Below are 576,716 nucleotides of genomic sequence, written 5' to 3' on the forward strand. Positions count from 1 at the left end.
GGATAGAGATGTGCTAAGGGAAGCAGAGAGCTCCCTAAAGTCACCCCTGGAACCCTCAGTGTTCCTGCTCTCTCCTTTACACCAATCCTTGCAGACAGCCCAAAGGAAGAAGAAATCAAATTCTATTTCCCTTGGGTCTTAAGTGATGCAGTGGCTCTTAAAACACAAGGGTTTCACTTCTGGTTTGGAGTTCAGGTACAGGAGGCAGGAGGAGATGAAGGAAACACATCAATGAAAAGACCCAAGCTGCCTTTGTTCATCCTCCCTGTTTGCCAGCGTGGCTTCTGAGCCAGTGAACACAGGTTTGCTGGGGACATGCTTGAAAACAAACCACATGGTCATCATGCCAGCCAGAGACCAGAAATGGATCACAAATTTGCAATATAAGGGCAGGCATGGCAGTAATCAGAAGAGTTGGCACAATTCTATTTCTTTGCAGCAGTTAGTGCCTATCTAGAAATCTTGAACATTTGTTTTAGAAAGTAGATGCATTCTCTTGATGTTTGAGGAAAAGCAGTATTATCTGTCTTAAGTGAAAGTACTGGTTAATAGCTGCTGTTTAGTGTAGGGACACTTAAAAACATGGACCCATGAATGACAATGTCTGTTTTCCCATTAATGACAGCAACCTTAGTTTTAACAAATTAGACTTTGTATTATTGTTTGATTGGCTGCAGCGGTTTTTGGTTGGCTTTGTTAAATCATACCCATGTGAAAGACACTGCCAAATTCATATCAAGCGAGAACTTATCCATGGATTAGAGAAAAGATTTTTTTAAAATCAAGTTTCAATTTAAATTTATTGGTTAAACTTTAACAACTTATGCAGTGACACCAGCAACACAGAGCACCTTAACAGAGTGAACTGACCGTGACTCATTTAAGGAAATACTAGGGGATTTAGTTTGTGCAGTAAGGACATTTCATGAAAAGGTAAGAAATACAAAACTGAAGGAATGAGGAGGGATTCACAGCTTCTCTAGTAAATTACCAAAGGCAATGAACTTGATAACTATCTAAAAATATTCAAAGGATATAAATCATGGTTAGAGGAACTATTTAGAGAGGTGCAAAAGGGTATAACTAGAACTAATGAGATAAAAATTACAGAAAGGATTATTTAAATTCATTTTCAGGAAAAGCTTTCTAATGGTGAATTCTAATAGACTCTAGAACAATCTCCCAGGGGAAGCAGTAGAAGCCCCAGGCTTAGAAACATTTAAGTAGGTTAAAGCACCCCCACCCCTAACACTAAAAATATATTCTAGGAAATAATTCTGCACTGTTAGCATAATGCTCTACTTGCACTACTTTTTCCTTTTGTCTACAAATCTTTATTTCTAGGATTCAATAAGTCTACTATAAACTTCGAAACACACTGAAGTTGAGATGAAACAGTTCTCAGGAAGCCCACCCATAGCAGGTATTACCCTGCAAAGCACTAATCCACTCTGGTGTATCTTCCCATCCCTGTCATGATGACCTTTTGAACAGAATTGCCTGTTAACCACAATCAAAAATTTACTCAACTGGTGGTGCAATATTTGGAACAGAATACATACCAAAACCCCATCTCTTTTCAGATGTACTACCTCACACTTTTACATCAGTTGGTGGAGTGGCCAAAAATAAATGTGCCAGTAGTTGATTCTGAGAATGGAGGCAGTAACTTCAGCTCTCAGACTGGCACAGGGATGGTTGTTATCCTTAAAAAGTTTTCTATTATGTATATTTTCAAAAATCAGGATTCCTAACTGAATGGCCACTTAGAGATTGTATCACTACAAAAAGTTTACTTGAGGGCCTTTTCAGTATGGAATATAGTCTGTCTTGGGTATCGCCAGCTCCTCCTCAACCCATGGAGTATGTTTGTTGTAGAAAATCTCTAAAACTAATCAACAACTGTCTGTGGGCAAAAGTTCCATTTCTTACCTCAAATCAACTGTGTGGTAACTGTACCCTCACACTCGAGTTATAGAAGACAGAATGTTTGCCCCAGGTCCCCTGGGCTGGCCTTGGCTCTACATTTTTCTACTTCATGCACACACAGTGTAGCAACACCTCTCATGGCCCTACTCCCTTCCCAGCTCTGATGGAGGTGCTGTAACTGGAATTCAAGAAGGCAACTTCAGCATCAACCGGGCTACAAACCTGCAAGTTCTCCTTCATCACCACTGCCACCACCTCCCCATGGGCACCGTTCTGTGATTTTCTTGTACACACACAGGTATATGTACACAACACACATATGTGTGTTTTGCATCTATGTCTGGTCATCACAGACCCTTCGACATCCGACATTCATTCTCTTTCTTGTTCATTGTGACAGTGTCAGTTCTGGAATGGAAATACAAATATTTCCATTTTCTTATTATTTGACACTGACGCTTTTATGTCTCTTTCTTTTCTACAAGATCAAATTTCAACTTTTTTCACATCACTGGAAGCCTTAACTCTTTCTGTTATTCATGCAGTATTCTCTTCTACTTTCCTGTTCACTCTTCCTTAAATAATAATTTGATTTTCTAATGGAACCAACTGTAGTTGATCCATTCCACATTCTAAAGAGCAAGCCCAGTTAAAACAACTGTCTACCTTCTCCTCTACTGCACATTAAGCAGTTTGTAAACAAAGATTTATTGCCAATTTCAGTACTGGTTTGAAATGTCATTGTAGTCACAGACTTGGTCAGGGTTGTCTGATCAATCCTTTTGTACCTGTTTACATATTTAGGGGAGGCAGGAGTAGAAAAAAAGACATTGTAAGTTTAATAACTTTTTGCTTCCCCCTCCCCCCCCACCCCCCAGTATATCCTGAAACCTTCAGCCAAAAATAGTTTTATGGGTTAGTACACCGAAGGACACCTGAAAGCTGGGAAGTTTATACCCAGATGGGAAGTGAAATGCCTCTGAAAACTCAAAACTGTATCCAGATTTATACAAAAGGAATAGGTAGGGCTGTGGAAAAGCATTTTACTCCCATGAAATTTTCTGAGTGTCTGAAGTACAAGGAAGGAATACCATTGTAAAATCTTTGTTCCCTATTTGGAGACAGCTTTTCTTTGCATTTGGCAAGCTTTGTGCACCTTGCCCAGGGAAAGCTGAACTCTTTTATTGTACAATGTACTTAACTCGGAAAAAAGTTTCTGCTGCTTCTTTGTTCTCAGCACAGACATAAATAGTGACAATACATGGGCATGGAGCTTCAACAGCTGATGAATGCACAATTTCCCCATGAGCTAGTACTGAAAATAAGAATGAGGGCATCTCCTGAACTCTGTTTCACACATTTGCAGTGCTTCACGCTGCTGCGTGTGTTTCTTTATAGGCAGTAACTAATGAAGAACCAGCCCAGAGCTCTCCGCTGTAACCATTGTGTCTTTCCCTCTGCATGTGTTTGGAGTGCTCCACCATGGAGGGCTGAGAGCAGAACTGCAGGAGAATTATCGAATTATGGTTCACCACCAGGCTCTTTGACAGAGCTGTTCCAAAGGATGCTAGCAGCACTGTTCCTGTTGCCAGCAGAGACATGGAAACCATAACGAGCAAACTGCTGGCAATACCTACTCCAAAGGCAGCAAAATGCCTCTAGGGAAAAGGGTACCTGCTCTGGTGCCTGCCTTTTCATCACCAGAAATGAGGTTATGAACATACAAAACTTCCTGGGTTCATTTTATTCTGCTACATTTCAATAATGAGGGCTACAGTTGTTTATTACTTTAAACCCCTATCTTAGACAGAGGCTTATGAAATTAAAGCCCTTGCTCCCCTTTCAGTTTTTGCACTCTTCAGGTTTGTGTATTTTTAATTTATGACCATGTCTTTTTCAGAGAAAACCAAAACCAAAAAGAACATACCAGGCTTGAACCTTGCTAACCCTACAAAGGTAATGAATTATAATTACTTGATGAGATATCACTGGAGCAATTCTCCTATTTAGCAGAAATATTTCTTGAGATTGGGTATGCTAAGAGAGCGTGAATTTTGTTCTGCTGTAGCTTTAGTGGTTATCTCTATTCTTTGTATCTTTATTCTCCATGCTAACAAAAATGAAGTTGGATTCCAGGAGAGTCCAGCAGACAGAAGTCTGATCATTGGATACACAATGTGAGACATGCAGCTTTAGGGAACCTGATCCACTTCAGTTTACATCACTTCTCCCACATTGCTTGTTAGGCTTTTCTTTATTTAAAAAAACCCCATTTGACCCCAATGTACAAAGACTGTACAGGACCGCAGCTTCTGGGTGCTGTAGAAAACATTACAAAGTGTAATAGTGTGGTGCATGGGAGTGTGGGTTTCTTTGGGAACACCAAGGTCTTAGAGGGATGGGCTGGCTGCTGCTGCCATGGCTGTTTGCAGTGGCCCTGGAATGCTGTGAGCTCTGCAGGCTCCAGGGGCAGCGGGGCCCTGCAGGAGCAGGGCCTGGCAGCTTCCTCTGCTGTGCTGAGAGGGAAAACCAATGCCATGGGTGATGCTGGAGCATGAGGGAGATCATACAGCACAGGACTATGTACAACCAACAGGAATTAATTTAATGACTTAGAAGGTGGTTTGATTTCTTTAGCAATCTTTTTGATATTTATGTTTTGTCATTTGGGTTTTTTTCTCCTGTCTCCTTACTCACTTGGTATGGATCTACTTTAAGCAGTTGCTTAAAGGCAGAAAGCAATTCTTAAGACAAAACCTGATAAAACCTGATATCCCCCCTGAGACTGGGGATATCCTCGTTTTGAGATACATATTCTGGTCAGCATGTGTGAGTTAAAGGAAGGGGAAGCCCCTTAGAGGAGACATACTCAGTTTTGTTTCCTTTCCCTCTTTCAGTATCCATATGTTTTTGCAAACATCCTTAATTTTGGTATTATAATTTCTATTCCAGGATATGAGGAACAGCTCCATCCCACCAGACCTTTACCTGTTGTCACCCCAGTAAAGTCTTTCCTGGTGCTGTTCTATGGAGAGCTGTGTGCTGGCACCAAAACTTTGACAAGAGGCAGTGTTGGGTCCCAGTGCACTAGGACCAGGGAGGCAAGTAAAGCTGCCTCTGAGGTTACAGCTGGGGAAAGGGACAGCTGAGACAAAAATTATTTATTATTTATATTTTAGCAAAGCTCAAAAGGCTTTGCTGCAGTGAAGTAAGGGCTGCTACTGCTACTGCTACTGGGCTACCTTCTGCCCATCCTTCACCTGAGGTACTGATTTCCCATGGCATTATTTTCAGTTTAGGGTCAGGCTCTTGCAATGGAGACGGTGCATTTCAATCATAGAAGGAACTTTAGAACTCTCTGATCCTTTCTGAGCCTTACTTTGTTCCAGAATGGAGTAAGGATGGTGCTCAGCAAGCTCAGCACCACCACATACCAGACAGAAAAGTAAACTGCTCCCCCCCATTAGCTGCTGGTGAGGTAAAAAGCAGTCCCACCACCACCTGTTGGAATGAAAAAATAGCAACTGTTTATTTTAATTAATATTAAAGATGTCCCAAACCCTACATCTATTTCTAGATGTGTCAGCTAGTGCAGTAAATATTGATATAAATCTCAACTGTGCATTTTAAGGTTCACTTGCAAAGATAAAACACCTATGGAGGGGGTAGAAATGAAAGAGAAATGGGAGCTATTAATCACAAATAGCCACTTAGGCAGTAATATTAATTCAGAGAACATCTTCAATTTGCATTTGTAGGTTTTACAGCTTTTCCCAGCCTTAGATTAGAACTCCAAAAATTTAAGGGATCATTGATGTCATTTTAGACCTCTGTTGTCACCTCTGGATTCCTGATGTCATGGATTGTGGATACCTCTTCAGAATTGCTTTCTTTGGATACCTTTGTTTATTGCTAGTGTAAAAAAAGCCACCTCACCACAAGACAGACCCTGAGGGGCTGCATTGAGTCCTTGGAAGAGAACAGAGCTGGGGAAGGGTTGGAGCAGCAGGCTGATGAGGAGCAGCTGAGGGAGCTGGGGGGGCTCAGCCTGCAGAAATGGAGGCTCAGGAGGGGCCTTTTCACTCTCCCCAGTTCCCTGAGAGGAGTCTGTAGGCAGCTGGGGTTGGTTTGTCCTCTCAAGTAACAAGTGATAGGACAAGGACAAACAGCCTTGAAGTGTGCTGGGGAGGTTTAGATTGGATATTGGGGAAAATTTCCTCATTGAATGGATGGTCATGTATTGGAAGAGGCTGTCCAGGGCAGTGCACAGCCACCATCCCTGGGGGAATTCCAAGACACGTGAAGGGGGAACCTGGGGACGTGTTAGGAGTGGGCTTGGCAGTGCTCAGGGATCTTAGAGGTCTTTTCCAACCTGAATGGTTTTACAATTCAAAACACTTTTTTCAGGGAGAAAAGGAGACAATTTTGGCTTTTGATTAACGGCAAAAAGCCCCCACATGTGTGTTTTTATGCATATATGTGTGTATATGTTCTGGTTGGTTTTTAAGCAAGTAGGTTATATAAAAAAATAATTTCTGGAGGGGGGGCAATATTGTTAGAATTGGTTTAGAAAAAATGGTATTTCTGTGATTTTCTAGTAGTAGTTTTGCTCAGGAACCCACTGCTTTCAGTGCTCTTCAAATATTCTAGGGCCCATTTTGTGAAAAAGTACCTCATTCTCACTGCCATTCTGTGAAAAAAATGTTTCTATTTATTTGAATGAAAAATGCTGCATAATGCACTCCAGTGAGTAATCTAAATTAAGTACAGTGATACATTTGAATTTGCTGATTATCTCACTGCAAACCAAGTTTTAGTGATAACACACATGCCTGTATGACTTTGCTTAGGTTTAAAAATGTAGGTTTATTTACAGTAGAGAAAATACTTTGTTTCCTTTTTGTGTAATGTACGAGTACAACCTGAAAAGATCTGCTTCCAGTAGCAAAAAGATAAAAGTCTATTAGATGGAGAAACACACTGATGAATTCACAAACATATAAAAGAATTAAAGGCTGTCAATAAGGTTGTAAATTGCTGTTTTCAAGTTGCCCTAATGTTTGCTATGATAACAGCAACAACAACAATAACAATAATAATAATAAAAATCAGGATTAAGAGAAACTTTAAAATAATTTAAGTCCAGTTTTAAATCTGAAATTGACTTTTAAATATCTACATTTAATTTTGACTCTTTTTTTTCTGAGTGGAAAGATTTGCTGATATGTGCTGATTACAAGCATCACGAAGAGCCTGCTTCCTGTCACTAAAAAAATGAAAACTGGGAAATTATCTAGGATACTAAGACGGTAGGAACTGATCTAACATAACATTTTGTTCAAGATAATCAGAAATATTAATATTATTTTTGTATTAAACAGAAATTGTGGACATTTTTACAGTTGTTATTCCTGCAGATAAGATGTACTTATGTGGCCTTGATTCTGCAAATATTCTTCTAAGTTTAATATGTGTGAGAGAATAAAATGAAACAGTATTGATAACAAAAGAAAACTGCTGTATTGCCAGTCTTAACAACTATGTGACAATGTGATTGCTGGCACAACAAATAAAAGCATGAATATCTCTAATTTGAAAATTATTATAGATTTTTCTTTCATTTACCTTCTAGATATTCAACTAAAGGGCCTAGTTGCTGTCAGTATTTCCTTTCAGCTACCAAATGCAGAAACCGGAATTACAAGAACCCCCAAGCACCCTATATATTCCACATATCCCACGGCATTCAGGAGCTGTTAATAATCCAGTATTGAGAGAGGTGGGTACCCTCAAGATTGCTCCAAGTACCCTTTGCAACATCAGCCACCATTCAGGGTGCTCAGGAAGGTCCTGTTGTGGCAAGACTGACTGGGAGAGCGAAGAGGAAGCAGCTCATTTCAAACACCAGATTAAAAAAGCAAAAGTCAAAGATGAAATTGCAAAGAAAACAAAGTACTCAGGAAAATAACCCAGACAAGCCACTAAGCAGCATTCACTTCCATGCCGTTTTGTTTCTGTGCACTGGATCAGCTACCCCAGCAAGTGCTGCAGCATTTGGTAAGGAGAGCAGTTGAAAGGTACTTAAGGAAAAGGGGACCAAAAACACACCACACAGACTAATCAACACATTGTATATGTAGCTCTGCTTTTTCTTTTTTTTTTTTTCTTTTTAAACAGTGTTTAAGAAAAATATGCTGTGTTACCATAACAAACTAAAATACTCTCTCAGCCTCTTAAGATTTTAGTTTTTGTTTTCAACTATTTTGGTTCCAAGTAGGCTTTATTTTTCCTTGTCTACTTTATAAAACTTTCTCTCAACATTAATGGCTTCAGGCAGAAGAAATAAGGGAGAATTATGAGCACTGAAGAGGGCTCACAGTGTTGTTCCTTTCTCTTGTGCATTACAGGCAGGCAGGGGTACAGAAGAAATAGAACATCATGTTTTTATAGAATATAGTCAGCCAGGAATTCCAGCTGGTATTCACTAAGCAAAAGGGAACGTTTTCCTCATCTAAAATAATTGTTTAAATCCCAGCTATACATAGCTATGGAATAATGGGGTCACTTATTTTCCACTAGTTCAGTAAGATGCTGCAGCAAGCTAATGGTTCCACGAGACAGACAGTTTAAAGCATCGATTTGCTGCAAATTGCTCAATCCATAACTAATGAGCAGCTCTACAGATTTTCAGTGAATCAATCCCATTAGAATTTACAGTTTGCATGAGACCATATTACTCAATCTGTGGAGACAGACTGGGTTTTGTTTTTTTTTTTTATAACCATCAGCAGCCCTTTCTTGTTGCTGTTTTTCTTAAATTTGTTTTTAATTTCTATTGGTAGATTGGATAAAAATCCCTCTCTTGAGGGTCTGACAGCATGCCCGAAAAAATACACCATCCACGTCTACATAAGTACACATGCATCCCCTGTCAAGTCCTAGATATTCCCTTGCAGAAGACAGTTAACATCCAAAAGGCAGGACAAGATGATAGATGGAATATAGCCCCTGTAGCACTAAAGCCCTACCTCAATTTGAAAGTGGATTATGTTTTTTTACACCTGTAAAAATGTGAAGTTATATGGCAACTGGTATTTGGACCCACAGAAGTTATTCTACATAACAAGCTGAAATCTCTCCTGTGTGAAAAAAATAGCAAAGGCAAAAACTTGTATGGGTTAAGTGACAGGACTTTTGTCACACATATGCAGGGTAGAAACAGGAAATTGAGAACTATGCTTGCTAACAGATCAAGTTCTGGATTACTTTATTACTGCATGTGCCAGGAGGTTTGGACCACCTTTTCTCCAGGCTTTGTAAGAAAAGGGTCAGTTCTATCGTTATCAATTACTACAACAAGATCATTTTAGGCAAAACAGTTATAGGCAAGCAGAAGTTCAAATCCTGTCAATGAATTCATAGGCTCTGAAAAAACATTGTATTGGTTGTTACAAAAGAGCTGTAGCTGAAGGGCTGTTTGTTAGTAGGGGAGTGTTGAATCATCCCACTCCAACTGCTCTTGCCTAGTGGCATTCTGTTTGTCTCCTCTCTGGACAATCACTTCCTCCTCCTCTTCCTCCTCTTCCTCCTCTTCACTATCATCTGATTCAGCACTGGTTGTGTCTTCCTCTTCATCATCTATGTCTTCTTCCCCACTCTCCTCTTCTGTCTGGTGTGGCTTTTCGTATTTCTACAATACATTTAAAGAAATGAGACAGTAGCAGATAGGTGCCTTCTTGACAGCCAGAGCTGTCTCAAATGAGCATTTAGAAACGCTAACATGCTGGGCAAATCTGCTTTCCATCATTATGTGATTATTAAGCATCAAATTCATACAAGTTGGTAGCAAACATCCAAAAACTACTACAAGAAGAATGTAATGTCAATAAGCAATCTCTTTGTTAGCCACATTACAAATTTAAACTTTTAACATCATCTTCTTTAAACTGCTGATGATTTCCCCTCCTTTTAGTGTATAAATGCCTACATAAAAAGTTAAAACCAATGCCAACTATATCATCGTGGGTACCTACAAACACACATGGATGGAGTGGAAGTGATGCTGTACCTGAGAGTTCTTCACCATCTTCTTTAGTAGTTATACATGACAACAAATCTGAAGTTCTGAATTATATCTGATCAAGGTGTGCAGAGCTGAGAACTGGGCTGGGGTTTTGAGTGTACACACACACAGCTGAACAATTGCACCCTGAAAGATGCTCAAACCCACTGCCAGCCCAGCCAGTGGCTCCTGGCAGTGCCAGAGTTAAGTACCTCCATGGGGTTGACGGTGATGGTGAGACCAGAGTCATCCCAGTCCATCTCGCTGTCCCTGGCGCCCTGGTGCCCCAGGGAGCCGTGCTGACGGGCGGAGCGCAGCCGGAGCACACCCAGCGTTACCACCAACACCAGGATGCTCACACAGATGATGATAACGATCGTGGCCACGCTGGGAACCACTGGGACAAAGGGTGGCAAAGGGAATGCTGTTACACTTGTGGAACAAGTCATCTAAACCTCAATAATCTTGTTCATTTTCAATCCACAGCACCCCCTCCTCTGGACTGAGAATCAGGACAGACACCTTCCATGTGCCATGTGCCTTGGATGATGGAAAGTGTTGACCAGTGCCCATCCACTAAGGTGGAGCACACACAAATGGTGTTCACAGGTATCTTATTCCGAGTATGATAAGTCCTAACTAAAAAGTGAGCATGCTCACCTTTGTTTTTTGAGCCATTTAACTACAGAAAACAGGTAGTTAAGAAGTGCAGAATCAAATAGTTTTTGCAGTAAAATTCTGTTAACTCACTTGCATGTTGACCCCTTCTGATCACAGCTGAGGCCTCAACCTTACTTGAGACAAAATGTACATTTCAAAGCTTATATTTTCAAAGGTTTCAATTGCTTGTGATTTCAATCTCAAGCTCCCAGAAATAAATGCATTGCCACCCTACTTGTCTGTGTTACAACCTTCCTGGGAGACTCTTGAGGACTCAAGACATTTCGCCCCACTGTTTGGGTGTACTCTGAGAGGCCCCTGTCTCCACCTAGTCACAGGAAGTCTCTCTGAACTACTACATGTAATCAGCTCCATAATTGGGTTACTGGAGAAATGCTGCCACTTTCTATGTACCTCGAGGTACTGCAGTTCCAGGACCATGGGATAACCCAATCCATAACCCATTTTGTGGCCTTGCCCTGACTATAAGAATATAAGTCTGAAATCAAAACAGTATTTAGGAACAAAAAAAAACCAGTTTGCCATAGTTTATCCATTAAACATTCAGTTTCATTTTAGTGAAGTGTCTCTACAATGTAAAGAAAAATACAGTAATTTTCTAAGCATCTCTGTATATAGCTACTTACAACTGCCTACACTTTACATCAGCTTCACTTCTTTACATATGAATCATTCAGCTAAAAGGATTTCAGAATCCAACTTTCAAACAGGTATCTTTGCCCTGCATTTAACTTCACTGAAAAGATTTCAGATTTGGGTATATATTTTAATTCATATTGCTTAAAAATTAAATAAAAATATATCCTATATATTTTTTAACCGTGGGGGTCAGAGCACAAAACCATTAATGAAGACTTTAAAAAAGGATACGAGGTTTTAATTTAAAAGTACATTCTTGGACAGAATAGAATTCAGAGTTACCTTCTTTCACACCTGTGATCTCTGAGAGGTCTTAGAAGCTGAAACAATGGACCTCAGGGCTTTAGTCTGTGGAGCAGGCTGACCCACAAGGGAAACACTGACACATCGGAATCATTGTGAGCAGTCTCTGGGAAGGTGTCACATACCTGAGCTGTGAACTGCACTTACGCTCCCCTCAGGGTGCTGAACAGATTGCAGAAATTTGGGCTGGAATATCATGTGATTTACATGGTCCATGAAGTTTGAGTTGGAACTGTGTAGAATATTAACCTGGAGAAGAGAAAAATAAGAGACCAGATACTCAAAAGTGTTTTATACTCCAAGCCTGCTGGTTACATATATTATATTGGACTATGAAGTTTATTAGCAGATAGGGACACTACTTCACAGATGCTAAAGGACAAATTAACTCTTTTTTTTTAATGCCAGTGGAAAATACATAGCTTAATATATTTCTAATTTGTAGCAGGAAAAATGCATTCTAGCCTTTCTGGCTGTTGACTCTGAAGTGGCACAGAACAGGACTCTTTTGATTTACCTGTTTGGATAAGTAGTGACTTTTTCTTCTCTCTATATTAATCAGCTTTTAGGTGTTGCCTAAACATTATGAAATAACTGTTATTTTATTAACAATTATTAAGCTGTTAATCGTCTTTTTAAACACCTATTAATATTGACCATATTGCTAAGTAGGTCCTGCAGTTTCCTGGAGTTGTTACCTGGGCTCTAGGCCTCAGTGCTAGGTTGGAAAACATGACTCAGTCATTGCTCACCTCCAGGCTGAACTCATTGCTCACCTCCAGGCTGAACTCAGTGCTCACCTCCAGGCTGAACTCAGTGCTCACCTCCAGGCTGAACTCATTGCTCACCTCCAGGCTGAACTCATTGCTCACCTCCAGGCTGAACTCAGTGCTCACCTCCAGGTTGAATTCATTGCTGGTGTAGCGCCCATTGAGCTCGGAGCACTTGACCCTGAACTTCCTGTCCGAGGTGGCCGAGGTGCCCCAGTTGCGGTAGCGGAGCTGCCGTAGCACCTGCTCGTAGCTGAACATGCTGTCCACACCTGCAGGGTGGGAGGGCAGGGACAGCTCTGGGACAGGCAAGGGAACACTGCTCTGGCAATACACAACAAATCAACTGCTCACAGAACATGCGGAACTCAGCAGAAAGGTCTGGAAGTGACAGGGCATCAAATGTTCCCTGACACTCAATTATGTAAGGATAGTTTTTGGAACTGAACGTAGGTCCCTAATGGAGAGGGAAAAATACAGCAATGGTACAGAATAAATTACTTAGTGATGAGGAAAAAAATGGCCAATGTCCCGCATTGTCAGGAACCCCCTCACTCCCACGTTCCACTGTGATGGTCCACAAGAACCCCACATTTAAAGAAAGCAGGGATGCTGTTTTCCTTACTTGGGGAGTAGCAGGAGGGATGCTGAGAATCCAAAGGGCAAACACAGCACATCCAGAGATCAAGAAGCAGCTGTGTTTTTTAAGATACAGTCACCCTTGGGATATTTTCATGGCTAGAAAATCACTGATTTCTGTCCAATTTCTTACATATTCGAGCCTTTGTTCCAATATATAATTGAGGTGACTAAATGATGGAAAGCAAATTTCCTGAATCTTACCATAGATTGAATATCCTGCAGTGGAATTTGTGGCGTCTAGATGTTTTCCTTGAAGCTCCCCATGATCTAGTTCTAAACACTCTTGTTCAGGGTCTAGTTCTGCACCAATGACCAAAACATCACAGAAATCCAAGTTGTGGAGCATTTCCTCTACTACCACTTGTTTATTGGCTGTGAACCCATGGCATGAAGCATGAAAAAAAAGATGGAAATGAAGATAAATTATCACAGAACAGCTCAGTCATTTTATGTGCCTTGCATCAGGGCTTTCAATTTTTGTCAAGATGGCTGAACTGTTTTTGCTGATATTAAATCCAGCACACTTAAAGCAAATCAAGAGAAGTGTCTGGCCTGCACAGGGGCTGTGATGATGAAGGCCTTACAAACACCCAGTGAGATAAATAGAAAATATATTGCTCTGTAGTATAAGGCACCCAAGAACATTACTGGAAGTAGAAAACTGAAATTTGATGTAAATTTCATGTAAAAAATTCTGCGTTTCAGTGCTGAATTGATACCAGCTTTCTCAAGGAAAACCTAACTGGAAAAATACACATCCAACATATCTATGCTTGGATGATTCTCTCAGTTACTCTGTGCCCCATAAACAATTTACATTACAAAGACCTGGCCATCTATCCCAGAGCAAGGCATTATTATAAATAGCAAGATCTGGAGCTGCGTGACTTAAAGAAATTAAGTTATAAACTGACTGTCCTTCAACATGTACCAGTTAAAAAATAATTCTGTTCCTGGAAAAAGAGTAGCATATCAAATTAATATTTAAATTCTCTGATCAACTTAGCACAGAGTGTGTGGCAAAACTGCTTAAGCAGCTCCCTGAGGGCACAGACACTGCAAGTCTGGAGCTTCCTGCCCATTTTGCAAACTTGATGTTAGATGGTGTATTGGGAAGGAAGGCATTGGGAAGGAGGGCACAGCCAGGAAAGCCTTATGCCCTAGATTGCCAACTCCTGGTGCAGTGAATCTGAGTACCTATGCTCTAAGTTGCAGCTGTAACATATCCAAAAATGCAGCCCAAGTCAAATTTGTAGGCTTCAGATAATCCATGCCTGTAAACTTGCATACCATTACCCATTTTCTCTTCTTCAGAGACATACATCTGGTTGCTGCTTATTCTAGTCCAACAAACAGTGTTTAGAATGATTCCTCAAATTACTAGACATTTCATCTGCCTTGCACACAAACATTCAAAACATTCCTTTATAGACAATTATTTTATACCTGATTTATACTTTTGAACATTCACACAGTGTTGAATAATAATACACACATTGCTTAGCCTTAAACAGTCATCATTGAAAATAACTATTTTAAAATGATTATATGTACATTTTATAGGTGGGAAACTGAGGCATGAGATTACTTTCTCAAGTATCACTCAAGTATCAGGGCTGGAAACAAATGAGCAGACTAAAACTTCAACTTTTGTTCAATTACTGCTTTTCACCTTATCATCATAATTAACAAAATTCTGTTACAAGTCGAGGCATTCTAATGAAAATACCCTACCAAACAAAATATGAAAGGAAGAGTAGAAAGGAATTATTCTAAAGTATACTAAATGAATACTACATGGAAAATCTGCATTTTTTGAAGCACCTTCTGATCTGCCACCATTTAACACATTTTTCAGTGTTGAATTGAATTTCTTCAGTACAGCATTACTGCGGCCTAATTAATCTGGGTGAAGTGACTTCCTTTGCATTACTAGTTTGCACCATACTTTAAAAAATATGAGGAGATGCTACAAAATGAGTAATAATATTTAAAAGAAAGACACAAACCTCTCTCATGTTCTCTTAAGTCCACTGAATGCTCCATTTTAGTGACTGTGCTGACAATCCTGATGTCAGGTAACAAAATAACACCTCTTTCACTTTCAAACTGTGCAGCTGGTCTAGCAAAGTGGTCCATCCCAGTTATGGTAATCTTGGGCTCATTGGCCTGAAATACCATTACATAGGCATCTATATCTGGGATACTAATGCAGACATCTTCACCAAAACATCTGAAAAGATACATCAGTCATTAACTGCATGTAACACATTGCACATCAGAGGAGTGTGGCACTGGCAATGCCCCAGGCCCAGCTCGTGGCTCTCAGGTCAGTCCAGTTAATCCTCAGGCACTGCCACACATGAGGACATACTCCTGTACCGCTGTGCAAACAGGCCAGCTCTCCCTCCCTTCCCACTTTCACAGATACTCATTCTGAGGGACAAACTCAGTCTTTCCTAAAGTGACTATCAGAATAATATTTTAATGTTTAAGTGACATTTAACAGGGCAGTAAAGGGTTAAAGAAGTTAATTAGATAACAACTAACTTCAGCAAACCAAACATTAAATTCAGAGAGTGGTAGCTGATGAATACAACACGGTTATCCTGATGATGAAAAGGGCCTGATTTTCCATTTAAACTGGTCCCATTATGAACTCTTTTTGGGACCCTCCAATATTTGCAGTGGACAAAAGGGGCCTGTACTTCCATTTTCACCTGAATCAGCAGTGTGCAGGCAGTAAATCTCCTGACAAGCTCTGCCTCGTTTCCTGCTGGCCCAGGAGCGGGGCCAGCCCTGGGATGCGCGAGCTGGGCCAGTTCCAGTGGGGCTGCCTGGAGAGCTCAGTCCCCGGCACGGCCTGGGCACTTGGGAACAGCTGTGTCCCCAGCAGCTGAGAGCTCTCAGAACTGGGCTTGTTCTCCCTCCAAAGCCTGGCTTTCCCTGCTCTGCACAGGGCAGAGCCCAGGGGAGCCCAGCAGAGGCTGTGGGCAGCTCTGAACACCACTGCTGACACTGTGCTGCACGGAGAGGGACGGACACAGAGCCAGTCCAGCCTCCACCCGTGCTCCAGGGACAGCACAGACATCAGGGGACAGGCACACACAGGCTGTTTCAAGCACACCTACAGATACTGCTCTTGCAGATATGTCCTCTGTTTGATGGAACAGGCCCGCATTAAAAAGTCATGGCTCTGGCTATCTCAGAAGGAATCATAAATTTTTAAAATTAAAAGTAAATAAGATTGCAGTAAATACACTGTTCAGTCCAGACTGTATGCCCCAAAACTATAAAGAGCATTACACTAACAAGAAAGGCTTCTTCAGAGGGTAATATCAAGAGTAATCCGCCATGTAAACTGGCATAAAAGTAAATTAAATTAATCCTTTAAAGTTCAATAACAAAGCAGTATGATTGATCAATTTAATTTAACTAAAATCATTCTTTTTACATGGGAAATGAGAAAAGCAATTCATTAAAGATGGTCCTAATCTGTCCAATTCAGCTGAAGTGTAACTTACTGGACTTTAGATGAGACTTTGAGACGTCGTACGCCTGCAGTAGGAAACTGTCTGGAGTTGATGTATGAGACCTTTTGGAGGGCTTGATTTATATTCTCAATGTCATCTCCTTCCATGACAAGGACTGACTGGGAAGGGTTGAAGTGATACTAGGAGAAATACAAATAATTAGTATTTAAGGGACCAGGTACAGAGTACAAAATAATATATATATTTTAAGGAATGTTGCACAGATGTAAGTAAAAATTTTGATGATTTAAGAAAAAGAAATCTCAGTAGCTATCATTGGCTGAATCCACATGTTATTCTCTATAACATGTACTTGTATCAGTCACCTAAATGACTACTGTTATAATTAATTTTGTAGCAAATTATTCCAGATTTGCTGTTCTTTTCCCAACCTTATCAACCTTGCTGATACAATTTCTGCAGCAATTTCCAATGCTATTTATTTTTGAACTCTGTAGAGGTTCAAACCTTAACTTACAACCATGATTATTATTTCTGTGTAATCCTTTTAGGTTAAACACATTCCCCATATAAAAGCATTGCCTTTTGAGCCAGCCTAGTGTGCATAAGCATATTTTGGCTGCTTTCTGTTATGGTTTTATCCTGGGCTGCCTTTCTGAGATGTATTTCAACATGAATGAACAAAACAGTTCAACATTTGCCTCCTACATCTTCATTAATGTCAGACACACTAAAGGGGACTCTTCATCCTGCCTGATGATCAATAAGGGTGTCATGATTTAAGATGGAGCTGCTCACTTGGGCCAGCAAACCCTGCAAAATCACTGCCTGCTCTTGTAGCCCCAAGCCTTCTCTACTGCATTGCACTGAACACAGATCAGTCTTGATGACCAAAAAACTTTGTCACTGTTGTGACATGACCAATGACTGATTTTTATGTTCATCATAATTAATCCTAATTACATGTTTTATCTGTTAATTGGTTCAGTAAACCATCTGCATTGCCGAGGAAACCAACGTCACCCACTTGACATTGTACCTGACTGTTGCCAGCACAGGACAGAAATGCACTTTTTTCTCCTGCAAAGGCTTTCCCCAAAGCTGGGCATTGATAATGTGAAGATGTTCTGTTAAAATACAGACAGTGGCTGCCTACACTTGCTTACAGCCAGAAAGGTTAAAAAGCAAAACACATCAAACAGACTGCGAAGAACAGGAGGAAGTGCAGGGTCCTTTGTGAAACACAACATGGAGGACTGGGTTTAAAGCTTGTGCAGGAAGGCCACATCACACTAAAGGGTATTTTTTAACAAAGAGGAAGATTAACATGAATCCCAGCCTGTATATACTTCTTTTTCCTCTCTTTAAGCTAGCAACAGTAGAGAATAAAATTAGCAAAGGAGACTCTAGCTAGCCAGTCTCTAGCTAGCTCAGCTGCAAAACAGCTGGAATGCTGCCAGAGGGACCAGAGAAAGGCTCAGTCTGAGCCATTTTTGTCTTTCTCATTAAAGAAGCTAAAAATAGTAACAGTTTAGACAGTGTCTCAGAGAGCTGTTACAGATACTGAAAATTAGGCTGCAGCCCAAAAACAGTCCAACGCTATCGTCTCAGAAACTGCTGCTGCACTGCTCTTTCTTAGGTGGTTAAAGCTTGAATCTCCATGGTCCAAAGTCCCCAAAACACCAGTATCAGTCTGCCAACACTGAATCTGCGGAGCACCACATAAACAGCCCCACCAAACCTGAACCTATCGTCTCTGCAGCTGTCACACATTCCTGTCTGGGATCAGGTGTGCTTGTTTTGACACCACAACACCTTTCTCTCTCATTTTCTCTTCAAGGTCAGGCAACTATTCTGCTTTCAGCTGAGCTTCCTTTTGTCAGCTCCCCAAAGCAACCCTTCCACAATCTCTCTCTCCTTGCTCCTTTCATTTTGCCTCCTTCTGTTGCTCTCACTGTTGGCTTGCTGAGGCAGTAAAAGCAACATCAGTAACTTAAAAAACCCCACTATGCTTCATCTGTATTTCAGAAAATGAAGATGTTTTGAAGGATTGCAAAAGCATGAAAAGGCAGAAAACAATCCCCTGTCTTCCTTTTTCCCTCTGCACTGCCAGTGCAGTGAAGAAGCTAGTCACAAATGCTGGAGCAGCAGTGGGTGGTAGAAGAGGGATTTTCCCAAGCCCATGAAACAGGGGTGACTCAAATATTTTCAAGTTTCAGAGGGCAACAACAGGGGAGGATTTACTATGCTTTTAAGCACCATGGACTAAGTGTACAGTACTTTAATTAATGGAAAACCCCAGCAAAGAAATTACTATTAGGCATACGCACATGGGTTCCAGAAATCCCTACCTGCTCCTTGTATGCGCTACCTTTTAAAAACAGCTTTAACTGACCCCTGTGTCCTGTTGCTGTGAGAAGCAGCAATGAGAAATTCTTAATGATGTCCTTGATAGGATGATAAAATAATTCTTTGGGGTTAGAGCTAGCAAAATTCCTCCTTACCTTTGCACTTTCAATTTTCATTTTTACACTTGTTTTCCCAAAATGTGTCAGTTACACTACACCATTGCAACCAGACAGGCATTTGGGTGCCTTTCAGGTCAGTCTGTACAACAGAAAGGTTTGGCTAATAAAATGCTGTCCATGGCACTCCTACTGCATGTTCCAGATGAAATATGACAGCAGCATCCTCCTCCTCTCTGAAAACCCCACAACAAGACACCCCAGTTCAGTTTCTCAGGATGCATTGTCTCCACCCAAAGGAACTTCCTAGGCTGGAATGGAAGCTCAGCTCCTTTGGAAGTGGTATTTGTGTGCTAGGAAACAGCTTCACAAATTCATCTACACTGAGCACAAGAACACTGCTACCAAATAATGGTAAAGGAAAACTGACAGTGCAGCTTATGTGAGCATTGGAATAGCCAACATCCTACATATGTATCCAAAGAACAGAATTTCAGAATTAGCTGAATGAATGCAAACCCAACTAGCCACTAGGTCAGCTGAAACAGGATTTCCTTGTCTGTGGTTCTCCAGTCTTAGAAAAAGCTCTACATTACCAGTAGTCATATGCATAATGAAGATGGATAATGACCTATGTTCAAATCTAAAAATTTAATTTCTTGACTTTAGGGTTTTTTGTGTTCAATTTTCATGTACCATAAAGTTTTCCTCCTTGAACACACTGACTTTTAGAATGGTATTGCATTAGGACTTATGTATTCGACTGCTTTAAAACTACTTGAGATCAAAATTCAATAAATCTTTGGAATCACGTCTGTTTCTGTAGAAGTAACAAAATAAGCATGAAAACACAACCTGGCAATTCATACAGGCTCTGAAGTATCAGCAGTACCTTACTTTCTGATCATCTAGCTCTGCAATAATGGAAACAGTTTTCTTTGCAGTGTTACAGCTCTTTTACTTTTCTGTTTTTCCTTTGCATGATTTTATGGGAAATTACATTGCTTCTGGGAGTACATTTGCACTGTGTACTCTACCTTGGGCTCTCCATTTCATAAATCAGATCTAAATTTTTATCAAAGATTATGTCACTTCATCCCTCACCTTTATTCCTTGGCCAAGACTCTCAAGAGAATTAATATCGAGACCTTCCTTGCAGGCCTGCAAACAGGAAATCACTTTCTGACTCTCAATTTTCCCTGGCCGTATTGTCAGACTGGCCAGGCTGCCATGGAAATACTGAGCAAACCTGGGCTTGGTGACTTCACCTCCTGCAAAAAAGAGGATGCAAAATGGTTATTGGTACCAACACACAAACTGCATATGTAATAAATCACTTTGTTTTAACATGTTTAAAGAATCTCTATCCTTCTCAGCCGAGTGTATTTGAGAACCCATTTATTGTGGTACAGTGGAATGTCTTTGTGGGTTGTTGGGTGGTGTCTGGTAGCAGGCTGTCTTTAAGATTCTTGATTTTCCAGGATTGTGTTCAGGTGTTCATAAAGGTGAGACACCAAACCCAGAGATGAAACATGGCTTCCCAAATGTATACAAGGAAGCAGATGATTTTTAAAAATTATCTTACTCAAGTACTCAAACACTAACTTAATAAATGTTAAAGTACAATATTTATTTATAAAAAACCAGTATTTGCAAGTGTTCTATGACAAGATCAGCTACCTCTGCCTTTGTCCTCCCAAGGACACAGTACCAGATGAGCTGAGGGTGGTGCCTCTCTGCATACAAACTGCCCCACTCGCTGGGCTGTGTCTGAGGACATGCTGGAATTCCTGCAGTGAGCAGGGACCTGTGCACAGCCTGTCTGAGAGGCTGGGGGGGCTGTCCCTGACCCAAGGTGCATCACTTGGTGTCAGGTCTGGTCCTGTCACTCTGTGTTGCACCAGGCCCTGCAGACATGCTCGGTTTGGTTTCACTCCAGGCAGCTCCGAAGAAGACTGATCTTTAGGAGCTGTCAATAAAACGTGATTACAGACTGCCTGCTCCAGTGATCATGGCATCTCAATTACTCTTGGGACAGTTAGTGATTTACTCATCCTCCTTTAGGAGAATTTTTAGAGCTTGTCTTTCCTGCATTGTTATCTCTCAGCGCATGTGAATTACTGCCTGCCTCCAGCCTGGGAGGACCCAGGAAGCCACACAGCAGGGAGCCAGGCAGACTAATTGGATTAGTAGTTGATAAGCTGTGGATAAGGTGTTGTAATTGGTAGATAACTCATCTCTACAGTGTTTGTAGCTTTAGTATCAAACAACTTGGTTTTGGCAAGCAAGATAGCTCAAACTTTAACTTGTGTGTGGATTGGAGTTGGATGGGGATGAAGTGGCAGATTTTCTTTAGGCTGCTGTTGTTACCTAAAAGCCTGAAAACCCTCACTTTCAGTCTCTGCAGGATGAGCATTATGAAGACTTGAGCTTTTTTATATAGTGAAGAAAATACACCCTGGTGTACTGGCAGGAGAGGGGTGTCCAAGCAGGCTGTTTCTTCAGAGAAGCAGGAAGGGGTTTTTTGTTTGTTTCCTTGGTTTGGTTTTTTGTGGTTTTGTTTTTTTGTTTTGTTGTTTGTTGTTTTTTGTAGTTTGGGGTTTTTTTTTAACATTACAGCATAAACTGACTCTCTTTTTCTTACCCCAAAGAAAGGTTCCCAAGGGGAAGTTATTCATGTCCACTCTCATTCATTTGTCCATTACACAGGAAATTTCCTCTGGGCAGAATTTTGAGATTTTTTTTTTGAGATTTGAGATTTCCTAGAAACTTTCCCATATGCAAGATCTAAAGTTCAACCTTTCTGATACTTACCAAGACAATTATTTGGTAATTATTTGGTAAATCAGTAGTGCATTATGGGGACATTGGCTTTTCAGCCAAAATGCTGTTATATTTATCTGCTTACATTGTCTTTAAAAGTACATATATAGCAGTAATGTAACTGGACAGAAAAACATATGCTGAATTAAAAAAAAAAAAAAAAGCAGCAAGCATCTCCTTAAAAAGGAGACAAAATCATTTAAGAGCTTACAGAAAAAGAAGGAATCACATTTTGTTTGAAGCTTCACATTCTCATATTGCTACAGAATTGTGAAGACAGCAAGTTCCAAGGCTAAAATACCAACACTAATCCTGGAGCTTTGAAATTTAGAAACCTATAGTAAGTCTGCCAGTAGGTCTTAATAATTCTGAGGAGATGGAAAATAAGAAGCAGGCTCAGATCAGTGAATGTATTTAAATGTGAAATACACTCATTAAAATGTATATAAAAGATCGGACAAGAAGCCAGAACAAAGAACTCAGTGCTGTGGCTTTGCCAGACAGAAACAAGCAGAATGAACCAAAGCATCCATGAACAAATACTGGGTGTTCTTCAACTTTGGACTAGTTCTTCTCTGGTATTCTTGACAAAGCACTTACAATTACATTGCTAGCTCATTAGTAGTGATACAGTATTTGCCTATAAATAATTAAATATGCAGGGTATTCACTGTGCCCAAGCCACACTTTTAAGAAATGCTGGTGCACAAGGAGGTATTACCATCTTGGAGATGTATAATTCTTGTTTAAAGTCATCTGTCCAGCCACCAACATAAGAGCATGGAAGGGAATGTGAGTGTTTCCAGGAATAAACTTTTAAAATACTCTGAAAATACAGGCACAACAAAAACATTGCGCATTTAAAGAACAAGGCTTACACACCCTTTTCACAGGAATAGGGAGGTGTTTGTGCAGGTGCAGAGATCGAGACTGGACTGTAAAGGAGGTGATGTAATATTTGCTTGGGAGAGGCTATCAACTGTTATTTGAACAAAAATCCCCAAGCATTTCAAGAAACTCTGAGTGAAAAATAGCTGGGAGTAGCCAGTGTCATACTTTGTGAGTAGAGAAAATCTGCAGAACCATGGCCATGGCAATGACAGGGCGATCCAGGCTGAGACAAAGCACGTGAACAACTAAGAGCAGACTCTGCAGGGACATGGAGGGATGAAGCACTCTGTCCCCAGCCCCAAGATAAATATAGCTGTACCTAATCTATTATTGAGAATATTGCCTCAGCTTGCTAAACTCTTCTGAACATAGAGGCTCCCCAAGCAATCCCCTCCGTCGGCCACTGACCCTTGAGGGGGATGTTTATTCCCAGCTGGAAATGTGAGCAGTCAAAATACATCTGTACCATTTTCCTTTGCCAGGCTAAACAAGCACTTCTCTTTACATTTTCCACCTAACACTGTAGACAATGTTGACTAACACAGAGAACGAAGTGGAGCTCCAGTGACAATAGTCAAGTGTATGAAAATTTGTAATAGCTCTGTAACATAACAGCTCCTGTAGACTAGGAACATCCCTGTTGCTCTTCCTGGAACTTATCTTGCTGAAGCACTAACCCTGCTGTAGTGTTCTTGTCACTGTATGTGTAAAACAGGATGTGCCTGGTCATCCAGGGCACTGAGAACACCAGCACCAACACTTTTAATCACATGAAAAAACAAGAACACTTAAAGAGAGAATACTATCTTATACCAGAGAATACTATCTTATACCAGACTGCTAAATAAGCCTTCCATAAGCAACTTTTACCAGTGTTAAAGACAAAATTATATACCTGCCAATTCTGAACTTGAAGGTGAACAAAAATCATTATATCCGACTCGTCTTACAGTTGCTTGTAATTGCAGCATGCTGTCATTTTGATATTCTTCTGTCTCAGCATTTTAGCATCTTCTCAGCTCAGTGGGGTATGTTAGCTGCTGATGTTCCCATCACCAGTAATTATTAGATTGCAAATGGACAAAATCAAATGCAATAAAACTGGGAAATAAAACCCAAAACTCTCACTAAAATTAAAGGAATGGCCTAAAGCCAGTTTCCTACAAATCCTGCTTTCTAGCTTTGATAAAATGTTTTATTCATATTTGGGTCAACTGTATTGGTGTGTTTGAAAGCTATTTCCTTCTGCTTCTGCAATCTGATATTCTTTGAGTATTTGACTTCAGCTTCTTAGAGGGTGGCCCAGGATGGCCAATCTCCAAATCCTAATCACTCTGAAATTCTGAACTCCCAAGACTAGATGAGTATAAATATATTTAATCTGGAATGAACAGGATAATTCCATTGCATGTTTAAGCACAATGGATAACTCTACCTAATGCTGATAGTAACATTTTGCAGAATATTATCTAAATTCTTCTAAATATTGATTTTTCAAATAGAGATCATTTGACCCTGAGCAGGATTCATTTCATGCTGCCCATGAGCAGCTGACAGGCAGCTCAGAGTCAGTGGCTTCACTGGGCAGGAGGATGCTCAGTTCCACTGCCTGGGCTTGACTCAGCACTGGTGTTACCACCTGCTAAGAAACAACTGAGAAAAGACATGAGATGCTCCCAACAGCCCTTACTGCTTTAAGGCACGTTGAGCTCTTGGTTCTGGCACAAAGTGAGCCTAAGCAACGACCTTTGTGTTAAAATGAAGAAGATGTAAATAGATTACACAGAGAATGAAGTGGAGCTCCAGTGACAATAGTCAAGTATATGAAAATTTGTAATAGCTCCGTAACACAGCTCTTCAGAGCTCAGGATAACCAGTTAACTTGGATTGCCTCAGCATAGTTCATGGGACTTCTTTGCTGTCAGGGTCCTTTTGCTCTTTTCTAGAAGTAAAACACTGCTCAGATACAGCTCATCTCCAAGAAGATGTTGGTAAATTCTGAGAGAATGCTAAAACCTAGTCCTCAACTGTGTTGTATCTTGTGTTTCACTCAGCACCATGTTTATTGATCGCTATGGATTAATATGCTGTGAATGCTAATTCTTGGAGGATGGTTAAGTAGTTAAGGCTGATTAATGACAGGGCCAAGAGAGGAAAATAGAATCTTCCTTGCTGTCAGGGAATTAAGTTAATATCTGTAACACAAAAAAGATTGAAACTACACTATAGTTTAGTCATCAACTATTCTTACTACAATTCCTTCTATGAAAAATTTTTAAAGCTACTGATTTTTTTCTCTTCCTTAAATGTAAATGTTGTGGTTGCCATCACAGTTGGGAGGGAACACAGGCCACAGGGTTGTTCAGATCTTGCTGATAAAATTGTGCATTGCCTTTCACACCTGACCCAGCATGCATCAACACTCCCAAAGTCTGGCAGATACAGGAGCATGGATGGTGGCTTTTGGTATTAATTCAACCCTTGTAAAAGGAAGATCATGTCAACAGACCGTGGAGGCATCCAGAGGAACCACGACATCCATAATTATTCACTATAATACTGTTGACTCCTTAGTCATTGTCGAAGTAGCATGCATCATATCTTTCCCTTGCTAAAATAACAACTGTTTCCTGGACTGAGACTCTTCTGTGCTGATTTTCATCTCTTTTGCTGCTGGAATTATCTAGATAACGAGAGCTATCAGGGTATGGTGATGGGTAGTGTCCCATGGTATTAGGTGCAGCCTAGAGGCATCTCCTGCACTGGGGCCAGGGTGTTCCCTTCCCACAAGAAGCCTTAAAGCCTCTGAGCCCTTGTGAGTGTTGGTTCCCTCCCGTGCCATTCACAGATGGGGCTGACCTCACAGCAAGCCCAGCAGGAGGCACAACCAGGGACAGAGTCACCCAGCAGGACATGCAGGAGACCCCACATGCCCCTCAGTGGGGAGTGATCAGGCTGTCAAATGAAAGCAAGACTTTACAATATCAGTTCTTGGCACAGACATAAATAGGCACAGGCACAGTTACAGCTGCAGCCTGAAATCTCAAACACACCAGATCAAATGGAGAAGACCAACCTACTTAATTTTAGCTGAGTATGTTGCAGAGGTCTGTCTGTCTTGGGGGCAGTTCAGTGGGGATGACTCCTTATACGCATGGAGGAAAATAAATGTTTTGTTATCAACCGTTGAAGACTGCCAGATGAACAACAATTTAGAGGGGTTAAGAACTGTTACCTGGCAATCACCTCTCATTGCAGCCACAGAAAGGTTCTGCTAGATATAACATTATATCTGTTAGATATAGCACTGGGGTGTTGGGAAGGATGAAAGTTTGACAAGAAAGTCTCACAGATATGTGTGCTCAGCAGAAAGATTTTTAAATGTGGAGTCTGATGAAGGAATAGAGTTGGAAGCAAGTTTTGATATAGAAGAAAAGAATTGCTGAGGCAGTCTTACTGGATACCCAAGGAGGCAAAGGGTATGTTAGTTAGAAGGGGATTTTATAAATTAGAACAAAGGAAAAACCCACCCCAAACAAGAAGGTGTTTTAACCAAGCAGGAAGATAGCACGGGCAAACAAGCCTGCTGATGTGGCAAGTAGAAAAAAGATCTCAGAACTTTCCACTGCAAGAAAACTGAAAAACAACTTCTGGCTTAAACTGTAATGTACTGACTTTTAGTGATTGGAGAATAGTAACATGAATATGTTAATGATAGTAGTTATGATAGGCTATAGACAATAGTTAAGGGACAGATTGGTTCTATTTTATTAAGATGCTCAGCAAAGAAAAGTATATAATGCAATGTAACCAAAACCAAAGGGTCTCCAGGCCTGCCTGCAGCTGGAGCTGACAGCTGTAGGCACAGCTCTGTAACCCACAACCCTGGACTGCTGCAATGTCTTGGATGGAATAAACTGCATTTTGGAGAGCCGCCTGGAGTCCCACATCCCTCATTTCGGCTCTTACAGTGGGGAGCCCAGGGGGAACTGAAGAGTCCCAGGGTTTGGACTTCATGGGGTTAAAATGCATTCATTAAAGAAGCAGAGCCTGTTTCCATGACACGTTTGTTTTTCATTTTGCATTGAGTTGATATAAAGTGTGACAGAATTTGATTAGCATTGAATTTTGCAGTTGTAGGTTTGATGACACAGATGCAAAGTGCTGTTTGCCTTCCTTACCAATCTCCAAAGAACAATCAGGCACGTCAAAACAAGTGACTTTATTGAGCTCACAGATTTTGCAGGCTTTTTGTCCTATCCTAATAATGAGCAAGTAATTATCAAGGCAGTCAAATCACAATGAGGTTTTCATGGGAAATGGTGAAATCAAGAAGATTTCCAACCGAGATGCAATTTTTTAAAGACATTCTAGATTCTGGTTGTACTGAGCCAGATAATTAAAGAACAATTTAGTATTTAGGGTTCCAACATAAAGATTGAATGAATCTTGGAGCAGGCACAAGACATTCTGGCTCTGAAGTCCTCAAGTCCAAGCCTCCAAATTTATCCCATCTTTTTATTACAGCAGTTTAGGGAGCTGGGTTTAATTCTCTGACAAGTAGATTGGCTGTAAAACAGGATGAAGCTTAACACAGATTTCAGGAGTAGCCACAATAAGTGACATGACATTTCTCAGCACAGAAAAGTTTTAGTGGGGTTTTTTATATGACTCAGATAAAAATTAATCATAAATTGGTCATCAAACATGGCCCATGCTAAGTCTGCCTCTGCTCCTGGTAGATATCATAACCCAACAATCTTACTCAAATGGCTTTAGGCTTTAAAGCTTTATCTGAGGTAGGCCAAGTTCAGAGAACACTAAAGGCTCCCTGCTCTTACATGTCCAAATGCCAACTGATCTCTGTGCAATACATCCTTAAACCCAAAGTGGGTATAGCTTACACTATTGATGAAGATTTTTCTTAGGATAATAAAAACACTATGCAATTTTTCACAACTCAGCCAATAGATAAATATTGCTCAAAAACCCTATATCCCTATTCTCCAAAATATGTTTTCGTGCTGGTAAGTAGTTCACCCTGCAGAAATTCAGTTAAAAACGGGGCATATATCCAGGGTAACAGATTTGAATGCAAATTCAGCTCTCCAAGAAAACACCCTCCTAAGATAAACCTTCCACATGTGTTTGTGTTTCTATTACAGCTGAAACTCAGCAAAGGTCTCTGAAGTGCAGTGAAATCTGCCCCATTTTTCTCTGGGTGAGAAGGACAATGCAGCAAGAGCACTGCTGTACCCATGGAGGCATTGGGACACAGACACTCGGCATCTCACTGTGCTGAGATCTGCCCTGGTGCCCTTGCATTAAGGTGTGCTTGTACCACTCCTCTGAGGTGTCAGGTTTGTGCCAGCTATGGCAGCGCCCTTGGCCTGATCCAGCAGGGTTGGATCCACAGTAGGGGGATCTGTTGAATACCTTAATTTCTGGAGGAAGTCCAAGGTTGAGTGATACAGGCTGCTGCTACACTGACCACACTGGTCTCATTTTTCTGACCCCTCTCCAACTTTTAACTCTTAGGGCGCTTCTTGCCTTGAATCATTAGTCAGTTCTCTGACTGCCCTGGATGATTTCTGTGTCAGCCAAGGGCTGGCATGTGAGGATAATAAGGTTATTCCACAGAAGGGCTTTATTGAAAACCTGATCTTTCCAGCATAGGTTAAGGAAAGAGGAAAATGACAGGAGAATACAAAAGAAAAGCATAATAGAAAACAGCAATTCCTTAGAAAACAGGACCTACAATAGCCTTCTGCTATCTATGATAATAAAGTATCTGTTGACAGGCTTCTCCTAAATACCCTCTCTGTGCAGTGTCCAGCAGTATTACACTGTGAAGCTCCAGCACTGCTGAAGGGGTGGCACTGATAGAAGCAGTGAATTACAGCCATGGTAAGCTACAGCATAACCTTGTGACAAGTAATTCACTTGTGTCCCTGCTTTCCTGACAGAGCTTTAAGAGCCATACACAAACTCCTTGCCTCCCAAAATGCCTTGTATGAACTCAGGACCTTATCTTTTCAGAGAAACCATGAGGAAGTCTGTCTTCTGCCCCTGGTACAAAAAATTACCAGACTACCAAATCACATAACTTGCTTTCTTCTGCTTTTGCCCCTGAATGTATAGCAAGCCATAAAGGGATCAGAGTGGGAACCTATAAATCTTGGTTTAATGGAAGAAGCTTCTCACTCTGTAAAAGGGTCCATTTGCTATGTCCTCAGATAAACTGAATCAGGAATAATGAACTCAGAGAACTTCATGGGGCAAGTTCCTGTAAAGTGTGCTCCAGGACAGGGTAACAATTTGTTTGCATTGCTCAGGAGAATGAAACAGGATGTTACAACCTAAAAGGGAGAATAAGAACAGAAGATCATGAATTCTGATTCTATTCGTGCTGTGATGCAGATTTTTAAAGTGACCCATGGAAAAATCATCTACTGCACTTTATCCCCACAGAGTATGGGTGACTCTCCTGCCTTGCTGAACCTTTTCATTATTTGAAAAGATCTTGAGACTCTTAAGGTAAATGGGCAAATCTTAAAGTATTTTCATGCTAAAGAAGAAAAAGAGTAGTAATGAGAACCTTGGGGAGTTCCCAATGCACCATGTCTGCTTTAATACCCATTCAGGAAGAAGCAGTTCAGACAGTTCTTTGGTGTCTCTTTTGCTCTAGGAGGCAGATGTGTAAGCAAGTCAATTTTATCCTTTAGATATACTGAGAGAGTAGTTCTGCCTGAAAATTTCTTTCACCATTAGAGAAAGAGCAGCACTTTGGCCTTAAATAACCTGACCTACATCAAAATCACCCCCTTGACAATCATCCCCAGACCAGTGATGTGAACAAAATTTTAAAGATGTTAAGATTAAGTTATACAATTAACCATATGTACCTGCAGAGAAAGCTGTCAAACTTCAGGAGGGTACAGAAAGGGCTAATTCCAGGAACAGCCGTACCAGGTGTTTGTTTCTGCCCTCACTATGAGCCCAGTTTCCTTAGCTTTGTGGCCAGCCTTACCTTTTCCCAGGCCTCACAGCACTGAAATCCCAGCTAAGCAAGAAGGTGGGACTTGCCATGCATGAAAGGCTGGCACTTTACTGTGGTGAGGTGCTGCCTGTCACTGCTCCTGAGTGACATGGAACCAAACCAACATCAACATTTTAGCCTGAAGAGAATGCTTAAACTCCTACCCTCAAATAAACCACCCCCACTCAAGTATAGCAGTACTGAACATCAACTGCACAAAAAAGAATTCACTCTAGGCTAACCATTGTGAAGGACCCTAAATCAATGAGGTATCTCTGCTTAGATCTTGTTTAGTAGCATCCCTGAAGAAAGAACCAAGGGTTTAGATTAAAAAAGGAAAATGATACCACAGTAACATAGAGTATACCTAATTGTTAGCAGATAAAGTTCATATTGACTATGCCAGAACAAATCATGCAGCTTTCCTCATGTGCTGAGTGTCATTAGAACTGGGAACCATTCCCCAGGCATTGTTCTAAGTAATTGGGCCATATCCTGGACTGCAGTAAACTTGACCCAGTGCCTGACAGATCCTAGGAAGGGTCTTTTCCATCACTTTTAAAGGCTGGCATTCTGCTCTTTCAACCATCTTCACTGCCTGCTTGTCTCCAAGAATATCCCCTTCAGGAAAAGGCTCGTTTTCCCTACTTTTTGGAGAGTCCTAGCACTCAACTCACATTATTTTAAAAAATTTTGCATAAATCAGGAACAAACAAATCAGGCAAGATTTTAACATTGCCTGGGAAAGGGTAAAGATGTAGGAGAGATTTGCTTATGCCACAGACAACCAAGTGAGCACAACATAGGCTAAAGTTTGACTTTGTCACATAAGCCTGAGGAATTGCACATTTGGTTTTTTTTCATGTTATGGTCAGGAGAACAGCACTGATCTTAAACTCTTCTTCTATTTCACTTTAGAAGCTGAAGGTAGAAATAAAAAAACAACCTAACTTTTCATAATGGATGCTATAAACAAGGCTGTAAAAGTCAGAAAACAGTTACTCAGGCATTGAAATATTAATAATAGGCAATAATAATCTTAAAGAAAAGAATTTTACATGCCAAGATTCCTTCAGGCAGTAACTCTGAGAAAGACAAGGAGGAGGTGGAGGCATGGTGCTTGCTACAGAGCCCCAGGAGGAGGACCAGTGTAAGTGATAGAAAGATCAGGGCTCAAAGAGTCACTCATATCCCAGAGGATACTCAGGCTCCTAAAGAGGCAGCAGAACAATTGCCAGTTTCCAGACCAGAACTAAACATTTTCATCTACAAGAGGGCAAATCCCTCATAGCAGTAGCAGTTTTTCCTCTTAGTGCTAACAGAGCAAATTGCAATTTTGTTCTTGATATTTCATTGTCCTCTAAATACACTCCTCCTGCTTCCTGCCAGTCCTTCAGCTGCTCCACAGCCACAATGACTTTTGGCTGTCAGCAAATCAGAGTCAGCGTGGGAAGAAAAAAGGAGTGTTTTTTCTTCTGATTCATTTACTTGTCTGTTTTTCAAATTTACTTGTATGTTTTTCAAATACTTTGACTTTTACAAATGGATGCTGTGTACTCAGAACTGTAAAGTGGTTGAGTAAAGACAAGAAAGGAGGTCTTGCCCTTTCTGAAGGAAGAGGTTAGACCAGTGTTCCTTTCTGCCAGTGCTTTAATGAAAAGAAAGGAAATAGTCTGAGCAAACCAGAGCTGGAAATTCTTCATATCCTCTTAACAAGGAGACTACTGGATGGCTTATGACACCAAAATTGCCATATATTTTACGGAAATAAACCACAGAATGTTGTAAAGCAGCTTTATAATGTTGTGAAAATGTAAAGGTTTAGACTAATGTTACTGGCTAAAATGTATAAGCCTAAGTAGACTTAATAACAGTTTCACAGAAAGTATTTATAGCTAAAATATTTATTTGATAGAGCCCCTTTTTCTTGAAATATGCAAACTTTGAAAATTATTGTTTTGACTAGAATAGATTGGTTTTCTATGTTAATTAATTACTAGTGCACAGACTGAAATACAGTGCTGAATCTTATTAACAAAGTGACTTTCCACACCATTAATTTAAAATAGTTTAAGGTGATCAAAACAAATGTACCAAATGATAAGCTTTGTCAAAAGCAGTACCCTGAACTCTTGTTTCACATAACCATTCGAAGTTTATCATTTTGCCTCACATATGATAGTTTATCAGAATCTTCAGCACACTGTATTACTAAATCTTAGCATTTTCATGAGGTGGAAAATTTTTTTCCACCTTTGAGGACGTCAAATTCTCTCACTATGAAAAAAACAATAATATAATATTGCAGTAAATACTAATGGCAGCTATAGGCATGAGTTCAGTAGTTTAAATCAGTGTTTCACCAAAAAGGAAGAAGAATCTTATCCTGAATGGTTATTAATTAAGCCATCAAATTATCCCAGGCAAAAAAAAAAAAGTTTGAAAACAACTGCCGCTTTTTATTTTTTAACAGCTTAAATATGAAATACAGTCCCTGGCCTGAATGTATTGGGAGCCTATGTGAGCAGTTTTGCCTTAATTCCTTCTCTTCCCAATTTGAGACAAGGAGACACAGATGCAAAGGGAACAAGATTAGTGTTTTTGTTCTCAGCTGCCTTGGGGGCAGATGAACCCCATGGATGCAGGGCTGTGGCAAAGCTGGCACAGCTTTTGCTTAGGCAGGGCTTGCTGCACAGACACCTGAACTGCTCCACAGGCCCCAGACGTGGCACCTGCAGCATGATCACCATGAGATTCAGGGGAGGGCTGCAGGGAGTGGATTCCCAGCAAGACCAAGACTTCTAGGAAAAAAGCCCCAAAACACTAAAGATTGCTTTTACAGAGTAACGAAAACACTGAGTGTGGATGAAAGAAGACAAGGGGCAGAAGTAATACAAATAATGCACAAAAACATTTATATTGACCCATGCAGAAGAGCCTTGTATAAATATGAAGTAAGGGATTAAATGATTTTTTTTTAGCACAGCTGCAGAGAAATGGTGATATTTGTGAAGGCAGTACTCCATGATTATTCACAGCCTCTATGGCATTTGCTTATACCTGGAAAGAACTAAATTTACAAATTACATTTGCATTTTCTAACTCTGGAATTTTGATCTAAAAGTACTGCACCAATATTGCATAACAAAAAAAATCAACACATGCAAACACCAGCTAGACAAGAAACAGTCTATACTTTTCCAAGTATATGGGATTAGTGCAAAGCTGACCAGCTTATCACACCTCCAATAATTATCAATATTGTCAACTTATGAAATTTTGTTTTTACGGTTAGTGCAGCTTCATTCTGCACGTTGTCATCAAAGTAAAGACTGGATCTTTACCCCACTCATAATCTAACAGCTGAATTTCCTTTGAGTACTATTAACACTGAACAGCCCTGCCACGCATAAATGTCCAAATTTTGCAAATAAGCAGAGATCACAAAGTAAACAAGGTGATAATGGAGAAAGTGAGACTATATGAAAGAGTGGGGAAGAGACACAATCTATGTTAAAGCATTTTTTCCTAATTATAGCTTCCTTCAATTCCTACTACAAGTGGAAAAAAGACAGTGTAAACAGAAAATTAACATGGAAGGGTAATGGAGACAACTTTACAAGAACAGACAAGCAGAGAAAAAGGAGCACTTCAGGTATAAGGCTGAGAACAGAGAAAGAAAGTGGTGTAAGGACCAGGTAAAAAGAATGAGAAGAATTTGATTATAAAGGGTAGAAAACAGAGAAAGGTAACATTTAAGCAAATGCCCATATGGCTCAGGGGTTTGGACTTTTGGATTTATTTTATTCTCACTTTTACCTCAGGTGTACAACAGGGTGAATCAAGTAAATTATTGCAATTGCTGGTGAGATTCATCCAATGTGAAGAGCCCAGGACTGGGCCATGAGTTGTAAAAGATATCTGAGGCAGGGACTGAAAAGAGATAGCTGGAGTTCTTTAGTACTTAGATAATTTGCTTAAGGCTGGAGAACAAGGGAAACAATTAAAAGAAGTGAAGACAAAAGATAAAGAAGACAATCTTTCACACTGAATAGACAAACTGTATCCAATACTTCTTCGGGTGATGAAAATGCAAAGCCTGTTAATGTCCCGTCCCTTTTATCCTTGGACTTGATTCATTAACAGCTCTGGATTTACACCTGATTTTATACCATCAATCTTTTAGCAGTTTATTTCCTATACATCAGCAAGGCAAGCAAGATTCTTTCTTGGCCTGAGCTCCTGATGGTGTTGTCTGTTAGTTGGTGTGGTTTTACCTTGCCAGCAAGCCCCCACTGTGAGCTGCATGGCGATGTGGGAGGGGTGGATGGGCCAGTCGTTGGTCACCAGGTACGGCTCGTACGTTGTCCCGTCCATGTACAGCGTCACCACGGGGAACTCCACGTTGACCACATAGTAGTGCCACTCCTTGTCACAGATCTGGGAGACACAGCAAAGTATTAGTTAGCTCTTGTAGTGACTGAGTTTTATATCCCATACCGTTTTTAAATTGTGTTTCCAAATTTCAGTTGTGGGAAATAATGTTACTGTAATTTCTATGTCCCTAACATTAATGAAAGCCAAAACAATGTTGACAAATACTCTTGGCAAAATATATATTCGCAAAATATATGTGATAAATAGAGGCTTCTGAAAACACACTTTGAAAACAAGACAAGGATAGAAAAATCAGGCAATTTGGTATTTCATCTGTATTTTCACATTTCCTAAGACATAATTGTCTTAGATTACAAATGCAAGATGTGGCTGGGGGCATGTATTCTATTGCCATTGGTTAGAGATGGGGCAGTTATCTTCTGTTCATTGGACGGTTTTCTTTATCTCTTCCACACCCAATCCTCCCTCCAGGAGATATCTTCTGTTAACGGGCCACTGAGGGTCCCTGTGTGGCTGATAAAATTCCATCATCCCATGGGGTGATGCTCTGCCCAGGGGGAGGGGCCAAGCATTCCTACCTGGATATAATCTGAGATTTTGAAACACCATAGTCAGCTTTTTCCCACTGCATTTCCAGAGGAGCAGCTTTCTTTTTCACTGCATTCCCAGAGGGAGAGCAGGCCCATCTCCAGCAGCCCTGGAGCTTCAGAGGAAGACTGCACCCTTGTGCAGGATCCTGCTCCAGCAGAACCACAGCTGGCACTGCAGGAGGGCTGAGCCCCCATAAGGGATGGGGCTGTGCCCCCACCCTGACACACAGGATGTCAGGGAATTTTCTGACCCTGGCAGTGTTGTTTTGTACTATTGCTTTTTATTTTTTTCCCCACTAATAAAGAACTGTTATTCCTACTGCCGTATCTTTGCCTGAGAGCCCCTTAACTTCAAAATTATAATAATTCAGAGGGAGGGAGTTTCCATTTTCCTTTTCAGGGGAGGCTCCTGCCTTCCTTAGCAGACATCTGTCTTTTCAAACCCAGACAATAATATTAGTGTCTTAATGCTTGTATCTAGTATTGAAAACAGAACACTTCATGTAAGATACACAGATGTACTGGCATAGTTACTGAGTATGCCTGTTAGGTTCAGATTAAGAAAATGAACAGCCCTTAGTCACTGGACTGATGATTGCCATTATCAACTTTTCCCATCAGTACTTAGAAAGTCCTGTGCAACCTTCCAGGACCTTGACAGTGCTAAAAGGACCTGGGCTGTGTCCTGTGCAACACGGACGGACCAGCAATCTACAGGTTTGGGCAGGGAACTCACCTCTTCTCTACCCTTCATCTTGTGACCTTGAGTTTTTTCCCAGATGGTGGGAAAATGAGGATCTTTATGATTTCCCTGACACCCACCAGTGTTGAAAATCAACAGCCACAGTTACAATATACTTTCAGGATGACAACATTAGAGTAAAATCACATATGAATTTCTGAGCTGGACAACCAGGGATTACTGTAGGATGGCCAAATTCAGCTTTAGTTTACAAATGGACAGCTGGATGAACCCATGCCTCTAGAGACAGAAATCTGGTGTGCAAATATCAATGTCTGCCCAGTTATTTTTTTCTGTTGTTGTATCTTTAAATTTAAAAGTTCAAAGGAATAAATCACAGCAAACTGGTAGGATGAGTGGGCTGTTTTAAAAACAAAAGAAGGGTTATAACAATGGTACGTTCAGTTCTGGGGAGATCCTTGCATTAAGAAATGGAAGTGCTTGAATGCAGATATGCTTGCTTTTTCACAGAAGCAAGCAGAAAGTAATGTATAACCATAACATTTTGTCCTTGGCCAGGTGAAGTGCTATCTGGGGGCAATATCTTCCCTTTGAAAGCAAAAGCTAGTGTTTTGTTCCAGAAGACATTTCAACAAGAACTTAATTACTTCTGTTTCAAACGGATACATTTATTACTGCAGACATTGTAGCTCCACAGCACGAGATAAATACAGCAAGGGGCTGCTGGGGGGAGCCTTCCCTTTTGTAAGCAGCAGACAGCACAAATGTTTTCTGAAGGTTAAATGAACTGAAACCAAAATTGAAAGTAAATAAATTGGAAGCCTGAAAACGTTACTGAACAAACACCAACCACGGACAGGATTATGCAGCCCTGCCTTCCAAGGAAAAACAGCTTGCAAAGCCCCTGATCTCATTAGCATTTGATGCATCACAGCCACATGCAGCTGACATTTCATGGAAAACAAAACCTGGTTTTGAGAGACCTTGCATGGCCAAACCTAAAGGATGAATACCTGGCACTTTGTGGAGAACTGTTCCACACTGTTCCTGTTTTGCAACTCTGAACTGCATCACGTGGGATGCCCCACATGCACCCCAATGAGTGAGTAATCCTCAGGTTTAACTAAAGCAAGGGCACTTTGACCGCGCAAACCAAAACATTTTGGGGCATTACACACACAAAGAGCACAGTAATGTGAAGCCAGTGTAATTAATTCATTAGGCAGGTACATTTTTCAAAGATAATGCTTCCTGAAAAAACAACATTTCTAAATTCCACAATTCAAGGCTCCTGAAACTGGGTTTAAGTGCTTCCGAGAAAAATACAGAAAATACAGATGTCCAACTGTAGATGTCCACACAAAGTATTCAATAACTTTTTTTTCTTATACATTCTGGAACATAAGATAATGCAAGTGCAGACAGCTTGGTGATGTCCTCAAACCCTCATTTACCTGCATTTCCCTAAATTTTAATACATAAACACATCAAGCATTGTTTTGAAGGATGAGACTTACAATCTCAACTCGGTTGTTCCTGAGATTTAAACACTTGTTGGTCATTGTAATTGACGCCTGATTTCAGTTCAGCTTAGGGACACAGACACATGTCTATTCCTCTAAACTATCTTTCGGTATCTGTCCCAGTGTAAAAACAAATATTCAACAAGGAAGAGAAAAATTACTTCCAAACTCTTGAACACATCCCTCAGTCCTTCAGCAGCAGGTAGTACTTCATGGCTGGCCACTTCACAAGCAACAAAATAATTAATAAATAATTGCGGCGTGTAATTTGCTATGCTGTTACTTCAGACACTTTCTTTGCCTTCTTAACACAGAAAACCAATTTTTTCCCTGTATGTATTCCACTGTGGCAATGGAATGCAATATGAAGCAGTGAAGCCAGGAAAAGAAAATTATAAATATACTACACTGGCAAATAAAGAAATTTTAATACTGTCAAGTTGGAAATTTATTTTAAAAATCTAATTTATAAAGCTATCGTAACGAGATAAAATCACAGATGAGTGAGTTGGGCTTTCCAAAACTGCTAGATGGTTTTGTCTAATCACTCTATCATGCCAGTCTGCCTCTAAAAAGTATTAATCAAATCACAGTGGATGAAACAGCCCAAAGTCCTAGTGCTGATTACAAGCCATTGCATTGGAATATGCTTTTATGAAATAGCTGAAAACAGCCTCCTGGCATCTTCTAATGAAAAACATCAGATTTTTGTGCTTTATATTGGAATGCTCAGGAAAAGATTGAAATCAAAGTTCTTGGTCTGAGAAGCACGTGGTGCTTAGAACCAGACTTTGGTGGCCTGCAAAATGCCCCATTTTTCAGTTTTGTCCAACAGGCCACGCCTGGCACCTGGGAGAATCTGCAATTTCCAGCTCTTGGAGCCTCCCTCAGGTCAGCTGGGGCCACACCTGGAATGGGCATCTTTCACCTGCTTGGCTGCAACACCAAGGCAGCCTGTGCTCCCCAAGTGCCCAGCGAAGAGCTGCTCATGCTCACCACGAGCCTCTGCTGAGCTCCCTGCACATCCCCCTGGTACCCCTCAGCAGCCTGGGGAGGCTGAGCAGGAAAACAGCTCTGCACATCCCACTCTGCCCATCCCAGGGAACCTGAGCAGGAAAACAGCTCTGCACATCCCCTTGGTGCTGCTCAGAGCACACCTGAGAGTGTCCCCTCAGGGCTTGGAGAGGCAGTGTGGCTTCCATCTTCTGCTTCCTGGGACTTTGCTGAGAAATTGCTCTCAGAACATACTCAAACATCCTCAACAAAAGCAGAAAGAAGAAGGGAGGGGAAAGGAAGGGAAAGGAAGGGAAGGGAAGGGAAAGGAAGGGAAGGGAAGGGAAGGGAAGGGAAGGGAAGGGAAGGGAAGGGAAGGGAAGGGAAGGGAAGGGAAGGGAAGGGAAGGGAAGGGAAGGGAAGGGAAGGGAAGGGAAGGGAAGGGAAGGGAAGGGAAGGGAAGGGAAGGGAAGGGAAGGGAAGGGAAGGGAAGGGAAGGGAAGGGAAGGGAAGGGAAGGGAAGGGAAGGGAAGGGAAGGGAAGGGAAGGGAAGGCTCACTCAAAATAGCACCACTTACTGCATCTATGAGATAAAAATCCTTCTGCCTGAGTGGTCTGAACCACTCATTCAGTTGACAAAAGTGGTCTGACTGAATCACTTGCTTCAAGAAAGCATCCTAACCCCCATCCTTAGCCATCATTTATTATAGCACACTTAAAATACTGGGCCTGCTTTGGGACCCTAAATACAAGGAGTATTTTGATAAACTGGAGTGAATTCAGTGGAGAACCAGCAGAAGTGTCAGCTCTGGCCACATGAGGAGAAGCTGAGGGAACTGCACTTGTTTGGACTGGGGGGAGGCAGCCTTAGGGGAAAACAGCAGCCCTGCAGTGCCAAGGGAGAAGTGACCATAGACAGGCTTTTCAAAGTGGACAACTCTGCATTTTTATATCCCCTCACTAAAGAAGGCAAAAAATGCAGGGAATCTTAATGGCATTAGCATTATTCCCTCAGACAAAGTCCCCTGGTCAACCCTCCTGCCTTATTCTGAAAGCAGACAAATGTTTTGTGGCTCTGCTTCAAAGCCTGACCCCCACTACCCTTGTTCAGAGCACTGAAAATAGATGATAATTGGATGGGGAGAGGGGTATTGATTTGAGTTTTAAAAACACCGCATTTTTCTCTCCATCTCTAAAAAAAATCCTCCTGAAAGAGCTCTTTAAAAATTTACAAGGTTTGGAATTGCTCTTTTTCTGTTGATTCCAATAATTTTGATAGCTTTTTATATATTTTGAAATATTTATAAATATTTTTATTTTGTATTTTGAACATTTTTTATAGTATTGAGAGAAACACTGCGTTGCTTACAAATAGGGAGCTAAAAGGAAGGTTCTGAAAGACTGTTTCATTATACTTTGAATCAGGAACTAAGCAGTAGTGCCCCTGCAACAAGGAAGCCTAAAAAAGAAAATAATTTGGAATTGGTTGGCAGTGGATTTCATATAAATTGAAAAAGTTACATACATTTGCAATTATTCAGAGAAAGATGTGTATTTACATATGTAAATTTTTAAAAAATTAGCATTTTAGGCAGTTGAGTCATTCTGCCCGAGATTCTGCATGAAGGCAATTCACAGGTGAGCACAGAGAGCCTTTCTCCTCTCCCACTCTGGGATAAACCATGGTTGTGTCTGAAATGGGATCTTTAAAGCTATTGAATGAGTTTTTATCTGTTACTTCAGAATCTCATTTATTATCCTAATTGTTTTCCTAATGTCAGTTCTCATCCAAAGGCATCTGCAATTAAGGCATGTTAGTTTAAAAGAAGAAAAGGAGATACCTTGGGGCATTGCTGTTGCTATGGCTGCTGCTTCCTTTTGATTTCTTCTAATAAATCTTTGCCTCAAATTTCAGTAGCTGAGCTACCTGCAAAGCTGATTAAGTGGTACAGGAAAAAAAGTTACACAGCTGACTTTTTCAGCTCTTTTTCTCTTTGTCTATAAACACTTCTGATTTCTTTCTTTCTTTCCCTTTTTTTTTTTTTTTTTTTTTTTTTTTTTTTTTTTTTTTTTTAATTATCCCTACACCAGGAAAGAAGAAAACGCTGCTAAAAATATCCTGGTGTGTAATTCAAATGTGTAATTCAGTATGCAGGTATTTATTGTGAAGGATGGCATTGCTTCACTGGGGGTACCTGTGTTACCTGGTGCCTTTCTGTTTTCTAATACAATGAACAAAAATCTGTTTCTGCCATGAATATGTGGTTTTATGGTAAAAGTTTGCTTTTGTGGGAGTCAACAGATATGCATTTGAAATTGGCTTTGTACTACAGTACAGCCTGTCAGCATATTCATTTTAGGGAAGAGCCTTTGGAAATAATCAAAAGTGATGCACAAACACTGACTAATCAAATCCATTCAGTCACATGAATTGCTGTATCTTGTAGAATTATTATTCTGCCTCGGTAATGGACTCTGCATTAGGACATATTTACCACATGTGCTGGCTTTACTCAACCTCAGCATTGCTTTCCTGGAAAAGATTAAAACATCTCTGGAAAAGGATTTGATATCCCTGACCACTAAGTGAAGGTGTGCAAACTGCAGATAGGTCTCCACTATCTCCACAACCTCTTCAGAAAACTTTAAATCAAGCTCTAAAATATTCATATTATGTATCAGCCAGGGCTTTTTTAAAAGATGCTCTCTTTGTGTTTTGTGTTCTACATTTATCCTTCAGCAGCTCCTTCACACAACATCTTTCCCCCCATCTGTAAAATCGAAACACCCTGTCTCTTCAGTGCCAATAGATACAGTATGGAAGTAGTAATTAAGGCAGGATGCAAGGAAAATACACTGCATATGGGAAAAGGAGGCATTGATACACACTCCCGCAGTTAAATTTACAGGTGATACACTGCAAAGCATCATAATCATCATCTACCAAAGCTGTAACAGCTGGTCTGTGGCTGAGCAATTAATTCAGTTATAAATAAGAAACCCAGCCCAGTTCCACAACCCAGCCCCTGGGTTGACACACAGGGGCTTCACCCTATCCTGTTCCATCCTAAGCTGCAGACATCTCACTGCTCTGAGAAGTGGGAGGTGTTAAGATTAGACCAAGGAGCGTTTTAGACCGGGGCGTTTCAAACCCTCTATATAAAATCAGCTCAAACAATAAAGCACGCTGTATTGCCACATGTAAATCTGAAGAATGGGTTGTCTGTCCCTGACCACTGACTCCACATAACATGTGGTGACCTTGTGTGAGGAACAGACTCAGCCATTTTAAACAACAGTGGTATTGCAAGGAGATGGAAAAGTGGTGGAATATAGCCGTGAGCAGCGGAATAATTGCTGCAGACAGCTGATGGGATGGTGGATAGCAGTGGAATATTGCCACAGGCAGTGGAATAATTGCTGCAAAATCCCAGCGGTAGGTGGTGAAGTGTGCCATGGGATTCCAAACCCCCCTTTTGTGGATTGGAATTGTCACCAGAAACATGGGAGTGTGGGTCTCTACAGCAGAACACCCTGTTTTGAAGGCATAGACTTTCTTTCTTAAAAAAAGAGGGATTAATTATAATGAGCGGGTTCTGCTAGCCCTGCTCACAGGGTGCAAAAGCCATGAACTGGATGTGTCCAAAGAGACCTCCTTAGACTTTATTAACTTGGGAGCGGGCTGGCCAAAATATACTTACAGCAGCCTCCATTAGTGATGACACAGCAATCAATGTTATCCAGCCATGGAGGATCGTCATGGACTTACTAAAACAATTAAATAATGAATGGGAGAGGAGGAAGGGCAAAGTGGACACAGACTGCCACAAAACCGCCACAGAGAGCCATAAAGCCACCGTGGGTAGGGGCGATATGGTGACTGGGCTGTTGTGTGAAGTCTGTGGGACCAGCCCACCCCAGGACGCGCTACCAGCAGAGCATGCCCCACTGGTCAAAGTGGCGAGGAGATGCCGTGCTACAAAGCCATGCTGGGCAGCAGTGCAGCTGTTTCTCTGTGCCCCACCAGGCCAGCTGTGGCCAGTCCCGTCCACTGAAGGAATGTACTCTGCTGCTTTGAGATAGATAGCACAACCAGCCACACGACCCAATACGCGGTGGAGCAGGGGCCAGCACAGCTGCAGTGCCCACTCCAGGCTGCTGTCCCAGGTTGAGCAGCCCTATCATAACAGCTAAACACTGTGGGACCGTCCCACAGTATGACATGGTCCCCGGAGCTACCCCACCACTGACTGCACCAAGCTGCTGTGTGGAGATGGACCATGCTGCTGTTTTGGGCGGACACACCATGCCAAGCCTCTCAGCAGGGATAGACCACGTGGTGGCTGTCCCAAATTGTGGTGCAACACCTCCCTGCACCACCAAGCTGGGCGGGAATCCCACGTCCATGGTGCCATGCCATGCGGCTGCCAGGACCACCCCCCTACCACTCCCAAGGGAGCAGACCACACTTCCCATCACCATGGAAATGCCAAGACCAGCCCCTCCTGAGACTAAGTGGGCCGGCTCCAAAGTTACACCTCTGTGGAGCATGGCTGCACCTCCTTGGAGGAGCATGGCCCCACCCCAGCCCAACCTCTGTGGGGTGTGGCCCCATCCCCACCCCTGCCTCCATGGGCAGGTCTGGGAAATGCATCACCAGGAGCTCCTGCAGAGATAATTTCTGGAAGTGGAGCCCCTATCCTGTGAGAACTCAGCACATCGCTCCGGATGTCCAAAGCTACTGAGAGAACCCTTGGGGAGCTCAGAGGTCTTAGAATGTTGCCAAAAGCACTTAGTAGCTTGACTTTGATCCTTCTAAGGATGTGCCACCTGCATATGAAGATATAAGAATCGCTAAGGTTTAAATGGTGTAAAAACAGTATATTTGCAAGGTGAAACACAGGTTTTAAGGTTTTGGTACAAAGGAGTTATAGCGACAAGATGGAGGAATTTAAGCCTATCTCGTGGTTCTTCTTTCTTCTTGTCATCCATTTTCTGAGTGATGTAAGCACTTGTAGATAAGTTCTTGGTGAAGGTACACTTGCCAACAAGAGTGAAAGGTATTAGAGATAAAAGGTAAATATGATTTATGTAAGTTTTGTTATAAAAAGACACGACTGCCCCGTGGGCGGTCAGGGTGCCTTTAGTTGCCTTGCTGGTCAGATCCCAGCTGGGCAGAGAGAAAACTTTGTAGATAAGAAATAATAAACAACCTTGAAGACCAAAAATCAGAGAGTCCAGCCTCGTCCTTTGAAGCCCGATCTGAACAAACCATCCTACGTGTGTCTGGGCACAGACAGACAACAGCCGAGCCAGACACTATCCCAAGTGCACTGCCCCTTCTGGAAGCAGAGCATTAAACTATATTCCCATTCCGGAAGCATTAAACTATATGCCAACAAAGGACACAAGGAATACCAGCAGAGAAGGCCAGAGCCATCGTCCCCCTGCGGAACACCGCGATAACACCACAGTCACTTTGCTGTCGACAGCCCTGCCCGATCCTGTGAGCATCTGGCAAAAGATAAAGCTTGCTGCTGTCACGAGTGGAGACTGTGAGGGGCAGAACTCATTGATGTACCCATGTTGGGGGACTGGGAGCCTGAGGATGGGACACTGGGAGCTCATCCAGTAAAAAGAGACACTGGAACTAATCCTGACAAGTGTACTCCTTTTCAATGGCCAGTTCTATCCGAGCTGCACCAGCTTGTGGCCAAACACGGTTTGAGTTCTAGTGCCATTGCTGATATGCTACAGTTTTTAACCAGAGAGGAGGTAACTCCCTTTGACATAAAGCAACTGGCAAAACTGATGTTTACAACTGTCCAATATATGGTTTTTGAATCTGCATGGAAAAGCAGCACTGAAAAACAGGAGTTAAAAATTGGAAGGTTCTGTGAGAGGACCCACTTGAGAGCAAATGTCCCCAAAAGTCCTTTCCACAGGGGATGTTTTAAGGACAGAAGGGAACCAATGCAAGCTGCAGCCAAAGTGGAAGGACCGCACATACGACCATGGTATGCAGGTCCAAATCTCGTGCTAATGGCCAATTTCTCAAGAACCAGGGGAACAGAAAAACTGAGCGAGACAGGGGAATGCGTGATGACACAAGCAATTTCCCACCCTCCAGTACAAGCTTATGTGATCAGCTCACAGGAAAGACTTGAGGAGGGCTGGAATGGATGTGTCCTCCTCCATCGCAGGAACCATAAGCACCTCAAAGGTACATAAGGTCCCTCTGGAGCCTTGGGGGCCTCTTGGGAAAGGATTGAGAGCACTGTTAATTGGAAGGTCCCATGCCACAATGCAAGGTATCATTGTGTACCCTGGTGTTGTTGATGCAGATTTTACCAAACACATGCACAGATTTTCACCCCTACTCCACCCATGACTATCCCTGAAAAAACAGAATTGCTCAGCCCATCCCTTTTAAGTCTTGTGTCCCCAAAGCAGATTCTAGGGAGCGAGGAGACCAAGGCTTTGGATCAACAGGACAGCCCCAGGTGAACTGGACTCAGGTGGTAGGAGATCAAAGACCTAACATGGTTTGCAATGCTGCGGTGCCTAAGGCAAAGCCTTCACAGATCAATGTCAGTGGGATGACAGACACAGGGGCAGACGTCACCATCATCTCTGCCAACACGTGGCCCCCATCGTGGCCTGCTCCACCTGCAGGCTCTGCCATTGCTGGCCTCGGAGGGCCCACACAGAGCTGCTTGAGCACCAGTCCTGTATTGATCAAAAATCCTGAGGGCCAAACAGCCATGATCTGGCTTTACATCACTGTGCACCTCTTAACCTGTCAGGGAGGGATATTTTGCCTGCATGGGGTGTCCGGGTGGGGATGGATTTTTAACAGGGTCCACTGTGTTGAAGGATGTAAAGTGTCCCACACCAGCTCCAAAATGGCTCAGCACTCACCTGGTGTGGATACCACAGTGGCCCCTTTAAAGAGAGAAGCTAGCTGCCCTAAAATCATTAATACAAGAACAGCTAGCTCAAGGACACATAGAGCCATCTATGAGCCCTTGGAACACCCCTGTATTTGGTGTAAGGAAGAAATCTGGTAAATGGACATGGCTCCATGACCTAAGAAAAACCAGTTCGGTGATGGAGACCATGGGCACTTTGCAGGCTGGTACGCCTTCTCCTACAATGATGCCTGCCTCCTGGGACATCCTGATTGTGGGCCTGAAGGATTGTTTTTTCATCGTTCCACTGCACCCAGACAACACCTCAAAGTTTGCTTTTAAAGGGCCTTCCATTAATAATGCTGCACCAGTGGAATATTATCAATGGCGAGTTCTTCCCCAAGGCATGAGAAACAGCCCCACAGTCTGTCAGTGGTACATTGTACAAGCACTCCCATCAGTGAGAGAACAGCTTCCAGGGGCATACTGTTATCATTACATGTATGACATTCTGATTGCAACCCAAACAAAAAAGGAACTCTCACAGATTCAGCCAAACCTGCTGCAAGCGTTAAAAACATTTGGGCTGGAGGCAGCACCAGAGAAGGTACAGCAGCAAGCACCCTGGCAATATTTGGGACTCAAAATAATGAATCAAACTATATAGCCACAAGCAATTCAATTTTCAACCAAAACTCAGACTCTAAATGATGCACAAAATGATGCACAAAACTCAGACTCTAAATGATGCACTTTTGGGTACTTTTAACTGGGTCAGATCCTATCTAGAATTAACCAATTCACTATTAGCACCCTTATCAGACCTTCTAAAAGGCGATCCTGAATTAATTTCCCCCAGAAAATGAAACCCCAGAGGCAAAAGCTGTTCTCAAAACAGTAGAGCAAGCTATCACAAACAGACAGGTCCACCGGATATACCAGAGGTGTGTATCACTGTGTTCATTCTCATTGTTAATTCTTATTCTACTGGTGTTCTTGGGCAGTGGAACACACACTGGCCTGACCCTTTGCACATTCTAGAGTGGGTGTTTCTGGCTCACCCACCAAAAAAGATGGCACCCATTGTCTTTGAGCTAATTGCACAGTTAATCATCAAATGTCATTAAAGGTGTTTACAACTGAATGCTAGAGATCCTTCACAATTATTCCCATGACACAAGAGCAGGCTGAATGATGTTTTGCTAATTGTATGGCCTTACAAAGTGCTTTGCAATATTTTTCTGGACAAATCACTGACCACTTAGCAAGCCACAGCTTGCTGAAGTTAAGTGGGGAAACTGCACTGTCTCTGAAACCTCTAAATGGCAGAATACCCTTAAAAGGTTTTACAGTGTTTACTGATGGCTCTGGGAAAACAGGAAAGGCCATTGTGACATGGCAAGAGGAAGATGAGTGGCAAACCTTGGAGTCATCTGAGAGTGGATCACCTCACCTGGTAGAGCTACGGGCTGTGGCTGTGGCTTTCCATTGTTTTCCTCACACTCCTCTAAATGCTGTACCTGGTTCTGCATATGTAGCTGACATCACACAAAGATCAGACCGAGCACTACTATAGGAATTGATAATGCACAGCTATTTAATTTAATTAAAACCCTATGCCTGACTATCCAAGCCAGAACTTGCCTTTATTACATCCTACACATCAGGAGTCACACAAATGTACCAGGTTTTACCACAGAGGGCAACACCAGAGCAGATATGCTAGCTAGCCTTGCTTGGACAGCGCCACAACCAGACATGCTTGCACAAACAAAGGCATCACATGATTTTTTCCACCAAGGTGTTTGAGTCTTACAGTGGCAATTTCAGCAAACACAGAGGCTCGTAATATTGTTAGCACCTGTGCTGACTGCCAAGGCCACACTGCACCACTGCAGATGGAGACAAACCCCCATGGACTGCATGCTTGAAAATCTGGCAAACTCATGTCACACACATCCCTGAATTTGGCCATTTTAGGTATGCACATGTCTCGATACTTTTCACCAGCAATATGGGCTACAGTGCACACAGAAGAAAAAGATCAGGATGCCATTGCACACTGGCAATCGGCTTTTGCAGCTTTGGGCATCCCTCACACCATCAAACCAGAGAATGCATGCATTTCACAGGAAATTAGACAATTTCTACAGCTCTGGGGTGTGTCACACCAAACTCATATTCCCCATTTAGCACCTGGACAGGCCATTGTGGAAAGAGCACTTGGCCCTTTAAAACATAAACCTGAAAAACAAAAGGGGAGAGTGTGTGATGAGACCCCAGAGAGCAGGGTAGCTAAAGCTAAATAGACACTAAATCATTTAACAGTATCAGAGAAGTCCCAGAACCCATTTATTTTAAATCACTTCTTATCACTACAATCATCCTGTGGTGTTCAGCTGCCCAAACCCAAGGTAATGGTGAGAGAGCTCCTCACCAATACACACAGGGGTTCCACACCTGGGAACAGGGATATGCATGCATTTCAAGGGACATTGGAACAGCTGCCAGATGTGTCCAGGCTGCACTACATCCTGCTGGGAACCACAGGCAGCGTGCTCCTGATGATCCCTCAACAGCCATCACAGAGCTGTGTATGGAGCAGTGGCCAGAACAGCTGCTCACCTGCCTGGAAATCTGGGACTCTTGAAGTGACAGCTCAGATAAGGACTTAATTTGTTTACAATTTTTTTTTCCTGTTTACAAACTCTTTTTTTCTGTTACAGATTGTTTTTCTAGTAGTTCAGTTTTTCTCTAACAGTTCTAAGGGTTGAATAGTTTAAGGGTTAAATGGTTTCTTGTTTTTAGAGTTAAGTTGAAACTTGTGACTAGAAGTAGGTAACCTGTGGCATGTTACCCTAATGGATGGTGATCTTGCCTAACAGCTCCTAGCCGTGAGTGCTGCAGCTTCAGTGGTACATGGAATGCATCGGTAGCTGGGGAGGCTGGGTTTGTCAAATTAAGTAAAAGGCCTCATTCAAATTAGACTCATGTTGTCTGTGTCATCCTGCCTGCAAAGGCCCCTTGCAAGTAAGATGACGGAGAACATCTTCGCATTTTTTAATAAAGGGGAAAAAAGGGGAGTTGTGACAGCTGGTCTGTAGCTGAGCAATTAATTAGGTTATAAATCAGAAACCCAGCCCAGTTCCATAACCCAGCCCCTGGGTTGACACACAGGACTTCACCTTATCCTGTTCCATCCTAAGCTGCAGACATCTCACTGCTCTGAGAGCTGGGAGCTGTTCAGACCAGACCAAAGAGCGTTTTAGACCGGGGTGTTTCAAACCCCCTGTATAAAGTGAAACAATAAAGCGCGCTCTATTGCCAGGCGTACATCTGAGGAGGGGGGTGTCTCTCCGATTTCTGACTCCACGTAACACAAAGTAGTCTTTTGCCCATAAGAAGACTACTGCACATGCCACCTCCACATAAATCTTGTACCTTGAATCTCAGCCTGCATGGCCCTGCTCAAAAGTGATCACAGAGTCTCCTTGAGTAAGCTGCAAAATTCTGACAGCTGGTGGCTGAAGGAAAAACCGAACCAGCCAGACTGCTTTGCTCTGGACCAGCTTTTCTGCTTTTGAGACTGATGCATCACTACTCTTCCAAGTGTCAGCAGGAGTGGCTGTAGGATGGAGTAATTTGTACTCCTTAGTGAGGAAGGTATTCCACAGCTGTCAGAGCTGTATCAGAACTTGGATGTCTCTGGTCTCTGGTATAGATGCTGATGTGATGTTACAGCTCTGTGTACAGGGAGTTAATTTGGAAAAATAACCATTGTTCTATAGCTGCATATGTAAAGGACTGTGTGTGATCAGTCATAGAATAAAGGAGATGAACACTGTGCAAATTAATCCTTTCTTTCTGGAATCTCAGCTCAATATCAAAAGAACATTACCCAGAGAGGGGAGCAGAAGAGATTTCCCTGCTCCTTATGGAAGTCTCAAACAAGGTATTGCTTTCTCACAGGAGTTTTGGTGAGGGATCTGGAAACAGGTTGTATTTCCTACCCTGGCTGAATGGATAAAAGGAAGATAATCCTCTTGTAATGATACTGAGGTGGGCAGAGCCACGGGGATGTCATTCTCAGGGCTCTGCTGGCAGTGCTCATGCCCAAGCTCCTGAAGGAGGCACTGGTGGCATTCCACAGACACTGTGAGACAGCACTGACACCTTCTTCAGAAAGCTGAGCAAAGCAGAAGGGATTTCCCACAACAGCGTGCTTTGAAACAAACTGGAGGTGAAGGACTGGGAAGCACTACCTTGCCCTTATAATCTCACTAACTGAAAGGATATTACAGCCTTATACTGATTGATGTAAAATGAGAATTTGTGTACCTTATAAAACAATTGTTTCTTCAATATGAACTATTCAGCTGTATAGTTTAGAAAACTGTCCATTAGAAAAACCTGCTGGAATTTCTTGTGTACTTGTGCTCAAGTAAATGCTTTAAGCAAATAAGCATGTATCTAATCACCGTCTTTCTAAACTGATATTTTCAACTATTTACTCACTGTCTAATACACATTTTCTTCTGCTTAATGTTTTTATAACTTAGACATTTTCTTTCACTTAAAAAATCAGATTTTCAAAGACTGTTTAGGAAACATCCCTAAGATTTGATATTTTTAAGAAAATACAGATAGAATATTTTGTTAGAATACCTTGAGCCCTGCCATTTATTATGCAATATCATTAAATTAACATGTCAAAGAGAAGTGTGGATGTTCACTAAATCACTCAGAAAATTTGGTGAGGAAAGTTTCATCTTTTAACCATTTTTTTTCTCTTGAGAAGTACCCCAGCAATACCAATTCATCCAAACTAATTCCTGAAGTACATTTATATAGCAAGTTTGCCAAGCATCTTCTTTATAGCTACGGATGTTCCCATAAGAAATACCTTGTATTTTATCAGAAATTCTTCTTTACTCTTTAGTGAAAAATAAAAGTAATTATTTTTTCCCTCCTCAGCCCATTTCCCCTCCATGTCTATTCAAATGAATGCAGAAGCACCTAAAACAGATGAGTCTGTGTTTAGCACCAGACATGTTTTGGGCTTTGATTTTCCTGCGATTAAAAACCTGAATCCTGCAGAACTTTGCAATGTGTTTTATTTGGTGCCCGACTGACACAGCCAATGTCTTTCACCTCAAGAAAGAAGATGAACAAAGACACTGCAAGTGACCCTGTAGCAATTGAGGCAAATTTCTCGTTACTCTGAGTTAGTTTTATTCTGGTTTATGTGTCATTCTTGGTGTAAAAGAGCTAAGTATACAAATATGACTGTGAGTTTTCCAAGATTTATTATCTGGTTTGTCTGAGCCCCCTGCCCCATATGCTGGAGAGAGGATGTTAATTGTGGCACTGACCTCACTGATAGCCAGTGTCTTCCCTCCCGGTGCTGCTGACATTCTGCCAAGCAGAGCAGATCACTGCCTTGCACCTCAGCATCCCCTGCCCCTTCTGGAATCCTAACAGCCACTCTAGTATTCCAGCACTTAATGAAGTCAGCTTTAATGCAACCACACATGACATTGGAGTCCTCTGCAAATGTACCTTCAGTGTGGAAAAACAGAAAGGATTTAAGAAAACTCAGTGCAGACCTCTATTCACTAACTGTAGAAAAAGAAAGGACAGGGAACAAAATAATAACCAAGGACATGTCTTAGTTTCATATTCTGCAGTCCTCTGTGGTTGTATGACCACAGTGCTGGCCCTTTTCCATCAGAAACCACCTTCATTTGAAATGTGTCTGGCAGTTCACCTGCACAGATTTGTCTCTTGTCTTACTCTTAGAAGAGACTTGACAACTCTGTCCCATACCAGAAGACTTTCACATTACTCTGAGATGAGATAAAAACAATTCACTGGTGCAGTCCTTGACAGCTTTTAGTGGTACATATATACATATGAATGTATGAGATATATAAATATGCATATGCATACATACACACAAGACTTTGGCATTTTAAATTACAAACTAGAGTGAAATATTTGAAAACAGCATTGTAGAATAGTTATGTATTTCTAAAGCTTTAAAGTAAAAGGGGAACACTGTTTTTTAGAAAGCCAACATGGTACAATCACTGAAATAAATAAAATCCAAACAGCTCATATCAATGTGAATATTTTCTTAGACCGATTTGTAGTATTCTAGTTGTAAATGTTCTAGTTGTAAAGATTTCAGGCAGGGTATTTTCAACAGCTCATATCAGAATAGATTGATTTACAAACTATTAAAGAAAGGGAAATTATCAGAGCATACATTTTTAGAAATGAAGTATTTAATAACTGAGTTGGATTGAAATTAAAACTAAACTATTAAAGTGATACACAGCTAATGAAAACTGATCCCTGTTAACTCTACTATTAAAGTTAATGTTGATATTTCTTAAGCTACTGAATAACAGTCTTGGTAGGTAATAGAAGGGAAAATAGTTTATATAAACTGTTATAATGGTCCCATAAAGAAATTTCCATGGGATTAGGTTGAATGTTGGTTCTTCTTCACCAGTAAGGAAATTTTTGGTGGGCATTTATCTCTCTCTTGCTCTCACTGCCTCATGTAAATAAACCCAGTTAGCATTATTGGACTGTGGTGCTCTGGATTGGACCATCCCTCTTTCCAGGCTTTCTGGGCTAAGGGCTGCTCTCCAAAGAAGAGTTAGAATGGGAGCAGGGTGGTGGCTTCCTGTTTCAGAAGCAATATTCCCTTCTGAAGCTGGCAGAAACTAGTACCCAGTGAAGGGAGCAGCACTGCTGCCAGCAAAAGCGAAACAGCCAGGATGGGAAGCAGACCACTTAAAGTGTTTTTCAGGTTCCTCTACTGTTGTTTAAAAAAGTAAATAAAAAAATAAAATTATTTCTATTTTATCTGTTCTTTGTTCTTATAATATTTCATTGCTTGTAACAGGAAGCTTTACTGAACAGCAACTCATTGTGGTGTATTATTTCCCTTTTTTCCTTTTGTTCTAAAATCTCCTTTATTGTTCTATTAATTAATAACAATTGATCAGGAATTAAAAAAAGGCAGAAAAGTCCCCTCATGTCAGGGTACAAAAAGAACAAGTAAAACCATTAAGGATAATGCAAAGAACTTTGCTTCAGAGATGCAGCATGGCTACTGGCAGTTTGGATTTGTCCTTGGAAATGTACAGCTGAGGAGAGCAGGAAAAGCAAGGGAAGAGAGGCACTGTACCTCCCAGCATGGATGCTGCAGTATGTCAGGCTCAATAAAATATTGCCTTGCTCCTATCAGGGTGGAAAACTGCTCCTATCTAAATGGAAAGAATGATCAATATTCCAAGATGTATGCACTTTCTACTAAGTAATGAAGCATGGGGACATTTTTTAAGATCAACTTGAATCAACTGAATCTGAGGAATAAAAAGATCAACCAAAGCCTTAGCAAGAATAAACACTACAAGTTTAATTTCCTGCCTCCCAATTGAAAAGGCTTCTATGATGGTTTCATTTATATGCCAGATATTGATCTACACTGTGATTTGTCTGTAAAAATTTTCTGTTAAATATCTCTCTAAACTAAAAAACTACTATAAATGTTATATACCCAAATGTGTATATATATGATCAGAGATGAAAAAATGCAAAGACTTGGGGAGATCACGTCTTTGGGAATTATTCACAAACTGAACACATTTACCACTTAACAAATAAGAATAATATTATGGAGAACTATGAAACCCACCAGATCCTTTGAGCTCCTACCAAACTGAAATGGCCTAAATACCTCCTTTGTTTCCTAATCTAAGACCTGATATTTGGTTGACATTATTTATTGAAGTGCTCAAACCATTTTTTTTATTTCACCTATTAATGCATTTATAAAGCATTTATAGCATTAAAGCATGTTTTATTTCCAAATGGTACCCATTATGTTCCTGAGGGCATCACTGGGAAGGGAGTACAGAGATCAGGGATGTTTTAATGTACATTGAGGCACAAATTGTGGCAGTCTTATTTTCTTGCATTATTAATGCCCTTTCCACAACTGAAAAGGTGTGGGCTTTTGAACAACCTGATTTCAAAGGGAGCTGAAATGGGCTTTTGGTGTCTGAGTTTGTTCCCTCCTCAAGACAGGACACATAGAATTCTACTTCATTTCACTCATCAGGCCTCATCTTTGAATCTTATCTGGAATTTAAATCACTTTCTCTCCCCAAAATCTGTCTTCTTAGGTGACACATGCAGGAATTCTGTCTGTCAGATTTTTCTATTAAGAGATTTGCAACAAACATATTTTTCACTCTTTGGAGGGCTCTGTCTGCAAATAGAATCGTGGTAATAAACTAAATGAAATGCCCATTTAACACACCTCCTGAAAAACCCATTATTTGCCAGAAAACCAAGCAAATAATTTTCAGTTTATTAATAATACTTAATCAAAATATAGACTTAATTAAAAAAAAACAAAACCTATGAGCGTTAATACAAAACAAATCCTGCTATTCTTTGCCATTACCTCTCAAATATTAATATACATGTTTTTTATTCTAGAAACCTGGCTGAAATGCTAATACCCAAATGTTTAAAGGTTACATTTGAGACAGGCATCTTGACTGCCTGCTGCTTCAAGGACTGAGACAATTGAGAGGTGTGGCCACACTCCTGAAGTGTCTTTTTTGTCTCTCTGAGCATCAGGAGGTCGCATGAAGAAAAAGGAGGCTGTCCCTGTTCAAAGTAGGATGAGACATCCTTCCCTTGCTGCTGAACAAATAAAACACTTGGTTCAGGCAGCTTTTAAGATGTTATAAAGGTACAAAGAGTGGGATTAATGCAAACTAGACTCCAGAGACAAAGAAAACAGGGTAGCTGGGGCTTGTTTGCTTTGGAAGACAAACACTTGTGCTCAGCTCTAAAAACACCTCCTGAAGAGAGCTCTTGTCTCCTCCCACCTACACGCATCACTCAATTTGTCAGACCAAAGGACTTTGCTCCCTTATCGATGCACATTCCACAGGAAGTTATATGCTGGCATTAATTCATTAAATAAACATCCAGACTTGATGCCAAAGCTCTCAGCTCCCATCTGGGAAACACTAGGGTTCCCATGCTGGGCTGCACACAGAAGAAAGCCCACCTGGATCCTGCCTGGGGCTGCAGACATGTCCTTTGCTGGCTCTTTGAAGGCCCCCATCACTTAGCAAATGCCTCTTCAAAAGCTCTGATCTCTGAAGGAAGTGCTGAGACTGCTTGCAAGGGTTGCTTTAAACATGCTCAGCAAAGGCAGATGCAGCTGACCTGGGTGTTAAATATCTCTCCAAACTAAAAAACTACTATAAATGTTATATACCCAAATGTGTATATATATGATCAGAGATGAAAAAATGCAAAGACTTGGGGAGATCACGTCTTTGGGAATTATTCACATTTTGGGAAAAGCGATTTACTTGAAAGATTATTTGCTCTGTTGAAAGCGCAGAGTGCAAATTGGGGGTGAAAGAATCCCTGATTTCACCCAAGTCTCACAGTGAATTGAGAGGATCTTTCCAGGATACCATGGAGGTAATCTCGTGCAGCCTAGAGCCCACTGCTCTGGCATGTGTAGGTACTGCAGCAGTCTGAGCTGGGAGCAGCTACAGCAGCACAAAGGCGCAGCAGAAATAGGTGCTCCTTGCCCATATAGATAAGTCTGGGATTTACTTCTGTTCCAGCAGACAATTAGGACATAATGCAGGGAAAAGCAAATGCTATTTTGTTTTAATGCAGCTAAAAGGTGGCAATGAGTCATACTTGGCTCCCTTAGTAATTTCTGTAAAGTGAAGAATGGTTGTGTGTCCATGCTGCTGTATTTATACATAGATATAAGTCAGGAAATGATACAACCCAAATATTATGCATAGTCTCTTTAGTGAAATGGGGACTGCTGGGACTTTAATTACAGAGCTGGCATTTTGCAGACAGACTGATTATGTGTTATATACTGTGGGAAGGTAATTAGTTATCAGCTGTATGTGTCACTTTACCAGAGAATGCTGTTATTTTGTCAATATGCAGCTTGCTTCTAGTACTAATCATGATCATGTTCTTAGTGCTTTTAAGAGAGGAAACAAGTCAGCATTGAGGGTCTGCATCCCAGAGTAGTTCTGAGTTGATGTTATTGAAACAAATAGACTGTGGCAAGACATTTTCAACATCAGTGTTGCACAAGCCCTTAAAGTTTCATTGATCTCATTAAAGTAATTGTTTAAAGGTTCAAACATTTATTCACAATTGAGCTGTCTGAAATTTTCCCAGTGAAACACAGTTTTGCTGATTGGTAAATGGGTGCTGAAATTACTATTGTTAGAAATGGGACAACAGGTTCTTCAGATTAAAAAAAAAAACCAACCCTGAAAAATATGCCTTTTTAGTTTTGCCAAATAGGTCAGGTGTTTGCTTTCCAAATTGTAAATAACCTTTAAAAAAATCTGAAAATTAAGGACAAAAATTCTAATATACTCCCCTGAAGTATGTAATAACAGACCCATACCAAGTCATATGGAAGACTTACATGACATAAAAGAAGTGTAACTGCAGAAATAACGACAATAGGTGGATTCTTTGCTGAGAGCTGTGTATTTCTGAAATCCAAACAATTAGTCCATTTGGGCTAGGAAGTGACATTCAAGGAGAGCAACAGCAGCTCTGCCCCTGCGGGAAGGAATCCAAGTGTGACATTCTGCAATGTCTCTTATTACCTCGAAGCAACTGGACATTTCCTGTCACTTCTGCACACAGAGGACTATCTATGGCCTCCTATTGCACAGACTCTAGAGCCATATTAATACCATCATTTATGTTTGAATTGTAATACATTAACTGTTATCCCAGTTCTCCTTCTATTTACTTTAGCTGAGCACTGGGTGATAAGTTACTGCAAGAGTTTTCATTAAATCAGCCACATTTGGTTAAATATTCATCCTATGGAAAATGAAGGCTGAATTTGAAATCAGGTCTCTGTGCTGGCCATGGAATTACAGCAAACCCTCATTTGGGAATGCATCCAAATCCAGAGATGGTGGTAGAGGTGTCTCAGGGAGAGAGGGCATGAGGCCACCTAGGAAAGAATAAAAAATGCCAAGCAGGCCATGCGTGCAATTACAACAACAGTGAATTCCTCTGAACATGTTAGAGTCCACAGGTTAATTGGAGTGAATTAACTGGAAGGGAAAAGATTGAATCAGTAATGAAAGGATCACAGTAAGATAGGAAAAGAACTTAGTGAGATCCTGGACTGTGTAACTGCTTGAAAAAATGCAGTAAATGTCTGGAATACCATTGTCCATTTGGAAGAACACTAAAACAGGGGTAGGAAGATCTGTGCAATATCAGTCTGCAGGTTTTTTGCCTGTTTTCAAGCAGTTGTGAGTAAATTAGAAATAGGAACTTCATGGACTGCTGTGAGGATATTTTAAAATTGGAAGGTTTATTACAATACTCTACCAGAACTTTGTGCAACTTCTATGGCATAGTGGTGCTTCTTTTGGGAAATTTTCTTGCTGACGAAGGTTTGTTATGACTTTAATATGCAATTACTTTAAAAACCCCTACAAAACATCACAGCTATCAATAATACAAAAGAATGCCAGGAACTTTCCTGAAATTATGATTCAATAAACTTGCAGTTTCTAACATTAAAGTTGTACTTAGAATTTCATTTGAAAACAACTTCTGCTAATGGAAGATTCAAGTAAGGATCCTGCTTTTGCCTGCCTAAGAAGTTTCTGTAGGGTTCATTGCCTGCTTATAAAGAATATGCAACTCTGAAGTAGAAAAAGCTTTCAAGACATGAAATTATTCATAAGGATTTCCATTTCCTAGCCAACACTAGTACTGCTACAAAACTATAGGTGGATCCACAATTATTTGTAACCTAGTCAGGTCGTAATTGCTAATGAGAGAACGGTTAATACTAAATTTTGAAGTTAGCCTGGCTCTGCCATGCTCTGGCAAAGCTCACAGATTCAGGCACAGCTTGAAGAGTACATTTTTAATTGGTGGCATTGAACTGAAAACCTGCCCAGTTACCCTGACCTTATTTAACAGCTGCTGATTCTCCTTTATCCTTACACAGTGAATATCCAGTGGTAAGGAAGCAGAGGTTCTGAATCTTGGCCAGTGCAGATTCACACCCGTGACTTCACACTGGCTCATCAGCTCTGCAGATGCCTAGTGCAGCCCTTGGGAATTTTCTACTTTCTGCAGCACATAAACACAGTAATAACAGCAAAGTTCAATATGGCCAATAGATATAAATTCTTCTGAAATCCTGGTGAATGCAAAAAAGTGTTTTTTAAATCTATGTCTTAAGACAGTCAATATCTTTAGAAAAGTAGAGCTCTTTATGAAAAGTGAAATTGATTTTTCTTCAAATTCATGTAAATCACGCATTTCGTTTACCCACCACAGTCATTCCTAATACATCCCAGGAGCTCTGTAAATAAGAATATTGATTTTGATGACCTATGCAGGTGGTGCAGTGAGAACTGACAAATCCATAGTACAGCTAAATGACTCCTGCAGTCTTGGGTGAGGACTTGTTTATAGGGCTGCTTTCAAACGCCTGATGTAAGTTTTATTAAACCACTAGCAACCATAATGGTATATTTTTAGAATATTAGACATTACTTAGAGCTGGGAAGAATTTTAAGGGGATATATAAAGTGCATCTTTCTCTGTGCCAAGGTTGCACAATGTACACATGCTACAATTTTAGTAATAGATATAAGAAAATTAAAATTTAGTGGGTAAAGTGTAGAAAGGGAGGATTAGGAGATCAAGTTCTTATTTGGTGCAAGTAAATAACTGCATTAGAAAATGCAGCTTTCAAATAAGAACCTTTCTATTTAAGGTACATTCACTTGTGGAGGTGACACAGGACATGTCACTGCAGCGACAGGAAGAGTTTGCAAACTGATTTCCATGCAAGCTGTGAGCTGCTTTTGTAGCCTTGAAACTCGTAATGTGTAATACTGATTTTCACAGTGGGTTTCAAAAATATGGATGGCTTAATTACAACTTTAAATAATGAAATTGCTTAATCATGCTGACAGATAAAGCACCTGAAAAGCCTGATTATGTACAATAGCTGCAGCATGTCTTTGTGCTGTCATGCTGTAACTTCCAGGTGTCTTAGTAAATTAGATCAGTAGTTCATGCATGATGAAATAATCCTATTAGAACCCACCTTTCTTGTTCCTAAATTGCATCAAGCAAATATGTCAGTTCAGTAACACTTGATGACTGCAGTTAGGCAGCACCCTGTGTTTCATTTTTAAATGTAGAACTAGAAAGCTGCTCAGTTTTGCATTTTTACATAATTTTTCACCATGTGCTTGAAAATATGCTTTTCTAGGCTTTGGCATTGTCAAGAGACTACCCAGATGTTAAAGTAAATCCATGGATAAGCACCACCATACTTTATTCCTGAACTGCAGACATCCAGAAACCCTGGCTCTAAGGTTGGAATAAACAGTTCATGAACATGGATAAATTAATTTCTATTTATTAATAACACAACCTCTTTGTGTCCTAACCTGCCTTTGCACGGATAAAGATATCAGTCCGGTCTTTGTGAAATGCTTCAGACACCACCTGAAAGCCAACCTGCTTTTCCTTTAAGCTAAATTTCCTGAGGGCCCTCAGGAAATTGCCCAAGTACTAGATCTTGAACATTTCCAAACCACGTGCCGTACAATGCATGTACGTCTGCATGTGTCATACAAATTCTGGTGCACAAGTGATAAATCACAGAGTGTAAAAGAGAAATATTAGAAATAGCCAGCAAATAAGAGAGTAAATGTGACTTTTCACCTTCAAATAATAGTTTGATAGGGAATTTCCATTCTAGGCTTCAGATTTCTTGAGTTCCCAGAGTAGTTTAAAACCAGGGCACTAACAGACACTTTAATCCAGCTTGTTTAGATTTATTAATAACTCCATATCAAAATTTTCACTAAGAAATGAAATTAATTGGAGGGTCTTCCCACAGGATGCTTTAACAATGTCATACTTTTTAACAATGTCATTATTTCATGATGCTATAGACAATTTTAACTTCCTTATTTCTATGCAACAGTTCTAACTTCCCTTGGGAATGACCATAACTACATATGGGAAAAACCATCGTCCATGTAAGACCCAAAGGACAGCACATAATAGGGAACATTTTCAGAAGGGTCAACCCAGCTCATTTAAAGTAGCTGAACATGAACAGATGTGAAAGTCCCACACCAGTGTAATAAATCTGTAATAAAACAGGTCAGAAAATTGCAAAACGTAGAATAGAAATATACAGAAAAATGTCCAAATAACTTCAAGCAAAAGCAAGTAGAGAAATGATAAAATTTAGAGCTTGGTTGTTCCTTAAGGTCATAGAAGTTTTACAGAAGCACAGAGCAGTCACTGCATTTCACACGGGGCTGTACTGCAGAAATCAGAAATGCACAAAGGCACACCAATTTGTAAGGAATACTTCAGAGTGGCTCAAGGGGACTCCTCTATGTCATAAAGCAAGTTCTGGACAGCCACTGTGAGTGGTTTGTCAAGATTTTGTTCTTATCAGTGATAGATCAGTTGTATTAAAACCTTATATTAAACAAGCTTTTTTCAGTTGGGATCTCAAAGAATATTTTCAGCATTTATCATCACTGGTGACTCATCCTTGTGCTACCAAAAACTGTTTTGAAGCAAGACACTGAATAAATATTTGTCAAAATAGCATTCAAAGATGGAAAGTAGCAATAAAGTGTGTCAGAATAGACAGGGCTGTAGTGGAAGGTGCCAGGAATGCCACAAAGACTTTTTAAATCCTGGAATTATTTCATCTCTGTTGCAGAATTAGTCATTCATTTATCATTTCTCTGTTACTGGCTCTGTAGGCAACACCTCACTGATTTGTTTCTGCAGTTTTATTAAAGCCGTATACATAAAGCGGTGTAGGCCTGCATACCAATATCTAAAGTAAGTGTTTAAGAGCATAAGAAATTCTTCTGAGCTTCAAGTAATAAGCAACTAAACTCTATCATAACAAAAGGTGACTTCCAATAGAGCATCAGGTTGGAAAGGATGGGACTGCCAAGACTGATGGCTTTTACCTAGAGGTTAGATGTCCTGCACAGAAATGATGGAAACTTGCAGCATCCTGTCTCTCTGTGTAGCCCTACCCCTCCTGGACTGAGATTATTGTGTACTTTCCATAGTTATTCATCTGTTTTCTCTCTCTCCAATCTCTCAAGAGGGAGGCCACACACAGCTTTCATTATATGAAGGGTGCTCTTAAAACTGAATGCACACAAAAAACCAATTCTAAATAATGTTTAACTAACCAGCATAAAAGAACAACTTCCAGGCATAAATCCTGTTTTTTGATGGAAATATCCAATTTAACTATATCAGAAAGAAAAGAAAAAAAGAGTCCAAAAACCAAATCAATTTCACTTCACCCTCTTATCATGTAATATAAATTCTTTGAAAGTCAGTTCCTGCTTTACCATGTCCTTGAACAGGTGCTGATTTTAAAAAAGGAGCTGCAAGTGAAGCACTTGACTGCCATGGCTGCTTCCTCCAGGGGCAGCCCCTGGTGTGTGTGTGTGGCCATGGAAGGGGAGAAGTGCAAACCAAGGCCTTGCCTTGATCCTTCATCAGCTCCGTGCCCGCACTGACAAAATGCACCACACTCAGACTTATCCAAACCGTCTCGTCTAGTTCCTGTTAGAAAAGGAATAGTTTTGGGGGTTTTTCACAATGAAAAGCACTGCAGGTTAATGCTGGATTATTCAAACAATTTAGCTTGTCTTCATAAAGAAACAGTCCCTTTCTGCATGTTTATCTGGTTTTTGCTGACTTAGAATGACTCCACATCACTAGATTCCCTGTTTTTAATGGGATCAACATAAATTTTGACTGTAGGGTGAAGACTGTTTGCAGAATGATAACATCCTGAAAATAATGTTGCACTGTGAATAAAGTATATGAAAAAATTGTTCATCTCTGGCTCAGATACCTTCTCCCACTAAAAAAAGTGTTGTCTTCTATTGATTTAGGAGAAGAAAAAATACCTTTTGGCTGTCCTCATATTTGGATGAAAAGTGCAATACCTGTTCAGAACAATGTGAAATACACCATCCTGTTTAGTGTTATGTATTCCACTGTCACCAAAGGCTTGAGTGACTTGGTTAATCATTCAAACTGCAATTCTGGTTTGGTTCACTGCTAAGAAAGTCAAAGAAACAGTTTTAATATTTTATATGTTATTCTGAGATGCCCCAAATGCATATTTGGCTGCCTAAATAATTCACTTAAAACAACGCCTATGTTCATTTGAAATAATTAGATAATAATTTAGATGCCTTTTACTGACTTTGGTAACAAAACTTTATGTTTTGTTAAAAGTAATTTCTGCCCTTTTTGTAATAAGTTCTTCGGTTTAAAAAGTGTCAAATACTTAAAGTGTGAGAAAAGAAATTACATAAATGTGGACAAACACATCATGATATTCAATTTAAACTTTTGAACGGGAAACTCAGGAAAAAGGTCATGATCCTGAAATAAAGGAAACACCCAGGCTTACAAGGAAATGGAAATAAAATTAAGGAATATCCTCTACCTGGGCATCTATTGCAGTTTTTATTACCAGTGTTACAGACCTGACACTGATTTTCTTTAACATTCTCTCTCCATACCTTTTCCTCCAGATTACTGCTAATGGATTCTCTCACAACTAAGACACTTAATTTGCAAAAGGATGAAAGTGGGGAAAATCCCAAACTATCCACACTTCTTTTTTCCCATGTTTCTTACAAATAACAGGGACACCCTCAGTAAAAGGTCTGATACCTCTGATTATCAGCACCTTTTGCAGAGATCCTGTGTCAGCAGGTCACTGGAACAGGCACGTCTGCCCAGGGCTGGGGTGTTCTCAGGTCATGGATCACTGCAGTAAGTGAAAAATTCACCTAGCAAAGGCCATTAATGGAACAAATAGGGACAAATAAACTGAAAGCCCTACTGGAAATAAGTCCTTAGGTTTATGAACTGACTTAAAGACACAATCTTCCCAGAGCTAGCCTAGCAGACACTGTCATTTGGAGCTTCCAGACGCTTCTTATGCAAGGCTGTCATGGTGTTGAGGGACTCCAGATGCACTGCTCAGGTGCAGCTGTGTAAAATGTTCTGTGGATCCCTGTATCCAGACAAGGACGGAGCCTGCAGCTAAGGTGTGTGCCAAACTCACCCACTACAGAAATGAGATCTAGACAATTAAATTAAACCTAGTCAGTGCCCTGAAAGAATGAGGAGTCTCATGGAGTAGATAGAGCCCAGAGCAGCTGGTATCATAAATTTTACTGTTCTGCAGTGAGAGTGATAAATGATTTCACCAGTTCAAGCTTCACCCTCTTCCAAGGTCACTGGATACCTCTCAGCAAAAACAATCTCTAGATTGTTGCACTCATAAAGTGAGCAGAGAAATAAAGTGCTCTGCCACATTTTCCTCTGCTCTGGCTGTGGCTGGGGCCTAGCCCTGGAGGGTCTTGCAGAGTAATTTTTGCCCTCTCCTGCCTGCAGAGCCCTGTCCCACAGGGCAGGTGGGGGAACACGGAGAGCAGCTGGGCACAGCTCCATTCCCAGGCTTTTCTTAACAGAACAACAATGACAGCAGGGAATCAGAACTGCCACTACAGAATGAACTGCTCTGAATGGGAGATTTTCAGAGGTATGTCAGTGTCTAAATATGCAAATAATCAAATTAATCTATTCCTGGAAGTCTAGTCCAGCTTCTTTTCATATTGAGTAGGACCCTAGCTTGTTTTACCATGTGGTTTTAAAATATCCTGTGCTTTCTATGATATACCACTCTGGGTATACAGTTAGAAGAAGGCATCATTTTACTACATTGTAGTGACAATTTCTCACTGCCTTGTCTTCAAAACCATGCAAGTTCCTTCCTGGCCCGTTATTCACATATGTTTTATTTTCAGTTTCTTTTAATTTACTCTACCATATAGGCCAGATGGAGCATGAAGAAGAGATAAAGCACCAATTTTTATGAGGTCCCTTCATGACAAAACTTACAACAGTATCACCTTGACAAAATAAATCTATCTTCATGGAAGTCTGGGCACACAACCCATAACAAACTTTATTTATGCTTTAATCTTACTTTCTTTTTCATCTATAAACAACAGCTGAAAATATACTGTGGAAATCAATTGACAGCAGCTGAATGAAAGGAAATTAATCAAGTGACCTAAAAAATATTTTCTGTCTCTGGTTTACATAATGTAGGGTTTTCAGTAGTAGTTAGGAAGGTTCATGGCCAAGTTACAAGAGTCACACACAAATTTCATTTATTGAGAGGACACTGGTTCTCTCTCATTTTAAGGATATAGAAGTTGATTGCATTCAATTTTCAAAATCAAAATACTTCCCAAAACCTTTGCATTATCATTAATTAGATGCTTAGTACAGAGGTTAGAAATACAAGTTCATCTTCAGCACTCGCAACAGCCTTATCTGAGATGCTATCAGTTACTCCTGACTGGCAATCTTCAGTATGATTTAATTTCAATTTATTTTGAGACACTAAGATTTTATATCGAGTACAGCACAAACTGATTCCAGACTGGTTAGTGTAAATGTAAAGTGAGGGCCATGACCACCACAGGCCTTCTTACCACACTCATCTGATAAACACAATGGAGATGTCATTTTTATATACATTTAGAAGGTGAAGTAGAAAAGTAAACATTCCTATAGCTACATTTTGCATAGCATACTTTGAGCTCAAAAAGATAAGAAGAAACTTGCTTTGAAAAAAATAGTACTTTGCTGAAGTCTGTCTTCTTTCATCCAAATGATGCTTATGCTACCTAGAATGAACAAGTCTATGAAAGGCAACTCTTATCTCTTTAATAATAATTTTCTTGCAATATACACTTAATAATAAGGCAAAATTAGATACAGAACAGCAGATAAAAGAAAAGGTCTGCAGATTGGATTTACAATATAACAGAAGTGCCTTTCTGTGTATCAGCATACTCTTTACCAAAAAGTTTTCCATCACTCCCATTGTGCTGATAAAGCAGATTTTTAAAAAATGATAAATGGAAAACATTTAGGGAACTATATGCAATGTCACATCTCCCTCCACTGCCAAAGGATATAAACCTCTACTTACCATTTAAAGTGGATCAATTAAAATAAACAACAAAAACTGCATAAAATGACTTGAGAAAGTTAACTTATTTGTCTCTTTTTACATGGATCCTAAATAGGGTTGCAACAGCTGCAAGTTGCAATGTAATTGCAAGAGATTTCGGACAGACTCCAGACAGACTCTGGACAGACTCTGGACAGCTGCTCTGGGATCTGGGTGGTTCCCTGTGCTGTCTAAAGAGCTGAGGAGGAGGTATCTGGGATCTGGGGTCTGGGATCTGGGGTCTGGGATCAGGGTGGTTCCCTGTGCTGCCTAAAGGCCTGAGGAGGAGGAAGGGTCCTGGATGACCTTGGGAAGCATGAGGGGTACCTGGTCGAGCTTCCAGTGGAACTCGGCGGGGCGGAAGGTGTCGGCCTGGTCGAAGTCCTTGCGCAGCAGGAACACGAGGCGGCAGTTGTGCACGTAGAGCGCGTAGTGGTGCCGGTTCATCTCTGCGGGGACACACCTGGCTCAGCCACACGGCCCTTGCTGTCTGGAAGCCTCACACATGACAGCACCCAGCCACATCAGAGAAACCCCAAAGAACTGAGCTTTCTCATGGATTAGTATGGCTCTTGAATTATGCTGTATCAGCTTTGTTCATGGAATCATCCTGTCCTAGCTAATAAATGAAATCCAAATGCATATTTTATCTAACTTGTTTCAGTGAAGAATTAGAACTGTTTCAATCTAAATAATGGAAAAAAATTAAATATAATTTAGTTATGCTATCAGTCAATTCTGGTGAGATCTCTAGCTGTGTTATCCCAGCTGTGTTTAAAATTTAGGTCGTCATCAGGTCCCTCAGTAAGCTATTAAGTCAGCAATGTTTGGAGTGGCACCATCTGAGGTTAGTTTTTTTCTCAGACCATATTAAATGAGGAGACATGGCTACACTCTACTGCTGTCGATATCCCCTTTGCATAACATTTTTTCCATACATAGACTCACCTGTCTTGTCAGAGTTGCAGAGAATAGTCTCCTTCTCAGCTCTTAATCCAGGACTAGGTCCATGTTTCATCCACAGAGTGATGGTGAATTGATCAGTTAAATTTTTTGGGACTATTCCATCTGGGATTTTGGCTCCTTGCTTTCCATCAAATTTAAAAATCATGTCATTGCTATCCATGAGGAGCCCAGCTGTCCAGTTGGTTGTTGTACTGGGAGATGGTAACAGGTCAATGGCACCTGAGGAAGCTCCTGCAAATCACATAATGAATAAGAGACCAGTGAAAAAGCTGAGAAGATTAATATAGGCTAGGGTTCTGATTCACACTCTTTAGACTATTTTACTACCCAAATGGTCCTACCAGCCTCAATGCCAAATGACTGAAACTTTATAAAATACCCACCATCATGAATCAGCCAGAGTTTTCTAGATTAAATGTACTGCAGAGAAAACTATAGAAAATAATGTAAAGTTACTTTCTCAGAAATGTTCATCATTATTTTCTTAAATTCATTAATGACATTTCTTCAGCTATTTCAGGCCCCACAGTGTCTAGCAGGCAGCCATGGATATCCCCAATAATTCTGGGAGGAATGTCCATTCACAGGGGGGATTCACCCCAACCAAATAATATCACTCCAGCGCTGCTTTCTGCTACATATTTGATGGTTGGATCTCTGTGTGTTCTTTAATGATAGACCCAGATGGAAAAGACCATGGTACCAAGATCTGATGAAATAGCACAGTTCATCACAGCTCTGTGTTTCTTACAGTTTAACAACTGCCAGGCACTATGAAAACCAGGCAAGGAGCTACCCAGAGCATTTACCTACTGGTGAAAGACAGCCTGTAGCAGGAAATACAATTCCAAGTGTAAAAAGCACAAACAATCTTTGTATTCCTGTTGCTGCTTTTTTGCTATCAAGTAACAATATGGTGAACAAACTGTGATGGCATAAAAAAATCCCCTAGTAAGGTGTTCGCCCTCCTTCACCATCCAAGAAGAGAGAAAAGATCCCAAATCTCTGCAGGTGTGCAAAAAAGTTTAAGCCAAGAGTGCGTGGAGTTGTTTCATACAGGCTTTTCAAAAAATGTATTATAGCAATGATTTGAAAATATTTACCTTATTCTGTAACTGAATGTCTTGGGCTCTTCTCCAAAATTTACTACTGTAAAAAGAGGCTATTTTGAAGTGGTATTTTAAATACCAAACCTAACATCTACATGTTCATAGTTTGAGCATGGAGACAAAGTGTATTTATTTTACAAACTGTAATTCTGGATAATACAGGACACTGTATTTGTGTAACCAGTACCAAGCTCAACTGGTTCTACTTTATCTGTCCATATTTGTATGGAGGTTTATGGCTAAGTTTGGAATCTCATCCTATTATGTGTTTTAATACTGCCCTGAGAAAAATCATTGGATTATGTACTTGGGAGATTTGGCTGGAATAAGTCTTAGGAATAATGCTTTTCCTATCCTAGTAAATCCAGCCAGAGTCCCAGGCTGCCCAGCCGTGTACAGAGACAGACCTGAAGCAATGCAAACACAATCTCTTTGGAGGTGTTCCCAGAACAGCCTTACCATGGGATCAGTGCTCTTCCAAAATGTAGTGCCTGATGCCCTTTTCTCCCAAAATGCTTCCAGAACAATGCCAGAACTGCTGCATGAAGCTCAGTTTTGGGCTAAGACCCCTAAGGCACCTCTTGCATCTAAAAGTGCTTATTTTCACAAGTGATTTATGCAGTTGGCCCTACCTCCTCTCCCAGTCCTGCACATTTGGGCTCCAGACTTTGTGCCAGGACAAGCACACAGTGAAGCTGCTCACTGAGCTGGACCAGATTGCTGGCTTAGCTGGAAACAAATGATCCAAATAACACCCAGCCCAAATTGTCCTTTGTGATCAGAACAACTTTCTTTGGGCCTCTTGCAATGCTACGCCACCCAGGATAATGGAGAGAAGGCAGGATCATGGATGGAGCAGGGCCTTGAGGCTGATAGTGTTTCCCTGTCTCAGTTTCCCATCTGCCACATGTGAGAATTAGCAATCCCATTATTTCCTATTTTATCTACATTTAGAGGGAAAGGAGACAGCACCAGAGCTATCTATATTTTAGTGTGATTTTTTCTGATATGTTTTTGCACTCCAAATGGCGTCTTTTAGACAGTCTGTACTTTTTATTACTGTCAGGTAACAAGGTGAAAGAATGCTTCCTAAAATGCTTTGAGGCACAACACTAATAGTTCCTTGACTTGAAAATGACTCAAGTGTTATTTAATCATTTAAGCTGCCCACCTTGACTGTCCAAGGGAAGCAAATCTCTGGGTTATTGAAAAGCAGACTTGTACCTTCCATCATATAAATAATGAATTTTAATTCACCCTCCTTAACATCTGCCTTCTCCAGATTTCCAACAGATAAATGAAGAAATGAGCACAGGATTTATAAACTGGATCTTTACTTTTACAGAGAGAGCCTTGCATTTTATGTGGTGCAGAGCTGTCTGAGTACTCAGTTCTGCACAGTCTGCAATCACATCATGCTTCACTGTATTAAAAAATTCAGGGTTTTCATCCTTTTCAAAGGATTTTTTCATCCAACCATTAGTTACAATAAGGTAACTTCTGGGAGAAAATTGAATTCTGATTCCCAGAAATTATTTAACAGCTTTCATAAGACTTCTCTCTACATTAAGGATGGTAATAAATACTAAATAGCAAAGGTCAGGCCAGGCTAAATGCAATTCTCATGTAGAGCACATTGACACTCACAGCCTTTTCATCCAAGTCCTGTTACAAGTTTCTACCATGTCTCTATGAAGATATGGAAAACCTGGACCAAAAGAAAATTCTTTCAGCAGGGAGAATTTTCCCCCTATTTACATACACTCTTACACTCACTTGTTTTCTCAAGTGTTTTCCATTCTCTTCCTTCATGGATGTGCTGAGCCAGAGCTGAAGTTCAGCAGGGATGTCTGTCCACTGCTCAGAGCTGCCTGCAGCCACCACAATGGCCCTGGAGACCCGAGAGATGCCTGTACTTTTCTACTCCAGTGTCAGCAGGTGAGACAGTCAAGCCACACTTGGAGTTTGTACAACCTTTCTCAACTGAGGACTTTTACACCAGCTGAAGGTACCTCCTTTTCAGCCTACACTTGAAATGATACCATTGTTGAATATAGCTGCTATCATTGTTTGATTTCAAGGTAATAATTTCGTGGTTTAGGTCTTGTTCATAGTGGTCTGCACTGAATGACTGTAACATTTGCAGTTCAGGTCTGTAACAGCACAAAGCAAAGTTCTTTTGGCTGCCAATACAGCTTCTTAGAGGAGGCAAAAGTATTTGACTTTAGCAATTATATAAATATAATTTATAATTTATAATAATTTTATATAATTATATATATTTAGCTACTATATAAATATTTAGCATATTTATTTTTATTAAAATTATAGCCTCGGTTCGCCTCTCAGATTTAATATCATTACCATTACTAAGATGCATATTGGGGCAGATGGATTTTCATCTGCTCTTCTAGAGCCCAGGCAGTTGGATAAAGACATAGAATCGACGTCGTGATTGTTTCTGTGATCTTAACGAAGCAATTTTGAAGTTGAAAACATTCAGATTTTATGACAATGCTACTACTCCCACTCACCTTTACCTCCCTTTCTTCATCTCCACTGATAACTGATAATTACAACTGCCAGCCATTTTTCCCTGGAAATTGCTTCTCCATTTTTAATAATTTAGTAACACTAGCTGAAATTTTTCATTCACAAAAATTATTTCCTACAGCTTAGTGTATTGATCTTAACATATCTGCAGCACTGCTGGGTGGTTATAAGAGCAAAGGCAAGCCCTACCCCAGAGCATCTGGAACCAAAATCCACGCATTTAAATAGAAAAAATTGCATAATTACTACTATAGCTCAGACAGAAACCAGGCAAAGAGACAGAGAGGATGAGAATTAATGTCTACACCATCAGCGCTTCAGAGGAGGACTCTAAAGACAGGATATCAGAGCAGGAGAGACATCTGATCTCAAAAGATGAAGGGATTATTGTGTGGCCACTGCTTTGCCAGATACAGAATCTTTAAGTCTGAAGAAAATACAGCAGTATCTGCAAGTATTTAACCTGCCTTTCAAAACTGACTTCTGCATTTTACACAAAGTTATCAAAAAACAGAAAAAGGAGGAAAAAATTAGGAAATATTTCTCCACCAGGTCAGCTCTTATCTGCAGGTCATGTTTCTTAAATATTTTTGCCCAGAATATAATTTTACTTTTTGTTTATCCTCTGGCACAGCACTGAGCAGCACAACAGAAAGCTGAGTCAGGGGGAGTGAAACACAACAGGGAGATTCAATTCCCTTCAAATCTTATGGTTTCCTGTGATGGCAAATCTACACTGGAAATCTTACTACACTGTCCCACCACTATTTGTAGCAGAGGGAACAAAGAAGGGGAAAGAGATGGAATGAGGAAGAAGGAAAAATTGAGACAGGAATCGGAGCAGGAGAGAAAAAAAAATAAAAGAAGGTAGAGAGAAAGTACGAAGTAGAGTGAAAAGAAATGGAAAAGAAGGGCGGATGTCAAATATCATCACTCTCTCCATTTGCATTGCTACAATCCAAAGCGAGCCAGCTTAGCTAAATCCAAGTTCTGCATGGTTACAGGTCACAAGGAGCTGGTGCCTTGTTTGCAAAAACATTCTTATGTCCACTGGAATCCATATTCATACCACATAATTTCTGCAGAGATTTTTCGGAGTAGGTTTCACGATCACAGCCCTTCCCGATGTAATTGGTGTGCAGTTCAATGGTGGTGTGGATTGAGGACACTGGCCCATCACACGTTTCCAGGTGGATGCTGGGAAACAAGGGAATGCTGCCAGAGCCAGGCCTGTATTCAATCCGTTTGTTCCAGTCTGGAAAAACAAACAAATCAAAACCAAGGTCCAGGGGTGAGTAAACAAAGTGAAGGGAGTTATATAATTTCAAATTATATATTGTTCTCAAAGAACACTGTCTAAGCCAAAAATAAGAGTCTGAAGTTGGTATCAATAAGCTGCTGTCCTAAAAAAATTGGATTTTGGCCCTGTTTTTCTAAGAGTGTCAGGCTCACTTAAGTAACACTACTGCTGGTTGAGTCACACAAGCAGGGGCTACACACATCTCCTGACAAGAAGTGCTAATTGGTGTCAGTCTGGAGCTGCAGTGCCCACGTTCTGTGACAGACTACAAGCTGACTCTGCAGGGAGGAGGTTGTCTGCTGCACCCAATTTGGTCAGATTTCACAGCGTTGTGATAAGAACAAATACCTCCAAAGACCAGGCTACACACGTCAGTCTAATATAACACCTCTGTAGTGCCACTTCTTGTCTTTGAACATCTTCCTAATTTTGTGAAGCACCGATGACAGGAAGTTCCAGCTGAAAGGATGACTTCTGCTTCCAGCCAGATCTGACTAATCTGTGTTTATGCAGATGCCTCACAGCCCACAACATTTAAACAATCCCCTGCCTCAGGCAGCCACCTGTTTGTGCCACACATACCCCCCGTGCTGCTCAACTGAAGCATTTTAATGTTTGAAATCCAATTAATTATGGTGTTTGCAACACGCTTCAGAGAAAACCCAAAAAAGCAGCAGTACTTACAAACATGTATTTTAGCTGTCTTTACAGTTCATATTTTCATCAAGTCACAGAATGGCTGGAGTTGGAAGGGATCCTTAAAGCTTACTTACTCCATCCCACTGCTGTGGGCAGGAACACCTGCCCCTAAACCAGGTTCCTCAAAGTCCCATCCAGCCTGATCTCAGGGTGAGGGATAGGGCATCCACAGCTTCTCTGGGCAAGCTGCGCCATGGCCCAGCATCCTTATAGGAAAAAAAATCCTATATCCAATCTAAATCCAACTTAAAGCTGATGCCTCCTGTCCTGTCATTACAGGCCTCAGTAAAATCTTTCTATCCATCTTTCTACTGAGTGCCCTTCAAGCACTGAAAGGCCTCAGCAGGATCTCCATGGAGCCTTCTCCACACTGAACAACCCCAACTCTCAGTCCAGCCTTCTGGCCATGTTCATGGGCCTTCCCCTTGTTGCTTTAACGAGTTCAAATCATTTTAGATAAAAAAAGACTACAATAATGGAAAAGTTCTAGATCTTGGCAGTGAACAAAATCCCTGAAAGCAAATGGACAGAGATTTGTTCTAAATATCAGTGGAAGGGAAAACTAATAGTGGATACAAATATGTGTGTATGCATTTAGTAGGTGAAGGAGTTTGTGTTTTTCAACTGATCTCATTTCAGAAAGCTCAGGTCTTAAACTGCATTAAATTAAAATTTACAAGAAATTCTAAACATCCATGCAAACACTGAACCGTGAGGAAGTCATTAGTCCAGAGTCCAGGCAACAATGCTACAATCACTGGTCTGCATTTCAGAATTCTCCAATCTTCTTTCTGACATAACCCAATTGGTTTTTACTGAAATCTTTAGGACTAGTACATCATGACTAAGACAACCATGACTGCCTGTGCACATATAACTGAGTTACAATTTCAGTTGTAATTTTCATGCAATTCACCCCATTTGTTCCACATTAAGTTAGACTTGATCTACAGTATTGCATAATTTGTCTGCAATTGTCGGTTTAAACAGTTCCATTAGAATTTCAAGTACCATATATGGGACATCATTACAATAATAGGTTTCTGTTCCCTCTCCATTGCAGAAATTTGAGGTTAACACTTTTCCAATAGAACAAGAACAGCAAATTCTTTGAGATACTTCAGGTAAAAATAAAGTAATTTGCTGATTTTATGCAAACTAATAATATATTAATTTTTGATCATTATAATATCTTATTCAGCAGTTCAGGCATTGTATTCCTCTACCCCAAAAGGAAAATAAAATCTTATATATGTCTGGAACCTTTCTGACTATTTCAGCAGCTTTCAACCACATTTTCATTTCTCAGCTATACCAAATGGACCAGTACTCATGCAAAATATTCATTAGTGGATGTCAGATGTGACTGAATTATAAACTGCGAGGTACCTGAAGCTTTACACTCACCTCCAGCTTTACAAGGAGTGTCCTATAAAATTCACATCATATAAAATGCCACTGCTCAAGAGAAAGAATGATGGGAGGCCCCTGTTTTTGCCACAAGAACTGGAAGAGGTGTTTTGTTTCATGCTTGTTTTCAGCTTGGCACAAGTGGGAATTTGTACCCAGAGATCATAAACCCTGCACCTCCCTAAATCACTCACATTTATCTCAGTTCTAAATTGTAAAACATCAACTAGTCTTGAACCAGTGTCTTTGGACCTCGGTCTACTGCATCACCACAGACCAACCTCATCCTAAACTGCACCAGCATTTCCTTCACTGACTTAGTGCAGATTTAGGAATTCCACCAAGAAGTCCCTCTCCATGCCAAAGGCATTCCCAGGCAGGCGTGAGGCAATACTGCAGCAGGTTACAATCCTCTGATGGCAGAACCGTCCCTAAAGGCAGCAACAGCTCTGATAAAAACCAACTGGCTTATTTCCACAGAACCCCCAAGCACTTGGCTCCCAGAGCTGTGAAGCTGAGGCCAGCACCCTCTGCATCTCACCACTAGTGCAGGCTGCAGTGCTGGGAAGAGCACAGAGCTGAACAAGCAACAATAAGTGGTAGTAATGGTACAAAGAAATTATTGTGACAGTAACCCAGGTCCTGAATTTAATTTTGAATGGTGTGAATATCCTTATTATTTTGCTTTCTTGCAGAATAGCATCCCACACTGGACTTATTCAAAAGATCAGCACCTTCCCTTTAGGAATGTGGTGGTACTTTTTCATTTCCTCTGGAGTGACTCATAGGAAAAGTCTTACATAACCTGAGTCTACAAATATCTCTGATTTCAGGTATTTTCTAGACATGTTCAGATACATAACCCCACCTGAACTGGCAGACCGCACTTAGATTAACTAAAGCCAACCAACACAGTTCCTGCTTTGACACAAACCTGGCCAAGTCCTGCTAGAACACCAAGTTACACAGCAAACTTAGGAAAGTAAATGCTGTCAGGGTAAAAGACTGATCCCGGGGGAAAGTCTGATAAAACTAGCCCTGCTTAGTCCTGCAGCCACTGTTTTGATTTTACAATTCAGCAGGCTTTTGCTTGCTTGCCACTTGTAGCACAAAGCTACTCCAGACAATGCAAGACAGCCCCAGCTGGGTTATCCCTACAGTTACAGTGTAAATGTGACCATGTCAAGCTTGTGGTTCAGATCTCATCAATTATAAAGCACTATGTAAACATGCGTCTTGATCGCTGAGATACTCAAATGATCCCAAGATCAAAATGGATCAAACTTCAGTAACAGTTTGAGCCTTTAAAAGTAAACCCCAATGCACTAAACAAATTTTTCTTTTAACAACAGATAGATAATGTAAAGATGTTCCTTGATCTCTAAACTTAAGGTTTTCTGTACAGTCTTTGTGATCCATGTTTTATATTTTAATTAATTTCTAATGCTAGATGACACTGAGGGATTAAATCTGATTTTTTTTCCTTGAAGGAGATCATGCAGAGGACGTATGACATGGTTCATATCTCCTACATGTGTGTGGCCATAAACTTTGATTCCATTTCACAGAGTTAAAAATGATGGCGATGTAATTAAAGATAATTGTAACACAATGAAATATGAAACTTCTCTCCTGTTGCACTGAAGATATGCATCTTGGCAGCTAAATGTAAGATAAAATTTATGTGGTGCCATTAGTGAGTCTCTGCAGCATCCCTACATAATTGCTGGAACAGAAGGTTCCCAGAGCAGTGTAATTGGTATCTCTTCTGTTTCCTCTGCAGCATTCTCACATCTGTGCTGTTTATGTAGGCTAGAGACTTGGCTAAAGGTTACTCTGGTGCCTTTTTTATGTGAAATAAGATGAGTGACTTTTTAAGGAAATGATAATCAGGTCTGACTCAGTTAAAGGGTTTCCACAGCAAAGAGAAAACTCAAACTAATGTCCAAAACTCTGCTGGTTTGCTAAGAGATTTAAGTGCGCATCTCAAAGCAGAAACAAACATTCATATACACCTTTTCCTTGTGCAGCATGTTGATAGTTTTAAAAAGACAAACAAAAAAGAGTCAGAAATTCATGCTTAATACAGGACAGTGGAAAGGCTGCTGCTGCAGGAGCTGGTGAACCCAATGGAGTAACTGTTGTGCCTGACCTACTGACACTGAATATTCCATCAAGTGATAAAGTTCCCAGACCTAATGGTGCTTAATTATGTGAAATAAACATATAAGAATCTAAAACCCATGAAACAGCATGGCTTAAGCTATTATTTGTCATGAGATTTCATTTGAATAATGTATTTCTCACAGGGTCAGAGTCCCAAGGGCACTAATAAGTCCTAATGAACCTCCCCAAGCTTCATATGGGGCCTCCATTTGCGCTTCATGGGCCTGGAGTTCTGTTTAAGCTCAGCCCCATCAGACTGGGCTGCAGGTGCTGGTCTGTCCCAGCCACAGCATCTCTGGATCCAGGAGCCAGCCCAGGGCTCGCTGCTCCGGTTTGACAGGGCCTCAGCACTGTGGGCCGGCCCAGAGCCTGATCCCAGCCCTCAGCCATGGATCCCTCAGCCATGGATCCCAGCCCTCATCCACGGCTCCCTCAGCCATGGATCCCAGTCCTCAGCCATGGATCCCTCAGCCATGGATCCCAGTCCTCAGCCATGAATCCCTCAGCCATGGATCCCAGCCCTCAGCCATGGATCCCTCAGCCATGGATCCCAGCCCTCAGCCACGGCTCCCTCAGCCATGGATCCCAGCCCTCATCCACGGCTCCCTCAGCCATGGATCCCAGTCCTCATCCACGGCTCCCTCAGCCATGGATCCCAGCCCTCATCCATGGCTCCCTCAGCCATGGATCCCAGCCCTCATCCACGGCTCCCTCACCCATGGATCCCAGCCCTCAGCCATGGATCCCTCAGCCATGGATCCCAGCCCTCAGCCACGGCTCCCTCAGCCATGGATCCCAGTCCTCAGCCATGGCTCCCTCAGCCATGGATCCCAGCCCTCAGCCATGGATCCCTCACCCATGGATCCCAGCCCTCATCCACGGCTCCCTCACCCATGGATCCCAGCCCTCAGCCATGGATCCCTCAGCCATGGATCCCAGCCCTCAGCCATGGATCCCTCACCCATGGATCCCAGCCCTCATCCACGGCTCCCTCACCCATGGATCCCAGCCCTCACCCATGGATCCCAGCCCTCAGCCACAGCTCCCTCACCCATGGATCCCAGCCCTCATCCACGGCTCCCTCAGCCATGGATCCCAGCCCTCAGCCATGGATCCCAGCCCTCAGCCACGGCTCCCTCACCCATGGATCCCAGCCCTCATCCATGGCTCCCTCAGCCATGGATCCCAGCCCTCACCCATGGATCCCAGTCCTCAGCCACGGCTCCCTCACCCATGGATCCCAGTCCTCAGCCATGGATCCCTCAGCCATGGATCCCAGTCCTCATCCACGGCTCCCTCAGCCATGGATCCCAGCCCTCATCCACGGCTCCCTCAGCCATGGATCCCAGTCCTCACCCACGGCTCCCTCACCCATGGATCCCAGTCCTCAGCCATGAATCCCTCAGCCATGGATCCCAGCCCTCAGCCACGGCTCCCTCACCCATGGATCCCAGCCCTCATCCACGGCTCCCTCACCCATGGATCCCAGTCCTCAGCCATGGATCCCTCACCCATGGATCCCAGTCCTCAGCCATGGATCCCTCACCCATGGATCCCAGCCCTCATCCACGGCTCCCTCAGCCATGGATCCCAGCCCTCAGCCACGGCTCCCTCACCCATGGATCCCAGCCCTCATCCACGGCTCCCTCACCCATGGATCCCAGCCCTCACCCATGGATCCCAGTCCTCAGCCATGGATCCCAGCCCTCATCCACGGCTCCCTCACCCATGGATCCCAGTCCTCAGCCATGGCCCCTCACCCATGGATCCCAGTCCTCACCCATGGATCCCTCAGCCATGGATCCCAGGATCCCTCACCCATGGATCCCAGCCCTCAGCCATGGATCCCAGCCCTCAGCCACGGATCCCAATCCTCAGCCATGGATCCCTGTCACACTTTGCAATTAGCTTGTAGCTGCCAAATAAATTTAGTCAAATCAGACCTTCAACCTTGGCCAGCCGAGAGGTAAAACAAGTCCTCAGAAGAGGCAGGGCTAGGCTGGGATCAAATCTCCACAGGGGCTTCACCTGTCAGGCTCCATCCTGGGCCGCAGACATCTCCCTGGTCAGGAGCGGGGCTGTGAGGGGAGCAGCCCGGCCAGCAGCTGAGACCGGGGTGCTTTACCCCCAGGATGAACTTGGACGATAGAGTTCACGGCTGCTGCGTGAAGCTCTGAGGCGTGTGTGTCATTCCTGTCTCCACCACGGGGCTCCTCACACACCAGATCCCCCTCGTGGGAGCTGCCTCCTCCCAGGAGGGGATCTGGGCCCTGGGCCCAGCCAGGCCCCTTCTCTGGGTCTGCCCCGCTCCCCTCCGCAGGGTCAGGGCTGACAAACACACCACCCCGCCCTGACAGCTCTGGTATCACAATTAGCTCTCTGCTTGCTTTCCTTAGGGAAATAACCTTCTTCTTGCCAGGTTTGAGTTGGTCACAGGCTTCTAATGTCTCTGCTGGAGAGTCTGCAAAGTGCTTCTAAGATTCTCAAAGACAGACTCTGAAACACTGCGTGAAGTAGCTACGCAAATCCATGAATTGAGTATACTAACCTTGTGCAAAGCCTTACATTTTTCTGCCCACGGTCTAAGAATACGTGGCACTATTTACATGCAGAGAAAAAATAAAAAAACATAAGGAAAAACTTCAAACCTAACTGGATACCCCGCAGTGCTTTAACTTTTGGGCAGAGGAAATGTTAATGGAACAATGCTGTCAGCTGCATCTCAGAGATAAGAAACTTCTCAATGAAATAATAATTGCCCCAGTAAAGCTCATGAGGATCTTGCAGTGAAAATTCAAACACGAAACTACTAGTTTTGTAGTTGCAAATACAGAAATGTGAACAAAGGAGTTATCTTCTGCAGCGTCATATGGAAATAAAAATCTAGTTAAATAGGTCTAAAATGAATGGGGGTTTTGTATCATTTAAGATGGAAAAGACTGGCTTCAGTATTTCAGTCCTCACAGATAAGCAGAACAGCCTGCAGAGAGGGCAAAAATGGGTTACTCTGCAAATGTGAAGCTCCTGGTTCCCAGGGAACTAACTGGTAATGATCCCTGTGAGTCTGCCTTGGGAGTGTTATTTGATATTTGCATTTGGAGTGCGGGCACAAGACCAGGGCCGTGTCAGTTACTGCTGCCAGTGAAGAGAAAGGAAGGCAGTGCCATGCTAGAAGTCAGTCTAGAAAGAAGATACCTTAAACACAGAATAAGATGACCTTGAGAACTGGTGTTACAGAAATAGTGTTTTGTAATGATACAAAGTGCTCAGGAAGTTCAGCAAACTTCTGAGAAATCACTGAAAAACAACAAATGGAAAGAGAGCTGATTTTATTAAGACAAGAAAGCATTTCCACAGGCCACCAGTCTGATACAGTCAGGCAAAAGCAAGGCAGTCCTGGAATATCTAAAGCACTGTTTTCAGTAAGAGACCATAGGAAAAAGAAACATGGGAGGACCTGGAGTGCTCAGGGGAGATGTACTTAACTATAATGCAGACACAGAACTTACTAAAAAAAGCATACCTGAAAAATTAGATTGGAACAGGTATGACTGCTTTCTCTGAGTATGTCTGGTAGTCAAAGCAAAGTAAAAATGACATGGATACAAGTAAAAAAACCAAATATGAACTTATGTAAATTTTAAGCTCAAAACTTGGTAGTACTCAGGAGTTTAGTTAATTTTCAAATGTCTGGAGTGGTTTTTTAGAATGGGTATTTTACTAAAATGGTGCCATTCAAGTTAAGAGCTGAATCGAGTGAAGAGTATTTCATCCTGGTTACCCTGGTTGAATGATGTGTGGCTAATGCATGCACAGCAGTTCCAAGCCTAGACTGGCATAAAGACTCCCTGCTTCACAATAAATTTCATTTATAAAAATATGGGTGTATATCTCACAGCTAAGACAACACAAGGATGGTGTTTTGAGCTGCTAGGTGTGTGCACAAGAGCAATGCAAATTGATTTATGTTTAGTGCAGAAATTACTTGGCCCTTTTAAATTGGTCTGGAAGACTGAGAATATTACCCTCATCAGCAAGGTTTCTGCACTTGACCAGCCTCCTCCAAATAATCAATTGCCTTAGTGATCATATCCCTCCTTGTTAAAAGCATTGGCAGAATGAAAGCCAATATGGTTTTGGTTTTCCTCAGTAACTGGATCTTACTAGAAAGCCCCCATGAAAACCATTCTGAAGTCACTCAGCAGCTACTGCAAACAACATCTCTCAGGAATGTTGACTCAGGAGTGATGTGAGATCACTCTGCCACTGAAATGGAAGATCCTGCCCTTCTTTGTACCAGAGAAGGATTTTATTTCAGCAGGAAGAGCAAGCTGATCTGACTGCACACGGCCTCTGAATGCCTCTTCGGCCTTAAAGAGGTGCTAGGAATGTGCCTTCAAGAAGGGCCCAGGTTGCCTTAGTGGGCCCAACATGCCTGAGGAAGGAAATGATATGCACTATCTCTGATACCCTAACAACCTTTTAAGAATATTTTTATAATCTACTGGGTGAATAAACAAAGAGAAGCTTTTATTTCAAAACTATTTTTAAGCCAACACTATGTAAAAGTTATTGAATTTTTCAGGACTATCTCTTTTAAGATGAATTTTTAAAGAACTTCAGCATTATTCTCTTTCTTGGGTAGTTGGGTGTGGATGCATATGGGTTCACAGATCTTGGAAGATAAATGCAATAAATCTTTTCAGACTGGTAAAACACTTGAGGCTGGATGCTGTGAAATCCTGTTTTCTATTTGGAGTCCTAAGTGTCTGTTCAACTGCAGGTTAGTCACCATTGCCTATGCAAGGCCATATGAAATTTGGCATGAAAAAAGTCTCCTTTCATGAGGGGAAACAATGTGACTTTTGAGTTTTGGGCTGTTGTCTTTGTTCCACACTCATCTCCCCAGGAAGCACAGCCAATCTTCCCTGTTGTGAGCTCTCTGATACTTTCCCAGGGTATTCAGTTGGTTGCTTCAGAGAAGTTTTTTTTCCTTCTAATAACTATTTTCTGTCTGAAATCATTTGCATTTTAGGGAGCAACCTCACTTGTGGTTTAATTGTCAATAATTGAGCAGACCTCTGACAGTCTCAAAATATATTTTTCAAGTTTTCAGGTCCATGATTCTGCCCTTTTTTTTTGAGGCTAGACTCTTTTTCTCCCCACACAGTACCTTGGTCACCAGAGACCCTGGTACAGGAATAATTGTTTTCAATATTTTGCTACCTTGCATCTTTCAGCACATTGGGTTATATTTAATTTCCATTTGTAATCCCACTTTGGGAGGACAGTAACAGTTTTGTGAAAACTGTTCCTGAAAGTAACAGAAATGTGACAAAAGGTTACAATACCATAAAAGAGCTAAAGGAAAACCAGTCTAGATTACAGGACTTTGTCTAACTTCACCTCATGCTATTTAATGAAAACACTTTATGGATATTTAGTACTGGGGTGCCAAAAGTGTGTCCACCCTGCTTTGAATAAGGAAGATGGAACTTTACAGAAATCAGTATTTGTGACATGAAAACAACTGCAGTGAAAGGAAGCCCACTGAAAGTGAATGCCCAGGAAGAAGTGCAGTGTGAGCTTTGTGCCCACAGAACTGAGAACAGGCAGAGCCCTGGAGGGAGGGACAGAACCTGGGGAAGGTGTTGAAGATAACAGGTTTTTGCTTGGGATGGAAACCCCATAATTGTGTTTAAAAATGTTTTAAACCAAAAATCCAGGTATTTTTGACTGCAGATGGAGCCATTATGATGTCAGGAATACTGTCATCATCCACCTTTTCTTGGTAATGCAGTCATTTACCTACCTGGCAGGACATGATCACTCCACTGTTTGGAAATCATGGACATGAAAAGACACCTGGCATGAAGAGATTTTTTAGCACAGCTCTAGAAGTCACTTGACAAAACTCACTAATGAGAATTTCCAATTAAAATAACTGATTAGGAAGTAATTCAATCCATTGATTTACATTTTTAGCTTCCTCAGTACACGAATAACACTCCAGAGTGGTCTGCTCAGAAAGCAGATGCCAGTTAGGGTCAAGTTTGTTTCTAGAGTAGCCTCTAAAGAGAGGGGAGACTTTTTTGCTGAAAATGTTGGCTCGGGGATCTGGCTGCTGGTGTATTAATGCCCATCATCAGAGAGCAGGGAAGCAGCTCCTGGATTTAATGAAGACTTCAATGCTGTTAGCCCAAGGAAATATTGATTAAAAGAAAGCACCTTGACTTGTGGAGCCTTATTTGCTCTGCCACACATCAGTCACATGCTGTTGGCCTAAAGAAACAGGAATAATTTTGAATTGCTTTACATCAGCCTGCTCTTCCCTCTCCCAGCCCTGCACAGTGGAGGTTATCTGAAGGGCATCTACACTGAAATTGGCTACAATAAAATTTTTAATACTGAAGTTGCATTAGACTACTGCAATCTCTATTCATGATAGTTACATAAACAAGTGCACAATATTTCAAATTACAAAAGCCATTAACTTTCAAGAACTAAGTGCCAATGCCATAAATTGAAAATCCAAGTATTTATTTGATCAGGATAACACTGAAGAACAAGGAAAAAAAACATGTATTTTAGCAACATCTCTATTATAACCAAAGACTGAGAATATTCCTCTTTTCTGTCAAAAACCTCCCATTATTTTACATCCCGAAGTCATCCAATCTTTACAAATATAGCATTATTTCAAAGAAGATGGAGCAAACCTGCTGGCTGCCCCTTTATGGGGAGGTCACAGAGGACCAGACACAAGGAAGAAAGAACACTATAAATATCTTCCATTTTTCTAGTCTCCAGATTTCCTCTTTAACTACTACAAATACTTTTGGAAAGTTTTGCTTATTTGATCTTATTTTTTTTCCCTAGAAACAGGTGATTTTTACCGGCTCAAACTGGCAAACAGCATCACCTACATGAACTTCTCCACCTGTAAAAATAAAAAGGTATAAAAAAATCTCTTTAAGAGAAATACATAAATTTCTGGAATGTTTATGTTGTAGCTCATTTTCAAATTACAATTAATGAATTAATAATAATTAAGCAATGAAGCCCTATCTAACCAACTGTTTACTTGAAGACCTTCTACCCTGAGTAGGAGACATCCCCTTGCATTTTGTGCTCCTTCACCTGGGGATGTGCCAGGGGGTGAAGAGTCATGTGTTTGACAGATGGAAAGGTACAAATAACATGAACAAAGAATCAAAAAACCCTTCCAAACCCTGACCAAACCTGTTTGAGGCTGTTCCTTTTCCTTTAATTGGCTGCCTAATCTCAGGCTAATTTGGGGATAATTAATTTATCTGAGATAACTCCATAAAATGGAAACAGAATATTTCTCCAGTGTAAAGAAACCATAACAGTTTTCTAGAATAAATCATTTGAACAATAAGTTAGAAAATGTGAAAATAGTTCATAGGTATCGTGGTTTTTTTCAACAAAAATGTTCTTCAAATACTTGGGTACTAGTACATCCCAAAAAACTGAGATGTGGCTCTGCTCCAAGTGATGGCTGTGGAAATGGAATCCTGCTATTGCAAACATTTCATTATGTCTAGCTCCTCTAGACCAGAGCTTCTCATTTCCCAAAGAAAACCATTTTTTCTTCTAAATGTTAGCCTGCAAATTTACCTTTAAATACAACAGCCAAACTGATATTTTCCTTCTCAATCATTATGTTTAAAAATTATGAAGGTCTAGTTAGTCCTGAATGACACCTGCATAACATGGTCACATCCAATTTGTTTGTCTGTAATCCAGCCCTCATTTCCATCTTAATTCCTAATAATTAGTGGCATATCTATCTTCCCCGTACATTGTCAGCTGGGGTTTTCTCCATTACAGACAGGGTAATCCTTCTGCCCTTTTTAGAAAATCAAATTGATTCCTACCAAAATGTCTCAATATCAAGACAGGAATCAGCTTTAAAGATGCTTCTCACTCCCACTGAGGGTGCCTTGGCTCCTGCATGCCACAAAAGCCAGTCCTGAACCTTGAACAAGATAACCTGAAGAGCTCACATGGCAGAAATACCTTGCCATGGTGGCTTCAAAAATGCTCTTTTAAGGAATAGTAGGACAATGACAAAACAGCATCATTTACTTAACCTTCCGAATATTCTCATAAGATAACTTATTAGACTCACAAGATAACTTATTGAAGTAGAAATTTGTCTTACTTCTTTTTGTCTGGTCTGCTCTTTGCTCTGCCTAGAGAAGAAGCATGGCAAATGTAAACAAGCATGGGATTATCATCCACTTTGTTAGCAGGCTTGGAATGAGGCAGAAGAAATAGCAGCAGTTTTCCGCACCAGTGCAACAAGCACCCTACCTTCCTTACTGCAAGGTAGAGGGAAAACACCAAAGGAAAGAGCTTTAAATAAAGAATTAAAATAGAAAAGCTATTCAACCTTACCTTGCCAGCCTGGTTTGCACACGGGTTTGACATTAACTCGTACCAAGACATCTTCTGTTGCACGCTTTTGCCCACAGTCAAAAGCTGTGACCATTATCTCATACTGGTGCTGTTTATCATAGCTCAGTTTCTCGGTGTTCCTGATGTTACCTAGAGGTTCAACACAAGAAAACATTCAGAGATTGATTCTTGGCTGAGCATCCACAGACTGCAACATTTGGGTCCTGGTTCATCAAGTGCTTTGTGACTTTGAGCTCTTCAAGGCACACAGGACATGCAGAGGCAGGACCTTCTGAGGAATGGGAAGGATTTTCTTTCAATCCAGCAGAGAAATAAGATACTTGTAGGAAAATATAAGATGGGAGTGATATAATGTGGGCATAGCTCTATCAGAAAACATCTGCTCAACAACACTTTCTAAAGTAAGACGGTAAAAGTAATAAGCAGTTACATCTTGTCATGTGAGCTATGAGTAGGTGCACCCTCCTTTTCCACATTTGCCACAATACCTGGCTTTAACAGCCACGTTCCTGAGATCCACTACTGAACCCAGGTATCTTCCTGTTTTCTCAAAAGCTATTACCCTGTAGGTGAGAGACATTTTAAAAATAGGAAAAGTCCTAGAATCACCTCCTGCATTACAGTGTTTAGCAGTATTTGATAGGGCAGCACAGAGTTATCACATGCTAAATAAAACCCAGCAACAACAGGGTTTATCTGCTGAACCTGATGCACACATAAAGGTAACAAAGACATCAGAACTTTCAGAAAGAAAGGGAATGATCTTTTTCTGAATAGTTCCTGGAGGACAGGGAGAGCACCATGCAAAATATATGGATTTTCTATTAACAAGTTCAGCTTTTTCATCTTGTCCATTTCCACCGAAATTTACTTTTTGCACAAGTTGAAACTTCATCCTGTTTAATAATTTCATGCTTTTGCTCAGGGCTGTTTGTTTTACCATCTCTTTGAATGAGGATTTTTGTTCTAGAATTCAAAGAACAAACTTTGCAGCAGTGCTACACGTAACATCTGCTTGCAAGCAAGGATCAGCAAAATCCAGTTTGTGCTAAATTTGAAATGGGCAGCCCCCCATATCCTGGAATTTAGTCAGATGTAGTGAACTGGTCCCTACAGGTGATGGCCAAAGTCTTTTTTGTTAGGCACAAAACATTAGGTTTGCTTTGAGCATTTGGGTTTCATTTTCTTTTTTCTTTTCACTCAAGTGAGTGAGAGACAGGAGAAAGCAGAGAAATGCAGCTTCTTAAAAGAAGTCTTTCACTAAAGCTCCATTAATTGGACAAGTGAAGACTTTTAGCAGGTGTCTCTCTGCTTCACACTCCTTATCTTGTCAGAGCCCACCACTTTGCTTTCTACTACAACTACATTAAAGCCAACTTTAGGAGTTTATTGAAATGGATGCAAAACTTTCCAGGTCAGGCCTGAAGAAAGGCTGTTGCTTGCATTTATCACCACCTTCAGGTTCAAAACCTGTAGTTTAAATAGACCCTTGCATCTGCAGTTCTAAGTCAGCCCCATACCCCATTTACTGCTGAGTCTGAGTCTCTCCTGCTCCCTTTGTGGGCAGGGCACACAGGAGGACAAACCCTTCTCTTACTTTAATGTCAATAAAGGAGAAATGGAATGAGCTGCTGAAGGCTGATTTGGACACAGGGCAGTGTCCTGCAGACTCTGGGGTACCTCATATTGCCAGGCATTTTCAGGCCTGCCATGGGCACAGCTCTTTGCTCCCCACAAGAACTGCAACAACCACATCAACTACTTCATTGGGTTTTGAGTTAGTGATTGACAAAACAATCTAATCACCCATTTTACTATCTTGAGTTGTCTAATTAGTGGCTGCCTAAGAGGATTTAATGAAAAACTGCCACTGTATGTATATACTTAATTACTGACTTTATATCTACTCAGTTCTTCTCTTCTTTCTCCATTATACTATTTTGTACATGAATCTTTATATTTCCCTATTTGCTTCTTCTTGGTATTATTTTAGTCCGTGATCAGCAAAGATAATTCTCAAGAAACCAAAACTGTCCAAATCTTCATTAGCAGATTGCAAAAATGTGTGTGGCACATTAACTGTCGTACGGGATTTATAAATCATTACAACATATTTACATTTCATTAAATCTATCTTCCAAGATCTGTATTTCATTATGGCCATTTCAGATTTGAACTACAAAGATTCTGATGCTTAGGTGCTGTTCTGGAAGGTCATTTGGATGACTTGCAGATGTTACCCAATAGTTTATTGATTTCCTAATATTTTTTTCTCTTACCTCTGATGCTTTATGGTTCTTTGGTTTTTTTATAATTTAATCAATACAATTAAAAGCTGACACAGAAGGAAAGCACTATAAACACAGACTAACTAAAGTTTTAGAGATGATAGTCTGAAAGTTTGTGTTTACATTTCACCCACAGATAAAAAAGTAATTAATGGCATTAAAAAGAAAATTTTAATGGAGAGCTAAGTACATGTCTACACAATTCAAAATTAGGCCATACATTTTTTATTCAGTTTTCCTAAATATCTGCCTTTGCCTGGAAATACCCAGAGCTATAACCAGTTTTCAAACAGCAAAAAGCAGATCAGTGACTAGAGGAATAGAAAAAGACCTTCCTGAGGACACAGGCATTTACACCTCTGTTTCTTCAAGGTCAGTTTTGGGGATAGATGGATATAAACATCCCTCTTTTATGGCTCTTCTACTTTACTTTGGAGCAGACATGAGAATGGGGAAAAACTTGACTGATTTAGTGTGGCAATTCCCTCCTAAATTCCACAGTTACTAAATCAATTGATATTCTTGTCAAAAAGATTTATTTTTAAATGATAATGGAAAGAATCTGTCATTTAATAAATATATAACTATCAAATGCAGATGTTGAGCTATAAAGTTTGGCTTTACTTTTCTGGCTATATGAAGTGTGCACAGCTCCTACTGCAGCTCTGGGTGCTGTAAAGAGGGATCTTGTGAGGTCCTGTCCTGTCCAGGATTTGTAACCTGATAAACTCTGTATGGACTGGACAGGTCCCTGTCTCATCTTCACATGGAACAGTATGAACACAGATTTGTGCTCCCCAGAGCTGGGTGGCAAGTAAGAATCATCCCCATTTCTGAGGTGAGACTAGGTCAGAGCTGTGACAGAATTTGTATTTATACCTGAGTTCCCAGAACATCTGACCATAATCCCTGACAAATAAAGCACAAGATATGCAAATAAAAATGGGTTTTGCTGGCCTTCTGACAGATCTGTGCATTGTGGTTTAATTTTTCTGCCACCTGAAAAAAGCCTACACAATATTGCTGCAGTAACTGACCTGATCTGGATTCTCTGCTAAGGATAAAATGAGATTAATCTGCATGCAATCCTACTTTAAAACATATTACGCCTTATACCATTAATCACAGTTCTTTGCACAGCAAAGCATGGATTTGTCCTCTGCCTTTACACGACTGTATTTTATGACTCAGAGTTCATTGCCCTCTGAGTTGGGCTCATCATATACAAGACTGAATTTTACTACTGCTATAGTTTCAGAACACAAAGTAATTTTATCCCCAAGGAAATCACATACCAAGGGCCAGAGATCCCAAACATAACTGAGAAGTTTTATATTACCTTCCCAAAGTGCCTAAGGACCTGTAGGAAAAACCCCCAGGCTGATGCTGCTTCCTGTGCCCATTCACTCCTGCCTCCCATGGAGTGGGGATGAGGCAGCCTGTGCACCAACCCCTGAGCCTGCAGGGCTCTCTCTGCCCCTCTGCAAACTTTCCCCAATGTGTAAGACAATTTTTCAAGGCCAAAAAAATCTTCCATGCATAGATCTAGGGACAAGAAGTAAGTTTTGCCTAACAAGACACTGACCTGCCAAAAGAAAAAGATGATTGTATAGCTTCATCTTTTTACAGACTACGTTTAGGGTTAGTTTCATATGTTGGTCATGAAAAAACTCCACCATCTGGGGCAGACAATGGCATGTTTTCCTCACAATTCACCCCCACCTCCATATTTTGGGACTCCCTGCAATTTTTAGATTTGATTTTAACGTATTTACTTATCCTCTTCCTGAGCAATGAAGCTCACATGTAGGTGACTGAAAGGCATAAAAAAATCATAACCTGCAGAAGACACAAGAACGTAGATTTGTATTTTACAATGGCTAAAAAAACCCCTGTTAACAAAATCCTAATTAGCACAGTATTACCAGACAGTCCCAGGCATCTCATACATCTATTTTAACCACCCGACCGGGAACAAAAATGGGCATGTTTCCAAAGAATTTGCACCAGAGAAAGTTTCTATCAGCTGCCACAGAGAGACATTCTCAGCACTGAAATGTGTTGGAACCAAGCAACATATTTTTCTCACAAAATAAAAGTACAGTCATCTATTCTAACTTTGTCTCCAATCCCAGTGGGTTTAAGCAATTACCATTATCTTAAAAAATTGCAAATTAGACTGCAATTACTGTTGGTTGTGGCAGCACTGTTCTTTTAGTGAACAAATAGATCAAAAATATTAATTGAACTCATGACCAAGAAACTGCAAGTATTACAACCTTATACCAATTATTCACTGCAGGCTTTAAAGTCACGCACAGGCTTTAAATCAATGATTTCCTCATTGCCTTTGCTGAAAAGCAGGTCCCAGGCACATGAGGACAAAGATGTAACCAAGGACTCCTGACATTTCCTATGCTTTTGATCATACCTCTGACTGTAAAAAGACAGGAGCATTCCTGAGGCAGCTGCTCTGTGTGATAGGAGCTGAAAAGGCACGAGTAGTAGAAATGACTGCTCTGTATCACACCAATTTCTCTGTCCCTTACATCTGCCACAAACCCTGCAGGAAATTTTGAGACAACGTGTGACTTCCCTAAGTACCCACCCTTCACACAGACAAGTCGCGTGGAGCCTTGGAAAAAATGGATTCAGAGACACAGAGAACTTTCTTTTATGACAACATGGAAAATCTCACAGTTAGGAAAAAAGCCAGAGAGAGGAAAATCTTCTAGGGAATTGATTCCAAATATGTCCTTCCAAATTCCCAGTTGCCGTAAAAAATCCTTTGTGCAGTTCTCTGGATTCTCAAGAATCCTCAGGGTTACTGTGCCAGCTGCCCTCATTTACTCAAACACAAACATATTCCTCATGACTGCACTTCCCATACCATACACTTTCTTCCCAGTGTGTGATAACGAGATGGATTTTTCCCCAAAGTCATTAAAATTTATTGATGTAACACGTTATTATCTTCTGATGCTCATCTGTGCATTGTGCAAGAACTGAACAAATACAGATGAATAATTTTTGAACAGGGTAAAGAGTTTTTATAAAACATCCCAACATGAAAATGACTGCTCAGAGAAAACAGTAGCTCCATGCAGGCTTTCAATTTACAATTTGGCCAAAAATCAGATATAACTTCCAAACTGTACTCTCCTCCTACAAACATGGATTAAATGCTTCTGCTAGGAGAGATAAATCAGAGCATTTCTGGGTATGCACACAGGGTGTTTCTGTCTGGGTATGCACACAGGGTGTTTCTGCAGGGGAAACTATTTTGTATAACCTGAAGCAAGCAGAGAATGGGACAAAGGACCTTCCACACACTTTTCATGCAACTCAGTCACCATTCCCAAACTCAGTTCCATGTTCTTTGCCAATCCAGGAAGCTGATATACAAGGCCACCAAGATCAAAAACTGCTGCATATGGAAAACTTAATATGGTTTATTATTTTCACTAAAATATAAAATACATACCTCCAAGAAACAACTAAAACAAACCTACAGAAACTTAAGAAATGGTACTTATTCTCCAAAGTACATTTTCTTCTATGCTGCAGAATAATGGATCCACTTCAGGAAGCACCACAACTGGGCAGGTCTGTGGACCTGTGATCCTAAAAGCTTTAACAATCAATAAACATATGCAGAATATAGCCATATTCAGGTTCTGCTTCAGGAAATTCAGGGCAATAGGACTGGCTGTAATCCAGTAAATAACCCCTGCACTGGGGAATACATGCTGCCTTGGGGAATGCCATCACTTGGATGGGAAACAGGATCTGAGACAATTAGGAGAATGGACCAGATGACCAAGAATAATGTTGCTCACCTAAATCTGGTGGTTTAATTTCCACAGGAGTGCATTGCTTTCTGCCCCAGTGGTACTCAAAAGGGATGGAATTGCTCAGTGTGAAGATTCCTCTGTTCTCAGAGATGAGAACAGGATTTCTCTCTGCCAGCCAGTTGATCAGCTCGTGCCCCCAAGCACTGCCAGCCCTGCAGACAGCCCTGCTGTGGCTGCACTCACCGTTCCTGTCGATGGCAAAGGGAACATCCGTGGTGACAATCTCGTAGTTGCAGATCTGGCTGTACTGGGGGGAGCAGTCCTCGTCTGTGGCTTCCACCTGCAGGATGCTGTCGTAGATCTTCCCCTCTGTCACCGAGGCCTTGTATATGCTCTCCTTGAATGCTGGGGAGAACTCATTGACATCCTTTACCTGGATATGGACTACTGCCCTAAAACAGGCACAGAAAACATCAAAAAGAAAAGTTAATTTATTGTGACACCTCGCTAACAGTTTATTTTCAAAACACTTAAAAAGACTAACAAAACATATCTAAAAAACTATGTAAGCCCCTATTAAAATGAGATATTAGAATTTTTATGATTCATTTGCCCAGTTTAGTATCTTAATGTGGCACTAGGTAAAAGTCCATTGCCATGGCTTGTAGGGAGAGAGTTTCATGGTGTTCCCTATTAAAATCTGCCTCTAAAAATGAACTCCAGCAGAAAGCCAATGATATCATTGCACAGTAAAATAAGACACAGTAGTCTCCCATACCCACTACCGAAAAATGGGCAGTTTATAAGCGTTCTTCCATATTAAGTGAGGCTCTCACCTTCTGCTGATGACTTTTATCTAATCCTTCAAGTAGTTACAACACTGCACATGTAGCCCACCAAGGCCTTTGGTATTTAGTGAGTAAACACCAAAGGCCTTGATTTGGAAGGCTTTGCTTTCTGGTTTGATAGGCAGAGTGACAGAGGGACACAAAAGGGATGTTCTGGAGCAACAGCAGAGCTGCAATAAAGGCTGTGTGGCTGAGCGTGTGCCACTAGACAAAGTCTGGTGACAGTGGGCCAGACCTCATTTAGTCAAGATTAGACCAAAATTTCCCACAACTGGACTTCCACCAGATTGCTACTGATGTGAAAGGGGGAAACATAATAAAGTTTGATATTGTGAAGCAAAACCTGTTTCTGCGATTGGATGGTTATCTGCTATTGCAGGCTTCCTCCTAACTCTGTATTCTTTTAAAATATCCTGAAAACTTCAGCTTGCATTACAGACCTAATTAAATTTTTAATTGTCATATGTCCTGGATGAGCAAAAGGAAGAATGATTACTATAAATCATTTATTATAATGGCTCTCAGCAAAATGAACTATTTGTACAGCACTTATACATCTACGTGAGTTAAATTCATCTTTAGTGACAAATGATCTGGAGCTTCGTTTCATGAATTCAAAGGGAAAAAAAGGCACTGTGCCACCTCAGCTCATTCAGGGAATTGGCTCCACAGAAGAGTCAATACACTCTTCTTCAGAGCACTTCACTTTCTCTGAGACTTGCTGGACAAAAGCTGAGGTCAGATGCCATTCAAACGTGACACTGCTCAGCTTATGGCACAGACATACTGAAAAAAGGGAATGAGTCCTTTTTTCTTACCATTTAAAATGAGATGAACAGAGAGAAAACCTATTTAAAAATTGCAAATATCAACTGAAAGCCAGCTTCTATGACCTGGATGTATTCAACATGACAGCATGAATGGAAAATATAAAACAAAACTGAGATGCATTTATCCACTTGAATGGGGATCCTGTCCAAAGCTTTAACTGAAGCAAACAAAAAGGAATATATTTTCTACTAGGAAAAAAGAATGAAAAAATGGGTGGAATATTGCAACTATGATTTATCTTTATTTGCTTTCTACCTGAAATAACATAGACTGTGGAGCAAATGTATGCCAAAGCAAAAAAATATTTCTTCTCATTTTCACTCACTTGTGAGATTTCTTCCAGTTTGTTCCACCTGGTCCTGATCCACAGTCATAGGCCTGGATGATGAATGTGTATTCCTTCTGCAGCTCACAGTCAATGGGACTCTTTGCTCGAAGACGACCTTCTCCAGATGTCTTGTTCAGCACAACGGCCTCGAAGGGCATCTCTTGCCCATGGATTTTAAAAGCACAAATTTCACCTGTGGGGAACAGCACAAAACAATCAGAACTGGGGGTGAGGGGGTGGGGGTGGGTCTCAGTCTTATGCACCAGAGAGACACCTGCAAAGTTCATTTGTATTTCACCTGCTTTTCCAGAGGAGGGAAATTCAGATTCAGGCTCCAGGTCATTGTGTATCCAAAAGGGCCATTAAGCAGGTGTTGTGCAGTGGGATGTGCTGAGTGCAGCTCGAGGCACACTCCTCCCTCTTCCTGTCAGTACTGAATGGTTTCTGAAAGCCCCAGAGGCCATTCCATATGGTACCAACAGCAATGGTGAGCTAAATTATATTTGAGCTAAATTCGGAGACTGTACTTATTTAAAGGAAATAACAAAAAGAAAAATAGATAATACTTCATAGGTGGTCCTTTTATTACTGCTGTCACTCCTTGAGCCACTTGAGCTGCCAGGTGGTAGCAGATATGCAGATTCTTGCAGTTGAGTTTCCCGACAGTGGAAAAACTAATGGTGCAGAACATGGGCACATTCAAAATACATCCTGCTTTATTTACAGATATGCATCATCTTTGGATCAAAAGCAGATGAAGGCACACAGAAAAGTGTCCCTTTTGGACATCTCAGTTACCCACCCACGTTCTCACTCTCATACATGAGTGCCTTCTTGGCAGCAGCTCGCTCTGCCTCCAAACTGTTTCCTGATATAAAAGATCCATAGCATCTCTCAGAGGAGCACTAGAGAACAGAACAGATGATATAGCAAGGACTAATAAAATTGATTTGGTCACAAAAGACAGCATAAAGGATATTGTGAGAATATGAAGACTGGAAAGGGAAAAAAGACCAAATTTCTGGTGTTCCTTTTTTTATCCTTCCTAATGATAGCAAGAATATGCACACTGAGTTAATTTTATTTTATTTTTAGTTCAGTCTCTATATCCTGCTCCTATGCGAGATACTCCAGAATCCAACTTTAAAAATGAAATATTTATATAAGGATCAATACGACTAAAATATTTTTATGACACATTAAACACATGCTCTTTTATGAGCAAGTCAGTCTCGGGACATGCATTATAGATTCAAAGCCATCTCCCACTCATATAATCCTTTTCCATTTATGTTCAATTTACACTTGCAACCTTTTGAAAATCTCCTTGCCAATCATATCTGAGCCAAGTGCCAAATTCTAAATTAACTCTGAATCCATGACCTCTAATTCAGGCTAGGTTCCTGTTGCTCTATTACAATAGATTGTTTATTTTTGCAAAAGAGAACAGACGGTGACTTTGTTAAAGTGCTGAAGTTCATAATTCCTATAACATGTGAAAAATAAAAAATGGCAAGGGCATGTGTGCTGGGAGGGTGGGGATTAGGTATGGAGGTATAAACACAGAAGTTTAAAATATTTCCTAACTATCATCACACTGGTTTCCCTTTATGACCACAGGAGCTGAAGCTTTGCTCAGCTACATCCACTGACATTTAGGCAGACGAATCCCACACTTCACAATTGCAATCAATCCTGTGAATACCTTTAAAGGATCAGCACACAGTTGTTTTTGTAATTATGAGGTACTGAAAACATACTTTAAGCATTAGACATTTTCCTGCTGTCCCCTCTCCCTCCAGGGGTGTGAAAGGGCTGTGGAGTTTCCCAGGACAAAGCTGTGCTCTTCTCCAGGCTCTCTGCTGTTCACCCTCAGCAAGCTCAAATATTTGGGCTACAGAAGAAGCAATGGACTTTAGCCTGGGAATCAGATTTTCAACAGGATTAACACCTTGCACATCCATACAAGCGGGCTGCACAGTGATAATAAACTGTGCACAGGGGCCAAAGCACAAGATGAAGAGCAGGCTGAAGGGAAGCAGCCTATTCAGCTTTAATCACAGGCACTGATCACTGAGTTTGTATTCCACTGCTGTCACACACAACCTTTGAAAAAAACGATCTGCATTTCCTTGTAACTTCAAAACAAAACGTTCATCTAAAATGATATTGTGGATTTCAGTTTTATTTTAATTGAAAACAAAATAAACCAGTGCAAACATGAGAAATCTAATGGCCAATACTGTTTGTTGTGTTCTTTAAAGACTGGCCTTCATAGTTCCTTAATAAAGTTTTCCTCAGATGCACAATCTGTCAGCAAAAATCCTAACTTCAGTGGTTTGTGTTTATTATTTTATTGATCCACTGTTTGATTGCAAACAAGACAGCATTTGCAGATGTCCAAGCTACAGTTCTTAAAAAGCAGAAATAGCTCTGGGCAGATAAAATTCTGTCAGCCCTAATCTAAATATTAATCATTTTTCCCTCTCCAAAGGCGGTGCCCTATTGCAAAGCAATCGCAGAAGCAGCACATGTTCCAATTAGTTCTCTTCAAATATTTCAGAAGTCGCTGTATCCTGCTCCTATGCAAGATACTCCAGCTTTAAATATGACTCTAATTTTGCCTCCATATTCCCATTTGCCAAAGATAAAATAATGACAGCTGGCTGGATATGATGAGATATTGTAAACACACTACAAAAAACCCACCTGCACTTCCATAATGAGGCTACAGAAACCTGCTTATTTGAAAACAACTGGAAATGTTGTTAAAAATTGGGGAAGATTTTTTTTTTTCAAAAGAAGGGCTCTACTGCTGTTTCCAACGAAATGAACTAACACTGTTGAACAATTTAAATCTATAGGATCATGACCTTTTTAAAAAGGTGTCTTTATGGCTATAATGCAAATGGAAATTATAACAGAGTTGTAAGAGCTGTAACAAAGCAGAATATTAAGTAAGGTCCACTGCCAGACACAAAGACGTTGACAGATATATAGAAATTCTCTTATTAAACATTACAAACAATGTCTTTAAAATGTGACAGATACTATTTCTCATTATTAAATAGAGCTACAGGGCTTTATTTTAAGCCAGTTGAGCTAACCCCAGACTGTCAGAGATCAGACAGCTACAGAAGCTGAGCTGGGTAGCATCGCAGACCTTTTGGCCCCGGTACAGTGAAAGCCAAGGGAGAGTATAAACTGGAGTAAGAACAGAAGTGAAGACATCATGTCAGGTCACTGACCCTCTGACACTGGCCACTCTGCTGAGCAGAGATGCAAAAAGGACTTTATGGCAAAAGAGATAACAAAGGACATTACTAGCACAAGAACATTCACAAGATTGTGTTTCTAAAGGGGACCGGGACAAAGGGGTCAAAGTGGAAAATTTTGTAAGAATGTAGTGACCTATAAATTCTGGTAAACTGTGTAATAAATGTCTTTGCTTTGCTGGCCTAAGTGGAGTCCATGTCAGTCAATCCTTGCACCAGACATACATGATGCCAATGGGAACTGTGCCAAGCTTATCTTACTGGGGTATTTATGGGTTTGTAAATCACTGGAGGAAAGGGAGGCAGGATTTCTCTCCTACTCAGACTCACTACTGAAGTTGCAGGACCTTTGCACCATCTTCTTCCCTTCCCCTCTGCAAGGCTGAAATAATGAGGGTGCAAACTGGGACATTGTTTTTCTCCCAACAGGCAACCCAGCAAAATTCTGTGTTTTGTTCTTCATTTCATTTGAATGGGTTTGTGAGCAGGTGGGTATAGGATTTTCTGATCATAGAAATGGTGGTAGCACCGAATTGCTACAAAAAGGATAAGCCGGTGACACCTTGTAAATGTAGAAGCACATTCATGAAATCCTATAGCAATTGCCAAGGCAGAGGGAAAATTTCTCTTCTCCCAGGCCAGGAGGCACACTCTGAGGGCTCCCAGTAGCTTCCCATAAACCCCTCTGGTTACAGGGCTGAAATCTGCTGAGAGTTTCACTTTAATACATGTTTTAACTAAACTCTGGACATGTTTTTTCTTCAAATCATTCAGACTATCATTAACCATGAACACCTATTAATTTTGAAGTTTACATTCTTTTAAGTTTTAAAGCCTTGGTAGATCCATATGTTACTCCAGGGGTAATAAGGATATTATTTCCTCTGTAAAAATTTAAATAGCATGAAAAAAAAGCTACTGATGGCTCATACTTACTGAAACATAACCAACAAATGTATCCACTGTTTGGAAATTGATAAAGACAATGTTTCAAATTCAGTCACATTTGCATGCAAGATTTAGTGATTATAAGCCTTGATCAATAAAATTGTATTACAAATTACTCTCTTTAATATGAAACATCAGATTCATGCTTCTTGCAGTAAAATAATAATCCCCAATGTTACTCCTTTAATAACTACACAGCCTCATTCACTGGAAATCAATTTCAGAAGTTATTAAGAAACACTGAGGATTATTTGGCTTTTCACAACTCCCTTTCTACTTCCTCAGCCTTAACTACACCAAGAATACCGAAGACTTCAGATGGAAAGCTGGGATCTCTGACATTCCATCACTGGCATCAATAGTTAAGAAAGGCTCAAGCTGTATGCGAATCAGGAATCAGCTGGGCTGGCTGAGGTTCAGCAAGGCCAAGCTGGGCCAACCCAAGCCTGCAGTGCTCCAGGCTGGGGCACAGTGGCAGACGATTCCTGACAGAACAGGACCTGCAGGTGCTGGTCAGCAGTGGCTGAAGATGAGCCAGGTGTGCCCAGGTGGCCCGAAAGGCCGATGGCATCTGGCCTGGACCGGCGTGGCCACCAGGACCAGCGCTTGTCCCCCTGTAGTCAGCACTGGGGCAGCCACACACCAAATCCCATGCCCAGTTCTGGGTCCCTCACTGCAAGAAAGACCCCGAGGGGCTGCAGTGAGTCCAGGGAACTGAGCTGGGGAAGGGCTGGAGCACCAGGCTGGCGAGGAGCAGCTGAGGGAGCTGGAGGGGGGCTCAGCCTGCAGAAATGGAGGCTCTGGGGAGACCTCACTGCTCTCTGAGAGGAGGCTCTCGTGGGATGGGGTCTCTTCTCCAAGGGTGAGTAAATAGCTCAAGTTGCACCAGGGGAGGTTTAGATTAGATGCTAGGAAAGAAATGTTTCCACAAGAAGTATGGGTCAGGCACTGGCACAGAGTGCTCAGGGCAGCAGTGGCATCACCGCCCCGGAGGGATTCAAAAGACACGTAAATGTGGCACTCAGGGACATGGGTTAGTGGTGGCTTGGAACTGCTGGGTCACTGCTGGACTCAATAATTTTACAGGTAGGACTCAATAATTTTCCCAGCCTCAGTGACAAATGCATGCTCAGGCAAACTCGTGACTCCTTACGGAATGGAGATTGCACTGCTGCGTCCAGGACACGTCTGGATGTGTGACTACACACATGGATTTGTTCCTGAAACCATCTGTTAACTTCAACTATGTTTTAAAGAGATGAATTGTTTCCCTCAAGTGCTATGAAATGATTCAGCTCCACAATACAGAGATGCTACAGAAAAAGCATAGGGGTGACAAAGAGGTCACATCTCACTAAACAGCAAAGAGAGCACACAAAAGTGTTCCAAAAGCTTAACAAGAAGAAAAGCTTCAATTCTATCTTGTACCTTTTAGGTAGCAGTAAATCAAACATGAAGCTCAAATCTCTGGGAAACCAGGCTTCATTAGTTTGCTGCTGACAAAATTACTCATTTACATTCACATCCTGTTCTAATGTTATTACTCTCTAGACTTTTATTACACTTCCATGTGGGTTTTCCTCCAATATTCAAATCTATATAGACAATCCTTTATTTAAAATTAAGGCTGCAGTTTGATACTTCCTTAGGTAGGCACAGAGACCCTGGAAGATCCCAAAGTGCCTGAGAATCAAAAGTCCCAGGATCCCATGGCAAATCCACTCCCACCTTGAAGGAGACAAAACCCCTGTTCAGGACAGATGCATGTCAAGTTTTGATGCAAAGAACAGACAGAAATGCCATGATCAAGGTATTACAGTGACCTCCAAAGCTTTGCACATGAATGACAATAACACTGCTGTTTCCTCAGGTGTGTCCTTCAAGAACCTAATTCAGCTCCACGGATCCACCAGGTCCTAACAGAGGTATATGACTGCCACCTCAAAAGAAGAATCTCCACACACTGCATGCCACCAGCAGGCTTCCAAGAATTTCATATCACGTGTGGATTTGCTTGCAGCATGACTTTCCTCCTGTTCTAACTAAAAGTTTGTCAACAAAACTGAAGTACTCTCAGTATGAATCAAATTTGAATCTTTAAGGCTTTACATGCAGATGGAAATACAAACACAGGCATGCTGTTCTTGGAAAACTTATCAGCAAAGATTTCTCCTGGCACTTTGATGGCCACCTGCAAATATGTACCCACTGGGACAATGCTCAGTTTGCTGTTTTCTCAGAAATATAGCACTGACCCACGACCTGCTGTCACTGTCAGATTTTCCAATAACTTTTTTTAGGGGTTGCTGTTTCTCTGGTTTTATGATAATCCAGCCTTCCACAATAACAGTTGTATAGAAGTTTCTCTGCTGGAATCCTGCAAACACCTCCTGCAGTGCAGAACTGGTGACCTTTTGAGTGTCTCCGTGCCACTGGGAAGGTTTACAGCTTTGACAAGTTTTTCTATCACAGGCTGTTGCTACTGTTTAAATAATTACAGAATGCAGGTTATGTTTTGAAGGAAGAAAGGGCAGTTGTTTTGGAAAATGAGGGAAAATAATAATTAGAGATGTAAAATATCTGTAAGGACAGGGAAAAAAAATAAGGTAGTAAGTACTGCATATGCTTTTCCAGCTCATTTAAGTCAATGCTATTAAACTCACACTGCAATACTAAATTCCAGGAAGCAATACTGAAATCATGAACAGAGGGAAGTATTCATGCTTTAATACCAAAAATTATTATTTCCTCATATCTAATTTTATTGGCAACACGGTCTGCAAAGAAAGAGCATAAATCCACTGCTACACTTCCTGTTCCATGGATTTGAAACTGGAAGAGGGTAAAACTGCACTGGCACTTCAGGTAATTCATCGGTGCCATAAGCTCACACCAAATGAACCAGACTTCATCGTTCTGCTGAAGCAGGGACCAGCTGCTCAGGGTAAAGACACTTCTGTGGGCAGCATAAAAGCAGCAGTGATATCTGGGTCTCCTCCTGGCTCCACAATAAATTTCCTTACTCTACAATTTTGCTTACATAAATGTTGCCTAAAAAATTTGATTTTTCTGGACAAACTGTGATTTTAGTGAGGTATCTGACCACACTGCTCTGTTGGAACCCCTAACAGCTGAGATGCACAACACGTCCCACTCAGGTCTGTGCTCCACCTCAAATGAAGGAGAACTGACAGATGTTTACTTGAAAACTGCAATAAACATTGAGGTGGATTAGAAAAATAAGTAACAAGGAGATAAATGTTTGTGCATATAAAGATGTGCTTAATTAATTACTGCTTGTGCCTTTTGCAAACACCCTCTACTTTAAAAGCATAGAAATATAAAATATTTTCTTTCCTCCCTCCCATCAATCAAACCCTTACCAAATTAACACTCTATTGCAAACAATTTGAAACATTTCCTAATCTTTTATTCTTTCTAAAATCTGCCAGATTCAAGAGAGTCAAAAAAGGAAGAAAGTGTGATTTTAAGAACAGTAGCAAAAAAGTACAGTTTCCTAATCAAATGTGTGGAGCTCCATGCCCACTGCACCAATGGAAGGCTTTGTCAGCCTCAAGTCTCATGTTTGGAAGTATACCATGGATTTAGGAATGCCTCCAGTGCCACACAGCCACACACTCAGCACTGAGGAACTGCTGTCCCATTTAGTTACAGTCCTGCAGGGCACAGCACGGTGTCTCTAACAGTTACATGGGCATCACTGAGAAATATTTCCTTTGGCTGTTTTTACAATGCCAAATTATAATGAACAATTTGAAAAATTAATCCAGCAACCGTGTAGTTAAGCCTGTGCAAAAAGCACATTAATAAAAGGACCTTTACCCTCCAGGAGCCAAGTGAAGCTGTGAATTACACAGTTCCCAGCTGGGTCATTTTCTGCTCTCCTTTGTACAGGTGTCAATAACAATCACAAACACCTCTATATCCTTGTCTTCACACACATTACCTGCATTCTTTGGGTGGTGCTCACTTAAGGCTGCGATTTTTGCAGTTGTGGCTGCAGCTTTGCTGCTGCAGCAGATCAAAAAGCACTTTGCTTCAGACACTCCCAGGAAACACAGAGGCCCAGATGGTCCCACTGCCCTAATTCCACCTTCGTGCCTGAAAGGTGGGTCACAAAGCTATTTCTCCTCTAGATTAGTAAGTCTACACATGGAAAAATAGGAGATAACTTGCCTTATGAGGCCCTGACCCAATTTAGTGTGTATATACTTAAAAAAAAAAAGGTGAACCTATTTTTAAAAGAGCGACCTAGAGGTATCTGTACATAAAATGATAAAGATTATTACAATGGTTGCAATAATTTCCTGCCACTAAGTATTACTGAGCAGTTAAAGAACAAATGCTAATAAAATATGTGAAAGTAGCTATGGTGTAAGACTTTCAAATTAAATAGAGACCTAGAATTAGGAATCTTGGTTAGTGAATATATATTGCTTACAGAATTCCTACAGTCCAACAGGCAAACCTAAGGCAAATATTTCCTTCAGTAGGCTAGGTGCTCCGACATGACCTGCTAGATTTGGCTCCATTGTGAGATACACAGAGATAAATAAGAAAATGAACATCACCATGTCACACTCAGAGTAGAAAATCAGCAGCTGTTTAGTCTGCAGAGGACTCAGTAGATTGACAGAAAACCTTACTTTTTAATTAAACTACTTTCCCTAGGGCCTTATATCAAGGCAGACAATTTTTGAGATAAAGCAGCTTGGAAAATGTTGAATTTATTAAGTGATTATTTCCCCGAATAATTTTAAAGGCATTATTTTGGGGCATAGTTAGCTAATTTAAAGCACACAGTGAATGATCAATCAGTTTTTCCATTTCTTTTGAATCAAAGGCATGAGTTAGCTCTAACTAGAGAGCTATATCAGGAACTTTGGCATTGGTAGCACATAATTTAAACAGCAGACTCAACCATGCAAACCAGAGGAGAGCCAAGTACTAGGAGCTAGGGCTGTCCTTCAAAAATAACAACTGTAAAATAATTCCAATATTAGACCTTTGAATAATTGTGGAGCTTGCATGGCATTGGCAGCCTATGAAATGAGTTCAAAGGGAAAGTATGGATCTTTTCAGTGGCTCCTAAACTCTTGATAACACACAGAGTAAAATTTCAGAGATGTATTAGGTGTTTCAGGACCCTTCTACCTTTTGCCCGTGAAAACACACAAGAAAGGCAAGGCATTGAGTGAGAGGCTAGGAAAGGGATAAAGTGCTCACACATCCTCAGTTTTTCACTCAGCTATTTACTCTGCTGTGGCCTCTCCTCCCAGAGGCAGATTAAATAAAAAATTTGGGAACATTAATTTAATCTTGGCATGGAGCCTGGACACAAGGGATTAGTCTGTGCATCCCGCAGACATGCAGCAAAGAAGAGCACTGAGTTTAATTGTTACAAGAGTACCATATGGTTCCTCCTGATCATGGCTTTTTTCATTTGTCTTTACTTCCACTTGCCTGTCTTCAAACAATCTGAAATACTCAGCTCCTGATGTAAAGTCATAATTTGGATTGGATCTCTAGACACGGTAAGTTACTTTGGACACAAATACTTTGGCTAAAAAGCATCATCTCAAATGAAAAGCAACATTATGGCATCTGGCTTTTTATCAGAATGGAATCACGTAGTGAAGATAACAAAATTCATCAAAAGAAAAAGTAAATTCACGTCTTCCTGAAAGATCAGATGTACTCTAATTTGTTTGGTCACTTGAAATTGCTTCTTCTATTTCTAACAAAATATATTCAGTTCATCCTATTCCTCTGAGCCTCACAGTCTCCTCCGCTTTTGTTCTATTGAGTTTAATGTTTCCTACTACACCTTTATGAAGAGCAGTGTCAGTGCCTTTTCATACTGTGCTGCTTTTAAGTGCAAGGTCACCAGCCCAGAACTCCAGGAGACAGCTCCAGCCACTGGCCAGAGTTCAGGCAGCCAGCAAATGTCAGTGTTTCTGTGCAGAACAGGCTTGCAGTGTAGTGTCACTCCCAGGCAGCTCAGGAGAGCATGGTTCCTCAGACACAGGAATCCAAGACTCCCCAGCACAGCTTTGGGCAGAGCTGCCTTCACCTGCTAAGGCTCAGTGTCTGACACATGGGAGGTCTGAGAACCTGAGCTGTGTGAGCTGACTATCTCAGTATTTCAGCTGCCCGTGGGCAACCCCTACTGTACATGTTGCTCCTTATTCCCAGCTTTTCATTCTCCTAACAGTGCCACAAATGGTTAAACAGTGCAAAATCCCAGCTTTTTCTGAGACAGTAACTAATTCCTACTCGGAGTTTAATAAGATCCTTGTTTTTCAATGCAGAACTGCCAGCTTGAAGAGATGCTGATATATTCCATGCTTCAGATGGGACTCCAGCCACCAAAACAATTCCAGAAGCACAGCCCCATGACACAATATTTATAATGGCAGGGGGATTGTGCTCCAGTAAATATCAGACTGATTGCAAACATGGCTCTTTCATGGAATGGGACGGTCCGTAGCAGAATAAAGTAACTTTTCCTATATGGAAACTTAAATTAAGGTTTTTATACTCTCACTGGCATGAAAATAACTATAAAGGATATACAAACTGTAGCTGTGTTGAGCCTAAAGATACAGGACAACTATTAACATCTCCATTGTAAAAACAGAGGCTCTGTCCCTTCTAGGATTTTAGACTGGGATATCTTATCTGTGGTAGATTGTTTTTTTGTTGTAACCTCAAGGTGTTCCTTACTGTGAGTTTGTAGTGGCTTGTTCCATGCACCCTGTTCAGTTTCCTCAATGGCATTGCCCTGAAGTTGTTTACTAGTATTTTCTGCCCACACTTATGCCAGCCCCCCATGTCAATCTCCCTTGCCCCTCCCTGATTTCCAGACCCTTCCCTGCCAATCCTGGAAGTACTGCCCTCTTCCCTTGTTCATCAGCTGTAACCCCACCCCTTTCTCTAGAACCTTCCTTGTCCATCACCCTTCTCTTGGAGTTCCATTGGTGTGCCAAGCCTGATCCCCTCCCATGTTCTAGATAACCCTATTGGTCACCTAGAACCTGATCCCTGCCTATGTTCTAGATAACCCTATTGGTCACCTAGAACCTGATCCCTGCCTATGTTCGGACTGATCCCTGCCTATGTTCTAGATAACCCTATTGGTCATGTTCTAGATAACCTCATTGGTTACCTAGAACCTGATCCCTGTCTGTGTTCTAGATAACCCTATTGGTCATGTTCTAGATAACCTCATTGGTTACCTAGAACATGGTCCCTGTCTGTGTTCTAGATAACCCTATTGGTCACCTAGAACCTGATCCACTCCCATGTTCTAGATAGCCGCATTGGTCACCTAGAATATCCATGTTCTAGATAACCTCATTGGTCACCTAGAACCCGATCCCTGCCTGTGTTCTAGATAACCCTATTGGTCACCTAGAACCTGATCCACTCCCATGTTCTAGATAACCCTATTGGTCACCTAGAACCTGATCCCTGTCTATGTTCTAGATAACCCTATTGGTTACCTGGAACCTGATCCCTGCCTGTGTTCCTCCCCTGCTGTTCTACTCTTGGCTATCCTCCCCTAGTGCCCTCCCCTGTTTTTAAGTTGCTGTTCGTCTGTTCCAATTTTGTCACTTCAGAATCTCTCAGAGATTGAACCCTCTTGAGAGCTTTCACGGTGGCTGCCCTCGTCTCCTTGGTTCTGGCTCCCTGGCCTCGGGGTTCCCATCAGCAGCTGCACAGAGCAGCCGTGCTGCCTTGGGGAGTTGGGCATTGCTGCTCTGCTGGGGTGTTACATTTTATTTAAATGGTCTGCTCGGGAACCCTCAAAGGAAATGCGACACTCTGCTGCCATCCAGACAGGCCTGAGGGGCGGATGGGGGCAGCCACACTTGGCACAGGCCAGGAGGGGAGGGCTGGCCAGAGGATCACCAAGACACTGCCCGTGTCACTCTTCCATATAAATTATCCAGCAGTGCAAAGAGCTTTGCTTTCTAAACTGTAAATTCAAAACCACAGTGAGCTCAGCATGCTGGTGCTTGTGCTTTTTTTCATCTAGCCCACTGGAAACCCCTATTTATTTGCTGTATCTCTTAGATCTTCTCTTATTTCTTGCCCTCTTGAGCAGGGGTTCCACAGAGGATGGAAATCGTGTTGTTCAGCAGCTTTGAAGATGGTGTTAGCTTTTTTCGCCAACGTGAAATAAAAGACTATTTGAAACTTTTCATGAAAGCGAGCTGTGTCAAAATAGTTTTCAGAGAAAGGTCAGACTCTCAGTCCAGTCCTCTCAAAACCCCGCTCTGCACTGCAGTAATGACAGAAACCTCAAAACATCACAGAATCCACAAAATGCTTCTATTTCAGTGCAATTACATTTTTGATAACCCATATTTATGCCAGCTCCACTATAAATGTTTAATGACTTTGTTCTTTTTCTTTGACTCCTGCTCCAAGTTTGCTGCCCACTTCTGGCTGTGTTAGTTTGAGAGGTGCTTGTGACTTTTAGAAAAAAAAGTCCTTCCTGGCTTCTTCACACATGTGGGAGCTTGGGATTGCCATTCCTGAAAACAGGGAGCACTGCAGTGGGGCTGGGACTTCACCATCAGATTTAGTTCCAACTTTGTGTGAATTTGGCCTTTTAGGATTTCCTAAATGCAAGATCTATTGTCCTTAAAGCATCCGTGGTCTTGCAGACATTTCAGTGTCTGGGGATGTACCAGGGTTGTTGTTCCCTCACTTTTTGCCTCAGATCAGCCTCTGAGTAAGTTCCTGCTGCAAGTGCAAAACTGAAGTCCTCAGGGAAGGACAAAAACGCTGAATTCAGTGGAATCCAATGTGAAACAAACCATGTTGTGGATACATATTTCAGTTTCACCTCTATATTGAAATATTTGTGGATTCACGATCTATTCCTTTAAATTACTTAAAGTCTTTATTTCTTTTGGGATATCTTGCATCTCTATGAGTTAGGGCTGCTGCAGGAGTTTTGAGAGGTCTGGATTTAAGCATAGGCATAAGTCTTTGCACAGCAAGCTTTTTTAATGTTTTATAATGCAAACTTCCAAGGACAGTTGTATATCAAATTTTTAAGCTAATGAGACGCCACATTAAAAAAAAAAAAAAGAGACTAACTGAAAACAGAGCTGAAGTTAAAAGTACAGGATCTTACTGATTATTTACAAATTTTGCATTGCTATCAGTGGCAAAAGGCAACCCCTTCCTGAGTGCTGGTGAAATCCATGGTTGTTTAAAGTCTAAATTAACCTTGGGTAACCGAAGTGCAATAAAACTAAAGGTTGTAGTACAAAAATGAACACAGATCTCACAGTTACCAGCAGCTGTTACGGATAATATCCAGCACAGTTCTTGCTGAGAGATTATTTTTCTATTTAGTCTGTATTCTACCCCCACTCTCAGTCTAGAAAGTGAAGACCAAAGCTTATTTTTTATGCTTTAGGAGCTATGGCTGAACTTCAGTTGCAATTTATTTTTTAACCTGAAATTAACAGAATGAAGGATGCAACTATTAAAAACAAATGTGCAATATAAAGCAATAAAAAAGTAACACCATGCAAGTTCCACAATAATAAATCATTCCAGCAATTCCGAAAGTGAAAATAAATATCTATGTAGTTTATGTTTAACTGTTCCTCAACAATGTAAAGAGACAAATTATATTTGCAGTTTCTGAAGTAAATTGTAATATTAATTTGAATATATCTAGCAGGAAACAGATGTATTTTATCAAGAGGTAGGTATAGTTAATCCAAAGCCAGTTTTGTATTTACCACTCAACAACACTGAGTGGCATTTGCATTTATACCTTCACAAGTGGTCAAACAAAATATGGCTGTGGCAGAACTGCCTCATGAATGCTCAGCTCTAGCCCTGGGAAGCAAGTGCTGTGTCAACACAGTTTTTAAAACAGCCATTTACAAACCTGAAATTTTGGGTGACAAATGTGTTTTTGGAAGGAGGAACTGAGTAACTGCTTGTCAAGGCATTTACTGAACACAGCTTCTCTTCTGGCTTTTATTCCATGTATTACTGAACACTCTGCTTTAATTTTAAAGTGGTATTTTCTCTCAGTGAATATGGTGCAGAGCTGTCTTCCAGGAATGATCAATAATGGCAGTGTTACCTGTACTGGGTTATTTCACTCCAAGTCACCCCTGCTTGCTCTGAGGACACAAATGCCCCTGAGAGTATCCTCTCCTCTCAGCCCTGCAGCACACAACTCACACCAAGCCACCAGGATCATCATCATTCTCCTGCCACAGCATCAGAGCCTTGTTTACTGCAAACCTTATTTCCAGATGTGTTGAGTAAATGCTGATCCTCGGGGATTCACTGGAAATGGCAGGTGATCACAAAGCCTAAAGACCAGGCTGCCTGTCATGATGATATTTGAGTTAAGTAACAGAATTGTGCAAGTGGCTTCAAGGGCATATTCTGAACACAGAGGGATCAAACAGCTGTCAGGGAGAGCCCAACGAGTCTTTATTCTCATTACATACTTAGAATGTTTTGTCTCAGTAAGACTTGGTTTATATATGTAACAGTTAAAAAAAGCTTGTGATTTTTTTGCAAACTGAGCACAAAGGAAATAATAAAACAGAGTGACAAAGCACTGCTTTAAGAGCTCCTGGAAATGAAATAACACAGGGATTTAGCCATGCTTGTGCCAAGGCTCTTGTCTGCAGGGCAGAGCTGCACACCATGAGTGATGGGGGCCATCTCACAGAACCCCAGCAAACACCTGGGAACAACTGGGATTCAGGACCAAAAATTGCCCACTTGCACATCTGCTTGTTTCCTGCCATGGCTCTCTGGGCAGGGTGCTCTCTTGGGGACCAGGAGCACAGAGAAACAGGATGCTCTCAAGCAGGTAAATCTCACCTGAATGAAGTTCTTCAAACATTCTGAAAACACACTAACACCAGTTCTGTGGTTAATGAAAAATAAGCAGCCTCAACTGGCAAAACCCCAGCAATGACCCTCATCATCCTCCCAGTGTTGCTCCACAATCAACGCTGTCAAAATTATTTATCAGATACAATGACAGCTCACTTGGCAGATTAGAACTACTTAAACAGCCATAATTGCACAGAGCTATGCAGCTGAGGAACCCTTGAAGAATTTTGAATATTACAGGTTTGATAAATTAGATGATAATGAAAGGAAAGTTATTAAAGCACTTCTCATTTTTCACAAGTTGCAATTTTCAAATTACCGAGTGTGCCAACTTTTGCATCTACAAACCACATTCTGCAGATGGGGTAAGAAAAGCTTCCCAGCTGTGGCACTGGTACAAGTGTGTGTGATAAAGTCTGAAAGGAACATACTTGGCCAATTTCAGGTGGAGCAGCAGCTCCTTCTCTTCTCTGGAATTCAGGGAATTCCTGAGAAGAGCGTGTGTGGAAAATATCAGTGAAACCCAAACATATAGAAACTTCCAGGCTCAAAAGGAGACCAACTTTGGCTACGTGCCCCTGCACATCAGGAGAGGCAGTGACAGCAAGGAGTGACTACTTTAATCATGTGCCAGGCTTGCTTGGTCTTTTAAAATGGTTTCCTCTGGTTTCCTTTCCACAGTGGAGCAAATGTGCGAAGCCTGGGGTGCCAAAGCTGCTTACACCATTGTGCTCTGCTCCAGACAGTCATTTCAGAGATTCCTTTCTCTCCCCTCTTTTTTTCTCTTTTTATTTTTGTGGAGGTTTTACATTCTGGGTAGAAGGCAGTCACGTAATAGAACTGATCATGATCTTTTTCTTGGTTCTAGTGATGAACTAGATCTCTCTCATCTGACTTTATTCACAGCATTGTTCCACTGACTTCAGGAAAGTGTTGTCTGTTTTTACAGCTGGAAAGGAACAAAATAAGCACAATAATACCCAATGACAGCTGCAAATGAGGCATTTTAGGGGGGAATTTCAGACCATTAATGCATTTTTCCACTGTGAACAACACACCAACATTAATTGTTTCAATAGCGCATATCTACTTTATGTGTAAAAAAATGTGCAAGAGTCTGTAAATTCACTGGAGATCTCAAAAGCATAATTTAAAAGTTATTTTTACTGCTACCAGTTGCTAGGACTGTCACCTATAAATCAAGGACACATGGATACAATCACACCGAGAAAGTGATTCTATTGGCCATGACAGAGGAAGAAACAGGGGTTTTTACACAGTATCCAGGGCATCTGCCCTGAATTACATTCTCTTAGCCTGCAAATGGAAGTAAAATGCAGATGTGGAAAGGATTATATGAAAACACAACCACATTGCTACTCTGACAGTACCTTTGGGAGGATGTTTGACAGATTGTGCTATCCAGGAGTGAGAGATCCCTTTGCTCTGATGATAAAGAAAAACAAACAAAAATAACCAGAAATTCTTCAGTTGATACTAGATTTGAAACAGTGAAAGCACTAATTCAAAATCACAAGAACAAAGTTTCCACAAAACTGATGACAGAACATATAAAACACTGGAAAGAGCTAGAAAAATCAATATTCATTATTCCATTAATGCCTTGCTCTCCAGAGTAGAAGTTCTGAGAGGTCACTGCCACCAGCCAGTCTGTTTTGTTAGAGTATCAAAAGTATGTGGTTGCAATGACTCTCACACGTTTGATTTCTTCTACTGAAGGGCACCATCAGTAGAATGAGAAACCAGGCTTAAGGTGGAGACTAGTCTGGTGGCAATTATTCTGATGCGTTTTCAACTCACTTCTGTAAAAATATACAGCTTTTAAAATATATATGTTCCACAATTCAGTGAGGCTTTCTGGTTTGTATACTGAAAATGCTGCTGATGTTTTACATTTGGGACATTTTTCAACTGAGTGTTACAAGTTCCTCCCTCCATCTCTTTTAAAATCATTCTGTGAGGCATGAAATTGCATCAGAAATAATGGTACTGGATGATGCAAAACAAGAAACTAAACAATGATGAAAGCAAGCCTTGCAAAGAAACACGGGAGGGGCCTGTGGATGAACAGTGAAGAGGTTTTCAATGAGATTGCTGTTTCCAGCCAGGGCCAATGAACCTCCCAGAACCAAACCCCAGGGGACAGAGAAGTCCCTGTCCCCAGAACAGAGGGGTCAGTTGTAGCAGGGGTTGATAGAGAGCAGGGCAGGGGGCAACAGGGGGGGGTGTCCCTGCCACAGAGGACAGACCCAGCATGGCCAGTGACCAGAAGGTGTGGAAATCCATAAAATCAGAGAGTTTTAGGAAGGTGGTAAAAAGACAGGCCTCAGATACAGCAGAATTGTGAAGTGCTGAAACAGCACAAAGAATATCTAAGCAGTGGTGAAGACATGGGAGAACAATAGAGCTGTGTAGTTTGGCTTTCTAAGTTGCAAAAAGTTCATTTTAAGTAAATATTTAGAAGGTTAAGTATGAATAGTGCTCTGTGCTTTGTCTCTTATAAACGAGCCATTGTCTTCAAGAACAGGTCACCATTGTTTTAACAAAGCTACAGGTGCTTAAGGTGATTGGATAGAACTATTGTCAGTATGCTTTTGCTCTGTGTAATTAGCTAAGATGGCTTTATGGTATGTTGTAACATTGAGTTTCTTTGGCCTGCTGCCTGAACAGCGAGCTGTTAGCATCTCTCCATTGTCATAATCATGTAATGAGACTGATGCTGAAAAATAAATAGCTCAAGATGCTTGTCACAGGAGCCCCGTCCCGTTCGTGTCTGTATATAAACTGCCAGTGATAAAAGGGATTATTATTCTAATCTAGGATTATTCTTGTAACATAGGAGTAATTAATCTGTGGAAATCCACACCAAGACAGGTTTAAGAGGGTCAGACAGAGTCAGGTTTGACTCCAGCAAGACACTGTAAGAGACTGATAGCAAAGAGAGAAGTGACTAAAGCAGACTTGTCAAAACATCATGGAAATTAAGAAATTTGCAGTTTATGGTGCCAGTCTTACCTCACCTAGGCTGAACACCAGGTTTAAGTGCATCTTTGGTAGTGGAACTAGGCAACACAGCACGAGTCCAGCTTATCTCTGAGCCATCACTTTGTTTTAAAGAAAACAAAGCAGCAAGATTTTCAATAGTCAGAGCCTGCAAAACTCTCAGAAATGCACCATGGCAGAAGCTGCACAGTTTAATCTACACCCATCAGGATTTCCTGGTTAAAGACACATTTTTGGAACTAGAAGTTCCTATACATACATATGTATTTTCTCTTAACTTTGATAACTTCAGCAACCAGAGGGGTATGTGAGGCACAAGGGAAGACCTTGCACATCCTGAATATAAGGTGGCCCTTTGCCACCACTGCATCAAGAGGTTACCTGGGGGCAGATGGCAAGGCTTTGTCCTGAATGAGATAACAGGCTTTCTGGGCAGGCCCCACAGAACCTCAATACCCCACCCAGAGCTCTCTCTCTCCTTGGGGAGCACCACAAGTCTCTTGACATGAAATGCTCAGGACACTCTGAAAAGAATTTTATAGACAAAAGTGCCGTGCAGGTACTACAGACAACAGCATCTGGTCTGCAAAATCTGTCAGGTTAAAAATTCTGTCCACAGAAGAGACACTCAAATTTTACGTTTTACTTCAGAAAAAGAAACTTTAGTTTTTTTCCTGCAAACTTCAGCATATTCAGGTTGGAAATTGCTGGGGCACAACAAACATTAGAGCTACATCTCCAGTTTTACAACATCATTATTCAGACAATGACTTTTCTTTAAGATACTCTTAAAGAAATATCTAGCTTGATCATAAAAATCAGTGTTACAGCCATTATATTTCTTAAACAGTTATTTTTGTTGGATGTTTAAACTTGCAGTGACAACAGGATGATTAAAGGTGAAATGAATTATGTTGCTCTGTGAAATTTCTTAGCTTGTCTGCAGAATTCCTTAGGGTTGTCCTAGACCCAAAAACTGAAATACAGTTCAGTGCTTCTTCCCTACATGACATTTTCTAATTCTGACACGTTCAAATTTCTTTAAATGACTTTGCATAAAGGAGAGCATTGTCAAAATATCTAAGGTCCTGCCTTCTTCTGGACACATTCACTCTCAGGTTGGAGCAGAACACAGCAATTCTCATGGTGTTTGTGCAGTGGCTGCAGCCAGAGCCAAGACTTAAAAGTCAGGAGCCAGTACTGATGCCCAAGTGCTTACACAGAGCTGCCTTTTTAGGGCTCTCATAAAAGGATATGTTGTCCTATGGCAAGTGTGGGAGCCCATAAATGATTGCTCTTACAGTCTTGCAGAGGATAAGGACGACCCAGACATTCTCTCCTGTGGGTGAGGGACAGTCACAGTGACCTGGCAACACTACTCCTTGTTAGCCAGTGAAGTTTTAATGAGGAGCGTCCTTTCCTCCTTAGAAACAAAACAAAACAAGCCCTTCAAATGAGAAAAAGGATCAGAAAAATAGTGTAAAAAAACAGAGGAAGGAAAAAACTAACCATTCCCACAGGACCTACTCAGTCCCAAATTCTCAGTGAGATAGATTAAGCAGTCACACATTGATTTGTTGGTTTTTGGGCAGTTTGTTTGATACGGTGTTTGATTTGTCAGCTCATTCCTCTTTGCTCCAGCTACCTCGTTTTCTGTATCTGTTACTCCATTGTCTGATGTCAGGCAAAGGATCAAAGGACTGACAACAAGGAAAAAAAACTGCAGTGGCTGATCATACGCAGTGCATGGCATCCAATTATTGCATGCACCTTGCTTAATTTACTCAAGTCTCTTTGCTGTTGTTTGGAACCTTGTGAAGCTTTCTTTCCCCAACAGTTTTGGTGGGAGCTGATTTAAAAGCTGTAAATACAAACAACGGGGTGATGTAGCTTAACTGAGGAGTGAGCTGATTCTTCAAAGCCTGACTTGTTCCAGTATTTCGTATTCAGACCACAGAGTTCAGCTTGAACTGAGCAGAAACGATGTCCCCCATGCTAGAAGACTGAATCAGATTGCAGAAGAATTTAGTTGTCTATTCCAAAATGATTTTGTTTTCTGTCGGCATTAACTTAGCAGCTGGACCTCACCATTACTTTTCAATCTGTTTGAGCTGACAGCAGTGAAAGGTGCTAATAAAGAAGCAAAAATGGGTGAAAAAACACATGGGATATAAAGCAGTCACAGCTCAAAGACCTGAACTACTCATTTTCTCCTTCAACAAATCTAGCCTGCTCAGAATAAGAATTCAAGCACATTATGGCTCCGAAAATAAAAACACCAGTTGTTTTTTTCTCTCTTAAAAAACCAACCAACCAAACAAAATGAAAAAGGAAAGGAAATGTGAATGTAGAGTGAAAAATTCAGCATGCATTCACAGTCAAAATCTACTGTGGAGATAAGAATTTTAAATAAAATTATAAATAAATTATATGACACTTTCTTGTAGAAAGTATTTCTTTTGCTGTTCCCTTACCCTCCTCTTTTATTTTTTAATAGTTGCCACAGCTTAAAAAAATATTTCAAATATTTTTAAATACTTGCTATGAATTTGCATTATGTCCAACAGGCCACCAGTGAGTTCACAGGCTGGGTGGGCCCCAATACATCTGCTTGGGACCAACCTCCCCCTCTGGGAATTGGAGATGTGCAGACCCCAGAAAGGTTTCCCCTTTTCAAAGGATTATTGCAAGAATGCCCTTTAATGACTCATGGAAGTTGCTTTATAAGAAACTCTGCCAAACAAGCTTTTAAGCTCCAAACACCCAGAAAACAATTCCTAAGGTAGGAATGTCACTAAAACCCTCATTTTACTGTGAGTAGACAGAAATTCTTGACTGAATGTAGGTGTAGATCTTCCAAGAAAAAATCAAATCATATCTATAGGAAAGAGCATCCTGTTTAAGGTTTCTTTTTAACCACCTTTCAGCTTCCAAACAGTATGGATTGAATGTTCTCTTCAATAGTACCCAAGACAGTATGAGAGTTTTTCTTCAGATAGAACAGAATAATCTTCTTCAAAGAATGATTCAATTCTTTCCTCTAAATACAGTTAAAGTAGCAGCAAATGCATCTTTATCAGTCCAGCTACTCAGGATTCATTTTTCAGAATACAGTTCTGCTTACAGAGGTATTTATTTTCTGATTCTCTATAGGTTTTCCTAGCAAACAATTTTGAATCCATTTACCCATACCAATTCCCTATAAAAGACTGTCAGCAATATTTTGCAGAATAGGAAGTAAAATACAGCATCAATGACTTGAAATTAAACGAAGCCACAAGTAAAACAGTGAATTTTACCCAAATCGCTGCCACCACAACTGCATTTTAAAGCTGTTGGATATTTGTTATTTTGGAACGACTGCTTTTATTTTTATTTTTTTTAAGCAAAAAGTCTCAGTCTCACCTGCTGTGCTATGAAAATCTCTGGCCAGAGAAAGCATCTGAGAAAGATACAGTATTTCCTAATGACCAGGCTTCTTTAGACACCTCTTGGTATGTTGGCTGGAAAGACAGAAACCTGCTCTAGCAGGTGGTTTAACTTTTAAATGCTTCTTGGTGTTTAAGATGTATTTAGATAAAATGGGAAATAGGGATGGTAAAGAATTCTTTGTAAAACAGAATCTTTGAGGAGAAGAAAAGGACTTTTTCAGATTAGAAGTTGTTTTCACTTACTGAAACTTTAAATGCATTCTAAACCTCTTTTCCTAATTGTGTAGTTCATTAACTGAGGGAAAAAGGTATTTACAGGTTTCATACATAACACAAAATTTCTGTAATGTCAGTGGCCTCCTTTATATATATATATATGTATATGGACCATATATTACACACTTACAGGTGCTATTTAAAATAAATTACTGTAAAAAGAAAGCAAAATTTCCAAAGAAGAAGTTACAAAAATAAACATAAGAATAGAAAAAAGGAAAAGAGAAATAAGAATGTATTTTAATTTATTATTTAATTAGATGTTCCACAATGGGAGGAAAAAAAACAACAACAAAAAAAAACCAACAGAAGATGTGAAGTATGCAAGGCACTAGGGGAAAGGTATGCAGAGTTTCAAAATTGCAATATGAAAAAATTAGATTTTTTCCGTCACTGTGCAGTCCAGTTTGCAGTGTAATACATATTTTAATATTCAGCTCCAAAGGATTGTCCTTAATGGCAGCATTTAATTCTTTTCAGGAAAGACAGATATGAGAACTAGGTGGAAGGGAAACATAAAGGGAATTCTGCTATGCCAAAATATATATAATTCAATTAGCACACATGGCTGAAACCTGAAATTAAAGTAATGAAAGTAATGAATTTCAATGTCCAATATGCCTTTAGAACAATTTAAACAACATCATTATTAATGTAATAATTAATGCTCCTAGTAATTGACAGGCCCTGCTTTTGTTGCCATTAATGCATTCATGTAATTGACAGGCTGTTCTTCAGTACAGGGAGAAGGACTTTGAGGTGTTTTCCATTAGGCAGGAAAAGGTTAAGCAGCCAAAGTACACAGACATTTCAAACCAAATCATGGTGCAGAAAATCAGACAGTTTGCACAAACAACTGCTTTTGCTGATCACTCCACTCCACTGTGCCTCGTGGACAGCACCTGGGGATGGATCACTGCACTTTACCAACACAGAAAAATCTTTCAGTGGTTTTTGTGTGAGACACTTCCTAAGACTTCATACTGCCCAAGACCCCACAGGATTTCAAACACAGTCACTTGGCCACTCTGGGGACAGAGTCTCTAAAGGCACAGCTCAAACTCTTTCTGCCAAGGCAACTCCCACTCAGGAAGGAAGAAATGCAAAACCAAATTCAGTGATCTCATCCCATTAAATGTAGGACCAGCAGTTATTTCTCCCATCCACCAAGCAGACAGCTGGAGTGGCAGCTCTGTGAGCAGGGATTCATCTAGAAGTGCACAGTTCACACGGGATCTGTGAGCACACAGGAACTATTCCATCTCTCCTGGGCCCTGGAGACCTGGGCAGACAAAGGGAGGAGGGTCACTCACAACAGCAAAGCCATTTGCTGGGGGATCCAGTTGACCAAAGGTAAAAAGAAACAGCAAAATAAAAACCCCAACATGATGCAACTTCCCCAGCCACTTGTGTTTGCATGGATAAAGGCAGTATAATATGGCTGCATTCCCAGAGGCAAAGCCAGCTTCTTTTCCATGTGAGAACATTAACTTCAAATGCCAGAAAGAAAGATAGTCATTTGTGAATTAAGTATTCAACAATAGAATATTCATTTCTTAATATAAACCATTTCTAACTGTTGTACTACTGAAAAAGGAATTTGAAAGTATAGAAATCATCCATGCTTTTTAATTAGAGTCCATGAGAGTCTAGGTTTCACCCTTCACCTTTTCTAAACCCACACTAAGTCACTGCTCTCTAATAGAATATGTTAGAATCCCCTGATTCAGACTCCCACAGACCAGAAAAACCCAAAAGCCAGCCACACTGGTGGCTTGGTTCATGGAGATTTCTGCTGCAGTGATCTGATGTCCCTGAAAACTTCTAGGTGTCTGTGTAATGCCTGAAAACATCTACCTGCTACTCATGGGAAAAGTTTTTTTTCCAGCAGCTCTATTTCAAGAATCATATTGGAATATAACTTGTTTTTAAACCCTGACAAATCTGATATATTCCCTCCATGTTGAAAAATATCATCAAGAGGTCATTTGTCTTGAACAAAATTCCATGGGAAGTAAGGGCTCTTTTAAATATTGCTGGGGTCTCTGAAAATCAGTGAATAAAAAGAGAGTGCTCAATGGGCAGAAATAAAAAGTGTATGGTTGTTGGAAAAGAAATGTTAAGATACAGCCTCCTGTTATGAGGAAATTTTTCATCTGTATGCATTAGCTCTTGACACACACTTCTCGTCTAATAATTTACATCTCTCTCCAGTTCCTTAAAAGTAAAATCTGCAGAAATAAAGCATGAACACTTTAATTGGCTTTTGTGTTGCTGGCCGAGATTAAACATGAAAAGTAAATGGGAAATATTATTTAATGCCAGTAACTCGATCATTTTGGACCAGCAGTGTTTTTGTGCAAATGTCTTTTAAAATTTGCATATAGAAACTGAAATAATTTTTTGAAATTTATGAAATATATATTTCACAAAACCTCCTGAAATATTTATCTGTTTACTACTCCAAAACATAGTGTACACAGGCAAATGCCAATTTACTAACATAGCAATATTATGTTTTTTCTAAATACCAGGAAATCATAACAATTATTCTGAGATGGAGTTCTGAGAGTTTAGTTCCTCTTTTCTGATTGATAAAAAGGGGCAGATAGAGAATAATCTTTCTCTTCTTTTATTATACAGTCAAATGTGTAAGCAAAAACCAGCATTAGTAGCAATCTTGTCTTGCCAGTAAGTTTTCCATTATTTTATTACAGGAGAGAACCAAAACAGGCATTCTTTCACTTAATTAAAAGAGAGGATGAAAGAAAGCTTTTGAATTAGTCAAAAAGACCTGTAAAACAAAACACTATGAGAAAACAAATGTAAAATTATCAATAACATTATTTATTTACCTCTCAGACGTGTTCCATGCATGCAGGATGATCTGACTGAACTACCCTTATTGGTTTTTGCCTTTCCTTCTCCTGCATCTAAATCAATATGAAAAGGTATTGGCATTTCTTTAATGGGTCTGTATTTCTTGCTCCAGCATATGTGCTCTGATTGGAAAGCACTGTGAAATCGGTGAAGTCAGCCCCTCATTTCAACATCTTATTTGGGACAAATAAATTTTCAGAATTCCTCTCTGATGTGCCCAGGTGAGGTGGGAAGGCCCTGAGATGACACTGGCACACAGCCTCTATTCTCACTGCTCACTCTCACCCCACACTCCCCATGCCCCTTCCTCAGTTGTTCACAGAAAAACACACATGGGAGTGTGTTCTGAAACAGACTGTGAGCTGAGCCGGGCTAAAAATAATTCTTAAAACCAACGCCAAGTCTTCCCAATTTGACATTATCCTCAGGGGCTTGGAAAAGCCTTTTTAAGGCTGTTTTCACATCCATAACCAACCCACCCAAGCAAAAGCAAATACTGCTTGGGCTTTGCCTTTTGTTCTTACACTCATCTGTTTCACAGACAAAGAACTATGACTTAGGTTTGTAATCTCACTGATGATTCTGAGATTAAATCAATATATAACTAAAGGCAGAAAATCATTAGTGCCATGTATCAGGAGCTAACCTAAACTGACTTTCAGTTTCCAGGCCTACACAGAAAAGTTTAGGGGTTTTTGATGTCTTTTTATTTGGAAGACAAGAAGAGAAGTTGGCTCAGTTTTTTGGTATGAATTGAGATTTCCTGTTGATACCTGTGGAACATGACTCCTTTTTTCAGAAAAAAAAATGTGCTTAAATGCACTTCCCCACAAGAGAAAGACTGGGTACTTTAATTGAATAGTCACATCATTTTATGAGCCAGTAAATGTAACATCTATCTTTTTGCTTTCTCCCTCTTGTTGAAGGGATGGCGAGATTTTTTCCCCCTGTTTTTGCTGTAATGGTGGTCTAAAGGCAAAGAGAGCATCCTGCAGCCCTTCTCTGGGGAGCAGAGTCAGGTGAGGAGAGCAAGAAACTGTTCAGTCAATTACAGTGGGAAAAAAGAAGCTGAAATATATTCCACAAAGGAAAAGCACTACTCAGAGCAGGCAGTTAGTGTTGTTCAAGATGACTTGGATTCACACATGTGAAATGAGACTGGCAGATGAAATCTAACTCAGAAAATATTGCTGTGGCCAAACCAGTCTTTTACTTGAGTGCACCCAGGTTAGAGCCCCCCAGTTCAGCTGCTCCTCACAGAACTTACAATAATGCACTCTCTATGACACAAGTCATGCCAAGCATGATGCTGCTTGGCAGGAATTTGTCCTGTTATTAATGTGTAGAACATTAAAAACATTCAAAGAATCAGAGAATGACTAAAAATGAAACAAAGCACAATAGCACAGACACAATGCTTTAGCACATTGTTTGTTGCTATTTTCTTACTGCCCTTAGATTTCAAGCAGCCACAAATTGTAATTCAAGAACAATTTCCTCAGGAACAACAACAAGGGGGTGGGTAAAGAGGAAGAGAATAATGCTGCGAGGCAGCTTGTGTGCACTGCTCCAGTGAGCTGGTGTTAGCTGCAAGAGGTCCTTGCCCATCCTGAGCCCTGTGGCTGGGAGTCCTCGTGATGCAGCCTGAGGTACCTGTGCCAGCTGTGCACTGCTCCAGCACCTCCCTCTGGCTTTGCAAACGCCAATCAACCCAAAAGACTGACTCCATTAATTTTGTTTTATATCCTTTTCTTTTTTAAATATGTGTTTCTAGAGACATAGAGGATGTGAAAAATGCATATTTCATGATTCGCTTTTCTGCAGATATTAAAATTAATATTATATGTTATGTTAAAGCCTTGTATTAATCATTTTCAGTAGTGTGTTAAATATAGTTTTAGGCTATAACATAATATTAAAATAAAAGCTATACAATGTAAGATACTTTTTCTAACTAGCTCTAGAAATTGGTTGCACAGGGATAACAGCAACAAGACACCAAAATCCCCAAGAGGCCTCCTTATCGGAAAAGACAAACTTTATTCCACCTCCTTCTCATCGTTGGGGTACCAACAGGATTATGGAGGAAAGCTGACAATAACCAGAGAAATCCCTAGTTTGAAAGGAATGTATGCATCATGTATGAGATATATGAATATCCAACAGGCTATTGCTTTTAAGGGTTAATCCTTTTTAGCGAGCCACGCTTTTTTTGAGGAAAGCATCCAAACGTTGGTATTCTTTGCTTTTGTATTCTTTTATTGTCCTAACTCTGATTGTCCAAATTCTTATTGCTCTAATTTGTGTTACTATTTTTATAACCATTTTACTTTTAAAATTTTAAAACAAGTGATTGGTGTTTTTCACAGAGTATTTAAGAGAGCAACGGACTTCACAGAAAAGCAATGGCAAGTAGGTGCAAAAATATAGCTGTGTGTATTTTGTCTCTCATAGGTAAAAGCATCATTTAATCACAGTGATTCTTGTCTGAAGGCCAGAGATTTATCTGATATACAGAGAAACCAAGGACGATTTCTCGGAAGTATTAGAAAGCTTAATTGGGTTGTGATGATGGAATAAGAAGTCCTTTCAACCACTTTTATAACATCAGCTCCTAGCAACCAGAGTTATTCCAATCTCACACTCCTACCTGCCAAGGCACAGATATGGGACACAATCTGTGATAAAGCTCGTAATATACAAGCAGGAAATTGCAAAATTATGGGCAGTTCGCTTCCTCTGTGCAAACAGCCCCATTTCCAGCAGCTGCAGTTTTGAACTGTAGAATGGTAGCATGCCAAGTTTGTGCCAATCATGGGTAATTTTGGGACTAAATAAGTAACAGGGCCATAAAGGCAAGCATAGGCTAAAAGCTTATAATTTTGATTTTAAATGTTAGGTCACCCAAAATTCCCTTAGTGAAAAATTTCAGGAATATTTTTGAAGCAGAGATATTATGCTCTTTATAAACATATTTTTTCCTGTTGTGTCTTCCTAATAATCACTTGGTCTTGCATTGTCTTTCTAACCTTTAGTACTTAGAACCCAATATTGACGTATCAGCTGCCCAATGTGTGATAGAGGGAATCAAGGGTAAGTCTTCTCAATTCAACCAGCAAAGTGGAAGTGCACTGCTCAGTTTAAAAAGTACTTTGTGCCATTCTCATTTTTCACACCAGTTAATTCTGTGAAAAATGTCCCAATTTCGTGACTCACCTTTGACACCCTGACTACACCTAACAACATCTTCCCTTCTGTCTCCTGCATTATCAGGAGAATCTCAGAGGCTTTTTTTACACTACAATTCTTCTGTCCTTGTCCCCTTTCATCACAGGTCACAAAGCAAAGATGTACTCCTTATCTACTCTTATCAGCCTGGGTAACACATCCCATCATGTCTTTTGGAGGAGTCTCCATCTTTCCTCTTGCAGGGTAAGGACATATCACCTTTCCTTGCCTCATAAAGGATCCAGCCAAACCAAACCAATCCACATCCACTTGTCTGTCCATACATTTCCCTGGCTGCTTGGTGGCCCTGGTGATTCCATGTGTTATTTCTTAAAAACAAAAGTCTTTTAAGAAATTCCACCCCATCTATTCCCAGAATTTACTCTGATCTCCCAAAGTCAACATATCCCTGTCCATTTAAAATGGGAAAGATTTGGTCTCAAGTCCTTGTGCAATGCACAATTGAGATTCTTCAAGCTTTCAACTCTAAGGATGATTGTAAAATTTACACTACAACACATTCACATTTCATAAACTTGGATCATTTCCTGTGTTTGAGACATTAACTCCCCTACTACATTTTTCTACAGCTGGTCAAAAATATTCAGATAAGCATGATGGCTTGGCATTAAAAAAACCCCAAATATTCTCTGAAATGTTTTGGGTTTTTTTTTTAACAATTCATTAAGCAACAATAAAATAATTATCAATAACCTCAACTATATTTTACACAATGCAAAGAGTGCTGGATATATTAGCTCTGTAACACCTAAGAGTTAAATATAAACCGAGTTTGTGCTTTTTGGCCTCAGCTCAGTTTAAGGTATTATTTCATAATATTATACTGATTGCTCTGTGAGACTAAAGATAAAACAACATAGGGCAAATTTTCACCTAATGGACACTTTTAGTTTGGGTGTGGCAGGGCCTGGGATATGATCAAGAGAGACAATATTTGCGAAGTACCTTACAAAATTGTCTACGGTTTTAGTTACTCTCTTATGAAATGTATTTTCCCTAACAATAAAAAAGCACGTTGGTGGCATTATTTTCATTTTTATGTCATATCTGAAGGCAGCAAAATCTCCCTGCTTCAGCTGACAATTAAACTTTACTTTTTTGAGGCAAGTAGCATGGACATTATGAAGGGACTCAATAATACAGCTGAAGAGGCTGTGCATTAAAGGGGCTTGTCACAAGCATGGCACCGTTCCAGCCTTCCAGCTGCCCAGTACAGAGGGGCTCCAGTGCCTCCAGCACATTCTTCGTGCTCTCCGTTGTGTTTCTCCCCTTCTGGTTACCGCCATCACATCTGTAAATTGAAGTGGATTTGTGGGGGGAAAGCAAGATAATCCAATTCTCAGCCTGCTTTGGAGCCAGCCTGGAAAGAGGTGAGGTTCTTGAGTCCACAAAAGCAGCTCTTGCTCTTGGGCGAGGCTGCAGGGTTGTGCCCATCCCAGCCTGTCACTGCTCTCCCAACACAGGAGGAGTGGGACAGGTCTGGGAGCACAGGCTCCTGCTCAAAACAGCCTCACCATCCTTCAAGAGACAAGTGTGCAGTCTGCACACCAGGAAAGCAGTAGTGGTAACACCAGCAAAGCACAAAATTTAATGTGAGGATGTACTGTGACTGCAGAAAATGTGCCCCTGCTGACTGTGCAGGACACAAGTGTTCAGGGTAAATGAAAGAGAAAAGGCTGCCACAGTCATATGCTGTGCAAGTCAACAGAAAATACAGATGAAGAGAAAAAGGAATAGCTAACAGAAATGCAGACCAAAGTTTGGCACATGAGTGTTGTTCTACAGTATAGAAAGCAGCTGTTAGACTTTCATCTGGCCTCTCATCCTACTTACTACACAGAATTTTACTCAAATTATGAACCAAATGCGGTTCTCTCAACCGCTTTTTTCAACTTCTTAAAAAAATGCCTCACATTTTCACACAGACTGTACACACAGTGGTTACACGATAAAAATATTTAGGGCTGGCTTAAAGCCAGACTTTTAAGTATCAGTCCTTGGTTTAAAATATCAACATTGCATGGGAAAAACGAACTAATTTTAATAAACAAACACACACCACCACCATTCATTAACTAGATGCAATTCATTCAAGGAAGAAAGGAAGGATGATGAACATCTTCCAATCAATATTCAAGACTGGAGGCATTTCCTAGGTCACAGAAGGTACTTGAGCTTTCTCTGCAAGGTCACATCTCTCGTTCCCTAAGTGCAGGCAAGAGGAGAGCAGCATACATTGCTCCTCTTGACTTCAGGAAGGTTTTCCACAGTGTCTCTGTAACATCCTCACTGACAAACTGAGCAAGACAGCGAGGTATATTAAAACTTAAGATTGGAGCACCTGACACGTGAATGCTTGAAGTGGTCACTTTTAACCTAGTATTCATCCTCCACGCACATTTGGCTGACATTCTATCACCGGGAGGAAACATCTCAACTTAGAAGAGGAATATTACGGCACTTTACAGACACTGAGAACTGAGAGAGGATAATCAAATTTGCAAGTGTGTTGACAAGACTCACCTCACTATCAGGGCAGAAATAAAGTCATTAACAGGAAATTGAGGGGTGTCCTGGATTGCTGACAACAGGCTATTGAATGTCACTGCATGGCTGATAAGAGCTACAGCATCACATTGGGAGATGCTCCGCCCAGAGGGAGGAGCCAAGCATTCCTAACTGGATATAATCTGGAGATTCTGGAACACCAGCACAGCTTCTCCACTGGATTTCCCAGAGGAACAGCAGCTGCCTCTTCCACTTGGTCTTCAGAGTTAGACTGCACCCTTCTACAGGATTCCTGCTCCAGCAGAACCACACCTGACACTCCAGGAGGGCTGCAGCCACAATTCCAATTGGATTGCTACCAGCACCCTGACCCACAGGGTGTCAGGTTGTGTTCTGGCTCTGTCAGTGTTGTTTTAGTTTACTGCATTGTTTATTTTATCCTCTTATTTTATTCCCTAATAAAGAACTGCTATTCCTTCTCCCATATTTTTCTCTGAGAGCCCTGTAATTTCAAATTTATAACAATTTGGAGGGAAGGGATTTACGTTTTCCAGTTCAGGGGAGGCTCCTGCCTTCCTTAGCAGACTCCTGTCTTTCCAAACTGAGACAGTGGGGAATAATGCAGAGCTGAGCAAAGGATTCAGAGAAAATATATATTGCAATGCTCTCCAGCAAGGTGTGATGCGAGCATGTTCATTATTAAAAAGCATAATTCCTTGAAAGGCATTTTAGTTGGAATATGCAACGTGCCTTCTTGGACTTGGATTATACCAGGCTGTACTGCAATTTATATCTTGCGCAAAATACGTGGAACTGGATATTCTGAAACTAAGAAAAAAGTGTGACCACAGAGTGACTCAACATCTCTTAAAACACAAAAATATTTTCCTAAAGAGGCAAAAAATCTTTACTATTTTAAAGGATGTACAAGAGGATCTCCATGATATTAAGAAATTCTATGAGGTTTTATACATTTAAATTGTTATGTTACTAGTAGAATGGTTGCTCTCCAGTAGAATTAGACAAACATCTATTCATTCCAAACCAAGAGAAACAATCTGATTTTGCTGGTTTTGTCACAAAAAATAAGAAAGCAATTTTGTCAAATCTTAGGGAAAAGTGGATCTGAGGAGAGGTAAAATTGCGTGAAATAGCAACCACTTTTGTGGGGGAAAAAGCCTCAAAGAATCATTTTGAGTAGTTTCCCAGAGCTCTGGTGAATACCATAATGAAAGAAAATGAAGGCAGACACTCCAGAACAGAGTTACCAAAAATTGTGAAGAAAGCACATTCTTGTCTCTTTGTTACTGCTTTCTGAGGTAGGAGAGCATTCATTTTCCAGAAGGAGGGGTATTGGAGATGCTGCTTTGGGGAGCCAGAAGCCATTTGGAATGACACTGAAAAAGCTTGTGTAAAACAAGGGAGATATTAGACTGAGAAACAACAGACGCCCCCTGCTAATGAGGGATTTCAGAGCGCTCTGTGCAGCAGCGGTGAACAACTGTGTATGGAACAAGATATTGTCTGTAGCAATCTGGCAATTGTCTCTCCTGGATCTCTGCAGAGAGGCTAAAATATAGGTTATGTGGTTTTTTCAAACACGCTGTAGGAAAAACACAGGGCCTGGCTTTTGCTTTTTTCTATCAAAAATATGCTTAGAAAACATTTCACAAAAGTATATTTTGAAGATACTGCTGTGCTCCTTTCTTTGTCATCTCTTTATTTAAGTATTTCTGTTAGGCAGGGAAGTAATTCTGCTAAATAATTAACATACACCATTAAAACTACTATAAAAAGATTACACAGGTTTCAACTGTGGTGTTATGAACATTTCAAAAATTCCGTTACCTTGTTTGTAAGCTATGTCCCTTCATGTAGTATTTGTCAGTATGCAAATATTTTAGAGTGCAGGAGAATCAACTGGCTGCTGAAAACTCCCAGCTTTATTTTCTCTTACCTTTTGTTGTATGGTATCTCCAGTAAAACAGAGATGGTGATGCATTTTTTATCTTCTACCCTCCAAGGCAGAGAGCCAGCAACAACACTTTTTATGCCATGAGTGTGTACACATGGGCTTGCTCTTTTCCTCTCTAGAAAGCTTGGAAATGGTGGAGAGCCTTCATGTTTTCAGCCACCAAAGAGGTGTCTCCTTTCTGCCTGCCCTTAAACATGAATCTGCTTGCTAGGCTGTAAGTCTGAAAGCTTAAACACTTCTGTAATGCACAGTCAGCATATACAGGGTACCAAACATTCTGTAAATGGGAACCAGCAATTTATTATATGGAAATATCAGTGTCTTTCAAAGACATGCAGCTTCTCACACACAGGGAGAGCCCCTCCATATTTATATGTTCACTTCTGAGCCAGGTTGCTGCAAAGGCCTAGAGCACTTCCAAAAATGACACCAGCAAGCGAAGAGGTAGTAGCAACAAGGCAGCTTTCTCTCATGCTCATAAATAACTTGATAAATGTCCTTCAGTCACTTCCAGAGCATTTTTTTCCTATTGCTTTTGAGAAGAGAGACTCAGCTTTAGAAGCAGAATTAACTAACTCTAGAGTGCTGGTGTGCTTGCTGGATTAGAAGCCCTGCCAAGGGGTGGGTCCAGCTGTGCCCTTATTACCCGTGCCTCCTTTCCAGTGTGGGTGAACTCTTGTCCAGTCTCATCTGTAGAAACACATCAGGATTATTCCCAGGGGAGTTCATTGATCCCCAGCTCTATGGGATGATTTTCTGGCTTATACCACTGGGACTAGATTTAAATCAAGTGGGAGATTGCTGCTTTTGGCCCATGGGTGGGGTGTGTAAATACACAACTGTAATAAATATCTGCAAACACACAAAAATTTGTAGGAATGTCACCGGATTTGGTGAAAGGACAGAATTGGTGAGCTTTGGCGGAACAGGAAAGAACAGAGTTGAAACTGTTGGAACACAAACTCACACACTCAGGACCTCTCTAATTCATCTTCATTTGGAAGCTTATAGGAGACATTGGTCTCAGGCAGGCAAAGAGAAGATGAAGAATGTTCTCCTCATGCCCTGGGGGCAAAGCAGGGCACTTAGCCATGCATTTTCCCTTCTCTCTTGGTGCACAGCTCCCCGTGGGACTCTCATTTGCTTTATTGTCAGTGCTTTTCAAAAGGATGGCTTGTTGTCTCTACTTTTGTCTTTTCCTGACAATTATGCCTCTCCCTTTAGGCCAGAGAAGGAAGTATTGTCTTTGAGCCTGAACCAAACCTCGAGACTTAGTTTTCTTGCCTCAGTTCACTAATTATAATTAATGACTATAATTGCTCTTGTGGTCAGTCTTGCCCTGGCCAGTTCATGGTAGAAAGCAGAATAAATTCCATGCGTTACAATCAGAGAATTAGGCAGAATAAATAAATGGCTATCAGATGTACAAATTGCTATCAGATGGCATCTTGGCCTCAATTTTCACCAGACTACCTAAAAATCTGCCTAACTTGATTTTTATTAGATGTGTAGCATTTTTATGTCCTGTTTTTTAAAAAATACATAGGAGTTAAAACCCTGATGATAAAGCAGGTTATGTAAATTCATATTGCCTACAGTATCATTACTGCCTGCACAAAGCTCAAATATTTGACTTTTGAAACAGATTCTTGCAGACAAAGTGAAGAGCTGCCAGAGAAATTTTGGATTTGGGATAGCCTACATACTGAAACATGCCTGACTCTTCTCCTGCAGGAAGTCTGTGGAGTTCCCTCACTTCCAGAGCTGCCCAAGAGGGTAACACTAGATTTCCTGGGATTGGAGGCTGAGCTGTCCAGCTCTCTGCACACCTGATCCATTTCCATTCACCTTCTTCAGAGCCTTCACACTGTGTAAGGTGTCTCTGAGGTGGCTTTTTATTAAGAGCAGAATCTTGTAAAGAAATAGCTGTAGGGAAAAAAGTAATAAAATTAATTCCCAGTCCTAAGTAGCCAGTCATCCTTTTCATCTTCAGGTATCCACATGGAAAGGATGAAGGGGGAGTTTGGTTGCAAGGATCCAAGGAGTTTTACAGCCTGTACATGCAGAAAGCTGGGAGGGCATTCCCAGCAGCGTGGCATGTTGTGTTTCATGTTATGAAGATTTTCTTAATGGGATTCTGTGAGAAATGCTGTGCTCCAATGAGACAAGTCAAAACAATTGGAGTTAGCACAGATTTGCTTTTCAGGCCACATTTCTGAATTCCATGCTAGCCAAGAGCTCCACATCCTTGGTAACTTTTGGCAGAGGGTAGAAATTGAGAAATTGCCACACATCATTACCTCACAGGTTTCCTAACTCCAGCTGGTACCTGAAGCATCAGAATGGAAAAAGAATCTAATATGTGAGGTTTATCTTGTCTGCACCAATAGGTAAAAATATCCTGTTGTAGTGCGGCTCACTGCGATCACTAGTCCAGCTCGGGTGGGGCGAGCATGGCATAAGATAGAGGAATGGGTGTGATGAACTTGCCCAAAAATAAAGAACTTTAATAGCAAAATAAAAAATGAAGAAACCATGCAGTCTGAGGGGCAAGATCCAAAGACAGGGGGATGTGGAGAACATAACAAGAAACAGGGGTATTCTGAGGGTGAGGGTCCAGTCACCAATGTGAGCTTGGAACATGACCTTGAACGTGACAGGTTCTGAACTGAGAACAAGAGCTAGAAACATGACCCAATCTAGAATAGTTCCATTCGCATCCCATTGATGTTATGAGTAAAAAAAGAGTTACCCATTTTTTAAAAAAAAGGTTGCAGAGTTACAAGTTGAGCTAAGAGCTGGTTGCTGGCAGATGGGGAGTTCTTTGTTACCTTCATGTTGTAATCACCTGTTAAGAGTCGGTCATTGACTCTCTGTGGTTGAGAGTTCCCCTTTTTGTCAGTACCACCTTGTCTGCAGCCAGGTGGGTGATGGCTCTCAATGGTGGAGGGGGCACATTGGAGCACATGCAAAGAAACCTCAGACCCAGAATACAACGAGACAGGACCCCCACCAAACCCAAGAAGGAACCCCTAGAGCAATAAGCCAGCCCAGAGTTGGGAGATCAAGGTGATGTCTGGACATGAGGAACAGAGTCCAGAGCCTGCAGAGATGCTGTGTACCTTTGTCGCCCCTCACCCCGGCCAAAGAGGATCTTGGCCGGAGCCAGGACCCTGAAGGGCAAACTGAAGAAGTGAACAAGGGGTACCCCAGTGCTCTCGTGAGGACAGAACCCCCAGCTCTCCCTCCCAGTGGACAGAGCTGCACTTTCCTCCTCCTCCGAGCCACTCCTGGGAGCGGCGGCGGTGTAACCGCAGACCCGTTGGGCCTTCCCACCTGAACTGATCACTTTTAATAAAGTCATTAAAAAGGAGAAGGATCTCCTGCCCTATTGATTTCAGCTGGGCACTCATCTGGGACAGCCACACCAACAGAGGACACCAGGACCGGCCATCTTGGCCATCTGGGACAGCTGGCTGTTCAGGACCAGAGAAGATCAGCTCAGGACCAGTGACGCGGAGGAGCGCCGGAATGGTGAGAAATATCCGGCAGTGGGAGTGGGGCGAGCGAGTGGAGTGTGAGTGAGACGAGGGCTGGCAGCTCAGACCCTCAGAGTGAGTGTGGACCTCCCAGTACTGCAGTTCCAAATTCCCACGAGGGGGCCGGCCGGGAACAGAGGGAAGTGAGTGGAATCAGCGTGAGTGAGTCACCTCCTAAGGGGGAGAGAGGGCCCCACCTCCGGGCGTGCGGAGGAAATCCTGGGTGTGAGTGGCACTCAACCCAGAAGTCCTGACAAGGGAAGTCAGGCAAATCGCAAGTCTCGATTAGGATTCAAGCAAGCCCACAAGTCCTGCAGGCAAATTAAGTCCTGACAAAGGAGTCAGGCATGAATCCCAGTGAAGAAGGCCGGGGTTTTTAAGTCCTGATACCTAAGTCCTGACATTAGGAAAGTTAAGCAAACTAGAGATCAGGCAGTTGTTTTAGTGTAAAGTCTTGAGGGGTCAGGCAAATCTGAAGTTCGGTGGAGGAGGCTGAAGCTCCTCAAACAAGATTTTTTTTTGAGATTACCTGTCAGTACATTTTTTTTCGAGTAGAAGCACCTTTGGGATTTTTTCTGTTGAGACCCAAAAAATGGGAGGATGTAATGGTAAGAAGACAGGCAAGAGACTGAGGAATATACCTCCCCATAGTCCCTTTGGGGTATTGCTAGAGAGATGGGATTCTATAGAGGCCACAGAGGGATTAGATAAGGCTAAGATGATCCACTACTGTGTAGAAGTCTGGCCAGAGTTAGAAGTACAAGGAGGATGGCCTTGGTGTGGGATAAGGGACAAGTGGATGTGTCAGGAGCTGAGCCACTATCTGACAGCTCAGGAGGATACCGATCCTGAGCAATTATTGTATGCAGCTTGCTGGCTGAAGAGTGCCATAGGGGATGAAGGTGTGCAAATTTGTAAGGTGCAGAGGAAGAAAGAGGGGAATGAAGCAGGGGAGGCTGAAATTAGTAAAAGATGGGACCCCCTGGATTATTTGCCTCCTGATGCCCCTCCACCTTATAATCCTCTTCCTTGGGCACCTCAAATGGCAGATCCGGTCTTTCTCCTGGCTGCCATCTCAGTGCCGCCTCCTCTAATCCCTTCTTCTACCTCTTTGGCTTCCTCTATGGCAGACCCAGTATCTCCCCTCGTAACCACTCCCTCACCACCCTCTTTGGCTCCTCCAGTTCCTTCTGCACCACCACGAGTGCCTACTCCACCTGCTGCATTCTCCACCCCTTCTCTACCCCCACTTAACCTGCACACAGGCTCTTCTCCCCCTCCTACTGCTGTCCCTTTACCTCCTCCTAGTTGGGACACAAATGCCTCGTTGCCTGGTAAACTGTCATCACCAGATACACCTGCTGACCTGCAGAAAATTCAGGGTAATCCTGATATCTCTCAGATTAGTAGTTTGGTGTCTGCAGATGGGCCATACTGCAGTACCCAATCCAAGACCTCCAAGGCAGAGAGACTTTTTCCCTTCAGGGAAGTTCCTATGGGAGGAGTAGCAGGAGGTGTTGGCTTTGTGAATGCTCCTCTAACTGCTTCTGAGGTGAGAGGATTCAAGAAGGAGTTAGGGAATTTAGTTGAAGACCCAGTGGGCATGGCCAACCAAGTGGATCAATTCTTAGGTCCAAATACCTACACTTGGGGGGAGATGAATTCCATTCTGAATATATTGTTTTCCCCAGAAGAGGTCCGGATGATTAGAGTTGCTAGCCTAAGAATTTGGGAGAAAGATAACCATCTGAGACCCCAAGTGCCATCAGGGGAACAGAAATTGCCACTAACAGATCCCAATTGGAACCCTAATCGGGAGGAAGGCCATGATGGAATATAGGTCTTTGATAATTTGGGGAGCAAAGAGTCAGTTCCCAAGGGAACTAATACCAAGTTGGCATTCGAGGGTGCACAAGAGAAGGATGAAACTCCTGTAACATGGCTCAATTGTTTAAAGCAGAACTTCCAATTGTACTCCAAAATAAACCCAGACACCACGGAAGGTCAGGTGTTACTAAAGGTGAAATTTATTACCAAATCTTGGCCTGATATACGGAGAAAACTGGAAAAGATTGAGGATTGGCAAGAGAAAAAAAACTTTGTTTTGGGTGTAAGTGGTTAAAAGAAAAGTAGTATTTAAGCTGTTAGTGAAAGTGAGAAACAGAAGCAGGAGATGAATAGATAAGATCTTGAAAATGGAACAGAAAACCAGTAAGTTACATAGAGAGAAAAATGAGAGAATAAAAGCATACTAGATGAGATATCCCCAAGATAGCCCTTTGGGAGTTAAGTTAGCTAACAGAAATACAACTCCTTGCAAAATACAGGGTATGCAGGAGTTGATGAGAGAAACATGCAAGCTATGGAAAAAGGGAAATTAACCAATTATGCATAACATTAACCCAGGAGATTAGGTTTTGATAAAGTCGTAAAATAGTAACCATTAATGCCTATATTTGAAAGCCCCTTTCAGGTACTCATTGCTAATTTGACTGTGCTGACCAGAGAAAAGAGTTGGACCAACATCATCAGATCCCACATCAGCTTCTCCCTCTGGCATTGGACCAGGATTCAACATCACTCTCACCCTCTGGCACTGGACCAGGTACAACATCAGCCTCTTTCTCTGGCATTGGACCAGATTCCACACTACTCTAACCTCTGTCACACTGGACAAGAGTCAACCACATCACGAGTTAATTCCCCTGAGTATACCATTATAAAAGGACCAAAAGACTTAAAGTTGACTCTCAAAAGGAAGGGTCAAAAAGACTGATGAACTGTATAAGGAAAGAGTTTGGTATCAGAACCATAACATATCTTAAAGTGTTGTAAGACAGTTCTGTGTTTAAAAGAGGTTTGTAAAAAGTTAAAAGAATGTTAATAAGTAATTCTGGTTAAGTTCCCCAACTTAGGACCGAAGACTCCAGGTTAATCTTCTACAGAGTACCCTCCCCAGGATAGACCAAATTAGTAAGGACAGACCAAGAGAGGTTTAACCAGAGTAACAGGTAAAAGAGACTCTAAAGGGCTTGGAGACTTCTTCTTAGTAAAATCCCCAAGAGGCAAGGCCGGGTGGGCAGGTTGTGCAAGATGACCCATACTGGACTCTTGGGAAGGGTAGTAATGATGGCTTGCATTGCTGGTGGCGCTCTGGGGAGCCCAGCAGAGCCGTGCAGTAAGTGCTACCAACCCCTCTATGAGGAAGAAGAAGTAAGTTTTTCATTGAGAGTCCACACCAATTTTATCCCTAATTGTGCTAACCTCTCCCAATTGGTCTTTTGTCAAAAGGAGGAGAAAATGTATTGGATGGCCTGGAATACCCCCACTTTTAGGCAGCAACTTCTGGGAGAGTGCCCTGTGGGAGAAGCCTGGTTGGGCTTTGAACGTGATGCTACTGAAACAAGCTTGGTAGATCTGGTCAAAGGGAAAGAGATTGTAAAAGCAAGAATAATAAGAGAAAAAGGTATTTTAAGAATAGAGACGAGGTACAGTACTCCAGTAAGAAGAATGGTTCGTAAAAGGAATTTAGCAGTAAAGAACTCTGGTACCCGGTGGATCCCAAGAGATCCAAATAAATTTGAGTCTGTTGAGAAAAAAGAAAGGGATAAGTGTATCTACCATGAAGTGTATGAACTTTATGGGTATACTGAAAAAGGGATAAACCCCTTTTGGGAATTGAAAGAACTTTTTAAATATTGGGAATGCCCAACAGAAACTAAGAACACATTCTGGGGGAGCCCTAAACACTTGTTTTGGATCTCTGGTACCATGCCATACACTAAATTGTCAGGAGACTGGTCTGGCAGTTGCACCACTGGAATGATAAAACCAGCTTTCTTTTTATTAACCAAAGAAACTGGATCAAGTTTAGGAGTTCCTATATACAATGATTTAAGAGAAACCAAACAGAAGAGGCAAAGTGCAATAGAAATTGGGAGAACCCAAAATTTTAAGGGCCAGGTTCGGACCCCAAGAAAAAATTATTGAGACTTATGGCCCAGCCACCTGGGGTCAAGACAGGTCCTGGAGTTATTGGACCCCGATATCTATGGTAAAACAGAATCATCAGGCGCGAGGCAGTATTAAAGAATGCAATCATTAGAAACATCTCAAAGGAAATAAAAAAACTAGCATATGTAAACAACCAAGAATGGGCTCCTACACTTGATTCCAGTTGGTGGGAGAACCTATGGACTTTCAAAAGAGATTTATGGGAAAAAGTAGCTTTCCTCACTGTGTGTATACTTGGGGGATTGCTCTTTTTACTATGCTAACTTCCCCGCTTCATTAAAATAGCAATATCTGCCATGCAGACCAACCTAAAGATCTCAAAAAATTTAACCTGAATAAACCAAGAAAAGTAATAAAGTTAAGTAGCCATGATTACCAGAGTGCTTAAGAAATTTATAATCAATACAAGAAAATTAAAGAAGTTTGATACTCATGAGTCAGAAATTGCAAGTTGATGCGAGCTTAAGTTTATGCTCAATCAAAGAAAAAGAGGGGGGACTGTTATGAATAAAAAAAAGAGCTACCCAATTTTTTTAAAAAGGGTTGCAGAGTTGCAAGTGGAGCTAGGAGCTGATTGCTGGCAGAGGAGAGTTCTTTGTTAGCTTCATGTTGTAATCACCTGTTAAGAGTCAGTCATTAACTCTCTATTGTTGAGAATTCCCCTTTTTTGTCAGTACCACCTTGTCTGCAGCCAGGTGGGTGGATGGCTCTCCTCGGACAGTGTGGGACTGGGCACACTGGAGCACATGCAAAGTAACCTCAGACCCAGAACGCAACAAGACAGGACCCTCACCAAACCCAAGAAGGAACCCCTAGAGCAACGAGCCAGCCCAGAGTTGGGAGATCAAGGTGGTGATTGGACATGAGGAACAGAGTCCAGAGCCTGCAGAGATGCTGAGTACCTTTGTTGCCCCTCACCCCAGCCAAAGAGGATCTTGGCCGGAGCCAGGACCCTGAAGGGCAAACTGAAAAATTGAACAAGGGGTACCCCAGTGCTCTCGTGAGGACAGAACCCCCAGCTCTCCCTCCTAGTGGACAGAGCTGCACTTTCCTCCTCCTCCAAGCCACTCCTAGGAGCGGCGGCGGTGTAACTGCAGACCCGTTGGGCCTTCCCACCTGAACTGATCACTTTTAATAAAGGCATTAAAAAGGAGAAGGATCTCCTCCCCTATTTATTTCAATTAACATCCTGACTCCCATGACACACTCTTCTCGCCATGGCCTGAGCAGGTGTCTCCCTTTCAGTATCCCACTGCCCATGCTCTCAGGTTGATGCCTCCTGTATAGGCTACTGAGGCTGACCCACCGCTCATCCCAGCTGGCTGCATTCCCATAATATCTTAAAATGAAAAAAAAAAAATAAGGCAGAGAATTTTCAGATCAGCAGATCTGAAGCAGCATCAGTCTTTTCCATCAATTTCTTTACATTGAGGATTTCAATCTAAACTGTAATATTATAAAAATCAGGTTGGTTTTTTTTTTCACTTTTATCTTACTCCTTTTATCAATTTATTTTTTGGTTATCTGACACTTTTTAGTGGGTGCACATACGTAGACTTTATAAAATAAGTGTTTCACTTTAGTGGATACATACAAATAGATTTTATAAAATAAGTGTTTCACTTTGGGACTACAGCTTAAGGTCACTTCTCTGATAGTTTAAATAATTGAAGAGTTTCAGGGTCTCTGTGAATTGGTCTGTAAAAATCCATTTTTTTCTTACTAGTTGTAGTGAGGATGTTTAAAAACAATATGAAGGCGGTAGCAATGGAATAGTAAAGTCCCGGTTTTGTCCATATAAACATTTAGGTAAGAAAGAAAAAGTACTTCCAGAGTGGTTTTATTGATTGCTATAGCAGCATGCAGTAGAAGAGTTACTGTATTTCTATGCAGGATTATACTGATAACTGCTAAGCTTGTGTGCATCCCTAATTTTTTTGATGATTTTTTCTTTGTCCTGTGCTGTGTGCATCATGTTCAGCAGCCTTTGCTGCCATTCATCTCTCAGCCTTGGTCACAAGCAGCTCTGGGAACATTATGTGCAATTGGGACATATTTGGGGGTGCCTGAAGTGATTGTTTACCTGTAATTCCTGTTCTCCGGAATACATGGTAGCAGCTGGATTCCTGCACAAACCTCCCCATTCAAAGCAGAAGTTCCACCATGTTCAGCTTGGCTGTGTATTTATTCACTCATGGGCAGAGTGGCCTCATGCTCCAAGAAGCAGCCCTCAGCCAGGAGTTGGATTCCATTGACTGCACCCCCTGGACTCACCTCCCCCATCCATCTATAGATTTACCATTGACTTCTCTTCAAAGTTAATGCAGAGTAATTCTTGCCCTCCTGGAACCATTAACTGGGTGTGCCTTGGCACAAAGGCATCACACTCCTTGGGGACTCTGCTTCTTAACTCCTGCTCAGATGTTTGGATGTGTCCTTTTCTTTCACAGGAGTGTGTGAGGGTGTCAGTGAAACTGTCTGAAATTGGCTTAATTGGTCCTTTGACACTGATGGAAGCATTTGAATTACTGATGAACTGAAGTGGAACATAAATGTAGCGACACTCAGTAAGTTTTTTCATCATCTTGGACACAGCACATAGTTTTGGTAAGGTATTCTTTTAGAGTACTTCCCTCGGTGTTTCTTAGACATTTAAGAGGAAGAAAGATTCAGAAGTAATTGCAGGATAATTCTAATAGAAAGGGATTTTCATTCTGTATAACTTAAGAATTGGTATAATTTTTCTCAAAGATTCTTTGTTCTACAGTTTTTTAAAAGATTCAATTATTATTTCCTAGTAATTATACAACTAGAAATTCACAGAATGCAAGTTACTATTTTAGCCTTAATTAGAAAAAGTAAATAAGAAAACATAACTTAATTCACTAATCAAGTGTCCTAATCAGTCTACTGATTTCCTGCTCATTTGAGTTTTCTGCTAATTTCAGGGAATTTACATATTTTATACACTTCCTTTAAATATCTTTGATTCTCTTCTTTTTGATTTACATGGAAAACCTGCCCTTTTTTCAGTCCTAGTTCTATCATTGCACCATATCCAAAATTTCAAGCCTTAGCTTTTTTTACTAAGTTTATCAGTTGTACCTAGGGGATTAGTGGTTTGACTTTAAATAGCACATGAGAAACAGCTGGAAATCCTCTTTATACATGCTGTGAAATTGTGTCACTGTTCCTTTGTGTAGAAATCTAGCATAAGAGTCTGTTTCATTTAACTGTTAAAAAAATAATATTTATAAAGGAACTAAATCTACTACTGTGTTCATTCTCTTTTCAAATAAATGACACCTAAGGGATTACTTACATATGTAAGCTAAAACTTGTGTAACACACTGATCAGAGTCTGAAAATGTAGCTTTTATGGAGGAACCTATACCTTTCTGGATAAATTTTGCAGCATTATAGGTGCTAAGCCTTAAGTTTGTCTCCCAAGCAGTCAGTATTCACAACAAAAGCACTTTCCAGCTACTGCATACATTTCAGTCTTCCTGGCCTTAAATAGAGCTGTTACTGCCACTCCAGTGGGAAGAATTACATGTATTATCTTCCTAATCCTAATCTGTCACCTTCTGAGTAACCCTGAATGCACCTCATCCTCAGGTTTAGAAATAAATGTTATGCTGCGATTGTGTGCAGGATATCTCCTATTTCCCGGAGGTTTTGGGTCTTTAAAACTCTTGGAATACCAAAAGAATGCTTGTGTGTTTATTCTAATAGATTTTGATAGGTTTTTGTCTACGTAATTTGTCTTGTACAATGTCTGTCTGTGGAGTTTTAGCTTTTGAAGTACGAATCTAGTGTCTTTTCCCTCTGTTTTTAACCAAGGGCCACAAAAGCTGTGTCCCCCACATAAGAGATAATGTCATTTAGTGTAAAGGTGTGTTTGGTCTCTGTGGTGCATTCACTTGCAGAGTACAGGTAGGTGACTGAACACAGTCCCACACAGTCCCAAAGCAGGAGTGAGCATTGCTCCTCTCCTGCTGCCATTGTTTCCTCTCTGGGTTAGCTTCATGACCCCTCTTTATTTCCCTGGCAGGAGGCCTCTGCCCAGCACAACCATCCACTTTAGGATGTCAGGGAAGGGCCCTCAGAATGGAGTGAGTGTGGAGAAATAGCATAGCTGAGTGTGTGGAGTGTCACCTCTGGCTTAACCTGTGCCCAGACTGGTCCTGCACCATCCCTGAGCAAGATCACAGCCCCTGCCAGCTGAGCACAGTCTGCTGCACTTCCAGGAAAATACTGCCCAAGGGGGAATCATGTCTAAAACAGGAAATACTACCTAAAGCCATGGTGGACATGAAAGAAGCTGCTTTTATAAACAGTTCATCTTTTAGCTTCTCTGCTGCTGCCGTCAGAAAAAACCATCCCTTTTTACCTCTGAGTCCTGAAAAGCACCTTAGCGATAGTTGCGTTGTTCAGAAAATAACCACAGCATGTTGGTGGCATCACAGCTGGATTCATTGTGTTTTATTCCTTCAGACTCTCCACTGTTCTGCTAACATAGCATTTACTCATTACCCTATTGAGATGATGGTATCTGAGGTCAGCTGTCAGTACATGCCTTTTCCCTCCTTCATTCACTCATCTGTCCTGGAACATCCCATTTCCTGCTGTGTGAGAATGTTATCTTCACACTCTGGTTTCAGGTAGGGTCTGTTCGAGTGTGTCAAAGCAAGAGCTGCTGTCTCTCAATCTCTGCACTCCAGTGTCTGAACATTCCATAGATTCATAAAGAAAGAATTTCCATTCATAAAGATTTTATCAATCTCTGCACTCCACTGTCTGAACACTCCATAGATTCATAAAGAAAAAATTTCCATTCAGGAAGATTTTATGCCCATCACTTTCTGGATATACTTTTGATTCTTGCTCAAGAGAAGAATTTTGTAAGTCTGTTAATGAAGACAGCTGACAGATTTTGCCATAGTTAGTAAAGGCATACAGAAGGCTTTATTTGACACTGGGCATTTGTGGAAGATAGACCCAAGCATTTAAAATGGTGTTTGTTTAACTATCTCAGCTCTTAGACCTGGAAAATGCAGTATGTAACTCTTAGACATTTGATGGGAGAAGATTATAGCTCCTCCTTTAATGTTGCATAGGGCTTGCAAACCTCACAACAGCTTTCCTGCATGCCTTTATGAGCTGGATGAGGAACTGGAATGTGACCATATTAAACCATATTATGGAGAAGAGACTTGACTTTGAACTCTGTGCTGCTGATAGGAGTCCTGGAAGCAAGAGATTACATCCTGCCTCAGATCAGTGTTTCAGATACACAATTTAGAGTTCCCTTTGTTTTTCAGTAAATCAGGGATTTGTTTGCTTTATTTACTCAATGGTAAACTGGCTTGCTCCCTCCTCAGTTGTTGTTACTGTCATTGATTGTGGATGGTTCTCTAGTGCTAAATGAAGTGTAAGTACAGAAAGTCTTCAAAAAACCTGGTTCATTTTCTCCTGCATCTCCCAAACAGAAGTGTCTAGGATTGCTTTGGTTAAAGCTTGATATGTTTTTTTCTTCATTAGATAATTACTTATGTTCAAGTAGGATTTTGTTTTTCCTTTGATAGTGTAATTTCCTCTTTCTGCACAGAGAGGCTATTAAAAAGGTAATGAAATAATGGGCGAACATGCAGAATACAGTGACTGATTGCAGGCAATAGTGAGCAGAGATGTACTTCGGATATTTATTTATGTGCTGAAACAGGACCCAAATTGCCATGTTCCTGTAAGAATGTATTGGAACAGAGGAGAGGAGGAGAGATCCTTAGTTATGGATTCTCAGTAACAGTCATTTGTAACTTTAATCTTGTTGACTGGAGAACAGTTTTCTTCTGTATGATTATTTACTACAGGCTTGCCTTCTGCAGTATTTGCTCAAGATAACTCTTGATGAATCAGCCTTACTTGCTTGAAAAGTGTTAATGTCTAATAAAACAATACTTGAATAACAGGATGGTAGGATTTCAGCACAAGATGTTTTGCTGGCAGCAGATCTGAGAGGACAACTCATTCCTGAGAGTGCTAAATTTAATCTGAGTAGCACTTGATCCATATCCCTGACAGGTAATGCTGAATGGTGTTAAAAGCAAGAAAGAAATTTTTTTTTGTAGATGAGAAAGGCAGATAAAATACAGTATAGCACCATAGTCTGCAATACAGACAATGGAGCTTTGACGTGAGGCAGAGAATTATTTCTCCAGGCAGAGGTGATGAGGAAGGAAGTAAAAAAGTGAAAGAAAGCAAGCTCAGACTTTGGGAAACTGGACTGCAAAGGTTTTAAGGTGCAGAGGAGGAGGAGGAGGTTGGAACAAACCTCAGACTAGGAAAGAAAAAACATCCAGAGTAGAATTTGCAGCAGTAAAATAAATGAATGAATGAATGAATGAATGAATGAATGAATGAATGAATGAATGAGTAAATAAATATTAAACCACGTTATCATTATGTCTCGGTTTACAAAACAGGTGTCTGCTAAGGAAGGCAGGAACCTCCCTTGGAATGGAGAATGTAAACCCCCTCCCTCTGAATTATTATAATTTTGAAATTAAGGGGCTCTCATGCAAAGATACGGGAATAGGAATAACAGTTCTTTACTAGTACGTATAACAAGGCAAACAAAAGCCAGTTCCTGTGGCATTAACACAAACCAGGGACCCGGTGACTCCTCTCGAGTGCAGCCCTTCCCCCTCGGTGCATTCCCGGCAGGAATGAGCGGCATCCCGGCCTGGGGTGCGGTGTAGCAGAGGTTTCGCGGCGGCGGCTGGAACTGCTGCCGGTGCCGGCTGCAGCGTGGGGAAACCCAGAGCAGGAGCGGAGAAACAGCGGGGCCGGGGCAGCGGGGCCTGGCTGCGGGCAGGGCAGGGAGAGCGGGGTTCGGGATTCCCAGAGAGCACTCGGGGTTCCCAGAGAGCACTCGGGATTCCTAGAGAGCACTCGGGGTTCGGGATTCCCAGAGAGCACTCGGGGTTCCCAGAGAGCACTCGGGGTTCGGGATTCCCGGGGCACTCCAGGTTTGGGATTCCCAGAGAGCACTCGAGGTTCAGGATTCCCGGGCACTCCAGGTTCGGGATTCCCAGAGAGCACTCGGGGTTCGGGATTCCCAGAGAGCACTCGGGGTTTGGGATTCCCAGAGAGCACTCTGGATTCCCAGAGAGCACTCGGGGTTCAGGATTCCCAGAGAGCGCTCGGGGTTCGGGATTCCCAGAGAGCACTCGGGGTTCGGGATTCCCAGAGAGCACTCCAGGTTCGGGATTCCCAGAGAGCACTCGGGATTCCCAGAGAGCACTCGGGGTTCGGGATTCCCAGAGAGCACTCGGGATTCCCAGAGAGCACTCGGGGTTTGGGATTCCCGGGCACAGGAGCAGACGGTGCTTGTCCCTCAGGGCTGAGCTCCAGCGGTGCCCCTGCATTGTCCCCGCAGTAGGTGACAGCCCTCCCCATCCCTGTCTTTTACCTGCCTCTATTGTCACCGTATTTCTGTGTCCCCCACAAAGAAAACCCCTCAAAACCAGAGGAGTTCCCCCTCTGCACTGCCTCAAGCACCCAGCCAGCAGTGCTTCTTACCAACTCAATGGGAAAAAGTTCCACAAGTAACAAGGAAAGAACAGAAAGAAACCCCAACCCCCAACACATCAGCATCAAAAAGGTCCTCACCGAATCCACATGTATTTCCTCAAACGCAGAACTTTAGATGTTGCTCATTCATCCCTGTCACCAAACACAAAGCACTATTTTCTCTTTCAGTAACTTTTGTAATATTTTTTCTTTTCATTCAGACTACAGACGTGTGCTTTGGAAACAGACTCTCAAAATGCAACTCCTTAATTTCATTATATACTCCAGAAAGAAAAGACAACCTCAAGATTTGGAATTTCCACGTGCTAAAGGTTTTCCATTTGAATCATGTCAAGCTGGATGAATGGAATTCAAATGGGGAAAATTAGGCTATGTTTGGGCAGGTGTTCATTTGGATTTTCACTTTTCAGTTACGTCCTGAGATAATGAGGGATTTTGTCTGATTTATTCACATGCCCTCTCCCAAAACCACAAAACAGAAGGTGGCAGCATTTCAGGGGAAAAGAAAACCAGGACGGTAACAGAGAATTTAGAGACTCAAAATGTATCTTGTTTCTTGACCAAGATTACTTAAAGAATCAACAGAGCCACTCTCAGCTAGAGCTTCCTCGTGATCTTCTGACCATTTGGAAATTCTAGCAGCAGTGTGAGAATAAGAGATGACCTTTAATTCCAAAGGAGATGTTCCTTCAGTCTTTAACATCCTGCAATGTAGAAGTACAGGTCTGCTGAAAAGCTCCTGGGAATAAAATCCATATTTTCCTTTATATTTTAGCATGGCTGAAGCCTGGTTTAATCCAGGGCCCTTTTAGAAAGGCTGTTTCCTTGACTGAAAGCAATCTACGATAGAACAAGGGGAAGAGTTGTGAGTGAAACAGCAAAAAACCACCAAGGTTACACAGATTATGAGTTTTATAGACACAGAGAAAAGTAATAGAATTTTTATCTTGCATTAAGGGGAAGAAAAAGTATCAGCAATAGAGGAAATAGAAAGGTATATTTTACAGCCTGAATAAACTTACTGTAAAATACACCAAATACAACAGAGCCTATTTTTTAAACTCTTGAACAAAATGAGAGCTTTTCAATTAAAAAGAAAAAAAAATAGTTTCACTGTCTGAGCCAATCTGTGTTAATTGAATAGAGACTGAAGCACTTTTATTTTTAAAAATTATTTTAGAAGAATCCCAAGCCCTCCAAGCCTTCAGGCACAGTAGAGGTTAGACAAACCCACTTAAAAGCAAACAAAGCAGTTTTCAAATTACTGTTTACAACAGAAAGTTTGCAATATATGTCCATGAGAAAAACAAATAACAAGAAAAGCAGCAACAGGTTTGAAAATGGCAAGACAGTACTTCTGTTCCTTCAGGCATAGGAATTCAGAGGATAGAATATTCACAGGATATATTTGGAGCAAACACTGTCAGAATTCCTCCTTGCAGAGAGAGGGTGACTGGCTATTAGGGAGTCCAAGAATGCAGTTAGAAGCAGCAACAGTTGAGAGACGTTCTTAAGTAAGGCCAGATATTTCCACAAACCAGGGGGATTCAATCATATGTCATCTCCAGTCTAGACATAATTTTTCCTTCATTTCCTACTGACCAGGGCCATTTATCTGAAGATACTAATGCAACCCAAAAATAGACACGGCCCCTATCAACCTTTTATCCCTCTGCCATTTTGTGCAATTCCTAAATTTAATGATTCATACTAGAAATTAAAGACTATAAGTATCGTGACAACAATACTCCTGATTCTGCTTTCTGGACTTCCCACCCTGCATCCATGCCGTATGTGTCTGGGCATCCTGGGACAGTGGATGACAGCAGAAGGGACTCTCATGCCTGAGTGAGTGCAGAACAATGGGATGTGGCTCCACTTTTCTCAGGGAACACCCTGCTGCTGTTCCCCAGCCTGCCTTTCTCTGTGTTATACAGCACACGCTAAGAACAGGAAGGAAAAACAGAAGCTGAGCTTCAGGTATTTTTGCACATGTATTTAGACAGAGAAGTAAACCCTAAGAGAGCTGGAATAAGGCAGTATGTTCCAAACAGAATCCTCTGGGGAATTGTACTCTCCCAAACCACTTTCTGTCTGTTTATGCACCCTGTCACTGAGTGTTGTACAGCTGAATGCTCCACATACTTCTGTCAGCCTTTCATCATCCCCTTCTCACAGCTGTCTGAAATGCCATCAAATTCTGGAGTGATTCAAGTAGGGACTGGGGATTTCTCTGCTTGAGGACAAAACCAACACAAACACCTTTCCCGAGCTGAGCTGCAATTCACCAGGGCCGTGGTGTTAGGCCAGGCTGGCAAAACATAACAAAGTTATTACAAGGAATGAACCACAAATATTTTTTCTGGTCAGTCAGGGTTCTCCCACACGAGCTAATTAGCCACTGTCCTGGGATGCTGCAGGCTTCATGAGTTATCTAAAATCCATTTATTCTGTCACATTCTGAGACTTGACAGGGATAAACTATCACAATGCTGGAACAACCTCTTTGGTTTGGTGTTGGGTTTTTTTAATGTGTGATTTTGCTGTTCTGGATACGTGGAGTCACCAAGCAGTACTGATTATAAAGACTCACAAACAGAGGTTCCACTACTTGTATACAAAACTTGCTTGGTAAAAATTTTGCTTTTATCTTTTTCTGCTACCACTGTTATAATACATGGAGTCTTGGCTTCCAGAATCTCATTTGATGTGTCTCAGTTTATAATTTTATTTCTTTATCTAAAAGGCAACTTCCCACAATTGAAGACAGAAGAATAACCAAGCTCTACTAGAGAAAATATTGTGTGCTCTTGAAGTACCTGTTAAAACCTGTCATTTATGACAGTAAAAAATATGCTTTTTTTTTTTGTAATTCTAAGGAGCTGCTCTGTACATTTCAGTTATGAACTTTGAGAAAATCTAACTGATGAATACCATTTCTTCCCAAACCTGTGCATCGCAAATTACTAGTGGCAAACAGACCAAAACTGAGAAAAACGCAGAGAGAAGTGATCCTGTGAAAAAAGGGGGGTTGTTCAGTAAGTGATTGCTACAATAAAAAAGGGAATACTCATGTATGAGAGCACTCATTGATGCAGGATGGAAGAGTTGTTTAGCAGCTTCCATGAGGGTCTCTATCCTTTTGCTTTGCTTATACGTTTTTCTTACAGAGTACTTCATTTTCACAGCAAGGCCTACTTATTTTAGGAAGGCTTTAAAAGAAAACATTTGCCATTAATAAAGGTTAGGCCTAATTTTTGTTAGGCACCTTAGTACAAAGGTGGAATTCACCACATTAAACCAAATTAACATGCAGTTGCTTCAACGGTGCATCCCTCAGGATGGAAGAATGAGGTATACTTGGATTATTCCTCATGTAATATCATCTTGCAGGCATTCCCTGCAGTTTGCTTATCTCTGTAGCCTGGAGCAGTAAGCAGCTTATGGATGTGGTCCATTAAAAATACGTTTGCTTTATTCTTCAGTTTTATATCAAAAAGGAGAGAGAAATTTAAAATCTGGAGCTAGAAATGCAAACTAAATCATTCCTTTCAGCCAAATTAAAAAGCGAACGTCTTATCTAGGTTATCCAGGTCCCATCAATTTGTAGAGGTACAAAGGATGTAATCCTCTCTTGTTCTGACTGATCTCAAACACTAAAGGCCCTGTAGCATGCACAGTGCCCTCTTGGAGTTTGAAACATTAGATTTTCCTCTAATAAACCCAATCAGCATTTTGTCAGTGTAGCAAGGGCAGACTTGCAATAATTTGCCTTAGGGAAATCTATTCTATATATTTATTTATATTATATATATATGTATATATTTATAGATCATGGTGTTAAATCTTAAATGCCACATCTGAAACACACTTCAGACTCCAGTAATTACAGGGGCACTAACAGCAGGTGGCATCCTAAATGAGTTCTGGGGGAATTAAACTGCAGCTGTAAACAAGCAAGGTCACTAATGAGCTGAGACAGAAAACAGAGCTGCTGGCTGCCTTTCAAGTTCACAGGGGTATTCAGATGGATATGTTATACTTGAGAGCAGAGAACTAGATCAGTGTAATAATTAATTCATTGTTTATCTGAAAGTTGTTAGAAATTTCAGGGGTAATATCCAGAATGCAGGGAATTGGAAGATGTGTCCATTCTGTAATCCAGTATTTACCACAGCAGGGGACCCAGGAGCTGTCACTGAGGTCACAGTTACACACACAAATGTGAAGAGACAACCATCTCAACACAAAGAGCCACCACACATTAAAATCTATTGCAAATGCATCAGAAGCACAATGTCATGTTAATCCATGTGTAAGAAAATGACTTTGATGCCCAGAAGTTGTCTTTGCCACCAAGGGGAATTGCAAATGGTGTCCTGCTGACATTTTTTCTATAAAAAGAAAAATCAAGAGGGGACTGAAGCACATGCTCTTTACTGGGACAAGTTCAGAAAGGGGAAAAAGAAGACAATTATATAAGCAGAAATGTTTTAACAGATTAGTACAATTTCTCTATACCCCAAAGCAGTGATCTTGCAAAAACCCTCTGAATGATTTTTGCCAGGTCTGCTGGCCAGTGGGAGGCTGTGGAAACTCACACATATGACCTTCAGCTTTGGATTACAGGCTGACAGAAGACCGTGGGTGGACAGACATGATGCGGATTTAGGGAGCTGTTCCCTGGCCCAGTAAGTCACAAAGTTCCTAGTAAGTACACAAAACACAAATGCATTTTTTTTTTCTCCTCATTTGTTAGTATAAGGATCAAAAAACCCTCCAAAAACCATAAGTGATTAGAGGTGTTTACTAAGGTCAGAACTTTATATTGCTTTATGAACATTACTACATCAGTGTATTCCAATGTGCTTTTCCAAGGGGAAATGTATGACTCTGGTTTCCAGGAAGTGGGAAAGGGCTCTCAAAGAAAGCACAGGGGAGATGTTCTGTTCCAATCACCTTGCTCTCAGCTGGGCAAACATGAATGAACTTTCAATTTCCTGTGAATCAGCTAGGTGACTGGCTTGAGTCGCCGAGTTTGCTCAAGCAAATCACAAAAGCCACTTTATGTTTAATCTGATGCTCTTCTCCCCACAGACCAGATCTGCCCTCCCATCCTGTGCACCGTGGGATCTGTTTGAAGCCAGACTGCTATTCATCAAGTTCACATGAACATAACATCAGCAGCACTGCTCTCAGGACTCCTTCACACTAGAGACAGATTTCTGAAGCTCTACCAATGCTTACAAAACAAATAAGCTTTTGCCATCTTTTATTTAGCGTCACTAAAATAAATACCTTGACAAATAGGCAGCCAACAAGTAAAGCATGGTTCACTGTGGTAAAAGAGACAGAGTATGAAGGAATCTGTTCTTTAAACATGACTTTAATATTGGTGTATATTAACTTCTTTTAGCTCGCCCTCACTATAAAGGCAGAAGCTGGGGACCCAGAGCACATAACGCCAGGAACTCCTACTCTTCAGGTGATCCTGACACTGTTACATCAGTCTTGATACAGCATTATGGATTTCATCAGAAAATCAGTTCCAGACATTGTCCCCTTCAGATCACCTTAATGAGCACATGCTTCTAGATGTGACACAGGCCCCACTGCAAATCTTGTGCTAGTGGGTGTTTTATACTAAGGCCAATATTAATTGGAGTTGGAATGCAAATCTAAGCATAAGTAGTTGAACTGAAATTCAAGCTTATGCTTAATGAATTCAACAAAAAATTATGTGTTTTTTCTTTAAAATAAACAAACAAAAGCAAAACACCCCCACTGAAAACAGGTGGGGTTCTTCTTTCTTATTTTCCCCATCTTTTAAAATAAATGCTCTGATTTATTGTTTGATATTTCAAATGATCTGTAAATATCTGTGTACATGCCCTTATCCCTGTGGGGGTCTTATAAAATTTGACATTTAAAAGCTGGTAATAAAGTATTTAAAATTATTTGCTCCTCAACTAAAGATTATATATTCCTACTTAGGTAAAGTCATATTCTTTCAGAGTTGTATAAGGCACACCAGTTGCAAAATCTAATTCTGAAAATCAGTTCTTTCTTAGACTATGACGTGTTTTTTCTCAGTTGGTTGACTTACATTTCCTACAAAATCAAGGCTAGAGACAATGAGGCAGCTTGAAATAAAACAAAATCTCAAAAAATGCTTGCTTCCCTGAGTATCCTTTTATTTTCCTAGATATGGTAAGTTAAATCTCCATATTCAAGCTGCAAGTTTTAAAGGTGATATTACACATAGTTTTAAATCCTTGAAAACAGAAGTTGGCTAAGGAAACTTTGACAGACCTTGAACAACCTCACAACTCCTTCATAATGCAAACTGACTGCTATTGATTTAAGGCTGCTCTGTATTCCACTTAGCTGTGCCTCTTCATTTGAGCTTCTTGTATTATCCTCATTAATTAAACTGGTTTTGTGGTAGTGCAGTGACAGCTGACCAGTACCTTCTGAATACCCAAGTCCTGGGCCCTCTTCAGTGCTTGGTTTCCGTAACTGCTAATGATCAGGTTGTACTAGAGGGTACTTTTGGATCACCAAACCCTCCTGGACCAGGAAGAAAGGGTGACAACACAGCTGATTCTCCCTTCAGAGAAAGGGAGACTTCCTTTTGTCCCCAGAACTCTGCATTATTGGATAGAACATCAGAGCAAAGTGCTGGGAGCATGGAGTGTCTTTGCAGTCAGTGCTCTGCTGCTAAAGTTCAAAAGGTGGCAAAGTCCTACACGTGTCCGTGTCACTGGATGTTCATCCTTGTGCTGCAGAGTTTCCCAGTAACTCTGTCCAGCTTCCAGGGGAATATGGAATATCCTGCTGGAGCAGTGCTCCCAGTGAATGCCTGTGCTCAAAGCAAACCCTTCTCTCCCAGCAGTAACCCCTGTGAGCCCTGAGCCACGCCAAGCAGCATACACACATCATCCTGAATGCCACGCCTAAACCATAGCATTGTAAAATCCTGCCAGGCGAGATCCAACGGGAACAACCTCCCTGTAAGCTCCCTGCAAGCTTCCTGCACAAGCCTTTATCCTTTTTTATGGATGGCACATTATTGCATTTACCAGTGAGCCCTACCACATTTTTCCAAACTGGAATGATGTAATCACGAGTTCTAATGATTACTGAGTAAAATAATTTAAACAGCATTCATTAATAAGAATAGCATTCATTTCATTGCTGGGTTTCTCTCCCCCAGCAATGTGGAAGAATAACAGAAAGAACAAGAGGGGCAGCAAAAGAGTGCTTAAGCAATAAACATTCTTCAGGATCATTGAGCCAATAAAATATAACAGCTGCTAAAAGATGGGATTTATATTTGACCAATTTTCTTTAATACAATGAACATTCTGATGTTAGCATTTTTACAATACGTCCATGTAACTTGGCTGATATCAAAATGAGATTTTCATCAAAGCCTTTAAGTTAATTAATTTTGTTTGAACTTTAAAATTTAAAAAAAAAATGTATCTCAAGCACGCCATATGAAGAGTCCCCAGAACAATGAAAACCTTGGTTTTATTATGTAGTTTTCATAATATACTAGATGGAAAAAGGTGTTTGTTATCTTTAGATACTTAGCTGCCTCTTTTCACCTACCTTGAAATTAGCAGGAAATGAGGATAAATCTTGGCTTTTAGCAAGATTTAGTATCAATTAGTCAACTGTGTCTGAGAAAACTAATAGGTAAAAATGTACCCTAAGAGCATTAAATAACCAAAATTCTCTAATAAATTTCCTGGAAAATTCTAGAAAGAGGAATGTTATGCTACAGGAATTATTTTTCAAAATGTACAATTTAGGATCATATTAACATTTCATTTCCTATCAGGAACCTGGGCTAGACAGAAATTTCCCAGTGCTCCCATCTTCCTCATGCTTCAGTTCCCATTACACAGCGAGTTCAAACCTAGTGCCAAAAGCCAAGTTGTGTTCCATGGTGCCACTTCCCACCCCTCAGAATCACTTTGTCATTTCCTCTGGGTCTTTCACTGTAATTCCTTTATAGTTTGTTTCTTTTACCAGCAACTAAAGAATTGCAGTGTTGGGGCTCAGGACTGCCCCATGAAATGTGCACAGTACAAGGTCCAGAACCACTTCTAATTCCAGAAAGCTGCAGAACAGAGATAGCTCAGGTGACCCATTTTTTCACTAGCGTAATCTCAAAGGATACAAAACTAAACTGCCATTCCAAGAAGAATGATCTTCATTTTTGTGGTGGTTTTGCATGGGGAGGAATTTACGGAAGTGATGCAAAGCATCCAGCCGCTGGAAAGCTGTACACACCTCTGTGAAAAACACATGTTAAAGATTAAGAAACATGAGAACTTCCTCTTTCCCTTTGGGCCAGCAACCAGGTAGCACAGCTGGCCCGGCCCCTGTCTCAGCCAGGCTGGGCTGGGCAGCCCCTTCCGTGGGCTGGGACCCCTTCCGTGGGCTGGGACCCCTTCCTGGGGCATCCCCGACACATCGGCTGCCGGGCAGGGAGAGGGGAGTGCCATGGGGCCATGGCTGGGATCCCTGACATCCCATTGCTGCTCAGAGGGGAGTGCCATGGGGCTGCCATCTCTGACATCCCATTGCTGCTCAGAGGGCAGTGTCATGGGGCTGCCATCTCTGACATCCCATTGCTGCTCAGAGGGCAGTGCCATGGGGCCATGATCTCTGACATCCCATTGCTGCTCAGAGGGGAGTGCCATGGGGCCATGATCTCTGACATCCCATTGCTGCTCAGAGGGGAGTGCCATGGGGCTGCCATCTCTGACATCCCACTGCTGCTCAGAGGGGAGTGCCATGGGGCTGCCATCTCTGACATCCCACTGCTGCTCAGAGGGGAGTGCCATGGGGCTGCGATGTCTGACATCCCATTGCTGCTCAGAGGGGAGTGCCATGGGGCTGCCATCTCTGACATCCCACTGCTGCTCAGAGGGCAGTGCCATGGGGCTGCGATGTCTGACATCCCATTGCTGCTCAGAGGGGAGTGCCATGGGGCTGTGATGTCTGACATCCCACTGCTGCTCAGAGGGGAGTGCCATGGGGCTGCCATCTCTGACATCCCACTGCTGCTCAGAGGGGAGTGTCATGGGGCTGCCATCTCTGACATCCCATTGCTGCTCAGAGGGGAGTGCCATGGGGCCATGGCTGCGATCTCTCACATCCCATTGCTGCTCAGAGGGGAGTGCCATGGGGTCATGGCTGGGATCCCTGACATCCCATTGCTGCTCAGAGGGGAGTGCCATGGGGCTGCGATGTCTGACATCCCATTGCTGCTCAGAGGGCAGTGCCATGGGGCCATGATCTCTGACATCCCATTGCTGCTAAGAGGGGAGTGCCATGGGGCCATGATCTCTGACATCCCATTGCTGCTCAGAGGGGAGTGCCATGGGGCTGCCATCTCTGACATCCCATTGCTGCTCAGAGGGGAGTGCCATGGGGTCATGGCTGGGATCCCTGACATCCCATTGCTGCTCAGAGGGGAGTGCCATGGGGCTGCCATCTCTGACATCCCATTGCTGCTCAGAGGGGAGTGCCATGGGGCTGCGATGTCTGACATCCCATTGCTGCTCAGAGGGCAGTGCCATGGGGCCATGATCTCTGACATCCCATTGCTGCTCAGAGGGGAGTGCCATGGGGCCATGGCTGGGATCTCTGACATCCTATTGCTGCTCAGAGGGGAGTGCCATGGGGCCATGGCTGGGATCTCTGACATCCCATTGCTGCTCAACCCTGCCCAGCCGCCAGCCAGGGGCCGAGCTGGGTCTGCCGGGCCCCAAGAACAGCCCCAGGCTGGGCTGGCTCGGCCAAGATTCCACCACCATTGGGGTTCACTCACAACCACCAGGCAGGGGAGAGGAGACACCATCAGTCCCCGGCCGCAGCTCCGGCCACAAGCAGTGACAGGTGACCATCTGCAGGCCCCGGGTCAGATACTGACTTGCTCAGTGCTTCCATCCTCCCTTCACTGAGAGAGGAGCAAGAATGCAAACAATGTAGAGGAGCAACATGAAGAGGTCAGTGAAAGAGAAGTCAAGTCCCAGATGGGGGGGATGAGGAGGTATCTTGATCTTGGGGCTGAAATCCTCTTGTAAATCTATGGAGAAAGATGTAATTGATACATCAGACTCTGTTTCCCTCTAACACATGAAAGCATGGAGAGATGAAGGGTTCAAATTGATATTGAGCAAATGCCTCCATGCCAGAGTAAGCAGATGTTAGAGTAGTTGTGATGCTGTGGGAAGTTTGAGCAGAGAGAGAGAAGAGTGATGAAGACCCTGTGCCCTCAGGGAGAGAAGAAGATGACCTCTTTTCCCAGAGATGAAGATGATTTTACAGATAGATAATGAGAACCTTTGCCTTTGAACAGTTCATTTTTAAAACACTACACCATAAGTTGACATGGCCCATAAACACACCTGTAGGAAAAGCTTGTGGAAAATGGGAGGGATTTCATGATTGCAGATTTCCCCGGGCAGCTACTGTTTGTGAAGAGAGCCACAAGAGAACTGTTTTCTTATGGAGGAGTCTCCATAAGAAAGACTTGCAAGAGAGGCTTGTCTCCCTAAGTGAACTGAGGACTATTCTAGAGGTGGCAAACTGACTGAAATTTTAGGTTTTGTTTCTCTACATTGTCATTGGAAAAGAAAAGGTTGTGGGGGAAGGACAAGTGGGGAAGACTTTGTTCTGATTCTTATTACCCTTTCTGTTAGTTACTGTTAATAAACTTTTTTTTATACCCTTTTAAAGTTTTGAGCCTGCTTTGCCTGTCTCCTGGTCCTACCTCCCAGCAAGAAATGGGTGAGTACATCCTAGTGAGTACACTGGTGATTGGCCAGCACTGAACCCACCACACTCATTGGTGCATTGGCTGGGAAATCTCAAATTGGTGAACCAAAACCACTACAATTTCAAAGCCATTTTTTTCTTTTCATGACAATCTGCTTTTTCTAATTTATTAATTTATTTTAATGAGGAGGATTGGAGGGAGTGAGAAAAAATAAAATCACTGCAATTACTGGTCTACTACTAAAACATGGCGGGGGTTTAAAGACACATTGCTTCAAAAGAAAAGCTGGTTTATATCTGAATGTCAGAGCACTCACCCTTTAATCCTAAAGTGTGTAGTCTCATGAAGAAGGCTTAACATTTTCTAGGCAGTTCTTTGCTAAAGATCTCACCCTACACAGCACATCCCAGGGATGGCATGTGCTGGCTTATAACATTTAGAACACAAAATGTGTATGACTGAAAATGGTCCATTCTCCGCCCATCCATAGCCACTGCAGTCCCTCATGAGCTGGGGAATGTGAAGAAAAACATTGATTAAAGCACGTAGGCAGCAGTATAATTTGCCCTACTTTGCTTTGTTTAGCCTCAAAGAGCAAATCAATGATGATGTGAACATAATGCAGGAAAACACCCAAGACAGATGGCAAGATTTAGAGGTAAGAGGCAGGCTTGAAGGGATGGAGAAGAGATTACAGGAAATAATTTATCCTCCAGTAAGACAAAATTTGTAATTATTTCAGTAAAGTTCTGATTTACGGAACTTTACAGAACAACATTTAGTCATGGTTGTTTCCCCAAGTGCATTCAGGGTATGCTGAACCACGGGCTCCCTCTCTGCAGGGAGGCAAGGATCCTTCATTCACAATGCAAAAGTGAGGCAACAAAAGGAATCAACGCCATCTGATCTTTCTGTATGTAAAAATCGCTAAACATGCTTTACAAGGCCTGTGATTTTACAGCACTAAAATATTTTATACACTTACAAGATGGTCAACCTTTCAACAAACTATCAGACTGAACAAGGTTCTTCCCAAATTCCAAATAATAAAACCATCGGAATCAATGCACCTCAGCAGTGGGAAGATTTTCCTGGTAGAACTGGCTGGCACCTGCTCAGGGGATGTTCTCTGAGCCCCTCCAACCAGCCCACCTCAGCCCTTCCCCTCACACTCCGCCTAAGGCAGCCCACCAAAGCAGTGGTGCCACTGTGGGAGAGGAGAAGGAGCCCCGTGTGCATCTGCTGGGACAGAAATACTGCTCAGAACAGCAAAGGCACCTGGAGGGGATCACACTGCCAGCACCCAGCGTCCCAGGAAGCAAACAGCAGCACTGCACAGTGCCCAGGGCAGGAGACCTGGAAGCCCCTCAAACAGAAATGGGGACCCTAATGAGAATCTGCCTGGTTGGATGGGAAAAGGTGATAGTGGAGCCCATGGAAGATAGAATCTGAAAATGTTGGGCTTTGTGTTTTCTCAGATCAACTGCACCTGCATAAGCAGTATGATAAATGATATGATTGTTAGATGTGATGATTGTTTAGTAATTAAATATAATTATTATATAACCATAAGAAGAATCATGAGAAACTATGTTGGAAATTTAAGGGGGGCTATGCTTAGCTGAAATCTATGTATACAATAGAACAATATAAGTTTTAATAATTAACGTGAAAGTTATATAACGACAGAATATAAAAACATGTTCATCTCGACTGTATTGTCCGAGTCAGATTTGGGTTTGTACCCCTGACACCCAGAGCTCTTCAATGAAAGCACCTGCATATAATCATTCTCGTGATTTTGTGTTCCTGAATGCTAACAAAGGCGGTGCTGAAGCATTCTTCCCCACCTCCATTAAGAAAGGCTCTCCAATCTTTTCTTAAGGATGTGGATCCTCTGCAGCAGTTCAAATTCCCAGATGTATGAGCTCTGTAGTCACTGCAGAAGTGAATTCAGAAATCCAATCACCTCCAAAACTGGACTAAAACTCATTTTTAACTCAGTGTTAGAAGCTGCTGTGGTACAAACAACACCTGAGGTCCCAAGGCGTGGCTCTGATGGAAGCAAAGCTCAGCCACAGCATCCAGGAGGTTGGAATGCCAAGTGCCCCCAGCTCCCAGTTACCCCCAGGAGGAGGCACAGATGGCACTCAGGGTACTGCTGCCCAGAAATGTATGTTCCTTGGCCTGCATTAAATAATCAGAGAACAGACTGCTGATGGTGTTGCATGTGTCATTGCCTTAAATCACCCTCACATTAATTTTGGAATGCATGAAATAGAAGCCTCTCTGAGTCCCTCAGAGAGAGAAAGGAAGGTAGGGAATGAATTAGAGCCTTTAGAGAAATTAAAATATATTAAGCCACACAGATATGAAGTAGGACTGTAAGTTTTACTTTTAAATAAGTAGAAATATATCTTAAGTGCCCTAGGAGACTGTGCAAGCTATTAAAAGGCCCTAAAACCTAGTTTAAAGTGTTACCTTCCAAAAAATTAATTTAGCTCCAGACATAACAAAACCATAGCAGAACATTGCTTGCATTTCTAGACAGAATAGATAGAACTATTTGTGTAAATAGATAAAATTATATACGTGGGTTTTGTGTAAAAGCTGACACTACTTTCACACATTAGAATTAAGCTAGGATAGGTTTAGGAAGAATGTTTTAGAACTGTGGTTTTAGCTGATTGGATGATTTATGAATAAAATCCCCCTGTACTGGGGTGTAAGGAGAAAGAAGAGGAAAAAAAGAAGAAGAAAGAAGGTATGGGAGCTGCTGCTGCTATTCAGAACATCGGGGCTTTATGCCAGAAAGTTTTCAGCATGGACTTTAATACTGTGAACTCCTTGCCTTCAAGACTGATTTATTCATGCAATAAACAACTTTACTACAACCAACAACTGCTCTTGTATCTTTGAAGACCCTATACTCAGGACCACCTCGACACATTAAAGAACAAATGGGAAGAAAATTGGGCAGGAAAATCCATGAAAAAATTTCTTGCCACATGGTCCTTCATGGCAAAGGGAGAGCGGAGCTCCAGATTTGCATGTTAGATATTTTTATTTTATAAATCTGATCTTTAATTAGTGCAGTGGAGTAGCCACAGTGATGGATGCTGGAATGACGAGTGAAGTGTCCCTATCCAAAATGTGCTCGTACCAAAGAAAGAACAGATGGCTTAATATACAAACTATTACACAGCACAAGGATTTTCCACAATATACTAATTCCCTATAATACTGGAATTATTAATTTCCTGAGACATTTGTGATCATATCTGGTTAAAAACTTGGCTAGGCTAAGCATTCATTTCCAAAAAATGGTGGCATCTTTTTACTCAATTCAAAGCTGATTGCAAGAGTAAAACCTGGAAATACTGTTCTAGAATGCTCTTCCAATTCAGTAGCACAGCTCTGATAGCACAGGAGAGAAGGAAGGTGCTTATATCCATCAGGAACAGAAGTTCTATGAAATAGTCTATTGAAGTCCATCCAGAAAAGAAAACAGTTCTCTAAAAAACAACTGCTTTTAAAAATATTAACTTCCTTTCTTATAATCTTTCATTTAATTCTTCAAATCAGGCTGAAAAATCTGAATAAAGATTCTGTGAACTCTGCTGTGTTTTATAAATAAAGGTATATTCTCACACTATCTTGAGCGACATAATACACACAGGATATTTTTTACTCATAGCTCTCTATTTTCAAATGGATGTAATGACCAGGAATATTAACTGTGCTCCAGTTTCTACCTTCCCAGCTTCTGAGGTTCTCAGGAACTAAAAGATCCCATGCAGACACAAATAGTCATCATATATCACTCACAGCTCAATCTAAAAAGAACCATTTTTAAGCATGTGCAATTAAATGAATTCTATCAAGCTGATGTTGCAATACTACTTCCCATCTTTTAGCTCCTCCTCTGGCAAATCTGTATTTGTCTAAAACTCTCTGCTGTATGTGTGCTGCCTATTAAAATAACAACTAACCTGTCAGAGGGGGCTATAGGAGGAAGGAGTCTTGCAGATTGTAAACTTTTCTTTATCTTGCAAAGGGATGAAATGATAACCAAAATGATGCTTTGGGGAAAAAAAACCAAAACAAAACCAAACCCCCCCCCCCCGCCCCAGAGAGCTGGGGAATGAGTAAAAAGCATCCTATTAATTGTGGGCACAAATAACTCAATCTCATTTTTCACCTCTGACTCAGATGAAAAACTTTAAATTCTGTCTCCTGCACTTCAAGTGAAATCTCTCAACACTGGGCTCAGTGTAATTCTTTTTTCCTTATAAATTCTTCTGCTAAAGTTAATTTTATTTGGCTGATTCTGGGGGGAATAAGATAAACACACTCTACAGTCCACTAGTGAAGGCATTTGCTTGGGATAGAAGAAGAGAAGTGTTCAATTTCCCATCCCAACAACTATTTCAATATATTTTACAAAGTACAGCAAGGGAAGGAAGTGATCAAAAACCCCTTCTTGAGCAGTGTGCTTGTCTTGGACACTGCAGACCTCACCTGAGCCCTCCCCAACCAGGAAGTCTCCTGATCCTGATCCTCCTGCCTGCCCACAGCCTGGGCTCATCCCTGCCCTGTCCCTCGATTCACAGCTTTGTCCTCTGGGGAGCAGGAAGGACAACTCAAGATTGATGGAACTAGTGCATTTAAAGTAGAATATTGCCATCACAGAAGGAATCTGCATAAAATAATCTAGAGCTACTGGATAATTAGATACTTATGGATTTGACTTTGAACACATCCCACAGTCTGGAAAACTCTGTAGAATTCCGTAATCTACATTGATTTGCTTCTACATCAACCATATCAACCTCAATCTGATTGATAAGAGAGTACAGGCTATTTTTCCTCTCTTATCCATAGTGCAGAACACACCTGCTTTCACAGGAACAGAAAAAATATTCTAATTATTTTTTGTTGGTTTTCCCATGTGTAAAAATTTTAAATACAGGATATACAGCACTATCTATTATCAAAGTATGTCTAAGTACTGAATTACAACAGCCTTGGACTGTCTGCTCTAAATTATTTCTAGAGGTAGGCAGAACAGGATAATTTAAAAAAATAATGGTTTCTGTCCATTTCATTAACATCTGGTAAGCAACCAATTGTTAATGAACATTAGGTATTTGGCAAAATCTGGTAAAATGCCTTGAGAATATAAATTACCAAAACACAGAAAATAATATATAGATAATAAAAATTAGAGTCATCAGCTCTGTCAGGGGACAGTTCTGAATTGGAAAAAGCCACTCAGTGAAGATTAGGGATAATTAAAGCAGAACTTTGCCATGCAAACATTTCTTTGCACTGACCCTGCTTTACAGGCACCTTGAAAAAGAGGAGGTAGCATTCATCTATTCTACATCCTCTTTTATATACTTTCAGGTCACATCTGTGCTGCACTTCCTTTGTAAGTGCAACAGATTAAAGGAGAAATTGCATTGTATTATAGAAAACACAGAAAAATATATAATCGTATTAAATCAAGAAAGGAAGAGAATATGTGGATATATACAAAAATATATGGATATGTATATTAATTTTCAGTTAACAGGTTTATACATTCATTTTTCAAAGGATTATGCGAAAATTCTGTATCAACAAAAAAGATCTGGACCACCATTAGTCTCCCTATCTTTTTTTTTTCTTTTAACAAAACCACATAAGAAAACCAAGTAAACCTAATAACAATCTTTCTCAGAAGACAGATCTTTTTTCTGCATCAAAGCTGACGTCTAGAAATTCATGAGAAAAAATGTTTTCAAGTGAGGTAAAAGCATAAATGTTAGCAGCTAAAAATAGTGTAAAGGAAACTAAATTCTGAGACCCCTGTGAAGATTTTCTATTTTTCCTCTTTTCTTTCAAGTTTTACAGACAAACAGAAGTCTTAATAAAAGATTATGAACTTCAGCTTTACAAGCCTCATCAGACACTGTAAATATTGCCATTTAATCTGGACTAAAGACACAACCCTGGGAAACAACAGAATAGAAAAAGAAAGGAGGAGCTGCTAACCTTTTCCTAGGAGGAACTGACAAAAATAGAAATAAACAACAGAATGACCAAGGTCAAAGTAAAACTCGTGGTTCAATGAATGCAATTTTAAGGACCCAGCACAGGGAAGTGGTATTGATACATCCCTGTATCATGCTGAACAACATGTAGATTTTTCTAGCTGGTTTTGCTTTGGAGTTAGCCATAAACAGTCGTGTGGAGGATGGGGGCTGCAGAGGATTCACTCCAACTATCAAATAACCAGCATCAGTTTTACTGACTGTGATTGGGTGCAGTTCCTCAGAAACATTTAACACCTTGAATTACCTTACAAGTTCTCAGATACAGAGTGGCTGGCATTTAATGAAGTCTAGAAATATCCAACACAATGAGAACATCTCTAATACACACATTTAGGACTGTGCAAGTTCAGAAGCTTCAGGAGACACTTTATAAAATATGGCCCTATAGCAATATATTCTTTTTCATGGATAATATGTAGAAGAATGAGAAGTTCCTTCTACAGTAACTTAATAGTCTTTGAAATGCTGGGTGGATCTTTTTCTTTACTGTTTTCTAATTTATTTTGCCCCAGGCACTGGATAGCAGTATGGCACGTATTTACTGCAAGTATTTCAGCCAACACAATGACAAGTCAGCCCACTTTTACTTGAAGTCAACAGAAAACATAGAAATTCAATTTGCTCTTGTAGACCACAAAAAATGCACTGATTAATTGTAATATCTGTGAACATTATAAGTAAATATTGTCATTCATAAAGGTAGGCTTCTCTATAAACATTAATGTTCGAATCAGTTTGGTAAAACTGCATTTCTGTTGGTAATCACAGATATTACAACTCCTGAACTACATTTGGAAACACTCTTTTTACTCATCTTTGAACACAGAGCAAACTGCACCTGAAACCTGTGTCCATTTCCAAGTGCAAGCCAATTCCAATCTGCCCCAGTTGGCCAACACTACCCAACTGCACTTAACTTCCTTGGAGTCACTTTTGAACGGCCAATTTAATTTTTCATATCTGAACTGGCCTTTCTTTGATGTTTGGTATTTTATTTGGTTGTTGTTGTTGTGTAATCTGTAAAATGCAATATCAGGTACCCTCCTATTTATGATATTTTCCTGAGGTTTTATTCCCAACCTGTGTGCTGTTGCTTGCCCCTCTGCTCAAGCTCCTTCAGTGTTCAAGCCATGCACACCAAGTGACAGATCAAGTGATGTACCCCACTGGGCAGTAAACTCTACTTCCCTTGAAGTCTCTAAGAAACTCCATTCATCCTTATGGATTTCAGCAGCAGCCCTGGCGTTCGTCTTCCAAGACGCTGATGGGCCCCTGCTCTGTCCCAAAATCATGATGGCTGGGATTATTTGCATGTGCCCAGTAATGTTTCTGTTAGCCAAGCAGGGTAAATAGCAAACAAACACATTGGTACAGACCTCCAGGATAGCCTGGAGTTCTCAGCAACCTTTCCCTCTGCCCAGAATCTGCCAGGGGATGATGTGCAGCAGGCACCCCCTGGGAACTCAGGCTCTCCTGGACACCATACCTCTGTCCCCAAGGCTCAGACACTCCCCAGGTGACAGTGAGACTGCACAGCACACTGCCCTATCCCCAGCAGCACAGCAGATGTCTTACTAAATGCAGTCAATACTCCTATGAATGCCATTAATCAGAAATTCAGAAAAGAACAGAACCAAAAGATGGCATCATAAAGCTCTTATTATTGAAAGCTTATTACAGCACAGAGTAAAGCAGCTAAAGAGGCACAGTACAGGATATGGCAGAGACTTGCCTTCCAGATTCCTCTCAGGCTTTGATGTTTAAATGCAGACAACACAGAATCTGAATAACATTCTTACTTAATCTACTAGAAAACTGTTTTCAACAAAAATTGTTAATCAACCATAACAGGATTTTGAATCAGAATTAGAATCTTAGCAAATGAGAGCCCAAAAGAGAAAAAAAGCCTACATGTCCAGATTAATAAGATTAGAAAAAATTAAAATAAGAGAGGTGTTAGTACAGTAGAACAAAACCCTATTATGCACCATAATTAGATGTCAGCACATTTTCTGTCAGCTTACATGCTAATTTTAATTTCTAGGGCAAACTGTTTTACATGTTTGGACATTTAAATTGATGCTTTACAGTCTAGTCATGAGTATCAGATCTGAAAATTAACCTCTTCTGACAGGCTATTATTTAGGAGTTGATTCTGCAACCACAAGTGAAGCATGTTTGGATCCAGCTGCACTGCAGTTTGGTGGGAGAGGGCATTTATCAGCCTGTCTGCTTTGAACAGAGGCAGGTACAAGTAGCAGAACCCTGTTACTGCCTGTTAACTTTATTCTGTTTTCACCTGAGTATTTCAATGCAATATCTATGTATTACAAATAAATTAATTGTCTACATAGAAGTATGGTTTAGTTTTCTTGATATTATAAAACATTGATGATGTTGCTTTATAGCATCATTCAGTGAAAAGGTTCTCTGAGATGATGGTTGAGTGGCATTTTAATTTCATACAATAAAGTAAATTCCAGGGTGCCACTGGAGAAAATTTAAATAGAAGAAAATTATTCCCAAGCACAGAAAAACCAGTACGGTTCCATATTCTTTCATACAACACAGATATGAGCTTACAAGAAACTTGGGTTTAGCTTTATGCAAGAATTTAAAGCAATTTTAATACAGTTTTGAATTTTGAATTTATGAATAATCATAAAAGATAAAATTATAGGTATTTTTAAAAGTAAAAACCAAAAGGTTTGTTTAATGCTGAGGATCCTGCACAGTGTTCATTTGAGAATTTTGCAAAGGCACTGGAGAAACTAGTTTATTCTGGCTAATAAAAAATATACTTGCTAACTTATTGATAAAATGCTTTCATAAAACCATCTATTAATTTTATTAGACTTACTATTTTAATAAGGTTGTGATTTTATTTCATAAAACTAGCCCCGATTGTTGCATAGCTTCATGTGTGTGCATGTTTGCTGTTTGTGATCTTGAAAATCCTGATTAGTCAGCCCAAGAGTCCTCCCAAAGTCCTCAAAAGAGAACAAATAAGTATATTTACTATGTACTGGAACAGCTCTGAAGAATCTGGACTATTGTGGAAATGTGAGTTGTATTCCATCTTCAAATACTTTAGCCAGCTAAGTTTCACTTTCCAAACCAATTTATTGGCAATGGAGCATGAACCAGGATGAAGACAGCTTGATTTACATCAAGCTGAGCTTATGGCACTGACAAAAAAATAACAAGAAATCCTGAGGTGCTTTACTTGTAAATTAAACAAGTGTATCCCAGAACACTTGTCTGCAACGCACATCAAATGCTGCACACTCAGTTTCAGGTTATTTTATCTTTCATCCTAAAAAATAATATGCATTTCCCTTATGGAAAAAGCAGAACTCAAAAGCAGACAGCCAGTCTGCAGTGATGGCTTTGTATTCTATTTCTGTCCACATAAGAAAACAACTCCAGTCAAGAGTTAATTATCCTTTGACACATAAAAAGAATCTTCATTATATGACACTGTACTAAATCTCAGAGAGAGGTAATTTATAGTAGATGGTAAAAATTGATGATGGCACGTGCCCCAGGATGTTGTTTTGTTTCTGAACCTAACTGGAAGCCACAGCAGTGGAAAAAAAAATCCGAGAAAGTAAGAATTTAGGAAAGAGAACAGATGACAATAAAGCAGATTATGTGAACTGAAAAGTTAAAATCTAGATCCGTGTCTGGCTTTACTCTGGAACCTTAAGTTGTTCAAATTTAGATTTTAACGATTTGGTATATATACAGATGTAATTTATATTCTTCCAAGTGTACTTTCAAGGTCACCATCACAGAAGTATACTTCACCATAGTCTTTGATGTACAGCTACTCTTAAACAAAAAAACTGTTTCAAAAGGAAAAAAAACCCAAACCAAAACAAAAAACAAAAACCCCACAAACAAACAAAACCCCTCCAAACAAATGAACAAAACGCCAAAACCAACAAACAAAAATACCCAAACAAAACAAAACAAAAAAGCCCAAACATTGGTTTGTACAAGAGTCTAAGACTATCCAAACCAACTTATTTGAATTACTCCATGAATTCAGTTGTGGAGGCAATAACCTAGCTTCTGAGAACAATGACCATCATCTCAACAGCATTATTTTATACCAATTGTGCCTGTAAAGAAAAAGAAATTATATTCCATCCAAATGCTGCAATATTCAGGGATTTGATGTAAGAGGATTGAGCCACTGTTTCCCTCTCCCTTCTGAGCACTCAGAGTGAGGAGTCTCCCATCTACCCCTATAGAGAGTGGCAGAATTTCTGGTATCTCCTGTTCCCCAGGGCATGGCTGTGCTGCAGCCTCAGCTGCCCAGGAGGGCTCCCAAGCACAGGAAGGTTTCTCATCTCTTGCACCTTGTGGCTCAAGCTTTCACTCTCACCTAATGCTGTGTCTGCTCGTTTTAAATTAACTCTGATTCTGTGGCACAGGTAGCAGAGTATGTTTTTAAAAAGCTATAACACAAATTGCCTCTGAATATAACAACATTAAGGGAAAACTGCTTTCATCACTTCAGGGCACTTTCTTTTGTATCATTATAAGAATTATCTTATTATGTTAATGTTTTGCACTGAAGTTCTAATCCATTGAGGATCTCTGGAGTGATACTGAAAGGAACAAACAATTAACTACCAGCTAGAAATGTTTAGATATGAGGCAGAAATGAGAAGTTCTGGGAGAACAGTTCCAAAAAAATTAAGAAATCCATTTATGTTGATTGAAGCAACAGAAACGAGAGGTTTTTCTCTGGTCCCCCATGAAATAGAACTTTACCCATTGAGAAATATATCATTGGAAGCAAAGGAAGAAAACACCTTCGAGGATTAAATATTAGAGGTTTTGCTCTGCATTTTATAAAGTAGCTCATCATTTCAGCCCTGATTAGACCAAAAAAGACACCATGGAAGTAATAAAGCTCTGAATGAAACATTGGCACAGTTAGTAATTAAGGATTTTGGGGATTAAGAGATTTTTTTCCTCCATCAAGCTCCTCAAACAAAAACGAGCATACACACACAAAAAACACATTCAGGGAAAAAATAAATTATTTCCTAGCTGCCTAATCTAGAACTGGAATCAAGTTCAACAAAACATAGAAACTCATGTTTTAAAGATTTTGCCACAGCATTTCAAAGCCCTGCATAGGCAAAAAACTCTGCAGAGCCCCCAGCAGTTTTGTTTAGCTTAAAGCAAAACTCCAGAGCATTGCCATAAATAGGGGGGTAACAGAGTTCAAAGCCCTGTATACAATATATAGGGAAACTACTTAATTTTGACACCAGCTGTTTTGAACTCCACTGAAATAGTGGGTACATGATTACGAGTTGTTTAATTGAATAAAGACTGGCTTGTAGTAGAAAAAGAAATGGCAAATAATTATGTTCATTTAATTCACTTGGGATTCAGCTTGTTTTCTGCTTCCTTGATATTAATGAAAAGAAATCTAATTTGTTCTACATGGCAAGAGCTGTAATTTAGATGCTTATTAATGAGCAGTTCTGATAGCAGCTCTGTGAGAAATGTAGTTTTAAAAATTGTTGGGGGTTGGGGCTTTTTTCTTTTCTCTTATTTCCTTGTTACTTGTGGAACTTTTTCCCATTGAGTTGGTAAGAAGCACTGCTGGCTGGGTGCTTGAGGCAGTGCAGAGGGGGAACTCCTCTGGTTTTTGGGAGTTTTCTTTTGGGGTGACAGAGATACCGTGACAATAGAGGCAGGTAAAGAGTGAATCTCCAGAACAACTGCGGTACATTGATGACATTATTGTGTGGGGGAACATAGCAGAGGAAGTATTTGAGAAAGGAGGGAAGATCATCCAGATTTTGCTGAAAGCTGGCTTTGCCATCAAGAAGAGCAAAGTCAAGGAACCTTCCCAAGAGATCCTGTTCCTGGGAAGAAAGTGGCAAGATGGACGGCGACAGATTCCCACTGAGGTCATCAATAAGATCACTGTGATGTCTCCACCAACCAGCAAGAAAGAAACACAAGTTTTCCTGGGTGCCATAGGCTTTTGGAGGATGCACATTCCTGAGTACAGCCACATTGTGAGCCTTCTCTACCTGGTCACCCACAAAAAGAATGAACGAGTTCCACTGGGGCCCTGAGCAACAACAAGCTTTTGCCCAGATCAAGAAGGAAATTGCTCATGCAGTTGCCCTTGGCCCAGTCAGGACGGGACTAGAGGTGAAGAATGTGCTCTACTCTGCAGCCAGGAACCATGGCTTGTCCTGGAGCCTTTGACAAAAGGTGCCGGGGGAGACTCGAGGCCAACCACTGAGATTTTGGAGTCGAAGATACAGAGAGTCCGAAGCCAACTACACTCCCACAGAAAAGGAAATCTTGGCTGCCTACGAAGGAGTTCAAGCCGCCTCAGAGGTGATTGGCACGGAAACACAACTCCTCCTGGCACCCCGACTACCAGTACTGGGGTGGATGTTCAAAGGAAAGGCTCCCACCACCCACCATGCCACTGACGCTACATGGAGTAAATGGATTGCTCTGATCACACAGCGCACCCATATTGGAAACCTGAATCACCCTGGGATTTTAGAAATAATTACAAACTGGCCAGAAGGTGAAGACTTTGATCTTGCTGATGAAGAGGAACAAGAGCAAGTGACACAGGCTGAAGAAGCTCCGTCGTACAACCATCTACCAGCAGAGGAAACACGCTACGCTCTTTTCACTGATGGTTCCTGTTGCATCATAGGGATGAACCAGAAGTGGAAAGCAGCTGTATGGAGCTGTATGACAGGTTGCTCAAGCTACCGAAGGAGAAGGTGGATCAAGTCAACTGGCTGAACTCAAAGCTGTTCAGCTGGCCCTGGACATTGCTGAGAGAGAAAAATGGCCAAAGCTCTACCTTTATACCGATTCCTAGATGGTAGCCAATGCTCTGTGGGGCTGGCTGGAAAGGTGGAAAAAGGCCAACTGGCAGTGTAGGGGAAAACCAATCTGGGCTGCTGATGAATGGAAAGACATTATTGCCACCCGGTTAGAAAAGCTACCTGTGAAGGTCTGACACGTAGATGCCCATGTCCCCAAGAGTCGGGCTAATGAGGAGCACCAAAACAACCAACAGGTAGATTAGGCAGCAAAAATAGAAGTGTCAAAGATAGACTTAGATTGGCAACACAAGGGAGAGTTATTCCTTGCTCGATGGGCCCTTGATGCCCACAGGCATCTCTACCCTGGGCACGAGGTGGGTGGATTTATATATAAGTGGGCACGAGACCGAGGGGTGGATCTAACCATGGACAGTATTTCTCAGGTTATCCATGACTGTGAGACGTGTGCTGCCATCAAACAGGCCCAGTGAGTGAAGCCCCTGTGGTATGCTGGGCGGTGGTCCAAGTACAGGTATGGGGAGGCCTGGCAGATTGGCTACATCACACTGCCCCAGACACGCCAAGGCAAGCGCTACGTGCTGACCATGGTGGAAGCCACCACGGGATGGCTGGAGACCTACCCTGTGCCTCACGCCACTGCCCGGAACACCATCCTGGGCCTGGAAAAACAAGTCCTGTGGAGACATGGAACCCCTGAGAGAATTGAGTCGGACAATGGGACCCATTTCAAGAATGGCCTTATCAACACCTGGGCCAGGGAACATGGTATTGAGTGGGGTACCATATTCCTTATCATGCTTTCCACCAGCTGCTGGAAAAGTTGAGTGGTGCAATGGCCTACTTAGAACCACCTTGAAGGCACTGAGAAGGGGGGGACTTTCAGAAACTGGGAGATTAATTTAGCAAAGGCCACGTGGTTAGTGAACACTGGAGGTTCCACTAACCGAGCAGACCCTGCCCAATCTGATCCCTTGGGAACAACAGATGGAGATAAGGTCCCAGTGATACATATGAGAGGCATGCTGGGAAAAACTGTTTGGGTTAATTCTGCAACTCCAGGAAGCTGTAAGTGTAACAATACAACATGTTTTGCATCCAAGTATAATAAAATTGGAAAAGAACTGTTTCTCACTGCAAGCAGGTGGACTTGAAGACTTTACCAGAACCTGGAAAGAGAGCTTTTGTAACACCATGACTTAAAATATACAATACAGTATTTTTTGAACTTCACAGTAAATCCTGCTAAACATTAAGAAAAAATACAAAATACATTTCATAACATTACACACACCAGACACAATCAAAACCTCCTTGGAAAAATATTATGAATTGGCTTTGTCCTAATTATTTAAAAGCTATCACATCTGTTCTAACCAGGATTGTCCTTTCTAACACTGTCTGAATTCCTGCCTCCCAAGGAATACTTCTGTTACTTCTAACTTTTTCTGCTGCATGTGTAAAAGGTGCCTTGCAGGCTTTGTAAATCTTAGCTGCACCACAGGTTTAAATACCTATACATATAATAAAAAAGACTTCAGCCTAGATGCATAGACCACTCTCATCATGCTGGCAATTAAGCTGGTGTATTTCTAGAAACTGAAACTTGTTTTTAATAAGTGCTATAAACTTTTAAATTTTGTTTCTCAAACCCCATTCTATTCCAGCTAATTGTCTAGTCTGCTTTCTGCTAATTAGCTGCAAGTCAATAACTGAAGCTTCTGTCAACATGATTTGAATTTCAGTTATAAAGTAATGAAAATTCATTTCCACTAGCACACCTTAGAAATTCTTCCAATTAGCTGCCTTTTGTCCTGTTTTATTCCTGTGGGATGAATACTTATAGTCTTGAACTTTATTTGTTGCTGCACATATATAACCAGAATTATTTTCCAAAAGCCTATTAATGTTTTCTTTTTATAAATCACACCTAATCTATTTCCAATAGGATGGCTGCCCTTATAATGTTAAGCAATTAGCATCTTGAACACCATTTTGTAATAAAACTTGATTTGCAATAATTAGAATGTAACAAAAAATAAATAGTTATCATTAGATACCTACAGGCATTTTGCTTGGACGATAAAATAATGAAGCCATCTAAAAATGGTTTCCTCTTCAAAGTAAAGATCCAACATACAGACTCTTCAAAATAATATATCAAGACAATCTATTTTAAAATTGAAATATGAATAAGCTTTAAGACACAGTCCAAAACTGCTAACAGAACAAAAGCAGTTTCTCTTTTCCTTATTGCAAACATTAAGAAGTCTGAAGGCAAAATTTATAAGCTAGTACCAAAAATGTCACTTTTTGGTTTTAGATTTCTCAGACTTTTTTTTTCACTCAAGTTAGATCTGGCAATGGCACAAGACATACAAAATAATTTGTAAAATATCTTTTCCTGTAAATATAAACACATTGGACCCATTTCCTTCTTCATTTGCTGGCTTTAGCTACAGGTCCTTCTGAAAAGATATTTCTCTATGGAATGCTACTAAAGAAGACTGAAGGAAGAGAAGGCATTACTTATTATAAAAAGCATTATTTTCCAGGAGAAAGAAAGTAGGAAAGAAAAGACTGGAGAAACATTTTAAAGCTACTTTATTGGACATTAGTTTTGCTCTGGGTTCACTGCATTAGGTGGTGAGCATTGTGATGCCATGGTAAATGTTGCTCTGTACAAGCACAGCTGAACATGACTCCAAGAAATTTGCCTGTGCATGGTATTTGTATAGACAGAAAATTGTACTAATGCCCGTATTTGGTCAAGAAAGAGATGAATTTCCAGGTGTAAATCATACAGACCTTGCTGTTCTGTTTGTACACTGAGCTCAAAGGGGACAACAGAAGCATTCACAAACTTGAAGAGGAAATAAAGGGTTAGAATGAACTTAGGTTTCCCCCTGATGAATTACATCAGATGCTTCAAAAGTAAGAGGAAAATTTGAAAAGAAAACAAGCAGCACATGAGACTACGCTCGTCAGAGAAAAATAAGGACGTTCACTATGCCAGTATCTCAGTTCTGGGCAAAACTTTGTAATTTTCAGCTGTGAGCCCTTTATGTAAGGTCTCCAACAATAAATCATGAGCAGCCTGCATCCAGTGCTTCACTAAGCTCTGATAAATTCCTAAAAGCGTTTCTGGGTGCTTCTAGAAACTTCACTGAATATTCCCCAGCAGTACCTGACATCTGTCATTGCACTGATTCAGTGCCATTAGAATTGTGGTAAACAGAAGGGAAGAATATTAATTTGAAAGCTACTAATGGGCACATATCTGGGTAGATCAGAGCTGGGCAATCACCAACCATATTAAATTTAACAAGAGCAAGTGCAGACCTATCTACCTGGGATGGTATACTTCCAATTATAGGTACAAACTGGAGGATACTGCTGGAGAGCAGTGCCATGTAAAAGATCTGTTGAACACAAGTCACCAGTGGGCCCTGACACAAAAGGGCCAACCTATCTTGCACTGCCAGCTGGTCAGAGGATATGACTGCCACAATCTGCATTGCTGCAGCCACACCTCAAGTGCTGTGAGTACTTTTGGGAGCTAAAAGGACAAATAACTGTAAGCATATCCAGAGGATGGCATGACTGAAAAATAAAACAGCATTTAACAGATTCTCATAGCAAATGATGTTTGCTCTCACTCTTAAGGATTAACATAACCCAAAAAGGACTTTGCCACTTTTATCAGAGAATAAAGATCCTCTGCATCGAAATACAAAAGCATTCTAAAAGCAGGAGGCTTTAAACATCTCTTTGTGTTACAGAATATGATGTCTCTCTGCTAGAGAGAGAAAAACTATCAAGAAGGAATTGAAAACAAAAACTGATTGGAAAGCAACCCTAGAAAAATGAACAGCAAGCCTCTGATAGCAAGTCGACATTTCTAGAACACAGAAGAATCCCTTGAGTCTGAAATACTATAAATGTAAGCACAAGGTCTCCTAAATTCTACTCTGGGTGATTTGAATGAGAAATGAAGACAACGTCTGGATGGCTAATCCAGGAAAGGCTGATCTACACATTCTACTATGTCCGCTGTGCACTCTTAAAACATGAAGTTCTAAAAAAATTAACTACCATTCTTCAGCCCATGTCACCCTAAGATCACAACAAGGTTTGCTCATATGAAACATTTGCACTGCACAATGTCCATGTGTCTTAGGAAATAAAGGTTTATTGTCCTGGAGCTGGTGCAGTTATCTCTAGACTACCTCCTCTCCTGGTAGGGAGCCAGGCAGCTACTCTGGCCAAAACACAGCCCAGACTGAAGGAGCAGACCAGGATAATACCCTCTAGCAACCAGAAAAGCTTAGAATTTGTTATTCAGCATATATCTATCTTTAGCATAGTCCCTAATACCAGTGTGGATGAGAACTGGACTGGATCAGAATCATTTGACTTTCAGGGACAACTGAACATTGTCCACACATGAGAAGTAAAACTGCACTTTGTGGAAGGTGGTGATCAAAAAATTAAAAAGAGAAACAACCTCTTAATGTGCCATGTTTCTCATGTCCTGGATTTCAGCTAAAGCCCAGGAAGCTGAGGGTAGGACTGAACAGTGGAGGAATTCATGGTGGGGGAAAGGCAGGCACTGCACCCAAGTTGTGTTGTTGGAAGTTTTATCCATGCCTGATAATGCACTAAAACTCCAAGGAAGAAAACAAGAATAAAATCACTTCCCCCCCAACTGCTTGCAACACGTGGAAATTCCTCCTTCTCATTAATTACATAATCAATTTGTTTCTATTGGTATCTTACTCTCACCCCTTTAGGGAGCACCAGGAGAACATTACACATATAGTGTTGTCAGAGAAGAAGGCCCTGGACATCCTGAGCTGAGTTCAGTCCGGGCTAAGTACTGCCCACGCACTCTTCCACAGGATTCGCCCCCAACACAAGTTTAAATTCCCACATCTTCTAAGGTACAGAGAAGTGAAGAATGTGGAAGATAGGCAGGCAAAAAACTGGTTTAGGGTAACCTGGAACTGTACATTCGTCTTCATGTCCTGTCCCTGTGTGTCTTGGAGGAAATCAACAATAACTTCAGTATTTTTATACTCCTTCTACCACTGCGCCACAAGTTATTACAGGAACCCAATTTCAAGGTAGATCTGAAAAATGTGATGCTAAGGTGAAAAATGTATGAACTTGACTGAGGTCAAAGACACAAAGGAATTCTAACTGGTTTCTCCCCTTTAAAGGTCTGTTTTCAGATTCTACCCAATTTCAAATACACTTCACAGTACAGAAATACAACTGGGAATGTTCCTAAACAAATCTTCAACACTTGGCCATCTACACTGTTGGTAATGCCTTTAAAATATAAATCATGATACAACAAACATTAGTTCCTCTAGGGTTCTCTTCAAGACATTACCTCACACAGCCCAGCAGGCTTTAATTTATCTCAGTAATTTTTTTAAGTTAAATCACAGGTTTGTCAAATGTGCATCCCAATCAGGGCCTTAGATTACTCATATGATTAGAGCCAGAAACAAGACTCTTGGCATTCCAGTTATGACTTGTTGAGGAAATTGATATTGGCATTTTCTGCATCATTTGCTGTTTCTCCAATGAATTGCTTTCCTGTCTTTGATTCTGCTAAAGAAATTTCAACCTTGTGGGAGAATAAAAGTAATTTAAAAACCCGGCAAATTTAACTTCAGGCAGAGTCTGAGCTTCCTTTTAGAATTATTGTACCTATTGATCTGTTAAAATAATAAACTAAAACTCACAGTCTATCACAGAAAAGAGTAAGGTGTTTGAGGTCAAACACTAATTTACCCTTTAAAGGAGGGGGGTATAGGTTATATATATAGGTTAACCTGGCAGCTTTCCAAGATAGGATGAGAAGAATAAATAGGAATAATATCCTGTGGAATACACAGGGAAACAATTGGTTATATTAAGCCATTTTTTTTTCTTTACACAGACTGAACTCCCTGTAATAATACAGAGATGATGAAAAACATTCATTCTTCTCAGGGACTCATGTTAAACTGCCTAGTGGCAAGGCTTTTTTTTTGTTTGTTTGCTTAAGACCATGTTAGTTAACAAAGTTTATTTTAAAGTAGTCTTAATTCTCAATGTACCTTTTGTGAACTTTTGTCCTCTTCCCCAATCTTTCCTCAAAACAGCTGCAGCTATTACACAAGTAAGGAAGAAAAGGTCTGCTTTAGATTTTCAATATCAAAGACAAAACAAATCAATTCTAATTTTTCAGGAGATGAAACCACTGATGCAGAAGGTCATTAAATACTGTCTGCTTTTCAGCGGCACTGGAGCCCAGAATAAAGGATCTTACAAAATGAAAATCACTGAGATTGAGAGGATGAAGAGAAAGGAAAAGTTTCTGCTCAGGAGGGGGCTCTGAATAGATTTACAAAAGGGACATCCTCTTTATTAATCCCATATTACTGATTATATCCACTGAGTACCTAGGTGCTATCCCAGTGATGCAGATCCTTACACAGTATAGGAATTTATGACCCAAAATTCCAAAGCAAAATTAATCTTTTCTGACAGCTGTCCTCCACTAGCATCACTATGTACCTGTAGCTTAATTTCAAATTTAAAAAACCGCTAACAAACAAACTGATATTTTCGTTTCAACCAATTCAGTCACGTTTCTTTCTGGTATCTTATACTATGGAATCTTTATCACAATATTACCACAAAAACATATTCAAAATGATCAAAGTTCACATATGTTACTATGTCAAATGGAAGCAAAAAAATATTGCATAGATGAAATCCAAAAGCAATATTAAACAAAAGAGCAGGAAATCTGAAATTGGCATCTGTGATTTAGGCCTGACACTGGACCACAACCTGCAAAGATAGCACATAGCAATTTACACATTAATTCTTTCTGCATCATTTGGAAACCCTTATCAGCATAGCTGCCAGTCCCTTAGTCTTGTTGGGTGCTTCATAATGCCCCTGAATTTTTATTTCCCTGATCAAAACCACTTGTGTGAATATATAAGATATTCATCACAATTTTAAGTCAGACCTAAAAATATCAGTTTCGTTTACCTTCCCTTTTTTGCTCATTTTCTTCCTCTACCAATTCTCTTTCCTTTTAGTTTTTAGTTGCCTTTTGCTTAGCAAGTATTGGGTTTATCCAGACAAGACCATTTTTCGCTGAGCTTGTGACCAATGAGGCAGTCAAGAGCATTGACCCAAACAGTTCAATGTTCATTCAAGTTTGTCAGGTCACAAAATTCCTGGTAAGACTTTGAGCTGAGCCCATGTTTCTGCAGAGGCAGTACAACAGTAAAAGTCTGAATGAAAAACAAACAAAAAGGACTTTTTTCGCTTTATTATTGGTTTCCTCTCCTCTTTCCTGCATTCATCTCCTTTTCACATAAAATAAGTAGGCTTGACTTCAGTAATAGCTTCTGCCCTTCTCAAATAACTGTCTGTATTAACTCTCTCTTAGCCAACCATCCCTACAAGGAACATTTTTTATTATCTCAAAATAGATTGTGACAGTTATTGTTACAAACAGCAATTCCCTTTTCTCCTGTATCTCTGGAATACATTTAAAAGATCTGCAATCATGCACTGCCCTTGGGATTAAACTGGCCACTGCACACTTCAAACTGCAAGCCCTGCTTCACTGGTCAGTGGCATAGACTACCTGCAACTGTCTTGCTCTGTATTTGTGCTCAGTGTTTCTCCCTCCAAAACAATGCTATTTCTCTAATGCAACACTGTGTAAATTAATTTGCAACATCTGCACATTTAAACCAGGTAACCTGGTTTATTTTCCTAAACTCACCATATTCTACAGACTGAAAGCAGAAATGGATAGTCCAATATCAAGTTATCTGACATAAAATGCTTCACCAGGCTCATTAGTCAATACACACATTCACTTCCAAAGTTCATGGAAATTAATGTGAACAAACTGGTTCTCTGATCTCAGATGTGGAACTAGTAATAAAGAGTATTACTGAAACTACAGTTGTAAACAGAACTGTAATTAGGATTTTAACAATCAGAGTTACTATCTAAATTTCAACAGTCATCTTTTTATGGTCATGTTAATTAGGAGATTACAAGGTAAGCAGTACCATATGCTTTCAGTGAAAAATTATTTTGTGAAGTTATCTTGCCTTCAGTATATTACACACAATCTTGAAAAGTAGCCTTTCTAAAGCAACTTGTATGTTATCAAACTTATGTAATATTTTAGGCTTTTTGAAATGTAAAAAAGAATTTTCACAGACTCAATATTTAATCAGTGTTGAAATCTTGGGAGTTATCCCTGTATGAAAACGTAGTCTGCCTTGGTCGCTGTGAAACAGAGCTGCCCCCTCAGTTTGGGTTCCTGTGCAGACTCCGTGTGAGCGCACCCAGGGACTGCCCCACGCTGCTCTGGGGCTGGGGACACGTCCCAGGTCACCTGTGGGACTGCATCCCTGACCTGGCCAGGCCCACTCACTGCCCATCACCTGCACAGTGTGCTGGGGGAAAGGCTGGGGCACGCCCTGCCAAGGGCCAGGCAAAGGGCAGCCCCTGCTCTCTGCCTGCCCACTAACCTAGTCATTCCACACCAGGGAAGGTGGCAAGGCAGGAGTTATCTTGATAAACGCACACTGACTGTGCACAATCTCCTCTTCTCTTTCAAATGCCCAGAAGTGCTGCTCTGAAAGGACTCAGTTTATTATTTGACCTGGGACAGACCCTGCAGGGAGTTACCTTCTGCTACCTTGGGACAACAGCACTTAGGCCATTTTGACTAGGAGATCATTTAATACTATATATATTATACATATATAAAATGTAGCTGAACATGGCCTGTCCAGCTCTGAAATCAGATTCAAAACTCACAAAGGCTGAAGTTCACTTTTGGATGAAGTGAGTGCTCAAGCCATTTGTGAACTCATGAAAGCTGCTACTGCATTAAGTGACAGGACATCTTTATTACCTGCTGCAGTTACATTAAATATTTTTCTTAGCTGAATGACAAAATTTTGATTCTTGTAACTATACTTCAATCAGTGTGACAAGTACATAGAATTTAAATTGACTGTATTATGATAAGGTCCTTTGGAATGGCTAAAAGCAAAATGCAAATCTGTTATCCAAGACAATCAGGAAACATTTCTCTTATCCTAACTACTTATGTGTACTTTGCATAAAAGTCACATGAAGATCACCTGTCATTCTACAATATCAACATCTGTCAAATGACAACACCTTCCATTATCAACTGTTTGCTATAATGGAAACAGAGTCCCTAAAATACGATGTTCTAGAAGGATAAATGACTCTCACTTTGAAAATAAATGTCCCTGCTTCACCTCAGTGTTTATTTCCTATGAGTGCCGAAGGATGATGAGACATTCATCCAGCAGTGGGAGGACATTATCCCATTGCAATGTTCTGTTCTGATATTCTCTCTTAAATAACCCAAGGTCTATTATCAACATCCCAGATCTACAAAGCTCCATCTTTGTACATGTACCATGTACACTGGGACCATTCCTGGAAGCTACTCACATGATGGGGCCTCTTAGAGAACCTTGAAAAAGGTTTCACTGTTTTGTGGCCTTCTGTCCTTAGCTCTGAGACACTAACTGAGCCCAGCAGAGAATCTGAAGTGTTTATTCAAAGAAACAAGGAGGTTTGATCCATTTTTTCAAGGCCCAGGATTCCCTTAGCTAGTAGTTCTCCCTATGGGATCTATCCCATGTCACCACGTCGGTCTCTAAATGTCCTTCTGTGGGGTGAGCACGTGCTGTTCAGGGCTCTGTCATGTGGCATCTCCTGCCCACAAGGTCCTGTGCCACCATGTGCCCCTCTCTGCCCCCCTGTGCCACCGTGTGCCCCTCTCTGCCCCGTGTGCCCCTCTGTGCCCCCATGTGCCCCTCTCTGTCCCCGTGTGCCCCTCTGTGCTTCTGCAGGCACAGCCCACAGCTCCCCTCTGTGCCATCTCTTCCTACAGTCAGCCAATAGCAAATGTGGAAAAAAACCGAAAAAAAAAACAGGACACATTTATGTTTTTAATGTTTGATTCAAATAGGGGCCAACAGCAGATTTTTAATCAGTTTGGTAAATTTGGTTTTTGATCGATTTGAAGGCTTATGATTGTGCTCAATTTAAGGTCTTAAATATAAAAATTTATTTATTAATTTTATTGATTTTACTTAGCTCATAAAAACCCTGGTGGGAACTTATAATTGCCCTCCCACCTGCAAAGATATGAGCAAAAATGCAAGCCTTTTGTAGAATGAAGCATTTAGCTGAATGCTTTCCTCCGGAACAGAATATAACTAAGCCCAGAATACTGAAAGTACACTCAGGGTACAAAAACATCAGCATTTCAGCTTCAAAAAAGGCCTCTGACCTTCTCTTTCATACCTGTCCCTTTCAGATCCAGAGAAATCGGCCTAAACATTCTTCTAACCTCACCTATTCAGACTGGCTGCAGGATCAGGGTCACATGGATACAATTGACAGAAAAAACAAGAAAAAACCTTTATTCCACCAGATACTGCAAGAAAAAGATGCTGCATCTCCTTAAAGGAAATATGACGATTCTGTTTAGGGCTTATTATCAAATAGCATCAGGGATCAAAGTGGAAGGTTTTTGTCACACAAAGGACATGGCAGCATCCTAGGTGTGCACTGCCTTTTCATGGTTTTCTCACCACCAGAGCCATGCAGATTTATTTATTCATGCAGAACTTGGAAACAGGAAACACAAATTTGGTCCCAGCTAAGTCACCAGTATTTAGAAACATGCAAATCAAATACTAGCAGAGAATACTAGGAACAATATCTTCATCTCCCAGTGTTTGGAACCTCAGAGAATTTTCCCCAATCTTTTCTGCATTATAAATTCTATTCTTCCATGTCCAGTATCATGGAAGTGTAGAATAGATGTCTTTCCTCTTTAGGTTTAATTGAAAACAAGCTCTCAAACCATCTTGAGCCTTTTTTCTCTGATTGGTCCTACTTTGGCGTTTAAGCTTCCTTAGTTGAAAAATTTGGTTTTTAAAGCATTTCATAATACACCTATACCATTGTGAAGGTTTTATTTTTAAGGTTTAACTAACATTCAACAGGAGTTCCTACACCAGTGGAGTTTCAGTCTCTAGATGCTTCCAATCACTTATTTTCATATATTTTGAATACAGTCAACCTGGACATAATTTCCAATTAAAAATAAAAAAATAATGTGAATTTCATAGTCACATAAGACCAGTGGGGAAAAAAAAACAAAACAGGAAAACCAGAATAAAACCAGGAAAGATGCTGCCACTGAAAGCAATATCAAGGTTTTTGCCTGACCTAGAAGTATTTTAAACATACATATTTCATTTGATGTGAGCATGGAAGTATTTTTGGTTGCACAGAATCTCTTTAAAGTAAATATAAAACTTGGAACCACTTCTAGGTTTCTGGACACACAGGAAAATGTTTATATTCCTCTTTCTGCATTTGGCAGGGGAAGTCCTCAAGAACTATAGTTTGGCAAAAATAAAAAAAATGTCACCCAAAGCATTGATGTTGTCAAAAGAAAAGGGCCTAAACCAAAAAAAAAAGGGCTGCTGCATAGAACACCAAGATAAAACTGATTTTCCAAGTGCTACATGACAAGCCACTTGGAGAGGCCATGCCTTGTGTTCCATGTCCTGAAATATGCAGCATCCATGTCACTAGAAAATCACTGGAAATTCTGACATTTCAAAACCTGGTCTTCTGCGTGAACATCCTTTATAAGATTTACGAAACAGTTATAAACTATTGCTTTTTTCCTTAGGATTTATCTTGTGCTTCTAAACTCACAGTGCTTACTGTCATTTCAACTTTGCTTACCAATGCTTGCCCCACAAATAAATCTACACCTGAAGAGATCTACAAGAAATACTAAAAGAATTTTAACCTCATCACTGATACATTATATTTGCTGGATGGACAGCATTCAGATACTTTCTACTTTAGAAGTCAGATCTGTCCATGACACTTGCTTATTTTGCCTGACATTAACAGTATATATTTAATTTCCCAGCTATTTTGAAGACATACAGCCACAACTGTTAAGTTGTAACATCAGGAGCATGCAGTAAAGTGTCTTTGAAGAAAACAGCAACACATTTTTAAAAGGAATACAAAAATCCAAGCTTGCATACTTGGGGTTTTTTTTGTTTTTTTTTTTTTCTTTAAGCTACCAAGTTTTAGAATGTAAAACAGTAAAACTAAGATGCAGAAGAAGGACACAGCAAGTAAATACAAGTAAGAACAACAGGATGCTTTAACCTAAGGCACCTTTCACATCATCTTAAACAAGTTAAGATTCTGCAGCAAAGTACTTCTAAGAGATCATAAAGGATTAAGTCAGCACCATGCTACATTTCACTGAAATGCAGTCACCTCTGGGATAAACACAAACACCAATTTAAAGAGTGCATCCTCTAAAAAGTAGTTAAAAGAAAATTTCCAAAATTTCAGTGACACAGCAGCGAATTGAGCCTATTTGGCCTACCATGTACATCCCTACAAGCCTCAGCACTGATTAAGTGTTGTAAATTTGTGTTTATTGGGCACATTCCTGGGACAGCAGAAAGGAACTAAATGATGGGATTCAGTTGTGGCTGTGTCATAGACCAGGGAGACACGAACATCTCTGAAACCAGGAAGGACTGAACCCTGAGCACCTCCAGCTGTCACACCCAGGTGTTCCAGGTCACACCCAGTGAGGGGATGATCATTATTATCAGTTGTGTGTAGTTTGCCTGGTGAAACTTTGCCCCAGGACTTTGGAACAGAATGAATCTATGATTGTCTGCATCAGATTTCTGTAGCATGTCCAAGGGACAAATGTACAGAGGCATGTGTCGAAATACTGGGGCTGGAAATAGGTATTGTATGTATGTATCATTACCCTAAAAGCAAGCAAAAACCCTTGTAACCCCATTCTCCTCTGCTACACTGAGAAACCACCAGCACCCAACTCCTGGCACACCACCACGCTAAATATTTATATAAAACTTCATTAGAAATTCAAAGAATGCAAATTGTAAGATAATTTGTAAATGTTCCTGCCTAATTTTAAAGTACTATGCAGCGGCACTATGAATTATACAGGTAAATCTGGGCTATAGCTCAAGGAGAATAGACAATATGTTCACATAATTCTGTTCAGATCAATAACGCTTGAATAATAACTAAACCCATAAAGACATAAAGAGGCTTCAGGGAACCTACTTTTACTATTGAGGAACTGCCTTTGCTCCTAATTTAGACATACAATAGACAAACTATTACAATCCTGGGATCCTTGTTAATTGTTTTGTTATATATTTAACATTTGTAACAGCTCTCACCAGTCCAAAAGTAATAATTGATGATCCATTCTTTGGAAAATAACCTAAAGTGTCAAAGATATGTATAATTTGCACATAGAGATGTATTTTCTTTTTAACGAAGTATTTTCTGAACTGCCACAGGAGCATCTTAATTTCATACCCAACATTTATTCTCTGAGATTAAGAGTAAAGCATTAAAATCAATAGGATTAAAATGTATAGATAAATAATACCTCTTACACTGCTTCCTAATATTAGCAGTGGACTTTTAGCGGAGAAGTGTATTAAAAGGGGTCGGTTACAAATAAAATTATTACAATTAATAACTTTAATTGTTCAGTTACATATTCCATTAGGACTCCATAAACCCAATGATGTACAGCTGAACTAAACATAAAACTCCATTCTGTGTTAACCTTCCTATTTTTCAAGGTGATTTTTTTCCTTAAATTAGTGCCAGAGTTAATTTACAGAACAGGACTCAGAGAAAGATACTCACCCCCCTAAAAACCCCAAGACATTTGTTCCCACACCTGATGTGCTCAAATTCTCCACAACTCCTGCAACCACAATCATTACTACCATTTTTTTGCGCATTATAAAAGTAAAAAATTGCCACTAAGTATGATCTCGAATCTCAGCAACCTCATACATTTTTGTTGTTTTGCTTCTTCTCACCCTAAAGATTCCAACATTTATTCTTCCCCAGCTCAAATTATGCATTTGCTTATAGCAATCTGAGTGTGCTTTCCTGTCAGTGCCTTTTATTGAGTTCTACCTCACACTCCAGGCAGTCAGTTCCTCAGTACAGGAGATTTTCTGTGTTTGTGGCTGCAGCTGTGGAGTTCCTGCCACTCCTGTCTCACTGGGATGTTCTGTCCCCCCAACACCCAGTGATGGCTCAGGCCCCGTGGAGGATGTAACCCTGAGATAAGGAAATGCTGAATCAGTATAGCTAAGCCTGGAGTCTTCACTTTGGCCCTCCGGCCGAGCTTATCGCTCTGTGACCCTACAGGCTAGTTTTCCCTAACCCTTACAATTGATCAGTTTTCAATCCCTCCTAACCCTATATAAGTAGGATCCTTGCCTATTCCTGGTAGAAGAGCTGCCATCGGAACCCTTCGCGAATCCCTGCAAATAAACCATTGTGGAATCTCCGAGGCCGCCTTCTCCTCTCTCTCCGTCTGCTCTGTGGAAGCCACTGAGGCCACATCTTAGTGAGCAAAGAGCTGAAATTATAAAAGAGCTGGAAATCACTGAGAGCTGATAATCACTGAGCTCGCTAAGGTGTCAGGCTATAGGGCACTTAGGGCTCGGACACTCGGCCTGCTGAAGGCTGAGCTGCCCGGCCCGAGGCTGCTCGCCTGAGGAGCCCTGGACCCGTCTCGCTGTCCGGCCAGAAGAGGCCCAGCGGTGGAACACAACCCAGCTCATGGCAGGAAAGCAAAGCAGCCTGCACCTGCTGCCTGCAGCCAGCGCCCGAAGGGGTTTTTTGGCAGTCACTCACGTGATGAGCCACCTGCTGCTGAAACTCCTGCTGCTGGAAGAAGTTTTGGGCCTTGTTTGAGATGCCATCCCTGAAGTGCTGCTGATGTGAATCTCCCCAGTTGCCGACTGACAACACGCACATATTTCCTTCCTGTCTCCCTTCCCCGCCCTTCTTGCTGCTCTGGCTGGGGGAGAGGGAAGCCTCCTCTCTTCCAAGTCCTCCTCCAGCTCAGCTACAAATGCCCACACAGACAGGACTGTGCCAGGGAACAGCAGTGATCTCTGCCAGGTTTACTCGTGTTTACAGAAGTTTCTAAGGGGCATGTTGTGGATTTTAACCATAGAAAACTCAGACACCGGCAAAGCAAAGCACTGCTGAGCAAAGCTTGCTCAGCCCATGCTGGCCCAGCCTCCCAGCTGGAAGAGGAGTCTGCACCAGCACACTCACCATGCTGGTGAGGCCCTTGGACAGGCTATGCTGTCCTGCACTATGCCATCCAAACTCTCCCATGGTCCTGGCTTTCAGCTCCTTCTATTTCCTAGGACAAAGAATCTCCTCAGAAAGGCTGCAAAATTCAATTCTGTGACAGTTTTGAAGGATCCTGGGATGGCTCTAAGTTCAGCCATGCTGCATCTTGAAAAAACCAATGAGCTACTGGGGTACTGTTGGACTGCTAATTACAAAGGGAAACACTGCACTGGATACACTCCATTTAAATCAACATGCACATGTTTCTGTTCAACACCCTGGGCTGCAAAGTTTCTAACATTCAACAACCCTAGAAGTTGTCAGATTATTCAGAGGACACAGCGGAGCATGTCTTTTATATTTGTTCTGCTCAAACCTCCACAGACATAGCAGGGCATCACATTCCAGCAAAAATATCTCAGTACAAGCAAGACTGAAACAAATAGTGAAAAGGAACATCCAAGAGCAAAGCAGCAAGAGCTTGCTCTACTAAAGTTATCAGTTTTCTTCAGGGAAGTGGAGAGATGAAAGACAGAAGAGCAAATGCCAGATGCAGTTTACAACCAAGTTATGGATCTGGGAATGTGAGGTGTCCAACAAACACTGCAATTAGCAGAGCAACAAGGACTGCTGACTGAAATATTAAATCTCTGTCTACTTTCTACTGTTACATTAAATAGTGCTTTCTACTCATGCTATCACTGCAGGTAGTTACAAGTTTTTTTCTAAAAAACCCAAAAAACAACCCCACCACCCCCAGCACATGCTGAAGTGTCCAGACTGTGAAATGTATTTACCTGAACTTCAGTTAAGTGTTGATCAAAGAATACTTTACACAAAGAATGTTCATAAATGAACCTCCCCGCTTTGAATTCCATCAGTGAAGAAAAACACCAACAAGGTCCAAAGCTGTCAATCAATTCTTCACAAACAATTGTGGCATCCCATGAAGTCAATACATACATTCAATATATACACAAATTATTACAGAGCTCTCCAGGGTACCTTCCTGTCTAGTGCATAGCATTATTTCAACATTAATTTTGTTACACATTTTTAGTATCACAAGCACACCAAAATTAGTGTCGCATGAAATCCCAGACAGAATTCTCAGGGGAGATGTAAAAGCCAAATTTTCCAGCATTCACAAAAGACCTCTGGTTCAACACCAGAGGTGTGCAAACTCCGAGTCTCTTAGCACCCCTACACAGCTGAATCTCTGCTTCTGCTGTTGACTAAATCAACATACCAAATGGTCTGCAAATTGCATTCAAAATTTTATGATAATTTTAAACAGTTCTCTCTCCTCCTTCCATTAAAGATGAAAGTATTTAAACATCTACCACACAACTCTTCCTCTTAAACTATGTTCATCTATAACCTAGGGCTGGTGAGATGAAGAAAAGCCTGAAGAAAGTGCAAAGTTATGACACATTTCCCTGTGCAGCCATTTAAAGGTTCAAATATAGCACTTCATCCATTTTAATAACAGCTTTAGGAAATTGAAGTAAATGTAAAAAGAAATCCTGTGCAACTTTTAAAATTGAACTCTCTCATAACCTTCAAAATGTTACTATGAAACAGCTGTGCTGCTTTTTCCAAGAACCACTCCCTTTCCTCCTTTTCAGCAGTCTAAATAAAACCAAAAATAAGGATGAAAAAGAAAATAAAAAACTGACACACATTAAATTTCCCTCACTTTTACCCTTTGACTCCCTTTGCGCTTAACACATTACTACTAGCTACTTTCTCACCTAAGAGCAGCATTCTGCCCTTAAAATGACCGTGTAATAATTATGTTGTATTTAAAGCTCCCCAAAACACAATGATAGCTTTTCTTTTACCTTCATACAGCTAAAATAATACAACAGATCTGATTTTCTCCTGCATTTTAATGGGGAAATAATCTATTTAGAGAGCAGATTTTAAGAACTGTTCAGGGGAAATGCTGGGGGCAAACACTCCTCCTGAGCTTTACCTTCACACAGAACTGATAAAGCCTGGGGGCTCTCCCCACAGCTGAGCTGCCCTTGCCCCCAGCATCCCCCTGTTTGCTTCATGTTTTATGTCAGCGAGGCCAAAGATGGTTCTTCATGGAACAGAGATGAACCTAGTTGTCATTCCCAAGTAGGCAGGGGGTTAAAATATTTTTTTTCCCAAATGAATGGGAACTAAGAATTCAGCATGTACATTTTGCAATATCCATCATTTATACAGCATGATTTGATAGCATGAAATGGCAAGCCAGGATTGCCTTATGTCACTGCTGTGCAGGATGGAAGCCATGCAGGACAGGCCCAATGCCACCAGCACTGTGCAGACTCTGTCCCCACAACCAGCCTGCTGTGGGCACTCTGCCATGCACCAGCTTCTGAAAAGGTCCCAGGTGCTGTCATGGAAATGTAACATAAATGTTCTTTACCTGACCTACATTTCTGCATGGATGAACCAAGCAGAATGGTCCCATTTGCTTCAGAATGAAATCAGAACTGAAGATATGGCTTGAGCCCTCTGAAACAGTGATTTTGCAATAGGGAGGTCAACATAGTTTGTGAATGTTGAGGTTCTCCAATTCTTCAGTCAGAGTGATTTTATATATTGCTACAAATACTGAACAGCTCCGTGGAAGATTAAATTAATTTCTTACTCCTAAAATATCCACGTGTCACATACCTTTGGTCTACTCTGAAAAGACCAAGTATCTTTTACAGCTTCCAGACAGGATACACTGGGATATTTATTTCATTTTTAGAACTGCAATGAGCAAACATAAATTGAAAAGAAGCCTGAATATTCTAAATAGTCTTCATGGGTTTAGTACTTTTAAATTTTTACACCTCAGTGAAATTTTTTGCATAAGAGGTGAGAACCCCACAAAGTGATCACAGCTGGAATAATTCTGCATCATCCCAGCACCACTTTGTTAAATGCCACTGAATGGGGTGAGCAGTGGGGCAGAATTAACAGGGCTGGTTGGCCAAGGCAGTGCTGTTGCTGTGCAGATGATCCTAAAGTGTAGATGTTGTTCTTTTTTAATCTATTCTTCCTGCATGCTTGCCCTTTAGCACACGGACTAAGTGCAGTTTTGTTGCTGTGGCACAGGACAGGCTCTGTAGTGCCTCCACAACAAATTCCTCACAGCCCTCCCCAGCTTCCATCCAGGTATAATCACCTCTGTGAGCAGCCTGGGGGAATCTCCAGCATGTACAGAGATTCTGTAGGCAGCAAGGGGGCATTTGTAGGAAAGGCTCTTTGGTGATCAAAGCAATGCCTACAGATTTGTTCACACTTGCACTCCCCTTCCTCCTTGTGTCAGTCTGAATGCAGCCAAGGGAGCATCAGGAAGACAGTTCTCCTAAATTTTTGTACCACAGCCCTAAAAATTTCTCTTGTGTAACAAATCTGTGCTTTTATATTGAGAGCAGTTTCGTACAGATACAATGTGTATCTCTCCCTGCAGCTCTACCTTTAATGATGGTTTAAAGGAAGGTGGGTAAATGTTTGTATTTGCATTCATTGTTTACACTGGCTAAATGACATCAGTTTGAATGCCAAGTTAAAAAAAAACCTCTAAAATGGACATGGTGTCCTTCAGATGACAAATAAAGCTGTGTAGAACAGGTGAAATTTCCAATGAATTGCCTCTAGAGCAGACAGGTCTGGCACGTATGAAGGAACAGGTCTCGCTCGGTGATGGAGCTTAATTTGCTTTTGCTTACTGCTGTATCAATTTCATAGCAATGATTTATCCCACACTCAGAAATGTTCTATTGAGGAACAAACCATGCCTTTTGGCATCTGAAGACACCAGATTACCTCATCTATATGGACAGTCCCTCCCTGTGGGAATTCAGCACATTGCTCCGGGTGTCCAGAGCTACCGAGAGAACCCTTGGGGAGGCTCAGAGGTTCTGGAATGTTGCCAAAAGTACCTGGTGGCTTGACTTGGACCCTTCTAGGGATGTGCCACCTGTGTATGAGGATATGAGAATCACTGGGGTTTGAATGGTGTAGAAATAGTATAATTACAGGGTAAAACACAGGTTTTAAGGTTTTGGTATAGGGGGGTTATGGAGACAAGATGGAGGAATTTGGGCCTGTCTCGTGGTTCTTCTTTCTTCTTCTTGTCATCCATTTTCTGTGTGACACAGATATTTTTGGTTAGGTTCTTGGTGAAGGTACACTTGCTAATAAGGGTGATAAGTATTGGGGACAAAAGGTAAATATGATTTACGTAGGTTTTGTTATAAAAAGACACGACTGCCCCGTGGGCAGTCAGAGTGCCTTTGGCTGCCTTGCTGGTCAGATCCCGGCTGGGCAGAGAGAAAACTTTGTAGATAAGAAATAATAAACAACCTTGAAGACCAAAAATCAGAGAGTCCAGCCTCGTCCTTTGAAGGCTGATCTGAACGAACCATCCTACGCCTGTCTGGGCACAGACAGACAACAGCTGACCTGGACACCTCCTCACAATTCCTTATGCAAGGACTAGGCAGCTCTTTTCTGTGTAGCATAAAAAGGGCAGGTGCCTTTTCACAGCATGGAAAAAGTGCTCACTTTTGCACCTGCCTTAATTCAGACATGAAATCACAGGATAGCTGACAAGACTGTTAGCAGCCTCTTTAAAACATTACTTGCTCCATCACTAATGTCATCAGTGACTGTCACGTGTTGAATGTCAGGGCAGGATGAAGAACTTTCCTCCCACACCAGGAACACCATGGCACATAGGACAGAGTGCTCAAACAGAACCCGAGTGCTGGAGTCCAACCTGGCCATCTAACATGAAAAGTTAAGCAATTTTTTGTTGAAAGTCATGATTTCCATGTGTTGTGGAAGACACAGAAGGCTCCAATATTCCAAGCTGGAATAAATAAGTAAATAAATATTGTTATTCCTTTGTTAGGGCTCTGGCCTCGTGGCAGCATTGCAGGAGCTGTGTGTCACAGGACACCGTGCCCTCCTCCACAAGGCCCTGAGGCATGTTTGCATCTGAAGGATCACCAGAGCATGGCTGTGGCAGGGTGCTGACAGGGCTTCCAGAATGATCTGACAGCCATTCATCAGCTCTGAGCTGTTAGCACAGTGCTTCTGTGACTGCCTGGCTCAGTCCAGCTGTGATCAGGGCTCTGGCTCTACCTTGGTCTAATAAAACATACACACACTCCCAATGTGAGTGGAAAAGCTGATAGGAAAATATTGATTTTATTTTAACCCTTACTCCAGTTCATTTAGTGGGAAACAATGCTGTGCTGAGCACATGCCCCAGACATTACCTTTCTAGGTTCTGTCTGTCTAAATTAACGTCCTGGGCACTGTGGCAGCTACACAGCTTAAATCAGGCCATGCCAACACTCTCCACTAATTCAGCATTTTCCACACCCTTTGCTAAGGGCTATCTCCTTTCTGCTTTGTTTTGTAGAAGAAAAAAACCACAGGTCTTGTGGGGAGCTATGTGATGGGATCTTCCTCTGTACCTAAAGGCTCCTGCCTTTTCATGCACTTACAACTTAAAATAAACATTCTCAGTATTTTAATTTGGTTGAAGCAACCAAACTAATACCTTTACACTGAAAAAGGGATATCGGGGAAAAAAACTCCCATTCTTCAAATCTGTTTCCAAAAGTCATTTTAGAGATGCCACAAAGTCCCTTCAAAAGGTCCAGGCCATCTTTTGTAGCATTTGTTAAACTTGGATTCATTCCTGTGACCAGTTAGAGGAACTTTCCAGTTTGATGCCTGTCAAGCATGGTTTTGGTAGAAACATCACTGTAAACACAAAGGCTGGAATTTCCAAAGCCATACAGAAACCTGGATTGAATATTTTAAAGCTACTTATTGTTCCTCAGGGGAAAATTCTTTCAGGAAGCCAACAAGAGTTTTAATGCACTTAACTGCCCCTGGCTACGTTACTACTCCTTCAAGTTAAAATGGTGAAATTTCATTTAAACCCATAGGATTTTGTGATTTCTGGCCTAAGATGGTCATACTAAAAATGACTTGGTTTCATGACAAGAAACATAACCTAAGATGGCACAAACACTAAAAACCTTTAGTAGTTCTATTTATAATGAGTAGGTTAACTGACGTTTTTATAATGCATTGAATGTAATACATATTTCATATTATTGTGATTAAAAAGTTTCAGGAAATGAAAGCAGGTATCTGCATTTTTAATGACCCTAAATGTGCATTTCAGTTCTGCCTGTCAGTGCACTATTAACTCAAAAGGGTCTGCTAGAAGATACAAATAATAGTCCCAAGACTAACGAAGTGGTACCTTAAATAAGGGCAGATAATTTGGTTAATTGGACTGTCTATTTAGGCAGAAAACTGGAGTCTTCCCAGAGCTCTATAAAAGCAAATGTAAATCTGCTAGAGATGCCTGTGTAGAGTAAGCACAGAATGAGGGGGTAAAGATGCCTGGAAATTAATCTTTTCAGGAGCTCCAAGAAAATGCTACAGGAAGCAGGAGATGTTGTCTGAGAGGCCTGGATATGGAGACTTCTGTTTTGTCATCCACTGATTCTGCTTGGTTTGTGCCTGTGCATCAGTTATGCTCTAGTTTGAAAAGATGGTGTTTAAGGTGGTTTGGCTCTTTGTCACAGGCTCCAGGGAGGGCTTAGTCACTGACTCTGTTATGATTTCCTGTGTTGTTCCCTGGGAAACAGTGATGCAGCCTAGAAATTAGGATGATTCTGTGCTTTGTCTAGAAGAGAAGTAGCATAGCCAAGACTTGAGAAAATAGATCTAATCCAGTATTCTTAAAATACAGTGCCATTTGTCAGTGAGGGGTGCAGGGCCATGGGGATAGTGTTCTGGAATCCAATTATCTTCCTGATATTATGCTAGAAGGCTTTTTACATGTGAAAAAGGGGAGGGGGAACACTTGTTCTTATTAGATTTTAAAGCCTTTTCTCATTCCATCTCCTTGTTATTCTACCAAAGTAATTTATTATTGTTATTCCTGTTGTTATTATTTGGGGGAGGGTGGTACTTCAGACAGTTTCCTACAATGTATTTCAAACATCTTCACTGGGAAGTGGGACATGTTAGAAAACAATGGCTTATCCTAAAAATCTGTTCCATGTGCAACTACTAGTGTCAGGTAAAAGCTGCTTCACAAAAACTCCAAGTCCTCCACTAGTGTCACCATGGTATTTTCTGAAAAATCCCTTCCCTTCCTCTGAGAAGCTGAGAAGCCTCAGAAACAAAATGTAAACAATAATTACCTGATTGCTTGGAATGTGGTTTGGAGGTTGCTTACCAACAGGTGCATCTTTGATTGGTTCCATGCAAATTGTTTTTAATTAATGACCAATCCCAGCCAGCTGTGTCAGGACTCTGGTCAGGACGGGTTTTTATTACTCATTCTTGTCTAGCCTTCTGATGTCTCCTTTCTCTTTTTTTTAGTATAGTTTTAGTACATAATTTCTTCTAATTTAATACAGTATAATAAATCAGCCTTCTGAGAACTTGGAGTCAATTCTCATCTCTCACCTCGTTGTGGGGACCCTCACAACAACACCACAACGCACTAGGACACTGAAACCTTCCACTGCATAAAAGCAAATGGGAATTTAGATTCAGGCCCTAATTCATGGCCTACCTGAAAGCCTTCTAGCAGCCTGAAAACTAGTCAGAGTATTAATGCCTCTTAAATGACCTTGCTGCTGAAGTTGCTACATCTTCTGTTATTCTTCTTTGCTTTCAACTAATGTCCTCTTGTAAATGTCAGCCTGAACAAGAGCACAGTAGTGTAATATTCAATGAGATCTATATCAATAGAAATGACAGGAAAAAATCCTTCACTTCAAATCAACAGAAAAAAAGGAAGTTGGTGGTTTTCACAAGTCTAATTAGAATGGTATCAATGTTTTATCTCTTCCCTCTATAATTGTCACCATTTTATTGCATCTTTCTATTTTCTGCTTGATTTTTTCCTCCAATCAAATTTATTTTCTCTTTTATCTTTCAGCTGCATCTACAATTTACAATCTTTCATTCCAGAAGCACAATTTCTTTGCCTTTCTCTATTCTCTACTGGCAGTTTTAGTATTAGAAATCATAAGAGAAGGGGAAGGAGTATAATAACAATATCAGGCAGATGATTTATCATGAAAATTTTAGGCTAATAGGCCATGTCAAAGCCTGTAAGAAAATGTATGAAACACTGTCTGTGTTTTAGTGAGCTCCAAATGTTACATTAGAAAAATTATGACAGGTGATAATTGACAATATTAGTATGGTGATAAAACTGACTGGAAATAGGACAGTGTCCTTAAAGGCTACACACTAAAAACCAGAATTCAGACAGAAAATAAGCTGAGCTACTCAAGACTTGCAGTCAGCAAGTCCAGTTTTCTTTATTTTTACAGGGGTTTTTACAGGGTTTTACAGGGTTGACTCTGTATTCAATTCAAAATAGGACAGGAAAAGCAGACAAGTTAGACTAAAGAGTGAAGTCTCTGAGTCTCTCAAATGCTACAGGGCATTGCCAGCAGAAGCTTTTCTGAAAGATGTTCCAGTGAGGAAAAATCTCCTGTAATGCTTCTGAGCTGAACCAGCCAATAGCTTCAAGTCTCCTGCCATGGACTTTAGGTGGGATACAGAAAACTTTTATCCCTGAATATCATATTGCATGTGTTTGGTCTTCATCCCTTGATTTTGCTGATAATAAAGGAATATTCATTCAGTAACACAGATTAAAGAACACTGAAAGTGTGAGCAGTTGGAGAGTTTTTCAGTGGCTTTATTTAAAGATAATTTTGTCTCCACAAAAAGGAGAGGGCATCCAGGCAGAGCCATTGCCATTGGCATGAGGATGCTGTGTTCTGGTTCTTTGTTTCTCTGAAGCACAAACTGATAGCTCTGCCCAAGAAGTTTGATTGTGTACAGGAACATCTGACAGGCTGGAAAGCACCTGGTTACTAACTGCAGCTCATGTCTCCAGCACCAGACTACAGCAGATTTAGAGTTGTACCCATGGTGATGTTTAGCAGAGCCCTGGGAAAAGAACCCAGAAGTGTTTCTCTTCCTCCTCCTGCAGCACAGGACAATATTTTGCTGAGGTCACACAGAAATCTCTCACCTAAACAACAAGATGCCAGTGCAGGAGCCCCAAAAGCTGTGAGCAGTCCAGTGATGCAACTTATTTCTGGGACTCTAAAATGTCTCCACTAAATAAAGAAAGGCTGATATGCCTAATTTTTCTAAAGCAGAGTAGTTCATTCTTTCTTCTGCTTTAATTTCAAGTATTCTATCATTCAGTGTCCACTGCCCAGCCTAATGTAAAGTCATGAAGTCTAAAAATATGGCAGAATCCATCAGTCTTCTCACTTGTATTTTTATTAAGTTTTGAATTTAAAATGAATTAAATACTCATATTAATTTAATGATCTCATAAAAAGGAATTTAATACTTTTTCCAAATTAATTAAACCCCACTGAACTCATCTGCTCCCATATCAGCAAGGCTTCAAAAATTCATAAAAGCAGCTGACAGTCCTTGTAAACAATAGCTGTTCCTCATAAGACCACATTAAGCTCTCTATTCCAGCAAATTAGGAAGCATGAAATAATTTTAATGACAAAAGTTATTATTTAAACAGAATTATCATGCCAACATTTTTTCCACAAGTGGACTTTCTCACTTAGCTTGTTTCTATTCTTACAGAGTGTCTAGCAAATTAAGGAGGATCTTGACATTCAAGAGATGTGATATTAAAATATTTGGTTAGCAGATATGAAGAATGTAGTAAAATATTCAGTGGCAAGCCTAAAACTAGATTATAAAGGATTAGATCTCAATAGTTGTTACAATACGTCATCCTAATGATAAATTATAGATAAACAGAATATATAACAATCACAATCTCTGCCATTTATTCTTTAAAAAGGTATTTTAAAACTGGGTATTCATTGAATAAACAGCTTTGATCAAGAAGGAAACAGCTAAATCAAGCACTAGTGCTGACTGCAGAGAATCAAATATTTAATTTTGGTAACACTGGAAAGTATGCCTCTGTGGAAATGTTGATACAAATGTACCCATGCTCTGCAGAAAGGTCACTAGGAGAAACAAAAATCTCAGGGAAGGTGTGGAACTGCTGAAGCTGCTGTGATGTGTGGATGTGTGGATGCCTGTGGATCTGCTGCAGGGCTGGCCAAGGCCAAACACCCTTGCCATGATCCCACTGCATCCATACACAAACCCTATTACCAATGATAAGAACACAAAAAGCCAATCCTTAAACTCTGAAATTTAAAAACTGCACAACTACAGACAAAGCAAATACACTTTATTTATTGGAATAAAAAAAAAAAATCAGTGAAAAACAATTACTACAAATTTTAAGTACAAAGGGCTCACTCCACTCTTCCCATGTCATGAATCTTACAGCACTTAATAGTTCTGAACATTTCTCATCAGGGAGCTGGTAGTCATCAGAATCTCATTACTCAAGCAGGCAGCATCCTGATTGCTATCATCCACCTATTTACTAAATCAGATATGAATATTCAGCCAAGCACTATCATGTAAGTGGGAGCCCCCAGGGGAAAGTAGCCTTGCTCTTTACTATATGCAGAAGAAATGCTGCTCTTTTTTTCCCTTGTATAAAATATGTAAAAGTTTCTGAGCCAGGGATTTCTAATGCATTATAATTTACAAGCAACTGGGTTGGCTAACAGCTGTCAGAAAGATTAGACACTTGCATCATCATAATGAAAATCTAATCAACTCCCCAACTAGTATCAATTAATTTTAGGAAGAGTTAGGAAAATCTGTAAAGGTTAGCCAAAAACATATCTAAAGTATAAGACAACATAAAAGAATAGAAAATAGAACATTATGAAAGGAATTATTTAAATCTATTCATAGGAAGTTACTTTAGCTACAGTTAAGAGGTAATTACATGTTTGAATAAAGCACACCTATTAAAGTCACACGAACGAAACCTGAGACTGTGATACTTAGCTACAGCCACTGGAAAGGTCAGGAAATATCCTGGCTGGGTTCTGAACCTGGATCTGACCCTGAAAGTTTGTGCCTTGTGGAGTGGTTTACAGGGCTTCTCACGGCACCATCAATTCCCTGCTGCGCTCCCTCTGCATGCCCTACACTGAGCCCTGTTCTCAGAAGGACTCAGTTTCTCACCATACTGCATTAGCTCTGTAATTGCTCAGTGTCTGCCTTCCAACAGCAGCTCAGTGCAACATCCAGCCAGCCCTTGCTCATCACTCCCTGTGCATTTCTCCTCTTCTGTCAGCCACCTCCACGTACACGTGGTCTGGCTCTGAGGGAAGCATGCCTAAAGTAAACACAACGTATAATTCAGAAACTTCTTCTAATCAAAGGCAGTAATGCAAATCCCATTCTCTCAAGTCTAGATAAATGTGAGAAATTACAAAACTGCCAGGTACTAATTACCATCCTAAGGACAACATCCCTGTCACAGAGCCTATAGTCTTTTGTCTTATTACTCCTTGAATCCTGCAGGGTAACCACTTGTGATTCTGGCAGGATCTGTTTGAACCTTGCTCTGTTCCTCACCAAGTCTCAGCACATACTCAGAAGGAATCATCCTCCTCTTTGCAGCACAGAGATTTTCAAAAACACACAAAAAATCAGTTTGTGTCTTGAAAAAACAAACCCTCAGCCCTCAACAACTACCAGTTTTCAAAAGAGCTGATTGAAATGCAAACTGATACTGCAGAGAGAGATCAAAATTTCCATGTATGTATGGCTGGACATTTCCCGCACCACCCTACCCACTCTCTCATTTCCTGAAAATTCTACTTCTCAGAGCAGGAGTTGCAAATGCAATCCATTTTGTCATCAAATGATGGACACATTGGTCACCAGGGCAAGAGATACCTGTACTACAATCCCTGCTCAAATTAGGAGAGAAAATGTAAGAGTAAATCAGAATACAGATGCCCTGATGTCAGAGCTTTTTGCATTGGCAGAAATTCTAGCCTTTACATGGAGCATCATTCTTTATTGCGCAAAAAGAAAAAGAAAAAAAAAGCTTTGCAGAATAAATGCCAATCATGAATTGACTTGTCAAGCTGAAGTGCTCACATCCAGTGCTGTAACCCAGTGCCTCCTTTGGCAGACAGCTATCATTCTGCCCCTCAGAAAAAACTCATCCTAAACAATGTGTGGAGACCCAGCAGCAAATACAACACCTTTGAAACGGGATACCAAGGTGTTCTCACTCTGGAAGACCTAAAAATAGACATTTAAAGATTCTGACACTTGAAAAATAAGCCCAGTGAAGTTGATGTGCTCAGTCACACAAGGCACTAAGAGCACATCATGCCCAAGATTTCTACTGCCTGAAGCCTCTTTCTGAATACTGATAAACTCCAGACCTTTCTCATCTGCAAAGACCTCAACAGATTTATCTGACTATACCTGAGAAGGACCCAAAGCTACCAGAGAAAACTGTATCTCAGTCACAGTCAAGAATCTGGGGGCATACCTGGGCTTTCCCTTGCGTACAGAGCACTCACCAGCCACAGTTTCAGTATCAGGGAATTAACAGCAAAATAACTGTAAGCACAATATTTACTTTTGGAAAGCCTAGACAAAACTTAATATTCAAGGTGTGTACTGTGTTACTGAATATGCTTATGCAGGTTAAGAGATTTTAACTTTTAAGTTGCAAAGAAAATACTGAGGTGGCTTTTCTTTCCTATTTACATTTCTATTTGGCTAAAGTATTCTGGGCAGTTTGTCTTCAAAACATGGGCTCCTCAAAAAGACAGATTAACAGCTCCTCTTACAGAATGACAAAACAGGACCAACACAACAAACAAAACAGAAGACAGTTACATTAAAATTAGATTATCCACCAGAGAAAAACAGTGTAGGTGGAGACATGAACGACATTTTATAAACTTCTAAACCAGAAGAATATTATCTGTCTTAAGGACAATCAATTAGATGTTAAAATATCCAGTCTTTCTTAATGCTTTGTGTTATCAGGGAAACTGGAAACAAAACTGAGAGAAGGATAAAGTATTTATATTCTTGTGATGTACTGACAACATTTTCCATGAAAAAAACTTGTTAAAACAGCGAGACTTCAAACTGCTATTTCTGTTCTTGTCATGGAAACTGCATTGCTTGACACCACACTGGAGACTCCCTGCCATATGCTTTTAACCCTTTAACAGGGTGCATTTAAAATCCTTCATAAAATAACCAGAAGCTGGCTGAAAGGGGTAATAGGGGACTATTTACTCCAACTGTATCTCTAAGCCAATATATTTTTAACCCAAACCTTTTTCAACACCTATTTAAAAGTTTCTAATGATAGAAATGCCAAACTCCACTAGTCTAATAGTTCATGATTGTTAGCACACCACAGGATCTAAGAAAATAAAAATAAATAGCAATGGATCAGAAGTTCTCTTGCTGTAATTTCAAAGTACTACTTTCTGTTTTAGTCCTGACAAGCAGAGAAGGACAGTCCTCTCTTCAAAAGATCAAATAACCCAAATTCCTTCTAAGGTCCCTCCTTGGGATCTCTGCCCATGCTTCCTACAGTGTAGCATGATGCTGTGGATGTACACAGAAATGAGCTGCAAATAAATAATGGGCATAGCAAGAAGTCAGGAATCCCCATGCTTACAACACACAAGGAAAGGTATAACAGATGTAAAATCCAATTATTAAAAGTAGTCTTTTCATGTATTATCTTCTTTGTAAAAATTATTTGGAGAGAGTCAAAAGTGAGAAGATTTGATCCTACAAGCCAAGCCACATTTAATTCATTTAAAGCCCCTTTGAACAGCAGCCAAGGGACTTTTTCTTGGCCTAAGATCATCTAATAAAAGACAAGGATGGGGCCAAGGAAGGTTCAGCCAGTGGAAACAGTGGTCAGCGTGAGGAGCCATAGAGGTATTTGATAACTTATGATCTCAACTCTTGAAATCAGAGTTAATTTTCAGGCATATGAAAGTTAGACAAGAGCTGTATGTCCAGAAGGAGCAAAGTTATCCCTGAGATTCAAGTCCAGTGGGAATTTCAACGGGATACTTGCACCTCCAGGTCGTGTTCTGTACACTCCTCTCAATTAAAGTTCTGGTAATTAAATGAGATTGGTGGAATCAGGAATTCTTGATTGGTTCTATTTGCTTGTCTTTATGAAAAGGTTTCCCTGATGCCAAACACGAGCATGCTGGAATCTGTTTTCTTTGGACACGTTGGTATTTCAGCCAAGTGCCACCAAGGACATGCACAACAAAGGACAACCTTCGCCACTTCTGGCGAGCATTTTATCCTGTGAACAATTCACTGCACTCCCAGAACTGTCTGTGGGAAGATGTATTCATCAATAAAACCTTGTGATAACAACAACACAACAATCCTGATCACAATCCTCTCGCCTGCTTTTGACTTCATTACTTTTCCACTCCCACAAATTCATTTCAGAGACAAGTTTAAGGGAGGATTTTTATGGGCTGGCTTTTGCTCATAACTTAAGGAGCTGAGCAATTCCTAATTTATGCAGCTGTTGGAAAAACATTAACTCTGAAAGAACGGTATAAAATTTGGAATTAGATTTTATTTTCCAATAACAACAAAGTACCATTTTCACAGATTACTGTAACTATTATTTTGCGACCTGCTCATTTGTGGCCAGCTCTGAAACCCTTTGCAACCAGAATATTTTTGATTGAATTACAACACTAAACATTTTAATTCAATGTTTTAGACCTTTAGACAACAAAACAATTACAAAAGGAAACCTTTATTTAATACAAAAGGGAAAAATTATTTTTGTATAAGTATAAAGGAGTTGACTGATTAAAAGTATTTTTATTAGGTATGATGTGAATTTGCCAATAGTGGGTCAAAACCTGCAGGTTTCTAACTAAACTCAATAACCAAAAAATTATTTCTGCATTACTAAAACATGTCTAGAATGTATTAATATTACAGCTATCAGGTCTTAAACAGATACGCAGTTATATACCTTTATTTTGTATTGAGGCACTCTGAGAACTGACAAAGTGGATTTATAATCCCTATTACTTTTTGACATCTCTCATCCATATGGTTTATGTAAAAACACTCAATGCTATTGATTACTTAATGAAAGCATTTATGTGAATGTTCAGAAATATCCTAGAGTTAAGGACCTCAGCTACACATTTCATGAAGATGAATGTGTTTAGTTGTAAATCCATCTGTATTGCTTCACACATTCCATACATAAAGCTAAAATTATGAACCAATAAAGTCAATAAAATTTGCTCTGTCAATTTATAGCAAGAATGAATACACACATTTAAACACTAATAATTCCTGGAAGCATTTTAAGCAAATAGGTATATAAAGAGCTAACGCTGAGAGTACCTAGAGAACCAAGTTCAAGTAAGTGAAATTCATTTGATTCTCTGCATGCCTGAGAAGGTCAAGATAAGATTACATAAGATTATATGAAGGTAAAAAGTTTATTGGCTGTGTGCAAATGTCACTTTAAACCAAAAGAAAAAGAAAAGCAGTATATTTAAAGAATTCTTCTTGGTACCTTTCAAGAAATAAGGAACCTTACCTTGCTAACCCCTGAAAGGTCTCCAGGTAAAGAACTATGAAGATCTAAGAATAAGAGCAAGGAAATCAGCATCTTAAGCTTTGGTATTTTTTGATTCCAGCAAAGTGATTCCAATGTGTTCTGAACATTCATTTATATATCTACATGAATATTTAGAAAAGAAAGACCAAGACTACAATGAAGTAGAAATATAAAATGTCCGTAATTTCAATTCAGACACTAAAAGATAAAACATGGTAGAGGGAAACTCTGACTGTTTTAAGTTTCTCTTCTGTTTTAAGGCTTTTATTATTATCCATTATTCACTTATTTCCAGAAGCACGGGGTATCTGCAGGATCCTACTCCTTATTTAAATTAAGAATGCTAATCATGCTGAATTTTGATTAGTGCTTTTCAGGGTTTATTCTGCTGATGGTTATTTTCCTATGTTGGCAGCTTGATAGATATTGCCATGCACAGTTAAGTAAAATAATTAACTGAACTGATTTTCTTCCCCTCTGGAAGTAATTTTGTTTATATGCTTGCTCCCCCCAAATCGTAGCCATAAATGGAAGCATTCCATTTATCAAAAAGATTGGCCGCTATGAATTGTAAAATTAAATATTTAGACATCTTCGTAGAATGGATTAAATGTCAACTGTGTCATCTAATACCAGGAAATATCTATTAAAAATACATTTGATAGTAGATATTTTCTCATAAAATGAAAAAGCTGGGAAACAAAAAATTCTTAGAGTATTGCCAAATTGAAAACCATGCATAATTCAGCAATCAAATTGAATTTTAATCTTTTCATAATGCTTGAGGAAATATTTTATACTTATGAAAACTAATGGAGATAAAGAACATTACAAACCAAATAAGTGGTTTTATGCTCAGGCAGAAATGATACAATAGCTAATAGAAATAGGTTATTTGAAGCATGAGAGGAATGGGAAGTGCCCTGGACATTACATATACACATCCAAGTTCACAGGACTGCTTAAGGAAATTAAAAAATATGGTATGAGGAACTCAGGGAACTTTTCATCCTAAAAGAGAACGGTGCACCCCTTTAAGAGTTGAAACAGAGGAGAAACACAAAGCAGCAGCTGCCCATATGCAGAGGCTGCTGCACTTTCCTCTGATGATGCTTAGAATCCTCCCTTGGGACAATTCCCCTCCCTGCACTGAGTTATTGCTGCTCTCCAGTGCAATCCTGCTGGTCTTCCCCACCCAGGGAGTAAGGGGGCTCCCAGCCTGAGAGCTGGGAGGGACAGCACTTCCAAAATCACTTCCTTTTGGATTGGTAGAAGGATCATCACCACCAACAACAAAGCCATCAAACATCATTACAGTTGGTTTCAGCACCAAGAAGAATCCAAGAGAAAGAACCAGCACAGGCATGGCATTTCCACTGTGAAAACACAGTTTCTTCAGGGATGTAATGGAGATGTGCTTCTTAAATTTACAGCTACTGATTGCCTAACATGAGTCAAACTCCCACAGAAGCATCCCAGGATACATGTAAAGGACTACTGGACTCCTGAGTAATCCCTCACAGCTGGCTCAATAGGTCTACAAGAAGATATTTGTAAAGAAAAGAAAATCCAGAAGTTTCACTACCCGCCCCCCCTTCAAAACCCTGGGAAAACACCTGTTCTATACCTCCTTCTCCTGTTCCTCCCCACTTTTCATAACTTGGAATAAGTATTTGTTCTGATTCCCTTAGGTAATTTGGTACTGTAGTCTTGAGCTTCTACCCAAAGCAATTCCTCAACATGTGGGGTAAATATTTAGCAGCAGGGAGGAGCCTCTACCCCTTCTGCAAACTTCAGGCCCAAGTGTCTTGGAGGACTCTGATGTACAAATGAACTTCTTGTACAAGTTGAGTCTTTGGGAGAGCAGGGAGCTCTGTCCCTGTGTGCTCCAGAGCGCCGAGCCAAGCACTTAAACACTAGTTTGTAGTGAACAGTGACCTTCCAAACCAGGAGAACTATTTCATTTACAGTGCCCAAGACTGCCGTGCCGTGCAGTTGCCACTCATCCTGCTGCAAATCCCAGCACAGACTTTACTGGGTATTACTGCTGGCTGCAGCAGATGGTTGCACACTCAGAATTAGTAATTAGTCATGAGAAGAAAACACAGAGTGGGGGAATGGGGGTGGGGGGAAGAGTGGTTGTTCCTCTTTCTCTGTTACTTTTGTTCATTTTCAGCCACGCTGAAGATTCTGGTCTCCTGGCAATGATAAAGATTGGCTGTTTTTCTGCAGCAGTTGATTCATTTTACTTTATAGGTAACTGGATTTTGTTTGATAGTCAATTTTTCAATTCTTCAAGGGCTAGAAATTAGGAAGATAAGGTCCATCAGGAAGGTTAGTCCTTATTTGCTGAGCACAGGAAGGGTATGCATTAGAATTATAGCATTTTTACTGGGGAGACTGGGAAAAAAGCCAAGGAACTGCTGTCAGCATTTCATTGAAAGAAATGAAAAGTAGATCCAGGACTTGAGTCATCATTAACCGAGCAGTGGGTTCAAACAGCTCTTTAATATTTAATTCTGTATGTATAATTTTAAATCCATTACACTTTTGATATTTGCAGATCTAACAGTCATTTATTTGCTGCAATAACATGGCCATAATCATGAAATAAAAGATGCAGTGCTATTCCAAGAAAATCAGAGAGGGAGGGAAGGTGGTTGGGAATTTTGGCTCAGATGGAATTCTTGGCTTTTCCTATTTCTCTGTAGCAGGTGGATGGTTGGTGTTCCCCAAATAGCACTATTTTGTGTCACACAGTTCACACAGGCCAAAAATGAACACTGACATATTTTATCATTATCGGGTTTTCCTCATTAGTGTCTAAAACATGAAAACTGTTTTATTGATCAGGGAAGCTGTTGCCTCCCATTGGAAACCAAGAGATGTTATTTAATTAGCCCCAGAACTGAGCTATTGCAGCTGTCCACTCTTTCAAGCAATCAGATCTATTACCAAGAATAAATTTTAAAATTCATATTTCCTATGCTTGTCTCTGAAAAAATAAAGGATTCACTGACATCACAGAATGTAGCCTAAACTTGTCAATCATACAGTAAATATGAAGCCATTAAATAATTTTCTGACTATCACAAATACCTTCAAAAGGGTTTTTTAAAACAAAGCTACTTTCCTGATTAAAAGGGAGAGTAAATGAAAAAAATAATTGTTGAGCCAGACCCGTGTGTGCCCAGACTCATGTTGCCTTCAGTCTTAGCAGAGCAGTGATAACTCCTTGTAGATGAAAATCTGACTGATTTCAAACTGATGCTGTCCATTTTCTTAATAAACCAGCACTAATCTATTAAGTGCACAAATGGCATCTGGACTACTCCAATGCCAAGAATAAATAGAGTGTCTTAATGAAAAGCTTTTTATTTTTCCCTTCTGAAAAACATTCAGAAGAAGGAAGCAGCAGAAAGCAGAAGCCAGCAATAGGTGCAGCCCTGACACAAGTCACCCTCTTCAGATGTGTGTCAGCACAAGCCAAAGGTGCTAATGTGTCAGCAATGAGATCATTATTAGATCAGAACTCCTGGGACAATTGCAGCACTGTGTGGCAGGAGAAATAGGAGACAGGAACCAGACACACATATTTATTTGTGGCACGGCAAAAAAGGCAACTTCCATTTAACTTGAAAAGCCTACAGATAAATTAAAACTGTATTTCCATTGCCTGTGATTAAGACCACTGAGAAGCAGAGAGAGATAGACAGAGCCTGTGTGTATAATCTCTTGGGCATCTCTGTTGAAGTGCACAAATAATGAATAGCTGAGAACTCTCTTGCCCCTGCAGGAAGGGCTCAGGCCCAGCACTGCAGTTTGCATTTTCTTGACCTAATGCACTGATTATCTGGAATAATTTAAGAGACAAAAGCGCATGAGAATTTTGTCTTTAAGTTCTATTTGAAGTACAGACTGTGATAAACAAAATGGCAAGAAATCTAAAATTAAATGTTTATCAAGTGAGACAATTAAAGAATTTGCAATAAGCCATGAGAGGCAAACAGCTCCCTCTCAGGACTGACCTACGTCTTTTGAATGTCCACTGTAAATAAAACAAATCTCTCTGAGGGTTTTAAGTTGCTAAGAATCTTTCCTTCAAGGAGATGAATATACACATCCATGTACTTTGACCAGTTTGGACAGGGCCATGCTTTTGGAAAATGGGAGAAGCCACCTTTCCAAACCAAAGGAAATGCAAGGCAGAAGTTGTTCAGATGAATGTTGGAATATGAAAGAGTAAGTACTGTACACATTACAGTCACCAGGGTTGTACAGCAATTATATTAATATCAGCCATTTATTTCAACAGATTCCTCCAGTGATGTTCACTGATGTTGATGGACATCCAGTGATGAATGGTAATCAACCTGGGCACTTAACTGACTGCCTAAAATCTGTGTCAGATGAAAGAATTAAATTCTGATTTCTGAAGTCCTCTGGGCTCTAATTCCTTCTAAAGAACAATTACAGATACATGCCCTGGCTCAAAGAAGAAATTATACGAATTTATTATTCTTAAATAAGAATAAAATAAACTGAGTGTGTGGGAAAACTGGCTGCCAGGTGAGGTGGAAACACCAGCTATCAGATCACAGCCTCAGCCAATTCACTATTTGCTGACAACTAATGGAACAAAGGGAACACTCCTCTCTTTCCCTCCTTTTCTCAGTGGTTTCCATTGTCATCAGCAAAACACAGTCTTTTCAGCAGAGCACGTAGTGGCTTAAGTGCAGAACACTGAAATATTAATTTCTATGCCCTAGTTTTGTGCTCTGTGCACCCTCCTGAAGAGTGATAAGTAGTTATTTTGGTGTCCAGATAAAGAAATCGATCGATTCTGACCAGTGCAAACCTCCTAAAAAGCCTGGTTTTACTCAAGAGGCAACTAAAGAGCCAGCTCAACAAGAGCAGCTCTGGTGCACCCAGAAAGCAGAAAACCACAGTGCAGTATCACAAACCCAACAGAGTTCTCAATAAATCATAGTGAAAGATAGCAGTTCCTTCTTCATATGCAAAATACTGTTGAGGCTGAACATTTCTCGAGATGAATACAAACTCAGAATAAATACTATGACTTTAGCAATCACAGAACTACCTGGAATGCTCAGCGTGTCTCTCCTTCAGTGTATTCAGGCTTTTGTTTCCTAGAGCTTATCTACTGATTTATCAATCTCAAAAGTTAATTATAAGCCAACATCTGCTTTTTTCAGTTGCTTATTTCAGCACCTTAAATTACTTCTCATTAGTTTTAGGAAACAAGGATTCAGCTTTCTTTTTTTTCATTCAAAGCCAAACTTTTATGTTTTAAATCTACATTCACTTCTCTTCTGATGTTTGGATTTTTACATCTTTATCACAGGAACAGAGTTAAAATTCCCCCATTTTCATAATAAAAGTATCCCAGAATGAACTAACAAATATTTGATGTTATTTATATATGATTTAAACTTGCAATCTGAAGATAAGTCAGTATCTTCTACAATTAAGAGTCAGTTTCAAGGCTGAGTATAGGGACTAACTTCATCTTCAGTACAGCAATCATAAAAAACTTCTAGGAAGTTGTATGTTATTTTAAACAATGTATGTTATTTAAGCAAAGTAGCTGTAATTCAGTCCCTTATTCTGGATCACAGACCAATTCATACAGAAATTGCTCTGTGGGCAAAATGTTACTGAAAATTCAGATTAAGTTTAATAGCAATGCAAATTTAAGCACTACCTTAGCTGCATCATGACAGTGCTGTCCTTCAAGAAAGTGATGCTGAAAACCCCAAAATGTACCCAGCCTGTGGCTCCTGTTTATCTCATGCCCCTCCTCCAGTGTTATTTCAAACCTCAGCAAACCTCCATATGCTGAGGGAGCTTAACACGGGGCAAAAGAATTAACAACGTGTTTTAGGATGGTCTATGGCTTTCTAAATAAAGGGTTTATTTAATACATTTAAACACAATAAATACATTTTCAGAATTATTTATTTTGAATTTTTTTACTCCAAAAATTCTCTTGCTGTCTGAAAAACTGTCCTTTTTGTTTCTTTTTCACCTCTCAGGAAGTCAGGCCACCACCTCTACACCTGCAGTCACAGCATCAGGACAGGCACACGTGGAAGTGTTTGCTCCTGAGCGTTCATTCCCTCTCTTCTATGAAGATAACATGATACTGAAATAAAAAACTTAAAAATCAATCAGCTCAAGGGGGGATTTTTTCATATATATATATAATTCTGCTCAATAAAGCCACAGTCATTGGTAAGTTCTGACCAAATTAACTTTTCCCTGTATGTAAAACCACACCAGACAAATGAATTACGCGGGGACTGGAGAAGCTGTGATTTCTCTGCTGTGCTTTCACGTGCAGCATCGGAAAGCACTTTGCAGTAAACAGTAGGCAGGGCCTGCCACTTCAATCTTGCAGATTAAAGCAAAGGGCTGCTTTGTTTTCAGTCCATCAGCTCAGCCCCACAGCAGCAGCCCGTGGCTCCTGCGGTGCCGCTAATCCTCTGCCATATGTAACACATCCTACAGCAGCACCCCGGAGAGACGGACTGAAATCAACACTACTGTGATTCTAAAGGGCACCGAAAAACTGACAGATGGCAACAGCTGGGGCAAATTCCATTCAAGGAAACACTTTTTAATCAAAAATTTTATACAAAGTGTATGGGGCTTTTTATTGCACATGATTTCTATTTCATTGCACATGATTCCCGCTGCCTCTCATGCTGCTGCTCTAGCAGGCAGCTCCCGCACACAAGGATGGCAGTGAGGCAGAGGTGGGCAAACATCCATTTGAGCCAACAGAGCTGCAGGATTTTGCCCTTTGCCCAGTTTTAGTGAAGCCCTGGGAGAAGAGGCCATGCAGAAACAGCTCCCAGCTCCAGGGCAGCTGCTAGGGGGGATGTGGAAACTTTGTTGTCCTAAATAATGTATTCTAGTCCAAAAGCATCTGAAAGCTGATGTTAAATTGCTGTCATCCTTTCAATTCTAGCACACCTAATAATTACAGCGCTAAATTTCATTTCTGTCCTCTGGCTGCCACGCCAAATACAACGCTCACTGTTCTGCCTTCATTCATGACTTTTTTTCATTAGCACACCTGGAAGCTCTCCAAGGCAGGCAGCAGTAAGGAACAGAAGTCTTGTCAGAAATATCCATTAAATCTGTCACAGGCACTAACAAATCAATCAAGTACCAATGAGCCTTTCAGAAATTTTTTGAGCAGCTGGTTAAAAAGGGACCCACTTGACTTGAAAACTTTCTAGCTACAACAAAACACACTAGGCCTGACATGTTGTGGTTACCATATCCACTGCCATAGAATCACAGTTACTTAAATTTCTTTGTCATCTGACAGGAATATGTAAATTTTAAACACTTGAACTAAATTTAAATTTAATTAACTAAATATATTTAAAGAAAATCAGTTAAATTTAAATACAGTTTTTTATGGAGATGGATTCCTATAACAGGCTGGCAATTGCTCTCCCTTGTTAACCCGAATTATTTTTCTGTTCTTTTAAGCTTTATCTAAAGGGCAAGTAAGTTATGATTTTCATCATGATTTTTAAAAAGGAAACAAAAAAAATCAGAAATTTTAAAATTACATTTTTAAAGGCAATGTAGGTTTCTTTTGCAGTCTGTTTATATCACCATGGTAACTGCACACCAGCTAACTGGAGTCACAGTCCATGAAGTCACTAAAAACCAATCACTTCCAGGAACTAGCTTTTTTTCTCTCAATCTTTGTATAATATTTTCACATAAGAGACAGTGCTTTCAGTGAGGGAAACTGACCTATGATGTGAAATACTTTATTACAAACTCAGTGTACGGCAAGTGTTTGTGTGGCTAATTGTGTCCAAAAGCTGCTGTTACACCAGAGAAGTTTGGGATCATGAATGCCTATACACATCTGTCTGTACTTCATACCTACCAATATTTGTCTGTTTGTGCCCTCCTGTGTTTTCACTAAGCACAGAATGTCCAGGCTCAGGGCTGTGGGATGGGGTGACAAACAAATCAATGAAACCCTTGAGACTGACACAAGGCACTGGGGGGGAGGCACAGGGCAAGAATCCCAGAGTGGCACCTCACAGCTCTCCAAGGAGAGGATGACAGCACCCAGGGCATGACTGGAGCTGTGTGGATGGGACTGGGTGCCCATTTTCCATCCCTTGACCAGCCCAGCATGTCCTCCTTAACTGAACTGATTAGCTGGGCAGCTTCAGTGTTTGCCACCAGGGCAGGAGCAGAGTCTCTGTCGAGCCTGGGACTGGCAGATTGTGTGATACTGCAAAATTCTAACACAAATTATAGATTTCTTTCTCAAATATTCTGCACTCTACTATGTTTATGTTCACCACCCCTACGATGGAGGCAACAAACAGAAAAAATCTAATATTGCCTCCACTGTCCTTTCTACACTGCCTTTCAGTTTGAGAAACAAGAGTCACCCTGACATCTGACAACATTTAAAATAATGTAAAAACTTGGTCCATTTAATACAGAAGCTTAATTTATAAAGGGAGAGGTTGTTTCTGAACAAAATTGCTATGTGCCAGTCTGGTGGCACTGTCACATCCCCTGTAAACACACCTGTACCATAAATGGTGATGGAACAGAAAACAGCTGAGAACAGCAAATCCTCCTTGTGCTGGGGCTGCACTCAGAGGTGCTCAGTGCTCTGCAGTCACTGAGATAAAAGCACTTGGGAGAGGTTTTTTTATAATCTAAACACACAGAAAAAAAGGACAGTGGAGGAAACCACATGCCAGGAGAACAAATTGGTTGGATGCATTTCACACAGCCAGAAACAGGAGAATTGAGCAGAAAATCAATGACCTAAACCACCTGTCCAGAGTTTGAATTCTTTATATTCTCCTTCCCCTTCTTGCTTCATAAAAGTAGCATCACATGCATTTTTTAGGTGGCCCTAGCAAGAAAAGGGATCAACAGCAGTTTCAGACTATTGGGAGTGTTTGTTCTTGTCCAGAAAAAAATTTTTTTTTCAGCTGAGTGGAAAGAAGCAGGTTTAAAGAAAGATGGGGGCTCTAATCCTTTCTACAAGATAATTGTTGACCAATAAGCAAAAGGAGCTCTAAAGAATAAATAATTACCTATTCAGGCTGTTCTTTTAAAATGTTTTTAATATTTAGAAACCATTACAAGCAAGAGGCTTGTCCCTGCTGCTTTACACTAACGCAAGTAGTTCCATTCTGAGGAACACATTTTAAAGCCTTTTGGTTTTATTTTTAAAGCAAGCTGGAATCCTGCAGTGCCAATTTTGTTGCAGTAAACTTTTAAGTGGTGAATACTCCCACTCCCTTTGTTGCATTACTAACACTTCCTGGAATTAGAAATTATTTTTCTAGGTCTGTATAAAGAATGCTGCATGCTTTTACAAGCAATCCTTTTTGGTGTTCATCATCATTCACCTAGGAACATGACAACACAGGAACTCACACAATAAAAGGAAGTGATTTATGTAAAGGAGAGAGATGTAATTGAATTAATGGGTGGACCACAGATGGAATGAAAGTGTGAAGAAAGTAATTAGAGTGGAATTTCCATTATTTGACTCAGCTTGTTCCTTCCTTTGAGACCTCACTCTGTTCCTTCAGCCCCCCCTCTGAGGGTCGCTCCTGTTATTGCAGCACTGGAAGTAAAGATGGGTGCAGATTTTGAATTCTCAGGTTCACACACACTGGAGAGGAGAAGTGAGCAGCTCAAGTTTACTACTTCTTGAATATCAAATAATGAAGAGAATCAAACTGCACAAGAAGAGAAAATGTCCCAGGGTATCATTCTTCTTTGCTTCAACTGGCTCACCATAAATTTTCATTGGAGTTATGCTTGCTAGCAGAGTTATTTGAAAGAATTCCATTTATATCAATACATGTTAGAAAACATTTATTTCTACCTGAAATTTTAATAAGTTAAGCAGTTATGATTTCCACTGCAATCTTAATGATGAGGGATAACTAGAGCAGTTTTACATTTTTCAGCTGCTCACACGTCTTTTAATATATGAGCCTGTTCAGGTAACCCTCCTTGTGTAACTCAAACCATAAGAAGATAACTAGTCCTCATCCTTTTTTACCCCCAAAAAGATGAGTTTCCTATGCTGTCCTTCCTGTGGGTTCAGAATCTGAAATCCTTGAGGAACCGCCTCTGATATTAGAGAATGTCTAAAAAGTGTAGAAACCACACTTCACCCCACAGCCAAAATTACATCTCAAAAACAAGTTACATCCTAATTCACACTAAAATGTTTCATTGCAGAAAAAAAAAAAATTGTCAAAATAGTACCTCAACAAAATAAATACTTTCTGCAGCTTTTAAAATATTTTGTTGAAAATAAAAGGATTTATAGTTCATTGAAATAAATTACTTCATGTTTCAGCTGCAGAATCAGGCACATTGCAATGGCTCTCATACAGCAAGGCTTCATTAGTTTCAGAGAGTGTGACACAAAATCTACATTCATCCTCAGAGCATAACAACAGCAAGAAATTTTTGGACCTATGTTCTTAGCAATTCCTATACTCCCCACTCAGGTTTCTCTCTTGTGTTCTGAATAGCCCAAAAGTTGAAAAACTCTCACTATTTTCCTGGCACCTTCAGTGACAATCGGTTTTAACTTAACAATTTTTTACTTAAATGGTTATTTAGTACACATCAGGACTATAAAATGACCCATTCTGTCCCTGTTGGGGTTGCAATCCCCTGTAATATCCTGCCACATTTTTCTAAAGATCAAGTCTTGTACATAAAGAAAACTACTCAAACCCAGTTCAAATGTATCTCAAATCCCTATTTTCTGTAAGTAGTTTTAAAACTCCCAGTGGATCTCATCAGACTGGAATTCCTTGGTTATTTTCCTTGCTTCTTTCTAGCTCCAAGTAATTTAGCATATTTAGGTGTAACGAAGTATCTCAATGTTCCCATTCATTATTTATTTTTTCTGTCAGGAGGAACTTGCATTTCCTCCCAACCAAGCATGTAATTTTCATTTTCTCCCTAGCCCCTTCCTCCTGCAGTGAAGACCCCTCAGCAGCCACTAAAAGCTCCATCAGAACAGCCTGAACCCATGACCCTTTAGCCTTCTTTGGACACACTGATGTCACCTACTGCTATTTCACAGCTGTAAAAATGACTAGGAAAAGCAATCACAGAAAATAACCAAACTTAAAAGCCCTCAAAGCCCTCTCTGAGCTTCAGGGACTGGCAGAGGTCACTCTGAGAGTGACTGCTTTTTTAGTGCATTCTAAATCTGAAACCCGAGCATGTTTATCACTCTTAACTTTACTGGATGATAAGCAGCACCCCTTAAGTCAAAAACAGCATCCCCAGAATTAATTGTGCTATTACCAATCTTTTATTTTACCTTAGATTAGGCTCACTGTGAAGAGATTGGGTATTTGCCTTTGAAGGCTAAAGTCCTAATTAATTAAGCTACAGTAATAAATGTAAGCTTCAAAGCCAGAAATTAAAAATCATTAAAAATTGTTATAAACAACTGCAACACTCCATGGCTTTGCCTGCACATCATATTTTTGATCATGCCTCATTTTCACAGAGAAATATTTAACACCAATGAATTCTGGGCATCCTAACCTGACTCGTGTTCTAAGTCTGGCTGACAGTGAGTAGAAATGATAATATTCAGAATGACAATTTTAGAATAACTTCTGTACTTTCAATCTTGTACTAAAAGGATGGTTGCTGTTATTAATGCCACTGCTTTTCAATACAAACAAACAAACAACAAGGAGGCTGGACAGCTTCACAGTCTGAAACAGAGAAATGGGATTTTGTGTTCAGTCCCTGGGTGTAAGTGGGCTGACAAGTGCTGGATTTGCTGTGGTGTAGCTGGGAATACACACTCCTCTGAGCTGCTAAAATAACAAAGAAGATTTGGAGAGTCTGTGGTTGCATTCTTGCAGTTTAGTGAATATTTAGGCATCCTTCCTGGCTGGTTTTGTTGTCTCCTTATTCTTTACAGTGCTTTTAGCACAGCCAAAACACAGTCAGAGACTGGGACTCCATCTGCCCAGGAGGTGTGAACTGGAACTGCTTCTGAGACACACATTACTGCTCTGGGGGGAGCCAGACTTCACATCTTGCTAAGAAAGACTCTCTATAAATTTATCAAGACCATAAAAGATGTAATGGGCCCAGCTCACCCTGCTACCATTACCCAGCTCAGCCTTGCTGGGACACAAGGCACTCAAATGTGACTTTATCAGCCCAGAAATGGGGGAACAGTTACAAGTTTGGCTCTTCTCTTCAGGGTGAGAAGGAACATCCGTCACCTCGCTGGCCTAAATGTTACCTCCTGCTTTTTCTGCTTCAGAAAACACCACAAGCAGCAGAAACCTCCCCCGTTTAGGATGCTCACAGTGCTTTTAGGGAGTAACATAAAAGGCTTCTGCCCAAAAAGAGCGGGAATGATCTGCTCTGCCTTGTGGATAGGACTAAAACAAATGGATAAAACCACTGTACAGAAAGTTCAGACCAAGCTTCATGAAAAACCAGGAACATGGAGAAGTGTGCAGTAGATAGCCCAGGGAAGCTGTTGCATCTCTGCTACTCCAGATCTGCAAGATGAGGACAAAACTGTTCCTCAGGAAGGACAAGGGGCCTGCCTTGGGCAGGAGCATGGACTGACGACATCCTGAAGTTCCTTTCAGATCTGTTTTGGCACAGCATTGCTGTTGGAATGCAGCTAGATGTCTCTTCCAAAAGCCATCCACCATCTCACAGCATTTTGTGAGGGACAGAATCCTGACAAACTGATTCAGTAGATCCCACCTTGCTTCTAGCCAAACTACCCCTAAGCCTGAACTGTTACAATTTCTTTGTGGGTTTTCTAGGGGTTCATTTTTTGGGGGGTATTTTTTGGCCAAGGGGAGGGGAGGACGGTCAGGGAATGTCTCTGATACCCTGCAAAAGACTCCAGGATGCTATGGTGAGTTTAGTTATTTTAAAGGTCAGTTGTATTTCAACACCAGTCTGTGAAAATCCTTTTTGGTCCAGGACTTGAAAAACTGAAATATGGACAACTGCTGATCCTGAAACTTCTCACACTTACAAGCTTATACTGGTATTTTCAAGCTTTCCTTCCAAACTAGGAGACAAAAAATACAATTACATAAAAAAAGAGAAAGTGAGGTATGCGTATACCATGATAATTTTAAGAACCAGGACTTTACATATACTTGAATTATTCACAATAAATTCATTAGATAAAGAGACACAAAAAGCCATTCATTGCAATCTTGTGAAAGTCTTCATGCTCCAGTTATGAAAAATGCTGATCACATTTGACAGCCAGCATTTTCACAGGCACATTTAGTCCTGTTAGTCTCTCCTTAGTCATTCCTGGAAACACAGACTTGTCAGGAACGTAACTGCACAGAGGACTCCTTTTTCTCCTGTCATCACCCTTGATGTTTAACATTAGATAGAGGTGAAAAAAAGTGCAGATTACAGTAATTTTCTCCTGTAACCACTCAGGTTTGACTTGCACCATAATGTGTGCACTCCTAGAAGGGGCTGACAGACTTACCTTAGTAGGCATGGTGATGAAAAAAAGCAGAGAGGTATTAGGAAAAAAGTAAAAGTTTCCATAAGTGAAAAGCAAAACACCATTTGCAGTTTGGAGTAGGCCTGTGCCACAAGTAACATTTAAACTAAAAAAGGAGATCATAGGAATGGGTACAGAAAGCATATCAAAGCACTAAGGGCAGATGAGAATCACTAAATAGCAAATGCCTAATAACAGTTAAGTGTTCTTCTTAGTAACAACATAGTTATCTGGTGAAAAATTATTTGCCCAGGTGAAAAATACGAAATGCATGAACTACCTGTGCACCAGGGCAAGCAGCAAGGAGCGTGGTGCAAACACAAGGACTAAGTTAAGCACATGTCCAAAAGAATTACACCCTCACTAACAACACATAAATATGGAATCAGTAAGTGTAAGTTAGATAAATGTGTTCAATAAATAGGTGTTTCCCCTACCATGACCTGTCACAGTGGGAAATCCTGGACATTTCCCTAAGCCTGTCACTGAAGGAAGATCAGCACTTCAAAGGGAAGGCACTGAGAAGAGCAGGAAGATTTCACAGCTCTGATACCATCCAGCCATGTCTGTGTACAGGGGTGCCCTGGGAACACCAGCCTGAGGGGGAACTGGCCCTGTGCCCTCTGTCCTGGCTCAGGTCTGTCCTGCACAACTCCTGCCCACCTGCAGTGAATGGCTACATGGCACGGTTGGGTTGTTGACTTTTTTTTGTTTGGTTTGAGATTTGGGGTTTGTTTTGGTTTGTTGGAGGGGATCTTTTGTCAATAGCTCCTGTGTGTGTGGTTTTTAAGTCAAATGCACACTGGTACTATTGAAAAAAAGTTTATTTTTAGAAGGTAACACAAATCCTGATGGAAGAGCCAACCACCTGCCTGTACACTATTGCAGGGGTTGCTGCAGAGGAAGAATTCACATAGAGTTTGCTTAAGGAGATCTTAGCAGACATTTCAGCACAGATAAGAAACTGCCCTGATATATTCTTGAATATGGGCCCATTACAAAAACAACCAACCAACCAAACATGGAGAACTTTCCAAGCACTAGAATTTTTTTCTTCTCCAACAGTTGCACAAAACACTGAAAATATTAACAGGCTGATGATAAAGGAACTGTTGGAGCTCTGATTCTCTATTACACTTGAAGACTGATATATTATATAACTGCAATTTCCACCTTTAAATAAAATATGGCCATAAAAGACATTCCACACTATTACATGTACATTACCACACTATTACATGTACAGCTACTGAATATTGTTAATGTTGTACTTGTATCTGTTTCAGTTTTCTCCTACTAAGTACATGATGTAAATTTAATTTTCCATAAAAACCTTTAGTAAATTAATGATATTATGAAAACAAATAAAAGTACATGATATTAAATCAAAAATTACAACAGAAATTTTAAGTTCCTCCAACAATTTAAAGAGACAGGAGTTTTTTTTAAAAAAGTGCATGGAGGTTTTTCCAAAAACATAGGGAATGCAGGCCCCTGAAGGGAATGAAGGGTTCCATCAGTACTACAATATTATGCCTCGACTGCAGATCATGAGGCAAATATTATCAGGAAATAAACTATTAGTATCAGGGAATACAGAGAAAGTATTTACCCTTGTAAGAAGTAGATACTTCTCACAATATAAACACTTCAAATCAATAAATGGAGAAGCTAAATTAAAATTACTGTCGAATGTAACCTTTATCACAAAAGCCGGTCTGTCCGTGTAAGTTCAGTATTTCAAAGGACGATTTTCTACACAAAATGTAAATCACTATTTAATGAAAAATGTGTTGATTCTCCCAATGTAAAAGCTGAAGAAAATAATTAGGCTAACAAATTCCCAGTCAGCAGAGTTTGCAGTGTCAGTGACAACAGCACGTGATTAACAACCCTGGAAGGATCCTGAGGGAATGCAAGCAAAAGAACCAAATCTAAGATGGAACACCCACAGTGATAGAGGAAAAAAATTACAAGGGCATCTTTTCCCTAGGAATTGATCTTCATGCAGCCAAGAATCACTGGGCACCATGAGCAACAAACAATCTTGATATTAAAGTGGGGGTCAATGTATAAAAACCATTTGGAAGCAGGGCACCTGCTACCCTGGCTTGGCAGGGTAGGAGCTGATGCCAGTGTAAGCTTTTGGGAAAAGTGACTGAGAAAAATTCTTTCAGGATGCTGTAAAATGCTGTTTGGGACAAGCACTTGGACTTCTGCTTCCTGAACATGACAACTCCCTGAGAACAAGGACACTCACCTTTACCAGCTCCTTTCCTTAGAAAAGGGGAAGATTCTTAAGCAATACCATCTTTTTAACAACGGCACCATCTTAAGATCTTCATAGCAGTTATCAAGGTTTACTATTCTCTCTTTTCTTCAAAAACTACTTTTAATGAAAGAGGGAATTTAAGAGACAGCTTGCTCTACATGCAGAATTCCCATATCCTGCTTAAGGAACTCAGGACAGCAAAAGTGTCAGGTAAAAGAGACTTAATATAAATGCAAACTTGTATATGGCATACATCTATCATACAGTTACCTGAGCAAAAATGTTCAAAACCTCCATTAAATTTTCTGTCAAAGTCTCGACAGTTATAAAGTGCTTACACAGTAAGATATGATTTGAGCAACTTTAAGTATTTGTCACACATTTTGTCCATAGCCAGGGAGCAGAACAGGAAGAGAGAAAGCAGGGGCTGTTACTACTGAACAAAATTAATTATGTAGTATTACTTCAGGCAATTGCAATGATTAATTTCTATAAAAGCAAATTCAAGCGTAATTGTGTAATTATTGTGTTTTCATTAAAAATGTATTGATAGTGGGTGCCTTCTATATTATTCTCTTTATTCTGTTCTGCCTCACAACAAGTTCAGTGTAGGAAACACTTCATTTTGGGATCTGTGGGTGAACAGTCAGGTCCTGAGTACTCAGACACAACCTTTACATGTGCCCTTCAAATTACACTGGAAATTCCTTCCTTACAAATGGCAATAAATTCAAAATGCAATCCACAGGCTCAAATGCTGCTGCTCATGTACATTCCTACCTGCAAAGGGAACAGGTGCATCTTTATCCAAAGCAACTAGGGGAGGGTCCAAAATCACAGTGTCGTTGTTTTCAGTTATGATTCCATGGTATGACGTCTCAATCCAGGGTTTGTGTTTATTCACTAGAAAAGAAGAAATCATGCCTAATTAATTTGGTTTGTGTTTCATATCCATTCAATTCATTTTATCTATAAAGAGAAATTATTTAACATACTTCCAGTATTAACAGTATCACTCAAAAGCCACTAACAAAATCCTTGTAATAAACATTCAAATATAAAAGAAAAATTACATACACATTGTATGGTGCTGATGAGAAACCAACACTTGCAGACATCCCTCCAATTAAGACAACGAAATAAAAAGGCAATTTGCAAAATATTTTTAATGTGTTCTCAACTGTCAGCCTAACTAGGCTCAGACAGTTTTGCAGGAATTACTTTCAGTTGCAAAGTCCTGGTACAAGAGAAAGAGCATCCCGAGAAACCCAACTTGACAAGACACAAAGCAGAAGGGTGGGTGAGAACTCTCAACTCTTGGTCACCTTCTCACTTCGTATTTTTGGAACAATACCTACAATTACTTCTGTGTTTTGTACATTGTAGAGAAAACAAGCATCTACATTTTAATTACTGATAAAAGTCTGCACTTCTTCACAATGTAACCAGGGGATCTGAACTTTTTCTGGCAAACCTGTCCTTCAAATCCAGCTGTTGAACATTTGGATATCGGGTGTTAAAGCACATAGGAAGATCACACAAGAAGACACTTTAAGGAGAGACTACACTCCACCATCAGATTGTCTTATTGCTGAACCCTCTCCATTTACACCCCTCTCACCATCCATCTGCTATTGACTGGAAAGGATGAAGACCCAAAATGAAAAGGAAGGGGGAAATGTAAGAGGCTTAGCTTTGCTGTGGTTATAAACTGAGCTTTCTTCCTGCAGGCACAATCTGAATGTTATGTCACTGGAACTCCGACATAAGGATTACAATGGTGACAGCTAAATGAATTTCAGTTTGAGGAATGTACTCCCCCAGGCAAGAGGGAGTACTGCACCACCAAATATCTACCCCATTTGCAGCAAACTCAGATGCAATTTCAGGTAATTTCTAGACCTATTATATAGCTATTTCTATATTATATAGCTATTTCTATACCTATTATATATCTATACCTATTATATAGCTGTGTGTACCAGATGCTGAGGAAAATACCTGGTGAGTTAACAGAAATCACCTCAAAGATGGAGAGTTGACAGAGTGAAACTGAATTTTAAAATAAATAAATTTTAAAAATTATGAAACCAAACAAAATCCATAGATATTACCTAAACTCCTTCCTGTCTTGTCTTCTGTAAACCCCCAGATATCAATGAGAGTCAAGTTTCTCTCTTTGTGAAGAAAGCAGCAAAACCACCAAGACAATACAGAGGGCTCTAGTCACAGGTAAACGTGGGCAGTTAACAAATTATTTTTTTCACTGGCTATTTGGGAGAGCAAACAAATATATTTATGGCAAATTGAAGTTCATTCCGTTCCTTCCTTTCTTGTTTGTTAGGAAACTGTGGACTTGGGAGACTGATCCTTCTAAAGCGGAATTATTTTACATTCTAGCACTAATCTGAGAGCTTTGAGTTCATTCCTATGTTGCAATAGATCTTCTTTCAGGAGAAAGCCTACTTATCTTCACAGTAGTTGGTTTTGCCCATTTTTGCAATAACTAAGCACCAGGAAGATTAAACTGGGGAAGTGTCACGGAAAGGTGAAATGGAAAACAGGGATCTCAAATCTCTTTATCTTGTAATGACTGTACAGCCAGAGGAGAGATTGGTGAGTTTATGTAATAGATGAAGGCCAAAAGTCTTGTCAATGTTGAAAAATGAGAAGTGATGGAAGCAATTTCAGAGCTTTTTATGGCAGTGGGGATTCTGGCTTGTAGGGCAGTTGAAGTATTCTGTATTTGCTAATGGAATATGTGAGTTGCCTGAGCATGCAGACACACCGGTGTGCTCCAGGGGCACTCAGGTGTGGCTCGCAGGCTCGGAGGGACACAGGCTGCACTGAGCCAAAGGGCATCCCTTGACTGCAGGCAGATGCAATTGAACCAAAAGGAGACAGTAAACAGGAGCTTACATCAAAAGGGAACTCCTTATGCAACTCATATTTCAAGTACCAAATGCTTTTCATTCCTCCTGATTCTGTTAAGGGTCTGAGCTCTTAAAAAAAACAATCAAGCAAAAAAACCAAACAAGCAAATAAACAAAAAAAGCACCAAACCTTTCCTCTTACTGATTCCTAGGGAATACTTTTGATGGCACTTTTACTTAAGGAACTCTCAGAATATAGTGAGTGCAATTCTACAGCCTGAACTTTCTCCAGTTGGTGTTCAATGAGCAATAACAGCAGTCAAATGAGTGGCAGCAACATCATTCCTTAAATTATATTGGGGGGAAGAAAAGTACATTATGAACAAATGCAACAGTTTAGACCTTAGAGACTGGTACTGGGAAGAGGGAAAGAACAATAAAGCAAAAGAAAAATAAAATAATATATCAAATTATTTGCAAGCTCTTGTCTTGGAGATGAATTTCGGTTATACATCCCCAAATGTAAAAACTATGGCTATATAAGCTTTGTGTGACCCATGGTGTGGAAATTTTACAAATAATGGAAAACATCCATGCTCTCTGGGAATGTACAGGAATTCTTTTGCATCAGATGATCTCTCTTTGAATATTTTAACATCATGAAAATTATTGATCCTTTTGCACTGTTTTGGATACTTGCTTTAATTTAAGAAATCTCTAATCCTGAGATGAGCACCTGGTGTTCTGGCTGGGGAGCTGTTTATATTCTCCCTGCTAAAGTCTGGTAAAATGCTACCATAGAACTAACTGAAGAAACCACTCTACAGGCTTTCATAAAATAAGAGATTATGAAGGAAAAACCTTCATATGTAAGATGATCAATAAATACTTTAGAGACAAAAGGATAACTACAAAATATTAGACTGGTTCAAGCCAGTGTTTACCTACAGGTTAACACAGCTCTCAAACCTCTGTTATTTTCCTATCCTTATGCAGCCTCTTCAAAAGAAGGGAATTTTCAAAATTCAAAAGTGCTTTGTCTTGCCTTATTTGAGCTACTGGTTCTACTTCAGGATATATGAGTTGGATTTTAGGTTTCCAAAAACATAGTAGTGCCACACTGCTTTATTTAAACACCACAACAAAAACATTTTACCATGCTGTCTATTTCAGACTATATGAAACTGTATGTTTAACTAGAAAAGAAAAATAAAAATCACAGTATTGAAAAAGTTCCATAATTTTGATTATATACATTAGTTATAGGATATTTTAAAGATTAACATGTATCCTTTTTTGGAATTCTTTTAAAGTTTTAAATAAGATGGGACTATTTCATTTCATCTTTAAAATGGAAAAGACAAGAATGGTTAAAAAATATTTCAATGCTTCTCAACAATGCTTACAAATTCCCAGCATTCTATAAAGTAAAGTGACAGGCAAGCTACTTTTCTCTGGTTTGCATTTGCTAAAGATGATGGAAGAGATCTATACACTGATTTGTATGTGAAGTTTCAGGAACTAAAAAGGCAGGGCACTACACATCCAGTCAAGCCCAAATGAGCAAATAAGCTGGATAATCAGCAGGTAAGAGTTATACAAAAAAACTTTTCCCTCTTAAGGCATATTAAATTGTTAATAATTAAATTAAATTAAATTAATAATTAAATTAAATAATCAGCACACTGATATTAACTCTAAACCTACGGGAAAAATAAAAAAAAGGTTTTGTCTTATTCATGAAAGTTATTCTCTGGAAGCATTTATTGGAAGCTGTAATCAGTACAAGGCTTGCATGAATTCAAACATATTTCGTTAAGACATACAGATACCCATGCTGTGGGATGTTTGTCTTTTTCAAACTTGCCTCCCTTCCTATAATTTATTAGTCATTCATATAAACCCATAGTATAAATAATTTATACCATCTAGGGTCAGGCAATTAATCTTCCTTTATTACAGCTCGAGGCTGATCCATTACAATTTGTCTGCACTGTGCACAGGGCATTTCCAGGTCTGTCCCATGAGGGCTGTGATCATAAGCCTTGGGGTGCAGTGGAGCCCTCATGGCAGGAAAGGGCTTTGGGGTGCAGTGGAACCCCCATGGCAGGAAAGGGCCCCTCTGTGCTCCCCCTGCAAACGCCCCAGGCACGAGAGCCCCACGCAGAACACGGCCGAGAAACCAACCCCGTTCTGAGGGTCTGAGGGAACCTTGTGGCCCAGGACTGCTGTCCTGAAAGTCACCCTAAGGACAGCCCCACAGGAACCCCAGAGGTAAACACAGAGATAACACAGAGAATGGCCCAGATGATGTTTAGAATGCCAAAACCTTGCTGACCTCGTGCAGGGTATTCAAGCCTGCACGACATGCACAGCATTTCCCGAAGGCAATCACAGGCTGTGCATTAAATCTACCCAAGTCCCAAAGCCTGTGAGAGGCAGAGCTGTGATTTGTCAGTGCAGGAGCATTATAATAACAGGAGTACAATAAGGACAAAATGCATGAGGCCATCATCTTATGAACAAAGCCATCTTTTCTCTAAGCTGAGACAGACTCTTGTTAGGGCATGGGGAGAGGAGGAGTGGGTGGTAAGCAGCACGTGTACAAGGGACACATTACAATGTTATTTGCAAAATTCAAATGGTTCCTGACTCCAATCAGTTAGAAAATGTCACTGATCCAAAAATAACACATTATAAAAAAATTATAAAAGAAAAGAAGTGACTATTAGAAGGTTTAACTCCTGACACAAGGGCAGATTCAATATTGTCAGTTGATTTAACTACGCTTTCTAAACTTCAGGCAGCTCAAACCTGAGGTAGCACCTGAGGTAGTAATGGTTAAGAATTACTTTATGAAAGCAAATGTTTTCTTTTTTTTTCTCTTCTAAATAGCATGATGGATTTATTTTCCATTTAATTGTGTTGATAATATGTTCTCTCATCTCTAGCCTAAAGCGGCTGTCATTCCAGAAAAACTGGCAGAAAATTTAGGCTTTCTTACCACCTCTAAGTTAGCTCTAAGTCTTTTCATCTGTTGATTTAATGATCTTCAGCTCAGCCTGCTGGAATCCCGAGTAGGTGTCAAAGGCCTTCCCCTCAGAACCACCCAAACTGAGGATGCTCAGGAAGCCTTTGAGGCAGGCAGGAATCCCATTAACTCCTGCAGAATGTCAGACTGAACCTGCTGCCCGAGCACGCTGCAACCCCTCCCCTTGAACAGCAAGGCATGCTGCCCAAGCCCCGCAGGGGGATGCTGCACAGCAATTCCCAAGGGATGCAGCTGCCACAGGGATAGCTGCAAGGCACAATGCCCCTGGCTGGAAGAGCCCCTGGACCTGGACAGCACTGAGCTGGTGGTCACTCCTCCCTGGGGACGGTGGTTTCCTGGGGAAACACCTCAGTGACACCTGTGGGGTCAGCAATGGCCTCAGCTCGGGCTTGTTCTTCAGGTGTTCCAAAGAAAACGGCAACTAAAACCACGACTTGTCCATTGCTGAGTTTCTGTGAGCTGTTCTCTGGAGAGCTTTAACAGCCCTGGGCTCTGGACAAAGGAGAAACTTGAAAGAGGGTGAGGTCAGAAGATGATTTTGACTCACAAGTGTGGCTCGTGCTATGGTCATTCTTTGATGAGCAAGTGAGAAGTTTTGAAATCTCATAACCTTGAAGAGAAATTCACTGGAGTCTCCAGTAGCTCCAGTTTCTGGTAACTGGATGTCACTACTATGAAGTATTTCAGAAATTGTGTTTTACTAAGCAAGTCCTCATCACACGGGTCATACATGTGACTGTATTGTGCATGCATAGCTTCATAGCAGAGGAGACCTTAATTCCCCCAAGGTACGTCTTGACATAGAAACCTGGATTTCCAGAATGAGCCAGGAATAGAAAACAAAGACAGTAGCAAAATCCCAGATCTCATAAAGTAGCAGCTAAGAACAAAAATATTCAGAAGATGGGCAGATTTGGAGGCTTATGTCACTAAAGAAATGAGGATTGGAGCTTGAGAAAGAACTTAAGACTTCCTCTGGAAGGCAGAGAAAATAAGAACATGGATTTTTGCATGCATTTGTAATATATGTTATGAAATAATTCATGCCTATAGAGAGAATGTATTTTATAAGATTGTGAAGAATGTGTTTTATAAGATTGTGAAATCCAAAGGAGCCTCTGACCAGGAGCAGCCCAGGGGCAGAGGTCTACTTTGGAATCTCAAGATTCCTGAGGGCGGCAGGAGAACCATCCCCGTTCAGCTCTGAGCAGACGTGGCCAGCGCGGTGATCGCCGCTCTCCGGAGCGATGGGAAGACGCCCAAGGATGATCAGCGCCAGCTGATCCCAGCCATCGAGAGCAGAAGTGGCCAGAAAACACATCTGAGTGCGCCACTTCCCTGACACCATCAGCACCGGGCACTGCTCGGGAAACAGCGACTGTCCCGCCCTGCACAGGGACAGAAACTGCCCTGCATATGCGGGGTTACACAAGAAATGGGGGCTCCTCTGCCTCAGGCATAAAAATCTGTGCGGAACAGCCTGGCTGGAAGCGGCTCTCGTGGGCAGAGGGAGGTCCGATGCGATAGAGGTCGGATCCAGGCTCACCCAGCGCCGATCCCGGGCTCGACGCTGCCTCTTTGCCTGGGGGGTTTTGAGAACCGTATTTTGGTCACGGAAAAAAATAAAAGCTTTTTCACATTTTGATAAATTTGGCTTTTCGATTTATCATTTATAACACATTTTTGAGGAAAAAGAAACTAAGTAAGAAGTGGAAGTGAAAATGGCTGTGAAGTAGGAGAAGTAAATAGATGTTTGCATCTTACAGGATTAAATCTGTGTCAGCATTAGGAAAAAAAAATTGAGTAGCTTTATCAGGAGGAACTGTGTTTCCCTGCCTACAAAACCCTCAAAACTTTCCAAAAAGGTTCTGCTATAAAACACATTTTATATGATTTGCCTAACACAAATTGTAGAGAAGAAATTTATTCTGTCCTACACACTTTGTTCTCCCTGTGATGCCATTGCCTGAATTACTGAAATTCCAGTAGTTAGGTTCTGGCTTTATTTTTAGATAGACAACTTTAAACTAAAATGCTTTATGTGCTTTTACATAAAATAACAACATGAAAATCCTGCCCCAATTAAGGCAATGGTAGTTTTGACATTAAGATCAGTTAAAGCAGAATTTATATGATTTATGATGTGTGATTATGAGATGTGAACTCTTTGGAGAACATTTTAACTGAGCAATACATTATGGGCAGTGCATCTCAGCAACATTAAATGACTCAGTGGAGCTCCTGTGGATACCTTGGCACTGCTTTGATTGTGCTGCACAGCAAAACCTACTCTGCACCAAGTTTTCTGCCATAAACACATTTTCTGGCCTCTGAGAAAAGGCTTTTCAACAATTACAGTTCCCATCAACAAAATTTTTTCTTATATTAAAAAAGGGGCAATATTTGAAAAGGAAGACTCTTTTGTTAGTAGCTAATTCTTATTACAAACTAATTTGACCAAAAGCACCAAGTGCCTTGCCTAATAGACTTGATAAAGTCAGTAATTACACTGCTGTTGGCTATTTTTAAAGTAAAATAACATACTCTGTACTTATTCTGACATGTTGAGATGCTTATGCAGGCATAAATGCAATTAATTCTCTTGTAAATCTGTTTCTTTGGGGGTTTTTGTGACTGGGGGAGAGAAACTCCTTAACACTGAGCAAATTAATATAATACATTTAACAAGAACTTTGTGAATGCTTTGCTCGACCCAAACCTGTGCTGTTCAGGAAAAAACAACCTAGCCACAAATTTTGTAGATCTTCACTTACAATACTGAGATGTAAAACTTTCAGCAGCATTCTTTTACTTCTGACCCTTATTTCTGAAGAGCACATATTGAATTTTCATATCCATACAGGAATTAGTCTTTCCATCCTGTCTCATTGCCCTCTTTTAGGGAAGGTACTACATATTTGTGGTCTCTGAGCATTGAAGTGCCTTTAAGCTTAGAAGTTATTTTAATTAGCACAAAAGACATTTCAACTCCTTCATCAACATGCCCTTATAAATTTATCAACTGATAGCTGCCATAACAAATAGACTTCAGAGAATGCAAACCTGAATTCTGAGCTCCCAGTCTCCATGCCTCAGCATTAAGAGCAGGAAGCTGTTCATGACCCATATCTAAGGAACAAAATCAGAATTAGGGGATGAGTCTGTCCCACAGCTATCCACAGGAACTTTAATAACACTTATTGATTGCATCCTCAGACATGAAAATTACACACTTAAATATTTTGGGGAAAGTATCCAATGGTTTAAAAATGTTTTCATTCATGTTTCAAGGGCACAAAAAAGTCACAAACAAGGTGTTTTCCTATGTATTTATTTGCACTCAAAAAGCATTTCACTTATCTTTCTTATCAATGCTGATCTTCAATTCAACATGGATTCCTCACGAACAGCTTCATTCTCATTTAAAAAGACATAAAAGCTTGAGATGCCCAATATTAAACCCTTCTATCCTTTAATTTAACTTCCTTTGCTATTTCATAATTCACATCATACAGCTCACTGTATGAAGCTGCCCCAGTCCTTCACACATTAAGTCTTTCATTTGGGCTGAAAGTTGTGCAGAACATGGATTTATTTTTCCACTATGACCATTAACAGCAGGCATTTTAACTTAACCTGACTCTTGTCCTTTTTCCTTAAATAAACAAGAATGGAGTGAACTCAAGGGCTCTGTCAGAGCTGACCAGGGCTGCCAGCACTGCTTCACTGACTGGACACCAACACCTTGCAAACACTCCAATATTTCACATAATTCTGAGGAACACACAGATCCTCAGTGAACATTTTTATCATAACAAGTGTGTTTTCATAGGAAGCAAAACAAATCAAATACAGTGGTTGTGCAGAAAAGCAAGAGCAATCCCCTAAAAGCAGTCTCCAAAGACAGACCTCACTGAGGAGCTGCAGGCCTGCAGAATGCCCTGTTTGACTGAAGAAATAATTTGCATCTGTGATACCCCTCTTACTGCCTGAAATACCAAAACCAGGGGCTTCCAATTGCTGCTATTTCTGCTATGAATGTCTCAATTATGACATCTCTAAAGTGAACACTGCAGATGCTACAGAACTCAAGACATTTTAACACTGGCTGAGCAGATTTTCAAAGGTTTTTCAACACCTTATAATTCAGATTAACATGTTTTCCTTTGTAAATAGTGCCTTGAGTTGAAGTTTTAAAAAAGGATATTAAGTACCTTAGGCTTTATGCAATTATGTCTCAGGAGTTTCACCAATACTCTGTAGCTGAGAACAGTATTTTGAAAAATTCAGAGTTAAAACCCCTATTATATTATGAGGCTAAAATAAATGAAAAAAAGTCTTTTAAAATGGTAGCTTTATAAAATTTTATGCCACACTATTTTGATAGTGCAGATTTGAGTGCTATCTCAGTACACAAATTTAATCTCACTGAATCCTATGCTCCTACATATGAGCCTACACATTTGGAAATCTTGGGAATTGAGATAAATCCTAATGCCATGGATTTTAAAGGAGAAAGTAGTTTCTTTTTTAAAAAATAGAAGAAAGTATTGATGTTTATATTTTCATTATTTGTTTAAAATTACAGATTTCCAACAGCAGGGGCTGAAGGATACTGCAGTGAAAAGAGGCTGATCATGTATAGGACAGGTGTTGCTGCAAATTACCTGTCCTCTACTTCATCCAGCAGATCTTGAAAGAAGCTACTCATCTTTTTTTTCATATGGCCACCACTCCTTCCAAATGAACTATGTTGGTTTTGAAACAGTGACTACACTACAGGAAGAGATGCTTTATTCCCTGATGACAACCAAGAAACTCCAGTTCTTTAAGAGGGAATAATAGGAAGAGTGACAGAAACTGAGAGAGATTGATAAATTCTAGGCACGTTTGTGTGGGCAAAGGCTCATGAAGCTGAAAGGTCAAGGGAGAGATGTGAAAATGCACAGAAATCCAGAGCTGGGAGCATGAGAACCCTTTTGAGTGCATATCCTCTGATAGTCCTGCACCATTTGTGCATTATGGGCAGACCTCAGGGGGACTGCAGGTGTCACATCCATTGTTCCACTGCAAGCTGTTCACAGGTAAGGTGGCACAGCTCTGTTCCATGCCAGGCACAGGGTCATCACAACCTGTCTGACAGCCATGGACCAAACCCCCAGATAAACCACAAAGTGTCAAAATAACTACAGGAATGCAGGCAGAAGGGTACCACAGAGAAACATGACAGGAAGTCCATTTGCAAGTATTTATTTTGTGTTCAGATGTCATAAGTCAAAATGTACCTCAAAATAAATCTATTAACTGACTTTCCATGCATTTGTCACATGGTCCCACACATTAATAAAACAAGGATTGCATAAGTTTTCCTACCATCAGTGCCCAAGACAGGTGTCAGTTGATGGTATTGCTCTTCTCAGTCCCAGCAGAAAGCAGGAATGCGGCAAATGTCCCACAGGCAGGACAAAGGTAACACTGGAATATCTCCTGCTTTGGTACCATTTTGTGCAGTTCTATCCATGGTGGCCACTTCTGACACACTCTCTGTTGTGTCCAGAAGAACTGCTGTTCTTGGTTTTTGGGACAGAGCCCAACTTCTTTGCACTTTTGTACAACAGCTCTTATTAGTTTGTGGTCCTGACTTTTGGAGTGTATGGAAGCTTCTACACACTCCAAAACAACTAATGATGTGTCTACCCCACAGAATCAATGGGAATGTGACTGTTCCAGACACTGTAAGAGTCAACACCTCTGTGTTTCAGCTCTCCAAGGCAGAGAATGCCTTAATTTCATGGGCTATGGAATTCATATGGTGAACACATTGGCACCCTGCTTTTCATAACTATTCTGCATTTTTCAGACATATTCTACCTACACTTTAATTTTTTCTACTGCATTTGTCTTCTTTTAACAGCTGAGTCTAGACCTAGGAACTGCCTGAAAGAAATATGTTTTTAAGCTTTGATGCTGTTTCTGATTATAAATAGCTCTGACTTTATAACAAAATGCTTAATTTATTTTTATGCACCTCCTCATTATCCGTGCAGTCTTTATTTTTTCAAGGCAGTCTTTTCTCTCAGTACATTTTCTACAGATTTAAACCTAAAATTATCACTGATCCTATTTGAATGGTTTACTCTTCCCTCAAAACTCCCTCACCTTTTTTTTTTTGCATTTCAACCTGGAAACAGGCTCTTATTTTTCTTTCTTCCCTCAACATCCTCAAGCGTCTCCTAATTCCTGAGTGTTTTGAAACATATCAGTCTATTTACATAGAAATTATGCTGCCAACAGCCAAGTCTTAAAATGCAATTCTTATATTAGCAAGTACTCTTTCCTCCTACCCACATTTATGCATTTAAATAACAAATGCTGAGTACAGGTGGAGCTTGTGGTGAAAGTGTGGCACAATTTGCCTGCATTAGGAGTCAGAGTTCCCAGAGTTCCCAGTCAGAGCTGGTCCATGACCTTGCACCAACAATTGACACATTCTTGTCTCCATATGGATCTAATGGCAGCAACAAGATGCTTTTTGTATTATAGACTCTTTAGGAATGAGAACAAAGTATCAAATTCCACAACAACACAAGACAGCTTTCCAGCTCTCTTAAATCTTGACTCTGAATTTGAATCTTGACTCCAAGGAGCCTCCCTGGACGACTGTCCCTCTCATGTTAGCCTGATTGTATAAACAGGTAAGGAAGGAGATGTCGTGGTGAGGGAAGTCTTGGACTCTTAATGTAAGAATCAGTAAGCTCCAACTTTATTGATAAGCACCAGACTTTTATACACAACAAGTAATAAGCTCATGCATATTCTGTAAGCTAAACAATCTATTGGTTATACTACAATATCAGCTCTTCCTCATTCTTGAGAAATTACATTTCTACTTCTCATCCTCATTACTGTTATCGTACTACTGCTACACTCAAGGACACAAGTTCTTGCAGGTGCAGAAACTCAGATTAGTAGGGTTCAGTACTTTCTCAGTCCTTGGTCAGCTAACAAAAGTATGTCTGAGTGACCTCTACCCTGTAGCCATTCCTCCACAAGGAGATGTCCAAGTAGAGGAAGTTAAACCTAGAGATCACTTGAATGTGTGGGTTACATTTTCCCCTCCCTCTCTTTCAGTTAAAACATAACTGAAGCCAGCGTTCTGGGGTCTGCACAGCCTTTCATCAGATGCCAAGATAAATATCATTCCAAGTTTCTTTTAGGGTTTCTCCTTCTTCAAAATTTTGTAGCTCCTGCTTGCGTTTCTGCCCTCCCTGGGCAATAGCAAGAAGACTTTTAGACTTGGGGGACACCATACAGGAGACCCCACAGGAAACAAAGAACTGGGGCAAGGCTGACCGAAGGCTGACCAATCTTCCTGACTGTACAAAACCACACAGTAGAACCTCCTCCTCCTCCTCCTCCTCATTAAAAACCTACAGCTGGGTTAGCCAGCAGGAAGCAGGTTCTGTGGGATGGGATATTCACTCACTCGTGTGACATCCAAGATACATTCTTTATGTATATAAATTAATTCATTTCTGTCTGTTTAATCTCAAAAATAGCTAAGCTTCCATTCATTGCTTCTTAGTATTCCCTGATAATTAAATAGATCATTTCCTAATTACTGCTGTCTGCTGTAAAAAGAGTTTCCAAGTGCTGAAAAACTTGTTTGTCAAACAAAAGACTGACTGATGGAAGAAAAATGAAATTGCATCTTCCACCCGTTTGGGTTTTTTTAGTTAATTGGTTAAGGATTGTGACTAAATATCAAACACTATTTTCCCTCATCACTCAGTCCCTAATTAATAACCAGCTCTATGAATTACTAATATGAATGATTTTGACCTGTGACATCTCAGCTTTGGTCCTACAGTACAGCAGATGGGACACATTTTATTGCAAATTTCATTTCATGCTTTTTGTTGGGAAAGGTGTGGAACACTGAACGATAATTATATATTTTACAGTTCACTCATTTCAAACTGATCATTTAATATTCATTACTCCAGTGACAGACATGTCCTGTCAGTTTTACCCCTCATTATGCATATAATACCTGCATTTGAGCAAGCAACAGAATTTTGAAAGGAGATTGCAACCAAGTTTCCATTTTAAAAAACCCCACTAAAATTCAAAAAGGCTCTGCTAGCTTGTTACATTAATTTTTGGGGCTGCTGTCAAAGAAATAGCTGACTAAAGTCACATTTCTGATATTTTTTACAACCCGGTTAAAAAAACTAGATTTGGGCATAAAAATATACAACTATATAAATCATTCTTATGAAATCTGAAGAAAAGGTCAAAGCTCCTGGACATATTTTCAAGAAATGAACTTGGACTTCAATTTTCCCTAGTATTTCAGATCTCACCAAAAAATCATTAATTTTTGTATTGCAAAAAGTCACCCTGGTGATGGCCAGTGATTACTTGAAAATGTGTGTAACATGAAGGAGAACTTTTTTTCTGTGCTTCCTAAAGCAACTACTCCAGACAATTTCTATGTTCCAATTTTAAGTAAGAGCTCTCTGGACACTCTGCTTTTGAGGCTCCTTTCAGCAGAAATAATTGCTGATAATCAGAATCTCTTCATCCATTGATTGCACTGGATGTATTCAATGGTACATTCAAAGGATGTTTGGCCCTCACAAAATTTGTGTTGCTAATAGAAAATTGTTCTGCTCTTCCTTTTGACATCCCCAAGAAGAGGTTCTGGCTCCAAAATTGGAGGTTATGATATAAGAAATATGGCATGTTAAATAGAAAATACATGGAAGGAGTGAGTACAGTTGGAGAGCAAGCACACATAAAACTCCAAAGCAGACACACCTCAATACAAGCCAAGCTTTAATGACCACAGCTGTACCACATCAGTGACCGAGCACTGACTCTGGGTAACACCAAAAGGGACCAAGATGAGACAATCAGCCTGGTGAGAATCTTCTCTCTCCATCAGTCTGTGCAGCCCAGACAGCTGGGGCAGAACCCAAACAGTGGGGGCACACCAAACCACTCAGTCTTTCCTGACAAGAGCCAAGGTCTCCACAAAACAAGTCAGCCAGGATGCAGAAAAAACTGCCTGAAGCTATTTAAATACACCATATTGTAAGTGGTAAGGCAAAAAAGAAGTATTTTTCAGGGGTCAACACTGACAGTTGCTTATTGCCCGATTTGGAGAGACCAATGCTTGAAAGGACGATAGAAGGAATAAATTAAATCACAGTTATAGGCTTTATTTATTTATTTATTTATTTGGATTTTGCAAATAAATGAAAGTTCTAAAGACCTCACCTTGCATTTATGACCCCCTGTACAATAGCAAAAAGGTCTGGACTGGTCATGGCCTCATCTGAACTGTACAACATTCACAAGTTTTATCTGATCTAAAAGCACACTTGTAACTGCCTGGATAAAACCCAGAATAATCCCACACAACTCCAGGTTTTTTGTGACTTTGAAACTTTGTTCATTCAAGATCACACTTAAAAACACTAAAATTGTTATATATTAAAATGCAACAAGAAACAGCAGAACTCCTTCAATGTTTGGATCACACTTGGGAGCACAGGAAAGTGCCTGCAGCGACATAAATGCAGAAATGACACCCCATAATCATGTAAACATGAATTTAACAAGGCTGATGCAGGCATTTGGCAGTTGGCTGTGTTTATATCAGCACATCTTCAACACTGCTTATCAACCTTTACTGCTATGGCAGAGATTAAAGAGCCAGGGGTGCAAAAAAAAAAAAAATCACCTAAAAATCCAGACTCGCCTTTGGGGGAAAAAAAAAAAAAAGTATTTTCTGTTATTTGTGTCAGTAATAAAATCTAAAAACTCCATTAATATAGTCACCTGCCAGGCAAGGCTCAGAGGCCTGCTTGGTTCAGCAGGAACAGGCAGAAGGGGCCAGTTGTGTTTGCCCGCTCTCATCTATGGGCAGTCCCCACACACAGAGGAACAGCCCTGCTGGCAGAAGGGACATGGAACTGAGCAGGGCTTGGCAACCCTTCAAAAGCACCTTCCCTTTCAAAGCTTTGAGTGCCTTTGCACCAAGGATGGCCCTGAAGCTCCCTCAGCAGCAGCAGCAGCAGCAGTTCTGCATCCCCGTTCCCCTGCAGGCCTGATCCGAGCGCGGGGATCAGCAGGGCCCACACGTGGGGGGCTGAAAGGGCTGCAGGGCATGGGAGCCACTGCCAGAGACATGGAGCTGTGCAGAGCATGGGAGCCACTTCCACACACATGGAGCTGTGCAGAGCATGGCCTGGGATGTAGCAGACACTGAGATGGCTGAGGCCCCGTGGAGGATGTAAGCCTGAGATAAGGAAATGCTGAGTCAGTATAGCTAAGCCTGGAGTCTTCACTTAGGCCCTCCGGCCGAGCTTATCTCTCTGTGACCCTATAGGCTAGTTTTCCCTAACCCTTACAATTGGTCAGTTTTCAATCCCTCCTAACCCTATATAAGCAGCCACCCTGGCCCATTCTGGTCAGAAGAACCCTTCGCGAACCCCCTGCAAATAAACCATCGTGGAATCTCCGAGGCCGCCTTCTCCTCTCTCTCCGTCTGCTCTGTGGAAGCCACTGAGGCCGCATCTTAGCGAGCAAAGAGCTGAAATTATAAAAGAGCTGGAAATCACTAAGAGCTGATAATCACTGAGCTCGCTAAGGTGTCAGGCTATAGGGCACTGAGGGCTCGGACACTCGGCCTGCAGAAGGCTGAGCTGCCCGGCCCGAGACTGCTCGCCTGAGGAACCCTGGACCCGTCTCGCTGTCCGGCCAGAAGAGGCCCAGCGGTGGAACACACTGGGAGCCACTGCCACACACATCACACACATGGAGCTGTGCAGAGCATGGGAGCCACTGCCACACACATGGAGCTGTGCAGAGCATGGGAGCCGCTGCCACACACATCACACACATGGAGCTGTGCAGAGCATGGCCTGGGAGCCACTGTCACACACATGGAGCTGTGCAGAGCACGGCCTGGGAGCCCCTGGCCCTCCCAGACACACACACACACACACACTGTTATCCCGATGTGTTTAATGTGTTCATACATTTTAATGCGATGCAGATGACAGAGGGAAATGGTGACGAGCAAGCTGCCCTAACAAATGCTGCACATATTTTCATCGGTCTTACCATTGATACTGCGCTGCACATTTGCATAACAAAGTGTAAAAACATGGTTATATCATTGTGAGGGGCAACAGGGGAAAAAGTCACTGAATTTGCTTGGTATGGCCCTTATTAGTTAAGCAATATCACAAATGAGAGTCATGCTAACTGAATATTTTATCTGCTCTCTCCTACCTCTCACTAGCAACAAGTGTTCCTTTCACTGTTCCTTGCTAAAATTAAAACTGAATAAAAAAGAGAATGTTAAGATTATCACACAGATCACATTCTCCCTGGTGTAACAAGTTAAGCAAGAATTAAAGCAGCTGAATTAAAGGTAACAAGTATAGAATCACTACAAGCTCCACAGTTTGCCATACTTCAGGGCTAGAGTAGAACTGTATGGCTGAAAGCCCTCTGCATTGCCTTCTGTCCCTTGTTTTTGACAAATAACTCTGCTCCCCTGAGGCTGGGCCTTGGCATCTCATTGGGAATCGGCTCCTGAACTACTCCAGATCTTCAGCTCAGTGCATCACTTTTGACAAGACCTCCCCACAAAGTTGCAGCTGCTTTACTAATTTCCTGACCTGGACCACAACCCATCTCTACAGTCCAGAGCCCACCAGCATTCTGCAGTCTAGCACTGGGGTGAAGGAGGAGCTGGTTGATATTTTTTCTTCTCCTTCTCCATGGATGAAAGCTGCAGTGGCTGGTTTTGTTAAGCACAGCTTTTAGGACAGAGCCTACTCAGAAAGCTTAGCAGAGCAGAAGCAACTTGAGCAGTCTCCAGGCTTTGCAGGGAAAGCACTGCCAGAGGAAATTTTTCTGCTTTTGTAACGGTACAATGCAATGCAAGCATTTGTATGTGCAGGCAGCATGGTGCAGAGGTCCTGTCTTTTTTGGGGGGGACAGGTCTGCCAGTTACCTGCAAAATCTGAGAACAAAGGGCTGAGGGAAAAGGCAGCTCATCTCTGCCCTGGTAGCTTCTAGTCTTTGCCATTGAATAAAGGACACTGTCCAAAAAATCACTTTAGAGGCAGAAAATGAATGTCACATCAAATATATTACAACCATTGAATATTAGGAAGGGGAGAAAGTATTTGTCTGTAAAAATACTCAGGTCAGTTGTTTCATTGGTTTAGGCTTTTTAAAATCAGTCACATTCTATAGAGAACTGCTGTGGCCAGGTTCATTACTTAAGCTTTTTTATCAGAGGAAGGACAACAACCTACACAAGCCAAAATTTGATGGACACTGAAATCAATGTAAGTCTGCTCTGCTCCAACAGCTTCACTGGATCCTGGGTTTCTGTAGCCACTGTGTCATAGCAGCATCACCCCCAGACAGATACCCAAAACAATGTACAGCAGTGCCCTCCTCCCACACCCCACACCTTCCCCTTGCAAAGGCACCTCTTGGGAAATTGATCTCTTTTGGAGGATGTAAGAAATATCTGGTGAATTGTGCAGATACAGAAAGCTTCTGTGCAACAAACAGTGTCACAAAATTCCGCATCATAACTGTAGCAGAGCAATCTGAAATAGTATCACAGACATCAATGAGACTAGTGCAGTTTTAGGGCAATAACCTGCCTTGGTCCTGTTTGCACACAGCTAGGAGATAGAACTGAAGAATCTAGGCTGAATTAATCCCAGTAAGACACAAAGTGTATAAATAAATACACTTTTCATTGTGTATTCTTCCAGCTCCTGATCCTACTTCTGGGTTTATTCTATGGTCATCTTGTGCTGTTTGCAATTGAAAGATCATTATGAAAAACAAAGCTTCTAATCATCAGTTTCACATGCAGTGGTTTCAATCTCCTCCCATGACAGCCTCAGCATGAACATTAACAAAATGTGTAACTGGTTTTCTTTCTGAACCAAACAAGGCTAAAATGAAAGTTCTTTTTACACAAGAGATTATGGGTGATGGCACATGGCCAGGACAGGGTGCAGCTCCAAGGAACATCACAAGCGTTCACAATGTCACTTATAGCAGAACACTGCCAGCAGAGGGATCAGGACAGGAGAATATCCCCACCACAGTGAGCCTTGCATGACTGAGTGTGCAGTGCTCAGCCACAAGCACCTCTGCTACTCCTCAGTGTGTACACAGAACAATTCCACAGCAAGTTACAAATCCAGTAAGGCTCACAGGTTGGAGTGGTTTTTGCTTGGTTTCTTTTTTTTTTTTTTTCTGTTGCCTTAAACTTTTAGATGGTAAAGAATAAACTTTATTCCTGTACATCTATCAGTGTTTGGATTCACCTATCCTTGTCTGTTCCTGGTATTAATCACAGTGCATTTAGTTTTTTCTCTCTTCCTTTTTACATCAATATTTTCAGTTATTTATTTTTTTCATTTCAGTTTTAGCATCCTTTTATATAACAAAAGATGACAATACAAATTTCTCCTTCCCAAGGGAAGGGTGCACACTCAAAGGCTAAAGAATATTCAGGGGTCCACTGAAAAAGAAAATGGATGGGCAATGAGTACATGTTTAAGCTTTTAAAATACATTTTATGAATCCTTATCTGAGCTAGCAGTTACTATAAGGGGTCACATGCAGACAGACCAGACCTTTCTCCAGTCTTTCCCGCACCATTTCCTTCAGGACACTTCTCAGAAGGCAGGATTATAAATATAACTCTATTAAATCAAGCTTGCGCTGCAGATCCAACACACAAACAGTCTCATGGCAATGCTGAAGTGAACAGAGCATTTATGAATGGAAAAGCTTCTAAATTATGAAAATTAAAGAGTATATAGCAATCTTCAGAAAATTAAAGAGTATATTGCAATCAATGCACAATTCTCAATGTTTTGAAGAAATCCCTTGAGCTGTGATTTATGAGTGTGAATTTATGAATGCTCCAAGGCATTCCAGTGCAGAGCCAAAGCTTTATGAAATCACGAGTGCTTAGGGGATCACTTCTGCCTCAGCAGGGAACTGCAGCCACGAGTGAAAGGCAGAAGGCTCTGAGCCACATCCCTGCTTTCAGACCCAGCTCTAGCAGAGCTAGCACAGACTCAAACTCATCAGAGCAAGGTGCTATCTCTGAACTCAGCAGACACCAGTGTAAAGTGACCATACCAAATGACTCTGCCTGATGTGGGGATCTGACCACACAACAAAATTTGGCAGCCCAACCCCAGCCCTGAAACATGAGTGTAATTCTTAATGTGGCCACAGATTTCACCTATTTCTGTTACCAAATTGGTAAAATCTGGACAAGAGACAAAAAAATCTGCAAGAAAAGCAAAGCAGAGGTGTCCCAGAGCCCTCAGCGGAGGGCAGCCCAAGCTGGCTGTCACAGCCCACACAGGTGCCCAGCTGCCTGCCTTTGGTTTAGTTCTTGTTTTTAAAACTATTTAATCACTCACAGCCGGACTCAAAGCTTGGGAACACACCTCTGCAAATTCCAAAGCAGCATAAAAAATGTACAGATTGTCTTTCAGCGGCATGATACAAATATTTTGGCTGAACAGTGACTGTAGATTAAACTTCGAAACTTCCACTTACAGAGCAAACATCAAGAACCAGCCCATTCCTCACACTGCCCCATGTGCTCCACTTTAAAGTCTCAGCTGATGTTTAACCTCTAAAGAAACACCCTCCACAGCAGCACTTTCATGAATTATAAGAAAAAGATTAAATCAAAATTAATCCATCACAATTCATTACTACATGGTTTCCTTCATAAAGTGAACTTCTCCTCTTTCCCCAGAGGAAAGGCTCTTCCTCCTCTTCTCTCTCCCAGTTTAGACTCCTGTTTTTCCAAGCATGACTGGCAGGTGCATCCACTGTAATCCCTGAGGAAGCTGAATGTTCCTTTTCCATTAACAATAAATGATATTAAGGCAGGTACTAGTAGGCTTTGGGAGTGTTTGGCTGTGGGGCTGCCCTGGGCTGGACACAGGAACAGCTTTGTTTTGTCATTGTAAAAGAGTTTAAAGTAAGCAAATTGTGAATATGAATCCATTTTTTATTTTCTCTCTCTTTAGAGCCAGCCTACTTCAGTACAAACACACTGTGCTTACCCTTTGGTTCGAAGACAGCACAAACAGCTTTGTGGCTGCTCGTAGCTCCTGCCATTCTCCTCAGAAATCTGCAGATCTCCTCACCTCCTTATAATTTAAATATCACACTCTGTACACCTCTCACAACCATGAAAAAGAATTCTGAGCAACATGGTGAAGTGTAAACTCAATAGCCCCCAAATATTCCTTTAAAATTATTTTATTCAGACAGCATATTTCTCACAGCTCTTATTTGCAGCCATAATTCTGTTCCTTTTAGTAGTATCATCTCCTTGATTTGCCTGAAAGTGTTAACAAATGAGTTTATAAAAAGTTAGGAGTACAGTGCCAATCAGCTTCATAAGACCCATAAGTTTTAATTCTATGAAAATATTTGGTGTTTATAAATTATTTTTTCATTGACTGCTTTGTTATGTTAAGCATCAGGAAAAACTAATTCTATCACCATTTGTTATAACAGTGGCATTGATTTGCTTTTGAGACTTGTCCACTCATATGGTTTTTTTACCAGCATGAAAGAGTAGAGTTGTGTCACTATGAGGAAAATATCTATTAAGATGTCATTTATGATATAATTTACCTTAATAATGTGTAGCAACTGCAAGCTCCAAAAGTGACAGATAAGGCACAGACATGTCACAGAAGTGAAACACAGAATAGCAATTAGCATGGAGACGCAAATGAGCAGAGGGATGAAATGTCATCTACAGACAGAGACTGTAGATGTGTGACCGACAAAGCCCAGAGAGGATCAGGGACCTCCTGCGACCACTGCTTGGCCAGCAGATAAAGAACCTGCCTGCTGCCATTCTGCTCTGGATGAAGACCTGCCTTTTGGCTTCCCAGGCCATTCCTACTGAAGATGGGGATGTTTCCACTCCCTCTGGGGCAGGGGAACACAGAGGAACCAGTGCAGTCCAGACACATTCCCCCTGAAGAAGAAAGTGTTTGTAGGTAGCACCACACACTGAGGACTCGGGTGTAATAATTTGTGGCTGAAAGTGCAAGTCCTTTCTTTCCACCTGATTTTCAGGTGGAGGAATTAAACTTTTTCCTATGCAAAGTGACAGCCACACAAAAATACTGGCAGTAAGAGTCTGCTTTCAAAACTAACAAGATTATGCAATCCACAAATGTATAAACACTATTATCTCTTTTAATCTCATTATATGAACATTTTTTAAATGGGTGAATGACAAATAAAAGCAGTAACTCACGCTTGCAGGAACATTTTAATTGACGTTAAGGAACACAGATTACAGTCAGTGTAAGGTTTTATCTCGAAGCTACACCTTACTTTAGGAAATAGAACTGAAGTAGAATTAAATGTTGATCTGCCAAAAAGATCTGACTTCCCTTTTATAACAGAGGAAACAACTCAGCCAGAGGAAAAGATGACCACATGATCTATTATATGCTGAAAATAATGTAGCAAATGTAACAGACCCAATCATTGCAAATTATTAAAAACAACGACATTTTAATTATTTAGGTTAAAACTAATACTTTGGAAATCAGATCCATGCCACATGGAGTAATAGTAAGACAATAGGACAGGTTCCATCTCTGGTACTCATTCCCAACTGAAGTGACAAAACAGCAATAGTTGGAGGTAAAACAAAGAGAATATCAGATCTTACCTAGATTTCATCCAATATGGATTAGACACAGTTAATAAAAGAGAAGCATGTTTAAATAGTGCTGGCCAAAGAGGGCAGAACTCACTCAGCAGTGAAAGTTCCAGTCTGAAGTTTTCAAGATGAGTTAATTGACATAGGGGTATACACCTGTGTATTTTCAGCATATTAAGACAGAGAAATCTGCTGGATCAGTATCTGCATAGATTATCTGCCATGTCAAGGGCCAAAGTGCCAAATGCAGAAGAGAAGCCTGTCAGAAGCAGCTCTTCTTGCATCAAGAGAAGATGTAGAGGTAACATTTGTACTGAGTCCTTCAGACTGGCTGCCCATTGTGCTGGATTGTGTCTTGCTTTGTTTCTATCCAAAACTCTGCACAGAGTACACTGGGATAACCTCTCACATGGAGAAGAGAGCTGCATACAAATCCAGAGGCACTGAGCTCAGATTTAAGCTGCAGGCAGGATGCTGCGAAAATCAAAGTAATTCAGTAATTCTTCTTTAACTGCAAAGTTATGGACAGTCACACCACACACCTGCAGCTGGCCAAGTAGCATATAAAAACAAATAGAAAAAGTAGCCAGAAATAAAACCTCACAATATAATCTATGCATTGGGTACTTCAGTCCTCTCCACCTGTTAGCACTGGAGTAACTGCTCTGATCTCAACATGCTAGACATGATTTTAATGATGTACCAATACAAAAAATGACCAGAGCCACATTAAAATCCATTTCCATGCACTATAATCTAAGTAGGTTTACAGGAAAGACTTAATTTTAAGAAGGAAGTTATCTTCTCTTCACTTACTCTTCATAGCTACCCCTCTCACAGCAGTCACCTTTAGAAACGAATTCAATTATCCATTCAATTATTCAGTTAGTCACAGTCACACTTTGCTATTTTTCCTCAAGCAGAGGGGTGTTAACTTTGACTAAATCTACCCCAAATCACACATATTTTCCACAGGGACAGAATTGGGTACATATGGCAGTTAGTGCTTGCTTACCCCTGCAGGGAACCATCACTGCATCATGCTGGGAGGTCACACTGTAATAGGATAATTTAAATTTCTTCAGGACTAAAATAATTCTTCATTAAAAAAAAAATAGAAGACTGAGAAAAAAAGTATTATTTTTTACCCACAGGACTTTGAAAACACACAGTACAATTTTATGCATGGAATTTGTGAAACACAGACTAGATAGTTCAAGAAAACTGGATACAAAACAAAGCTGGGCAGAAAAAATTTCAAAACCAGTCCAGCACTGTTACACAGCAAAATGAGGACAGTACAGGAATGAAATGCAGAGGCAGGAAGCACTTGTTCACAACAGAAAAGAAATTAAGCTTTCCTCCTGATACAAACACAGAATTATTTCTTGAGAATGTCTGTTGTGGCCTTTCCCCTGCTCCGAGGCCCCATTTATATTCAGTCTGACAACAGCAGATTGCTGCAGCCTGAAGCTGTTTAAGCTCACCCTGGCTGTAGACTCTGTGCCACAGGGGCCCCTCCTGCACACCCAGCCTGGACCACTGACACTGCACTGGCACAAACACAGAAATCTTCACCTTCTTGCAGTCCTCTTTCAGCACCCTGCTGAAGGCTGCTGACATGTTTCCCTTCTTCCTTCAAAAAGAAAGAATGAAAATATAGATCTACTTTACAGTTACAAGTAAGCTCCAGAATAGAGAAGCACAAGTGATTCTAGAATTCCTAAATTCGACGTACACCCATGCATTAGTGTGAGGTAATAATAAACTTGATCAGTTAGAATTTCATAACTAACTTCATGCAAGAAATGTTTTAGTCAAAGGAGCCAGAGATCCAAGTCTGTAGTTGCAGACTCCCACACCTCATAAATGCCTTGTACATGCACCTACCTACAGGAAATTTAATGAAAATGCCTTTGGTTGATCAGTCAGAGGGCAAACATTTCCCTCTCCAACCCCCACTCCTTCACTGTAAATGAATAATTTTCTATAAATATCAACTATGATGCCCTTTCTCAGCCTGGCTGGGATGTAATTTGCCATCCCAGACACTTCTACAACCCATAAAATTCTGTGCCTGGGTTCATATTGCTAAGACTTAATGCCTACATGCCAAAGCCACAAATATCCAGTGCTGTGGGATTACCTGTATCTAAGAGCAGTACTTCAAAATAATGGATGCTGTACATCATCCCAATGAAAAATCTATAAAGAACTGTCATTCAGAGAAGCACTTCATCTGAGGGGAGAGAGATTTACTCCCCTCATGTTTGAGGCACTGCTTCTCATGCTTCATGTTTACCATGAAGACTCATTTGCATCCTTGTTTGATTGTTTGCTGTGTGGAGATTGGAGTGTCAGACAAGCCCTTTCCCTGGGGTAGCAGGGGGACAATCCAGGCAGCACATGATACAGGAGCCATACAAAGATGGCAAAGAAATAGTTAACAGGTTAAGGAAAAGATCAAAAAATATCTTCTATTTTATATCACTAGAAAACCAAAGCATTTCAAGATTTGTTAAAAAAACCCCACCAAAAAAAAACCACCAAACAAAACCAGAAAACAAGACAACAGTGGAGATGACACCAGGCAGACAGTTTTAGCATGAAGGCAGCTCCAAAACAATCAGCTGGGAAAGGAACAAGTCCCATGAGACTCCAGATCCCACATATGAGGCTAATACATTAATCTCTAGTCTATGGGTTTCTCTAGGGGATTTCTCTTTCAAGTTATCACTTTCATCAGAGACCTGAGGAAATACTCCACAAAAGGCTCATCAAGGCTGGCACATATTTCTGTGAAATTTCACAGTCAATAAATCAGTGTCTCTGATAAAGCATCCTGTGCTGAAAAAATTATCACCTTCTCCTATATCCTTCTAAAGGATAATTTGTTTCTACAGTAATGGGCTAGCTTTGAAAGGCTGAGCAGTTTCATTAAAATTTTGTTTTCATCAGCGCCTGAAAGGTGCTAAAAAGTTATAAGGTATCGTGCCTACCACTAGCATAACACAAAAGAAGCTTAAGGGTCATGAACTGAGTAATAACCTATTCAAAATTCTGAATATTCAAACCCAAAATACATCTGAAATTATTTCAGCACATGGCAGAGATAATATAGTTTTTGAGGCCCGCAACAATGTACAAATCAACCCGCTAGCCCCCCCACTGTCACCACTTTGCTCTGGCAGATGTACCCTGCAGTGACTGAGCTCGGGTTTGACATCATCCCCACCCTTCCTTGAGCCCACAATACACCACCAAGCCCCAAAGCAGAAAACCTGTCTGAGTTATTGCTCCCCTGCCTGTACTCTTGATTAATGGCAAAACCACAACAGTTAAAACCCACAATGGAAAGAGCTACATGAAAATTGCAAGTGATAGTAAAAATGTTTCCTAAGAAAGGAGGCTGTGTTTGCAAACAGGTAATTTAATTTCCTTGCGCTGCTTGGTAAACTAAAGTTTGTGAAATTAAAGAGAGATTTGTTTTCATGCTAAAATCCACTGGGAGCCTGATTATGCTGAAACACACTTCAAGTCTTGAAGGAACAAAGAGGAATGCAAAGAACATTTCGATATATGGAAACTGCATATTAAGTAACTCCTTGCTTTTCCTAAATAAATACACTAAAATGAAAAAAATATTTCTAATAGAACCAAATTAAGATTTACCACAAAGTAATGAGTAACTGCAAGCAAAATTATAGCTCTTTAGCCAGCTCACTTTATGTTACTTTCATTGCTAAATACTTCTGAGAATTTCTTATGCAAGAATTGTGTTGCTCTCCTTCCATAAGGCAGGTGCGGGTAAACTCCTGCTGTGGATCTGCACAAGTCCCAAATAAATTCTCATTGTCATTGCCCAAATGATCTGGAACTATTTTCACATCCCAGTCACCCATTTTTCCACCAGTTTCATCCACATATATTAACTAGCAAAACACCAGACAAACCAGAACAAGAAAGTTAATCTGACTCCAAGACTTCATTCATCATCACACTAAGAAAAAAGTTGTTCTACCTGTAGGTATCAATCGTTTGGGATCAAAACCAAGACAGAAATGCTTGAACCTAGACAATGACACATCAATACTCAAATGATTAAGTCCTGGAGATTTCTTTCCTTTTGAACTTCAAGCAAAACCAGGACGGGGATATGGAAGATGCAGCAACAACTGCATGTTCCACTTGAGCTAAGGCATTCACACTGTAGAGGCACGAGGTATTGAACATTTTACCATAGTGCAGTAGTGCACCCTCACCTTTAACTTCTTTGGAAGTTTGGTTTCCCAATCATGATGCAAATCTTTTTCCCATCCTTCCCTCTCTTTCAACTATAGAAAAAATGGGGGAAAAACCATCTCTGTGGATCTCATAAGCATATCGCAAAATGACATCCAAATCAAGTGCAGGCATAATGATCTCACATGATATCAGAGTTGCCCATGAATGAAAATTTCAACAAATATTTTTGGTAAATTTCTATAAATGTGAAGCTTTGGGCTGTTTTGAAACAGTACATTTTGAAATGCTTCTCTTGGAAAATGAGAAAAAAAATCTGTCCTAAGAAATGCTGCTGGGTGGTTCAAGCCACAAAATAGCAGGGATATCTCACCCTCACAGAGCTGCAAGAGTTTCATCTGAGAGTATTTCCTTTCAGAAGTTTTCTAAATCTCAAATGAATTAACAGAAAAATGGTGCAGGCATTAACCCCCTGGAATGGGTGCTTCCAACAAGCCTTCAAAGGCTGCCCTTAGGATTCTTATCATAGCAGATGGATCTCACTCAAATGGCCCCATCTGTCACTTCTCCTTCATGTGGCTGCAGCCTGAACTCAAAGAACACCTAGGGCACATTTTCATCAAAATGCCTGGCTAAGCAATCCAAGAGATGAAAGAGATAAAGAAGATAATGCTCCAAATCTTACACTGAGCAGAGAATCTGACCCAAACAAAATGAAATTCTGCCAGATTCATTCACGTTAAGAGATGGGAATAGAATATTCCCCCCCGCTCCCTTCACCCAACGAGCTGCAGAGATATTTGGCAGAGGGAATTTTCTCCTTGCTGTCATTTCCTATTTTCCAGGGTTTGGCCATCTGTCCAGTATTAGGTCCCTTTGAATGAGAAACCAGTTTAGAAGCACAGAGTCATCTTCACAACCGTTCTCTTGAAGGGCAGATAAGGATAGAAAGGGATGATTAAAGCTTTTGCTGGCTAACAATAAAAGAAAGCAGGAGAAGGAAAAAAGAGCTGATCTGAGTCTTGCAAGACAGAAGGTGGGTTCAAACTCCTGCTGCCCAGAATTCGCCTGTCTAGAGGAACAGAATCCAGCCCACGCCTGGCAGCACAGCAGATCCATTTTAAATGGAAAGCACTTGGCTCTATTAAAATGCCCTAATTTCAAGCACATCCAGTCAGATGCAGATGTTCAATTTCCAGTGAAGAAAGGTGAATCATACAGACAGTGCACACAGCTCCACAGGACACACATCCACCTTTTCAGAAAGGGGCACTTGGTGCTCATCTTTCCCATAGAGTTCTCCTGTTTCACAGGCAATTCAATGTGCTTGCACCTAGTAGGGAATAGTTTTTCCTTTTCCTTTATTTTGTTTTTTCTCCTGAGAGTCTTGTCAGTATCAGGGGAGACAGTTATCAAATGCAGCAGTAGGGAAGGACAATACAAGTTTTCTGATAAGGCAGTGCTGTCTGTATCAGGATAGTCTGTGGATCACAGTGTATTCTATGGGTATAAAGAAATAAAGAGTAGATTTCATCTGGCTAGAACAAACAGCTGTGTTTCCCAAAAACACCTTAACAACACAAAACACCAATATCTGTTTAAAAATTACTGCTTTTCAGAAACACGTAATTAATTTAACAAAAAATCTGTGAGTTGCAAGGCAAAACCCCACCAGTTACCTGAGCAGCCTTTATGTCATTATGAATTTAAGGTAGCATCTGCTCTCTGCTAAGTGGCATGGCAATTCTGCAAGGTTTGTAAAGGTATCAACAGTTAGGAAGTCCAGGAACTCATCTATGAAGGGAGCTGGCCCTACAGGAGCCCTGCTCCCCTCCCCAGCTGAAGAATGAGGCAAGGAACTGGCACTGTGGAGGGCTAGTCACAGCAGGGAGCTTTCTCCTCCTGATCAGGGACTGCTGGCACATCAGAATTAATTTAATCTTCCTTGTATGGGTCAACTAACTCCCAACAGCATCCATGTCTTTCAAGTTATGCCAAAGCACCTTTTTTTCTCAGAAACATCTCATATTCAGATTCAAACCACATTTTGACACCAGTCTCTGACACTTTTTTCTTGACCCTTCAGACTGGCACCCTAATCACCCCCTCAGATTTCAATCTACATGCCAGAAAACCTTTCTTCTTATCAGAGGGATGATGTCACCACCATGTTTTATGAAAAATCCTTTCCTTAGGATTTTTCCTCCTGAGAAGCTGAGAGGCCTCAGGAACAAAATGCAAACAATGATTGTCTGCTGCTGTGGGATGCAACAGGTGGATCTGGGATTGGTCTCATGTGGTTGTTTCTAATTAATGGCCAATCCCAGTCCAGCTGTCCAGACTGTCTCAGTCAGAGACAAACCTTTGTTAATCATCCTTTTCTATTCTTAGCCAGCCTTCTGATGAAACCCTTTCTTCTATTCTTTTAGTGTAGTTTTTAATATAATATATATCATAAAATATTAAACCAGCCTTCTGAACATGGAGTCAACTTTCTTGTCTCTTCCCTCATTCTGGGACCCAGCAATCATGGTCACAGGATGATGCAAGTATAAATTCAGCATTTGTATCATGCTGAACCTCCAAGGCCATAAGGAAGGAGGATCCTGAAGAGAACACGATGGAAAGTGTGTAAGAATTCTCAGTGGAATGATACACTCACAAAAAGCAATTTCAAATGCTCTGCATTAATGCAGAGAAATAGTACCAATAATGGCATTTCTGTTGGCATTTTAAAGCTATTCTATGTGTAGAACATTTTATACAGACACATATTAGGCTATAATCAAGCCAATGCCAGTAACACTTTAGTGTGACAAGATCAATCACAGGAATCCAATAGCTTGGGTAATCATTCTGTTAACTCCCAAGAATTGGCAGAACTCAGTGGCTGTGCTTTCCCCCAACATTTCATCACTAAGCCACATGATACAAAGCATCTTGTGATGCAGACTGAAAATCACTTTTATAAAGATGAGAGAAGTGAGATGAAAAATAGGCAGAGCAAGAAATCACCCACGTAAGATCATCAAGAACTATTGGAACGACACAAAGAGCTTGCAAAGCATTTGTCCACAGTAGGCCTAATCCCAATTAGCAAGGTCTTAGTTTATAAATAGTAAATTCCCCTCACACTTAAGTAAAATATTTCTAGTAATAGATTAAAAAAGTAACTCTATATGTCTCTCTACATACACATATATTACATAGACTGCTGTGACAGAGACACAAGATTCCCAGTACTGAGCTGTTTGAATCACCTTTACAAAATGTACTTGTGGAAGCTCAAGATGGAATTCCTTGAGTGGTGTGTAATTGCTTGCTCCCTCAATAGTGCTGAATTTAGAAATGATATTCATAATGAAAATCCCATAACTGCTTGGAGGCCACTGCTCTGCATACTAGTCACTAACTACTGTATTAGTGACTTTTCATAGGACAGGGAATTTGGCATAATTTTTGTTAGAAATGTATTTGTTTTACATAATGGCTACTGTCATGCCCTCTAAGCAGTCAACTCAGTCTGGGAAAAAAGCTCCTACAGGAAAGTTACAATAATCACACAAATTCATTCACTGTCAGTTTTGGCAGCACACACTCACACCCAGAGGACCTCCTGAGAGCCCAGCAGGAGAAGACAAATCGAACAGCTGAGAAGTCTGGGCCAGGACCAAAGTCAGTGGGCAACTGTAAGGTAACAAACTGAGCCAAGGAGGAGGAGAACAAAGCTGTTTGGATCAGTTACACCTCATCTCCTTGTCTAGAGAAAACAGAAACCATGTCGAGCAGGACTTGGGATAAGGACAAACAAAATTCACTTTACATATGCACTGATCATCATCCCAAATTAGGAACACCACCCCCCCTGCAGACACTGCCCCACACACATTTCCTGCTGTCCAGGAACCTGTCCAGCAGCTCTCAGTCCATCCCCATCCTCCTCAGCAACAGCAGCACAGCTTTCTGCCAGCCCACCCCTGTACCCCATCCAACCTTGCGCTTCCTGCCTGGTCCCCTCCATGGCCACATCCACCTTTCAGGATTCTGAAGCACAGCTTAAATTATGAGGGTCACAGCACTCTGTTCTAGTACAAAGCACATTTTGATCAAAATAGCTTATTTTGATCCAGCAGGATGCTGCCTCACAGCAGAAGAAAGGTTTGCAGACAGACAGACACGCTTCCCTCAATAGCCCCTCTACTCAGTTCTTGCAGAGTACAGCACTGGAATGTTCCAGGCATTTGACCTTTTCTAATTCAATTAAGACTGCAGAAAAAGTCATAATTTTAGTACCATGGCTAGCACAGATAGAAAATACTCAGGTGCAACTCTAACTTCCAATAAAGACACACCTCATTATTTCAGTCTCCCACTTTTTGTTTTTAAGCATGATTTTTCTCTATATATTAAATTCAACATAGATAAAAGGACATTGTAATGGCTTTCATAATTCAGTAGAATAAGAAAGATAACTTAGAAATAATATGTTTCTCAGAATCAACTGAACAAGAATTTCACCATCACATATGAAAAAAAACTACTTGATTGTAATTTGTAATTTAAAAAAACAAAAATTCCCTGAAAAAATGTCATTAATGGTAACCCAAACCATAATTTTAACAAACAACAGAATCTCAGTGTCTCACATAGGTGCAAGAGAGGGTTGCCCAGGTCACTATTGAACCAGATACAGGAAATATGACAAAAATTGAATTTTATCCCATAGTCCTGCTATTCCCCACTGAAAAAGCCATTTTTTTGCACAGAATCTCAGCAATGATAACAAGGTCAGACCTTTCAATCTTCCTATTATATTAAAAAAATTAAGTAAGCTTTACTGCGCTATTCTAAACATGGAAAAAAATGTGACAAGTGTACCCATTAAAAGTCAGCACAGTGAAGTACAGATTGAAGAGCCCCGTGAGTCAGGAACAGACCCTGGTGGCACAAATCAGTTCTGTCTGGCTGGGGGTCTCAGGACTGTGCTGGAGGTGAATTTAGGGCTGCCTGGTCTCGTGTCTGAGATGACACTTGGGCACAGCCTGGGTGAGCAGCAGCTCAGCACAGCAGGCTGGGGGTGTGACATCTGCTCCTGAGACTCTGTGCTCCAGCCTCAGCTGGAATTATCTCCCCTTACTTTGCATGGTCTTTGGAGCCTAAGCAGCAGTCACAGCCAAGCTAAGGCTCTGTGTGTGCCCACTGGAAGAAGTCTAAGCCTGACTCAGAGGGTCCAAAACCCACCAGGCAGGATGAGCTGTACCCAGTGATATATTGCTGTTTCCTCTATCATACTGTGCACAAAACCATCCCCATCCCTCACATAAATGGCTTTGGATCCCCATTTATCAAACAGCAGCAATGTCCTCTCCTGCTAACCTGAACTGCCTAATGTGCAGCGAGTATCAGCCCTCCCCAGAGCACCCAAACAGCCAGGGGAGCACGCTCTACAAGAGCTGATCCAGGAGGATAAAGGGTTTGCCTCTGACCTCAGCAAGATAAGACTTTGAGATATAGGAAATGGAGAATCTTGCTCACACAGTTTGTTTTCCCTTTTTTAAGGACAAGATCTAGAGCAAAAGATATTAATTGGAATTAAATTATAGGATGCTGATTATCAAAAAAATTATCTAACTTTAAAGCAGATGTAATTTCAAAGATTTCAGGATATAAACAATATATTAATTATAATATAAGACAGGTCTGTCTTATATCAGTTTTGCTGTATAAATAAAAATAATGCTGTGATTTCAATAGCAAATGCAGAATATACTGAAATAATTTTCATTACCACAATACTAAACTGCTATCAGTACATTTTTTCAGTAAACATCTCTTTCATGTTCAGCCTTTCCATCGTAGAGGCACTGAGATAATTTTCTTCAATAAAACAATTTAATTTAAAGGATTTTATCCACATTTCACAGTCTGCTCATGACCTACTTCTTTGTATTTGAACTAAAACTAATCATATTTCCCATGCATTTTACAGAATAATAAGATCAAGAACTGAATATTGGAGAGAATGGAAAAATACCACAAAAGATGCTTCCACACTGCTTCTAACAACTTTGAAAGCTCCAAGTATGAAACACAAAGTTTCTGCTCTGGAGGCATTACAGCTTGAGTTTTGAAAATGTGCATAGGTTAATTAAACCAGAACCTGGACTAAGCAAAACCCAGAGAAATGTAGTTTACAACCCAGGTTTTTTTCCAGAACTAATTCCAGTGAGCAGGTCCAATAAGCACCTTTGTTTCAGCAGTATCAACAGACAGCATAGAGGTATAAACGCCACTCTGAAAACTCTCTGCTACCACCTTGTTATCTGATAAATAAGATAGTGGGGCTTTTCAAGCATACTTTTTTCCTTTAAAGTAGACACAATAGCAATCTTGACATTTTAGATACAGCCTCTGTCAAGCTGATCAGAGGAAATGTCCAATTTGCTGCTTATTTCCTGGTTTTACTGATGGTCTGAAAGGCTGATGATTTGTATGTGCTGAACCACTGCTGAAAGGCTCCCCAAACTTCAGACCCTCATTATCTTTAAAAAGAACTTTCAGACATTTAATCATCATTGCTACATTTTGCAGACCAAAACGCAGGGATGCTGTGTTCTTTAAAACTTTCTGCTTCTGGCAAATCAGACTGTTGGCCTTTCAGAGAGTGGTGACACAAACTGCTGTGCATTACCACAGTGGGCTGAACGATTTATTCATACCTCAGGCTCTCTTTTTCTGCCCTGTACCAAGCCACAACAGAATCTATACTGGATTGCAAATCATAATGACCTATGACCAAAACCCAAGGGCAAACCTGCCACTTTTATAAATACATAAATGATTAATAACCGGGAAAGGAAAGAATTGCATGTGGTTTTAGCTATATTAAATAATCTTTCTAAAGTGTGTTGTAGTTCAGCTTGCAACAAGTGAAATCGCAGAGGAATACAAAAATCTGAGCCTGGTATTTCTGCAAGTGCAACAGAGAATGAGAATCTACAGAGCAGCAGATTCCACATCCCCACTCATGCTCCCATTTTCACTATGCCAAGAGAACAAACCCTTCATACGCCTTCAACACTTCTCCTTAGCCTTTTCCAAAGAAAAAAAAAATTACCAGCAGAAAAAACAATTGGTTCAACAAGGAATTAAGTGTTTAAGGAAGTAAAGCAAAGATCATTGTCTTAAATTGGATAATTCACCTTTTGGTAATGCAAGAAAATGCAATTCTCCCCATTCCTGTATCAGTTTTACCAGTATATGAGGCTGAGTTTGTGAGGAAAAGTAACTTGATGTGCTCTGTGTGAGGCACGAGGAGCAGCCACTGCAGAACTATACAGATGAGTCAACTGCACCACTGAAGAAACAAGAGCAAGTGTTCATCCTCTCTCTGCACATCATTTCTCAGCAGACTGTACTCTACCAGTATAAAATAGCATATTCAAATAATTTTTAGAACTTCTTTATGTTCACAATAATCTGTAAATCATTTACTCTTTGCTACAGTTAATCCACACAGGCAGTTCAAAGAGAACAACACAGAGCTACACTAGCAGGTTTTTGTCCTGTGGTGTGCTACAAGGATGCCTACAAAGCCCAACGAAAAGCTTTTAGTAGAAAGCCTGAGCTTTTGATCCAAAGTGGCAAGTTCAAACGTTTGAAAGCCACACCCTGAAAACACCACTGGTAAAACGACAGGAAGAGTTGTTAATTTTTAATCAGTTTTATCTGGATGATAACTGCCAGCAGTCTTCACCACCACTGCAGCTGGCAACATGGCTCTGACTGAGCTCTCACTGAGCTCTCTCACAGCAGATTTCTCCAAACTCAGCCCAGCTTCCTCTGGCAGCAGAATGCAGGAATCACTTCCCACTGCTCACAGGCAGGGGTGGGGAGCAGGAGTCACATGGAATACAAAATGCATGAGCTGTCCCTCCGCTGATCAGTGCAGGAACATCATATTAACCAAAATACCAGCAACAAGCAAAGCATCAGCAAGGATCCAGATGGTAACTCTGCAAAAATTCCAGAATGTTTACAGGGTGGTTCTGCAATCTCATACTCAGAGAAGATGGGTACATAGTGCTATGCCAAAAAAGTTTAAAACCCCAAGTATTTCAGAGATTTTTCCCTGAAAATAGAAGGATACACATACAGAACAGTAGATTTGTACTTGCCAGTCCTCCCCTTTCTTCTGCACTACCCCCAGTAATTCTACTCTGGGAAGAAAAAGAATTAATTTGATCATTCTGAGTGCCCTGATCAATGAAGCACTAAGACATTAAGGCTGTCAAATACCTTTGTTTTCTAAAAGAGCATCATCACCTCTCCATATTAATTAACCTCATCCCCAACTGTAATCCCAAACCAGCAAATGAAGCTAAGAAATACAGAAAATTTTGAATCACATGGCACAGGAAGAAACAGGTAGAACAAATGTAAATCACTAACAACCTATTCTCAACCACCTCTCACTTCTTAGAGTGCCATTGAAGGTAAGATGGTAAAAAGGAAAAGCAAGGGGGGAAATCCCTACTCAGCCGTGTAAGGAGTATTTTCCCCCAGGACCCCAGGCAGGTGGGAGGAATCCCACCCTCATCAAATGAAGGATGTTGGTCTTTGCATACCCTGCAACCATCCAGGGAAAAAGCAGCCACTGGAAGATTGTGCCTCCTGTGAAACTTTGCCTGGCAATGGCAATCACCTTAGAAACACTGTGCAAAGCTGTTTTTACTGCTTCAGCACTTGGCATGAGTTTACTCCTGAGCAGCAGCTCCACCTGAAGCTGCATTTGCTTTGAGCAAATCCTTGTTCAAATGCCTCTTTCTGCTCCTCGAGTGTTTTTTTTTAGTTATCCTACCTTGTGCAGAGGGACCACACTCACCTTCTGCAGCCCTGGTTTCTCCAGGTAGCAATAATCCACCGAAAGGAAATGGTTTGGATTTCAAAGCACTCAAGTCTCAAAGTGCTGGCCTAAATCTGCCCAATTCAGTCCCCGATGGAACAAAACCAAGCTGAGCCAAACTGGGAAGTTAAACTGCAAATATACTCGCCTGCCACCAAGTAGTCCCCTGCTCTACTGGGGAACACGTCACAGTTAAGTCCTATTACCTTGAAATTGCCTGGGGTTTATTTCAGACATTAATATTTCTAGGTCTACAATTTATGTTTAGAGTTTAAGGTATAAAAATACACAAATTTTAGTTCTTCAAAGTCTCAGTCATTCAAGTTTCTTCTCCCATTCTATTTTTGTGTTTCTAACTCCCAAGGAGTCCAAATAAACCCTTCCAAATCTCTAACCTTTTACAATTCAAACCATGCAAAGTGTGCCAGTCACAAAATTAGTCTGTGATTTGCAAGGAGGCTCAGCTCAAAAACAGAAAAAAAAAGCAGCACATACAATGATTACTCCATTTAAAGAGGAGGTGGGCAGAAATGAGAGTTACCACAAGATCAGAGAACCTTTTATATTGATTAGAGTTTAAAAGGATAACAAGAATAAAGAAGCCTGTGAAGAGTTATTAGTACAGGGTAATCACCACTAATGAGTTATCATTAGCAAATGTATTCTGAGTGAGGGATCTCAGGCATGTAACTCCAAGTACAGAAGGAAGGAGGATTTATGGAATATGGGTATTCACAGAGATGGGGAAGTTTACCCACCTCAGTACCAGATTCCTCTCTAGGGAATAATTAGATCATTTCCATTTCTCTTTTCATCTTTAATCTTCCATTTCTGAAATTGTTTTAGGACAGCTATTCTCACAAAAGCACAGTAAACAGAGGCACATGCCTGTTCAAGTTCCATCACTAACTAGCTTTTACAAAGCATTATGATTTCAGTACACTAAGCAATTGCTGCTAACTTTGTGCAAAGCAGATCAATGCTGCCTTAAGGTAAAAATAACTGATCAGCTCCAAAATCTGCACTGAGTGCAATGCAAGGCAAGCAGCTTTTATGCAGTATCCTTTAGATTGTGTGATGCCCTGGGAGGCTTGCATGTCAAAACACACTTGGGTTAATTAAAACCAAGGTCAAATCAACTGTGTTGCTAGTTTATTTTCTGGTATCACATCAAATTTCCTAATATCAGCAAATTGGGTACCTAAATTTGAGCAGTAAAATTAGTTCTAAACTTCAGCTAATTTAATAAGGATCGTGGAGAGGTTAATACCTATCTAAAAGAAGAAGAAAGATAGTGGGTGCTACACTTTCTCTTGAACCTCCTATACTTTGTCTGAGGTTCCTCAGCTTCCTTGGCATACTCCTTTTCTTCTTTCCTTTGAGGTAAGAATTGCTAATAATTAACAGGAAAAAACAATTTAGAGAAAACAGTGCTATGTGCACTGAGGTAAAATATTTATTTTGCCAGTTTCTCGCAATAATTATAAGTAGGAGGAAAGTACTGAGTGCTCCAAAAAAGTAAAATACCATGTAATTACTGGCTTATTTTCCTTCCCAGGAATACTTTGGAGTCTTGTGTAAGCCTGGCTTCATTTCTTGTTGTGACAATGAGAACCTGCAACACAACTGAAGGTGTGCAAAGCCCTTCCATGGTCTGATTGCTGTGGATATCGTGCCAGCTGGTTGGGAGACTGTCACACTTGTACAGGAAGTGCTGAGTTTACCAGGAAAACAATGTCCTTCAGAGTTTGGGGAAAAGATCTCTCCCTGAACAGATTTTACTTAATTCAGGTACCAGCTACATTCCACAGCCACTTCAGTGTAGATCTCAGGTCTGCTCTGGATGTGCCCCAAATCACAGCAGTTCTGACAGACTTGTAGCTGTGAAGCTTCCTGATGGAATTTGGTGCAATTTTGAAAGCTTGGTCCAAGCACTATTTGCAGAGCACATTCAATACTTCCCTTACGTTGCTTACACTGGACACCTCCAGTCAAAACCTCAGGAGTGGCTGCAATTACACAGACTTGAGTAAAACAAGCCTGAAGTTTTCTGGAACCTCTGAATATTGAAGGGACCATAAAAACTATGGGTATTCAAATTACAGACTAAGGGAAGGAAAAGCATGATGGCCTCTGCTGCTTTTCTAAGTGATGCTTGGTTTATTTGCATTGATGAAGGGCACTTAACCCAGGTATCCACAGAAACATAAAATCAGTATAGTTTTCTCAGAAAGGATGCCCTTTAGTGACCTGTGTTGGACAGATCTTCAGACCTTTACCTCAAAATCTGTAATTATAAAACTACCAGTCCTTCAAGGTCTAAAAACCTGACAATTCCTTACATTTGTCTGAAGGAAATGCTCAGGATACATGAAAAACTCACAGTACAGAACAACCCCCTTGCTGCAGCCACCCAAATTGTGTGAGGTCACAGGACCTGGGCTTTCAGGGAATGCTGCAGACACTTCCTTCATCCCTTCCCCACCACCCAGGGCTGGTCTGGAAGAAGGGTCAGGTTCTCCATCCCCTTCTGGGGTGATGCTGCCCTGAGCTCCCACAGAGATTGGGTTGCTCATCAGTCCTCCATGCTGGGATGTTTGTGACTGATGGATTTCTGCCCTCACATCCATCTCAACCACCACCATCTCATCCATCCTCCTTCCTTTCTTCCTGCTTCCAAGGTTAGGTTATAGCTTGACATCTCTTTAATTTTGGTTTTCTAAAAACTGCCTCCTTCCAATCCTAAAAAAAATACCAAGAAAAAAACCTCAAAGGACTTAACCTCCATAAACCAAAACGAAGCCCCCAACCACCCCCACCTGCCAACTCTTCTGTGTCTATATTCTCCCTCACACCCCAAAAGTGATGGCTTGGTTTTGAGCTGCTATTGCTGTTTTCATACTCTTTGCAGAAGGAAGTATTTTTGTCACCAATCAGCAGAATTTAACTTCCCTAAATTCACAGTCCACAGCAGAAATGTCACATGAATGTTCTGCCAATTTGTTTTGCAATTTGAAATTCGTCATTCCCAAACTCATACTGAAGCCCTCGTTCAATTAAGGCCTTGTCACTGACTTCACATAGACCAGTACTGATCCTGTTTCTTCCCACACAATTCCACCATAATCTGGTTACTTCCCACTGCAGCCATCATATTTCTCCTTTAAATCCCTAATCCCACAGAAAACTTATTTATACCATGCAGACTGAGCAGTTATCCTGGTGTTGAAAAAGGAATGGCAGAAAAGCCCAATATTGCCTGTTCTTCTGAGCAGGTGTGAAAAGCTCAGTGTCTTTTTGCCCCCTGGAGGGCTGCCTTTGGTTTGCACAGGTACTGACACTGTCACGATAGGCACTCTGCTGTTCCCAAGTGTTCCAGATTGCAAGGCAAGATGTATTCTATTGCCATCTGTATGGCAGTTGTCTGGTGTCAAGTGGGCAAGGCTCCTTATCTCTCTTCCTGAGTGATCATAATCAACAGGGGACATCTGCTGATAAGGGGCTATTGAATGTCACCCCATGACTGATAAGAACTATAACATCCCACTGTGAGATGCTCCGCCCAGAGGGAGGAGCCAAGCATTCCTACCCAGATATAATCTGGAGATTCTGACACACCAGCACGGCTCTTCTCCACTGGACTGCCCAGAGGAACAGCAGCTGCTTCTACTTCCACAGATCTGCGGAGGAAGAATTCACCCCTTTCCTACAGGACCCCCTGCTCCAACAGAACCACCCCTGACACTCCAGGAGGACTGCAGCCCCTTTTCCAACTGGACTGCTGCCAACACCCTGACCCACAGGGTGTCAGGTTGAGTTCTGACTCTGACAGTGTTGTTCTAGTGTATTGCATTGTTGTATTTTATCATTTTATTTTTTCCCTTCCCTATTAAAGAACTGTTATTTCCTGCTCCCATATTTTTTGCCTGAGAGCCCGTTATTTAAAATTCACAGCAATTGGGAGGGGTGGGGAGGGTTTGCATTCTCCATTTCAGGGGAGGCTCCTGTCTCCTTTAGCAGGCACCTCTCTTTCCAAACCAAGATACCAAGTTCAAACCAGTTCACCTCAGTGGCCAGCCTGGTTTGCAAAGCATGGAAACAAGCTGCTCTGCCTTGGGCTAATGCAAGTCTGAAATAAACACAGCATGTTCAGAGACTCAGAAAGCCACTGCCTTTCCCCTCTCCCCATTCTGTCTAGATGACATCCCACATCAAGTGTTGAGCTATATCTGCTGTACAAAGGGTCCTTTCTTACAGCACATTTCCTGGTGCTCTCCCAACTTCAGCCAGATGCATCAGGTGGTAACACTTCCCCTGAGAAACTCCTCAGCAGCACTAAAAGCATCTATTTACAACTCTTTTTCCCCCTTGGTATTTGTATTAGGGATATCACTTTACTGCACTCCTCACTGCTGAACGTGAAACAAAAATTGAATTTTTTATCTGTGCTTACACTAAAATCATAAGTTGACAATTAGATTAATGATATTATACATGTTTTGCTTTTCAGAGTTCCTTTCCTTCTAGTCCTCAAAATTTATCTCTTCCTTTATTCAATTCTCTGTAATGTTTCACTTAGTTTTGCTGTAGATCTGGAATGGAAGTAGCATTGGCTGTGTGGAATCAGAGCTGTCTACAATCGCATCTCTAAACTCACGGTGTGTGTGAAACCTACTGGTTTCTTCCATGTTTCTTTTAGAAATCCCCACCTTTCCCTTTCTTCTGTCTTACCTAGTCACACATGTACCCTTCAGTACTTGTACTTACCCAACACTCATCTTTCTCTCAGATTTTCCACAGATGCATTTGGTACCATATTTTTCCAAGAAGCAAGTAAATTTTATCTCTACTCCTGTAACACAGATACAGCTTCTGGTTTACAGTCACTGAAAGATTTGTGCTGTGAACACAAGTTCCTTCTTCCAGATAAAGTTATGGAGTGAGAAATCACCTCATTCAGCACCTCAGAAGACATCCATGAAATCTCACCAAACTGCTTTACTCTGTCTGTGAGCTGCCATCTGGTTTTCCAAAACTGAAGCTGCCAAGTATTGGAGGAGAATGAGAGCAAGAGCACACCCACAGCCTCGAGACACTCACAGACCAAAGGCAGCAAAAAGACTGGTCTTAGACTAGCAGAGAATCAGAGGCAAATAATGTTGGGTTCACCAAAAAAGCACAGATTTTTCATGTACTTTCAAATGTGGAAAAGAACAATGCAGTAGAAAAGGGGATAACATTTTTTCAAAGTTACTTTTACTGCTGGTGCAGCAAAAACTAAGTTTTCCTTCTCTTTAATCCTGTGAACAAAGGAGGACTTTTAAGTGTACTTTACAGCTTAAAATTGCTACTCCTTCTCCAATGGATTTACTCCATGTTTACAAGCTGCTGAAAAACCAGCAGAAGTAGAGAGAAACTTACAATAAAACCCCATCCTCAATTATGGCAGCAATTAGAGCAAATAGAGCCAACTGTCACCGTGGGAGGAGGAAGTGACCCCAGTAAAAGCTGGGGAGGTGCAGTGAGCTCTCACACCTCCTCTGCCTGGGGAGGAACCGGGCTGTGACCCCAGGATGGCGGGGTTCTCTGATGATTGTCTCTGCTGTAGTTGGAAAAAACAGAGCATCACTGCAGGCAGTGCTGCCTGGCTGCCCTCCTGCCTCTCTGGAGCCTGTTACAGATGAGTAATGAGATGGTTGGCTCTTGTCAAAACCCAGGACATTCCTCTGGCTGCCCTGGAGGACTCGAGACCCTGGCAGGGGGCTCAGAGACCTTGGCATGGAGTCAAAAACACCTGTGCCTTTTATTTTAGCCTATTACAATTACCAGCATGTGTGAAGAGTTACAAGCCACAAGGGTTTGAGTAGAATGATAGTGAATTTGTCAAATGATGGTGAATTTGTCACAGGGGGAAAAAGTGGAATTTGGGGGTTTTTTGAATGAGGGTTCAAGAGGGAAGATGAAGGAATGGTCTTCTTGTCCTCTATGTTCTGCTGTGGTGGTGACACTTTTGGATTGGTTTGGAGTAGAGACAGACTAACACAGGTGATGGTATTGAAAAATTATTGCAAATAAAGTCCACGTAGTTCTTGGTATAAAAAGCCAACCCCACCCCAAGGGCAGGGACTGTGCCACAACCCGACCTGCTGGACAGATCTCAGCAGCTCAGAGAAAGAATGGAATGGATAAGAGAAAATAAACAACCTTGAAAACCAGAGCTGAGAAATTCCATCTTCTTGTTCAAACATGGGGTTGGGAAAAAAGACTTTTAATACCTCGGGAGCCGTTTCAGCAACAACAAACCTGAGAGGCTCTCACAATTAAGGGATGAACATTTCCTACATGTCAAGAGAAGCTTTATCAATGTATAGTTATGTTACTGCATCGTTATCCCGGGATGGTCTGGGCAGTCCGGGCACTTGGGGAGGGGCAGGCTGGTTACTGAGAGGCACAGCAGGGCAGCACCTGACCTCCAAGCCAGGTACAGAAAAGCATCTGCACTGATGGACAGCGAGGGAGAGCTCACAGACAGACCTCGGGAGGGGCCAGGGTTACCTGGGGCAAGGCCACAGCCATAAAAGGTGGAGCAGCCACTCTGCAGATGAGCCAGCCACGTGGGTACCAGCCATGGGGTGGGGCTCCCAGCACTGCTATTTCTCCTTATTTATCTCCTTTTGTTGTATTTTTTGTTAAGGTTTAATAAACCTTTTAAAATTTTTTAAATGAGCAGTCATTTCTCACAAGCCAGACAGGAGCAGTGCCAGCATGGGCTGAAGCAGGGCACTCCCAGGATACACCCCCAAAATTCCCAATCTCAGTCCCTGGGCTGGAATTTTCTGCTGTGATCAGCAATGAAATCAATAGGGCAGGAGATCCTTCTCCTTTTTAATGCCTTTATTGAAAGTGATCAGTCCAGGTGGGAAGGCCCGACGGGTCCGCAGTTACACCGCCGCCGCTCCCAGGAGTGGCTTGGAGGAGGAGGAAAGTGCAGCTCTGTCCACGAGGAGGGAGAGCTGGGGGTTCTGTCCTCACCAGAGCACTGGGGGTACCCCTTGTTCACTTTTTCAGTTTGCCCTTCAGGGTCCTGGCTCTGGCCAAGATCCTCTTTGGCTGGGGTGAGGGGCAACAAAGGTACTCAGCATCTCTGCAGGCTCTGGACTCTGTTCCTCATGTCCAATCACCACCTTGATCTCCTAATTCTGGGTTGGCTCGTTGCTCTAGGGGTCTTTATCCTGGGTTTGGTGGGGGTCCTCTCTCATTGCATTCTGGGTCCAAGGTTATTTGCAGGTCCTCTAATGTCCCCTCCTTTCACTGTCCAAGAAGGGCCATCCATCCACCTGGCTGCAGGAAGGGTGGCACTGACAAAAAGGGGGAACCTCAACAACAGAGAGTCAACAACTGACTCCCAACAGGTGATTACAACATGGAGCTAACAAAGAACTCTCCTCTGCCAGCAACCAGCTCAACTCTGCTACCGTTTAAAAAAATGGGTAACCCTTTTTTTACTCATAGCAAGCAACATGCTCATTAGACTGGGAAGCAGATATAAACTAAATCTGATTTACTATTAATGCCGTGGAGGTCTTGTAATTCAGCTCATCAGGATGTAAGTCTGAAATTACAGGATGCCTTAACCAAGCTGTGCTTCAAAACAATCTATTTGACCCATTTCTATTTTACAGCCTCTACAGTTAGAGGCTGTAAAGATGTAACACCTTTTCAGTGTAAGTGAACAGTCTCACTGATTTGAGGTATAAAATTAATAAAACAATGAATCCTTTACATATTCAAGAAGTCAATTCCAAATTAGGATTTTAATTTAAATTTTAAAATTGTAGAAATTTAAAACTTTGCTTTTCCTTTCTCTGGTGTGATCTTGTGTCTCTCCAGTTACAGAATTTATTACAGGGTTTATTGACCTGAATTACTAGAAAGTAAAATACGAACTTGTCTACGATAGTAACATTCTTTCAAAAAACAGTATCATTTAGTTGGTAATAAAATGTGTTTGTACTGTGAAAATTTTAATAAAATTAAAATAATAAAATCTGCTTTCTCAGGTAAGAGTCACCAAATGACAAGGCATCACCTGGAAGATGTATTGATAATGGTAAAAAAGTTCTTTATGGGAAGTAATGTAATATATGTAATGAAATAATTCATGCCTATAGAGAGAATGTATTTTATAGGATTATAAATTCCAAAGGAGCCTCTGACCACGAGCAGCCCTGGCTGGAAGCGGCTCTCGTGGGCAGAGGGAGGTCCGATGCGATAGAGGTCGGATCCAGGCTCACCCAGCGCCGATCCCGGGCTCGATGCTGCCTCTTTGGCTGGGGGTTTTGGGAACTGTATTTGGTCACAAAAATAAAATCTTTTTCACATTTTGATAAATTTGGCTTTTCGATTGATCATTCGTAACAGTAAGAACACAAATTTTAAAGAAATAAAAAAATAAACTGAAATGTTTGTTATTATTATGTACTCAAATGAAACAATTGTACTTTCCCTCCATGTGCCTCTCTCAGGACAGGCAAGGAACCCTGTCCTGTACCTCCTGCAAGCATTCCTTCTCAAAATTTAAAATAATACTTAACTAACAAGGGAAATATACAAGATGACTTTGAATTTTGAAGACTCTCAGAGAAATGCTGCTCATTTTCACACTCGCAGCTTGGGCAGGTAGCCTTAAAGCAACACTTCCATCAATTATCTGCATCCAGTCCCAAATACCAGGGATGGAAATGGGCCACTGACAGTCCAGCAGACCTTGGTTTGCACCTGCACAGGAGAATAACGTTTACTAGCTGGAAATAATTGGATGTGCACCCACTGCCTGATCATCCCATTGCTGAACCTTCTGGAAAGGGAAGTCCACTTGTGTAGGAAAACAAACATTCAGATTTCACCCAAAACCTGCACTCCTTTTAAGAGATTTTTTCCACCTGGATTCTCAGATCACCAGCTCAGGTGTCAGCAACTGCCTCGGGCTATTTTCCTTCCAGTAAAACATGGAATGAAACCCAACATGGTTCTGGAGTTGAATATTATCCTTTTGGAATGCCCAGCCTTTGAGGTTTGTCTGGTTTGCAGCCACTTGTGCTTAGCTGCTGGTGGCAATTTGAAACACCTCAAGTGACAAAGGCAGGGAGCTGGGAAGGATCCCAGCTCACAGGAGCATCCTGGGCTGCAGGAAAAAAGCACAGAGGTGTGAAAGCTCCATTTCCTGCAAGGGATAAGGTGTCATATACCTCCTAGACATTTAGATAGAAGCCCCTGACACACACACACTGATTTATAGTAGCTCTTCCAGAATCTCAGGGAGATTAAGAGGTGGTCAGAAAGAGATCATGGAGTTGTTTTCTTTGATAAAGATTTTACAGTTTGGATCAGTGGAAAAGTAAGTTAATTTTGCTCAATATCAATGTAGTCTCTGTTTGGCCATCTCTTTAGTCTCTTAGCACCCAGGTAAGTTGCTTAGTTCATCTTTGAAAGGAGCCAAGCAAATATTCTTTGATAATATTTTGATAATATCTTTTCTTTTCTAATGATTTTGATAATATACTAATTATGAAGTTTCAGCATGATAAAGAATCTGAAAGGTTATGCAGCCCCAAAAAGTAAGTTATTTTCACAAAGCATGTAGATAATGATTACATTTATTCTAAGTTCTACCAAAAAATACCCCACCAAGAATTAGTTAGGAACTATGCAAATTATTTCCATTTTCATGGAATAATTAATGACTATGAAACTTTTCAACATTTATCATCACTTCAATGTACAGTCAGAAGAATGGATAACAAATGCACTGTCTGAAAGCAGGAAAGTTCTTATAAATCATCTGTGAAGTTAAAGCCAGGCATGAACCGAGATGTTTGTGCAGTAGATTTATCTAAGAATAAAATGTGATGTCTTCAACTTTTGTTCCATCAAAAACATGTACAGTATCAATCTGGGTAAAAATAATTATGTGCTTTCAGTAATCCTGTCTTTCCTAATATTTGGAGGGGATTTCCTCTTGCTCACTGGGTTGCATTGATTTTTTACTGACACATTATAACAATTTTAACAATTTTCAGGACAGGGAAACTGGCAAGATGTAACCGAGGAAGTGATTGGTCTATAATCATGGGTTTTAATTTAATTTTTTTCCCAAAGCACACACCACCTTGCCAGGTCTTTGTCATTCCAGAACAGAGCAAGAAATTTACCCTGAGGAAGGAGAGGGAGCTCCAGGTGAAGAGGGAAGCTCAGGCTTCTGTGCTTCACATGCACCTCTGAGCTCCAAGCCTGGAGTGGGAACAGACTTCAAGGGAGAGAAGAGAAAAAACCATCAGCCTAAAGCTGAGAGGGGAAAGTTCAGCTCTAACAAAGGCTCAGGAGGATCATCTCTTCCCTGGATTAACTGTGTGAGAAATCAGCTGCGGATGGAAAATGAACTTTTATAGGCAAAGTCACCACACACACACTGATGTAAAATATTACAAAGCCAATGGGGGCCCTTGTCAAAGGCACACACTGTATTAGCTATTTTTTAACTCCTAGATTTCACATGCAAATTATTATCAAGAACCTACTCTGATTCATTCAAGTCCCTTCAGTTAAGAATACATGTTAGACATAAAATAGCATCCAAATCAATCAATTGTAAGACTTTTCCTGCTGCTAATCCCTACAACATCAATTATCAAGAATAAAATTTGGCCCTATATATATTTCTGTGGCAAAGTGAGGACTGCTGAAGCCAGGAAACTTGTTTGGTTATATGAACTTTGATTACCCATGTCATGCAAATGGCCCTTAAGATATTGCCTACAAGCATCTTTGTGGAGAACAAAACCAAAACACAAACTACTTATTATCTCAGAAAGGTAGAAACAGCATTTTACTCATTTAATTCTTCTGAAGTTTTTTTAATAATAAATTTAGTTTTAATTTCATGTCAGGAATTGTTCCTTGTTCTCTCAGTACCCACTGCTGAAAAGGGCAGATGCTCAAGGTAACTGAGCCCTGAGTGACAGATGAATACCTGGGCAGTGTTCCATCCAGGAGGATGCCCCAGCACTGCACTCCTCCTTGTCCTACCTGTCCCCTCTGCCATGGTCCCAGCAGAGAAAACTCCCCCAGGACCACGGCAACCCCTGATGAGCAGAGCCCAAGGAACTGGGAGGGGACAAGGGGACATCCAGAACACAATGGCCAAAGTCCCTCACCCTGTATTGTCCCCTCCTCCATTGGCCCTTTTAGACCAAGATCACTTTTTAATATCTTATTTTCATTTGTATGTCTTTGATATCATCTAAACAATGTTGTTAAATGGTGTAGGATTCCTCATCTTTTACTGATTCTTAAAACAAGTACTAGGAAAATAACAGTGGTCATTTTGGCATATATTTTACTTGCTAAATGTAATTTTAGGTAGGAAACACAGTAACCTATTCAACAGCTTTCATCTCCTATGGAACAAGGTGTTGATGAAAAGTAGTTTAGCAGCTTTGATTGCAGAAAACACAAAAAGTTGCTCATTGTGACTCATGTTACGTAAATGGCAACCTGAGATGGGCAGACCTTCTAGCCTGGGAGCTGGGACAAAAAGACCCTACTTGGGAAATCCTGAACAGGTTTGCACGTCCAGAAAACCAGGAATGAGGCATTAACAGTATGAATTGCTTGGGATACTGTTGGGATATTTTTCACTGTTTGGTGGGGTATTTTTGTTGCTGCTGCTGTTAAAATAGAAGAGAATGCTTAAAAGGGGAAGAGAGCTTTCCAGAAGTGCCATGTTTTGTAACACTGAAGATGATTTATAAGATGGTTAATCATAAAATACACATTTTGCTTTCAGATCCGACAGACCAGGTGCCTGTGCTAAACTATGCCCTGCATTAATTACAAACCAGCATTATGAATTTGAAATCTTCCCATTTAGACTATTGGCATCTTCCACAGATTTACATGACTAAGGAAAGAGCATCAATGTCTCACTAGGCAGGTAGCTTTGCAAATATTTGGTTTAAAAGCACATTTAAATCTAGGCACACAAAATGCTTCAATTCACACAGCAGCCATCCCACACAGACCAGAAACCTTCCCTCCCAAACATGGAAAACCTTGTGTCCAACATAACATAGCTCAGCTGTTTGCCAGTCAGCAGCAAGTGTGCTTGCAAATACAGTCCCTGAGTATTTACCATTGGTAACTTCATACTAAAATCCAGCTCCTCACTTAGAAACTGATCCCAGGCAGTGGGAAGGAGTTTTCTGAGGGAATTCTTCAACCTTTTGCAAGAAATGAGCACTTAACTCTGTGACCTTTTGCAATATTTTCTTAGCCAGCTGCCAGAATTACTACTTTCTTTTTTCTTTTTCTAATATACCCTTTAATCCTAAGACTTCTGATCTATTGAAATTACAAACTGTGTAAGAAAAAAAAATTAACTACTTCCTTAAAATTTCATTCTTTTTTCATGTTATAAACTCATGCTTTTTTCATGTTAAAAATTCACCATTTTCACAATTACCATTCTGGAACAATCACAGACACAACTGAAATATTCTTTTTAGAGGAGCACAAAAAGCTCTGAATTCCATAAAATTGAAGTTCAGCTTGAACTGTTCAATATTGAAATTTGAAATGTGCACTTGTTGTAAGTATTTCAGTTTCAGAGTTTTGAATTTAAAGTAGAAAGGAACCTAAAATCCTTGACTGCCCAGCTCTGTCAGCCAGGGAGGAAACCCATTTTTGTATGAATAAACCCTGACAGGATGCTGGCTTGGCATGTCCACTGAAAAGTATTACAGTAGAAAGAGTCCACTTAATTCTATTAACTGCTTCTAATATCCCCTCATTGCAATTTCTAATTCAACTTCAAATTGTCATAATTGGATCCCATGACTGCTTCTGGGGTTTTTGGTAGATGAGAGAGCTGATATCATGAATCTCTCTCTCCCTGCTATGCTGACAATTTATATAATCAAGTGACTTCCTTATTTTTCTAGGCCATAGGCTGGAAGTTTCATCCCAAAGGACTTTTCCCCTCCCTCCTGACTGGAAGGACTGATATCCCATGAAACTGTTTATTTGGACAGCTCAGCCGAGCCACATCTTCACTCAGCTGCCTGGAATATATCACTGCTCCTCATCCCTGCCTTACCTTCATTCTGCCTCTTAGATAAACTTGGAAGAAAAGGCAGAACAGAGCATTTTTGTATCTCCAAGTGCCCTTTTTCAGAGAGGATGCAGCTCCCAGCCCAGTGCAAGGCAGGAGGTGCGGAGCAGCCCTGGAGCACTCGCTCAGTGTCCCTGTCCCTGTCCCTGCAGTTGCCCTGGGATGTCACTCCAGAGCACAGGGCCACACTTTTAGCATCTATCATGAAAAAAAAACCCTAACCAACAATTAGTTACTCTCACAGAGCAATTGCTGGCAAAACCAAGCTCTTGGTAGGGAACTGTTTACTCTTCTCTGAAGATCAACAAGCATTATTGGCAGAAGTATTTAAATATGATTCTTTTTTTGTTTATTGGCAGTTATTTTCTGTAGAATGATTAAGACAAAGCTTGATTGCAAGGAAAGCTTAATTTGTGAAGAGAAATACATATTTCATGAAAGTTGATAAGGTGTTTCTAACTCTGGAAATTGCCCTACCTCCATAAAATACTGCAATCTCTTCTTTTGGGGTGGGGGGGGAGAGAGATTTTTCTATACCCTAAGCATCCACTCCTGTTGAACTAATCAGTTGGTGATGCATGAAATTAGACTTCACCTGTCAGGGTGACCTTGTAAAGGTCTTTTGGAACCTATTACTTAACAAACACTCCAGGATAATTCATCAGGGAGGCCACAGAACTGGACACAGAGCTAACTCACACCTAAGGAACAAACACATCTGGCTTTTTCGTAGCTCCATATCATTATAAGAGGAAATCACATTTTGAGGAAACTTCCATTGAACCCTTACTTTCATATGGCTTTAAAGAGATAGAAAAGTTATTAAATATAAAAGCCTTTCAAAAAGTTCTCATTTTTTTCTAATTTGCTATGCCTGTAGCATATCTATCTACATTGATCAAATGAGCAGCTGCTACAATGAAATCCATGTAGGTACAAACAAGTGACATTACAGCATCTTGTACTGCTGAGCTTCCGTCTTGTAATGCAGCTCCTGCTCCTGGAACAGGAGAGAGTTGGGGAACAGCCCCAGTGACCACAACTGCAGAGGCCAGAGAGGAAAAAAACTGAACTAACATTGTGCCAGATTCAGGACTGCACTTGAAAATCCTACACTGGTAACCTGGTGGACTGAGACAAAAAAAGCGACACTTGCAGTATTTTCCACAGAAATGAGAAGTCCCGAGGCTTTCAGGAGGAAAGCTGGTTGTGTTTTTATTTGTAGGAAATAAAAAGGAAGTGGCCACCATAAATTTAATTGCAAACAACAAACCAGAATAGCTCAAGCAGCTGGTATGGCAGATAAATGATTAGCTAATTAACAGGTGTCTTTAATCTGGATCACAGCAGTTTCTTGCTGGTGGACACAGGACAAATGGTTTTGACAAAACATACACAGCCTTTGGCTGCAATACATCATTACTTTTTCAGTGGGTTTTCTCCCTTTTCTGGGCTCCTGCATAATCTAACACAAACTCTATAATGGTTTCTAATTACTTTAAAGGGCTGTGCGTCTCCTATGACTGCAGAGGACATCTAAATGCCAAGGGAACAATCCAGCATGGGAAAAAAATGTGTGTGTGAACATATAAACATAATCTCTACTTGTCCTTAATAAAAAATTAAAAACTCTACAAAAACAAAGATGATCTTAGATCATCCACTTTTCTCATAAAGCTTCGTACTCAGTTAAATGCACAGTAAATTGATTTATAAATGAACCAAAGGATACCAGAGGAAGAGAAAAAGTAAATAAGCCCTGACAGCTTTTTCTCCTTCTATACCCAGGCAGTCCCTGTTTCTCTGCCATGGCCCACCCATCCCAGCCATGTGCTGCAGACTGCCAGAGCAGGGGTGTCACTGTCATCTTTTATGAAAAATCCCTTTGCCAGGATTTTTCCTCCTGAGAAGCTGAGAAGCCTCAGAAATGAAATGTAAACAATAATTACCTGATTGCTTGGAATGTGGTTTAGAAGTTGCTTACCAACAGGAGCATCTTTGATTGGTTCCATGTGGATTGTTTTTAATTAATGACCAATCACAGCCAGCTGTGTCAGACTCTGGTCAGTCACGGGTTTTTATTATTCATTCTTGATGCCTCCTTTCTCTTTCTTTAGTATAGTTTGTGAAAAATGCATATTTTATGATTGGCTTTTTGCAAATATTAAAATTATTATTATATGTGTTGTGTTAGAAAGTGATGCTGTATTAATTCTCTTAAGTAGTGTGTTAAATATAGTTTTGGGTTATAACATAAGGTTAAAATAGAAACTATGCTATGTAAGATACCTTTTTCAAAGAAAGGACTCACAGAGAGCTAGCAGCCACAGGACACCTCAATCTTTCAGAGAAAGAGAATTTATTGCCCCATTATCAGAAGAAATGAACTCCTTCCTGCCTTGAAGGCGCCGTCAGGATTCAGAGGAAGAAGCTGACACTGCCCAGCCAGAATCCTGTGTGTGAATGGAATTGATGCATCATGTTTGAGGTGGATGAATATGCAACAGGCTGTTGTTTTTAAGGGTTCATCCTCTGTTAACGTGGGGCCTTTTTTGGGCTGGTGCTGCCCAGAAAAATGCACCCGGACGTCCGTAACTTTTTTTTTTTGTTGCCTCATATTGTCCTAATTCAAGTTGTCCAAATTATTATTACTCTAACTGTATTGCTATTTCTATAACCATTTTATTACTATTAAACCTTTAAAATTTTAAAAAGAAGTGGTTGGCATTTTTCACAGTTTTAGCATGTCATTTTTTTCAATATCATAATATAATCAATCAGCCTTCTAAGAACTTGGGAGTCAGATTCTCATCTCTCGCCTCGTCCTGGGGACCCAACAACACCACAACAATTGGTGGCCACACATGGGGTAACTGCAGTGACTGTGGCTGAGCACGCAGCTCTGTCACAAACAGAACTCCTGCCGTGATGTGTGCGCAAACTGCAGCCTCCTGATCAGCTGGGGCACATCAATGCCAGCTGATCCCCACTCCTGCCCTGTCACACTGTGCTACAATCAGGGTGCCTGGCTGTGAAATACAAAGCTGTGTTTGGTGTCTGGCACAGAAATCCAATGTGTGTATTTGTGATTGCCATATGGGTGCACACCGACCATGGGACGGCTGAAAATTCTGATAATAACTGAGGAAAGTAAAGCATGGAAGAAGGCCTCTGAACCTGGCCTGTGTTTGCAATTAACCTGGATTGATTTAGGAGCATTTGAATTACAGCATTCAGGATGTTGCTCTTTGCTTGTAGTCAGGCCTTAAAGAGTGCTGCAATAATAACCTTTTTAGGTATAATTTTAAAATATTGTTTGTATCCTTGAAACTATAGCTTTGGAATATATAGAAAGGAAATGTGCTTATCTCACTCCTTAACAAAACTGAGAAAAACAGCTTGAGAAAGGAAGATGGACATCATCTCAAGGATTTACAACTTCACCAAGGGAAGCTGGACATCACTGTGGTGAGATTTATAGTCCATGTAATACCAAGGGGGACCCACATCTGGGGAGCTGGACTTCACTGTGGTGAGATTTACAGTCATTGTGATACCAAGGGGGACCCACATCTGGGGAGCTGGACATCACTGTGGTGAGATTTACAGTCATTGTAATACCAAGGGGGACCCACATCTGGGGAGCTGGACATCACTGTGGTGAGATTTACAGTCATTGTAATATCAAGGGGGACCCACACCTGGGGAGCTGGACATCACTGTGGTGAGATTTACAGTCATTGTAATATCAAGGGGGACCCACACCTGGGGAGCTGGACATCACTGTGGTGAGATTTACAGTCATTGTAATATCAAGGGGGACCCACACCTGGGGAGCTGGACTTCACCAGATGGGATTCGTCATTGTTCTTGCGGAAACTGGACCAACGTCTCGGAGGCTGCCACCACCATCTAGGAGTCCTCCTTTGTTGGGACGCATCCTGAGAAAAACTAAATCGCAATAGTGTATAGAATTGTGATGTAAACAAGTAGAAATAGAAACTGCTGAGAGAGCTCATGAGTACCCCTATAAATACCTGTAAGCCCAAATATTGGTGTGCAGTTGGAGGGAAAACTGCCTCCACTGTACCCAGCACTGTTTTGCTCATACTTTACCATAATTAATGAATAAATTGATTGTTGCTTGAATATTGGCCTAGTCAACCTTCTCATTTATAACACCCTGCACTGCTCTGACTTCACCATTTATCAAAAGGGAACACCGAAGACACTGAGCAAGTTTGGGGCTGGCTGGGTTCACTTCAGCACAGACACAATTCTGGACAAAAATGACAGAATCCCTTTGTGAAAAAATAGATTTGAAAATATTGATAGACATTTTCATCAACAGAACTTAGTGCTTTCACCCAGCTGCAGGTGTGCTACAACATCCTGACAGCTAAAATGTGGACTTGAGGGAAACACAATTTACAAATGAAAAATATTTACATCAATTTTTGTAACCTTTAAAAACCAAAAATTTCATATGTAGAGGAAAGTTAAATGCTTTTTTTTCACTCAAGGCTAATAATACACAGTCTGCTGATGATCACAAAAAAAAAGCCCTGAAGAAATTTCAGAAGCTAGCAGTGTAACAGAACCTCTATTACTCCTACAAATCCTCATTTTTATTGACTCTTGCAGCAATATCTTTGAAGTACAGCCCCAGAAAGGTGAAGAGAAAGCTGAGTTTCCTTATACTGTGCAGCTTGAATTGGGAATTTTCTGAACTTACTGTGTGTACCCACAGGGGCTACGAGAAAAACCACGCCAGTTGTCTGTGATCAGTTGTCCTGCACTCAGACAAACACCACTGGGGGCAGAACCAAAGGCAGAGCAGAATCAACACTAAATTATCATAGCAGAGAAGTTTTAATTTCAATGTTTCCTTCACAAACTAATCATGTAGCAGACTTTTCATTTCTGGGAGAAGGAATGATGCTACATCATCTCCATCTTAAAGACATACCTGTGCAATTTATTCTCCATGGTGAAAGAAAAACCAAACCAAAACGCAAAACCAATCCAAAACAAATAAAAAACCACCTAAAAACCCCAAAAGAAATAAAAAACCAAAGCAAACACAAACACAAAACAATACAAAAAACCCCAAATAAAAACCCACACCACAAAAACAAACAAACAAAATAAGCAAACAAAAACCTCAAACAAAACAAACCAACAACAACAAAAAACCACCACAAGAAAAAGAAAAGAGCTTCAAGGAAAAAATAATCAACCATGTTGTGCCCCCTCACAAAGAAGAATTCATTACATTTCAGTAAATTATGGCCTTGAGATCACTGAAGTAGTTATGAAATGACCAGGCTGTATTTATTCTCTCCCTTTATGAAATGGAGAAAATGCTGCTGCACAGAAAGACTTTTCTGTTCAAGGCTTTTTTACATTATTAACAAATACATGCTGGGTTTGTATTTGGAATTTGATGAAGATTATCAGTGTAATTTCACAGGTTCCCAGTGACACATCCAAGGAAAGAGTTTAACAGGGAGCTGAGCTGACATTTGGCTTGCAAAGCCTTTGAACTACTGAGTGCATTAATTCCACTGCAAACATCCTAAGCCCACAAAGGCTTATGCTATTGTCCCTGAATTATCCACAAGCTTTGAATTAGCACATGAGAGGCCTCCCAGAGGGTCACAGATCATTGGTTCTGCCTAGACTAGTCTCCAGCATGCTGATCAATAAGAGACATAATTGGAAAGTCTCAAATAATTGGAAATTTCAAAGGACTGCTGCAACCTCTACAACACACAACTGGTACAGAAGCATGTAAAAATACCAGAGTCTGAGGGGACTTTAAAACAATGCTCTAGCTTCAGTTTTTAGAGACTTCGTCCTTTCAGAAACATCCTTCTTTATCATTAGTAGCTGGCAATTCCACCCATCATTTTCTGGACAAAATTAGTTCAGGTTATGAATATTTGAGATTTGAAAACTCTCTTCTAACTTATATTGGAATAGCACTGCCTAACTTCTGGGGGAGAAAACAGAAATTGCAAATACGCTTCAAGGATTTTTTTTTTTTTGTTCTTTTTTACAGAACTGGCAAACTTCAAATTAAAATCAAATCCATATAAATGAGATTACACATTTCATACAAGATTTGCAGTACATCCTGGTCTTACTGAGGTGTCAGAGTTGTAACAGTAAGAACTTTCCCTGTCCCTGCTCTGCCAACAGAAGTTTATCAGAGCTTTGAGCTCGGATGACATCTGGGATATGCCGGTGGTGCCAGAGAAAGCACAGGAGCTGAATTTCCCCACCATCATATGCCATTACAAAAGTGCAAAGAACACCAACACCATGGTTTGGTGGGAAAAAATCAGCTGCTGATGAGGTGTTACCTAATTCCAGAACAAACTTCAAAGGCTCCGCCAGCAGTGCGGAATGCCCTACTATTCAGTTCTGTGAGATCCCTACACTACTTCCACAGAAACAAGAAAAAAAGCAAAGGTCTTGACTGTTCCATTTCTGGACTTTTTACTGCCTGTAATCTCGAAGGGAATGGTATCTTCTGTCAGTCCCACTTCTAAAATGCTGCTCTTCAGCAGGTTTTTGGTTTTGTTTTTAAAGCCTCAGCCCATCCTGGAGAAGATCAGACAAGGCAGAACTTCATGTGAAGCAGGGATTAATTGCCAAGAAAAAGACTGCACTTTCAGATGTTGAAGCAGTCTAACAAGAGCAAGAAGTTTCCAGCAAAGAGAGGTCAGATCAGCCACAGAATATCAGTCTCCAGTGCAGGTCTTATGATTTGTCATGCTGACCAATGAATATTTCATTCTGCCAGGAGTCAGAGTGCTCACACAACACTAAAAACCTTCCTGTCCAGGGTGCTGCAGCTGGAAATGCAGGCTGCCAGAAGAGGCTGTGGGAAGGCTCTGCATGGTGACCTGTGCAGAACGTGGAGCTGGACGGTGTCCGAAAGCTCCGGCTCCTCCGCGAGCCCCGGAACGCTGGGATCCGTGTTTGGAACGAGAATGCTTCTGCATGGGAATGCCAGAAAGAGTTTATCTCCCCACAGGAGGGAAATGCTGAGCACCACAGGGCCAGGGCCCAGCGCCCTCAATAAATAAATACTGGAATAAATAAAATAAATCATATTTTATAGCAATAAGTAAAGCTTTCTGCAGCTGAGGAGGACCAAGCCCGCCCCAAGTGCTGAGACAGTCACGCCGTGTCCTCATTTCACATCCACGGCTTGGGACATTCTTCCCTCAGTCCCATCAGAGAGCAAACTGCACCCACAATGTCATACACATCATGTGCTATATTAGAGGGTGTTCATCTGCTATGCAGCAAATACATGGTTTTTCTTGATAAAATACATCAGAGGTTGCATCAGTTAAACATGACATTCCCCACCATTCTAGCAATAGGACTCCAAGAGAAAAACAGACCAGCACCCTCAGAAAGAAGAAAAAACAAGCTCCTGGAAAGTTCCTAAATACTGTGCTCAACTGAATTTTTTGCTGAACTATCTATCCCCTCTGGAAATTGCATTTCAAAGAACTGAGAAGAGACCTAAAATGAAGAGCTTAAAGTACAAACTTTGAAACTCAGCATTTCTCCGTGTTTAACCATGTTTCATCCTAAATTATGGATCAGTAAATAATGCGAAGCAAGTCAGTTGTGTAACAGGAAGGAAAAGAGAATTGGAAACAAGGCCCAGAAAAATCAAAGAAATATCATATTTTTAATGTAACTGTGAGGCATTTTAAAATATTGAAAGGTAGCTTATAAAACCAGCCCATTTGTAATTAATTGTCTTTGAAATTATAAACATGCAATTTTTACACATTTCATGACAAATCCCTCATTTAGCCACTGATGTAATTTTGCAGCTTCTCTCCTTCTGATAACTTTTTATGCCCAGCATTTCACTGTGACAGCTGGCAAGAAATCTGATGTTTCTCATTAAATGTAAAGCTGTGTTAGTAGCCAAATACTCAAAAATGTGAAACATTAAAATTTAACGATGGGGGAAAGACTTGTTTCCACTTAACCAAAAAATCAGAACTTGAACTTTGTCAGAAACAGCAGTTTGCTATTATTTGAAGGGAAAAAAGTTGTAGGTGTTAAAAGATTTATCAGGAGTTGAATAAATTGCCAAGAAGTTAAGGATAGAAGGTAAAGCAGAACAAAAAAAATAATTTTACAACACATGTCATAAGAGACAGACTAGAATTTGTATGGTATGAAAACACAAACGATCCTCAAGGATTTGCTCTGTAAAAAGCTTGTGAGAGAAAGTGCTCCTGGGACTGCCTATTACCAGAAGATATCCCATTCTCATGGACATTCACTAAACTTCCAGTGCTAATGGAAAACAGTGCCTTTGGGGGACACGCTTTTATGACAACACTACTTCTGCAGAAGTAAGGCTCATCTCATTCTTACTTTAACAAAGCAATTTTACTTGTGCCTGGTTTTCTTTGGGTGAAAAAGAATAAAAGGCTGCTAAAATATTCCAATCATCAGAACAGCACGGGGCAGTACGTGTAGTCAGGCACAAGCCCCAGCCATGCAATATTCTGTCTCTTCCCAGCACAAATGCAATGGCCCTGTATTAACCACACAACGAAGTATTCACACAGGTTATACATTTGGTCCAGTTTTATGCAGCCCAAACTGATGTTTTAAAACAAAAAAATTATAATTTCACATTGTTTCTGCCTCTTGCATCTGATACTAAGAAAGCAAGCATTAAGGGGAGCAGGATCCAGTTCAGAGACATGAATTCAGGTGATAGAATCAACAGACAATATTTACTGGTCAGCAGAGTATCAGCCTGAGCTTTACAACTAAATTCAAAATTATTGACAACAGCAATTCAAGTGACTTCACCCTCCCAAGCTTCAGTAGAATTTGCCCTCCTTTGGCATTAATTTCTTCAATGGGAGCTTTGGGAGTTCTCAAATCCAGATGACTTATTTAGGTGCTTAATTTTAGGCACCTACACTCGCTGTGATCCATGCTTTGACAAAGATTTGTGCGTGTTTGCCCCAGTTCACTGAGTAGGGAGCAGGATAAATTGCAGCAAGTGCTTACAGGAACAAGCTCCAATACTTACATTCTTATTTAATGATGATGTCTAGCTCAACAGCCTCTGCCCACATAGATTTTAGAGCCCTTGGTCTAAGAACACGAGTGCCAGAGTGGCTTTAACACCAAGGAGCCTCTGGATTGTGCTCAGACATCACAGCCACACAGGATTCCTGAGGATTCCAGCAAATCCATCTCCGATGCAGAAGTCACCTGAGATTTTCCAGCGTCCCTAAGTGGATCTCCTCCTTCCCCTTTATCCCTGCAATAAGATGGACTCGGCTCCTTCCTCCCTCCCCTTCCCACATCCCCTCCTGCTCAGGAAGGGTGTCCCTGGCTGAATTCAGAATCACTCCACCCTCAGCTGCACACAATGGCACAAACTGCAGAAGTTGTGTCTCCACAATATCTCCTGAAAGAGACAAGGTTTATTCCACACTTGTTCTTCCCGACAGAAGCTTTATGACACTGCTCTGTGTAGTGCCTCTTCACAGAAAAACAGAGCCTGCATTTCTTATCTCAAGTTTTAACCATGAAAAAACAGTTATTCCTCAGCACCCAGCACCACACAGTTGCTGCTACTTCTGCTCATGATTTCCTTGTTAAATGACACTCTTTGCAGCGTGCCAAACACGTACACATGGCCCTGCAGCACCTCCACAGCTCTGAACACTCTGCACAATCACCACACGAAGGGCTGCTTATGTTTTACTGCAGCTGCTCTTCCTAGAAAATGCCTCAGCAAACTGCAGTGCTGCAATTGCAATGTGCTGATGATGAAGCCCTGCACGCCTTCCCAGCATTTTAGGGAGTTTCACCCATTTTTATTTATTCTGCTAGGAAATAAGTGAGCAATAGAATTATTTAGCTTCCTTTTGTCACTTCAGTATCAAATTAACTGTTCATGCCAAAAGGAATACTAGCCTGTACATCTTTTCTGTTTTCCCACTCCTAATGGTCCCAGACCAAATAGAGTGAGAGCAGTTCCCAAAAGCATTTTGTCTTTCAAAACCATCAAACCAGCTCAGCCAATAAAACTGTCATGGTGGTTTCACTAACCACTGTTACAAATTCGATCTTGTCAGTTTTCAGTGTAAATGGCAAGGTACAATTAATGCAACATTTTGCATTCAAGTCAGTTTTGAAAATAAAACACACTTGCTACTGGTGCTATTTTTATATGCAGGAAAATGGAGTCATGGAATAAATTAAGTCAAAGAACCCTTCAAGGCCATCTGCTGCAGCCACCTCCTCAAATCAGGGCAAACTCTGAGGCTAAAGCACTTGCTCAGGGCCTTACACACCCTCTTTTCAGCATGTGCAAGGATGGAGATTCCACAGCCCCTCTCCTCCCTCATCTCTCCTGTAGGGAAAATCTCCAGGAATCTCCATGTGCATCCCCCCTTAGGCTTTCCTTTCCAATTTGGTATTTGATTTAGACTTGACAAATACATGTTTGGGTATCCCATTTGGGTGTTTGGACTAGAACCACATGTTAGAAACTCATGAGAGGTATTAAAACTGCTTCCAAAAGTCTCTTTCTTTTCAGCAGCAGTTCCCATTCCGTGAGCCAGTGGGCTGAGATGGCTGGAAGACAGACACAGATACAATTCTGTCCGCACCTCTCCTATGCCTGATCATCTCCCAGCAATGAAAACTCTGTGTTGTGGCTGTGCAAGGACAAGACTGAGGCTCTGGCACCTTCTCATCTCTCAGTGCCAGCAGGTGGAACATTTCCTCCCAGGAATGGATGTATGGAGGAAAGTAACCCACAGGGACGAAGTATGCAGTCAATATCTGGGATGATAAACCCTAAAACAGATTTCAAAGCCCCACTTAATCCAGATACAGTCTTTGATTTTGATGCTATTGATTCCAGAAGCTTGAGAACAGAATCTCAAAAAGTAAAAAAGCACCCACTGTGATAAAGATAAGCCTGTATCAGGGTAGTAATCCTACCTTATTCCTAGCACATCCCAGAACTTAATTTTATGGCACCTGATAGTTCAGTTGCATTAAATTTTATTTCTAAAACAAATCTATAAAGCAGATTTATATTTACAGATGATGCAACAGTCTGAGATGCAGAAATTGGACCTTTGTGCAGGATACTGAAGTAAAAAAAAGTTTCCAAGCAAAGAACAAGAGAACTGCACTGGTCTTCACTTCTTTCTTTTCTCAAAGAGAAAGCATGCATCCCCCTTCCTCCCATCTGGACTTCATGGGCAACTCTTATCTGTTGGACTGAGGAAGGGTGGAATCAAGTTCTAATTTCATTTTATATCTATGAATGTGTCAGCAAACACTAAGATTAAATGCCAATTCAAATGCTCATGTTTAATGAACAGATGGCAAACAAATCAGAATCCTTGCAATTTTAAGTTCTGAGATAAATATTGTCCCTTTCTACCTTTCAAAAGAATCTAGCTCAGCTAAAACAAAACTAAAAATATCTATATACATTATAGATATACAATATACATATATACATTATATATACATATATATACACATTATATATATATACACTATATATATCTATTATACAGGCTACAGATTGATTGATCACAGCTGAAGTTTTATATTCAACCACACTGAACCTTTTTTAACTACTTCTTCATATATAAAATTCCAGGATCTGCATCACAATTCCACCTCAATGAAACTTTCAGTAATTACATGTAAAGCCAGAAGCTTCCTTCGTCACACCTCAGTTTGCAAGAAATCCAAAAATAAGTTGTAAAAAAAAATATTTGAGTATTTCTTAGTAAAACAGCAGCAGCAAACAGCAGCTAAAATTCATTTGTAAAGCCATCATTTCATTCAAACACATGAAATAAAATCACTTGAATTCTTCACATGAATCATTTTAGATGTAAAAAGGCAATAATCTATTTCCTTCTGTCTTGTCACCACCAAAACCAGATGAATGTTTTCAGATGTATACTAATAGAGGGTTACATTATAAAGGTTATTTTCTTTTTTTCACAAAGAATTATTTCTAAAATTCTAAGAAACAGAGGGAAAAAAACCCCGTTAAAATATTTAAATCCTCCTTCAACTACTGCTTTGGCGTAGACTGGTATGATAATAAATCACAAAACTCTCACCTGATGCAATTTCTAGCTTGAAAAAACCTTGGAACATAAGTGAATCACCTTCATTATGCAGTTGTACCAGGATTTCATACATTTGGAGCTCATTTATTGCAAAGAATGAGGTTCTTCAAAGTCAGTCTCCCACAAGTTATCATTTCTATACATTATACACTCCCTCCTGTCAGCAACAACCATGCATGACATATTTATCTGAATTATCTGCAGCCATTATGAGAAGAATTCCTGTTGCACCTGCTTAGAAATCCTTTTCCAGGCCATATGCTCTCCAAATAGCCTCCTCTGTGTCAAGAGAAGTGCAGCTGAATGATTCAGGAGAAAGGGAACAAAGTCTGCTTGAAATCTCTTCTACAACTGTCCTCAGAGCATCAGAATCTCATTATGTTTGGATACCTTAATTTATGTAAGCTTCATATTTGGGCAACAGTGGCCAGAAGAGTCTCTTTCAACCCAAGTGGTTTGAAATTTAGAAAATTAAATATTTATGAGAAATTTAAGACAATTTATATTGATGTTTTCCTTCACGTAATTTCATTCAGAAAGTCTTCATTATTCCTGCTCACCTATCAACAAGACACAACAGCGAGGCAAAACATTCATTCCTGACTCCTGAATGCCAAAGACTGTGCTTGGTTTGGTAGGGAAATACCACATAGAACATCATCTTCAAACATTTCATTTGGGCAGAGCCTGGAGATGCAGACAAAAAGAAAACAAATAAAAAAACCCAAAACCAAACACATACACCTTCAACAAAAGGCTTTATGAAGTGTTTATGACCAGGGTTTGTCATATTAGCATTCCTCCAGCCTTTTGAAATGAGGAAAATTACTAATTACACAATTCTTCAAGTGCAAAGGGTGATCTCTAATATAGATAATTTTTCTTTAAATTGGTCCTGGAATCACTCAGAGCTGAAAAGAGGCAGGTAACATCTGCAGCACTGATTCAAACTTCCTGAAAATTCAAATATCAGGCACTCATTGGATTTTTTTCTCAGTGGTTTCTTCATCATTACTACAGTTATGTTTATTTGGCAAAAGCTGATATTCAAAAGAGCAAGTGTTATTTTCTTCTCAACTCTGTCAAGTGCTCCCCAATGAGAAATGTTGAATTAAAACTCACAGGGTCAGTTTACTTGCCTCTAAACTTCCATTTTAGAAGAAAAGCCAGATTTCTACTTATTAAAATTCATTTCAGCTATGTAATAAATGCAGTTTATTTGCCCTTGCAGACTAAAAATTATCTGAGGGGGTTTTGCAGTCAGGATGATAAATAAACACACAGCAGGTGGCAATATTTGCAGCTTTATCTTTGTGGCTGCTGAGCACGGGACAGATGTGAGAGAGCAGAAGTTTGAGGCAGCAGAGACTCTTCAGCCAGTGTGAAACCAGAGAGGATTCCTGACATCCATGGAACAGAGGAGCATCTCCATGGCTGTCTCCACCTCCATGCCCAACACAAGGGATCCCATCCCTGGGGGTGGGCCCCACTGATCTGCCACAGAAGAGAAATCATCAGGTTTTTCCCCACTCCTGGGTGTGAGAAATTACATTATTATCTTTTTTAGCACTCCCATAACTTTAGGTTACCACTTCATCTTGCTTATCTATAAGAAATCTCACTGAAAATACTACCAGTGATTCTATGGAGGGAGAGAGAGGTCTGTCACCTCACTGCCCATTTTTACCCTCCTTAAGCCAAGAGTTATTTTGGCAGTATAAAGAAGAAGATGAGATTCAGGGTGAAAGAAGGAGAGCTTGGTTTAATCCATGCCTAATACTCTGTGTGGTGTTTTTCAGAACACTAAAAACTGCAAGGCCTGAAAGACTTCGATAAGAAAACAAGAAGTTTAACTTACTAGAACTAGAAGTATTGTCTTCTGCATGAAGAAGTGTAAAGGGGTTTAAAATGATGGTATTTTGTTGTTCAAAAATACCCATTGCTGGATCATGCATAAGCTGAACACTTGCATGCCCAGCAGTCAGTTAAGTGCTGCATTATATCCCCTTTATGCTTTTATTTAGGGTGTCTAACCATCACCTATATTTTTGTTTTTCCAGAAGACAAACTCAGTTCTGAGGAGCTCTGGCACACCCTGGAATTACAGCTCTTTGATTTTCAGGCTCGATGGCATTATTACCATTAGAGAGGTATCTCATCTAATTATCCTACTCACTCTGGCAGGGATGGAGTTCCTTGTACTCCTTGCTGGTGAGCCTGGTGCTGGGTTTGACTTGGGACTAAACCAGCATGAAAACACAACAGAGTTTTGGCTGTTGCTGAGAAGTCCTTGCACATCCTTAAGGCTTTTTTCCCTTTTCCCCCACTCTGCCCCCAGAGCCAGCAGGGGTGGGCAGAAGGCAGAGAGGAGGCACAGCCTGGATAGGGACCTGGTCACACTGATTACAAAATCCAAATTACCTGTTGTAGCTCTACCTGCTGCACCTGTGCAGGTTCTGGAGAAGGTTCCAGTCCAAACCAAGGCTTCACACCTGTCACACCTTCAGGTCAGGGTGGCCAGACTGAGCCACCCATTCCAGCCACATCCAGCCTGCTGGAAAAGGCAGAATTTCCCCAGGGAGCAGTTCCTGGGAATGCTGAGACAGCTACCACAGCAGTGACAAAAGGCATGAAAAGGAAGATGAGCTCCAAGTCTTTCAGAGCAGTCCTCAACACTGGTGCAGTCTCACTTTACAGAAAGGTTTAAAAGAAGAAAAGGGGATTAAAAAGATCTCAGAAGACAGCCTGTTCTTCTGCAACCCTGCACTCCCCTCTTAAAGACAGAGGCAGGAAGAAAGATTTTGTCCCCAGCAGCCCACAAGTACAGGATCTTTATCACTTATTTTTTCTTTCCCTTTGTCTGCAGCACAAGTGAAGTCCTTCTGCTGGTAGCTCCAGGAGCAGAAGAGAACGGGGATTAGAGCCTGCACTGAACTGTCTCCCTCCTCCCCTCCACCAAGCAGAACTCACCCCAAACACAGATATGTTCTACTTCTCAGTAAAGCCAAGAGCCAAACCCTCTCTTCAGTTCAAAGACCCAACTGGTTTTGACTCAACAACATCAGAAAGGATTTTCAGGTCCATACTGTCTTTAACACCAAGTTGTAACTCCCAGAAATACTTGGTAGATTATACTATAGGAGGGTGACCTTTCCAATCACTAACTTCCCCACTGGAATAGAACTTTTAATTTGAATATGCAGTAACTTGGCTTTCAGAGCCTGATGTAGAACTTCTTTCTTAGATAAACTAATCTGCAGATACGTTTTGTTGAAAAGATTGCTATTTGCAGATTTCAAAAGACAGAGCACAGATTACAATGACTTGAATGTTTTTGTAATGACTTAGCACATTCTTAGACACAGAACTTAATCTCAAAATGAGCAGAGGTATAATCTCCAAGGAAAAAACATCATTGTGATTTACAGCAAGAACTAAAAAAAGAACAAAAATCACCAACCCCATACATATACTAATCATGTAATTCTGGATCTGCTAAGTACTTCAAACACTTTTTGTACCACTAGGGCTTTCAAGGTACATTTTCATAATGTTCCATTTTAAAGAAATAATGAAATATTTGTTTTAGGAAGCGCTTTGCATCAAAATTTATTTCCAGCTTCCTAATTTTGCCCCTGGGTGAGGCCAAGATCTGTCCCTGTTCAGGCTCCCAGTTCCCCTTCCAGAGGGGAGCTGCTGCTGGACAAAATCCTTCCAACCAGGAGCAAAAGCCTTTTTCTCTGGACACTCAGCCTGGACTGAAGAGTCACAGCACAGTAAAGCTGCAACTTCCAAAAATCCCTGGCCCTGGAAGCTCCTCTGAGCCTTCAGAGGCTCTGACATCACTGCAGTCTAAGCCCTAGTCACGAGAAGACATTCTGTGTTTAAATGCTGTACCTACAGCCTGCCAAGGCCATTACACCATGAGGGGTTTTTAAATTATTTTGCATCAGCTCAGAAAGCATTTAATTTCTGAACCCCAGAATTTTTTCTCATTAAAAAAAGAATCAGACTAAGCCAAAAATTATTACCAATATATCAAGGTTCTATGAATAAAAATCTTTTCCCCATCATCTTGGATTTGGAGGTCAGCTGTTGGCATCCACCCATCCCTGACTCACTTCAAAGGGAATTTAGGGAGCTGTGATTTATTCCCAGACTCTCCAAAGTGGAGGAGGAACTGGCTGACCTGAGATGGCCAGAATGTGATCAGGCATGTTTGCTTTTCCCTTTCCCCAGACTAACTGCTTAAAGAAGAAAATGACCAGAGGAGAGGAATATTATCTTAAATGCAGAGTCCTCTCTGTGTGGAAGAGAAGCCTTTGAGGTGCCCAATGGAAATGGCAAGTGAGCCAAGGACAGACTCCAGAATGGTAATGAGGGAGGATGAATGGAGCAGTAATACACTGCAAAAGTTTTAAGTACCTGCAGGAATCTGGAGCCTTTTATTTTGTCTGGTAATTGTATTAGTCCCTGATCCAGACCATCACTGCAGCAGAAATTATTACAACAACCAGTAAATAATCAGATACATAAGGACCTTGGCTTAAAAATATTAAGGCACTTGGAAAAAGAGGGAATATGAAGCCAGGGAAAGGGGAAAACCAAGACAAAATCAATAGGAAAACCAAGCTAAGTTTCATGTCCATATTTTTAATTCTAAGATAAGCCAGTACATCTTGTCCAACTACCACTCATCTAACAATAGTCCAAACACAGAGTTGTTACTACCTAGCCACTTATTTTGGCGGATCCTAAAGAAAACATTTTAATGGGGTTTTTTGTTTCTTTCAGTGCTCTCCTGCAAGTATGTTTGTCAGAAGTGTGTTTGCACAAACTCAGTGTAACACTGATTTCTGGGTTAGAGTAATACACACTATCTTAAAAAAAAGAAAAAATAAAAAGACTCCCAGTGAACAGCAAAGCCAAAAGAACAATAAAAGTGGAATACATTGCCTCCTATAGTGTTGAGACAGGTTAATTTTAGAAGGCATTCCAGTTACCCAGGATAAATGATTTGAAAATCCAGTTTGATCCCAGTAATTATATGGGAGGCATATTTCACATTGGAGAATTAGTTTGTAATTGCAGGCATAATTAGACCCTTCATTATCCTTGTACAGATAATTTTGTAAAAATGTGAAGTGCTTTGAACACATTCTGACCAAGACTGTGCTCTTTAAAAAAAAAAATTGCTCAAGATTAAAACTGTAACATAGGAGAATTACCAAATAAATTTTCCTCCAAATGTCCAATTAAGAAAGAAATGTAAATATGAGTAATGTGGTCGTTAAAATCCCCAAATGAAAATGTGGTGCAGTTATCCCTGCAATGTGCACCTGGAACCCAGGGATCTCTCACCTGTGAGCTCTAACTGGCAGCAAACATCATCATTTCCTGACCTCTGCAGCCTGAACAGAACACTTGTGGCCCCTTTAGTAGGTGAAAGCATCCCATTCTCATTCCTCTTTTTCCAAATGATCTGTCACCTCACAACAAACTTGTATATTTTCCAAAGCAGCTGATAGATACGCTGAGACTTCAACAGAAAATGTTGCAGGTATGCAAATCCCAAGGGCATTTTTTTCTGTTCTGAGAAATGAACACCCATTTTTCAATCCTTATTGGAGGTGTGAAAAAAAAACCAGTCCACAAATGACAGCAATAAACTGTGAGTCTCTTGAATTAATATCGAGGTTCTTTTCTTAGTTATTAAATTTTGATTTGTGTGTGACGATAAAAGATTTTCTTAATTTACATGTCTGTATTTGTCTGGGCAGCTGTTCCTGCAGAAGAATGCTGATCCCTTACAGAGGGAGCTCCAATCTTGTTTTCACATTCACATGAAATTTGTTACAAATACCGGAGTTCTTTAAACAGTGCTTTCAAAATAGTTTTGATTAAATTTCTCCAGAGACCAGAGCATGATTACAGACTACTTTACAACTCATTTATCTGTCATTTAAACAGATCTGCACTGAAATAGGTTCTGACACAATACAAATAGACAAAAAAACGCATAATTTGAACAGCATTTCTGGCAAAACATTTATTTAGTATTTTCTCTGTTCCTTTGGGTGTTTCTATTGATTGGATGAACTCTTTTAACTGCTGTGGCTAAAGCACCTGGATGAAATGTGAAATATGCTGCAAGAATGAAGTTCTGGGTCAGATGTGTACCCCACCAGTCTCAACACCAGCTGTGGGAACAAAGGTGCTCAACATCACTGCTTTGAAGCCATGGAATGATGGAAATGATGCACACATAACCCAGAGACATGGCAGGAGAAGTAGGAGAGAGGTGATCCTGCAAAGCATTTTCCTCTTATAGTCCAACTGGGGAATCAGTTCAAATCTGGTTTTCTGGATTTTTTTAATATGCTGTTTAATGCTTCTCTTTGAAAATACGTTTGTATACAGTGCAGAAAATACTTCTGAGCAGTGTCCTGCCTCTCAGCAGATCTGCCATGCTTTCAAGCACAAGGGTCCTTTGGTGGTAAAAGGCATGCAAAGACAAAATGCAAAAAAAAAAAGCAGACAAGCACGCATGCCCTTGCCTGGTGAAGGAGGCTGCAGACTGCACACCACAACAGAAAGCCTGATTTCAGAGCAGAAGGTGACTTCTTGGCAATTATCCAAAAGAATTACATCCTATTGAGGGATTTGATCACTTCTCTAAATATTACTGGAACCTCCTTCACCTTCTACATTAGTCACAAGTGCAGAAATTCATCTGCTATCTGGATGGAGTAAAGGGCTTGAAGAGCAGGCAGCTGGAGGCAGACAGGCTGAGAGTCAGCCTTGAGGAATTCCAAGTGTGTGCAGATATTCCAGAGGAACAGGGAGCAGTTGGGCTGAGCCGCCCGCTCCGAGGCTGTTAATAATCTTGGGGAAGTGGTCTGAACACAAAGGTGACCAAACCCACATCTCCTTTATGCCTGTGAGCCACACACAGCTCTCCCAAGAAGGGAAGAAGTGCTCCAAGCCCTCCTGGGGCTGCCAGCCCTGCCTCCCTCCTCAGCCTGCCAGCCCATCTCACACTCTGAGAGAAAATTCCCTGGGTAAACATCACATGGCATTTTCCTCAAGTAAGATCCTAATGAACACATCCTCACTGCAGCTTTAGCAAAGCAATCAAAGCTCTGGACAAACCCATAATTCTACACATGCTTTAGCAGCCTGCCCCTGCTTTCAATACCTGCTCCTCTTGCTAAGCTGTCACTGGGGATTCTGACAGGCAAGAGCTGCCAAATGCAGGGAACATCCATCAAAGGGAAGCTGAAATTTTACACATAAAGTGCTAAGTAGGACTGGACTTGGCTGTTGACTTTGCAGCAATGTGCCCCCAGCAGAACTGCTCAGCAAGCCTTCCAACAAGGTGTTTTGTCAAAATATTGCAACACGTGCTCAGGCACTTCTGATAGGGCAGGATGGGGATGATTGTGGTGAACAGATAGAAGTGACAGATTAAAGCAATCAGATTTCAATTGACTTAGGAAGGCAAAAAGCTTCACCTCGACCATAGTTCTCAACAGGCCCCTAGTTACTAGAATTGGTTGGGAACCAAGGCATTGGGACTCCTCAGAGATCTTCCAAATTCTGAGATTCTAGTCATGCAAAGCAAATGATGAAAATCACAAAAACTTAAAACAAAAACTAAAAAAACCACACAAAACCTCCCACCATCCAAAAGCTAAGAACTGAAATCTGTTCCTCTCCATGCCCCCCTGTTCTCTCTGCTGCAGGAGTGCCTCTCCCACCTGTCTGAGAAGCTCCTGCAGAGCCCCCACATCTTTCCCAGCACACAGAAGATTTTCAGATGCTCACCATGTACTGCCAGGGACACCTGACCACACACACATCAAATACTCATTTTTATCAGCTCATATTCTTCAGCAAAATCTAATTTTCTTGGGAATTGGCTAATCTCAGTTAAATGAGCTGTTGATGGTTAGTCAAAGCCAACAATTATTTTAAAAGCTGTGAGAGAAGAAAAACCAGAACTAAGTCTGATAATGAAACACAGTTATAGGCAGTTTGATGTAGCATTTTTGTTCCTTTTACAAAGAGAGACTGCAGGTAATAAAACCAAGCAGACGTTTTCATTAGTAGATACTCTATTTCGCCTGGAAATATATATATATATAAAAAAATATATTAATATATATATTTTTAATATATATATTAATATATATTTTATATATAATATTATTTTATTTTTATATATACACATATATACATATATACATATATACATATATACATATATATATATATACACACACACACATATATACACATGTATATTATTATAGTTAAATCTATCAAGCATTTAAGCTGTTTTGTCAGGAACTGTTTGCTGGCACTTTTGGCACAGCTGCTGTGATGTGTCTGTACTACAGCAGAGGTGAAGGCAGGGTTGGGGGTCTGTCCCAGGATCCCCCTGAGGAGGAAGGAGGCAGTGGAAGTGCCAGCCAGGGCAGTCAGAACCCAAACTAACAAGTCAGTCCAGGCTCCTTTGCATGCAGGTGGGCACTGTGGAACAATCCCTGTGGGATTAATAGAGGGGAAGGTTTAGGGAAGGTCCCAAGGCTGGTTAGAGGTGTCAAACCCTTTAGGGTGCACAGAGAGACAGCACATTTTCATTTCCTCCTCATAATTAAGATGCAGATACACCATCACTAGACAACACTGATCACCACCAACCTTTCCCTAAGCCACAGAAAGGAAACACATTTCTACAACAGCTTTTCAATGTCTTTGGTGTGGTTTAAAACCAGAGTGACAAAATACTCAGACAGCCAGGTGCCACTGTCCCCTTGTCCCCCTGGGACACACTTGCCCCTCTCTGAGCTACAGAACCCAAAGCACTTTGTGTCCAGGGAAGGACCTTGCACCAGAGCAGAGCCACCAAGGCCACATTGCCATGGCTTGTCTCCAGTGGAATGCCTCTTGGTATAAAGGTATAAACATTGAAATAACAATGGCAGCAGGTCGTTACAAAAGCTGGTATTGAATTTTTCATTTTCAGAAAAAGAGGGGAAAAAGAACCCCTTAAGTGGGAGCTGGATCAAGATTGTTTCGTCTGTGGGGGAAAAGCAAAAGTGACAAGGCAGAGAAAGAGGTCTATGAAAATGACAGCAACCAATCTATAAACACAAGATGGTACATTAAAAAAATAAAAAAAACCCAACTCTGGAAAGAGTATTTTAGGTACAATAGTCTGGAGCAGGTTTTATTTACTAAGTACACATTTCATTGATGATACACTTGGCTGAATTGGCAGCAGATTAATTTTGCATTGCAGCAAAGATTGAAGATAGCCAAGGAAGACATGACACATCTCATGTTCCAGAGGCTGGCCAAGCAGCAGTGAGTGGATTTTCCTTAAAAACAGACAGCATAATAGATAAATGTAGGGAAGCAGCAGAATGAAGTACTGGAAGTTCTTTCCCAGGCACAAGGACAAGACTTCACTTCTGGATGGTCTGGCACAAAGAGCAGATCTGTTCACTACTGCCCTTCCATGACACATTTGCAAAGGTAAGGAACAAAAAGTGTGAGATACAATCACCTGAAAAGACAGAGACTGATCACCTTCTCACACACTGCTAAGACTTTGCTCTTGGATTTTCAGACTAAGCCTCTTCTTCCTTTCTCAGCTGATTCCACTGAGGATATTAAATTATATCAGCACCAATTCTGAGAATAAAGAAAAGGAGTTAACTCTCCATTAGGAGTTTATTTACTTTAAAATTCCACAACCAGGTATCACTTTTTAAATAGCTTCATTATTAGCAACTAATTTCTTCAGGGAACTTCTAAAATTGATTTAACTCTTCATGCTTTCCCACATTTTTAACAACCACCTGTGATAATGCCAGGGATCCTGCTCTACACCACAGCATTTTAAAGCTCCCTTTCCTAGGTTATCCCAAGATAAAAATAGAATGTCCCTTTAACATCATTTCAGATACCTCCTTAGCTCTCACAGAGCAAACAGCTGAAAACAGTCTGTTCTACAGGGCAACTTGACCTGGATATGTCAGAGATATTAAATACTTCATCAGCTTTACCTATCACAGACTCAACAGCAAGACTGGCAGCTGTGGGGACCAAACCAGGGAACCATTCAGAGAAAAGAACAAACTGGCATCAGCTGGACCCATTGTGAGAACGTTCAGACAAGACTAAAACCAGGGAGCTAAGTCATCTGACACTTCCTGGGGGAATAATCAATGTAAAAGGCTGAAAAGTTTCTTTGGAAGAGGTTGGGAAAACAGAAAATGTAATTTGTAATCAAGAGCCAAGGAAACAAATCTAGGTGAGTCTTGAAGTGCATCTCAAATTGTTTAAGACTTGTCTTAACTAAATAAAAACTATGCAAGAAAGAGACAGACAAGGACCTTCACTGTGGTTACAGCTCTCCCATCCTCAGTGCTGTACAAATCCCAAATTGCCCCATAAAAGGTGTTCTGATTCCATTTTGCACTCAGGTGAAGCTCCAGCATCCATCAGTGTACAACAGGATTCGTGTTTGGATGTAACAGAGGCCACTGACAAGAAAATAAACACAGCTGGGGTAGGGCAGACACTGCAGTGAAGTTGTCCCCTGCTTCCAGGACAGTCTGGTACCAGGGATTCTCACGTGAGATGTGCTCCACCACAGCAAGGTCAACATGTGCTTCCAAGCATTAATCCTCACAGGCAAGGCAATGTAACTGAAACACAAAACACATCTGCTGTCTACATTTCTGATTTCCAGGTGAGCTGCTGTGGTTCAGGTTGAGCAAAAACATTTCTCAAAAGTAATAAATGCACTAGGGAAAGGAAATTCTTTCAAGCACTTGGTGCTTCTTAGATGTTGCAAAATGAATTCTCTTTGTGGCTAGACAATAAGTGGAATGGCAGATTGTCAGAAAAGTCAAAATACAGTAGTTTGACCTTTCCTGAGAGATACTGAAGGAGCTCACAATAAAGTAAAATAAAGTAACAAATTACTAAATTTACAGAAGTGGAAATTCATTTCACTCAAACTGCATTTAGGACAGTCAAGGTACAAGACACACTCAGCTTTCCTTCATGGGGAATGCACTAAAAATGTAAATCTGCACCTTGAACAAAGCACATGAGCACTGTGCAGGAAAGTATCCTGGGACATGCTGTTCTCATTCCTTCCACAGAATCTGTGCACATCTGCAGCAGTCAAATGCTCAGTGAGACAGTAAGAAATATTTTAATGCTGTCAAAAGTTACATGACAATACTGCAGTTTGCACTGAACAAAGCTTAAATTAAGGGACCCTCTAGAAGTCACAGAGTCTTTAAATAATTTCCTACTCCACTTCTAACACCTCAGAAATAAATACCTGCAAGTCTCCTGCCTCCAAAAGAGGGCTCTAAATAAACCCTCATAAAAAATCACATCATCTGAGATGTTAAATAATGACAGACCACAAAAAATATTATAAAGCAACCTCTGAAATCTGGAAGCACAATACTGAAAACATCAATAATGTTTTTCTCAACTTATTCAAACCTGAAAGCATAGCTTGAAATTGTTCTTTTGACATGTTCTAAGATGTATGAGCTGAAAACAGCTGTTGGAATGAGAATCATCCCACTCTGTGGCCAGAGCAGCCTGACATCCCATTCCCAACATTTCCCTTAAGGATCACTGCCAGGGCAGCCTTGTCACAGTTACCCAGGCAAAGCCCAGCCATGAGCACAGCTGGGTGAAGGTGCATGCCAGAAGGAAGAGCAGGTTCAGAAGGAATAGCAGGTTCAGAAGGAAGAGCAGGTTCAGAAGGAATAGCAGGTTCAGAAGGAAGAGCAGGTTCAGAAGGTAGAGCAGGTTCTGGGCAGCCTGAGCAGGGGCTGTGTCCCTGGAGCTCTGCATTCCCAGTCCTGGTGCAGTTAGAAATTCCTGTGCTGTCTGCTGGGACAGGGCCATGGCCCAGCAATGCTGCAGAGCAGGGTGGATAATTAGCACCACGAGCCAGACAGGGCTTTTTTAGATCTCTACAGGTGCTTCCATTAGGGGAAGGTTTGCTTGTTCCTACATGGAAAAAGAACCTATCAGTGTAACCTCTGAGCAGAGTCCTCTATCAGCTCACACCACCTACCATAAACAGCTTTATTCTCAGTGCTGTGACTGCAAAGCATTGTTTTCTGTTAGCGCACTCCAGTGTCTTAAACTGATTTTTAAGGCTCATTTATTTAAATACACTCATGCTACAATGTAAATACTCACAGTCCACGAGTCCTAGGATTTTGCTCTTTAACTTTTATTTTAAGATTAAACATGACAGCTTTGCTCCTCCTCCCAGCACTGGAAAATACACTAGAGAAATTAGCAGTGTGCCCTCCATTCATGCTAAAGAAATCTGGTGTGGGGTTACTGAGAGCTGGTGAGACCCCGTGGAAGTGCTGCACAAAGAGCTGTCCCTCAGCTTTGCAGAACAAACAGAGTTAGGCAAATAGAAGCTGCACAAGCCTCCCCACACCTCCTGAAGTTATCACAGCTGTTCCCTGGGATCCAGGGATTGTGAGTGACAAAACCATCTTTTCATCACATTCTTTGGAACAAAGACAGGCTCAAGTTATTATTTCTATCTTATTCCGATCTGACAAACCCGAAGCCAAGGTTTGTCTGCCTACAAAGTTACAGGAGTCCTCAAAGACCACTGAGCACCAATTCATGCAGCTGCATTGCTGAATTGAAGCCTTCCACCTTATTCCTAGCAATGCATTTCAGACTTTCAAAACTCACCTCATGGTTTTTGTGTAGCTTCTTGTAGCATTGATAATCATTACTGTTAACTCTTCCCAACAGCTTTGCTCACCACTACCCATCACAGCTCTCAGAGGCCTCTCCATGCCCTGAATATCTGAATTACACACTGGCAGCACAGTCCTGTTTCAGCACGCTGGGTGGATACTGAATGGAGGTCTTGCTCTCCAGCTACATGAATCAGTGGAGCATTTCAAAAAGGTAACATGAATGATTTATTACCCTATTTTCAGGGTTCACATGTATAGCTTCCTAACAATAGTTTAATAGTGGTACATAAAATTCAGATTTCAGAAATAATTCATCATAATCTGAAAGTGCTTTGGTTTCCATTCCAGACTAACTACAATTTCAAGCTCCATCTCTACTGAAGTCTGAGCATTCCTCCTCTGCTCTGAAAGCTGGTGTGTCCCATTTTCAGGCCTTTCCTTGAACACCAGCTCCCATGAGCTCAGCGAGTGCTTTCAGCAGCAGCTCAAGGAGCTGTCACCAGTCAGGGGGCACACAAACCACTGGGACCAGCAGCATCCCCAGCCAGCTGACACCTGGGATCCCACTTGTGCTAAAGGCTGCTGATGGCTCCCAGCAAAGGCTCCCCACAGCCAGGGCTATTTCCTGCTGCTCTCCATCCAAATCAGCAGCTCCTTGTGATCTTTGGCATTGCAAGGGCAGCAGCTTTTATTTTCCTATGAGTACCTGAATTGAAAGCAACACAACATGGGAGCACAGGATTGGGGGCAATCATCCCACACACAGCTCCTCAGCACTCTAATGATCTGTCCATCATTCAAAAATCAATTCCCAAGATGTGCTGGCTTTAAAATGAAGTACAAAAGCCACACATATGAAAGTTTTAAGTAAACAGGTAAAAGTATTGGGTTCTACAAAACACAGCCTTTTTTTTTTTTCTAATCTCCATGCTTTCCTTCTCTCCTTTTTTTTTTTTAATCACAAATTAACTTAAGCCAATTACAAACACATCGCCTTTAATAATCACAAACCTTTTGGACAAACTGTAGTTTAAAATTGGAGCATAAAACACTGACTCTTCACAGCCTCAAAGACTCCCTGACCCTCTCACCTGCTATGCTGGGCACAACAGGCATTGTTCCCTTTCCCTACCATGAGAAACAGAACTGAGACAGCCAGAATGTGCACAAGCCAAAGGACCAGAGTCCAATAAAATAAACACAGTCACAGACCTACACTCTCAAGAAGTAATTGGGGATGGTGAACATGCAGAGAATGAAATGAAGTCTGAATCACTGTAAATCGCTCCTTTTTGAAGTGAACTTAAGGGACTGCAGCACAAACAGCAAGGAACCCAAGTTAATACTGAAAACCAGACTTCAGATATACCTCTACACTTCCAAAATATACTGGCATTTAATTTCTCTGATGATGGCATATTGCTGTTATTGTTATAAAAAGATGATGCAGTTAAGGTCTGTTTATCTCACTATTTTTCAGACACACAAAAATTGCACTGGGCAATATATAAATGGCCTTTAAAAATGTATTATCATGCTTTTCTGTAGACTTTTACTCTTTTGGCAGCAAGATATAATTTCTGTCTGGAAAAGATTTTCCTTGAAGTGCGTTCAGCACAGCAAAACCCTTCCCTGCACATCTGTGTTCTAGAATGTGACTGGTGGAAACCCTTCACTGCAATACTTCACCCAGCCAATAGTTTATGGCCATACAGTTTCATGTCAAAAATAGGAAAGATGTGCAACTTGAGCTCATCAAATACAGCACCAAGGCCAGAAATCAAATTTATTTTCTACATCTACTGAACAGAGATGGAAAAAGTGTTCAGCTGGGTGAATAAGCCGTTTATTTTGTTGCCATAAGAAAACAGAGTAAGACTTCAGCAGAATCAAAAATTACATATTCAGTTGCTTCAGCACTGAATGAACTTTTTGTCTACTGGTAGGAGCTGAAGATTCACACTCATCTTGCTTCCTCTGGGAGTCTATGAAAGCATGGCATCAGAACTCAGCTGCAAGATGCACAGACTGGTGGATAAAACATGTTCCACGTTCTCATGTGCAGTGCTATATTGACAGCTGGACCTGATGATCTTAAAGGTCTTTTCCCTTCTAAATGGCTCTGTGATCCATAGATCTTCATCTAAAGAGAATCACCTCTCTTTTCAGGGAAAACAGTGTAGAGGAACTCCCTGCATGATGAAAACAGGCTCCTGAAGCTGAATTTCTATCACCAGCACAGGCTGTTGCCCACTGGAAGTGTTGGGACAAACTCCCAAATGCCCAGGCAATATGGGCACAGCAGTCAAAGACTGGGAAAACAGCAATAAAGCCACCTGATGCTTGTGATGAAAGCCTGTGATGAAGCAAGCAATATTCCAGGGAATAGCCCACCCAGGAAACAGCAGAGTACTCACTCATCTGAGACAGCCTCTCTACTTAAGTAAACAGCTGAGCATTATTCAGGCTCTCATCAGCCTGGGATTTTGGCAGCTAGAAAAATGCTCTTGTATTTCTACTTTATCTTGTTAAGTGGCCCCTTAAAACTGAGAGAGCCATAGGATTAATGGTTATTTTGGTTATCTACCTGAGGGCAATATGCACAGTGAAATGTTCTCAATAGCAGGAGAAAGTTCAGCAGCATATTTCAGTGTGGCCTGGCTTTGTGGCAGAGTGCTAAGATGACCAGATTTACTTCTCAACTAAGATGTAAATAAATGCCAATGATTTAATCCCCAGTGGTTGCTCTGAATAAATCAGCTCCGTGCAGCAGGGATGATTTCATTATACCAAAAAGCCCCCATGGTTTATACCAACCTCATTCTCAGGAGACCTGTCATTAATGACAGGATTTCCTTTACTCCTCAGTGAGAGCTCTGCATGTGCAGGATTTATCTTGCTGGCTCAGTAAGACAAGGGCAGTTCACACCCTGTGCTCTCCCCTTTGTCACCTTCTCCAGGCTCCTGCTTTCCCCAAAACCCAACCCATTGCCTCTGCTGCTGCAGTGAATGAAACTTCCTCAGTGAACAAATCATGCACGGCAGCTACAACCCTCACCACAAATAAACTAACTGTCCATGTGCATTCTTACAGTGTTTTGAGCAGATTAGCAATAAAACTGACTCTTCATTCACAACATGATAAATAATTCCCTGGGTTTCACCAAGGCTACTGCACCTGCACACACCAGCTTTGTTCGATTCCTTCAGAGTCCACATGCAGTAAAATTTAAGGGGAAAAAAGTTTCTTTTTCTAAGTGTTTTTCAGTAGACAAATAATGTTCCCAAATATTAATCCTTTCCACTTTAAACTATTTGTCTTTATTTAGACTTTAACTTCTCAATCTTCTTTGAACCACACTTTTCTAAATGTATTGCCTCACCAGTGGGCTGGAAATCAGTAATAGACAAAAATTTCCTTTGCCTTCCCAGAAATTTTAGGAAATCTCCAAATTTTGCATGGCAAATGGGCCATGACTTTCTGGCATTCTCCCATACCACAAGGGCTGAAGCTGAAGGCTTTAAGCATTGCTGAGTCAGCCACGACTGCATTAAAGATTTAGCAATTCATATACTAACAATTTTCACATTATAGTCTGAGTTGGTTATCTGTTGCTTACATGTAAAATTCTCATCAAATCCATTTCAAAAAGGTCAAAGAAATGGAATAGGATAGGGCCAAGCAGTCTGTATTTTAAGATGAGTTTGAAAAATCAATGTATTTTTTGGTGAAGTTGAAATAATTTCAACCTCTCAAAAGAAGTGCATTTTGCTGTGCTCCAAGACCAGTCATTCATCTCTCATTTAAGCAAACCTCAAAACACAGCAAGATTTAGCTAGAATGAGCATTAGTGGCAGTCTGATCCTGCTAGCTAGCTACAAATCACTTTGCAGAAACAGAACTGCTTTGGGGGCTGCACACATCTTGTATTTGCTTATTGAAGGTGGTTAAAAAAAACTAGCATTCTGCAGAGCCACCTCCTGTTCCCTTGGCTGGCTTTTAGAAGCACCAAAACAGACACTGTTCCTGAATTTGGGATAAGAAATAGCTACAAATCCTGCATGGGTGTTACAGAAGACACTGGTAAAGACAAAACCAGAACCTGCCTGCAGCAATGACAACATGAATTCCCTTCCAGTCATGCTGCTGACACAAACTAGCAAATTCTTCCCTAAATCCATAACTCTTTCCATAAAACACACAACATGACATACATGTACATATTTATTTATGTCACATACGTGCTACATATTGAACCAAAGCACACTAAGGTTCACGAAGAGGCTTCTACCAATTCCATGGTGCATGAAATAGAAGCACACAACAATTCAGAAAAGCTGGGCAAGTCATCATTACATACTGGCCCATACCACAAAAGCTTAGATGACTTTTGGATGTGCAGTAACCATTCAAAATTTAATTACTGATAGTCAACTGTGATGCCAGCATTACTAGAAAGATAAAAAAATAGAGCAGGAAAAAAGTCTGCTTCAAATTTTTAAAAAAAGCCCCTGGACACTAAATGAACAAGTGGAAAAAAATTATACAACTGGACCACCTGCTTACTTACTTAAAAAATAGGAACACAAAATTACATTAAACTAAGTATTACAGTTATACACACAGAAAAAACCTAGTTCTGTGCATTTCCATGGTAAGCAGCTGTAGGAATAAAAAAATGACGTAGTTATTTCTAATATTTCAGAGAGTTCACACTTCACATGAATCAGTTCAGCAGCAAGCCATGAAATGTGCAGCATGGTAATATTACTGCACAGGCAGGGAAAGGACACAGGGGCAAAGCAGGGACGTGCAGGTCCAAGGGAATAATTTGTTATTGTTGGTCACTGCAGAGTGAGAGCGGCTGAGGCTGAGGCTGCTGGGGCTCCACATCCCCAGAGAACCACAGGCAGCTGTGGGGCACAGACTGCCCCACTGTAATGCTGAGAGAATCCTGCAGAGAAGGAATCAGTCCAGGATCAGAGGGTAAAAAGGCAGCTATAAATTCAGTTCTGCCTGAAAACAAGAAATATAGGATAGATGCAAGAGAGAAAAACAGGACTGAATACTAATGGAATGGTGGTAATGGAATAGGACCAGACAGGAAGGTTACTAAAAATAGCTCTCAGTGTTCTCTTCTGAAGATGATTTCAGATTAAATAATGAAAATCATCGAATAAAAATCCAAATGCTTTTCTGACTGGAAAACAAAGAGGACAACAGTGATGGACAACAACATTCCTATTAACTTAGGAGTGAAGAACCATGAATCTGAGGATCATCCCACACCTTTGCAAAATTTCAACCAATGGTCTCTAACTTGTTCACTTATAGTAGCTGCTGCTGCAAAAAAAGGAAATAAAATAAAGCATTATATAATTCTAGGAACTCTTAGTAGCAGCTCATTTTGCATTATCTGGATCATAACCTGCTGGGAAAGCATACCATTAATACTCTCCAAATAGGACTGGGTGCTGTTTTATTGCAGGCTGCTGTTCTAATTGTCCTTGCTGCCAGAGCAATCATTCATATTGGAAGGCACTTAGCCCAAGACTAAATAAGAGCCAGTTGCTCTACTAAAAGCTGTGAAAGGCTTCTTTAATACATTTCTTTAAACAAAGTACTTGGAGGAGCTAATGTGAAGCAGATGTTTTTGAATCACCCCGGAGAATACAAAAATACCTAGTTCATCATTATATGAAATAAGATATTACCCAAGGCAAATGCTGGTAATAAAATTTTCCCACAGGATTCCTGTTGATGTTATCTTACCCTAAATATTACAATAACTTAATTTTCATAAATGAAGAAAGTACACGAATTTGCTGGAAGGCAATAGTAAGACATTAAAGGACCTTTGAAAAAGCAACAGGTTTCCAACACAGTTTGAAAGTTGCAATGGTTTCCATAACTTCTTTAAAGATTTTCCACAACTTGAATGATTCCAAAACTCAAAAGATATTTATTTTATATTGTCTAAGAAATGGGGACTGATGTGATCCTGTTGATTCCAAAGAAAGTCCCAGAAATGCCACATCCTATCCCAGGCCTTCCTCAAGTCTCCTAACTTTGCTGTGATTAAATATAATCAGATAGTGAGATAAAAAAAGCTAAAGCTACCCTTAAGGCTGAGCTCTGTGGGAAATCTAATAACAAAGCATGGCCTGGAGAAGTTGATGTGAAAGGAATAAATCAGCAGTGGCTTGAGGAAGTTCTACATGAGCACATGTACAGAATGCTACTTTTTTGTTAAAACATCGTAGTTGCAGGTGAGGGAACTGCCCAGCCAGGCAGTTTCTCCATAGGAGCACCAAGAAATGTGGAAATTCTGAGTGGAAGAAGCAGATGCTCCCTTGCAGCCTGGATAAGCACACAGGGCTGGCAGGAGCTGTGCCATCACGGGAGCCACGAGCAGCACCAGGGGCGCAGTGACCTCGTACTCCTTCCAGGTCCTGTTGGTGTTATAAATTAGAAGCTTGACTAGGCCAATGTTCAAGCAACAATCAATTTATTAATTAGTTATGGTAAAGTATGAGCAAAACAGCGCTGGGTACAGTGGAGGCAGTTTTCCCTCCAACTGCACACCCATATTTGGGCTTACAGGTATTTCTAGGGGTACTCAGAAGCTCTCTCAGCAGTTTCTACTTCTACTTGTTTACATCACAATTCTATACACTGTTGTGATTTAGTTTTTCTCAGGATGTGTCCCAAAAAGGAGGACTCCCAGATGGTGGTGGCAGCCTCCGAGATGTTGGTCCAGTTTCCGCAAGAACAATGACGAATCCCATCTGGTGAAGTCCAGCTCCCCAGGTGTGGGTCCCCCTTGTTATCACAATGACTGTAAATCTCACCACAGTGATGTCCAGCTCCCCAGATGTGGGTCCCCCTTGGTATTACAATGACTGTAAATCTCACCACAGTGAAGTCCAGCTCCCCAGATGTGGGTCCCCCTTGGTATTACAATGACTGTAAATCTCACCACAGTGATGTCCAGCTCCCCAGGTGTGGGTCCCCCTTGGTATTACAATGACTGTAAATCTCACCACAGTGATGTCCAGCTCCCCAGGTGTGGGTCCCCCTTGGTATTACAATGACTGTAAATCTCACCACAGCGATGTCCAGCTTCCCTTGGTGAAGTTGTAAATCCTTGAGATGATGTCCATCTTCCTTTCTCAAGCTGTTTTTCTCAGTTTTTTTAAGGAGTGAGATAAGCACATTTCCTTTCTATATATTCCAAAGCTATAGTTTCAAGGATACAAACAATATTTTAAAATGATACTTCAAAAGGTTACCATTGCAGCTCTCTTTAAGGCCTGACTACAAGCAAAGAGCAACATCCTGAATGCTGTAATTCAAATGCTCCTAAATCAATCCAGGCTAATTGCAAACACAGGCCAGGTTCAGAGGCCTTCTTCCATGCTTGACTTTCCTCAGTTATTATCAGAATTTGCAGCCGTCCCATGGTCGGTGTGCACCCATATGGCAATCACAAATACACACATTGCATTTCTGTGCCAGACACCAGACACAGCTTTGTATTTCACACTGGGCAGGACCAAGGCAGCAGACAACCAAACCCAAGAGTTATCCTTTGTGAAGGGACTAGGCACAACAATGAGTGACTACACCACCCAAATCAATCGGCAGGAACAGCTTTATTTTGGTACTCAGCAGCCTGTAAACTAATGACAGTAATCTTGGTGCTGGCAGAGCTGGGGTTCTGCACTTGTTTAGCAGGCCCTCATCAGGAAGGAGATCTGGACCAGATTTGAACTTGAATTTTTGCTTGGAAAAAACAGGGAGTAAGTGATTTCTAAGTGCAGCACTGAAGCACTGAGCACAGCACCCATATTCCATTACACCCTGTGTAAAGGACACACATCCAGCTCCAGCTCCTGCTGCAGATCCCTGGCTCAGCTCTCCCACCCTGGCTCACTCCAGTCACTGCACAGCAAACTCAAACTGGGATTCTGATCCTCAGAAACCACTGCAGCCAGTGGAAGCCTTCTGAGCACACAGAACTTCCCCTGAGAGCTTTAAAACACCTGACACCTCTACAGGAGCGCTAGGGAAGAAAAACCCTTCCCTCCATTTCCAACAAGCAGAGAAACAGCTATTGCTAAAATGGCTTAAACACGCAAATGTTCTGTGTCTGGAAGAGTTGAAAGGCATCAGCCGGGAGATGGTAATTCCAGCATGGAAGAAAATACACAATTGCCAGGTAATTATTTATGATGCAATGTTTTATTATGTGATTTGAGGGGTATTAGCGCAACCCAGAGGAGTGATTGCTGCTATATTGCTGTAGGAAAGTTCATATGACAATCACAGCTTTGTTTTTGTTGTTTTCTGCTCATAAGAAAAACAAAATCCCCTCTTTTCTTTTAGACATGTTTTTCAGCTGAAAATATGAAAATCAAAATGACTTTTCCATTCTGAGATTAATGTCTGTGTATTTTTGAACAAACAATTCTGAATTTTAATCTGAATATCTCAATGCATTATTTATATTTATGCAATAATTTGAAAAATACTCCCTCACTCCTATGCTAGAACTTTCCTAAAGCCAAGGAAAGCAATATTTCAGAAAATCACTTAGTACTTCTAATAAAGAGATATTTCCATAATAAACATCTATGCAACATCTATGCAACAACTACAATCACAACAGAACAGATTAAGGAAGTATTTGTCATGTTATAGGAAAAAAAAAAGAAAAAGTTGCCCTTAGAGCTAGATAAGCAAGAAGTTTTCCTTGAAGGATGACAGCGCAGTTTATTAGAGCAGTCTGCAGTCATTTCTCTTGCCTACAGAGGTGCTGCTGATGAGCCAACAGAGAGGCCCTGATCAGCTGGACAAACATTTATTTATGTTCTTAAACATCAGCTACCTATTGCATTTTATAAAATACCTGCATTTTTACTTCCCTCAGATCTATTTCTCTGAAATACTATGATCCTTTGAATTATAATTTCCACTACGTATGAAGACATTAAAGTTAGGAGGAGGGAGATACCAAGGTAGTGTTTGTCCTTCCTTTGGAGCTCGGAGCACATCCCATCATCTCATGGAATCCAGGATGCCTGGCCACACCAGGCACTCACTGCATGATTTCAGCAATGCTCATTAGGAGATATAAAAAGAGGCTTTTAAGTCTTTATTTCCCCTGACTAAAGATGAGCATGGAGCTTCCACAGTCTGGTGGAAAAGCAGAAAGATTCATAGATAGAGTCAAACAGAACTTTGATTTTCGAACTTAATTCTTCCAAATACTCCAAAAGAGCATATGCATTGTGATTACCTTGGGAGCTGCTGTGCTACCTCAAAAACAGATGCTAAATTGAGAGCACTAATTACAGAATAAGTGCCCACTAAATCAGACCTGATGCTACAGCACAGTTGTTACTGACATTCCTGCTAGTTTAAAAGAGAAAAGTATGTTCCTAGCAGGCAAATCATATTTTGTGCATCACTTTCTGCCTCTGCTGAATTTACCACCTTAGCACCACTCACTAGCAATAAAATCCAGCAGTCCCACCCCCCTTCCTCCTTGGCTACCTTACAGCTGGGTTCAGTCAGGGTCACAGGGTGCCCCCTGTACAGTGCATTAGGAAAGGCTGCTCTCAAATCAGGATATAATTGAGTAACAGCTCTGTCAGGTGAGGACAGCTCCCTCAAGTCTCACTCAAAGAGCCAGTAAAACATTATCTCAAATGTCAGTGAGAATGAGGAAACAACAATAAAGAAAGGAAACTACTTGAAATTGTTTCTAGGAAAAAAAAACCCCAAGACACTCATAGAGACCGAGATTCTTAGAATTGTGAGTCAGAAAACCTTTTCCTGCAGTCCACATACATGCACATTGTTTTTCCACTTTTTCTGGTCTAAACAATAATGGCATTTTCTGAACCACTAATCTCACTGACACTACAGCACAGTTTCTTCTTTTATAAATTGAGCCTAAGGTTTTTCACCACCACAGGTCAGACAGTAGCTGACAACATTTAATTAGGCAATATGTACTGCAAATGGAAAACACAGATTTAGAGGAGAAAAACCAATCAGCTACTAAGCATTAGAGGAGAAGTCGCTCATTTGAGCAGCAGCCAAAATCCTTTCTGTCTTTCCACTAAGCTGTTTTGTGGAAAGCAACATCTTTAAAGTACAGTTACATCTCAAAAATCCAACACACAGAGGAAAAATAATGATTAAGACTGATCACACCTTTCCATCCCACAGATTCCCAAACTGCCTTATAAAACCAGTCCTACTGCTGGAATGAAATGCATTTTCCTATCTAGAAACTGCACAGCCCAGAACAAGAGGAGCAAAATGAAGTTCTGGCAGAGGAGAGGACATATAGGCCCTGTGTTACACACAGCAGGACTGTAAAAAATACCAAATAAAGGCTCTTCTCTCTTAATTTCTCCATCCAGCCTTTCTTTATCGCTAATAAACTACTTTTTCTTGTGCAAAACTGACCACCAAAGAAGGACTTCCAATATTTTTTTGAAACAGCCACCTTTGTCTGATGTCCTTGGCTACACCTGGTCTCTCCCCATTTTTCTGCCAGGATGCAGATGGCCAGAGGGAGCACTTGTTAGGATTCATGCTCAGTGGCACAGCCCTCTGCAATCAGGCTGTGCTCCTCACAGCAGTTTTCTTCTTGGGCTGAACCTGCCAGTGCTGACACCGGGGGTCTTGGCAGACATCTGTGTAAACTAAAGAGACCCAAATTCCTGCTGATAAATGACCTTTTTCTGTGATTAAACAGAGTATAATGAATTAATTAAGGTACATGGTCAACTAGTCTCACTGGTGTCAGTGCACCACTCCACATCAGATGCAAGGAAAGAAATCCCCTGGCCCATCAGGACACAGCACACACATCACAACAGCCTGGGCTCCACCTGGCACCGAGGGCAGCAGCTCCACACACACTCCTGCAAACCCCAGAATTAAACTGTGCACAAACTAAATTTACCCTACCATATATCCAAACACTTCTCTTCAAATGAACTCCACTCAGTCTTAAAGGTTTGCAACTTCACTGTGTTGGCACTGAAAATTAATGCAGTAGGGGAAAAAAAAAAAAAAAAAAGTTATTTACTTCTCTGATATTCATCACCTGAACTATTAAGGAAGGTTCAGCCTTTTCTAGGCGTTCAGCCTGCCCCAGGAGCTGCTGCCAGTGACAGGGAGAAACCCCAGACAAGCACATCCCTCCTGCACCCAGGGCTGAGTGAGCTCTGCAGAGACAGCCTGGGACACTCCTGCAGCTCCAGGGCACCTCCACTGCTGCCCAGGGCTCCTTCAGTGCCATTGCCAAAGAGATGCTATAAATTCCACTGCAAATACCATTCCTGACTGTAGGTGTAGAAGGAGAGATTACAACTGACCTCACCCCTGATAAATCACAGTTGTACTAATTACCAAAGAAGAAGAACATTCTTGCCCTTAATGGGTGACAGCAGTGACTGATAAAGACAAGTGTGATAAAAGGGGTGGGTTGGCTGGTCAGGGAGAGCTGGAGGAAGAGGAGCTGGAGGGGCCCTGAGGAAGAAGGCAGGATGCAGAGGGACACAAGGAAGAGCAAGACAAAGAAGAGAGGTGCTGCTGCTGCTGCTGCAGCTGTGCTGTGAGCCCAGTCTGGGGCTGGTGGAGCTGAGCCTGCAGTGACCTCGAGCTGGGGGTGACCTGCAGGCACATCCAGCAGGGACAGCCAGGGTCTGGCAGAGAGGCAGCAGCAGGAGCGTGCTGCAGTGCCAGGATGGCCAGGCTGGACAGGGGAATAAACCAGGAGCCTTTTTGTGGGAATTCATCGCTCCGGATGTCCAGAGCTACCGAGAGAACCCTTGGAGGGCTCGGAGGTTCTGGAATGTTGCCAAAAGCACTTGGTGGCTTGACTTTGATCCCTCTAGGGATGTGCCACCTGCATATGAGGATATGAGAATCACTGGGGTTTAAATGGTGTAAAAACAGTATATTTGCAAGGCGAAACACAGGTTTTAAGGTTTTGGTACAGGGGGGTTATGGAGACTAGATGGAGGAATTTGGGCCTGTCTCGTGGTTCTTCTTTCTTCTTCATGTCATCCATTTTCTGTGTGATGTTGGCATTTGTGGATTGGTTCATGGTGAAGGTACACTTGCCAACAAGGGTGAAAGGTATTGGGGGTAAAAGGTAAATATGATTTACGTAGTTTTTACTACAAAAAGACACGACTGCCCCGTTGGGCAGTCAGAGTGCCTTTGGCTGCCTTGCTGGTCAGATCCCGACTGGGCAGAGAGAAAACTTTGTAGATAAGAAATAATAAACAACCTTGAAGACCAAAAATCGGAGAGTCCAGCCTCGTCCTTTGGAGCCCGATCTGAACGAACCATCCTGCACGTGGCTGGGCACAGACAGACAACAGCTGACCCGACACCTTTTCACGTTGTTACATCAGTTTGTGTCTTGGCTCTGTCTGCCCCCAACGAGAGCTCTGCTGCAACCCCTGACCATACTCACTCCATCCTCTTCTGTACTGAAGAACATCATGAACTGTTTGGTCAAGAACATCCACTCTGAGAAATAAAACCAGGCTCTCTATTAATGGCATTATATCTACAGTGTACCTCCAAAAAGATAAAAAGTTGAAAATCTTTTTAGAGACTGTCACGAGGCATTTAAAAAATACCAGAAATACATGGACTGAGCGTCCAGGGCCCCATGTCACTCCCACGTAAGCAAAATAATATCCATTTGAAAACTGCTCTACATCTTTTGTACAAGCCTTAACTCAGGGCTGGAAGTTGCTCACAGCTAGCAATGCTATGAATATCAGAGCCAAGAAGTCCATTTCCAAATAAAAGCTGAATTTTAAACGCTAGAATGAACAGGAGACCTTAAAATGTTTATAAGCAAGTTTCAGAGGAGCACGTTGTGCGTTGTCTTGGGATCATTAGGTTAGATTGCAGGAGTGCAGGTCATTATTTCTACAAGGCTGATGCTGTAAAACAAAAGGTATCACTGCCATGATTGGTCAAAAAGACCAACAGAAACAATAACTCAATATTAATCAACAGAAAATGTGATAAACTGAGAAAAGGAACAAACCAGAACGTTCACTCCGGAATCCAGGAATTTCACCTCCCCAGCGTCACAAAGGGTTTCAGAGCAGAACTCAGCAGGAATTTTGCTACATTCTGGCAGGCTCTTAAATACAGAGGTTGCTATTGCAGTGCTCTCTCTGCATGGTGGTTGTGAAAAATGTGTATTTTATGATTGGCTTTTCTCAAATATTAAAATGAATATTATATGTGTTGTGTTAGAAAGTTATGCTGTATTAATTCTCTTAAGTAGTGTGTTAGATATAGTTTTGGGTTATAACATAAGGTTAAAATAGAGACTATGCTATGTAAGATACCTTTTTTAAAGAAAGGACTTGCAGCGAGCTGGCAGCTACAGGACACCCAAATCTTTCAGAGAAAGAGAATTTATTGCCCCATTATCAGAAGAAATGAACTTCCTCCCGCCTCAAAGGCGCTGTTGGGATTAGGAGGAAGAAGCTGACACTGCCCAGCCAGAATCCTGTGTGTGAATGGAATTTATGCATCATGTTTGAGGTGTATGAATATGCAACAGGCTGTTGTTTTTAAGGGTCCATCCTCTGTTAACGTGGGGCCTTTTTCGGGCTTGTGCTGCCCAGAAAAGGTACCCGGACATCTGTAACTCTTTGTTTCTGTTGTCTCATATTGTCCTAATCCAAACTGTCCAAATTATTATTACTCTAACTGTATTGCTATTTCTATAACCATTTTATTACTATTAAACCTTTAAAATTTTAAAAAGAAGTGATTGTCATTTTTCACATGGTTCTTGGCTACTTTTATCTCACCCCTCTGATCAATAAATAATGGCCTAAAGAAGCCACATCTCCAGGGTGTTCACATGTGTTTCTCTCAACATATTGCACAAGTCAGAGTAGCCTATGTAAAAACTGACTCACTATGTAATTTCTGTCTACTAAATAGAAAATTGAAGCCTCTGCCAGCATTGTTGTCTGTTCCACTGCTCTTAGCAGGTTTTGAACCATCCTTCTGGAAATGAAATAGTATCAATATAACGATGCTTAAAAGCATTAATGTAATTGTGTTTCTCTAGTTAATTGGCAGCAGAAAAAATTCTTCTCATAATTATACAAAGTCTGATTTTAATGCCAATACTAGATACAAAACCTTGCAAAACAGCTGCTAGAATTAAAGCCATTTCAAGTTGTTCTGTTGCTGTCACTGATCTTGGCATCTTCCAAATGACCAGCTAAAAGTCTACCTTTCCAACACATCTCTGTCCAGCTTTATTTGTGGCTTCATGTCATACACCTGAAAGACTCCAGACATTTAATGCCTCCTCAAATTGTGTCCTTCATTCTTTAGTCTCCCCACTCTGTAAGGCAGAGGTCCATCTCTTCCACTAACACTTTTTCTTTACACGTCTCCAGCTACAAAGAGCCCGTCTCCTGCTGGCTTCGCACTGCTGCCTCACTTCCAGTCCTTCCAATTACACATCCATCAGTCTCCCCTCTCCCAGAAACACAGAAACTTTCCCCCTGACATAGCCTGAACCTCTCCTTTTTCCCAATCACCCTAAATCCTCCTCCTTAAGAAAAACTGGTATCCTCAAATGAGGTCCTGCCCTTATATTCTGTAGATATTTGTGCTTGATTTTAGCAAACTTAAGGAGTCACTGGAGCAAGAAATGACAGGGATACAGGAGCACACCTCCTTCAAGGCCCTTTCCTATCAGCTCTGTCACCCCCTCATCTTTTCCAGAGCCTGGCAGTGGACAAGTCCCAGCAGAGTTTCCAAGGGTAGCCACAGAAAGGCCAAAGAGCCATGAATGATCTGTGCTCAGAGTGCCCCACTGCGGAGGGCAAAGCACAGCCCTGCACCCCAAGGGATGGACAGAGCACTGGGGAATCCTCACAGCGGCACACAAAGGCTCTGTTCCAGCAAGGAAATGAGCAGAATAAGAAACAAAAGTGCAAGTTACAGTCCCAGTTTGAAGAGAAAAGCATTTCCCCACCGACTCCCCCCCCCGGTTTTCCTTGCACACCTTGCTCCTGTCTTTAACTTCTCCCTTTGCACCAAATCACAGAGCCAACTTCACACCCAGCCAGCCCAGAGAGATTCTGAGCTCCTGGCAAACCAACTGAATGGCCAATTAGACAATTCCCACTGCTGTGGATGCACCCTGTTCTCTCCAGCACAGCCCTCTGCATTCCCCACTGCAAACCCCAGTCACCGCAGCAAAATAAGGCATCCACTAAGTGCTGCTCTTATGCACCAGGTGAACTTTTCATGAACTGAAACTCCAAGGAACCAAACTCAGGGAACAACTATTTTTATAAATTATCATAATCCTCATTTACAAAATCAGGATTACCTTCAATTAATTCATATTTTGTGCTAAGCACACAATGCCTTTACATGTCAAATGCCTTTTTAGCAGTGTTGAGAATGAGATCCCCGATTGGATGAAGGCAGAATTATAAAGGAAGAAAAAAATCCCAAACCTTAATCTTTAAAGAGCATTACTGCTTCCTAAATCCCAGTCTGGGCTAATAAATCCTTTTATCATTTCAAATCTAATTTCTGTAAATACCTTATGAAAAGGTATTTGAAAACATAAGAATATGCTTTTTATAGTTGTACAAAACAATTCAACGCATTTGCTTACTCAATCTTGTCAACTTCTAGCAAAAGAGAAGGAAAATTTGTCCATCTGTAAAGAAAATACTTCATGAAAGACCTTTTGATATTTTCATATCCCCAAATTACCAAAGCTTTTGAAAGACCTGCACCTACTTATTTAGAAGAAGGAACATATACAAAACCAGATTAAGTTCTTCTGCTAGAAATTACCAGAAATCAGCAGCCATCAGCCATGCTGTACAAATTCCTTATCCAGCAATGCTGGAAGGATAGCTACAGTCTTCCCATCACATCATTTTATCCAACAGAATCCTTCACAGCTTTCTCCTTTTGGTGAAGAAACAGTTTATTTGTATTTTTCAGATCCTCTTGATCAAGAATCAATTTAATTTGAGGGGAAAAAAAATTAGGTTTTGTTCTGCCCCAGGTACCATCATAATACACATTAATCATGTTCCTATTGCACAAGTAAATTAAATTTTTGTTTACTCTGTTGGACTTTCACAAATGCAATTAAAGGTAGGATTTTTGAGCACTAAAAGCTACGATGGATTTCATAATGACATTTTAAGGAAAAATACATATTTATGCCTTTTTATTTCCACATGAAGAAACTTTATTTTGGAATCCATGCAGGCTCAAGAAATCAATTTTAAAATAGGTTTCCAAAGAGGCATCATTCTTTAACCCTCAGTGGTTTTACATTAATGGTGGTATCAGAATAGAGAAGATGCCTCCAGTTCCATTTCCTCCCCCCTCTCTGAGAGAGAGATGAGTTTTTCTAATGAAGGGATGTTTAGATGCCTTCTTTAACTGAGAAAACAGGACAGAGAGGCCCAATACCCCTGAGTAAAGAAAAAAGATGTATTTTGGAGTAGGCTTCTCAGATATAGTGGGGCAGCTGAGAACTCAAACTGAATTTAAGGACAGAGGAATTGATGCTGAATCCTCATGACCACAGTGAGCTCCTTTAACTGCCTGGACAAGTTTAATGCCTGAGAGGGAGGCTGCAAAATCCAAATGTTCTCCAACAACTGTCCCCCATGGAACTGGAGTGCTTCTGGCAGATCCTGAGACCTGGCCAGAGAAACTCACCTCAGCTCCTCAGCATGAGCAGGAAGGCATTTAAACACTGGAAGAGCAAATTATATCCTTTCTGTCCCCAAAATTAATGTGAAAACTTTCAAAAGGCTTCAAAAATTGATATCTGCTCCAAGCCTCAGAGTACAATAGTGGGATGGAGCTGAAAAAGAGGAAAGGGCAGGCACAGAAGAAAACTAAAGAGCAGGAAAATGCAATTGAGTGCTCAACTTTTTATCCTAAGTGTGCAGCTAAGACTCAAGCAGCTAAAACAAAAGCAAGATACGTAAGTTCTACAGCCCGTGGCACAGGGAAATAGGAATGGAGATAATGTAAGGGAGCCCCTAAGAACTTAATACAGAACCATCAGACTGTTAAATAAAAATGGAAATATAAAAATGTAAGTGTCAAGTGCAGCATGTGAAACGACAGAAACCTTAGAATAATTTAGGAAAGACTGAAGTTGCCTAGGGAGCACAGTAATCTCAGTCTAGCTAGCAAAGTTAATAGATTAATTAGCCTTTAAGAGGCTTGTGCAGGATGTTCCTCTCCCTGTTTAGGGCACCCATGATGGCTGGAGCAGACCAGGCTGGGCAGGGTTTAGGACAAGGCAGCTGATATTGAAGGGCTGGCCTGGAAGTCACTACACCCATTTTTTTTAATCCATTCTTTTAAAGATGAATCATGATTCAAGGTAAGTCTGGAAATTCAGTAAAACACCAGAAGGTCAGGAGGCCACAGAGGCAAACATCAATAAAAAGACTGATTATGTCATAAAAGAAACACTGCTTTATGTTCAGAACTATCACTGATATTAAAAACAGGTTCTTAATACAGAGTACCATGTAGGAAATGCTCCTCACACTGTAACAACTACAGAGCCCTTGGTTAATAAAATTTTAAATAAAATACAAGGATAATATGCATACCAAAGGAGGTGATGCATGTACAGTCAAGTGATAACAGTGTAAGTACAAGGCTTCAGTGCAATTAGGAACATAGCATTCTGTTATTCTTTGCAAAAGGCAATAAATTACATGGGTTAGGGCTTGTTTCTAGCATTCTTTTTTCTTCAAGTATAACAAAAAAAAAAGAAATCCATATTGAATACTTGCCTGCCTCCATCCCCTCCACACAAAACTTCAAACTGAAAGAGGCACTTCTGCTTACAAGGAAAACACAGTAAGGAAAATGCCTCTTGCACATACTTATAAACAAAACAGATGAAGTTATTTTAAGGCCTCTTCTAGATCATAGAAATGAGTGAGAATTCAAATTTGGAATGAAAGCATCTCAGATTTGACTGAAACAGCGCTCAGGACATGAGGGGAAATCCCCACCCAAGGGGTTCCTCTGATCTCTGCTCACAGAGCCAGTGCTGAGAGCAAACACTGCCACACTTCACTCTGCTCTCCCTTTGGCTACCAAAACATCTCTATTGACAGACCATTTGTTCATTAAAGTGTATTTTGGAATTCCTGGAATAACACTTCTCAGTAAAAAAAGAGCCTCTATTCAAACCCTAGGATAGGAACCTTAACTACTTTCAATTTAATAAAGCTAACATTAAAAATTAAGTGCTTTGTTTACACACAGATGGCAAGAGAGATCATATACCCAGTAGAATTCCCTGATTTTAAAAGAAAAGGCAAGAGACAGAAAAATTAAAATTATCCATCTTGAGAAGACAATGTATGGGCCAGCCAGCAAAAGAAAGTCACCCGAAGGAAAGCTTGAACAATTTCAACAGAAAGCAGAAGTTAAAATCTTGTAATTTTGCAGCTGGATCACTTAAAATATCTAAAGCACAAACATTATGAGAAAGAACAAGAGAGAAAAATGGAAACTAGTGTTTCCTGGGAGATGAGATCGTGCTCCAGAACACAGAATTAGCATAAAGCTCTCATGCAGCCCAGGAAAAAATTCTGCCCAGTCCTCAGAGCACTGTGATCCATTCCCATTCAGCATCCCAGGCCTTCCCAAGGAGACAGGACTCCTTCAGCAGAGCCAAACATGACCCCAGCTTTATTTCCACTGGAGGTAACAACCACTGCTCTGAGCAGTGGGACAGCAATAATAATCCTAGACCTGGCTGGGGGGAAAGCAAAGGCACAAAACCTTCCCCCATGAATTCTCTCCATGCTTTAAAACCCTCCCAGCTCCACCTGTGCCCTCCAGAAGCTGCAGCTCTCAGCAGAGATGTGCCATCCCTAGAGCACAGGCACAGGGCACAGCTTTGTCCTGGCTGTGTCTGGAAAAAGCCACTTCCACCACAGACCCACCGAGGGGTTTATTCATGGGAGTTGGAAAGCCAGCTGCTCCTCCATCCTAATCACTATCCTTGCTAAAACACAATAAAAACACTGGCCAATGTTCAGCCAATAATCAAGAGGACACCTGACATTTCAGCTGGAATAAATAATACATAAAATGATGTTGGTTTACTTTCTGAAGGAAAAAAAAGAAAACCAGTAAAACAATGCTAAGGGATTATCCATCAAGCTTAAAGAGAGGCTTAGAAACAGATGGATAGAAAAAGTTTCACAGAGTAAAAGACAATATTTGACAGAACAGGTAATACTGACCTGGACATAAGCATCTCAAATGGATAAAATCACTACCACATAAGGAGAACATGCATCAACTCTTCTTTAGTGGAAGAAGGGTGCACACACTGCCCATTGACTGTCCTGGCTTGGAGGGACTCTGCTGCAGGTCCAGCTCAAATGGTGTTTCCTCTCACCAGCCACAAGACAACTGCAAGGTCCCTGGGTCATCCAGATCTCATTCTGTGGTAGGCACTAACAAATAACTCACTCATCTGGGGCTGCAGACAGAAGGGTTTAATCCAGCTGTGACCCAGACACAGGCACAACCCCCAGGAGTTGTAAAAAACAAGAAGTGTACACTGAATTGCACTTCCCTATGGTTAAAAGCTCTAACAGAGGCAAATACAGTTGCACAGATCTGTGTGTGAGATTTCATTGCAGAGACAAGTTTAAAGCAATGGGGAAAAAACTAAGCACTGTTTCAGAACAAAACAACAGCAACCTGAGTGGGCATTCAAGTTCAACAAAACCTGGCATGCGCAAGAAAGTGGTTATTTGCCAAAACCTCAAATTCTAGTCCACCTTTCTGCCAGCAGTTAATTAAGCTTTTTTCAAAACTTGGCATTTTAATGTCATACGCTATGTATTGCAAATTATAGAAAAAAAATAGGTAAAAAAATAAAATAAAGAATGCATTTTAGAAAAGGTTGGCAGATGCACAGTGTAAGCCAGGAAAAGATATCAGAAATACCTGATATGACCTTGAAGACATTGGCAGCTGACAGAGTGCTGCCTATGAGAGAATGAAACAACCTTCCAAATAAAACTGTCATAATAATAATAAAATAATAAAATTAAGAGGATTAGTGGGAAGAAATTCAAATAACTGAGCAACACACCTATTTATTTATATCTTCCCCATGAGCTGTAGGAAAAAAAAAAAACCCAAAGATTTCTCTATTTACTCTTTACTATTCAATTTGGGTGCCTCAGCTGAGTGGCCATTCCAAAGATGTTGAGAGGGAGACAGGGAACAGGAGAAACAGCAGCAGCCTGGAAAATGCAGGAGTGACCTCTCAAATAAAGTAATGATTTCCTTCTGTGAGTGAGCAGACAGCAAGGTTCAGACAATTGGTTCAGCTGGAAAAAAGATTCCCGAGTCCAGCTGTTGCCCCAGCTCTGCCAACCCTCCCTGGCCATGTCCCCAAGTGCCACATCCACATGGCCTTTACATCCCTGCAGGGCTGGACACAGCCTCCCCTCCAGGGAGGGAACTGCCCTAACTGGGGTATTCACATTCTCTGAACAGACAGACATCATTCTCCCTCCCAGGACTTTTCCTGGGGAAGGCAGGGAGAAAACTCAGAGAGAGAGGAAAACATTTCTTATCTCCACGTGCTGCTCCTGTGTGGAATGTGTTATGGGGATTGTTTTCTGAAGATGGCTGTTTGGACTGACTGACCAGTTGGGTCAAAGCTGTGTTGTGACTGTGGGAAAGGAGCACGGCTTTTTCTGTAGTATAGTTTCCTCTTGTCCTAACATAACAGACAATTTGTGCAAAACACAAGCCATCAACCATTATAAATTCAGAGAAAGGGCTTTCAATGGCCTTGCTTTTCTTACCCAATTGGTTTTTTGTCCAAGCTGCATCAAAGATGTGCAGCCCTCTCATTCTTCATCCGGGGAATAAAATAAATTTTAATTGAGAACTGTAAATGAGGTTTTAATCTTCCAAAATATTTATTAAATACTCAATAGCTGTATGTCCTTTATGAGCCCTCTACATAATACTTTGCATTGCTTTTTATTTCTCTGACTTAAGAAGAGATATTTTAAAAAAAATAATTGCTATGATACCTTGGAAGGTGTTCTGCAATTCTGCAACCCCCTATATGGCTGCATCTTAGTTGTTGAGACAGACCTTACAGAAATGAGGTATGAAAACATGCCCTCCAATAATGACTGCAAGTAGTGTGTAAGCAGCACAGCCAGGGGAGAGCTCAGCATTTGTCTGCAGCTGCTGTCGCTGCAAGGATTGCAGCTCAGCTGGAAATTCCCAACCTCACTGCAGAACAGGCACTTGCAGCGTGGTGGAGCAGGTCCAGAGCAGGCACCCAGTGCATCCCAGGAGCCCCCATGGAGCTGCAGATGGGAAATGGATCCAGGGAGAACGGCAGCAGCAAAGGAGAGACTGCCAGACATCACAGTCCTGGCCATGAAACACCCAAAGCAGCTTCCACACACAGTGCCAGCACTGAGAGCTCACCTCAGGTGGATGGAGGGTTCAGGTCCTTGGTTGGGCAGTTATCCTGCTGGGTTTGGAGCTGCCCCAGAGCTCACAGACACTGCCCACATCCTGCAGGAGCTGCAGCAACAAAAGGGACAGCACAGAGCCTGGGGCAGCACAGGGCAGGGGCACAGAGCCAGAGGCTGCTGCAGGAAACAGCATCTCCAAATCCCCACTGCTGCAGGAAACAGCATCTCCAAATCCCACTGCTGCAGGAAACAGCATCTCCAAATCCCACTGCTGCTAAAGGAAACAGCATCTCCAAATCCCCACTGCTGCTGCAGGAAACAGCATCTCCAAATCCCACTGCTGCAGGAAACAGCATCTCCAAATCCCCACTGCTGCTACAGGAAACAGCATCTCCAAAACCCCACTGCTGCTGCTGCTGCAGGAAACAGCATCTCCAAAACCCCACTGCTGCTGCTAAAGGAAACAGCATCTCCAAATCCCCACTGCTGCAGGAAACAGCATCTCCAAATCCCACTGCTGCAGGAAACAGCATCTCCAAAACCCCACTGCTGCTGCTAAAGGAAACAGCATCTCCAAATCCCCACTGCTGCAGGAAACAGCATCTCCAAATCCCACTGCTGCTGCTAAAGGAAACAGCATCTCCAAATCCCACTGCTGCTAAAGGAAACAGCATCTCCAAATCCCCACTGCTGCAGGAAACAGCATCTCCAAATCCCACTGCTGCTAAAGGAAACAGCATCTCCAAATCCCACTGCTGCTGCTAAAGGAAACAGCATCTCTCCACAGCAGCTCTTCCTCACCTCTCACCAGCCTGGGAAGGAAGCTGACTTCTCCAGCTCATGTTCTGCTCACAAGAAATGTCAAAGAGCCAAAAGAAAAACAAGATAAACCTATCTGAAGGCATTTTCCCCCGTCACCTGTTCATTTCCCTTTCCACAAAACCAGATCTAGTTTCAGATGTTTATTTCTCAGCTGGTTTACAACTTGGGTAACTTGTTTTCTTAAGCCTTACTAAGACTGAGATAAATACAGGACTTTGGGTCTTTTGCTTTGCATTCACAGAACATTGTAATGTACATTTTCTGTGCATCCCCAGATAAGTATTAAAGTTAAGATCCTTGAATTAAGGGAACACCAGCTTGTAGTCTTTAATATTAATAAAGCTAATTAGGCAGAAATAAGACTAACTTAGAGCACATTAAGGACAAAAAAGGCTTTGCTGGCATATTTCTCTGAAAATCCAAGCTAACATTTCGCATTCTGTGTAAAAAGCTTCTTTTCATGTGTATGCTCACAGACTTTAGTAGCAGAATACTGCAAATGCAGTAAAGGCAGTGATAAATTTGCAAGGACAAGCCAAGAGCAATCTAATTGTGTTGTCTCAACCAAAGCCAGCTCAATGACTAAGCTCTCTAAGGACATGGAATATAAAGCCTTTTTTTATTTAAAGACTGCTATTCAATTTCTGCCACTGTTGGTCACCTGAGGAAATCCCCAACCATGCAAGATTTCCCCTTCTGGAGACAATGAATAACAGAATATGAGTCTCACCTCTCTGACACAGAAACTGCAACAGTACTGAATGAAGATATGTCCAAATCTGGCTTAGGAAACAGAGGAGTTTGTTATTTCTGCTTGTTTGGGGTCAGGTTCAGGTACAGCCAGTGCCCTGTACCCCAACATGATGGGTGAGAGGGTCCTGGATCAGAGCAGCACCTGCTGCTCCTCATGGGATGTTCTGTCCCAACTCCTCACGGGATGTTCTGTCCCAGCTCCTCACGGGATGTTCTATTCCCAGCTCCTCATGGGATGTTCTGTCCCAGCTCCTCTGTCCCAGATCCTCATGAGATGCTCTATTCCCAACTCCTCCTCATGGGATGTTCTATTCCCAGCTCCTCTGTCCCAGCTCCTCACAGGATGTTCTGTCCCAGCTCCTCATGGGATGTTCTATCCCAGCTCCTCTGTCCCAGATCCTCATGAGATGCTCTATTCCCAACTCCTCCTCACGGGATGTTCTATTCCCAGCTCCTCACGGGATGCTCTGTTCCCAGCTCCTCAGGAACCACCTTGGCTTACCCACAGATTCATGCCCTAAGAGGGCTCAAAGTGTCTATTACACATAATCTTTATTACTTGATCCATTTCAACAGAAGGGAGGAGGCCTCTTGATAGCATGACTTAATCTCAACTGTTAATTAACCATTCATTAGAATCACTATGCAAATCCAATAATACATTACACAAGGTTGAGATTTTTGCAAACCTACTCGTGTTCACAGTTCAAGATACCATTAATTAGCAAGTACATCCCATTATTTAAATAGGGTTAGGGAATGTGCAAAGTAATTTTTCCTTAATACATTCTCCCAGCTTTTTTGCTTTAAGAAATCTATCAAGTGTTAATTGCTATGTTTTGTGTATACAAGACTGCTCATGCTCTGAGAATTTCATCAGTCTCTGCACCCCTGTTTAGTTCTTTTACAACTCTGCAAACATATTTTATAATTTTTCCAAAAAGCCTTTTCTTATGAATTCCACAATGCAATGAAATGTGACATTACAGATAACACACAAATTATTGCCCTCTTACACAACAGTTTACAAAACTGCACCTTTACTTTTCTGTCCTCATAAATGAGAGTTCTCCATTTTTCGTGTCACCTGTCCACATCATTCATGTTTTATCCCTGCTTTAAAACTGATTGCTTCATCAAAGGATCTGTTTCCAACTTCAATGATATTCAAGGAAAGAAAAAAAGCAGCAAGTACCAAATTTTTTTAGTGCAGAGGATCCTCTCATCTACTACTACAAGTCTGTCCCATCTCAGATTTCATTACAAAATATCCTACAAAAAGCTTTTCAGAACCACTTATGGACTAAGTCAGAAAGAGTATTTCCCAAAACAGAAGGAATTCAACAATCTGACCTGAATTTGCACATGACAAGTTTGCAGCTGTGAAAATGGACTGCAAATCTCATAATTAACCTAATTTGTCAAAACTCTAGTTTCAGGTTTAATCTAAAACACTTTTTAGAATTATAGACACACACAGAGCACACACAATGAATTCCTGTTGTTTGTTCCTGCATCTGATGCTCCAGTCCTCCATCCAACACCTGGCAGCCAGATACTATTCATTTTTCATGCCTAATTATTGATTCTGAAATAATGCACTTCATTGATGTTTGCAAGCTACTACACTTCAAATGCCCATAGTCATGGAAATGAGATAAAATGGGGAGAAAAAAAAATTTACATAACTTTTAAATTTACATACATAAACTTTTAAATTTACATACATAACATTTACATGACAGAATATATATAACATATATACATAACCTGTATGAAAGCATAGAAAAAGAAAAATTGGCAAGCCATCAAGTAGCATCACTACAGAGATCTTCCCTACGAGGAGGAACTCACAACTCTGGTGTTGGTATTTCATCAGCAATCAAAAAACAAGAACTGGGGGTGGGGGGGGAGGACAAAAAACCAAAACCATCAACAACTACAAACACACAAACAGGAAAAAAAAAAACCTTCAAAATCAACCAAAAAAAAACCCAGAAATAAAAAAGTAGAGTTTGTATCTGTATCCTTGGTATCTCTTCCAGGAGAATGTTCTCTCCAGATACAAGAGGAGCTGCACACAGAGCTCACACAGGAATTCTGAGAGGAACCTGTCCTGTGTCCTGCAGCAACCAAGTGAGTGAGGGGCTTCCTCTGCAGCTGTGGGTGTTCAGAAATTAGAACAAGTCTGATTGCTACAGCAGAACTGGATTGCAGCTGTTGGCAGAGTAATTAAACCCCACTAATTACATGATCTCACAGGCAGAGAGATGCCCATCCACAGCAGCCTTGCCAGCCTCTGTCAGTCACTGCATGTGTCCCATCAACCTCCTCCTTCATTCTGCTGGCTGCTAAAGCAAATGCTCATTTTGGTTACACATCTCTCCATCAGTTATCTGAGGGTACTCCACTACAGTCTCAAGGGATATTAAAAAATATCCATATTATACAGGGCAGCACCAGAAAAAAACTTCTTTATCAGGTCACCTAATGGACTTGAGGGATGTTGTTCTTGGAGAAAGTGTAACTCGACTGAACAGCACCAAAATAAGATCCAGCCAAACTGAGATTCCAATTGCTCTTAAAAAGACTCAAATCTGCACTTCAGAAAAAGCTTTCTTTATCAAGCTAATTGAAACTAATTTGGCAAATGCCAGAACACCATTTCAGCGTGTGAACTGACTGTGTTCCCTTTATTAGTCTCTCTAACCTCACTAAACATTTAGGCTTCTTTCCATATATAAATTAGAATTCAAATGCAAGACATTCACTTCTCAATGTCTCATGCTCCCCTAGCAGAAAAAGAAACAGTAACAGAATGTACCATTCCATAATACAACAAAATAGCTATTAATAATACCTTCAGCAGACGGTTCAAAATATGGTAAATACATTATTGATAACAAGCTCCACCAATTAGCAAAAGTTCACTTTACTCAGGGATTTCATTTCACAACTTTACCTCTATTGTTTTTTTATTCTCATGGTACAGAGTCCTCCCAGTCATGGTCATTTCAGAAGGGAAAGCAGCCTTGAAGACACCAATTTCATAATGTCAGCTGCTGGTGTCAACCCAAATGTTAATGACAATCAAAACAAATTCCAGAATTCCAGTATTTGTTTGCAGGAAACATCCAAACCCAACTCAACAATTCAAACATGAATCCAAACCCAACTCAACAATTCACACACGATGCCCTGCATTGGGGCTGATTAAAATTAAATTGACTAAAACATTTTAAACTAGGAAATGAAGTGGGAACTGTCCCTTCCAAAGCAGATTTAGGGACACGCTGTCACACTGGATTTATGTTTCACACTCTGTTATTGTGCCTGCAAGTTATATTGAGACATTTTGCTTTATGGTAACTCTCAGTAATCTCAAGTTTAATGTTTTAGGCTCTTTTTGATAATGAGTTCTTGGGAAGATTTAAACCTCAAAAACCAGTCTTCATTCAATGGTCTGAGCTCCTTTGCTGTTTATCTCTGAACTGTTGCTCATCCCTTTAGTGCTCACCAAGAGATCCACCAGCCCACACACTGCTGGAATTGTCCCTGACTGAGTCCCCTGGGAGTTTCATCCTGTTTGGCCTCAGCTGGACCTGTCCAGCTATAACTGATAACATGGATTTATAACTGAGCAGCCAAAAGTTCCTAAAATTACTGATCCTGTCACAGCCAGGGCTGCATAGCTGGGCACAGCTCTTGTCTATTATTTCTTTTTATTTCTGGGGTTTTTTATACACTACATTTCCCAGTCACTGACCTGACTTGTCAGCAATTTTCCCAAGGACAGGGAGACACCTCAGGTATTAAAATAATGATGAAAGTTGGAAATTTGCGCCAGCAAAATGAGCTTTAACAAAGAGCTCAGGGAGCCATTTGTGAACAGGGGTCTCAGTGTCTAGCAGCTAACACATATGTAAAGGTGAATCATAATAAATCCATTCTATTTTTCCACAGCACCCTGGCAGGAACACAAATAAGCATAGTTAATATGTAGTTTTATGATACATTTAAAAAGAATTCCTAATGAGACCACACTCAACCAAACTCCATAGGCAGAGCTAACCTTATGAAAAGACCTTTTTTTGCCATCATATAATAAAGAATAGAACTTGTAGTGAACATTTATCTTCCACCTCTGGTAAATCTTTCATCATGCAAAAGGCATTAACGCCTAGAAGTTAAGGTCGTGTATTGAAGCAAAACACAAACACAAAAAAAATCTTTCAGAATGACAGTTTAGAGTGATTTGTTTCAAAATCCATCAAATTAGAAACAGATATTACTAATTAGTAATTTAGGAAACTTTTCATTTGGGGGGGGGGGTAAGTGAGGGTCTTAACACTGGTGGATTATTTTAAATAAGCATTTTTGCCCTCAGAAATGCAGCTCTTGCATTCAGAATTAACAAACACATAAGCCACGTTTTCCTAGAGACCAAGAAGTGAGAAAGGATTTGTCCCAGTTTCAGTGGCTGTACACTGCCAGTGTATTCAGTGCAAGGTTTGTGTACACAAGATTTATTTCCACCCTTCTTTGTTCTCCTCCCCTATCAATCCCTGCCACTGTAAGATATGACAGCACTTCTTTCTGAACCACAAAGTGGCTTCAGCTCTGAGCAGAGGGAAGGGCTCATCCCTGCTTTAGGAAGGGAAACAGAAGGTCCATAACCTTTCCAATTCTGTATATACAGGGGGAACAAAATCTAATTCAACTTCACTTCAGGTTTTGACCCCATCTCCCACTCATGCCTACCTTAAGCTGACCAAATCGAAGCAGAGCTGTGAACCTCTCTAGATCAGTAAAATAAATCAGGGCAGGGTCACCTAGCACCTCTTCCCCATCTAGGCAAGTTCTCCTTGCAGTTCAGGTCTATCCCAAATATTCCACAATTGCCATCCCATTTTCATTTGGCCCTTGCCTGCTCTAGGTTTAAAATAATCAGTTTTATCACACAGTGCCCAGGACTTAGAGAAGACTATTACAACAACCCTGCTCCCTCATGAGATCAATCACACCAGGTGCCAACTAACAGTGAAATCAAACACTTGAGAAATGAAAGCAAGTTCTTCAGATCACTTCAGATTCAAGTTTCAATTCCCAAACCCCTGTAACTGAAACCCAAACACTGGTAATTCAAATCCAAACACCATCTAAACACATTTAAAAGCGAAACACCTTGGGCAAATGCAAAAGAACACTGGTGCCAGTGCAGCTTCACACTGTTCAGTTCTTTGGACTCTTCCTCTCCAGGCCACTTTTCACAATGAATGGGTTGTGCTCCTCCACCAATGTTTTTCAGAAGAACAGCAGGTACAGAAGTATTAAATTGTTCTTTCCAAGTTCTTTATTTCTAAGTCCTTGGCAATACAACTCTTTATTGAAGTTTAACTCCAACAACTTAGTGAAAGGAATATTTTCCTAAAAAAGTGCTGAGTGCCAGGATTAGGGATTAGGGATCCCACCTTGGCTAGGGGGCCATTCATGAAACCAAAGGGCACCCAGGGTGTGGCTGAAGAGCCAGCTCTTGATAAATCCCCATCTCTCAACCAAGAAGAGTCACTTCTGCCAGCATCCCTCCCACCCCAGTGATCATCATCACCTAAATATCGACTAATCTGAACCAGAGACTGAATGCAACTTTATACAGTTCATCCTGCTAACATCAAGACACTTTACAGTTGTGCTTTTTCCCTCGAGTCAAGAAAGCTGGTTTGAGTTTTTCCTGCTGCATCCCCCAGTAAAAGCAACAGAAGGTACTGGATAGAACAAGAGCTGTGGTGTAACTATCAGTGGTGCTGTACCAGTATCAGAACTAAAAGTTTAGTCCTATCATGGGAGTTTCATGGTGACAGTGGCTGTAAGGACTAATCTAGCAATCTTCCAAAAAGCTCATTTTCCCTCCTGCAACTTACTCAATAATATTTATGCTTCTTTCTTAAAGAACCTCAAAACCAGAAAAGAAATCTTCAGGATACCTTGGCCGTCTACACAAAAGTTAACTCCATCTCCTCTGAAACAAAATTTTGCAGAGTAATACTCATTATTTGTTTGCCATCACCTGGTTATAGCCCCTTCACAACTTGCAGCGGTGTGAGAGGAAATAATAGGTCAGATTTACCCAAACTAACAGCACTGATAGATCCTGTGTTCAGCCCCTTAGAGAAAATGCAATCACATTCTTAAGAATATTCTTAAAATTAACGGACTTAATTTAGAAGAATAAGTTTTAAAATTTTAATCAAAATTACAGAAATAATTTCCACTGGCATCTTTCCAGAAGGAGACCTCAATTCTGCCTTAATGACTGATTCTGCCACAAAAGCCACAAGCACTCTGAAGGCTTATTTCAGTCTCCTGTTCTGAGTAATTATAACAGGCAAGATTTGTAAATTATACTTTTGTAACACTTAAAACTGTTGATGGAATACAGAAAATGAAACAGCAAAAAATTATATGGGCTGCCTGCAAATAGACTGAGAGGTGAGATCAGTGGTGTTGGCCCACAGGCTCTTCTCCTGCTGGAGTGATCTCCAGCACTCATCCAGGCTTTGAACAGGCTCCTCTGCCCTTTCCTCCCGGGGAACGCTCCTGTCTCTCACATCTGAAGTTATTTATTCAGCTCAGCTATCAAAGCTGCGCTCACAAATGTGGCTCTAAAGGTCAACGCTGGGGCTCTCCAGCTCAGGTCACTCTTGCTGCTCTTATATTGCAAATCAAGGTCAGAAAAGTTTCCTCTCATGAAAGAATGAGAACCAGTTAATTTCACCACTGACAGCAGTACCAGATGTAGGAGAAATAGCAAACAGCAGCACTTTACAAAATGTGACATTTACCTCTCTTCTCAAAGATCATTTCTGGTGGTAAAGAAATACTCTCTATCAAGTTACCACTTATGCCACATAAACAAAGCTGGAATAAACTGAAATTTTTCTCATTTAAAGAAAATATTTATCAACATTACATGAAAATACTTCCACATTGTAGTTCGTGTGGTCTCTCACACAATCTGTTACCTACAGCACTTCAATTTGTTTGCCCTTGGTTATAAATTATAAACAAGCAGTTCATGTGAACTAAGTTCTCCTTCCTTCTTAGAGAAAATCAACCTGAATAATTAATTAGCCAAAACCTACCCAGTTGTATGGGCAGCAGTAACAGACTGAGAAAATTCAAATTTTTTCAAACTCACTATTTCATAATCTTAGCTCAAGCCAGAATCCAACTCTACTTACTGTAGCTGTCAAAAAGAATAATTTGTTCCATCTTCTCTAGATGAGCCATTCTCTCTCTATAAATATTGATTAGAGAAGTAGCTGGGAGACAATTTCTAGCCAGCTCAAGTTCATAAAGTGGGTTCCTGCTGCAGCGTGCTGCCTAGGACTGCATGCCATATGCAGCTTTGGCAGCAAAAGGCTCAGCAGGCAAGGCCAGGAGCTGCAGGAAAAGCCATGGAAAGGCAGGAGAGCCACACTGACTACAACACTGGAGTTCTCAGCTGCACAGACCCTGCCACTTCAGAAAATCTGGATGGGCAAATGCAGCCAGCCCCCAGCCCAGCAGGCAGGGGCTGCTCCAGCCCACAGGAGCAGGGCTGTCACACTCTGGTTATCTCACACTCACCCTGCACTGCCAAGCTCAAACACAGAGTTCAACCCTTCCAGCCAACTCCATCCTCTGAAAACAAAGGAGTTCAAATAATCATTCACCTCTTACCAGGACACAGCTTTGCCACGGAGAAAGTGAACTGCTGAGAACAGCACCCATTGATCCTGCAGCATGGCACAGAGAGGAATCTGCTACACTGAGCAAAGTAAGAGATTTTACACACAAATCAGCAGCTAAGAGTTACTGTTACACTCTTCCTCTATTACAACCCTGAGCTCATTTCTATTTCATATAAAATTAGTTACTTCCACTGAGCAGTTGGTTAAAAAGCTACCTACCCTATTTAAATTTATTTACTCATGACACACCAGAGCAGTAAAGAATAATCCTTACAGCAAGGAAGACATTAATTCTGCAGAATTAATTCTAGAATTAATTCTAAATCTATTTCTAGATAGATATTCCTATCTAGATGTTTCTGTGTAGATGTCACATGCACAGCTGTGTATGGCCACACATATATAAAAGTGTGCTATTAAGTGAAAGAGAGCTGGACCTTCCTCATGCAGGAAGAAAGCCACATCTGGGCATTGCAGGTGAATCAACTCTCACATACAGCTCTTCAGAACTAATAGATCTGCATTTCAGTTCACACATTGATGGACTTGAACACCACAATTTTACTGATTTTCCATCCATTTTCCTAGATGTGAACCAGAAGGACAAAGCCTAAATGTCTTAAAGCCTTCTCCTCATGAAAAGTCAACAGGATTTATCCTGAGGCTGTGGTTATCAATCCCCAGACATAACACGGTACTGGACAGAACACCTCTCCACTTTGCCAGCATTTCAGTTTCAGGCATCTTGAAGCAGCTGCAAGAACATGGTGGGAGGTGAGTGCCAGGCACACAAATCAGAAAGCTGGTCCACAGCTGCAGCAGCATCTGCATCGACTCAGCCTGAGATGGAAGTGCTGATGGTGTGCACACACATACAGAAATAGACTGTAAACGTGGACTGTGAGATTACATCTGCAAGAGGACACAGAACTGACTGCCACAGAACTATCTCCATTCCCTCTCCACCACAGCATTCCCTCTAAAGTAACCGTGTCGGGCTAAAGCTTCCAAAACCTCAGACTGGCCTGAAAAGACAAGACAGTCATTCTTCACTGGAACAAAACCTTACCTTGGTGTTTCCAGACATAAGGCTTTGCTCCACTCACATTATGGTAACTTTGTAGAGTTTCTGTTAACTTCAATTCTTATGTTCTTCTATTCCTTTTGATCACATAATGGCAAAATCATTTCAGATCAATACCTTGCCCAAGAGGTCAAAAGAACTCCAGTCAATGGGTTACTTGCACCTACCATGTACTATTATTAATTAATCCTCAGAAATAAGTACTGTTCTTCTTACAAAGCAGAGATAAAGCCAGAAGAGCCGGAGGAAAATTCAAAAAAATCACTTAGTCCTTAAAGTTAATTAATTGCTTCTCAATACTTTCTTGGGGGCTCTTCCTACTACAACTGACCACAGCTGGCCTATATTATTTCACAGGATTAGAATCAGTATTTAATTTCATGAACATTTTATTTGGGGATGATTAAATTTTAAGTCTTTTGTGGTTACTCTTCTCCTCTGTTTTAGCAAGGTTTTAAGAACAATGTTCACCCTTTCCAACAACTATCTGACCTGGGGAGGGAAAGAGCAGCTCATGCCAGTTCATTAACGAGAAAAGGAGAACGATGAGTTAGTAGGAGAAACCCTGAAATAACCAAATTAATTTAAGCCTTTATGAACTTCTTTATGTCTCCAAAAAAAAGTCAGAGTTGTAGCTGTTACCTAAGCCTCTGCAAAGTTCTATAATACTAAATAAAATATGGCATTATGAAAAACTGCAGGTCTGCAAAGAACCTCAGTGTCCTCAGCATTTCTGTAGGAATCTATTTATGTTATGACTTGCAAGCTGATGTGTATCTATAGCTTTTCAGAAGCAAACTGGAAATCTGCAGACCCTGCCTCAACACCAAAATTAAATTTTGATTCTTCAACTCCTCCTGAAACAGGCTGAAATTCTCTTCGCAATAAAATGAAATAAATTATTTGGTACCAAAAAAAACCCCAGTTAGTTTGGATTAGTAAATCAGGCCTAACAAAAATCTCAGACAGCAACAGTTTGAGTTTTCCAGATGTTGAAAAGATAGACATGTGCTTTCCTTTGGCTGTGTATTCATGCACAACAACAGCATCCCTGTTCCTGCTTTTAGAATGCAGACCAAAATCTTAAAGCTGTAATTACTCATATCCACAAAATAGGAACTTTTAACTCACTGGAAAACTTCCCTACTGATTTAGTCACTGATTGTTACAGTCATCAAGATTTTTACTTTCTCCCAGTAACAGCCTGATTCCACAGAAGAGCTTTGTCTTATGTCACAGAATATTCTGAGCTGGAGGGGAATCCCAAGGATCACAGAGTCCAACTCTCACGTGAGGGACTGACCCACACTGTCATTGCACCCAGCTGAGCTCATCTCATCTCCATCCATCTCATGGACTTGGACTCCTCAGTTCTGCCTGGACAGACACACACACCAGAGCACCACTGCATCAGCACTGTTTGGCAAGGCTGGCTCACAGCTGCAGAGGATGAGCAACAGGAGTAAATGATGGCTTAGTGCCACTGCCAGGAAAATGTGTTTTGGAAGAATGAAGATGCAGCTACGTTGGGTGCTGCACAAGGACCAGCCAAAAGCAGAAATAATCCCATGAAAAACAACGAGGCAATTTAGAGTTTCTTGAACTAAGACTCAGAAAGCCTGAGCCCCAAGAAATGAGCATAAAATGACAGAAAGCACAGACATGCAACACACCTCTGCTCAGACACTGCCTGTTCTTCTTAAACCATTTAAATTCAAGTGCAAGTCATCTGGGCTAACTACAGCATACAGTGGAGAGAGCAAATTTCTTTTTTCCTTCCTATTATGTAACCACACTCCCACACATTTCATTTCTCTTTTCCACTATCATCAGTGTCTTTGCACCCCTGCATACTTTGTATTTACACCTTAACTCATCTCCAGGTGGAGGACAATGATATTTTGTTGGTATTTTACAGCAGTGCTTGAACTACAGGCATGAAATTGAGGAGCATTTCTGATACAGAACTTTCTGTTCTGATTCATGACAACCATCCTTCCCAAAATTAAATTCTCCCTTCAGAAGCTGCAAGTTTTGCTTGAATGAAGACTACAAGAAATCCTCTGCTGCATCAGATTATATCATATAGGGCACACAGTACCTCTAGATAATTGCAGGGCAGGATACAAATGAAGATTAATCCTTTTCACTCTGACATGAGGCAAACAACAGCTGCAGGTTTAAATTATACCATCAAATTCCACAAGACTGTAAAAGCTTAACAGTATCAATACCGATTTTCAATCCAAGTGAAATAGTATATATTTACTAAGGCACCAAGAGATTTTCCCAATTTAGGGAGAGAAGCATCCAATACCTTGTGCTTTGCTCTTACTCCTAAAGCTTCTATTTGTCAAAACTCAATTGCAGTTCTCTGCTCCCACCCCTCCTCAAAAACCTCTTATACCGCAAGAAACGCTTCACTGACTGCAGCTTGTTAAGCAAAAGAGCACCTAAAGTACACAGATTCATACTGGTAAAGCAGCGAAACAATTACACAGGGATATTGATCACCAAATGCATTTACTTTTATTAAAACCATTATTCAGATTTGAACACAGACTGAACAGTTCACACTGCGTTCAGCCAACAGCAACGCTTCCCCTCCCGGTGGGCTGCAAGCTAAGCTGCAGCTCCATGGCACAGCACGTGGCAGAGGAATCTAACCATGGAATTATCCCATTTATCATCCTAATAATGCCTCAGAAGCTGCTGCATTAGCGTCAATATCTGCATCAAGCTCCGGGTGTCACCACAAATTCTCAGGCAATGAGCAATGTCAGCATGCGAAAGACAGAGCTGCTCTGAAAGAAATCAATGGGATATTACTTACCTCCTGTCCTCCCTGCAGGATCCTGGCCAGATGAAGAAATATCTGTGTTTGATCCTTATAGTTACAGAGGGCCCCAGGTGACATGATGGGCAACTCCACAGAGCTGCCTGGCGAGCCCTAACAACACCCAGACCGACCACTCACACTCTGATCAGGTGCAAAAAGAGCTCTGGGCAGGATTTTTACCAGACATGTGAAAGGAGGGAAGGAAGATCCCTTCCATAGTGAGTACATTTAGCCTGCTGAAAGAATGAACAGTAGAGGTATTCCATGAAACGTGAGTTCTTCACAGAGGAAGAACTATCTTTCCTACAGATTAAATGCAATCTTCAATTCAGATCTTTACATTTAAGAGTACCAGACTTCTCATTGCATTTATATTAATGCTCAGACAGGAAACTTGGTTAATTAAACATTCAATTGCTGTTGAGTATCACCACAGCCTTATTACCTCGTAGTGGTGGCTCAGAGTGAATCTAATTCTAGCCCAGCATTAGCACCTGCACATTTTTTCTTGACTGAATTTGCTTTTTCATACTTTTGCGAATGACTAATTTACTCAGCAGTAAAACTTCTTCACTGACTGCAATTAAAAACCAACAGAACCACACCACAGCCAGTTTAATCAAAACGAGCCCATTTTACACGCCCTAAAACAAAAGGAGAGGCATGGGCAAATGACTGCAAAGAGGAACAGCAGCTTTCACTTTTTATTTATTGTTCCAGATTGCAAGGCAAGATGTATTCTATTGCCATCTGTATGGCAGTTGTCTGGTGTCAAGTGGGCAATGCTCCTTATCTCTCTTCCTGAGTGATCATAATCAGGGTCCCTCAGCAGGGGACATCTGCTGATAAGGGGCTATTGAATGTCACCCCATGACTGATAAGAACTGTAACATCCCATGGTGAGATGCTCTGCCCAGAGGGAGGAGCCAAGCATTCCTACCCAGATATAACCTGGAGATTCTGACACACCAGCACGGCTCTTCTCCACTGGACTCCCCAGAGGAACAGCAGCTGCTTCTCCTTCCACAGATCTGCAGAGGAAGAATTCACCCCTTTCCTACAGGACCCCCTGCTCCAACAGAACCACCCCTGACACTCCAGGAGGGCTGCAGCCCCTTTTCCAACTGGACTGCTGCCAACACCCTGACCCACAGGGTGTCAGGTTGAGTTCTGACTCTGACAGTGTTGTTCTGGTGTATTGCATTGTTGCATTTTATCATTTTATTTTTTCCCTTCCCCATTAAAGAACTGTTATTTCCTGCTCCCATATTTTTTGCCTGAGAGCCCCTTATTTAAAATTCACAGCAATTTGGAGGGGTGGGGAGGGTTTGCATTCTCCATTTCAGGGGAGGCTCTTGTCTCCTTCAGCAGGCACCTGTCTTTCCAAACCGAGACATTTATACTGTGCTCAAGTTGGCTAATTGGTTTTTGTTACAATTTAGGCCTCTTCTTGAATAGTTATTTGAACTGTGATGGCATTTATTTGATAGAAAACTGCCAGAAACACAGGAAGCTTCTCCAAGAATCCATCAAAGCATTTTAAAAGTCATCTAAAAGAAGGCCCATGTAAATATGATACCCACTGGTTAAACCACTGCCAGTATGGATTATATTTATAGTATCAGAAGGTTCTTTCAGATTACCTTGGCTTTTTGTTTAGTACTATCTATTCCTAGTGAATGAAAGTTAAATTCAACAGTAGCATTCTGACTGCAGAATAATTGTCTAAATGAAACAGAGAAATACTACTCTGCTGATATTAATGTAGGACAGAAGAGATGCTCTGTATCAGCCTGAAAAGAACCACAACCTTCTCCCTTGTGTCCCTTAACTGGTGGTGTATGAAACCCTGCACACTAAATGGCACAGGAGGACCTACAAAGAAAGCAACCAGGGATATGAGGTGTAATTTAAGGTAAAAATGGTCTGTTCACAGACTTGGATTAAAAAAAAACACAAAGGAATGTGCTGCAGAGACATGCTTCCTCCTGCAAGGTAAAGCTGCATCACATTAAAAGAGACTTATTTTCGAATGAAATTTAGAATACATTTTGACAAGAATAAACAGCCAATCTGGGGGACAACTTCTAAATTATTAAAAATATGAATTGACTTAATTTTATTCTTATGAAGACTAAAATAAAGCTTTGTCTTAATTTTGTTCTGAGACCTGTTCTCAAATAAGGAGAAGTCCCTGGTGTTACACTCATGGCTTTATTACTCCCCCTTGAATTTTATGAAGTAAAATGAATATAAGAAAAATGAAAGTAAAATGAATATAGGTAAAATGTATTTTATGAAAAAATGAATATAAGAAAGTAGTGCTTAAATGGCTCACACATCACCTTAGGTCCCCTTTTTCACCTCATGAAATTTCCCCACAAATCTTGATTTCACAAAAGAATGAAAGGAGGCAAAAACATTGGAGACATTATCCTGATTCCCTTCTTTTTTGTACATGAGTGCAAACAATTAGATTATAATTAATGTTTTATCTGTCAGCTAATGCTAATATAACAACTTCCATCCGAGCAGTAGTTTCTGTCACTTACTGTTTTTCTATATTAATACTCCATGATATTTTAAAAAAACCCACAAAACCCACAAGAACTAAGTCAGCAGTAAAATAAAATACAAAAGAGACCAAAGAGTCACTTCAGAGCTCATTTTCTATTCATGGTGTATAGTTTAACAGATAATGTGTCTGTGTTGGATTTTATTATGTTACTGGGTGACCTACAGAATCTCAGGAGACCAGCTAAGAAGAGAGATGACCATTATTCCATCAGTGAGAAAAATCAATGAGAGTAGTTACACATTTTATGCAGTCTAAAACCTAATTCATATAAAATTTCTAAGGAGAAGAATTAAAAAACCCAAACAAACAATTCTTAACTTTCCCTAGCCAATAAAGTAAAAGAAAACTATGTTTCATTCAGACTTAAGGCCAAGAGTCTGGCTCTTATGCCTAAATACACCAAATGCAAATATAACTAGCATCTGTATTACAATATAGGCTTACTTTGGGGGTTTGGTGGGTGTTTTTTTCCCCCCTTTCAAACCATTCCTATCTATAATTTCATACCTATTAAAAATAATATCCTTATTTTACAGTAGCTAGAAATGCTAAAATAAAAACCTATGCAAATGGAAAGCAGAGATAGGAGCCAAAATGTTCTGCCTGGGGGAAAACAAAATTAAAAAAAACTAGGCTGCAAGCTTTTCTCCCATCTCTGTTTTCTGAGGCTCCTTCAGCGCTTTTGCTAGAGGAGAAATTTAAACATAAATTGGGGTGATTGGAAAATTAGCAACACCCGAGAAAAATGCCCTGAACAGGAATTTCCAGCCAGGGCATAATCATTGCATGGCAGCCTGCATATTCCTGCCTGGTGAGGACAAGGCATCCCTGTCACCTGTTGGGAAGGATGAAAGTTTGACAAGGAAGTCTCACAGATATGTGTGCTTAGCAGAAAGATTTCTGAATGTGGAGTCTGATGAAGGAATAGAGTTGGAAGCAAGTTTTGATATAGAAGAAAAGAATTGCTGAGCCAGTCTGACTGGATAACCAAGGAGGCAAAGGTGTGTTAGTTAGAAGGGGATTTTATGGCTTAGAACAAAGGATAAACCCACCCCAAACAAGAAGATGTTTTAACCAAGCAGAAAGAGAGCACAAGCAAACAAGCCTGCCGATGTGGCAAGTAGAAAAAAGGTCTCAGAATTTTCCACTGCAAGAAAACTGGATAACAACTTCTGGCTTAAACTGTGATGTACTGACTTTTAGTGATTGGAAAATAGTAACATGAATATGGTAATGACAGCAGTTATGATGGGCTATAGGTAAAAGTTAAGGCATAGATTGGTTCTACTGTATGAAGATGCTCAGCAAAGAAAAGTATATAATGCAATGTAACCAAAACCAAAGGGTGTCCAGGCCTGCCTGCAGCTGGAGCTGACAGCTGTAGGCACAGCTCTGTCACCCACAACCCTGGACTGCTGCAATGTCTTGGATGGAATAAACTGCATTTTGTACACAATAAACTGCATTTAGAAGAGCCACCTGGAGTCCCACATCTCTCATTCAGGCTCTTACAGTCAACAAACCAGACCCTGCTGGCCACAGGGGCTCACACATCCCAGTGACACTCTGAGGAGACAACAAGCAGGAATGGCAGCCTGAAGTACACTGCAATGGCACATCACAAATCAACAACTACAGCAGCACCCACCAGGTTTTTCACTTATCCTTGGAATGCACAGTCATACTGTAGTTTAGTTTAAGGAACAAAGTGGGATTATTGCTATCAGAGCCTAACCAAAAAAAAGCACAACCCTATTCCTCAGATGGTGGGGGGATGCTCAGAATAATGAATAATCTTAAAAAGCTCTGCAACCCAGAAAGATGTGTAAGCCTGGAGCAGCACCTCAGCGCTGAATGCACCCCTGTCAGGAGGATATCATTCACATATGGCCTGCCCTGCTGATTGCCCTAATTAGCAGCTGCCTCCTGGTTCTGGTCCCAGACAGAGCAGACACCTGGCTGCTCTGGCAGTGCTTGCTGTGGCACCCTGAGGTGGCTGACAAAGCCCTTTCTTTGCTGACACGGACCGAGAGCATCCTCAGCCCTGCACAGACACAGAAATGCACCAAGGCTCCGGCAGAAGCTCCATCCCTTGGACCAGGTGGTGAGCAACAGCCCAGGGTGCTGCTCCAACCCTGGGCAGGCAGCAAACACAGCTTCCAGCCCAGCTGTGGCCCAGCTGTGAACAGGCACTGCCTCTGACACCACTGCAGGAAGGTGGCAGCTGGCCCCAGTAACCCCCGGGTGCTGGTGGGCAGAGCAGCCAGCTCTGGACAGGACACGATCCAAGCTACACACTGTCTTCTTGAGAGGAAATAAATAACTCAGCTTTATCATAGCTAACGGTCTCAATAAACATAGTAGAAGGGGAAAAGGATCCTTTAAGAGCTACCAAAGTCAGCCAAGGAAAAACCAGAAAAAATCCCAAACCAACACAAAACCAAGGACACACAAAACCAAACAATCGCCCCAAAAAAGAAACAAAGCCCACAAAAAACCAAAACAAAGCCCACAGAAAAACACCAAACAAAACCCACAAAAAAAACCCCACCACAAGCCAAACAACCAAAATATTGGGGGAAAAAATGGAGAAGTGGCAAAGTGTTTTTCAGGAATAGTACAAAACTGAGGGAAAGGAAAGGAAGAACTGTAGCCTGGGATTAGAAGCCCACCAATAGGTGCCAGTATTGCAGCTCAGTCTCTGTATCCTGGGTAAAAGTGCAGTTGAGTTACTGCATTTCAAATGGATTAAAGTGTGTGCCATTAAGGACAGCTAGAGATTGTAAGACAGCAAGAGGAAAGAAAATTAAAATCAAGAAAAGAGCCAGCTAGTCTGAGTACCTCCAAGCTAACTAAACCTTTTGGGACAGGACATTCGGGCTGTGGAAGATGTTTTCTTCTGAAGTTTCAGGGGGAAACACATTTTCAGCACATCACTCAAAAGCAAGGGAGTTGTTTTCTTTAACAGCAGTGCTTCTACCACAGATGCAGCTGGTTGGTGAGAGAATTCAGAGATGACTGTGCCCATTCACAGAACAAAAGGAGCCAGGTAAAGCTGTGTTCTGGCTGCACACACACACAGCAGGCACTGCTTGCTCTCCTTGCACTCCACCTCGTTCCACACTCAGCTACGCAGAGCAGAGAGCTCTGGCTTGGGAGCACAGGTGACAAGGTGATTGTCACAGCATGTGCCTCACCTCTCAACAAAGAGCAGCATTTAAAACAGAAAAGGCACCACGCCTCTTCCACGAAGAATAAGCAGCGAAGGAAAACAAACTTCAAGCCCAGTGCTGTCCATGGAATCTCACAGAGCCAAGAAGGAAGCACGAGGAGCAAATCCGGGGTGTCTCATGGGCAATGTCTTAGCCCAGAGCCTTTTTTCCTTCCAGTGCCACATTTGGAGACAAATCCTGATGCCATTGTGAAGTAGGGGTTTATGAGCGCCTTGAAAAAGACAGAGTACACGGTTTTGTACTGCCTTGGACACTAGTCCTGATCTGCAGAATATGCACTGTTATTATTTCCCAACTGAAAGCCCAGTTTTGATCTCTTTGCTATCAAATTCATTTACAAGCCACCCTGCTGGCTACAATGAAGGAAAAAAAAAAAGACATTAGCTAGCATAATTAAAAGGACTGGAATCTGATGCATATTAATCCCAAAAAGCCATCTGATTACAGAACAAACCACAAGTAATGTACAACAAAGAGAGAGACATTAAACTTAAGTCAAAAAGCATGTCTTTTCAGCAAGTCATTAAGAAATGCATAAAACATACTTGTGTTTTTTGTGCTTCAACTGTTTACAGATCTTGCCTGCAAAAATTACAAATTAATATTTAAGAAGTTAACAAATGCACCATTCTCATTCACAGTAACAGTGGCATAAAGCTAATCAATCAATTGCTCCACAAAATGGAAATGGAACAGTTGGACTCCACATACAATCATTTCTTCAGAATATGCAGGGAACGTACACATAAATGATACATGGCATGCAGCAAGGATACACAATATTTTCAAAGCTGTTTTTACAATTTCCTTAAGTGCTCGTATCAAATTACAGTTCTCTTCAGGAAGTCAACTTAAAATGGTAAACTTTTTCATGAATCACTGTGCCAAATGCATTTAAAAAGAGCTAACAGCATGAAAAAATCCTTCTTTAGGGTAGAGTTTTTACAGATTACTTGACAAATAAATTTAAATACTAAGCAGCAATACATACACCTAAAGTAAGCCTGACCTTGGACCAAAACTAATTTCCCTCAGCTGCTGGTGTAACATTTTGTATGAGATGTTTGACTACAACGCAAGGAACTACAAAAAGCACACCCAATGAACTTTATCCTGTTACCAGCTGCATCCTTGTGTTGGTGATGAGACTTTTTAAAATCCATCTTCTCAGAAGCACCATGCTAAGAAACAGCCCTACCCACCCAATAGTGTACATCTTATGCTCAGAGTGTTGAGCAAATCAACTGCCTTCTTAGACTTTTAATAACATTTTTTTCTACCTGCAAAAGCTATTTTAAACATATTCCACTTTCTTTTAATATCCTTCTCAATTGCTCCATGATATTCAATATTTCTCATAGGATACAATCAAAAATCCCCTGGCATGAGTTAGGAATGGCAACAGTGGTGTCCTGTGCAAAATACTCTGCTGAGTTTCTCCGAACTGCAGATTCGAAGAATTTGAAGAATGATGTCCCTGACTGAAAGGACTTGCAGCTGGACAGAAAACCTCGGGAAAAAGAGAAGGTCAAAAGGTCAGGGTGGGCTCGACACCATTTTCCAGAAACAGGGAAAATTTGAGCCACAAGCACAAAGCAAGACTTCCTGGTACACCATCCAAGACTCACTCAATATTCACCTCAAAGACTTCAGAAACAGGGACAATATCATGATTTCTGTCATCCCCTCCTGTTACAGAACATTAGTTAAATTAAACAGTTTCCACTGTTTAGTTTAAAACTGATGCAATAAAGACACTTTGCAGCACATCAACAGGAACCACATCACTTGGTCAGGCAGCAATTTGCTCAAGACAAGATTTTTAAAGATATTTACAATACTGACATATGTAAAGATAATTTTTTTAATAAATAAACATTTTGGTTCTTTTCTAGTTCTCTAAAATTGCTAAACAAAAATCTTACTCTCTAATCTTAAGAGGCTGCGAAATATGCAAATCTGTCTTTAAACTTACCTGAGTTACAAAGAGGGTCTCGAGAAGCCCCAGGAGACTTCAGCTCACTCACCCATAACTTTGCACCTGAACAATTCAGAACAGGCTGCAAAAGTCTCTTGACTGTGCTGAAGACAGGTTAGTTCAAAACACTGAAGACAAAAACCAACTTTACAATTTGACAGAAAAGGGAAACATTAACAGGAGAAAGCAGAATAAAGTCAATTATAATTTTTAATTAGCTTTCCAAGCTATTCAGTGAACGTTGGTGCTCGTGAATAGCAATCAATACTGCATTCTAGTAATTTGTTATGCAAATGAAGCACTTCAGCAGATTATCTCATCCAAAAGTTAATACCCTTAACAAAAACTCGAAAAAAATAAATTAAAATCTATTTGCCCTTATTATAAAGGCAAAGGAAAGAAAGAACACAGAGAACTTCCCTGGAATTTGAGCTAGTTCTACAAAGGCACCTGTTTACATTTCAGAACAATTCCCTCAATTTGAAGAAGGTTTTGATACGTAGATGCTTTTGAAATACCAAGCCCAAACTCACAAAAGACAGTTCAAGAATTATAGCAGAAAAGGTGAACCATTAGCATATGGAGTTTATAGCCTTAGTACAGGGAGAACAAAGTCAATATGTCCACTCTGAATGAAAAAGAAAGAAAAAGAAAACCCAAACCACTGGTACCAGTCACACTGAAGCCTGGTCTGAATACAGAGGAGAAACGGCCAAACCTCCTGTAACTCCTGCTGTGAAAGCTAGGACAACAAGACACAAATTTTCCCTTGGAATGTTATTTTCAGTGATATTTGAAAATAACATATCTGCAGCTGCATGGTCAATGTAGCCTACACAACAATTCATATTAATACCAAGTGAATCCAGTCAGCAGCTGATGAGAAATTATTTTAAAATCAAAAGCACTCTTGATTTTTCTCCTGCCCAGATCAAGTCTGTAGAGTTAACAGAACATGCTAATCTCAGCAGCAGCCAGGTGTTTGGTCACATAGAAGTCTCACTTTATCACATCCAGATATTGCAAATCACTGGAAAATCTCCTCCACAATTTCTGCCAGCACAAAGGAGCTCGATCCCACATGACTTGTTGGGTTTTCCAGCATACTACCTACTATGTTTCTATTTCAGGTCATGACAATGTGGAGCATTATTTCATAAAGAGGCTATCAAACACGCTCAACACAATTTCTGTCAGCCACTCTGAGCTCCTGTGTGCAAACCTGCAGATTACCAAGGGTCTGCACACAGGGAATGACCCAGCCTCCCCATAGTTAGGAGAATGAGCCATTGATTTCCATTTGAGCTGATGGGCCACTGAAATACAAGAATGCTTCAGAATAATACTTCAGTAAAACCACCACACTCTTTTTCTTTTCTTTTTTTTCAAATAAGTATGCAGCATGGAAATTCCCCTGCAGCCAAAGTGTCCCCAGCTAAATCACTGCAGTGATTTAGTGGAGTGCAGTGGCTTTTCAGGGTCACACCCTCACTCAGCCCATTTGGATCTGTAAGCTGGCAATGATATCTCATTCCCTTTCTGCAATGGGATCACGGGCACTCCCCACCAAACACATCTCGGAGAAAAAACACCAGTGTGAGCACAGGATGCTGCAGCTCTTGAGCAATTTCAGCAGCCCATATTTTTTGAGGAGCACAGGGAACTCGTGATCCTCCCAAGGCAGGTGCAAGTGCTGTTCTGAGCCAGGCTATTTTGAAAATGCTATAAAGAACCTTCCCTTTGAAGGGCAGTAGTCACTCTCAGTTTTGCTGCACTCCAAAGTTTAGCCAAAGCAAGTTCCCCACCTGACAGGTCATACAGAGCTGCTGGCAATCAGTTCCACTGAATAATGGGGACACCAAGTGGAACAGCACTTATTACTACAGAAATTAAATATCAGTTCTTCTACATTTAGACCAACTCCTTGCAACAACAACCACCACTAAGTCAGGAGCAAAGCCCTAACACACAAGACATTAATTTCTACATGCCTAAGAATGTAAAAGCATACAGGTTCTATTTCATTTTCTTTCTGCTTTCCAGATCTCTCAGCGATCACACAGTGCTGAATTTTGACAGACTCACTACATACACTGATATCCATCACAAAAATACTGCCAAGTTTACAGAGCTTTTACTAAATTTTACATTTAGATCTGAGACTCGAAATTTAACTTTTAATAAAAGCATGAAGCCAGCTGAAGTATTACAAGCCAATCAGGAAAAAAACCCCACTGTTTTTCTGTAACCAGAGCCCTTCAGTTGAGTCCCCCAGCCTCCAGAGCCTTAGAAGTGTGAAATACAAAGCTGTGTTTGGTGTCTGGCACAGAAATGCAATGTGTGTATTTGTGATTGCGATATGGGTGCACACCGACCATGGGACGGCTGCAAATTCTAATAATAACTGAGGAAAGTCAAGCATGGAAGAAGGCCTCTGAACCTGGCCTGTGTTTGCAATTAACCTGGATTGATTTAGGAGCATTTGAATTACAGCATTCAGGATGTTGCTCTTTGCTTGTAGTCAGGCCTTAAAGAGTGCTGCAATGGTAACCTTTTTAGGTATAATTTTGGAATATTGTTTGTATCCTTGGAACTCTAGCTTTGGAATGTATAGAAAGGAAATGTGCTTATCTCACTCCTTAAAAAAACTGAGAAAAACAGCTTGAGAAAGGAAGATGGACATCATCTCAAGGATTTACAACGTCACCAAGGGAAGCTGGACATCACTGTGGTGAGATTTACAGTCATTGTAATACCAAGGGGGACCCACATCTGGGGAGCTGGACATCACTGTGGTGAGATTTACAGTCATTGTAATAACAAGGGGGACCCACATCTGGGGAGCTGGACATCACTGTGGTGAGATTTACAGTCATTGTAATATCAAGGGGGACCCACACCTGGGGAGCTGGACATCACTGTGGTGAGATTTACAGTCATTGTAATACCAAGGGGGACCCACACCTGGGGAGCTGGACATCACTGTGGTGAGATTTACAGTCATTGTAATATCAAGGGGGACCCACATCTGGGGAGCTGGACTTCACCAGAGGGGATTCGTCATTGTTCTTGCGGAAACTGGACCAACGTCTCGGAGGCTGCCACCACCATCTGGGAGTCCTCCTTTTTGGGACATAGCCTGAGAAAAACTAGATCACAATAGTGTATAGAATTGTGATGTAAACAAGTAGAAATAGAAACTGCTGAGCGAGCTTCTGAGTACCCCTAGAAATACCTGTAAGCCCAAATATTGGTGTGCAGTTGGAGGGAAAACTGCCTCCACTGTACCCAGCGCTGTTTTGCTCATACTTTACCATAATTAATGAATAAATTGATTGTTGCTTGAATATTGGCCTAGTCAAGCTTTTTATTTATAACAGAAGTACTTCATCTCTCATGAGGCAGAGAAGAAGCCAAGAGTAGTGATGTCCCTCCTGTTCCTTTCCCTTCCCTCCGCAGTGAGCAGGGACTGACACAGCTCTCAGTGCTGCCAGAACAATGCAGAATAATCCTTCAGTAGCATCCCACTGGTGCTGTTTTGCCAGGAGTTCCCACTGTGCATTTCCTTGCTTGCCTCACCCCCCATCATCAAATTTCTCCTCCTGTGCTCACAACAATAGCTGAGAAAGAGATCTGCACATTATCCCCAGGAAAAGACTGCAATCAGCTCCCTGCCCACAGATTACACCAGACTTCTCCAGCTCCTGGGTGATTCAACTCCCCTGTGTATTTGGCCTTCAATTTCCTCCTTGTTCAACTCACTCATTATAATCATTGCAGCAGAAAAGTGAAAAGGTCAGCAGGTCATAAATTATATCAGAGTAATTGCTTATGGGGAATATAAAATAATTCTCTGACATGCAGTCAGCCTAAAAGAACTGGGTTAGATAAAATCTGCAAAAGATACCCAGGAAACATTTTGCAAAGATAAACTCAAAAATCTCAAAAATCCTTTACAATTATGCTACAGTCAGCACTTTGTAGAAGGTATTTTAGTGCAGAAAGTGAATTCAAACACAGACTAAAATTAATTTTCCTGCTATGTCCCAGTTTACCCTTCAATCCACTAATCTGCCAATATTGGCAATTCTTGCAAAAATATATTGGGTTTTATTAGCTTCCAAAGAAACAGAAGCTGGTCTATAATTAAATTTCTATAACAGACCGTATTCCCTTGACCTAACTTATTTTTAGAATTTGTGGTCTCAATGAGAACTGCTTCCTGAAACCAGTCAAGACCGCACACCCAAAAATTTACCGAATTTCCCATCAATCTGAATTCTTTGGAGAAGGCTCGTGGCTCAGAGCTTGTGTCTGTCTGTTGGGTCTGCAGTGCTGAAAGCACTGAAGCCTTAAAACCTCAAAACTCGATTTGCCAACTGCTTTGCTTATCAAAACACAAAACTACTTTTCCTCCTCTGTTGATCTTGCTGTAAATAAATGCTGTCTATTGTGCAAAACAAGTACACAGCCTCATTCAGTACAGAAAGCATTTCTATTGCTCAGGTTCAAGCACTTGCAAAGAAGGTTAACCCAAATCATGCATGGATTTAGCTCTTCACATTCAAATGGAGAGTCTAAGAAATCATTACAGCGTTTTAGGATTTATCCCCTAGTAAATTCCACTCTACATTAAAGAATATATACTCTTTGAAACTGGAAAACAAGACAAGTTTGTATTTTGCAGAATGGAGGGGGGAAAAAAAGAAAATATTCCCCTGAACTTAGAAGGGAACGACCTCTTTTAATACATCTCAAATTGAAGTACTTTCTAACTAAAGGCATTATACTCAAATCCACACAGATTTAAAAGAAATTCTTATTAAGAATTAAGAATTCTTATTAAGAATTTCTTATTTAAAAAAACCAACATATTGGACAAAAATATCGTAACATTTTTTATTATTAGAAAGTCAAATATCCAACAAACGGCCTGACATTTTTTGAGGTCATGTTGTTTTCACCAAAAATATCCTCTCTCAGATATTTTTGCTGATCTTCACAAGCAGCTCCAGCTCTTTTTGATTTGTGAATCCCTACAAATTTAGATGGACAGCTGAATGGTAATACAAGCCTACTGAAAATAGACGTGTTTTTCTCGATTATTTTTTGCAGCCATTGGAACAGTCCCACAGATCCCATGACACCAAAGATCACCATTAAAGGAGGAAGCAAAAAAAGGAAATTATTTTAGTTTCCCAAAATAAACCTCAAAATGTTTTTCTTCAAATTATTTCATCTCAATAACTCTGCCTAATCTTGTGCCTTTCCTTCAGCAGAACACTGAAATAATTGCACTTTGATAATTTCACACACACGGTCTTTATGCTTTTTTTGAGCAAGAAAAAGACAGAAACCAACTACAACTGGCCTCAGCAGCCAATGCTTTTCCCTTTATGACACCAAATCAAGAGTTTGAGTCTAGCTTTGGCAAGTTTAAAGACCACGATCAAAAGGCTGACTTTTTAAGGCAGTTCAGTATAAATCAGACATTTAACATCTTTCTAGCTTTCCTTTTTCAACACAAATTTAAAATTCTGTTAACTAAGGAAGAAAAAATGAACTTTTAAGATCTAAGCCTGACAGTAATGGCAAACACCATCTGTTCAGCTGTAGCTCAGGAATTTTTAAAGTAGCTCTCATAAGGAAAAGGGAAAATCACCCTTCAAACACGATTGCTGTACAGTTTTTTCAGAAATACCTTAAATATACCTGCCAATGCATTCTGTCACAGACTGACCTGTGCTAGTAGCCTTTGTGAAACTAACTCCAAACCAAATTTCAGAAACCAACACTACCTAGCACACAGTAAATCATGAGAGTTCACAAATGATTTTAATTTAGTTCTACCACCTGATATTTTACAAGCTCCTCTCACAACCAAAAAATTCAACCCAATTACTGCAGATGTGCAACCTGGTATAGGCAAGGGGTGCAATAATTTCCAGCCACAGTCTTGCTTTGATTGCATGTCCAAGAGTCAGGTGTGAGACAAAAATAACCCAGTTAGGAGGGAAACCCTCATTACTTTCTTTGTCAGTTTTTGTGATTCACCTGCCCGACCTTTGCGCTTCTCCCTCACATTCAAGGTAGGGTTTATTTTTTTTTTTAGAGGATAAAAGACTAAATTTTCTTTGTTGCTTAAATTCAGAAGCTCAGAGTTTAAGGAGGAAAAAACCCATGTGTCTGAAAAGTCATGAAATCCATGTAAGCTGATGATGAGACACATGCAGTACATATATAAGCACATATACAGTGTTGATAATCATGTGCATATTCAGTAAGAAGAGAATCTACAAAAGAAAAAAATGAGGAAATTAGTCCCAAAATGAGCAGAGTCTATTTTTCTCACCTACTTTACTTACTACAGTCTGCTAACAAGTGAGTGACAGATGAATGCTGATCAAAAAGCAGAATCTTGATATTTGTATTTGATTGCAATTTTCATCAAGTTAAATAAAAGGTGTCCCACTTCACTATAACTGTCCTAAGACACGTAAAGTACAGTAGTAGTAAATTAAATGTCATTTTAAATCATTGCTATTAGAAAAACAGCCAAGTACTATCCATATTAGGGATATACAACTTCAAGTGATTGGTCTGATTTGTAACATCAACAAGAAACAGCTCCTCAAAATGAGCACAAGTGAAACTTTGTGAGAGTGCAGCACTGCTTGACTTTACTGCACTCCCAGTGTTTACCTGGAATCATGGGGCTGGAATATAGACAAGGAGCAAACAGCCTGCTTCAACACAGCTCTTCTGACAGGGAAGAATAATCACACTTAAACCTGCAGGAAACCCATCCTGGCCCACACTTCGCTTCATAGCTTGGAGTTGAATAAAAAGTACTTTGAAAAGAACAAAAAAAAAAACCCAAACAAAACAAACAAAAACCCAAACGAAACAAACAAAAGCCACCAAGAACGGTTCTATTGGCTCAATGAAAGCAGTTATACCACAGGAAGCTGTAAAAGGAAAGAGATTAAATCAAACGTTCCTCCTGTTTGGATAAAGACAACTATTAGCAGAACAATATTAAAGCTTTGAAAAAACTGTTTACATTTATAGGAAAACACACAAAGGATGAAACTCCGATTTTACCAAGATACACTGCAAATCTCACATTGATTTAACGAGGGTCAAGATTACACATACAAAAACCAAACATCTAAATAACAGCATTAACTGCTGGAAAACTGCAAATCCATGCAGAGCCATCTTTAAATCAATACTGAGAGAAGCCACATTAAAATAAATTGTAATTCAGCACATACACTTCTCTTCCATTGCAAAACATGTTTTTAGGTTAACTGCAAAAATCATCTTTCCTAGCCCAATACTCTTCAACAATCTATTGGTCAACTCACACTCCATCTGTATCTTGAGGATACTCAGACCTGTAAGGGCCCCAAAAAACCTGAACCACTTTTCCAATCCCTTTAATTTCTGCCAAGCTTGAACATCTTACACACACCCAACCTGTACCACAAAGCCAGCTGCATCAGGGTTACTGCACCACCAAGCATCACAAGAGATTCACACAAACCCAAATAATTTCTTAAATGATGGATTTTAAGAATCATCCATCTTCCACATCAAGCAGGATTTTGGGGCAGGGAGGGTAAAACCCACTTAGATTCAATGTGTCTTAAATGCTGATTTTTAATTTTTTTTTAATATCACTTATTGAGAGCAAGTATCAAATTAACTGATGCACATCCAGAGCCTTTAGGTTAACTTTATCAAGAAGCCACTTGAACTTTGATGCCATATTATAATGCATAATGTTCTATAAACTTACTCGAGGTAACTCACACCCTTGCTCTTATATCTTATAGATATAACCAATCAACATATCCATTTTTATTGAAATGCACACAGCAAAGAATTGGAAGGCACTTAGAGTGAACTGTCTTAAAATGCACTTTGGAAATCGACACTTTCACATTTTAAATAGTTAGATTCCACTCATTAACCTTCTTGACAGAGTAAATTTGCAGCTCACAAAAGGAAACAAAACACTGAAGCATTACAGGCATCCTGAATTTTGTGTTGAAAGCCCCCAGTGAGCGTGCACAACTCATCTACTGGGTACAGCTGCTGGGTGTTAAAAAAGCAATTAAAGAAAATGGAGGTCCCTTTTTGTAACAGTACTTCACAGTACAAGGAACCTTAACCAATTATGTTCCATCCCCAGCTGCAGACATCTCACTGCTCTGGGAGCTGGGAGTGTTAAAAGATCAGACCAATGAGCCATCCAGTCAAACTCCCTTTATAAAGAGGGGCTGAACCAATAAATGCTCTCTGTTGCCACAAGGACATCGGGTGTGTGATCCTCTCTGTCTGTGACCCACCCCTGCTGCTTCACACCTGGTGCCCACGACATGATGATGATGGGACTCAGCCCTGTTCTGTGCACAGAGCAGCGCAGACTGAACGGTGCAATAGCCAGAGAAAGCTGGCACAGGCTGTCCAGGTCAGCTGTGGTCTGTCTGTGCCCAGACACGCGTAGGATGGTTTGTTTAGATCGGGCTTCAAAGGACGAGGCTGGACTCTCTGATTTTTGGTCTTCAAGGTTGTTTATTATTTCTTATCTACAAAGTTTTCTCTCTGCCCAGCCGGGATCTGACCAGCAAGGCAGCCAAAGGCACTCTGACCGCCCATGGAGCAGCCGTGTCTTTTTATAACAAAACCTACGTAAATCTTATTTACCTTTTGTCCCCAATACTTATCACCCTTATTAGCAAGTGTACCTTCACCATGAACCTATCCAAAAATATCTGTGTCACACAGAAAATGGATGACAAGAAGAAGGAAGAAGAACCACGAGACAGGCCCAAATTCCTCCATCTTGTCTTCATAACCCCCCTGTACCAAAACCTTAAAACCTGTGTTTCACCTTGTAGATATACTATTTCTACACCATTTAAACCCCAGTGATTCTCATATCCTCATACACAGGTGGCACATCCCTAGAGGGATCAAAGTCAAGCCACCAGGTGCTTTTGGCAACATTCCAAGACCTCCGAGCCCCCCCAAGCGTTCTCTCAGTAGCTCTGGACATCTGTAGCAATGTGCTGAATTCCCACAATAGGCTACTAATCCAAATGGTGGGGTAGCTGGAGAAATCCCGTGAGACAGCAGGATAGCGGTGGAATTAGCACAGGCTGTGCAAAATTGCTGCGAGATCCCGGCAGTAGACAGTGGAGTATGCTGCGTGGTTTAAAACCACATTTTTGTGGATGGAAATCACTGTTGGGACTGAGGGCCTGGACTTCTGCACCAGGAGATCCTGTTCTGAAGGTACAGACTTTCTTTCTCAAAAAAAGAAGGACTAATTACGACAAGCGAGTTCCACTAGCCCTGCTCACATGGTGTGAAAGCCATGAACTGCATGTGTCCAAAGAGACCTCCTTAGACTTATCACCCTGAGATCGGGCTGGATGAAATATACTTTCAGCAGCCTCCATTGGTGAGGACACAGCCATCAATGTAATACAGCCACAGAGGGTCATCCTGGACTTATTAAAAAATGTAAACAATGAACACGGGAGAAGAAAGGGCAAAGCAGACACAGACTGTGGCAAAGCCGCCGCAGGGAGCTGGAAAGCCACCGTGGGCGATATGAAACCAAGCACTGTGCGTTGCACGGGGCCGCAGGGCCACCCCACACCGGGATGCTCTGCTGCTGGGGGGTTGCCCAGCAAGGCAAGGCAGCGGGGGACATGGTGCTGCAGAGCCACACAGGCGTTCCTCTGTGCCCTGCTGCAGTGGGCCGGTGTGCCCCAGCCACTGTGAGAGGTGGGACCCTGCTGCGGAGCGGCCGTGGGGAGCGGCACTGCCCCAGGGAGCGGGAGAATCCCAAGAAACCGAGAGAATCTGCGGCTGCCTGTGCCATGGCTGCTGACAATGCCCAGGGAGGCAGAGAAGGGGATTAGGCAACCAAGCCACATGGTGTAATGGCAGCCACCACGGCCCCAGCGAGCTGTGCAGCTCTGGCGGCACTGGGACACTCCGTGCCTACACAGAGCTGTTGTGCTGGGCTGAGCTGCCCCGTGGCCATGCCACAGACCTGCTGTGCAGCGCCAGACCCCACACAGCTGCACGAGCCTGCTGTACCAGGTGGAGCCATGATGCCGCCACCTTGGGCGGCACACTGTGCCACTCCACTCTCGGGGCCAGAACATATGGTGGCCGCTCCAGCACCGCCACACTGACACCCTCCACCACCACAGGAACACCAGGACAGCCTCCTCCTGAGACGGAGCAGCTCAGCTCCAAAGCTTCACTGAGGGGCCCCCAGTCCAACCTCCAAGGAGCACAGCTGCGTCTCCAGGGGGAATGGTCCCTGACCCTGCCTCCAGTGGGAATGGTCCCTGACCCTGCCTCCAGTGGGATGTCCCCTGACCGTGCCTCCCTGGGCAGGTCTGGGAAACGCATCGCCAGGAGCTCCTGAGGACCTCATACCAGAAGCGGGGCCACTACCCCCTCTGCACTAGCTCTGCTGGAGCTAAAGCCTTCCCTGGAATGTATGCCAGCAAAGGACACAAGGAATACCAGCAGAGAAGGCCAGAGCCATCGTCCCCCTGCGGAACACCGCGATAACACCACAGTCACTTTGCTGCCAACAGCCCTGCCCGATCCTGTGAGCATCTGGCAAAAGATAAAGCTTGCTGCTGTCACAAGTGGAGATTGTGAGGGGCAGAACTCATTGATGTACCCATGCTGGGGGACTGGGAGCCTGAGGATGGGACACTGGGAGCTCATCCAGTAAAAAGAGACACTGGAACTAATCCTGACAAGTGTACTCCTTTTCAATGGCCAGTTCTATCCGAGCTGCACCAGCTTGTGGCCAAACACGGTTTGAGTTCTAGTGCCATTGCTGATATGCTACAGTTCTTAACCAGAGAGGAGGTAACTCCCTTTGATATAAAGCAACTGGCAAAACTGATGTTTACAACTGTCCAATATATGGGTTTTGAATCTGCGTGGAAAAGCAGCACTGAAAAACAGGAGTTTAAAAATTGGAAGTTTCCGTGAAAGAACCCACGTTATGGGGAAGGGGTCCCTCAACTTCTGGGTCTACCACCAGTGGGAGATACAAGACTCCAAGCTGGGCTCCATCCATTAGTACTGGAACAGGTGAAGGAATTGGGTCTGCAGGCACTATTTAAAGCAACTAACAGGGCAAACCCAACCCAAACATATTCCAAAATCAGACAAGGAATCAAAGAACCATTTTTGCAGTTCATAAAGAGATTACAAGACGCTATGGAAAAACAAATTGTTAACACTGAAATCAGAAATCATCTAATTTTACAATTGGCAAAAGATAATGCCCATGAGGACTGCCAAAAGGTCACAGAACTGCTACCTGATGAAAATCCATCACTAAATGACTTGATAAATGCCTGTACTAAGGTTGGATCTAATTCTCATAAGATGACAATGTTAGCAGATTCCGTAACAGCTGCTGTGAGAGTAACACCTCAGTGCTACAGGTGTGGACAACAAGGCCACCTGAGAGCAAATGTCCCCAAAAGTCCTTTCCACAGGGGATGTTTTAAGGACAGAAGGGAACCAATGCAAGCTGCAGCCAAAGTGGAAGGACCGAACATACGACCATGGTATGCAGGTCCAAATCTCGTGCTAATGGCCAATTTCTCAAGAACCAGGGGAACAGAAAAACTGAGCGAGACAGGGGAATGCGTGACAACACAAGCAATTTCCCACCCTCCAGTACAAGCTTATGTGATCAGCTCACAGGAAAGACTTGAGGAGGGCTGGAATGGATGTGTCCTCCTCCATCGCAGGAACCATAAGCACCTCAAAGGTACATAAGGTCCCTCTGGAGCTTTGGGGGCCTCTTGGGAAAGGATTGAGAGCACTGTTAATTGGAAGGTCCCCTGCCACAATGCAAGGTATCATTGTGTATCCTGGTGTTGTTGATGCAGATTTTACCAAACACATGCACAGATTTTCACCCCTACTCCACCCGTGACTATCCCTGAAAAAACAGAATTGCTCAGCCCACCCCTTTTAAGTTTTGTGTCCCCAAAGCAGATTCTAGGGAGCGAGGAGACCAAGGCTTTGGATCAACAGGACAGCCCCAGGTGAACTGGACTCAGGTGGTAGGAGATCAAAGACCTAACATGGTTTGCAATGTTGCGGTGCCTAAGGCAAAGCCTTCACAGATCAATGTCAGTGGGATGACAGACACAGGGGCAGACGTCACCATCACCTCTGCCAAGACGTGGCCCCCATCGTGGCCTGCTCCACCTGCAGGCTCTGCCATTGCTGGCCTCGGAGGGCCCACACAGAGCTGCTTGAGCACCAGTCCTGTGTTCATCAAAAATCCTGAGGGCCAAACAGCCATGATCTGGCTTTACATCACTGTGCACCTCTTAATCTGTCAGGGAGGGATATTTTGCCTGCATGGGGTGTCCGGGTGGGGATGGATTTTTAACAGGGGCCACTGTGTTGAAGGATGTAAAGTGTCCCACACCAGCTCCAAAATGGCTCAGTACTCACCTGGTGTGGATACCACAGTGGCCCCTTTAAAGAGAGAAGCTAGCTGCCCTAAAATCATTAATACAAGAACAGCTAGCTCAAGGACACATAGAGCCATCTATGAGCCCTTGGAACACCCCTGTATTTGGAGTAAAGAAGAAATCTGGTAAATGGATGTGGCTCCATGACCTAAGAAAAACCAGTTCGGTGATGGAGAGCATGGGCACTTTGCAAGCTGGTACGCCTTCTCCTACAATGGTACCTGCCTCCTGGGACATCCTGATTGTGGGCCTGAAGGATTGTTTTTTCATCGTTCCACTGCACCCAGACAACACCTCAAAGTTTGCTTTTAAAGTGCCTTCCATTAATAATGCTGCACCAGTGGAATATTATCAATGGCGAGTTCTTCCCCAAGGCATGAGAAACAGCCCCACAGTCTGTCAGTGGTACATTGTACAAGCACTCCCATCTGTGAGAGAACAGCTTCCAGGGGCATACTGTTATCATTACATGTATGACATTCTGATTGCAACCCAAACAAAAAAGGAACTCTCACAGATTCAGCCAAACCTGCTGCAAGCATTAAAAACATTTGGGCTGGAGGCAGCACCAGAGAAGGTACAGCAGCAAGCACCCTGGCAATATTTGGGACTCAAAATAATGAATCAAACTATATAGCCACAAGCAATTCAATTTTCAACCAAAACTCAGACTCTAAATGATGCACAAAATGATGCACAAAACTCAGACTCTAAATGATGCACTTTTGGGTACTTTTAACTGGGTCAGATCCTATCTAGAATTAACCAATTCACTATTAGCACCCTTATCAGACCTTCTAAAAGGCGATCCTGAATTAATTTCCCCCAGAAAATTAAACCCCAGAGGCAAAAGCTGTTCTCAGAACAGTAGAGCAAGCTATCACAAACAGACAGGTCCACCGGATATACCAGAGGTGTGTATCACTATGTTCATTCTCATTGTTAATTCTTATTCTACTGGTGTTATTGGGCAGTGGAACACACACTGGCCTGACCCTTTGCACATTCTAGAGTGGGTGTTTCTGGCTCACCAACCAAAAAAGATGGCACCCATTGTCTTTGAGCTAATTGCAGAGTTAATCATCAAATGTCATTAAAGGTGTTTACAACTGAATGCTAGAGATCCTTCACAAATTATTATTCCCATGACACATGAGCAGGCTGAATGATGTTTTGCTAATTGTATGGCATTGCAAAGTGCTTTGCAATATTTTTCTGGACAAATCACTGACCACTTAGCAAGCCACAGCTTGCTGAAGTTAAGTGTCATGGTTTGAGAGGAAGCAGGTTTTTTTGGGATGCTGTGGTCAAACCAATAGGTGCTCAGATTTGAATATTGGCACCTGGTGTGGCCACTGAGGATATGGATACGCCTGTGAGAACACAGAGGGTTAAAAGCTGAGAACTCCCAGGGGAAAACTCTCTTGGTTCCTGTGGGTGAAAGAGCTCAGAGCTGCCCTGCCCGGCTCCGAGCTGCGCAGGGAGGGGAAGCCACGAGGCCTGGGTGGGTAGGTTGGGGTCTGGACAGAGAGGGGAGGAGAAGGCCCTGCAGGATGGAAGGGTGGAGGAACCTGGAGAGACACTGGGCAGCCCCCATAGAGACAGAGAGAGAGAGAGAGAGAGCTGGTGTCTGTGCCTGTGCCACCTTGAGATTTGATAGCACGGCCAGGAAGCAGAAGGGGGAGTGCGGGGAGAAGGTGCCGGCAGGGCAGCCGTGGGAATTCTGCACAGGCTGAGCCTGAGACTTTGAACCCTTTTTTGGATGATGGGAACCTTACTCCTCCTGGAGTTGAATGAGAAGAGAGATACAGATGAAATAACAGGAAATGGGCAAGTGCGATCAAAGTCTGTGCAAGTGAAAGATGTCAGAAGAGTTGAGAAGAACCCTAGGTGGGAGGAGGTGATGGAGTGGCCTTTGGCTGGACTTTTCTTGTATAGCCATGGATGGAACCATTTTTCCTGTGACACAGAGACTGCATTTAGGGGGAGGCAGTGACTCGGAGCCAAGGAAGTGCAGTGGTGTGATGGAAGGCGTGAACAGAGACAACAACGGGTGAGGAGGGTGGTGGTGGTGCCCCCTGGGAAGAAGAAGAGGATCTCTGTTCTCAAGACCCCTCGGCCCCAGGGGGTGAAATTTGGGGGGGACATGTGTCCCAAAAGTGAGGGACTGTACCTTTTTTGGAACTGGGCAAAGCATCCTTGAAAAGGAAAACCCCAGAAGCAGCTCTGGTCCATGTGCAGTGGTGAGAGCACTGGGCATGGGAGGAAGAGGTGACGCTGGCAGATGATCTCCGGGCGGTGCCACGCGTGACAGGGAAACACAAGAGGTGCCAACTGTGTTTCCAGGGGAAGCCCATGGTGCAAGAGGGACTGTTCTCCTTGATGATTTGAGAATTGATTATCTAAAAGATGGTGATGGACTGAGAGTGGATGATCTGAAGGGTGGATGTTTGAGAAATCTGGTGGGGTAGGAGGAGGAATGAGACATGTAAGGTTTTCACTCCAAATTGTGTGTGTTTCTCTTTATGTAGAGTTGTAGTTTAATAAAGTTTTCCCTTTTTATTCTTAAGCTGGAGCCTGCTTTGCTCTATCTCACAGCAGATACCAGGGAGGAAGCATTTTCATGGGGACACTGGCACTGCGCCAGGGTAAACCATGACATTAAGTGGGGAAACTGCACTGCCTCTGAAACCTCTAAATGGCAGAATACCCTTAAAAGGTGTTACAGTGTTTACTGATGGCTCTGGGAAAACAGGAAAGGCCATTGTGACATGGCAAGAGGAAGATGAGTGGCAAACCTTGGAGTCATCTGAGAGTGGATCATCTCACCTGGTAGAGCTATGGGCTGTGGCTGTGGCTTTCCATTGTTTTCCCCACACTCCTCTAAATGCTGTACCTGGTTCTGCATATGTAGCTGACATCACACAAAGATCAGACCGAGCACTACTAAAGGAATTGATAATGCACAGCTATTTAATTTAATTAAAACCCTATGCCTGACTATCCAAGCCAGCACTTGCCTTTATTACATCCTACACATCAGGAGTCACACAAATGTACCAGGTTTTACCACAGAGGGCAACACCAGAGCAGATATGCTAGCTAGCCTTGCTTGGACAGCGCCACAACCAGACATGCTTGCACAAACAAAGGCATCACATGATTTTTTCCACCAAGGTGTTTGAGTCTTACAGTGGCAATTTCAGCAAACACAGAGGCTCGTAATATTGTTAGCACCTGTGCTGACTGCCAAGGCCACACTGCACCACTGCAGATGGAGACAAACCCCCATGGACTGCATGCTTGCAAATCTGGCAAACTGATGTCACACCCATCCCTGAATTTGGCCATTTTAGGTATGCACATGTCTCGATACTTTTCACCAGCGATATGGGCTACAGTGCACACAGAAGAAAAAGATCAGGATGCCATTGCACACTGGCAATCGGCTTTTGCAGCTTTGGGCATCCCTCACACCATCAAACCAGACAATGCATGCATTTCACAGGAAATTAGACAATTTCTACAGCTCTGTGGTGTGTCACACCAAACTCATATTCCCCATTTAGCACCTGGACAGGCCATTGTGGAAAGAGCACTTGGCCCTTTAAAACATAAACCTGAAAAACAAAAGGGGAGAGTGTGTGATGAGACCCCAGAGAGCAGGGTAGCTAAAGCTAAATAGACACTAAATCATTTAACAGTTTCAGAGAAGTCCCAGAACCCATTTATTTTAAATCACTTCTTATCACTACAATCATCCTGTGGTGTTCAGCTGCCCAAACCCAAGGTAATGGTGAGAGAGCTCCTCACCAATACACACAGGGGTTCCACACCTGGGAACAGGGATGTGCATGCATTTCAAGGGACATTGGAACAGCTGCCAGATGTGTCCAGGCTGCACTACATCCTGCTGGGAACCACAGGCAGCGTGCTCCTGATGATCCCTCAACAGCCATCACAGAGCCGTGTATGGAGCAGTGGCCAGAACAGCTGTTCACCTGCCTGGAAATCTGGGACTCTTGAAGTGACAGCTCAGATAAGGACTTAATTTGTTTACAATTTTCTTTTCCTGTTTAAAAACTGTTTTTTCTGTTTACAGATTGTTTTTCTAGTAGTTTGGTTTTTCCCTAACAGTTCTAAAGGGTTGAATAGTTTCTTGGTTTTAGAGATAAATTGTAACTTCTAAGAAAAAAGCCAGCGACATGTTAGTCTGAAGAATATTAGTAGTTCTTGCCTAACAGCTCCTAGACATGAATGCTGCAGCTCCAGTGAAGCATGGCATCATGCAAGTTAAACCCATGCTGCCCTTCTGTCACCCAGTTTGCAAAGGGTCCTTGCAGATGGGTGACAGAGACCAGGCTGCAATTTTTAATAAAGAAAGAAAGGAGGGGATGTCACAGTACATCACAGTACAAGCTGGCTTGTACTGGGCAATTAATTCCCTACAAATAAGAAACCCAGCTGGGTCCATAAACTGGCCCCTGGGCTGACTGACAGGAACCTCAACCAATTATGTTCCATCCCCAGCTGAAGACATCTCACTGCTCTGGGAGCTGGGAGTGTTAAAAGATCAGACCAATGAGCCATCCAGTCAAACTCCCTTTATAAAGAGGGGCTGAACCAATAAATGCTCTCTGCTGCCACATGGACATTGGGTGTGTGATCATCTCTATCTACGACCCACCCCCATCCCGTTACACCTTTCAAGTGTGCAATTTGGGTAGGAGAAGGGGTGTCCAGATACAGATACAACTCTCAGATACAGATACAACTCTCAGTCACTTCAAAGGGGAAAAACAGGATCCAGCTCTGACTGCTCACAAGTCAGGGAGGTGACCAAAGACACACCTTGGAGGGTGTTCTTTAAGTGGCACACACTCTGCTTACAATTAAAATATGCTTTGGAACCTCTTAAGTTCCCAGTCTTGGTAGTCTTCCAAGAAATGCAATTAAAATTGGTAGCAATATGATTCTGACTGGCAAACATTCTCTAACTTCATAATGACAATTTAAATATAGTTGTCAGTCTTCTATGCTGAAATACCTGAATACTAAAGTACTAAAGCTGCTATCAAATACTGACTTTTGTCTTTTGAGACCTCTAAATCATTTCATTATCTTGACACCCAGACTTCATAATCAGACGAATCTTTTATCCTGTGAGACACAAGAGTCAGTCTTCATGAACTGCTTTTCAACCAAAACACTCTAGGAAAAAAAGGATTCCTAACTCCATTTATTGATGAAAAGAAACAGAAAGATGAAATCATTTACATGTCCTTATTGGTGAGCTACAGGAAGCGCCAGGAAACGAAAGTACAGTTGCTTCACCTCCCATCTTCTGACTTAAGCACTTGCCAAACATTGTTCCTGATGTATTTTAAATGAGGTTGAAAGAAGGCGCTTTTTTTTTTTAATGTCTCTTACGAATTGATAATAAGAAGTATTTCATTATTATTTACTATAGAAAGGAATACAAGAAAACACTGAGTGATGCAGAAAATTTCAGACTCTAGGATCTGTCCAGAGTGTTCTCAAAGCTGCTCCCTCACTGTGCTCCCCCAGACTGTAAGGTTTCTCTCACACAGAAGTCGCTGGCTCTGTCTCCCTGGGTCAGCTGTTCCTCTGCTGCTGAGAGTCAGACCTGATGCACTCACATCACAGACCTGCCAAGCAGGACTGAATGTTCCACTGATTTGGAAATGTCTGCAATGGCCAGGACTTCAGGTTTTGCCCATGTCATTAATTTAACTGGAATCAAATATTCTTAGTTATTAAGATCATTGAGAGGCTTTCAGCTGTACTTAAAAATGAAGACTAAAATGTTGTTTATGGTAATGATGAGGTTCAAATATACTAACATTTAAGAGGCTAATTAATTGGGTCTTAAAAGAAATTTGGATATGACAGCCCTTTTAGGACTTCATTGAGTAGTTCAGTAGTACATACTAGAATAAGGTAATAAATGACTTAAGAGATAAGCATTACGCAGAGATTTGGGGAAATAACAAGTGCTGCAGGTTGCCTGTGAGCACATGGACATGTGAATTTTGAATATGATGGGGAAAAAACCCAATCCTTATCTTTCAGCATATTCTATTTTCCTTAACTGAAGACGACAAGAGACAGTTCACACAATTTCCAGACCTCATGAATGCAATTCCAATAAACCAGAAAGTGTGTCTCTCTAACAGAGCAAAGCTATCTGAAAATACTTAAAAGCAAACATTTTTCTGTCCAAAATGGTGATTTTTAGTGTATCCTATAATAGACATCTGTGTGAACAACCTGCTGCAAAGCTAACAAATTGCATCTGCATATTTAATACACACATTAAGTTCTGTAACTAACAACCTCCTAAACACTCTGATGTTGCCTCATATTTCTTTTTCCGTGGAAAACTTTGGAGAGTTTGTTTTTTCAGGGGCAGGGCAGGTTCCACCTTCTATTCAGAGTAAACAATTTAGTGAAAGAAATTGGTATTTTCTACTGAGTGAAAAGTGAAAACCAGAACTGTTCCTGTAATCCTTCTCCCCTTCCTCACAAACATGTGGGGAAAAGGAGCAGGGATGAAGGGGGCTTGGTTTTGTTTTTAAAATGAGAAGCAGCAGAGCACAGTGAAGTAGATGAGGTAAGAGGAGAACTGAAATCATTATCTTTGGTTGTCTTTGATCCTATAAAGAACAGGATGCTCAGGGCACGTGGGGAGCTTCGTACACACCGCATCCTACCTCCATCTCCCACCAGAATGCACTTTCAGGCCACAAGTCCAGGTTGTGGTTACAGCACCAAGCTTCTCAACTGTGTGCACGAGATACCCACAAAATGCTTTTTAACTTAAAACTTGCTAACCATAGAAAAACGGAGAGCAAGGAGAAAGCAGCACGAGGTTCTTGCTGAAATAAACCCTTTTGTTCTTCCCTCTACCGACCAGGTGGAGGAAGAAAAAGCATATCAAATATTAACTGCATTCAGTGCCAAGACATCTTACCTCATTTATTAACACTGCCTTATAGTTTTTGAAAATACCCAATATTAAGAAACAAGGTGTATAAAGTAATAAGCAAAAACTTGAGCGCTCGAATACCAATATAAATAACATTAAAATGCCTATTTTTAACCACCAGCTACCGGGAGCTTGTGTTCTCTGCAGCCCTCCAGTGGTCAAAGGCACAGCAGAGCCCAGCGAGAACGACCCCGTTTTGTCTGATGAACTGCCGGCAGGTTAAAAGACATCTCCCACGAAATAAAACCTCCCACGCTTGTCTAAAGAAAAGGTCCTTTTAAAGGAGGCAATTACCTTGCATTACATTAGAAAGTAAAGAGGAGGAAAGTAACTCCCCTCCATCAAAATGTTAGGTGTTGTATGTTAATCTGCTCAGAAAACACGGCATTCCCACCAGGACACCAAGGCACGTTGGGTCAGTAACAGAAGGAGCAATTCCTTTCCTACAGTCACTTTCTGCTAGTCATACACGTACATGTAAACAAAGTCAAGTCACATTTGCTGGAATAAATCGATTTTCTCACAAAGTTACGGCTCAAGCAGTTGGTTGGGATTTTGTTAAGAAAACAAACGCCAAACAAACACTGAAGTTTTCTCTTCTCTCTCACACACATGCTCACAAATAAAATAAACACCAAAGCCCCATACAAAAATAAGAGCAACGGAAACGTTTGAAAAGAATATAAAAAAGACTGAGACAGAGTTGTCAAAACTAAGTTTCTAAAACTTGGGGCTCGAAATGCAGTCCTAAACCGCATGGAAACAATGCAAGGGAAAAGAAAACAAGTGGAGGCAAGAAACCGCCGACACCTGTGCGACCGGAGCTCTGGGAAGGGGCACGGCCGCCCGGCAGACGGGAGCGGGCGGCAGCGCTGCGGAGCGGGGGCAGCCCCGCCGCACCTGCGGCACCGCGGGCAGTCCCATCCCGGCCTGGGGGAACGACAGCGCTGCTCCTCGCTCCCGGCCTGGGCAGCTCCGGCGCTTCTCCTCCGCTCCCTCCGCCGGCCCCGGCCAGCGGAGGCGCGGCCCCGGCCCGTGCCCGACGCGCGGCTCTCGCCGGAGCGGCCCCGCAGCATCGCGGCGGCGGCAGCGGCGCCTCCCGCCCGGCCCCGGGACAGCCGCGGCCGGTGAGCTGCGGGCACCCCCGCCGAGCCGCCGAGACCCCCGCCCAAACTTTGCGCCCCTCCCCGGGGGAGCGGCGGCCGTGCCCGGCGGCCCCGCGCAGGGCGAGGAGCCGCCCCGCAACCCCGCCGCCCGCGGGCGGCCGCGCCCGGCCCGCGCCCCGCTACCTGCCTTTGGCGGCGAGCAGGCTGCCCAGCCCCAGCGGGAGCAGCAGCAGCGCCGCCGGGCCCCAGCAGCAGCAGCGGCGCCTCCGCATCCCCGGCCCTGGTGGCGGCCGCCGGCCCGGCTGTGAGCGCTGCGCTGCGGGCGAGCCGGCGGGCGGAGGCTGCTGCCGCCGCGCCGTCACTCGCCCTCGCTGCCAGCGCCGGGGCGGCTCCGGCCCCCGCCCGGGACCGCGGCGACGTCACGGCGAGGGCAGGCCCGAATATTCATGAGCCGGGGCCGCGGCCGCGGGCGGCCCCGCACCTGCCCGCGCAGGTGTCTCCGCAGGTGTCCCCGCACCTGCCCGCGCAGGTGTCCCCGCAGGTGTCCCCGCAGGGCAGGGCGGACCGGGCTGGGGACGCGGGGAGGGCGCGACGAGCCGGGAGCAAGGACACGGCGGAGCGGAGGGCAGCGAAGGAGACGGGACGGAGAGGAGGAAAACGAGGCTTTGGTGAAGGATGCGAAGGGCACCGGGAAAGGGAGACACAAAGGGGGCGGCTGGAAGAAAGCAACGGAAAAGAAAGGATAAAGTAACAGTTCAGTAAAGTTGGAGGGAAACAGAAGACCTTGAAAAGCCAAGGCGGGTTGAACATGAAATGCTTTTGTTGGAGAAAAGGACAAATCACAAAGGTTTTGGTAAAGGGAAAAAATGAACGAGGAATGGACAAACCTTAGACACAGAGACTGCCCTGGCAAGGCTTGGCACGATGCACAAAGATTACAAATTAAAATTACACATTACACTGCAAGGTATTAACTCCATATAAACTGTGAGAGCCACAAGGAATTACTGTACCCTTCAAAGCTCCCTCCCTGCTTCAAATGCTCCCTCATCTGTGCTCTGCCCCATAAATTGCTTATCAAAGCCACCTGACTCTGGACAAGCCAGTACTTCCAGCAGAATCACTGCTCCAAGGGATTCTTGTTGGTCACTGGGCTGTGGGAGCGTGGTCAATCTGACAGAGCAGTGTCAAGATGCTCTCCTGAAATGTTCCCTGAGCACCTTGTGCCTGAGAGCAACTCCAGGGCCATCCCACAGAAAGCACTGTAACTTTGGCGCCACACACAACACAGTCATTGTATAAAATCCTTTGGTTTAGGTCTCTATCACTATTCCTCACCATTATTTTTCCCTATATGTCGTGCTAGAAGCATGAATCATTGAGCACAATGCTTTGAGTGGATGGAATTCTCTCCTCCTCCTGTCCACACACAGAGAAAAATTGGGATGGGATGCAGAGAGAAGAACCCAAGCCCTTTTCCAAACCAGAGATGTAATGCTTCATCTGCTAAGGAAGACAGATGGAAATACACATTTACTGTTATATTGCATTCAGACAAAAAATAAAGCCCAAGTTACAGTGGTTAGGACAAACTTCTAAAGCTCGTTCTGGCTGCTTGTCTAGTTAGTTATGGAATCTGCTTTCCTGTAATCTCTACTGTGAGCTTGAGTAGAATAGTGTATAGAACAAACAGGGAAAATCAGAAGTAAAGTAACTTTGAACACCAGAAAACTATACAGAAAAATAAATTTTTTGCCACCATTCACTTCTTTTAAAAACTTTAAAATCTATAGGACTGTTAATTTATAATAAATAAATAAATAGATGAAAATAGTGGGAAACAGCATAAGCATTTTTAACACAACATCCCACTTTGTGAAAGGCGAGAAATACGACCTAACACTCTGCAATATGTATAAATATATATATAAACACAGCATCATCATTCAGAGAAGGGTATTTTCCTACAGGGAACCAGCAAGTCTTTGAGGGAGCTAAAATTGGAAAGTCCTGCATTTTTAGTATAAGCCTGTTATTAATAATCCCAAATAAAACTGATTTGGTGGTGGGACGTAGAGCGCAGGTTTGCAAGGCAGATGTTGTACAGGCAGAAGCATCTCCTCAGCCAACTTACAGTCTGAATAAATAAGCCAGATAACAGAAATAAAAAGCGATAAATGCTGCTCCATCCCATGGGGAGGGAGCTGAAGTGCAAAAGAAGAGGCCTCACCAACAGACAACATTACAGTGGTGTCAGAGTCTAATTTCACTCTGGTGCCTTAATGAAAATCTCCTCCTTTTCACCTGACTGTGTTTGTTTATTGATGTGACAACCTGGGTGTTCTGCAGTCTCCTGCTGGTGTCTCATCCAGGAGATGGATGTAGATGGGTAGAAAGGTTTACAAACAGTAATGATAATATGGCACTGTGCAGAAATTTATAATAGATAATTGCCATTACCTCTTCTATTTAATGCTGCCTTGCAATCCAGTGTGTCCATCAACTCCTACAGCCTTCACCAGGGCTGGAGAAAGCAAGTGGAAAATCCTTTAGTCATTTTATTCTTTCTTTCTAATCATTGCTTTACTGAAAGAGTGTATCCTTCAATTTCCCCTTGCATACATTTTTGACAGAACCATTGCAGCAGGGAGATGTATTCTTTAGTCCCAAACAGGAGCGTGCTGAAGGATTACCTCTGACCTGAGATCCATCCATTCACATGTCTAGAACCGCCACTTTCTCCTGACATGCTTTATTGGTCCTGTAAAATAGAAATTCTCAAACAAGGGGGAAAAGGTCACAGCCATGCATTCCCTGCGAATTATTGACACGGACCTGGCACCAGAGGCAGTCAATCAGAAAGATCCATTTGAGTCTGGAGATGTAAAGATTATTTTTATCATAATTTCCCTAGCATGGATTCAAGATACTGCTGGAGGCCAGGATTTAACCCTGACAGGCAGAATTTGCTGAAGAAATCTGGGTTGCTCCAAGGTCGTGGTCGGTCCTACCTCATCGTATGTCGGGACATTTAGCTGGGAGCTGTAACTATTGGGATGTTCATGTTTCCTGAATAAAAGTCTTTAATATCAAGGTGAATATTAGATTTTCTAAGTAACAAAGAGAGAATTTAGCAGTAATATTCAGGTATAAAGCGGGGTTACTCTACTGTTAAGTGCATTAGACTCCATTAGTTAAAAAAGAAGAGAAACAACAAAAACAAAGGAAATCATAAAAGAATAATCTATTTTAACATTATAAAAGTCACTTTATCATCCATAGAAAAGAATTCAGTATGTAAATACAGATAATTCAGATCCTACAGCAAACCCCATTGTGGCAGTGGTTGTAGGATCAGGATCTAAGGGTTAAAATTCTTCACAATTTTGTTTTAAGACATGTTTGTGTAACACCAAAAATCTGAAGCACGTAACCTTATTGGGTTTCTACAGCCATGATTCCAACAATTTCAATGTATAGTTAGAAACAGACAATCAGCTAAGGTACAGGAATCTAGATTTGATCCCCTTTAGAAGATATTTATGTATTACCCAAGAAAATGGCAGCATATTTTCGTGTTGGAGAAAAAAAAAGGGAAAGGACCATAAGTGTAATTTTAAAGAAGAAAATGGATTTAAAGTACAATATTACAGAGCATGCATTTTCTCTGATATATGGAAGTTTGCTATTGCAGTCACAGGATAGAAAAATAAGTTTCCAATAGAATGGAATTAAATTTTGGGGTTGCTGGTGAATATAAAGTAATGGGTTTGCTGTGTGCCAAATGCAGCAGCAATAGCAATGATGCAATTTATGTTTCCTCCCAAAAAGCATGAAGCAGGCCTAGGGCCATCCTGATTATTTGTTCTTGCTGCATGGGTTCAAACTCACCTTGGACATCAGAGGACATGAAGAGAATGAAGCAGCATTTTGCTGCTGCTACCACAGAGCCATTGCCCGTGTAGAGATTTGCAAACATTTCTGCAGATTCTGCAGCTCAGGAACTTTCAATAAATAACCACGGTGGCCATCAAGCAGAACAAAACAGCCTGAGAAATGAGTATAAATATAAACATTACTTACCATATGCGCTGCAACTGCTAATGTGTTAATTAAACAGAAGAAAATGTACCTAAATTATTTATTCTTAATAAATGAACCATCTGAATAATAAATATGTGTGTTCTATAACCATCAGGAAGGTTTTTAAACAAAAGGGCCTGTTGCAGAAGGAAAAATCACATGAAAGGTGGGGAGAGAACTGTATTTGTTTAAATACCATTAAGAACCCAAGCAAAGCCAAGTAGCTGTAATGGTGGGAATTAATACTGCTGACAGGCCATTGCATTGTTCCCAAACTTTGTGCACAGGGCTGTAATTCCCGTGTGAGAATACAGATGGGAGCTCTGAAAGTGTATTTAATATTTAACCCTGCAGTGGCTGATCAGAATAATGGAAATGTGCACTCAGTTCCTCAGCCCTGGTGTTTGAATCCTCAGCACTGAACCCTGCTGCCTTCAAACTCTGCCTCTGTCACACTCCTCAGCTTCAAAGACATCCATCCAGGTTTGGGCTGCACTAGAGGGTTTAATTGTTATTTCCAAAGCAGTTTTTGTTCTTAATGAATTATGAACCTTCCTGGGTTTTTATTGTGAGAGATCACTAAACAAAATCATGATACATGCTGAAAGTTAATCTTGCTTAATCACACCCAAGCAGGCCTTTGATGGACACCTGTGTAAAACACCTTTTGTCTTTTCAGTGCAGGATTAAATACTGGGTGCTATTACCCTTCTTTTGTGTTATCTAATTTGGGTCTTTCATTTAAGACATTTTACATTTTATGTCAATAAAATAGAATTTGGAAGCAGAGATAACATACTTCTTATAGCATTAATGAGATTGTCAGCAGAGGCCAAGAAAATTAGCAAGTCTGTGGAAAATTTTTAATGAAGGTAACACAGGATTTCAACCTTAACATTGGATCCAAATTGGGAAAGATACAGTTCAAATTAAAAATTGGAAGTGAAGAAGTATTTTGCCTATAGCCAAGATGTAATTTCAAGAAAATTAAACTAGGAACACACAGAATAAATATTTTTTAAAAAAATTCTGGTAAGTCTGACTTAGAATTAGTTTTTGATGCCTCTATCCAAAGGTACTAAAACCACTGGGTGTAAGTCCCAGCTAGGGCACTGTCTCAGGTCCTGACTAGCCAGACACAGAGATTAATGCCTCCAGCAGAGCTACAATTGCAGCTTCCCACATCCACTACAGAAATCCTTCCCCTTCTGAAAGTCTGGGCAATGCAGTCTTATATGTACATTTAAACTGGTGGATGTTGATTTCAAGTCACTATGTTTTCCCTCTGCCCCCCCCCCCCCCCCCCCAGTTCATATTTTTATACTTTTGAGAAAGATTTCAGTGGAAAAGTAACGAATCATAGCAACATGCTTTCAAAACACCTCAAATTCTCCCCTATTTCTTTTATGAGTGTTCTCAGTGTCATTCCTGCTGTGAAAACTGACAACCTTTCTCATCTCTCCTATTTGCCATTAGCCATCGGGCCCCAGCAGCAATAAATGGGTTTTTATTTGGTTACTGGTCAGACACAGGAGGGTCAGAGCTGCCCTAGCAGGACACAGGATTTGAATCAGACCATCAGAGATCAACACCTGCGCTGGGGCTTGCACCAGACAGCAGGAAAAGAGCCCAGAGGGTGCCTGGCACGAGTGATAATGCTCTTTGCAGATTATTAGATCATGAAATTGGTGCTGCTGTGCAACCTGCTGAACCAGGGCCTTTCTTTGGGACCCTTTTCCTGCACTCAGGGAGCCAAAAACACGGCCTTGGGGAGCACTAAGTCAGCTCTTCACAGGATGGACTTCATGGCTTGTTGAACTTGGATGGCAGCACTTTGGGTGACTTAAATATCCAGAGGAAATGAGAACATCCACATCACTCCAGTAGTCTTAATTCTTGGGAGGAAATGCTGTCACCTGAAGGAACAGCAAGCAAATTCTTTAACTCATTGAGCTCTTAAGTGTTCCTTCAAAGCATTTATTTCTCCCTCCTCATATTTCCTGCCCTCAAACCAACCTTTCTGTACCCCATGCAGAACAGTCAGTAAACAGCACAGTAAAGTTGGAGGTGTAAACTGGAACTCCCTTGCAAGGTTTATAGTTCATTCATTGTATTCTCCTTTTTGCTTTGTGCAGACTTTAGGGAAGATGGGAATCCATGTAGGGACATATCTGAATGCAAGGAGGGGGAATAACAATAAATATCCAAGATGACCTTTGAAGCCCAGCTAAAAATGGGATTTGACAAAATTTTAATGGTACTGAAGAGAAAAATTACAGCATTTCTATCTACCCTTCATGGTAGTGCCTTTCATGGCTCCCATCAGACAGCACAACAAAGTTTCTGTAGATATTTTTCCTGCTCCGTGCCTCCTTCAGAACTTTCTCAGCTCTTATACCTTTCTGCATGTTCCAGAACTTTTAAATGAACATTATTTCATTTCATCCTCAATATTTTAGATATTAACCTTTCAGTTAATCAATATTTGCTGTGCCTACTTTCTTCTAATTTCTGTAAATTTTCTTATTGCTTCTTGAAGCCCATGAACAAAGTGTCAGATTATAAATTAGGGTAAAATAGCCTAAAATCTATGAGGTTTTTTGCATTATATTTGTAACAAACACAAGTTATTCCAAACTAACAATTAGAGAGCTTCTGTTTATTTGGCAAAGCACAGCTTCCCTTTGGCAACTCATAGACTTCAAAATGAAAAAACACACCTTTGCAGGAAAAGAATATTCTGATATAAAAATGTAGTCAAAGCTTGGAATTTCTACATGGCTATTAACATTGCTGTAGTGCCACCTTTCCTGGAGTTTAATTGCCATTATTACATGAGGCTGAATGTCAAAAAATGTTGATGCAGGTAAAGATTTTGCACTCACTGTAAAATTTCTTCCTCGAGCTAAATTTGAGCCAGTTAACTTTCAATTGCTGCTCTTAATTTTTTTGATTGATGATAATTCCTTGTAATTTCCTACCTTTTCCCCCATGTCTGATTTCTGTTGATTATTATAATAATATAACTCTATGCTGGATCTATTTTGCTTTCTTCTGAGGTGTATTTCTAGTAAGTAACCACTTTAGGTTTAGTGCTGTTTGATCTGAGCTGCTGTTTTGGCTGATCACCCAGCAAGAGCTGATGTTTCCAGGAGCTCATCATTTCAGAGGGAATATAGGTAAAGAGTGCCATCCAGAGCCACAGAGAGCTCCAGGGAAAGGGGGAATGGGGAAAACCTGCCTGAGCCACATCCAGAGCCACACAGAGCTGCAGGGAAATGGGAAATGGGAAATGGGAAATGGGGAAAACCTGCCTGGGTCACATCCAGAGCCACACAGAGCTACAGGGAAATGGGAAATGGGAAATGGGAAATGGGAAATGGGGAAAACCTGCCTGGGTCACATCCAGAGCCACACAGAGCTGCAGGGAAATGGGAGATGGGGAAAACCTGCCTGGGTCACATCCAGAGCCACACAGAGCTCCAGGGAAATGGGGAAAACCTGCCTGGATCACATCCAGAGCCACACAGAGCTCCAGGGAAATGGGAAATGGGGAAAACCTGCCTGGGTCACATCCAGAGCCACACAGAGCTACAGGGAAATGGGAAATGGGGAAAACCTGCCTGGGTCACATCCAGAGCCACACAGAGCCCCAGGGAAATGGGAAATGGGAAATGGGAAATGGGGAATGGGGAAAACCTGCCTGAGCCACATCCAGAGCCACACAGAGCCCCAGGGAAATGGGGAATGGGGAAAATCTACCTGGGTCACATCCAGAGCCACACAGAGCTCCAGGGAAATGGGGAAAACCTGTATGTCTGAGTCACAGCACAGTGGGCTTTCTGCCCACTTAGAGAAACACAGTGCAATGTGGATTATTTTTGGGTTAAAGACTCACACAGGTTGGATCTGTTTCACAGGAAATCAAAGTTCCTGGGTGCTCAGCAGCACCTCACATTGTGCTGTTGTTAGCACACAACTTCTGCTGCTCCAGCTGTGCCTGTTTCCTTTGCAAAGCTGAGCCCTTCTCTGTAGAAGAGAAACTGCTGTGATTTTTGTGGGTCACTATATCACACCCAGATGAATAAAAATGTGGTTTGGAAACCAGTCAGAAAAGCTGGTGCCGAAAGACAGTGTTTCCAAGGATGATAAATAAAGGAAATATTTCAGCAGAGAGATTCAGTGCTGAAATGGATCCACATTGCTATCCATGAATCTCTGAATTTTCAGCAAAATTCCGCTGAAACCAAAGAAAGGAATTGCAGTAAAGTCCTTCTAAAAAATGAGTTTGAGACACCCAGAGTGACTTCAGAGAGGAATTGCATACACAGGCCAGAGATAGCAGATTCATCATTCCGGGAGCCGAGATGAATTCTTAAAAACATAACCTCTTTTGTTGGGTTTGTGAACTAAAGGAAATAAAACCACCAGAGTTCACATCCTAGAACCATTCCAAAGTGCTATCTCTTCAGCATAGATTTCCACAAAACTGCAAATTTCTTATGGGAAACTCAAACAGAGCCAAGGACAAATAACTCCTGCTTCAGTCCCAGAAGATATCTCCAAACCCACAGTGTGACTGCTGCTGGATAAGTGACACAGGAGCCACTGCAATATCCCACTTATGGTGTCCTGGCTCACTGCAAGGCCTGAGTTCCCAGGATCACTAATCCTTGAACTGTGAAGGTGATAAATGCTGCAATTGCTCTCAATTTCCCCAAATGATAAGTTGATGTCGCGGTGAGGGAAGTCTTGGACTCTTAATGTAAGAATCAGCAAGCTCCAACTTTATTGATAAGCACCAGACTTTTATACACAACAAGTAATAAGCTCATGCATATTCTGTAAGCTAAACAATCTCTTGGTTATACTACAATATCAGCTCTTCCTCATTCTTGAGAAATTACATTTCTGCTTCTCATGTCTCATCCTCATTACTGTTATCGTACTACTGCTACACTCAAGGACACAAGTTCTTGCAGGTGCAGAAACTCAGATCAGCTGGGTTTGGTACTTTCCCAGGCCCTCCTTGGTCAGCTAACAAAAGTATGTCAGAGTGACCTCTACCCTGCCACCATTCCTCCACAAGTTGAGGTAAACAAATAAAATGTGAGCAAGGAACCTTTTTCCACGTGAAATGGTTCAGAGCCAAACATTGCAAGGGGGGCAAAAAGGATTCTCCTAAGTGCGTTCAGTGAGCCAAATTTGAAGTATTCCCCCAAGCTCTCCTGCCTTGTTCACAGCCCCAGGGGACACACTGAGTGGCCATTACTGACAGTAACTTGCAGAAATAGTTCATTGGAGCACAAGGCATCCTACCCCGTTCTCTAAAAATCAAAAAAGATTTTGGCTGCTGCCTGAATGAGGTTACCCTTCCCATCCCCTCACTTTCTAGCAACACAGCACCAGACTCCTGATTAAGTGTATTTATTTAGTTTTTTGTATAGAATATCGCTGGTGAAACTGCTCTGGTTTGGAAAATTACATCTTGTTACACTTCCAAGGACAGTGCTGGTCTTCCAAGTAATTGAGAGTGGACTTTTTGAGGACTGTAAACTTCAGCAAAACTTGTGGTAGGCAATGAATTTAGAATGAACTTATTTGTTCACTAAGTGACTCAAATTCCACTGAAAATTGACTAACAAAATAAGAAGGAAAAGAAGCAGAGCTTTTTCACAGAGCAGAGCCTTGCTGCAGACTGCAAATTTCCCAGTGAAATTTCTTATCCCCAATGCTCAGTAGGCAAGGATTGTTTAGCAGCTGCCCAACAAGTGATTGACATTTGCAGTTCATCTGTCTTTGGCAACAACCAAGCAACTTCTATCTTTTAGTTGTTTAAGTTTAGAAAGGCTGCAATTTAGATGTGATAACACAAAAAGCTGTTATTGTAATACAAAAAATATCATTAGCTTCTAAAATCTCCTAGAATTTGATAGGGACCAATTAATAGGTAAACCAAAATTACGATTAAAATGCAAAACCAATCAAGCAGTATGATATTGTTTCAGCTGCCCATGGATCAATAAGGAATGGCCTGTTCCCTGAGCAGGTTTAAATTGTCCATTAATCAAGAGGAATGTTTACTTTTCCAAAAATGTTTTCAGTGAGCACATCATTATTTTGCCTGCTTTGTTTGGAGGTTTGCAGTGTCAATACAGTTGCTGGCAGCCGTGCTCTGAATGGGAGAGGAATGTAACTCCAAAGTAAAAGAGAAAGCAAATTCCCAGTCCCTGTTCCAAGGGGGCCTCCAGCTCCTTCCCACCCATGGGGCTCATCCCACAGGAGCCTCCAAAGCAGCACCAGCACACTTCAGGCAGGACCTTCCCCTCCATGGAGCTCCAGGAATGCTGAGTGGGAAGGGAATTCCTGCAGCTGAGCCGTGGAAGCACCCAGCTACCAGAGCTCTGTTACAGCAGGATGGGCTGGGAGGGAGAAGAGGCTCTGCCTTCCTGCCAGGACTGAGACAGTGCTCCAGGAGCACTCTGAGCCGGGAATGCTGGCTGTGGACACAGCAGCTGAGACAAAACACCCCCAGATCATCATTTGGTTTAAGTGACATCACGTTGCCCCTTGCCAAGCAAATTGACTGATAGGTTGTTCAGAACATTCAAAACAGGCTTTCCTTCTCTCTGAAGGCTGTTGCCACCTTACTAAATCAATCAAAAGAAGTGTGATTATATTGTAAATTAAGCACATCCAAAGTGTAAGATTTCCTTTTTTTTTTTTTTTTAGGATCGGCAGCAAACTAGGTAATAAACAAAGGTTTTGATAAAAGACAGCTGAGGATGAACATGTTGCTGCTTTAGTTTGACTCACTTTGCAAACAAAGCAAAGAGTCCCAGCCCAGCATGCCCCTTTGTCACTATCCCCTAGGGCAAGTGGGGTCGTGGTGGTTCCTTACCAGATCCCAAAAAAAGGAGACACACAGCAGGGACTGTCAGTTTAATCGCAGCAAATGCACCTTTATTGAGGGCCAACAGCAAATGTGATAGAGGGATCAGAAAAGCAAATAAAGGATAGAAAGACAAAGAGGGGAAGGGGAATAGAGCTACCAAGGAGACGCAATCCTCATGGTCCAGCTGCACAGCCACTGTCCCTGGGGGTTCACCAAAGAAATCTCAAAAGTTCCAATTTATACAGTCTCAATCCAAAGTGAGGGGCATCTGGCCAAAAGCTGGGGAGGATCCATTGTGCTGAGACCCCTCTGTCTGTGAGGCAGGTGCAGGCATGCAAGGATGAGCCAGTGCTTGTCAGAGCTTGGGGCAGTGCATGTAAGGAGCAGCCAGCATGTATCAGAACCTGTTGGAAGCAATGTTCTGTGAAGGCACGGCGAGCACACCTGCGAACAATCACTGGGGATAACATCCAGAAAACGCCCACCTCAGCCAGGCCAGAGCTCCTGCCCGGGGTCTTTGGGGTCCCTGCGACGATCGTCAGGCGCGTGAAGGAAACTTCAGAGCGTCCCTTACACCGTGTACACCGTGGGGCAAACACAGGAACTGGATTCCTGCTGAGCCACATCAAAGCAGCAAATGTTGTCCCTGCCCACACCTGGTGTCCTCCAGCTCTTCACTGTGGCTCAGTGCTGTGAAATACAAAGCTGTGTTTGGTGTCTGGCACAGAAATGCAATGTGTGTATTTGTGATTGCGATATGGGTGCACACCAACCATGGGACGGCTGCAAATTCTAATAATAACTGAGGAAAGTAAAGCATGGAAGAAGGCCTCTGAACCAGCCTGTGTTTGCAATTAGCCTGGATTGATTTAGGAGCATTTGAATTACAGCATTCAGGATGTTGCTCTTTGCTTGTAGTCAGGCCTTAAAGAGAGCTGCAATAATAACCTTTTGAAGTATCATTTTAAAATATTGTTTGTATCCTTGAAACTCTAGCTTTGGAATACATAGAAAGGAAATATGCTTATCTCACTCCTTAACAAAACTGAGAAAAACAGCTTGAGAAAGGAAGATGGACATCATCTCAAGGATTTACAACTTCACCAAGGGAAGCTGGACATCACTGTGGTGAGATTTACAGTCATTGTAATATCAAGGGGGACCCACATCTGGGGAGCTGGACATCACTGTGGTGAGATTTACAGTCATTGTAATACCAAGGGGGACCCACATCTGGGGAGCTGGACTTCACCAGAGGGGATTCGTCATTGTTCTTGCGGAAACTGGACCAACGTCTCGGAGGCTGCCACCACCATCTGGGAGTCCTCCTTTGTTGGGACACATCCTGAGAAAAACTAAATCACAGTAGTGTATAGAATTGTGATGTAAACAAGTAGAAATAGAAACTGCTGAGAGAGCTTCTGAGTACCCCTATAAATACCTGTAAGCCCAAATATCGATGTGCAGTTGGAGGGAAAACTGCCTCCACTGTACCCAGCGCTGTTTTGCTCATACTTTACCATAATTAATGAATAATTGATTGCTGCTTGAATATTGGCCTAGTCAAGCTTCCTATTTATAACAGTGCAGAGGACCAGACTTGGGTCAAACTGAAGATTGGAGTTAAATTCATGACCTGGGGTAGTGTGGGTAAAGGGCTCTCACATCAGAGCTGCAGTCACTCCATCTCCTCCTCCTCCTCATTAGCAGAGCACACCGAGCTGAAGTGGGATTTAGTGACATGGAGTTAATTTCAAATATTTCTCTCCAAAAACAAATGGCAATCTGACAAAAATGTTGGGATTTTCATTTTGCAATCAAACATTTCAAAACACTGGAAATGGACAAATGGACAGATGGACAATGGATATCTAGGTATCTTTACTAGTCTATAATAATTCGTGTTACAGCCTACAGTCCCTCCTCCTCTGCCATTTTCCTTGCCTGGTAAGTTCTTTCTAGAGCTAATTAATGTACAGAAGGACCTCCTTTGTGGAGTTTGCACTTCCATTTCTCTCCTTACATTAAGGAGCACTTGTGCATGTTCACAGAATCCCAGGATGGTTTGGGTTGAAAGGGCCCTTGAAGCCCACCCAGTGCCACCCCTGCCATGGCAGGGACACCTCCCACTGTCCCAGGTGCTCCCAGCCCTGTCCAGCCTGGCCTTGGGCACTGCCAGGGATCCAGGGGCAGCCCCAGCTGCTCTGGGCACCCTGTGCCAGGGCCTGCCCACCCTGCCAGGGAAGGATTTTTTCCCTAATATTTCATATGAACCCACCCTGTTTCAGTCTGAAGTCGTTACCCTTTGTCCTGTAATCTCTCAAGATGTGCAAGGGGCTGTCAGGTATTGATCTGATCCATTTAATTGGGCTTGTATCTTTGCTCTGGCACAGCAATGTGCTAATCCCATGCTGACAAGTATTTCTGCATTCTTTGTAGCTTGAATATCATCCAAGCACCTGGACATTTTAAATGTGATTATTTGAAGTTCAGATCCTGCAAACCTTAAAGTGATTAAAATGTAATTTCCAAATGTTTGTAGGAGTTAAACAAAGCCAACTTGAACTACATATTCCATCCAGAAGAACAATGGTAGAAGTATTTTTGTAGTGGTAACTTTTGCCATTTTGCCTTAGTAAACATCAACAGTACAGCATGTAGGCAGCAAGTCTGCTACTAATTTATTGTATATATTTTCATGTCCTAAATAAATGTAAAAGGATTTGGTATGGTTTTCAGTGCATTTTCAGAAAAATTAATCTCTTGAGGAAAAAAAACAAAACCAAAAAAGCCCCAGACTGAATTCATTATGAACAAAAGATATCCATGGTAAATGCAACAGAGGCTGCAGTGAGCAGAGCAGTACTATGGCCTTTGTTTGGGAAATTCAAAAGTCACTTCTTGTTTCTATCTGGTCATACAAATGACTCTTTGACAGAGAGCCGGTATCTCATCAAAAACTATTATAAAACCATAATTACTACTTCTGGATCATTAATCTGAAATAGCAATATGCTTCTGCACAAATGGAAGTGAGTTAGGAAATTCTGCCAGCCTGTGGTCCCTCAGATGTGTTATAAAACTGTTAATTAACAGAACTGAGACCTACATAAGGTCTACTTACTTCTGTAATCTCCATGAAAAAAGCAAGCCTCGGGGCCAGGTTGTAATTCTGGCCATGTCAGCACTTCCCTGGAAATCTCAGATATCCATTCCCTGCTCAGCCATCCTTTCCCCTCCCACTGAGCCTGCTGTGAGATGGGAACCTGGGCAGGACCTTCCCTGCTCAGGGCACTGTCTTGTTCTCACTGGGATGCTCCATTTTCCAGGAATGGGTTTGTGCCTAAATGAATTCCAAGGAAAACAAAACACAACTTTCTCCCCCACGCTTCCATGTTCTTCTTCTTCTGACGTCCTCTACCATCTCCATACTGTGCCATGGAAAAAAGTTTCAGACAAAAACTGTCTGTGCTCAGTCTTGACCATGAGGTGATTACTGGCTGGTAAATGCAGCGCCCTGCCATAACATTTTATAGTTGTGCTTTTGTAGATTAGCATACATAAAAAGGCATCTGATGAAGATAACTCTTGGGAATGACAAAGTAGAAAGGACTGAGGGAAAAAAATCAGGAAAACTGAAGCCAAGGAAATCAGAGGTGAAGATATATTGCAACAGTTATTCATCTTTCCAGATCAGAGACAGCTTTACATGTGAAAGAACTACAAAATTTGGCCCTGAAGATAATAATAGTACATGAGGTTTTGAAAAAAAATGAGGGGATCTAATGCTGGATGCTACCAGAGCTGTCAAATACAGGTTGCTTTTTCACTGTGTTCTGCTATTGCTACTGAATTGTCTACAAACACCTCCCCTGTAAACCTTCTGGTGAGATATTTAAGGAAAAGCAGCAGGAGAGGCTCAGGTCCTCCCTCATTAGCAGATATGAGAGGTCTAAAGCTATGGAAATAAGGAAATTCAGCAGGAACTACCAAACCAATCTCAGAATTTTCAGGAGGTGCTGTCCAGAAGTGATGTTGGTTTCACTGAGTCCATGTCCCAACTACTGCACAACAGAGGATATTTCAACTCAGATATGGAGGGGAAGCCTGATTAACTTGTAGGGCTACCAGACAAGAATAAAGACAGAACTGGTTAGATTACACAAATAGTTACAGCTTTCAAATTATAAATCATATTCCATATAATCAAGTATTGATTACTTAAGACTTCTGAGAAAAAAGCTGTTAAATTGTTTCTCACATGAGAAAATAGAACTGGTTTAGACTTAAATTCCCATAGAACCCTATACCAATAGGAAGAGCAGGACAGAAAATGAATGGTGTGATCCTACCTTCCTACCAGTTAAAACCCTGATTTTGATCTCCAGTTGCTCACATAAAAACCATAATATTTCATCCTAGATTGTTCCTCACTGTTTGAAAAAAATAAGAGCTGTATTGTAAGACAAATATTGAAACTGTAGAAGTCATTTATTACAGCACTATTGGTAGTTATAAAAAGCTGGGGGGAAGGCTCATTTCAGAGCAAAGGACTCCATGGGATCAACCACCACTGATTCCTCCAAGTTTTGCCTTAAAAATTGATATCCAAAGTCTCTGAGCAAAACTTGCAGTGACTTCAGCGAGGCCAAGAAATCACCTTTCTAATGCATTCTGAAATTAATCACATGTGAAATACAGAAGAATTAAGTCCAAAACTTATTTTTCAACACCACTCCCTGTGGTTTTGTTGACTTTGGTCGTGGGTTTTTGTTTGTTTTTGACTCATGCTGGAAGTTCAGAGGGGAGCCAGAGTCTCACTGGACTGCAGCAGGGAGCTGGGATTGTCACTGCTTGTGGGACAGCTCCTTTGGGGAGCAAAGCTGAGCAGCTCACCTGGCTTTTCTCTAACAAAGATTGCTGTACACACTGCTCTTTGCTGCTGTGTTCCATCTTTAAAGGTTTGGGGGTTATTTTTCTGTATTCCACCTGATCTGCTGGTTTCTTTGAGTTCAAAGCAAGCTTTACTAATTTGAAATTTTGAGTTTACTGCTAAGTGTTTGCTACTCTTACTGCAGCTATCAAATCTCTTTCCTGTGTTCTACTTTTGTCTGCTGCTTGTAATTTTTCCTCCTACAACTGCCTGCATTGCAAACAGTACATTGCCTTAAAACTTCTGCAGTTCCATGAATGCAGATGTTTTACAAAGCTAATTACTCTATATGCAATAACTTAATTATTTAAAGGTGCATAAAACTGATAACTCACAGAAGAGTAAGAATTAGGAAACTAATAGATGAAAAAATATGTAAATGCTATCTCATTATGAGAAGCAAAAATATGGATATGTATGTCGGCACGTAGACTGCCAAAAAGAGATTGTGAAATTGAAATGCATTTTTAAAAGTCAATTATTTCTTCTCATTTGACCAATCTTTGCATCAAAAACATTGCCTACATTCTGAGTCATGTTTGTCAGAAAGCAAATGTAAGAAAGCCAGATCAAAACGAGCTTGAAGAAGGAAGAAATCTAAATCAAATAGACAGTAGAATTTGTAAATTATGGGGCCATTTAATTCAGGTGACAAAACGAGAAAAAATAAACACACCAAGAGGTGATACTACAAATAGAATCTTTTTCCATAAATAATTAATCACCTGTTGGAATAGATTAGTAACAAAACTGATGAATTTGCCAACAGCCAACACCTCTAAAGTGAGACCAGCTGCACTTCAGAAAAAGGGACAGCTGACTGGAAGCTGAGAGCAGCAGTTTAGGTCAGCTTTATGACTACAGAGGATTTGGTGTGACCTTAAAGGCACCAAATTGCTATGAAGCACGTGATTTCTGTGCAGATCCTTCCCAATCATGAAAATGTTAAGGTGATTTAGTTATTTGGTCAAGCTTTCCTGCCTTTTCAAAAGTCACATACCTAAAAAAAAACCCCAACATTTCAGGAAATGCATCAGGAGAAAGTGGTTTCACATTAGTGAAAAGGCAGAAATTTCTAGTCTATGATTTTTTCATTTCTTTCCACAATAATTGCTTTCTCTTAAAAAAAAAAAAATCATTAAATAGAGCTACTCCATTAGCCATTTTGTTAATCTCAGCTCAGCTTTCAGACTTACCAAGAAAGGGATTAACTTCTTAGCTGCCGTTGCAAACCACTGTCTGCGCAATATAAATAAAAATAAAAATGGTAAATAAAAATGGAGGGAGCAGAGTTTTCAGTCAGACCCATATGGTTTGGAAGGTGCCACTGATGAAAATCATGCTCCAAACCTGCCCCTGTCTATCCAGCCTGGCTGCTGGCAGGTGGGTGGACAAGACGGGCCACGAGAAATCCTTGTCCTCTCTTCCCCTTGGGTGATGTTTCACTTTTGATTTTTAAAAGACAAGTTTTGCCAGATTTTCTAGCAGCAGTTTCAGACCTGCCAACGGTGCAGGGCAGACTCTTTCATGCACAGTGGCAGCAAAAGCCACTTCAGGTGACACCAGGGAGGGCAGGACACTGCTGGCACCAGGAGCAGCCCAGGCTCCTGCTTCCCTGGGCAGTGCCACTGTCACCCTCTGCCCTCCGGAGGGGCAGGAGCAGGAATTCCCTCTGGAATGGGGCCAGAACGGGCTCCCAGCTTCGTGCTTTGGTCACAGGGCTCTGGAAAGGGCTGTGCTCTGCTGTCCCCCAGCTGGGCTAGTCCCCCAGCACAGCCAGTTATAAAATTACTGTAGATGGAACAACTGAATTATTTAAAGGTGCATAAAACTGATTACTCACAGAAGAGTAAGAATTAGAAAGTTAATATATGAAAAATATATGTAAATGCTACCCCATTCTGAGAAGCAAAAATATGGATATGTGTCAGCACACAGAGTGCCAAAGAGAGATTATGACATCGAAATGCATTTTAAAAAGTCAATTATTTTTTCTCATCTGATCCCCTGCACTGCTGGGCAGGACTTTGGTGCTCCCTTTGCTCAGCTGAGCCCTGCTCTCCACACAGGATCCCTTCCAGCAAAACCCCTGTGAGCTGCCAAAAACCTCAGCTCCAGGTGGATCCTGCCGTCAGACAGTGCAGAACTGCATTTTTTGCCATTTGCAGGGAGTGTTTTGAAGGTCCAGGTTTGCATTTGGATCTCCACAGGCCCTCCTGGGCACCCAGAGAGGCAGTCATGGGCTCATGGGTACAACCAGCAGGAAATTAAAGGAATGGCAGAAAGAAGAGAGCCTGAAATTAGTTAAAAATATAACTAAACACACAACATGCCACATTTTGTTATGCCACAGTGTCTCTGCATAGCAATTTAAAAATAATAGAAGGAATAAAAACCAGTTTAATGTTTGTGCTGGTTTGGGCTCTCCAAATCTGCCATTCTACAAGAGTTGAACTGATGATAATTAATGAGTGACTTTATTCAGGGCCTTGACAAAAGATTTCAATTTCATATTAAACTTGTCCGTGTGGCAACGCTAGACTTTTGTGCTGCAGGGATGTCACAAGCACATTTTTATTCTCTCTGCTTTAATTAATATGATCATCCAGAGTCAACTTTCTTTGAAATAAAATACAGGTGTTACAAATCTAAAATGATTGCAAAGGAATATCCTAAACCAAGCTACATGAAATAATTTAAATGCTTTCTTTCCATTTTCCATTTCTGAACTAATCTATTTAGAAATTACCTTGAGAAGAAGGAATAATTGTAGTTCTCCCAATTTATTTGTATTCCTGTCAAATACACAGCATACAGGTGATACTGCCCAGGAACTTCAGTGTAAGAGCAAAGTGTGGAAGCCTTTGCATAACAATGGAGCTCACTCCACTCAGAAGGAAAATTGAAAATTTATGCAGTAAGGACTAAGTCTAGACTTGAACAGATAACTTGAATTCCTTGAATTCACAAACCTTATTTTTTCATAAAATAACATTCATTTTAAATAAATAAAAGTGGGAAATATTTTTAAAATATTGCTGTAAAACACACCAGCAGGAACAATGATCACACGAGTCTGGCAACAGTGCTGGGACTTTCCCTTCTGCTCTTTGTGTTACAACCTCGGGCAACGTTTTCTGCAATTGTCACTGGAAGACCTGAATATTTTTTTCTTGGGTGAGAAAGATAAGAATTCTGTTTCTTAGCCTTTTCCTCAACCTTTCCAAAGAAGAAAATAACACTTTAGTTTCTGTGGTCAGCTCAGGAGCATCTTGGATCTTCCATTAGATTTGGAGATTGCAAAGGAACAGAATCTGCCTCCACAATCAGTGGGTGCTGAGTGCGTTACCATGGAATGGAAACTCCAGCAGAAACATTTTATGGTTTCTCTTTTCCAGTTTATTTCCAGTTTGTTAGAACAGGGGGTAGCACTACCCTACTTTCAGGCACAGCCAAACCTAACACCTCCCTGGAGAAATTATCAGCAAGTCCAGAAAGCCTGGCATTACCTAATTAATGCTTGCAATTAGCGGGCACCACAGTGTAACCTCGCAGTCCCTGGGCTGGGAGGGGTGGGTTGGATCCAAATCCACACAGGGCTCACCTGCCACACGTCCCTGGGCTGCAGGAGCTGGGCTGGGAGGGAGCAGCCCAGCAGCAGCTGAGCCCCAGCAGTTCTGGGCTCCCTGGCTGGGAAGGGATGCTCCTCAGCCGTGGAGCACTGCTGGCACATGAGCCCTGAGCTGTGTGTGCTGTCCCTCCTCTGAACACAACCCCACAGAACCCTTGACCCTCAGGTAATGCTGCAAATGAAAAACATCCTTACACTGCTGTGGGAACTCAGCACACCTCTCCTGACGTCCAGAGCTACCGAGAGAGCCCTTGGAGGGCTCGGGAGCCTTGGGATGTTGCCAAAAGTACCTGGTGGCTCAACTTTGACCCTTCGAGAGATGTACCACCTGTATATGGGGATATGAGAATCACTGGGGTTTAAATAATATAGAAATAGTATAATTACAGGGCAAAACATAGATTTTGAGATTTTGGTACAGGGGGATTGGAAAAACAAGATGGAGGGAGTTGGGACCTGCCACGTGGCTCTTCTTCCTTCTTCATGTCTTCCATTTCCTGTGTGACACAGATATTTTTGATAGGTTCTTAGTAAAGGTACACCTGGTAATAAAAATGATAAGTATTGGGGACAAAAATATAGTTTACGTAGTCTTTGTTATAAAAAGACACGACTGCTCCATGGGCAGTCAGAGTGCCTTTGGCTGCCTTGCTGGTCAGATCCCGGCTGGTCAACAGAAAATCTTTGTGGATAAGAAATAATAAACAACCTTGAAGACCAAACCTGAGAGTCCAGCCTCGTCCTTTGGAGCCCGATAGGAGCAAACCCATCTCACCCTTGTCTGGGCAGAGACAGACAGCAGCCAGCCTGGACACACTGCCCCAGGGAAACCCCTCAGTCCCCAGGGGAGACTGATCCAGAGGTACACTTTGGGGATGGGGCAAAACTCCCTGAATTCAAGGGGAATTCTGTTCACCAAGGAAAAGGCGCCACGTCCTGAGACTTGAGCGCATTCGATCTGCCCTTGTCTCAGTGCTGGGCTGTTGACAGTTCAAGGCTCCCCATCTTCCCTAACAGAGTCTACAGAGTGAAGGAGTAAATCTCCTGAATTTCCCTTCTTAATTTGCATTCTCCAGTCTAACCTCATTGATCCCCATTAGAACTCCAATAAAGACAATCCTGTAGTCATTATTAGAAATCATTATTTACATTCAAGCCTCTTAAGGATCTCCAGATTTTGCTTTGTGCTGTGAGACCATTACTGGAGAGAAGGGTTGGATACATTGAAAAATAAAAATAAATCAGTGGGATTTTTCCCTCTTCACAGTAACTAATGCTAACTTGTCTCAAAATATTTGGAAAAGGTATCCTGCTTTCTAAATATGGGAAAAAAAGATACTTGAAAGGGATTAAATTTTTTTTCTATCAGAGACAATAATTATTAACTTGCATTCTGCTTTCCAGCTGAGAGTTAAAATTGATGCACAGTTCCTTATGAACCCAGGTATTCACACTAATTTAAAATTCATCTCTCCATGAGCACCAGAATCCATTTTCCTGAGAGTGCAGAGTAGAGGAAGCAGGAGTCTAACCAATTTGTCAAAATAATCTTCAAGTTTAATTTTTTCATGGTTTATTATAATCATGGTCATTTCAAGCAGTGTGATAAATCTGTGGATATGTAAACCTCTGATTCCAAGGACTAGAACCCAATAGGTTGCAAATACTCAGCTTCAGAAAAAGCCTTTGCTTAGAAATACAAATCTTTCTTTCTAAATAAGAGTACGGATTCCTATTGTTAAAGACATTTTCAAATATGTTCTCATAGCTGTATTTTTAAAAGTCTTAATTACATCTCTGTTTCAGAGTTCCTGAAAAAGGTCTGGAGCTTAAGCTCTGTGTATTTTGAGAATGTTTATCACGGCATTTCAAAGATTTTGCCTCCTTTTTCCCCGCACTGCCAGGGTCAGTACCTGGAACAGGAGGGATCCATTCTGTGCTCCCCAGCCTGCAGCCTCCACTCATAGGAAGAAAAAGGAGGAGAATCCTGAGCTGGCTGGGAGCAGAGGCTGAGGCAGTTGTGGTGCAGAGAGACCTCAGTGCCTGCTAGCTAAGCTGTAATACATAATGAAACTAAATTAACTACTGGCAAACTTAATTCCAGGATGTGTGAGCACATTAATATTTGACTTGGAAACTGTAGGAGCATGATGGGTACATGTGGGAGCAAAAGGAACAGAAAGAGAACAGAGGAGAAAGGAATGATATAATTATTATTTAGCAATCCTCAGATCAGCTTGAAAGTTGCTAAGCACTGTAAAACCTCAGTGTAAGTGACAATTCCTGTATAAGCATTTAGAAATCTCAAAACGTATCACAAGGAAAGCTGTAAGAGCAAAGCACTTAGTTCAAAGCCCTCCCTTCTGTGTCAGTGGCAAAGGAGTGCTTTGATTTGCTTTATGGGCAATAAATAACACAAAAGCCTGGAAGATGCAGCAGGACTGACAAGACTCTGCAATCCTCACAGGACAGCACACACAGCTAATCAAACACCCTGGCTGATTGCCTTCAGAGCTCCTCTGCCTTGCAGTGCTCTCCCACACCTGAGTATTCCTGGCTGGAGAAGAAAGGGATGAAATCATAAATCACAGCTAGCAACACAATGGCTTTGGCACATCCTACACATTAATTCATGCAAAGCTTTCACAGAACTACCTGAGTACCTAAAGAAATGAGTGAGCAGCATGAAATTATCCTTCCTTTTGCTGCAGAACATGCAGGGCTGCCTTGCAGAGGCGCTGGGTGCTGAAGGGGCAGGAAGAACATCAGGACCCTGAGTGCCTCTGTGTCTGCAGGTCACCATCGCTCTCAGCAGCAACAGTGAGCACAGCCAGAGGGAACACTGGCTCATCCTGGTCCCATCTCCACAGAAATGAGGAATTTTGCTCCCAAGTCCAAAGGGCTCTGAACACCACCTCTCTCTCCTGCTGTCCAGTCTCATTCCATTACCTCAGGTGCTCAGCATCAAAGGTGAGTCCCCCTCGCTCTGCAAGGTGAATACACTTCCCATGCACTCCAGCACATGAAGCACCATCACATTTTATTGGAGTTAAGAGAAAATCTGCAGGTCTACATACCCAGGTGAGAGTGTGTTTTGCATTGCAATGTAATATTCAGTGATGTTACGTTACCAAACACTGAGCAACCTGACAGATACATCTGTTAGAAGTGTAATTACACAGGATAACTTGTACTGCTGTCCCTCTCTGTTAAAGAAAACAATGGATTTTCATTCAGAGGGGCACCTTGAAAGATTAATGGTAGTAATGAAGCATGAAATATTTCCTTGCTAGCATGGTTAATCTGAAACAGAGGAAACAATCATTTCACCCTGGAGGGATAATCCTTTGAGGGAAATTTTCAGTGAAATAATGTATTGTCATATCTCATCTCACATATGTCAACAAAGAAACAATCAGTGCTGTGCTTATTGCAATAGAGGCCAACAAGAACAAAAAAGGAGGAAATGCAATCAGCACAGCCAAAACACAGATACACAGTGGGACCAGCAGGAGGGAGAGAGGAAGGCAGCAAAACTGGGACAAGAACCAACAGCACAAGGAGCAAAGGAGGCCAGAGACCAGAAGTTGAGTCATGGGGAGAGAATCTGGAAGGAACTGTTCAAATAAGAACATTTGGGGGCATTTATTCAGGTGAGCCATGTGCAGTGTTTGTCAGCAGGTACTGCAGCAGGGCAGCAAAGGGTGCCAGGGCAGGCAGGAGCTCCCAGAGCTGTCCCTGTCACCCTCTGGGGACACAGCCCAGGAACAGCCCCAGGGCAGGCCCTGTGCTCCCAGAACCATCCCTGGCTCTGCCAACTAACACAGAGACCAGTAAGTAGACATGTGTGTATACACAAGAAAAGAAAAGAATTTAAAAACACATACTTTTTTTTTCTTTTTTATATATAAAGCCTTTGCTTTCTCTACCAAACACTGGTCTCCATACAAAAAAAAGAAAAATCCCTTAAAAACAACTTATTAAAATCATCCCCTCAGATCCTTACCAATGCTATCTTCAAAGAACACTCACAAGCCTTTCATTTTTGATAGATAAGCAGTTTGATCAATATTTTCAACGCTGATCAAGGCCAGGAGCAATTTCATTTCTAACCTTTCCCTAAATTGAATTGGCATCTAAGCAGGTGTATCGCTCAGTTACTTTGCTCATGGTAAGCAGATTCAGCTGGAGGAGATGCAGGCTTGCAGTGGCAATGAATGCTGTTCAACTGAGAATACTTTATATTTATCTCACATAAACATTAGGACAGCAGGAAATGCTAAACTTTTTCTAGGGAAAAAAAGCCCCATTAAATAAGTCTATTTCTAGATCCTTTTTTTTTAATACCTAAGGGCTTTTTTATTACTTGAACTGATGACTGCTGTTGTCCTGATAATTTTTTATCCTGCAAGATGTTTTATGCTCACAATATTCAAAGTGCAAAGCACTAATTAGAATCAGAAAATCGGTCTATTCTCACAATCTTTTTCCTGTCTGTATTTATTAGGGGAAGTGTCTCTCCTGGAAGAGGTGTACCTTGGGAGCCTGGCTGAGCGTGGGCATTCCCCCTTTCTCACTGCTACCAGGAGGGAGCTGTTCCCACAGTCAGCACAGCGGGCAGAGGCTGCTCCTCCTGACCCAGGGATGGAGCATTCCTGGGGCTGCTCCTCCTGAGCCAGGGATGGAGCACTCCCGGGCTGTGCCTGCTGAGCCAGGGATGGAGCATTCCCGGGCTGTGCCTGCTGAGCCAGGGATGGAGCATTCCCGGGCTGTGCCTGCTGAGCCAGGGATGGAGCATTCCTGGGGCTGCTCCTCCTGAGCCAGGGATGGAGCATTCCTGGGGCTGCTCCTCCTGAGCCAGGGATGGAGCACTCCTGGGGCTGCTCCTCCTGAGCCAGGGATGGAGCATTCCTGGGGCTGCTCCTCCTGAGCCAGGGATGGAGCATTCCCGGGCTGTGCCTCCTGAGCCAGGGATGGAGCATTCCCGGGCTGTGCCTCCTGAGCCAGGGATGGAGCACTCCTGGGGCTGCTCCTCCTGAGCCAGGGATGGAGCATTCCCGGGGCTGTGCCTCCTGAGCCAGGGATGGAGCATTCCCGGGCTGCTCCTCCTGAGCCAGGGATGGAGCATTCCCGGGCTGCTCCTCCTGAGCCAGGGATGGAGCACTCCTGGGGCTGTGCCTCCTGACCCAGGGATGGAGCATTCCTGGGGCTGCTCCTCCTGAGCCAGGGATGGAGCATTCCTGGGGCTGTGCCTGCTGAGCCAGGGATGGAGCATTCCCGGGGCTGCTCCTCCTGAGCCAGGGATGGAGCATTCCCGGGGCTGCTCCTCCTGAGCCAGGGATGGAGCATTCCCGGGCTGCTCCTCCTGAGCCAGGGATGGAGCATTCCCGGGGCTGCTCCTCCTGAGCCAGGGATGGAGCATTCCCGGGCTGCTCCTCCTGAGCCAGGGATGGAGCACTGCCGGGGCTGTTCCTCAGCCTGTCCTGCTGTGACTGTGCTTTGTTCCAGCCATCCAACACTCCCCGTGCGGGTCCAGCACAGCCCAGATGTGAGAGGCAGCACAGCTGCCCCCACCACCCCTCCTGGCAGGAGGTGGCAGGTGTCTCTGACTCCAGGATCACTCCCTTTGCCCACGCCAGGCTGGTGTTCGCTGTCACTAAGAACTGGCTCAGGTGGCTGTGGCCCCAGCACAGCTCCAGCAGGATGCTCTCACTGCTCACTCCCCTCTTCTGTGTCACACAGCCGTCAGGACTCTGCTGCAGCCAGGAAAAGAAGTGCAGAGTAAGGAAAGAAGTGCAGAGAACACCAGTGTGACTATAAAAAAATGCACTGCCATACTTCACTTCAGAGGAAGAAAATGCAAGCTCCGTGGCAATCCCACAGACTTGCCTTTGGCTTTGAGAAGGCCATTTTGGCTTTGTCCCTCTGCAGCAGACACTTTAAAACCTGTCATACAATCTGGGGGCTTTTTTACCTTTTGTTTCTTCCCCTGATATTACAACAGAAAGCACACAAAAGAGTAAGTTCCCTTTCCCAAACATCTCCAGAGCTAACAGGAGCTTACTGAATGCTGTGTACTGTGCAAACACAAATTTCAGGCAATTTTATAGGGGCTGTTATTTACACGGCTATAACAGCTTCTTTGTTAGAGGATGGCACTGTAATTACCTGCTTTTATCATTAATAGCCCGAGTCAGTGGTTAATGCAGAGGTGACAAATCACTGGAATGCCTGACAGTTTTTGGCTTTTAGCACTAAGGAATGTTACTTTTATTTCCTATCCCTTGTGTATATCATATTTCCTTTAGATGTCTTCTGCTCTCTTACGTTCACATCCCCATTCATAATTAAACACGCCTGATCATAATTTATTCACATGCAACCAATTACCAAATCTCTGTTGTTTAGTGATAGTGCCTGTTTGGAAAGTGGTGGAACAAGGGGAATGTTTAACTGAGGAGTGCCTCATAAGGACTTCAGTCTTTTATGTCCATTCTGAAACATCAGCTGGCAAATAAAGAGAAAGTACACATCTGCTTGAATTTGCCAGCCATTGGAAGGACAGGGGGAACTGCCAGTACCCTCAGCTCCACTCCAAAAAGTGGAATCAGAAATGTGTTGGGCCAAAAGCAGGGAAGTGCTGTGCTCTCCCTGCAAACTCCAGTACCCATGTTCCACTCATGTGTGTGTCCCCTGCCCTGCAAACCCCAGGATGGGAACACACAGCACCCCCCTGGCAGGGGATGCAGCCAGTTGTGCTCCATTATTTACACACACAGTGGGATTCACCCTTTGTATAAACATCATTTTCCCCACACGGTGAGGTTTAGTTGCTCACCCTCCTGCCCCATGCTCAAAACATCCCTCCCCCATTTGAAATGGAATGAAAGCCCTTGTGTTTTGAGAAGTCAGTCACTTTTGGAAAGCAATGAGTGGCAACTGTTAAAACAAACCAAACTCCATTTCAAATCCACCGTGAAGCAAAGGGGCAAAAAAAGAATGAGGCAGAAATGACCTTATCCATAACTACAGCCATAAGGCTAGTTAGGATTCTTTCTGAGTAAAAAATAGAGAAGAACAACTGGCAAATGTCAGCCTCATTATCATGAACTCTTTTTAGTAGTGAAACAAAAATTACCCTTAGATCTTTTTTCAACAGCCCAGACCATTCTCTGTGTTAGAAGCCTTTCCATTTCTTTTGAATAACTATGAAATTATGGCAACATCTTTTCTCTTCAGTACTAAAAGCACATGTTTCAGCCATAATGACTGTATGCACACTATATTTGTCTTCTACAAACACTTGATGATAAACTAGTTAGGGCATAAATTGTGAAATACAGTGAACAGGAAAAAAGGAGGCAAAGCTGAGCAAAAAGAACATTTAGTTCAAAGGTAATTGCTTCTCTGTGATACCTACAGTTTTTCTTATTTTCCTTCAGAAATACTAAAATATGGAACATTCCAGCTCAATAAAAGAAATTCTGAAACAATTTCATGCAGTGCTTGTGTCACTGTTTAAGGCCAAGATTATGCTCTTCAATCGTGGGTCTACAATGTCTATAGATAGAGAATACAGTTGTCCTTAACCTGACAGATGTCAATGGAAGTTTTCCAAAGTAATAACTTGGCAAGAAGTCAAATCCTAACCTCCTGCAAATCTCTGAGGCTCCAGTAAAGTTAACAGAGCCTGGGCTCTGGCACAATTTAATCCAGACCCTTTAATCTTTCTAGCCAGCAGTTCAACTAATGCATGTTTTCACAAGGCACTTGGGGGAAACAAGGGCAGTTTCTTACCTTGGCTTGTTTTGTCTCTTTATAGTTTTGGTCATTTATTCTTTGATATTCTCCAGCAGTGCATCCTCAAGTGTACTCCCCTCTCTCCTTGCAGGCCAGGGCTTTACGTCCCCAGTTGTTATCCCTCCCAGTTATGGCTCAGGAGTTGTTGAGTCCCTGGGACAGTGACGGAGCACAGCTGATTTTCCCTGTTCATGACATCATTAATTGCCCTTTATGGGAACAGATATTGTTCACATATCCACCTCATCTCCAGGGAAGGCTCGGGAAAAAAGACCAGATGTTGGGTTTTGTAGGGGGTTCTTGTGTGTTTTTCCCTCCACTTATTTCCCTGGAAAGAAACCTGTGATTGTGATCTCAGGTCAGGATTAGTTGTCCAAATCCTTCCCCACTTCCATTTGTCCAGCTTCCTGAAATGACACAAAACTGGGTGGCTCTTCATCACATTTACCCACCTGGTGTTGCTGAACCACGAGTACAGGGACATTTGTCCCTTAGAGCTCCTGTTTCCCACTTCTCTGCTACCTGGAGATACAAATGTGAAGCTGAGTGTTCCTGGTTTCTGTGACCTCAAAACCCCACACCCAGCATTTCTCCTGGAAGCACAGAGAGATGCACCAGCTCTGTGTGTCTTGTGAGCCTTGGTCCAAACCCATTCATGTTCATCCAGCCTCAGCATAAACACATTCAGGTTCATCCAGCCTCAGTACAAACCCGTTCATGTTCATCCAGCCTTGGTACAAACCCAGCCAGGTTCATCCAGCCTTGGTACAAACATGTTCAGGTTCATCCAGCCTCAGTACAAACCCAGCCAGGTTCATCCAGCCTCGGTACAAACCCAGCCAGGTTCATCCAGCCTTGGTACAAACATGTTCAGGTTCATCCAGCCTCAGTACAAACCCAGCCAGGTTCATCCAGCCTCAGTACAAACCCAGCCAGGTTCATCCAGCCTTGGTACAAACATGTTCAGGTTCATCCAGCCTCAGTACAAACCCAGCCAGGTTCATCCAGCCTCGGTACAAACCCAGCCAGGTTCATCCAGCCTTGGTACAAACATGTTCAGGTTCATCCAGCCTCAGCACAAACCCAGCCAGGTTCATCCAGCCTCGGTACAAACCCAGCCAGGTTCATCCAGCCTCAGCACAAACCCAGCCAGGTTCATCCAGCCTCGGTACAAACCCATCCAGGTCCATCCAGCTGTGAAGCCCCTGCTTCAGCTGCTTCACCAATCTCCAGTGGTCACTCTAGGCTGCAGGACTCACCTGCACAGGATGGGGACAATGATATGGAGCTAAGCAGAGATGTCTGACAGCTGCCCAGGGAGCAGCAGAGAAGAGAAGGCATCCTGCCATCAGCCTCATTCAGGAAAGATCCCTCAGAGGCAGCTCCAGGCAGCCAAGACCATCTCAGGCTGCCTGAGACTCACTGGGGAGCAGCATGAACCAGAGGCATCACATGAGGGTTTGACCATGTGAAACACACAAGGATTCCACTCAGCCACAAGTTTAAGATGAAGGCTAAGCAGAACATCCCATAAGGTACAGTAAAAGGTCAAAATTCACATTTGAAAAAATGGGAGTGATGATGCTTGCCTGCTCCAGGGGGTTGTTATGAAGCTCAGCAAAGTTCTGTGTGATTCCCTGCCGTGCCCTATCAATGCCAAGGGTTATTACCTCTAAAGAAAGCACCCTCCAGTGTTTCCTGCCAAAACCTGGTTTATAGAACACACCACACAGCAAACCAGAGACAGCTGTGAGAGATGCAGAAGCAGCAGCCTGTAACACAAAGGGTGCTGCTGGCAGGGAGCTAAAGCCTGTGGTAATGGCTCCTGCAGAAAGCAGGACTGGGGCTGTGAACAGCTGTCCTGGCTTTACAGGGTGCTAATAAACCTTCCAACACTTTGCCTACCATGTTCCATGAGCATCTGTCCTCCACCCTGAATGCTTGCTGGAAAAGCTTTACACAAGGTAGTTTTCCCCTGGACTTGCAGATGCATGGGTTATGTTATCTCCCCTCTTGTGACAGCACCCAAGAAAGTCACAGCTGAAATCCCAGCGAGCTTCTTGAAGTTCCTCTGCTTGTTGCTTTAGCTCAAGGCAGCAGTAGATCTCTCAGGTCATTTCCCTGAAGCTTCTTTTAAAACATTATTACAGGGAGGACAACATTTTCCATTTTTTCCTATGAATCCAAGAAATTCAAACAGCGAGCCAGTTGAAAAATATAGCTATCATCCTAAACATTCCATTCCTTAAATATGATGCTCATATGTAGCTATTTCTAATTATTTCTAGGTGATATTCCATCAGAAAACAGATTCAGGATATATCAAATAAGCTTTATCTTACAAGATCAGAGAAATACAAAAATGATACAGCATTTATAACAGCAACTGCTGGAAATTTAAAAATCCACAGTGGCCTAACTCATGATGAGAGTCAGTAATAACTCCAACTCAGTGCCAGGCAGAGATGCTATTAACTTGTGACCCAGTAAGCCAGCAGCTGTGAAATAATGTGTTCACTTAAAAAAATAAAGCAAAAACCCCAAACCCCAACAAATAACACCATAAAAAAATAAGACTGAACATGGTGCTTATAAAATGTTTACACCCAGTTTACCAATTAGTGCAGTAATGATACTCAGAGTTTGTTTCTCCAAAACGGCTTTGGAGAAATGCTAAATGCAAAACAAGGATTAGAAGACTTGGAAACAGCATATAATTGCTACCAAAAAAGAGATGGCATCAGCATATCACACACACCCAATGAAATCCATATGGCCATGGCTATTTTCAGCTGCCTCCCTAAATTCCCTTTTGTCCTTTCTTCAGGGCTGATGCATTCATGTTCTCCTGACATCTCCTGTAGCTGTGGTTCATGGCACAAAAAGGGGCCACACTGAACTCAGAAGGGAAGGAAATCAGCAGTTGGGGACCTGAGCCTTGTCTGGAGGAGGGGGAGCCCAGAAATGCCCAGGAAGGTTGGGAGGCAGCGGGGGCAAAGTGAGGGCTGGGCTTGGAAGGTGGGAGAGGACAGTGGGGAGCAATGTCACTGCTTTGGGTGGGATGGAGCAGAACAGAAGAGTGTCCTCCAAAACCTCCTTATTCAAAGATTTCAGGATTCCAAAAGGAACAAAGAAGAAGCCCGGATTCAGTGGAGTTACCTGAATACATGTCTGACTTAATGAGTTTTCCAGTTTGTTGTAAGAGTCTCTGTATGTCACAACTCTTTGACATTTATTTTTATGATTATGTCAGATTCCTGCTCTGGAAATCTTACTTCCTCCAAAATTGCTGTTAAAGCTCAAAAAAACCCCCCCCCCAGTTTGCTTGTTTATATCAGTTTTACCAAAGACTGTAAATAGAGGAACTTGGTTTCTTTATTAAAAACAAAACAAAACAAAAAAAATCAAACCAAACTACATTTGGTTTTTTCCTGATCTTGTTAGTTTTCCTAATAGAAAAAGCTAATCAAACTGTGGTTTTGAATATTTCAAGATACTGAAAATCGATACAAACAGCCTTGTGAACATCATATGACTGGAGTGTTGGAGCCTCCAGTGTCAAACACAAAAACTGGATATTGCCCTTTTTTCATCCCTGAACTCTGGCTCTCACTGAAGGACCAACTATGACAAACTCTGTAAAGAAAAGGGACTGAGATCAGACCTTCCCAGGGGTCTGTTCTGATGGAGTTGAATGGAAACTCCTACTGATGCCTGATGAGAAAGGGAAACTGGAAATGTGTCCTCCTGCAAACAATGCAGAATGGGGGAGATTCTGCCAGAGAAGAAAATGTGATACTCTGAAGCACAATAGTGTTAATAAATGTAAGAACAAGTTGACCAAAGAGCAAGAATAATTAACCAAACTGCAAACTGACAGCCAGACTTGAACTTTCTCAGAGAAAAGAAGACTGAGAACTGGTGTTTGTATTTGCTCATTATCTTTTCTGAGTTCATGGCACCCACAGCTAATGAGAGGCTCAGTCTGAAATTTCCAATCTGGCAACTTTTTGAAGTCAAAAGCACAAAGAGGTTACAGATAAGGAGACTTGGACAGCTACAGAGGATGTGAAATTGAAAGTTGTGAAATATTAACCAGAAAATGTGAAAAGCCTTTTTGATATGATATTTGATGGGCACTGCTGATAGAGCAGAAATCTTGAGACAGGAGAAACTCATCCCTCTCCCTCTTGGTGTCTTCCCTGAAGAAGCTTCCAGTCCCACATGGCTTCTTGGCTGTTCTGTGGCTGCAAAAAATGCTGAAAACATGGCATTTTCACACTAGAACCCAATTTCACCTTGTTTGGTGCTTGACACCTGATTTTATGTACATGTATCTCAAAGCATTGCCAGCTAGACCATTGCCCACAAAGGGAATTCTATCAGGCCCCCAAACTGCAGGAAGTCCAACATGCTCAATAGTTCCTGCTCCAAGAAGATGTAAAGCTTTTGAGGGCAATTTGTAGCAAGCAGCCACATGCCAAGCAAACTGCTGTGCAACCAGTGATTGATGTCCTTGCTGATATTCCCTATTTCTGTGCCAGGCTCCTGCAGCAAATCCTGCAGTAAACTGGCAGCTCCACTCAAGTGAACAAGGCTGGGGTAACTGATAATAATGTGCTGGGAATCTGCCTCTTCTCAGCCATGGGTTTCTTTGGGGAGACACTCACCACTGAAATCTGCTCTTGGGGCACTGAGGCAGCTCAGTTTCACACATCAAATAAATATCACCACTTCACTTTGTCCTCCTGTCCCTCAAATTACTGCCACACCAGAAGCCAGAATGCTGCTGAGCTTCTTTTCAAGCCAAGGAGATAACACTTCCTCAGAGCAGTTGGGCACCAAGACCTCCCATAAAAATCACAGAACTCCTAGGCTGAGAGCCAACAGCCTGGAGGATGACATGGGAAAAAAATGAAATTGAAAAAGAAAAGTCAAACTGTATTCCTCATTGTTGGGACTAAAGGACTTTTGCTTCTTGGAGCAGCTCCTTAAGGTGCCCGTGTGAACAAGAGGTTGTTCAGGACAGGCTGAGAGGCAGACCTGGACAGAGGTGGCAGTTTCTGGATCCACACTGACACAGCAGAGCTGAACAGAAGGCACAGGCAGGGTGGTGAGATGCCCAGGGGACACTTCTGGAAGCAGTGTTCTCCAGCCAGATGCTGGGGCTCCAACCTGAGTGCTCCCCCAGGAGCTGGCTCAGGGCATGGGCTTCACTCATGCCCTAAGAATACTGCAACATGATGCTAAACTGCTAATGCAGATACAAATGCTTCAGAATTAATGACAATGCATTGGAAACAGTGATTGATACAAAATTTTCCAGCCTGCTTCATCAAGCACAGGTACCATGTTCCCCCAGTTGTCTTTTAAGTGAGGTAACCTCTAAAGAGAAACTCTTGCTGCAATGTGGGGGCCTCGACAGAGGAGGAATGATGAGGAGAACTCCATTGATGTCAGAAGGTCAATTAATTACTTTATTATGCTATATTACCCTATACATCTAAAACTGAACCTGCAGGCACTCAGCCCTGCCCAGAATCTCGTGACTGTCACCCAACAGTCCTGACACACACACACACACACACACACCCACCCCTGGCCCTGACAGGCCAAGAAACAAAACACCATCCCTGTGGGTAATCTCCACATTGCATTCTGCTGTGGCACAAACACAGGCACAGCAAATGATAAGAATTGTTTTTCCTTTCTCTGATGCTCAGAGAATGTGAAACCCAGAAATATTCTTGGGAAGAATTGTGCCTTGCTTTTCTCTGTGAACAGGAATGTGGGGCTACAAGAAACCATTAATGCTTTTACTTCTGTAGCACAGGCCCAATATAACAAGTACATGATCTGTGAAACTAAACCATAATCTGTGAGTCTAAACCATAAAATATGGTAAAAATATGGTTTATAAATAGATGTAAAAAAAAATCTTCTTTAGTCTCAAATTGTAAAAATATTCCATAGATGAGATTCAGAAAGGTCACTCCTCACTTTCAGAAGCTTCTTTATAAAACAGTTCATTAAAAAAAAAATTAGAAATACATGAATGATATTACAAATATTGCATTACTTATAAATCCAGTTCTCAGTAGAACTGGAGAGCCCAGACCATCTGCTCAAAGTGCCAAGAACACCCCCTTTCCTTCAGTAAATGCAAATAAAGCTGTGCCATAAAGACAGACCCACTGCAGTTTAGTAGATTTGCTGTTAAAAGGTGAAACCTGCTTGGTTTCCAAGCACCTGGCTTGTGCAGCTTTATGAATGAAAAGAGTGAGATAACAGCATTTACAAATGAATCCTCACCACTCATTTGATGGTTTGTCCTTCTTGCTATTTATTGCCAGGATTACCTCTGAAGGGAGAGAAGATAAATATTTATTTTTTTATCTAAACATTTCACATGGGTGGTGCCAAGTCCATCAGCTGGTAGCTGTAAACCAGCAGAATATTTACAGGAGGCCCTAACAGCAGCCACAGCTGATGGAGACAGCCCTGGCAAGCTGCTGAAGTTTCTCCTTCAGTGGGTCTTAGCTAAACTGTAATGCACAAAACAGACCTTCAGCACACGGCAATTTGGGCTTGGCTTTTTCCTCCTGTATATTAGATTTTCTTGTATTTAAACGCAGCGTTTCAAGTCCCTCTACTGAATTTTTACAAATATCTAAGAGAAACAAAACATCAGTCTAAAAGATAAAGACAATACACTCTGTCTGTTTCTATGGTTATTTTAAATCAGTTTTATGCTGGCTTTGACAGGGGTCTATTAAATCAGAAGCCAAAGATTGAAGTGGCAGTTCCAGTAGAATTGGATGAAAGCTGAAATAACTGCAGTCAAAGAAAGGGTCGAAGCCTATGTACTGCTTCAAGAGCAGCTTTCTTTTATTTGTAACAATGATTTTTAACCTGTTAAACATTCTAAGCATGGATTGACGCCACTGAAAGGTGGTGGAGTGAGCCCCAATCCAACAGGAGCTCTGCCTGCCTCTGGATGCAGAATTCCAAGAACAAAACCTCTCCTCAGCCTCCTCCCAAAGCCCAGGTGCCAGCCCAGGTGGGTGCTGGGTCACTGTCCAGGTCAGCTGTGGTCTGTCTGTGCCCAGACACGCGTAGGATGGTTCGTTCAGATCGGGCTCCAAAGGACGAGGCTGGACTCTCTGATTTTTGGTCTTCAAGGTTGTTTATTATTTCTTATCTACAAAGTTTTCTCTCTGCCCAGCCGGGATCTGACCAGCAAGGCAGCCAAAGGCACTCTGACCGCCCACGGGGCAGTCGTGTCTTTTTATAACAAAACCTACGTGAATCTTATTTACCTTTTGTCCTCAATACTTATCACCCTTATTAGCAAGTGTACCTTCACCAAGAACCTAACCAAAAATATCTGTGTCACACAGAAAATGGATGACAAGAAGAAGAAAGAACAACCACGAGACAGGCCCAAATCCCTCCATCTTGTCTCCCTGTACCAAAACCTTAAACCCTGTGTTTCACCTTGTAGCTATACTATTTCTACACCATTTAAACCCCAGTGATTCTCATATCCTCATACACAGGTGGCACATCCCTAGAGGGATCAAAGTCAAGCCACCAGGCACTTTTGCCAACATTCCAGAACCTCTGAGCCCCCCAAGGGTTCTCTGGGTAGCTCTGGACATTGGGAGCGATGTGCTGAGCTCCCACAGGGAGGGAGCTCAGCTGAGGAGCTGCAGCCCCTCCTGTCAGAGCCCAGCCCAGGCACAGGAGCAGAGCCCAGAGAAAACACAGCAATGGCTCAGCTCAGCACGCCAGCTCACATAGCCCCGCACGGCCAAGGAGCTGGATTGCTCCAAGAGATCATCCAGCAGAAATATAAACCCAGTGAAATGTATTCTTGTGGGTTCCAGCCTTAAACAAAAGCACCTGTTTTGAGATAAAATTCACCCGGGCATAACAGTGTTAAAAAATCCCTATTGATTCACTGCAACTTTTTGAAAGATATTTTGTTTTTTTCTAAGACTGTTGTCTGATAACTTGATGGAAAATCCTCAAGGCTTTTCTCGAGATACACGAATATTTTTTTCTGTAAATATATTTCTATTTTTATTTTTTCTGCATGCCTTTATTGATCTCAAAAACCTTCTAGTCTCTCACATGTGAGAATTTAAACAAGCACGTGCAAGACAGTGCCATTCTGAGCAGTGAGCATGCCTCCTTTCATGGGAGTCCTATTTCATTCTCATTTAATGATTGCTAAACTTGTATTAAACAATGCTACAGCAGAGCAAAGACCCCAGCATGTCAAGAGCACAGGTTTCCAGAGGGGAGAAAAGGTCAAAATCAATCATATAAATTCCACTGCTTGCAAAGAAGCAGCTCTATCAGAGTGATGTAAGAAGTGATGGTTTTACAATAGTTACTGCCATCATCTACAAGCACCTGAGAGCTCCTGGTGAAAATCTCACAGGAAATCTCGGTCAGGATCAGAGAGGAAAGTGAACCAAGGGTTCTTTGTGTTCACAAAAACAGTGCTGGGTTTGTTTATAGCATCCAGTTTGTTTTTCCAGTTCTATACAATGTGTGGTAAGAAATGCAATGGATTTCAAGTGGCACCTGTGATTGTGAATCAAAGATCTTCTTCAACATAAATGTTTCACAGCTTCACACCACTTACCTGGTCAAATGGGATGCTGAGCTCTTGGCCTTTCCTTCCAAGCCTCAGCTCCTCCCCTCACACCTGGAGACCAAGGGACCTGGTTGTGTCATCAATAATTCAGCTCCTGACTTAGATCCAAACTGCAATGGTTCTGCACTTATCTGGTTTGTGTTAATAAATTACATCAAACTAATTCAAACTCCCTAAGAGAGAAAGAGTCCAGGACAGAGTTATTAGTATACATTGCAATTTTCTGGGGTTTTTTTTCTCATTCTGAGGAGGACTTTTAGTTACCATCCATTTTATCATATTGGAATTGGGGGAAGAAAGGTGAAAGGAGGGAGTGGGAGAAAAGAAGAAAACCCCAAATGTACTGGAGAAAATTTGGAAAAGTAGGAGGCTGGTCGGACAATTTAGCAGCAAAGCTCCTTACAAGAGCAGGCTATATTGCTACTTTAAAAAAAACCACCAAAATCAAAACCAAAAATAAAAAATAAAAAATAAAAAATCACACACACAACAAAGCCAGAAAACAAAACAAAACAGAAACACCACAACAAAAACCCAATAAAAAGCTACACAAAAACCTCCAAAAGAAAAACCCCAAAGCAACAGAAAAGAATGTTAGATGAGTGTAGCTTTCCATTGCCAGTTGAGCAAATTGTGCCTTTCCAGCTACCTCCAAAGGCTGCTTTTAACCTGCAGGACTGTCTTGGGGATGGTTCATTATCCCATCCCATTTTGGGGGGTTTTGATCTCTTTTGTCAGGCCCAGATGTCTCAGCTCGTGGTCCCCAGTTTGTGGCAGCCCCTGTGAGAGGGTGGAACCATGGTGGACAGCTGGATGCTTCACACCCTGCCTGCCAGAGGTGCTGCCAAAACAGCTTCTGAGGAACACCTCATCTCCTTCATGATCCTGAGAACAAAACAGAGCATCCACCAAAACAACGAGAAAAATATAAGAGAGAAGGGAAAAACACATCTGAAGCCAAAAGGTGTGATCCAGAGATTACACTGGAGCACTGGAGCAGAGGCAGTAAAGAAGAGTAAGTGTGCCACAAACCAGGGATGGAGCTGAGCAATTTCCTCTGAGTCTTTAGATGGTCAGCAAAATGGAGCAGTTACATAACACAAATGAGTGGCAGGCAGTGATGGAGATAAGAGCATTGCAACTTAAGATTAGGGGAACTTTTTCTGGGGCAAGAAAAGATTTTTCTATCTTCTTACATAGACTATTTGTTTCTTAATTTCCCAGGCATTCCAGCCAAGCACTAAGTTGCTTAATCCAGCTGTAGTGGGTTTGTAATATCCCACTCTCTGTACCTACATTGTTATGAAATGTCCTCCTCTTCCTCTAAAAAAGAAAAAAAAAAGGGAAATGAAGGAAGAAAGGAAGAAAGGAAGAAAGGGAGAAAGGAAGAAAGGGAGAAAAGGAGAAAGGAAGAAAGGGAGAAAGGAAGGGAGAAAGGAAGAAAGGGAGAGAAAGGAAGAAAGGAAGAAAGGGAGAAAGGAAGGGAGAAAGAAAGGGAGAAAGGGAGAAAAGGAGAAAGGAAGAAGGGGAGAAAGGAAGAAAGGAAGAAAGGGAGAAAGGAAGGAAGGAAGGAAGAAAGGGAGAAAGGAAGGAAGGAAGGAAGGAAGGAAGGAAGGAAGGAAGGAAGGAAGGAAGGAAGGAAGGAAGGAAGGAAGGAAGGAAGGAAGGAAGGAAGGAAGGAAGGAAGGAAGGAAGGAAGGAAGGAAGGAAGGAAGGAAGGAAGGAAGGAAGGAAGGAAGGAAGGAAGGAAGGAAGGAAGGAAGGAAGGAAGGAAGGAAGGAAGGAAGGAAGGAAGGAAGGAAGGAAGGAAGGAAGGAAGGAAGGAAGGAAGGAAGGAAGGAAGGAAGGAAGGAAGGAAGGAAGGAAGGAAGGAAGGAAGGAAGGAAGGAAGGAAGGAAGGAAGGAAGGAAGGAAGGAAGGAAGGAAGGAAGGAAGGAAGGAAGGAAGGAAGGAAGGAAGGAAGGAAGGAAGGAAGGAAGGAAGGAAGGAAGGAAGGAAGGAAGGAAGGAAGGAAGGAAGGAAGGAAGGAAGGAAGGAAGGAAGGAAGGAAGGAAGGAAGGAAGGAAGGAAGGAAGGAAGGAAGGAAGGAAGGAAGGAAGGAAGGAAGGAAGGAAGGAAGGAAGGAAGGAAGGAAGGAAGGAAAGGAGAAAGGAAGACCCTGTGAGTGTGTGAGAAAATGTCTCTCAAATGTTCCTATTTGAAAAATTTTCAATTTAAAAGAGCAACTAAGTGATAACAGCAGCTGTTCATGGGGGTGACCCTGCTCTGCAGCTCCTCTCCTTCCCTTGAGTATGACCCCAGGAAAGTCAGCAGCAGCCAGAGAAGTGTTTTCAGACAGAAGGGTCTGCAAAACCACAAATGGACTGTATTTCAGAGCTCCCTGGACCTCTTCCATTTTCCCAGTAAAAATCTATGCACACACACAGTCATGTTCCCCTTAAAGAGCTGTCTGGGAATGCACACAACAATTCCTGCCACCCCATGCTGTCCAAGCTGGGGCAGTTTGGGCCAGGATGGCAGCAGAGCAGCGCATCAATCTGCTGCAGGTGAGGAATCCCTGCAGGAAGGCAGCAAAGCTGGAGGTGGGAGTTTTGCAGCTCTCCTTGTCCCAGGAGGGAAGGGAGAAGCAGGGACCTGTCTGTAGCCTGAGACTTCCAACAGCCTGTTCCTCAAAGTCCTCAAAGTCTGACTGTGCTGCTGTGTCAAAAGTGAGACTAGAGACCAGGGGAAGGGAACAGGGGCATAAGCCTGGAGGACAGCAGAACTAAAATTGGTACTTCAACATCTCCAAAATCTCCTTTACTTCTGCCTCAAAAGGGTAAATGTTTGAGTGAGAATATCTAAGGGAGCATCACAAGTTCGTGTTCTGTCTTTGTTCCCAAGGTGCCCAAATAAATTGTACCCAGTTCCCAGAGGCAGATCACTGCCTCAGAAATTCACTTGGATGAGCAAAGAGCACAAGATACTTCCAAGGTTTAATGTTACAAGGGGAAGAGATGACTTTCTGGAAATATTCTGCAGTGAGCATCCCATCACTTACGAGAAGTTTGGAGAGAGCAAACAAAGAAAAGCGAGCAACAGAAGGAAAGTGAATTCACCCAGAGATGTGGCTGCAAATTCAGAATCCATTCAGCGAGCTCTGGCACAAGCACTGGGGCCATCAGGGACCCCTGGTACACCCCTCTGACATTTCATCTCACCCACAGAAGGGGCTCATACAGAGCAACCACGTTGCTTGTGCAGATTCTGCTCCACCTGACCACCCCTCTCACAGAAAACAATGCACAAGACAGCAAAGAAAGAATGAAAATTTAGTGTTGAGGCGTGTGAGATGTTTAAAAACACAACTTCTTTATGTTCATCAAGTATACCAATTATTTAAGCCATGCATTAGAGAACTTTAGGCGTGTTTAAACAAAGTACTTGAAAAGATCTAAATAATTTTGTCGTATTTCCAGCACAGATAGCATAAGAAATTCCACACCAGGTTAACAGGAGGGATCAGGGCACAAAAGAGCAGGAGAAATTTAGATTAAAGAATATACAGAGCCATCCACATAGCAAATAATCTCCCACCTCACTCACATACCCTGCTGCTGGTTCTGAAAGAAGAGCCTGGGGAAGGTGGTTCTGTGTGACCCTGAGCCTCAGGACCCTGCAACACAGCCCTGCAGGGCCTCAGCTGTGGGCAGAAATCTGGGGCTGCTACAGCAGCAGAGCTCATGGAACATGGAATGAGGAATGGGGAATGGGAAATATGGAACGTGGAATGAGGAATGTGGAATGGGAAATATGGAATGTGGAATATGGAATGTGGAATATGGAATATGGAATGTGGAATGTGGAATGTGGAATGGGGAATGTGGAATGTGGAATGTGGAATGTGGAATAGGAAATATGGAATGTGGAATGGGGAATGGGGAATAGGAAATATGGAATATGGAATATGGAATGTGGAATATGGAATGTGGAATGTGGAATGTGGAATGTGGAATATGGAATAGGAAATATGGAATATGGAATGAGGAATGGGGAATAGGAAATATGGAACGTGGAATGTGGAATGTGGAATGGGAAATATGGAATGTGGAATATGGAATATGGAATATGGAATATGGAATATGGAATATGGAATATGGAATGTGGAATGTGGAATATGGAATAGGAAATATGGAATATGGAATGTGGAATGGGGAATAGGAAATATGGAATGTGGAATGGGGAATAGGAAATATGGAATGTGGAATAGGAAATATGGAATATGGAATATGGAATATGGAATATGGAATATGGAATATGGAATATGGAATATGGAAAATGGAGTGTGGAATGTGGAATGTGGAATATGGAATAGGAAATATGGAATATGGAATGTGGAATGGGGACTAGGAAATATGGAATGTGGAATGGGGAATATGGAATATGGAATGTGGAATGTGGAATGTGGAATATGGAATATGGAATGGGAAATATGGAATATGGAATGTGGAATGTGGAATGTGGAATATGGAATATGGAATGGGAAATATGGAATAGGAAATAGGGACTGTGGAATATGGAATGTGGAATAGGAAATATGGAATGTGGAATATGGAATATGGAATATGGAATATGGAATGTGGAATGGGAAATATGGAATAGGAAATATGGACTGTGAAATATGGAATGTGGAATAGGAAATATGGAATGTGGAATGTGGAATGTGGAATGTGGAATGTGGAATGTGGAATGTGGAATATGGAATGGGAAATATGGACAGTGGAAAATATGGACAGTGGAATATGGGATATGGAATATTGAATATGGAATGTGTAATGTGGAATGGGAAATATGGAATAGGAAATATGGACTGTAGAATATGGAATATGGAATAGGAAATATGAAATGTGGAATGTGGAATGTGGAATGTGGAATAGGAAATATGGAATATGGAATGTGGAATGTGGAATGTGGAATGTGGAATGTGGAATGTGGAATGTGGAATGTGGAATATGGAATGGCAAATATGGAATAGGAAATATGGACTGTGAAATATGGAATGTGGAATAGGAAATATGGAATATGGAATGTGGAATGTGGAATATGGAATATTGAATATGGAATGGGAAATATGGAATAGGAAATACGGACTGTGGAATATGGAATATGGACTGTGGAATGTGGAATTTGGAATGGGAAATATGGAATGGGAAATATGGAATGGGAAATATGGACTGGGGAATATGGAATATGGAATATTGAATATGGAATAGGGAATGTGGAATGTGGAATGGGAAATATGGACTAGGAAGTATGGACTGTGAAATATGGAATGTGGAATAGGAAATATGGAATGTGGAATGGGAAATATGGAATGTGGAATGCATCTGGGCCACTGCAAGAGCTGGAGGCTTCTCTTCACCTTTCTCATCAAGTTTTGGTCTCTACCACATAAAGAAGTTAAGAAAGTGAATCCAAACCTTATGTTTCAAGAGAGACAAAAATGAAAAAGCTTTTGCCTTCTGCCATTTTCTGACTGAATTTCAATTATTTTTCAATCAAAAACTTGACCACGTTCTTTCTTAAGCAGTGCACGTGTTGAAAATTTCTGCCATTTCCTTTCAGTTGCAGCACAGCAGCTTTTCTGTTCCCCTGAGTTTAGCAATGTGTGTGTGTGTCCTTCCAGTGCCTCAGCCCACCACTCCTGATGGGAAGAGCTGGATTGGCGCAAGTTGTGTTTTGTTTCTCCAATTTCATGTTAGATCTGGCAGGAGGAACAACTATACACTTGTCATCCCCTTGCAGACACTTCCTCCTTTTATCACTAGGCCCAGATGCTTTTCATTAGATTTTGCTTCTCCTGCAGCTTTGATCTCCTTTGCAAAAGGCAGTCTGCTCCACTGTACAAGAATGTGAAAAAAAATCCAGGAAAAGAGCCTCTAAAATATTGTATCTTCCTTCCCTACTTTTATTTTTATGTTTCCTATTCTTTCTGTACTTTGCCATAGGGTTCCTCATAAAATATCTGGACAAAAAGTCAACATTTTCAAATTAATTTCTCACACTGAAAAGTCCTTTTTCCTCAGACAACCCCAGGGCACTAATAGCATCTTTTTATATATTCCTGCTTGTCTTCCTTTCCATCCATTAAATGTCTAGATCAAGGGTTCTTGGACTCAGCATGCACAATCCTATCGTGCTGTTTTCTTAATTTAAATGCTTGTCTTCACTCCACACAGTCTAATACTTCATCTGTTCATTGCAGATCTCCTTAATTCACTGAGTTGATGAAACATTTAAAAAATATATATATCAATTATTCATGAGAGTCAGTTTTGTGTGTCCCCTGCCCCAATTCCAGAGCTGGAGAAATACAAACAGTCAGCCTGCTTGATTAGTGCAAGCACAAAGGCAGATTCCTCTCTTCTCCCTGCATCAGAATCACTGGGTTACACTTTTCACTGGGGCATTTCCAAATATTTGCTCACTTCTGCACTGGAGCCCCCATGGCCAGTGTCCCTTCCCCAGTGCACAGAAGCTGAGCCTGAGTTGTCACCCCAGGCAGTGACACTGCTGGGTCCTGAGCCAGTGACACTGCTGGGTCCTGACTTACAGTGACACTGCTGGGTCCTGAGCCAGTGACACTGCTGGGTCCTGAGCCATGGTGACACTGCTGGGTCCTGATCCAGTGACACTGCTGGGTCCTGAGGAACAGTGACACTGCTGGGTCCTGAGCTGCAGTGACACTGCTGGGTCCTGAGCCATGGTGACACTGCTGGGTCCTGAGCTGCAGTGTCACTGCTGGGTCCTGATTCACAGTGACACTGCTGGGTCCTGAGCCATGGTGACACTGCTGGGTCCTGAGCACAGTGACACTGCTGGGTCCTGAGCACAGTGACACTGCTGGGTCCTGAACCAGTGACACTGCTGAGTCCTGATTCACAGTGACATTGCTGGGTCCTGAGGAACAGTGACACTGCTGGGTCCTGAGGAACAGTGACACTGCTGGGTCCTGAGGAACAGTGACACTGCTGGGTCCTGAGCACAGTGACACTGCTGGGTCCTGAGCCAGTGACACTGCTGGGTCCTGAGCACAGTGACACTGCTGGGTCCTGAGCCAGTGACACTGCTGGGTCCTGAGGAACAGTGACACTGCTGGGTCCTGAGCCATGGTGGCACTGCTGGGTCCTGAGCTGCAGTGTCACTGCTGGATCCTGAGCCACAGTGACACTGCTGGGTCCTGATTCACAGTGACACTGCTGGGTCCTGAGCTGCAGTGTCACTGCTGGATCCTGAGCCACAGTGACACTGCTGGGTCCTGAGCACAGTGACACTGCTGGGTCCTGAGGAACAGTGACACTGCTGGGTCCTGAGCCATGGTGACACTGCTGGGTCCTGAGCCATGGTGACGCTGCTGGGTCCTGAGGAACAGTGACACTGCTGGGTCCTGAACCATGGTGACACTGCTGGGTCCTGATCCAGTGACACTGCTGGGTCCTGAGGAACAGTGACACTGCTGGGTCCTGAGCCATGGTGACACTGCTGGGTCCTGAGGAACAGTGACACTGCTGGGTCCTGAGCCATGGTGACACTGCTGGGTCCTGAACCAGTGACACTGCTGGGTCCTGAGGAACAGTGACACTGCTGGGTCCTGATTCACAGTGACACTGCTGGGTCCTGAGCCATGGTGGCACTGCTGGGTCCTGAGCCAGTGACACTGCTGGGTCCTGAGGAACAGTGACACTGCTGGGTCCTGAGCACAGTGACACTGCTGGGTCCTGATTCACAGTGACACTGCTGGGTCCTGAGCCATGGTGACACTGCTGGGTCCTGAGCTACAGTGACACTGCTGGGTCCTGAGCACAGTGACACTGCTGGGTCCTGAGCCAGTGACACTGCTGGGTCCTGAGCACAGTGACACTGCTGGGTCCTGAGCCATGGTGACACTGCTGGGTCCTGAGCCACAGTGACACTGCTGGGTCCTGAGCCACAGTGACACTGCTGGGTCCTGAGCCATGGTGACACTGCTGGGTCCTGAGCCATGGTCCCATACCTGGCTCTGCCTGCTGAGATCCTGGGGAGGGTGAGGTGACATCAGGACAGCTGATGGGGTGGCAGTGGAGCAAAACAACTTCTGGCTGCTGTGCCTCCTTCCTGAGCACCAGTGAGCAGGGGTCACTCAGGAGGTACCCGGAAGGGATGGGGGCTCACAGAGAGACACAAACACTGCCCAAGGCTGAGAAATGCCCCAGTGGAGGCTCCCAGAGACACAAGCACTGCCCAAGGCTGGGAAATGCCCCAGTGGAGGCTCCCAGAGACACAAGCACTGCCCAAGGCTGAGAAATGCCCCGCACACAGCACGGGCAGGAAGGGGTGCATTAGTTCCAGGATGGCACTGGGACAGCTCTGTGGACATCACAACCAGGTGTGGCAGAAGCAGTGGCCTCCAGGAGCAAGGAAGTCATTCCTGAGCTGCTCCAGGTGGGCACTACTGCCAAAAACTGAGAATTGCCATCCCTTAAAATGTGCTGTCCTAAGGGGCATCCTGTCACCCAAACACATCTGGGCTTTGGCTTCAGGGACACTTTCAGCAGGTTAAAAACCACACACACAGAATATGATGAGGAGATGGGAGAGCTGAGGAGGGACAGACAGCACCAAAGGTGATTCAGACCCAGAATCTTTAGTTGCAATATGTAGGTAAGGGTGTGTATCCTGTCACCATCTGTCAGAGCTGGGCAGTTCTCTGCTGTCCATGGGCAGTTTTTTCTTTATCTCTCCCACAGCCCACCCTCCCTCCAGCAGATCTCTGCTGTCCATGGCCACTGAGTGTCCCTGCAGGGCTGATCAAATTCCACCATCCCATGGGGAGATGCTGTGCCCAGGGCAGGAGCCAAGCATTCCTACCTGGATACAATCTGCCCTGGAACAGCACAGCAGCCTTTGCCCCCTGCATTCCCAGAGGAGCAGCTTTCTCCTGCCCTGCATTCCCAGAGGGAGAGCAGGCCCATCTCCAGCAGCCCTGCAGCTGCAGAGGAAAACTCCCCCCTTGTGCAGGATCCTGCTGCAGCAGAGCCACAGCTGGCACTGCAGGAGGGCTGAGCCCCCCTGGGATGGGGCTGTGCCCCCACCCTGACACACAGGGGACAGGGCAGGCTCTGACTCCGTGACTGTTGGGTTTTTTGTACTATTGCATTTGTATTTTTAATTTTCCTGGTAAAGAACTGTTATTCCTGCTCCCACATCTTTGCCTGAGAGCCCCTTAATTTCAAAATTAAAATAATTTGGAGGGAGGGGGTTTACATTTCCCATTTCAAGGAAGGCTCCTGCCTTACTTAGCAGACACCTGTCTTTTCAAACCAAGACACCCAGCAACCCCCACAGTTTATCATCCAATTCCAGCACAGTTATATTCAAGGAAATTTCAACAAAATCAGTGGAGCTAAATTTAACCAGGTCACGTTGCTGAAAGGTGCAACCTGAGGAATGTTTCTGAAGATGGCTCTGGATGGGCTGACCTCTTTCCTGACATAACTGAGTGCACCATCAGATTGCAAGCCTGAAACACAGCTCCAGCAGAAATCAAAGGGAGCTCTCTCTTCAATGAAAGACTATTTCCCCCTTGAGCCTTCAGCAGGGCTTTGTAAACCGTGAGACATCTGAGCAGCTGTGCAGCTGCTACAGCGCTGCTCATCAAACACATCAGGAAAGAGGGGGCAGCTTTGTGCTCTTATCCTTTCGAGTCCTGAGGTCTGCAGTTCTAGGACCTACTTTGGAGCAGAGCACAAACTGAGTTAGGAGCCATACAACCTCCCTCTGGGGAGGTGGCCTCATTTCCTCAGCAGAGGGAGAAGCAGAGGAGAGCAGCACTCCTGGAGATTTCCAAGGCTCTGCAGGAGACACCGTTCATGCCTTCAAAATTCCTCTCATTCCCAGAACTGACTCCTGCAGTCCAGTCAGGTAACTTTGAATTCAACTTCAGTAATTCAAAATATTCTATCTTTCTCCATTAAGGACCATAAAAACTTTACCTAAAGATAGAAAACTTTAAATCATTATATATCAGAGTTTTCATTTCGGTGTTTTTTCTTACTGAAAAGATTTATTTCCAGCAGAAACATAGTTTAAAAAGATATTCTTGCACTTCTAAAATATTTCTTCCTCTTTTTTTCTTCTTTTTTTTCAGTAAAAGATAAAGACATCAGTTTAAGAAGCTGGACAGAAGAGAATTTCCTTTGTACTAGAATTTCTTTTATTGTTGCTTTGAATCCCCAGGTCGAGGTGTCAGGCTGCCCTTTGCAGGCAGTCAGAGCCTCAAGCAGCCACTTTGCAGCATTTGTAGTGATGTGCTCCCTCACCCTGCTGCCACAATTTTTCTGGGGCAGACCCTTGTCAGGATCACTGCCCAGGACAGAACTTTCCATGGATGGTAAAACCAGCCTCTCCAGGGAGGTTCCAGGCCCTGCTTCTGAGCACTGATGTCATGTTTAAATAAGTCCTGTATTAAAGCAGTGAGGGGCTTTGGACTATTTTGAGACTTTGAAGTATTTCCATACTGCAGCTGCCCTGTGAGCACCTAATTAATATTTCTCTTCTCCTGCCTTCTTCTCTCCTTTCTCCTCACCCCTTCCTGCTGCTGTAATTCCTTCTCAGCTGCTATCCCACCCAGCTCCCTCTGATTTGGAGCCACCCCTGACAGAGGTGAGCCTTAAAAGCAGGGGTTGTCTTTATTTTTGTCAAGAGGAATCACAGCTGCGCATTTCAGTACCCACAGAGGCTTTTAAAAGTGACTTTTTATTAGAAGTGCTAAATTGGGAGTAATAAAAACTCCCAATTTAATAGTTTAATAAAAAGAGGAAGCTAAAAGCCAGCACGGCTGCGGAGGAGCAGCAGCGAGACTGTAGGTGCCAAATATTTGGTTTTTAAACGGCTCAGCTTTCTCCTGTGTTTTGTGGCTCTACAGAAAGGCTCTGCAGGAGCTGCCCTGGGCACAGCCAGGTTCTGCCCAGCAGCTGGAGCTGCTCTGCACCCAGACCAACCCTGGGCTGCCCTCGGATGCTCCGTGCCTGGCAAGGATTGTCTGGAGCATTCTGCAGGCAGACCTGGGGCCAGGCTCTTTGGAACAGCAAAGGATTTATCTGCAAACAGGGGTTTCTGTCTCTTTGTAGCACAAATGTGTCAAATCTGACTCTTATTTTTTGTAAGAAATTTGGGGATGTTTTCCAGAAACAAGGCAGGCTTCCAAAGTTGGCTTTGAGCAGCAAGGGGTGACCGTGAAAATTCAGTGAGAGTGCTGCTGGAAGCTTCTGCCCAGGTAGCCAAAAGTGGTCCTGATGTCACCAATGTCACACAAAACTGCCACACTCCCACACCCCACCATGGCCAGATCTCCCCAAACTGCTGCCTGGTAGTGAATTGTGCTTTCATTATTCTGTAACACCAGAAACATTACAGGAGTTCATTTTTTTTTCATTTCCAATGTCAGAATTCAAACTGGACTAGAACCAGTAATCTCAGCATAAAAACCAAACCAAACAAACACAAAACCCCCAAAACCCATTAAAAAACCAACATCCCAAAGCCAAACCAAACCACAAAAAACCCAACAGGTGAAAAAACACCCTTCAACCCCTTCCTTTTTTTTAAAAATAAAGCTTATGACTCAGCCTTGTGGTCCATGCAAGCCCTAATATTGCAAGCATTAAACAGCAATGTAAATGCAATTTTTGAGATCTGGTTTTGTCAGAACTCACAGCTACACATGCTGACTTCAGAAGAATTACTACAGACCCAAGGAAAACCTAATCTAAATGACAAAACAAGTTTCTATATAAAATGAACAGGCAGCTCAGCTACATTTGTCTAAATAAGAACAATTCATCTGTTATTCTTGGGAATAAAGGAAGGATAGGCTTTAGCTGGCTTGTGCCAGCTGTCCCTGTCAGTATTAGAGAGTGCACTCAGTACACAATCTCTGCTTAAAAAAGATGCTTTAAATGTTACTTTTAATTATTTCCATAGGCTACCAGGCTTTCTAGACTTCAGACAGTTGCTGTTCCCCATAGTGTAACCTATAACTGGAGTTTTTAACCTTCTGAAGGTCCAGATGAAGCAGCCCTGAAATGTTCTGCAAGGAATTTTACAGGTTTATTAGCTGACTCCATTAAAAAGTGCTGATTGCTGTGGGAGTACACAGAAATTAACAGGCAGGAATTATTCCAAGCTCTCTGTGAAGCACCATCAGCACATCAAAACAGCAATCCCTGCAGGATGCCACCAGAAACTCGCAGAAACTGTCAGGGAGAAGGGGATTTTGAGGAGGGCTAAACCGAGTGCACAAGCCTTGCACAGTCCCGAGGGTCAGGGAGATCTGAGAGCAGAGGAATGAAAGGATGCAAAGGCTCAGCTCTGCTGCTGCCAGAGTGAGCAAATTCCCCTCCAGGGAACGAGCAGCTCGGCTGTGCTTACTGCTCCCAGGCACATTTTCTGCTGGAATTGTCAGAATCCTGCACGGCTCTGCTGCCAGCACTGCCCAAAGATGTGTGTGTGTGTGTGTATATATATATATCTGTATATTTCTGTCACTTGATTCTTCCACACAAGAACATTCCCATCCAACCCCACTCTGAAAGCATTTGTTTCACCCATTTTAGTATTTGTCACTTGAGAAGTTTCTCCTCCCTCCTCTTGGAGCAACTGCTGGTCAGAAGCCATGTCAGTCCCTAATGCTGGCAATTCCCTCTTGGGTGGCATCTCCTTCCAAACTGGCAATTCCTGGGAAAACAGAGCAGGGGCAACTGCTGCAATGAAGGAGGGAGCCCACACCAGTGGAAATTTGGGGCTGACAGTTATTGAAAGAAGAAAAAAGAATCAGTTAACACTTCTTGTACTTGTTCCACTGAGTTCCTTTCAAGTCCGTGTAAAAGGGCATTATTACCCTGTTGCTTCTGAATTATATAAAGACTGCTTTCTGAAAAGACTACAGTTGTTAAAGTTGTTTTACACAAATTCCCTAGCACAGATATTTGATGTGTTTCAAGAAATTCTGGCATCTCTCTTTTGGTGAGTTTTGGTGTTCTTTCCTTGCTTCTGAGAAATCTTTGCATAAATACTTTGGATCAGAGGATGAAGTTTTTTGATAGCACAAAGGACAAAAGTTCTGTTTCAGTAGTAGATGAATAAAAATGTTTAGGGATTATATAAAGGAATATTACTTTGTTGAAACAGATTCTTACTAAATTTTCATGAAATTTTTATCAGAAAAGGCTTCTGAGGCTCATGGTTAAATTCAAACCTGCAGAGTTAGGAGCTGTGCCGAGATCCCCGAATGACCAACTTAACCTTAGATTGACAGACAAGGAGAAAGCTCCCAAGGAAATCCAGAATCTCTGGACACTCCCTGTGGCCCAGGCTCTGAGGTTCTGGCCCTTGCCCTCCCTCAGACAGACAGACAGACAGACAGACAGACAGACAGACAGGGGGAATCTTCCAGTTTGCAAGACCTCTCTGCTTAAAACAGGAATGGCAGCATCGTCTTCAGTGTTTTGGAGTTTTTCCCTCTCCCCACATAATGGAAAACACTTTCAAGTTTCAACATGGTTTCAAATAAAAGTGAAGAATTTTTTTAATATCTTAAATATTTTCTGAAGTCCTTTTTTAGGACTTTTTTAGTGATTTCTAGAGTGGGTCAGTTGAAATTCTTCTACCACTCTTGTCCATAAACACACACACTCCATACTCACGTTCTTTTCCTAAATTCTCCTCATTCTCATGATGATTTTCCAGCTCTCAGTTTCTCATGCAGACTGGACTGACCCCAAAAGGGTAATGTTTCCTATTCTACCATACTTTACAAAGTTTTCTACACAGCCTGCAGTAAAGGACAACTGCTGGATTTCAATCTGTAGCATTTTGCAATTCTGGCAAGACCATTTAATTTATTTGTGGTCATGGAGGAGATGCCAGGTGGATCTGTCTGGAGGAGAAAAAATTTCCTGGTGCTGCAAAAATGTAAAAGATGGAAACACCAGGGCCTGGTAATTCCACATCAATAAATTCCAAGGTCATCCAGAAGCAACAGCAGATAATTAAAGAGCATAACTTTACCCCTGGCAACCTGATCTCGGTTAAGCATTCCATCTTAAAACTGTTGAAATTAGAAGGAGAATGGAAAATCTGCTTTTTAAAATCACACTTTCGAGGAATTTTTAAGGTCCAGTCACAAGCTCTCCAAAAGGCCTGATTTTCAACCTCTGATCTCCTCTGTAATTTACAGCTTGGGCATCTTATTTATACACAGCCACAACTCTCCCTTCTCCTTCTCCCAGAGGAGTGCCTAGTATTTAAAACATGCATTAAAGGGCTGCTGCCACGATGCTAAATCTATTTCTGTCCTTGTAAATACTGCTTTGCTCAGGGGAGCTGAAGCATTTTGGAATCCAACTTTATTTGGCATTCCTATTTTGGAGCCAGAATTGCCAAATGCCAGGCAGAGGCTGTGAGCAGAGCAGGAGCTCCCTCGCAGTGCTACCCCAGAATGACACTGGGGAGGATTCTCTCTGGGAATTGTCCTTCAGGAACAAACCCTGCTGTCACCTCTGCCTCACAAATATCAACAACTGAGAGAGTGAAGGCAGCACCAAGTGCTCCTGGACAGAGAGAGAGACAGAGAGAGCCCCCAATCCCCCCAGAACACCTCAAATGCAAGGGAGCTCCAGGGCAGTAGCTCAGTAATAAAGGTGGGCATATTTTATGGAAATGTCCCATCCTTCCATTGTGCCCTTTTTCTGATTGTTCTTTTCCTTTTGTGTCTCGTGGCACCTGCTCTGAGCTCTGAGTGAGCCCTGAGTGAGCTCCCCAAGCTTCTTGGCTTTCACAGGAAAGCTCAACTCTTCCTCCAGGCTGCTCCCCGCAGGACATTTTCAAACTCAAAGCCTCTACTGGCTCACTCTTCCCCTCAAAGTCTTCCAAACTGGTTTTCCATCTGCTCCTACATATTTTTCTGAACATTCCCTTTCATACTAAATATTGCCAGACACAAGGCAGTATTTTAAATGAAACAGCATGTGCAAATGCATGCACGTATATTTTTAGCAGACTGCTTCTGTTTTTCCATGTAAATAACCAAGCAAAACAAAATTCAAGAAGAAAATTTAAATGGCTGTTGATTGATTAAAAAGAAACAGAATGTGATAACACAAAAAGCTATTAGTGCTCTGGGAATGATCTTGAGAAATTGAAGAAAAGGTCTGAAATACACAGGTGCGAGTCAGTATGGATAAATGCAAAGCGCTGCAGTGAGGACTAATCCCTCCAAAACCAACAAAAAAACCCCAACAATGACAAAGATACAAGAAAAATCCCCACAAAACACAATGGAGGAAAAATGCAAGAAGCACCAGTTTTCCAGATAAGGATACCAGAGTTTGGTAGATCACAAATTGAAAACAGCTTTGTCAGATCACTGCTCCACACCAAACTAACATAAAGCATCATTAAGATCCAGAAGTCATTCCTGTGTCCAGCCTGGCAGTGGCTCTGTTGGAATGGATCATCTGAGCACTGCACTGAAGGTTCACATCCACCACAGCCTGCCTGTAGGAGAACAAGAACAGCAAGCCAAGACCCAGGCTGATGTGACAGAATCATAATTCCATTGAAATTCCCGAGGAAAGGACTGAAATGGGATTGTGTGTTCTTTCAAAACTCACATTTCTGCGCTTCCAAGTCTCAATCTGTACGTACACAACACAGAGGGGAAGAGAAGGAGTTAATAAATTGTTTATCCTCTGTGGGCAAAAGAAAAAGTAATGGGCTCAGCATTTAGCAGGAAAGATTTGGGCAAGGCACTAAGAAAACTCGTGTGGTGAGGACAGTGGAGAGCTGTGATGCATTGCTTTAGCACTGAAGGCTTTTGGAGAACACATTACAGGAACATTTATCAGGAAAAGCTTGGTAGAAGCTATCCTGCCTTGTGAAAAAGTATAAACTAGATGGTGTCTTGGGGTTTTTTCAAGAGAAACCTTCCCCATAATTTAATATGATGTTTTCCAAAGCTGTCTTTTTTTTGTCTGCAAATTTCAGCATTTACTCCACTCGCAGTTAGTCAGATCCATTTGTATTTTCTTCTTCACTTAAATCTTGTCTCAAAGCCCTGTGCCATGGTCACCCATCTTTATGGCCGACTAGAAACCTGTCTGGACACTGTAAATATTTGCCCTACTCCCAGACAGAGCCCAGCACCTTCCCAGGAGTCCCAGCCTTGCAGTGCAAGGGGAAGAAGTTGTGACTGGAAATCCAATCAGATGGAAAGCTTCCATGGAGACTGAATGCTGCACTTATTTCCTTGGAGTGTTAGCACAGCCATAATTCACAGCTGTGTTCATGGAGTGTGGAAAGCTTCTCAACTGCTTGCAGGGTTTCATTACAGAGCTGCAACCACACAAAATTAATCAAATGTTTCAGCAGCCCAGAATGGTTTAATATTAAGATTCCCTAATTAAAAAAAGGGGGGAATGGATAAAGGGACAAATTATTTTAGGTAGGAATTAACCAAAATGTGACCTGATATGTAACCACTTCAACCACCAGGACCTCTGGTGTTTTGTATGTATTAGAAATAGGCTTGAACTAGAAACTGGAACACAAATATCCAATCTGAGGGGAGCTGGCATATAAAACTGAACCTGGATTTCAATTTTACAGTTGAAGCCTCTCTGTATTACATCAACCTATGGGCACAGCATATGAACCTTGCCATATTCCCTGCTTACAGTCCAAACAATCAAACAAACAAATAATCAATATATTTAAAATCACAATTTTCTAGATACTCTATTTCTTCCACATTATTTGTTTTTCCTCCAAATTTCCTGCGCAACTTCCACTGGGACAGTTTTCAGGCTTTACATTTTGATTTGTATTTTCCCCAGACCCTCTCTAACAAGCCAGGCACCCAAAATGCCAACTTGGCCATTCATTTATTGTGAGAACTGGAGGAAACTCAGCTCTCTGCTCACCTTCCTGATGTACCCAGTGAAAGAGCTGGCTCTGAATACAGAATCTCCTGAGACTTCCAGGTTTCACTGCCACACAAATAACCCACGACAGCCCAAACCCACCAATCATGCACTCCTGCAGGAGGAAGCTGGAGTCATAAATCCTCTCCACTTCTGCTCAGAAAGTTTGTTTGACTGGACTCTGTCTCATACATCACACGCTGTCTGCTGGATTCAAGGGCACTTTCCAAGTGGACATTTTTAAGTAGGCCAAGGAACTCTTGGATAACATGATAAAGCTGTATTAATCAACTGCACTGTAACATTCAGAGAGCATGAGATTTTGGGGTGTTCTAAACATAACTATAAGGAAACATATTTGGAACAAATAAAGGTATAAATGATATCCCAACTTCCAAACCTCACTTTTGTTTAATCCAGAATTATGGTTACCATGCTAGAATCAGCATGGTAACAGCACATGAATTTTAGAATTAATAGACAGAGGGAAAATGATGGATCCCCTGTTACAGAGTGCATTTGATCCACATGTCTAACTTCTGCTGTGAGGAGGTGGGGATATGCAGAATTAGCCAGTGAGTGTGTTATGAGTAGAAAAGTTGTCCATTTTTTTAAAGCTTGCAGATTTCCAAGTTAAACCAATTGCTGCCAAGTTGGAGTTCTAACTATTTGTTGTCAATAATTTCATGTTGTATCACCTGTTGTCAATAGCTTTTCTTTAATTACCTGTTGTGGATGGTTAGAAATCCCCTTTGTCGAGTACCACCCTGCTGCTGCATGGAGGATGGCACCTGAGATGGTGAAGAGGAGGGGACAATGGGGTTGGCACGTAAATGTGGAAACCCCTCACCAAATTTAGCAGGAAAAACCCCTAAAACAACGAGCCAACATGAAATTAAGAGATCTAAGCAATGCCTAGATGTGAGGAACAGAATCCAGTGCCCGCTGAGACCCTTTTTACCCCTCACCCTGACCTAAAGACATCAGCTGGACAGAGGACCCCGAATGTCAAACCAAAAAAGGGGGAATGTCCTGGTGCTCTGGGGAGGATGGAACCCCCAGCTCTGCCTGCAGACCAGCAGACACAGCTGCCCTCTTCCTCTTCCTCCTCCTCCTCCTCTTCACCACACCTGGGAGCAGTGGTGTGGCTTCCCCACATCCAAGTGCCTGGCAGGGATTCCCTCAGAATCTGAAACAACATCCTGGAACCTTGGACACACCTTGCTGTGCAGGGGGAGGCAGGGATTTCCTTCTCTGGCAGGACACATATGCTGTACTTGTATGGTTCTCTATCTCTGCCAGCTTTTGGGGGTAGAACTGGCATTTTAGAAACAAAAATAAAACCTATTCAGCTTTTGCATGAGTTTTTCCATGGTCTTTTAAAAACAAATTTCAGTGAGACTTATTTCAATTTAATTTCATTATTTGCATTAAAAAGTCCAAAGCTGCACAAGTTTCCAGTACCACAACAGTATTTCATTATATTCATAACTGTGTATTTTCCAATAAATGATTGTGATTGGCCATTTTTGGGTTTTTCTAAAAAAATAATTAGTTAATTAAACAAACAAACAAACAGACAGACAGAATGTTTACATAATTCTCAGACTCTAGACAGAAAAAGCATTCAGAGTGAGCAGAGGGAGATTCAAATAATGAAAAGGGTTCACAACCCACAGAACTGTAATATATGTTATAAAGTAATTCATGCTTAAGGAGAGAATGTATGTTATAAAAATTGTGAAATCCAACGAGTCTCTGACCACAAGCAGCCCAGGGACAGATAACTACTCTGGAATTTCCAAACTCCTGAAGGCAGCAGGAGAACAATGCTGCGTTTACCGATGAGTAGACGTGGCCAGAGCGATGATCAATGATGGGATCAGCCACCTCTGGAGCCATCAGGAGACACCCAAGGGTGACCATGGCTTGGTAGATACCATCGATCAAGATAACCGAAGTCACCACGGAACAGACATCTGAGTGCGCCACTTCCCTGACACCATCAGCACCGGCCACTGCTCGGAAACAGCGACTGTCCCGCCCTGCACAGGGACAGAAACTGCCCTGCATATGTGGGGTTACACAAGAAATGGGGGCTCCTCTGCCTCAGGCATAAAAATCTGTGCGGAACAGCCTGGCTGGAAGCGGCTCTCGTGGGCAGAGGGAGGTCCGATGCGATAGAGGTCGGATCCAGGCTCACCCAGCGCCGATCCCGGGCTCGACGCTGCCTCTTTGGCCGGGGGGTTTTGAGAACCGTATTTGGTCACAAAAATAAAATCTTTCATATTTATTCATTTGGATTTCTGGTTGATCATTTATAACAGAACTACCATAAATTCTGGGAGATTGGATTAACTGATTCTCTCTTAAATAGAGACATCAAATTTACCTGTTGGCATTTCTGCTGCAAACATTTAATTCTACTCTCTTAAAATAACTTAATCAAATTTAAAAGGGTTAGGCACAAATTCTAATGTGGTCCAGATTGCAAGGCAAGATGTATTCTATTGCCATCTGTTTGGCAGTTGTCTGGTGTCAAGTGGGCAATGCTCCTTATCTCTCTTCCTGAGTGATCATAATCAACAGGGGACATCTGCTGATAAGGGGCTATTGAATGTCACCCCATGACTGATAAGAACTATAACATCCCATGGTGAGATGCTCTGCCCAGAGGGAGGAGCCAAGCATTCCTACCCAGATATAATCTGGAGATTCTGACACACCAGCACGGCTCTTCTCCACTGGACTGCCCAGAGGAACAGCAGCTGCTTCTGCTTCCATGGATCTGTGGAGGAAGAATTCACCCCTTTCCTACAGGACCCCCTGCTCCAACAGAACCACCCCTGACACTCCAGGAGGACTGCAGCCCCTTTTCCAACTGGGCTGCTGCCAACACCCTGACCCACAGGGTGTCAGGTTGTGTTCTGACTCTGACAGTGTTGTTCTGTGTATTGCATTGTTTATTTTATCATTTTGTTTTTTTTTTTTCCCTTCCCCATTAAAGAACTGTTATTTCCTGCTCCCATATTTTTTGCCTGAGAGCCCCTTATTTAAAATTCATAGCAATTCAGAGGGGTGGGGAGGGTTTGCATTCTCCATTTCAGGGGAGGCTCCTGTCTCCTTTAGCGGGCACCTGTCTTTCCAAACCAAGACATAATGATACAGTGCAAATCAAGTACTTTATTTTTTTATATATTCATAATAAATTCAAACAGTTTAAATAACCGCTTTACCCCAGACCCTCAACTCTATATTAGTCATCATTAAAAATCAGAATATCACACATTAACCATTCCCTTAGAGAAAAAGAAACCAATCAGGAATTGGGACAACACAGACCTTGATAATAAATGATGCACATTCCTCATTCTGTCATCATTATATTTCTCATTCTGTTGTCATTTTCCATTGAAACTGAATGATGAAAATACACTGAAATGATAGTTAGATGTAATTGGTGCAATTGAACCATATCAGAGTTCTAACTCTGAACTACTTCTAGAAATAACTGGGGTTTGTGCAAACCCTTGTCTATCTTGGCAGCCAAACTGTCTGGGGCTGGTGAGGAACCAATTGCCCAAAGTCAGAAGAGACATTCAGACCCATTTCAAAGACGTTAACACCCACCAAATTATTTGTACCAACATTAGCACACATCTTCCCTCTCACAGCCAAAAGGTCCCACTTGTCTTTCTACTTTCAGATGCAAAAGCCTCCCTTTGCTCGGTGGTTAAAGTGCCCAGAGAATCTCTTAGCAAACAAGGAAGGGAAAGACCCAGAAGATGCCTTAAAAATCTGTGACAACCATTCTTTCTCTGCTCTCCAGGCCACATTTTTAAGCCCCCACTTAATCGAAACCACCTCCACGAACTCCTTTCACACTAAAAAGAACTCCTGCCACATGCCTGACCTATCACAACTCAAACCCCGAACTTAAACGGCCATTATCATGCCTAAATCCAATATTAAAAAGTCCTAATAACAGCACAAAATCAGGTGGGTAGTTATAAATAATGAGGAATTGTAACATTTTTGTCCCCTAAGATTTCATGAGTAAAGAAAGAAGCCAAACTCACAGTCAGTGCCAATGAAAAGCAAAGAGACAGCAAATTTTACTGTCTATCAGCTTTTCTTAATGCATTCTCTCTGCTTTAATGATGACACAGATAAATCTCAAGTGCTCCTCTTTGCAGGAAGTGCAAGGTGTAAGGGACTGAATAAATGAAAACTTTTACCTCAAAGCACACTCTGAGCTCAGTTTTATGCTTAAGCCAAGAACGGGAAACCCAATAAATGGGAAAAATCAGGCACCAGAAGGGCATATTGAGTTTCCCAAAAAGGGGAGGAAAAACCAGTCACTGCATCCATATTTTAAGAGCCTGTTATATAATCTGCACCAAAAACCTCTATAAAAGCTCAGCTGGTCAAACATTCTTCTGTTTATTGTACTTTTTGTCAAAAGAATAAGTCCTTGAAGAAGAGGTTTTACTGCACTCAGTTTAAGTGTACCCTATTCAACAGTGCAGTCAACTGGAAATTCTTCATCAAAAAGTACTAATATCAATTTTTCCCTAACTGGAGTTAGAGAAAAAAAAAGTTTCTATTAAAAAAATCTATTTTATTTTTGGTTTCTGTAAAATTAGGTATAATTTAAGAGCTCATTCCAATCAAGCATAGATGAATTTTCTTAATTGTCACTTTTTTTTCTTGAAACCCCATCCTATCCAACTCCAAATTAAGTTGCTCCTGCAGCTTCCCATGCTGTAATTGCTGAGTTGCTCAGGCTAATTTACCTATTCTCAGAATACTAATAGAGAGTAAGGAAGTGCTGTAAGGCTCATCCTGTGATTAATCACTGCAGGTGGCTTCAGTGGCCTCAATTTTGCATTGTAGAGGTCATTAACAGCCACTAATTGCTCTAAGCAGCCTCACCCAGGATCCCATCCATGTGCCCAGGAGCAGCACATAAACTCCAGCCTTGGCTTTCAGTCTCATTTGTAGATTCTTGTTTCTTCTCCTGCTCTTTTGGGGTCTTAATCTGACATTGACTTGTTTTGCTTTGCTGGGTGATGTCCCTGCCTGGCTCCAGCACTGTGGGACGGTGTCCTGCAGGTATCTCTGGCTCTCCTTGGCTCCCTGCTGGGCTTCCCTTTGGGAATAACTGTGTTCCTACTGTTCTACACTGCTGGACTTCTCTTATAAATGATCAAATCAACAGCCAAATTTGTAAAAAAATTTAACAAAGATTTATTAGATCAATAACAAAATAGAATTTCAAAAAACCACCACAGCCAAGGCAGCGTCAACTCCGGAATTTGGCGCTGGGTGAACCTGGATCTGACTGACAGAGAGCCAGGGTATCCTCAGTAGTTCACCCCGACTGCTTCATACAGCCAGCTTATATCCCATTTATTCTGCCTGAGGCAGAAAAGACAGAATGTCCTTTTGTGTCCCTTCACATGTAGAACTGGGACCATACAGATACAAAGCCAGTCCAGGTGTCCACTTCTTCGGAATAGCCTTCTTTCACATGTAACCGAGTGGTGCCACTACTCCAGATGGTAGATGCACTCTCCTCCCAGTGCAGGTTCTCAGGCTCAGACATTCCTGGGAATTCACCACTCGTGGCCCAGGAAGGTTTCATTCTTAATTTAACAGCCTTGATATTATCTTAACGATGTCCGGGAATTAATTGAATAGAAATAAGACTCTGCTCCCAGCCAGGGTGGTCAAAGACACAAGTTGGATTTTACAGTATTTTATACACATATATAGCATGAATTATCTCTACTATATACTACAACTTCCCTTTGGGAAAACTGCTCTTACTGCTCTCCTACACTGCTGGCTCTACACAGACATCCAGGTTCTCCTGCACACCCAAATCTTACAATCTTTTGTGTCCTTTTCTGCTTCCTGACTCACTCCAGTTTCATTGCAGAAGCTCCTGAGCCTTCAAGCAGTCTCAGAAGTCAGCCCTGAGTTCCTAAATACCTCCCCCTGAAGAGCGCTGCCTCTGGTGTGTCCTGCCTGTGTTCCCACCCCGCAGCATTTTGGGGGTCCAGCCTGTGTGCTCACCCTGGGGCTGTGGGCACTGTGCTATGGCAAATGCTAACTGCTTCTGCACTCCCTCAAATGCCATTGTGTCAGGAAAATGAATCCACAAACACCAGAGGTTTATGTCCAAAAAGGAGACAGAGGAGTCCTTTTACTTTATTCCTATAAAGGCAGAGGCCATAGGGGATTCCCCTGGGGTGTCTCAAATTTTTGGAGGACACAGCCTCCTTTTTATCCCAATTTCCCAGCCACATTTCCCTTCTCTCTTTCCCCATTTCTGAGGTACTTGAGAGGTTCAGACTTCCCGATACGCCTGATACCAAAGATTCCCCTCTAATGTACAACCCTCCCTTTTAATTTTTAATTCTTATGGAATTTAGGGGTTTTTCTTCCCCATTGTTTCTTTCATCTTTCAATGTCTAATTTCATTTATCAGTAAACCTAAAGTTTATTTGTAAAAACAAGTCTCTTTTCCCATTCATCAATCAGTGGAATCCTTCCCACTGTTTCTTTTGTCTCCCAGAGCTAGTTTTATCTACCAGCAGACCCACAGCTTGTTTGTAAAGACAAATCCACTATTCCTCTCACCATTCAATCGTGGTTACACTGCGAGTGACAGTGGGGAAGAATTAAGTCCTCTCCCTTGAGTGACAGGTTGTGCTGCTCACTGAGCTGTGCTTCTGCTTCACTTCCTTGGCAGAGAGTAAGTTTTGCCTTTCATTTCACCAGTCAGTCCAAAAAAAAGGGCTAAAATCAGGATAAGGGAATCATAATTCTACATTCACAGATTGCAGGGTTTTCAGCATTGAAATTCCAGTGGCCAATTTTTCTGTGCACTGTGGAAGAGCAGGAGGCTCTGGGGACTGGTAATGGGGTCTGTTAGCACTGGGTCACTGCTGTGAATCCAGCTCAGGTCAATGAGAATGGCAGCTCAGCTGCCTGGGTTAATTTTGCTGATTGCCTCAGTCCAGCTCTGCAGAGCATCAATAGCTACAAATAGCCCATCACCACAGCTGCCATTATTCAAATAAGTTAATCAATAAATTAAATGCCAAACAAAAGGTACAGCAAACCTTACTCTCACTAATAGGCTGCTTCCAAGACAAGATCTAAGCCTGTGAGTGGAGTTCCTATAGTCAGAAAAAATATAGATTTGCCCTTTTCCCAGTGTATCTACAGCAGATAAGCAGCCTTGATTCCATCACTTTGGCACGGATATATTTTTGATTAAATCAAAGTTTTATCTTATATAAACAAATGGGAATTTATTGTCTAAAGTTATCTTTGAATAGGGAAGGATTTTTCTGTTACCTCTGCATTTATTAAAGGCTGTACTGCTAAATATATAAGAGCTCTCAAAATGTCTTTGGTCTCAGTGAAACTGTAGGGAAAGGAGTGCACAGCCAGAGAATACAAACTGTGCTATTTAAGGACATCATAGGAAGGAAAAAATTAATAGGTAGTCATAACCTCTGTGTAGTCAAGAGCCAGTTTCAGACTGTCTAGCACTACAAACATTTAACCTCCCCCATCATAATCACAGCTCTTCCACAACATCACGACACCACAGACTAAACTGCATGAGTGCTTTAGCTACATATTTTTTTCTGAATTGTTTGGCTGTCTTTTGAACAGACCCTGAGCTCTGAACACACTTATTGTGTGTTATAAATGAATACTCCAATTTAATAATTAAAGAAATTTATTAAATATCAAAGTATAAATTTGGAGAAAAAACACAAGTGATTTCAACTCTGAGCCAGGTGATCAGGGTCAGGGAGACTCAGGATTTGACCTCTATCACACCAAAGTCCCCATGGGTCTCCGAATGTAATTTCTAAGGGGTTAATTTTATACAGTCTTTTGGGCTCCGGAAGGGGCCCTTCTTTAGCATATTTTAGCATGTTATCATAGTTCTTCTTTCTTGCTGCAGCATTTCCCAGAATGAGTGGATAATTCCTGGAATCCTGTCAGGTGAAAACTTTCTTGGATAAACTTCTGATGAATGCCTCCTGCTGGGGTCTTGTCAGACAGAAAGAAATCCCTTGAAATAGACATCCCTAGAGACAGTGTCCTCCTGGTGTTTGAATCTCCATTCTTTATCATGTAGTCTACTGCTGCTTGTTTCCCGACACTGGCTTGGTACGCAAGATGCTGTTGTAATATATGTTATGAAATAATTCATGCCTATAGAGAGAATGTATTTTATAGGATTGCATTTTGATAATTTGGCTTTTCGGTTGATCATTCATAACACTGTGGTTTCAATTTCCTTTAGCACGAATTATTGTATAACATATATCACAATGTGCGTCCCGTTTGGGCTACACAGAAAAACCTTGGTCGTGTTCGGTTTTCAGCTACAACAGGGGCTCCCTTTGCCTTGGCAAACAAGGTGGGGGCAGAGCAGAGAGTGCCAGCGCTGCCCTCCTGCCATGCACAGCCACGGGCAAGCCCTGGGCACACGGGGCAGGGAGCAGGGCTGCGTGTTTCAGAGCTGCAGTAAAAGCCAAGGGGCAGTGCCAGAGCCACAGGATGCGTTGTCCCAAGGCAAATCCCCAGGCAGCACCTGAACCCGGGTAAGGCAGCATGTGAAAAATGCCAATCACTTGTTTTTAAAATGTTAAAAGTTTAATGATGATAAAATGGTTATAAAAATAGCAATATAATTAGAGTAGTAATAATTTGGACAATTTGGATTAGGACAATATGAGACAACAGAAACAAAGAGTTACAGATGTCCGGGTACCTTTTCTGGGCAGCACAAGCCCGAAAAAGGCCCCACGTTAACAGAGGATGGACCCTTAAAAAAAACAGCCTGTTGCACATTCATACACCTCAAACATGATGCATGAATTCCATTCACACACAGGATTCTGGCTGGGCAGTGTCAGCTTCTGCCTCTGAATCCTGACGGCGTCATCAGGGCTGAGCGAGGCAGGAAGGAGTTCATTTCTTCTGATAATGGAGCAATAAATTCTCTTTCTCTGAAAGATTGAGGTGTCCTGTGGCTGCTATCTCGCTATGAGTCCTTTCTTTTAAAAAGCATCTTACATAGCATAGTTTCAATTTTAACCTTATGTTATAACCTAAACCAATATTTAACACATTACTTAAGAAAATTAACACAGCATCACTTTCTAACACAGCACATAGAATATTCATTTTATTATTTGTGAAAAGCCAATCATAAAATACGTGTTTTTCACAAGATTAGCTGCCCCAGGGGATGGGGAGCTCTGCACTGCTCCCGGAGCGATCCCTCTGGCCTAATTAAAGGATTGCTTTGCCAGACTTGTGGGAAAAGGCTCTTTGTGCTCTCCCAGCTGCAGGAGGAGAACCAGCTGAGGCCTGCTGGAGAGGAGCAATGTGGAAGAGTCTCCCAGGGAGCTGGGATGTGTCTGATGGTTTTAAAAATGCAGGAACAGCAGGTGAAGATGGAATCTAAAGAAGCATCATCCCCAGTTTTATGAAAAGCAGTGACCCACTTTCTGCTGCAGATAAAGGTATCACCTGCGGGTCCAGGGCCTCCTCAGAGCACAAGGCCAATGAAGAACCAAAAAGAAAGGTTTCCTGCAGGATAAAAGGTACTGAAACAGAACAGGAAGCAGAGTGCAAATGAAGCTATAGCCACTAAAATAATGAGTAAAATAATGAGTAGCTGAGAAGAGCGCAAAACGAGCAAATGATGGACTAATTATGACTGAATATGAAGAACTGCCAGCATCAAGCTCTCAGATACTGTAAGTCAGTCAGATTGTGGAGCCTTTTCATCTGCTGTCTTCTTCTGCTGAGCACTTGGAATAATTTTGTACTTTTGCTCTAACTCATAGCAAAGCCTGCTTTGCCCTCATGAGGCTTGGCTGCCCCTCTGAAATGGGGTCCTGTGGTCCCCAAAGGGGTGCTCAGGGGGCACGTTTGGTGTGCACAGCATTTTTCCTCCCTGCTGCCCCAAAGGTGCTGAGTGCTAGGAAGTCCTTCTTCACACAGATAGGAAAGCTTTCTTGTTTGCTTTTAATATGACCCAATACAGTTAGAGCATTGATATATTTAGATCATGCAGATTTCCAAGTGACAGCCCCACCTGTTTAGTGGCAACAGTATTCAAATACTTCTGTCATTGAATTCAGGCAAGAAAAAGAGATTCCTTTTCTTTCACATTAATGTCTTGTTTTTATCAGTTTACTCTGTCAATTGGATTTTTTAGAAAATGTTTTGCAAAATACCAAGAATAGCACAATCCCTTTAGACTGAAATGAATTACATCTGCCTGTAAAGTGTTGTACAAGGTGGGCTCTTTCCTGCTGTGTATGCACATAATAAATAAGGTTAAAATGTTCTATTTGAGAGATTTGAACTGGAGGAATGATAATTTGTTGGGCACTGCAACAGAGAGAGTTATTTAACTAATTCTAGTGAATCACATTCAGCCTAAAGATACTGACTTTAAAACTTGAAGCACGGAGCTCTAAAAAACTGATTTAATCCATGAGAATCACAGCACATTGTGTGAATAATGCAAAATCAACAGCACACTGACCAAGACCTTTGTGTCTTTCAGGATTTGTATTGCCTCATATTCTTTTACTCATTGTGATGTAGCTCTGAGAAACAGATTTATGTTAAAACAGATGATCATAGCCCTGGCTCAATCTGTAATTTGCATGTGAACTGTGGTTTTCTGTGAACTGAAAATGAACATGTTAAAATGATGTTACATCTGGTAGCACCTTTTCTTGTGCCAATATCAGCCTGAAACACCAGTTCCTTTAAGAGGTCAACGAGTTTCATCAGCTGTCAAAAATGTGAAGGTGAACCCCTCAGTACATCTGCAGATTGGACGCATTTAATGACATTTCTCTTAAACTGTATTCTCCAGTAAAGCTCTAAATCTGATCACATACCTAAATCTGCAGTGTAATCTGGATAATGGACACATGCAACCCTAGGCATCAGATTAGAGTTCAGTTAAAAGAAATCTGCTTGCATGAACCTCAGGTGATGAATACCTACTATTGTTCTTCAAAGAAAAAGCCTCAGGAAAAAAAACTTGCATATGTATATGAAGTTTTACCTTGTGATTGCTGTATGCACACAACTGCACGAGGCACATCTGTGTTATTTTTAAGGTCTTTTCCTGTGTATTTGATTGCCCAGTTTATCATAGTTCTCTTTTAACCTTTCTCTCTATTTTAATGAATAAAGTAATTAATTTTAAAATCCCCCATTTTCTCCTTTCCCCAGCAAAGATGCAAGTTCTCAAAACTGTAAGGAACATGCATTAGTGGAAAAGACAGGGATTGGGCTGATTTGAATCAGGCTCCTAGCTGTGTGTCTGTGTTGCTGCCCCAGTAATTTCTCAGCTTCTCTTCCTTTCTGGTCTCTCTCTTCTCTTTGGACACACATTTCTAAGGCTTCTGCTCTGGGGAGAACTGGGGACCACAGCCCCCACAGCATCTTACAAAATACTCAGACTCAAAACACAAATACAAACCCAGTGTATCACCACGGGTGTTTTCATTTTTTTTTTGGCACTATCACCCACAAAGACAAGGGAAAGACTCCCTCTGGTCCACTAGGTTTTGGTTCAGATAAAATTCAGAACCAAAATTCTGCTACACCTTTTTATTATTCTACACCTCAACAGTGAGCAGAGTCAAGAGCTTTCTTAGAATTCTTTCTGGAGCTAAAACTCTCCAGTTTATAATAAACCTCCACTTGATCACACTCATCCCAGGCTTGTTTAGAGGCTTTAATTTTTTTCCTGCGTACCTCAGTGATGCAGAACTCATGTTCTCTGCTGCTCACATCCTCCTGCTGTGGAAATTCCCCCTGGAATGAGCAGAACTCTGCTGGTGTCAGCAGCACTGGAGACACATCCAAGCTTCCCTTGGCAGCTCTGGTTGATCAGTTCTGAAAGGAGGGGAACTGCACAAAACAAACCTACCTGAAAGGGAAAATGTGAGAGCAAGGTCAGCAGCCAGTGACTGAGCAGGGAATGCAGCCTGGTGGAGCTGTTCTTCACTTCACCACTGCTGAACCTGGGGATGCACAATCTACACTAAGTGCAATTATTTAAAAGGCTCCATAAAAGACTACCTGGCTTCTTTGTGGCATTTATGCTCTTTAACTGCTAGCAAAAAATGCCCAAACTATCCACAGACATCTACACCTATGGTGACATAATCTTTCCTTCTTATTCTTTATAATGGCAATAGCTCCTTCCAGATCAGACAATCCCCATCATTTAATGACCTCAGGCAATGCCAAGAGCATTGACTCCTCCAGCCAGTTACCAACTGTGAGCAAATACTTGTTCCTGAAAGTCATTCTCCTTAAATTCAAACTATCAGACACCACTGCAGAAAGAGGAGAGGATGTGGCTGTATTTGCTTACAGAACTCTAGCTTGGAGTTTGTGACTTACTCATCTTTGTAATTAGAATGTGTGAACCTGTATGGGCATATATATCATGAACACATTCCTTAGAGGCAGTATTTACATCATTTTTGCTTAGGGAATTTCTCCTTAGGTGTAACTTACAATCAAGGCAAGACTACTGTCCCTGTAATCAAACTGAGGCAATTAAAATTATGTTACAGCAGTGATTTTTACCACTTGTCAGATTTTGCGGGTACAGAGGATACAGTGCTGTGTTCAAACTAAGAAATAGTCCTTTCCTTTCAAAGACTGTCATTCTGAGCCACCGAAAAAAATATAAAAATCTGGGTGTTCTTTTCATTATATGAACAGGATGCAGGATGCAATGATAATATTCTCCTGAAAGATTTTTTGACACCGACTTGTTCCATCCTTGCTGCTGGGTTGCATGAAACAACCTAATTATATTAATGCTCAGAATACACTATAGTGTCCCCAAACTTTTCCTTCTCTGTGCTGTCGAGGAAAATGCAATTTGAAGTGATCTTTGGTGGGAGAATCGCCTCTGTGTGAACACTCCAGCTACAGATGTTAATTTTTATTATACACCACTGGATTTAAATATCTCCAGGTATTGAACACTTACAGTAATTACACAAAGTCCAAAGAAATTATTTAACATAAACTGCAATGTTGCATTAGTAGAATACATTTGTACATAATTAGTGAAATATCAGAGTTGGCTTCACTTTAAGAATATGAAACCTTTCTATTTTAGCATTTTTTTCAACAAGCACTACTTGTGCAAAGAATGAAAATACTTAATTGAGATATTTACAATAACTTCCCCTGAAGCACAGCTGCCAGGTAGCATCTGATTACTGCACTCCCAGCTCAAAAGCAGATCCAGCAGTTTATGGGGCACGGTTATGATGTGAAAATGAAAATAACAGCAGCTATTTCAGTGGCTCAGCAGAGGACACAGCACCAGCTATAACAAAAGGGTCCTGAACGGATCCTTGTTGGCTCTGCAGCATTCCAAAGGGGCGGCCTGATCACCAAAGGCACCCCAAAGCACAGCAGAATTGGCAGTCCAGGACTCTGCACCGCCATCTGTTCAGCGTTCTGAACTGCCAGCCGCATCTCCTTCCAGCCCAAAAATACATTTTTATGGCAGAAATGTATTTTTCTACGAGCAATTAAGGCAGCTCTAGGAGATGGATTATTACAAGGTGTGTTTAAGTCACTGAAACCTTAATTGGATATTCTGGACCAGCCAAAAGAAAACAAATCCATTTTCCAAAGTTTAACTGATTTAGAAGGCCTGGTAAAAACAGCCCACCCTACTGCCCTCAATAAAACAACTCAAATCCTGCTCTCCTGGCTCCCCAAGTGTGCCCTTCGCCACAGCTACCTACAAATAGGCACACAGGTTATGAAGTTACTGGGGTGTGGTAGCACCAGCAGCAGAAACTCATTTGGCATGGTCATGGAGAGTTTTCCATGGACACTGCCTGCTGTCAGGGAATGCTTTGGGCTGGAAGGGACTCAAAGATCATCTCATCCCAATCCCCTGCCACGGACACCTTCCACCAGAGCAGGCTGCCCTGAGCACTGCCCACGGATCTTGGGAGCCAAGGGGAAAGCAGGGAAAGGAGGAGGTTAACATCAGCTGTGATGAACAGCAGATCAACACCAGAATTTCTCTTTACAGTGGAATTGGACAGGGTAATTTCTTAGTGCTACAAGCACCAAGTGCACCAGTAGGAAAAGAAGTATCTTTTGTGGAGCCTGCCTTTACATGGCACACATCTGTTGTAATGAAGCAGGTGTAAAAACACACAGCACTTACACATATATATATGTGTGTGTATATATATTATATACATAATATATGTAATATATATAATATATATCATATATATCATATATTATACAGATTATATATTTTATTTATATATATATATTTATACCAGGCACGTATAGATGTGTGTGTGTATATATAATATATATAATACATGTAATATATATAATATATATAATATATATCAATTATATATATTATATATTTTTATATATAGGATATTATATATATATATATAATATATAATATATATAATAAATATAATATATATTTTATATATAATATATTATATATTATATATATATTATATATTATATATAATATATATTTTATATATTTTATATATTATACATATTATATATATAATATATATTATATATATAATATATATTATATATATAATATATATTATATATATAATATATATAATATATATAATATATTATATATATTATATATATTATATATATTATATATATTATATATATTATATATATTATATATATTATATATATTATATATATTATATATATTATATATATTATATATATTATATATATATAATATGTATAATATATAAAATATATAAAATATATATTATATATATTATATACACACACACACATATATGTGCCTGGTATAAACACAGCAAGTTCCTCAGGATTTCTGAGACAGAGGGGAGCAGCAGCAGCTCCTGCCAGCTGCCCAGAGGAGAGGAGGCAGGCTCTGCAATGCTTCCCATGGCAGGACACAGCTGCAGGAGCAGCTCACAGAGGCTCTGACTCCCGAGCTGTCTCCCAGACAAGGTGCAAGAAAATCAGCAAACCTCCCAGTGGAAATTGGTCAATGACTTGACAAAGGTTTATCAAAGAACAAACAGTGTTTCTCAGTTGGATCACACCTCTCAGGAAGATCACCAGGTGTGGCTTTTCATTCCCTCATCTTTCCTTCCCGCTAGAGCCCTACTGGATGTGTCATTTCCCTTTGGTTTCCCAATAAAAATTCCAGGGTTTTTTTGTCCTTGACATGCTGCTAAAGCATCACCTTTTATAAGCCATGAAATTAAATGCAATTCACAATTTTAGCTTGGCACCAAGTCTCTGTTTCCCCATATCTTTGTGCTAGGGCAGTGCATAAATCCTCTCCTCCCTCCTCTTTCCTGGTGGCCAGCCAGTCAGAACTTGCAGGCACTTGCAGAAGTGATCTTTGATTAGTGCTGTTTTTCTAGGGGTATAATGTTGTATAATTGCCATTTTTGTACATCATCTTGGAAATCCAGCCTGGAGCAATTGGGTAATAATTGGCTCCCAAGTTTTTTTCCTTTAATTTGGAAATCAAAATTAATACATCAGTACACCTCCCCCCCTCCCCCAAAGTAATATCCATTTCACCCTTTGAATATATTATGGCTTCATTTTCATTTTTAAATCACTCTCTGTCAGCTCTTGGCTATCAGTCCTTACTTCAAATACTCAGAGATATTAATCAGTTTCTTTCATCATCTGCCGAGTGTTTGTTCTAGAAAGCACCACTGTTATAGTTTAGAAACCTACCTCAAACGGGGTTGTTTTATTTTTTCTTTACTTTTAGCAAAAGATAGCTTCTATCAAGTTTAAGATTATGACAGCAAAGAGAGTGAATAAAGCAGTGCAAAGAGGAGGAACAGTTTCTAGCACAGCAACAAATTCTGAGCAAATATGAGGGGGTTTTTATAGGAGGCCATTAAGTGGAGCATTCATTTCCTCACAGTGCTGCAATTACAGAAATATCCCATTCTTTATGAAATCCATTTCTGGAACCAAGGTATCATCTACCTGAAACCCTTGTGCATCAAGAGCTTAACACCAAGACTGAATAGTTAGGAGAGAGAAAGCCCAAATCAATGGCCTTTGTACCTATACCCTGCTTTTGCTTCTCCATGCCTCTGTCTTCTCCATTAACAACAGCTTTACTGGCTGAGAGAAGCTATGGCACACTAATGCTACCTGTCATTAAAAAAACACTAAAAACCCCAACCAACCCAAGAAGAATAAAATTCTGCCCATGTCCAATAAACAGACCCATCCCCAGATCAGGGTGGGTAAATACCCTGGTGTTCAAGGTTTGGTAGTTTCACTTGGACAGCTGTCAGATGGCTGTAGGCTTCTCCAAACGCAGATCAGCCTGCCCACTGCTCATTTAGGAGACTTCATTTTCAATTTTTAATTTGAAATTTTATTGTTTGAACAAACTCGAATCTTGCCACAAATACCTTTATGTTTGTTTCTAGCCTTTTCAATCACTGTTTAAGGCAACCTGAGGAGCTGAGTTAAGGCTGATTCTGACTGGGAGGCGTTTCTAGAACAGCAGTTATTTGGTTTGACTTCTGCATTTTAACTTTGCTATTTGCACAGGTGTTGCTGCAGCATGAATGTGAGATACCAGGGATACAAAATTGAGGGAATCCTATGATGTGCAAACCTAATGTGAGGCATTTCCACAGTGTTGTCAGATTCTTGCTGCCTGTAAAAGGAATTCTGCATATCTCTGGAGAAAAATGGTAACACTGCGCATTATCTAGGGAAATAAAAACTTTCTGAATTGCAAAACAGAGCAAAGATCAAAGAATTGACAGAGAAAAGGGAAAGCAAAAAGATTCACAAGTAGAATAGCAGATTGAGAGCTGTCTGAGAGACTTAGAGAAAAGAAGAAACACTGGTCTTTCTATAGAAAATTAGAACAAAAAATCCTAGAGAATTTACAGATAGTGCAAGAATGACATTAATTAACATTAATAAAGACAAAACCACATTTGAAATGTGGTTTCATGCCTACTGAAATTTTTATTACTTAGCATTACTGATCCCTTCTTGCCCACAGGTGCCCCAGGTACCTCACAAGGCACGTGAGACTTGTGAGCTCTGTATGCCAGGACTCAAGGCTGAGATGACAGACCTAAAACACAGACAGACCTTAGTGACAAGAGCTTCCACCTCTCTAAGATCAAAGGCTGTTTGGCTAGCAAAATTACTTCACTGTAACATTTTAATTAGTTTACCTTTTCTCAAGCTTTCTGACAGATGTAAATTTTAAAGAAGGATTTAAATGAGAGTAGTGGCAATAAATACTGCACCTAATGAGTCTGGAATCTAATACATGTTGGTTTGCCACAGGACTTAAGCTCCTGAATCACACTTCAAAATCCAGAAGCAGTGAAAAGAAACCTCATGTTATTTTTCAACATGCCCTCGCTTTTCAGAACATTACAATTTCTGAAGATCAACAACCATTTATGCACAATGTAAATATCACATTTCTAAAATTACAGAGATTTTGTGGCCTTAACACCCCTGCAGAGAGTTTTGGTCTTATGTTCACTTCCTATGAAATACCTCACCACAGCTCCTGGTCAGCCCAAAATTTCTCCAGCCCTCTAGAGACTGAATGCAACGTGATCTCTTGGATTAACTTACACCAGAAGAGGGTTCAGTCCACAGGTAAAGCAAACATACACCTGGAACCCAGTTTTGCAGAAATAAGAGCTATAAATATAGGCAAATTCTGCAGATTCCTTTCCCAAACACTTGGAAGTGTTGCCAGCATTTATTTCCCTTTAATTAAATTTTGAGCTGGATGCTGTGACAGATTCCCCTTGCTATGTCTTGTATGCACACCTTCTATATTTTTTAAACCTCTTCTCCTCCTTCTCCCACTCCCTACAGATTCACCAAGACATAAAAGGAATCCAGAAAAAAACCTGGCATTAAGTTCTTATCTTTGAAACCTCAAGGGGGAGTGTATTTGAAATCTACAGTTAGTTTTACAAGAGCTGAACATATGGTGATAGGAAGTTTCATGTGTGTGAAGACCAGCTCTGCTCTCTCCACCAAGAAATGTGAGGAGTATTAAAATACTCATTTTTTCTTAACATTCCCCTTCTATATTGTCCTAGGAGCAGGCATATTACACCTTTTTTGTCTAATAAACAGTTCAAAATCACTTTCTATTTCTCACTTCCATAAATCTAGGTGCTTTAGGGTTTTGGGGTTTTTTTGCTCTTAGCAAAATGAGCTCTTTCAGCTGTCACTTAGTAGCTGAATGTGAACCTGAGGACCAAACTGCTCTGTACCTGCTGCTAGCACCACAGGAACCCTTGTGAGACAACAAAAACAAAGAGATTTAAACCAATAATTGCTTCCAAACTCTCAGCGTCTCCATTTTCAGCAGACTGACATCCATTGCCATGGAAACAGTCGGAGAGCAGAACAGCAGGGATACAATCTGACCCTGAGGTTCCAGGATTCTTCCAGCTCCCATCACACTGATAACAATTTTCAAGAAGTGACCTCTCTATTTCACGTTTAACAAGAACCAGGAACTTAATACTTACTCATGCAGTAAAACTGGGCTAAAAAACTGCTTCTAATTTTTAAGCTGGGGTTCCAGTCCCAGTTTGCATTACTGAATTTCCAGCTGTATGTTAACACAAGCCATCTAACAGCTTCAGCACAGCCACCATCCCCTCCCAGGGGTGGAAGAGCTCCTGCCTCAAGTGTGGATTTCCCCTTGAACAGTTCACTGTGCTTGCAACCCTACAAGTACTCAGCTGCTTCTTTTCATCATTAGGATCTGAACAAGACAGAAACAGAGCTGAGCCCACAGACCCAGGCAGTTCTCAAGACAGCAAGAAATAAGCACTGTCATGCTCAGCAGGAAAGGAAACAGATGCAGCTACCCAGAGTGCAAAGGAGCAGTCTGGAGTCAGAGCTGAAATTCAGATACCAGCCCTGGAACACTTTCTGCTAAGCACAACCACTTCACTATCAGAGGTTTTAATATATTTAAATATTCATTAAGTAAATCTTAAATATTTTAAATTCTTTACGACAGCAATTATTCTGGTCTTTTGATCACAACCTTTTATTTTTGTCACTGTATTTCCATAAAGCCTCAAGAGATTTTTACCTTCACTTTCAGTGCTCAGCCATCACAGTGCTGATTCAGACCAGTGATACCAGAGGTAAAATCCACAAGGCTCAGGGATGATGGTGATTTTCTTCATGGCTGTTACATGGAGAACTACTACCAGGACACAACTGAATTGCAAAGATGCTGCACACACTTGAAACAGATTTAGAATTATCCTTGGGGCACCAGCTGCTACTTGAACAACAGACTGACCATGTAACATCAACATCACACTTTCATTCTGCACTGGGAATAGCTTTGGAGAGGACACCAAGAAACTTCTTAGTTGGGGAGACACTTTTGGTACTCAGGCTATTTCCATTCTAATTTTAAGCACTGAGACCTATGTTAAGTCTACACTAAGTTCTCAGGGAAAGCTCATCCTGAGTTTCTTTTGGAGATGCTCAGCAGAAAAGTAGCATATTTTTTTCACAGGTATTTTTTTCTCTTGATATTCAAGGCTTCAAAAAGCACCTGTATAGCCTCCCTGCATTTTCTACATGGATTGCATTGTGCACCTCAGAGACTTTGGCTGTGTTACTTTCACGCAGCTTGCCAAATGCTTTGAAAGGTCTCTGAGTTTGTGAACTCAAGTTCAACTAATTAGAGTGAATGGAGAATTCTGAATTCTTGAAAACCATAGGACATCAATAAAACATAAAATCGAGCAGGTCAGCCCAGAAGTCAGCAAGTCCATTTGGCAGCCATTGAATAATGCCAAAGATGAGGAATGCCAAGGAGCAATGGGAGCTTGTGGCAAGAACGGTCCACTCACCCACCCCTGCATGGTGGCACAGAGAGACACCCAGATTGTCCTTTGTCCCTGAATCACCCCAGCCTGAGACTGTCCCTGCAAGGGGCACTTCTGATGTGTCATCCTCTTTTCTGTGCCATTCTGCACCCACCAACCACAAGCCTGGCTCGGTAAATAGAGCACTGGGATGGTGCAGGAGACTGGAGTTCCATTCTTTCCTAAAGTCCTTTATCTGAGTGGCACTGGAAGAGCCAGCCTTTCCCCATACAGAGCCTGCAAAATCATATTTATCTCTGCAGGGTGAGATTACCTGATGGAAACAAAAAACCCCAACACTATTTTCTTAGCAGGCAACCAAATAAATTAATCGTCTCAATTGAGGGAAAAAAATATTGTCTCACAGATTGTTGTGGTATCCAACTGTCCTCACATCAAAGCTATTTTAATTGGAAATCTTGAAGGGCAGGAACTTTCCTGCAGCTCACAATCTGAACAAAGTAAGTAACAATTAGAAACCAAATAGGCTCTGTTAGCCCCTGCTCCTTCAGCTCAGCTGCTGACCAGAAAGAGGAAGGCAACTATTCTTTTTTTGGTGTAATAGGAGCTCTCCAACCGTGTCTGGCCCAGCAGCCCGGCCGTGGGTGTGTGAGTGTGGCTGTCTGGCACTGTGCTCTTACACAATCCTGCTGGGAATGCTCCTCCTGGCAGCTCTGCCATGGACAACTGCCTTTTCCATCCCAGCCTGGCTGTACAATTTCCTTACCTCCTCCTGCTCATCTGCCCCCAAAGCGTTTTGCGGTGCTCTTTACACCCTTGTGATTCTGACAGTTTCTAACAGAGGATGGGTCTTATGCTGCACAGAGACATCAGAGGAATTCTCCAGCCTCAAGGAGCTCCTGATCAGAACAGACCACACATAAATGGGAAGGAAAATCTTCTCATTTAGAGTTGCTACTTAAATTATCCACCTCTGCGTTCCCCAAGTCCTTTGTTCACTGAGGTGTGTGCTCTGCATGACCTTGGGCAGGATTTTGTCAAACGAATCCACTGTGCAAGAGGTCTGACAAGAGGGCAATGCCTTCAGCACCTTCAGCAGCAGCTCAGAACCCTCTGCCTTGTGCAATTCACTCACTCAGCATCAGTGCTCAATGACCAGCCACCAGAACAGCCCCTGGTCAAACTCTGGGTACTGGAAAGAACTGGAAAATAATTGCCTACAGTTAATCTAAGTGGGAAAAGAAAAGGCAATGAAAACAAAGGTATAAGAACAATGCAAAAAAAAAAAAAATTAATATCTTAAAGCTATCTGTGTGAGATTTTGATAAAAATAATAATTCAATTGACTATTACCAGATTCAAAAGAAGCTATGTTTGTTGAGAAAATATTGTGTTGTTAATTTATGAGTTGGGCTGTATCGAGCAGCAGTGAGGCTGGTAATTTTTCTTTGTTTTTTCTAAGTTATGAGAGGAGGGATAATCAGGAGTAGTAACTACATGCTAGGAAATATTGTTGATTAAGAGAAGGGAGAAATGAAAGGCAACTTACAAACATATCATATTTCTTAAGAAAGTATCTTCTCAGGGTGAAGACCACGTTGGAGCACTTCAGCTGCCATCCCTCATGCCAAGCATGAGCCTTTGACACACTGCTATAGCACGTCACAGTCACTGACGCTACGAAACTCAGTAGAAATAGAACATTAAAACAACATGTGCAAGAAGTCCACAAACATCCAAGCTTGCATGGAGAGCTGACAGAAAACAACACAGAGAAAATTGATGTGGGGAGGCAGCAAACAAGCAAGAACTCTGATGGAGCAGAGGGAGGCTGCTCTGCTCAGCTGCACTTCTGTGCTTTGCATTGACTTTTCACCAAGGTGAAAAATGGCTTTAATCAGCTCCTTGGGGCCTGTGCTTAGCTCTATCAGCCTCTCTATTGACAGCAAGAAAGTCATTTCACTTTGCTGGGAAATCAAAGTGCGGGGTGGAAATGGCAAGATGTGCACCTTGACACCAGAATTATGGGGACTCTTGGCCAGTGGAGTCAACAAAGTCTGTCTCAGTTCCCTCTCTATAAAATCACAAGCCTCTCTGCCTGCTTGGCTGAAGGAACACTTCTCCAAACACTCTTGCTCTCAGTGAGCTGGGGATTTTTCCTATATCATCAGCTGCTAAAAAAGTAATTCTGTTTTGTTGCTTTGCAATGAAAACAAGGCAGCACAGTGCCAGATAGAGGAGAGGCAGATGACACAGGAGAATAATAGCCTCCAACTGGGGCACCCAGCCAGGCTGCTTGAAGCACTCCCAGCCAATCTGGCATCTTGGAGCATCCATCCTGGATCAGGCCGTTATTCTGGCAAGTCTAAATGTTTGCCCTTAGCAGCCAGAAGCACCAAATATTTCAGGAGAAGATAAATCCTTCCCCCTTGAAACTGCTAGTGAGTTGTCCTCTTTCAGGTTAAAAATGCCACTCCTAATTTCAGCCCGAGATCACTGGAGCTTAATGTTTATATTTAGTCTTGAGTAACAGTACATCAAAGGACTCTTAAATCCTTTCAATCCCTTGAAAATGAGAAGTTCCCCACTGAACGCTGACCTCAGTTATTCTGGCAACCAAAAAATTACACATGGCTTGGTACACAGAAGAGAAAGCATTTCCAGTTATTCCTTTAATATTGATCATCTTGCTTTCATACTCATCACCTCTCAGGTTTCAGGGTCTTCGTGGGCATTTGTAACAGTTGGTGAAGCTATCCATAAGTAGGTTTATATATCTGTGGGCTTGTAGTGGTTTTATTTGGCAGGCACAGAGTGAGCAGGGCCATCTCAGCTGTGCTGGAATTTAGTATTGGGGTACTCGGTGCATTCAGCCCTTGGAAAAGGATGGGTGTCTTGGTTTGGAAAAACAGGTGCCTGCTAAAGGAGACAGGAGCCTCCCCTGAAATGAAGAATGCAAACCCTCCCCACCCCTCCCAATTGCTATGAATTTTAAATAAGGGGCTCTGAGGCAAAAATATGGGAGCAGGAAATAACAGTTCTTTAATAGGGAAGGGAAAAAAAATAATAAAATTATAAAACAAAAACAATGCAATACACTAGAACAACACTGACAGGGTCAGAACTCAACCTGACACCCTGTGGGTCAGGGTGTTGGCAGCAGTCCAGTTGGAAAAGGGGCTGCAGCCCTCCTGGAGTGTCAGGGGTGGTTCTGTTGGAGCAGGGCAGTCCTGTAGGAAAGGGGGAATTCTTCCTCCACAGATCCGTGGAAGGAGAAGCAGCTGCTGTTCCTCTGGGGAGTCCAGGGGAGAAGAGCCGTGCTGGTGTGTCAGAATCTCCAGATTATATCTGGGTAGGAATGCTTGGCTCCTCCCTCTGGCAGAGCATCTCACAATGGGATGTTACAGTTCTTATCAGTCATGGGGTGACATTCAATAGCCCCTTATCAGTAGATGTCCCCTGTTGATTATGGTCACTCAGGAAGAGAGATAAGGAGCATTGCCCACTTGACACCAGACAACTGCCATACAGATGGCAATAGAATACATCTTGCCTTGCAATCTGGAACAATGGGGCAGGCATTGGTTCTTTCTCTTCAGTGCTCCAGGACTTCTCCATATCCCAGGAGCTCTGTGGAGGGCAGGGAACCAGTCTGGCTGCAGGGCAGGCAAAAATGTGCGCATAGAGTTGGACTTACAAGAGACATAAATTAGATCCTTCAGCAAACTGAACTTAAATCTTGTTGGCAGGAGGACCAACAGAATATCGATCATGTTGGATTTTCCAACAACCAAGATTTAGATCTGCTTTAGAAGAGAGGCAATTATTAAAAAGAGTGAGATCAGAGTTCATGAAGAGCAGCAAATTAGCCAGCAGTGGAAACTCCCCAGTATTTAGATTTATCCCCAAGTTACACACTGCGAATCTGGGCAGGCAGTAAAACCGTGTCTAAAAAGCAAATTTTTTGAAAATTAGAAGTACCGTGTCTAACTTGAAAAACACTATCATACATGACTTTTAGAATAGATGTTTAGGTGAAAGACAAAAATAAAGAAAAAATTGGACGTTTCTGTTAAGGAAGGAGATAAGAAAAGCTCGAGGGCCAAGTCTGCTAACCCACAAAACTACCACTCACCTAGCAGAGTATATTATATATAATTGCATGAAACTGCTAAAAAAAGTTGAGGTTTGACTAATTATTATTTGAGATGTGATGACAAATAATATCCTTCTGACGGCTGGCCATCTACCTACACTTCTTTATCCAAAAATTTTTATCCAATACATTTTTTCCAATATCCAAATAAGTAAAACTCCAGGAATACTTTACAGAATTCAGACATATGACTTTGAGTTAAAACACAAATTTTCTTCTTCTAAAGACTGCCACTATAACCAGCTGGCACCAAAAATGTTCATATTTTGTGGAATTATTTCAGTTTCAGGAAGATTCATCACTGAGACAGCTGACAAATTCCTAAGGCCACTAGAAATGGGCCTTTTTAAACCATGTTGCCTTGTTCTTTTTAAGTTACAGGCAAGTGGAAACAGAAATTTCAGCATATGGTTTGATTTTTAGATTATTTTTCTTTTTCAGTGAAAGAAAAACTGGAGCTGTGAGGTGTTTGGGGTTTGGCTTTTATTGTTTTTAACAGGTACACAAGCTTCAAATCCCTCAAGACTGAAGAATTTCTTTGCCAAATTTCAGCAAGGACAAACTTCGTCATGTCCAAAGTACGAATCTCAAACATTCAAACTTGTGATGACAGGAGATGTTATAATAATGGAAGTGCAAAATTTTAACACTGCAATAAAATAACAGTAGCAATATTTTCATCTCATAAATGGACATCAAATGAAGAAAACAAGGAAAGCTTCAAATATAACCTTTTAGTGGGTTTATCAGGACATAAAGGATAAAGATGTGAATTCTCAGTTTACACACTAGAATGTGAAAAAGAGGCTGTAGCTCTTTACCAAACTAAAATGAACCAACGGAATGAGAAATTAATGTGTTTACTACACAAACCAAACTTGATATCTGAGTACACTGCTCACTGGCACAGGGTAAGACAGTGCAGTGTATTTACTGCCTTGGCCAGCCTTTTTCTCACAAACATTTGGTTCCTCCTGCTGGTCATCCTGCCCATTTAATTTCACTCTCTGGCATAATAAAGGCTTTTCCTAATAGTTGCCCCTGGTTTACAAATCATAACAAGCATGAGAGACTAGGAACTGACTTTTCCATTAATTTCCTTTTGAAGAGCTGACTAATTTTCACCATTTATCAAGTGATTGGAGGCAAATTTTTCCAGGCAGGTATCTACAGACACCAGAGGACTGATATATAATCAATGTGATCTAATGCATGTGGCATCCTTTAGCAGCAGGAACACCCCATTTCCATCACAGCAACTCAAATATGGTTTTTAAAGGACTGGTAAAGCTGCACACTAACTATTAAACAAGACAAAAAAAGAAGAAACCACCTATGAGCATAAACTGGGACATTTAATGGTGCAGGCAACAGCACTTTGGTAGTTGCTTAATCATTTTAAATGGAGCAGTTTTGGAAATGAAGCAGGTCATCTCACTATATTTTTTTAATTCTCCATCTTAGGTTCACCTCACCTGGAATATAATAGTCAATGAAAGTTAATCTGTCAGGAAAAAAATATGCTTCAAGTTCACTGAACTTTTTCTTCCTTTCAATTTCCTCTTAGCCAGTTTAGCTATGCTTTTGAAGTGGAGGAGAAATATTGGAAAAATTATACCAGGACTACCTTTCAAACTGACTATGATGAATACAGCATACCTGTGGTTGCAGCTTCGGAAAATTTTAATAAATGAGAGAAAAAATACAGACAAATAAATGCCTGTAACAATATTCTAAAAATCATTTTAAATAAGACAGTATACTTGTGACTAAATTTAACAGGAAAAAGCTATTAGCAAACAGAGAGAAACTGAACCTAGTGCTGTGCCATGTCTAACAGCACACAGCCTTTTCTTTCAAAGGCATATTCTTTCAATATGGATTATTCTTTTTCTACCTAATCCCCTTCTAACTAGCACAAATCCAGCATTTGAATGTGAAGCCAATAGCATCCCCTGCAGAGGCTGCAGCTGCCACCTCTGAAATAGCATTTCTTGAGCAATCAGGAAACAGCCTCACCTTTAACAATCTGCTGGAGATGGTATTCCCGGGGTGCAATCCATCCTGGTTTATGTGTGATCATTGCCCAATTTGTTCTTATTATGTTATTAGTGCTGAAAGATGTTTTCCATTAGAGGGTGCAAGCTTTCAGGTTCTTGCTGGCTAAAAGATGAAGTTAAAGGCTTTCAGCTCTTAAGGGAGAGACATATTTGCAAACATTTAGTTTCTATGGAGCAGATCTCTTTTGCACAGTAGCTTTACTGTTTGGATTTTCAGGTGTCATACGAGAAATGAAGCTCCCAGTCTGCCCAGCATCTTTCAGCATCAGCCTTAATAACATGTTAATACTTCACAAGAAGTCAAATCAATGTATTTGAAACCATACTTTAAATATTAGACTCACTAACACCAGCATCGGGTGTAGAAACAGCTGATTCACAGGAGGAGTGGCTGGTGCCATAATTTCATCAAACACTGGTTCCCAGCCCAAAGGAGGTCTGGTGGCACAGTCCCACAGCTGCCCACTGCAGTTTGGTTGGCCATTCACTGCCAGTGTGAGCAGCTCCAGCCAGAGGGTGTCCCCCTCCCAAATGTCCTCATCACAGCCAACACCTGCACTGCCAGGAACATTCACAAAGCCAGACTCTTGACAGCCACAGAAATGATACTTTTTGTATTTCCCTGCAGCTCTTCTGGGCTGAGATTAAAGGAACTGGGTGCTGCCTGCTGCCTGGATATTCCTCCCAGAACTGCAAGAGCTGTGAGCCTGCAGGCTTAATCTGGCACTTACTGTCAGGTGCAAATCAATGAAACAAGAATTAAAATGTATGTTGCTAACTTGCTGAGGAATTGCTTAGTCATACCTTGAGCCAGCTTATACCTTCCTTAGTCATTCTTTTACTCAATAAGGAGACAAAATCACATCCCTGTGCCAATGCCCTTTAATGTGTCTGTGAAGAAACCTGCACTGGTAAAGCACAGACAGCTCCAAGTCCTTCATGAAGATGTACAGTCTCTCACTTTACAGATGACAAAGTGAGGTGACTGCCCAGTACCACACTGAGCCTAGAGAAGACACAGTACTGGAACCCAGAGCTCCTTAATTCTTGGTTTTCCTGCTACATTCATGATGGACAGACAATTTGGTAGCGATCTTGCAGGAAGACATCTCCTGCCAGATGTTAGTGCAAATAATTGCAAAGAAAAATGGTCCCCGGCCAGATACTCATGCAACTGTGTGCCTGTACTGAGCTAGACTTCGATGTGATCAAACTCACTGAAGTTTTTCCATTTCTAGTGACAAGAATTAATTCTCTTTTTACCATTGGACCTTTGCTCTTTTAAAACTGAGACCACTATTACTGACCTCAAGCAAAACACAGTGCCCAGACGTGGGAACTCCACTCCACATGGCCTGCACTTTGGAGGAAAGGTGTTTCTGCTACCCCCATAAAAACCTGACAACTGTGCCAGTTTCCAAGTGACAAACACAAATTTCAGGTTACACTAAGGCAATTCTGTGTGTGAAACCATCCAATTATGAACTGCTATTTCCTAAGTACAAAGCTGCTTGTGTATCCATTAGAGCCCCAGAGCATTTCCTCATTCCCTCCAGGGAAATACTGAAAAGATCTGTGACAGCAAAAACAGGACAACCTGCTTCCCACAAATATAAGCTCATATAGCTCTATAAAGAGATTTTTTTTTTAACTTATATCTTTATTCAATGGAAACATCTTTTTTCCTTTGCTGGTTGATACAGCACATTTTCCCCCAGTGTTTCTACAAAAGGGTTTTGGTGGATCAAAGTTTGACAGCATAAATCTTTACTTTTGGATTAATAACTAGGGGGCAAAATGTGAGAGCAATTTTTTTATACAAAGTTTAGGTAATGGGCATTATCCTCAGTACAAACTTTCAGAGGATTACAAGCCTTAATATATGTGAGATACATATAAGATAAAGCACCTTGAGAACATAAATACATCTTTTTGCCCCCTAAGTTAACTGATTTTTTTGTTAGGTATACCAGGCTTAATGAAATAAACTTTTTCTTTATTCTCACACAGAAGTTTTGGAACTACCTATAGTAATAACAAAATATTCTATCAGAGTTCCGTGATTAAATGGGGACACCACTCTCAATACTTCAAAGCAGAAATACAGAATCTTATTTTAAAGTCATATTTCAAGTATATACAATACAATGTGAATGTGCAAGCCTGTGGTGTCTCCAGTAAATATTTCAAACTATTTGAGCTACAAATGCTCTCAACATTAGCAAGAGAACAAGAGAAGGACTTGAAAAGGTAAACATTGTTTGTAAGGTGAAGACTTAGACTCCAAAATGGACCCTTTAAAAAGAACAAATAGCTTTACTGGCTTAAAACAATCATATATTATCATGCAAATTGTATTTTTAACTTTAAAAACTTAAAGAAGTTGCAGTCAAACAATGCTATGGCTGCCTTAAAAAACAGCTGCCAAAACCCAGGGCACAGGGTGCTCCTTCCTGCTGCACCTTGGTCTGCTGATCAGACTGCACAGTTCTCCTCTGCTACAGCACACGAATGAAAACCAATTTGATCAACCCAGGTATAAACTCTAATTAAACCGAGGTAGCTCACAGGGGCCAGACTCCTAAAATGTGTTCCTGCTGTTAGGCACTATGGGAATGAAGGTCTGCTACAAACACACGAGCCAAATCCAGTCGGATGCCAGCCCAGGTGAGGCTCCTCTCGCCCACTGTGCCAGCTCTGCCAGGCACCTGCCTTCTGGGAGCTGTTGGGGAGGGTGTTCCCATCCCTTGGCCATCCTGTGCTCAGTCAGACACTGAGCCCACTGCTTCCTCCTTCCTTGGCCACCTGCAATGGCCCAGCCATGAATTACATTGACAGTGTGAAATACAAAGCTGTGTTTGGTGTCTGGCACAGAAATGCAATGTGTGTATTTGTGATTGCCATATGGGTGCACACCGACCATGGGACGGCTGCAAATTCTAATAATAACTGAGGAAAGTAAAGCATGGAAGAAGGCCTCTGAACCAGCCTGTGTTTGCAATTAACCTGGATTGATTTAGGAGCATTTGAATTACAGCATTCAGGATGTTGCTCTTTGCTTGTAGTCAGGCCTTAAAGAGTGCTGCAATAATAACCTTTTGAAGTATCATTTTGAAATATTGTTTGTATCCTTGAAACTATAGCTTTGGAATATATAGAAGGGAAATGTGCTTATCTCACTCCTTAAAAAAACTGAGAAAAACAGCTTGAGAAAGGAAGATGGACATCATCTCAAGGATTTACAACTTCACCAAGGGAAGCTGGACATCACTGTGGTGAGATTTACAGTCATTGTGATACCAAGGGGGACCCACATCTGGGGAGCTGGACATCACTGTGGTGAGATTTACAGTCATTGTAATACCAAGGGGGACCCACATCTGGGGAGCTGGACATCACTGTTGTGAGATTTACAGTCATTGTAATACCAAGGGGGACCCACATCTGGGGAGCTGGACATCACTGTGGTGAGATTTACAGTCATTGTAATATCAAGGGGGACCCACATCTGGGGAGCTGGACTTCACCAGAGGGGATTCGTCATTGTTCTTGCGGAAACTGGACCAACGTCTCGGAGGCTGCCACCACCATCTGGGAGTCCTCCTTTTTTGGGACACATCCTGAGAAAAACTAAATCACAATAGTGTATAGAATTGTGATGTAAACAAGTAGAAATAGAAACTGCTGAGAGAGCTTCTGAGTACCCCTATAAATACCTGTAAGCCCAAATATCGGTGTGCAGTTGGAGGAAAAACTGCCTCCACTGTACCCAGCGCTGTTTTGCTCATACTTTACCATAATTAATGAATAAATTGATTGTTGCTTGAATATTGGCCTAGTCATGCTTCTTATTTATAACAACAGCACTCCATTTTCCAGCTTAATTCTTGCCTTTTTCCATAAAATATACTCGTGTATAAGCAAGGAGATCCACATGCTGTTCTATTCCTAAAGGAACTGGTAACTACCAGCCATTTTGGAACCATTTTTCCTTGGCTGTAACAACTTTTCTAAAAAGGGAAAGGTATATCAATATTCAAAGGAGAGTGATATTTAAACATTCTGAAACTTAGGGGACATTTAAACAGCGCCGAGTAGTGCATGATCCACCTGAAATAAATCTGAAAAGCCATTTAAGTCACTGTCCAACAGGACAGCAGAACCCAATCCTAATAGCAATTAAAGGCCCTTATTTTTAAAGTCTAAAGTCACTGGATTGGTCCCTGTGGGCAGGGAGATGAGAGCTTGAAAATCAAAATTAATCACTGCAGTGATTCTAAGCAGACGGCCTCTGTAGATCAGTGAGTTGCTGATGCCCTGAGCAGCTCAGCCTGAGGAGGCACAGGCTGGGCTGGGCTGGGCTGGGCTGGGCTGGGCTGGGCCGGGCTGGGCTGGGCCATGCTGGGCTGGGCCAAGCTGGGCCGGGCCGGGCTGGGCTGGGGCCGGGCTGGGCCAAGCTGGGCCGGGCCAGGCTGAGCTGAGCTGGGCTGGACCAGGCTGGGCTGGGCCGGGCTGGGCCAGGTTGGGCTGGGCTGAGTTGGGCCAGGTTAGGCCGGGCTGGGCCGAGCTGGGCCTGGCTGGGCCAGGTTGGGCCAGGTTGGGCTGGGCCAGGCTGGGCTGGGCTGGGCCGCAGGTGCAGCCTCAGACCAAGCTTGCACTTGCTGCCCAGGAGCCTGTGCAGGGTGTCACCCCCAGCCCCACTGACAGAGGGGCTGAGGGAGCTCCCTGCAGCACTGAGGAGTCGCTGCCTCGGGCTGGAAGTGCCACAAGTCCTCATGTGAACTTTGGGTTTGTTCGACAATAGAAGTGTAAGGGGAATTTCTTTTAATAAAATCCTGAGAGATCTCAAAAAACCCAAAAGTGAGGGGCACGTTTTCCACAGGTGGGATGTGGGAACTGAGCACATCGCTCCTGATGTCCAAAGGTACCGAGAGAACCCTTGGGGGGCTCGGGAGCCTTGGGATGTTGCCAAAAGTGCCTGGTGGCTTGACTTTGACCCTTGGAGAGATGTACCACCTGTATGTGGGGATATGAAAATCACTGAGGTTTAAAGGGTATAGAAATAGTATAATTACAGGGTAAAACACAGATTTTAAGATTTTGGTACAGGGGGGTTATGGAGACAAGATGGAGGAATTTGGGCCTGTCTTGTGGTTCTCCTTCCTTCTTCATGTCTTCCATTTTCTGTGTGACGCAGATATTTTTTGATAGGTTCTTGGTGAAGGTACACTTAGTAATAAAAATGATAAGTATTGGGGACAAAAGGTAAATAAGATTTACTTGATTTTTGTTATAAAAAGACGCGATCGCCCTGTGGGCAGTCAGAGTGCCTTTGGCTGCCTTGCTGGTCAGACCCTGGCTGGGCAACAGAAACACTTTGTAGATAAGAAAAAATAAACAACCTTGAAGACCAAACCTGAGAGTCCAGCCTCGTCCTTTGGAGCCCGATAGGAGCGAACCCATCTCACCCTTGTCTGGGCAGAGACAGACAGCAGCCAGCCCAGACAGTGGGACCTGCCTGGGTGGAAGCCCACCCGATTCCAGACAATGTGAGGTTCCCAGTGCCTGAAGGAACTCAAGGCCAAGGATTCTTTTTACTGGGATCATAATGAACCTTGTGCAAAACAATACATGGGAAAAAATAAATCCTTTAAGGTTTTCTTCCAGAATACCCAATATCCAAATCTTCCCTTTGGTTCTAAGCTTAGCTACATAAAGTGTCCTGACTCCTGACTGCTTGAGTCACCATCCTTACAGAAAGCCATGTTTAAATGCTTTGCGTCTTACATAAATAATAGTTCACTATTTCATTGCTGATAATTAGATCTGAAATATACAGTCATGAGTTTGAATGTAGTTATGCAAAAGGAAATATTCTATTTTCGTGTTTGGAACTGGAATGAAGATTTCTCTTCAACACTTGTTACTGCTTATTTTAATAGGTTGCATCTTCAGTAATAGTTAAATATGAGAAATCACTGGGACTTTAGGCACTCCAAACTCTGTCTGGTTTCAAAACTCTTGAACTTGAGAGAAATGCATGCAGAGAGCCCCCAAGGAGGCTGTATGGTGAATCAACTCAGACTGCTGAAAATCAGCACCAAGTACAGCCTGAGCTTTATATAAAAATCAGCCTGACATGGTCACTGGCTTAGAGTACAAGGCAGGAGGTATTTACAGGAGGAAAGATTTTAATAGCACCAACAGCAAGATTTTAATTTTGGTATTATCTGTGATTGTCTCAAAAAGCAGAGAGCTAACCCAGCAGGTTAGCTACCTTCACACTTCAAATGCAGAGCCTCATTCCTACAGAACAGATTTCTCACCTCAGTAGTATATTAGATTGTATTAGCCACACTCAGAAGTGAAGTAGGTTGAATCTATTTTAGCTCCAAACTCTGATTACCTCTGTAGTGTTATTATTTATTATTTAATTTCTTCTGGACCATAAGAGTCAAAGAAAATAAATTATTATATATTTCTAAATGTTCCCCTATTTGATATACTACTTCAATAACACAGTAATTTTATTTTTATCTCCTAGAGAGATATAGAAACAAAGACATAAAGAAACACAAAATCATAAGCTAGAAAATAAAAGCATGGCTTCAGCTTCTCAAAGCCTCAGAAATTCCATGGCTGTTGTCTAACACAAGTGTTCAGAGCCACCATTATTCCATAATAATTTCCAGAAGGCATCAACACAAACTCCTACTTTCTCTGTTCTTTTGAAGAAAAAAATCCAAAATGTACTTCACTTCTGAATACTTCCAGTGATCCTCACTATTAAAATCCGCATTTCCTACCTCAGAAATACCAAAACTCTTGTGACTGATGAGCTCTATTGTGATCATGTTATTAATCCCAATGAGGAGCTTCTGGCTGAAATAGCTCTGTTCAGGTCAGTGGAATCGCCTGTGTGAATGATTTACCAGACCATAAGCTGACTGAGGATCTCAAAAAGCTCTGAGAAACCTTACATTTGTTACCACTGTGCATGAAGATGGGGTGAATAAAAATTTATGACGTAGAAATGCAATATACCCAACTGAATACCCACTTCTTAATATACACATTCAGATAATGGTCTAATTTATGGCCTTATAAAAACCTTTATGTGACTAGTTGGCATTTAGAGCAGTGCCCACCACGATGCTCACAGCAGTGCTAATGGCCTGTATTGACCATTAGAGATGTTTGAGATAACTCTGGCAAAGATTCCTCAGCCATCTTCCTTCTGATATTCTGATTTCCAGTGTGCTCTGAAAGGTTAAATTCTCCATATCTGAAATTTTCTGTAGGTTTTGGGAGGTTTTCCTTTAAAGGTCAAATCAAACATGGTCTTGTCATTTCTGTGACCATGTTCTGGAAAATTTACAGGTTAGTGGTTTTTAGTTTGGTTTTTTTTTGGTTGTGGGGTTTTGGTTTTTTTTTTTTTTTTTTGTTTTTTGGGTTTTTTGGTGTTTGTTTTTTGTTTTTTTTTGGCTTGTGAGAATTCTTTTGGAGGTTCCTGAGCAGTTCTATTATTTGGAGCACAGAATGAAAGCAAGATGGGATTTCTGGTATCAAGTCACATGAAAAACAGTGTATTTCATCACATTTTTTACCTTTAGACACACCTCAGTTTATATACTCAGGTGTAGCATTTCCTAATTCCCAGTGTCCAACTTCCTGGGTTTATCAGGGCTCTTGGCCATGAATATTCAATGTCTGGCAACAAACTTAGAATTCAGTGAGAGTTTTGTGAGGATTATATAGACACTGGTTCCTTTCTACATATTGTGAACTACCAAAAGAATTCAATAGTATTCAATAGTGGTGGTGTTTGTTAGGGACAGCATTTACTGGCAAACTTCATTGCAATTTGACCTTCTCCAGGCTCAACCCTTCCCAGAACTGCAGATGGTCAATGTCTGTCTGTGTCTCACTGTAACTTCATAATCCAGAAAAATAAACATCAGAGCAGATTTTTTATAGGATAGAAATAAATGGCTTTTAGATAGCTATGATGATACAGCAAACAGACAAAAAAAATCATCACATCAATAGTATTTTTAAACTATTCTAAGTAATATGATGAATGTTATGACCTGAGAAACAACAAATTACTGACTGACTCATCATGTGCTTCATCTTCAAAAGTGATTTCACATCACTTCAAGTACTCCCAAATTAATAAATTTCATCCCTTCAGAATTACACCAAGTACAAGAGATCATAGAATCATCAAGGTTGGAAAAACCCTCCAAGATCATGGAGTCCAACCATTTCCAACACTGTCAAGTGTGCCACTAAATCATCTCCCTCAGTGGCACATTTCTTTTAAATCTTTTTTTAAATCCCTCCAGGGATGGGGGCTTCTAGGCAACCTCTTCCAAGGTGTGGCCACCTTTCTGGGAAGAAGTTTTTCCTAATATTCAGTCTAAACCAAGGCTGTTTCGGCTGGTCCTGTCCCTTTCTCTCTGGGAGCAGAGCCTGACCCCACCTGGCTGCCCCATCCTCTACACCTCTCTCTCTGTGCAGAGCCACAAGGTCCCCCCTGAGCCTCCTTTTTTCCAGGCTGAGCCCCTTTCCCAGCTCCCTCAGCTGCTCCTGGTAGGATTGGTGCTCCAGTCCGTTCCCCAGCTTTGCTCCCCTGCTCTGGACACGCTCCAGCTCCTGAATGTCTTGGAGGAAAGGGCCTAAAATGGATCTGTAGATCATAAAAGACCCCAAGAATATAATCCCTTGAAAGGAAAGTTTAAATAATTTATGATGTTACTCAGATATTATGAGTCTGAGTTACAACAGAATTGAGCTGCAACTTCTTTGTGCTTCCTAAAGAGAAAACTCAGAATAAGGCACTCTTGGAAGGAACCACCCCAGTTACAGCCCAGTTAAGGAAGAGCAGCCATTGGCCATCACAGAAACAACTTTATAGTCATTTTCTGCATGGTAGTCCCTCACCCATGCTAATGTAAAGGATTAGATGAAAATTCACTTTATCCACTCCAGACCCCCAGCACAGCACATGTATCCAGTCCTACAGTCTGCTTACATCTCTCTCCAGCATATAAAAACCAGGAAATAGCAAACTCCAAACAATAAGGTTCCATCTCATAGCAAAAGTTATCGTAATTAGTCTCCATGTGATTGACTTTGTGCAATTAAACTTCATTCCATTCCCATTAGTCAAGTCTACAAGGCCATATAAAATTTGTGGATGACAAAATGAGAAAATATTGCCAGTCCTAGAGGAAGACTGCATCATAATTCAGAAATAATTATTCCCTTAAGGCTATCTAATCCTTCCTAAATTATGACCCAGTCCTCTTCCAAAATTGGTAACACTTTCTGACTTCATGTCAGACACAAATTTTATAATTGTACCTACTTTGTTCTTGTAACAAGGTCACTAATTGAAATATTAGACAGGGCTGCTCTCCAGACCAAACCCTGAGAAGCAGCACTGGTAACTGCTCTTCATTCCGGGAACTTTCCCTTCCATAGAATTCACCAAAGCATCTACTTGGCCAAGCTTTTTATCCACCTCATGGTTTTTCAAATCATCCCCACTTTCTCATTCCTTAAGAATAATTTCCCTTGAGGAACTATGTCCAGAACTTTGCTTAAATTTAGACAGATTAGGTTCATTGTATTCCCCTTGTTTAAGAAGCCAGCTGTCTTATCAATATATTAAATCAGCCTGATAAAAGCTGCACTCAATGGAACACACCGAGTTATTCCATTTGCCTCTGAAGCCTTGATTGCTCTTTCATTCAAAACCTAGAAATTTTGCATATCATCAGGGTCAAAGCCACGATTTCATGCATTGCTTATAACTCCCACTTTTGTGAGCATATCTTTTTGGTTATTCCCCACCTTATCAGTGGTAGGAGGACACAGCAGCAGTAACAAGAGACAGATCTCAGGCAGGATCAAGGCAGAGATTTAAGCACAGTCCTCGGCCTCAGAGAGCTGGACATGAACACGAGTACAGAGTGCGAGCTGCCTTTAACACCACTGAACCTTGGTGTACCAGAAAGTGCAGCAAAGGCAGAAGATTGTCAGCTTCATCCATTTGGAAGAATTGCCTGAAGATGGGAAGAAGAGTGAGGCTGGTGAACGCCACCACAGGCAGGCTCTGCTCACAGCCAGTGAGGAGGGTCTCACACGATGCTGCACCCACCATGGTTTCCAGGCTCAGAACTGCATCCATAAGTGCCACCTTTATTGCAAAAACAAACCTGTTCTGCTGTTTACACAGTGATCCAGCAAAGAACCTGCAGATGACCACACTTTTCCTCTCCAGATGTCGGAGGAACTGCCACTACCCCAGTACAGAAAGTAGCACACCTATCTGCATGGGGAACAGACACTTCTACAGAAATAATCCTCCAGCTTCTAGGTCACCCTCACAACAATCTGTCTGCAGATTTTCTGAAGCTGCAGAAACACCATGGAGATATTTGTAAGATCACTCAAATCGGTGTTGTTATGATTTATCTTGATGCAATCATATCTATTGCTGTTAAGTTTTATAACCTAAATTATTTTTTAAATGAACAGGGCCCCACTTACATTGAGTTTTGGAATACCATTAATTTTTTCCTCAGTAATTTTCTTCTCTCAGCATATTCAGCTGACACTCCCCACAGCCAGCCATAGCAGTTTCATCACCAGTGGACCCATGACTTTGCTGTAGGAAGTGCTCTGTGATAAAGTGACTTGAAAGGAACAAGCACTGCTAAACCTAAAATTCAATCACTTTCTGTAGATACTCTAACATCCAGAGCTATATGGGAACATCTAACCACTCTAAAACATATAATGAGCAGGTTCTACCTGTGAAAAATTCTGTGTGCTCAGGACAGAGATTCTTTATGAACTATGGATTGTTAAGAACAAGTCACCAAGAATAAACCAGATTTTGTCGTAACCTGCATGAGCTCAAGAGCTCTACAGGTTATTGGTATTGATTTGACATTCAAAAGAACACTACCCTAATTCTTTCAAGAGAGCCTAACTCAGCAAGAAACACAGTAAAACCATTTAAGTCAGGCTTGGACTGCTACAATAATAGCAGGGTTCGAGTTATTTCAATTCCTGTCATTGTCAGTTTGAATCACTGAGCACAGAGAGGTGAGTGAGGAAGGAGAGAGATATTTGAAAGATAGGAAGACTTGAGACACTTCTTGACTTCAGCCCATTCATTATTAATTGGTCTTTGGTACACTTCAAAGGTAAAATTGAACCAATGACCAGTTCAAAGCTGATGTGTTGATGGCTTACAACCATTTGAGAAAAGATTAGAAGACACAAGGGGATGAAGTGATCCTGCTGATGACACGCTTAATTCATCTAATTCCCACATGTGGAAAGGGTAATCACAGATGCCTTAGTAGGGCCAGGCTCCCTTTCTATCTATATTTTCTTTTAGTTTTTCATCACTTACGTTTTTCGAAGCAGGTTGCTTTGGATGCCTCTCGAAGTTGACTAGCTATTTGAGAATGTGTTATGAGCATAATACCTTTCATGTGCTGATGTTTCATGTAAAACCCCCAACTTCTACCAATTCAATAAGCAGAAACATTAGAAAGCTTTTAAATGTTTTCCCAGTGAACCTTTCATTTTCCATATTGGTTTGGATAAGTTGTTTTACACTGACTTGGAAAATATACCCAGCTGGGGAGCACTTCCAAATTAGAAGTTAATTGATAGTACTTTGGACTGGGGAGGGTAGTAGGGGATGGAGAGAAGACAGTATTGCTACCAAGAAGCACCCTTATAGTCATTAGCTGCAGAAAGAACTGCTCCAGAGGCACCTGGAGCAAGCAAACCCTTCCAGTAAAATAACAAGGAGTTTTGAACAGTTATCTGCTCTCTAATGAGAATATTTCAGCCTTTATGAACACACCAGGCACGGATCCTTCCATCTTGCCTGTCATATATCCAGGTAGAAAACCACACTCTGGAAGGGGTGAATTGATCCAAACAAATGCAGCTGTGCCAGAGGAAGCTGGGGACAAACCCAGAGGCCCCACAGCCTCTTCTTGTGGGGCCTCAGCTCCAAACCAGCTCCCCCTCTGACAACCACTGTCTCAGCTCTCCAGGGCGTCTGAACCCTTTCTGACCACCTCACTGACAGAAACAATAAACATCTTGCTATCCCTGCCATGCCACAAATGTACCAGAGCTGGCAAAATACAGAATTTGAGTGCTGTAAGAGTCTGAGAGCCAGGTTCACTCCTGCTCTCTTGTCCTGCTCCCTCTCCTGGTGTCCACCGGGGAGTTCATCCCTTCAGCAGCACCGAGGGGTTTGTTGGGCACCAACCTCAAGCTTTTTTTCTCATATTCTCTCATTCACTCCCCCCATGAAATACCATTTCCCCCATTCTGAAACTCTCTTCTATCAAAAAATAGGTAAATTTTGGCAACAAGTGAGAATAAAGCACAAAAGGCAGTGTGTGCAGAAGACTTCCTTGTAGACATTATTAGTGTTCTGGATGAATCCTGTGTCCAGCTGTGGAGCCCTCAGCACGGGATCCACAGGGACCTCCTGGAGCAGGGATAAAAGCACTGGAGGGCTGGAGCCCTCTCTGTGGGGAAAGGCTGAGCCTGGGCTGTTCAGCCTGAGAGCAGAAGGCTCTGGGACACCTTAGTGCAGGGACCTGGGACAAGAAACTTCTTAGCAGGGCCTGCTGCAACAGGAGAAAGGAAAGGTTTTAACTTAGGGAGGGTAGATTTAGACTCGATACAAGGAAGACATTTTTACAATAGGGCTGGTGAGACAGGTGAACAGGTTACCCAGAAAAGTGATGGATACCCCATCCCTGACAGAATTCAAACCAGGGCTCTGAACAACCTGGTCTAATTCAAGATGTCCCTGTTCACTGCAGGGGAATAAACTCGATACCTTTAAGGGTCCCTTTCAACCCAAACTATTCTGATTCTGTGTCTAACTGCCCTTTGTTTGTGCTTTTTTCCTCCCCCCAGATTTCTTCAAGCATAAAAATGTGGGGATTTTCTTGAGGTGGGGAAAAAGTTAAATCCTGTATACTTGGGGGAGAATGCTAAGCCAGACTGGCATGAGCAGGTGAAATATACAGTTGGACAGTAGAAGAAGCACCCTGAGGATCCTTAGAGCTACCAAGATTTAGGGTTGGACAGATCCTGCTGCATACCACACTGAGAGAATAGAGAAGACAATGGTAATCTGAACAGGGATTCAAAGTCTCTCTTACAGTTATCAAGGGCAGCTAGAGGAAATTCTGTCATCTGTCCTGTTAGCCTTTCTTATCACCTTCCTCCACTTTCAGATTTAAAAAAAAAAATCCAGAATGCAAATGGATAATTTCAATGTTATCCAGCAGATATGACAAAATTATTGGTTTTCATTTGACACAAACCACCTATGGATTATCAACATTTACCTCCAATTGCTGAATTATACTCTGTGATTTGGAGGATGGCTTTCATCAGTCTCATCTGGTATTCAACTTTTTTCTGTCAGAGGAATCAGGAGTTACAGACATCCTCAACAATTATCAAAAGGAACATGAGGCGTGAGTTACTTAGTGATATAAAAATAAAGGCATCTATTTCTGGTTTTGTGATAACTCCAGAGACTATTTTCCATGGCTAAGGATCCTAATTTCCAACTTGAGTTGTTTTCTGTGTCAAACTTCACTTGCATCACCTCAGAGTATCAGAATTTTCTGTCCCACTTCTCAAAGACAGGAAATTTCCATTGTGTTCCCTAGGTGTGTGGGTAGGACCAGGGACAGGGATCCATTTCCCTGCCTTAAGTGGTGCCTTCTTGGGGCTACTTAAAACCAGAGGCCAGACAAAAATGAGGGAATAAAAATCAATTCTATTTATTGAAGGGCCTTCAGGTACATTTAGGGCAGATGAAGCCCCCCAGGGGCTGCACCCAAAAATGGACCATGGGTTTTCACACTTTTATAAGTTTGGTCCATTTGCATATTGGGGGCTAATCTGACAATTCCAGCTTCAGGTAATGGAGCCATGTACCCCCAGTTTGCTCCCCCCAACTCACTTTTGTTTCCATCTCTGGGGGCCTGAGGCAGTGAGGTGTTCTTGATTGCCAGGCCTGGAGAGGAATTGTTGTGTCTGACCAAAATGGGAAAGCAGCAGCTCACACTGAATACGGAGTTAGAGTTATACACTAAAGAACTGCAGGATTACAAATAGTTGAAAAATAGAAATGCTAAAATCCTAAGGCATCATAAGGAATGAGAATTTCACTGTCAGCCCCACAGTTCTGGTGAGGACTCAGACCCTTGCAGAGAGCTTCAGCCTCCTGGGGCTGGAGTAGTCTACAGTCTGGGGTCCCCACTCCATCCCCCCACCCAGCCCTGGGTTTACTACACGTGGAGCTGCTGGAGCTCAGCATTCTCATCTCTGTCATTCAGAGTATTTTGACACAGCCTGGTGAAAAGCAGCAGCAAACAAATGCCTGATGTTGCAGTAAGTGGAACTCTGTTCCCTGCCACCAGCTGTTCAGAGGGAAAACCCTTCCTGGCATGGCAGAGGTGGCACACACGGAGTGCAAATTAAAGCCCCAGCTTCTCCCCAGAAGGGCTGGCCCAGTGACCTGTGCCCTTGACCTGAGCACAGGAATGAGAGAAGAGATGGGAGGAAAGGACAGGGACAGGGCACAGAGCAGGGGTGAGCAGCTGGGTGTGCTCAGGTGGCTCTGGAGCACCCAGGCTCTAACCTGAAGGTGAGTTGCACTTCTGAGCACAGAACCCGCCTGAGTGAAATTTATTTAACCTTTTCAAATCTAAGTGCTGTGGGTTTTGATTTAGCAGTATTTCAGAATCTGTAAGAGACGGGCTATGTACATTAAAGTATACAGCCTGAGCCACTGTGGCCATGCAAATCACCCCAAATCCAGAGAGGCCAGGGAAGAACCAGGACAGGCTCCTCTGAACCAGAGGAGCAAAGCTGCAGCAATTCACTGGTGCCACTGAGATAACACGAATTTCCTCAAGAAACTGGAAACTACACACACTGAATGCAATATTTGCTGCAGCTTTTGTGTTTCATATTTAGGTGTAATGCTGGAACATTTCCTGTGTTTTCCAATATAGGCTGTTCCCTTCTCCAGGCCACCTCGTTATGTATTTATGAGACTGCCTTGTCTGCTTCTCCTTCATCTCTTTTGTGTTAGAGGGGACTTAGTCTCAACACAGCTCTCAGGGAGAGGGAGAAAGGCACAGTGATGCATGAAGGAAGTTGAGAACAATATGTATTTTCAAAGAAAGAAAATGGAAAATATCTTACCAAAGGTCCCAAAAGGCAAGCTGAAATAAGCTCTTATTTGCAGAAGACAAATACTTTACAGATGTGAAGTCCTTCCTCTGTTTATGCCATGATCAATATTATTAGTTCCCATTGATCAGAGTAGTATTTCTTCTTCAGAGAACATAACATGGTTCTTACAGTATCTCAAATATTTAGAATGGAAAAATATAACTAAATGCAGGAACATCCTTAGAATTACAGTAGATTATTTTTGCCTCTATCTTTATAAAACTGTAATTTATTTAAATATTCCTACTATTTTAATTTCACATACATTAATCAAAAGTACAGGTTAACATATGACACCTTTCCTTTTACTTTTGAGTAATTTCTCAGGATATTCTGAATGTTTTCAGCCGGAAATAACCCGAACAACACATTATGTAGTGAAGAAATTCTGACTTTAAACCCTGCAATAGACTTTAAGCACAATCAGACTTTTCCAGTCCTTGTTCTACAAAGGTCCTTCCCTGCATTTATCACAGCTGCTCCAGCAAATTGCTGAGGGATGGCCTTTGAAATAAAGCTTGCAAAAAGCTCCAAGACTGAAGCAGAAGATCTGCAGTTGAATCTGAGATCAGACAAATGCCAGAGTAGTGCTGGGAGCTGGGCTCTGTGCATCCCCCCAGTCCAGCACTCATCCTGGCACGCTCAGCCATCTGTGCTGAGCTTCTCAGCCCGTGGAGCAGCATTCAGGGAGGTGCAGCAGGAAAACACTCCCAGCAAAAGGGGATATTTCCACCTAGACATGGCTGGGTGCACCCAAAGAGGGGTGAACAATTTCCCCAGGTGACACCGCTTGTTGGGCCAGTCTGCACACCTGCCTTTGGAAATGTAAGTGAGAATCTGTGACGAGGTCTCTGGTGCCCAGGTGACTCTGAGGTGTTAGAAATTCTCTTTTTCTCAGTCTCGAGACTGAAGAAGAAGACAGAATTCTTTGGCTTTCGTTCTCAAGGTTGTTTATTTGCTCTTATCTAACACATTGTCTTTTTCTGACTTGCTGAGATCTGTCTAGCACACTGACCGCCCTCGGGGCGGTGTTATCTCTTTATGCTAAAAATTACATGTACACTATTTACAATCATTTTCTAATACCTATCACCTATGTTAGACACTCTGTCTCTAAACTAATCTAAAAGTGCCACCATCACAGCAGAAGATGGAGGCTAAGAAGAAGGAGAGAGACAGAACACGCTTAGATTCTTCTATCTTGCTTCTTGAACTCTCATTCTATAACCTCAAAAATTCTATTTTTTCATTCTGTGATAAATTCGCTAACATTTTACTCAAACTTTTGTGTCTTGTAACTCTTCACACAAAGTTGGTAATTGTTTCCATGGACTAAAATTGAAGGCACAGGTGTTTTTGACTCCGTGCCAAGGTCTCTGAGCTCTTTGCTAGGGTCATGAGTCCTCCAGGGCAGTCAGAGGAATATTCTGGATTCCAACAAATCTGGATGGATAAGGCAGGAAAATTAGCATATTCCAGCTTTTCAGATTCAGAGAGGGAAATTATATTAAATAGCTCAAAAAGGAAGAGATGAATATAGATAGCTACAGCTCTTATGGCAGGACTGTGCCACTTGTGCCAAGTCCTTTGTTACAGGAATGGGAACTTTCCAGTGTCAACTGAATATGAAGTCATTAACAGCCTGATCACACACATTTATTAGGAGCACAACATATTATCTGCCTGGTGGAACTTACAATAGAGGGAGAAGTAATCTGTGATTCTTGTGCAAGAAAACAGCTGCTGACATCAGATCTGGAGAGAAAAAGTGGAAGACCACACGCCACCTCTGGCCCTCACTGAGCTGCATGAGTATCTGTGTGAAATGCAAATATACAACAACAAAAAAAAATTATTATTTTTTGTCCTGCTCGCTTGGGCAAGAGCAGGTTTTTGCTCACTTTTAATATCATGTATTTCCAATGCAAACACCAGAAGTGGGTTGGGGTACAACACATAAGTGGCCCACAGGGGACTTCATTTTGGAGCACCAAAGCAGAGCCATAAAGGGCCAAGCCCCAGATCCTGACACAGAAACCCACAGCAGGAATGTCAGCTGAGCTCTTCTCTATCTGGCAGGGAAATGCAGGCTAAACACCACATAAACACTCTCCTCCTTACAAAGCAAATGCATTTTTGCAAACCTATATTCCTCAATTATTCAGTCTTTTCTCAGAAGCAGCTAATTAGTGCTCTGTTCTCCAGTGTGTGAAATCTGGCTTTTCCCCGCTTTGGATTTCCTTTAGTTCCAGGCTTTTTGGAACAATTGTATGGATTTCTTATTAGCAGTGCCAATGTTTCATTTAAAATATCACTAAAGCCAATTCTATTCTAAAAGTGTGAAAAATCAAGCTGTCATTTCCCTGCTAATCCAGTAAGTGTATCTGAGGAATAAATGATCACTCACTGGACTTTCTGTGTAGGGTACACTTCTGGCACCATTTCAGTGCTAACAAGGAGTTTACTGATTTATACTGACATATATTTCATTACAGACTCTGCAGAGGCATTCATAATATTTGAAATTTTTTTGTTTCTTTTTATTGTCACTTACAGACACATGAACAGAATTACATTTTTTAGACAGTTTGGTTTGGTAGGCAGTAGCTAAAGCTGCAGAATGATACATTTGTAGGAAGTGCCTACCAATAAATTTCATCCTACAAATCTGGTACAATTTCCTACTAATTTTTATATCAGTTGCTTTAACTTTTCATAGTTTCTCTCCCTTTTCAGTATTGATTTCAGTATGGTGCATGGCACAGCTTAGGGAGAGTATTGGATTGCATGGATCAAGAATTCATTGACTCATTACTGCTAAAAGGAACGACATGACTTGGTTATTCTTTATTGTGTTCTGTACTTCTGGATCTGCTCATAAAACCTATTTCAACCCTTTCTTTGACAAGACAAGGTCAGTCCCATTTTACAATAAGCGCATTATATTTTCTAAAATTCCATCCTGCTTCTAAGCCCATCCTGCAACAGCTTCTTTTACAATAGGAATTTAAAAAAATCCCTCTTCAGAGTTACTATAAGAAATTATAGTTATTCTGTTCAAAAATATTTATATCATTTGCTGAAGAAAAGCTTCATAAGAAAATGTAAAAAAACCCTATTTTTTTCCTGATCCTGTTGGCATCAGAATGTCACCTTCCTGCAGAGAAGCCTGATACCAGACAGCTACAGAACTTCTGCAGGGCATGGAAAGTCCAACAGGCTTGGCCTGAGACATAAATTTGGCATTCTATTCTTTCAAAAACTTCCTATTTTACCTTGGCCAAATCACCCAAACACAGGCCTTCTAAATTTATTTAGATGCATTAGACTAATCCAATTTAATAGAATCTGTATCCTTTTTCTCCTCCTTCACTTCTTTTTTAAGAAGCAAATCCTTATCCCATACGAATGGAAAGCTGACACATTTTTAAGACCATCAGTTTCTCTGTAACAAGTGCCAGTGATTGATAGCAGAAAAAGTTACCCAGGTTTTTTGAAGCATGTCTTTTGAAGAATTCTTATTCTAACTTAAGGGCAAATTCATTTCTTGAATAAAGCAGTGCCAATGTCATTAACCTCGCTGAATTGCTAGTCTTGGCAAAAAAGAAAGCCACCTTTCCTACTACTTCTTTGAATGTAATTATTCATGATTAAAGAAAGCCAAATTAGTAGGAAATGTGAATTCAGTTCCATGAAGCAATTTCAGAGATACAAGCAGCTGCACCTTTGCTGCAGAGAACTGTAAAAGAGAACCCTTTACTGCCTGCTCATAATTCAGAGCTGCTGTGCACGGGCTGAGGAGGAAGAAAGGAAATGTTAATTATGTTTCTTTTAACCTAACTCTCTTTTAATATACCTTTTTCTAGGAATACCATATCCATAGTTGGTTGAAGTGTTCTTGGTTAAGAAGCTTTATTTCAGATGTGAAAAGATTGAAGCCAAGTATTCCCTAGCTATTAATTCTTTCTTTTAAATTTTTTTTTCTGAGTATTTTTTGGAGTTTAATACTTCTCTTAAGGAAAGTCCATTAGCTATGTAAGGACATCAGACATACTTTTCCTTCTTCAATCCTGTTCACCTCATTGTGCCATTTCCTGCAAATTGCAAAGAAACTGAGTCGTTCTAAAAATGGCAGAGGCAAACTCACTGCCTGCATTTCAATGTCAACATACATTCAGGTTTTCAGGGTTATTTTTCCTCCTCTTTTCTACTGGTTTACTGTCTGACTTCCCTTCCTTTCTGAAAGAGGCCAGTCCTTTCTGAAGTTGTTTAGCTGTATATCTTGTATTCATAAATGACTATTAGAGGTTAAAGACACCAATGGCTTAACATTTCTGCATATGCAAGTAGTCCTTCCTCCAAAGAGAGACAGGATTCCACCCTGCTCTCCTCATACAATTTTAACCAGTTCTTTATTCAGTGCCATGCTTTACCTTGACGGTTCATAACTTTTATCTTGCAAAGAAATCTCTCAGTGTTTCCACTGGGGTTTACAGTATTAAATTCTGAAAAACTATCAGTCCTGCAGCTGGCACTGAATTGGTCACTTATGCAACTCCAAGAGCTCTGTGTTGGAGTCACAACAAACCAACAAACTACCACTATGTGGGGAATGCAGAGAAACACAAAACAGCAAGAAATCAAATACCAGCTTCCAGCAGTACAGAGGGGTGGGAGCTTTAAAAACAAAAATCTGCTTGTGATGAGTCTCAACACATCTGCAGAAAAGTCTGGGTAGGACAGGAGAAAGATGAAGGGCTGGCTTCGTACATTCTGTTCCGCACTTTTTCTGTAAAATGAGCAGCACAAAGAAAGGACACTACAGGAAAGTTGGTATCCCTCTACATCAGGCAATCCTGACTCTGCAGGCTTCAGGGAGAGGCAGACCTGGCCCTCATGGCCCTTGTGGCCCAGGGTTAGTCATGGACAGCAGCAACTGCCCTGAAGCTCTGCTGAGACAGAGACACTGAAGCCCAGAAAAGCTCAGGGGATGAGGGGACAAACAGAATCACTGCTTTGGATTTTTGTTTATGTGAATTACAGATGCCTAAGGGGGAGAAAGAAACAAGCAAACAAGTCTGCTCTGCACTTCATGAATGTTTTCAGCAGAATTACTGTTTCCTTTTCCCTTCCTTTCTAAACCAAGAGGTATTTAGGAAAAATCTTCTACAATGGGCTGAACTTCCTTCTCCTGCTGCTAAAACAGCTACTAGCCAAACACAAGGCTTGCTTTTAATTCTAACAAACAATGTATGCAAATCATGATTTTGTGTCTGTCTTGCTGCATTAAAAATCTCACACATTGTGATTGCACATTTTGAGAAGTCTTCTTATGATAAACATCTCCTAGATTAGCAGAAGCAGTCATTAGAGGAAACAGAAAAAGTGCTCAGTAGAGCAGGAGGAAAGTGAATGTGAAAAGAACAGCAAAGGCAATGTCGACTGGCAAAACCATAAAGCTCAGTGAAAAGAAGGGGGCAAACTGCAAGCACAGTGAGTGCTGAGCTAAAGAGGAGTACTGAGATGTCTTTTCAGACTCTCTTGGGTCCCCTGGAGACAATGTTTTGTGCAGGGGCAGAACTCAAGCAAGCACTTTGCCCAAGAACCAAAGGGGCAATGAAAAAGCACACAGATTCCACATTAAGGTGCAGAAGTAACAGGTCACATCTTCCCCTCTCAACTGAGGTACTGAGGCCAACATCAGCACAAACATCTGAAGTTGTTCCCAAACATCTGAAGTACCACAGGACTTCCCCAAGGACTCTGTGAACTTAGAAGTGGAATTGTGTCTTTTCTTCCAGAGAACGTGACAGAATATCCATGGGAAAGTTTTAGCAATAGTGTCTCCCTGCAGAATGGCTTTTATGTAAGAGACAGCCATAGCCTGAAGTACAGCCAGGCAGATGTGACCTTATTCTGAGGTTTTGTTCCAGATTGCAAGGCAAGATGTATTCTATTGCCATCTGTGTGGCAGCTGTCTGGTGTCAAGTGGGCAATGCTCCTTATCTCTCTTCCTGAGTGACCATAATCAACAGGGGACATCTGCTGATAAGGGGCTATTGAATGTCACCCCATGACTGATAAGAACTGTAACATCCCATTGTGAGATGCTCCGCCCAGAGGGAGGAGCCAAGCATTCCTACCCAGATATAATCTGGAGATTCTGACACACCAGCACGGCTCTTCTCCACTGGACTGCCCAGAGGAACAGCAGCTGCTTCTACTTCCACGGATCTGCAGAGGAAGAATTCCCCCCTTTCCTACAGGACCCCCTGCTCCAACAGAACCACCCCTGACACTCCAGGAGGACTGCAGCCCCTTTTCCAACTGGACTGCTGCCAACACCCTGACCCACATGGTGTCCTGTCAGTGTTGTTCTAGTGTATTGCATTGTTTTATTTTTTTTTCCCCTTCCTTATTAATGAACTGTTATTTCCTGCTCCCATATTTTTGCCTAAGAGGCCCTTATTTAAAATTCATAACAATTTGGAGGGGTGGGGAGGATTTGCATTCTCCATTTCAGGGGAGGCTCCTGTCTCCTTTAGCAGGCACCTCTCTTTCCAAACCAAGACAGGTTTATACTTGCAGCTACAAAAATACAAGCAAAAAAATCTCAGAGACTGAGATTCCTTCATTCCCAGATGGTTTCATATTGCAGACAGCTCCCCCTGCACTCTGATCACAACGTTAGCCATAAGGGCCCCATAGCTAGCCAAATATCCTCTTCCTCCAGAGGTACAAAACAATCCTGAAAGGTTGATAGAAGGAGCAGCATGAATCATAACAGCAGGCAATTACACCTGCTGCAGCACCAACAAGGTCCTCAGAAGGGCAGAAGTTGGTTGATCAGTGCTGGGGCAGGGGGATGAAGGAGGTGACTGACAGCTCTGGCAAAGCCCTGGCTGCAGGAGCCTGGAGTTGATCCCTGTTGATGTCAGCTTCCCCCACAGAATCCCAGCAGGGCCAGTGGGCAGTGAGAGATTTCTGCTCAGAGCTCTGCTGGGACACTGATGCGCTGATGGTGTGCTGCATGCTGAGGATGTGGAGTGGGAATTTTAACTGCACTCATTTGCTAAATTCTTGTTAAAATCTTTTCTTAAAGTCTGCTCTCTTTGAGTTAACTTCAGGAAGTTCTCACAGGGTGTCAGACACTGCAGGTAACCGTTTCCAATGGCTGAGTGTGACTGGAGCCCCCCAGAGAAACAGAGACACAGCTTTTACAGTCCCAGCCTGTGCTCCCCATGCTGTACTGCAGCACAACTCCACCTGCATCATCCCCCTTCAGATGCATTTACACACCCTATGCAGAAATGGAGAAATGCTAGCCCACCTCCATTGCAAACTTTTCTCCTGCATCAAGTAATTCAACTAAGAAACTTTTTTGCACATAAAATCATTCTGGTCTTAAGCATCTCTCACAAAAGAACAATCCTGCAGTAAGAATTGACAAGAATCCCCTAAAGAAATCTAAAAAAATCTGATTGCAGAATCAAGAACTACCTTTTGCCTTCCAATTCCAACAGAAATTCCAATTTCTAGATGAAAAGGTGCCTCTGAAAGCAGCATACAGTTTTCACTTCTGAATTTCTGCCTCTCTGTGCCTCTTCTTTCATACAGAAAAATTAACTTGTCTTTGTCATCTTATTAGTCAAGAAATCACTGCAATATCTCACATTTACATAATTTCTGCTTTTTCCTTTATGTTGGATACATCAGTTTAGACATATAAAGTCTCCATCACTCATATTTCCTGTTTAATATACATGAAGTATCAGTAATAAATGGGCATCATCTCACATACTGTCCAGGTGTTTTTTGAAAATAAATTAATGGCAAACTGTTGAATCTCACTAAAGGGAGATTTTACAATTTTTATTACATCATGCAAATAACTGTAATTACTTATGCCACAAAAAATATTAGTAAAAATTAGTTTTGGAAGTCACAGAGCAGAAAATACCTTTTCTCTTTTTTTTAAATATACCATGAAAATATATACAGGAATATTGCAATCAATTATATTCATAATTACATTTAATGCAACTGAGAATGAGGTTTTCCTAAACCCCATCTGTCTGTTGATTTAAATGGTGCCTTTCACACATTGCAATAAATCTGCAGCTTTCCTAATGCCCATCAAAAATATGCAATAGATGAATGGTCCAATGCAGCAATCATGGTACATGATTCAGTAAAATAATAGACAGCCACAGCTTGAATAATTTTTCTAGTTTGATGACAATGTCAACAATCAAACAGCCAAATACTTTTTCTCCTGAACAAAATTTAGGGAAGTGAAAAATACTTAAAACCTCCTGCAGGTGACATTCATTAAGTATTTTCCTCATTGTTCAGCAATAACTTCCTTTTTTTATTTTATTCAAGAAAGTCACAGTGTTGCCAGGACATTTTTGTGAGAACATTTACCTTCACGTATGCTTGTCAAAAACATTATTTCTGCACAAAACAGAACATTGCAAATTGGATAGACTATTTCTTGAGGGCAAGGAAAATAATGTTGTTTACTGTTATTTTTTCTAGGTTTGTACATATAATAAGACTCTGAAATTAGCTCCTTGGGATGGTTAATGAAGTCAAGTAAGCCCATTTATTGCACAGCAGAAGCAATAACTTGTTTTAATTCCATATTAATATAATTTTGCCTGGATTTTTTTCCAAAATAGACCAATTCTTCTCTATTCTGGAGAAATTATGTACTCTGTGCACATACTGAGCATGCCTTGATAACCAGAGATCCCATTACATGTTTAATAATTGACTATTCAATAGAGCATTGATGCATTTTTGTCTGGAACTAATTCACCTTTGTCTGTGTATCACGAAGAAAGTACAGTGAATTACAGATACGGTCTTGAAATGTAAAGGCCATATGCTTTATTCATCTCAGGTCTTTTAAACTCCATATTCATGACAGGCACTGCTTGGGAATTAATATCCTGACTTGGATATGCCAGTATATATACAATATGATTTATTAGAGCAATGATTCAGTGAAAAGCACCTTGAACCTCTCAGGGAGACAGCACCTTCTGTAGCAGGTTTGACCTCACAAATAAATCACTCACTGCTGTATTTGCAGAGATGTGTGTGACGTGTCACACTAACAAATAAACCTGGGAGTTACAGTATTTAAAACATCGTTTAACAAACCCGCCAAAAGTCTAAAAAATCCACACACAAATGTCTTTGTGGCAGAACAGTAAGCACAGGAAGGTCTCTGCTCATGCAGAGTTGTCATCTCGTCCCTGCCAGCTTAGGAAGAGAAGATCTTAACAGAGGGCTTATTCTCAAATGTAGGATGTTTCATCTCACCAAAAAATAACATCTCCAGCACCTCGATTCTCACCAAACAATTCTAATGAAGGTCAATCAGCCTGGGTGGTTTCAAGAATACACTCACTGATATAGGTCTCATCACCACATTGAATTCAGCCTAGAGTGAAAAATAAGACTGAAGAAAACAATCTCTAAAATTTTCAACAAATGGCATTCAATCTCAAGGAGAAATAGCAGTAATTTTTCTCCATTGGTAAACATTCTCTCTTAGCTGTACAATAACCAAACTACTTTTCCATGTTTGGAGGTTGCATGTCTAAAGGTGAATTTGTTATATATTATGCCATTTAAGCCTGAAATCGCTACCTCTCCACCACACTGGTCAAATTTACAGTCCATCAATTCTCTCCCCCTCCAGAAATGAACAAAAACCAATCATTATTTACATGAAAAGTGTGTGAGAAACTCCATTACAAAAATGTAAACATCAGAAGGCTTAGAAGAACTTTAGAAGAACAGGGCGACAAGACCCCACTGCACTGATCACTCTGCAGAGATCCCAGATGAGCACACTGTTCCCAAAGCCCCATCCTGAGGGTGCACGGTCACAGCAGTCACTCACTCACACCAACCCAGGGGACCCCCAGCATTTGTTAAATTCTGCTTGAGCAAATAGCTGCAGACACGCCCTGTATTGGATAAATGACTCTTCATTGCTGCCATCAAACCCAAAAGGGAGAGTGTTCTGCTAAATAAGTGCTTTTCTCACCCAACCACCCTGTGGATGCTGATGAGCAACAGAATTTCTCCCCATCTCGAGAAAGAATTTCAAGTAATGTCAGCGACAAACCTCTAGAGGTTTGGCCACTGCAACTATCCCATGCTCCTTTAGGTCTGGAGCAAAATCAAAGTAAAACACTGAAAAGGCCTGAACTAGGATTTTTAGGAATCTACATTCTTTGCTTTCTAACACGTTCGAAATGTCTAAATTTCATTTCCCTGTGGACTGTGGGTTTGACTACACAGCTACCCAAGTGTTAAACAACTTCATTTGTGATTGGATGCTGGTCTGTGATTTTATTTTATCTTTTACTGATGGGGCTCTTGACAGGAAAAGTCAATTTAGCGATTTTCTGAAGCAAACAATAACCTACAAGATAGGAACTCAATTCACGGTCCAGTTGAAGCGTTGGGGGATCCCCAGTGATCTCTCCACATGTTTAATGTGGTTCTGCTGTACTTGGGATTATTTCCACTCTTTCACACCCTTCTTTGTTGAGAATACCTTTGGTAAGTACCATTAATTCCCAGTTATTTATTTACTTCATGTTTATTTAACAAGACGTGCTCTTTACCCACTTGTGTGGTGTTAGAGCCCTGACATGCTGCACACCCACAGCTTCACTTCTGCTTTTGTTGGGATTGTGATCACAGACACATGGGCAACAAAGACAAGGGACACTGAAGATCTTCATTACAGAGCCTGTTCTTCCTTGTTTTTTTCTTCAGGAGAACTAATAATCATTTATAACACAGATTTTTTTTTTCTGTTCCCACATAACTGTTACGTTGTCACTGCATTTGGTAAAACACATCTAGTGAAAATGCTTTCCATGATGAGTTCAGGAGATAATGCTGATTCTGCATTAGCTGGAAAATTACTGACATTTCCCTGCATGAGGAATGCTGTTTCCTAAGTGGATACTTCACCTTTTAAAGGGCTTATTCCAAGCTTGGCTGTAGGCTGTACCATTGCACACAGCTTTTGTCTTTCATCAACAGCAATGGCAATCACCAACACTGCTCTGCAGCTCCAGAGCCACTTCAGCTGCTCATGGCTTCCAAGTGATGAAAATAACCAGCAGTTTCTTGTTCCTGAGTTTTTATCCTTTGCTCCTCAGAGCTGGCTCTCTTGGTTCTCGGGATGCTGTCAAAATAAGTCAAATGCCCCATCCAGGACTAAAATGAAAATGCACTCAGAAATATGTGGGAAAGGAAGATTTTTATGAAAACATTAATATCTTTAATGAAAAATAGACAAAGCTCAACTTATTATTTCTGTCTCTTTTTTAAATATTCCTATATTGTCAACTGTTAGCACATCACAACCAGCTACACTATTTTGCAGTAATAGCTAACAATGATAGTTACACAAGATTTTGTGGCTCTCCTGAAGGAAAAAATCTTGACACAGCAGTTATGAAAAGTAAAACAAAAACAAAATAAAACCAACCAAACAAAAACCAAAACCAACCAAACAAAACAAACAAAACGCCACAAAACCAAAACAAAAAACAACAAGAAAACAACAAAAAATCCTTATATCTACTTTTCTCAGAGCTTCATATAAAATATTTTTCTCTGCAAGGGTTCCTTTCAGCAGTGATCTCTGCAGGAAGAACAGAGCTCCAGACAAAGTCAGGCACTGCTGCTGGATTCTGAATTGCCTGTGTATGGGCAAACCAATTAGTGACTGGCAATAAGTCATCAGGTGCAATTGAAAGGAATCTGCAATCTGGCTTTCCCTTCTCAAGAGGCACTTATCTTCCCATCCATTGCTGCTAGAACTTGAAACTGCTCTGCAGCTGCCATCTGGCATGCAAGTGTGGATGTGGGCCTAAATGAGGAACAATAAAGATGGATGGAAGCCTTGATGCTTTGTACTGCACAAAGGCTTTGTAAAAGATCCTTTATATTAATTGATACTGAAATCAAGAATTTAAGCATTATGGCTATGCCTCATTGTATCATTTCAAAGTTATATAAAACAGATTAAATAATCTTCTATCCAAGTCACTATAAACTAAACTGGTGAGGGATGAGAAAAGAAATCTTCTAGGTGATGAAGATAACAGAAAATACTAGTAAAAAAATGGGTAAAATGTGATGTTTGTGGCACATTTAATTTTTACTCTCTAAAGTACAATATCACGTCTTTTAAAAAGTGTACAAATATGAACAAAAATTAATTTATTTCTTTTTGAAATTCAAGCCTTGTTGTGCCTCAGTAGTCCTTGAGGAGGATGGCAGTAGCAGGTACCAGGGAAGGCAGGCATCTGACTGGCAGTGAGGGACCTGCTGCCATGGCCTGGGGACATTGCTGAGAGCCAGAGCACTGGCGCTGTGCGACACAGAGGGAATTCCTTGTGGGAGCAGTGACCCTGCAGTGCCTCCCCACAACACAAACCCCACACTCTCCTAACCACTTTGTTTGTCCACATCAATCCCACTGTACTAACTGGAGATCAGTTCTAGGACAGGAAAAATTCTCTCAATTTCCTCCTGACAACTCCAGGAGAGGAAAAGGAGGTTACAGGGTAGGAAAAACCTGTAAGTATGGTTTGCTATCAGAAAATAGCAACAAACTTGAGTATTTCAGCAAGCCTGTGTGGCTGTGGCAGCAGAATCAAAGACTGGAGCACCTCCATTTCTGAGAGTGGGGAAATGATGTGCCTTTACAGCAATTCCTCTCACAAAAGCAATAATGAAAGCTATATATTATACTTAGTTTTTCTACATTATACAATTTGGTGTTACAGAAAAGCTACTCTTAAATCTACAGAGCTCCCAAAAAATGCCAGGTCTGGCTGACAACACACCTTCAAGGTTTGAAATTAGTCTTTGGTCTGCATTGAAAGAACACAAAATCCTCTTCATATCTTTTCCAAAGGAAAATGTGTCAGATACCAAATTTTACATAAACCCAAATGCTTTCCAGTCCTGGACTCATCTCCTTTCTCTGTGCCCTACCTGTGCAAGGGATCAGCGAGCACTCTGCAGTCAGGAAGTTATCAGAACAAACATGCCACCAAGATATATTTCCATATTGACTCCTGCCACGTTTGATCTCAACGCAATTTAAATAAAATCATCAGCACAGGGCACACAGAGATCTAGCAAGTGCCAGTGTTGGACAACAGCCCAGAGAGAAGTTCTAACTATGCTGGCTACCCATGTTCCAGCTGGGGATGTTACAGCACCTTTGCTGCACAGAAATGCATTACAGATTACAGTAGCAGTATTTTTTTGTCTTGGTCCTTTCTGAATTAGAACAGTCATACCAAGAAAACAAGAATGGTTTCCTTTTGATAATGGCATCACTCCCACTTTCAGCTCAGCAGAACTATTACATCTCAAACTTCCAATGATACAGAAGCTTTAGGTATAGGAAAGCTGACATTTGACAAAAATGGTGCTGTGGTTTTCAGTACAATTATTAGAAATACCTGCAGTTAAATTCTGTAGGTTACAGAAGAACACAGCACCATGCTAATATTCACTACAGAAATCCCACAGAATGCGCAAATGAAAAGTAAGGTGCCAAATATTTTCATAAAATCCACTTGAGAAAACAGTATCAAATTTCTTATACTAAGAAATATATTTTTAAATGATCTTACAAAATTTTCCTTGGACTTGTTATATGCTGCTGTTGTTGTTGCTACCTCCAGACACAACCCTGCAAATTGTTTTATATTGTGATTAAAATACCAAACAACTGTAAGATTTTATCAGCCAGTAACACCACTTACTGTGCTGGAAAGATAGTATGGAATGGAAGCATTATGCAAACAAAACAAGCTATTTTAGGTCCACTAAAATTTAAAATATAAGCAAGTAAATGAAATTACAAAAACAATTGATACATATTGATATAACTTTACAAACAGTGGAGGATTCAGAAGAGGGAGAAAAAAAAAGAAACCAAAGCAATTTAAAATGCACATCTGAGAGACTCTCTAACAACAGAAAGAAATTAACAAAACATTTCATCCTGTTCACCTGTGACAAAAAAAAAAAAGACTGTTTTGATGATCATAGAACCTAAAACAAGTGAAAAATTTTATCTCTCTTTCTGTGTTTATATTTTATCTTCTAGATAAGCCTTCTTTGCAGCCAAGTAAAAAAGTTTTATGATTGTTCTTTGAGCCTTTTTAAGTTGGTTTGGGTTATTTCTTGACTTTCAAACAAAGCTTTGTATTCTGCCCTGTCTCTACCTCAGCTCATTTATCTTCTGTGACTTCAGAGGAATCTGCACACTGGAGCCTGCTTTGCTTTGTTTCTGTACTGCAGTTTAGCCTTTTGATTCCTCCTGCTTGCCTCTGTAATACTGGATTTGCTAATGTTTGCCTTTAATTCCAACAGCAATCAACCAACAGAATGATTTTCATTTGCAGGAAGTCAACATTTACTTGCCCACCTGTATTTGTGATATTCCACGTAATGTTCAAAGTAGCTGTAACTGCAGCACTTAAATAAGTTCAAGAAAAAAGCTGTGTATTTCCTTTACTCATGTACAGATGAAGCCATGGGAATATCAGCAAAGCTTCAAGCCAATGCTCTCCAACTCTGCTATGGAGGGGAAAGGTTAATGAACATTTTTCTCATGTCTCTCTTCTCTTTCTCATCCCCACAGAATTTTCTTTAGATCTGAACTACACAACAGAACAGAGCAGATGCCAAGAACTAAAAGATTATTTGTTAATTTACAATTACAAGCCCTGATTCTACAACCTCAGTGTGCACAAACTGTGTAAGACCCTGGGAGTTCTGTATCTCAAGAACTGCATTAAATGCCAAATTTTCTTCACGACATCTGGAACAACTTTGGCTTGGAATTCCATACTCATAATTTCACACCTTGACATGGGTATTCTGATTTACGTTTTACTTAATACTAGTGTAACAGAATAACATGTTGCTCCAAATTCCCCCTGAAACTAGGCCAGAAACCCATGAAAATAATTCTGTGATAAAGAGCAGAAGCCAGTCCAGTGATTACCATTCTCTTTAGGTGATTGTCAGAACATGACCTGATTCTGTACCAGTAACCTTGTCTTTATTTGGTTGCTGGAATACAGGTTTCAATTAGCCCATATTTCATGTCGCTGGGGAACTCTCTGTGGTCATTTGTTCTTCCCTTGCAGAGAAGCATCTGAGTGCTTCAGCTCCTGTACACCTTCATGTCTGGTGCCCACATCATCCCTTTACACCACTGTACCTCAGGCATGGTTTGCAATTTCACCCACTTCCAGAGGGCTCATGGAGAACTCAGCTTAGGATCACACCCAGCTCTCTATTTGTTACCTTCAGCAAATTATTCTCAGTTCTAAAGCATTTTATTTATGAAACACTTTCTTAAAAACTAATGTGAAGTGGAAACCTTATGTTTAAAGGCAGTAAGCCAGAAGTGCACACCTGTGATGCAGTTTACAACAAAACTGATGAAGGACAGAACCTGTGCCAGCACAGAACAGCTCCCACGGTGGCCAATGGAGCCTCATTCATTTGTGCCCACTCACCAGGTCATCCTTAGTTTTTCAACCTGAGGCACAAGATTTAACCTTTGGATTGGTTGTCTTTTCTATAAACGAAATTTTTCCTTTCATAAGGAATCATATATTGACAAAATATGTAACAGGAATTCAAACTCCAGAAAGAGGAGCTACTACTTTTCAGGAAAAACTTTATATGTTTAGTAAGCATGGTCAGCCAAAATAAGTGGTCCATTATGCACAAGATGTCAGTGTCATAAAGTTTTTTAAAATGGACTTTTGTCTGTCAAAGGGAATTGGAGAATTGCTTTTTCTACTAAGTTCTAGATCCTTTTGTAAGAAAGATTATTTATACTCACATTAGTTCATTTCAAAACTGCTAATCTGACTTTTCATCATTATATAATCCCACAGCTTTTAAAAGTTAAGCACCTATGGTCTGGACTCCTTATGTATAAGAAATTGCTTGTGTAGTCTTTGTCCAACACTCTCCCTGTTTTAAAAAATTACAAAAGTCACCCTGCTACTAACAATAATAGTTCCCTAATATCTCAAATTGCAAGTTGTAGAAGAATGAAACAATGTGAACAGAGCAGGACCAACAACAAGCATGGAAATGTCATGGAGAAATACACAGCCACACAATTTCAGTTCAGTTTCAGCATTTCCCACACTGCCACTTTATCCCCCTGAAGTTAAACCTCAAAAGAGCAAACTCTGCTCCCAGTCTTAAACCAAAGCCCTGCTGCCAAAACCATCTCTTGGCCAGCTTTCAGCAAGGGCAACAAAAGATCTGAAGTACATCACATGGCCTCTGTGCAGGAGTGAAACTTCATCATTTGCATGTGCATTTCACACAGCAGAGGTTAAAAATGCATTCCACAATCCTATTTATTATTTACCATGATGTCAGAGCAGAGGAAAATTTGTGTTTCCTTTCATCAGTACAAAAACCAGGATTAGGACAATACTAGACGATAGAAACAAAGAGTTATGGATGTCCGGGTATCTTTTCTGGGCAGCACAAATCCAAAAAAGGACCCACATTAACAGAGGATGAACCCTTAAAAACAACAGCCTGTTGCATATTCATACACCTCAAACATGATGCATCAATTCCATTCACACACAGGATTCTGGCTGGGCAGTGTCAGCTCCTTCCTCTGAATCCTGACGGCGTCGTCAGGGCTGAGCGAGGCAGGAAGAAGTTCATTTCTTCTGATAATGGGGCAATAAATTCTCTTTCTCTGAAAGATTGAGGTGTCCTGTGGCTGCTATCTGGTGCAAGTACCTCCTTCCTTTCTTAGAAAAATATCTCACATACATGGTTTCTATTTTAACATTATGTTATAACCTAAACTATATTTAACACATTACTTAAAAAAATTAATACAGCATAACTTTCTAACATAACACATAAAATATTCGTTTTATTATCTGTGAAAAGCCAATCATAATATAGGCATTTTTTCACAACTGTGTCTTTGCAAACACATGTTGTGAAACTCTTTGTAGACAGGGCCAGGGACTCACACACCGGGAAGTGATGGAGGAGACTATCAGCTCTAGAAGATGGTACTAATTGGCACAGACTGCTGCTCAGCCAAGGCCGTGGTAAATTCCTGAATTTAAAGAAAAAGAACAAAGACTTAACAGAATTATGAACATTGTTTTGTTACATAAAAGAAGAAAAGAAAGTGGGATACAAAGTAGAGAGGGACATAGAGTAGGGGATGCAGGAAGTGTCTTGTGAGAACCCCAGCTGATGCAGAAAGCAAGAGCGTGATGTGAATGGGAATTTAGGGCAAAAATGGGGCTGTGTCCCCCAGCCATGTGAAAGATCCCATGGGAAATGCCCCACGGCCTCTCCCTTTATTCCAACGAAGTTACAGGATTCCTCTGTCTCCTTTTCGGACACACACCTCCGGCACTGGGAATTTTCCCGCAGGTTCATTACTCCGCGCCTCGCAAGGTGACCTTCCGCACGCGGTCAGCACAGCCCTGGCAACGCGGGAAGCCGAAAGTTTGGGAGGTCACCTTCAGGGGACAATAAAAACACACTCACGGCCGTGTCACCTTCAGGGGACAATAAAAACACACTCATGGCCGAGTAAGGAGGCAAGGCTGCCGCTGTGGAGGTCACCTTGAGGGGACAATAAAAACACACTCATGGCCGTGTCAGCTTCAGGGGACAATAAAAACACACTCACTGCCGTGTCAGGAGGCAAGGCTGCTCCTATGGAGAACACCTTCAGGGGACAATAAAAACACACTCACCGCCGTGTCACCTTGAGGGGACAATAAAAACACACAGCTGTGTAAGGAGGCAAGGCTGCTGCTGTGGAGGTCACCTTGAGGTGACAATAAAAACACACTCACTGCGGTGTAAGGAGGTGAGGCTGCTCCTGTGGAAGTCACCTTCAGGTGACAATACAAACACACTCACGGCCGTGTCACCTTCAGGGGACAATACAAACACACTCACGGCCGTGTCACCTTCAGGTGACAATACAAACACACTCACGGCCGTGTCACCTTCAGGTGACAATACAAACACACTCACGGCCGTGTCACCTTCAGGGGACAATACAAACACACTCACGGCCGTGTCACCTTCAGGTGACAATACAAACACGCTCACTGCCGTCTCAGGAGGCCAGGCTGCCGTTGGGCAGCGGCGCTGGGGGAGGCCCGGCCGCGCGGGGCCGGCCCCGAGCGCCGGGGGCAGCGCTGACAACCGCGGGGGCCCCGCTTGTCCTGCGGTAAGTACGGAAGGAAGGAAGGACGGACGGACCGAGGGACGGACGGGAGGAGGGGAGGAGCCGGCCGGTCTCCGCTGGGAGTCGGGAGCGGCTGCGGGCTCGGGCGGGGGCGCGGAGCGGAGCGGGCGCTGTGGGTATTGCGGGCATTGCAGGTAGGCCTCACAGCCCCGGCCGCGGCTGCGGGGCTGGCCACGCCACGCACCCGATAAACGCTTATCCACCACCATACAGACATATATATATATATATATATATATATATATATATATATGTGTGTGTGTGTTAGTGTCTGTGTGTTTAACACAGAATGCTTTTTTTCCCTTCTCCCCCCTCCCTCCCCCAACACCTAGCCAAGTGCACTGAGGGTTAAAGAGGACAACAGCAGATATGGTTACTTTTTGTTTATTTCAATCGTAACTTACTCGTCTTTTCCCTAAGAGGGTGCAAACTGCTGTTTGATTTTATAAACTATGCACGGTGTTTGTTTTCTTTAAGCTTTGTAGCAATACAGTCCATGTGAGCTCATTTTCCAGGTGTGATTTGCTACTGAAGTCCGGTTCCGCTGTGTGTACCAGTAAACTGCCTTCGTGCCTTTAACTTCAGAAATGCAAATTTTAGAATTTAGCCTATCTGAGACACCCTAATTAGCAATGATGATCTCAAAGACCTTTGAAAAGTCCAGAACTGTGTGTGGAGAGCACGGAGGACACAAGAGGTGACAATCCTGTCAGAGGGGAATTTGAGCTTGTGCCTTTTAAAATAACTTAATGAGACAAACTGGGTTTCATAGCAGGGATGATTTCCAAAGATTTAATTCATGCAGTGTTTCAATCGCAGGTGAAGCTGCCCTGGCCCAGCAGGTGCCACTGGAGACCTGCCTGTGTCCCAGCAGCCAGCCTCGCTGTGCCTTCCCTGCAATTACTGCTCAAACGCTGGTCTGGATGGCACCCTCTCACCAAGCCTCGTGTGCTTTTCTGAACAATATTAGCAGAAATGGAGAAATTTGCCATGCAGGGTCACAAAGTATAATGAGGAACTTCAAAAACATAAGAAATGCCATCCAGCCCAGTGATCTGGCGCAGGCAGGTCTTGGTCTGTGTTCTGGAAATCCTGCCTCATGCCATGGGTGCTATATATAATTATTTTGAGTGTTCTGCAGTAGTACTGCTAGGGGTTTCATTAGTTTGCTGCCTTGTAAAACCAGCTTTATAAGAGCTGATTTTTGTGATTGGAGATGTTTTCTTTACTACTTAAATTTATCTTCCATTTGCGTGTCAGCTCAGTTTCTGAAATTTGCCTTAGGATATGCTAAGTGTGTTTTGCTAGTTGAAAGAAAATTGCAGAAGCGTTGATAGACAAAAAAATCACTCTGGGATGGCTTCTCAACAGGAACTCCTGAAGTTTTAGCAAGAGTTTGTTTTGACAGATAAGTTGGTGCTTTCACTAAATCAGCAGTTTGTTTGCTAAAAAATAGGCTCCCCGAGCTGCAGTTCGGTGTGAATCCTCTTTTTCTGTAAATCAGTATATTGTGCACTGTGGATGACTGACTTGTGCATGAAAACAGAAGGAGGACTTAGAATAGTTTAGACAATTCTTCTGTAGAAGAAGAAAAATGTGATTTTATTATTAGTGTGAAATGGGCACAAAGAATAGGAAGGGAGGAGTGTTCACTAGAATTATTGGAGCAGTGATTATAAAGATCATACTGCAGGAAATACAAGATACAGGAGATGATCATATTCTCTTGAGTTGTGGAAATGCTGCAAAACTGTGCAGGGAGGGGTGCTGTGTGAGGCCAGTGAGACCCTGCACTACCCAGCAAACACTGGCTGTGAGGTGTTGGCCAATCTGGCCCTTTTTTACTTATTTTCTGCATGGTTCTGGGTTAGTGGAGTATCACTGGCCTTGTCACCAGATGAAACTGCTGCAGAGCTGTACGTCTAAGTATTGTCAAATGTTTTATGAGCCGTTGGAATATAATTCATGCCTTTTGTACAAAATGGGATTATTTCATTCTTATCCCTGATACAGAAAAATAACATTAAGGACGTTATGCTGTGGTTGTCTTTACATGTTTGCTGTCTAAGGACAGCAGAAAATCTGAAATAACCTCAGAATATTTAGTAAATGCACAAATAGGGACGTTAAAAATATGGTCGTTTACTGTTGATGTGCAGGAATAGTGGTTTCTGAATTCCATGTTGCTGAGCAGTTGTATTTCCTTGTTGCTGTTCAGGCAATGGGCAGCCTGTAAGCATGATTATTTTGCAGGATGATTAAGAATGTTAATAACATATAATATTCCTAAGAATACTCAGAAAAACATATAGGATATTGTTCTGGGAGTATCTTTGTGGATACTTCAGTGGCTGGACTCTGGGACCAGACACTCTTGTGCCCCACTGTGGAATTCCAGTTACAAACATGCAGCAACTCACAGGCTAAAAAAATGTGTTGTTCACTTAAATTCACAGGCACTGATTGTGTATGTTGAGAATATAATCTTTGTAACTTTGTGCTGAGCAGTAGTTCTGCTCAAATTTTTCAGAGTACAAAATTGTTGAAGGCAATGCTGTGTTCATTATTACCTGGAGGTTCAATATTTGCATGTATTTCAGACTGCATGTGTCCTGTGCTCAATTTATTATATATATTTGTTCTGCTTTGTCAGTGTGTGCTTTTTGTGGTGTATTTTCTTCTTTAGACCCTTTAGACTGCTGATTCTCTGTAGCAGTGGAGCAGAAAGAGTTGGGATTGGAAACGGAAAACAGAGAAGTAGTTTCATTCAGAAGAAAAAACTCATTCCAAGTAAATGGAGCCATAAGTCATGTTTAGGTTGATTTTAGAGATGTAACTGATGGAGAAGTTTTGTTGGTTCTTCTGTGGAAGGGAATACAGCCTGAAATAAAGGAATGGCAAGAGTGAAGTGTACTGTGATTGGAAGGGTTATAATCTCAGGAGAGGAGGAGACACTTCTGCTGAGTCTGCTTTCTCTGGTTGCCACCAGGGCACTTGGAATTTGGGCCACAGGCAGTTTTCTGTGAGTTGACTCGTTCACAGAGAACTTTTTGTTTTGCTGGGAAAATTGCTGCCTGGACAGAGAGGAAAAAGAAATAGTGAGCATCCCCAAAGTGAGCAGGTCTGTCTCAGGCAAACCCCCCTGTGCATTGTCAAAGGCAGCATTTGCTGTGCTTTGAGCCATTTCTGTGTTACACGTGAAGAAGCCCAGATGATTTTTGTAGGCTTGGATGAGTTGCTGCTCTGGTGAATACTGCAGTGAGGAGGGGAACAGATCTTGGGATTTCTCTGAAGGTGCAATGGGACTTGTGTTCTCTGACTAAAAGTCTGGTGTGGGGATTGGAAGGAGCAGCTTCATGGTTCTGATATGGTAAATTTGATAGGAAATTATGTATCCTGTCATGGCTTTCAGTGAAAGTCAAATAAATGGGGTCGATCTGAATCACTGTAATTTAATAACAATAATATGACTCACCATGTGGCCCTGAAAAGCTGTTTTGGAGGGTTACAGCATCATATTGGGCTGTGGGTAATATATGTGCCCTCCTTGTAAAATCCTTTGTGGCTGGAGTGAGTAACTTCTTGATGAGTAAATAAAATACTGCCCCAGATTATACATTTTCCATTTTTCCTCACCCAGGTACATATGTTCATTATTAAAGGGAAGTTGGGGATATACAGGTAAATATTTGTCACTGTTATGGAGGATTGCTTTTGGTCACAGCAAATGCTGGGAACTCACTGACTGGAGTAACTTCTCTATGGCAGCAGAGAATTATTATTATTAACAGCATGAGAAACTCTCATATCCAATCATATTTTTAGGGATATTTGTGTAGTGTGGCTTGCTATGATTTGGGTCAGCTACTAGATGTAGTTTTATTTCCTGACTTTCAAAATCTGTCTCACAACTCTAATACTCTTAGTGTCACTTGATGTAACTCAGCTGGTCCCATTGCATCTGCATGAATTTATATGAGGTGATGATGTGGCCCAGTAAAAGAATGGAATCAGGCAGCTTTGAACTTGTTCAAATCTCAATTTCATCTAAATTAATCTAGATTCACCCTCACAGGAGGAGATAATGCTTTAATCCTGTGCTAGGATTTGGTTTATTTCTGCTTTTTGCAGAAATGTTCCCTCAAGGGGGAGTGACTCATAGCGTGCACGTATCAGTGTCTTGTTCTCCATCCAGTTTACTAATTTAACAGCTCATGAATCAGACTGTGCTGCTCAGCACTCCATTCTGTGCTGATAATTAATCAGATACGGCTCTAATTACTGACTTTCAGCAGAACTTAACTGTGGTCATCTGTAACGTCATCTGTTATTGACATATTGTAGGAATACAGGTACCAGGGAAAGAACTTGCAGGAACTATCTAATGAAAATCATGATGCTTTGTCCATCATTAAACCTTTTATATACAGCTTGAGTGTGGCCTCCCCGTCTGGAGGTGACTGCCCTTTTCCACATTGCCACACGGTGTCCCTGTTGTTGGAAGCTTCCCAAGCTGCAGACTGGCATTTCTGGGAATGCACTGCTTGCCCAGGGCTGCTGGAGCATGGGGCCAGAGCAGGGCACACAGACTCTGTGTTTAAACTTTCCCCAGTGTTTGATTTCTCAAGGGAGCTTAGCTGAAAAATCAGTTAACTCTTTTTTTCTGTTACTTCGAGTGGTGTTCTAATGATTTGAAACCCCTCAGGTAATTAATACCAGCTGAGATAGCAACTGAATCGAAAAGTTTTGTTTCAAATACTAAAAGTTGTCCTAGACCTGTTGAATAGGTGTAGGGTGTGCCATATTTGGGGATAGTAAAAATAAAAACACGGATTTAAAAAAAAATATATATATATATGTGGGGTGTTTCTGAGTTTATAGATGTATAATACCTTGTGAGATAGTTTTCATTATGTGTTTATTTAATATTAGTACAATTTTGGTTTGTTGTGGGTTTTTTTTTCTGTTTTCTTTTTTGCTTTTGTTTTGTTTGGTTTTTTGGTAGTGGCGGTGGTTTGATTTTTGAATTTCCATTGTCAGTATGTCAAGTTATCACTAAAAATCAGAGCTTGAAGTCTTTCCCTGGAGTTTCCAGGGTATAAATGAGTAAGAGCTGCAACGAAACTGTCCAACGCCTTTGTTTCAGGTGAGGAGTAGTCTGTAGAATTAAAAGCAAAGCAAAAGATATCATTCAATTGAGATGGCAAATAAAGGAAGAGCTATGGAAATATAAACTGCACTTGATCAGAGCAGGAGGGAGCACAGGAGAGCCATGAGCCAGCAATGAGAGCTCCATCCAGATGCTGATGGTTTGCTCAGTTGCAGGGTAGAAATGCCTTCCCCCATCCAGTGGAGATACATTTACAGAGTTGCTGATACTGAACAAAAGAACAGTTTGGGTTTTTTCTGAATAGAGAAGCTATACATTTTGCATACAGTTTTCATGTGTGAGTTTTTGTGTCTACACCGGGACAGTAAACCAGAGGAGAGAGCAGGGTGCAGTGAAAGGAGCTTCCTCCAGCTGCTCCCATCACAAACCATAAAACTGTTGCTGTATTTCAGTGGCTCTACAGCCAGCAAGTGTTTTCTCCCCAGTATGTCTCCCCTAGTATGATGGAAGGTATGAGAAATGAGGAAAGTAGAATAAAAACATTATAAACAAACGTGGTATTCAATACTAGATGCTAGGATTTTCTCAGTAAAAAGGTTCAAATGTCAAAGGTTCAAAAAGCCCAAATGACAATATTAAGACTTGTTGCTTGGGGCACTGAGTGTTGTTCTGTGGTACAGTCCCAGTCTTCAGGTTGTAAACCCTCCATAAATTAACTGATCGGGCTGGCAGCTGTAAAACATGGACTTGACGTGGATTTAACCATTATTATTACATTTTTTTTAAGTCAGAGAAAGGGCGGAGGGAAAAAGGGACTGTAAGAACTGGGAACTATAAGAGGTGGGCTCTGAGCTACAGCTACAGTGCAGAAGGAGAATGAGATTTGGCTGATCAGAACACACAGTCTGTGCTGGGTTTGATCTGTTATCCCAAAATTGGGTTTTGAAGTTTGGGATGCCGGTGTCTCCTGCAGGAGCCTGTTCTGTTTGATGGGGGGCCTGGAGGCCGGGGAAGGGAGGCGAGTGGTGTTTGTATGATAACACAGGTGTGAGCAATGTAGAGATTTCAAATTCTAGGAAAAGATTCGGATTTGCAGACATGGATGTGGGACACAGTTGCTTTTATCATGGCAGTTGTATTCTGGATTAGTTTTAAAAAGAGTTATGCAAGTAAATAGCTCCAAGCACAGCGGATTTCAACTGATTTTTGCTACATTTTTAGTAGATGACTGACCGTTTAACCAAATTATGTCAGGGTTGTTTGTAAACACTCCTGCAAGGCTCCTCATAGCATATCTGCCTATGCATTCCCCCTGTTCACAGCTGTTTCATGCCCTGGGGGTTTCCTGACCCAGCTGTGCTTCCTCCTCCCTGCTGCTCCCTGTTGGTGGTGCACTGTGCATCCATCGCTCTGCAGCCCAGCTGAGGAGCCACACATGCCAGTGCTGATCATCTGGCTGGAAGTGTTTGCCAGCTGGCTGATCCCCAGTGCTGCCTGCCCAGCTCCCCGAAGTCACACCTTAGGATTGGGTGTTGCACGTGAGGTTTTGTCATGTGGTGCAAAGGTTCATTGAAACAAGTTATTTTTTTTTTTAATTTTGCTTTTGTAGCATTGTGGGTTCCAATGTTATCAATGGCCACGAAGACAGACCAAAACCTTTCTCTCTAATAAAAGCAAGTTAAAAATTAAAAAGAAGCAAAATAAAATTGTCAGGTTTTAGTTACAGGCATGTAAATTCCTAGAAGTATGTTGTAGCCATGTCTGTGTGTGGGGAAGCAGAATGTGTTGGTGTTCTCCTAATAAATATCCAGGAACAGCTGTGTTCCTGAGCAGGCAGGTGCTGAATGCTTGGACAGGACTGATCTCTGGAGACTGCACTGGTGCTCCAGGAACACCCAGTCCTGGAAACAGCTCCTTTGAGTTCAGGAACCAAGGGCAGACTCCTCTTTCTCAAGTTTGACTTTCTTTTAAATTTTTTTCTTTAGGGAGGAGCTGTAATGTTTTGCTGTCAGGATGAGGAGCAGGATCCCTGTCATCCTCCTGGCCTGTGGCTCCTTTAACCCCACCACCAACATGCACATGCGTTTGTTTGAGCTGGCCAGAGACCACCTGCACCAGACAGGTTAGTGAGGCCTGGGAAAAGCAAGAAAGAGTTTTAATATTCATTTAGATCAGCTCTTACTTCACAGCTGGGTTCATTTTAATATTCTTTACTGATATTAATGTAAAGCTGTCATGGGATATTCAATATAGAAAGTCTGGTGTTACCTCAGTGTATAAGCAAGTAAATGAGTGCTCATGCAAAGAGAGTAAAAGTTTTATCAGCAGTTTGAGGATCCTGCTCGTGGCACTGGTTGAACCTTGTGAAATAATATAGTTAATAATTTTGAAACTTAGGAAAATCTTTTATGTTCCAATTCCATGCTTTTCTGATACAATGTGTTTCAATATGAAGAAGAGTTCCAGGTAGCAGTTTTGACAGCCGGGGGAAATTGGAGAAAAGATGAAACTTTAATTATTCATTATCTGTCTTCACTAAGAGGCACTTTATCTGTGCTAAAAAAAGATCAGAAAAGCGAGATGCCACAGGCTAGAATGTTTTGGCAACAAAAGAGCAAGGTGGTAACATCAGGAATTTAAGAAAGAATCAGAAATGCTACTGGAAAGCCTTGAACTCTAAGCTTGAGCAGCTTCTTAGTTGCTCAGGGATTTTATTTTTTTTCTTCCATCTGCAGCTAATATATGCAGTTATGTTTCTGGAAGTGGTTGGGAGGGAATCATTATTTATTGGAATCTGACAGAGAAGATCCGGGAGGTGGTTCAGTAGGAACCTAAACAGCAAATAATTGTAAAAGGAATTTGGCTGTCAAATTGATCGGGGGAGAGAACCTGGGAACCCACTGATACCAGTGTGCAGTAAAAGCAGCAACTGCATACTCAGAATATCCTGTGAGGAAACTTTGACTGTCATGAGGAGGAATTATAGAGCTGACTCTGAGAGCAGCCTCTACAAGTCTCTGTTTTCCTAGAACTGACATTATTTCGTTGCTCCTGCAGGACTAGTAATAAAGGGTTAAAAAGAGATTTTAATTTACTTTTTTCACTGTAGTTTTATAACTGATTCTGCTGCCCAGATATGTGAAGAGTAGAAAGGTAGTATGAGACCAACTGGTAATTCTGTTTAAGTCATAAATTGTAGTCCAGCAACATTTGTCTTTACCTTTAAAGAAAGACTGAACTGGGAAATTAATTATTATTCTGTCTGAATCAATTTAATGTCTGGTCTGCCCCAGGGTCAGTTTAGAAATACTCCACCCCTTACTCAGGGTAGTTTGCTTAAAATCTAGTAATATTCATATTAAAAATGAAATTTTGAAAGGTTGAAATGGAAATTCTGCATTATATTACACCTTATGTCAATGCCTAGTTCTGGGTAGGGTGTGACTTACCTTTTGGCTTCTTATTTTAATTTGTGAAGCCTTACAAGTACAAGGTCTTTCTGCATTGGATAATCCTTCTTTGGTGTCTGGGTTGCCTACAGCGTTGTCTTTGCACTTTCTGAAAGCTTAATCCAGCGTGGCAGCAGGGTCAGAGCCCTCAGCTTGCCTGCAGAAGCTTTACCCATCCTGAGCAGAGGTGGCTGCACCTGCAGGAGCTCCAGGAGCAGCTGGATGTGTTTGTACTGTGTGTTTGGGTGTATGGTTTGTATGTGTGGCCATTCAAACCCCACTTGTGGCCCCTCCTCGACAGGGAGCTCAGTTTCTCAAGCCGAAGGGGTTGGCAGCATGCTATAAAAGTGACTGATTCTGGATGCTTCTTTTATAGCAGAACCATTCCTACCCAGCAAATTTATTGGTCATTCTCTCATGGTTTCAGCCCTGTTTCCACTTCTGGTGTTAGCTGGGAAGGAGGGGAGAAATTGGAGTTTATTTGCTGACAAGAAGCAGCAGCTGGAGCCTGGGAGCTGATGGAGGGGCTGGAGAAGAGGGGTTGTCTGACTTGAGGCAGCAATGATTCCCTTTCAGAGGGAACAGTGCACTTTGGAGCTGACATCCACACTGGGTGCCTGAAATGAGTGAGGAATTCATTAATTAGTGTGAGGGATGTGTTTCCTAGGCTTGGGAATGGCTTCATCCTCCTGCTGCTTCAGTAGTGCTTCTCCATCACAAATGAGGCTGAAATGATGAGCTGGGCCATGGTTTGGCCGGAGGTCAGTCACCAACCCTGGAAGTGTTCAAAGGACATGTGGATGTGGCACCTGGGGACATGTTCTGGTGCTGGGTTACTGGTTGGACTCAGTGATCTTAGAGAGCTTTTCCAGCCTCAGCAGTTCCAGGACTGTGTGAATTCAGAGGCAGGTTTTACTGCCGTGAATGATGTGACTATCCCTGATGTGCATCCTGACTGACATCTCCAGTAATTCTGTCTGCCAGCTTTTTGTACATCCCGTCAGTTTCTAATGCTGCCTAATCTTATTTTTCATACATCCCTATTTTAAGTAAGACATTTTATTGGGTTTCTTTAAGTGCAGTTTCATTGCCACATGTCAAGTAATTCATCCTTTTTCTGTTAATATCAGCCAATAAATCTTGTCATGCTGCCTTTTAAATACAACACACATAGCTGTGTGTGCCTGAATGACTCAAATAATTCTCTTTATCTGGATTTTCTCTCTACTCATTTGAATCTGGCACTTTACACATCCTCAGACAAAGCTAAACTTTTCCAATATTCAGTCCCTTGGTTTAAGTGTTTTTTTGAAACTTGCAGTGACTGTGGCAGATGCCTTTAGAGTCTATGAATACCTAATATCAAGCACTTTTACTTCTCTGTGACTGTATTCCTCATTTGGCCATAAAGACCAAAGAAATAGTACTAGCATCAATCTATCTGAGATATTTTTTAATAATCTTGTTTCCCAAGTGTTACCAGTGGAGGATACTTACATCCCCAAGCTTCCAGGTGAGACCAAAAGCAATGCAGGTCAAAGGAGGAGGGTGCAAAAGACAAGATGTTTTATCTGTGGCAAGACAAGTGCCAGGGGAAGGTGAAGGATGATGAGTTATTATCTTATGAAAACTGGGGAAAATGGGACACCATTACTGGGTTGCTATCACAGTCTGGCTCTCTGCAACCCCAAGTCCGGTCCAGCCAGGGGGAACGTGGCAAAAACAGAGGGACAGGAACGATGGACTTGCCCAAAAATAAAGAACTTTAATAGCAATATAACAAACACAGAAACCTCATCTGAGGGGCAAGATCCAAAGACAGGGGGATGTGGAGAACATAACAAGAAACAGGGGTATTCTGAGGGTGAGGGTCCAGTCACCAGCGCGAGCTTGGAACATGAGCTAGAACCTGACAGGTTCTGAACTGACAGAGAACAAGAGCCAGAAACATGACCCGATCTATAATAGTTCCATTCACATCCTGACTCCCATGACACACGCTCCTCGCCATGGCCTGAGCAGGTGTCTCCCTTTCAGTATCCCACTTCCATGGTCTCAGGGTGATGCCTCCTGTGTCTGCTACCGAGGCTGACCCGCTGCTCCTCCCAGCTGGCTGCATTCCTACAGCTTCTGTCAAATGCATTCCAGTTCACTGGGTGGGGTAACACCAGGAAGCTGCAGAGCTTCTCTTGGGGGATTTTCCCTTGACACTGAGAGGAAAATGAGTAGTGAGCAAGAGTTCAGTGTATGAAAGTGTTTCATTTATTTGCTTTTCTGTAGAGGTTATTTACTTTTGTTATTGACTTCTAGCATAATTTCTCCCAGTGAATTACAGACTTACTACCAGAAGAAATTAATCTTTAGAGGTGCCACCAAAACACACAAACAATTTTGTATGAATTGACATTTGATAAATTTGCTTTAGTATTAATAAGCTAATTAAGCATTACAATTTGTTAGTGTTTGTGACAATTTACAGTGACACCTTGATAACAGAAAACTAAATACCTATTTTCCTTAATAATCTCCTTTAACATGTTTGAGGGCCAGTCTTTGTTTCATTGCTTTTGTTATATTTAGTTTTCTGAGCACTAGCCAGTTCTCCTAAACAGTTCTTAGATAATGCAAGTTCATAGGAAGAGGAACTTTTTTGCTGCTTTTGGTAGGTATATTTTGAAAAACAAGCCACATGAGGGCCTGGAGGACTTTTACACATATTTAGGGCAAGCAATAACAACAAACTACATGATGAAAACAAATAGAATTCCAGAGAAATAGAATTTGAAGATAATTCTGGACCAAGGAAAGTATGAAACAACCTGTATTAATTTATGGGAGAGAGCAGAGAATTGCAATGGACATTAATAAAAGCCCGAGGTGACAGAATTTAATTATTTCGTCTTCACACACCTGCCAAAACTGAGGGGCATATTTGAACAAGCGAACTTCTAAATTACTGAATTGGAAAGAAGTTATTTAGAGCCAGTAATAAAATTATTTCCTATATTTTGACAACTAAAGCTTGTGCTTCTATGTGGAAGGCTCTCATGCATCCTGTTTGCTCAGTGCTGGTTACTCCATCGAGAATCTTCTCAAGCCATTCCTGTGTTTGACTCTCTGAAGTGTGACCAGCCTTGCTTTTTCTCTTCCAGTTGGTTTCATTTCTGCTTGGGAACAAGGTGATATGGCACCAGAAGCTCTTATCTCATTTATGCAGCTCTAGGGCAGATTAGACTGAAATCTTTCCATTTCACAAGGATGTGGCAGACCCATATGCTTGGTTAGCATGAGCTCACAGAAGCATGATTTTTTCATTTAATATCTTCATTTAAGTTATAAGGGAAGAACTTATATCTGTAGAAATGTAAAGAAACTGAAACATGGCAGATAAAATCATCATGTAGGAAAAACCTTTTAATAAGGTTAATGTAGTAGTGAATTCAAACTGAAGTTTGGAAAAAAGTTTCCTTCCCTTTAAACGAGAAATAAATTTAAACTGTAATTTCTTTTCCTTTAAATGACAACTTGTTATAGCACTGTATAATACCAGAATATGAGAGAATAACTGTTGTTCATAAATCAAGTTAAATTATTTCCAATTTTAAATCAAGAGATGGACTTAATTATATACACATCTCTGCATGATTCTGGAAAATTTTATCTTGCTCATTTTGCCTGTAACGAGAATATTTTAAAACAGAAGATGGTTTGAACTGACATCTTAAGAGGATGTAAATCTCATTGAATCTTACTGCTGGTTTAAGTCCAATTCAGTGAAGTTCTTTCGAAAATTTTATTACATCAAAATAAATGTGACATTGCTGGAGTGACATTTTCGTGTTGGAATATTAAATTGTCATGTACCAGTATCAGAAATGTCAGGGGTGCTGTTTTCCTTACAAAGCAATAAAGTTAGAATGCTGCATTGAAGTTTCTCTGTTAAAATAATTGAATTAGAAAAAAGGAAGAGAATTTTTTCCCCTCTTCAGTATCATATTTATCATAGTTATTTAAAATGCATGTGCTACATTAGAAATAATTTTGTTCCTTTCTGTTCAGTTGAAACACTCTTCCTCTCCTCTCAATTTCTCAAGGCATGCAGCTTGTGATGGTGCTTTATTTTTGTTTCCTGGTTTGGGGCCAGAACTGCAAAATGTAACCAGTCTGTTGTGTTAATGGTTATGTTGTGTTACAGGGGTTGAAAACTAGGGGCATATTGTCAAATGTATTTAACATGGTCAGCCAGATAGAAAGGCATTTAGTGTCTGCTGAGCTGATGTGTGGAGCACAGTGCTCCAACTCTTGTTTTAGACCCCATTAGCCCCATCTTTGTGCTTGAATCTTCTGATCTGTCTGAATCACATCTATCACAGCTGCAGTAATATGCTGTAATTCTTGCATTAACAGAAAGAAAGGCACAATGTTTCTGGTAAATAACAATGATCAGAAATCTAAGAACAAAGAAGTTGTCAGTTAAGTCATTCTTTTCTCTGGCTATATCAAAGCTGTACTAACCGGACTATGAAAATTAATTCTATCGAACAATTTTGATAGTTTGCAACATCAGTTATGACTATGCCTACACGGTTTAAAATTGCCTGTTTACTCACCTTTCCTTTTTGGGTCATTTATCAGAATAAAGATGATAGTAATTGTGAGCAGTTCACAGAGGAACAAAACATTTGCATTTTAATTTTGTAATTGCTGGGAATGGATTAATAATAAAACCCAAATCAAGTTGTTCATAGCATCTCAAACCTTTGACCTTAACCATGACGTTACCCTTTGAAGAGGTGGGACTAGGTGAGCTCCCAAGGCCCTATCCACCTTAAATTTTCATGATTCTGTGAAGAGGACTTAATTTTCATTTTTTTTCTTTTCTTTTTCTCACAGGAAGATATCAGGTGATTGAAGGCATAATGTCTCCTGTCAGTGACAGCTATGGGAAGAAAGGCTTGGTGTCAGCAAGGCACCGGGTGGCGATGGCCAGACTGGCCCTGGAGACGTCGGACTGGATCCGGGTGGATCCCTGGGAGAGCCAGCAGGACACGTGGACAGAAACAGTGAAAGTATTAAGGTGATTACATTATCTTCTTCCTGTCTTTATGGAATTACTGACTGCCAAAAATCTGCCATGTCAATGCACAGAACTTGCTCCTCTAAAACACCCAGGCAAGTCAGGACTCCCCACCAGAAATCTTTCATTTGCTTCCCCCAGACCTGTGCAATAAGTGCTCTTTGGAAAACGTGCTGCAGAAGCTAACAGATACCATTAAACTGGAAGTCTTCATGGAAGTCTACAGCAAATGTGCTGTAAGAGCAATCACTGCTTCTTCATTTTTATCCCCATTTTCTAGGTGACTTTCTAAGCAGAAACAGGTGTTCAAGGCTCTAAATTGTGCTCTCCAACAGCTGCCCCAAAAGCTCCTGTAGCTCTTTGTGAAAGCAGTTAAAAGGCAGACCTGTTACTTTACAAAAGCATCCATAAGAATTCATGGAAAACTTACAAGACAAAGTAGAGCCTTTTAGACCTGCTTTTATTTGCTTCCTTGAAGGAACACAGACATCCAGTTGCTCATTTTGCCCCTTCCCGCCAGGCAGCAGAGCAGGATCAGGGTGGGAGGTTTTCTATCTTTGCAGAAGACTCTATTCTTTCTCTAATCATAACTGTATGTCCCAGTTTGAGAAGTCACCAAGTGCTGTCCTACGGTATGGCCTGGTTATAGGGCTTTTGTCCTAAACTTCAGTTCAGTCAAACCATTTTCCTCCAGAGAAGCAGTCTCAGATCTTACAGATCAGGTGATCTTACTTTGGTCTTGCACAGCTCCAACTGAAGTGAGTACTGCTTGCAAGACAGGGTTTGTAAATTATAAATCCACTTCAGAGTTCTTCAGGATAAGAAATCACTAAGTAAAACCTATATTAATAATTTTATGCTCAGGCAATGTGGTATGAACAGCCAAACTTCCCATCTGCCTAGAAAGTGAACCTCTAGTTATATTAGGAAATCCACAAAGCATTAAAATGGCTGCTTGTTAAGGAGAGAAATAAGCTTAAATCTTGTTTTGTCCACAAATGTTGATGTGTATTAATGAGCTGAACCAGTGCCATAATCCAATGCTGAACCTTGTCCCTTGAATGGGGAAGCAGCATTTTGATGAAATGCAGGTGTTTGTGCTTTACACTGTATTTTAAGTGTCACAGGTGAAAAAAAGATTTAAAAAGAGCAGATCCTTACTAAGTATAAACAGGCAATGGTTTATTGTAGAGTTGTTGTTCTTCACATGCATTCAGAGTTAATCTGTAGGTTCTTCAACCCTCAAAAAACCAAGGACTAACTGCTGCCTTCACAATGAGCTCCCTCAGGTAGGAAACTTCAGTACCAATAGAAAGAGATTTTCCAATTGCAAGGCAGAGGAAATCATTATTGTACCTAAGTGTCTCTTCTTATCTCTTCTAGTAGTTTGAGTTTTACACTTACCTGCAGTAGAACATTTAGTCCTGAAACACATGAATGGCCTTTTCCTACAGTACTTGTTTGAACTGAGTGCGATAAAAATGTCACATTTCATCAAAACCTGTGGATTTTGCAGAGGATCCCAAGTAGTTGTGGCACAAAAGAATTTAAAGCAGCAAAGCTCAAGTCCCGCTTACGGCAGTGCTGTGAAATGAGTATGGAAATCTTGGAGACTGTCCCAAGGCTTTTGTTAGAGAGGAGGAGGGAACGTAATAGAGCTGTTTTCCACTTAGCTGCTGTTGATGAGTATTCCTAGACAAGGAAGCAGGATTGTCAGTAGGCAAAGGACCACGTTCATTGCTCCTATGGATTTGATTGGCATGCAGCTATACCACACAGTAATTAAAAATTGGCAAAGATCTGCATTACCCAACTTCTGTTGAGTTGTGCTTGTGATTTAGCTCTATAGTTTCTCAAAGCTTCATACACAGTTCAGAAAACACTTGAGAAGCTGGCAGATGGGTTTGTCCTTTTTGCTGTCCAAAGTAATGCAGCCCCACTTGCTCCAGCCCTTGAGCTGCTGAGCAGACCTGGGGCAGCTCAAATTTTGCAGTGTTTGTAATGTTGGTCCTGCAGGGAGCTCTTTGCCAAATGTTCTTGTTTTTGAATCCTGGCCCAAGAATGTCAGAGCACGACACACAGTCGGTGTGCTTGGCTATACATAGCAGCAGCCTGTTTACAGCAAGGCAGGGTTAAAATTAGGTGTGTGGGAAGGCACAGACCAAGCTCCTGGTACCCACTCTCTGCTGCCATATGTGCCTCACCTCTTGGCTGTGCAGTTTTTCTGCCCAGTGGCTGTGCACCAGAAATCACTGGAGGCTGCTTTGCAGCCTGCCTGGGTGTAGGTTCTTGACACATATGCAGCTTATTCCTATGGCTAAAGTGTTTGCACAATTAGGAGAATGTACTTTTAAATGACTAACCTGTGAATTCCTTCCTTACAGCAGACATTCTGAGAGTCAGCTGGGGCTTTGTCCATGCACTGGATTCAGACTGTTCCTTGAAACTCAGCAGAACCTTTGTGTTGCTGTAGTTGGATAAGAGCTGATGGTCTCTGTGGCTCTATACATGCTGCACTGAAATTGGACACAGCCTTGATTCTGTGTCTGCTAGTCCTGCCTGACCAGAAGCTTGTACCCTTGAAACGAGGTTGGCTTGTGCAAATGTGACCAATGCTTAGGCCTGGCTCAGGATGGTGCAAGGCAGGGACTGTTCTAAACAAGCAAGGTTGTGCTGATTTGGAAAGAAAAGGCCACTGCCATGAGGCAGCAATGCCATTATTGCAGGGGAGCCCAGGGATGAGGAGTGATAAAGGATAAAGTAGCAGAAACCTGGAAAAACATGCAAAGGGATCCTTAACTGCTTTCCTGGATTTGGACTCACTAAAATTAGAAGCACAGCAGATGTCAAAAATCTTATGAGAATTTTTAGTTTCTTGGAATTATGATTTCTCCAATTAAAATAAACAGGAAAACAGCAAGGTAAAAACTCAGAGAACATATTTTTATGGAGAAGAGGAAGAGAGAGAACAAGAATTTCTCCTCCTCAAAACAGAACACATGTTACAAAAACACTATCATGAGGGGTTGTATTTAGTCAAGAAATTACAGCTGGTGATAGAAGTGAGATTTAGTCCTGTTTCAGGCAAAAAAAAACTCCTCTATGTTTTAAATGCAGTAGCTACCAAAATTGCCATAACGGTAGAATTTCAAAAAGAATTTACAAACCAGGATGCCATTAAGGAGATCACACGTGAATTCCACAAAATGTAACCACATTGATGCTAATCTCATGGCAGCACGAATGGACCAAATTCCTAAAAAGTGGTATTCCAATCCAAAGGGCTTAAAATCAGCCCCTGGAAGGTCTGCTCTGGAAGGGGAAAGTGCCAGGTAATCACTTTGTTGCATCTCTGAGAATGACCTCACACAGGAGCCTTTATTTTAAATGCAGGCACCATTATAATGAAGCACTCAGAACGTTCCAGTCCAAGGAGTTCCCAAGGAACAAACATCCCACAGAAAGCTCTACGGGGGACTCCCTTTCTTGCCAGCAGCCAGGTTGGTTCATGACTGTAAACATGATGCTGTGTTTGTCATTAAAAACTCTACAGCTTTACCAGATTAGGAGTGAGAAAATTGAACATAGTTGCTGGTGAGTTTTGAGGGTTGGAGCTGCCTGCCAAAAGCAAGCCATGCCAAATGGCAACATAACTGCTGGGGCAGTTGTTCTGTAATAGCTCCCACACAGATAAGAGACCCTGGAGTTCTATTAACTCTTGATTTTATAAGCAACTCTTTGGCTGTGTCAGAGATGTACAGTGTGGCCCTGCTTGTTTTGCAAAGCACAGAATTCATTAATAAAAAATATGAAAAATACAGGGATTGCTTAGAATTCTACTTCTGGTTTTAGACAATGGACAAAGTGTATGGATAGCGCAGTAGTGATGCTGCCATGTTGATGTTTGCTGGCCAGAAAAGCTCCTCTTGGCAGTAGAGGCACAGCAGGCTCTGGAAACAATGTCAGTTTTCAGTTCCCTATCTAATCATCTTCCCTAGCCCCATGGCTTGCCAGGATGCTGCTGAATTTCTGATACATTGCCTTTTTCCTCTACTGTTGTAGCATCCCTTGGACATTAATAATGCATTTCGGTTGTTCCTGGTTGTTAAGGAGTTGTATCTTTACAGTTGGTGGAGGAAAGAAGTCACACTTTTGACACATCATCACTGGAATGTTTCTTACATTCTGAATGTCTCCTTTAAGGTGTTTGTAGAAGACTTGCAGGTGTGCTAACCATCAAACGAGTGTAAAGTGAAGGCAAACCTCTATCTTTCCTCTTTATTTCACGTGAATACAAGGCTGTGAAGCTGCCTGGTCAATGTTTGTACAACGCTCAGGTGGAATAATGATGAGTGCTGTGGAAGAAGTTTGAAGGAAGACTTCTGTGCTGGGGCTTAGGCAGGAAACAGCAAATAAGAAATAGAGACAATAAAGAACAGCAGGGCAGGATGGTGTGGAGTAGCCAGGTTCAACCAAATCTAATCTTTGTTCTAAATTATTTCTCTTTATTTCCTTCTTCCCCTTTTTGGATTGCTTGAGTGGAGTAAAAATTCTCCTCTAACTGTGTACAGATAATATTCAATATGCTTTGAGTGATGATGAAGTAGGTGATAAAGAAGTTGTGACCAGACACATAAAAAACTAAACTGAATTTTTTGTTGCAACCTTCTGAAAAAAAAGCCTGGAGTAAAGGTAAATTATTTTTAAAATTAATTTTTAAAAAATCTAAAGTGATGAGTTAAAACTGATTTTGAGTATAACTTCCTAGAAGACTGAGAACGGGTAATAAATCTGTTATTTCCTTTTGTCTTTCCAGTTCTACCAGAATTAAAGCTGCTCTGTGGGGCTGATTTTCTACAGACATTTAAGACACCCAATCTCTGGAAGGAAGAAGACATCAAAGAAATAGTGGAGAAGTTTGGTTTGGTCTGCATCAGCCGGGCTGGCTCTGATCCATCCCAGTTCATCCAGGAATCAGACCTTTTATCTAAATTTCAGCACAATATTTTTCTAGTGAGAGAGTGGATCCAGAACGAAATCAGTGCGACGCAGATCCGCTCTGCCCTGTGCAGAGGGCTGAGTGTGAAATATCTGATCCCAGACTCTGTCATTGCCTACATTGCACAGCACAACGTCTACACAGCGGAGAGCGAGCGCAGGAACCAGGGGCACCTGCTGCAGCCTCTCAGGCTGCAAAACACAGCAAGAAACCCTCTGAGGGACTGATTTCTGCACTGTGTGCTGTGTCCAACCACCACCCTTGTCATGGAGATTTCTTGACAAAGTTGTTTCTTGTTAACAATGAAGGGAAAGTCCAAAATTTCTTGAAATCATGTGGTGTTTTGAATCCATGAATCTGTATGTAGTAGTGTTCAAGAAAATTGAGATGCTTAGCTGTGTGGCTTAAAATGCACAAAGAATAGCTTCTTTGTGAAAATAAAAGCAAGGAGATAGTCGCAATAAATAGTATTTCAATAATTTCAGTAAGTCAATAAATATTATTTAAGGGTCAAATATAGTACTTTCCTATTGTAATTCTGCAATACTTACTGTTCTAAACCAGCAAAATACAATGAACCATAACTTGAGAGAGAGAGATATGTTTAAATATATATTACTTTTAAACTTTGACTTTATAAGACCCTGAATAAATTTTTTGATTTTTGGTGATTTGGCCAAAACATGGAAATTAATCTTTCTTCCATGCAAGCACTTAAAAATGCACGTGCTACTGCTGCCACTTCTAAGGCTCCAGGTTTCAAATGACAGGCGGTCCTCATCCCCACATTTAAAGCAGTGTCTTGGTTTGAACAGCCAGGTGTCTGCTAAGTAAGGCAGGAGCCTCCCTTGGAATGGAGAATGTAAACCCCCTCCCTCTGAATTGTTATAAATTTGAAATTAAGGGGCTCTCAGGCAAAGATATGAGGATAGGAATAACAGTTCTTTACTAATATGTATAAATAATAAATTTTAAAACAAACTAAAAACTACAACTTAATAGGAAAATGAAAATAAACTGTAGTAGTATGAAAACACTGACAGTGTCAGAATAGGAGCTGACCCCCTGTGTGTCAGGGTGGGGGCACAGCCCCATCCCAGGGGGGCTCAGCCCTCCTGCAGTGCCAGCTGTGGCTCTGCTGCAGCAGGATCCTGCACAAGGGGGGAGTTTTCCTCTGCAGCTCCAGGGCTGCTGGAGATGGGCCTGCTCTCCCTCTGGGAATGCAGGGCAGGAGAAAGCTGCTCCTCTGGGAATGCAGGGGGCAAAGGCTGCTGTGCTGTTCCAGGGCAGATTGTATCCAGGTAGGAATGCTTGGCTCCTGCCCTGGGCACAGCATCTCCCCATGGGATGGTGGAATTTGATCAGCCCTGCAGGGACACTCAGTGGCCATGGACAGCAGAGATCTGCTGGAGGGAGGATGGGCTGTGGGAGAGATAAAGAAAACTGCCCCACCTGGTTTTAACAGATGGTGATAGAATACACACTTCTGGTTACATCTTGCATTGCAACCTAAGACAAGTGGGTTTCTTTTCTTCTCTGTTCCAGAGACTTCTCAAGAGCAAGCAATTGCCAAAGCCCCAGAGTAGATAAAATACCCAGTAGAGCCTTCAGTTGTACCATATGCAAACATCTGAGAGGCTCAGTACTTGAGCTCTGATGTTAGTGGGGAAAATCCGTGCTCCTCTCTGCTGGTTGCCTGTTATGCTGATGATTGTCTCTCATTTCTGACAGGAGCCACTTTCAGAGAGTACAGAACTCTCTAAAGTGCTCCCTCTGTGTTTCAGAGCTCCTCAGCTGAAAGCATTCATGCAGCAGTGATGTAGCATTTATCACTGTACAGAGCAACCACTGCTTCCCAGTACAAGTTTCCACCTAACTGGTGCTTCTGAGCCCCCAGCTGGCCAAGCAGCTTCCAGGGGGGTTCTTCAGCATTCAGGAGCTTGTGGAACAAGTTAAAGGAATACCAGACACAAATGGCTTTGACTGAAAAGGTCTGTATGATTGTTTTCTTGAAAGAAAGTGTAAAGTAGCTGAAATCTATTCAAGAAGAAGAATTTGGCTCAAAAAAGACACAAGATAAGCACTTTTTTAGTTTTGGCTAATATCCTAAGCTAAAGCTATTTGTAAGAGTTGGGTTTTTTCTGAGTGGCAGGAAGAGTGAAGAGTAATAAGGTAAAAACGGATTTCCCTTACACAGTGATATGAAAGGTGAATATTTCATTTGTTTTAAATCAAGTCATCCTGCTGTCATGTTAGAAATCTCAGAGGTTCAGCCTTGTAGAAGGATTTAAAAGCAGCACTTTAACAATAATCGGATTAGAAGGACTTGCATAGCTCCATGGTCTAAAAAAGAGATAAAAGAAACCAGAGTTCAAACCTGCCACAAAGCAAGGCAGTGAGTTGTGTGGTGCAGAATCAATCCACAGTTCTCAGCCAGTGATTTTGACCATCACCTGAAGCAGGGATGCCTGCAGACTTCAATGGGTACTGGAAAATGGTCAGCAATGACAATTTTGAGGAGTATCTGAAAGCACTGGGTAAGGTTCCCTTCAGACTTCTTGAATGAATAATCAATGCCACCTGTCTTATTCTTTACATGAATCTATTTTTTCTTGTACAGTCATACTTCGTGAGAAGTATTTTTTTTTCAGAAATGCACTTTAATGGTTGCCTTAAGCAAAATTGTTTTGCCTTAAGCAGCCTCTACCTCTTACCATCTTGAAGCTTACATTAACAGACATTAAACTACATAGCTTGAAGAGGTATGTGGTGGATTCCAAACACAAAAAATCTCCTATAACTTGAAAAGCAGTAAAATTTTTATATTTAATTAATTAAATAAAAATAAAGATTCAGTGTAGATCTCAATGTAATTTTGTGTGTTTGTATTTGATGTTGTGTTAGTATCTCTATAGAAATATTGGAGGCCTTATTAACTGTCAGATACAAATGGTATTTTTTATAGATTTCACATAATTGGAAAATTGAAACATTAAGTTATTTAAGTTATAAGAATTAGGTTACATCTTTTTTCTGGATGGGAAGGCTGGTTTGAAAGATTTGGACATCTATTTATCTTTGTTCATTTCAGTTCTCCCTAGAAGCAACAAACTTCTTCTTGCGGAAGGCTTTCCTGGATAAAAATAACTCTTTTTCTTTTTCAGATGTAAATGTTGCTGTAAGAAAAATAGCAAACTTGCTAAAGCCTGACAAAGAAATCCTTCAGAACGGGGATCATATGATCATTAAAACACTAAGCACTTTTAGAAACTACATCATGGAATTTGATGTAGGAAAGGAGTTTGAGGAGGATTTATCTGGGGTGGATGATCGCAAGTGCATGGTAAGAAGTAGAACATCGACAATGGACAAAATGAATATTGATAACCTGAGGCCTTTCACAGAACATATCTTTTAACCATCCTGGTGACTATTCCTGAAATTATTTCTGTATTTCTCAGTTTGCCAAGAGGTGCCTACGGTTTTGAGCATGCCTTTAGATTAGAAGAATGCTAATTTTAATCAGGAGCACAAAGCAATTTTATCAATCAGTGAATGATAACCTCAGTGAAGTTGTGCTCATTTATACTGGGATGTTTGTTAGTCAAAAAGACATCTAGGGTCACTTCCAGAACCTCTTTAATGAGTAAGGTTTTACAATAGAGGAAATCCACTGATTGCAAGGTCAGGCACTGCTCCTGTGTGAGAATGGCCAAGTGCTTAAAGATTGCCTGGGTATTCTTATTAGAGTACACACTTAATTAGCCCACTGGAACAAATCTTACTGAAATGAATAAGCAAACACTGGGGCTTTGTTTCACAATAGCTCTGTTTTATGAGCTCTTTTTGCTTTTTAATTTAGGACTGATAAATATCAATTTACAGAGGAAAAACTTGAGAATAGCAAGTTCTCACCTATTAGTTTGGCAGCATGACACTGGCAATATTCTACAGTTAGGAAGTTGACAAATAAAATTATCTCAGGAGGGACTCTAGAGGAGAAATCTCATAAAAGAGAATTAATAGGTTTACATTCTGAGAAAGATAGTGCTATTTGAAAACAATACTTTTCTCTCACACTGACATTTGGAAATTTGCTTTTGCTCTGATCGTGGCAGGAAAGGGAAAAAATGTGAAAACCAGAGAAAAAGAATGGTTGGCTACTGAGTGCCTCAGCAAATCCCTCTGTGGTCCTTGTTCCAGAGGGTCCAAGTTTGATAAGAGTACAGAATCCAACAATCACGGAAGGGAGGAGCAGCTGCATTTGTGTTTAGGAAAGTGCCCAATGGCATCTTGTGATTTTGGTTCTTGGAATGCTCTTAATTAGGATATTGAGGTCCAGATTAACTGGACAGTTATGAGCCCAAGAAAAGATTTAACACTGAGGTGATGAAATTACCATCAAAGATAGCAATGTTCAAAACATCTGCTGCAAAGGTTTGTGTGTGCACAGAACTGTCCATATGTGAGCATTATCTGTACTTGAATACCATTAATTCCCATCTGAAGGAGAACTAAACCATCCTCTGCATGGTGGAAAGAAGTAATATTTTATTATTTTTAACAAACAAAAATCCTCTACCCTATTTTGCTAAATTGAGTGATAAGGGAAGGATTCAAAATGTTAAACCAGAAAGAAGAAACTAGAGAGAGAGAGAGAATTTCAGTCACTGCAACAGTTGATTGATTTGGCATAGAAGCTAGTTCAGCCTACTTTCAAAGGTTTCTCAAACATTTCTCTGTTTACTCTTTAGTGGGAAATGCTTATTCAGCCTTGGAAGCAGAAGGTATCAGCAGCTTCCTGCCTGTTCCAAACAAACAGACAAAAACCCCAAACAACCAGGGGTAGTCACTGTCTCTGACTGGGTTTTTTAAGAAGGATTTAAGGATGTAATTCCACAAAAACCCCCAGAGAGCTCTGTGTTTCCAGCTGTAGCTGGACAGTCCAGGTCACTGACCACTGGTGCTCCATTTGCCTTGTAACAGCCCATCATGCTTTATAGTTCAATTTTCTCATTGAAGATTTCTACATGAGACCTTTGTTTTGTCAATGACAAAACAGTACAAGAATCTGTCTTGCTGAAGTGACTTCAGTTCAAATCTGAGAACCATAATGTCAGGCAAAATTTGCAGTTGTTAAGCAGCAAAATGACTCCAACAGTGCAGAAGGAGTCTTGTGAGAGAAGAGTCATGGAGCTTATAAGAGGTACTGGACCACTCCCTGTGTGGTGTTACAAAGAAAACCACCATAAAAGCAAATGTTAAATATCATTGTTGGTGTTCCATTTGTTCATGTAGAGCCTGTGGAACTGCATGCCATAAAAGGCTTAATCATTAATAGTCAGCCTGTGTAATGGGAAAGGTTGTGAAGCAATTATTGTTATTTATATTGTGGACTGAGCAGACCATGGGGCAAGCTTTATCCAAGGAGCTCGATACATGGGCAGTACAAAGTAACATGGATAAGACAAATCACACATTAAACATTAATCTATACAGCAGAGCAATCATCAGGAGACTAACAAAAATAACCTTAGAATTAATCCTTCCTAGACATGTAGATTGTTTTTTCTTTTAATGAGGAATATATCTAGCCAGAGTTAACATATCTGTAAAAATAATATCAGCACAATGGACAGGTTAGATCCTGTGTGTAATTCACTGAAATTGTGTTCAGTTGTAAAACATATCCTTGAGCCAGTCAGGGTGGAGTGTAACTACAGTAATTCCAAATCAATGCTGTCCATGAGCAGGAAATGCTAAAAAGTTTTTCTGAAATTTATTTTTGATGTTGGAGTTTCGACATTAGGAACTTGATAGTCTTGTAATAGTACAAGCCCTCTCCTCCTTTGCAGTTAGGGTTTTTTTTATTTTTGTAGTTGGTCACTCCTGGGAGCCTGTCTGATCGTTCTTGATCAGAGAGTTAATTGAGAAGGATAAACCTGAGCAATTTCAGTTTGTCCTTCTCCTGACCCTCAGCCTGGCTTTCTTGCATGTGTTTTTGGGTGACTGTTCACTGGAGGGATAGAGGGAACAGCAGCTGGTGACATCAGGTCCTTTAGGATGTTGTTTCTGTTGGGAAGTGGAAATTTGTGACTTTGGAAAGTCTAAAGCCCTGCAGTTTAGGTAAAGATGCAGTTTCAGTGTTCTGCAAAACCAAAGATGCGGATAGTTGAGCACAGGACAGATCACAAATGACAGTTGGTATCAGTGCTCCTCAGGCTTTCCACCCAGGATTGGATCTCCTGGATAAAAATCTATTCCCTTGGCAACTTCAATCATAGTGAACTATCCAGGGTTGTTAAAAACTTGGCAGCTTCAAGTACAAACGTAAAATGAAAGTTCAGGAGCATCTTTCATTCCTTGCAAATGTTGCAGGGTGTACATTGGATGGTGTAGAAGGAAGTTTAGAACATTAATTTGTATTACATTTTTTCTCACGTGATGTGAACTGGAGCGTGTAGTCAAGTTCCTACTGCTTTGAAGAGTTTGTTCATAGTTTTAATTGGCAACGTATTATCAGATGGAGAATGTACTGAGACAGAAATTTAAAGTTAAATGGAGAGCCCTGGCTTTGGTATTTCTCACACTGAGTCTTTGATCCTGCTGTCTTCTCAGTGAAGCTCCAGTCTCATCATGAAATCTCAGTTTTAAAGAGAATTTCTACAATCTCAAGTTGTGATTAATTTAGCATCTCAGGTGTTGCTCTAAGTATGAGACTTTGTTTCATGTACATAAACATTACTGTGGAAAAAATTACTGGGCATGCAAGAGGAAGACCCTATTGAAACAATTAATCCAAAACCATCTCTGAAAGTATCTCTCATTAATCAGCAGATAGTTGTGCTGATAAATGGGAGTCCTTTTTCCACTGTCAGTGATAACCAGTGAAGCTGGTGAAACACCTACAGTGTGAAATGTGTACCAGCACATTAGTCTTCTGTACCTTCACAGTGTAATTTACCTAGTGTTTAATTAAGAAATTATGAAAAAGTCAACTGAAAAACCTAAAAATGCTGAAACAAAGGCTGAAGTTTCACACTGCAAGTCTTTTTATCCAATGAAACAAAGCAGATTGAAAATTGGATAGCTCAGATGCAAAAATCACTTTCTGGAAATTTTTAGTTTTCTGATGATCCTGCTGCTAAAGTCAGAGAAAACTTTTGCATTATAGTTATTCTCTGCTGTTCAGGCATTTGAAAGACTGAATTGCTTTATCTTACACTATTAATTAATCTATCTTACCCAGAATTAATCTTTTTTGACAGAAACTAAGGGCAAGTGATGTGTTAAAAAATCAAGAAAGATTTTATGTTCAAAATATAGAAGAGCAGAATTTCTTGGATAGCTGAGAAGAGTTGTGTCATAACTGAGTATTTGTCCAAGCATATGAGAGGTGCTTTGGTAACTCAGAACCTTGTGCTCTCTGATACAGTAATTTTCTTTTTCTATTGAAGCAGGAAATTAAATGACAAAGGCAGGGAACTGGGAAACAAAGAAAATGCAAGAATTTTAAACTGAATGTGGGAAATAATGCATCTTAACCATTTAGTTATCTAAACCTGAATACAAGTGGGATATAACCATGAATAATTTATCAAGTGGGTGTTTCAGTTTCCTTTATTAGAACTTGTAGTCCTAGTTAAGACTTGCTGGGATAGGGTAGGGTGAGGAGGATTTGGGAGTTGTGGAATTCCCACATCAGATCTAGAATTCCTCTTACCATGTGAAATGTCAGTTAGTGTTTGAAAGAGCCCCACAAGGACTGTTCACAGACACCTGTGTGCCATGTCCTGCTGAAGGGAGAGAAGTTGTTCCAAACTGATCAAGGCTCTGTTTTAATTAACAAATGTGGCTAATGTGACACTGATTCCTCTCAGGTTTGTACTCAGGAAAACTGCAATGGAGGCAGTTGTTCTGGCCAAAATTTGATTTATACCACTGCAAGGTCAGAATAAAGCCCTATTACAAAATCACATGGTTTGTGAAGCTTATTTAACTATTTAGGCAGGTTCCTCTGTTACACAAATGGAATTCACAGCTGTTAATCTAGTTCTGAGCAGGCTTGGGAATTAAGACTTTGCTGCCAGAAAAACAATAACCAACAAACAACATTCCAATACGTGGAATTGCAGGAGGGATCTCCCACAGAGTGAGGAGATTCAAAATAAATAGTGCCTGTCTAGTAAGATGCCAGCTCAGCAATATGTCTTTACCTGATCCCTCTGATTTAGCTTAGTTTAGCTGATTTTATTTCTTTACCCTTCCAGTGCTGCCCTTTTGGGCTTGTAAGTATTTTCTCATCTATTTTGGTGGAACAAGCATTATTCTAGAATCACTGTTTCTGTGGCTGCTCTTCTCTCAGATTCAGTCCCTCCTGTCTCTTTGCAGTACTGTAATTTCCCCAGCTCCTCATTGGCATAATCCCTGATTTTTTTTTTATTTTGGAGGGAAGGGAGGTGTAATTTAAAAGAGGTAGGCTTTATGATAGTTTTCTGTTGGTATTTCTGGCCCTTTACAAACTGCTCTCATAAAAAGCTGGAGAAAAGTCCTCCAGTCAACCCTCTGAGGCTCCAGAGAGCAGAAGTCCATCCTGGGCCCATCTCAGGCTCTGTCAGAATGGACTCTGGTCCCTTCTGTGTGTGCCTCAGTGAGGAGGAGCATTTCCTTTTTCCTGCCTTGTCCCACCCTGCTTGCTCCTTGGCCATTAGTCCCTGCCTGCCAGTGATGTGCTCAGCACATTTGCATGGTGATAGCAAATGAGATGATTGGAATCTTTGGCCATATAAATGTCATAAACTCCACATTTTGCAGGGCTGTATTCCTGTCTAAACCATGAGGCTGATTAGAAGTTTGGAGCTAGTTATTCACAGAACTGCTGCTAGCACAAGCAAGCTCTTCAGGGACAGTGGGTTTGGATAGGTTTAGCATTTCAGCTGTTTGTGAACTCCAAAAGCTCTGAGAGCTATGAATGGAAAAAGAGCGATCAGAATCTGCTGAAAAGCTGAGAACCAGACTTAACAAATCCAATTTTGAATGACAAACCATTAGTGTTATGTACAATTGTATCTTGCCGAAATTACACAGGGGATAAATCAGTTATAGCCATTAATTTAAACAGCAAGTGTCTTAGAATCGATTCTGATCGTTGCACAGAGTGAATTGGATGTGATGGGTTTTACTTTTTTTTCTGGCGTGGTGTATACACAAGTTTTCCTATTTTTGTATTACTTGTATACAATTTTATTTCAGTAAGAAAAAACGCCGCCATTCCTAAGAAATAAAACAGGATGCACTGTCTGAAGTATTGATTCTCCTCCTCCCCCCACATGTTGTCAGCTGCCTAGCCCAGAGCTTTGCATCTTCACTTCCCTACTCCCCGGAACGTGTCTTGTCTTTGCTTTGCTCTGCTGTTCTTATGAGCAAGGATTCAAAACAAGGAATTGGAGCATTTAGGATCTGATCCTATCTGATCACAGCTTACCTTTCATCTCAGTTCTTCAATCCAACCCTAAGCCCCTTTTCTAGCAGTGCTGCCCCTGGAGATGCTGACAGTGACAGAGGCAAAGGACACTTTGCCATGGCTGAGCTACAGTGGCTAAATGGGTTCAGCCTTTGGCCAGCACCAGGATCTGAAGGCCAGGGATCCTTCCAGGAATTGGTCTGTTGGGTTTGTTGTTGTTTTCCCAGTAGTTTCTGTTGCTGGACTCCCAGATGCAGATGTGATGAGACAAAAGGGGTTTCAGAGGGAGGGGACAAAGCTGCCCATGGCTGTGGCCCCTGGAGCAGCTCCTGCACAGAGGCCACGGGGAGTGACCACGTGGCAGAATTCCCTCTCACTGCTATTGGCCTCTGTCTGGGACATCAACATGACTTTATTCTATCAACACTTCATTTTCCCCAAAAAAGCTGCTTACAAGAGGTTTTTATATCACTTTGATACTTAGTACAGGTGAAGTGGTTTATCTTGAGAAGTTGTTAAATACCTTGCTGGAGATTTGGCTGTGTTTGACCAAAAGTTCTAGGATATTTTCTTTGGTGTTATTTACAACACACAGCTCAAACTGGATTTTTCTGCTTCATCTGACCTAAAAAAAAAAATTACTTTCCATTTTTAAATCCTTCTTAGATCATAATTACAGTTGTAAAATGGGCTGTCATTCTCCCAGGCAGGGACTTACAGGCTGAAGATGGAGCAGGGGGTGTGGTGCTTGCCTGGCTTTGCAGTCATTTGGTGCTCCATATATAGAGACAGCACTGAGGGAAGCAGGAGAAAAATAGAACTGATGCTGCTGTGTTTGTGCTACAGATAGGAAATCAATAACATATTTTTGATGAAAAGTGGGAGCTGCAATTCATACTTGTAAAGGCAATGTGTCAAAAATCTATGTGGCATTAACAAAAAATGTTCATGAACTACTTGGATAAAAGTTATTTTCTTCCATTCATCTTTAAAATCCATTCTGCACCCTCAGCTGCAGCCCCTGACCCAGGCAGGCCCACAGGAATTGCCAGCAGGAGAAATATTGTGCAGAGCCAGCACCAAATGTCTTTGCACTTAGGCCTCAATGGGAAATGCAAAGTACTCTGATCACATGTTTGATGACTATTGCAGTAAATGACAAAAGTCACTGTCTCTGCCTGTGTACCAGGATGATTTGCCACTGGAAGCTGAAATTGTGCAACATTTCACTACAGTTCCTGCTACTAAAGAAAAAGCAGATATGTAGTCAAGAATTTGTTTATGGGTTACTAAATATTTCATTTAATAAATCTACCTTGTCTCATAACTGGAAACAGTAATGAGAATACTTTAATTATCATTTCCTCCACCTTTAATATTCAGGAAGATTCAGGTGGTGCTGTGCATATGAATTTAAAACTTCATAACACAAAGAGATTAAATCACTAACAAAACTATGTGGATGCCTAAGTGATAAAAGGAAAATATCAAAGTACACAAAAAGTGAAACACTACAGAAACCATGCCATAAAAGTAAAGAAAGTTTGGACATTTTTTGTGTTCTTTCCACTTCCCAGAAGAGCTCCATTCTCTAGCATTACACCTCAAGAACAAAGTGTACATAACCTGAAAAATGTGCAGCACTGGTGGTTGGATTTTTTGGGAAGAGTTAAATTGAGGCAAGAGGTTTTTACCTTGCTCCATCCCCTTTTCTGGCATTCCTTTAGTATTATTGATAGATCTGCTGCCTAATTGCACCCATCACCATTCTCTGCTGAATTTCCCTACAGAATTCCATGCACATGACCCAGGAAGTGTTCATCTTAGGGTTAAGTATGAGCAGGTGGGAAGGAAGCAAGGGTCAAGCTGAGCTAGATTATGTGCCATGGAGTTGAAAGGAATAAACAATGGCTGCAGTTTATTATCATGTAGTGCAAGGTGCTCGAAAAGGCAGAGTTCAGCTTTAGAGAAATGCTCCATTTCCAGCTGGTTAGTTCTGTTACTGGAAGCTGCAGCTCTGCAGTGTCCCCTGGGTCTGCTGCCTGTCCCCCACCCTGGGGAAGATTTCCAGTCCTTCTGGGCAGGTGGCAGCAGCTCTGCAATCAGGCAGCCCTTAGGTAATGCTATTACCGAAATGGGGGCAAGCAGGGCTCCTTACAAAGGCATACTTTGCTAAGAAAAGTAGCTTTACATAAAAGGTAAAGTGTTTGTTTGTCTTGGGAGTGTGTGCCAGGAAGAACCAGAGGGTTACACAGAGCTACCTTAGCAGTCTGCAAGCTCCTGATTATACCATGGCAAGATCCTGATCCAGTCCTCAAAAATAAATCCTTGCTCTTTGATGCAGCAAGAGAGATTACACATCCAACATTTGCCCTACAATATTTCTGGAGTATTGTTTTTACGTTCTGATTCAAATATTTGGGAATGTTGTAAAGCAAGTGTTGCTCTGGGTTAGGTGTTGTAGAGGGTGGGATGTTGGCAGCAGCCAGTGCACATTGACAGCCAGAGCAGCCTCAGCCTCAGCCAACACTCACTGTGTGTCTCAGTAGAGGGATTGGAGGTGGCAGCACGTGTTTTAATCTGAGTTAAAAGAGAATTTTGTATTTTGTGTACTAGTTTAATAAAAGAGACATTGAGACATTACAGTTTGACCTAAAGAAAGGATACAGATGCCACTGATTAAAGTGCTTTCTCCTGCTAACAAAGAAAATGACATTATGTTCTCTTGCAATGTATTCTACCCTTTAAAACCTTCAGAGCTAAACAGCTACATACAGAAATCAGGAATGGTGTGGTTTACTCATGTCCCTCAGTATTATATATTTCTCAAAGGGAAGGCAGAGGATACCTGAGAATTTTGTCTGATAAGACAGCTTGGTTAATGTCTGTGGGTTTAGACTCTGTGGTTATCACCAAATTGCAAAAGGCAATTTCTAATCTTGACTGGAAAAACAAAAAAATCCTGAGGAAAAAAGTGTGTTGTTTTCTGAGATGAAACAATTTCAGTCACCCTTGGAGGCTAAAAAGTTAACATGTCCTTGTGCTGCTACAAATATTTCTCTATTTCCCCCAAGTGTACTAAGTCAGGGTAACACTCTCAACTGACTTTGAACATTAGGACCAATAAAGTTGGATCCTGCTTTATCGTGGTATTTTGCCTCTGAATTCACATCTAAACCCACCAAATTTTACTATTAGGCTAGACTAAAGATAAAACTATGCTGAGCTAATACTCAATGGATATAAATTAGTGGAGTTACTCAGCAAAGTTCCACATACAAATGCTTCATTCCACAGGATCCCTCACATCTACAACTCACCATTCATTGTCTGTTACATTCATTTTTTAGAATCAGAAATTTGTTAACTTATAGATATGTTGACTTAAAGATTAAACATTATTCACTTTGACTCCTGTTATTTGTTATCTTCTGTCTCTTCAGTGGATGTGTGCAGATTCAGACATGGGAGAGGATTTAGGTTATGGTGACCCCATTAACTACAGTTTTACCCAAATTTGTTGTTCCTTCCTGCATTAGCATTTTTTACATCAAAAGGATATGGTTTCATAAAATGTTATCTCCTGCTTGGTTTAAATATATCACTTTAAAAAAGAGAACAGAAGAATTTGTGAATGCATTTTCTAAATTAGAGGGGTTTTTAGCACAGGTGAGTTTGTTTCTCAGAGCCCCCATGTGGTGCAGACAGACTGATGGGATCCATCCCCTTGCCTTGCCCATGATTATCCATCCTGGCACTCTGGAGTGATTCATTTTCCAAGCTGGTTTAGTCTAAAGCTTCCCAGGAGAGGAGGCTGCTGCCTGCACTCATTCAAAGACAGTGCCTGTCATGGGGATCATTTAGGAATTAATTGATTGTGACATACACAGATTAAACAAATAGGACTGGATAGGTTCTGAGTCTTGAACTGGGTTTAATTACCAGAAGGAAGAATGTAGACTGACTTCTTCTCCCAGGATGGATGCAGGAAGAATCCTTTAATGACAGATCAGAATTCTTCATCTCTCCATCTCTGGCTGCTCAAGGAAGTAGTGGCTGAAGACTTTTACAAGGTAGACATCAATTCCCTGTTTAGTCCTCAGAGTGCCTTCAAACAAGCTGATTTACAGGCCATGAGCTGATGTTGATGTTAAACTGTCCTCACGGAGCACAAACTGTCACCACTCTTCCCTCTTTAAATGCTTTACAGAGCATTGCTTCCCTTTGTCTTAGGGAGATGGGAAAGGCAAATTGTCAGCAAATGCTGACCAGGGGAACAGGCTGCACTGTCATTCACTGAAGGAATTTTATAAATCAGGTTTTTCTGAACCCCCAGGACAGCACCAATATTCACACAAGTGCAGTATTGATTACTGCACCTGACTCTTGGCTTGCTCTGCCAGTCCTGGCTCGAGAAGTTCCCCAGCCTGTGTTGCAAAAAGCAGGATGCTGCAAAGTTCCCAACTTGCTGACACTTCCAAACCACAGGTTGAGAATCAGGAAAAGCCAGCTCAGTATTCAAAAGCTTTGTTCATCCACAGGAAATGGGAATTGTTCTCAGGTAGAGCAGCTGGGGAATCATTAGGGTGGAGAAAACCAAACTGGATCTTAACTTTACATCTCCTTTTGCACACACAGTGTTAGGCTGAAGGGCCCTTCTGCTGCTGCATTTTTCAGCAGGGAGAGAGGAGTGTGTTTTACACAATGGTTTTGATAGTATTTTTCTTGCTTTATCTCATCCTTCCAGTTTATGACAGGCAGTTGGGCAGCATCTTTCTGTTCAAGCTCATTTCTTAGGTAATTATCCTAAGTGGTACAACACTATGCAATCATTCTTTTTATGAGATACACTCATCATTAGAGAGAAGTTTTGCTTCACAGAAATGAATCATAATATCAGAGGACATTACAGTAATCCCAAACATGTCTGTTTTGTTAGACCACTGTGTCTTGGGATGGAGATAAGCTGCTTTGTGTGCAGAATGGAGAGAAGGAGGGCCGTGGTTGGACCCAGTGGATCGAAGGAGATGAAATGCACCTGGTAAGGTCACACAAGAGGTTTGGAATTCCCCTCCATTCAAATGGTCAGCTCCCACACAGCAGGGAATGTGCTGTGTCATTTTGGCTTCCTTGGACAGAATTGGGTATTGGTGCAGCATTTGACTTGTTTCTAAAGCAACAATTTCATTTGGAGCCATTATGTTTTTATGTCCCTTTCAAAGCCTGACCATTTTGAATGCTCTTTCTGTGCTCACTGTCTGTCCAGACTCCCCAGGCTGAAATGCTCACACGAGGAAGACATTTACCAGAATGTCCCTCACAGTCTGTAAAATGCTCAGTGTGGGAGCTGTGAAACTGAGCGCCCAAAAACAAGGAAAAAATACACAATTGTTCTTTAAAAATAATTACAGGCTGCACTACATTATAGCCTGGAGAACTAAAATGGCAATTAAGCTTTTGAAATTGATGTTTTTTTCAGATCATTATTTTTATCTTTCTAAATTAACAGGACCTGAAAGAAGATGCCTGTTCTTTTGTCCTATAACTCTTTATAGCATCCTCACTCTCTCATCAGTGTGTGTGAAAGGCAGTGATCCTGCTGGGATAATAAACTCCAACCTCCATTTCTCCTCACTGTGCAGTGCTATTAGCATTCAGCAATCTAAATGGATGCATTCTAAATGTTCCAATCAGCAGCAGAGTTATCAAATCCTTGCAGAAGCACCTCAAGCCCCTTATTACTAAACATCATTTTGAGGGAGTATTTTGTCTAGCGCCAGTTTAGGTAGCTCAGGGTAACCTGAGTGCTCTGATGCTGCTTTTCAGAAGGCTGGGAGGAATTCTGGATCATGCCTGCCAGCTCATGCATCCACTCACTGGCACTTGGAAAAGTTACCACAATCTGCCTCGCATGTGTGCAGAAGTCACTACAAAAATTAATGCATGCAAAGAAAGTAATCAAGTATTTTAGAGCCCACTCCTTGATCTTTCAATTTTCTCACTTCTGTTATTTCATGGATTTCAAAAGATGTCCTCTTTATTTCTCTAATCCTTGTAAATGCAGCTCTCTCCATTAAAAGTACAGTAGAGTCCCCTTTAGGATCTTATTTTTGACCAGCTCAGATTACTGGGTCCTGTCCTTTTGAGAGAGCTTTAATACAGTGAGCAGTTACCCTTAAAGAATGCATACTTCAATACCTTTATGATCCTATTGAACTTTACACAATGAGCCAAGTGTTAATTTATTCTTTTCACAGTTCTGCAGAAAGTGGGACCACATCCCTTCGTAGTTTATCACTTCCTATTTCCTTCATCTCATTCTGTGGTCTGTACTTTGTAGTTCTTTTTGGATTTTATTTTATGTGAGTGACTTATTTGACCATTCCCCATTTCCTTTTGAGTTTTATTGCCCTTTTCTATTGTATTGATTGCTTCTGCTCCATAGTTTTTGTCACTGTCAGCAAATCTCTCAGCCCTTATTGCACACTCCTTCCTCTGGGTTACCTCTGCAGGAGTGAAGAGAACAGGTCCTAACCAAAGTCACTGCATCAGTCTGTTGTTCCACCAACTCAGCATGAAGCCCTTCCTCTTACTGGGGTTGAGCAACATATGTCAATTAAGATTATTGACCTAGTTTAAGGTTTTTAAAGTCATTTTATCAAAGTCCCCCATAAGAAATGTGCATAACTTCATCAAAATATTCTGGGAGCTTTATTAAAAGTCTCATCTTGAAGTGGAAAGTTTATCCCTTCTGCTAGGCCATGCATGAGCACTGTCTCTACGTCCCTTAAGAGCTTCCACACTCTTTTTTCCTGCACCTAAGCCTTGCCCCAGGCACCTGCCCCAGGCACACACCTGTGTGCACTTCCCAGGTGGAACCTGAGGAGTTTTGGGGCTGGGTGAACAGGCAAACAGCAGCAGCAGCCTCACAAATCCCAGCCCAGGATGGGAACTGTGCCCCTGCTCCTGCCCAGCTCACAGAGATGCAGGGGGGGCTCCCAAAGCTCCTGTGGAACTCAGAGAATCAGCTCCTTGCATCCAGGGGCTCAGTCAAACCCTCTGTGCTCTGCTGGGTGATGGGCCTGGAGCAAATCTCCTGTACAGGCACCTGCCTTTGGTAGCCAGGAGCTCTGTGTGCTAAAGTGAGCATGATTTCTGAATTTGCAGGCTTGAGCTACCAGTTGTCACCACAGAGATTCAGAGCTGGTGAGGCAAATCCATCCCCACTCCTTTATGTACCCAAAACAGAGAGTGCCCACTGCAAAGGACTAAAGCTGTCACATGTTATTCACTGCAAATCAAGAATGATGCACCAAATCAAGAATGATGTGTTTGGCCCTTCAAGATCCCAAAATAACTTCCCTTGTTCCACCTTTTAGCAGAAAACAAACCCAAAACAGATGTTATCTTTGAGGATGAAAAATAGGCTAAAATATGTACAAGCCTCCCAATTTAATTTAATAGAAAATCGTGGATTCAACTTCAGCTGGATGTACACGTGAATCCATAAAGTTTGTGTCCTAAGTAAAAATTGTGGTTTCTAATTATTTTCTCTTCCTAGGAAATAAGAGTGTGTGGAGTCACATGTAAGCAGGTCTTTAAGAAGGTGCAGTGAGCTACTGCTGCTACAGGAGTGAAGAACAATAGAATTTACTGACTTGCCAGCAGCTCTCCAAATGCTAGTACTGAGCATCCTCACCAACAAGAGCAAGCACAGAAATGAAGATCACGTTAGAACCATATAGTTGGAATAAAATATTTTTAGGAGATTGAAAAAATGACTACAAATAAAGCTATTTTTAGAAATGCCAATTAAAGATACTAAAGTCTCTAAATGTGTGCATACCATAACTCTTGACTCTGCCAAAAAAGGACTATTAGGTATAAAACAAGAAGCTGGAGGTTTAGAATTTGTGAGCTATTTTTTTACTCTCAGTAGACATCACCCTTTCAGAGCCTCAGCCTTGTTTTTAAATGGTGAACTGCAGTGTAAAGGAAGCAAATGAGAGCTGTAGGATGCAGCTTGCACTTAAATCCTGAATTTACTCAAGTCAGTAAGAATGTTACCATTAGCTCTGGCGAAATAGATCTGTACTAGAAGTGTTCCATCAAAAATAAAAATCTGATTTCTCAAAACTAGTAAATTTATGGATCAAGATTTTGGAAAAAAACAATGCTTACAAAAGCATGGCTAAAGGGCAATGCTTTTCCAAATGCTTTAGCCAATATCTGCCCATGCATTTATTTTATTGTAGTTGTTCTGGAGACACTGAGAGTAAGGTCATAGCTGGAAACTGTCTGTGACTGTACACACACCACACAGAAGATGAGACCAGCATTGCTTTGTACACTATCATCTGCAGGTATTTTATGCCCATCATAGTCCATGTCCTGGTGCAGACTGAGAGCCTTGGCCTGGCAGCTGAAATCAGAACACTGATTAAACCTCAGTGAGGGGAAGAATACTGCCAGAATTTCAGCCCACCAACACACTGGATACAGTGAGCACCACCAGGTCAGATCAAATTCTAAAAGGTTTAAATTCACAAAGCTTTAGCTGTAACCTGGAATTGCAGGTGTCTCCTGTAACAGCTGTTATCAGCCATTTTCAGGGGCTCAGTCAGTGGGGAAATCACCAGGGCAGAGCCTGCTCTGCTCTGGGAACATCCCATTCCCTGTTCTCAATTGGGACCATCCCTTTCCTGCTCTGCACTGGCACCATCCCTTTCCCTGTTCTCAGCTGGCACCATCCCTTTGCTGCTCTGCACTGGCACCATCCCTCTCCTGCTCTGCACTGGGACCATCCCTTTCCTGCTCTGCATTGGCACCATCCCTTTCCCTGCTCTGCACTGGGACCATCCCTTTCCTGCTCTGCACTGGCACCATCCTTTTCCCTATTCTGCACTGGGACCATCCCTTTCCTGCTCTGCACTGGCACCATCCCATTCCCTGCTCTGCACTGGGACCATCCCTTTCCTGCTCTGCATTGGCACCATCCCATTCCCTATTCTGCACTGGGACCATCCCATTCCCTGCTCTGCACTGGCACCATCCCTTTCCCTGTTCTGAACTGGCACCATCCCTCTCCTGCTCAGCTGCAGCTCCTCTGCCCAGCCCTGCCTTTGCCCTCCCCAGGGCCTCGGTGCTGACTGGGGCAGTTCAGACCTGTAAATACCAAGTGCTGCCATGCTCTCTAACCCGAGGCTGTTTTCAAACCTGCACTGTTACTAACCTGCTTAGGAAAGCTGGGAACTGGTCTAACATGGAATTCCAGACGCACAGAAGGGCCAGGGAGGGAAGGGCCCTCAGAGATCCAGCCTGCCTGCCCTGGGCAGGGACACAGCTTGGAGAAAGGGAGCTTCAGAACAGCCACTGGAGAGCCCAAAGTTAGCACAGCAGGGATGGCAAACTTTCTGAGCACTGCTATTCCAGTGGTACTGCATCCTGTGGGAGTAGCACCAGATGTGCTCTAACAGACATCTAATTCCATTTCCTAAACTTTTGGGGTTTGCTTTACTTCAGAAAATACCCAGAAGATATTATTACTCATGAAGGCTTAAGCACCCCCATGTGATAAACAGGTGAATAATACTCCCTGTCCATGTAAATTCTTGCAGAATTTACAGACATGCAATGAAATTATTTATTTAAGTTCCCCTGTAATTGTTTTGTCTTGGTAATACTTATGGCTAAGGAAGTCTCTGGGACATAGACTTGAGTCTGATCAGCCAGGTCCGTGCAGAAGCTGCTTTTCTCTCCTGGAAGAGTGTGTTAGCCAGCCAGCTGTGTGTCCCTAGTTAAATGGGCATCCCAACAGACAGACAGACAGACCACCAGCTCACGGGGATTGAGTTTTCTGGTACTTGGAGTGGGACAGATCTAAACTGGTTACAATTAAATAAAGTAGTAAGGCTGTAAGAGAGGGAAAGAATCAGAAACCTGTGGATCTTGGACTAAAACCCTGTTCTGCTTAAGGGAAATTGCAAATATTTGCTTGTTTAAAATGCTGTTTATCATCTTACACAAGGCTGAGGACATCCCAGTTGCCAAATTTCAGCACATCAGTCATTTGTTTTTCCTGGAAGATGACTGGACACAGAAACTTTTTTCCTTAAAGTTTCTAATTATTGATTTCATAATCATGGACACCCTCCAAGTATCTTTCCTCTCCTCAGCCCCAAGGAGAGCAAGAGAACAAACAAGTAACTGTAATAAAGGGATGGCTCACACCTCCATCCCCTGATAAACTTGGCAGGATTTTTTTTAATGCTCAGCACTGACAAAGACCTTTTTGGAAATGTGGTTTTCCTTCAACAGAACTTGGCAGTTCATAACCCTTACTTCACCAGCTGTCTTCTAATTTTTGCCTGCAGTTCTCTCCAGTCTTGTGTAACATTCAAGAACTCTTTCTGCAGAAGGTTGTAAGTAGATCAATTAACATCTAGCTAAGTAAACCCAATTGTTAAAAGCTATTATTATTGCAATCAAACAGACAGCTTTTCCCCTTTGGGTCATTTGGTACAAGGGCAAATTTAGCACCATACTAATAACTAATGGCTTATCAAGCAGAAGCAATGTAACCTGCTGCTAATTATGGAGGAAAGGCAAGCCCACAAAGCACTTCCACAGCTCATGGATGGAAAATACAGAAACTTCAGAAATGTATAACTTGGAATAGATTCTCTTTAAATCATCTCAATTGCTTGTCATGATAATTGTAACCTCTTATCTCCCTGCAGCAACCCTTTCCCTTGGAAAAGGAAATTATGTTCATCCATTGCTTCCACCATGATGCTTTCCAATTAATGTGTGTAAAATTAACCACGCTGTTTCCATGAACCTTTAACAACTGTTATTGTGAAATGCCATTTAAAACTTTCTCCATAAAATAGATACTTACTGAATGTATAGCATTCAACAATTATTTGACAAACATCTGACTATTTCATAACCAAGACCTTCATAGGGAATTAATATACACATTTGCTTGTGATTCAAGAATCAAACCTCATATTGATTTTCTTGATCTTCAACAGAATTTCAGCCATGGTTTGCCAATATCCACCCTGTATTTCTACAGAACTGCAATACCTTCAGATAATGCACATCTTATATTTGTCTAGGAAAGACCAGTGCCTACAGAAGCAGTGTGAATGGAAAGTGTAAACAAAACACTCCCACTGTTGAGAAAACACTTTTTCTGTAGGTGAACCTGCAAACTACAGGTCCATTACCATGCAATTCCTCCCACCAACAGCCATTCCCTGCTTTGTCCATGCCACTCAGGTTTTCTTCACCCCTTCCACTGTATAAACTTGGCTGCTCCTGTCTCTTACAAGCTAATCCGTGGAAACCAGAGCTGAAAGAAGAGTTGGGGCTCCAGTCTGCATTTCTGCAACAGTCCAGCTGTGAGGGCTGGGGAGGAGCTCCTTAGGATGATCTGTGGGACACTTTGATTGTAAAATAAACCAGGGCTGAATGGCAAATTCCTCACAAGAAGGAGGATCAGATTCCCAGAGTGTCCCATGGGGCTGAGCTCTGGGGCACAGCAGAGCCCTGGCATGGCAGGGATGTGCTCCCCTGGGAAACTGGACAGTAAAAAGCAATAGCTCACCACTGCAACATTAATAAAACTCCCTAGAATGTGTCATTTGTATTACACTCTCATTTGGACAGCCTCATCTGTAACCACAGAACAGATTCCCAGCGATTCATCCTTTCACCCTCTAATTTGTCTTGGATTATTACTTAGGTGGTGCAGCTATTTCTATTTTAAGAAGTTTTTTTCACCTCAGAGCTAATGTTTATTTAAATAATTTGTTCCTGTCCAGCAAAAGTGCACACAAAAGTAGAGTCCCTTCAGTACCATGGATTTTATTACCAGGGCAAGCTTTTTCACTGTATTAGTAGCTAAGAATAAGAATCCACACTGAACAATTAAGCAAAATGGCATTGCAGTTCTTCACCAAACCCTTCAATAAGACTGTCTGGCAATTAAGTTGCTGCACCATAGAGGCAAAATAAAATCCCCCCTTTCAATGGCAACATTCTCATTAAAGGAAGGGAGGAAAGAAGGATAGGAAACAGTGTGTGATTATTGACTCTACACTTATTTACATAACAAGAGACCATTTGTCTTGGGGTACACCCCAATCCTAGTGCTGAGCAAATAAAAGGTCAATATTGTGACAAGAGCGTTCCAAATTTAAAATATTTTATTTAAATGTTCAGCTCTTTGGCATTTCCAGATTGGAGCAGGAGTATGAGCAGCTATTTAGTGCCCATCAGCATTACAGAGCAGGTGATGTTTAAAACTGTGTGTGCAAGTGCAGAACACGTGGTTACACAGCCCATGGCTATCACTGCAAGGACAGGCATCCTTTAAATGCTTTTATCCTCACTCCCAGAGCTTTCTTTTGTTTGTTGTGCCTTTCCTTCCCCTCCCAGCTACAAAAGGCAGCAGTGCAGAAGAGCACAAGAAGAACACAAGGAGTGATGAAGCCTTCATGCAAAATTGTACTGAAACTTGGAGTTAAGCAGAAAGGTTCCTCTCCATCCTGATGTTCCCACTGAATTTTTCTCTCATGCAAGACAGGATTTACTACAAAAAGGAGGAGTTTATAACACAGTGCAGTCACCATTGTAATTTGGTGAGGCTTAGAACCACTGCACATGGGGAGAACTCACTGCAATTGAACATTCCACCAAGTGCAACAAGACTCACAATAGTTCCTTGCTCCCCTTCTCTAATTTGCAATCACCATGATTTGAGTTACATTTTATTCCCAAGGCACTGATGCTTGTCATCCATAGCCATTCCAATTTCCAACACTTCTCTCCAGCTGGGCATGCTAAGGGCATGCAGAGGAGGTTAACACAGCCCAGTGGCACTGCTGTGAGATGCCTGTGTGATCTTCCACCCATCCTGGCACCAAACCTGTTGCCATTCTTGATGCTGCCTTGTCCAAGCTTATTTCTGTAGAGGCAAATGAGAGAAAAGTGACATTTTATGTGTGTTACAACAACACAGAGAGAACTTAGAGCAGGAGAGAGAACTTGGAGCAGTGAGCAGCTCCTGCACACCCCCAGCTTTGGGTGCAGTGTCTTTTGTCACACTGGTGCCCATGTTCATCACTCAGTGACTCAGGACAGCCCTTGAGGGCAGCACCTGCTCTGGAGCAGCCCTGGCTGGAAAGCCAAGCCATCCCTACTGCTCCACTCCAGCCCGTGTTCATCACTCCAGCTGCAAACACTGACCCTCACTTCCTCAAATCCTAACTCTGACAGAATTGCTTGGGAGTTTCAGAGCTGTTGTAGCTCAGAAGCAGCCCCAGGCACGGAGCAGGCTGTCCCAGTGCTCTGCAGCAGTCACTCCTCAGCCCAGCTTAGCCTGGGCTCAGCTCAGGCAGCCTGAGACACGGGGGCTGCGGGAGCCAGACAAACAGGAGCTGCACACCAGGCTTCACACCTCAGCATGCTGCAGAAACTGGTGATTCATTCCCCATCAAGCCAAGAAAAAAAGAAGTAGAACATCAGAGTTGCCTAGCAAAATAACCTGTGAACAGTCCAGTTCCACCTCCTCATGGACTAAAAGCCCCCAAATTCCACTAGAAGCTTTCTTTGTCATCTTTTGTGCAATTGAGCCCAAGGAAAATGTCTCCCAAACACAGGTGCAGAATTATTTCAGATCATATTTTTTTTCAACATACGTTCAACCCTTTTTAATGTATTTTTCTCTCCCAGCAAGTCCACCTTGTAGAGATTTGAATTATCACATTACACAAAATTCCATTTCTGGTTCCACCTCTCAGCATGGAACCATCTATTTTTGATTGTCTTTCCAAACGTATTTTGGGAACCAAAGAAACAAGGACGTACTTAAACTGCTGAAGGTCACTCAAAAACCCTCCCAGGTGCTTTACTTTGAATTAAAGTTAACATTTAAAAAGTACCTAATTTGCTTGAAAATCCTGTGGATATTTTTAGGAGAGCCTTTTTGCCTTTTCTGCCACAAAAATAAAATTAAAAAAAAGCTTTGAAAAATCTGATTAATGTCATGCAGTACTTCCCACTGCAGCTTGTGTAACTTCAGGGACACCTAGGTCCTTCTCAGTCACATATTCCCCTGAAGTGATTGGTTTTCAGGACCCATTAGACACTAGAAATTTGAAAAGGAAATGTCCAAATCTTAGTCAAGTGAAGGTAGATGTAGAACAGATCCCCAGACAAGTAATACTGTTCTTCTTTAAGGCCACCCTGCACAATGAAAAGGGAGAAAAAGGCCCCACAACTGCAAAATTATCAATAGGAAAATAAGTACAGCTTTCAGCCACAGAGATGACCAGGGGCTCATTGCAGCTCATCTCTGAAGCACCAAGGACACTGGATCATGAGGAAAAAAAAAAATGTACTGGGTATGCACAGAAAAGGGCCCTTTTCATAAGAGATATTTCTTTGTGAAGTAAAGCTCTTCCTGGACCCACTACAACTTTTTTTGGAGTGCATTTTGTTTTGTTGTGCAGCAGGTGTGTTCCACCAGCCAAAAAGTAATTGTTGATGAAACAGCTGGGCAGGACAAGATTTTTCCTTTTTACATGTTCCCTTAAGTACTCCTTAATTTCATAAAATTAATTTTTTTCAAGATGTACCACGGGTCATTTTGGTGCATATTTGCTTATAATTTTGCCTTTTCACAATGAAAGTACTTTCTGAAACAACACTTTTTAATTTATTTTTTATCTTTTGACAAGACAATAAAACTACCTGTAATTTTTGTCAAGGATTCCAAAAAGCAGGTATTTCCATGTTTAAGATTGATTACTTAACTCCCATGTTAAGATTAATGCAAGTATATTTCCTTGTCCTATTTAAATATCTAAATTCAACCTACTGCCTACATTGCAAATGCCCTTGAATGGATTCTGCAAGGGACTGAGATCTCTGCCTTGATATGGGAGCTGTGAAAGCACAGTGGAAGAAAAAAGTTCTGTTGATGTGCTGAGGAGATAAAAGGAGATTAGCCAGCAGCTGCTGGTCAGACACTGATGAAAATGTATTAATGGGGGAAAGGAGCAGTCTTGGGCTGCTTTTGATAAATCTAAACTTCCAAAGCATCCAATTAGGATGGGCTCTGGGAGGTGTGTGTGTACCAGCCACCAGGGAAGGCTGTGATGCTGATGTGATGTGTCCCTTGAAGCTCCAGCTACACCTGACTGCAGGCAGCAGCAGAGCCCTGGGCTGTGAGGGCAGGATCTGCTGGGCAGAGATGGCAAACCAGCCTTGGAGCACATTCCAGGGCTCCCAGCCCTCCCAGCCACACTGGCACTGCTGGCTCAAGATGCAGCTGGAGTGCTCACCAGCAGGAAAAGGAATCATTCTTTCCCCTCGTGCTGAATATTGTTCTAACAGACCTTTTTTCCTACCTTAAAATGCCCCTGGTTTCCATCTCCTGGTAGCAGAGCTAATTCATGCAGCAGTGCCCTCCCCAAAAGTTCTCCCCACCTTTCAGCCATGGAGCACAGCACCCTGATGAACAAGGCTCCTCTTTTCCCTGACAGGATTGTCTTTTACCAGCAACACAGGCCATGATAAACATCACTCTCACAGATATATAGCTTTCTGCAACTGTGCTTTATGTTTGGCAAGTTAGGAAAAACCGCCCAGTTATCTGTATTTTTACAAGGAACACATTTCATTTCAGCACAGGACTTTGTTTTCCCACTGCCATGAAGGGAGACTCCTCATGAGGTGCTAATGGTGCTGAAGAAATACTGCCCAGCAAAAACTCCTGCTTCATGGCAGAAGTCAGAGCTGACCCTTCACTTGGGCTGTTCCCACAGCCCTGGCAGCCTGTGCTCATGGACAGGAGACTCTTCTATCCATATTGGTTTTGCTCTGATCAAACCCCAGATCACCTGGAAATTTCCATAAAATCATGACAGACCCAAAACCTACAGTAACTAGAACTTCAAATGCAGTCTAAAAGGGGCAGGTGGGGGAAATCTCTTAGAGACCAGAGTGGACATTCCATGTTGCACTAAATAACAAATAGTTTTAACAAGACAGAACATGGCTGTTCTTCCTTCTCCATCCAGCTTTCTGAAGTTCCTTTGGGAATTATTCTAGGCAAGCTGTTTTCCCTTCCTTCCTTCCTTCCTTCCTTCCTTCCTTCCTTCCTTCCTTCCTTCCTTCCTTCCTTCCTTCCTTCCTTCCTTCCTTCCTTCCTTCCTTCCTTCCTTCCTTCCTTCCTTCCTTCCTTCCTTCCTTCCTTCCTTCCTTCCTTCCTTCCTTCCTTCCTTCCTTCCTTCCTTCCTTCCTTCCTTCCTTCCTTCCTTCCTTCCTTCCTTCCTTCCTTCCTTCCTTCCTTCCTTCCCTCCTTCCTTCCCTGTTAGTTTATAAAAATTCTTGTGTAGTTCTCTAGTTCCTCAGAAGCTTTTAATGTAAATTTGGAACAGTAAATTTCGATGCTCTGTTGACAGTGACTTGTGACAGGCCAAGCTGGCTGGTGCTGAGCAATTAATTAGGTTATAAATCAGAAACCCAGCCCAGTTCCATAACCCAGCCCCTGGGCTGACACACAGGACTTCACCTTATCCTGTTCCATCCTAAGCTGCAGACATCTCACTGCTCTGAGAGCTGGGAGCTGTTCAGACCAGACCAGAGTGTTTTAGAGCAGGGTGTTTCAAACCCCTGTATAAAGTGAGCTCAAACAATGAAACCTTCTCTGTGCCCCCTGGACTTTGGGTGTGTGTGATCTCTGTCTCTGACCCATCCCCTCCACATTACAGTAACTCTCCTTATCAATTGATTGATTTTTTTATTCACATATAAACTGGAGAAACACATCATGAATATTACTCTGAACTTCTGGGGAATCCTTTCATAATCTGAGATTGTATTTAAGTCTCAGGTTTTCAAGTTTCAATCATTTTTCTCTTTTCTTTTACTCTTTCAGTGAAACACAGCTTGCCATTCTCTTATATTATATATAGAGAGATATATGTATAGATAAATCTCTATCTAAATCTATAAATTTTCATCTGAAATACAGAATTTAAGAAACTTTATTTTCTCTTTTGTCTTCTTCTATAGTAAATGTACGTGGTACATTTTAAAAGTGAAATTACCATGTTTATCAATTCCTTGTTTCAATTCAGTTTTCCAGTGGCAGTGTCAGTAAATCAGATATAAATGCTCCTTCCCCTGCTTTGCATGCTGTGCACCCAGTAACTGAAACCACCTGGCCTCCCTGCTGCTAGGAACCAGTCCTGTCATGTGTCTGGGAGAAATCTCAACTTCAGCAATGTGTCTTGGATTGCCTTGCTTGGCCCATCCCCAGTAACTGATGGATTGCACACAAGCCTGAGGAGCCAGCTTGGTGTCACATGTGCTGCATTTTAACCACACTCTGAGGACAAACTCACCCAACTACTGCAGACAATACCGGCATTTTTCAACTTAGGTTTTTTTAAAGATTCAATTTTCATCCCAAGTACTATTTCTATCAAATAATTGCCAGCTTAGAGCCAGGAATTCACCAAAAGATCAGACAGATATCTAGATGCCACTGTTAGTGTAAAAAATTATTTTCCAGTGTTCCAGGATGCCTTGGAGAGTTTCACTTGTTCATTCCTCAAACAGGGCAGGTAGAAGGAAGCCAGAGCCTTTCCCACAGAAGGGATGCTGACAGAGAAGAATTAACCACAGAGTGCTGTGAGAGGAGCAGATGAATGAGATTCCCTGCACTGAGCATCCCCTAATCAACAGGAAATAATGCCCTGAGTCCTGAGAGGTGCAGGAGGAGGGCACTCACAGTCACCCTGATTTGCTGCTGCCTCTCTGAGCTGGTGTTTTATTTCTGTCTGAGGCACTAAAAGGGATTTATGGCAAAAAGAAACCAGGAATAGATACACTCCCCTATCCAGGAATTTTCCTGGAGAGGGCTGAGTTCTGGAACTGCTCTGCAGTGCTGGCAGCACAGTGAAGGAGGCTGAGTGCTGGTGGGGATTCCCATCAGCAGCTCTGGAGCCAGCTCACAGCCCTCTGGGACACTGCCCTCGAGTCCTTGAGTTACCACAAGAATGGTTCTACCCTTTTTCCAGATGGCTGCGGGGAACCCAAAATTGGGCACTAATTGGAACAGCTGATGCAACCACTTCTCTTCATCAGGATTCTAGAACTGGGAGCAAAATCTTTCTGTCATTGAATTCTATCAATTAATGAGTTATGTGGAAATTTGAGGTCTTAGATATTTGAAAGTATCTCTAAAAGTGTTATTCAGATGAGGTAAAGAGGATTGTTTCTGTCTGACAAAACTGAATCTTTAAAATATTCTTCTAATGGATGAGGGATCCTGCATTAAAATGGCATTTCAGCTTTTATGCCAGGCATGACCAAGCCAAAGGAGACACATACATACAAAATTGTTGTGGAAGTATCAAAGAAAAAACCTCAGACTTACTTCTTCTTCTTATAGATTCTTCTAATTCAAAATCCATCATCAGTATTCCAGTTCAATGTCTAAGTAATACAACCTTTATCTGATAAAGATAAGAAGTGGCAGTTGCAATTACAAAACTTTGCCACAGAATAAATACAATTAAGGTATAGATTACAGTTCCAGATATTAATGCATAGTTCATGCAGGGAATTCACATCCTGAAAAAACCTTTTAAGGGAAAATTGAAGCAGCCTTAATGGCAATGACAAAGCACTTGAAGGGGCTCAGATTTTCCATCCATGCTGGGGTTAGCCCAGAGGGAAGCAGGCTCTAGTGCAGAATGTAAAGGGTTCTGCTCACGATTGCTCTGCCTGGTGGCTTCTTCCATGACCTTGGCCAAACCATGTTGTCTCCTCAGTTTTTCTGATTTCACAAAGGCTGGTGATTTTTATCTGCTTCCTCGAAGCCTGAATAAAGAGCTTTGAAGAAGTGCTCAGGAGAACCAAGAAACAAATAAATTCAGTATTCCCCATTCCCCATTTCAGTATTTTGAAAATCAAGGTCGGTCAGTTTTATCCACTGGCTAATAGTTCTCTAGAGCACAATATTTCAAAATGTAAACTACCTTAATAAAAGTGAGTTCTCAAGACAATAGAGTCCACTGGATTATATTTTTTATGTTATCAGTAACACAATCACAAGTGGCATTATGCAGTCTAGAAGCTAAGCCAAAGTCCTTAGTCAAAAGAGGAGGGAGGCTTTTGATTAATACTGTTTGTAACATCTGCATCCAACTCCATCAGCAAAATCAGATGGAGTAGGAGAGGTGGAAATGACTGAAAAAAGACAAAACCTCAATGGCTGAAAACCAATTGCTTTATTTCTAAGAGTGATTTAAGGCATATTTTGTGCATCTTTGCTGAAGTTGAAGGTAAACACAAAATGTGCTGAAGTGGCATACCTGACCTTTGTGTGCCCTGTGTACACTGCTGCCTTTTTCCCAACCTGGAAATGAAGCTCAATTTTAGTAATGTAAGAGCAGATCTTTATTTGAAGGCCTTCAGGGGCAGTTCTGGACAGATGGCCACAAAATGCCCCCCCTACAGAGATGAGTGCACAGTTACAGGATTTAGGAAATTAGCAGAATTGATAAAAGCACCATGAGGAGGACAAGTGGTGATGCAATCCCCCCAGGTCGAGCCCCTTCTCTGGAGCCCCTGGGTGCTGGCTGTGCTCTGTCCTGGACATGGATCTCCAGGAATTACTCTCAGCCTGGGCTCCCAGGAGGAACCAACACAGCACAGGGACTGGGTCCCTCCCAGGGCTTGGAGCTCTGGAATTTGTTTTTTCTTTCTGCCCAGGGAATGGCCATGGAAAAGAACTGGGAAAACTTGTCATTAATACAGTAGGTGACAGAGCCACAGATATATGTGCAGAGGACACAGAGAATATAGAAAAGAAAAAAAGGCAAAACCCAAACTGGCAGCAGCCATCACTGAATGCATTGCAAGGGATTAATTTTCTAAAAAAAATAAAAATAAGCCTAGTGAGTGCAATGTGCTAACAAGTTAAAAATAATAATAGGTGTCTGTGACCATGCTGCTTCTGTCTGAATCCTTCAGGGGGATTCAGTTGCTAAGAACAACTTATATGCAGTTTGCCATATTCCCATGTGTTAAACAACAACCAAATCTCTACAGGCAAAAGTCCCAGCTGTCAAGCATGAGGAGTGTAGGGGCTGCCTGGGGGAGGACCAGGCATTTCTCTCCTGTTATCTCTGCATATTGGTTAATTTAAAAGAAAAATTACATGAGGCAAGGGCAGAGTGGGAAGCATGTTACAGACTCCTCAAAACACCATCCCCAAAAGTTTGCAGGGAAAATTCCATTTGACTGGTCCTTCTGTGCTTCATCTAGAGCTCTGACAGAAGAACTTTTCCAAGGGGAATGCACTTGCAGCTCTTTCAGACAGCAAGGAAGGCTGAACTTTGTTCACCTACCCGGGCAGAATTTCTCTCTGGGCAGGTCTCAGACACAATGGGAGGAACTGGAAGTGTTGGAAGCAGTATCCATGACTGCTGACTCTTCCACACAAACAGCATTGGAGTGTTTTCCATGAGAGCTTTTCCTTTCACACTGCCTCTAATCAATCCTGACTCATAGGGACGAGGCAAGCAATGCCATCTTTGTTTCTTCACATCCAAATGAAGACTGGAAAAGTTACTTAGGCTTTTAGAAGAAGTAAGTTGATTTTTTTGACTTTGCTTTATTTCCAAGAACTCGATATCCAGCCATAAATCTTAGCCCTGTGTTGAAAAATTATATCAGCTCAGTGTTTCATTTTTAGCAAGTGGTTTTGCAGGCAAAGGGTGCTGAGAACAAGAGAGTCATGACAATTAGGAGAGGGCACCTTACCTGCATTGCTCCAAATGTAGACTTTGTCCATGGGAAGGTAATACTGCCTTGCCATTTTGAAAGTTTGTCTCTGTGTATGGAGTGCATAAACAATAAATACAAAGCACTAAGAATAATTTCTAAGATTTCAAGTGGATAATAAGTAAGAATTTTAAAACTTTGTTGAGAGGCAGGCAGAGCTGAGACCTGGAACTCCCCCCAGGGTTTCAGGCAATAGTGTGAGCAGTGCCTGTGCTGTGCCCTGGCACCCTGAGATTCTGGCAGGCACTTGGCTGTGCTGGAGTTTTACTGTCTCAAAGATATTGATTCATAAACTGAATATTCTCTTTGTGGACCTTAGTGCAACACTCTTTTAAAGCTCATGAAGCATCACAGAACTCTGTCAAGTCAATATTTCATGTTTTATTAATTGCCTACTTAGCCAGTTCTCTGATTGGTTAAATGCAGTGTCTGTAAACCTCCTAGTTGGACTTTTACCTGAAAAGGCTCAAAATGCTAATTTAGTCTGATGGATAAACATGTGCTGAGAAAATACATATATTGGGGAAAAAATGTAAAAAATTTATAAGGGATGAGCATAACCAAAACACTGTGGGGAAAAGCTGTACAAATATATGTCTGTGCTGTTAACTAGCTATGATATTTTGTGCAAAGGCTGTATTCATGTCATAATTAATTCTCTCAGAATGGGGCTAGCTCTGCATATCTACAGCAATGGGGCCTTCTGTTACTCTATTAGTTGTTAATGGACATTAATTAATAATTGTTAATGGACATTAATTGCTGATGGTCATACAATGCAGCTTCAGTCTCTTCCCCAGCTCACCAAAATGAGTGTTACATAGGAAGTAAACTGTGTCAGAACTGAAATCAGTGAGCATCTAAAATATCCCACCTGGAGCTTCCAGCACATGCTTTGATTCTAGGAGGAGATTGCAGACAGTCTGATATATTCTTATTTTTACAGGACCTTTTTGTGTGTACATAAAATGTGTAAAGATTAATAATTTATTATGGACATGGATGCAACACAGAAGCTAAGAAGCCAAGTACACAGAGATGTTCAAAATCCAACTCTTGCAGAGGTATTACATAACACACCACAGAACAAAGGGTGTTTGATTTTCACTTTCAGTGTGGCATCACTCATAGAGCTCCAGCTGGAATTTCTCAGAGTGGAAACAAACACATCAGCAGTGGATGTGATTAGCCCATAACCCGTGCTGGAGATGAGGCAGGTTTCAGACAGCTGCTCTCATCCTGTGTAGAAGTGCCAGCTTCCCTGGATCAGCTGCTCTGCAGGACATTTCCTGGGCATTCCCACTGGAATTCAGCTCCAGCTTCCCCTCACTGAGCTCCCCCTGCCCCACTGAGAACCCCCTTCAGGGCTCCTCCAAGTGCAGATCAGGAGACTTCTTTTCCTTGTCTTAAATTAGCTCCTTAAGTTGAGGCATTCTAAGAACTCAACTCTCAGAAACTCTCAACTTTCTTTGGTTTGTTTTGAGAGGTTTTTTAATCCCTGTACAAATTTTCAGCATTTGTGGAATTCTAACTTGGTTAAATTTTAACAAAGTAAAGGCATAGAAGAGAAATCATAAGATCAGTAACTCTTCCCTTTACTTATTTCTGAGTTGAAGATCTAGACCTTAATACGTTTTCTAGCAAATTTTTAAATCATATTCCCATTAAAAAAAAAAAAAAAAAGGATAGGAAAGCAAGGAGTTCAAGTTTTTTACTTTTGGTCACTTCAGTTATTGTCTCTGTGGAGCCATCTGTACATTATCTTGTCTGATTAAAGCCACAACATAAAACCTTATCTTAAATTAATTTGCTTTTACTACTTACTTTAAATTCCAATAAAGTTTGACTGCACATTCTCTGTTCTGACACATTCTGAATGTGCTTATCTGCACAACTGATATCCATGTATAAAATAGATTTCCAATAAAAACTGACATGCTTCAGAGGAATTACAAAACCATTTTCAGGGCAGGATCGATACTAATTATGATTGATTTTGATTTAGTTTACATTTGCTAGACTTGCTCTTAAAGCAAAACAAAAAAATGAAAGTGTAGCCAGTATAAGTACAGCTATTGGTATATGGCAGATATATTGAAAATCAAACAAAGCCAAAAATATTTGGAATGGAGTATTCTCTTTCCTGCCCTGTCTAACAGTTGTTCCACACTCAAGACTTCCACAAGCTTTAAGTGGGAGTTCCGGATGGGTCAGCTCTGTAAAACTCAGGTTCACAGGGAAAAGTGACACGTGGATAGGAGCTAAAAACCAATTCACCTTGGAAACTTGAACTGGCTTGTACAATTTGCCACGGTGTTCAGTATATTTCAAAGGTATCCCATAATAGCCAGCAGTTCTCTACAAAGGTCACTGTAAAATCACATCCTGTATTACTCCACATTTCTGAAATTGTTCCTTGTCCGCCACCTGTTCAACTGAACTTTGTCAGTGGAAGCAAAGTTTCCAGGGTTATCACTCTGCCCCTTCAACTGCATTATCTACAAAACCATAAACCTGAGGGGAAAAAAAGGCCTGGGAAGGTTTATAAAAGATTCCCTGAGCAGAGGTTTATAAAAGATTCCCTGCAGCCTGTGCTCCGGAGCTGACGCTGGGTTGGGCTCTCGCCACCATGCCTGCCGACTACAATGGCACCTGGGAGATGGTCACCAACGACAACTTCGAGGGCTACATGGTTGCTTTAGGTAAATGACAAAATATCCATGATATCTGGAGAAAATTATTCCATCCTAAGTCAAATCCTTCTAAAAATTAACGAGCTTTTTCTGTAATATACATCGTGGCACAAGGGTTTGTGCCAATCACATGACAATCAAGGAATTGTTTTCAAAATTGCAATGATCTAAATATTGTACACTGGGAGCCAAAGATGTTATTCTTTATTTAGATAAATGAAAAAACAGATATAGCTGGGGGAAAAAGCCCCAAACCAACAGGTTTTCAGCTCTAAAAGCTCTTTTTTACTCCTGGTATATTCTTGCTGTAACAGTGGAGCCAGAAGCTGGTTAAAGAGGAATAAGATATTCTATAGCAGTAAATTAACAATAATGCCATTATTTAATTAGTGCTTTGAACTAATTATGGTATAGAGATGAAAAATTTGATCCTTTAACTGATTTTCTACTAGTTTTACCAAAGAACCTTAATCCTAATCAATTGACCTATCAGATCAATTTCAGACTGAAATAGAAGAAATACATAAATACATAAAAATAAACTCTCATCATTATTCATCAACAACTGAAAGCAGTTTGCAATTTTTCCAAAGCTTTAACTCTCTTAAGAGAGAAAGGCAAGTTTCACTATTCATGGTTTTTAGCTTTTGCATTTGTGGAAAAAAACCACAATAACTTCAGGGACATCTGTAAATAATATGTATATACACTTGTGAGGAACAAAAAGAGAGAGTGCTTGAAAATGAGAATGATTAGGACAATGTCTTGAATTTCAGAAGAAAGATACACATTAATTGATTTTTGTGCATATGTGCATATATAAACTATAAGTTATATCTACACAATCAGCTACAGTAACTTAAAACTGCCAATGAAAAAGCAAAAATAACCCAACACCAAAACCAGTGCAAAGATGCATATGCTGTAGATGAGTCTCAGAAAGAAATGGCAGGGAAAGGGTGAAAAGATATTCTTCTGCTCTTTTTCTCCCCGCTTTACATTTTGTTGATATTTTAAATATTAATGTGCTCAGATTCAAAGCACACAGGTTTTGAGGGGTATTTTTAATTCATCTGTCCTTTTAATTAATGCATACACATTTCTATACTTTAATTAAAGATTAGGTTTGCCCTCTAAGTCAGAAAGTTTGATTTTATCATAAACATGTTACAAAGTATTTAAATATACTATAATAGAACTACATATCATTTTTATTGCTTATATTGTTCAAAATGCAGTTATGAAAACCATGCTTTAATAAAACCACTCTGATTTTTCTCCAGGAGCTACAAGACCCATATATTAGTCAGAAATATCATTTCTTTAGAGGTCTAGACATTTTTGCCCTCAGAGAGAACTAAATTTTATGTTGCCTGGCTATAAATCAGCCCTGGAGATACCTTTAATCCACCACAGCAGATAAAATACACCCAAGAAGTCTTGCATATAAATACTGAACAAGACCATTATTCCCCATGTTTAAAAGTCACATTTTTTCCAAGCCTATCCTCTTACTCAACTCAATTAGTACTTCCCAAGCAGGATAATGAATCTAGCAGAAGAAAAGGGCTCCATTAGCGAGTGCCATCGCTGGGCTGGCAGTGATTAACAGCCCCCAGAGCAAACCAAACCCATGGCTCAGAGCTGCAGGAGCTTGGGAGGTGATTCCATGGGGGCACAGCACCCAACACAGCAGAAATGCTCATTGCAGATGGTGATGGCACTGGGCAGCCTGGGATGGGGCCAGGGATGCTCTCCCCATGGTGACAGTGCCAGGGATGCTGTCCCCACGGTGACAGTGCCAGGGATGCTGTCCCCATGGTGACAGCGCCAAGCAGGGTGTGCAGCATCACACCAGTCCTCGTGGGGAGCACAGGAAGGGTGCCAAGGAGATCAGTGCTGCAGGACATGCTGACAGGAGATGGAACAGAAACTGTCAAATGCTCCACACAAATGCTCTTTTTTGACTTTTGACTTTGAATTTGTCTCCTGTGGAACTGCAATTTATTTGTCTGTCTGCTATTGAACAATAATGGATTTCACTTTTTATTTGATTGCTTCTTTTTCATTAATAGAATTTTCATTCTTTCAAGCTAATTAATTAACCTCTTGTATACTCCCAGACTACAGGTTCATCCTAAAAGTAACATGCCCAGGTCCTCTTGATTACATATTTATTCTCCCTTGATTACATACCCAGTCTAACCTGCTAAATCTCTGATAAGGAATATTTTTCTGAGATCCTTCTTTAGTGAGGCAAAAAAGGCACTGCCACACTTAATAGTCCCTCTTGTTTCACATTCTCAAAAAAATTCAGGTGATTAAACACACCAGCATTTATTCACTCCTGGTTGTATGTTGTATGCTCCCAATATTCCCACAAATATCCCATGAATAAATAAATTTCTTATCAGTGGAAGAGCCTCAAGTTGAAAGTGTACTTGTAAACACAAGATGATTTTTATTTGAAATTATCTTTCTCACTGAAAAATGATGCAGGTAAAAGCACCATTTGTGGAACTACGTTTGACTTACTTTATTTTTTGATGTGTAAATGTAAATGCTGTGAAGCTTTATGTTCATTACCAAACACTGGAATTTTCACTCTCTTTTCTGGTTTTTGACAGGCATTGATTTTGCAACTCGTAAGATTGCGAAACACTTGAAACAAACAAAGGAGATTGTTCAAAATGGAGACAACTTTAAAACCAAAACACTCAGCACTTTCAGAAACTACGATGTGGATTACACAGTGGGGGTGGAGTTTGAGGAGCACACCAAAGGACTGGATAACCGAGTGGTGAAGGTAAAAACCTGGGGCTGGTTCATCCCACAGCCAGCACCAGGAGCCTGCGGTTCCCAAAGTCAAACCCCAATGTTTTACAGACATCAGAGGATTTTTATAAAGCAGAAGTAATTTGCATCCTGAGACAGTTTTCTTTCCTGCTACAAGCATTTATTAGAAATGCAAATCAGGATGGCTACTGAGATATGTGAGGACAATCATTAATTAGGTTTTTCTCATGGGGGATTTTCTGATACACCTTGTGTATCTAGAAAGTAGCAAAATTGTATTTTTACCTGTGCATCCTCCTTAAGGAAACTGGGGGCTGATCCCAGTGAATTTAGGACTGCATCAATAGAACTTTTCATTTTGGGATGGCTGGCTTTGCGCTGGGCAGTTTAAGAGTTGGGCAGGGTTAAAAATAAACCTGCACTCAGCTTTTACTGTCAGGGGAGCTTTGGGAAGGGGCAAGACACAGGTGTGAGGCAAAGCCTGGAGCTTGGGCACTGGCAGGGCGGAGCAGGGAGGCCAGCCCTGGTGCTTTACTGTCCTGGGGATACTGGAGTAACCTGAGCTCAGCCTGCCCAGGAGCCCGGGGCCATTGCTCGGACACCTTGCAGGGGCATTTGGTGACAGCACCTGGGGCTGGAGCCCCTGCCCCACCTCCTGTGGCAGAGTCAGCTCCTGGGGGGTTCCAACAAGGCTCTCAGAGAAGTCAGGGAGGAAAACAATACACCAATTCACTTCCTGAATTCAGCTCCATGTTTCTGCCTCTGTTTTACTTTCTTCTCACCCTAAAAGCTTTAGCAACACTTTCAGATGTAGAAAGGCCAGCAGATGTGAAATTTCCACTGGCTGTCCCCCTGGGAGCCTTGCTAATCCAGCATCCCCTTCCTGCCTTGGTCAACACTCACTGAATCTCTGTTATCAGCTCTGCTGATTTCCACACCTCCATCTCCACACCTCTGTTCTGCCACTCAGCTCGCAGCTGCCAAGCTCTGAGAAGCTGAGATCAAAACTCTCTGTCAACAAGACCTGCTTGTTTTGGCAATTGCCACAGGAAAAGTGGCAGCATAAAGGACATGTTTGTGTTTGAACTCACATCATCCCTCACTGGAGGGGCACCAATTTAGCAGAAGACGTGTCTTGTTCACCACAGATCACTTTTAATTCTCAAGCTAACTTTGTGCAGTGTAATTCCTATGATTGCTTCCAAATTATTTCTCATTCACAGCATTGCAAGCCATCAAAGAGTAAGACCCTTTTTTTTCACTATCCTGAACATCCCTATATCTAAATTTTCTTTCTGTCTCCTTCATCCAGTGGGCACTGAGTGGAACTAATTCCTGTGACAAAGTCTATGCTTAAAAACACTGCTCCCACATCTCTTCAGATCAGCTGAAGGCATTGCTAAGGATCTAAGGACTCATTAGTTTCATCACTCCTTAAATCCATCAATTAGTGCTCCTTTAGTGCTCATCACCACCACAAAAGCCTTGCTCTGCAAAGAGGAGGGGAGGAAAAAGGAAAGGGAAAGGAAAGGAAAGGAAAGGAAAGGAAAGGAAAGGAAAGGAAGGAAAGGAAAGGAAAGGAAAGGAAAGGAAAGGAAAGGAAAGGAAAGGAAAGGAAAGGAAGAAAGGAAAGGAAAGGAAAGGAAGGAAAGGAAAGGAAAGGAAGGAAAGGAAAGGAAAGGAAAGGAAAGGAAAGGAAAGGAAAGGAAAGGAAAGGAAAGGAAAGGAAAGGAAAGGAAAGGAAAGGAAAGGAAAGGAAAGGAAAGGAAAGGAAAGGAAAGGAAAGGAAAAGGAAAGGAAAGGAAAGGAAAGGAAAGGAAAAAGGGAGGAATTGTGCATTTATAACCCTACTTGATTTAATTACAATACTAATTTCTAAACAAATCATGTTTATTTGTTTCTAGAGAGGAGAAGGAAAAAGGATGCATGTCATGCCATTACTTTCTGAATTGCTCTAAAAGTACTTTCTGGTCATTTTATTAACAAAACAATGCCTCAAACACATTAAAGTTAGATGAAGGTAATAAAATTGTTAGGCAACATTTAAATGTAAAGAGGGCATGGATAATTTAAAGAGCATGTGGCTTGAAAATTCCGTAAATAAGAAAGAAATTAACTGAAATTGAATGAGTTTTGTCTCATTATTAATGGAAAGCTCCCTCATAAGAGAAATAAATCAACCAGTGCTGGACTAGAAAATAAATTAAGCTCCCAATACGCTTGGAGCTTTATAATAACTGAGCTTTCATGGACTGTAACTGGTGTCCAATAAGGAGCTGTCTGGTACATGGTTAAATATACCCCTAAAGGACAGTGGTTCAAATGCAGAGCAATTCCAAGTTGCTTTGGCTGCACCCTGGCACAGTTATAGACAGATAATTCAGCCTGTAAAGAGAACTTTTCCTTTGCTGAGGGTTATCCTGCTCCTGGACAAGAATCAGCAGGACCTTTGCTGCTGCTAGCCAGAATCCTGCCAGAGCAGGAGATGGTTGAGCATGGAAGGGATCTCCTGAGAGCACCAGGTGCACCCTGTCTGCTCAGGCAGGGTCAGCTACAGCCCATTGTCCAGCTTATGATCACATCTCTTTAAATTTCTTACTAATTGTTTTAATGCTGTAGGAGCTGACATGTGAAGACCAGGTGTGCCATCAGACATTTCAGAAAGTACATTAAAATACACAAACAGATTTAGTGTATGAGATGATGGTAACACACTGCTCCTCTTGTTACTTTATGCAGAGCTAGAAAAGGTTAGCACTGCACTTTGCAGTACAAGCCTTCAAGTCTTCACTCATGAAACCCCCTAACTTTTTTCATTAATGGCTTTAAACAGCAAGGAAAAAATGCACTTTGCATATACTGCACCCGTAGCTGTAAACACACTTAACAATTCAGCAGTTAGTGTGAACACTTGTTACTCATGTATGTGAAAAAACACATGGAAATGACAGCAAAGCTCTGCAAAAGCTTCCCTCTGTCACACTGCTGTCATCCTGAATGCATCTGGGTTTTGTTTAAATGCTTTGGGTTTGTGTTTTCTTTAAATGAGGAAATTGGAGAATGATAGGAAGCAACCGTAATTGTGTATTCCCATTGTTTGAACTTATTTTATATGTTCATAAACTTCTGGTTAATGTAACTGAGTTAATTCTCTGATTCCTGCAGTCCCTGGTGACCTGGGATGGTGACAAACTGGTCTGTGTTCAGAAAGGTGAAAAGAACAACAGGGGCTGGAAGCACTGGATTGAAGGAGACACCCTGCATCTGGTAAGGGCTGCTCCACACACCCACAGCACATCACTGAGGCTGCAGCATAGGCTCAGGTTTTCCATTTCAAAGGATTTGTTATTTTTTTTTCTAGTTAGAAAGGTCTTTAGACAGTTCTGATCTCTGAACTCTAAGGAAATTCTCCTCTGTTTCAACTCAGGAATGCTCAATTTCTGTCCACCTGCTCCCAATTAAGTCATAGCCCTGCAGTGGTTTTTTTGCTCCAGTCCACTTCCCTCTCAACCCTTCCTGTTACATTGCACCTCTAACATAATCTTATTTTTATATAATCACTGATAGGGGAAAAAAAAAAAAAGAAGAAAAAAAACTCAATCAGATTGTAAAATAAATGTTAGTCTTTTTTCTGAGCAAAGCAATGTGAAATTTTAGCACACTGTGCTGTAATACAGATCAGAAACCCCTGGATATTCAAGAGGATCCCACAAACAACCTATACTGCAATTATATTTTCTTGATTCAATAATAAAATCAAACACCTAAAGTAGCAAGCTGTAGCCCAAAGATAGATGTGGTGAGTCCAAGAGAAGCCAGAAAAGCCTGTGCAGGAAATCAGCAATCAGTGATGTGCAGAAAGATTTCAAAATAACAGTGTTGTAGAGTCCCAGTATCATTAAGGTTGGAAAAGACCTCCAAGATCACAAAGTCCCAGCTTTGACTGAGCACCACCACGTCCTTAACCCATATCCCAAAGTGCCACATCTACTCCTTTTTTGAACATTTCTCATAATGATAATGACTGCAGATTTTCCTGGGAAAGCAATCAAGAAATGGGCATGACAATACTGGGTGGTACTGCAGGTGGATGGAGAGAGATTCTGAGAGGAGCCCATTGTTCTGTCCTGGGCTTTGCTGCCAGCAGTCTGCTCCTTCACAGGTTTGCTTTATGCTCAGTGTGGGCAGTCACAGCAGCTCCCATCTCTGTGCCTGAAGGGGCAAAGACAGGAATTCAAAACCACAAAGTGCCACCCAGCTAAAATCTCCTGTTCAGTGCAGCTCTGTCTGAACACACATTCAAGAGCTGGCCTGGAGAGTTCTATATGCTGGCACCAAGATTTAGGCTGAGGCTGGTGGAAACAAAGCCAAGTAGATCCTCACAGAAGTCTTCAGGAATTGTCCTGCAGGTTTGGCCCCTTGCTGGGCACCTTTTTCAGTGCCTTGCAAGCCCTGTTTGGCTCAGCAATGCTGCCTGATGGCACCAGCCAAAGTGGCTGTGCTTGTGCCAGCCTTTAAGGGGTCCCTGCAAGCCTGGGCAGCAATGGTGCATTGTTCTGGCCCCTGAGAAACAGCTGGGCACACCTCTGAAAAAAATCAGCTTTTGAAAGCATTCCTCTTTTTTTATTTATTTCCTTGTTTCAGTGCATCTCATGAATTTTGAGGTAACATGAATTATAACTATTACAGTATATTGTTTTAATAACAGAACATGAAAAAGCCTTGAATTAAAGCAAAATTGTTCATGTTTATTCTTCTTAGACTTCAATTCATGTATCAAAAACTAATTACTGCAACATGAAGTGCATACCTGCTGTTTGGTTACACATAATGCACTTTCCTTACTGTTCTCTGTTTTGTAAGCCTAAGTTTTTAATGCAGTGGCTCAGTTGTAGCAATTTCTGGTGGGATCTGATATATATACAAAATAAAACTTCTACCTCTATATACTTACCAAGTGTTTTAATACTGTAGGAACTGACATGTGAAGACCAGGTGTGCCATCAGACCTTTAAGAAGAAGAACTAAAATGGAGCAGAAAGCCTCCCGGATTTTCATCACAATGTTGTGCTGTTATGTTTTGTCTAAAAAGAAGAATGAAGCCAGATTTTCATTCCATTGACACTTCTATGTGAAGACATTATGTGTCTGTTTATGGAAACAAACACATTTTATAGAAATAACAGTTACAAACCACATAAATTCCTTTACCTTTCAGTCTAGAGTTAAATAAAAGTAATTGTCTTTCAAATTATGTTTCCCTACATCTTTATAATGCTTTCCAGAGGAATGTCTGTTAGCAACAAGGCTGAGAATTACCAGTCACAATTATTTCAGTCACAGTCTGTGTCTCCATAGTGCTGTATTATCATAATGTCTCTGGGTGACTGGGTAACACAGGATATTCACTGGACTGTTTCTAGTTAATTTAGTCCTGGATCACTAAGTTCACAGTTTCAGGCAACAGAATGCCTCACTGAGCACAATACATGTCCTTTCACATCAGGACTGTTCCCTTGGATTTGGCCCAGGTCTAAAGCTGCTGCTGATTATCACCTGATCAATATCTCAGGGCCTTTGTGAAGTGCTGCAGCTCCTCAGTACCATCCTAACATGGATCAATGACAATGCTGTAACTCCCAGTTAGAGCTGGCAGCCTAATAACCATCCCTGTGGGGAAATCTGCTGTCTGAAACAAACCCTGCATTGAGGAGTTGCTCCATGGTGCGAAAAAGAAGGCACACTTGGGACTGTGAGAGGAAAACTTCAGAGTATACACAGCCTGCATGTAGCCTGGGCAGAAAGTGCCCAGCATGCTGCAATCTTCACCTTGTACCACCTTTCAGAGACTGTAAAAGAAAAATCTTTTCCATGCAATTCTGCTCGGTTTTATTCAGGGTTTTTCAAAAGAATTCAAGTTCCTTGCTAAAGGCAAGTTTCAGTTAACCACAGATGATGAACACTACTTCAGTAGATAGAAACTTTTATTATTCAACAAAATGTATGCACACCTTCCCCAGAAGAGCTTGTATGCCCAAAAGCTCATCTGCTTTTTCCAATGACATGAATTATTCTAATAAAATACACTGTCTTTCCTACAACCTTGCCTTTCAGATATAAAAACTTCCACATCAGCTTTAGCACTGTCAAGTTCCCTCTTGTCCATAGGCCCCCATGCTCTGTTCAGTATGGGAGGAGTGAAAATCCACTGAACAGATCAGTGGCTCAGTGGAAGTACAGCAAATATGTGAAAAAGCTTTGGCAGAAATGGAGGAGCATATGCTTTCTCCTCATCTCCACCTGCTCCTCAGCCCACTCACTGTCAATAGCTCAGGGTAGGAAAGGAGGGAGTCTCCCAGCTGACAACTAGGTTACATCTGCAAAAATCTGATTAATGTACCACCAGTACTTCTATGGCCACGGCCATTATCCTGGTTCCAGCTTGGATTGAACTAATTTTCATTTTAATAGCTAGTACAGAGCTGTGATCTGGATTTAGTATGAGAATAATGTTGATGTCACATGATGGTTTAGTGGTTGCTAACGAGTGCTTCCTCTAAGTCAAGGACTCCAGGTTCCCTGTTCTGCCTGTGAGGAGGTGCTGGGATGGAGCAGAACCAGGACAGCTGCCCCAAACTGGCCAGAGGGATATTCCACACCAGAGAACATCACGCTGAGCATATAAAGCTGCAAGAAGGAAAACTGCTGTGCTTGGGATGGCATTCCCCAGGAATTCCTTGGTCTTCCCAAGGAGCTGTTACATGAGATGGACCCCACTGTTCTGGACATGGCTGAACACCCACCTGGGAAGGGGAGAATGAACTCCTTGTTCTGCTTTACTTGTGCAGGCAGCTTTTTCTTCACCCATTAAACTGCCATTAGCTCAGCCCTGGAATTTTCTCAGGGATTGGCTCTGTGGTGCTTAGTTGCCAGCTGGAATTAAATCACGACAGGCATAGAAGTGCATATGTCAGGATATTTTTATGAACTGGACTTTGCTTCTCCTGATAAAAGTTGACTTGGTATCAAACTTCCTGTGTCCGTTGCCTGGACGATGCCTTCATGTTAGCTTGCACAGAGGAAACTGCACTTGGAGTTAGTAAACTCCTTATTCTGTCTTATTCAGCCCTGACCTGGACTTTTCAGTAGAAATGCATTCAATTCATAGTTCTAAGTCTCTGCTAGTTACATGGATAAAAAAGTACCACAGCTCATTAAGCTTTCAAATTATTATCAGAATGTAATCACTAGGAAACAAAATGTGCATGTTTTAATCAGTGACATTTCTCCTGGTTGGTTCCTGCCAGGAGTAACCCTGTTTGTAAATTCACACCAGATCATAAATCCAAAGAAAACCTTTCATATACCACAAGGAACTATCAATTCACTAATGATGAGTCTGAAGAGGGAAGCAAACATTCTTCAACTGGTTTCTTATTATCACTAGTTCTGTCTAATGGTTATGGTTCAGAAGTAAAGGAAGCAGGCAATTGAACACAAGTAGACTTTGATTGGGAGGAAACTGGATCTGACCCTATTTTTTTTGCCTAGCTCAAAAATGAAAATTTCTGACTTTTTAACAGGAAGTAAAGAAATATGCAAGCTTTTTTACTCTCCAAAACAACATTTTCTTTTTGCACAGACTGATACACAAGAACTTGCAGCCTCCTTTACAACTGCATGCACAGTGCTAGAGATAGAGGATATACTCATTCTGTTGCATTATAATTCCTTCCAAAATTATCCTTGTTTGCATCATATTTGTGATGTTAGGCTGGTCTCTAAGCTGTTCAAAGTCCCTTATCTCCTTGTCAGCAGATTAAATACTTGTGCTGGAGGAACAGACCTTGCTGGTAAATCAAAGGATGTTCATTCACATTTTTTCAGCCCTCTGGCACACAGTGCAGTCTCAGGTGTTTTGAAGGATTACCATTTGCATGGATTCTTTTCCTCACAGAGAATATTGCTCAAATACAGCCCCAGGAAGGGAATTTATCAGCAACCTTCTGATCCAGTGTAGTGGGTTGACCCTGGATGGATTCTTGGAACCCACCAGAGCCTCTCTCTCACTCCCCTCTGCAGCAGCACAGGGGAGACAAAAAACAACAAAGGGTTCATGGGCTGAGAGAAGGACTGGGAGAGAGATCCCTCACCAGATACCATCACAGGCAAAACAGGCTCTAATTAGAGATATTAATTGACTTTATCACTAACAAAAAAGAGCAGGATAACGAGAAGCAAAATTAAACCTTGAAAACACCTTCCCCCCACCCCTCCTTCCTTCCCAGCTCTGCCTCCTGCCCCCGAAGGTGCAAGGAGACAGGGATGGGGGTCATGGTCAGTTCCTCACCCCTGGCTTCTCCTGCTGCCCAGGGAGAGTAGTCCTTCCCTGCTGCACGTGGGGTCCCTCCCAGGGAACACAGTTCTGCAGGAACTTCAGCTTCTCCAGCGTGAGTCCATCCCACAGGACACAGTTCTGCAGGAACTTCAGCTTCTCCAGTGTGAGTCCATCCCACAGGACACAGTTCTGCAGGAACTTCTCCAATGTGAGTCCATTCCACAGGACACAGTTCTGCAGGAACTTCTCCAGTGTGAGTCCATCCCACAGGAGACAGTTCTGCAGGAACTTCTCCAGTGTGAGTCCATCCCACAGGACACAGTTCTGCAGGAACTTCTCCAATGTGAGTCCATCCCACAGGACACAGTTCTGCAGGAACTTCAGCTTCTCCAATGTGAGTCCATCCCACAGGAGACAGTTCTGCAGGAACTTCAGCTTCTCCAGTGTGAGTCCATCCCACAGGACACAGTTCTGCAGGAACTTCAGCTTCTCCAATGTGAGTCCATCCCACAGGACACAGTTCTGCAGGAACTTCTCCCATGTGAGTCCATCCCACAGGACACAGCTCTGCAGGAACTTCTCCAGTGTGAGTCCATCCCACAGGACACAGTTCTGCAGGAACTTCTCCAGTGTGAGTCCATCCCACAGGACACAGTTCTCCAGGAACTTCTCCAGCCTGAGTCCATCCCCCAGGCTCACAGCCCTCCCAGAACTGCTGCAGTGTGGGTCACTCTCCCACGTGTCAGTTCTCCAAGGACAAGCAGCTCCAGCCTCGGAGCCCCTCTCACCACAGGCCTCCCATGGGGTCACAGCCTCCTCCAGGATTCCTCTGCTCCAGCCTGGGCTCCTACAGGGGCTGCAGGTGGATCTCAGCATCCCTGGGGATCCCCATGTGCTGCAGGTGGATCTCTGCCTCCCTGTGGATCCCCATGTGCTGCAGGTGGATCTCAGCATCCCTGTGGATCCCCACGGCCTGTGGGAGGATCTCTGCATCCCTGGGGATCCCCATGGGCTGCAGGTGGATCTCTGCATCCCTGTGGATCCTCACGGGCTGTGGGAGGATCTCCGCATCCCTGTGGATCTTCTTCCATGTGCTGCAGGTGGATCTCTGCATCCCTGTGGATCCCCATGAGCTGCAGGTGGATCTCCATGAGCTGCAGGTGGATCTCTGCCTCCCCCATGCCCTCCAGGGGCTGCAGGTGGATCCCCATGGGCTGTGGGGGGATCCCTGCCTCCCCTGTGCCCTCTGTGAGCTGCAGGTGGATCTCCATGAGCTGCAGGTGGATCTCCATGGGCTGCAGGTGGATCCCCACGGGCTGGGGGGGGATCCCTGCCTCCCCCATGCCTCCAGGGGCTGCAGGTGGACCTCCTGGGGCTGCAGGTGGACCTCCATGGGCTGCAGGTGGATCCCCACGGGCTGTGGGGGGATCCCTGCCTCCCCCATGCCTCCATGGACTGCAGGTGGATCTCCATGGGCTGCAGGTGGATCCCCACGGGCTGTGGGGGGATCCCTGCCTCCCCCATGCCTCCATGGGCTGCAGGGGCACAGCTCCCTCACCTTGGGCTGCAGAGGAATCCCAGCTCTGGTGCCTGGAGCACTCCTGCCCTTCCTCCCTGCCCGTGCTGAGCTGCTCCTCTCCCAGGTTCTCACCCCACTCTTCTCTGGCCACAGCTGTGCAGTTCCTTTTTCTCCCTTCTCAGATCTGTTCTCCCAAGGTGTTCCCACCATTTCTAAGTGACCAGCCCTGGCCAGCAGCGCGTCCTTCTCTGGAGCTGCCAGGGTTGCCTCTGCTGGACACAGAGGAAACTCCCAGCAGCTGCTCACAGAAGCTGCCCCAGAGCTCCACCCTGCCAAAGCTTGGCCATGCAAACCCAATAAATCCAGAACAGAAAAGCCTGAGCAACTCAAAACCACTTCCTCGTGAGTGCAGTACTGGGGGAAGAACCAGTACCATTACCCATCACTGGGCTTTTTAATGACAATCACAAAGCTGTGGGGAACAAATGCTTGTGGTGGAATTTCTAAAAACCTCTGCATTGAGCCAACTGGCTCTGCATTGAGCCAATTTTTCTTCCAAAAAGTTAAGCATTTTATTGCCAACTGCTAAAAGAAGAGAGCAGCACTGCAGGCAGAGGCTGTAGAATAAAGTTGTTTTAGCTGCTACCAGTTGTGTTCTGTGGCAAAGCCCTACAGTGCTGCCTTCCTCTGCAGCTCTGGAGGGTCACAGACATGCACAGAATGCCTTCTGAATTTGCCATGGATATCCTGGATGCTCTGCTGCTTGTGAAAGATGCTCCACTGCCATCTGGCAAGAAGTCTGAGGTTTTAAATCAGCATTTACTTCAAGATCTTATGGAGACAAAATTAAACAAAAAAATGTTGCTTAGTAAGATTTATTTGTATTCTTTTAAGCAAGGGTATATATTTTCCTTTAGTGGGGAGAGATTGATAGAAAGGATTTCTTTAGCAAGTTTTTTTCCCACTAGAAGAGATTATTTTCTTTAATTTGTGACTGATTTAAAGGGCAGAGGTTGCAGATACTTTAATTTCAGCTTGCTGATTACTTCTTTCTTATGCAGATTGTGAGGATTAGAAGAAATCATTTCGTGAAAATTAGATTTAAAATAATACTAATGAGACAAGCTTTTTAATAGCTGCAAAAATTTTGTCAGTTATTCTCTAAATAGCGCATTTGCTTTAATTATATCTCACACTGCAGTGCTCCAGTCACCATTAAATAGAAATGGGAATGCAATAGATGACAGTAGATATTCCAGAGTTCTTCAAGGTGGAGGAGTCCATGGAAAGATAAGGAGCTTTGTTTTATGTGAGAGCAAACATAACTTCACTTGGAGAAAGAATATAAACATGGAAGGAATAGGAGCACACTCTCCCCCAGGTTCCAGGAGAGGAAAAGATTGACAGGACAAGAAGGAGCAGCCTGGAACTGCAGCATGGAAACTGCAGGTGGCCACCAGACAGTGCCTCTGCTCTGCAAAGAGCTGAAGGGCTGGAAGAGACTGCCAGATGAGCCTGGAGAGTCTCTGTGGTCCCACCACAGAATCCACTTTCTTCCATCAGCAAACCTATCAGTGTGCCTGCAGCAACAGCTGGCAAAAAGACTGGCAAGAAGATCCCACAGATATTACAATTCTGACTGCTTTTATGGGGGAAAAGGGTCAAATAGAGTCCCTGCAGTAAGAGAAAAGCTACTAATGTATGGCAAGACCCAGAAACAGGAACATTGGAAGTTCTCTTCACCTGTTTTCATGCTACTGTACTTTGGATTTCTGCTGGGTTTGGTTTGGGTTACAGTCTTTCAGAGAAAGGCTTCCTGAATGTCTGATAAACCCTTCACAAAGGCTTTTCCTGTAAAGAGTTATGACTTCAGAATTAAATCATGGCATGGAAGTTAAATGGGATGGCTCCCTGTGAAAACTGCAACAGGCATACTTTTTAATGTGCAGTGCCCTTGCTGCCTTTGTCACTGCACCCAAAGTTAATTGTTTTCCTGTAATTTCTTGTCTTCCCCTGTCACCTCTATTTCACCCACTTTTGGATACACACATGTACCATATCCATGGATATATATATATTTATGCATCTTTACACACATATGTATTTACATCCAGGAGTAGAAGGGTTCATAGGTGCCCATGATATTTGTTTGCCTACACCCTCACATCTTTTGAACCAGTTGCCCAGGGTAGACTGGTCAAGCACCTGACTGTAAAGTATAAAGTCTCTAAATGTAATATTTCTGCAATAATATGTGAAAATTAATAGCCTGATAGAACACCTCCAGTAAAAGAAAGGCTACAGGGTGAGCTCATGTTTCTCAAGTCCCAGAAAATTATTTAGGATAAATGCCTGTAACCATGGAAAACCTTCAGCTGGATGCCAGTGAACTCAACCATGAGATAAAATCCCCTAGAAACCAAACTTGGGTGGTTCTGCTGCTCACAGCACTACTTGTTTAATTGTCTACTTTACAATATTTAATATTTTTTCTACTTACAAAAAAATATGATTTGTCTTTTTCTGGCTGTCTCTCAAGGACCTGACTTGTTTTTTCAAAATTTGCTCATCTTTCCCTACACATGTGTAGGGGAAAAGAACTTTAATAATGGAAGAATATGTTTTCTCTTGAGGTGCCATAAAGCCAAAGATTGCTTAAGTTTCCTGATGATCCAACTAAAGCAGCATTCTTCCAACAGGACAGCAGTCCTAAAGGCCAGCTGAAGAGTTTTGTGTGCCTTTTCTACACATTGCCTGAACATCCCCCCACTGGTCACGCTTTCCAGCTTGAGCAGAAAAAGGTTATTGAGCTTTGGCAAAAAAGTGAGTCACAGTTGTAATAAAACTCCATTGGTGGAACAAGTGAGACAACCGTAGGTTCTCAAAATACATAATTTTATCTTTTCTTGATATGGTTTTAGTTAGATTTTCAGCTTTTGAAATAATTATAAGGGTGTAAAACTAGATATTGGAGCTTATTTTGCAAGTAGTTCTACTTAAGTCAGAGCACTTGCAGGGAGTAATTTATTCAGTTCAGTCAGATCAGACCCTGATCAGGCCTCTACAGAAAACAGACTGTAGACTCTGAAGCTGCTGAATTTCATGCATTCAAAGTATCAGGGTCAGAAAAATGTGTATTGCTATTCACTGCTGTTGATACAATAAATGAATGCAGCGAAGTTCCTGAAGGTTTAGAGACAGGGTTTTAAGTTAAACATTTTTCTTTTTGCTTAGATATTGAAAAGAAGCAGCTAAAAATAAAGGCATGTGACATATGGCATTTTTTCTGTCATTTAAAAAAATGTGAGAATTTACATTTATTTGCATACAGGCGTATCATATTGTATTTCTTTAATAATCATGTACAACTTAATTTAAATTAGACTTTTATTTTCTAAACACTTTTGGGAAGCCAAAAGCAGTCAAATAGTCAGGAAAAACACCTGGAGGATGAGCTTTACTGGTTAGAGGATTGAGGCAGAGTTGAATTGCTCCCTTTGTGAAATAACAGCCTTGGTTCTCTGAAAACACAGATTGCTGTTTGCTACTAATGGGTGCCTTGTGTAGCATTACAGCAAATTGCTTTCCTTGATGGCATAAACTGAATACACAGCAAACACGAGCACTTAGTTCAAATGTTAGCACAGCCAGAGTTGCTAAATGAAAATAACTGTTTTCCACAGCAAGGCCCTGGATGATCAGAACTGAAGGATTTCTGGTTTAGGGGACTTGTGTCATCCAAAACAAGAAGCAGCCCCAGGTATTGTCTGGCCCTGCTGATTGCACAGCAAAGGACAGAGCTGGGGACTAAGGGACAGTGGCAGGAGGAGCTGAACCCTCGGCCACATCAGTGTGGTCCCAGTGGAAGCCCAGGCAGCTCCGGGCTTGGCCTGAGCTTGGCTTTCCAGATTTTTATAACTGCCTTCTTCACAAGGATGAATCTCCAGATGCTGTTAACACAGTTTTTGTCGTCTCTTTCAAATAAGAAAGTCAGTCCTTTTTGAGGTAAAAAAAAAAACAAAAAAAAACACCCCTGTTTTGCTTACTGTGTCTCTCAATATAAATAAACAAGGCCTTGCATGAAAACAACATAACAGCTTCTCAGATCTCAGGTTTTATTTATAAAGTATGTGACAGAACTCGGGACCTGTTCTACTGCAAATAAATTAGATAAAAAGAGATCCAGAACAAATTTAGAATCTTCCAGTGAAAAATTGAACACATTTTGGCACCTGGGGATGAATTAAATAAGGCCCAAATATCTCACCTCACCCTGCAAATTTGTTTTCTAATGGCATTGACACAGATTAAAATTCTTTCATGAATCAGTATGACAACAGTGCAACAATTTATCGAATAATCTGGGCTTGCAATTTATTCCAAATATTTGCAGACCTCTGCCTTGATGGCCAGCATTAGAACAACGAAGAATTCTCAGTCCATCTACTCTGGATAGAGTTCTGCAGCCAAGTGTGTTCACAGCCTCACACCCAGCAGCCAGTTTCCCCTTAAATAAGTCATTTTCTCAAATATTATGTCAGTGCTAGAGCATTTGAGGGACGTGTTTTATTTATTTTTCTGGATTCCACTTGGACTTAAGGATCAAAATATGAGAATAATACTATCAATTGATCGCACTTTGTTAAAAGGTTATCATTTATCCTTCTTCCCTGACCACTCCATAAGTTTTGGTAATGAAACCATTAAACCATTACTATCCTATCCTTCTCTGCCAGCTGCCTCAGCAGTAATTAATCTCCACTGACTGAGGAGCATAAAGGTGCTTTTATCACCATTTTTTCCCTGCATTATAACGATTATATAGCGCAAAAAAAAATTTAAAAGCACCAGAAAACACCTTTTGGTAGGAGAAGATTTCATGTGAGAGCTTCTATATCCAGTTCAATGTCAGGTCTTCTTATCTGGCAGTATTTAGAGAGCAAAAGAAATGAATCTTGGTTTCTGTAGTTGCCAGTAATGTGTGAGGTTGTAACTTTCAGAAGTTACTTGAAGCCACAGAAGAATTTGCAGCATCTACTCTGGAGATGAATGCTTTAACTTAGTGATATTTGGTTTTTTAAGAGCACTTATATAAGTAGTGCAATAAGCACTTTTTTCTATCCTATTACCTTCACCACTGAAAAATTTCCTCAAAGCCTGGTCTACACTGCAAAGGCTTATTGCCAAAAAACTCCTCTTGTCACAAATCTATAAACACAAACATCATGACAGCCAACAAAGCCCAGTTTTTGTCTTGTGCAAATCAAATCTGCTTTCCCAAACAGCAGAATTCTCTCAGCCAACACACAATCACTAAAGATTCTGCTGGCAGAATGACATTGTCTCCAGTGTTATTTTATACACATTTCCAGCTTCTATTTGCAGCCAGAGTCAATCTTCTGAATCCCATCTCAGAGGAGCTTTCAAACAACTCCAGCACTAATTTCTAATACATTGAATGTAACAATATTCATCAGTTGTCATGGAGTAGTTCACATCGGTAATCAGACAGCATTTTCATTCAAGCAATTCTGTAACTGATTTTAAAACGTTTCTCTCAAAAGGTGACAGTTCTGTGACCCCGAGATGGGTGAGCCGTCTCTGTTTCGGCCCGCGCAATCGAAGGATGAGTCGGAGTCCTTCAGTTCTCGGTCTCAGAATTGTTTATTGCTTCTTATCTATAAAAATTCTCCTCCTGCCCTGCTGAGGTCCGTCCAGCAGGACAGTTCCAGGCACTCTGCCTGCCCCCGGGGCGGTGTGATCTCTTTATACTAAAAACTCCATATAGGTATTGCTTTCAATACCTATCACCAACGTTGGACAGTGAGCTTCTACTCTAAACCAGTCTCAAAGTGCCAACATCACCACTGAGGATGGAGGCAGAGAAGAAGAAGAAGAAAGGCTGGACACACCCAAATCCCTCCATCTTGCCCCCGAAACCCCCATTCTAGAAACCCCAAAAATCTACTCTTTCACCCAGTGGTAATTTTATTATTGCACTACTTAAACTGCTGTGGCTTGCAGGTCTTCATACAAAGTTGGTAGTTTGCTCCATGGGTCATAATCAAACCCACAGGTGTTCTGGGCTCCGTGCCAGGGTCCCTGAGCCCCCTGGCAGGGGTCCCGGCAACTCTGGACACCCAGAGGGATGCCCTAAGTTCTGACACATTTCAAACAGTGGATGTCACCTCTTCCAGTTACAAACCCATTCAGCAAGCCTTGATTTTGTCAGCAAAACAGACAAGTGTGCACAGAAAGGAGCAAAATCCTAAAATCTGCTCTATTTGGGGTTTTTGTAATGGGTGCAGTGCAGCCCCTGGACACAGAAAAAGGTATCACAAAGGAAAAAAACTTTGTTGGCCGATCTGATGCCAGGAACCATTCCCATGCCATTGTCTGCCCACACATATTTACACTGAAGGACTGCTGAATGACAACTGAGGGAATTCACCTTTTTTCACTGAAAGACTGGAGTTAAAAGGCATCAGTGAAAATTGAAATATTTTATTTACTTCTGCAGAAGACATTAAAAACTATCATTTAGAAATCTGTGATAAATATTTTTTCCCAGACAGATTTACTACAAAACCAGTTTTGGGATTTTGTGTTCAGACATCAGAGAGGAAAACGAAATGGAGATGCACAGAATCAAGGCGCCATCGAGTGGTGAATCTTGTACTCACACTGCCCTCTTCCCTCGAACCAAAAATAGTCATTATTGTCATACCTCTGTGGAAAATTGAATAACACCCTGCCGTTTATTTTCAAGAACAGAACTGTTAAGATAATTTTTTTACTCACAACACATCACAACTTTCCAAGTACTTTTACTTTGGGGAGATGAAATTCCAACAACTGGAAATTCCAACATACTGGCTACATGTTGTTAAAACTCCTCAGTTTTCATTTGGAAAGCCATGTAAGAAATAATCAATCTCCATTTTCGATGGAAGAATTGCTAAAGGATATAAAAGTATGTGTGGGTGATGGTTACTATCACTGCTTGGAGGGAGGGTGAAGCTGACTGTATTACAGAATGGCAAGAACAGCATCATAAGAGTTGAACCAGAAACCTCTAGCATTAAAAGCCTAAACTGTTTTAGTCTGAACTGAGATTCTGTACTGATCCTCCTTCATCAACTGATTTCATACTTCATCTTTGGGAATGAATTTGTCCAGAAGATCTGAATGCTGCAAATCCTATGTCAGGTTCTATTTATGTAATATACTGAACAAGGATTGAAAAAGAGGTACTCAAAGCTAAAAGAATTCATTGCTATAGTCTGAGTTTAGAAATTCAAACAATGAGCAGAGATTGTTGAGAAGACTTGCATCTTCAGACTACACAAAGAAGGTAAACACCACACACTAATATTGTTGAATTTTTAAAATATGACTGTACTTCTGAAAAAATTAATAATTCAAGTTCTACTAGAAATGGAAAAACAAAAAAACAATGCTTGTATAAGAATTTTACATATAAATATATTGTTACATTTGCCTCTGGCAGTATGTTATTTATGTGTGATTATTGTAAAAGAGCAAGGATAAAATTTAATATAGCTTTCATCACAGCCTGCTCTCCTACATAAACAACTTGTTACTGGGTTATTGTGAAGAAAAATCTTCCAGTACAAAGACACAGATTCAGTGCTGCAGAAATGCCACAGAATCCTGTGTGCAGCTGGTTTTCTGAACACAATGCAAACTCATAAACCATGTAACTATGCAGCTCCAATCATAAATACAGAGGGCTTTGACCTTTCCTAGAAAAGCACCTACATATTACACTGCTGTAAACTAATTTTAAAATAATAATAGATTTTTTTTAAAAGTTCCAAACCTGTTGACAAAACCACCTTCCATTTGACAGGCATATCTCAAGAGAATAATGTTGGATTATGGTCACATTTGGGGTTTCTAGAAGGTTCTTCTGACACCCTGTGTAAATTACCAAGACACAGCAGCAGGGTTTGGTTTTCTGTGCCTAGCACACCACAAGGCTGAGCTGCATTTGAGCCCATGGGGAAACAACTGCTATCAAATGATAAAAGGAAAAGACTTTGTGCCTTGGAGTCTTCGTGACAATCTGTGCTTTAAACCCAATCCCTTTCCTTTGTTTCCCGATGAAATGCACATGTGGAAGGTATTGTCTGATATCACTGCACTGCCCCAAAAGCAGTTTTTCCATCATTGCTGTTCATTTGAGGCAGACACTGTGTAGGCTGTTGGACAGGATATTGAGATCCTTGGACTCTGGATTGTTCTGGACATTGTACAGATGTTGCAGTAGGAGCTGAAGCCTCACCTCTGCATCTGGAAAATGCAAAACTGCCAGATAAAAACAATCTCCCTCCCTCCTTCACAATTATCAAAGCCTGGCCACGAACCTTTCATGTTGACTCAGTGTCCACAGTGCTACTCTTAAATTTCCTTTTATTACCACTTTGTATCTGGATTTAAAAAATAACTCTATGTCAATTTTGTCTAACTTTAATAGAAAAAAAACCACTGTGCTCTCAGTTTTCCAGGGTGCTGGCAACCCATGCTATTCAATAAACAATTTTTGCAAGCTAATGGAAAATCTGATGCTGAATCATTTCCCAAGAATGCTCCAACTCTGTAATCAGCAGCGATAAGTTAAAAATATGTAGCAAATAAAAATGGAAATCACAGAATCTCTCTGTCGTGAAATCAGTGCCATTACAGAAATTTTTAAGTAGCTACTGGACTGATACTCCTGAGACAAGAAGAAATCATTTTAGGATTTCCAGTTCATGTTATCTCAAGACTATATTCAGGGCAAACTAAACTGCTCACTGAATCAGATCTTAGAAAGAGTTTGGCAGGTTTGAAGATGAGCAGAGAAAACGGAATAAGTTTATCTGAAGCCTCAAATCTCAGTAAAAGGACATTAGCACCAACATTCGACTATAGTGGAAGGCATTGTAAATCTGATAAGAAAGAAATTACAAGCTCCAAACTTGGAATACCTGGGAGGATATAAACTGCTGCCTTCCAAAGCACTTCTGTGGTTTAAGGCCTGCCCTATTGCCACCAATCTTAATGGAAATGGAATCATGCCAGAATTGGAACTGTGGCCTCCAGGAAATAAAACAAGAAGCAAGTGTTAATAAATCAGGAGCACTAACAGGTCAATCAGGATGGTTCTTGCTAAGTGATTACATGAATGACATAAAGATAGCACTTATCTAATGAATCAAATGGGCCCAAAGAAGCTGTAGCACAAGAGGTCAAGAACTGGAGTCTTTATATTATCCACTACACTTTGGTCTCTCTCACTGACAACCTTTTTTTTCTTCAGAATTGTCTGTTTAGACATCTCTCCTTGTTATTAGCACTATCACATACTACAGTGCTACCACAATTAATACTTTAGATTTTCTTTTTAAATTAAATCCATATCAGATGCTGCTGAAAGTATGCTGATAATCCTGTTGATGATTTTAAAGAAGGTGGTATTTGTGCTCACTTAAAACCCCTTAAAAATACTAAACCTTCCTACTGAAATTTGAAAACAGTCTGAAATAGTTATCTTGTTGAGATGAAGACACCCAGTACAAAAAATCCAAACCCATGTGCCTGAGGTTTGGCAGAATTGGGAGTTGAAAAGGCAGGTCTATAATGAAAGTGTCAGGCAATACTATTTTATGACACAAAATACAAAACTCCCAATCTCTCCTTTACTGACTGCAGTAGCTCATTCCTCTGCATGCACCACATACATGATTGCATTTGAAGGAACAACCATTTTTGGAAACAATCATGTTATGCACCATCAGGCAGGCTGCAGGTTTGGGGGGGGATGGGGTTATATTTTTTCTAATCTGAGCTTTTGACAGTTTTTATTTCTTCACTGGCACTTAAATTCCTCATTATTCTAGTCAGGTTAATGTTTGGTGTGTGGGTCAGGATTGTATCCAAGGCTGGGATGTTTCCTAGGGAGTTAGAGACAGGCTGAGCAGCTCAGACTAAAGGAGACAAAGTGCATTCCACACCACTGGCTGTCCCTGAGTCACCACAGAGTGAAACGCTGTCCTAACAAGGGAGGCTTTAATTCAGATTTACAGCAGGGTTTGTCTCACAGCTCTGCCTCCTACACGTTAATAACACCTTTCCTTTAAACCCACCATGTTCCATCAATCTTCACTGGCTGCCAAGTTAAGGCTGCAACGAGTTTGCTTCAGTTCACTGCACTGCAAGTATTAACTCCTGGCAATCAGCAGCACAGCACATTAATTCCACATGAAATAAACACTCCACAGCCCTGCAGAGCTGACCTGAAGAGGTGAGTGCCTCTGTTTCTCCTAAAAGCAAGGACCTTATGAGAACAGTAGAGCACTTCAGGTTACGGGGTAGCTCACTTAGGGAATTGGTAATCAGCAACAGCAGCTCAGTCAGCCAAGCCCCGAGCCCTGGGGAGCTGAGCCCCAGGTGAAATGCAGAGATCCCACGAGGTGCCACAGAACCCTGTGAAGAGAACCAGCAGTGCCTGGAGAAAGAATCTGTGTCCTGGGTACATCAATCAGGGCAAAGAAACCCTGGACCACAGGACTGAGCTGCCTACTGCAGCAAGCAGAAGCACACATATTTATTGCATATAAATATTACATCTAATACATTCTATTTATTACATCTATTATTATATTAATAATAAATTACATTCATTTTTATTTATTTTTAGGTATGGCTCTACCTGACAGCACTCCAGAACTGAATAGGAATTTTGTGTGAACATATGGGATGTGCTACATAGATATGACTCTTGTTTCCAGACCTCTGAGAGAAAAAGAAAGTGCACTGGTATTTGACTATTAAAACAGCAGTTAGAATTCATTTGGTACACTAAAAATAAAAAATCAGTGCTTGTGATTGGTATCTCAAACTGTTTTCATCTTTTTCTCTGCAATAATGATGCTGTACCTTTTTTTTCTAAACCTTAAATGCTATATCCTACTTCCAAAAAAACTTTTTATTGCCAAATAAATTCTAACCTGTTAATAATTTTATAGCCAAAATAATTAAGCTGAAATCTCAGAAAAGTAAGGTTGAGTGAATTGGCTTTCCTGAGAGACAATTATTTGGGTAATAAAAATGCTTTTTAATGCTTTGCACTGAGAACTTTCAAGAGATTTAAAAGTAGCTTTGCACCTACAGGAAATGTGTCCTACAACACCCTATTAGCAGTTCCTCTGTTACACACTTGTAGACACACCTATATCCACACTCACAGAATGTGTTACTAACAAAAAGGGAGTTGTGGAATGGCCAGTTCCACTGCCCTGAAAATGTCCTGTACAGCTTTATTCTGGTTTTTGAAGGAAGCCAGGCCTGTGGCTGCACTCTTCTCATCTGCAGCCATCTCATCATTTCCCTGCATCATCCTGTCCTCTCTCCTTCCCCTGTCTGTGGTCGGAAGATATCTGATAGCTACAGGAGACAGGCAAACTCAGGTTTGTGCCCTTCCTCCAGAGTAAAGTAAATGTTAGATTTCTTCCAGGCCTGGGAGGAAAGAGCCAAATGCCCAGCCCAGGTGTGCTGCTCCAGGTAACCTGCAGCAGGTGCTACTGCAGAGCCAGGCAGGCAGAGGTGAGATAGGGAGGAATTTCAGGGCAATGCCCACAAGGACCAGTTACCTCTCTCTCACTGCTCTGCAATAAAACACTGCCTTGGGGTTTTTTACCTGTTTTTACCTTTTAATAAACAAGCATAGCTGTTGAGTTACAAAAAAAAAAAAAACCCTGAAGCAGAGATTGTGTTCTCATGTAATCCTTGAAATAAATAGGGCAGGAGATCTTTCTCCTTTTAACACCTTCATGAAAAGTGATCAGCTCAAGGCTGAGAGGCCCAACAGGTCCACAGTCCCACCTCTGTCGCTCCCAGGACTGACTTATAAGAAAAGTAAACACAGCTTTATCCACGAGAAAACAAAGCTGGAGATACTCAGGAGAGCAGTTTGGGGTATACCCTCCTGGAACCCACTCTACAAGAGGGTAATCTTGTGTCCTGGCTCTGACTGACATCTTGGGTTGTGGTGAGGGGCCATTAAGGTTTTCAGAGTCTTTGATGGCTCCAGACTTTGCCCCTGATGTCCAGACACTACTTTGATCTCTAAATTCCATATTGGCTCTCCAGTTTAGGGGTTTATTAACTTGTGTTTGGTGGGGGGCCTGTCCCGTTGCATGTTGGCTCTAAATTTATTTGCATGTCAACTCCTGATCCCCCCCATCCACCTTCCGAGGAAAAGTCATTTACCTGTCTCAGACAGGGTGACACTGATACAACAGGGAGTTAACGACTACATTCGCGTATCAATCTGTCGGGGTGCCATCTCCCAGGAAACAGCAGGGCTATGCCCCCCAGCTGCCCCTGCGGGAAAGGGACCCGGGCTGGTCCCTGCCTCTGGGACCCCCGTGCTACCCCCGGGGTGTCCCCCCCGGGCTCAGCCGGGACCCGTGCCTGAGGGAGGGTGCCCCACCGCTCCCGGGTCACCAGGCGGCAGCGGGAGTTGGCAGTTATTGGTTTAAATTGTGAACTTTGCATCTTTAAAAAAAAAATAGATAACCTTTTTTTTGTTCATAACAATCCCTGTATTGAAAGGCTTCTCAGGGACACACCAGAGTTCCAGCTGTTTTGTAGGCAGCCCCTGGTGAAACAGCGGTCAGTACAGGATACAGGGGAAACCACAGAAAAGGCCAACCAATACACAGAATATTCCCTCTGTATACCCATTTAATTTCCACAATGGATCATGGTTTGGACTCAAAACTCATACCCAGCTGGTAAACTTGCCTCTTACATCTTGTGAGGGATATGTCTTATTTCGGATTTAATTGCTTTTTTTCATTTCTTCTTTCCTCCTGTAAGGTTAGTCTTGGCTTATACCCTGTGCTTTTTCTCTCTCCCTTAGCTTTTCTATTACTACAACTTCCCAGGAGAAGCTAACAGCAAAATAATTTCTTCCTTTCTCTGCTGTTATTTTCTTGACTAACAAGCTCTACTCCTTCATCTTTCCCTTACCTTGCTGACCATCTCTAATTGTCCTGTAATAGTCACATCTCTCTCTGGACAAGACTTCATTGAGTTTTCAAGGAGAAACACACAGTGTGTCCTGTATATCCCCCACCACCTCCATTCTCTATTATGGTCACTTTCCTCTGCATCACTTTCAGTGTTCCACCTCAGCCATCTAAAAATCCTGAACTACACTCAAAATTCATACATTTTACTCAAATTGTTCCTTTTAGGCAGGGTTTATCCAGATTCTGCATCCTCAGATTCTGCATCCTCAGATTCTGTACTCAAACATTTCAAGTGTTATTCATTACATTGTAGAATCATCACTGTAATGAATTCAAAGCGGAAAGCAAGACTTAAAGGAAGCTGAAAGTCTAAACTTATCCATAGCAATTGACAATATTGTGCCCCTTTTCTTGCTTCAGGCATTTCACTTCTCACTTTTCATCAGATTTGTGAGGTTTTTTAAGATTTAATTATCTGTCTTTTCTCCGTCGGCGTGAAAATGACAAGAATTGCAGTAACTGTTCTGTCTTTCTGGCTTTTGTTTGTTCATGTCCTTCAGACTAAACACTCCAGCTGGTGTAATCCTTCTTGCAGTGTTGTGGGATAGAGGACACAGAGCTCCTAATTCCCAGCTGAACACTTGTATGGAAAGGAGAATTTTCTTTAACGGGATCCCAATGAATATAAAGATCCTCTGTGTTATTCCTTTCCTTTATACAACAAAATGTGGGGGATGCAATTTTTAGAGATGGAACTTCAGTCTGGGAGAAATTCCCTCAGGAGTGGTTCCTCGTGCTCTGGTGCTTCCCAAACGCTCACTTTCCCCATGTTTCTGTGAGATGCTGTTTGGAGTTGTAGCAATTTTAGCTGGCAAAATGATTGAGGAAAGTGTTCCATTGCCTGTCTCGGGGTGTGCAGCACTGACCAGGCTCAGTGTTTGCCCTGAGGGCGATGGGCACGCCGGGCTCCCTGGCAGGTGGCCCCGGAGCGCTGTCTCCAGGCTCCTGTCCCCTAGCAGTGCCACACTGGCGTGCACCGAGACCGCTCCGAAGGGTCAGCAGCGGGCACGGCCGGACCGCGCTGAAGGGACAGCGCTGGGCACGGCCGGACTGCGCTGAGGGCACAGCACCGGGCACAGCCAGACCGCACTGAAGGGACAGCGCTGGGCACGGCCAGACCGCACTGAGGGCACAGCACCGGGCACAGCCAGACCGCACTGAAGGGACAGCGCCGGGCACGGCCAGACCGCACTGAAGGGACAGCACCGGGCACAGCCAGACCGCACTGAAGGGACAGCACCGGGCACGGCCGGACCGCGCTGAGGGCACAGCACCGGGCACGGCCGGACCGCGCTGAGGGCACAGCCCCGGGCACGGCCGGACCGCGCTGAGGGCACAGCACCGGGCACGGCCGGACCGCGCTGAGGGCACAGCCCCGGGCACAGCCGGACTGCGCCGAAGGGACAGCGCCCGGCACGGCCGGACCGCGCTGAGGGCACAGCACCGGGCACGGCCAGACCGCGCTGAGGGCACAGCACCGGGCACAGCCAGACCGCACTGAAGGGACAGCACCGGGCACGGCCAGACCGCGCTGAGGGCACAGCCCCGGGCACAGCCGGACTGCGCCGAAGGGACAGCGCCCGGCACGGCCGGACCGCGCTGAGGGCACAGCCCCGGGCACGGCCAGACCGCGCTGAGGGCACAGCACCGGGCACAGCCAGACCGCACTGAAGGGACAGCACCGGGCACGGCCAGACCGCGCTGAGGGCACAGCCCCGGGCACGGCCGGACCGCGCTGAGGGCACAGCACGGGGCACGGCCAGACCGCGCTGAGGGCACAGCACCGGGCTCGGCCAGACCGCGCTGAGGGCACAGCACCGGGCACGGCCGGACCGCGCTGAGGGCACAGCCCCGGGCACAGCCGGACTGCGCCGAAGGGACAGCGCCCGGCACGGCCGGACCGCGCTGAGGGCACAGCACCGGGCACAGCCGGACCGCGCTGAGGGGACAGCACCGGGCACAGCCGGACCGCGCTGAGGGGACAGCCCCGGGCACAGCCGGGCACTGCTGGAGATCGTCATCACACGTCCTCACTGGGCGGTCAGGGTCGCAGCGGGGACTCTGCAGGGGACACTGAGGGGACTCAGTTTGGGGCATCACAGTACAGAAAAAGACATTCAGCTGTTCGGGAGTGCCCAAAGGAGGCCACGAGCAGGTGAAGGCGGAGATGCCGTGTGAGTGGTTTGGGACACTTGGTCTGTTCAGCCCGCAGGAAACTCGGGAAGAGCTCACAGCAATCTCCAGCATCCTCGTGAGGGGAAGCGAGGGGTCGGTAGCGACCGGTGACAGTGGTGACAGCGACAGGACTTGAGGGAACGGCAGAGAGCCGGGTCAGGAGACACTGAGGCTGTTCCCACGGAGGTTGGGCATTGAACAGGCTCCGGCACAGCACCGAGCCTGACAGGGTTCAGATGTTCGGTAAGCGCTCTCAGACACACGGAGCGCCGCTCGGGGTGCGGTACCAGGGCCCGGGGCTGGGTTCCACGGTCCCGGTAGGTCCCGGCCCACCCGGAGCCTTCCCGGCCCCTAGCCGCACCCGCGCCTGAGGCAGCGCGCGCCGACCACAACTCCCACCCGGCCCCGCGCCGCCGACTACACGTCCCGGCATCCCACGGGATCACCTCCCTCTCGCGAGACTGAGGGATGCCCTGACGCTGTCGCGAGAGCGGCAGGCCCGGAAGCTCCACGTCGGAGACCGGAGCGAGATCGGAGCGAGCCCGGGCGGCGGCGCCGGAGCGGGGCCGGGGACACCGGGCGGCACCTGGGGACACCGGGCGGCACCTCGGCACAGCGGGGCCATGGTGAGCGACAGGCAGGGTCCCGGGGGGCGCCTCGCCCCCGCTGCGGGAGGGTGACCATCCCAGTCGGCCCCGGCGAGGCAGCGCAGCCCCGCGATCGGCGGACCGGGCGTATGAGGGGCCGGGGGCCGCAGCGCGGTGCTGCCCGTGGTGTTCTCAACCCCAGCGGGCGGCTGTCCCGGGGCTCGGCGTGCGTGTCGTACTCAGCCCTCGGAGCGGCCCTTCCCGGCCCTCTGGAGCTGCGGGTCCCGTCCCGGCGGTTCCCGGGATAAGCGCGGAGCCAAGCGTAGCTGTGCTTGCTTTCCTGGTGTTTGTAGCAGGAGAAGAGAACCCAAACTCATCTCCACATCCCGTGTCATAGCCGTGGTTCAGGTACTTCCTGATAATCAGATGGGTTTTTTTTTCCTTGCAGTGTCTAACGTAGGTAACTGCGGATTTTATTAATGCATGCAGTGTTCTTTGGTCAGCCATTATCCACTGAGTTCTCTGAGATAAAAGCAGCGTTAAATGATCGTCAATAAGTGTCTAAAGGAATCCACAATGCCTCAAATATATTAGAAAATCACTTTGCTGGACTTCATGCCTTTTAAATACTCTGGCTTTACATTGCCAGTGATGAAAGTGGAAGGTCAGAGCATTCTTTGTAAGGGAAAGACTTAAACTTTTCCCTGCTCTCAGTTTTTACAAGACAGTGTTCCATTCTAAAGCATAATTTTGGAATTGTGAATGGAAGTAAATTTATAATGGGCAAATGTCATGCTCTCTTGTGGTAACTGACTTTTCTACCTGGTTTGTCAGGTGAAGTAGCGGGAAGATTTCTTTTCTAACATTTGTATTAGGAGCTTTGCTTTGCTTTCATAGTTCAGGGACACCAGGAGGATGTGCAGTGCATCTTTTTTGGGGGTTTGTTTTTTTTTTTTTTTTTGACTCTGCTGAGATACTTTGGCAAAAAAATCTGAATTTCACAGAATTAAAATAAGCAGAGCCACTGCCATTGGTGGGGATGTGATGTCTTCCTACAAAAACAGATACACAGATAGATAGAAAAGAGTAGTAGCCGTCTGTCTGCACGGACAGCAGGATTGGATCCTTTTATTCTAAGAGTGGACTGCAGCTTTCCCTTTCCTGAGCCAGTTTGCTGTTCAGTCACCGGGTGCTCCCCGTTGTTCCCCCAGCCTCTGCGCCTGGACATCAAGCGGAAGCTGACGGCGCGCTCTGACCGCGTCAAGAGCGTGGACCTGCATCCCACGGAGCCATGGATGCTGGCCAGCCTCTACAACGGCAGTGTCTGTGTTTGGAACCACGAGACACAGGTGAGTGCCTTACTGGGGAGTGTGCATAACTGTGCATCTGCTGCTGGAAATGGAATTTGCGCAGAATCTTCAGCCACTGCTGCTAACTGACTGCTCTCCTCTGGCTGAGTGCAAGAGTCACTGTATCAGTAGACAAGGAAGTGACATATTGGACACTGTTAAGAAAATAGAAAGAGCTCATTTCGAAGTTGGTATTTTTTCCAGTGCTGTAAACTTAACTGGTTTTTTTCAGACTCTGGTGAAGAATTTTGAAGTGTGTGACCTGCCTGTGAGAGCTGCCAAGTTCGTGGCGAGGAAGAACTGGGTTGTTACTGGAGCTGTAAGCTGTTTCCTCTTGTGATTTCCTGTTCAGCTGCACTTTCTCTGATCAATTTTCATGCCATTACATTCTGCATCATGTAATAATCTGATCTGAATTTGTAGAGGAGAAGGGAATACTTCACTACAGTTTCCCAGAAGTTTTCTCCTTTAAGGAAGCTTAGAACCTTAAATTTTCATTTCAAAAAAGAGCAACCTGCTAAGGTGACTGACTCTGCAGGTAATGCCAGGTAGATGGAGTTTCAGCTTTTACTGCCAGCTGGAACATACTCAGCACAGAGTTCTGACTCAGTATCATAGGTTCTACCTTAACTAAGATGAAACTACTGACAGTCCTAGGTAAGATGAATTTAAAATTGCTTTCTACTTTTTTTCTTTGTTATATTAAAAATAATTTTTTAGTTTTGCTCGCCACTAGAAAAAAATGCCTGCTTTTATTTGGTGAATGTACTTTGAGAGGAATAGTTGTAGTCTGGTCTTGGCAACACATTTTTCTTTATGGAGTGAATTTTTTTTGGTGAAATTAAGGTAATGCCTAAATGGTTTTTTTATCAACTTTAATTTCCTAGTCTTCTGCCCTGTACCAGAGTAAAAATGTGTTTTCATTTCATTACCATATGCTGCCATGACTCAGTTACTTATAAAAATGAAAATTTGATTGAAATTTTTTTCCATTTCATAAATGACTTGAAACAGCAGTAATTTATAACCTTCTGAATCCAAGTATAATTTGTACAATTAGCAATCAAAATTCCTTAAACATTTTGTTGTCTTCAATAGTGGAGTGTTTTTTCCTAGCTCCCCTGCATTGCCTAGAAGGTGCACTGCACAAGAGCCTTCTTTTCACATGGCTTTTCCTCCCTTTCCCAGGATGACATGCAGATCAGAGTGTTTAATTACAACACCCTGGAAAGAGTTCACATGTTTGAGGCCCATTCCGACTATATCCGGTGCATTGCAGTGCACCCCACGCAGCCCTTCATCCTCACGAGCAGTGGTGAGCGTCCTTTGGGATCTTTTCATGTTCAGCTCTTCTCAGGCTCCTGTTTTCTGTGGGGTATGGGCTTGCAGGTCTTCTTGGGAAGACTCAGGAGTCCTTGAACAAGAGACCAAAGTGACAGTTGTCATTTTGTTGTTTCTTGGTAGATGCGTTCATGTTTTTTTAATGTAATATCATTTGCACTTTAAAATATAATGACTTGTGTTCTTGTCAGAGAAAAGAGCTTTTTCTCTTAAAATCTGCCAGACATACACATATATTTGTGTATGTGCCAAACTGTCACGTAACAGCTCAGGTTCTGTTTTTAAAAAAAATTCATCGTGGTTTGGAGTAAGTTTTTAGCTGGGAATCTGACTTGAAAGCAACAGACATCTTTCATCCCCCCTTGGTCCTTCTGAAGGACTGGTAATCCTATAGATGCAAGTAGATTATTAGCAGTGCCTCCTTTCCAGCCTGTGCCATGAAGTTCTGGAGGATTATGCACTCTGAGGAGGTTGTTATCACCCACTGAAGCTTGCTTGTTTGTCGTTTCTGTTTTTTTCCAGATGACATGCTGATCAAACTCTGGGACTGGGATAAGAAATGGTCTTGTTCTCAGGTGTTTGAAGGACACACCCATTACGTCATGCAGATTGTCATAAACCCAAAAGACAATAACCAGTTTGCCAGTGCCTCTTTGGATAGGACAATTAAGGTAGAGAAGCTGTATTTGGGTTTTTTAGTCATTAAGTGATTATCAGTGTACACAAAGCAATAATCCTGTGTGGATAATGGGTCGGTATTCTTAAAAGCAATAATAGAATTTTGACTGAACAAAGACCTGGACATTGGTCCAGGCATCTGCTAAGTAATTCAGAAAATTTACCAGATTACCTGTTGTCTCTAACAACTGGAAAGTAGTTCTTTAAACTTTTGTAAGTGCTGTATCTCCATTTGGACTGCACAGAAATGTGGGCAAGGAGTAGTGGGAGAGGAGTGATGGTTTTACTGTCAGTGAGTGATTTGGGAGCATTGAAGGCGTATAGCAGATAAAGACTTTAACTGTGCCCCAAAAAGAAAAAACAACACTGGTGAAGGCATCTCTCCTGTTACTTGCATGTCCTTGGCTGTCTGTGCATGGAATTGTTTCCAGTGATGCCTTCAGCCTTCTCATGGTCGCATCTGCTGTGCAGCTATTACTAGGTGTCTGTGACTACAGATTTTCAGCCACTGAGCAGGGACACCTCCTCACATTTCCTGTACATCATCAGTATACTGGCTGTAAAATGCCAGCACTGATTTCATATGGCCACAGATGTTGAGATCAGGTGCATGTAAATGTTGATTTGACGTGATAAATGCGAGAAAACACTAATATATCTACACTTCACTTGCTTCCTTGCATCCTCATTTAACATGAAATTTGATATTCTTTAGTGAAGCTGGAAAAATTAAAATTCAGGATACGGAGGAAACTAATGTATAATAGCAATCAGTTACTAGTTAATTTTATAAACACGTAGTACTTTTTAAAAATAGTGCTTTATATGGTTTCATGTCCTTAAAAAAATTTTAAAGCTACCAATTTCAATGTTTAGAGTTATGAGCAGAGAGCATGGGCAATTCAGCATGTTATTTGTGCTTCTTGGGGGAACGACTGGTAGTTTGCTGAGCAGTTGTTGAGGTTTTTCACCTAAGAAAACAACAGTGTCTTTGGACTTTTGTGATATTTCTCTTTGGACTTGTGAAGTACTTCAGGATACCTGTTGTGTGTGCCAAGGGTGACCTGGACACAGCAGGTTGCTGGGTACAGGTGTTTGTGTTTTATTGGTCAGGTGTGGCAGCTTGGATCATCCTCTCCCAACTTCACCTTGGAAGGCCATGAGAAAGGGGTGAACTGCATTGACTATTACAGTGGTGGGGACAAGCCATACCTCATTTCTGGGGCAGATGACCGCCTGGTGAAGATCTGGGACTACCAGGTGTGTGCTCAGCTCTTCAGAAGCCTTTGTGCAGGCTGCTACATTTGGTTTAAAGTTTCTGTTGTTAGAATTTTTTTCCTGTGACAAATTAATTCTCTGTCTTTAAGGCCTCATTATTGTGGATTAAGCTGTTCCTCTTCTATGTTCAAGTGTAAATATTGCTCGTGTATCAACTCTTTCCATCCTTTCACCTCTCTTTTTTTTCTTCAATCTTTATAGCTTCCCCCCCCTCCTGTTTCATCCTGTGCACATTGGCACAGTCCCATGGGTTGCATGGACACCCATGCAGTGCTTGTACCCCCAAACAGGGCAGGAGTGATGAGGTGCCCTGCTTGAATGCTCCTCAGGAAAGAGAGATCTAATCCAGGGATTCACTTCTGTTGCTGGAGCCTAGAGCTCCTGAGTTCTTCTTGTCTACAGGGGCCTGAATGGCCAGAAGGGCGAGACAGAAGTTGTTAAGTGGTACTTTCTGGTCACCAAGACTTTTTGGCCTGGAGTAAATCCAAGCCCAGAAGTTGAAGCTGGCATTGTCAATTTAAGCATTCAATGCAGTCATGAATATTAGACAACAGTGCTTGAGATTTTGCCACCATGTGCAGCTGAAGACACTGTACATGCTCCAGTCTTAGTTACTTAAAGCAGAGTAGCCTGTCTTTCAAAACTGTGTGAATGAACATTCTTACCAAAGACCTAATTAGATCTGTTTTCATCTATAATGCAATGTTTGGTTATGATGTTTTTCACAGTGAACTCAGCTTTCTATCATGCTTTAATGTGTTGTGCTATGCAGACATAGCACAACACATGAGAAAGCATGTGTGCTAGCCATAAACACATCTGAAAATAGAGGAAAACAGTTCTGTCAAGGGAAATGCTTTCTTCTGGGCAGGAGGTACAGCTCAATACGATCAGTTTTTAATAGCTTAGTGCTGTTGTTTGAACACCTTGCAAATGTAAGAAATCTAGAGAATTTTCAGATCTGTTTTGGATTTGGGGGAGATTGTTGTTTAAGAAATAAGGGTTAAAATGTGGCATTGTATTCTCTCTTTCTTTCAGAATAAAACTTGTGTCCAGACACTGGAAGGCCACGCTCAGAACGTGTCATGTGTCAGCTTCCATCCGGAGCTGCCCATCATCATCACCGGCTCTGAAGATGGTAACTTTGGATTTTCTGGTGTAGAAAGGAGAGGAAAAGCACTGAGGGGAGAGCTGTTGTGGTGCTGTGGCTGCACCCCTGCTGCCCTCACAGCGAGGTGAAAGGATCCATGGCTGTGTTTTTCCCCAGGCACGGTGCGGATCTGGCACTCCAGCACTTACCGCCTGGAGAGCACCCTGAACTACGGCATGGAGAGGGTGTGGTGTGTGGCCAGCCTCAGGGGCTCCAACAACGTGGCTCTGGGCTATGATGAGGGCAGCATCATTGTTAAGGTACACTTAATGGTTTGCAGTGAGAAATTGTGATTCATCCTGTCCTGCATAATAAGTAAAATACTGACGTTTTGGCATTTTAATCGGCTTTTTTTGATAGAGATTGGCTATTTCACTTGATATTTTCAACTGAAAAGAAAATCAACAATGTATTTTTGCCATAGCCTCACGTCTTACTTACTTTGTAGCTTGGTCGTGAAGAGCCTGCCATGTCCATGGATGCAAATGGAAAAATTATTTGGGCTAAACATTCTGAAGTCCAACAGGCTAACTTGAAAGCAATGGGAGATGCTGAAATCAAAGATGGAGAGAGGTTGCCACTGGCTGTGAAGGATATGGGCAGCTGTGAAATCTATCCTCAGACAATCCAGCACAACCCTAATGGACGGTAACACATTGCTTCATCACTTCTCTTGAATTGGTTGGGATTTTTTTGTTAACAGGCTCAAATAAAAGTGATCCAAAGTCCAAGAGATGTTCAGTGGAGACCAGAAGGAGCACGACTCAGGAAGGAAATGGAGTTCCATGACATTTTAGGCATATATAAAGCTCATGCTGTGTGTTTCAGTGATTGGGCATGGGAGCTTTTACCTTTACAGATAATCTGCCTTCTTGCTGCTGCTTGTTGACCTGGACACAGATATCTGACAAGTGCCTCTCTCTCCTGCCCCAGGTTTGTGGTGGTGTGTGGTGATGGGGAATACATCATCTACACAGCCATGGCTCTGAGGAACAAGAGTTTTGGTTCTGCACAGGAGTTTGTGTGGGCACATGACTCTTCAGAGTAAGTCTTGCAAGTTTTTTCCTTTGTATTACATTTGCAGCTGCTACTTTAGTTTTCAGGCCATGAAACATGCATGTAAAATGAACTTTCAGTAGTTGTCCTACTTGAAAAGTTTGTATTTTTAGCACTCTGATGGTTTTAGAAGATAACTCAAATGCAGTTGTTTTGTAGCAGCTTATAGTTTAGTAATTTACTACTTTGGAAACAAAATAATTGTTTTGTTTATTTACAATTGAATCTATTTAGGTATGCAATCAGGGAGAGCAACAGTGTTGTAAAGATATTTAAAAACTTCAAAGAGAAGAAGTCGTTCAAGCCTGATTTTGGAGCAGAAGGTAAATACTTTTAAAATAGATCTGCTGGTATGGTTTCTGTGCAACGTGGATTTCTTCCACCTTTATTTTCTTGTAGGCATCTATGGTGGCTTTCTGTTGGGAGTCAGATCTGTTAATGGCTTGGCATTCTATGACTGGGAGAACACAGAGCTGATTCGCAGGATTGAAATCCAGCCCAAACATGTGAGTTTCTGCATGGGAATGAAGATATTTACCTGTCTGATTTACTGATTTATATTTTTTTCACTAAACTGATTTTCTTGCATGAAGCAAAGCTGTCAATAATAAAGTAGTAATTTAAGTTTATCTCAGTAATGTAACAGAAAGGGCAGAAAAATTCCTGTATGTGTTGACTTCTCAGTCCTAAAGCTTCCAGAGTTGGGGTGTTTGACCCTTAATTCCCACATCATCCTTCTTAGCCCGGGGTGAGTAACACTGCCACTGTTGATTCTGCTGTCACAGATTTTCTGGTCTGACTCGGGTGAGCTCGTGTGCATTGCTACAGAAGAGTCATTCTTCATTCTCAAGTACCTGTCAGAAAAAGTGGCAGCAGCCCAAGAAACACATGAAGGTGTCACTGAAGATGGAATTGAAGATGCCTTTGAGGTACCTTCTATTTTAAAAGTGGAATGAGATTAGAGATGGTAGAAGCAAGAGAGTGCAGCAAACTTAGTCTTTAACATAGTCCAATTTAAATTTTAGTTTCCAGACCATTTTTACTATCACACATTGTGCACCTGCCCGAGGAACGCTTAATCATTTTTTTGGGATTCACAAGGAGTGTATCCCTGTCTGAATCCCAGCATAACAGACTTTGATGCCAGCATTTCTCTTCATCTGTTCACTATTGTCAGAGAGTCATAGAGATATTTTTTAAAACACACTTTTGGGTCATTGCTTAATTTTTTTTCAAGTTTTTAAATGTTATTCAAGTTTGAGAAGTGAAAAAACCTCATGCGGTGAATCAAAATTTCAGAAGGAAAGTCACCTTTGATTGTCTTGCTTAATGCTTAGTTTGGTGCTTGTTTCCTAGATTTATAATTAGCTTAATTAAGAATTAGGGTAGCATGCATGTAGAATGAAATTATCATCTAAACTTACATTTGCAACTTGCCCAACAATTAAAGTATAGAATATGGAATTATATTTTAAATTGCAGTAGTCTTTCTGCTACCTTCTGCTAGAAGTACCTTTTTATGTATCTAATTACCCAAAATTTGCTTTGCAGGTTCTTGGTGAGATCCAGGAGATTGTGAAAACAGGTCTGTGGGTCGGTGACTGCTTTATTTACACCAGTTCTGTGAACAGACTCAACTACTACGTTGGAGGAGAGATTGTCACCATTGCCCACCTGGACAGGTGAGTTGCTGCTCTCTCAGTAGAGGGGGTTCAAGGTGCACGCTGGCAGCTGCTGCTGTGCCCTGCTTTAGTACCAGGGGTTTGTGTGGATCTGTTGAAGCTGAGTGCTCTTTGTTTTGTTTCAGAACAATGTATCTCCTGGGCTATATCCCCAAGGACAACAGGCTGTATTTGGGTGATAAAGAGCTAAACATTGTGAGTTACTCTCTGCTGGTCTCAGTGCTCGAATATCAAACTGCTGTGATGAGGAGGGATTTCGGCATGGCTGACAAAGTTCTTCCCACAATCCCAAAAGAACAGAGGACCAGAGTTGCACATTTTCTTGAAAAACAGGCAAGAAAACTACTTCTTAGTTATCCAACTAAATAAATCAGTTTATTGACATTCTTAATTGAGTTTGCTAAGCAAAACCCAGTGATATTATCTGTGAGCATTAATTCTTGTTAATTATCCTGTTTGTTTGAGAACACTGTAACCTTCTGTTCAGAGTGCTTTTGTTAAAGTATTTAGGATTATATTTCACCTGACAGGTCCCAGCTTCACTGTCGGATTTTTATTTTAGGGCTTCAAACAACAAGCTCTTGCAGTATCTACAGATCCAGAGCATCGTTTTGAACTTGCTCTTCAACTTGGAGAATTAAAAATAGCCTATCAGCTTGCAGTGGAAGCAGAGGTAATGATATACATTTGGGTGATTCATCCTGGACTCTGAGTATTAGCAGGAGTCTGAGAGGCCCCTGTAAGGAAAGGCAGTGGTATGTAGGGATGCAGTACAACTCCCTAAACACAACTGAAATGTCTCCAACTCCTTTGCTGGAGTTCTGCCCATAATTCAAAGGAATCTAGGCTGTGGGATACAGATGTCTGCTCAGAAAGCTACAGGAACGCCTGGAGAATGCAAAACTTGAGCCCAGAACCAAGTTTAATCTCCAGTGCTTAACAGTGAGGAGGAAATACAAGGCTGAAACCTTCAGACCTTTCTTCCAGCCTTGGCAGACTTAGACTGCTGCACTTAAAAAACTGATTTGTCCCATCATTACTATGTAGAGATTCGATCTCCTTGTTCCTGCTGTAAAATAATCCAGTTATTTAGAAGGAATGTTAACTTAGTTACAGACATAAATGCCTTTCAGCGTTCTGAGGGTTAACTTGGGAGCTTTAAGAGATGGTTAGTTAAATTTCCAGAGTTATGTCTGCTTCCCTCCTCCATGTTTACTGAGGAGCTGTTTATTTTATGTAGTGTTACAGCTAGGTAGGGATCTTTTGGCACTCACTGTATCATGCTGGGACGCTGCAGTAATCGCAGTACCTCAGTGGGAAGACAGGTGTAGTCATGGGATACAGCACCTTCACAACTCAACTTGTATTTTCATACTGAGTGCTCTGAAAACCTTTAAATGCTGTTCAGAAGTGTGAGTGGTTTGGTTTTTTTCTTTCCCTCCCTTTCCCCTTTTTGTACAATCAGTCAGAACAGAAGTGGAAGCAGCTTGCAGAGCTTGCCATCAGTAAATGCCAGTTTGGCTTAGCCCAGGAGTGTCTCCACCATGCCCAAGACTACGGAGGGCTGCTGCTCCTGGCCACAGCTTCAGGGAATGCCAGCATGGTGAACAAGTTGGCAGAAGGTGCAGAAAAGGATGGCAAGAATAATGTGGCATTTATGAGCTACTTCCTGCAGGGAAAGTAAGTAGCAAATGAGCTTCTGATTGTTCTGTTCCGGTGTCTCAAGTGTGGAGACCCTCAGGTTCTTCAAGTGGTTAACTTCAGCTGACTGAAAATTTCATGGAGAGAAATGAGCATAGGTTCTTCTCAGAAAAGCTCATTCTATGATGGCTGCTAGATTTAAAGTCTGAAATGAAAGCACCTTAAAATAATGGAATAGAATAAACAGCTGTTCTAATACAAAAATTTGTTTTTATTAAGTTTACTGGTTAAAATCACATTTTGAAATCTTTTTAGGCTTGATTCATGTTTGGAACTCCTGATCAAAACTGGCCGTCTCCCTGAAGCTGCTTTCCTTGCACGGACGTATTTGCCAAGCCAAGTTTCAAGGTAATTTCTAAGCATATGCAGAGCATGAGCTGTGCTGTCTGAATGAGCTGTCTGTAACAAATCTGGTTTGCATCCTCAGGGTTGTTAAACTCTGGCGGGAGAACCTCTCTAAAGTCAATCAGAAGGCTGCTGAGTCCCTTGCTGATCCCACAGAATACGAAAATCTTTTCCCTGGATTAAAGGAAGCTTTTGTAGCTGAAGAGTATGTTAAGCAAAGTCTTGCTGACTTGAGGCCAGCCAGGGAATACCCCCTTGTCACTGTAAGTAGAAGGTCTTACTGTAACATTTGGTGCTGTGTAAAACCAGCTCTAAGCAACTCAGTGCAACACTTAAATGTGTCTGGGTTTTTTTTTACTTTTAGCCAAATGAAGAAAGAAATTTACTTGAAGAAGCAAAAGGATTTGAGCCCTCTGGAATAATGACATCTCAGGTCAGTGAGTGATGAATCTAAGGGAGAACTTTGCTATCCTACAGTAACTTCTACCCTGGAGAATATTTCACCAGTAATGGACAAATTGTTGTTTTTATTACCTTGACTGTAAGTGCTGCAGTTGGCCTCATGTTCTTTTTTATCTACATCTCTACTTACTAACAGCTTCTTGACTGTGAAATTATTTGTGTGCTTCCTTACCTTGGGTCACCCTGTGTAGTGTGAGTAGTTCTGGAGTCTTTCCATTGAATTCATCCTACAGAAAAGTAACTCCAGTTGCATCTACAAACACTGCCTCGACTGCAGCTGGTTTTCTAAAAGCTCAGTAGCTGGAAATGGAAACTCTTGCCTATTACAGCAATGTCAAATGCTCTGTGTTCCTTGTTGGTGTGCTCCATGGCTGTGGAATAACACTGCTCCATAACTAACTGGCCAGGAATCCTACTCCGGTACTTGACCATAGGTTCTAATCAATGGCTGAAGTAACAAACTAATTTTTTTTACCATCTCAGTTGTCCAATTCTAATGCAGAAAATAGGACAAGTATAAGGTATAAGTACAGAGACTGAAAGAAACTTAAAGCTTTTCAGAGCCTTAGGAGAAGATGACAACTTCTAATTTTGCTCAAGTCGAATACACTTTACATTTGTATGTGAAAATCATAATGCAGAATTTCTTAAAAGCAGTGATACTGGCACAAACTCTTTGAGGCTATAAACATCTAAAATCAAAACTGCGCTGGAAACTGAAGGAGAAACAGAAAAGCTACAGCTGTCCATTGTCTGTTTTTCCTCATAGGAGGTGCACTACAAAACATAGTTTTGGACATCCCTGACAGAGCGGAGAGGTTAGGTTACTCTCAAGCCTCTCTAGTGACTCTGCCTCTTGTGCATCGAAGGAAATACTATTAAAGCAAAATCAAACTCGTCTGCACATTTGTTAAAGATGATAAACAACACTGTCTGGGCTACCTATGGAAACAAATGGAAAGAACTGAGACTAACTAAGCTGAAAACAAGACCTCAGTGAATCTTTGCATTCAGCTCTTGTTCTCACAGAAGCCCTAAACCCCAGTTGTCTCTTACAGCTGAGGCTGAATAGGGACATTTTGTAAGAGATCAATTAACTGTACTTAAATATAGAATTAATCTAATTGTACCATTGCTTCAATAATAGTACTGACTGATGAATTATCTTAATATAAAATTTGTGCAGCAGTGAAGCAAGAAGAAAACCATATAGGATTTGGAACACTAAGCCCAGCAACTACTAAAATTTGCTGTCAGTCTCAACTAACTTAGTCTCTCCTGCTGAGGATGTTGACAATCACTAACAGCACTTCAGTGTTTAAAATGAATAGATAATTTCTGAAGGTTCTCATTTTATCAGTTCCATCATCAACTGCTTCAAATACACTGGGAAGGGAAATAGTCTCCAGTGGAGTGAATCTTTTCTTCTAGAGTCTTTTCTTTTAGAATCTTTTCTGACAGTGAAGATCTGGCACAAGAGTTACTGAGGGAAGCTGTAAGAGAGCATTAGAGGTCTGCTGTTGTTTACCTGCTTTTGTTGAAAGAATTTAAATTGAATAAAAACTAATTTTTTGCCATTAGAAGAAGGCTGAAGAACCAGTTCCCTCTCCTAAACAAGAAGTGATGAAGACAGTTGTGCAGAATTCTGATAACCTTCCAGCAAGAGATCAAAAGGTACCCAAACAGTTTTATGAGTGGAAGTATAAGCACTCAATTCATTTTACATTAAAGACTTCAGTGAGCGTGATTTAACCAAGCTACTGCACTCTGCTGACTCTGGCAGTCCCAGAGCAGTGTTCAGAGCCCTGCACACAGTAACACAGCAGTTCAGCAGGCAGGGGTGGCAAGGAGGGTTCAAACCCAGCTGCTCACTTGGTAAAAAGCTGCACTGCTGGCAGAGGCTTCCTCACCAAGCAGGCGGCTGCTCTCCAGCCTCCTGTAGCATTGTGTTCCTCATGAGGCCTTGGCTGGGGTTTGCAGAGTGCACATCCATCCCACAAGCTGCATCACCTGTAACCATAGTGGTATCTCCCTCATCCAGTCTTTTCTCTCCCTAGACACTGCTGGACTTGGAAGATGACTTAGATAACTTGGATCTGGAGGATATTGATACCACAGATATCAATCTGGATGAAGAGATCTTAGATGAGTGAACATCCTTTTTTAGATGACCAAATCAGGAAATAATTTGGTCAAAACCCAGAGGAATGAAGTTCTGTGGACTATGTGCTACACGTTATTTTGATTTTTGTATCAGAAGTGGACCATGTACATGTAGAAGGAAGTGCACAGCTAGCAACTGTACAGAGAGAATCAGCTTCCAGTATGTTGAAATTCAAGATGTAAGCCTGCTCCAGAACATACTAAAAAAAATGTTTTCATTTATCAAGCGATTCAATAAATCCTTTTAAACATTCTGCTCCTCAGTTCTCCATTTACTAGTAATATTTACTAAGAATAGTAAAATTCTTCAGAATAACCCAGCTTCCATAGTGTATATTCCCAATCTGTGAAACAGGAGCACAGTAGATGAAAAATAGTATTTTAACCTGACTTTTCTTAGCACCACCACTGAGGTATGTGGTTATGTATTCACTGTGCTGCCACCTAGCACTGGTAACCATTAGTATCAGCTCAGTTCCTTTTTCAGACACCACTTGTAGTTGAAAGCTCCAACAGAGCAGTGATACAGCTTGAGGGTTAGAAGTGTTTGTTACACCCTTTCCTAAATGAAGCTGTCCAGACCCTGCACTTACCTCAATAACTAAAATGAATTGTGGGCAATTCCTTAGATTCCAGATGGAACAATAAAAAAATTGAACTCAGGGTACAGTGTCAGTGAAAACAAGTCATGAGGGCTGCTCTAGGTTCATTTAGAGAACTTTTCAAAATAAACCGCTGTTGTGATTCACACGTATTTCAGTAAAGAAAAATACATAATATAGCAGTCATTTGTAAGTATTTATTGTGAAATCCTGTACAGAAAATGTTTATAAACAGACTTAAAACTTCTGATGAGCTGAGGTTTACTTCATGAAGCTGAAGAAGTAGCCATTGCTTCTTCATAAGCCTGCAGGGCCAGCTGGATGTAACCTTCTCTCTGGGATTCAGTTTTCACAAATACCTGCAGCCATGGCAGGAGAGAGGTTAATGTAACAGCAGAACCATCATGCCAGTGCCAGATCAGCCAGCCACAACTGGAGTCCTGATGCAGCTGTAGGTATAGAGTTTAACAAAAACCCCAGCATGGCATGTACAGCAGTTCTGGTAAAGTGTCTGCTTCCCAAGGTAAGGAGAAATGTAACTACTCACTGGGGTTCCGCTGGTTAAAAGCTCTCTTCTGCAGGTTATGTCGAAGCAGAAAGGCTTACCTTGATCAGATCAACTCCTTGAAGTTTCTGTTCTTTAGCTTCCTTTGCTGACTGACATTCAGGGTGAAGCATATGATACAGTGTAATTAAACTTGTAGCATCGTCCAGCCTAAACAAAGAAAGGCTCATTTTAGCAATCCCCTCTCAGAGTGCTTACAGAGAGTGTATTTTGTCATGTACTCTGCACAGCACAGGCTGTCAAACTGCTGGTTCCACTGAGTATCCAGTCCCTGGAATACACAAGCAAGTACCTATCTTTCTATCCCTCCTGCAGCTGAAGCCTGCTGGCTTGCTCAGCAGTAATTCAGCCAACATCCCTCTGAAAATACAATTAATTACCAATTATGAGTGTTTAGTGGAACTTTCTAACACAGACTGCAATGACCGGTATGTTTTACAGAAGTAGCATGAGAAATCCTGTGACACAGAGCTCTCAGCTGAGTTTAAAACTACTGAAGTGTGTGGCAGGAAAAGACATTCCAAACTGTTTAAATTGGCCGGATACATGAATTTTCCTTTTACCAATCCGATTGTAAACCAGGAACCTTCCTGGTTGCTCCATATGCTCAGTTTAAAAAGCAAGATCTGACCACCTGTTCCAAGTTTTTAACTGAAACAGCAGAAAATAAATGCCACTATCACTGCAACCTGGAGTTCTGATTGTACAAATTTCTCCCAGCTCTAGTGGCATTTTGAATTATTGAATATTTTTTCACTTCAGGGAACTTTGAATAAATTTAGCACCATGTTTTATAGAAATACACCCATTTAAAATGAAACCTTATCTACATGTTCCTAAGCTACTTAGGAATTGCTCTAAAACCCAGAGTGTATCAACTCTATAAGCCGAAACTGAACTCAGTATGGAAATGCCGGGCTTTAACACCAGAAGTGCTCAGAGCTGGAAGTGTTCTGACAATTACATGGGAAACAAAACCCCCAAAACCATAGAAGGCTAATTTCTACAGAAACCTATATATACACCCTACAATTTCATGTTACTGGTGCTCCTGTACAGCTAACAGTACCTACACAGCTGTTAGAGCTGGCCTAAAACACCAGGTAAATGAGAACTTTCCTACATCTGACAGAAATACTGTTTTTATTGTCGCACAGCAGTACTTTTCTAAGGCAAGGCAGGATTACCAAGTGCCAGGCTGTACTCACAGGTCTCTGTTGATCATGTCTATGAGTAAGCCATCTGTCTTCTTCCTGCTGAGCAGGTACCACACCATGCCCCCGAAGTGCCTGGTTGAGCGCAGCAGGTCGTACTTGCCGTGTTTCTCGATGTCCTCGTAGGTGCGGTGGTGAACCTGCACACACACGGGCTTGTTCATGGCAGAACTGGAGCCTGGTGTCAGCTTTCCCCCTGTACCTCTCAGAGTTTTCAGTCCTTTTCATTTCCCTAAGGTGCAGGGGTAAGCCACATGCTGAACCATATGCCTGTTATAATTCAGGGTAACACTGGGGTAGCCCAGTCCTTGGTACTCAGGCACAGACATCCTTATGGTAAAAGGAAGCTAAATCCTGTCTCTCCTGAGCGTTTGGGGAGACAGGGACATAAGCTCTGGACCTTCACTGCACTGCTGTCAAGCTGCATCTATTCTTTCAGGGGAAAAATCCTAGAGGAAAGAGCTGTGAAACTTTCTTAGGAAAAAGAGCTACTTGAAAAATCACCTAATACAAGTTACAATTTCTCAAATCACTGAGAACATTATAGTTTAAAGAGAAGTAAACATTTTAAAAGCAAGTGTAGACTAACATTTATCAGCACCTATAGCTACTAATTTTATTCTGCTAGAACTACATTTTTGTAGCTGGTCTTTGTCAAAAATAGTACTTTGTGCACAGTGCTGTTTCTCAAAATGGACTTTGTCAGCTCCCTAGCTGGTCCTGCCAGCTCCCAAGCCAGCAGTCAGTGTGACTTCAGCAGCAAAACTCTGCTCAGAGCCCCTGACAAGTGTTACCATCAATTCTGCTTTGATACCAAAAGTACCTGAATAAAGACTATTTTTATATGTGCAGTGTTCTTCTAGGCTGGTAAAAATCACTTGTGCAAAATCCTGTGTTACTGTTCTGCATAAAAATAAACCCCAAAACTTATCACAAGGATAATCTATGTGGGAGAAATTAGAGCACATATGACCAACACCTCTGCTCCCAGATAAATATTTATGTTTACAAAATAAACCCCACAATTTTTCACTAGGATCTTTTTTTTTGCTAGAAAAATGGAAAGTGAACTCACTCTGATATAGTCAGGTGAATCTGGCTCAAACTGAGCAATGCACATATTCAGGACATCTTCATGACGGTCTTGCTGAAATACAGTCTGAAACAACAGTTTGGATGCAGGGGTAGATTATGTAATTCCACCATCCCAACTCTCCAAAATCAAAACACAATGAGTAACCCCTTCATCAAAAGACAGCATGGACAGAAGTACAGCAACTGCCTTGATGACATTAATATAATGTTTCTTGATTTCTGATTCTGAAACACCAGTTCACGTTTCCAGATTAAATGTACAATTATTTCTAGTATGACACAGTGTTTACACCTACCCAGGATTTACTGGGCCCTAACCTGGAACTTTGTTTCAAGTATTTTAACTAAGTTACAATGAAAGGCAATTGTTCCAAACAGAATTCAAGCACTAAACACGCCCATGCAGAATGGTTTATTCCGAGTTACTCTGCCCAGAGAGCAGTTTCACTATCATCAGACTGCAATGAAGTAAAAGTGCTCAGTTTCAAAGCCAAGAAGCGCTTACCCCAAGGTTCTCATCCTTGAATAATGTTGGGGGAATCACCCTGCGCCCTTCCTTTGGGAAGAATATCTGGATCATCCTGTCTCGTTCCTCCCAGGTGGCTTTGCGTAACACCCCGTTTGGTTCTCTAACTACAATGAAACGTTCCTGCAAATGAGGAAAAAACCAAACATTGTGAAAAGCCTTCTCTCTTCATAGTCAGAACCATCCTAAAAAACCCTCATTTGTCAAAGTCCTTCTACTCCTAAGGTCACCCTTGTAACACCAGTTTCTAACTGACTGTTGCCATATGCCAGATTCATCATTTCTGCCTCATTCCTGCTGAATAAGTGCTGCTTTTGCACCTCAGTTTTACTGTCTGACAACTGTGCTGTGCCAACACTGAAAGCCATGGCTCTGGGAAGTTTAGAGGTAACATGACTCCCACCCAGACGAAGTTAGACTGATTTTATCTTTTAATAACACATACAAAATTAGGAATGCAAGTGTCGTGCACCTTTGTACCTTTTTGCAAGAGGTAGGCTAGAATCAAGTAAGAACAAGTGCAAGGCAAAAAAACCAACAAATTAAACAATATACTTAGATCTGTTCACAAGCATAACTGCTTTAGGGTGGCAAATGGAAAGCTTTGTTGGACAGGAAAGTTTTCAGTATGGTTGTTGGCGGTTGGGTTTTTCTTTCCTTGTTACTTGTGGAACTTTTTCCCATTGAGTTGGTAAGAAGCACTGCTGGTTGGGTGCTTGAGGCAGTGGGGAGGGGGAACTCCTCTGATTTTTGGGAGTTTTCTTTCTGGGGGGACAGAAATACCGTGACAATAGAGGCAGGTAAAAGACAGGGCTGGGGAGGGCTGTCACCTACTGCGGGGACAATGCAGGGGCACCGCTGGAGCTCAGCCCTGAGGGACTGAGCACCGTCTGCTCCTGTGCCCGGGAATCCCAAACCCCGAGTGCTCTCTGGGAATCCCAAACCCCGAGTGCTCTCTGGGAACCCCGAACCCCGAGTGCTCTCTGGGAATCCCGAACCCCGAGTGCTCTCTGGGAATCCCGAACCCCGAGTGCTCTCTGGGAATCCCTAACCTGGAGTGCCCGGGAATCCTGAACCCCGAGTGCTCTCTGGGAATCCCGAGTGCTCTCTGGGAATCCCAAACCCCGAGTGCTCTCTGGGAGTCCCGAACCCCGAGTGCTCTCTGGGAATCCCGAACCCCGAGTGCTCTCTGGGAATCCCGAACCTGGAGTGCCCGGGAATCCTGAACCTCGAGTGCTCTCTGGGAATCCCAAACCTGGAGTGCCCCGGGAATCCCGAACCCCGAGTGCTCTCTGGGAATCCCGAACCCCGAGTGCTCTCTGGGAATCCCAAACCCGGAGTGCTCTCTGGGAATCCCGAGTGCTCTCTGGGAATCCCGAGTGCTCTCTGGGAATCCTGAACCCCGAGTGCTCTCTGGGAATCCCGAACCCAGAGTGCTCTCTGGGAATCCCGAACCCAGAGTGCTCTCTAGGAATCCCGAGTGCTCTCTGGGAACCCCGAGTGCTCTCTGGGAATCCCGAACCCCGAGTGCTCTCTGGGAATCACGAGTGCTCTCTGGGAATCTCGAACCCCGAGTGCTCTCTGGGAACCCCGAGTGCTCTCTGGGAATCCCGAACCCCGCTATCCCTGCCCTGCCCGCAGCCAGGCCCCGCTGCCCCGGCCCCGCTGTTTCTCCGCTCCTGCTCTGGGTTTCCCCACGCCGCAGCCGGCACCGGCAGCAGTTCCAGCCGCCGCCGTGAAACCTCTGCTACACCGCACCCCAGGCCGGGATGCCGCTCATTCCTGCCGGGAATGCACCGAGGGGGAAGGGCCTGCACTCGAGAGGAGTCACCGGGTCCCTGGTTTGTGTTAATGCCACAGGAACTGGCTTTTGTTTGCCTTGTTATACGTACTAGTAAAGAACTGTTATTCCTATTCCCATATCTTTGCATGAGAGCCCCTTAATTTCAAAATTATAATAATTCAGAGGGAGGGGGTTTACATTCTCCATTCCAGGGGGGCTCCCGCCTTCCCTAGCAGACAGCTGTCTTTCAAATGAAGACAATGGTGCAGCAGGAGAACAAACAGCAGTTTCCTGGAGAAGGCTCTCAGATAGAGCAATAGATGGAAGACTGGACAGTTCATTTCACAGGATCATCACTATATGCACATTTGAACCATAAAAGGTTCTTGGAATCAGAAGGTGGTTAGAATTTTTCCGGCCTCTTATTACTGGTACTTAAAGACAACTGAGATGTTTCAGTACACAAAGGAAACTTTATCCTTTTATTCCCCAATTCCATTAGACTTTCTTTACAGCTCTCCTGGCAACTCATTCATCATTTCCACAGCTTTCCTCCAGATCTTTGCAAGTGTGGAGTAGTTCCATCTTACAAAGAAATCCAATCCTACAAAAAGCTTCTAGGAGCATGGAAGAACTCAGCATTCCTAGCATATCACAAGCACCTGCTTATAAAATAATTAACTACCTACCACACAGCTTTCCCATGCCTGCTTTTGAGTAGCAGAATGTAATTTATGATTATCAGCTACAAGCAGGTATTTAGAAATATTTTTCTCTACTGCCTTGTACCAGACTGACTCGTCAGCCCCTCTGCTGATCCATCTACATTTGCATTAAAGCTTATTTTGAGAACAAATTAAGAATGTTGATCACGTTACTTACACGGTGTGGAATGGAGTAACTTAAATCTGTAAACACATATTTTGCAGTTTCAGTTCCTTCAAGGACTTTGTCTTCTGCTAAGACATCATCAATTGGCTCTCGTTCATTCAAAACGGGGGGCATGATTAGTTTTGTTTTAGCTTCCTCAATGGCTTTTCTTGTGGCCTTGTAGGGGGGAAAAAAAGTAGTTTAATTTTACAATTAAAAGTATCATCCTATTGGAAAGATAATACACAATTTGGGGACAAATATTTTTATTTAGACGAGCTTGATTTTTCTTCTGCAGTTGAGAAAAAAGGAGACACCAATTCCATCTCTAGGTAGGTGAATTTCATGTAAACAATTTACCACTATTAAAACCTGGACAAAACGCTGAAGAAGTTACAAAACTACAATGGACAAACTATTGCAAACACCAAGTTTATTTCAGGTGTTCTTCCATGGTAAATTTCCCCCAAAGCATAAACTACAACTGTTTGTATATAGCTTTAATTGTGGCTACAGCAGAACTGGCTTAAGTCAAGCCCTTTGTCATCTGAAATGAAGTCAGACCAGAAGAGAGAGGGAAAAAAGGTAGTCAAAGGATTCCCAGGACTATAACTTAAATATCAGATGAAGGTATTTGACAGAGTTAGGAAGCATAACAGGCTAATAAAGAGAAGCTGTCACTAAACGAAAAAAAATGTCAAATTTCCTTCAATATTCCATCAAAATCGCACAAAACTGGACAAACCAATCTATTCCAAGTGAAGAGACACTGATTTACACTGATTTAGAGAACAATCCGAAACAAAGAAAAGAAACCAGTATGTTTTCAAACACAGCAGTAAGGAAGGCAGAAATCTGGGCTATTACAGGTATTTTGCTAAAATCAACACTTTCTTCCGAAGGAAGCAGAGCAGCCTACCTCTTCCAGCTGAGCTTCGGTCATCAGCTTGTAGTGGGGCGGCTTGAGGCCCTTCTTCTCAGGCCGGAACACCTTGTGCAGGTCGAGTCCCGTCATTTTGTACAGCAGCGTCTGAACCGCTTCGTCCGTGAAGGCGGGCTTGGGCTGGGCGGCCTTTCCCTCTGCGGGAGAGGGCACACGCCGTTACCCGGGGGCTGAGGGGACGGCCACGGTCACCGAGGGGACACGCCCTGCCCTCACGGCTCCTCCCGCCCCGCCGGACCCTCCGCGGCCCCACACCCGCTCCGATCCGCATCCCTCCCCAGGGGACCGCAGCCGCACACGAACACGCGGGGCGGCTGGACCCCGAGGCCAGGACGGCCGGGAGCGCTCTGGGGGTGCCCCGGGTCCCCTCACGTACCGCCCGCATCCGCCGCCAGCGCCCTCCGCGCGGGGAGCGCCCAGAGCGCCCGCAGCCGCGCGGGGAGCGCCGCCGTGCCCCGCGCCCCCAGCGCCGCCATCTTCGCTCCCGCCCCTTCCCGCCCCGCGGCGCGCCGGGAAATGGAGTCACGGAGCCGCGGGGCAGCCCGAGCGGGCAGGGACCCAGCGGTACCAGGGAGCCCGACCCCTCCTGGCCCTGCACAGCAGACACGCCTTGTGCCAAGAGTCGCATCGCAGTCTCGCTGTGCCTGAAAGCGTGTCCAAATGCTTCTTGAACTCACACAGGCTTGGTGCTGTGACCACTGCCATCCAGAGTCTGTTCCAGTGCGCAGCCACTCTGGGTGCAAAACGTTTTCATGACATCCAAACTAAACCTCCCCTGACACAGCTTCAGACCGTTCTCTCGGGTCCTGACACTGATCGCCAGAGAACAGAGATCAGTGCCTGCCCCTCCGTTTCCCCTCATGAGCAAGCTGTAGATTGTTGTGAGGTCTCCCGAGTCTCCTCCCGGCATGGGGGAGGCACGCGGTCCCTCGGCACTGTCCCCGAGGCAAAGGGCAGGAACGTTATTGCTCCAAGCGCTCCCAGCGCGTTTGTGCCATTAAAACGTTGCTGAGAGCCTGGTGAGAGCGGAGAGCCCATTCTGCGGCTGCGGCACAAGCCCGGCAGGAGCGCGGGGTGCCCGGCTCCCTCAGCCGCTCAGGGCACAGAGCAGGAGCGCGGGCTCCCTTCCTCGGCGGCAAGGCTCCTTCAGCCGCTCAGGGCTGCGGGCTCCCTTCCTTAGCAGGGAGTCTCCGTAGTAGGAAAAACGGTGGAATTGAGGCCACCGTGCGGGATTAAGGCGCTGTTGACCCGCGGGTCCGGAGGGCTGCGGGCGGCGGCGGGCGCCCTGCACCGGCGGCTGCCCGCTGCGAGGGGCAGGCAGCTCCCGGCCCCGCGGCCGGGCAGGCTGCCCCAGAGGGAGGAACACGCTGGGAATTCGCCATTAAACCGCACCTGGCTCTGACTGTGCCAGTCCGGCCCTGCGCGGTACCCCGAGCCGCCTGTACTGTGCGGGGCACCGGCCTCGTCAGCCCGGCCGCGGCTTCACTGCCGCGGGAAGCGAGGAATTGCTGCCCTCATGTTCAGGGAGCTTTAACGCTTTTGTAAAGGAAGGAAAATACATAACTGTGCTTAACCATAAAACCAAAATTAGCTTTATACTTCAGAATTATGACATATCGACTCTAATGACTGTGAAGAGGGGAGACTGACTTCTTATAACTGGGCCTGTTTCAGGGGGTTGCAAGTCATAACTTGAAGTTTATTTATTCTAGTTGTTCTGTATATCTTCTATTGACAATTTCAGTCTTACAGACTGTGCTCAGGGAGGTGTGAAACAGAATTTGATCTTAAAGGTCTCTTCCAGTCTATGATTCTCTTAGCAGGCAAGTCTCTGTCCAAGAGCTGGAACACCTCAAGTTCCAAGAAAATCAAAGCCACCCATCAGTGCAAGCTGGCTCCTGCCTTCCCATTCAGACAGGAAAGAGTTCATCTCCAGGAGGGGCAACACCAGCAAGGTGCTTATGCTCTGGAGATCTCCAATTGCTTTAAACTTTAGAGGGTTGTTCATTTCTTTGCCAATCTAAGGTACACTACTTTTGAAAATGATGATTGAAGTCTGGGAGAAAATGAAGACTTTTTAACTTATATTGGTTTTAGTTAAAATAAAGTTAATTATCAGCTTTAAAAAGTGTATTGTTTCTTATAATTGATCTTTTTTGTATTGGGGAGTATTCCTGGTTTTTTCAGCCTTATATCCAAACATGTGCTCTGGGTTGAATTTATTATTCCGGTTTTCAATATCCTGGCCTTGTCAGGAAGGTTACAGAAGGATATGTTCTTCTCATATTTGCCTTGCTACAACTAAGTTGAAATTACTGGGTGTTGCAGAGGGCAAATGAAACCCTTAATATTATTTTAATGTAATTTTGTGCAGAATTTATTTAAATAATGCTAAGAAAATGAAAAATAATTTTGATGAAATGGAGAAGCTGTTGTTTCTCAATTCTTGCATGGAAGATCTCTGGAGTGAGAGCTATACCCTATAAGGGAATTGTGAAGTTATTTGGCGATTTGCCTAAAAGCCACTTCAGACCTGTTCATGAGTTTGGATGGCAAGCCAACGTCCATTTTAATTCACAGAAGTGCTTAGAAAAACAACAGAATTTATTGGGCAATATCCAGGAGAGGTTAAATTCACATTCAGTCTGTATTGGAGTAGTAACAGCTGCTGTGAGGATTAACCTTTTTGGCTGGTGGGATGAAAGGAAATATTAACTAACTACACTGTAGATGGAAGTATAGCAGGTTAACAAAATTATAAAGTAGGATCATTTATAATGGGTAGGTTGGTTATATTTTATTGTAGATTAAATTTGTAGTGAAGTAACAGCTTTAAGTAGGATATTTTATTTTGATGTAGTTAAAAACGTAACACCAGCTTGAAGAATTGGTGGTGTAAAATCAATAATGAAATAAAGAATTTTTCTGAGCTTTTGTTATTATTTTCAATGCATCCCAGGACAGTTGGCTGTTGGAAAATTACAACCATCTGATGATGGGTGGATGTCCCCAGTGAAACCCATTGGTGGTCCAAGTCTGGATTCTGCAGGGAAAGTGTCTATACAAAATCACCTCCACAGTTGGCATTCATTTCCTTTTTGTTGGCAGCTTCAGGACAGCAGAAGGATCAGATGGCTGCTGAGAGTACACTAGTTGGTTGACATCTCAGGGAAAGAGGAGAGACAAATGAGAAGCTTAGAAGCTTGCGTTGCTGCTTTGCCTATGTAATTGATAAAATAAGGGGCTGTAGTTTACTAGTCCTCCTGAGCCATAAATATGTCAAATTAGTAGTGAGAAGTTGTTTGGAAGATAAAAACTCTTTCTTGGAAAAAATGCAGAGAAAATTACAAAATGTCAGGTTTGGTAACTGCGCATCCAATTGTTATGGGAGGAACACAGAGTGAACCCAGTCAGGCGTGCATGTGTTCACAGTTGATGGTGTGGCCTTTTTAGAGTTAACAGTTCATTCTCTTCATCCTGATAAGAAAAAATCTGGCGATCCTGTGGAATATTTTTCTGAAGGACACAATGGACCAAGCTGAAAGCTCTTTTTACTAAACCCGCAGATATTAGTCTGAAGATAAATTATTTTTTCCAGAGAAGGCATAGAGTGCTGACATAAGAGAGATGACACAAACCTTATTGTATCATCAAATTAATTTTTAAAGGAATTAAATACTACACGTGGTTTGGTTTCACCATGTACATTGAGGGAGTGGATATTTTTTGCTAAAAATGTTGGAGTTGTCATTTTCTGTCATTTTCATTGCCTGTTTTCAGAGCTGCCCACTGAACCTCAGGTGCCGGCTGCCTTCTGCTGCTGCAGACATGCCCAGGGCGAGGGCCTGAGGATGATGATGCAAAAGGCTCCCAAAGCTGTTCCTTTGGTGCTGTCACTTTTAGAAAGTGCTCCTAGTCAGCAGAGGTTGAAGACCAAATGCCCCTCGAGGTTTTACTGGTGCCGTGACTATTGGACATCTGTGTTTCCAATTCGAAGGGGAAATGGTAAAGCAGGAAGGATTATCCGTGCTCTTTATTTTCAGTTTCCAGCCTTGTTTCAGGCGTGCTTGCCCCGCGCTCTGTGCTGTGTTCCTGTGGGCCACGGCGGGGCAGGAGCGAGGGCTTAGAGCAAGGGAAGTGCCTGAGGAGCTGCAGCGGGTAATGTAAATAAACTGATTTCATTAATGACCCACATTTGCCTCTGTCTCACATAAAGCTGCCATAATCTCACTTTAATAATGATGAATAAGATACACACAAAGACTGTCTCCAGTAGTTGAGATTACATACATTATTTATAGTGGGGATATAAATCCCACTTCAGTTTATATTGTTTTCTTTGCTACACTATAAGGGTTTGAGCCAAATCCCATTAAAGTCCTTTCCTAACTTCAGCAGGCTCTGAATTAGGAGTCTCTATTTTGCAAATTAATTTTATTATTCCTTTCTCCTCTTGTAATACTTATCTTTTAAAAATAGTTATCAAGGAAAGAAATAATAGTACATATTCAGTATTATTCAAAGTAAGGTATGGTTTCAGTAATTGGGGTTTTTTTCCCAATCTTAATAGTTTTTAACCTCCCTCTACATTCCATCACTATTTCAGGTCCTGTCCTTCTGAATCCAAGCACTTGCCAGGGCACTGTGAACTAAATCTGGTGTGCAGAACAAACTGCTATGTGTGGGCAGGTGGGATGTGTCTGATCTCTTTGTTTTCACAGGAGAAGGAAGAGCAATGTTCCTGGCAGATCTGTTGGTTTGTTTTGGTGGTTTTTTTGGGCACAGGAAAATTAGGAGAAGATGGCACCTTCCAATTCAAAGATTAATTATAATATTTTCCTTCTCTCCTGTTGCTAGCACAAGCAGTCAATACCTTGTTCTCATAATTGCACTTTTATCTGTTTTTCACTGAAACCTGACACCTGAGATAATCTTCTGAAACCAAAACTATCCAAATTAAACTTAGATGTGTGTTGTGTGTATTGCCTGGTCTGTTTTCAAAGGTTTCATAAAAATCTAAGTCCCATGTGTCTGCTAGTTACACTTTGTCATGTTTGTCATCCTTGCAAAGAAGCCTGGAGGTCTGGTTTTCCTGCTTTTTAAAATCCAAGTTTCATCTGGGCTATTGTCTCATTTTATGGTTTTTTATTTAATTATTTTATCAATGAATTTACCTGGCAAAGAAGCACATCCTCCTAGTTATAAACTGGTTTAATACCACTCAGTGGTAAGAGCCAAGTTTTGTTTCTTCCAGCCTTTCTTGATTTTGTCAATAGGCAACCACTTCACTCTTCAATTGTCTCAGAAGGGGAATATATTTGTCTTCTTGTGACTTGTAACAGTTAAATACATTAATTTTTTCTCCAAAACTGGTTCCATTTCTACAATTTTGTTTGTTTATTTTTTTCCAGTTTAACACCAACCATCTTGTTGCTTAGCGATGCTAAGAAACTACTCTTATCTGCATGCCATTCCCTTCTCAAGTTCTGGGATTCTTTTACAATTTTATTTCTCTTTTTAAGCAATTATTTTTCTTTAAGTCTCTTAATTGTTCTTCATAGTACCCCTAAGCCTTCCTGTCTTCATATTACTTTGAATTCATCTGGATTTATTATGATTTGTTTTGTCACCTTGATTCTTCTTTTGTCTTTCCCCAGTTGAATTTTTTGTGGAAATAGCTCCTGTAGTTTGCTCTTTAACAGTCTGCACTTTTTCATTTGCTTTGTTGCTGTTGATAAGGGCAATGTGTACCTTTGGCTTGCTATCATATACATAAATAGCCTGCATGATAGGGCCAACATTTTTAACTATTTCCTACCAATATCACACTATTTAAAATAGAATCACCTCTCTTTTAAAGGTGGCACTGGAGATCTGTTTGTGTGTTTGTTTTTTTCCTTCTGTGTTTTTCTTATTCCTTCCTTTGGATCCAGACTGTAATACAAATTAAATTTGCTTAGGCAAACCTACTGTGCATTTTAAAAAGTCATTTTAAAGACAGGATCCTGGGGGTATGACAGAAAAGCTAAACCAGCTGTGCTCTCCAGGACAAACAACACATAAATCTACACTATCTTTTCTTCAGGATCAAATAAGTGAAAGAAAAGCCTCAGAAAGTAAAAGATATTTTTATCTCACAGAAGCAGAGCTAAAAGAATTTTGTGTCAGTTAAAATCTTAGCCATTCCTGTTAGACTTGTAAAATCTAACATTTTTTTCATTTTCATTTTAAGCAGAAGCATTTTTATTTGCTAATCAAACAGCTCTATTTACCTGCTTGATATGAAGGTTGTGTTTAGGTCCAAGAAAAAATGGTTATTCAGCTCTTCAGGGAAGAGACAATCTCACAAGAACACTTTCCAGTTGTGTTTTCTAACTGATTTTCTTAAGTAGAAAGGAAGCAAGAAAATTCTACAAACCAAAACAGAAATATAATTAATTTGGTCAGTTACCAGATTGTTTTCTGCATTTATTTCCAAGTAAACCTCTTGACATTTTATTAGCTCATTGGAGCTAAGAGGAAGGCTCCCATCCATTTTTGGACAAACTGCCTGATCGGAGAATGAGATGTCACCAGATGATTTCCAGAAGAGCCACAACAAAAAATGATTCAGCTGGTGCTATCCCTGCAGTATTTGGGACAAAATATATATGCATGCTCTTCATAAATTGTTTTAAACTTGTGCACTGAGGAAGCAATTGCATTTATGCTTCTGGAGGTTTTCAGAGAGTGTTTCTGGGTAGAGCCCTGCATTTCCACAGGGCTTTGTCCTGCCTGCCCTGCATGCTGCCCACAGCATTCTGCAGAAATGCAGTGGAATGGAATGGGCACTTACAGATGTCAGGTTGTACACTGGAGTAGAACAAGGGATGGCATTTTGTGAAGGCACATATTTCATATCTTAATAAATAATGTAGCTGGGCAGCTGGAGGCATCTAGTAGTGGTTTTATTAAATGTTTTAAGGGAAAAAAGCCAGCGGACAGCCAAGCATGGCAGGGGAAATATTAGTGACAGAAACATAAAGCACAGGCCTGACTGCCCTGCACACAGTGCAGGGTGTCCCCATTATCAGAGGGATGATTGTGGGACCCACAGAGCAGGGAATTCTGTCATTGTTGGGGAAGGGGAAAACAACCCTTCAGCAAGCAAGTAGACTGAAAATTAAAGTAAAAAGTGAAAAGTGCTAGAAGTCCAAGTGTTTTTGTCTGGTTAGCTCTTTTTATTAATTTAATTTTTTACAACTGCAAAGGGAAAAGGGAATGTCCTGGTCTTCCCTTTTATTTACCTGTTTCTGGGCAGGCTGTCTCTGATTCCTCCCTTTGCATCCACCCCAAATACACACATTATATCTTTTCATAAACACCTTCAGTATATTATCCAAGTGAAAACAATTAATCAATTTTCTTTTTTGGTTATTGAACTGAGTCAAGTTACAGAGGGACCCACTGAGTTCCAGATCCTCTGAAGGAAAAAATGGAAGCAGAATCTTCCCACTTTGTTAGCAGCAAACCTCCAGATTGTCACAGCTTTTCAGGTAATTGCAGCCTCAAGATGCAATTTATATCTGCCCAAAACTGATCTCAGTCTTTCCTGTTCCCTCTGTTCAAGTCTTCACTAAAAACATTTTGTTCTTCATAACGGTCACTAAACAGAGTCAATAATTTTCTCATTAATTTTAATTAAAAACACAGTAGTTTGTGACACAGAAATTCAGAATCTGACTCTGAAAGGGAGCTTAAATGGAAAAGCAAACTGGACTCCATCCCTTTTGAGTCTCTGCAGCAGCACAGACCTCTCCTAAACCTTGCAAGGTATTTTACTGAGATGCAGCCAAGCCAAGGGTGTTTCACAGGAGAGTTTGGCCGCACTGAAACAATTTCACTTTTGTAGGGAGGCAGGGGAGTTTTCAATTGATACATGCAAATTAAGCAGAGTATTTCTTGGAGGGTTTTTTGTAACAGTCCAAAATTAACTGTGCAGTTTTAATGCACACTTCTGCCTGAAGGACTGAATATTTGCCCTTAAAGCAGAGAGCATCATTTGAATTAGTTGTTCACTCTTTTCCCAGCTCATTTCTTCTCTCTTTTTTTCATTGTAGACCAAATAAAACTTCTTCTAAATGCTGATCCAATATGTACAATTTATTAAATTCTCTAAATATTATTATATTTCCTACTAATGATAGTTCAACATTGCTTATAGTCAGACATTCTTTTGCTTTCTCCTCGTAGTTTCCTCAGTGCAACTAAAAGAAAAAAAAAACATAAAGAAACTAACAAAAAAAATCTTCCTTGTCATCTGTTAGATGCGATTGTTTTATCATATAGTACTGCACTTGTGAAAAACAAAACTGATCCGTGTTTGTTATTGTGAACTAATTTGGAATATCCTTTCCATGTCCTCGCTGTCGCTGCGGGTGTGGCCTCGGGCGCTAGATGGCAATGTGGCTGTGCGACATCCAGGGAACGGCAGAAGCAAAAGTCTCAAGACGTGAGAGAATCCTCGTGTTTCAAAAATATTTGTAATATTGCCTTCTTATTATGAAAACAATTATAATGTGTAAATGCTCTTTTTTTTTTTTTTTTTTTTTTGCAGTCTAAAAGCTTTGCAAACTTCCTTTTTCCTGCATTGTGACTACATGGGGAACGTTTCTTAATGAGTTACACTGGTGAGTACAACATTTACCCGTTTTTTGGTCTACTGTAAAGCTCTCCAATTGATTAATCTATCAAAAGGCAGAATTTTCAGTTCCTGGCATCATGAGCGTGTTCCTCTCCATGAAGGAAGAAGGAGGAATGACAGGGTGTTGCCCTCCCCTCTCTCCTCAAATAACCTTTTACTTGGTGTCAGGGCAATGATGAGAATGGACGTTTAAAAACTCAGGTAAAAGCAAAAGGTTTTAGGTGGCAATAGGAAACTTACACCCCTATTTCGAGCTACAGAGCCATCCTGAGGAGAACCAGGGCAGCAGCGGTTACTCTGTCAGTGTTTGAATGCTTTTGGATGACTTCAAAAGAAGTGGCTTCAAAACCACTGACCTTACACAACTGACAATTGTTGAAGGGCCCAATCCTGCACAGGCTCTCTAGAAAATATTGTGTGTGTTTTGGAAATGAAGCTGAACCCCTTGAAGTGTGTTGCTACTTTTCCATGTCATAACCTTCCTCTGCTTTAGGTCTTCCTCCTGACCAGCCTGTGAGGGTCACTTTTTATCGAGATAAGCTGGTGCCCTATGTTTGTCAGGCGCAATGATCTCACTTTGCAGACAGGCAGGCATAAATAATTTCTTGGGGAATTTTGCATGGAGTGTATTATTGCTGTTCGGACAAGGGGGAAATCTGGAGTGGTGAGGGCCCACCATGGCTGTCAGGGGTGGGCATCCTGCCTAAGCCATCCCAGAATGGTTGATTGCCCCTGCTGGAGTGCTCTCCGTGGGGCAGGAAGGGTTTGTGTCTGCCTCTGCGACAGAAGGGTAAAAAGGCTGTTTCAGCTGTGCTCTGATGGGATAGAAGGGCCATCCATGGCCTGTGGTTCCGCTGGAATGTAGGATGAAGGGAGAACTGTCTCATTCTTTCTCTTCTCAGAGGCAATGCTGCTTTCCATGCCCAAAAGGAGAGGCAGAGCCCAGAGCAGACATTTCATTTCCAGTGTCTGCTTGCCTTCTCCATCCTAGTGCAGCATCCAGAGCTGTCTTGTGATAAACACCAGCAGTCATTCCATTGGGAAAGGAAGCTTGGATGGGAAAACTAAGATATTTATGGCTTTTATTAATGACCCTTCTCTGCCCCCAGTCTCTTCTTTGCTGTTGGTCTCTCTGCTCCATGTTCCCCACTGGTGCTTTATTTTGACATTTTTGACCCCTTGTGCACTTCCTTTTTTTCCACCCATTGTCTCTTTCTGTCCTCCTCTTCTTTTCCTGGTAATAGGGCGTATCCCTGTGGCATTTGGTTTTGTTTGGTTGGGACTGACACCAGTCCCCACCAAAAACATTTTGGTTTGGGTACTCATAACAACTGTGTGCAAGTGTAAACCTCTCATGGCTACAATCTTTTATTTCTCAATGAGGAACAAAAACAAGAAAAGCCCTTGTTTAGTGGAAATAAGATTTGGGACTTCCTGCAGACTGATCAACTGTAAAATTAAAGCTGAACCTTTTGAAGAGCAGTGTCAAAGTAAAACAAAATACACCCAATGAATCATGAAAGAATTTTCCTGAGGTTTGAAATTTTGGGGTTTTCTTTCAATGATTCAAAATAAAGTCAGAATCCAAACTGGCCACAGAGCTGTCCCCATCCTCTTGCAAAGCAATCAGTCTCAGAGCAAGCAGATGTATACCATGAGCACATGCTAACTCCAAACTGTCCCCTGTGCTTTAAAAGCCAAGGGTCTCTGTGCCTTCCCTCTGCCAGGGAGGCCACCTGTGCTGAGGGGGCTGGGGCAGGGCAGGAGCTGCAGCCCAGCCCACTCCAGGAGCCCCCAGAGCCTGGCTGGGCCCTGCTGTGGTCTGCCTTGAAAGCAAGCAGGGCACAGATATTGCTTGGGAACAAAGCTGTCCTTTGAGGTTATCTCAATGACCAGATGATGTGCCCTCCCTGCAGAAGGAATTTTTCCTCCCATCCTTCCCACTGGTGGAACCAGCGCAGGGGACACAAAACTGAGTGTGCTGTGTCTGGGGAGGTGTCTGTGCCTCCTCAGCTGGTGGGGGAAAACTCTTCACAACACCCTTTCCAAATCAGTTTGTTTTAACAGCAGATTAAATGCCCTCAAGTCTCCTACTTATGTTTTCAGTGAGAAAATGGCCAAGCAATAGCTGAAGCCCCTCAGAGAAACAGGACATCCTGAGCTGTGGCAGATGGACTTCCTTTACACAGTTTTAATGAAAATTTTCAACAATAGCTCTGTGCATGTTACTTAGGGGGGCTAGCAAGTGCACACGTTTATGTATACACACACACTGTGCAATGCTCCACAAGCTTTTTAAAATAACATTCAAAATACTCAGTATATTTTGCTGGAAGAAATTTGTGTTGTAAATACAACACTATATATATCTACATATATATAGATAGATATGTAGATATATAGAAATACTATATATAGATAGATAGATAGATAGATAGATAGATAGATAGATAGATATGTAGATATATAGAAACACTATATATATAGATAGATAGATATGTAGATATATAGAAACACTATATAGATAGATAGATAGATAGATAGATAGATAGATAGATAGATAGATAGATAGATAGATAGATAGATATGTAGGTATATAGAAACACTAGATAGATAGATAGATAGATAGATAGATAGATAGATAGATAGATAGATAGATAGATATGTATAGATAGATATATATAATGTGTAAATATCTATATATATGTATTCTGTGTTATGACATAAGGGAGGATTAGGTAGAGAGAAAATTTCAGGATGCGGGTGGCCACAGTTGAAGGTCTTACAAGGAGTGTTCAGTAAAATATCCTTGGAACAGCAAATTAAAATAAATGAAGAATAAACTTAAGCAAAGTATCAGCGAACATAAACAAATCCATGCTAAACAAATAATCCAAGGAAGCAAAAATGCAATAATTAGAAAGGGATAATTATTCTTCCTCTGCCTTCTGGAAGATCTGTGTGAGATTTTCAGTAATTTCCTAAATGCATAGTGTCAGATACTGGCAAAAAATTACAAAGTGTTAAAGTTTATGATATACAAGAATCTACTCTGGCTGAGGGTCTGTTTCATGGCAATAAAGACATAGTAAATGAAAAAAAATTTAAATATTCTAAAGGTGCTATCTGCTATAACAAAAAACTATCTGGAAATGTAATATATAAGAGAACAAAACAGTTACAATACTATAATTTAGATAGGACTATGGTAACATATTATCCAGTCATTGACTGTGTTGTCTTTAGCTCACACATTTTCTTCTTTTGAAGGAGATTTATTTTTTTTTAAATCTTTGTGATTGCTAATTTCAGTTCATTCCTGAGGTACTAGTTTTCTAGGAAGAAAAACAGATGGGCACTGTTCTGATGTCAATTTTCTGGAACTGTTCTGTGGAACTCAGTTTAGATTTTGAAGGAAGGCTCTGAGGTAATAAACTATTCTTACGATATTTTAACAAAATTACATTGTTGTCAAAATGCAGTAACAGCATGAAAAAAGTGGCAATCAGATGCATTTCACTAGGACAGACATTTGCATGGTCTATGCTATGTCCAAGAGTCATAGAACTTAAAACTGGAGACTTTGGGAAGATGTTGGTTCTACACCTCAGGTCAGAAATCTTTCCCTCTCAATGTCTCTAGAGTCACCGTGGATTTAAACAGAAAAATTATGTCCAGAATATTTTTGTTCTAGGTTCCTTAGAGCCCTTAGGAAGGGAAAGCCCATTGCCAGTTATTTTGGTGTGGTCTAACACTGCAGCTCTTTAGCATCTGTGGAATGCTCAATGCTTGTGATGGGTGATTGGGCCTGTTACTGGGATTATTCCTGCAGGTCTCTGGAGGAGCTAGTGAGGAAGAGGGCTGATAAGTGGCCCTAAATCAGGAGGAGGTTCATATGTTTGGCATGATGTTGGAATTTGCTCAGGGACTCTGCTTCCTGCATGCTCCTTGGAAGGTGGAGCTGCACATGGGGCTGAGGAGGAAGAGGATGAGTGTGAGCAGACAGACAGAACCATTTCAATGCAGGGCAAAAGTTTGTAGGGATGGGATTTGCCTCCACACCAGAAGACTTACAGTGGACAAAAGCAACCTGTGGCCCTGTAGGCTGAACTTCTTATTCTATTATAAAGCTTTGATTTTAAAGTTTACATTTCCATCTCTAAAAAAATCTGAATTCAAAGCTGAGCCTGAAGCTCAGGACACAGACTGTTATCCTGCTTCCTGCTTTATTTCTAGAATTGGGACTGAATAGGATCACTAGTTACTTGTTTCCAGTTAGGATTTCAGTGATTGGTTTCTCACAATTGCCCAGCAGACCCAGTTGAGCTGGATATCTTTGACAAACCAGATGCCTCATTTTCCGTGGTTAAACGTGGTTTCAGGTCTCCTAGAAATTTAATCCCACAACTGTCTATAAAGACAATTTGTACCAAAAGCTGTGATTTAGGCTTACGTGGATGCACCTCTATGTTGCCACATCTTTCTTCGTGAGAATGATTTAAGATATTGGGATACAATATTATTTTATGACCCAAGGGTCCAATTCCAGTCTTGTCTTTCTCTGAAAATGAAAGTTCAAACAAGTCATTCTTCAGCTGAAGATTTGATGCACATACTAAAATAAATCACTACAGAAATTTGATAAATTCTTCATACAGATCAAAGTCAAAATAAGACTTTTCTAGACTGCATTTTCCATAAATAACCAAAAGCTGCAAATGCATTACAAACTCAGGTAGCATCCAAGCATCTATTAACATCATGAAACAAGTAGAAATACCTGCTGTGATTCAATAACCCTATTGGCTAGAGAATAGGAAATTCAATTGGGTAATGCCTGGTTTCAGATCCTTGTTAACTGAACAGGAGAACATAATTGAGCTGTCTTCTAAAGGTTTTACTTCCCTTGCAGGTAGCAACACTGAGTAGAAACAAAATAGCTCAGAACACAAGGGATAAAAAGGGATCATCTGGGAGCACCAGGCAAGTGATCTAAACCATGAAGTGGTTTATTGTGGATTAGGGGGTAGTCCTCAGAGAGTGAGTGGAACCGTCTCTACAGCCAGAAGAACCTAAAAGGGTATCAGCTCCCAACAGGAACACGTGGGATTTATTCTGTTTTGCTCAAATCTCGGACATTAAGCCACGCAGGCCTGAGAAATAAAGCTGACCTGTTGAAATTATCATACTGCTTTCTGTAACTGAAAACTTGGGGCTAACTTAGCTGAGCATGTGAAGGTGCCTTTGGAGGAATGAGTGTCTTGGTTTCCCACAGCTGGATTGCACAAGGAGAATGTACTCTGTGTGACAACTGAAAAGGAGGTGTCATTCAAGAAATTAGAAGCCCTCTATGTCCCCCTTTAGTTTTTAGGCTTGGAAGAAAGTAGGGAAATGAAGTCTTGGCTTCCAGTGGAGATAAATTTCTGTTTCCTGATTCCAGCAGTGTCACAACTGCTCTCTCACTGACTGGAGTGCACATCCTTTTTACTCCCTCCCTGCCAGCTCCTGGGGAGGGGGTTGTTGCCTGCCTTGGTGTTTGGACTATTTTTGCCCAGGCTGCTTGTGATCATAGAGTTTCACCTGCATTAGATCTGGCTCTGCTGTTTCTTCTGTACAAAAGCTGCACCAATATCACCTCCCTTAGTGTTAATTAGCTCACACTGCAAAGGAGGGTTGAGATATGGGTATGAGCTGCTCTCACAGGAACAAGAGCCCATGGCTGAAGTTAACCCCACAGGACTTTCTTAAAGCCATGCAGGAAATCTGTGACAGATCCCAGAATAAATCCCAGATTTCCTGTCTCCTTCACTTGTGCTGTAACTACAAGGCCCAGAATTTCTTAGCTGAGGAAAGTGCTGTCCAGTATTATTATTCTTTTTCTGGTTTACTGTTGCTCCAGTTCACTGCACAAGTTGCTGCCATATGTTAGGCTGTGACTATTCACCCCATGACTCTTTTTTTGTTGTATTGTATGGAACATGCATGAGTGTTGTACAGTGAGCAGTGGTAATGCTGAATACCACTACTCCAGCATTTAAACAAGCAAAACTCAATAAAAGTGAGTATTTTCAGGTGAAGGTAATTTATTGTCTGAACCCTCTTCAAACTAAACTGCTCATACTTCTAATCTTAATAGCATTCATAGAAACAGGTTTAGTACATATCAAATAAAAACTTCCTGTGCTAATACATACTGATAGAGTTAAATTATTTGAATAATTAATTTTCCTTTGTGTGTATGCCACTTTGTAAAATTGGCATCTTCTGTTGTTCTTAAGCATCAGTCTCTTCAATGAATTATAAATCAACAGATGCAGCATTAGCAAGGGAAAGTAACTAGTGGATCTATAATTGAATGAGATGCTCTGAACATACTATGACTTTTACTCGGGCTTGATAAAGAGAAGTTGGAGGAATTTGGTTTACTCTTTGGGTATCTTAAATGTTCACATGGATTGCTGAATGTCTCTCTTTTTTAATTACTTTGCCCCTAGGTTAAACTTTAATAGTTTTCATTCTGCGCTTCTCAGTTTGCCATCATATGGTTCTTCTTTAGATAGCATTACTTGTACAAATTCCAACTGAAGCAGAATCAGTAATCTTCAGCCAGTCTTGACAGCATTTCTAATGCAGTACAGCTATGGAATTTCATTCTATCTTCTTGTTGCTAAATAACTGAACAGAAACAGGGGAACAAATGAGCTTTGTGTATGAACACCCTCTTCTTAATTTGTAAGACGACATTTAGATCACTTATTAAAGGCGTAATTGTTTTGAATGCAAAACCTTTGTAGACTTCAGTGGGCAATTTCATAAGCAGGATGCTGAAGGTTTGTGCTCTACAGATGTTTAAAACCAAAGCCTAACTTCCAGCACAGGAACTGATGCACAAGTCTTCAGGGAGCTGCTCTGAGTGGAGCCCAACCAGTGCTGACATGAGGGACACCCAAAGAGACCTGCCTGGTGCACTCTCCTCAACATGCTCGGGCCCAAGAAGCTTTTTCCACGGGGCAGATGTGAGTCCACAAGAGGGCAGGTTCTTTTACACATCCCCTGGTTCCTTCTACAGCCAAGAGCAGTGAGCACCAATGTGCAGAAATCCTTTCCTCTGCAGGATGAGGTCCCTCCCACTCACCATTATCCTGGTGGGCCTTGCCTGGCCCCACACAGCTCTCTGCACCATGCAGGCTGGTAACCACTTCAGCCATGGCTTTCCCTTTACTGTCCTGGCTCCCAATTCAGCCATGGCTTTCCCTTTACTGTCCTCTTTCCCAATGCAGCCATGGCTTTCCCTTTACTGTCCTGGCTCCCAATTCAGCCATGGCTTTCCCTTTACTGTCCTGGCTCCCCCTTCAGCCGTGGCTTTCCCTTTACTGTCCTCTTTCCCAATGCAGCCATGGCTTTCCCTTTACTGTCCTGGCTCCCAATTCAGCCATGGCTTTCCCTTTGCTGTCCTCTTTCCCAATGCAGCCATGGCTTTCCCTTTACTGTCCTGGCTTCCACTTCAGCCATGGCTTTCCCTTTACTGTCTCTTTCCCAATTCAGCCATGGCTTTCCCTTTACTGTCTCTTTCCCAATTCAGCCATGGCTTTCCCTTTACTGTCTCTTTCCCAATTCAGCCATGGCTTTCCCTTTACTGTCCTCTTTCCCAATTCAGCCATGGCTTTCCCTTTACTGTCCTCTTTCCCAATTCAGCCATGGCTTTCCCTTTACTGTCCTGGCTTCCACTTCAGCCATGGCTTTCCCTTTACTGTCCTCTTTCCCAATGCAGTGGACAGCCAGCTGGATTACAATTGTTTTCATGTAAGATTGGTTACTTTTTGTTGTGGGAAGAGTTACTCTTTGGGGTGAATGCTACCACTGTTACATCTGTACTGATTCTGAATCAGGACATATATCACATACTGCCCTGCAAAACGAAACAGAAAACATCAAATTGAGGAA

At 41.7% G+C, this 576,716-nt stretch overlaps 6 protein-coding genes and 1 long non-coding RNA gene across 12 annotated transcripts; 4 read left to right on the forward strand and 3 right to left on the reverse strand.

The window, feature by feature from the left end:
* Nucleotides 1-9,409: 9,409 nt before the first annotated feature.
* CLSTN2 (calsyntenin 2) lies at nucleotides 9,410-346,479 on the reverse strand (the record flags this gene model as incomplete). The annotated part of the gene is made up of 17 exons (XM_084212187.1): nucleotides 9,410-9,619; nucleotides 10,204-10,388; nucleotides 11,740-11,863; nucleotides 12,511-12,656; nucleotides 13,228-13,398; nucleotides 15,036-15,259; nucleotides 16,551-16,699; nucleotides 20,090-20,256; nucleotides 34,016-34,178; nucleotides 64,388-64,509; nucleotides 65,009-65,257; nucleotides 69,758-69,943; nucleotides 82,688-82,837; nucleotides 89,034-89,242; nucleotides 90,795-90,990; nucleotides 209,727-209,849; nucleotides 346,395-346,479. 17 exons carry the CDS (start codon nucleotides 346,477-346,479, stop codon nucleotides 9,410-9,412), a joined length of 2,859 nt encoding a protein of 952 aa, XP_084068313.1.
* Nucleotides 346,480-457,231: 110,752 nt separating this feature from the next.
* Nucleotides 457,232-458,822, reverse strand: LOC311157776. Of its 2 annotated transcripts, XR_014616425.1 has the most exons (4): nucleotides 458,703-458,822; nucleotides 458,534-458,611; nucleotides 458,246-458,360; nucleotides 457,232-457,945 (listed from the first exon to the last, which is right to left on the reverse strand). It is a non-coding gene; the product is annotated as an uncharacterized lncRNA (long non-coding RNA). The 2 variants fall into 2 exon arrangements; XR_014616426.1 differs by having other exon boundaries at nucleotides 457,232-458,360.
* Nucleotides 458,823-458,952: 130 nt separating this feature from the next.
* Nucleotides 458,953-478,392, forward strand: NMNAT3 (nicotinamide nucleotide adenylyltransferase 3). Of its 3 annotated transcripts, none has more exons than XM_084212376.1 (5): nucleotides 458,953-459,085; nucleotides 466,199-466,335; nucleotides 472,556-472,739; nucleotides 476,133-476,239; nucleotides 477,556-478,392. In XM_084212376.1, exons 2-5 carry the CDS (start codon nucleotides 466,227-466,229, stop codon nucleotides 477,963-477,965), a joined length of 810 nt encoding a protein of 269 aa, XP_084068502.1. In that variant the 5' UTR covers nucleotides 458,953-459,085; nucleotides 466,199-466,226; the 3' UTR covers nucleotides 477,966-478,392. The 3 variants fall into 3 exon arrangements, with proteins under 3 accessions (XP_084068502.1, XP_084068504.1, XP_084068503.1); XM_084212377.1 differs by lacking the exon at nucleotides 458,953-459,085 and adding an exon at nucleotides 459,107-459,237; XM_084212378.1 differs by lacking the exon at nucleotides 466,199-466,335 and having other exon boundaries at nucleotides 458,956-459,085.
* A 1,786-nt stretch (nucleotides 478,393-480,178) lies between these two features.
* RBP1 (retinol binding protein 1) lies at nucleotides 480,179-494,816 on the forward strand (the record flags this gene model as incomplete). The annotated part of the gene is made up of 4 exons (XM_084212708.1): nucleotides 480,179-480,275; nucleotides 480,903-481,081; nucleotides 492,141-492,242; nucleotides 494,763-494,816. The coding sequence occupies exons 1-4, from the start codon at nucleotides 480,203-480,205 to the stop codon at nucleotides 494,814-494,816; spliced, it is 408 nt and encodes a 135-aa protein (XP_084068834.1). The 5' UTR covers nucleotides 480,179-480,202.
* Nucleotides 494,817-510,704: 15,888 nt separating this feature from the next.
* RBP2 (retinol binding protein 2) lies at nucleotides 510,705-518,592 on the forward strand (the record flags this gene model as incomplete). Its single annotated transcript, XM_084212707.1, has 4 exons — nucleotides 510,705-510,777; nucleotides 513,396-513,574; nucleotides 516,730-516,831; nucleotides 518,539-518,592. 4 exons carry the CDS (start codon nucleotides 510,705-510,707, stop codon nucleotides 518,590-518,592), a joined length of 408 nt encoding a protein of 135 aa, XP_084068833.1.
* Nucleotides 518,593-539,192: 20,600 nt separating this feature from the next.
* COPB2 (COPI coat complex subunit beta 2) lies at nucleotides 539,193-552,744 on the forward strand. Of its 2 annotated transcripts, none has more exons than XM_084211960.1 (22): nucleotides 539,193-539,325; nucleotides 540,498-540,635; nucleotides 540,868-540,954; nucleotides 541,824-541,950; nucleotides 542,499-542,647; nucleotides 543,768-543,914; nucleotides 544,971-545,070; nucleotides 545,200-545,342; nucleotides 545,531-545,730; nucleotides 546,016-546,126; nucleotides 546,373-546,461; nucleotides 546,538-546,644; nucleotides 546,924-547,067; nucleotides 547,690-547,820; nucleotides 547,946-548,153; nucleotides 548,383-548,493; nucleotides 549,286-549,500; nucleotides 549,777-549,869; nucleotides 549,949-550,129; nucleotides 550,231-550,299; nucleotides 551,910-552,002; nucleotides 552,386-552,744. In XM_084211960.1, exons 1-22 carry the CDS (start codon nucleotides 539,323-539,325, stop codon nucleotides 552,479-552,481), a joined length of 2,742 nt encoding a protein of 913 aa, XP_084068086.1. In that variant the 5' UTR covers nucleotides 539,193-539,322; the 3' UTR covers nucleotides 552,482-552,744. The 2 variants fall into 2 exon arrangements, with proteins under 2 accessions (XP_084068086.1, XP_084068087.1); XM_084211961.1 differs by having other exon boundaries at nucleotides 551,913-552,002.
* Nucleotides 552,745-553,276: 532 nt separating this feature from the next.
* Nucleotides 553,277-560,571, reverse strand: MRPS22 (mitochondrial ribosomal protein S22). Of its 2 annotated transcripts, none has more exons than XM_084212409.1 (8): nucleotides 560,466-560,571; nucleotides 560,066-560,226; nucleotides 559,159-559,323; nucleotides 556,473-556,616; nucleotides 555,948-556,031; nucleotides 554,867-555,012; nucleotides 553,700-553,808; nucleotides 553,277-553,452 (listed from the first exon to the last, which is right to left on the reverse strand). In XM_084212409.1, the coding sequence occupies exons 1-8, from the start codon at nucleotides 560,563-560,565 to the stop codon at nucleotides 553,360-553,362; spliced, it is 1,002 nt and encodes a 333-aa protein (XP_084068535.1). In that variant the 5' UTR covers nucleotides 560,566-560,571; the 3' UTR covers nucleotides 553,277-553,359. The 2 variants fall into 2 exon arrangements, with proteins under 2 accessions (XP_084068535.1, XP_084068534.1); XM_084212408.1 differs by having other exon boundaries at nucleotides 553,277-553,542.
* Between the last annotated feature and the right edge of the window lie 16,145 nt (nucleotides 560,572-576,716).

The sequence above is a fragment of the Fringilla coelebs genome, assembly GCF_963513975.1.
Source record: "Fringilla coelebs genome assembly, chromosome: 10".
Lineage (NCBI taxonomy): Eukaryota > Metazoa > Chordata > Aves > Passeriformes > Fringillidae > Fringilla > Fringilla coelebs.

Excerpts from the sequence above, each read along its gene's own strand:
- NMNAT3 (XM_084212376.1), top strand. The coding sequence starts at position 466,227 with ATGAGGAGCAGGATCCCTGTCATCCTCCTGGCCTGTGGCTCCTTTAAC. Across the intron at positions 466,336-472,555 it reads AGACCACCTGCACCAGACAG|GAAGATATCAGGTGATTGAA; the intron begins GTTAGTGAGGCC and ends TTTTTCTCACAG. Across the intron at positions 476,240-477,555 it reads CCTTTCTTGCCAGCAGCCAG|TTCTACCAGAATTAAAGCTG; the intron begins GTTGGTTCATGA and ends TTGTCTTTCCAG.
- COPB2 (XM_084211960.1), top strand. Across the intron at positions 542,648-543,767 it reads CTTTGGATAGGACAATTAAG|GTGTGGCAGCTTGGATCATC; the intron begins GTAGAGAAGCTG and ends TTTATTGGTCAG. Across the intron at positions 545,071-545,199 it reads CATCACCGGCTCTGAAGATG|GCACGGTGCGGATCTGGCAC; the intron begins GTAACTTTGGAT and ends GTTTTTCCCCAG.
- MRPS22 (XM_084212408.1), bottom strand. The coding sequence starts at position 560,565 with ATGGCGGCGCTGGGGGCGCGGGGCACGGCGGCGCTCCCCGCGCGGCTG. Across the intron at positions 559,324-560,065 it reads CCGAAGCTCAGCTGGAAGAG|GCCACAAGAAAAGCCATTGA; the intron begins GTAGGCTGCTCT and ends CCCCCCTACAAG. Across the intron at positions 553,543-553,699 it reads AAGGAGTTGATCTGATCAAG|CTGCATCAGGACTCCAGTTG; the intron begins GTAAGCCTTTCT and ends CTATACCTACAG.